This window comes from Choloepus didactylus, chromosome 16 (assembly GCF_015220235.1).
Source record: "Choloepus didactylus isolate mChoDid1 chromosome 16, mChoDid1.pri, whole genome shotgun sequence".
Lineage (NCBI taxonomy): Eukaryota > Metazoa > Chordata > Mammalia > Pilosa > Megalonychidae > Choloepus > Choloepus didactylus.
This window is the reverse complement of record NC_051322.1, coordinates 23,319,146-23,895,861: the sequence shown is the minus strand read 5'-3', so window position 1 is coordinate 23,895,861 and position 576,716 is coordinate 23,319,146. Positions and strand designations below refer to the sequence as shown.

Sequence of the window (576,716 nt, the reverse complement as noted above, 5' to 3'; positions counted from 1 at the left end):
TGTAAGTAGGACTTTTTGAAGAGGTCACTTTAGTTAAGAAGTGGTCCAGGAGACTTCTTGGAAGATGGTGGAATAAATGAGGCAGAATGGGCTTCCCCTCCATGAAAGAAACTAGAGAGGGGCCGGATGACACCCAGGTCTGTGGTTTCAGAGTGTGACCAGCCATAGAGGGTCCCCCACCATATGTGGAGGGGACATAGACAAAAATGTAGAGAGACAGCACCTCGAGGGACAGGTGAGTTTCTTTGGCCGGGTCGGCCCCACAGGGCCGACAGTGGCGAGATGACCTCCAGGCAAGGGAGTAAGCAGCGGCTCTCCATTCCCATGCACCTACCTTGGCAGTTAGCTGGGGAGTGACCCATCACAGCCAGACAGCCGGAAGATCATGTGAGGATCTCTCCCCCCATGGAAGTCCAGGGGGTATACTGGCAAAAAACTGAGATAGGAAAGGGTGCCATACCAGTGCATCAGGAACCCCTCCCACATCCCAGAGACTTGCAGGCATACAGCAGGATGGGAGCTGGACATGTTTGATCTGCAGGGTGCCCTTGAATGGACTCCCTGCTGACCTGCTCAGTGCCCACATCGCAGACTCAGGGAAGGCAATCCCCAGTGCACATGGAGAACTGGTGCACTGATTGATTCCCCATCTGGTTTGGACTCCACCAAGCACATAGGAGAAGTTTGGGGAAGACCAGCTTGAGAGCGCCACCTGCTAGTAGGATAGGGGAACTGTACTCTAGCAAGCTGTAGCTCTCCCAAATTATATGTAAATGCTCAAATAATTCAGCATTTCCCAAAATAACCTCCTCAAGACAAAAAAATGGCCCAAAGCCAACAGAAAATTACAAAACACTTGAAGAATCTGGAAGACATGGACAAGCCAAATGAACAAATTAAAAAGCTGGAAGAGACACAAATTTTGGAGCAATTAAAGAAGTACAAACAAATCTCCAAAACAACTTTAACAAAATGGCTAAAGACATGAAGGAAATCAAGAAGACTCTAGAAGAGCATAAAGAATAATTTGAAACAATAAATTTAAAAATAGCAGATCTTATGGAAATAGACATGGTGGATCAAATTAAAAACATACTAGAGACACACAACAGATGTGAAGAGGCCAAAGGAAAAAAAAAGAACAGGTGAGCTACAAGACAGGGCAATCAAATGCAAATGCACAGAAGAACAAATGGTGAAAAAAATAAAAAAAATTTGAAAGCGATCTCAGAGAAATGATGGACAACATGAAATGAAAAATATGAGAATCATTGGTGTCCCAGAAGAAGAAGAGTACGGTAAAGGGCTAGGAAAAGTGTTTCACGACATAGTCGAGGAAAACTTCTCAACCCTTCTAAATAACATAAATATGTAAATTAAAAATGCCTAATGAACTCCAAATAGAATAAATCCAAATAAACCCACTCCAAGACATATACTGATTAGATTTTCAAATGCTGAAGAGGAAAGAGTTCTAAAAGCAGCAAGAGAGAAGCGATTCACCAGATACAAAGGAAACCACATAAGACTAAGTACTGACTACTCAGTGGGCACCATGGAGGTGATAAAGCAGTGGTTTTAAGATTCTCAAACAGAAAAATTGCCAGCCAAGGATTCTTTATCCAGCAAAGCTCTCATTCAAAATTAAAGGAGAGTTTAAAATTTTTACAAACAAATACTGAGAGAATTCATTAACAAGAGACCTGCCCTTCAAGAAATACTAAAGGGAGCTGTACCAGCTGAGAAAAAAAGAATGGAGAGATAGGACTGGAGAAGGACACAGAACTGAAGAGTATTAGTAAGGGTAACTTAAAGAAAAAAAGAGAGATGGCGGAAACATAGATCTAGGTGGAGAGAGGGATGCACCTATTTACTGTTGATGAGGAGGCAGAATGATGTCACCTTTATGGAGGTCGCTGTGGTAGTTCCACAAGAAGGTAAGTATGTGGGGGCCATAAGGTCCTGCAACCTCATTATGGGGTATGTACTTGGAAGAACTGAGAGCAGAGACATGAATGGACATTTGCACACTGGTGTTTACGGAGGCAGTATTCATGATTTGCAGTGGGTGGAGGTGGCCTAAGGTTACATTGACTGAGGAACAGAATGGTAAACTGTGGTATATGCATGCAATGGAATATTGAGCAACTACGAGAAGGAGTGAAGTTGTGAGACACGCAAGGAGGTGAATGGACCCTGTAGACAGCATTTTGAGTGAAGTATGCCACAAACAAAGGCAAACACTATAATGCCTCACCAATATGGACTAAGTACAATGTGTAATTGAATCTTAGAGCACAGTCTAACAGGGAAATGATTATTGTAACAGTCCCCAGATTGTAAGCTCTTACAGCAGTCAAATCTATTCCTGAATTGTAATGGCTATCTCCAAACTGAGATGTTGATCCCTTGGTGTATAACCTGATTGGTCTCTGGAGCATCAGGTATCTGTGTGACACCTGAAACTCAGAGCTAGAGCTCTGCAAATATGAATGTCAGTATTAATGCATACAGCAACTGTTAAAAAAAAAGGGCTGAAAAAGAGCTGACTTCAATTAGAGATATGAATGAAGCAGATCTGGTTAAGACTAGGGCAAATCGGGCCAAAGGGTAAAGGTTGAAACTGACTGTGTGTTGAAACTTCAACTTCCAGGTGAGACCAAGGGAAGAGATGTTTATTTGGTGTAGGATCTATATTTACTAAACAATACAACTTCTACAGTCAGTTTGTTCAAACACCACAATTACATGGAATTGAATAGGAAGTGAGATATGGTACGTCTGTATAGGTTAGAGTGAAATAGCAACACATCCCAAAGTAATTTGGGCAGAGAATAAAAATATATATTCAGGGCCCTCCTGAGGAGCTGGGGAATGATACGGAGGTGTTGGACTTCCTCACCTGGATTGTTGCTGATGTTCTCACAAACACTGGGGACTGATGGCTTGACATGCTAAGCCCTCTGTCTTGGGGCTTGCCCCTATGAAGCTTGTTACTGCAAAGGAGAGGCCTATAATTGTGCCTAAGAGTCTCCCCCTGAGTACCTCTTTGTTGCTCAGATGTGGCCCTCTCTCTCTAACTAAGCCTCTTTGGTAGGTGATCTCACTGCCCTCCCCCTTACATGGGACCTGACTCCCAAGGGTGAAAATCTCCCTGGCAACACAGGATATGACTCCTAGGGATGAATCTGGACCTGTCATCATGGGATTGAGAACATCTTCTTGACCAAAAGGGGAATGCAAAATGAAATGAAATAAAGCTTCAGTGGCTGAAAAGATTTCAAATGGAGTCAAGAGGTCACAGCATGCTCTTCTACAGATAGAACAACTAGACACAGGAGGACCAATAAGGAAATTGGGAACCTAAATAATATGATAAATGAATTAGACTTAACAGACATATATAGATCTTTACATCCCAAATTACCAGTATATACATTCTTCTCTAGTGCCCATGGAATGTTCTCCAGAATAGATAACATGCTGGGGCACAAAACAAGTCTTAATAAATTTAAAAAGATTGAAATTATTCAAAGCACATTCTCTGACCATAAGGGAATGCAACTAGAAATCCATGACCACCAAAGAACCAGATCTTTCACAAATATATGGAGGTTAAAAAAAACACTCCAAACAGTGGGTCAAAGGAGAAATTGCAAGAGAAATAGGTAAATATCTAGAGATGAACGAAAATGAGAATACAACATGTCAAACCTAATGAGTGCAGCAAAGGGGGTGCTGAGAGGGAATTATAGCTCTAAAGACATATATCAAAAAGCAAGAAAGAGCTAAAACCAAAGACTTAACAACTGAAGAGACTAGAGAATGATCAGCAAACTAACCCTAAAGCAAGTAGACAAAAAGAAATAACAAAGATTAAAGCAGAAGTAAATAAGCTGGAGAACAAAAAATAATAGAGAGAATAAATAAAACCAAAAGTAGGTTCTTTGAGAAGATCAACAGGATTGACAGACCCTTAGCTAGACTGATAAGTAAAAAAGAGAGAAGACCCAAATAGACAGAATCAGCAATGAGAAAGGGAAAATTACTATGGATCCGGAAGAAATAAAAAAATCATAAGAGGATCCTATGAACAACTGTATGCCAACAAGCTAGACAATTTAGAGGAAATGGACAATTTCCTGGGAATACATGAACAACCTAGACTGACCAAGAAGAAATAGAAGACCTCAACAAAACAATCACAAGCAAAGAGATCAATGAGTCATCAAAAATCTACCTACAGATAAAAGCCCAGGGCCAGATGGCTTCACGGGGGAATTTTACCAAGCTTTCCAAAAAGAATTGACACCAATTCTGCTCAAACTCTTTCAAAAAAATGAAGAAAAGGAACACTGTCTAACTCATTTTATAAAGATAATAACACTCTGATACCAAAACCAGATAAGGATACTACAAAAAAGTAAAACTATAAGCCAAACTCCCTAATGAATACAGATGGAAAAATCCTAAACACAACACTTGCAAATAGATTTCGAAGGCACTTTAAATAATCATACAACAGACCAAGTGGGATTCACTCCTGGCATACAAGGGTGGCTCAACATAAGAAAATCAATTAATGGAATACAATACATTAAGAAATCAAAAGGGAAAAACCAAATGATCATCTCAATAGACACTAAAGAAGCATTTGACAAAATTCAACATCCCTTTTTGATAAAAAACACTTCAAAAGGTAGGTTTTGAGGGAAACTTCCTCAATATGATAAAGGGTATATATGAAAAACCCACAGCCAGCATAGTACTCAACAGTGAAAGACTGAAAGCCTTCCCCATAAGATTGGGAATGAGACAAGGATGCCCAGTGTCACCTCTGTTATTCAACATTGAGCTAGAAGTTCTAGCCAGATCAATTCACCAAGACAAAGAAATAAAAGACATCCAAATTGGAAAGGAAGAAGTAAAACTGTCATTATTTGCAGATGATATAATCTTATATTTGGAAAATCCTGAGAATTCGAAGACAAAGCTACTTGAGCTAATAAAAAATTCAGCAGAGTGAAGGCATATAAGATTAATGTACGTAAGTCAGTAATGTTCCTATACACTAGTAATGACCTAACTGAAGAGGCAATTAAAAAAAAAAAAATTTCATTCACAATAGCCAACTAAAACAATCAAGTACTTAGGAATAACTTAACCAAGGACGTAAAAGATCTCTACACAGAAAATTACAAAACTTTACTAAAAGGAATTAAAAAAAGACCTAAACAGGCAGAAAGATATTCCATGCTCATAGACAGGAAGACTAAACATCATTAAGATGTCAATTCTATTGTAAGGCCTATCTCTAAACTTTGAGATGCTGATCCCCTAGCATATACTTGATTGGTCTCTGGAACAATGCATATCTCTGAGACACCTGAAACTCAGAGCTAGAGCTCGGCAGATATGAATGTCAGTATTAGTGCATACAGCCACTGTCAAAAAAAAAAAAAAAAAGCTGAAAAAGAGCCCAGACTTCAATTAGTGATATGAATGAAGCAGGTCTGGTTAAGACCAGGGCAAGCCAGGCCAAAGGATAAAGGTTGAAACTGATTGTGTTTTAAAACTTCAACTTTCATATGAGACCAAGGGAATAGATATCTATTTGGTACAGGATCTAAATTTTCTAAACGGTACAACTCTACAGTCGATTTGTTCAAACACCACAATTGCATGGAACTTTGAATAGGAAGTGAGATACAGTAGGTTAGTATAGGCTGGAGTGAAATAGTGACACATCCTAGAGTAATTTGGGCAGATAATAAAAAATACATTTACAGCCTTCCCCTCCCCAGCCCCGAGGATCTGGGGGAAGGTGCGGATGTGTTGGACATCCTCACCTGGACTAGTGTTGATGTTGTCACAAACATTGGGACTGGCGGTTTGATGTGCTGAGCCCTCAAGCATGGGACTTGCCCTTAAGAAGCTCATTACCACAAAGGAGAGTCTAAAGTTGTATGTAATGGTGCCTAAGGGTCTCTCCCTGAGTACCTCTTTGTTGCTCAGATGTGGCCCTCTCTCTCTCTAACTGAGCCATCTCGACAGGTGAACTCGCTGCCCTTCCCCCTACGTGGGACCCGACTCCCAGGGGTGTAAATCTCCCTGGCAATGCAGAGTATGACTCCCGGGGATGAATGTGGACCCGGCATCGTGGGACTGAGAGTATCTTCTTGACCAAAAGGGGGATGCAAAATGAGACGAAATAGTTTCAGTGGCTCAGAGATTCCAAATGGAGTCGAGAGGTCACTCTGGTGGACATTCTTGTGCACTATATAGATTAACACCTCTTAGGCTTTAATGTATTGGAATAGCTAGAAGTAAATACCTGAAACTACCAAACTCCAACCCAGCAGTCTGGACTCCTGAAGACAATTATATAATAATGTAGATTACAAGGGGTGACAGTGTGATTGTGAAGACCTTGTGGATCACACCCCCTTTATCTAGTGTATGGATGAGTGGAGGAATGGGGATAAAAACTAAAGGACAAATGGGGTGGGATGGGGGGATGATTTGGGTGTTCTTTTTTCACTTTTATTTTTTATTCTTGTTCTGGTTCTTTCTGATATAAGGAAAATGTTCAGAGATAGATTGTGGTGATGAATGCATAACTATGTTATCATACTGCGGACAGTGGATTGTATATCATGGATGATTGTATGGTGTGTGAATGTATTTCGATAAAACTGAATTTAATAAAAAAAAAAAAAAAGATGTCAATTCTACCCAAACTGACCTACAAATGCAATGCAATTCCAATCAAAATTCCAACAACCTACTTTGCAGACCTGGAAAAGCTAGTTATCAAATTTATTTGGAAGGGATAGGAGCCTCAAATTGCCAAAAACATCCTAAAAAAGAAGAATGAAGTGGAAGGACTTACACTTCCAGACTTTGAAGGCTATTATAAAGCCACAGTGGTCAAAACAGCATGTTACTGGCACAAAGATAGACATATTGATCAATGGAATTGAATTGAGAGTCTGGAAATAGACCCCCAGATCTATGGTCAACTGATTTTTTATAAGTTCCCCAAATCCACTTAATTAGGACAGAATAGTCTCTTCAACAAATGGGGCTGGGAGAACTGGATAACCATAACAAAACGAATGAAAGAGGACCCCCTACCTCACACACTACACAGAAATTAACTCAAAGTGTATCAAAGACCTCAATATAAGAGACAGTACCATAAAACTCTTAGAAGATAATATAGGGAAACATCTTCAGGACCTAGAAATAGGAGGTAGCTTCTTAGACCTTACACCCAAAGCACAAGCAACAAAAGAAAAAATGGATAAATGGGAACTCCTCAAAATCAAAAGCTTCTGTGCCTCAAAAAACTTTGTCAAAAAGATGAAGAGGCAGCCAACTCCATGGGAGAAAATATTTGGAAACTATATATCTGATAAGAGACTGATATCCTCCACATATAAAGAAATTCTACAACTCAACAACAATAGTACAAACAGCCCAATTATAAAATGGGCAAAAGATAAGAAAAGGTGTATTTCCAAAGAGGAAATACAAATGGCTAGAAAACACATGAAAAAATATTCATCTTCACCAGCTATTAGGGAAATGCAAACCACAATGAGATACCATCTCACACCAATAAGAATGGCTGCCATTAAACAAACAGGAAACAATAAATGCTGGAGAGGATGTGGAGACACTGGAACTCTTATTCATTGCTGGTGGGAATGTACAATAATACAGCTGCTAGGGAAGACAGTTTGGCAGTTCTTAGAAAACTAGATAGAGAATTACCCCATGATCCAGCAATTCCACTTCTTGCTATATACACAGAAGATTTGAAAGCAGTAAAACAGAGAGACATTTATACACCGATGTTCCCAGCAGCACTGTTCACAATTTCCAAGAGATGGAAACAATCCAAGTGTCCTTTAACAGATGAGTGGATAAACAAAATGTGGTATACATGTATGGTGGAATACTATGCAGCAGTAAGAAGAAACAAGGTCCTGAAACATATAGCAACATGGATGAACCTTGAAAGATATAATGCTGAGTGAAATAAGTCAGACACAAAAGGAGAGATACTGTATGTTACAACTTTCACAAACTCCCTGAACAATGTAAAATCAATGTCTTATAATGTAGAATAATGGGGACCTAGTGACAGACAGAAGTTAGTGGAGGTGGAATGATAATCTAATATATTCAGTTATGTTAATGATGGTGAATTGAAAGGTATGGTAATAGATAGGGATGATGATTGTTTTTTAATGGGATTATAAGTATCAGAGCTGTACTGAAGGCGAATAGGATAGAAAGGAGGTGTTTAAAGGCATGCATACCACAGATCAGCACTACAAATTTAGATTGGTGCTTGCATGGTATACTTCTAAGGTATGACACTAGTACAGAGAGTTGACAACAGAATGGTATATGGGAAAAACCTACCTATTGCATACTAGGGACTATAATTGATAGGAATTCCATACTGGTACCACAAAAATACTAGGGACAAATAATTAAGGGCTGAAAAAAGCTATGAGATGTTTTGGGTCATGACAATTGTTTAAAATGGAGAGTGATGAGGATTGTACAACTAAGTGATGATAATGTGAGATATGGATGGATTATTATGGGCATAACATATGCTATGTTAACTTAGGAACCCACTACTTTATAACTCAAGCCCTCAATCTTGCGGCTTGCTCTTGTGAAACTTCTGGTTGTAAAGGGGAGGCTAAGTCCACCTATAATTATGCCTAGGAGTCACCTCCAGAGAACCTCTTTTGTCGCTCAAACGTGGTTTTTCTGTCTCTAAGAGACACTTTGAAGAATGCACTGCAAATAAATTCATCACCCTCTCCCCAACATGGGACAGCACACCCCCCCCCCCCAGATGAATGAGTCTCTCTGGTGACACAGGATGCAGATTTCAGGAATGAGCCTGATACTGGCGTTGTGGGGTTGAGAATGCCTTTTTGACAAAACAGGGGAAAGAAAGGCAAAAAAATTAGGTTTCAGTGGCTAAGAGAAATCAAATAGAATCAAGAGGCTGTCCTGGAGTTTACTCCTATGCAAGCTTCAGCTACATATGCCAAATGGCCACAGTATGATAAACCCAAATCAACAGTAGTCCCAAAAACCCTAAAGAATACCCAGATCCCTATCTGAGACTCTATAAAAATTTCACTTACTAAGTTTATTTTTAAGAAATTTAAATCCTCCAGAGAACTTCTATGTCAGCTAAGTCCCAAAACCCAGAGGCAATGGCCCCTTCAAGAATAACAACCAGATGTGTCCCCTTTTCCCATAATGTTAACACCCCTTTTCAACATGAACAAGTTAGGGTGGTCACTGCCTAGACATCCCTGGATATGGGGAAAGTGATTAAACTAGAGGAAGGGGTAGCAACAGACAAGATGGAATTTGAGAAAGGTTTATGACTACTGAATCTATATAATTTTCTTTTTCTTAGTTGCCAGGGTACTAGAATAGCTAGAAGGAAAGAAATGAAATGGTGGAACTGTAACCCATAACATCCTTTGAATTTTGTTCTATAGCTACTTGTTAAATTGTAATTTGAAAGTTATCACCTTTTTGTATATATGTTATATTTCACAATAAGGAAATAACTGAAACTATGGTGCTGTAACTCATAATATTTTTGTAAATTTCCTATATAACTACTTGTTAAATCATACTTTGAAAGATATTACCTTTTTGCATATATGTTATATTTCACAATAAGAAAATAACTGAAACTGTGGAACTGTAATCCATAATATTTTTTGAAGTTTGCTGTCTAATTACTTGTTAAATTGTGCGGTGGGTCTTAATCCTCTTGCTGGAGTCCTTTATAAATGAGATGATGAGAGAGAGAGACTGCATGTGCCACAGAAGTAAGAAGCTGAAATCAATGAAACCTGGAAGTGAAGGGAGAGACCAGCAGATGCCGCATGTGGAAAAGGAACCAAGGAACACTAGCAGCCGGTCTCCAGGAAGAAAGCATCACCTTGATGATGCCTTAATTTGGACATATTCGCAGACTCTAACCATAAGCGAATAAATTCCCATTGTTCAAGATGAACTATTTCACGGTATTTTGCTTTCAGCAGCCCAGGAACTAAAACACCAGGCTTCAAGGCCCATTTCAAGGGCCACCTCCTCTGAAAGCTTCCCCTAACCTGAGTAGCCCTCCTCTGAAATTCCACAGTGCTTACCGTATCACATTTGACTGTAAATACACAGGGTCTCTTATTGCAGTTACCTGTCTCTGTAAGTATCTTTTATCCCCCAGTAGCTGAAAGACTTAGAGCATGGATCACTTATCACACTTCTTTATGGCTCCCCACCATACCTAGCACCCACTCGCTAAGAATGGACTGATTCAGTCTCCCACCCTTTCTCAGCATCATTTCCTCAGAACACTAACATAAATTATCATCACTTATTGTGGATTACACACACATACATACACATACACTTCAGCCAATTTGGAAATCAACAGATAAGCCCTTCTTTATTCTCACACTGAGCCAATTTCATTCAAGCAAACTCATTACTTTCCTACACAGATAAAATAAAGCAAAACATTTAATTAATCTTTCCCTGTGGCTCAGTTTGGAACCCTAGGAAAAACTGAGAAGTTGAGATTTTGGAATCTTTCTGCCATCCCTATCATCTTCTTCTTAAAAAGATCCATGGCAATCCAGTTTCGCAGTGGAGCTTATCCTGATCCATCACCAGATAAACAGCTAGAGAGACAACTAAAGAATGGAAACCTTTAAGATCCCTGTGCCAGTTTGAATGTATTATGTCCCCCAAAACGCCATTATCTTTGATGCAATTTTGTGTGGGCAGACATATTAGTGTTGATGAGATTCTGGAGTCCTTTGGGCGTTTCCATGAAGATGTGATTCAATCAACTGTGGACCAGACCTTTCACTGGATAATTTCCATGGAGGTGTTGCCCCACCCATTCAGGGTGGTCTGAATTAAATTACTGGAGCACTACATAAGCTCAGACAAAAGGAGCAAGCTTGCTACAGCCAAGAGGGACACTTTGAAGAATGCACTGGAACTGAGAGAGGAGCTTCAGCTTACAGAGACATTTTGGAGACAGCCTTTGAAAGCAGACCTTTGCTCCAGAGAAGCTAAGAGGGACAAACGCCCCAAGAGCAACTAAGAGTGACATTTTTGAGGAGCTGAAGCCTAGAGAGGAATGTTCTGGGAGAAAGCCATTTTGAAACCAGAACTTGGGCAGACATCAGCCACGGTGCCTCCCCAGCTAACAGAGGTTTTCCGGATGCTAATGGCCATCCTCAGTGAAGGTACCCGATGGTTGATGCGTTACCTTGGACACTTTATGGCCTTAAGATTGTAACTGTGTAACCAAATAAACCCCCTTTTATAAAAGCCAGTCCATTTCTGTGTTTTGCATTCCGGCAGCATTAGCAAACTAGAACAATCCCACAGAACGAATCCCTAAATGGGAGACGTCAGGCAACAGCAAGTTAATTCCTATTCACACATTATATGCAAGAGATGAGGACTAGCTGAGGATCAACTAACTTGTACATCAGAATCTGGCCAAATAACTTCCCAGGTCACTAAATTTGCCATTTGGGAATTGAAATATTAAGTATTATCAAATAAACTTAGGGCATATCTCGGAGTCTGTTTTACGGATTTGCCACATTTAAAAAATCTTTGTATTAGAAACTGTGTAAATCTGCAAAGAATATAGTTGTTGGGATGTAAGGAATAGATGGGAGCAAATGTGGCTGTTTTCCTTGAGCAATCCTGAATTAGCAACATAGCTATTGAAGACGGCATTAGCTAATGCTGCCCTCTGCCAAGAGGGACAACTGTGTCCACAGGAGCTTTTCATGTCCCCCTGGGGACCGCCACCGCTCTGGGCTGGGCTCTAATCGTTCGTCTTGGCCTCGCTCTTTGCTGGTTCTCCCAGTAATTCTCCTAATGATACCTTGTTTAACGGTTCTCCTATCAATACCTTGTGGAATTTGGTCCAGCTTCAGAACAGATGCCCCCCAGCTTGTGAAATCATTCTTTTCTTTAGAGGCTCTGTCGCAGTGGAAGGTTTAATATGATAAGCATTCATAAAGTTCCCTCCCCCACAATTTTGCAGCTTACCCTTGGGCTTTCTTCTGAAAAGAATTCTCCACTTTGCCCACTCCTTCTATTAGTCAGTTGACCCTCAGCAAAATACATTTCACACACTCAAACCTTTGAGGAGTACTGGGCGGCGCTGAGCTGGTGCTTAAGCTCCCTGGTCATTACATAAAGAAGGGATATTTTCTGTGACCACTTGAGAGAAATATTATGTCCTAACTGACACTGGATATGGAATTAACAATACATTATAAAAATTGAAGGGCCTGAAGTTGTCTCTTCCGGTTTGCTAGAGCTGCCATTATGCAAAATACCAGAAATGGATTGTCTTTTATAAGGGGGATTCATTGGGTTACAAATTTACAGTTCTAAGGCCATAAAGGTCAAACTAAGGTAGCCACAAGAGGATACCTTCACTGAAGAATGGCTGATGGCTTCTGGGACACTTCTGGTCAGCAGGAAGCACGTGGCTGGCATCCTGCTAGTCCTTTGCTCCCGGGTTGCATTTCAAAATGGTGTTCTCCAAAATGTCTCTGGGTTTCTCACAGTTTCTCTTTCTCAGCTCCTGTGCATCCTTGCTTCTTTCTCCAAGGACATTTCTCTCTAAGCATCTGGGGGGTCCTCTCTTACTTCTCCGGGGCAAACTCCAGGCTACATCTCTTAGCTTAGCATCTCCAGACATCCTCCTGTCTGTATCTCTAAGCATCTCTAAGAATTTCCAAGCATCAGCAAGCCTCTGTGTCAGCTCTTGAGTTCTCTTAAGTAATCCAGTGAACCAATGAAGACCCACCCTGAGTAGGCAGGGCCAGGAGCATGCCCATGCATCTTCATCAGCCAGATGCCTAAAACTGAAACATGAGACATTTGTTCTGTAGGGCTAGGTTTTGTCACAGCTGAGATCCTTTTGGAGTGGGAGGCAGCCAGAATGAGAAGACTGCTACAGTCAGTTTTTAACAGTCAACTTAAGTACTCCCAGAAACTGGAAATAAGTTAAACTCTATGAGTGAAAATGAGTAAGTGAATTCTATAAGCATGCAAAATGAATCAACATACAGTGGATGGTACTAACAATTTATGAAAACAATTTATCTCAGAGTGAACAGGGTACTAGACAGTTGTCTATAAATGTGTGGTTGAGGAAACATGAGAATGCCTAGTTCTAAATGAGGCAATTGAGGGAGAAGTGGATCATGATTTTACTATGAAAGCTGAAACTCAATCAATGAGTCATATGGTGGTTATTGGCATCCCCAAATTAAATATATCATTTAACAATGATCCCAAAGGTCTATGACCCATATTAACCTGTTATTTTTCCAAGTCTTGAATTTGAATTAAACACACAAAGAGAAGGGTTGGTTGGTCTGACTCTTCCGGCTGGAGGGGAAGCTTGGTCCGTGACCCAGCATCCACCAATCAACAAGGTTCCACTACTCCTCACTCACTGTCACACCCAAAGTAATTCTTACTAAGGGGCTGCAGGGTTGCTTAAATTATTAAGCTATTCTTTACCACTTTTTATGGGGGAAATTACTTATGAAAATGATATGTTCAAATTTGGGGATCCCTGAGACCTTGAGGATATCCCTCTCAAAATTATGCCTACATAGTGTAATTTATCTGAATAATAAATAGATTACAAAAAGAGAGGAAAGCTGCATGAAACAGAAGAAATGGGGGCCCAAAATACCCTGGTTAAGATTTGGGCCATGGTATCAGACAACCTTGATTCTAGCCTAGTTTTGTCACTTACGAAAAGAGAGACACAGTGGATCTGGTCATCACCAAGATCCTGAGTTGTGAGGAAGGCAGAATTTGCCAGGCTTTCAATGGCCTAGAAAAAATATTTCTCAAATCTATCTAACATCCTCTGATCTGTCTCCAGACTCACCAACTTTCAATAACTAATGCTGCTTCCCAAGAATTCTGATGCTTCTAAAAATGAACAGATATCCCAAAATTCTGTGCTTTAAAAAAAGGGCAGCCCTGTCTACTAGATTCTGGTTTTTACATCAATCTCTAGTTTTTTTAGCCACTGTGAGTTCCTGAGAATCTGATCAGCTCAGGTACAATAATGGAATCAAGTGTCTGGATCTTCAAATTGACCAGAACATGGGACTCAGGCATGATGATCATGCTAAGGCACCACACCCTGTGAGGCCACTTTCCTTGCAGGCTGGCTGCCCTCATGCTCAAACATCCGTAGTCCTCTGGAAGATCACCAAACTTCCTAATGCTAGCTATTTTTCAATGATTCTGTTAAAAAGTGCAACTACGGTACAAGATCAATGAAAAAATCAGTGGTACTTCTATACAGTAGTAATGAACAATCTAAAGAGGAAATCTAGAAAAAATTCTATTTATCATAGCAACTAAAAGAATCAAATATCTAGGAATAAATTTAACCAAGGATCTAAAGGACTTATACATGGAATACTACAAAACATTGCCAAAAGAAATTAAAAAAGACCTAAATAAATGGAAGCATGTGTTCATGAACTGGAAGACTAAATATTGTTAAGATGTTAATTCTACCCTAAGTAATTTACAGATGAAATGCAATCCCAATCAAAATTCCAACAGCCTATTTCGCAGAAATAAAAAAGCCAATCTTATAAGGAAGGGTAAGGGGCATTGAATAGCCAAAACCATTTTGAAAAAGAAGAATGAAGGTGAAGGACTCACATTTCCTGATTTTAAAACTTATCATAAAGCTACAGTACTCAAAACAGCATTGTACTGGCACAAAGACAGACATACAGACCAATGGAACTGAATTGAGAGTTCGGAAATAAACCTTCACATGTAGGGCCAATTTATTTTTGACAAGGCTGCCAAGTCTGCTTAATGGAAAAAGAATAGTCTCTTCAACAAATGGTGCTGGGAGAACTGGATATCCATACGCAAAAAAGTGAAGGTGGACCCCTCCCTATCTTATACCATATACAAAAAAATAACTCAAATAGATCAAAGACATAAATATAAAAAACTAAATTGTAAAACTCCTAGAAGAAAACACAGAGACACATTTTCAGGACCTTCTGTTAGGCAATGATTTCTTAGACTTATACCAAAAGCACAAGCAAAAAAAGAAAAAATAAATAAAATGGGACTATACCTAAATTTAAAACTTTTGTACATCAAAGGACTTTACCATGAAAGTAAAAAAACAACCTAAAGAATGGGAGAAAAATACTTGGAAACCACAAATCTGATAAGGGCTTAATATCCAGAATATATTTTAAAATGTCCTACACCTGAACAACAAAAAGACGAATGAGCAAGACTTGAATAGACATTTCTCCAAAGAAGATACACAAATAGCCAATAAGCACATGAAAAGCCGTTCAACATCATTAGCCATTAGGGATATGCAAGGAAAAAACATAATGAAATACTATTTCATACCCAATAGAATGCCTACTATTAAAAAAAAAAACAGAAAATAACAAATATTGGAGAGGAGGTGGAGAAGTAGGAACATTCATTCATTATTAGTGGGAATGTAAAATGGTGCAGCCATAGTAGAAAACAGTTTGGTGGTTCCTCAGAATGTTAAGTTTAGACTTACCATGTGACCCAGTAATCCCACTACTAGGTATATTAACCCAAAGAATTGAAAGCAGGAACTCAAACAGATATTTGTACACTGATGTCCATAGCAGCAATATTCACAACTGCCGAAGATGAGAGCAATCCAAGTGTCCATCCACCAATTAATGGATAAACAAATTGTGTATTTATGTGTGTGTGTGTGTGTGTGTGTATGTATATATATATATATAATTCAGCCATAAAAATGAATGAAAACCTGATACATGCTACAACATGGATGAACCTCAAAGGCATCATGTTAAGTGAAATAAGCCAGACACAAAAGAACAAATATTTTATGATCTCACTGATAGGAAATAATTAGAATAAGAAAATTCATAGAGTCAGAAACTAGAATACAGATTAACAGGGGAGAAGGCAGAGTTAGGGAATGAGGAATTAATGCCAAATTGGTACAGAGTTTCTGTTTGGAGTGATAGAGAAGTTTTGGTAATGGATGCTGATGAGGGTGGCACAACATTGTGAATGTGATTAACACCACTGAATTGTATATCTGAGAGTAGATACACAACTAATTTTAGGTTGTATAAAGTTACCAGAATAAAAATAAAATTAAAAAAAAAGAAACACATAGAACTGTACAACACAAAAAGTGAACCCTAATGTGAACTATGGGCTATAGTTAATAGTATAATTATAATAATACAGTTTCATCAATTATTAACAAAGGTACCACACTAATGAAAAATTTTAATAATAGGGAAATCTGTGTGTGTTAAAGAGGCAGTATACAGGAACTCTGTACGTCCTGCATGATTTTTCTGTAAACCTACAACTGCTCTAATTAAAAAAAAAATGGAAAGTACAAATAAACCATTATCAATCATTAGCTTTGCTTGCATCAATGTGTCTAGCCTTTTCCACTGGGAGAGCTGTTTGTGAACAGGTTTTATCTGGCTGAAGGAAGAAGGAAAATGAACCAGAACAGGGGGTGAGCTGAGGAAACCTGCACCAGGGCAGGTATCGATGGAGAGGGGTAGGCAGAACATCACAGTCAGTGCACTGGGTGCTGGCGCTAGAAAAATTATAATAAGCTAATATTTACTGAGCACTTACCAAATGTCAGGCACAAAGCTAATGCACTATTACTCTTTCACAAGAGGATATTATAGTTAAAAAGGTTATTATAGATAGTCAAATATCCTCATTTGACAGATGGGGAAACTGATGCACAGAGTAGTGTTAGAATCAGAACTTTGGGGTCTAAATCCTTTTTTAAAACAGCTTTATAGGCATATCGTTTACATGCCATAATAGCTACCCATTTTAACTGTTCAGTCCAATGATATTTTAGTAAATTTACAGAGTTATGCAACCATAATCCAATTTAAGAACATCTTTATCACGCCCAAGAAATCCTCCACACAGGCCCAAATCTTAACCACTAAAGCAGACTGCCTCCTACACTATAGCAGGAGACGCCGTACCATGGAGGACGTTGGTGAAAAGCAAGTGGGAGCTCTGTGAACTGCTGGCAGGCGTTTAAATGGATACAGCCACTTTAGAGAGTAATTTGGCCATGTAAAATAAAGTGGAAAATACTCAGATCCAATGACCCAGCAATTCCTCTCCCAGACCTGTGTCCCAGAGACTCTCCCTGTTGGCACAGTGAACCGTGCACAGAAATATTCATGATAATATCCACTGTAAAGTGGAAATTGGAAACAACCCAAATATCTATCAACATGAGTGGTTAAACACGTTGCAGTATATTCATACAACACAATATATTAAACAGCCATTAAAGTAAATAAACTATAAGAATCAAGATGGGTAACCCTCAGAAACATATTGTTGAGTAAAAAAAAGAAGTTGCCAAATAATAAATATAATAAAACTATTTGTATCAAAATTTAAAACCATAAACAGCATAGTTTTTTGTAAATGAGGCCTGTATTTCAGTTTTATTACTTTTTTAAAAATATATGAAGCAAATATGGCCTAATGCTGAGATTTTGATAATACATAAAGTTAATATGTCTATACTTGCCTTTATATTTGAAATATTTCATAATATTTTGAGATACAAGGAAAGTAGTTTTGCAAATTAAAAAAAAAAGCACTAGTCGAATTTCATGAAGTTCATTAGTTTTTAATTGATTCTGTAAATGTTTTTAAGCAGTTATTTGGTACCGGCCAAGTGCACATAGCATGGGACACTTGCACTTGCCTGACCTCATTTCCTACCCAGGTCTGCTTCTCCAGGCTTCTGGGTTTAAGGGCGCAGATTCCCTGAAGGCTGCACACTCACACCTCGACCCAGCGGCCACACTTCAAACTGAGTTATCCTCCTCCCCTATTCAACAGCTGAACTGTCTGCACAAGGCAGATGATGTCTTTGTGTCTGAGCAACAGAAAACTAGGACTGCAGGGCTCATAAAAAGATAATTCTTTAGCCATTACTGAATGTGGCAGGAGGGAAAGCACACAGCATTAACCCAGCCTTCTCAGACCTGGGAGGATGAACCATTCCAGGAAACTTTAGGACAGCCAAGGGTGGATTTAGATATCTTAATCTCTATGGCCTTCTTTCACTCTTGTATGTTCACATCACACCAACTTTCCAAAGGGCAAATGTCCGTAATAGTGCCCGTTTTACATGACTTAGGCAAAAGGTAGGAGCCTCACCTCCTTGTGCTAAAATTCAAGACCAGCATTAGGTAAGCAAACCTTTGCTCCTTTGCTCCATACAACCTGGGCTTGGCCACCCTGAAGCACTTGTTGTACTCCATTAAGTCCCATATTTTCCCTCTCCCTGATCCTTCTCACATCGTTCCCACTGGTTTTAATACCCCTCTTGCACCTCTTCTCCCCGCCTTGCCCACTCCTCAGGATATCCAATGTTTCCCAACAATCAAGACAGTTCAAATGTTCCTTCCTCCGCAAAGCCTTCCCCACTACCCCCAGCCAGATGGTATACTAAACTCCGGTTTCATGTTGCCCATACCTCTATTGTGACTCAAAAGAGGTTTTGTCTTTTATGATTGTTATCCATTTTACATTTTGTCTCTTTCCTATCATACCATAAAGAGTGGGAAACAATGTGTTTTTCATTTTTCAATCATTCATATTGCCTAAAACAGAGCATATAGCAGATGTTTAATAAACATTCACTGAAAGAATAAATACTTCTATCCTGACTCATCTGCATTTGTCTGTTTCATTTTCACTTTAGCAGTTGGCACAGGATGACATGTTTCCAATTAGGCAATCAACTTGAACCTTTTACTTTGACCTGATTATAGAAATCAGGGGATGGTTGACTGGTTAACATATTCTCTTGTCTAGTAGTTCTCAGCCCTGGCACACACTGTAATCACTTGGGGGTGATGGGTATTGAAAAATACCAGTACTTGCACCCTTTCTCCCCAACTCCTCCTCCAGAGGCATCCTGATACAGTGGGTCTGGGATAGGACCTGGGTGTCTGAATGCTCCCCTGGCAATTTCAAAATGCAGGCTGGGCCAAGGACCAGCACCTGAAACTATGCTCTGCATATCATTCAGACACGCTGGGCTGAGGTTTGGCTGCTACAGCTTTGAAAGGAAGTTTGAACAGTGCAAGCAAAGGGAATGTCAACCTATTTGCATCAAAGACCACAAACTGCTTAAGCACCACCTTCCCAGCAGTTTTATTCAAACGATGGATGAGCTCATTCCAAGCACATCTTATCTGTTTGTTAAAGCACTTACAGGATTCTCTTAAATGCATAGGCAACTTCTCCTTTTCCACTTCTCCTTGTCCTGTCAGCAGTTACTGCATGAATTTGAAAGCCATAAAACTACTTTAAAAAAAAGTTTTATAATCTATGTTTCGACTAAAAGAATATAAGTCCTGGACCATGTAGCTCTAAGCAAATATGGATACAAAATCATGTCAATGAAAAGAATAGAATTTAAAATAGTACTAAATGCAGCCATATACAAAGTGATGCAAATATTGGGTCCTTTAATTCAATGGATTTTTTTTTCATCAACGTACAATACAATGAAGATTCCCAGTGATTTTTAAAGGGCTATATAACTCAAATTTTTTCTATAAGTTGCCACCTCACGAGGGCATTTGTCATCAGCATTTTTGCCACATTCTCCAACCAAAAACTGCTTTGTGTTTCTGTCTCAGATGGGTTTCCTTCTCAACTGCTTTATTTTAGTGGTCTCTATTTTGTGGGCTCTTTAGAAGGTTTTAGTTTTCTGATTGTTTTTCACCTTCCCCTTCAAAGCACCCCCTCTCCCATTAGTGACATCACATAATTTGACAACTCTGGAACTATATATATTCTTGCTGATCCTGAGAGTTAATTCCCAGCAAACTGAGTAATTCTGTCAACTCCCTATGATGAGGTGACACTTACTTTGCCTTGAGAATAGGTTCTTTAAGCTTGAAAACAATTGTTGTTTTCCTTTTGTTTGGGAGGGAAATGAAGTAGCAACCCCCTTCATATATTGCGTGTGCATGTTTAGAAAAATAGCCATCAACCTAGATGCCTTTTAATCTAGCTAAAGGCTACTAATCTAGCTAAAGGCTATTTCTTCAGTCAGGGAATAAATCTTTTCTAAATAAAATAATTGCCCTTAATTAACATTTAATAAATGTGAGTTTTATTTTTCTTATTTGAAATGGGGGTATAATTCATTTTTTTTAATTAAATTCAGTTTTATTGAAATACATTCGCATACCATACAATCATCCATGGTATACAATCCACTGTCCACAGTATGATAACATAGTTATGTGTTCATCACCACAATCTATCTCTGAACATTTTCCTTACATCAGAAAGAACCAGAACAAGAATAAAAAATAAAAGTGAAAAAAAAACACCCAAATCATCCCCCCCATCCCACCCCATTTGTCCTTTAGTTTTTATCCCCATTTTTCTACTCATCCATACACTAGATAAAGGGGGTGTGATCCATAAGGTCTTCACAATCACAGTCACCCCTTGTAGTCTACATCATTATATAGTTGTCTTCAGGAGTCCAGACTGCTGGGTTGGAGTTTGGTAGTTTCAGGTATTTACTTCTAGCTATTCCAATACATTAAAACCTAAGAGGTGTTATCTATATAGTACATAAGAATGTCCACCAGAGTGACCTCTCGACTCCATTTGAAATCTCTGAGCCACTGAAACTATTTCGTCTCATTTTGCATCCCCCTTTTGGTCAAGAAGATACTCTCAGTCCCACGATGCCGGGTCCACATTCATCTCCGGGAGTCATATTCTGCATTGCCAGGGAGATTTACAACCCTGGGAGTCAGGTCCCACGTAGGGGGGAGGGCAGCGAGTTCACCTGTCGAGATGGCTCAGTTAGAGAGAGAGAGGGCCACATCTGAGCAACAAAGAGGTACTCAGGGGGAGACTCTTAGGCACCATTACATGCAAGTTTAGACTCTCCTTTGAGGTAACGAGCTTCTTAAGGGCAAGTCCCATGATCGAGGGCTCAGCACATCAAACCGCCAGTCCCAATGTTTGTGACAACATCAACACCAGTCCAGGTGAGGATGTCCACCACATCCACACCTTCCCCCAGATCCATTTTAAGAATAGTTGCTCAAAAGGTAATTGTGGGGAAGAAAGCCACAGGAAGCAAGAAGCTGAAATCAACAAAACTCTCAAAGAGAAGGGAGAGACCAGGAGACACTGCCATGTGCCTTGTCATGTGGCAGAGACAGAATTTGTAGCACCCAGTCTTTGGGAAGAAAGCATTGCCTTGATGATGCCTTGATTTGGACATTTTCCTGGACTCTAACAGTAATAATGAGCTTCAAAAGAACAAGTCCCAAGATAGAGGGCTTGGCACACCAAACCACAAGTCCTCAGTGTTTGTGAGAATATCAGCAACAGTCCAGAGGCTTGTTTTATGTCCCAGCATATGGTCTCTTCTGGAGAAAGACCTGTGATCACTAGAGAAAACATCATTAAAATAAAGGATGCAGAAGACTGCAAGAAGACTCGGGCAAGATGGCAGCATAGAGAGGAGTGGAAGCTAAGTAGTCCCCCTGGAACAACTACAAAAAACCAGAAACAACTAGTAAATAATCCAGAATAACTGCGGGGGGACAAACAAGACCATCTATTCATCATACACCAACCTGAATTGGGAGGAATGGCTGAGAACACAGCATAAAATCTGTAAGTAAAACCTGCAGAACCAGGTCAGGAGACCCCCTCCCCCATAGCCCAAGCTGCAGAGCCATGTGGTGCCAGAGAGAAGCTCTCTCCCAGCAAGCGAATACAGCTCAGCTGAGCTCCAACTGGGGTTTTAAGTAGCAAGTATGAACTGCTCACTACAGGTACGCAGCCCCAAAAAACAGACAGAGGCTTTGGGTGATGACTGACCTGGGAGAGCCGGAGGGTTGCCTTGGACCTGGTCTGAAGGGGACTATCTGTTTCTTTTTTGGCTCAGTGGAGAAAGCCCCAGTCATTTTCAGTTTCCAGGGCTGTGACTCCAGGAAGGGTGGAGACACCACAAGCAGAGAGCGAGACCACTGAAATGCTAACGACCTCCACCTGAGGGGTCTGTCTTCTCTAGGAGGAAAGGGGTGGGGCCCTTTCCATTCAGAACCAGACCCCAGAGCCTGGGGGAACATGGCCATACCTCCTCACACCAGTCAAGAATTATAGGCTAACAGGCGTCACCTGCTGGGCAGAAAAGCACAGTGACCTGAGGCATCAAAGAGTGGAGCAATTTTCTAAGACACACCCACAGGGAAACCAGATACTGAATATTTCTTCCCTCTGGGACCTGAGCCTGTTCTGGTCTGGGAAAACCTGATTTGGATAACCAAGGAAACCATGCCTAGACAACAGAAAATTACAACCTACACTAAGAAAAACAAAGTTATGGCCCAGTCAAAGGAACAAACGTACACTTCAACTGAGATACAGGAATTTAAACAACTAATGCTAAATCAATTCAAAAAGTTTAGAGAAGATATTGCAAAAGAGATAGAGGCTGTAAAGGAAGCACTGGACATGTATAAGGCAGAAATCAAAAGTTCAAAAAACCTACTAGTAGAATCTATGGAAATGAAAGGCACAACACAAGAGATGAAAGACACAATGGAAACATACAACAGCAGATCTCAAGAGGCAGAAGAAAACACTCAGGAACTGGAGAACAAAACACCTGAAAGCCTACACGCAAAGGAGCAGATGGAGAAAAGAATGAAAAAATATGAGCAACGTCTCCGGGAACTCAAGGATGAAACAAAGTACAATAATGTACGTATCATTGGTGTCCCATAAGGAGAAGAGAAGGGAAAGGGGGCAGAAGCAATAATAGAGGAAATAATTAATGAAAATTTCCCATCCCTTATGAACGACATAAAATTACAGATCCAAGAAGCTCAGCGTACACCAAACAGAAGAGATATGAATAGGCCTGCGCCAAGGCACTTAATAATCAGATTATCAAATGTCAAAGACAAAGAGAGAATCCTGAAAGCAGCAAGAGAAAAGCAATCCATTACATACAAACGGAGCTTAATAAGACTATGTGCGGATCTCTCAGCAGAAACTATGGAGGCAAGAAGGAAGTGGTGTGATATATTTAAGATACTGAAAGAGAAAAACCACCAACCAAGAATCCTGTATCCAGCAAAGCTGTCCTTCAAATATGAGGGAGAGCTCAAAATATTTTCTGACAAACAGACAATGAGAGACTTTGTGAACAAGACACCTGCCCTACAGGAAATACTAAAGGGAGCACTACAGGGTGATAGAAGACAGGACTGTGTGGTTTGGAACACAATTTTGGGAGATGGTAGCACAACAATGTAAGTACACTGAACAAAGGTAACTATGAATACGGTTGAGAGAGGAAGATGGGGAGCATGTGAGACACCACAAGAAAGGAGGAAAGATAATGACTGGGACTGTGTAACTTGGTGAAATCTAGAGTATTCAACAATTGTGATAGAATGTACAAATATGTTCTTTTACAAGGGAGAGCAAGCAAATGTCAACCTTGCAAGGTGTTAAAAATGGGGAGGCATTGGGGGAGGGATGCAATCAGCATAAACTAGAGACTGTAACTAATAGAAACATTGTATTATGCTTCCTTTAATGTAACAAAGGTGATATACCAAGGTGAATGCAGATAAGAGGGGGGGATAGGGGAGGCATGTTAGACACTTGACATTGGTGGTATTGTCTGATTCTTTATTCTACTTTGATTTAAGATTATTTTTCCTTTTGCTGCTTCCTAGCTGTCATTTTTTTGTTTCCTCTTTCTTTTGCCTCTCTACCTTCTATGACTCTCCCTCCTGCCTTGTGGAAGAAATGTAGATGCTCTTGCTTAGTATGAGCAGAATGTTCAATTAAGATGAACTTAAATGTTTGGAGATGAACAGGGGTGTTGGTAGCAAGATGTGAGAATAACTAACAGTGCCGAATGGTGTGTGAATGAGGTGGAAAGGGGAAGCTCAGAGTCATATATGTCACCAGAAGGAAAGTTGGAGGTCAAAAGATGGAAATGTATAAAACTGAATCCTATGGTGGGCAATGTCCATGATCAACTGTACAAATACTAGAAATCACTTCATGAACCAGAACAAATGTATGACAATACAATTAGAAGTTAATAATAGAGGGGCATATAGGGAAGAACTATATACCTATTACAAACTATATACTACAGTTAGCAGCATTTCAACATTTTTTCATAAACAGTAACAAACGTACCATATCAATACTAGGAGTCAACAATTGAGGGGGGTTGGTTAGGGATAGGGGAGGTTTAGAGTTTCCTTTTCTTTTTTTCTCTTTTCATCTTTCACTTTATTTCTTGTCTGGAGTAATGAAAAGTTTCTGAAAATTGAACAAAAATTAAGTGTGATGGATGCACAGCTGTATGAGGGTACCCACGGGCAAGTGATTGTACACTTTGGATCTTTGGATAATTGTATGGTATCTGAACAATCTCAATAAAAATGAAAATAAATAAATAAATAAATAAATAAATAAATAAGGTAATTGTGGGAGACCCAGGCCCCCAAGTGTCTTGAAGACTGCACACAGAAGTTTGCTGGACCTAGGACAGTTAAGGTTTGACCTGTTCTCCTTGTAATACCAGGTGCTAAATGTAATCTACACCAGAAACTACCTCCTCCCCCAGACTTCCTGAGATAGTGTTATCTCTGTAATCCTCCCCTCCTCCCTGTTGATTACAATCAGCACCACCCTATGTTGCAGGACCCTGCTCCCTGCCTTATGCTCTCATACCCACTGGAACATCAAGCCCTTATAAGCAGCTTATTCAGCCCCCCAAAGTGCGGACTATTTCAACGTTGTGCTCTGAACACACCGCCATTCAGAGCAGCTCCTGAATCCATTCAAAGAAGCTCCTGATTTCAGGGCAACGTGATTTGACTTCCCCCACCCTGTAAGCAAGCCCTATAATAAAAGCTCATGTCTCAGAACATGTCCAGTGCTTTCCTTAGTCCTTTGGCTACAAAAGCTCTCTTGGGCCGTGACAGTAATATAAGCAGATTCATAAGCCCAGTTCAACTCAAGTGGAACATGTCAGTATTTCCAAGTCGATCTTCTAAACATGAGACCTCTTCAAAGAGGTCGATTGCGATAGGGATGTCGGGCCCACACAGATCTAATGAAAGGATGTCCAGTTGCTCCTGTTTGAGACTTTGAGATTTTCCTTAATTTCCTGAGTTGCCATGAGCTTAGTAAGCTTTGATGAATACAGCATCTACTTCACAAGTCTATGAGCTGGATCAATGGCTACTGGTGCTGTCATTATTGTTCACGGTGTGAATTCATTTATTCAATGAGCATCAAAAGTGCAAGTTCATAAAGATAAATACAAAACGCCTTTACTCTCTTTAAAGAGTGTACAAATCGTTGGAGGGCAAAACGGGAGGAATATTTTTAGGGACTTCCAGAATTTAGTCATTCGCTATATAGCTCTTGATTCAGGCGTCCTACTGATTTCTAAAGATACACAATAAATAACATTGGCATGCTCCCTGCTTTTCTGGATCTTGCAGTCTCTCAAAAGAAACAGATATCAAACCGTTAACTGCATGATTAATGAGGACACTGCGATCAGTAACATGAGGGGATATGCCTAGTAGTCCCAGACTCCAGGGTTTGGAGTGGCTATGCAAGTGGCCCACACATTCTTTCCAAAGCCCTATGAATATTCTTACTTTGATTCCTGCCTTCACTGCAACTTCCAAATCCATACTCCTCCTCACCCCTCTTAAAATTCCAGTCCAAGCCTGCATAACAATGGCCATTCTTTTTCCATCTCAGCTGAGCAGGTTATTTTCAAAAGTTTATTATAAATGAAGGTGGGTGAGAGGAAGGATAATTACCAAAATGCATTCACAAATAGCAGTAAAAAAAGCAAGTTTCCAAGGTACAGGTTTCTGTTCCTAACAATTCCCACATATCAGAAAGAAAGAGAAAAAAATTGGAAGGCTATTGAAACAATGACTGGTAATCTGGAAGAAAATAAAGTTGAATCCTTACCTCATACCTTAGAACAAACAAATTCCATCTATATAAATAATCCAAGCATAAAACTGAAACCTTAAAAATACTTGAAGAAAACATGGGAAAATTTTTTATAATCTTGAAGCAGAAAAGGCCTTTCTAAGTATGAAACACCACAGAAGCCATAAATCACTGACTGATAAATTTAACTACAACAAAATGAAAAATGTCTAGAGAAATAAAATCATCACAATCAAAAATCAAAAGGCAATGACAAACTGGGAAACAATATTTGCATTTCAATTTACAGACAACAGGTTTATTTCTTTAATATAGAAAGAGTTCTTATAAATAAGAAGACTTAACAACCCAATAGAAAAATGCACAAAGGATACTATCACAGTTTTCAGTAAAGGAAATACATGTGGCTTATTAGCATATGAAAAGGCACGCAAATGCACATACAAAAAAAGAAATGCAAAGTGAAATTATAGCCATTTTTGTCTCTCAATTTGGCAAAGATCAACGTGTTGGATCATATACTACGTTGGCAACAGTGTTGGGAGCAGGCACGCTCATTCATAAGAGTCGGAGTGTAAATTGATACATCTTCTGTGGAGAACAATTTAGCCATTATCTATCAAAATGTTAAATTCATTTTCTCCTCCAGAAAAAAAAAAAAAAATGTTAAATTCACATACCCTTTGACTCAGTAACTCCACTCACACATGCAAAATTAGGTACATAAGAGGATTTTCATTGCAACATTGTTTAAATGAGCAAAAAACTAGAAATCACTTAAGAGGCCATCCATGGGGCCTTTAAATAATAAATATAAATAATTTACTTAAATAGCGTGTGTGGTGGTTAAGTTCAGGTGTCAACTTGGCCAGGTGATAGTGCCCAGGTGTCTGGTCAAGCAAGCACTGGCCTAACCATTACTGCAAGTACATTTGTGGCTGGTTAATATACCAGAAGGCTGGTTTATTATTAAATCATCAGTTAATTGACTGCATCTGTGGCTGATTACATCAATGAAGGGTGTGTCTTCCACAATGAGATAATCCAATCAGTTGAAGTTTTTTTTGTTTTTTTTTTTTTAAGGGAGAAGAGAGAGAACTTTCTCTTATTCTTCAGCCAGCCAGTCTCTCCTGGGGAATTCACTGAAGACCTTCATTGGAGTTGCCAGTCTGCTGCCTGCCTTATGGAATTTGGACTTGGGCATCCTCACAACTGCATGAGACAATTTTATAAAATCTCATATTTACAGATATCTCCCATTGGTTCTGTTTCCCTAACAGAACTCTAGAAAACCCTAACTAATACAGCGTATCTGTGAAATCATTCCATAATAATTTATATAAACCATGGTACATCCATAAAACAGTAAAAAAATAAATAAATAAAAGCAGCAGCTCTATATGAAGTTTTATAGAATGATCTCAATTACACTGTTAGGGGAAAAAAGTAAGATACAAGTACGTGTTTATAGACTCCTACAAAATACGTGGAGAAAAACATAATGTTATCTGCATGTATGATCATCTCTATCAAAATACTCAAGAAACTGATAACTGAGTGCCTAGAGTACAAGTGAGAAGCAGATATACTTTTCACTGTGTATTTTTTGGTAACCACTTTAACTTTGTATCACGAATCATGAATTTACATCATAATAAAACATTGGGCCCCAAATTTCCTAAACCTCAGAAAAATTTTGCTGTCTAAAGCAGCTGCCTTTGCCTGCTTTCCCTCCGGCCCAGTTCCCTACCTGCTTTCACCCTCCCAGACACAATCTAGTTTCTACAAATCTCAGCAATTTAGCCATCATTTTGTTCCTCTTCTGAACAAAATGTCCTTTTCAATGCTAATTAACTTAAGCACACAATAGTAACAGGTCGCATTAGGCTAGCCTTTCAGGTTATCAACAGTATGTAATAATATCTGAACTATATACATATAAGGGATATACAAATACACATTAAGTGAAAAGTGTTTCAAATGGAAAAATCAATGTACCTTTTGAAAATATTGCATTTTTCACATTTTCACAAGAGTCTGTAGTAAAGATTCTAATTGCTTTCCAGTCACTTTGGATGCAGGATCAATATTTCTTTGAAAGCAACACAACGCAAGACGGAATCATGAGGGAGCTGGGCTTCGTGTGGGTTATATATGCATAAATACTACATTCTCTGACACATTCATAATATCATGAAAGTGGAATATTAATGGCCAGACAACTGTTACCAGGGTAAAGCGTCATTGCGGTGTTGCTCACAGAAAATTCCACCTAACCTTTCCGTTGAGCTATGCTTACTTTCAAAAACTAAGCGCTGAATGCCGGTAACTGCAACACCAAGGGGAACCAGTTCTGCCCAAGATGGCGACAGGGTGCCGTGCACAAAAAAGAACCGAGTGCAAAAGTGCCGAGTGCAAAGAAAGACCAGCTGCGCATGCCCAAACCATGCTCCCCTCCCCCGACCCCCCATCTTACCCCACTCCTCTATAAAAGAGTCTTGCTCACCACTCTTTCCGAAGAAGGTGCATTTGGGACGTGAATGCACCGTTCTCCATTCTTTGGCTAGAGAATAAGGTTCTGCTTTGCTTCACCTAATCTGATTTGTTCTATTGGTACAAGCAAACTGGACAGGAGACCTAAAAAGGGTCGGTGACACAATTTGTCATCAACTCAAACTCTTAACTATCAAATAATCAGTTAATATACTAATTGTATTTAAAAATTGACAGAGCAGTTATGCATGATTGTTCTTGTCAACCAAGAAATAAACTGAGCTGTAAAGCAACAAAAGCGTTTATTTCGGGTCTTAGAATTGCAATTCAGGGAGCATAGATTCAAGTAGCAACCCAAAATGTGTCCCATCTTGGGGCTTCTAAGTTAGGGTTTTTAAAGAAAAGAAAAAGATTATATCAGTTGTTTATTAAGAATTATGATTGGTGGATATCTGGGGCTTTCCAAATGTCCTTCATGTTAGACAGTTTCCTGATTAATCCTGTAGTTGGTTCATGGCCTCCACATGTCCTCAGAAACATTGTTGCTTTGGGCTTTGGACACATGCCTTGGCAGTTTGTGATATCTGACTGAGATGTGCAAATAAGTAACTTTCAGAATGGCTTCCCGTCTCTGTTTTAAATCTCTTAGCCATAGTAACTCCATTTTCTTTTATCATTTTCTCATTCTGTAAGCTCCCAACTTCTCTAATTAAAAAAAAAAAAAAAATTATGGAACAAGAACTAGAGGAGTAAGTATGATATACAAATTACAGGGATAACAAAAAGAACAAAAATAATAATGTGAATCTCCAACACTAGGAGGAAAGAATTAGTAAAGGTGAGGGAAATTATCACCTTTCACATAGGAGAGTCAATATATATTGTCCAAGAATATAAATCAAGAAATTGCTGTGTAAATGCATTGTGTATACCAGAGTTAAGGAGAGAAACATCTATGGAGGTAAAGGCTGAAACTGCTCATGGGGAGAGGCAAGAGATAGTTGCTTTCTATTATAGATTTTTATTATTTGAAATATCACACGCATATTTTTATGATAATTTTTTAAGCAGTCAACAATTTTTGTTGGCAACAAGTCTATTATAAAGAGTCAAGAGGTCATTCTGGAGGTTATTCTTATGCATTATATAGATATTCCTTTTTAGTTTTTAGTGTATTAGAATAGCTAGAAGGAAATACCTGACTTTGTTGAACTATAATCCAGTAGACTTGATTCTTGATGATCACTGTATAACTATATAGCTTTTATCATGTGACCATATGATTGTGAAAACCTTGTGACTGATACTCCCTTATCCAGTGTATAATAAAATAAAGACAAAAAATATGTATAAATAATGAGGAATAAGGGGTATGGGATGTTTTGAGTGTTCTTTTTTATTTTTATTTTTTTCTTTATTTTGGAGTAATGAAAATGTTCTAAAATTGATTGTGGCAATGAATGCACAACTATATGATGATACTGTGAGCCACTGTATACTTTGGATGGATTATATAGTCGTGTGAATACATCTTAATAAAACTGTATTTTTGAAAAAAGTCTATTATAAGCCTAGGACTAGGACTAGGCCAAGCATTATAAGGATACACAAAAAGAAATAAAATTAATATAAAATTACAAAATTTGAGAGACAGACCCTCAAAGAGATGGATTCTGCCCTCAAAGAGATTGTGTTCTCATAGGGATGACAATATTTGAATATATGTGAATATATATTAATATATACATACATATGTATATATGCAAACATATACATGCATGTATATGTATAAAATATGTATGTTATCAATTATCAAAATATCACCACACAAAAGAACTAAAATGGGATGTTGTTTAGGAGGGTCAGGGACCCAGGGGTGGGAGTGGTCAAGGGGGCTTCACTGAAGAGCTGGGCCCTGAGTCGGAACAAGAGGAGAGCATGGAGGACAGGCGTTGGAGGGATCTGTGGAGCAAAGGTGGGACAGTGTGTGGGACAGTGAGGAGACAAACCCGACTAGAACTGAGAGTGGGAGATGAAACAGTAAGATTGGCCGAGTGGCCCGGGGAGGGCTGAAGGACCAGATTACAGACACCTGTGAAGTCCAGAGTGCGAGGCTGAGGGTTGGTGGAGTGGGTGGGATATGGGGAGTCTTGGAGGCCATTGAGCAAGGGGTGAGGTTGGTCTGACATCGTGAGGAGAAGGCTGGTACTGAGAGAGGAGAGCCCAGGGTGCCAGGGAGAAGTAGGTGCAAGGGGAGTGACCTGATATAAGGGAGGAGGAAGAGAAATGGGGAGACATCCCCCCTTACTCCATGACCCTGGCAGACTGTGCACTCCAGATGGCAACTCAGATGTCCCTACTCTTTACAGAGCTATACTGTGGGGGTTCTGATGCAGCAAAGGGGATGCTCCCCACCCTTCCTATAGACCATTGCCTTGACGTCTTCCTGGTCAGAAGTATAGTTGTACAAAATGGGAAATGGCAAAGAGCTGAGGAGGATTTGTCTAGGTGATTAATTAGTAGGGCTTGTTTTCTGATGTTGTTCAGATGAATAAAGAACACTAGCAGGCTCTGCCACTTACTAGTGGGTATCTTTGGGAATGCTACTTAACCTGAGTCTCAGTTTACTCATCTCTAAAATGGTGGGGATAATGACTTCTTCATAGAGTCGATGGGAGGATCATATGAGAAAAAGTGAACAAAACACCTAGTATGTGATGCTCCGTGTTTTAGTTTGCTAAAGCTGCCAGAATGCAATATACCAGAAATGGACTGGCATTTACAATGGGAATTTATTAGCTCACAAATTTACAGTTTTAAGGCCATGATAATGTCCCAATTAAGGCATCAATAGGACGATACTTTCTCTGAAGAAAGGCTGATGGCATCCTGGGTTCCTCTGTCCCATGGGAAAGCGCATGGCAGTGTCTGCTGATCCTTGTCTCCTGGGTTTCATTGCTTTCAGGTTCTGGCTCTTTCCGTTTCTGTGGGTCTTTTCTTGCTTCTCTGGGGCATTTCTCTCCAAGCTCTCTGGGTGTTTCTCTCTCTGAGCTCAATTTTTTTCTCTTCATAGAGGACTCCAGTAAGAGGCTTAAGACCCATCTTGAATGGGGTGGGTCACTTCTCAATTGAAATAACTTAACCAAAAGGTCCCACCCACAACAGGTCTGCATCCACAAGAATGGATTAAAAGAACATGCCCTTTTCTGGGGTACATAATAGCTTCAAACCAGCACACTCAACAAATCTGAGATTCCCTTCTCTAGTGCATATTGCTGTGTTTTGGCTGCCCAGCATCCACTCTACTCTAAGCCCATGAGCTTCACTGGATCTGCCTCCATCCCCAACACTAGCACAGCCATATGACCCCAACCTGAGCCAATCAGCACATTCCATTCTCCTGCCTACACTGATTAATTCAAGGATGAGCACATGACCAAATTCAGACCAAGGAAAATTAGGCTCAAGATTTTTATTCAAACTATTGGAGGAAAATAAACTATTTTTCCAGCAGACAGGAATCTGGAATGATACTGGTCTGGAGGCACAGGCAGTTACCATGCCAACATGTTGCTCAGTCATGGAAGAGAGCAGAATGGAGAGATGGAGAGGTCCATACTTATCCATGCAGCCCTGGATACAGCCATGCCTGCAGCCAGACTGACTTTGGACTTTTCTATAAGGGAGCCAACAAATTCCTTTTTAAAAGCCGGTTCAGGTTAGGTTTTCCAGCAGCAGCAATTTAATGAGCCTTCCTGGTATGTCTTCTTTCACATTTCTTGCCCATCCACAACTAGAAGTTCCCTAATTTAAGTTCTTCTATGGGGGCAGAAAAGGAGTTGTTATCTTGTCTTCTCTCTCCCCAGCAATAGAGCCACACACAGAAAAAGCTTGCCAGATTGTTCCAACTTCCCGTCCCAAAGGATCGCCTCTAGATCACATTGAAAGCAAGTCCACCTACAGTCAAAAATATCCACCTGCTTTTCTCCCTGTCATCTTGGAGAGGGGAGGCACATTTCTCAGTTCTCTTCTCTTTGCATTTCTTTATTGCAAAGCCCCTCCCTTTCTCAGTCAGTGAAGGTCCCCATATGGACACTAATTCTAACATCATCCTTTCCTTTGCAGTCTTCATACAACAGTCTATGGCCTCCGTTGCTACTGCCATACGTTTCCTCTCCTCTTCCATATTTCAGGGCCGGAAAATGCTTGTCAAACATTTGCTCCCAACACCTACCAGTGGATCTTCTTTTATTAAAGAAGAAGCTCTGTGTGGTGGCGAGATAGTTTCAGTCAACCTTGAATTTATAAATAGCTAACACTCCAATTGGTTGTGAGCCTGGCAGAATGGGTAACATATGCATGCCCCCCATTTGAGTGGGCCCAGCTTATGTTACGTTGAGCAACTTTTTTTCTAGAAAGGAATAAAAATTAAGTTATGACAAAACATCTTAATTCCCTATTATTCATCTCCGATGCTAGCTTTTAATCATGCACTCCGTAAGTTTAATCAAAATTCCCATCATTTGAAGACAAATAGCAACTCTCTTTCCATAGAAGGGAGTTGTAAAATATACACGTGTGCCCTATAATTTGTTACAACATATTAACATTGTAGTTTGGGCTTGTTTTTCCCCTAAAACCCTGAAGTAAAAACAAAATGCCAAAACATAAAATGAAATGTTGCCTAAAGAACTGAGTAGCAATTTTACCAAATTTGTTTTCCCTTTACGTTCCTTAAAAATATCATAAATCCTTTTGAAAGTCCAGCCAACATTGTTGTCATCTCTGGTAATTAGGAACAGAAAGAAGCTGAACAAATAAAATTCACCAATCCATGTCATTTTGTCTGTCAGTTTTAACCTCCTCCTACACAAACCATCATAATAACTCTTAGGGGTAGCCAAATTGACACAGATTGCTTTTTTCCTCTCCTCTCAGCCCCTAATAATCATAAAAAAGAAATGATACCAGAGAAATAAGAAACAGGAAAGAAAGGATAAAGGAGTTGTGGCCACAGGCCTAGGTAATCTGAGAATCCAAACTGGAAAATTGGTTCCCAGACAGATGGCCAAGTTGAACCGAGCAGTTGCTAAACCCAAAGAAGGAAGTGCCTACAGGCCTAGTGAGAAGGCGCTAGCAACCAAAGAAGCTTCTAGGCCACTGGAGGAAAGCTCACCATTGAGGGAAGAAAAGGTTTTTTTTCAATTGTTTTACCTCATGTTCACAGAGCACTTTATACTTGTTGAGGTTGTTTATAACTACCTGAAAGTTAATTACTCTTATCATCATGAAATGCTAAAAGCCTGGCATCACCCAGTTGGTTAGTGACCAACGCCAAGCAAGAATCTGATCTCCTGACTTCTCAAGGAGAGCAGTCTTCATGATCCAGCTGTCCCTGTTTGCAATATTTCCAGAGATGTCATCTTGGATGTGTACTCTGGCCAGTTAAGTATCTCTCTTTCACAGGAGTCCTCAAATTTGATTGGAATGAGAAAAAGAGGGAAAATTGGTCTCTGGAACTAGCATTGGCTCAGGAGTGAGAAAACCCAGTTCAATCATGTTTCCACAAGGCTAGCTGAACATCAACTTCTCTTTGCTCTACTTTGCTCAGCTTTAAAATTAAAAGGATTCTACTTTCTCTTCTGTATCTCATAAGAACAGCCTAAGGCCAAAGGACACAACTTCAGGAAGCATTCCCAAAGCCATTTTTTTACTATTATTACACTTATGGCTTAGTAGCTTGAGCCTCAAACCAAGGAACAGTCTTTATATGTAACAGCATAAAAATAAAATTCAAATACAGGCTCATGTATAACTTCTTTTGAGGATAATGACTGTTGGTCCTTCAACTCTCAAGACAAAGCCATATTTTTGCCTCATATATTTTAATGCTAAAACCAATCAATGTCCAAACAGATGATACATTTTCTAATGATTGTTAACTGGACTTCTGTTTACTTCTGTTCTCATCACTAATCATCTGCTTAATTAAGACTTCCTACCTCAGAGGTTTTAGCACATACGCAAAATTGTGAAATTGAAATATATTCAGGACCTATAATCACTCTCAGTGCCCTGACAGCCAAGTAGTGAAATAGAGCCTAAACAATTAGCCTTAAAAATAGTCAGATGTCCTGGGACGCAATGTGTGACTGTGCCAAGTTGTAAATATTAGTGACATTCTGTGTTTGATCACAAGAAAAGTTTTAAGAAATTAAGGAGTCAAATCTACCTAAAACCCATTTGAGAAATAAGCAGAATATAATTAAATGCATAGAATATACATAATATGTCAAACAATTTCCTTCTGGACTCCCCCATCTACAAGTGTCCTTGACTCTGCACCCTCCTCAGCTCTCCCACTGCACCCCCTGGTTTACATCTTCATCCCTTGTTCTCCTCTGGAGGACTGTGCCGCAGTGGCCAAGGGCGTGGATTTTTGAGTCAAATCTTATGGATTCAAATTCCAGCTCTGCTTCTGTCTTAGTTTTGCTTGGCTGCCATCACAAATACCAGGAATTTGTCAGTTCCTGGTTTCAGAGGCAAGAAGAACTGCTTCCTGCCTGGGATGGAAGCATTCTGCCTGGCTGGCAATCCTCTGATTCCTAGAACATTCCTGTCATGGTGGCAACATCCTCTCCTTTCTCTCCTGGGTTCTCTTGACTCCCACCTTCTAGCTCCTCCCTGTGGCCTTCTCTGCCTGAATTTCCCCTGCTTACAGAGGACTCCAGTAATCTGATTAAGACCCTACCTCATTCAATTGAGCCACTCCTTAACTAACAGTGACATCTTCAAGAGGTCCTGTTTACAATGGTTTTCACAGCACAGGGTGCAGATTAAGAGCATGTATGGGGGGGAGTGTTACATAATTCAACATACCACAGCCTCCTATTGTGCAGCCTTGGTCAATTTTCATGCCCTTTCCAAGTCTTCTTTTCCTTATCTATCGAGTGGAGATAACAATATTATCCTCATAGGATCACTGAAAATAAATGTAAAGTGGACACCACAATACTGGATGCAGAAAAAGGAAGCAATAAATCATTATTGTGGTGGTGGTGGTGGTTGCTCATGCTTGAACTCCTCCCTAAATTTGTCTCTTCATCCCCTTTTCTGATGCAGTCCCTAGGGGGCATTTTTGCCAGACTCTCTCCCTTAGGAAAGGCCTATTTCTTGGCCCATTAACAGGTAGTAGCAGGGACAAGACGGGGCTCACATGGGCTGGTTGTTGGGTCATCTCATCACCCTGGAGACACAGGCAATGGAACACAGGAGACCTCGAGCTGCCCACGAACACTGGGGCAGTAGCCGTCAGGGCAGAGCTGAGCAGCCACAGCCGATGTGGCCACTTCCTTCACTCTCCCCACCCCACAGCCCACCTCTGCCCTTTGCTTCCAGGGCCCTATCTAAGGCCTTGGATCAGGACGGTGCCTGTCATTTGGCTACGCATTCCAGCCCAGCCTGATACACACTATTAGTTTGCCCATAGTAGAGAAGAGCTTATAAACGGTCTTTCTAGAATTGGATTAGAACCTGGGGCCCTCTAATCAGAATTCTAAATCCTAAGTGTATGCTAGCCCCTTCCTGAGTGAGGTTGCTTCTAACCTGCCTTTCTTGTCTTCTAAGATAAGTCATTTCACAGAAAGACAGTGTCATAGACTAAAGGAGCCAAAGCACATGCTAGAGCAGATTTCCTCTGAGTCTCTTCTTTCAGCGATGAGGGGACTTGGGCTCCCAAAAGGTTTTGATTCTTTTAGGGCCATGGCACTTAGGCCCAGGAAAAGTCCATCTTGATTGTCCTACACACACAGGTATCTTACATGTTTGTTAGTGCCCAAGAAGTGAAGGTCTTAGATGAGAATTCTCATTACTTTTATAGAACAATAATTACAGAATAAAGTTCTAATCCTTATCTTTTAATTCCCTCTTTTGTTTTTGTCTATTTCAATAGACTTATAGGGTTTAGCAGACACTCCAGTGTTATACTTCCTGGTCATTCCAGTATTTTTCTATTATTGTTTTTTTTTTTCATTCTTAAAATTTAAATTCATAATTATTTTGCACTGTAAACATTTATCATATATGAAATATTTTACAGAAGTATATATTTTTGACATAGAAAGATACTCATACTATATTGCTGAGTAAAAATAGCATGTATAGTTCAATATTATAGTCATTACATATTGCAGAATCTGAAAGAATAATCTTCAAGATGCCAACACTGGTTATTTCTAGGAGGGTAAGATTATGGGTTTCTTTTTTCCTAATAAATGTATACATTTGATTCAATTGCTTATATAATCGAACACATTTTTATTTTCAATTTTAAATAAACCTGAAAAGAACATTCCTAAAGCATGTTTCATGCCACTTCTCTTTAGTTAATTCCTTTTAAAAGTCAATTTGGAAGTCTGAGTTTTGCCTACGACACAGAAGACCTCTGGAAGCCCAATGAAGTCAAGGGACTCTATAATAAAACCCTGCCACTGAGAACACCACCTTCTTTCCAAGTCACTTAAAATGACACTTGGTAACGTATTTGCTGACTTAATTACTTCGTGCCTTCTGCCTGGAGGCTGCTACTGCAATGCTTTTCTCTTCAGAAGAAAAAAAACATTTCTAACTGTAATTGGCAGCGACTGCTCACTCACCCTGCAAGCCTCAGCCTTCCCTGTGTCTGCGACTGCACCCTGCCCCAGCAGGCTCAGCCGGCCTCCTCCAGCACTGGCTTCAAAACTCTCAGCACAGATGGAGCGCGACTTGCCTGTCTGTGGCCCCCGTGTAAACGTAAGCCTCTAGAGGACAAGGCCTGGGCACTGAGGCTGAGAAACTGCCTCCTCCTACCCAGCACAGTGTGTGACCGTGCAACTGGTGCAGGACCTGTGTGCTCGGTGAAGGAACGGGTTAATGAATCAGTCCCGCAGACCTTTCTCAACTCCCTAAAGCAAGCCTCGTGATAGATGAATGGCATCTTGGGGGTGTAGGTGTATAAAGCTAGAATCACATATAGTTCAAATCACCCTTCAATCCCTGAAATTTCCCATAAAGCTTTCCTAAAATCCCTGAAATTTCCCATATACATGGTTTTGTGGATCAAACCCAACTTGATAATATGAGGGTATAAATTTATAATGTAAATAATATATAGTATATGATAAAACACATGTGAATATATAGTTGTACAGCATATTTCAAAGAGAGAAGATAAACTGTATTAGTGACAGTTTCTTCAGAGAAACAGAACCTACAGGATACGTGTGTACATGTGCACACGCATGTAAATATTCTCTATGTAATATTGAACACAGAGAATATATGTACATATAAAATACGTACATATTGAACATAGAGAATATATGTACATATAAAATAATCAGCATTTATATGTACATATTTTATATAAAATATAATATTTATTTTAAATATAATTTAAGATATAATATACATATGTAAATAATAAAATAATTTCTATTATAGAAATTGGCTCACCTGACTGTGGGGATTTGCAAATCCAAATTCATAGGGCAGGCCACGAGTTGGGAACTTGAGGGTGATGTTGAATTCCCCAGGAGAAGCTGGCTGGCTGAAGAAAGAGATAGAAATTCTTCTTTCCGACTCCTGAAATCATCAGTTCTCCCTTTAAGGCCTTCAACTGATTGGATGAGACTTCACTTATTGCTGAAGGCAGTCTCTTTTGTTTATTGTAGATGTAATCAGCCATAGATGAAAACAACCTACTGATGATTTAAATCCATGAAATATCCTCACAGTACCAATCAGGCCAGTGCTTGCTTGCCCAAAAACCGGATACCACAACCTGATGCATCAATTTAACCATCACATAGACCATGCGCTTGACTTGTAAAAGTTAAATATGATTCTGCTGTACATGTTTTGCACATTTCCACATGTCTGTCACCACCACATGACTTAGGGGAAGGGCAGTGTTTTCCTTTTTGTCCTCAGGTGCTTACCACTTTTTCTGCCATAGCTCAATAAAGATACCTGACGCTTACCAAGCACTTAGTGCATGTCAGACGCTGTGCTCGGTGTTTCTTTGCACATTATGTCATGTTATACTTCAATAACCCTTAGGGGATTATTATCCTAATTTTACCGGGAGATTAAGGAGTCTGTGACAAAGCTAGGATTCAAACCAGTTTTATCTGCCCCCAAATCCCATTCTCATGACCAATGCACTATTCTGCCTCTCCATTATAAAGAACTTAATTTAATGAGCATTTAATGAACATTTACTAATTCACAATTATGTAACAGACTGGAGTGAGGACATGGCTAGGGAAATTAATAATAAAAGTGATGAATTTGACTGGAGTTAAGAAGATATTATTCAAGTCCGATCAGAAATGAGAATAACATCAGAAAACATAACTCAATGAGAAGATAGTCAACTTAAAAAAAACTGATTGCCCATAGTCTTTTGGTAACACATCCACTGCTCGAAGCAGACGCGTTGTAGTATAGCAACAATGGCTACAATATGAAAAAGCACATATTCAAATGGATTTGAGACATGCCAAGGTATCTCGAGACTGGTCGAGTGGTGTAGGTATATTTTGTTTACATCCCACCATGGTAGGAAAATGGTAGGTCACGTCAAATAAGACAGAGAGGAAACATCAAGATGTGTTATTAATTTATTTTATTTTCAAACAGGGAAGGACCCTGCCAGGAACTGGCAATCAGAGGCCTGGGGCCCTTTCTGTCCCTAACAGCACTGACTCTGTGACCTTGGGCACATCCCTGAAGCTCAGGTTACCCACCTGTGAACTTGGGATAAATTAAAAGGGGCAGGTTGTTTGTCGACAGCCATATGCTTCCTTTCTCATGTGCATCTCAAATGGTCCTATCACAGAAACCATGGTGGGGCAGAGCAGAGTGGAAGGCAGCCCACCTCCCACGGCCGCAGCTCACCTGCATGAAATGTATGCAGATGTAATTGAGTTTCCTCGGAATAAGACATGGGCCAGGTGGCTGGCAGGCTTGCTAAGGTGACTCAGATGCAAAGCATGACGCACTGTGTGAGCAAGCAAAAGGGAGGGCCCTCTAAAACAAGTGTTCCTGGACTGTGTATGCATTTTTCCCTATTTATTAAATATAGACAATGTCTATAATATATATATATATCACACCCTCAATGTTCTGGTGTAAGAAAAATTTATAGCTTTTTGTATTTCATACTTTGTGCTTGGGTGAATTGGCTAAATACAGAAAATTTTCAAAAATAGCTTCTGGATCCACTCGAAAGGCTCTAGAGGTTGATACTTGCCCAGAGCAGTGACTAGAATACAAAAATCTGCTTGGGGAGTCAGAGTAGGAAGCTGCTGAGAGAGAAAAGGGACTCCCTGATTCCTGGGTCAGACCGAGGATGAGAATCCGTTCTCTTTGCTTCTCTCCCTGTCTTACCAGCAGCCTCTGCCTTTGACCACTGGACTCCTTTGCATGGCAGGAGGGAGGAAAAGAAAGAACTTTCTTGTTAGCTTCTTGTTAGCAGTTGCAAGAAAACATTTAAGAGAAATAAAAAGCAGTTGAAAGTACTAAATGTATAAGGATTTGGAGATGGTTGGAGAATTTAGTCACCCACGCTGCTTGCTCTTGACTCATCAACCGAGACTCTGGATTGTAAAATGGTAACTGAGCCATCAGGATCAATTCCGGAACCTCATACATCAGTGGAGTTTGCTAGATGTGTGTTGGTTCAACACCATCTCTTTAAGGCAGCCTATAAGTGAGTTCCTAAAACTGACAGGTATTTGAAAACATTGACAGTCAAGGATGTTTGTGACTCAGCAGCTCAGCTGGGTGAACTGATTTAAACTGGTAACCCTGCAGACATGCTCCTGACTGGTACCCAGACTCAACTCAGATGTCTGGAGGCCACTGATCATTCATTCATTTAGCCACATCATCATTTATCACGTAAGCACATGGATCCAAGCATTATGCCACCACCACATGGAGGTTTCTGTACCCATCTACTCAGAGAAATACTTCACCAACTAAAGAAGAGCAGAGGAACATGGAAATGGCAGAGCCTTCCTCGGACACAAAGAGGGGCAGGTAACTCTGTATGCTGAAACTGGAAAATGAGATGATCCAGTCAATGCCAGCAAAGGATGGTCAGGATTGGTGGAATGAACACGAACCTGGGAGTAGTTTCTATTCTACCGACAATTCACTGTAGCTTTGAGTAAGTCAGGTCACTTTTCTGCCTTAGCTTCTTCACCCGTAAACCTAAGGGCTCATTTTACATATTTCATTTTTACTGAATATTTACAGAGAACTTACTAAGAACAGAGTTCTTTGTTAGTGGGTGGCAAAATCAAGAAAATGTATATGAAAGAACTCTGAAAGTATATTACATTATTGCTTTTGTTAAATAATTTGACAGTTAATATTTCCAGAATATTCTACACAATCTGAAGCTATAAAGAATAGACTCTGTGTGGCAGGGAAATGTGCTATCATATTGGAGAATTGGCAAAAAAAACATGAGGAATTTTTACTGAGAATGACCATAAGGAAGACACCAACTAGGTGTCTTAGTTTGGACACACAAATCAGAGGCAGAAAGAACAGGGTAAATTTTAGCAGCTGGGAAAGAAAAGCAAAATAGAAAACTCAATTCTCTTTCAACAGAAAGAGCTTGAGGCAGTTCAGCAATGCCCCACAATTTCACAGGACTTTTTAGAGCTAGAAGGAACTTTAAAATTTAAGATAGTTACTCCCTTGCTTAATAGACAGGGAAACTAAGGACCAGAAAAAGAAGTGGCCAGCTCAGTTGGGTGGCAGCAGAACCAGGCCTAGAATTCAGTCACATTTCTAACTGCCAGGCATCTCCTATCCAAACCTGCAATAAAAGCTTAACGCTTTCAGAGAGATGTTTATCATTTTACTAGACACTGCAGAGCAAGGATTATTGCCCAACCCAAGAAGGCAATTGTTTTGAAATTTAAAAAAAACAGAGAGAACAAATCCTAAAAACGATGAATGCAGCCACACAGAAAGAAGAGTAGATGATGACTAAATAAAAGTTTTAAATCATTGAAGCCTCTAAAAAAATCACTTAGATGAAAAACAGAAGAGTTTATAAGGAGCTTTTTGGCAGTAGGGAAGAAAAACTGGTATTCTTTCTATTATAAATGCCACCACTGCAATTTAAAAACATCAAACAACAAATTTGAATGCTAGAAGGCTAGAATTTTGAGTTTTTAATCTGCCACCAATCATTTATGAGATGCCTTGGGTAAGTAGTGACTGCAATAATAGAACCAGTAAAAAAGAGGGATACTGGTCAATTGCTCAAGAATAAACTGAAGGTAAATCTAGTGCATAATTCTAGCATAAAAGAGGGGAAAGAGAAGAGAGGGTGATGGCATATGGGCCTTAGTAATGACCTTCTGCCTGTCGGCCTGATTAGCAGGAAAAGAGCAGACCCCTTGGTGTCTTCTCCAAGTACTCCGGAGTGACTGTAGGGTCCTGTTAGGGATTGAACCATGTCCTCTGTAAAGACATGTTCAAATCTTAATCTGCGTTCCTATGAGTGTGAACCTATTTGTCAATAGGACCTTTTGAAGATGTTATTAGTGAAGATGTGGCTCAACTGCTCAGGTTGGGTCTTAATCCTTATTACTAGAGGCCTTAACAAGAAAAAGGCACAGGAAGAAGCAACAAGTCAGCAGAACCCAGAAGAACAGACACAAGGAGAGAGGGATCTCCATATGATGGGAGGTACAAGCCAAGGAACCCCAAGTACTGTGGAAAGCCAGCACCAGAACACCACAGACTCCAGGGAGAGAGCATGGCATGTCTGACACCTTAATTTTGGACTTCTAGCCTCTAAAATCGTGAGACAATGAAATTCCTGTTGTTAAGCCAACCAGTGTTTGGTATTTGTCATAGCAGCTCTGGCAAACTAAGACAGGTTCTTAATGCCCCACTGCGAGAGACAGCTCTGGAGCTAGAGCACCCATGTCAATATCCCAGCTCTGCCACTTAAACTGTGTGACTTTATGCAAACTGCCTCTGTTTCCTCAACTCTGCAAGGAAGAGAACAATATTACCCACCTCATGTAGTTGTTTTCAGCTAAGGTATGTAAAGCATTTAGAACAGTGGTGACACAAAGGAAACATTTCATCAATGGTAGCTATGATTAGTAGCTATCACCCAGTTCTGAGCATTCTGCTCCAAACAATAACTAGTTAGACTTCTTAAATTGGGACTTTAATTGATTATGCATTAAGGATACAACCATAGCAAGACTTTTACTTCACTGTAATAGAAAACAAATTACAGGATTGTCAGCATAAAACTATAATTTAGGGTTGAACTGTGAGTCCCCATCCCCCTCCCTCCTCTGCCACTGTTTCTCCCAATGGGTGTGGTTGCATCCCATCTTCCAGTCACTCAGGGGCTGTTGAGGGGGGATATCTTGAACATTGAGACTATGCATTCTGAGAGGAACTTATACAAAATGCCCAATCCCCAACCACCAATTTACCACCCTTCTTGTACATCCTTATAATCGCAGGGCTTCTGCTTTCTATTGTTGTATGCCCTCTCTCATTTAGTCCCTCATGCTACTGCTGCAGCTACTTTAACACCCAGGAAAACTAACTGGTTGCATACATCTCAAGGATAATCCTGGGGGGATGGAGGCGGTTTCATAGTTTCCCCCTAGACTGCATGGTTTTGTGGGATTTCCAAGAGCAGGGATCCGCTCAGCACAACTCCCAGGGCAGAACCCCAGGGAGGAACAGCTTCCTGGAGCACTGGGCTCCTGAGACTCCCACACCCAGGTTCAGGGAAACAGTGAGACCACCTCCCCTAGAGAGACCGGGAGGGCAAAACTGCAAAGGCCATTCCACATGTCCAGCCACCTTGGAGTCCCATATGCCTGGGATCATCCATACATGTTAGGCTGAAGGATCCTGGGGGCAAAGAGACAGGAACAGTTATTGCCTTCTTGGAGTTTGCAGTCTAGTTTGGGGAGTTGATGAGTAAATAAGCAATTGCAGTGAAAAGCCTTACATGCCACTGGGGACTGTGGGAGACTTAGGGACCCAGAGAAGGCTTTCAGAAGGAAAGATTGGGAAAAAATACATAAATGAATGGAAATAGCCACCTCACCAATTTCCATCCACCTCTTACTGGCTTCATGCATCCCCCCACCCCCTTTCATGTTATTTGGGTGGATAAGAACTGGCTGGGGACAGTGCCAAGAAGACACAGTTTCACCCAGGGAGATGGGGGTCAAGGGGTACCCTACCCTGTCCCTTCACTATTCAATCATTCTTCTTTTCTTCTCCTTAAATCAAAGCAGCAGAATCTCACAGACTGAAGGCAGAGCATGACCCCAGTGTTTATTTCTAACCCATGACTGGTCACTACTTGTGGCTTAAAGAGTAACATTAAACTTGACTGTTAGGGATTGAATTGTGTCCCCCAAGAAGATATTTTCAAGTCTTGACCCTCAATCCTGTAAATGTGACTCTATTTGGAAACAGGATCTTTGAAGATGTTATTACATAAGATGAGGCCAAGCTGGATGAGGGTGGGCTCTAATCCCATATGGCTGGTGTCCTCATCAGGAGAAGGAGTTTGGACAAAGAGAGACAGAGGAGAGAACACCATGTGACAGCTGGAGCAGAGAAAGCCGTGGATTGCCAGCAGGCCGCCACCAGAAGCCAGGAGAGGCACGGAACAGAGTCTTTCCCACAGGCTTCAGAGCTAGCGTGACTCTTCCAACACCTTGATTTCAGTTTTCTAGCCTCCAGAATCATACCATGAATTTCTGCTGTTTTAAGCCATTCAGTTTGTGTACCTTGTTATGGTTGCCCTAGGAAGTTAAGACACTGACAAAAAGCACTTTGACTTCATTTGGGACGCAGACTGAAAAGGCTCAGTTCCCCTTCGCGCCACCACGTGGTTAGCCAACCGCCCCCCTTGTGGCCCCTCACCAGGCAGTCCCACATCCCCCTCCTGGGGACGCAGATATCGCTCTTCTATTTTAGACTGTGTCATGAGGAAGTGGAGAGGGGCAAGTGGGCCTCACACCTCATGGGGTAGGACCAGAACCATGGCTGCTTCTACACATCACCTCAGGGTGGGAGTCAGAGTCCTTGGCACACTTTACACCACTTTACAGTTTATAAAGCACAGTTGTTCTTGCTCTCTGACAGATGAGGAAGCTGGGGACTGTGAGACCATGAAGCAAACTGCCAAAGATAACACAGCTCGTAAGAGGCCACCAGGACTTGAACCCAGGTTTCTCTTACTTGCGTCCACCGTACAATGCACAACTGTCAGCAGAACAAGAGGTTCATGCTTTAGTGATGTGTTTTAAAGGAAGAAACTTTAAAAGGTCATGGTTTCTAAAACAGAAGACAGATGCTATGTATACACACATTCAATTATGAGAGCAATTGTATTTTTTCAAATCCTTGGAAGTTTCTATACAAGCTATTTCACCACCCCACCCCCCTCAAAAGAGCAGAGAAAGAAAATTTTAACATTTGGTTGATGCTCAATGAGAACTGAACCCCAACCCACCCATGCTTGGCACATGCTTGACATTCAATAATATTTGTTGAATGAATAAATGCATTAAGCATATGCCACACATAGTAGTAGAACTTGTGTATGGATATTTTGCTGAGGTTTGACTATTAGGCAATGAGGACAAAAGGAAAAATAATCAACAAATTTGCAAAACTTACTCTGGTAACCTCTGGTTTTATACTTCAGTTCCAAAAACTTGGTGTACTTGTATTCTACGCCATACTTTCATCTGATGTATTTCAAATTTGAAAGTACCAGAGGAGCTAGGCTGGCCAGTGGAAATATGTGACCCAAGATATCAAATTTTTCTTCCTTATTCCAAATGTATTTTTATGCATTAACAGTCACTTTTGGTTTGTCTTCAGTGCGGAACTTGTTAGATAACCAAAACGTCATCTCCTTTGCTTGAAGTTTAAATGTAGGCTAGTGAACAAATTTATTGTTTATTCTTCCTTGCTGACAGCACTTGGTCTTTAGCTCTGATCTATATTAAAACCTATTGCATGCTCAGTACATGTGTGGTGAATATATACAGGTCTTATGTTCATTAGAGAGACATGCCAACACGTAGACCATAGTTTTGATTCCCATGATTGGTATAGTACCATATAGCTACTGAGATGAAACTCACATATCCTAAAATGTGTACCGCTTCTCAGTAGGGGAAAGCTCCAGAAGCAGCATGAAAAGTCACACCAGCTGCCGAAGAGGAAGATGCCTGAGCCTTGAAAACACTGCTGCAACTGGTCTCGACATAATGATATTATGATATATCATTATCAAAATATCTATCATCCCCTCCTTAAGCATCCAAATCTTATTTTTTTAATGTGTTCTTTATTTTCCCCCCACACTAATCTGCATCTCCCAGGTCTTATTTAGTTCTGGAGATAAAGGATAGAAGAGATGGGTCACTCCCCACCAGCCCATAGGCCTGAAACACTTAGCCATCTTGTCGGGTGAAGAATGCAGATGTTGGAGCTACCTAAAGAAAAGAGAGTTTGGAGTATTCCAGGTCGTAACAAAGGATAACACTTAATAGGTTTAAAAAAACAACAACACCCAAAACCGAATCATAGCAGGTTTTGATGTGTGCAGTTTACTCTTCTTTTATTGGCAGCTAAAACTCATCTCATATTTAGGGACATTTTGAAATTTGTCCCTGTAATGTTTTCTTCTTGCATCAAGGGGAAAACAACACTTGGAGTTAGAACTAAGGTACTCCCAGCAACAAATATGATTAATGAGATAATCTTACAGATTGCAATAGTTAGAGGCAGCTCCTGCCATCCCCTGCTCTCCAAGGACTGGTACTACTCAAGCCAACACAAACAGCTGCACATTCCTCAGCACCATTATTATCCAACGCAAGGCTGTGTTCAGCATGCTAAAACTCCTTTAATATCTACCTTTGGCAATTTCCTCTTGCACAACTTAACTTTTAGAAGTTAAAACTTCAAGTTCCGTGTGATTACTTGATGGAGTTTATAAACAGAATTGATTTTCTCAAGCACCATTAAAGGTTGCTCCTTGAGAGACCAGACAAAGAGTGGCCCTACAAGCCAAACAGCCTTTATGTGGCACACTGAAAACGTAAAGGGCAGTCCTGTCATCTGCAAGTCAGTCCCCCAGTGTCCCTCTGAGGGGCAGGTGAATGTTTTTATTCCTGGTTTACAAAGAAGACACAGCCACAGCGTAGTTAAGGGTTTCACCCAGGGCTTGGCTGAACTGATAGTGGAGGCAGGATCAAGAAGGCCAGGCCGCCCATTTCTGAGTCCACACTCAGCACATCAGGCAAGCCACCTCCTCCGAAGACAATTGTTCAACTCCACCGTGAGATCCAGTGAGAAAACCGTATATTCCCCTGCATCTCCATAGCAGATACACACGGTAGTGATACTGGTTGAAATTCGATTTTAACCTTTTCTCTTCATTCTGAGGCACAGCCTTTGAAGATTTCTCAGTAAACTTCTGGACAAACAACAGGCCCTGTTACATTTGCCCCACCCTATTTCACGTGTTACGTTCTTTTCCTTGTTGATAACATTTGGGGGATGCCCTGACAAATCTGCACTTCTTAAACTTTAAGCGAAGACTCCTCTCCTTATTCAATATGTTTGATCCTTCAGTATTTTTGCTATTTGTCATGAGTTTTTAGCTCCTTGACATTACTCTGCACAGGGTCTTATAACTCATTATTTGCCTTAGATGAACAAGATATAAAGCCCACCCTGAGCAAAATCATAAACCAAAGGAAGTTTTGACTTGGTGCCCTCCTCACTCCCAGTTTTGCACCATTTTCTGTTCAAAAGCTGGAGAGATCCCTGCCACCATTCCAGTCGGTGTCCTGAGTCAGTTTTTCATGTAAGACCTGAAAAATATTGAATGGTTCCTACTAAGATATAAATAATGGAAGAAAGCTTAAAGTGTTCCTAGGAATTTGCATCTTGCAGATCCAAAACTCTAAACTAGAGAGAAGATGTTACTCTGATAAAACTTGAGATGGCAACAAGTGGAGGGAGATTTTGGTGGTGTGAAAGGAGGGATGGGTATGGGCAGAATTCTCTCAGTCTTTGAAATCATTCTGTAGGCCAGTGGCTCTTAAACTCAAGTGGGCATTTGCATCACCTGGAGGGCTTGCCAAAACACAGATGCTAGCCCTGCCTCCAGAGCTTCCGATTCAGTAGGTCTGTGGTAGGGGGTGCAAGAATTTGCATTGCTAACGAACTCCCAGGTGATGCTGCTGACTGGGAGAACACACTTTGAGTAGCACTGACATCAGCAGGGTACGCTCCCTGACACAGGAAGGCAGGCCCAGCAAGAGCTGTGTGTACCCAGAATCAAACTTTCAAAGAAAGCTTTAGTACCCCAATCTGAGTAGATAAAATGTGCCAAGAGAAGCTGGGTGGGAGGAATCAAGAGTTTAGCTAAATGGACTTCCTTTGCAAATCTTTCTGCCAACTAGGAAAGGAGATCCCTGAGCTGAGGCACTTTATCAAGGACACCTTTTCAGAGTGTTTAGATTTGAGAATTGTTAGCCAGCACTCTAATTGACCTCAGCTGTCACAGTGGTACACAAAGAGATGTAGCCGGGTACCCAGGGACCAACCATTGGGGGTTTATAGATCAATATCCACACCTTGAACTGCACTTGAAAGCAAATTAAAAGCTAGTGCGGACTGCACAGTGTAAAGCCCAAGGTGGAAGCAATGATTCGCAAATATGTCTTAATTAGAGTCAATAGGAAATGTCTCTTGTTCTTTTCTTCCATTCCACCTAGCATGCTAGTGATTTTATGTTTCTTTCAGACATCACAGATGTTGTTTAGGGGCATGGTGCAACAATGACACTCTAAAAGCCTGGAATTTTACAAATTTATACAAATTGGAAATGTCTTACCACATAGGAAATATGTGAGTCAACTTACCCCTACAACCTAAGGAGAGAAAATAGCTACAAAAATCCAACTGGTCTTCAACATGGGTGTTAGGGATTATAAAGGGGTTATAATGAATGAGAGGGAGAGAGAGAGAAAATAAATACAAAGACCACCTCCTTACCTCTTTACCCGTAGAAGAACAAAGAACATGCAGTTTCCATTGTGTACAGTGAAAAAATAAAGATGAAATGTGAGATTAATTTTTCATGTACAGAATGTCCTTTAGTATAAAATACATCTAAATTGTTTTTGTCTCCCATGGAATTGGAGACCACACTACAGGTTTTTCAGATTTAGAAAATTAGCATCTCCTTAGTCCTCTTACTTTAACAGGGAAGTGAAAGTCAGGCTTGATTATAACTTCAATTTTAAATACACATGCAGACTTTTGAAAGAATAAAATTTTAAATACACATGCAGACTTTCGAATGAATATAAATTTTAAATACACATGCAGACTTTTGAATGAATATAAATATCTTCATTACACTTTGTTGTCCTCTTTTATTCTACCAACCTCCACTGTGGTTTCAGGCTTCTCAAGGCCGACTTGTGGGCAATCATTTTCTAAGTCAGTTAAAAGGCCTTTAGCTTAAGCAGTAATTTAGTCTATAACAGGATGTGGTGGTTTCCCAATACAGTTTTGCAGAAGGAAAGAAAACACATCAGTTCTCTGAAAGGTGGCTTCCCTTTTTTTCCAGGGCTCAAGTGCATTTTAGGTACTTTAAGCTGTATGCCTATCCCAGAATTATACAATTGGGTAGAAAATTAGATCAATTCCTTTTTTTATATAGTGTTATATAATGATGACTTCCCTTTTCCAAAATTGAAAATGTGCAGAAATGAATTGACATATTAATGTGTTTTGGGTTTAAATGGTGAAATGTTTCCTGAGTCTGTTTAGATGTACAAAAAAGAGTCAAAACCACCACCATCACTCTTCTTGTAAAAATACTTAAATAGAACTTTCTCTTCTTCCCTGACTTCTCCAATCTAATATTCATTCCTTTCTGGGGGTGGGGGGTGGGGATAGGATGAAGAGAAATTTGGAAGACTTAAAATTAGTCTCCCAGAAATGGTCATGTCGTAGTTCAATTGTGCTCAGGAAACCAAACCCGTTAAACCAAACAATTAATTGAGGAACCTTTGTGTATCCAGCACTATGTTAGGTACTATGGGAAATTCAAAGCCCTTTAGAGAGACAAAAATAACACAAATGCAAAGACTGGAGAATGATGAAAGATGGCATTTGATTATATACCACACTGTGAGATGCCAATTGTAAGGAAGAAAATGAAAGTTTGGTCTTATAAAAATGGGACTTTGTATCTAGAATTTTCTCTCTTACTTGGCTGAGAATGGATGAAGGGCAGTGTTGCATGGTAGAAAGTGGATAGGTTTGACACCCCAGGCACTAGATGTGTGAACTTGGCCAAATTCCTCGATTTTCCTAAGCCTCAGTATTTTCACCTATAAATAGAGATAATAATACCTACTTCCTAGTGTAGTGAGGATTAAATAACCCAGGTACAATCCATAGCACGGTGCTCATAATAGGAAATAAAGTAATTGGTAGCTATTGTCATTATTATAACATGATCCAATCCTTCTTCACTTGGCATACATTGCTTTAGGCAAAGAATATTTTACTTCCCCTGCCTCTGCTGTGGGTATCCAGTGTGAATCAGAAGACACGTACCTGCAATATCTTCTTCTCCTAAAGTATTTCTGTTTGGGGTTTCACATACCCAAGCATTCCATGCTACTATCCCCTCACTCTCTTCTTTACCTCTGCCAAAACTAAGAACCTCTCTTCAGTCTTTCTCTTTTGAAAACAATTTAACCTTTGAATAAAAATAAGCACTTATATTCAAATGGGGTGTCTAACTTTTCAAAGTCCTCTCTTACAAAACCTTGTGAGAGAGTTCAGGCCAATGTTAGGTATCTCGTCTGTAATGTGGGAATAACAAGGCACAGAGAGGTTACACAACTTGCCTAAGTCACGGGGTGAGACATTAGCAGAGCCTGGATGACAACCCAGTTCTCACGCCCAGTTCAGTGTGATTTCCACTGAAATGCTGTGACTACAGCTTTTTGTAGTATTCCATTACTTTACCTGGCAACCCTTAGGATCATAGCCTGATGTTGCATGGAACATACTGAGACAGTGTGCATATATTCATTTGTTCTCACAATAAATAGTGCTATACGCCAAACACTCTTCTTGGCTCTAGACACAGTGGTAGAGACAATAATTTCTATCTTCATGAAGTTTACATTCTACTGGAGGAGACAGACAACAAACAGATCAGTATACTATTTTGATTGTTAGATATTGATAAGGATCAAGAAGAAAAACAAAACAAGGGAGAGGGATGAGAGGTTGGACAATGGTATTGATGAGTTTCGGCTGGAGTGGGGAGGTGTGATTTAGATGAGGTGGCCTGGACAATGGCAATGAGAAGGTAACATTTGAGTAAAGATATTTGAGGGAACTCAGCTTGCAGACATTTGGGAGAGAAGAGTTCTAGCGCGTAGGAGCAGCAAGCTCAAAGACCCAAAGTTGGGGCTGCTCCGGGCAAGATTGGGAAACAGCAGGTCGACCAGTGTGACTCAGCCCCGTGAACTGAGTGCAGTGGAGAAAGGGATAGGAGGCAAGGCCAGAAGAGTGAGGAAGTAGGGGTAAGAGGCAGATTGGGGGGTGGGAGGGTGCTTCTGAGTCATTGCAAGGACTTTGCCTGTTGCTCTGAGCGAAATGCGGCCCCACTTCAGGATTTGAAGCATCGGGAGTGTTGAATAACTTCAACAGCTGTTGCACTGGGCATAGACTCAAGGGGGATGGGAGAGGGTGGAAGCAGGGAGATAGGGAGAAGATGTGACAATCCAGGGGGAAGATGCTGGTGGCTGATCGTATTCCTCAGCTCACACCTATTCCATGATGCACCACGGTCAACTCAGAGGATGGTGCTAATGAAGTCAAGGCCAAGGAATCTCGTGGGTATCCTTTGGGCCAGTGTTTACCAACCTGCGCTTCTAGGCAGTAGGTGATTCGTATATTTCAGAATCCCAAAAGGAAGTCATTTGCAAGGTTGCTATGCTAAAACATTAAGGGGCTGGGTTTGCATCAACTCTAGGCTGAAACCCAGGCTTTCTGGGCCAATCAGAAAGTTGGGTTGATAGTAATAGCTGTCTTTAAGTTTTTTTTAAATGGGGGAATGAATTAATACTTAATAAATGGGGTTTGTTTTGTAGACCTTATCATTCAAAGAATGGTCCCACTGTATGAAGCAGTTAATAAATTGAGCACTTAGTAGTAAAATAGCAGGAACCATTGAGGCTGATGATGGCAATCGATCATATTCCACTTTCCCCAAGCACTTCGAGAGATTTGTTCTTGATTCCTGGGAGGAGCAGATGACGGTGTGTGCGTGAGTCAGCGCGACATGTCCCTGGGTGTCGAGTACATACCCCTGGGAAGGAGACAGTGTGGTGAGAGGTACAGGAGTGGCCAGACGGAGTAAATTACTCTATGCCTCAGTTTCTTCATCTGTAAAAGTAAGGCTAAATGACCCCTACGTTCCCTCCAGCTGCAAGCACCTATGACCCAGTGGATGGTCTTTGTCCACAGGGAATGAAGGAGAAAGGAATCGATTTAAAATCTGGTCAAAAGTCCAGGCAAACAGCCCAGCACTCAAGTCTTTTTTACACACCTAGAAAATATGAGGATGTGCAAATCCTTTTCACTCTTGGCACCAGAAAGAAATTTCTAAACCATCTTACAGGCTAACCGTGTGATATTTTACCAGATGCTAAGCTTATAAAACCTGGCTTTTTATTGAATGACTTTTATCAAGTCATAACCCCTGAAATATTATAGGGTCACACACTCTGGGAGGGCTCAAGTCGTATCTCAGCTTCTAGTACTTTTCTTAAGAGCAAAAAATATGTGGAAATATTTTGGATTTTTTTTTGTTTTTTGTTTTTTTTTAAATCACTCTCCAGAGCTCACATGATGTGCTTCAAGGGCCAGCCATACTCTGGGGCTTATGGATTGGCAGAAAAGGCAAATAAGGGCCCATTTCCTCCCCTGACTGATTCATTCCCAAATGGACTTTTATTCCTTTATTTTAACCTTAGGCTTTGTTCCCTAGTGAAATGCAACACATTAGGAAGGTTGTCATTGAAGTTACTCCCAGATTTACTTTTTAAGGGTTGAGTTGAAATCAGCTTTTGATGGAAGAACAGGCTAAAGGGACTGCAGGGCCCTGGGAGTGACTGAAGTGCCCATGGGAGGGAGAGGATTTGGGCCCCAGAGACTAGAAGCACCAAAGCCAAGTGATCCCTTCTTACCGGTTTTTCTCAGGCCAAGTTCAACAAACCAGTTCAACCATCACAGTTCCCCTGTGTGACTTCTTTTAAAATTCCATTTTCCTTGGTTAAGTAAACACAAATATTTCATTTGTATTTTCCTAAGCACAGATTCTTGACTTTTTTCTGGCTGCCTTCTAGTTGTTGGATGATCGTCATCACTGAGAGTAGAATCGCAGATCTGGGAATCCTAGAGATCACTTAGTCCAACCCCATCCCACCCCCAGAAAGGAATTCTTTCTACGATATCCCTCAGTGAGGGCCATCTTGTTGGAGATTGAACCCCTCCAGTGACAAGGAACACACTGTTTCATGAGGCACTATGTTAAATGGTTGGCTATTTTATTTTTAGGAAGTACCTTACATTGAATCAAATTCTCTCTCTAAACTTCAAACCATCAGTTCTCTTATAATCTAAATTCAAACATTCTCACCTGATCATCAAAGTCCCTTACTGTTCCTTTCACTGGCCTAGTTTCATGAAAACTTGGAGTCTTGGGGACTTCACCTCTGACAAGCCCATGCCTATCTCAAAAGGAGGGGAAGGCTGGGGTGTCCCGAGCAAAGACATCCAGAGCAGACCTTAGTGTAGCTCTGACATCCCACTCAGCATATCACCTTCTCCCTGGAAATAATCCTGCAGCTGAATACGTTGGTTTTCCAGCATCTGACAACTGAACACATTTTCTAATCGTTTCTAATATTTTACTTAAAATTAATCCACAATGAATATTTTGACACAAAACCCCACGCAAGGAAATTGCTTCCTATCCACATTGACTACGAAATCGGGAAAAACTTTGAAAGGTTCTGTCACAGGCTGTATGTACTTAAGAAGGCTGCCTACTATATTTAATCAGGCTCTTCCTGACATCTAGTGGTGACGTCTGGAAGCGTTTACAGTACCCTAAAAGCTACTGAGAAGGTGAACAAAAAAATCTTAATCTTACTTAATGTTTGCTCTTTAAATATTTTATTTTGTGAAACTGTAAATTGAGTTAATTTTTTCAATCCAATATAATTACATACTCATCTTTATTTCAAGCTTCTTTACTGCTTTATGCATTTTATATTTAGGCTTCATGTGAAATCAATCAAATCTACTTTCTCCCAGTTGTCAGAAAGAAATACCACCCCCGTTAGAAAAAAAAAAGGCATTTGGGATAAGCACAAGTAATTATATTTTGATCTGGATGCATACCACAAAAATGTTTTGCATAAATGTTTTAATCTTGAAATGTGGTTTTAAGACTTTAGATTCCTGTGAAATCTGAGTCATTTATAGCTAACCTTGAATGTATTGTTATTCACAATTAGAAGTAGATAAATTTCGCAGGCAGAGAAGCTGACAAGTCTTTAAGTCTTCACACTTAGTTTTGCAGGAAGAGATGAAGTTAATTAGAAGTGACTATACATACATCGCCTGTGTGTGTATTTGTGTTGTTGCACGCAGACCCCACAAAGCCTCGGGAAGGTTGCATTTTTTCATGTTTTAAAAATAAACATAATCTCCTTCCCATGTGTTGCTATAAGCCCAGTAAATCTAGGAAGCTCAGCAGGGCTGAACAAGGTCATTTCTTGTCAGGACTCCAAGGGGGAGCAGGAAGCAACCCAGGGCATCAGATGCTGGCAGTCTAATCCCTGCTCAGCACGGGCTTCTCAGGCACGTGGGACAGGTCGTGCCAGCGCCGACCCTGGCACACTGACTCTTTGATGCCACCACCAGTATCGGGACTGTGGTGCGCTCCCTACAGAGCCCCTTGTAAAATGGAAATAAATCCTCAACCCGGTAGTAAAGGCAAATTCCACCAGAGTTTGCTCACTTCTTGGTTCTGGTAAACAGACAAGTCGTCATGAAAAGATGTATCTATTCACAACCACAAAATCAAAAAGGTTTTGTTGATTTGTTTTGGTTTTTGCCAAATTAATTAGTAAATATTATTAAAATATATACTAGAACCAAGAAGTAAGCAGAACTCCACTGGAATTTTGCCTTTATTACTGTGTTGAGGATACACACACACACACACACACACACACACACACACACACATCTACTGTTTCTGAGAAGAAACAACATATACTACATATACATGTAGTGGAAAATAATAGCAGAAGGATACACAAGAAGAGGGAGTGGTGATTCCCTGTGGGGAAGGAACTGGCATCTGGGGGATGAGAGCAGACATGGAGATGAGGAAACAACTTTTCTCTGTACACTCAGACTGTTTGAAAACCACCTCTATTAGCTGGCCAGAAATGTATTTTAATTTTAAGATACTATACATAATTTTGCCCAAAAGGGGTTGAAAAGTATGAGTATTCATCTGGCAATGAGGTGATTTAAGTTTTTGGATTTTTGATGAAAAATATAGTGTGGCTAGAAAAACACAAACTTCAGATGGGTTTATTAAATTATTGCCTAGTTTGCCTAGAAGGAATGGTGAGTCTGCATAAGGATGTGTGCATGTACGTGTATCGAATGTGTTTGTGTATGTGTGTGTGTGAGTGTGTGTTAGACTAAAGGACTCTCCAGATTTGAACCAAGAAAATCTACCCAAGATAAATTAAAGGAAACTCATGGAAGAATAATTATTTTCACTGCTATAGAACCAGTCTTGAAGAACCAAATAAAAATCCAGTATCTACTGTTTCTCAACTTAGAAGTGAAATTATGTGCTCTAGAAAACTGTATGAGATGATTAAAAAAGTGGCACTTTTGATGAGGAAAACACTGATGTCAATGAAGTATAGATAAGTTTGAATAAAACTGTTTCCTAAAATGTGAGTGAAATAAAACATGCAGTATTTCAAAATCAATAAGTTTTATATAATTTAAAATATGTATATATTTTAAATTAGTAAATTGAATAACATGAATAAAAAGAAGGCGCCCGGGTTGGGCCCACTGCCCCGCCGCCCGCCGCCTGGCAGCTGCCAGGGCCTTTTGCCCGGAGGGCCGATGGCGTTCCCGGGTTGTCCCGTGTGGGGCTCCGCCTCCCACCCCCTAAAGTAGCGGACCCTTGGAACGAGAAGAGAGCCACGTTCAGAGTGCATGACAACATCGGGATCCTGGGAAACTTTGAAAAGCACCCCCAAAGAACTGATCAGAGGTCCCAGATGGCTTCGAGGCTGGCAGGGGAATGAACTGCGGCGTTATATCCGAAAGAAGAAAACGGCTGGGAATAGTATGTTCATTGATGACCTCACAACCTTAACAAATGCATCAGCTATCTCTACAACATTTTAACCGACATGGGAAGTACCGATTGAGGAAGTTAACACATTTGTTATACTGAAAGGGGGAACAGAACTTTTTCTTATGAGGAAAGGACTTTGTATTCTCTCTGTAATAAAATGGGGCTTCTTTGGAATCTGATGTCCACGCCCTTTATTTTCCTTCAGATGTTCCTTCTCATTCACGTAGAAGATGAAATCTGACTTACCTCTCATTTTATAGTCTATAGTTTGGACTTCATCCCTTGCCCTTGGCTGCCTAGCCATTCCTATGGTCTTTAAAAAAGAAATGTTTTTGAGAGTACCTGTGGTTGGCACGTGTTGACATTTGGCCCTTAAGACATTGAAAGTGTTATTTTTAGTTGCCCCATAATTCTGTTAAATTAAGTGTATTTCTAAAGATGCTTCTACATGGGAATGAAATGTGGTAAAAAGTGAAATTATACTTCTGCAGTAGTCTCATCAATAGATATTTATTGGGGACCATTTCTGAGCTGAAAACTGTAAAGAAAATAAAAAAATTTAAGATATCCTCCTCTCCTTCCCCAGTATACTTCTCTAGTTAGGGAATATTAAAGTTATAATCTCACAGTACACTTTAATGAGGAAATAAGTACTATATGAGTGATATTATTAGTGGGTGGTCCCTAAACCAGACTGATCATCAGTTTAACATTTCAAAAGCCTATTCCCAACTCCAAAACATAGTGATCAGTAGGGCTGAGCTGAATCAACGGGTGTCTATGTGTTTTTTTAAATAACTGAAATCATCCATAGTGAATTTAAAATTTACAAAAAATAATCAGGTGAAAAGTTTTCTCACAGCCTGTTTTTATGTTCTTAGAGGCAGCCACTCACTTTTAAATCCTTCCAGATGTACTCTGTGTGTATATGTGTGCATGTTATATTTTTAATGTAGCGTTCTGTACACTGTTCTGTACCTTGCCCTTTCACTTATTATACCTTGGAAATTGTTTCATATCCTCACATTATATACTATGTAATGTTACAATTTAACCAGTTGACCTTTCAAAGTGTAGCTCCTCTAACTTTGGGAATTTTCCAACATTAATCAGCCATGTTTGAAAACCACTGATGTAAACAATAAATAACATAGGTAAGAGGAAAAAAAAAATCTCAAAATCCAACAAGAATCTCGAAGATCAACGTTATCAGTTTAGATTGTCATATCTTCCTATGTCCTTGCTCATTCCATTTGAAAGAAAAGTTAAATTACAACGTACTTTGTCTAGTTTATGGATGGATGAGTAGAAAAATAGGGGAAGGAAACAAACAAACAAACAGACAAAGGTACCCAGTGTTCTTTTTTACTTCAATTGCTTTTTTTCACTTTAATTATTATTCTTGTTATTTTTGTGTGTGTGATAATGAAGGTATCAGGGATTGATTTAGGTGATGAATGTACAACTATGTAATGGTACTGTGAACAATCGAATGTACAATTTGTTTTGTATGACTGCATGGTATGTGAATATATCTCAATAAAATGAAGATTAAAAAAACAAAAAAACAACAGGAGACAGTAAAAAAAAAATTACAATGAAACAAGAAAAAAGACATAGCTCAAGGGAATTGGATTTGATGTGCATAATGTACAAGAGTGAACCGCTGCTCTTCTCCATGGATGGCCTTTCATCTTTTATGCAAGTCTTTTAAGCTGAGTATATGCTCCAATATTTCTGGAGTTGGTCAAAATGACCCTTTCCAAGAAAAAGGAAGAACCTTGCTGTTGTGAGACAACCAGAGTTTTGGCATGGCCTGTACACAAGGAGCTTTAGGGTGAGATCTTTAAAAACACTGAATTTCAGAAAAACTCATGGGTAATCTGATGCATTCATCCAACATGTTAAAAGTCAAGTGTTGGCTTTCATGCTGTTAATCAGATCCTTTAACTAGCACATACAAAAATCAGACTGACAATTTTACTTGACTGATTTTATCTTAAACTATCACAAAAAGTCAGGCAACTTAACAAATTATGGTACTTAACAGTATTATCTATGTTAGAATGCTAGAAACCTGCATACATTTTAGTCCAAACTAGTGACTTAATATGTTGGGAATGGTTTTTGAGATTTTTAGACATCGAGCATCTATGTTCAGGATTATTCCCAAACACAAATTCTATATTGTAATTTCATGTGGCTCAAGAGCTCACCACTGAGACTTTGGTTGTATTAAAACTCTCTTGAGATGTGAACAACTAATTGTACACTTTGAAGGACTGTATGTCATATGAAAAAAAGAAAGAAAAAAAAAAACCTTCACAAAGCAAAAAAAAAAAACAACTCTCTTGAGAGTTCCACTTCTGGTATGACCCGATCCCCAGTGAAACTGGTGAAAATTATTTTTAAAATAATTCCTATTTGGGAATGATGGAAATGTTTTGGTAATGGATGGTGGTGATGGTAGCACAACATTGTAAATGCAACTAAAAGCACTGAAACATATATCTGAACATGATTAAAAGGAGAAATGTTAGATTGTATATATGGTGACAGAATTTAAAAAAAAACAACCCATGGAACTACCCTATACCAACAGCGAACCTTAAGTCAAACCATGGATTTTAATCAATAATACAGGTATAAAAATGGGCTATCATCAATTGTAACAAATGTTCCACACCAATGCAAGGTGTTGGTGGTTGGGTTGTGTATGGGAATCCTGTATTTTATGTATGATTATTCTGTAAACGCACAACTTCTCTAATAAAAAAGAAACACAACCATTTAAAGCCTCTAGAAATGGCCCTGTGGGCATAAAGCAAATGAAAAAAAAAATTAAAGAAAATCTACTAAATCTTAGTAAAAACAGGGAGAGTCCATTGTACTTTGTCCAAATCCCATACTCATTCTGCTCTGCCCAGCTCAGCGAATTGGAAACTCCACTCCAGACTGGTGTGGCCAAGAGCACCCCCAGCTCCTAGTCAGAGGGCTCTCTTCTTGGGAGGGGCAGGATATCAGCTACTGGATGCCAGGGAAGTGTGGCAGAAAGGTGGGGCTCTCCACTCTTCTATCCAGCTCCCACTTGTGAGAATGAGGCTCTAACTTGAGCATGGCACTGCTGAGAATACTGGGTCCCTGATTATCCTTGCCCTGGCCCATGGTGGGGGGTCCACGCTGAGAGTGGCAAGCCAATGAGACCTGGGGCTACTGCCTCCCCATTCACCAAGCACTCAGCTTCTAGGGCAAGGATGTCACTCAGAGAGAGGTGTGCCATTGTCCCTACCTCTAGCACCAAAGATGTGGCTCAGAGAGATTTCCTCAGGGGAGAAGCCAGCCACAGAATAGAGAGCTCCAATTCTTCCTCAAAGGAACTGACTTCATTTGCAACAGGGTATGGAGAAGCTGAATTCACAAACTTTAAAATTGCTACATTTGGACTTCTTTATCCAGCTATGTAGAGTAGTTTGTGGCAAACTGTGATGGTTTGAAGCTGTATGTACCCCCAGAAAAGATCATGTTCTTTTAATCCGTCCCTATTGTAGGTGGGACCTTTTGATTAGGTTGTTTCAATTGAGATGTCACTCACCTCATTCAAGGTGGGTCTTAATCCTCTTACTGGAGTTCTTTAAAAGAGATAAAACAGAAAAAAAGCCCAGTGAAGCTGAGAGAGAAAAGTCAGAAGCTGACAGCAATGAAACCCAGGAGAGAAGGACCAGCAGACGTTGCCATCTGCCTCCCCATGTGACAGAGGAGTCCTAGCTCTCCTGTAGCTGGTCTTCAGAGTCCAGGTATTGTCTATTGATGCCTTGTCTGGAACATTTTCATGGTCTCAGAACTGTAAACTTATAAGCTAATAAATCCCCATTGTTAAAAGCCAATGCATTTCTGATATATTGCATTCCGGCAGCTTTAGCAAACTGAATCACAAACCAATGCTCCCATGTCAACAACTGGAAAACCAGACAAAATATGATTATATTGACATTCACAAGTTCTGAGGCAACCAAGACTTGAGGAACCAAGATCAGAGATGGAGAACTGTTGAAAGGTGAGTCAACATTCTGCAGTCACATTTTCTCTTACTGCCTAAGGCTGTAAGTCGAGGCAAAGACCCTATGCCAGGAGACAGAGAAAAGAGAAAAGCTTTTGGCCATCTCCCAGAACTAGAAAGGGAAAAAATGGAGATTTGAGAATCCAATATCCTGGCAAGAAGAAAGGAGTAGAGAACAAATCTTGACACGTAGCTGATATTTTTCCCTCAAGACATTTACCAAATTCTGAAGCTGTGAGGGGATAGAGCTAAGAAATTAAGAAAATTCTGGAAAGCAGTGTTAATCAGAATTATAGTATTAAGGAAACAATAATTAAAGTTTACACTTGCAGGCAGGAAGATCCCTGGTACATATATTAGGCTGCCTGGACTCAGTTGCTGATTGGATTAAGATAATCTGTCCCACTGTGTTTGCCTAGCTGAGCAAAGTGTAAACCCATTCTGGACATAGATAATATCATCCAGAACCTTTACAACTGTTCAAATACAATGTCTGGCATGCAATAACGTATTATGCCAAGAGAATAGAACCAAATGACCAAAATCAAAGTGAAAAAAAAATAGACAACAAAAATAAACCCACAAGTAATATGGATACTGCAGTTAGTCAACAAGGACTTTAAAAAACTGCAAATGCTATGATGAAGAAAATAATGGAAAAATGGAAAAAATAAATTAAAAGGAGAATAGCACCTGAGAATTTAGATCTATTGAAAAGAGTCAAACAGAAACTCAAGAACTTAAAAATACAAATATTGAAATTAAGTTGATAGATGGTTTAAACAGATTAGAACATCAGCAGAACAGGTACTTGAACTGGAAGACATGTCAATACAAAATATCTAGACTTTGGTACAGAAAGTTGAAAGTACAGAAAATACAGAAGAAATGTCAAAACCCACTGAAAAGGACTGACATGAAATATAATTGTAATCCAACAAGGAAAAGCATTAGAAAATAGAAGAGAAGCAATATTGAAGAGAGATAATAGCAAACAATCTTTCACAACTGTTAAAAGACATTAAGGGAGGCGGGGCAAGATGGAAGACTGGTGAGCTGTATGTTTTAGTTACTCCTCCAGGAAAGTAGGTAGAAAGCCAGGAACCGTGTGGACTGGACACCACAGAGCAATCTGTCTTTGGGCATACTTCATACAACACTCATGAAAATGTCGAACTGCTGAGATCAGCGAAATCTGTAAGTTTTTGCGGCCAGGGGACCCGCGCCCCTCCCTGCCAGGCTCAGTCCCGTGGGAGGAGGGGCTGTCAGCTCCGGGAAGGAGAAGGGAGAACTGCAGTGGCTGCTCTTATCGGAAACTCATTCTACTGATCCAGACTCCAACCATAGATAGACAGAGACCAGACACCAGAGAATCTGAGAGCAGCCAGCCCAGCAGAGAGGAGACAGGCATAGAAAAAAAAAAACAACACGAAAAACTCCAAAATAAAAGCAGAGGATTTATAGAGTTCTGGTGAACACAGAAAGGGGAAGGGCGGAGCTCAGGCCCTAAGGCGCATATGCAAATCCCGAAGAAAAGCTGATCTCTCTGCCCTGTGGACCTTTCCTTAATGGCCCTGGTTGCTTTGTCTCTTAGCATGTCAATAACCCATTAGATCTCTGAGGAGGACCCTTTTTTTTTTTTTTTTTTTTTAATCCTTTTTTCTTTTTCTGAAACAATTACTCTAAGAAGCCCAATACAGAAAGCTTCAAAGACTTTCAATTTGGGCACCTCAAGTCAAGAGCAGAACTAAGAGAGCTCTGAGACAAAAGGCAATAATTCAGTGGCTGAGAAAATTCACTAAACACCACAACTTCCCAAGAAAATGGGGGTGTCCGCTCACAGCCACCATCCTGGTGGACAGGAAACACTCCTGCCCATCGCCAGCCCCATAGCCCAGAGCTGCCCCAAACAACCCAGTGTGACGGAAGGGCTTCAAATAACAGGCACACACCACAAAACTGGGCGTGGACATTAGCCTTCCTTGCAACCTCAGCTGATTGTCCCGGAGTTGGGAAGGTGGAGCAGTGTGAATTAACAAAGCCCCATTCAGCCATCATTTGAGCAGACTGGGAGCCTCCCTACACAGCCCAGCAGCCCAGAACTGCCCTGAGGGGACGGCACTCACCTGTGACATAGCACAGTCATCCCTCAACAGAGGACCCGGGGTGCACAGCCTGGAAGAGGGGCCCACTTGCAACTCTCAGGAGCCATACGCCAATACCAAGGACTTGTGGGTCAGTGGCAGAGACAAACTGTGGCAGGACTGAACTGAAGGATTAGACTATTGCACCAGCTTTAAAACTCTAGGATCACCAGGGAGATTTGATTGTTAGGGCCACCCCCCCTCCCCGACTGCCCAGAAACACGCCCCACATACAGGGCAGGCAACACCAACTACACACGCAAGCTTGGTACACCAATTGGGCCCCACAAGACTCACTCCCCCACTCACCAAAAAGGCACAGCAGGGGAGAACTGGCTTGTGGAGAACAGGTGGCTTGTGGACGCCACCTGCTGGTTAGTTAGAGAAAGTGTACTCCACGAAGCTGTAGATCTGATAAATTAGAGATAAGGACTTCAATAGGTCTACAAACCCTAAAAGAACCCTATCAAGTTCAGCAAATGCCACGAGGCCAAAAACAACAGAAAATTATAAAGCATATGAAAAAACCAGACGATATGGATAACCCAAGCCCAAGCACCCAAATCAAAAGACCAGAAGAGACACAGCACCTAGAGCAGCTACTTAAAGAACTAAAGATGAACAATGAGACCATAGTACGGGATATGAAGGAAATCAAGAAGACTCTAGAAGAGCATAAAGAAGACATTGCAAGACTAAATAAAAAAATGGATGATCTTATGGAAATTAAAGAAACTGTTGACCAAATTAAAAAGATTCTGGACACTCATAGTACAAGACTAGAGGAAGTTGAACAACAAATCAGTGACCTGGAAGATGACAGAATGGAAAATGAAAGCATAAAAGAAAGAATGGGGAAAAAATTTGAAAAAATCGAAATGGACCTCAGGGATATGATAGATAATATGAAACGTCCAAATATAAGACTCATTGGTGTCCCAGAAGGGGAAGAAAAGGGTAAAGGTCTAGGAAGAGTATTCAAAGAAATTGTTGGGGAAAACTTCCCAAATCTTCTAAACAACATAAATACACAAATCATAAATGCTCAGCGAACCCCAAATAGAATAAATCCAAATAAACCCACTCCGAGACATATACTGATCACACTGTCAAACACAGAAGAGAAGGAGCAAGTTCTGAAAGCAGCAAGAGAAAAGCAATTCACCACATACAAAGGAAACAGCATAAGACTAAGTAGTGACTACTCAGCAGCCACCATGGAGGCGAGAAGGCAGTGGCACGATATATTTAAAATTCTGAGTGAGAAAAATTTCCAGCCAAGAATACTTTATCCAGCAAAGCTCTCCTTCAAATTTGAGGGAGAGCTTAAATTTTTCACAGACAAACAAATGCTGAGAGAATTTGCTAACAAGAGACCTGCCCTACTGGAGATACTCAAGGGAGCCCTACAGACAGAGAAACAAAGACAGGACAGAGACACTTGGAGAAAGGTTCAGTACTAAAGAGATTCGGTATGGGTACAATAAAGGATATTAATAGAGAGAGGGGAAAAATATGACAAACATAAACCAAAGGATAAGATGGCTGATTCAAGAAATGCCTTCACGGTTATAACGTTGAATGTAAATGGATTAAACTCCCCAATTAAAAGATATAGATTTGTAGAATGGATCAAAAAAAATGAACCATCAATATGTTGCATACAAGAGACTCATCTTAGACACAGGGACACAAAGAAACTGAAAGTGAAAGGATGGAAAAAAATATTTCATGCAAGCTACAGCCAAAAGAAAGCAGGTGTAGCAATATTAATCTCAGATAAAATAGACTTCAAATGCACGGATGTTTTGAGAGACAAAGAAGGCCACTACATACTAATAAAAGGGGCAATTCAGCAAGAAGAAATAACAATCGTAAATGTCTATGCACCCAATCAAGGTGCCACAAAATACATGAGAGAAACACTGGCAAAACTAAAGGAAGCAATTGATGTTTCCACAATAATTGTGGGAGACTTCAACACATCACTCTCTCCTATAGATAGATCAACCAGACAGAAGACCAATAAGGAAATTGAAAACCTAAACAATCTGATAAATGAATTAGATTTAACAGACATATACAGGACATTACATCCCAAATCACCAGGATACACATACTTTTCTAGTGCTCACGGAACTTTCTCCAGAATAGATCATATGCTGGGACATAAAACAAGCCTCAATAAATTTAAAAAGATTGAAATTATTCAAAGCACATTCTCTGACCACAATGGAATACAATTAGAAGTCAATAACCATCAGAGACTTAGAAAATTCACAAATACCTGGAGGTTAAACAACACACTCCTAAACAATCAGTGGGTTAAAGAAGAAATAGCAAGAGAAATTGCTAAATATATAGAGACGAACGAAAATGAGAACACAACATACCAAAACCTATGGGATGCAGCAAAAGCAGTGCTAAGGGGGAAATTTATAGCACTAAATGCATATATTAAAAAGGAAGAAAGAGCCAAAATCAAAGAACTAATGGATCAACTGAAGAAGCTAGAAAATGAACAGCAAACCAATCCTAAACCAAGTACAAGAAAAGAAATAACAAGGATTAAAGCAGAAATAAATGACATAGAGAACAAAAAAAACAATAGAGAGGATAAATATCACCAAAAGTTGGTTCTTTGAGAAGATCAACAAGATTGACAAGCCCCTAGCTAGACTGACAAAATCAAAAAGAGAGAAGACCCATATAAACAAAATAATGAATGAAAAAGGTGACATAACTGCAGATCCTGAAGAAATTAAAAAAATTATAAGAGGATGTTATGAACAACTGTATGGCAACAAAATGGATAATGTAGAAGAAATGGACAATTTCCTGGAAACATATGAACAACCTAGACTGACCAGAGAAGAAATAGAAGACCTCAACCAACCCATCACAAGCAAAGAGATCCAATCAGTCATCAAAAATCTTCCCACAAATAAATGCCCAGGGCCAGATGGCTTCACAGGGGAATTCTACCAAACTTTCCAGAAAGAACTGACACCAATCTTACTCAAAGATTGGGTCTTTCAAAACATTGAAGAAAATGGAACACTACCTAACTCATTTTATGAAGCTAACATCAATCTAATACCAAAACCAGGCAAAGATGCTACAAAAAAGGAAAACTACCAGCCAATCTCCCTAATGAATATAGATGCAAAAATCCTCAACAAAATACTTGCAATTCGAATCCAAAGACACATTAAAAAAATCATACACCATGACCAAGTGGGGTTCATTCCAGGCATGCAAGGATGGTTCAACATAAGAAAAACAATCAATGTATTACAACACATTAAAAACTCGAAAGGGAAAAATCAATTGATCATCTCAATAGATGCTGAAAAAGCATTTGACAAAATCCAACATCCCTTTTTGATAAAAACACTTCAAAAGGTAGGAATTGAAGGAAACTTCCTCAACATGATAAAGAGCATATATGAAAAACCCACAGCCAGCATAGTACTCAATGGTGAGAGACTGAAAGCCTTCCCTCTAAGATCAGGAACAAGACAAGGATGCCCGCTGTCACCACTGTTATTCAACATTGTGCTGGAAGTGCTAGCCAGGGCAATCCGGCAAGACAAAGAAATAAAAGGCATCCAAATTGGAAAAGAAGAAGTAAAACTGTCATTGTTTGCAGACGATATGATCTTATATCTAGAAAACCCTTAGAAATCGACGATACAGCTACTAGAGCTAATAAACAAATTTAGCAAAGTAGCGGGATACAAGATTAATGCACATAAGTCAGTAATGTTTCTATATGCTAGAAATGAACAAACTGAAGAGACACTCAAGAAAAAGATACCATTTTCAATAGCAACTAAAAAAAATCAAGTACCTAGGAATCAACTTAACCAAAGATGTAAAAGACCTATACAAAGAAAACTACATAACTCTACTAAAAGAAATAGAAGGGGACCTTAAAAGATGGAAAAATATTCCATGTTCATGGATAGGAAGGCTAAATGTCATTAAGATGTCAATTCTACCCAAACTCATCTACAGATTCAATGCAATCCCAATCAAAATTCCAACAACCTACTTTGCAGACTTGGAAAAGCTAGTTATCAAATTTATTTGGAAAGGGAAGATGCCTCGAATTGCTAAAGACACTCTAAAAAAGAAAAACCAAGTGGGAGGACTTACACTCCCTGACTTTGAAGCTTATTATAAAGCCACAGTTGCCAAAACAGCATGGTGCTGCCACAAAGATAGACATATAGATCAATGGAATCGAATTGAGAATTCAGAGATAGACCCTCAGATCTATGGCCGACTCATCTTTGATAAGGCTCCCAAAGTCACTGAACTGAGCCATAATGGTCTTTTCAACAAATGGGGCTGGGAGAGTTGGATATCCATATCCAAAAGAATGAAAGAGGACTCCTACCTCACCCCCTACACAAAAATTAACTCAAAATGGACCAAAGATCTCAATATAAAAGAAAGTACCATAAAACTCCTAGAAGATAATGTAGGAAAACATCTTCAAGACCTTGTATTAGGCGGCCACTTCCTAGACTTTACACCAAAAGCACAAGCAACAAAAGAGAAAATAGATAAATGGGAACTCCTCAAGCTTAGAAGTTTCTGCACCTCAAAGGAATTTCTCAAAAAGGTAAAGAGGCAGCCAACTCAATGGGAAAAAATTTTTGGAAACCATGTATCTGACAAAAGACTGATATCTTGCATATACAAAGAAATCCTACAACTCAATGACAATAGTACAGACAGCCCAATTATAAAATGGGCAAAAGATATGAAAAGACAGTTCTCTGAAGAGGAAATACAAATGGCCAAGAAACACATGAAAAAATGTTCAGCTTCACTAGCTATTAGAAAGATGCAAATTAAAACCACAATGAGATACCATCTAACACCGGTTAGAATGGCTGCCATTAAACAAACAGCAAACTACAAATGCTGGAGGGGATGTGGAGAAATTGGAACTCTTATTCATTGTTGGTGGGACTGTATAATGGTTCAGCCACTCTGGAAGTCAGTCTGGCAGTTCCTTAGAAAACTAGATATAGAGCTACCATTCGATCCGGCGATTGCACTTCTCGGTATATACCCGGAAGATCAGAAAGCAGTGACACGAACAGATATCTGCACGCCAATGTTCATAGCAGCATTATTCACAATTGCCAAGAGATGGAAACAACCCAAATGTCCTTCAACAGATGAGTGGATAAATAAAATGTGGTATATACACACGATGGAATACTACGCGGCAGTAAGAAGGAACGATCTCGTGAAACATATGACAACATGGATGAACCTAGAAGACATAATGCTGAGTGAAATAAGCCAGGCACAAAAAGAGAAATATTATATGCTACCACTAATGTGAACTTTCAAAAACGTAAAACAAATGGTTTATAATGTAGAATGTAGGGGAACTAGCAGTAGAGAGTAATTAAGGAAGGTGGAACAATATTCCAAGAAGAACAGATAAGCTTTTTAACGTTCTGGGGATGCCCAGAAATGACTATGGTCTGTTAATTTCTGATGGATATAGTAGGAACAAGTTCACAGAAAGGTTGCTATATTATGTAACTTTCTTGGGGTAAAGTAGGAACATGTTGGAAGTTAAGCAGTTATCTTAGGTTAGTTGTCTTTTTCTTACTCCCTTGTTATGGTCTCTTTGAAATGTTCTTTTATTGTATGTTTGTTTTCTTTTTAACTTTTTTTTTCATACAGTTGATTTAAAAAAGAAGGGAAAGTTAAAAAAAAAAAAAAAGAAAGAAAGAAAAACAAGAAAAAAAAAATGATGTAGTGCCCCCTTGAGGAGCCTGTGGAGAATGCAGGGGTATTCGCCTACCCCACCTCCATGGTTGCTAACATGACCACAGACATAGGAGAGTGGTGGTTTGATGGGTTGAGCCCTCTACCATAAGTTTTACCCTTGGGAAGACGGTTGCTGCAAAGGAGAGGCTAGACCTCCCTATATTTGTGCCTAAGAGTCTCCTCCTGAATGCCTCTTTGTTGCTCAGATGTGGCCCTCTCTCTCTGGCTAAGCCAACTTGAAAGGTGAAATCACTGCCCTCCCCTCTACGTGGGATCAGACACCCAGGGGAGTGAATCTCCCTGGTAACGTGGAATATGACTCCCGGGGAGGAATGTAGACCTGGCATCATGGGACGGAGAACATCTTCTTGACCAAAAGGGGGATGTGAAAGGAAATGAAATAAGCTTCAGTGGCAGAGAGATTCCAAAACGAGCCGAGAGGTCACTCTGGTGGGCACTCTTACGCACACTTTAGACAACCCTTTTTAGGTTCTAAAGAATTGGGGTAGCTGGTGGTGGATACCTGAAACTATCAAACTACAACCCAGAACCCATGAATCTCGAAGACAGATGTATAAAAATGTAGCTTATGAGGGGTGACAATGGGATTGGGAAAGCCATAAGGACCACACTCCACTTTGTCTAGTTTATGGATGGATGAGTAGAAAAATAGGGGAAGGAAACAAACAGACAAAGGTACCCAGTGTTCTTTTTTACTTCAATTGCTCTTTTTCACTCTAATTATTATTCTTGTTATTTTTGTGTGTGTGCTAATGAAGGTGTCAGGGATTGATTTAGGTGATGAATGTACAACTATGTAATGGTACTGTAAACAATGGAAAGTACGATTTGTTTTGTATGACTGCGTGGTATGTGAATATATCTCAATAAAATGATTAAAAAAAAAAAATAGGTAGATAGGGGTGTAAATCCCCCTGGCAATGTGGAATCTAGACCTGGCATCGTGGGATGGAGAACATCTTCTTGACCAAAAGGGGGACGTGAAATGAAATGAAATAAGCTTCAGTGGCAGAGAGATTCCAAAAGAGCCGAGAGGTCACTCTGGTTGGCACTCTTACACACAATATAAACAACCCTTTTTAGGTTCTAATGAATTGGAATAGCTAGCAGTAAATACCTGGAACTATCAAATTACAACCCAGAACCCTTGAATCTTGAAGATGATTGCATAATAATATAGCTTATTTGGGCGGACAATGTGATTGGGAAAGCCATGTGGATTGCACTCCCCTTTGTCCAGTGTGTGGATGGATGAGTAGAAAAACAGGGGCAAAAAAAAAAAGGCACCCAGTATTCTTTTTTACTTTAATTGTTCTTTTTCACTTTAATTTTTATTCTTATTACTTTGTGTGTGTGGTAATGAAAATGTTCAAAAATTAATTTTAGTGATGGATGCACAACTATATGGTGGTACCATGAACAACTGATTGTACGCTTTGTATGACTGCATGGTATGTGAATATATCTCAATAAAATTGAATTATTTAAAAAAAAAAAAAAAACGCATTTGTGTACCTACCAGACATTTCCACTTGAAATGCCACAAAAAGCATGTTAGATATCTTGCTCAAGGCAACATGACTAAAACTATATTCATCTTCTACTCCAACCCTGCTGTTTCTCCTAGGAACCAATGTTTCTCCACCCAATTGTAAGACTGAGAAACTTGTGAATCATCATGGACTCCTCTCTCTACGATTCCCTCCTCTATAACTAAGGATGAAGTATCATCTCTTTCACATGACAAGAGGCATTTCATGCTATGGTTTCTACTTGCTCTTTTGACTTCATTTCTTCCCTCACCTCCCTAAAGAAATCTCTTATACATCATTTTCAGTCATACTATGAACACATCATGTATTTTTCCTTTATCTCTACTAAATTCTCTTCCTTACTTTGCCCTCCTGGAAATTCCTACTTAATCTTTCAGACTCACCTTAACTATCAGTTTTGCTTGGCCTGAGCCTAGGAAGACAAGCAGGAATTTTTCAGATGGACAGCTAAGTCAGAGGAGGCATGAGATATCAAGGTATATTTTGGTAACAGCACACAGGGAAGATGGGCAGTGGGGATGAGTCACATCACCTTGTATACCAGGTGAAGGTAACTAGCAGCCTCGTGGAGGACACATTAGATCAAGTCCAGGTCAGAGGCAAGGAGACAAGTAGGAAGCTATCAAAGCATGCCAGCAAGAGATGATGGCCTAAACTGTAGTGGCAGTGAGATGGGAGAGCAGGGTACAGAGGACAACTACTTGACCTTGTTTCAGATACAAAGTAGGAAACATTTAATCTTCATAACAAGCCTAAGAGGTAGATGTTCCATTTTTATACAGGAGGAAACTGGGGATGTTACTTGTTCAAGACAATGCAGGTAACAAGTAGAGGGGCAAGGATTCAAATGTCAAAGATCCTACTCTTCTTAAGTAACACAAAGTGCCAATACCTTTGAATCCACATCAAAGAAAAACAAACAAATTATGTTTTCACAACTAATTCTGGCTGTTCAACTTATCAGAATTAATTTCTAAATAAAATAATTTCCTCTTTCTATAGAGAAGCATAGGAAGTGCAGACAAAGGAGAAAAACTCTAGTAATTTTAAGGGGTTAAGCAAAATAAAAAGGCCACCTGCCTTCGGCTTTGCTGGGAGGGGCCTCTTTCCAAGAAAGGATTTTCCAAGAGATGAAAAAATTGGCCTGTAGGGGTTTTCAGAGAGAATGGAACAATGAAACACATCATACAAAATTGCAGATAAGCAACACTGGTGATAAACCAGTTTTGGACCAGTAGAGACAGCTTATCAGAATGGCATACTATCAGTGTGTATCTGTTCCCCACTGTGTAAGACCATCCTATGTACAATGGAAACTTAAGGGCAGCCTTAACACATTAAACAACTTAATGTCAGTTCTTAAAATTAGAACATTTTCTTGCTTGCTTCTGTGTTTGCCCTGTATATGCTTCCCCTTTCCACTCCCTCACAGCAGAGCTCCTTACCATGTTCAGTTTGGAGTTGCCTGATTCACAAATCATTTGTTGCCCAAATAAACTTTTAACATTCTAAAAATGCCTCAATTTATCTTTGACAAACGTTATACACCATAAGATTTTTAATACTGTCCCTGTGTACAATTTCAGTATATATCCAAGTTCTGAAGTTATGTTGTGGGTAAAATATAGTTTTTCATTTTCCAATTAATACTTTTACATTGGCCAAATGGGTAAAGCCTAAATTTCTTTCATCCTTTAAAGCTTAAAAAGGAGAGGGTTTAAAATAATTTACTTAATTCCAATGCTTTATATTTGTAAGTATTAAAGATTTATTTTAGACATTGAGGAACATGGGAAGACATGAACTGTCTGTAGATTAAAAAAAAAAAAAAAAAAAAGCCTTCCCTCATATCAAGTATATTAATGACAGCCATAAATAAAATGCTGAGGCCAAATGAACATTAACAGCATACCTGCAAAACACTGCAAAATATACAGCACATATCCTCAAACATTGAGACAAGGATGGCAGACAGGTTTTTAACTCATGTTACTCCAGATCATTAAACGACAATACAATGTTGGGGGGAGGGTTACAATTTGGAGCTTGGTGGCAAAGAGGGCTACAACAGACTGCAGGGACCTGCCATGGGCAAGAATTTGTGAGCCAGTGTGTGCTATTCTCACCCTCAGTCTTAGGCTTCCGGGATAGGCATTCTGATGTGAAATACAAGCGAAATATTCAAATCAAGGGAAAATATATGGTATTTCATTTTGCTATTTTGAGAAAACAAAAAACCTGTATTCCTAGATTTCTAGAAAGAACTAATGGATGGCTTTGGTTAAAATAACTAGGATCACATTTTTCAAATGTTCTTATTCATCTAGAAAATTCCATGTGTCCTATATAAATATTTTATATACACGTGTGTACACACATATATAATCTTTTATTCTTTTAAGAGAAAATATAAGGATTTCAGCTTGATATTTTAAATGTCAATTATGCATGTTTATTTGTAATATTAAAACTTCCCATAAGTGAAACATGTTACAGTTACCTATAAACATTGATTTTTCACATTTACAATTTGAATAATTATGGAATGCTTGAATATGGCAACTGAGTTATAGAAAGGTCAGCAATATAAATCTGATGGCTAATACTTTACAAATATGAAATTACTCTCACTGGGTTTTCAAACTGTCAAGTATAAATAGGATGAGGTCAGCAATACTTAAGGTGAGGCACTTTAACAATCACCCAAAGAGGTTAAGTGTACAAAAGTGTAAAACAAAACTCTTGATATTAATCTTATCCGTGACTTCATATGTGATTAATCTGAGATGGTATATACACAAGAAGCATTATACACCCTTAATTCTTGCCCTTCTGCCTCTACTTGAACCAAGGAAATAAAACTTGGAAATATATAAGATACAGACATTACTACAGACCAGTTAATGTACTAAAACACATAAAAATGAACTAAAAATTATCTGACACAAGTGTTTCAGAAAGTGATTATATCAACACTGAAGCTTCTGCATAATTTTCTCATAAACATGTAAAAATACATTGGTCTCCCAAAGTCAAACTATATTTCTACTATATGCTTAGACAAAAATGCCCCCAAATGGTATTACACCATTATTAACTGAATCACAATTTATGGTCTTATAAACCCTATTCAAACAATGAATTTTAGAAGTACTCAGTAAAATTAAAAAAATTAAATTTACCAATGCCTTCTAGTGTACAACTTATAAAAAAAGTAATTAGTATCAGTTATTTTGTTTTGCCAGTCTTTTGTGAAAAATCTGGTAGGCATACACATTTGGTCAACTCAATTTCAACTTTAAATTATGTTCCCTACATATAGCTATACTGCATATTTTGGTGGTTAAGATAATAAATACTTGATTAAAGATAATACTTTCTATTATTTCATGAATCCATAGTGCTGTATTTTTTCTAATTGTCTGACTTCAACATAGCTTTATTAGTAAAGAAAATGGCTGACTCAAATTTTTAAAGCTTATCCATAAATAAAAATCTTAGTATGAGAATTTTTAATTCATTAACGGTTTTAGGGACAGTTGTTGAATCTCATTAAACCCGTTTATTTCTGGTAGTAATTTGAATAGTTTTTATACCCCAGATTCCCAAAAATCTTTTAACAAAAATGAGATAGTACTTACTAGAGCATGGTTAGCTGTTCTAAGTCCATTTATGTCAATTAGTTGCATTTCATATGAAGTTTAAATTTAAACTTTTACAATATTACATTTAAAAAAAAAAACTTTTTTTGAGAACTGACAACTCTGTGTATGTATGTGTGCACATGTGCACACATGCCACCATAATTCCCCAAGACAGCTGTGCTCCTCTAAAGAGAGAAAACTGGCTTTCAATCAACATGATACCAAACTCTTTAAGTCTCATGTAGTATCAGAAGCTGGCCAATTTTCAATAAATGAAAAGTGAAAATACTTATTTGAAACGACAAAAAATAAGCTTGGCAAAAGTAGTGACTTTTATTTACAATTGCATGTATCAAGATTACAACAGAAACACTAGTGAAACCATCTGAACGAAAGCAATGATTTATTGGTAATGGCAATAAATGAAACATTGTCAGTCTCTGGCGAGAATCAAGCAATTATCCAGGAGCTGAAGATCTGACTGCAATATGGCCTTCCAGTGTCTTTTGTACCTTAGTGACTTTCTCCTTTTTTGCCAACTACCTAGAAAAACAAAAATAACTTTATATGTACAACTTATTGATTTAGAAATATGGATTAGTTTCAAAAGTAATAATACGGTAATTGTTTTTTAAACCTGGTATTAATTTTCATTCCTCCATCTTTTTTGGCATGCAGTGTATTTTCATTGTGGAAGCAAACTGTGATCCTCCCTCCCTCACTCCCACTCTCAAAAATTAAAAATAAAATGCATGCAGGCTATTTTTGGTTTCCCACACTGTTCTAAGAAAAAGTAATACACTTTTTCAAAACAAGGTTGACAGTTTAGAAAAGTTAATAAAAATGCTGCTATATATGAGTGAAACATATTTGGAAAATTATTTTTAGGCAATTAGAAATCAATCACAAAATCATCTGGAATTAAAGGAGTCTGTTAAATTCATGCCTTCATGTCCAAGATGACAGGTTTCTAGACTATCCCCGCAATATGTAGACATGCAATAAAACAAGATTTAAAATGACTTAAGTTTGCCTGGTTTCTTTAAAATCCTGGGTGCTACAAATGTAGTACTATAACAATGTAAAGAATAAACCTTGTTTCTGTCAATAATTCTAGAAATATTTTCTATCGGTGGGTTCTAAAAAATTTCCTGGTTGCTACAAATGTGGTAGTATAAAACTTCAAAGAATAAGCCTCGTTTCTACCAACAATTCTAGAAAACAGATTTTCTCTGGGAGGGTTCTAAAACTATGTCCTAATCGAATAATTTACTTTAAAATTTATCACATAATATATTCTCACTGCAGAAATGTCTCTAAAAAAATCACTTGCAAGATACCAATGAACATATATTTGTACACAAAAAGATTTCTAGGTGCATTTGTAAATGTAATTTTCAAGTGGCAGTGTATGTACCAAGCAAAATTTATAAAGGTCTTTAAGTACATGTCTGGTCTAAAGTAGAACATAGCTGTGTCAACGCCATACAGTGACAGAAAATTATAAAAACCTTTCCAATGAATTCCCAATCACAAAATGCTAGACATGCCTTTTTCCCCACTTCAAGGAAAACCACTTGTTACTTTAGAACAATTCCTCTTCGGTTCAAAAAACCATGTTAGAAAGTCCAATGAGCCAGAAGAACATTAAAGAGATAGTCTCATAAAAGGGGACTATGGATAAAACTACAAAATTCAGGTTTTAAGAGCCACTAGAAAGAAGAGGAGATAGCACTATTTGTATGAGATGTGTACTTAAGCCAATAAATACTGAAAGCATTATTGATCATTACATTATTTGGGAACACACAAAACATGGAAATATTAGATTAAGCAAAAGAAAACAAAAACAATTAATATTAAAAATTAGAATTTTAGCAGATCTGATACACGGAAGACACAAATCTGCATACTGTTTCACAGGTTGACAACTCTCAACTTGCCAATATGTATTCTCTGTAAAAAAGAAGAAATCAGCATTCCAAAATGGATTTTCTGACCCCAAATGTAAAGCTCTTTGATTCATTAAGTCTTTATATTATACTTCAGACAAACGAAAATCTAGATACATCAAAATTAGATGTCAAAGATATTTATTCAGGAAAGAGTCCATTAATCTTTTATGCCAATATTTTAACTTAGCCTAACATTCAGTCCATAAGTCCTTCAACTGGCCTTGAGTTCACATGTCAGGCAAAAGCAGAAGATATGCCCACAACCAAATCATCAAAAAGACTTTTGGGCTAAACTTCCAATGAGAAAAGAAACCCACACCCCTAAGCTATAGCCTAATCATTGTTCATATTTAATTTCCAAAATGATTTTATAGATCCTGAAAAACAAAATTTAAACTTTAGAACTAATTTTAAATCTGAAAACTATTTACAACAATATGAGTTTTATTGTGACATTACTTCTCAAATGTAGTATAAAATTAAATGACAGTAGCGAATAAAAAATAACAGAAAGCCGGGTGAACAACATGGTATGGTGATGAAATCAAAGCACCTAGTTGCAAGCCCAAAACAAAAACAAAAAAGGCCAATTGAGAAACGACTAGGATGAGATTTGAAGAAAGAAATGGTTGAGGAAATACAGGTAAAAGGAAGGCTGATCCAGATGATAGAAGCTGTAGATACCTTGCAACAACAATGGTGAGAATATGGGAAGGGTGAGAGCAGACAGGTGCTAGATGAGCAGAGAAGCAAGTAGGGGAGTAGAGTGAGATAAGGTCAGTCTTTATATTACTTCATTTAAAAAACTCTTCTGTTTTTAGTTCATTTGAGTTTGATTAAAAAGCTGAAAAATAAACAGAAAAGTTACAAAAATAGCTGATATGGTGAATGGCCAGTTTAGAAAAGTCTATTTTTATTACAGTGATAAAAATGTCTCTGCTTTTTACATGCACTTCATTCCCTAAGAAGCAGAAGACCCCTACATTTTTGCTCATTTTTATAGACTTACATTAATACTTTTGTATCAAAATAAAGGAAACATGAAAATGGCATATTTAGGAAAGAAAATTCACCTCCAATTAAGACGGCAAGCTTCTCATGCTGCAACAGAAAGAATCAACTCACAACAAATAACCTAAGTGTATATATAATCTGTGCGTGGTGTCTATAAGAAGAACCAAAATGAGACAAATAGAAGGATTATTCTAGACTATTGAATCTTAAAAGTACAACCTTATCAAGTTGTAATAGCATGCAAGTTGGTCTAAGATTTCCCACATTCAAGAGTCATCAGCATTACCTTAGCTTCTGTTATCTTAAGTGATACGAGGAGGTCAATGACATTCTAAAAGCTAAAACTATCTAGAAACAACTCACACAACATAAAAATATAAAATGAAAATGCTAAACATTTCATCTATTCTACTTATTTATTAAATCATTTTATAAAGCTCTCTTCGCTGTTATTAAGGGGTATCAAAATTTTACTCCCTGTGATAATAAAACACATGTCAAAGCTGTTGTGAAATTTTAAATTCTAATTAATGCATATAATCCCTTTTAAATTCAGAATGATTGAACAAGTAAATGCAAAGGTGTGCTATATGCACCTTGTCCTTGAATGAGTCCTACACTTTCCCATTTTCATGCCCAACATTCTACTTTTCCTAGATGAGCACCTAGGGTGCTCATCACTATCTTTCTTCTACCTATTTGGACGGAAGGTCTTAAGTCAAGGCCCTCTTCTTCCACAAAGTAATCTTGTAATTTCCCAGCCATTATTGGAAAGAAAAAAATCACTGGGCTGGAAAATTACGAGAATATTTTGTAGATGAAGAGCATCTTGAACTAAGCTTTGCTTGATTCTGATTACCTTTCCAGGTTTGTGCATTATCCTTCAAGAATGTAAGCTGACTCTAGACAGAGATCACAATTAGTAGACCTTGCATGTAGTGTAGTACTACAGGGACTAACAGTACCAGGTATCTGTTAATTCCTTCACTATAAATCAAAATCGTTTCAAGTTTTAATAGGCAGCGTATACTCAAGAACCAAACAGGCCAATCTCAGTTAAACTTAAACTTTCTCATCTTTTTTTTTTTACTACGTTTTTCCAACACTGAAGTTGTTGAGAATATTAAAAAAAAAATGAAATCTCAGCTTACTTTTGAGGAATAACCCTACAAGACAATGAAAGACTACAAGCAGAACAAATCTTATTCAGAAACTAAAAGAAAGTGTAATGTAATACACCTAAGAAAATTAGTCAACCAATTAAAATTTACCAAACAGTAAAAGCAAGGGTATGCCCAGAACACTGAGAAGGAGGTCCATTTACAGTAATAAAATTATTCTTGCAATGGTTCTCAAAGTGTGGTACAGGGAGTCTACAAGGTCAGAATAACTTTCTTAATAATGCTAAATTGTTATTTGCCTTTTGAACTCTCATTCTCTAACAAGTGTACAGGGGAATTTTCCAGAAGCTACTTGAGGTGTGATATAGTAACTGACTGAATGCAGAAGCAGATATGAGGAGAGAATTCTGTTAGACATTAAAGAAATTTGTAATATTGTAAAGCAGTGCCTCTCTTCTTACTAAATTGGTTGTTTTGGAAAATAAGGTTATTTTTAATTAAAAATGTTATATATATGTTAACAAGCCATGATTTTTATAATTTTAAGTAAATATTTAAAGCATTTCTCAGTTTTAATTTCTAATATAATTATTAGATAGATATAGCCCATATAAGCAAAAGCTCTTTGTGATCCTCATCAAAATTTAATAGTGTAAAGTCCTGAGAGCAAAGGAATTTGAGAACTGCTGCTCTAGTAATTTAAGCAATGTAATAAAGTATTAGTTAAATGAACATATTGCTTACTTATAAAATAAACGTAAATACTTTCAAACAAAAAAAACAAAAACAAAAACTAACACCTTTACTATCCTAAAGACAGACCCAAAAAGGTAATTTGGCAGTCAAAAAAGAGAAAGACTAGGCTAGAAAGTGATAGGAGGGGTGTATTAAAAGCAGAGACATAAGATAGATTCTTAGATGGGCAATTATTAATGCAAATTAGAAAAACTACATACAAATGACAGGCTTGTAAGAAAAAGAATGGACAAAAGATAGAATGATGCTTACTTAGAGAAAAAAATGGAAACCAAATTGTCAACAAAAGCTGTGGTGATAAGCGGGAAACTACAGCAAAAAAATAATGTTATGGGAAAATAATAGGACTTCTAGTCATAAATCTGATGAAAGAACTAAGCTAAAACGAACTCTGCAAAGTTAAAGCCAAGTCCAATGGTATTTAATGCAAGCAAGCAAAGTAACAAGGCAGGCAGCCAAAAAGTCATAATACATGTTCAGAAATCTAGATTTGACAGATCTAAGCACATAATTATTCCTGCAGCTCTCAAAAGTTAACTATGCAGTGAGACAAATGACCAGTTATCTATGCTCAAGGTTTTCAAGTATGGTAAAAGTAGCATACAAAGTTATAAGAGCTTCCATTGTTATGCAATTTTATGAGTTTTTCTGTAATTGAATTAAATCAGATCCATAGATAGCATTAACAAAGAACCGAGTTCTCAAGATGTCTACAGCTCCAAACCCCAAGCCTCTAATCAAGTTGGGGGTCCTTTCTCCAAGCCCTGGCAGCCCTAGGGAAATTCTTCCTCTCTTAAAATCACCTCAAGTTCTAGACAGCAGATCCCTGTGCTGCCACATATTTAAACTGTATCCAAGAACTAGTGTTCCATGCTGATAAGCTCTGCTTGGCTCCTTCATGTAATCTGTGGTTGTAGATTTAAGAGTCACCCCAGGGAACCATTATCAATTAGAAGCATTTCCATGAATATAAGAGACTAGCCCTCATTTCTCAAGTCCCCACGTATCTATAAATTCTTTAAAAACCTCAGGATTTTGCCCTTTAAAAAAATAATAACTATTATTATTATTATTTTTTACACACACACATACATCTGAAAACCTGCCTGTTCACTAAAAATTTGCTGAAGTGTGCTCTTTCGGTACACAGAAATGGTGGTTTGGAAAGTTAGCATCTCAGTGTTTTAGTAAAACTGAGTTCATTCTTCTTGATTAACATTATTCAAGTTATTTTAAATATGTTTTTATCAAAAACAAACATAAAATGCTAATATCTGCAGTCCTTAAAATCTCACTACCTTTCAAAAAATTATTTAACTTGCTCATATTTTTCCATTATTCCTCACCATCTTCTATAACCAAACTATTATCTCTTCTTATTTAGATGCCATTCATCAATAGACACTATATCAGTAAGACATCATTTTTACTAAAGACTTCTACTTTTAGTTGGATATCTAAAAATTGTGGCTATTTATGTATTTGAAATTATTCCTTTCAAATTATATTTTTACTTCTCCTAAATATCATTTAAATGAACTTACTCGTTTAAAGTCATTCATATTTGTTGCCTGAACTGGAGTACCAATAAAAGTAAAATATGAAATTCTTGTTGTTTCTTCTTCACCTTGATTGGACTGAACAAATATCTACAAAAAAAAAAAGACTTTGAACATTTACAATTACAATTTTACATTAACATTTACAATTACCTTTTATCATTAAACTTACTTTAAGCTGAATCAATTTCCTTGAATGATTAATAAAAAATACCCTCAGTTCTCTGTAAGGATTAATCCAAATTACATAATAACATTTACACTAGTACTCCTACAGGACTATTACACTGTTTAGCCCTACAATTCTCATCTTCCTCAAATCAGGGCAAGATCTCACATACACGAGTTCATGATAATTCAACGTGATGGCATGGAGGGATCAAAATTGAATTCTTTTAAAGAAAATGTTGAAAGAGTGTAAGAGTCACGGTAACACTGGGACATAATGCTGCTCAAAATTTTATTAAAATTATAGTTGTTCCGCTAAGGAAAAGCTTTGCAGTTAAACTCTTTCTGATATTCATTCAATCTATTTCCTAGAGTATTTAAAGAAAAAAAGAATATTGCAAACAGGCATACAACTATAACTATACTGTGCCCTCCCTATTTTTTTAAGCTTTACTCTTTACTTTCTATTAAATTCCTCTCAGCATGTTAGAAGACAGAAGCTTTACTAACAGATCCTATTTAGTGATTTTTGGGATATGCTCCATTTGTAAAAACACAACAGTCCAGATGCTGTCTACTAAAGAATACTGCCTCCCTTGATTTGGTCAAGATATACTTCTCTTCCATTCTGAGATGGCAAAGGTAGTTTGGGTTGTTTTTTTTAAGCAATCACAAATTCATCTCAAACTGAGCTTACCAATTAAAAATTTCAAATCTATAATAAGTGGACTTTTAAACCAGACCTCCCCTTATTTGCGTATGTATTTGCACTCTGAACCTAAGCACAGAACTTTGTATTTACTGTTTTTAAAATTCTTCTACTCTGATTAGGATCTCTAATCAAAACTGTCATTTTGAATCTTACTCTTCTAATCCTATGACTTCTCATTTTATACCTCCCCCCAAAAGTGACAAGCATGCCTTCCATGTCTTGATTCAAGCCACTGAATAAAAATCTGATTAACATAAGACATGGTATATAAAAACTTTAAGCCTACTAAGAGAGAACTACATTCAGCGATTCTCAATGAGGGAAGAGACTGTATCACAATCTCTGGGTAAAAAGGCCTTTTTCCAATAAACAAATGCCTTTCCCCCCATCACTGAGTAGAACAAAAGATATATTTAAGTGGGGATGTGTTACAAATATGAAATGAATAAAGCCAGAAAAATATCTGATACCCAGGATTCTGGTTTTACATAACTATTTCTTCAATTACATTTAGGTAGTATATTTTAAATACAAAACTCAATCTGATTATAATTCTTCATCTTATTACTAAGTGTATTCTGTGAAACTCCATCGATAGCCTCCCTAAAAATGAACACATACTATAGCAATCTTCCAATTTATGAAAATACAATTATTCCAATAAAACAAAGAAATTACATTCATTTGGCATGATTTGTTCTTAGTGATTCTGTGCTGGTTTCTACTTGATTTTCTAGGTATTCTGATATTCTATTCTAAATCCCCCATCCTCTCCTCTGAAGAATTGGGTGGTGGTGGTGGTGGTGGTGGTGGAAGTTTCAAAATTAAAATTCTCAAAAGCAATTAATAACTGCTAAGAAGCAGCTGACTTTTATGAACTGGCATTTCTATAACAACATTAAAATATATTATATCAAAATCACTTTAGCCCTATTCAATTTATGTATTTGTCATTCCATAAAATGTAAAATTATTTTTTTAAAGTCATTTTTACTGAGCTCATGACTATAACACTCTGAACAACTGTATTCTAGAAAAGTAAATAAAATTTCACAAATGTATCATCACTCATCACCAGATATAAAGGATAAATCACAAATATCTTCAGTTTAAGTGTAAATGCTCTAGAATAAAATTTTAAGTGAGTTTATAAATTTTTAAAAATCAACCTGCCCTTCTTTAGGGAACAAAATTTAATTAGTCCATTACACATATTTACTCATTTAAAAATGAGTAAAGGATCATTTAGAATCACTGAGGATACCAGAGATAGCACTATCACACAAAAACCCATTAAATATATCTGAATGCAATATTAATACTACTTACAGTTACACTGTTAACATTCTGAAACTTAACATAACGAAGTGGGACAATGCCATCTTCTTTAATATCGTCCTCTGTTAGTTCCAGAGCTTGAGTTGGTTCACTTCTTTCTGCCTCTTCAAAATCCATAGATCGGGGCAGGTTGATAAAGATTTTTACATATTTAGGACCCTGACCTAAAAAACGGTAAAATAAAACGAAATGTTAAAATATCACAAACATACAATGTTTTTTTTTCTTTTTCATTATACTCACACTATACACACATGGATGTATATTCCTACATATACACCTTCCTAGACTTTCACATTTAGGACGCTTAAGAAAATTTGAGTGGTTTGATAGATATTCAACTTTTTCAGTAAACATTTACAGATACCTTCTAGGCCTAGCTAGCACCATACTAAACACCAGGAAAACTAGATTAAAACACACACACACACACACACACACACACACACACACACACACCACAGAGTCCATGTCCTCAACTGCCAATGACATCATTTAACAAATATACTACTACTGATACGGAAGTAAAAGGAAGGTGGCGATAGATTCAGCTAGTATAAGGAGGTCAACAATAATTTCATAAGACATATAACATTTGAGCTAGGTTTTGCAGTTGCCGACAATAGCAACATTTTGTTATTTAGGAGGAAAGAATTATCAGTGACAGCATTTAGCCAAAGGGAAATTAATTATACAAATAACTAACTTTCATTTCAGGGTAGGCTCAGTGGTAAAGCCACCTTTATAGAATGTCTTAGCCCCTTTAACTACATAGTAGTTTGCAGCTGATTAAGGAATATTGAGATAATCACTGCTTAAATACTCATTTCTACAGCATTTTCTTTTACAAATACTTGGTCTTTTCAGAGTAAAGGAAAACTTTTCTTAATAAAAAATTATCAGTGCATGAAAATGAGAGGGAAATGCCATTTGACAAATAGGATCCTGGTTATTTCTTCCCAACAATTAAAAAACAAAACAAAAAACCTAGCCACATCCTCCTGGCCCATAAAACACTCTTAACAAAAACAGAAGGAAGGGCGGGGGGTGGGGGGGGGAGAATAAGAATTCTTTAGCTTATAAAAAGAGAAATTCCAAGTCTGTACAATTGTTTACATAATCATAGCATGCACAGATATAAAGAAAGATAAACCATTATTACTAAGTAGGAAGGCTTGTAGCCTCAGTTTTATCCTCTATTACTGGAATGGTTGAAATAAATCTCTCCCAGTTCTGATTTTATAAAGTGGATTCTAGACCTACAGTTTTGGAATAATAATTGGAAGAAAGGGTTCATTAGTTTTCAGATTAAGAGGAAACCTAACCAAATTATAAAGTAAAAAAATTTAGAAATCATATAAGGAAAAAGTTTGTCTGTTTCTTATTTTCACCTCCTAATAATCTCATATTATTTGTCCATTCATTTATATCCTTGTCTTATTCCAAAAACAATTTAAGAAGGCATAATTTCACTTTCTCCATTTAAGAAATACCTACTTCTATTTAACAGTTTTAAATATGTCTTAAATATGTGCTAATTCTTGACCAAAAGGGGGATGTGAAAGGAAATGAAATAAGCTTCAGTGGCAGAGAGAATCCAAAAGGAGCCGAGAGGTCACTCTGGTGGGCACTCTTACGCACACTTTAGACAACCCTTTTTAGGTTCTAAAGAATTGGGGTAGCTGGTGGTGGATACCTGAAACTATCAAACTACAACCCAGAACCCATGAATCTCGAAGACAGTTGTATAAAAATGTAGCTTATGAGGGGTGACAAGGGGATTGGGAAAGCCATAAGGACCACACTCCACTTTGTCTAGTTTATGGATGGATGAGTAGAAAAATAGGGGAAGGAAACAAACAGACAAAGGTACCCAGTGTTCTTTTTTACTTCAATTGCTCTTTTTCACTCTAATTATTATTCTTGTTATTCTTGTGTGTGTGCTAATGAAGGTGTCAGGGATTGATTTGGGTGATGAATGTACAACTATGTAATGGTACTGTGAACAATCGACAGTACGATTTGTTTTGTATGACTGCGTGGTATACGAATATATCTCAATAAAATGAAGATTAAAAAAAAAAAAAAAAAAAAAAAAGACATAATGCTGAGCAAAATAAGCCAGGCACAAAAAGAGAGATATTGTATGTTACCACTAATGTGAATTCTGTGAAAAATGTACAATGTTTTATACTGTAGAATGTAGGGGACCTAGAGATACCAATTAGTGGAGGGGGAATGATAATCTAATAAGAACAGATAAACTATGGAGGGTAATCTCAATGTTATGGGAATGCTCGGGAATGATTATGGTTTGTAAACTTTCTTGGATATAGTAAGATCAAGTTGGAAGCAATAGAGTTATTTTAGGTTTTTTTTTTCTCTTATTCCTTTGTTTTCTTAGGGGTTGTTAATTTTCTTGGGGTATGGAAGGAACATGTTGGAAGCAATGTAGTTATTTTAGATTATTTGTTTTTCTTACTCCTCTGTTTGGACATGGTTTATTAATTTTCTTGGGGTATGGTAGGAACATATTGGAAGCAAAGTAGTTATTTTAGGTTATTTGTTTTCCTTAATCCATTGCTTTGTTTGAAATGTTGTGGGGTTTTTTTGGTTGTTGTTTGCCTGTTTGTTTTTAATTTTTTGATAAACGAAGTTAAAAAATTGAAAAAAAATCAGTAGAAAAATGGGAGTAAAAACTAAATGACAAATAGGGTGGGATGGGGGGATGGTTTGGGTATTCTTTTTTCACTTTTATTTTTTATTCTTATTCTGATTCTTTCTGATGTAAGGAAAATGTTCAGAAATAGATTGTGGTGATGAACGCATAACTATATGATCATACTGTGAACAGTTGATTGTATACCATGGATGACTGTATGGTTTGTGAATATATTTCAATAAAACTGAATTAAAAAAAAAAATAATAAATATGTGCTAATAAGTTTAGTAGGAAGTTAGCTAAAAAAACAAAACAACAAAACTCACCATTATCTGGTCCTTGAAATTTCATGGAATAAAGCTTAACAGGTTGATTGAATGCCACCGTAATAAGGAGCTGTGGAGAAAATAATACTTTCATTTTTTAAAGTGTGCTGGAACACCATGAACATGCACAATGCCTACATAAAATTATAATCAACAGAGGCAGAAAAAATCTAATTCATCTAACAAGACCAATGCAATATGGAAAACCAGTAAGTTGAAAGTAACTTAATTAGATTGATATTTCGGGAAATATAAGGGAATAGCAACAAAAAAGCTTCATGGAGTAAATTAACTAAAATTAAGTAGTAAGAACTTAAGCTCTTGTGATCCATAAACTGGCAAACAATTTGCATTCCAACAAATCTTACCAAAACAACCCAAATTAAAATTTAAATGAAGTATTTTAGCATACAGCTTACCATTTTCTAGCATGGGTTATTTATCAAGTATCTATTCACGTCACTTGACAATTGGAGGCCATGCAAAGGTCATACAGAGAAACTAGCCCTCCAACATTTTTTTGACACACTATTACAGGTCAATTATAAGTACTGGTAGAGCTTCTGGGAAGATGGTGGATTAGAAGAGACAGAGCAAAACTCTCCTCCGGGAAAAATACTAGATAAGGACAGAAAGTGCTCCAGAACAGCAGTTCCACAGTTCCACCGGCTGGGCAGGGATTTCTACACCCATACTGAGTATGTTCTTGGAGAAACCAAGAGACTGTTTAAGACCGATGAGTGCCTGGCCTGGAACGCCACCAGGAGCAGCCTTCCACACCCCAGACACTCTCTTTAGCACTTGGCTCAGGTAATAACTCTTCAGAGACTCATGGTCAAAAGTCCCAGTGCCAAGACCTGGGGGGTTGGAGCAGGCAGACAAGCGCTAAAGGGGGCAGGTTTCTGTGCCCCATGCAGCCAACTTTGCAATTGGTTGGGGAGATAACCCTTCACAACCTTGCGGCTGAGTGCTTCCTTGAGGGAATTCAGGATTTGGCAGGCTTGTAACAGCATCCACTCTTCCTCCAGAAATGCCCACAGTGTGCACAGCCTAGAGGCAAGGGTGCTGCATGGAAGTGCCAGGAGTTCCCTACCCCAACCCCCACAATCCAGGGACTCATGGGTGCATGGCAAGCAGGGATTGTGGGGCATTTGAGCTAGAAGGTGAGAAACACAGCTCTGCAGCCCCAGAGTACTCCATCCGCAGCCTGAGGAACGGCAGGGACCACTGTGTCCTGGGGCGGACTCCCTGCCAAACTGTGGAAAATTGGTGCACTGACTGGACTTCCACATGGTTTGGACCCACTTTCAGTGTATAGACAAAGTTGACGGGAAACTGGCTTGAAGGGAAGATGTGACTCAAGAGCACCATCTGATGGTAGGTCATGGAAAATGCACTCCACCAAGCTGTAGCTCTGCAAAATTATAGATAAATGCTACAATAATCCTGCATATCCTAAAAAACCCTATCAAGATAAGCAAATGCCAAGAGGCCAAAAACAACAGAAAACTATAAAGTATATGAAGAAACCAGAAGATACAGATAATCCAAATGTCCTAATTAAAAAGCCAGAGATTTCAATATATCACTTTATCCTATAGATAGACCAACCAGACAGAGGACAATAAGGAAAATGAGAACATAAACAATGTGATCAATGAATTAGACTTAACAGACATATATACAGCATTACATCTCAAACTACCAGGATATACATTCTTCTCTAGTGCTCACGGAACTGTCTCCAGGATAGATCATAGGCTGGGCTATAAAACAAGCCTCAATAAATTTCAAAAGACTGAAATTGTTCAAAGCACATTCTCTGACCATAATGGAATGCAACTAGAAGTCAATAACCATCAAAGATCTAGAACATTCACAAATATCTGGAGGTTAAACAACACACTCCTGAACAATCAGTGTGTCAAAGAAGAAATTGCAAGTGAAATTTCTAAATATCTAGAGACAAATGAAAACAAGAACACAACGTATCAAAACTTATGGGATGCAGCAAAGCAGAACTGAGGGGGAAATTTATACCTCTAAATGTATACATTAAAAAGGAAGAAAGAGCTAAAATCAAAGAATAATGGAACTGAAGGAGCTAGAAAATGATCAGCAAATTAATCCTAAAGCAAACAGGAAAGAAATAACAAAGACTAAAGCAGAAATAAATGATATGGAGATCAAAAAAACAAGTGATTAAATAAAATCAAAAGTTGGTTCTTCATGACGATCAGAAAGACTGACAAATCGTTAGCTACAATGACAAAGTCAAAAAGAGAGACGATCCAAATACACAAAATAATAAATGAGTAGGGGGACGTCACTACATATCCCAAAGAAGTTAAAAAAATTATAAGAGGATACTATGAACATCTGCACAGCAACAAACCAGACAATTTAGAGGAAGTAGATAATTTCCAAGAAACAAATAAACAACCTAGACTGACAAGAGAAGAAATAGAAGACTTCAACAAATCAATCACAACTAAGGAGATCCAATCAGTCACCAAAAAGCTTCCTACAAATAAAAGCCCAGGGCCAGATGGCTTCGCAGGGGAATTATACCAAACTTTCCAGAAAGAACTGACACCACCCCTACTCAAACTCTTTCAAACACTGAAGAAAATGGAATACTACCCAACTCATTTTATGAAGACAACATCACTCTAATACCAAAGCCAGATAAAGATGCTACAAGAAAGGAAAACTATAGGCCAAACTCCCTACTGAATATATAGGCAAAAATTCTCAAAAAAAATACTTGCAAATTGAACCCAAAGATAAATTTAAAAAATCACACAACATGACCAAGTGGGGTTCATCCCAGGCATGCAAGGGTGGTTCAACATAAGAAAATCAATGTAATACAACACATTTGACAAATCAAAAGGGAAAAATCAAATGATCAACTCAATAGATGCAGAAAAAGCACTCGACAAAATTCAGTATCCTTTTTTGATAAAAACATTTCAAAAGTTAAGAATTGAAGGAAACTTCCTCAATATGATAAAGGGTATATATGAAAAAGCTATAGCCAGCATAGTACTCAATGGTGAGAAACTGAAACCCTTCCCTCTAAGATCAGGAATGGGACAAGGATGCCCACTGTCACCACTATTATTCAACATTGTGCTAGAAGTTCTAGCCAGAGCAACCTGGCAAGACAAAGAAATAAAAGGCATTCAAATTGTAATGGAAGAAGTAAAACTGTCATTATCTGCAGATGATATGATCTTACATTTGGAAAACCCTGAGAAATCGACGACATACCTACTTGAGCTAATAAACAAATTCAACACAGTGGTGGGATACAAGATTAATGCACCTAACTCAACAATGTTCCTATTCACTAGAAATGACCTAACTCAAGGGACACTCAAGAAAAAGATTCCATTCTCAACAGCAACTAAAGCTAGTTATCAAATTTATTTGGAAGGGAAAGGGACCTCGAATTGCTAAAAAACATTCTAAAAAAGAAAAACGAAGTGGGAGGACTTACACTTCCTGACTTTGAAGTCTACTATAAAGCCACAGTAGTCAAAAGAGCATGATATTGGCACAAAGACAGACATATTGATCAGTGGAATCAAATTGAGAATTCGGAAACAGACCCCCAGATCTACGGTCAACTGATTGTTTGATAAGGCCCCCAAATCCACTGAACTGAGACAGAACAGCCTCTTCAACAAATGGGGCTGGGAGGACTGGATATATATATTCAAAATAATGAAAGAGGATCCATACCTCACACCCTATAAAAAAATTAACTCAAAGTAGAGCAAAGTCTCAATGTAAGAAACATCACCAAAAAACTCCTAGAAGATAATGTAGGGAAACATCTTCAAGACCTAGTATTACGAGGTCGCTTCTTAGATCTTACACCCAAAGCACAAGCAATGAAAGAAAAAAAAGAATGAACGGTAACTCCTCAAAATCAAAGGCTTCTGCACCTCAAAGGAATTTGTCAAAAAGGTGAAGAGGCAGCCAATGCAAAGGGAGAAAATATTTGGAATCCATGTATCTGATAAGAGACTAATATCTTGCATACATCAAGAAATCCTACAACTCAACGACAATAGTACAAAGAGCCCAATTATAAAATGGGCAAAAGATATGAAGACATTTCTCCAAAGAGGAAATACAAATGGCTAAAAAACACATGAAAAAATGTTCATTTTCACTAGCTGTAAGGGAGATGCAAATCAAGACCACAATGAGATATCATCTCACACCAATAAAAATAGCTGCCATTAAACAAACAGGAAACTACAAATGCTGGAAAGGATATGGAGAAACTGGAACTCTTAGTCATTGCTGATAGGACTCTACAATGGTATAGCGACGCTGGAAGACAGTTTGGTGGTTCCTCAGGAAACTAGGTGTCAAGTTACACTACAATTGGCAATTTCACTTCTTGGTATATACCCAGAAGATCTGAAAGCAGTGACATGAACAGATATTTACACACCGAAGTTCACAGTAGCACTGTTCACAACTGCCAAGAGACAGAAACAATGCAAGTATCCTTCAACAGATGAGTGGATAAACAAAATGTGACAGATAACACAGGATGGAATACCATGCAGCAGTAAAAAGGAAGGAAGTCCTGAAATGTATGACAACGTGGATGAACCTTGAAGACATAATGCTGAGTGAAGTAAGCCAGACACAAAAGGAGAGATACTGTATGTTACCACCAATGTGAACTCTGTGAACAATGTAAAATAAGTGTCTTATAATGGAGAATATAGGGGACTCAGAGATAGAAGTTAGTGAAGGAGGAATGATAATCTAATATGTACAGATACGATAATGACGGTGAACTTAATGGTACGTGAATGGTCAGGTACGACTATGGTTCGTTAATGGGATTATAAGTATCAGTGACGCATTGATTGTGAACACATTCGTAATTGGTTGTTTAAAGGCATGTAACCCACAGAGCAGCACCACAAACCTAAATAAGTGTTAGCAATAAGATATGACACTGGTGCAGAGGGTTAACAACAGAGTGGTATGTGGAATAACTACCCATTACTTATATTAAAACTATATTTAATAGGAATATCTTACCAATACTACACTAATACTAGGGATAAATAATTAGCTGATTAAGAGCTCTCAGATGTATTGTGTTATGATAATTGTTTAAAGCTGACTGATGATGGTACAACTAAGTGAAGATAATGTAAGAAACTGACCACTTATCTTGGGATAGAATATATATTAAGTGAAATTAGAAACCCTCTACTTAATAAATCAAGCCCGTGACTTGAGGCTTGCTCTTGTGAAACATAGGTTTATAAATGGGAGGCTGAACCCTCCTATAATTATACTTAAGAGACACCTCCAGGGGGCCTTTTTTGTTGCTCAGATGTGGCCTTTCTTTCTCTAAGTCCAACTTTGCAAATAAATTCATTAACCTCTCTCCCAATGAGGGACATAATTCACAGGGCAATGAACCTCCCTGGCCACTGGGACATGACTCTGAGGAATGAACCTGGCCCTGCCAGCGAGGGATTGAAAATGTCTACTTGAATAAAAGGGAGAAAAATGGATCGAATCCTAGAAGAAAATGCAGGAAAGCATCTTCAGGACCTTGTGTTAAGCAATGGCTTCTTACACAAAAAGCATGAGCAACAAAAGAAACCCAAGTTAAATGCTTTGTTTAGGCAAGCTGATAAAAATTTAGGTACAGGTAAGACACCTGTAAAACACACACACAAAAAAACAAAAAAAAACAAAAAAAAACACACCAAAATCCAAAGGATTTGTTTAGTTTTGTTTTGCCCTGAAAAAGACTAAGTTCTCACTCCTCTTTAGAGAAATTGAAACTGATTATTTGAGGATGCACTAGGGGTCTGGTTTACATGACACAGACAATATAAAACACTAATCAGCAAAAAGAATAATGAATAAATGTAGTGCAATTATATAGAAATACACAGGAATCAGGATAATGAACAAACCAAAGAGAAGAAATTTGCTACTCTCTGGTCAAAAGTAACCCCATGATGAACCATATGGAGCTGCCAATATTTGACTGCTATTGACTTATATACAAAAGGCCAATTTGATATGGTCCTGTAAATGACTCTCAGACTTTGAAATCTAATGGAGTTTGCCCTGCGGGTTTCAGGAATTGTTTTTGTCCCTTAAACCCTGTTTTCCTTTTAGTTTCTCCTTATGGCAATGGGAATGTTTATCCTATGACTGTCCCTCCTTTGTATATCGGAAGCAGATAACTTGTTCAAAGTTTCACAGGTACAGAGCCAGAGGGTAATTCTGCTTTTGGACAGACCATGCTTGTAACTGATTTTGATGGGATCCACTTATCTATTGTTATTGAAATGATTTAAGTTTTTGTGATATTGTGATGGGATGAATCTATTTCGTATTTGGAAAGAATGTGTTTTTCTGGCGTCTAGGAGGTGGAATGAGCCAGTTTGTATATTAATGTCCTCCAGAAAAAGCCATATTCTTTAATGCATTCTTGCGGGGGCAGATGTATTAGTGTGGATTGGGTTGGAACCTATTGGTTTGGTGTCTACGGAGATGTGATCCACTCAACTATAGGTGATAACTCTGATTGCATAATTTCCATGGAGGTGTGGCCCCACCTATTCATCGTGGGCCTTCTTTAGTTTACTGGAGCAATATATAAGCTCAGACAGAGGGAGCTCATGGCTAGCTGGAGCTGAGACAGACACTTTGAAGATGGTCATTGGAAGCTGATGCAGACATTTTGGAGAACGCCATTTTGAAACACAACCTGAGAGCAAGCACACACCAGCCACGTGCATTCCCAGCTAACGGAAGTTTTCCGGATGCTAATGGCCTTCCTCCAGTGAAGGTACACTTTGTTGATGGACACTTGATGGCCTTCAGACTGTAACTGTGGAACCAAATAAACCCCCTTTTATAAAAGCCAATCCATTTCTGGTGTTTTGCATTCCGGCAGCATTAGCAAACTAGAACAGATTTGAATATAGAAAGTTCAACAAATCATACAAATTCTATTACCTTAAGCCAGAAGTAGAAACTGAAGACAAAATCCATTCAGTCCACTGACCTGTTAATGTTGTGGCATACACAGTGTATGTATGTGTTTACTGAATTTAACCGCCAATATTTAAAGAAAGGAAAATTTTACATAAAAAATCTTTGATCTCCAACTTCTCTTGTAACTTCTGAAATCCTGGCACTGCGCAGGAGCAATTTCCTACATGGCAATTATTGTCAGGGCTAAGGAGAAGCTGCCTCCTCCATCTGACTGCTTACTAACAGGACCTGCCCAGCTTCAGTTTACGTTTGTGTTTCCATGGACTGTTTGTAAGGAATATTAATAGAGGGCTAAGAATAGGGATGGTGTTAAAAGGACCATTTCTAAGCCTTTGTGGGGAATCTTTTTAAGAAGCAACATTTCTTACCTTTCTCTAGGGATATTCTCTTTTACTCCATGATGTCTGTAGAGCCTACATTATATTTCAGAAAGTACCTAAACAGTACCTCCCAGTATGTGAAGAACAGATTTAGTTTCATAATATGTTCTTTCATTTGACCACATGCCAAAATGTTTACACTGTTCCTTCAATCAGAAGATTTAACTATTTAAAGCAGCACAATCATTCTATAAATGGACTTTATTTGATCTAAAACTCAAGAGAATAAACTCTTGCAGCTCTACAGTAACTTCCAAACCTCTATCCCACTTACATGATTAAATGAATTTGGAAGGCCACATAAGGGAATCGGGATATAAAACAATGCCAGAATGGCTCTCTCAGAAACCCTGGTTCATACACTGAATCATCTATTATGTATGTTCTATGTTCCACGCCTGCATTAGATGCTAGGGATAAGAAAATAAAGTTTCTACCATACATATGTACATTATAAAACAGTGAGAGAAGTAGGAATAGAGCTGTGTAAAAAGCATAATATGTGGCAATAACAAGACAAAATGATATCAATATGCCTTAGCGGAGAGGTCAGGAAAGAGTATAAAGATAATAGTTGACTCCTCAAGAAAGAGTAGGAGACTGTCAAGTGAATACTGGGAAAGATATTCCAGGCAGAAAGAACCAGAAGCATAGAATATGCATGGCAAATTCAGGGAACTAAACCTAGGTGAAGAGTAGGAGATGACATTGGAAAAGTAGAAAAAGACAAAGTCAGCAAGAATCTGACAAGGTCTTCCTAAAGCCAGTGAGAAACTATTTAACACTTTCCAGAAAAAGCAAAACATAAGCACATTTACAGTTTAGAAAAATAGCTTCTGTGACCATGTATAGGAGATGGATTGGAGTGGTGACAAATCAGTGGAATAGAAAATAAATTAAAACCTATAAATACCAAGATGAGAATAAAGACAATTGATCAGGGCAGTAATTTGCTACTTTTTCTGTGACTAGGACAATGCAGGGAAGTATAATATAGGTTTACAGTTGGGAGTGAGAAGTTAGATGTACAAGGACTGCATATCTAATTAAGTCTCTCTTTTTTTGTCAGAAATAAACTCATCTGGGTGGGTAGAAAATATGCAAGGCAGGCCATATGTATGAGCAAAAGGACTGAAAAGTGGCTGAAGGCTCAGCTTAGCACTGGGGCCAATCCAAAAGGTTCTGCAATTTTCCTCTCCCTAGTGCATACTCACATAGAAGAACAGAGAAAGCAGGTAGGTCTGAATGGCCAGGGGACAAGGGGACAAAGAAACTAAAGGTTATAAAAAGGAAAGGAAGATGTGGCCATCCAGGGAGGAGAAACATAAAATCATGAGATGGGAACATGACAGATAAAGAAACAAGAGCAGGCTTAAATACTGATGATCCCTGCAAGTCTTAAATTAAGCATTCAAATACCTGTTCATCACAGTCAGATTCCAAGAAGGTCATGTCTTTTCGTAAACAGTTGTCAAATCCATGTTCATCACTCTCATTAAGACATTCACATCCAGCTTTGTTAATAAAAGGCATTAAATCCATCTGAAAACAATTATATCAAAACTTTAAGCAAAGAATTTTGATTTTGTATAAAAAGCTTAGTAAGAAATTAAAATCTATGATTCTCCCTAAGCAATTTTAAAGTAAATTTCTCTCTTTTAAAATACTTACTAAAACCTTTATAATAATCTTCTTATTGGAATTTCTGACTGAGATCTACCACAAATTATTAAAGCCAAAACTTGGTAAGGACATCAGAAAACACTCCTTTAACACTAAGATTGTAAGATGTCAACTTGTGCTTTTTTAAAAATAGTGCTTTGTATTAGAGAACATGCAAATTAAAAATTCAATATGATTCCAAAAAAGCCTATCCCACCCTTACATTGGCTATGGACTCTTTAAACATATTTCCATGAAAATTTTAGATTGAGTAACAAATAGGAACTTAAAAGGTTTTCACTATGGAAAATTCCAAACATACATAAATAGATTAATATCGTACTGACCCCACAGCTACAGTAATCATTAACTCATGGCCACTCTTATTTATCCTTATCCCCCACTCCCTAGCATCTCTGCCAAATAGTTTGAAGCAAATCTCAGACATCTTTTCCTTTCATTCCTAAGAGACTCCTAACTATACATGGAATGTCCTAAATGCTTTTAAAGACAAAATAATAAATGTATTAAATGTTAAATGTATTAAATGATAAATGTTACCTAGGGTAACACAGATAGCCAATGTATTACCCAGGGAGGAAAAACGAGGTCTATAGAGAAAATTTCTACTATAGTATTATTTCTGAACTTCAAGGGAACACCTGCCTTTGAGAAGGGCAGTTTTGACAAAATATTTTGAATGTTCATGTCTTCTCTTCTGCCTAGACCCAACTTCAACACTATTTCTAGGACTGAGACTCGAGGCATGAAGACAACATTGTGATCCAATATCTTAATAATGAAAATACACTAAATGGATGAGTTATTTTAAAATATCTATTATATTCACTTATTGTGAAGCACTCTAAACAAATACCACATTTAAACAGTTGTATTAAATCATTATAACAAAACATTGTCTGGGACAAACTGAAATTAAATGCTTCTAAAGGTATGCAATGGGAAATAAATATCACTACCTAAGTAATTAACTTGCCATAATGGGGTAACAATCACAAGAAAGCAAATCAGAGAATTTGTGGAACAATCTACAAGACAGATGGTCTAGACCTGCATTGTTCAATATGATCACCACTAGCCATATGTGGCAATTCAAAGTTAATTAAAATTAAAGCTAAAAATTCAGTTCCTCAGTTGCGCTAGCAACATTTTGAATGCTCAGTAGCCAAATATGCCTAGTGACTACCATATTATTAAAATGGTCTGGTCTAGATTTTCAAAAAAGGCAGTCATGAAAAAAAAAAAAAAGGCAGGACAAAGTTTCTAGATTAAAGAAGACTAAAGAGAACTGACCACTTAAAGGCACTTCATGATTCTTCATTTGATCCTAGATGGGGGAGAAACAACTATCAAGAACATTTTGGGAAAAATTTAGGAAACCTGAATGTAAGGTATATATTCGAGATACTGTAATAATTGTATCAGTGTTAAATTTACTCCATAAATTGTATCAATGTTAAATTTCTTAGGTGTGATAATGGTATCATAGTTATATAGGAAAATATTCTAGTTCTTAGGTGCTATATGCTAAAATACTTTGAGATAAAGTATCATGATGCCTATAATTTCCTTTTAAATTATTTTGCAAAAGATAAAAGAAGACAGATAGACAATGGGATAGGGCAAAAACAACAAAATATTACCAACTGAAGACATAGGTAAAAAGTATTCTGGTGTTTGTTTTATTACTCTGTCAACTTTTTAATATATTTCACCTTTTTTTTTTTTTGTAGGGAGAGGGGAAAAAAGTCAACACTAGACACAGGAAAGAGAAAAAAACCTTTTCATGCTTAAAGTTTTTGGTTAAAGGTCTACCCATTTCCTATATAAATTAGAGCCATCTAAAATTCAATTTTATTTTGACAAAGGATGATATGTTTCTAGAGGAGAACTTGTAGTTCAGAAGTCAGAATACCAAAACACACTAACAAGTCTTAAGATTCAGAACACATGCAAATCCAAATTCAATTCAAGAGTGCCTAGCATTCAAAATTCTAGAGGAAGACCTGATTTACAGGGCATGAGGGGGACATGGGAACTCAAAGACTCAATGTTTAAATCTTTTCCAAACTTTAACAAACACTTTTAAAAGCTAAAAGTCATATTACAAAAACACTTTCTTCTGGATAAGAATTTATAATGATTCTCAACCTTTTGAGTATGCCTACATCTTTTCTAATACTCAAACCACCCCCTATAAGAGATACATGCATTTCTTTTTCATTAAAGTGAATTAAAATTATGCAGCCTTAAGAATTTTTAAAAATTCCTTTATACTCCCTTACTCTGACTCCAGTCAAATTAGGAGTTTCAAAACAATAGGACCTGGAGAAACAATGACTATATAGCCTCTAAGTGTTAAAACATCATGACTGAGCCACGAGCTGGGTACTGTTTGCAATCCCTGCGTGAGAGGGTTTCTCCTTGCTATGGACTAACAGTGGACACTCAGAAGGACATGCAACCCCCAAAGCAGCAGCCAATGATCTATATCTGTGAAGAATGTCACACAAAAAATGAAATAAGTTCCAAGGATTCAATCAGATGCAGAGAATGTGTATATCAAATAACATACAAGAAAAGGACTAAAAGATCAATGGTTTCTGACTCTCGATGAAACATGAATTCAGAGTAGTCTTTGCTTGTAGTTGAATTTGCCACCAACATTTCACATTGTTGTATAGCTTTTGATTAGCATATTTATCATTATGAATACAACTACATATACACAATTTCATTTAACTCATTTTCTAAAATCATATTGTATTTAGGTATCTGTTAATACTTCATGTAGATAATTTGTTTTTTTTTCTGGTTCAGTTACATGACTTATAATTTAATTTCATTGTATATTTAATCTGACACATAAGGTTAGAATTGCTTTTCCTAAACCATACTTTTAATCAAAACCTAGAATCACTGGGTCTTTTGTTTAAAATACAGGTTTCTAGGTCACTTTGAGGGTCTGATTAAGTATGTTCCTTTGAAACTACTGTGCTCCATCACTAGTTTACAGTTTGCAAACTCTACAGTGTCATTTGCTACAGGGTTTACCAGTGTGCTTGCTGTCAGTGTGTATGTATCATTTCTTACTTCTATTTTTCATGTATTACTTAATATAGGAATTTCTGTATTTCTACATAATGCTTGATTACTTTTAAGATCTTGGGAGGGAGAAGAGAAATTTTAATGGTTGCTCTCTTTAAGGCAAAATCAACCCCAAGTAAAGCGAATTGAAGCAGACTCTTAAGTCAGGTGCAGTTTCCTGAGTATAATCATTCATTATGGTCAAGAATCCTGCTTTTGGAACATAAAAAGAATGGAGATTGGTGTACACTAAATTACTAGATAAATGTTTAAATCTTTTGCCTAGATCTTAGAAACATGGAATTGATGCTTACACCTGTCATCTATTCTAAGATTTCATCATTAAGGAATGTCATGTTGGCCTCTCTAACATTTATTTTAAAGACCAGATATACTCCAACTTTTTAATAGCCATGTCTGCCTCTTTTTAAAGAGTGCTTCCTTAACCCAGCTTTCCTTTATACATGATTTTTATAATTTTGTGATTTCTGATATGTCCCTTGTTTCCAATACAATGTTACATTTGTTAGTTAAGATATTACAAAATAAATAAGGAAACATAAGTAACTTGTAATCCTACCCACTTCACTCATCCCAAGCGAGCTCTGCATTGAAATTTCCTTCAGTTTTGTGTCTGTTTGAATTCTCCAGCAAACACGTGGCATACACCTCTCTGTAGAGAGTCTCAGAGCCCCCAGGGCTTGGACAACTGAGAGACATGCCTCCTAAGGTCCCACTGAGATAGAAAACAGGGCCACAATAGCTACGCTGCTTACATCGGAGGGAACTCAGAGTGCCACTGTCCTTATTATGCATTGAGTCAAGTCCCCACACAGTCATGTTCTCATCCTACCCTCTGCTACTATGTACGTGATGGTATGTCCCTTTTTGACCTTATCCTTTTCATACAAGGGAATCCTAATATATAGGCTGTCTCCATATGACAACCCCTTAAACAAATAAACCCCAAGTGTAATGTAGTTACACTTTTCTTAACTGTTCTAATTCATCCTACGTCTTTTGTGCACTGTTAGTTAATTTGAATACTGTTATTTGGTTAAATAGGCAGAATGGTTTAATGGAAAAATATTACAACTGGAACTCAAGACATGTTTTCAGTCAGTCATTTAACCTCTTTGTGTCCCCTTGATCTATAAGATGGAAGTAACTTGACCTCTTACCTACTTGGATATTTTCATGAAAAAAATGAGAAAATAGAGGTAAAATTGCTTTAAAAAGATTATTTTGAATAGTACTCTATAAAAATAAAAACCAGTAAATTTGAGATTGAAATTGATACATAACTTGTCCCCTAACTGCTTACCAACAACTTAGGAAAAAAAAAAAATCACGACTGAGACTATTTGTTCCAAGAAATCCAAATTTTATACAAAATTGTCAATACCTGTTTGCAATGCTTGTATGTAAATCTATTTAAGATGAAAGTTTTCCTTCAGTGATTCTTATTTTCATTAAGTTTCTATTTGTGTTATATGAACAATCATGTTCTTGGGAACATATTACCAGTTTTAAGTATTTAATAACCCTGAAGGCCCAAATAGTTCAAAATGTTTAATGTCTTGATTTGACACCTGATGGAAAAAAATGAAAATGTTTTAATAGCTTTTCACATTTTATTCATAACATTTGCATGAAAACTACATTTTTATATCTTTTTCCTGCTTATTTCCTACCTGAGGCCCAAACACTGATATCTCACTTAGCTGATGTGTAAGGAAGTATCCCTGTGGCTAAGCAGCAGGACTGTTGTGCTCATAAGACTTTTCATGCAAACACCCTTAGTAATAAAGGAAAAAAAAAATACAAAGATGTAAACAACAGTTTACAAGTCAATAATTTCCAAAATTTTCCAAAAGGTATCACAACCCTGGCTTATACAACATGTTCATACTTTCTAACTGGATATTAAAATTTCAGAATATTATACTGCAGTTCTATTGAAAATAATACTAACTGTACTTCCCTAACATAAAATAATGACAGTACAACTTGTTAAAGACACTTCCTGATCCCTCCCCCTCAAAAAGATGCTCATATTTGTCTAACTATAGTTTCTCCTTATTTAGCATGAATTTAAAGAACTTAAAGAAAAGGACACGTTGCCCCAGTACATGAACTTACTCTAATACATTTAATATAAGTGCTTTAATATTACTTTTAACTCTCATATTGTTCAAGGCAACACTTATTTTAAAAACCTTCTTTCTTTGATCTGCTAACACAACAATCTTATGACAAGAAAAATTAAGAATACATATTTTTGTATGCAGGATGTACCTATTTGCATAAACCTGAAATGCTACTTCTGAATTTTATTTCCTTCTTGAATAGCTCTCAAATGTAAAAATACTGCACTATAAGCTAACTGCATTATGCAGTTTTCATAAACTATTATCTAAATGTACTCAGAATAATAACTTACTTTTAAAATTTGTAAACATACATCCAATAATAAAGTCACATTTGGTTTTAGAACAAAATCAGTTAACTAGATTTCTTCTTTTTTTTTTAAATAGAGTGCCAGAAAAGGGGGATACATTTAAAAGGACAGAGAAAACCACAGGAAGTAACAGTGAAGAGAGTCTAGTGTATAATGGTCATACATTAAATTTACACACCATTTTATGTAATTGTCAAAAAGCAGAAAATTTTTCCAAGGCACATTTCTTTTGTTTTTGGGGGGAAAAGCGTAAAACAAGTGTTAAAATGGAAATTAAGTATGTAGAAAATCAGATTAAAAAGAAAAAAAAAAAGTGTAGAAAACTAGCAGGGAAATTTAGGATAAATGGCTTACGATGAGATTTAAAGTTATAGCATATGCACACATGTACCATGTACATGCATGCACAAACCCCAATAGTCAGCTAAGGAATTTACTTTAAAAATTCTTATTTGAAAGTATTTGAAACTAATAAAATATAAAATCTGAGAACATAGTCTTGTATTTTAAAGAACATTTTAATCAATTTTATTTTAACCAAATATTGACAATTCCAAGATATTATATAATGATTTCACTTTTAAATCTACATACATAGCCTTTTGGAATATCTGTGTCCTCACTGCTTCCAGAGTCATTTTCTAGGTGCAGTTTAATTTTTTCTTCTAATCCCACAGCATCTGCTCCTTGATATTGATCAATTCTCACTTTGTTTCGAAAAAATAGAAATGTAGGTGTTGCTGATATATTGTTGGTGGCAGCTGTTCCCTGAAATTGGCAAGTTAGATAGTGTAAAGAATTAAAATAAATCATAAAGCACTTTCAATATTTGTTCTACATCTTTTTGGAAGTTAAATGTCGTAAGAATGAATTAAAAACATGTAACATAGCTTACTCCTACTTGATATTTAAGAACCAAGCCCATTCCTAAAAGAGATCCCAATAGGGCAGAGCTATATTACCCTCATACCCACAGTGAAGAAAAACTCTGCATTCTTATCAATTTTACTGGTAAATACTTCATCCAATAGAAAATTGGTTTCCCATACAGAACTTGTGTTTATAATAGCAGACAGCTCTCTCATAAGTACATACTATTTCTCAAAAGGAATAACCAAGAAAGGTATAGATAGATCAACAAAACTGCCCCTTCCAGTAAAAAGTACATTTCTGAAGGATGGAACCCAATCTGTCCATGAGAAACAGGTAACATCCTTCTCTGTATTGCAGCCTTTCATCCAGTTCTGGTCTCCCATTAAACACATTACAACAGCTATCTTAAAATTTTGCCCTAGCACCATAATTCTATAAGGCTAAGGAATGAATGGAACATAGCTAATAACCATTGAGTATTGTGGTTTAAACTTTTCATAACCATTATAAAGGAAATAGTGAAGTATTCACAAATAGTAATAGTAAAGTAAATGTGTTACCTTGTACATTCAAATACTATGAAGAGATAACATGTATTATTTAAAGATAAAGCATAAGTACAATAAAGAGACATCTTCTCTAAGAAACCTCATAAATGGAAAAAAACAAACAAACCCACAATTGACCTTTTACTACAGTGCTGCCCAAAGAAAATAGTAATGTGAGATACAAATGCAAGCCATGCATGTAATTTCAAGTTTTCTAGTAACCATAATAAAGTAAAAATAAATAAGTGAAATCAATTTTAATAGTATTCGTTAACCCACCATATCCAAAATATGATCACAGCAATGCACAATCAATGTAAAAATTAATGATATAATTTTACATTTTTCCTTTCATACTAGATCTTCAAAATCTGATGTGCATTTTACACTTACTACATTTCAATTTGGACTTGTCACATTTTAAGTGCTTAATAACCACTCCAAATCCCCAAACTATTAACTATTAACCCCTAAAACATTCTGAATTTTTTTCCATATTCAGAAATGTAAATAAGACAAAGACTCACTGCCTCCACAATCCCCCAAAAGAAAAAAGAAAAAGAAAAAAAAACAGCTAAAGAACTGTTCCTCAATCAGAACTAAAGATTCTGTTCTTAGTGCTATAAGGAATCTTCCAAAAAAAATTGTTTACTAATGTAGCAATAATGACATTTGTAATAATCATGTTGACATAACATTTTTCTTATCTTCAAAGGAGTAAGTACCACATGCACAGATAAATAATGAAGGATATTAATTATGAATTTCAAACAGATTCATAAATTCAAAGAAAAAAAAAAGGAATCCTCACCTACCTGACACTGATGTACATCCACCTCCAAGAAAACTGCCTGTGGATATTTATTACTCATAGAACTGAATGCTGGAGCAATCCTTAAACATGGTCCACACCTGTGAGAAAGGTAAAAGAGATGCTTGCTAAAGTAACACAAAAAATTGTACTAATTTATATTCTAAAGCACTGGTCAATTAAGACAAAATAAACACTGATAATCCTGGCTTTAGACCCGTTAGTTACCTGATTTATGACAAAGGTGACATAACAGTACAGTGGGGAAAGGACAGTCTTTTCAGTAAATAGAGCTGGATCAACTGGACATCTATACAGAGGAAAAAAAAGAACCTTGACCTGTACCTCACACCATACATAAAAAAACAATTCCATATGGATTGCAAATCTAAATGTGAAAGATAAAACATTAAGGATTTTAGTGAAAAATAGAGAATATTTTCAAAACTCTGGAGTAAGCAAAGATTTCTGAAACAACACAAAAAGCACAAAACAAAACAGAAAGAACTGTTAAATGGGAATATATTTGATAATCTGGAATATATAGAGATTAAGACCTTTTACACATTAAAAGAGAACATTAACAGAGTATCATTAAAAGGCTACCCAAAGAATGGGAAAATATATTTTCAAAACATACCCAAAAAAGGACCTATAGCTCTAACATGTAAGAAATGCCTACATACACCAAAAACATGAGCAACAAAAGAAAAAAAACTGGACTTCATCAAAACTAGTAACTTTTGAGCATCAAAAGACATTATCAAGAAAGTGAAAAGAAAACCGACAGAATGAGAAAAAATATTTGGAAACCATATATCCAATGAGAGTTTAATATCCAGAGTAGATAAAGAACTCCTACAACCCAACAACAAAAAGACAAACAATCCAATGAAAATGGGTAAGGGACTTGAATAGAAATTTCTCCAAAAAAGATAAACAGCCCATATACATATGAAAATATGCTCAATATCATTAGCCATTAGGGAAATGCAAATCAAAATCACAATGAGATACCACCTCAGCCATTAGAATGGGCATTACTTTAAAAAAAAAAAGGAAAGTAAGTGGTGGGGATGCAAAGAAATGGGAACCATATTACAATACTGATGGGAATGTAAAATGGTGCAGCTGCTATGGAAAACAGTTTGGCAGTTACTCAAAAAGTTAAACATATAACAACCATATGACCTGGCAATCCCGCTTTCAAGTATATACCCAAAACAAATGAAAGCAAGGACTTGGACAGCTATCTGTATATCAGTGTTCACAGCATCATTATCCACAAAAGCCAAAAGCTGGAATCAACCCAAATGTCCATCAGCAGATGAATGGATAAACAAAATGTGGTTTACTCATAGAAGGGATATTAGCTGTAAAAAGGAATGAAGCTCTGATAAATGCGACAACATGGATGATCCTTGAAAACATGTTGAGTGAAATAAGTCAGACACGAAGGGACAAATATTGTATGATTCCCCTTATACGAAATAGCTAGAATATGCAAATTCATGAAGAAACAAAGTAGGGTACAGGTTACCAGGGATCAGGGTGGGGGCAGGAACTGGAGGAGTTAATGCATCAGGAGTGTAGGGTGTCTGTTTGGGGTGATGGGAAAGTTTTAGCAAAGGATGTTAGTGAGGGTAGCACAACATTGTGAATGTGATTCATCCCAGTTAATGGTACACTTAAGAGTTGTTGAAATTGGAAAGTTTATAGTGTATATAAACGTTTCCACAATTTTTGTGACTAAAGAGACAATGGCATCAACTCAACAGTAAAAAGACAAATAACCTAATTAAAAAATGAGCAAAAGACTTGAACAGACCTTTCTCCAAATAAGATCTACAAAAGGCCAATCAGCACACGAAAAGATGCTCAATGTCATTAGCTATTAGGGAAATGCAAATCAAAACCACAAGGAGATACCATTTCACACCCATTAGAATGACTACTGCATACCAACGTTCATAGTGGCATTATTCACAATTGCAAAAGATAGAAGTGACCCAACTGTCCATCGACCAATGACTGGATAAACAAAATACTGTGTATACATACAATGGAATATTATTCAGCATTAAAAAGGAATTAAGTTCTGGTTCATATGACATAGATGAACCTTGAAGACGTTATGTTGAGTGAAATTAGCCAAACACAAAAGGACAAATATTGTATGATCTTATTGACATGAAATAATTAGAATAAGCAAACTCATAGAATTAGAATCTAGAATATAGGCTACCATGGCTGGGTTGGGGGTAGGGAATGAGTTAATACTTAATTGGTACAGAATTGGTACAGAATTTCTATTTAGATTGACTGCAAAGTTTTGGAAATGGACAGTGGTGATGGAAGCACAACACTGCAGGTGTAATTAACAGCAATGTATTATATAGGTGAATACGGTTAAAAGGGGAAATTTTATTATATTTTATTATATGTTACTATAATAAAAAAATAAAAGATAAATATAAAGACTGTACAACACAGTGACCCCATTGTAAAGTTGGACTGTAGTTAACAGTACAATTATAAAAATGTTCATTCATGAATTATAACAAATGTAGCAAAGTAATGCAAGGTGTTAATAATAGGGTGGCTATTTGGGGAAAAATACATCTTAATGTTAACAATAGACTATAGTTAATAGCACAATTATAATATTCTTTCATCAACTGTAACAAAGGTACGACATTAATGCAAAGTTTTAATAATGGGGGGTTGGCATATGGGGAATACTGTATTTTTTTTTTACATTTTTCTATTAATCTACAACTTCTCTAATTAAAAAAACCTTTTTAAAGAAAAAAAATCTAATTGTATCTATAGCATCTCCGTCGCTTCCTTGTCTGTCTCAGTAAAAAAAGATGTCTCTCCTAACCAAAGCGAAGCAATTCTTACACCTGTAGCTGGACTCTGCGCTCAGTCACCCCCCTCACTCCTCTCTCTTTCCTCCCTTCTCTTCCTCTTTATCTTCCTCTCTCCTTCTCCCTCTTCCCCTTTCCTCCTTCTTCTCTCTTTTTCTCCCTCACTCTCTCCCTCCTTTTCTTTTCTTACTTTCAGCAAGGAAACGTGCCTAGGTTTGGGTATCTTAAGAAAAAATAGACAATGGCAATTAAATGCAATACGATCCTACACTGAACCTAATAATGGAGGAAAAAAGGCCCAAAAGGACATTGCTGAGACATATGAAAAAATTTTTAAATAAAGCTTACAATCTATATTCCATGTTATATTTCTTGAACACAATAACTGTACTTAAGGTGGCTCCATGTTCTTAGGAGATCTACATGAAATATGTGGAAATGTACAAGGAACGTGAGGCATGCAACCTACTCCCAAATGTTTAGAAGACAGATATAGATAAATAAATAGATAAACAAACATAGATAGATATAGATAGATGGATACATAGGAATGATACAACAAAAATGGTAAAATATTAAAAGTTGGTGGATTTGGTATCTGGGTAGGGGGTATGTTGAACTTCCCTGCATGGGATTTTAATTACTTTTGCATCCATCCTGTAGGTTTGGAATTAAGTCAATATAAAAAGTTACAAAAAAAAAAAAAAAAAAAGTCTACAAATCAGTAAGAACAAGACTGACATCTAAAATGAAAATGGGTAAACTTTTAAAGAGTTGTTTAATAAATTATCTGGACAGCCAATACATATGAAGAGGAATTCTACTTCATTAGCCATCAGGGAAATCAGGGGAAAGCCAATTAAAACCACCCCCACTAAAATAGCTAAAACAGGAACATAACAAGTGTTGGCAAGAATGTGGAGCAAACTGGCATAATTTTGCGGGGGGACAAACCGGCAAAATCTAAAGCTAAACATCTGCCTACACTATATCTATCAAGTCTATTCCTGAGATACATACATATATATATAACAAAAATGTATGCATATGTTTGTCTTAGGACATTTGCAAAAATATTGATAGCAGCAATATTTCCAATAGCCAAAAACAACTACCCACATTCCTATCAACAGTTGAATGGGTAAATGAATTGTGGTTATCCATACAATGTATACAACAATGAGAATGGTTGATGTAAATTCTCATGCAAAAATATGGATGAATCTCACAAATAATACTGAGGAAAAGAAGTCAACTACAACAGAACACTACAGGATTCCATTTATATAAAATTCAAATACAAGAAAAATGAAATCAGTGATACCATAAATCAAGATAATGGTTTCCCTTGTGAGAATGAGTGACAGGAGGGGGCATAAGAAAGACTTCTGGTTGCTAGTAATGTTCTGGTTCTTATCTGGAAGCTGATTACACATGTGTGTTTGGTTTGTGAAAATTCATTAAGCTGTACATCTATAAGTGCACACCATGTATGTTTATCTCAAAAGAATTTCACAAAAATGAGAAAAATCCTGGATTTAGCAGACCAGAACTGACAAGGAGAAGCAAATCTTAAAGCACAAAATGAGAACGTGTTAATCTCAAACAAGTTGTGATTGTCTCTCTATCCTTCACATTTTAATCAGCATCTCATCTGGTAGCATCCTGAAGCCTCACACCAAAAGCTAAGAAAAATAACTATTACATTCTTAAATATTAAACTTGCTTCTGAAAGTAGATTTTCAGATGTAACACTCTTCAAATAAGCTCAAAAACACAATTAAAAAGACATAAGCATTTACAATCAACTAAACCTATAGGTTTAATTTAAAGAAATACTTCTAGCTAGTATATAACATAAGACGAAACAAAGTCACTTCCAAAAGTCTACTCTATTTTAACATTCAATTTCACAGCAATAGGCATAAAGAAGTTCACTGAAACATGTTTGCAATAGCAAAAAATTAGAAACAATCTGAATGGCAATCAACTGAAAAATAGTTTAAAAATATGACACATCTACACCAAGGAACCATTATAGTTTAAAAATATGTGGTTATATGTAATGGTAGAAAGATGTCCACGATATATATTATTGTTTAAAAAAAAAAAAAAAAAAAACTCACCATAATAAAATGTTCTATATGCTCACACCTAAAAACTATATACATGTAAATGCATGTTAAAAGTTTAGGCAGGACACGAATAAGCAAATTACTTATGATCTTTTTTTTGCTGATCAACAGATATTTTTATTTTTAAATATCTAATAAGGTGAAAGTAGAGAATTTAATATTTACTGCACCTACATAGGTGTCACAAATGAAGCACCGGTATTTATACTATACCACAACATACCCATTTCTGAAAGCCGCTTTCTTCAAAAGCATGGACTCAAAATAAGAGGGCTTACGTGAAAAATAAGGTTGAGGTAAACCACTTGAAACCTATGCAACTTTGTCCAGATCACTAAGAAAAACAATTAGTACTCAGGAAATAATCTGGACAATTGGGCAGGTGGCTCAGCCTAAGAGGCTGCCTCAGAGGATACTTCAAATGAACAAAAACAAAAGAGAAGAAATGTAAGCTTATCGGTGCTGCAACAATGCAGATGGATATGAAGCTGTCAGCCACTGGGGCTGACATTAGATTGGGATAGAAGGTAGAGCAACACTGAGAATAAACTCTGGTGAACAAGTGCTGGGTGCAGGGGCCCACGTTAAATTTTATTAATTTTAACTTCTTTAAAATAAATCTAAAAATGTCTCCACCTGTGAGACTGAAGGCTTTTCTACTTCCTGCTGAGGGTTTTATTTCTATTCTTGCTCTTCACTACTTATGAAAAAAAGCAAATTAAACAATACAACTTCCAAATTATACTGACACCATCTCTCCACTGATCTATGAATATGAGCTAAATGGTGTTAAAGAAACTTTCCTTGTAGCTGAACAAACTGTATCAAAATAATGGTTACCTTGCAAATAACTGTTTCCTTTCAAAATTTAACCCTACCTACATCCTCTAATTTTAGATAGCCATCATAGGTTGGAACTTGAGTCAAAAGTCAAAATGAGTCATAGAACACAGAAGAGCTAATATATACAGTAGCATACTTTCACACTACATTCAGCCAAATGAAGTGATGAGTTATTTTAAATATAAGATGTTTGCACTCCTTAACATTATCAGCCTTCAAAAATAAGTTTAAATTTCCATTATTAACTTGGCTCATGAACAAATCAACCGATATGCCTGGGTAAAAAGATAAGGGACTAGATTTTCCAAGAACCTTCACCAGCGCTAAAAAGGAAGTATTACAATATATAGTGATACCTGTAAATAGATTTCACCAAGTTAGAGTACGTGTAAACAACGCCAGGGTATCAAGATGAATCAACTGGAGATCGCTAACTCTCCTAACTAGACTCTGACACAGAGAAAGAGAGATCTTTAAATACACACACTGGCTGAAATCTTCGTTCTAAATATGTAATTCCAACATGTCACTCACATACAGGAACATCACACAAACAATATGGAAGGTCCACCAGTTCTGAAGCCTGTAAATTATTATGAGAATTACCAAAGACAGTTAACATTTTCCAAAATCTCTGTTCTCTCACATCAAGTCAAACACGGAGCCTGATCAAACCCAGACATCTGGCCACTTGTCTACACCAGTAACCTACAGGAAGCCTAAGCTACAAAGTTACTAGCCAAACGAAGAATAAAATCGTTAAGAAAATTAAAGGGATCCTGATCCAACATAACCTTAATTTTAAATGCATTAACTGAGCCTAAGGACTAACCGCTACGCAGATTAGCGGGATGCCACATTGAATCTTCCAAAGGCTTTACAAAAATGCAGGTGGTGAAGAGAATCAAAGTGCTCCGTAAATTAAGCTTTTAAACTTTCTAATATGCAAGTGACAGCTGGCTTCCCAGAAAGAAGGGGACAGCAGCAAGCAGGGGCGACAAAGGAGACTCCCACACACTTGAAGAAACAGAGGCGAGCCAACCCCAAGAGCAGAGCTCTTCTGCGGATTCAAAAAGGGCGGGCAGTGGTCTCCAGGGCTGGGGAAGGCGGCCAGCAAGGCCCCGTGCCCGTCTGGAAACCCTCCGGTGAACAAACGGGGGCTCACACCGAGCAGTGAGGCCTAACCCTGGCAGCAGCCTGGGCTGCGGCCAGCGCCGGACAATCAGGAGCAGGAGAAGGGAGGGGAGCCGCGACTCGGAAAAAGCGAAAGGAAAGCACGGACGGATAAACCCGCAGGGCTCGGGCCCGGCCTCACCCTCTCATGGTGAACTTGACCACGGCGAGTCTAGAGCCCGCGCCGCTCAGCTCCGGCTGGAAATCCGGGTCGCTCCCGACTGGCTTCACTCCCACCATCCTCCGAGAGAAACCGGCAAGGGGCCGCGACACCACCGGCTTCGAAATTAAAGAAGATCCAGGAAGGCTGAGGCCTGGACAGAACAGGAGACGACCGCGACGTCTTCTCCCGGGGCTCTCAGTGCCGAGTCACGCCAGGTACTGGAGCGGCCGAGGGGCGGGGAAGGAGCGGGGAGGGGAGAAGCGAGGGAAAGGAAGGCGTGCAGCTCCCAGCAGCCACCGCGCGGCCGGCGCCGGCGCTTGCGCAGCCTAGCGTCATTTCCGCGCCGCCCGTTTTGGCTCCCCACTGCCGAATCCTAAAACACTAACCGTGGTCCCACTCTAGACTGAAGACTGTTACGCTACCTTTTGCGACGCAAGCGCAGATGTGTACAGGTCGGAAGCGCAGGCGCAGATTGCTCTACCAAAAGTTCTTGTTTTTCCAGGTTGCCCAGAACCGAGGATTTTACCGACGAGGCTTTTATTTTTTTATTTTTTTCGGGAATCATACATGCTGCCTAAGGTCTTAAGCACCCCTAGGAAGTACTTTGTGGATAGTCCTATTCGGGGCAGGTCACCACACATCAGACGAAACAGTTTTAGGAATATTGTATTAATGGAGCTCCTTTCGTAAGGATGCTTTCCATGCAGTCTGTCATTCACAAATACAGTGCACCTGTCTTTAAGTTGTGCACAAAAAGATGAAGACATCATGCCTTCCTGCAGGACAGGAAGCTCATAGTCTAGTTACAGACACAAATAATAGTTTGTATAGGAAACGGTGGAGTCAAATGGAATGGGAGGGTGGGGCAGGGAAACTTGCTGAACATGACTCCAGAACTGAATCTTGAAAGAGAAGCAGGGCTGAGCCAAATGGTGAGAGATGACTGGGGTATCCGAGGCAAGGGGACAACCAGCAAGTGCAAGTATATGGTTTAGCTAATATTTATTTAACACATTATGTGTCAGGCACTTTATAAGCTCTTTTTAAATATTTTATTAATTTATTACACTAAGTATAATATAGCTAGTATATTAAGATTTTATATTAATTATATGCTGTGTGTGTGGTGTGTGTGTGTGTGTGTATATATATATTCTTACTTAATCCTTACAAAAACCCTATGAATTAGGTTCTGTTATTTCATGGATAGAGTAATTTCCCCCAAGTCACACACCTTCTAGGAAGTGAAGCCAGCATTCAAATACACTACAGTGGTCACTCCTAAATACTAGGCCATGCGGCAAATGAAATGGTTTGCTTTTGGATTTAGCTGGGGAGATGAAATTGGAGAGGAAGATAGAGGTCAGATCAGGAATAGTTGAGGAGTTTGGGATTTTATCCTTTAGGCAGTGGAGGAATGGTACTTTTGTGATTCAAATGTCTTTGGAAAAACCCCTGAGATAGTAGAGAGGAGGATGGAAGGCAGCGAGACTAGTTTAGGCAGCTACTTTGGTAATTTAGGAACTAGATTATGAGAGCAGCTGCAGTGAAAATGAAGCGGAAGGATATATTTGAGAAACAATTAGAAGATAAAAACCACCTGGTTTAGAGACCAATTTAACCAATTTAGTGAGATGACAGGGGAAGGAGTCTAGGATAACTCAAATATTTCCATCTTGTGGCTCTTTTTACTGAGTTAAGATGCCTGTAGGACATCCAAGTGAGGTGCACAGTAGACAGTAGGAAGGATGAGCCTGGAGTTAAAGAAAAATGTGTAGACTAAAGTTACAGATTTGGGAAACATCAGTTTGGGTGATGGTTGACTACCAAGAAGTGTGAAAAGAGAAGACAAAGGTGCTGCAGAAACATACTTATGCCTAATTGAACCCACCCAAAGCACAGCTAGAGTAATTACATGCCTTAATCATATGACACCAGCACAGTGTAATGGCTTTGGAGCCAAATAAAAGTTCCAAAGATAAATCTCTGCTACATATTACTTTACGGCCATAAGTGTGTTAGTTAGGGTTCTCTAGGTTAACAGAATCAATGAGAGGTGTCTATGACCATAAAATTTATCAAAGTGACACGCAACTGTGGGTATACATGAGTCCAAATTCTGTAGAGGAGTCAGCAAACTGTCAACTCCAAGGAAGATGTCTGATGAACTCCTCAGGAAACGCTTTGCTGGGCAGCCGAAGAAGAAGTGAAGGTCCTCTGTGTTGCTTATAAATCTTCAACTGATTAATTGGATTAAATGCAGCCAATTGCATTCTCTCATTGTGGAAGACATGCCCTTTGGTGAGTCATCAGTCACAGCTGCAGTCAGATGACTGATGATTTAATAAACCAGCCTGTTGGTTTATTAACCAGCCACAAACGTCCTAGCAGCAATTGTTAGGCCAGTGTTTGCTTGACCAGACAGCTGAGTACTATCATCTGGCCAAGTTGACACATGAACGAAACCATCACAATAAGTAAGCCACTAACCTTTCTGCACCTCAGCTTCCTTTTCTGTGAGAACACATATTTTATAGGATTGTGACAGTTAAAGGTGATAGTGGGTGATGTATCTAAAGAGCTAGACCATAATGTGCTCAATGAAAGATGTTTATAAATGGTGGGTTATAATTATTCCCAGTGATCTTCCCAGTTTTGCAAAGAGGCAAACAGAAAGAGCCTCAAATAAGGCAGCTGCTATCAGAATGAAGTTTGGGGTAGAGGGTTGTGAAAGCTAGACCTTAGAAATCTGTGGGGATATTTAAGACTATTACAACTTTTTGTTTTCTCTGGTGTTTCTAATTGCCTTCTTGTGTTCTTACACTATTTACCTTTATTATGGTATCTGTGCTGGTTTGGATGTTTTATGTCCCCCAAAATGCCATTATCTTTGATGCAGTCTTGTGTGGGTAGGAAACGTATTGGTGTTGATTGAGTTGGAGACTTTTGATTGGATGTCTCCATGGAGATGTGATCACTCATCTGTGGGTGAGATCTTTCACTGGATAATTTCCATGGAAGTGTGGCCCCGCCTATTCATCATGGGCCTTGATTAGTTTACTGGAGCATTATATAAGCTCAGACAAAGGAGAGAGCTTGCTACAGCCAAGAGGGACACTTTGAAGAATGCACAGAAGCTGAGAGAGTAGCTGCAGATGAAAGACAGTTTGAAGATGGCTGTTGAAAGTAGACTCTTGTTCTGGAGAAGCTAAGAGAGGACAAAACACCCCAAGAGCAACTAAGAATGACATTTTTGAGGAACTGCAGCCTAGAGAGGAACATCCTGGGAGAAAGCTCTTTTGAAATCAGAACTTTGGAGCAGATGCAAGCCACATGCCTTCCCAGCTAACAGAGGTTTTCCGGACACCATTGTCCATCGTCCAGTTAAGGTACCTGATTGCTGATGTGTTACCTTGGATACTTTATGGCCTTAAGACTGTAACTGTTAACCAAATAAACCCCCTTTTATAAAAGCTAATCCATCCCTGGTGTTTTGCATTCCAGCAGCATTCGCAAACTAGAACAGTATACTATTTTCAAACTTTCCATTATGTTGATAATTTTATTGTGTCCCTTTTTTTTAATTGTATATCTTTCTTCTGGATCCCTATAGTCTCCAGTTTTAATCTGGATTGATTGCTATATATATGTTACACAGTTGTCATCCTGGGATTTCCCTTCACTGATCCTTTGGATAAGCATTACTATTTCCTGGATCCACCAATGTTTTCCTCATGATTTACCCATGTTGCTGGAGCACAACCTCAAATAACTTCCCAAGAAAAAAGTACATGAGAAGCAAATTTTCTGAATCTCTGCATGTCTATCAAATGACTATTTTTTTCCCCTCACATATGATGGACAATTTGAACAAGCATATACTTTTGTGTTGCTATGCAGAAAGCCATTCCTTTTCAGAACTTTAAAGGCATTGCTTTAGATTTCTCTGGCTTTCCATTTTGCTCCTTAGAAGATTGATGTTAGATTGATACCTCTTACTTTGCAGAAGAGCTGTTTCTCCAATCTCTCTCTCAGCCTCCAGTATCTTTTTATCATTGGTGTTATGAAATCACACAAAGATACGTCAAAGATTTGGGTCTCTTTTGACTCATCGTGTGGGGCATTCAGTGGACTCTTTTTGCCTAGAGGCTTTTGCTTTCAGCTTTGGAACACTTCCTTATCTTGTTTCTATAATAATTTAGTCCCTAATACTTTCTTTGTTCTCTTTTACGAGGAATAGCTACTAGTCAAATATAGAGCTCCTGGGTTGGTTGGTCTTCTATGTCTCATATTTTCACTCATAGTCTCTCCGTTTTTTTTTGTTTGTTTGTTTGTTTTTGTTTTACTTTCTGGCAGATTGTTTCAACTTCGGTAATTTTATTTTTAATTTCCAAGATCTTCCTTTTTCTGTCTATTCTTTTCAAGCATCTTGCTATGGCTTCTCAAATTGCAGATACTAAGAGTTGGTTTCTTTTGTCAATTCTGTTCCCAGAATTATCCCTATTCAAACTAAGGCTTAAGGTCTTTTACACATTGCAGGCTTTCCTAAAATGGAGGTTTTATATCAGTTATCCTTATCATGAGGCAGTGAACCACCTACACTCCTTGAAGTAGATTAGTAGTTCTTTCTTGAAGGGGAATCTGGGCAGTGCATCTTTGTGTCTTTCACAGTCTCCTATTTGCACCTGTGTCAGTTTGAATGTATTATGTCCCCCCCCCAAATGCCATTATCTTTGATGCAATTTTGTGGGGAAGACATATTAGTGTTGATTAGATTGGAATCCTTTGACTGAGTGTTTCTGTGGAGATGTGACTCAATCAACTGTGAGTGAACCACTTTGATTGGATAATTTCCATGGAGGTGTTACCTTGCCCATTCAGGGTGGGTATTAATTGGATCGCTGGAGTTGTATAAAGGAATTAACACAGAGAGGGATCAGAGAGCAACTGAGAGTGACATTTTGAAGAGGAGGTGCAGCTAAGAGAGGACAAAACACCCCAAGAGCAACATTTTGGAGAAAGCCATTTTGAAACCAGAACTCCAGAGCGGATGCCAGCCACATGTCTTCCCAACTAACAGAGGTTTTCTGGACACCAATGGCCATCCTTCAGTGAAGGTACCCGATTGTTGATGCCTTACCTTGGACACTTTATGGCCTTAAGACTATAACTTTGTAGCCAAATAAACCCCATTTATAAAAGCCAATCCATTTCTTGTATTTTGCATAAAGGCAGCATTAGCAAACTGGAACAGCAACTTATGGATCCACTTCTCCACACAGGTTTAAGGAGCAACTCTTCCAGGGCTCTGGTGGTCCCCTCTTTTCTGAAAGGACATTTAGAAGCAGTTGGTTAGTGGGATGAACCACAGTCCCTCTTGCTGAAGGTGGTGTCTGGACTGGGACAGTACTCACCACCGCCTCCTTTACTATCTGTTCTAATTTCTCCTTTCTGATCTTGGGAGCTTGGTAATGGGTCCCCAAACCTTAACTGAAAAGGATCCTGAGTACCCCTAACCTTATTCCCTTCATCTTTTCTTAAAAGGCCTGGATAAGGAGCAAATAGTGATATTCTAGAAAGAGACATCCTGTTACTTGAAAAGAAATGATTTGATTCAGTGGAAGTCATGAGATAGGAAAAAAAGAGTTCTCACCAGTTGACTTTCATATGAAAAAGTGAAAAGGGAAGCACTTAAAAAGAGTTTTAATTATACAAAATCAAGCAAAGATTGCTTATTAAACTACTTTGCTGCAGCATGGTAAAGTGTGAGCACTCTTGGTGCTTACATTGAACCCCAAATTGTGATATGACTTTTAGGGGTAAAATGATAGAAATAATGAGGTCAGTCATTATCAGCATGATAATCTTTTTTTTTTTTAATTGTAAAATGGAGGAATAAATCTCTTTGCTTTTTGGAGAGATAACTTTGAACTCTGAAAGTCCAGGGAGTATTATTGGTTTGTTCTAGGGTAAATGCTACCAAATTCTAAAGTCAGAGTGATACTTAAGTTTTTTTTTTTTTTTGTTAATGCTTATAGCATGATGGGATTTCTGACTCTTATCTTGTGGGTTCCATTCATGATTCTGTTCTGGTAACAACATTAGGCTTTTGATTAAAGCAACAACCACTACCATAAAACAACTTCTCACTTGTCTCCTTGCTTCCCTGTATCTCCTGTGTAATTTACATGATAAATTGCTGGCAGATTAATATTTTAATCTGACACACTTAAGGTGACCCTCCTCTATCATGAGTTACATCCTTGTAAAATTCTTTCTCATTGAATGTAGGTAGAATATGTAACCTGCTTCTAATCAATAGAATATGGCAAAGGTGATGAGATGTCATTCCTGATTAGGTTATGATATATATATATATCTCCATCTTGCTAGCACACACTAGAGAGACTCTCCTTGTTAGCTTTCAGAACTTAGCTGTCATGTTTTGACAGGTCCTTTGGTGAGATCCATGTGGCAAAGAACTGTGAGAATCCTCTAGGACCTGAGGGCCACTTCCAGCTGGCAGCCATTGAGAAGCCCGGCTCTTAGTTATATACAGCCACAAGGAAATGAATGAACCTGAGTGACTCTGGAATCAGATTCTTTCCTAGTCAGGCCTCCAGATGAGAATGCAGCCTGGCTGAACCTTGAATGCAGCCTTGTGAGATCATGAGCAGAGGACCCAGCTAAGCTTTGCCTGAACTCTTCATACAGAAACTGTGAGACAGTAAATGTGTGTTTTTTTAAGCCATTAACCAAGTGGTAATGTTATGCATTGACAAAAATCAAATACAATATTGTTGGGAAAAGCACTGCTCATGTACTGGTCAAACTCTTCAATTGCTCTTCACTGTCTTTGGAATAAAGTTCAGAAAGCTTATATGGGCATTCAAGGCCTCTCACCTGTCCTTTTCCTATTTTTCCCTTGTAATTTCTTATCACTGGGCCCAATCTACTTTTCCAACAGTTTCCCATTATTTCATTTTCATGACCCTGTACTTCCTCCAAATTTAACTTTGTTTATTGTATATAACAATGTTTTACATCTCAATACTAGTAACAAAGCTGTTACCCTTTCCCAATTCTCCCTATTCCAAATCCTACCCATTTTTCTAGCCTTCTATAAAGTCTGTGATTATCCCTCCTCACCCCAACTTAAAGTAATGAATGAATCCCCCCCCATATACCTTGTTTTGTGTACTTTTCAAACTGTACTGTATTATAGCCATATATCTTGGTGGATATTTGTCATTCTTTTTAGCTGCCCAGGCTCCAACACACTTTCCAATGACTATGGAATTTCCCACCTCCTGAATCTTGGTGGGACGCACCCTGCCTTTCTTTATAGAAGCTGAGCATGCCAGATTCTTAGTTTTTCAGCTTTGCTTTCAGCTGAGGCTTAAAAAGTATATGTTGAACTGAATTTTTTGATTTAATCTTTTATGATGCTTGTATAATTCCTCCAGACAAGAGGAATAAATAATGTACTCAAATAAATATACTCAGGATCAGCTTACTGAAAATAAACATCTGAATTTTCAGGAAGGTTATAAGCATGTCATATATATGTGTGCACAAAAATTATTAATTTTTTTGAAATAGCAGCATATTATTAATTAGTATTTGAATGTTTATTTTAGCCTTGTGGTTCAGAAGACTACATAAATAAATACTTTGGCAATAAATTTTGTACACTTGTTAGAGAGGGACCACAGTGCTAACAGTCTGAAAGCTGCTCTTTAATCTTCATATTCCTAGGAAGGTATTTGAAACATAGTAAGCATTCAAATAATATTTGTTGAATAAAAGAGTCAGTTTAGGAAAAACTAATCTACAGATTTCCTTCACAAATCAAACTAGACTTAATCTAGCCTAAGATTATCCTGTGGCAAAATTCTGTGCTTCCTGTATTTCCAAAAATGTTCTTATAAATTGTAAAGGAAACTATCAACTTAAAAGTTTAAATGTATTCATCATAACAAGAGTGAGTATATTGAAGCTAATTAGCTGAGGAATTGGTTCCTTCTACTTAACATCATTTTTCCCCAAACTCATAATACATAATAGCAAAGCAGTTAGTCAAAAATAGTCAAAACAGAACAAAAAGAATTCTAATTTGCAGATAAGACAATTTCAGCATTATTGCTTTTCAACTGTTTTGTTGAACATGATGATTTAAATTTTCTCATCTAAGTTGGCTGTATGTAGGGTTGGTCTCTACAAATAAACAGAAACAGAAGAAACAACACTGAGACTAAAGTACAGTGCAGTAGTTGGATGCTAAATGGCCTGGTGAAGGGAAAGGGGGAGTGTCACCTGGCACAGGGACGGGGTCTGCCATGTGTTGCTGGGGAATAGGGGAGAGATAAGTTTATCATTAGCAGGAACAACAAATTGTTGACAAGAAGCCTTTTGACCAAACCAATACTTAGCATTCTTTTGGCAATTCGCAAGGAAACTATATTGTCTGAGGAGATTATTCTACCTTGTTCTGGTCCCCTAATCCTCTGCTCTAGTCAAGTCTTTGTGTCCAATAGGATCTTGCTATTCAAGATGTGGTCTTAGGGGCAGCAGCAGTGGGCATCACTCAGGAGCTTGTTAGAAATGCAGACTCTCAGACCCTACCCCAGACTTACTAAATCAGAAACTTTATTTTAACAAGTTCCCTAGGTGACCCATATACACAGTAACTTTGGAGGACTGCAATAGAATTCTTAGTTCTCCTGTAAATCCGCTAGTGAATCTATAAAAGAAAAAAAAAAAAAAAGCCTTGGAATGAATATTTTTCTTATCTTTTAACAAAACTGACCACTGGTCACCAGCATGACACTACAGTTTTTCCATTGGCTGCTATTCATTCAACAAATATTTGGTAGGTAGATGGGCAAGCATAATAAATAATTAACATTTACCCAGTTCGTTTAATCTCCTAGACATCCACGAGGCTATTATCCCTATTTTATAAATAGGGAGATTGAAGAGAGAGAGAGAAAAGGGAAGATACCCAAGATGACTTTAGTGCTGTGCAGTGGAGGAATCTGGATCCGAAAGGGCGCCACTCTGAATGCAGAGCCCATGCTCCACTACTTTTTACTGCCGTCCACACGGAGAGTCGCTATTCATTCCCTCCCCTCTACACGAGTGTTACAGAACGCCACGCTTCCTCTAGTCGAGTAGCAGAGTTCTTCCCTCTCTGGCCTCGGGTGTCCTGGGCAACCGCTAAGCTCGAAGTTCAGGGGGCCAATTAACTAACATCCAGAACTAGCTCTCTCCAGGCGCCGGGACGGAGCCTTGGGCGCAGAAGGGTAAATTTGTAATTTGCTGGTCCCAGGGAAGATCCAGACTTGCCATTTCATCCTTTCATTTTGGTCCTCCCTCTTGCCAGTGAATTAGAGGCGAAAAAAGAGCCTAGAAGGCGCTTCCCACAACAAAAATGGCCTCCGTGCACTCCTTGCCCAATATGAAACCCTTCGCCTCCGGTCTCCATAGTAACTCGGCCGGCTCCTTTCGTGCCGGCTTAGACCCAGAGTGTATGCAAATTATGAGCATTTCCCTCCCCCTGTTTTTTTGCGACAGTTGCAGCCAAAGTCACGGCAGCTGAGGTTGGTGTCAGCTGATTTACTGCAGCGGCGTCGGTGGTGGCGGCGGTAGCGGCGGTGGCGGAGGCGGCAGCAACGGTCACGGCACCTTGCATGTGGCTGGGAAGGGATTGCGGTCCCAAAGGTTTTTCCACCCAGATTTTCCCACCCCGCATCCTCCTTACATACGCCCTCTCCTTGTCCTTTTGCTGGAACGCCCACGGGTGGACCGACAGGCGACATCGCGGTCTGAGATGAGGCTGTGACAGGTAAAAAGGGGGTTTTCAAGCTTCTCCAGGGGATACCCTAGCGCGGGATGTGCCTGCACCGCGAGGTCAGGGGTCAGGGCCAAGGGTCACAGCTCCACTTTAGCCAGGGGCGTCTCTAGTTGTCAGTACGCTGCTGCTGCAAGCTGTGTTCCGCGCCTGGCTGTGGGGTTCAGGCCCACAGCTAGGCGCCTGTGCCGGGAGTGTGGGGTCCTAACCGAGATCTTTGGGCTTGGTTGCCAAATGAGTGGCATTTGCTTCTCCTGACAGTGGCTTTAGTCTTGAGGTGGGACTTCCTTGCATTCAGGGGCTGTCTGAACGGGGTTGGGTGGTGCCTTTGGGGAATGCTGTACTTGTTGGGATACGTGTGGTCTCTCCTTGCCTGTTAGTACTATTCTTTAGTTTATCCTTGCTTAAAGGTGGAATTTTACACCCCCTGTCGATACTGAGACCCTGTTTCATCTTTGAGATGCCATCTGCCCATTCTCATCCCTTTGCCCGAGGACTTGGTCTAAGATTGTACTTTCTATTCCCATTCACTTACCAATGGGACTCAGCATTCTAAAGCTATATGTTTGATTCAGACATTGGGTTTTATGTTTTCGACTTACTCCCTAAGGGGGTTTCTTAGGCCCTAGGTGGAATTTGCTGGATCTTAGAGTTGAAACCATGGCAGCTACAGTTGCATGGCAGGCTACGTACATATTGTTGATAGCCCTAATTTCAAGTTTTAGTAACAGCTACAACCTCCTTTCACTATAATATTTGCCATGAGGCAAAAAAGGCAAGCTATAATTCTTTCATACTTTTATTGCTTACAACTTGATAGACAAGATTTCAAGAATCATCTGTTGTAAGAAATAAATTGACTATGTTTTTGCAATTCTTACACAAAAAATCTGGTTTACATTAGTATCTTGCTTTGTAAGCAGACTTGGCAGCTTAAAAGTGAGAATGTGTTGAAAATGCCTTTATTATTAAGAAGATTAAAAATTACTATGATTTCATCCCAAAAAAGAGTTCTTAGTTGTTTCACATTGGGAAAATGGACCAATATAAACAGTAAATGCTTCATTGTTAGCCTCTATTAGAGATTGTGCTAGAGAAATTCATTTGTTTATATGTCTGTCTATTTTTAAAATGTTCCAAAGCTCTAACTAACAGCAAAACTTGGATATACAACTTTATTTTTAGTTATTGCCACCTATGGCTAAAGTGTTTTTTTAATTTTTTTTTTTATCAGAGAAGTTGTGGGTTTACAGAATAATCATGCAGAAAATACAGAGTCACCATATACCCCTTCCCCTCATTATTAACATTTTGCATTAGTGTGGTAACTTTGTTACAACTGATGAAGGAATATTATTATAATTATGCTATTGCCTATAGTTCATAGTTTACATCATGGTTTTTATTCTAGTAACATATATACAACATAAAATTTTCCCTTTTTAACCACATTCAAATACATAATTAAGTAGTGTTAATTTTTGGCTACCCCATCACCACCAGCCATTACCAAAACTTTTCCATCACCCCAAACAGAAACTCTGTACCAATTAAGCATGAACTCCTCATTCCCTACCCCCATCCCTGCCCCTGGTAAACTTGTAGGCTGGTTTCTGATACTATGTATTGACTTAATCTTAATTATTTCATATCAGTGAGATCATTTAGTATTTGTCCTTTTGTCTTTGGCTTATTTCACTCAACATGATGTCTTCAAGGTTGATCCATGTTGTCTCATGTATCAGAACGTCATTCCTTTTTGTGACTGAATAATATTCCACTGTATATATATACCACATTGTGTTTATTCATTCATCTGTTGATGAACACTGGGATTGCTTTCATCTTTTAGCAGTTATAGATCAAGCCACTATGAGCAGTGGTGTGCTAATATCTGTTTGAGTTCCTGCTTTCAGTTCTTTTGGATGCATACCTAGACGTGGGATTGCTAGGTAGTATGGTTATTCTATACTTAACTTTCTGAGGAGCTGCCAAACTGTGTTCCACAGCAGCTGCACTATTTTTCATTCCCACAAACAATGAACTAGTGTTCCTGTTGCTCCACATTTTCTTCAATACTTGTTGTTTTCTGTTTTTCTTTTTTTTTAATATTAGCCATTCTAGTGGGCGTGAAATTGTATATCACTGAGGTTTTGATTTCCGTATCCCTAATGGCTAATGATGTTGCCCATCTTTTCATGTGCTTACTGGCCATTTGTATATCTTCTTTGGAGAAATGTCTATTCAAGTCTTTTGCCCATTTTTAAATTGGGTTGTTTTTGTTGTTGAGTTGTAGGATTTTTATTTCTATATTCTGGATATTAAACCCTGTGCTGGTTTTAAGCTGTATGTACCCCAGAAAAACATGTTCTTAAAGTTAATTCATTCTTGTGGGTGTGAGCCCATTTCAAATAGGACCTTTAGATGAGGCTACATCAGTTAAGGTGTGACCTGTCTCATTCAGGATGGGTCTTAATCCTATTACCGGAGTCTGTATAAGTAAAATGAAATTCAGACAGAGAGAAAGCCACCGAAGCAAGAAGCTGAAATCACCAAAACCTGGAAGAGAAGGGAGAGACCAGTTAGCATTGCCATATACCTTGCCATGTGACAGAGGAGCCAAGGATCACTGGCAGCTGGTCTTCGGGAAGAAAGCATTGCCTTAATGATGCCTTGATTTGGACATCTTCCTGTCCTCAAAACTGTGAGCGAATAAATTCCCATTGTTTAACCTGACCCATTTCATAGTATTTGCTTTGAGGAGCCTAGGAAACTAAAACAAACCCTCATTGGATATATGGTTTCCAAATATTTTCTCCCATTGTGTAGATTGTCTTTTTACTTTCATGATGACATCCTTTGCACAAAGATTTTTAATTTTGATGAGGTCCCATTTATCAATTTTTTTCTTTTGCTTTTGGCATAAAATATTAAGAAACTATTACCTAAACAAGCTCCTGAAGATGCTTCCATATGTTTTCTTCTAGGAGTTTTATAGTTCAGTTCTTATATTTAGGTCTGTGATCCATTTTGAGTTAAGTTTTGTATATGGTGTGAGGTAGGGATTTCACCTTTTCTTTCTTTCTTTTTTTAATGCAGTTTTATTGAAATATATTCATATGCCATACAGTCATCCAATGTGTACAACAGTTGTTTACAGTATCATCATATGGTTGTGCATTCATCACCACAATCAATTTTTGAACATTTTCATTACTCAAAAAAATAAAAATAAGAATAAAAATAAAAGTGAAAAAGAACACCCAAAATATTCCATACCCCTCCTCCCACTTATTATTCATTTACTTTTTGTCCCCATTTTTCTACTCATTTGTTCATATACTGGGTAAATGGAGTGTGGGCCATAAGGTTTTCACAATCATACATTCACACCATATAAGCTATATAGTTATACGATTGTCTTCAAGAATCAAGGATACTGGATTGCAGTTCAACAGCTTCAGATATTTCCTTCTAGCTATTCTAATAAATTAAGAATTAAAAAGGAATATCTATATAATGCATAAGAGTTAGCTCCAGAATGACCTCTTGACTCCACCTGAAATCTCTCAGCCACTGAAACTCTATTTTGCTTCATTTGTCTTCCCCCTTTTGTTCAAGAAGACCCTCTCAATCCCACGATGCCAGGGCCAGGCTCATCCCCAGGAGTCATGTCCCACATCGCCAGGGAGATTTCACATCCCTGGGCGTCATGTCCCGCATCGGTGGGGAGGGCAGCAAGTCCACCTGCCAAGTTGGCATAGAGAGAGAGGCCACACAGGAGCAACAAAAGAGGTTCTCTGGGGGTGACTCTCAGTCACGATTGTAAGTAGGCTTAGCCTCTCCTGTGCAGTAACAAGTTTCAAAAGGGCAAGCCCCAAGATTGAGGGCTTGACCTACCAAATGGGTAGTCCCCAGTGCTTGGGAGAATATCAGGAATTCCCCAGCTGGGGAAGTTTAATATTTCCACATTTTCCCCCAGTCCCTCAAGGTGGCATTGCATATACTTTTAATTCTTTGCCCAAATTACTCTGGGATGTGTTGGGGCTTCACACTAACCCGTACAAACCGACCAATCTCATTCCCTATTCAGGGTTCCATGTAATTATGGTGTTTGAGTAAACTGACCATACAAGTTAAATTATATAGTATGTTACAGAAAATATAGACTTTGCACCAAATAAATATCTCTTCCTTTGGTCTCACACAGAAGCCAAAGTTTTAAAACACAGCACCTTCATTCTTTTACTTGTGGATTTCCAGTGTTCCTAGAACCATTTGTTGAAGAGACTATTCTTTCGTTGAATGGACTTGGCACCCTTGTCAAAAATAAATTGGCCATGAATGTGAAGTTTTTTCCTGAACTTTCAATTCAATTCCACTGGTCTATATGTTTGTCCTGTGGCTAAATTTTAAAAGATCTTGAGATTGGATGAATCACAGGGCCTAGACCATTACCTTGTTTCTTAAGTATCACTATAGGAACTTATATTCATGGGTAGTTGAACCTTGTATCTTCCAACTCCCTTTTATTTTATCTTGGATAAAAGTTTTGACGTTAAAGGAAGTAGAATGGTTTTTCCATGTAACAGGCTTAGCATTGAAAATCTTACAAGTACTAAACTGGTTCTGTGCCTTCCTGAGGGAGATTATTGAGATTAGCTTTAGTGGCATGGTATATTCTAGGTTGAGTCCTTAAGTTTTTTCACAGACCTCCGGTGCAGAAGACTGAATTAATCTTACTCAATTCAGTGGTCGTTATTGGGCTGCTCAAGGTGTCTCATTTTTTTCATTCATCCCCTTTTATTCCAATTCCCACTGTATTCTCTTGCCCATCAACATGCAGACAAACATTCTAACATGGGTGTCTTAGGTTTTCCAGAGCTGTTATGACAAATACCACACACTGGTGGGCTTAACGACAGGAATTTATTGACTTATGGTTTCAGAGGCTGGAAGTCCAAAATCAAGCAACTGGCAAGCCTATGCTTTCTCCCCAAAGTCTGCAGCAGTCTGGTGCTGGATTGCTGCAATCCCTGGGATTCCTTTGCTTGTATCTCTGCCTCGTATCATATGATGATCCCTCTCTTGTGTGTCTGCTCTTTCAGTTTCTGCTGAATCTGGCTCCTCTTGCTCATTGCATCCAAATGTCTTCTGCTTCTAAGGGACATCAGTAATGTGGATTAAGCACACCATAATTCAGTTGAGCCACACCTTAACTAATAATACATTTTCAATAGGTCCTGTTTACAAATGAGTTGATACCCACAAGAAGGTTGACACCCACAAAGGCAATTGTGGACTTAAATAATTCAGTCTCCTCAGTGTGATATGTATCCTGCTGTTTCTGTTGTTATGTGTATGTTGTTTTGGGTGTCCACATTTTTTTATTTATAGAGGGGATATCAGACTATATATCTCTTTTTTTAAAAAAAAGTTCTCTCTCCATTTATGTTGTAAAGATCCGTTTGTGTTGCTATATATTGCTTCTAACTGCTGCACAGTGTTTTAGAGTGTGCATCTACTGCATTTCATCTGTCTAGTTTTCTATTTGTGGAAACTTATATTACCTTTAATTTCTTATCACCTTAGAAAATACTTTGATAAACATTCCTTTGAGACCTCTGTGATAATTTTCTTTGAGAAATAAAGCCAGGATTGTGATTTCTGGATCATAGGGTATCCATATATTTTATTGAATTACTGCCAGATTGCATTCGAGAACAAATTTCAATGGTCTATAATCCTGTGAGAAATTCATGAGGGTTCCTATCTACCAATGTTTGCTGTTATCAGGCACTCTGAGTTTTCAAAATTAATTGATACAAAGTAAAATCTCATTTTAAATTACATTTCACTGATTACTAACGAATTTGAGCATTTCTTTATGTTAATGCTAGCAGTCATAGGCCAGAAATTAGGCAGTGCCTTTAATGCTGGATTTACCTGTTAAATTTCTCTGTAATGTTGTTTTTTATTTGTTGGGACAGGTAAACTTGATGATTAGAGTACAGGATTAATGAGATTAATGAAAATGTTCCCATTGTTGTCAATTTAATTGTTGTATTTCATAGACACTAATCTTAGATCTGAGAGCTTCTTGACAGCTCAGTGAAATTCTGTCATAGCTAAGACTTCATGTTCCTACTTACAGATACTATGAGAGTAATGTTACCTCAGAGTTTGAACGCCATACTATGTAGTTCATTTGTCTTGGTCTATATCTGATACTTAAAGCTATTTTGCTGATTAGAACACAAAAGATTCTATTGGAAGGAGAAATACTGCATCATGACTGCTTTCAGAAGGGCCTTATCCAAGTGAATTTTTATTTCCTTTCTATTAAAGGATATATACATATATATATATATATATATATATATATATATATATATGTATGTATGTATGTATGTATTCTAAACAAAAACAGGAATTGTTTTCCAAAATGTGTTGGTGATGCTTAATGAAAATATAATTTTTATTATTATTGTTGTTTTTTTTTTTTTGGCTAGTGCTTGCTTGGGTTCAAGGGAGCCATAAAATGATGGAACAATAAAATGTTAAGGTGCTGGTCGGTTCAGAGTGGAGAAAATTTATGAAGTGCTGAAGTTAGTCTGTGGGGTCTTTTCAAATAGAAAATTGCAGGAAGTACATGACTGTTTAACCACTGTCTCCACTTAATTTATTTATTTATTTTTTTTTTTATATTCTTTTTTTTTTTTTTAATCATCATTTTATTGAGATATATTCACATACCACGCAGTCATACAAAACAAATTGTACTTTCGATTGTTTACAGTACCATTACATAGTTGTAGATTCATCACCTAAATCAATCCCTGACACCTTCATTAGCACACACACAAAAATAACAAGAATAATAATTAGAGTGAAAAAGAGCAATTGAAGTAAAAAAGAACACTGGGTACCTTTGTCTGTTTGTTTGCTTCCCCTACTTTTCTACACATCCATCCATAAACTAGACAAAGTGGAGTTTGGTCCTTATGGCATTCCCAATCCCACTGTCACCCCTCATAAGCTACATTTTTATACAACTGTCTTCGAGATTCATGGGTTCTGGGTTGTAGTTTAATAGTTTCGGGTATCCACCACCAGCTACCCCAATTCTTTAGAACCTAAAAAAGGTTGTCTAAAGTGTGCGTAAGAGTGCCCACCAGAGTGATCTCTCGGCTCGTTTTGGAATCTCTCTGCCACTGAAGCTTATTTCATTTCCTTTCACATCCCCCTTTTGGTCAAGAAGATGTTCTCCATCCCACGATGCCGGGTCTACATTCCTCCCCGGGAGTCATATTCCACGTTGCCCGGGAGATTCACTTCCCTGGGTGTCTGATCCCACGTAGGGGGGAGGGCAGTGATTTCACCTTTCAAGTTGGCTTAGCCAGAGAGAGAGGGCCACATCTGAGCAACAAAGAGGCATTCAGGAGGAGACTCTTAGGCACAAATACAGGGAGGCCTAGCCTCTCCTTTGCAGCAACCGTCTTCCCAAGGGTAAAACTTATGGTAGAGGGCTCAACCCATCAAACCACCAGTCCCCTATGTCTGTGGTCATGTTAGCAACCATGAAGGTGGGGTAGGCAAATACCCCTGCATTCTCCACAGGCTCCTCAAGGGGGCACTACATCTTTTTTTTTTTTTTTTTTTCCTTGTTTGTCTTTTTTCTTTTTTTCTTTTTTTTTTTTTTAACTTTCCCTTCTTTTTTAAATCAACTGTATGAAAAAAAAAGTTAAAAAGAAAACAAACATACTATAAAAGAACATTTCAAAGAGACCATAACAAGGGAGTAAGAAAAAGACAACTAACCTAAGATAACTGCTTAACTTCCAACATGTTCCTACTTTACCCCAAGAAAGTTACATAATATAGCAACATTTCAGTGAACTTGTTCCTACTACATCCATCAGAAATTAACAGACCATAGTCATTTCTGGGCATCCCCAGAACGTTAAATAGCTTATCTGTTCTTCTTGGATTATTGTTCCCCCTTCCTTAATTGCTCTCTACTGCTAGTTCCCCTACATTCTACATTATAAACCATTTGTTTTACATTTTTCAAAGTTCACATTAGTGGTAGCATATAATATTTCTCTTTTTGTGCCTGGCTTATTTCGCTCAGCATTATGTCTTCAAGGTTCATCCATGTTGTCATATGTTTCACCAGATCGTTCCTTCTTACTGCCGCGTAGTATTCCATCGTGTGTATATACCACATTTTATTTATCCACTCATCTGTTGAAGGACATTTGGGTTGTTTCCATCTCTTGGCAATTGTGAATAATGCTGCTATGAACATTGGCGTGCAGATATCTGTTCGTGTCACTGCTTTCCGATCTTCCGGGTATATACCGAGAAGTGCAATCGCTGGATCGAATGGTAGCTCTATATCTGGTTTTCTAAGGAACTGCCAGACTGACTTCCAGAGTGGCTGAACCATTATACAGTCCCACCAACAATGAATAAGAGTTCCAATTTCTCCACATCCCCTCCAGCATTTGTAGTTTCCTGTTTGTTTAATGGCAGCCATTCTAACCGGTGTTAGATGGTATCTCATTGTGGTCTTAATTTGCATCTCTCTAATAGCTAGTGAAGCTGAACATTTTTTCATGTGTTTCTTGGCCATTTGTATTTCCTCTTCAGAGAACTGTCTTTTCATATCTTTTGCCCATTTTATAATTGGGCTGTCTGTACTATTGTCATTGAGTTGTAGGATTTCTTTGTATATGCAAGATATCAGTCTTTTGTCAGATACATGGTTTCCAAAAATTTTTTCCCATTGAGTTGGCTGCCTCTTTACCTTTTTGAGAAATTCCTTTGAGGTGCAGAAACTTCTAAGCTTGAGGAGTTCCCATTTATCTATTTTCTCTTTTGTTGCTTGTGCTTTGGGTGTAAAGTCTAGGAAGTGGCCGCCTAATACAAGGTCTTGAAGATGTTTTCCTACATTATCTTCTAGGAGTTTTATGGTACCTTCTTTTATATTGAGATCTTTGGTCCATTTTGAGTTAATTTTTGTGTAGGGGGTGAGGTAGGGGTCCTCTTTCATTCTTTTGGATATGGATATCCAACTCTCCCAGCCCCATTTGTTGAAAAGACCATTATGGCTCAGTTCGGTGACTTTGGGGGCCTTATCAAAGATCAGTCGGCCATAGATCTGAGGGTCTATCTCTGAATTCTCAATTCGATTCCATTGATCTATATGTCTATCTTTGTGCCAGTACCATGCTGTTTTGGCAACTGTGGCTTTATAATAAGCTTCAAAATCAGGGAGTGTAAGTCCTCCCACTTCGTTTTTCTTTTTTAGAGTGTCTTTAGCAATTCGAGGCATCTTCCCTTTCCAAATAAATTTGATAACTAGCTTTTCCAAGTCTGCAAAGTAGGTTGTTGGAATTTTGATTGGGATTGCATTGAATCTGTAGATGAGTTTGGGTAGAATTGACATCTTAATGACATTTAGCCTTCCTATCCATGAACATGGAATATTTTTCCATCTTTTAAGGTCCCCTTCTATTTCTTTTAGTAGAGTTATGTAGTTTTCTTTGTATAGGTCTTTTACATCTTTGGTTAAGTTTATTCCTAGGTACTTGATTTTTTTAGTTGCTATTGAAAATGGTATCTTTTTCTTGAGTGTCTCTTCAGTTTGTTCATTTCTAGCATATAGAAACATTACTGACTTATGTGCATTAATCTTGTATCCTGCTACTTTGCTAAATTTGTTTATTAGCTCTAGTAGGTGTATCGTCGATTTCTCAGGGTTTTCTAGATATAAGATCATATCATCTGCAAACAATGACAGTTTTACTTCTTCTTTTCCAATTTGGATGCCTTTTATTTCTTTGTCTTGCCGGATTGCCCTGGCTAGCACTTCCAGCACAATGTTGAATAACAGTGGTGACAGCGGGCATCCTTGTCTTGTTCCTGATCTTAGAGGGAAGGCTTTCAGTCTCTCACCATTGAGTACTATGCTGGCTGTGGGTTTTTCATATATGCTCTTTATCATGTTGAGGAAGTTTCCTTCAATTCCTACCTTTTGAAGTGTTTTTATCAAAAAGGGATGTTGGATTTTGTCAAATGCTTTTTCAGCATCTATTGAGATGATCAATTGATTTTTCCCTTTCGAGTTTTTAATGTGTTGTAATACATTGATTGTTTTTCTTATGTTGAACCATCCTTGCATGCCTGGAATGAACCCCACTTGGTCATGGTGTATGATTTTTTTAATGTGTCTTTGGATTCGATTTGCAAGTATTTTGTTGAGGATTTTTGCATCTATATTCATTAGGGAGATTGGCCGGTAGTTTTCCTTTTTTGTAGCATCTTTGCCTGGTTTTGGTATTAGATTGATGTTAGCTTCATAAAATGAGTTAGGTAGTGTTCCATTTTTTTCAATGTTTTGAAAGAGTTTGAGTAAGATTGGTGTCAGTGTTTTCTGGAAAGTTTGGTAGAATTCCCCTGTGAAGCCATCTGGCCCTGGGCATTTATTTGTGGGAAGATTTTTGATGACTGATTGGATCTCTTTGCTTGTGATGGGTTGGTTGAGGTCTTCTATTTCTTCTCTGGTCAGTCTAGGTTGTTCATATGTTTCCAGGAAATTGTCCATTTCTTCTACATTATCCAGTTTGTTGCCATACAGTTGTTCATAATATCCTCTTATAATTTTTTTAATTTCTTCAGGATCTGCAGTTACGTTACCTTTTTCATTCATTATTTTGTTTATATGGGTCTTCTCTCTTTTTGATTTTGTCAGTCTAGCTAGGGGCTTGTCAATCTTGTTGATCTTCTCAAAGAACCAACTTTTGGTGATATTTATCCTTTCTATTGTTTTTTTGTTCTCTATGTCATTTATTTCTGCTTTAATCCTTGTTATTTCTTTTCTTCTACTTGGTTTAGGATTGGTTTGCTGTTCATTTTCTAGCTTCTTCAGTTGATCCATTAGTTCTTTGATTTTGGCTCTTTCTTCCTTTTTAATATATGCGTTTAGTGCTATAAATTTCCCCCTTAGCACTGCTTTTGCTGCATCCCATAGGTTTTGGTATGTTGTGTTCTCATTTTCATTCGTCTCTATATATTTAGCAATTTCTCTTGCTATTTCTTCTTTAACCCACTGATTGTTTAGGAGTGTGTTGTTTAACCTCCAGGTATTTGTGAATTTTCTAAGTCTCTGATGGTTATTGACTTCTAATTGTATTCCATTGTGGTCAGAGAATGTGCTTTGAATAATTTCAATCTTTTTAAATTTATTGAGGCTTGTTTTATGTCCCAGCATATGATCTATTCTGGGGAAAGTTCCGTGAGCACTAGAAAAGTATGTGTATCCTGGTGATTTGGGATGTAATGTCCTGTAGATGTCTGTTAAATCTAATTCATTTATCATATTGTTTAGGTTTTCAATTTCCTTATTGGTCTTCTGTCTGGTTGATCTATCTATAGGAGAGAGTGATGTGTTGAAGTCTCCCACAATTATTGTGGAAACATCAATTGCTTCCTTTAGTTTTGCCAATGTTTCTCTCATGTATTTTGTGGCACCTTGATTGGGTGCATAGACATTTACGATTGTTATTTCTTCTTGCTGAATTGCCCCTTTTATTAGTATGTAGTGGCCTTCTTTGTCTCTCAAAACATCCCTGCATTTGAAGTCTATTTTATCTGAGATTAATATTGCTACACCTGCTTTCTTTTGGCTGTAGCTTGCATGAAATATTTTTTTCCATCCTTTCACTTTCAGTTTCTTTGTGTCCCTGTGTCTAAGATGAGTCTCTTGTATGCAACATATTGATGGTTCATTTTTTTTGATCCATTCTGCGAATCTATATCTTTTAATTGGGGAGTTTAATCCATTTACATTCAACGTTAAAACCGTGAAGGCATTTCTTGAATCGGCCATCTTATCCTTTGGATTATGTTTGCCATATTTTTCCCTCTCTCTATTAATATCCTTTATTGTACCCATACCGAATCTCTTTAGTACTGAACCTTTCTCCAGGTCTCTCTGTCCTGTCTTTGTTTCTCTGTCTGTAGGGCTCCCTTTAGTATCTCCAGTAGGGCAGGTCTCTTGTTAGCAAATTCTCTCAGCATTTCTTTGTCTGTGAAAAATTTAAGCTCTCCCTCAAATTTGAAGGAGAGCTTTGCTGGATAAAGTATTCTTGGCTGGAAATTCCTCTCACTCAGAATTTTAAATATATCGTGCCACTGCCTTCTTGCCTCCATGGTGGCTGCTGAGTAGTCGCTACTTAGTCTTATGCTGTTTCCTTTGTATGTGGTGAATTGCTTTTCTCTTGCTGCTTTCAGAACTTGCTCCTTCTCTTCTATGTTTGACAGTGTGATCAGTATATGTCTCGGAGTGGGTTTTTTTGGATTTATTCTATTTGGAGTTCGCTGAGCATTTATGATTTGTGTATTTATGTTGTTTAGAAGATTTGGGAAGTTTTCCCCAACAATTTCTTTGAATACTCTTCCTAGACCTTTACCCTTTTCTTCCCCTTCTGGGACACCAATGAGTCTTATATTCGGACGTTTCATATTATCTATCATATCCCTGAGGTCCATTTCGAGTTTTTCAATTTTTTTCCCCATTCTTTCTTTTATGCTTTCATTTTCCATTCTGTCATCTTCCAGGTCACTGATTCGTTGTTCAACTTCCTCTAGTCTTGTACTATGAGTGTCCAGAATCTTTTTAATTTGGTCAACAGTTTCTTTAATTTCCATAAGATCATCCATTTTTTTATTTAGTCTTGCAATGTCTTCTTTATGCTCTTCTAGGGTCTTCTTGATTTCCTTCATATCCCGTACTAGGGTCTCATTGTTCATCTTTAGTTCTTTGAGTAGCTGCTCTAGGTGGTGTGTCTCTTCTGGTCTTTTGATTTGGGTGCTTGGGCTTGGGTTATCCATATCGTCTGGTTTTTTCATATGCTTTATAATTTTCTGTTGTTTTTGGCCTCGTGGCATTTGCTGAACTTGATAGGGTTCTTTTAGGGTTTGTAGACCAGTTGAAGTCCTTATCTCTAATTTATCAGATCTACAGCTTCGTGGAGTACACTTTCTCTAACTAACCAGCAGATGGCGTCCACGAGCCACCTGTTCTCCACAAGCCAGATCTCCCCTGCTTAGCCTTTTTGGTGAGTGGGGGAGTGAGTCTTGTGGGGCCCAATTGGTGTACCAAGCTTGCGTGTGTAGTTGGTGTTGCCTGCCCTGTATGTGGGGCGTGTTTCTGGGCAGTCGGGGAGGGGGGGTGGCCCTAACAATCAAATCTCCCTGATGATCCTAGAGTTTTAAAGCTGCTGCAATAGTCTAATACTTCAGTTCAGTCCTGCCACAGTTTGTCTCTGCCACTGACCCCCAAGTCTTTGGTATTGGCGTATGGCTCCTGAGACTTGCAAGTGGGCCCCTCTTCCAGGCTGTGCACCCCGGGTCCTCTGTTGAGGGATGACTGTGCTATGTCACAGGTGAGTGCCGTCCCCCCAGGGCAGTTCTGGGCTGCTGGGCTGTGTTGGGAGGCTCCCAGTCTGCTCAAATGATGGCTGAATGGGGCTCTGTTAATTCACACTGCTCCCCCTTCCCAGCTCTGGGACATTCAGCTGAGGTTGCAGGGAAGGCTAATGTCCACGCCCAGTTTTGTGGTGTGTGCCTGTTATTTGAAGCACTTCCGTCACACTGGGTTGTCTGGGGCAGCTCTGGGCTATGGGGCTGGCGATGGGCAGGAGTGTTTCCTGTCCACCAGGATGGTGGCTGTGAGCGGACACCCCCCTTTTCTTGGGAAGTTGTGTTGTTTAGTGAATTTTCTCAGCCACTGGAATATTGCCTTTTGTCTCAGAGCTCTCTTAGTTCTGCTCTTGACTTGACGTGCCCAAATTTCAATTCTTTGAAGCTTTCTGTATTGAGCTTCTTAGAGTAATTGTTTTAGAAAAAGCAAAAAGGATTTAAAAAAAAAAAAAAAAAACGGCCCTCCTCAGAGATGTAATGGGTTATTGAAATGCTAATAGACAAAGCAACCAGGGCCATTAAGGAAAGGTGTACAGGGCAGAGAGATCAGCTTTGCTTCGGGATTTGCATATGCGCCTCAAGGCCTGATCTCCGCCCTTCCCCTTTCTGTGTTCACCAGAACTCCAAAAATCCTCTGCTTTTATTTTGGAGTTTTTCGTGTTGTTTTTTTTCTATGTCTGTCTCCTCTCTGCTGGGCTGGCTGCTCTCAGAGTCTCTGGTGTCTGGTCTCAGTCTATCTATGGTTGGAGTTTGAATCAGTAGAATGAGTTTCCGATAAGAGCAGCCACTGCAATTCTCCCTTCTCCTTCCCGGAGCTGACAGCCCCTCCTCCCCCGGGACTGAGCCTGGCAGGGAGGGGCGCGGGTCCCCTGGCCGCAAAAACTTACAGATTTCGCTGATCTCAGCAGTTCCACGTTTTCATGAGTGTTGTATGAAGTATGCCCAAAGACAGATTGCTCTGTGGTGTCCAGTCCACGCAGTTCCTGGCTTTTTACCTACTTTCCTGGAGGAGTAACTAAAACATACAGCTCACCAGTCTGCCATCTTGCCCAGATGTTCTGGATGTATATTCTTAAACTGAAGAATTAAGAGGTCATGGTCCTTGTCACATCCCCATGTAATTTACCCATCAGGCCCTCTAGGCCAAGCAATGTGCTAGTTACGATAGGCGTGCAGGGCAAAGTAGAGTATAAACGGCAAACTGGAAAGTCTTCTTCCAGGGCAGGCGTCCTCGCGCACTACGGGAGCCCGGTAGTCTCCGCGGCCAGAAGAGGGTGGGTCGCACGGGGAGGCTGCGAGGGATTCTGGGGCTTAATTTAGCAATGTAGTTTATGTCCCTCCGAGTTCATGGAAGATATTTTACTGGTGTTTTGCACATATATATTTTTCTCTGAATGTTAATAGTTAATATATGTCAGCAATCAACCAATTGATGGAGTGAATCAGTTAACTTCTGTTCTCTCCTTAAAGTTTTATTTGTTGTCTTCCTTAAGGGCTCTTTTTTTTTTTTCCTAAGCATTTCGAATACAAATGAATAATAAAAACCACCATTATTGGGAGCAAAAAGTTCACACTAATAAAATACATTGCACTAATAAATAATCACTGTACTTAGCAGTTTTATGATTAACAGGGGTTAGTGAGTGTAGTAGCTATTAGCTAAAATAAACCATGTCATCTAATAATGCTTCATATTTCCTAAGATATCTTTTGCTGTGCATGTATCATAGATATAATAAAAAGCCTGGAATATAAGTAAAACTGCAGCTGGAGAAAAAACAGTTAATATGTTTATAGAGCTTTGATTAAGGAGATGTATTATTGACATAATTATAGAGGAATTATTAATGTGAAATCCAAAGCACATAAAATGAAGATGCACTTTGATTTGTTGATGGGTACAATTTTTTTGAAATCAAGGCAAAACATTTTATTAAATAATTTGTTCATTTGTTAATGAGATGTTTGGGTACCTCCTGTGTGGCAGGAATTCCAGGCTCTGGGAATACAGTAGAGAACAAAACATACAAATCTTCACTTTCATCCCTTCAGGTATCTTCCTTTCTAGTGGAAGATGCAGACAATAAATAAGTAAATAAAACATAGGGTACATTAAATGATTGTAATGCTCCGCAGAAATATAATAAAATACTGTTTGGTGGTAGGTGATTGTTGCAATTTATGATGGTCAGGAAAAGCTTCACTTATGAGCTGACATTTTAGCAGAGATCTGCAGGAATGAGGGACTATGCCATGAGAATGTCTAGGGGGACACTGTTCTGAGTTGAGAACTTGCTGATCTTTGAGGAGCATTGCGGGGAACAGAATGGTTGGAAAAGAGTTAGCAAGGTAGAGAATAATAGCCCTGCTCATGTAGTATAGGCATTTGTGTAGAGTTTGGTTTATACTCTGATTGAGATGGGAAACCATGGGAAGATTCTGACTAGATGTGTGACATGGTGTGATCTTTTAAAAATAACATCACTCTGCATGTGGTATCAGGACTGGAAGGGAACAAGGGTGGAAACAAGAATATCAGTTAGGAGGCTATTGTAAGAGATGCTGGTAATTTAGAATAGGGTGGTAGTAGTGAAGGTGTTGAGGAGTCGTTGGATTCGGGATATACTTTGAAAGTATAGCCAGTAGAGTTTGCTGATGGATTGGGATGTGGATTGTGAGTGAGAGAGGAATCAAAGATGATTTTACAAAGATAGAGTTGAGATTAACTGAGTTGGGGAAGACTGGAGGGGCAGATTTGGTAGAGAAGACTGGGGGCTTGTTGTAGGACATGTGAAGTCTGAGAAATTTATTAGATACCCAATGAATTACAGCTGTTGAGTAGGAAGCTGGCTATGTGAGATTGAAATTCAGAAGAGAGCCTCAAGCTCTGATTTGGGAAATTGTCAATGTACACATAGTATTTAAAGCTGTGAGATGTGATGAGATCATTAAAGGAAGGAATGTTGCCAGCGAAGAGAAGTCCAGGGACTAAGCTCTGGGTACTCTATGTTTCAAGGTCAAAAAATGAGGGAAAACCAGCAAAAGAGACTAAGAAGAAGTAGCCAGAGAGGTAGAAGAAAGGCCAGGAGAGTGTGAAGACTTGTAGGCCAAGAAAGAGGAAGTATGAACTACGTCAAATGCTGCTGGTAGGTCATGTAAGATGACTGGGACTTGACACTGGATTTCACAATGGGGAGGCCCTTGGTGACCTTGTCAAGAGTAGTTTTTGTGACAGGGAGAGAGCTAAACACTTTGTATAGTCCATAAGGAGGAGGGTAATGTTATAAATGAGTTGGAGAAGTTAAATATCTTCAAACTTTACAGTTAGTAAATAGGAGGAGTTGGGATTTTTTTTTTTTTTTTTTTTTTTTTTGATGGCAATATGAGGAAAGAAAGTAGGAATGATTGGAGATGCAGTGAGATTGAGATGGATGGGGGAAGAAAATTGAAGTTGGTTCTACCAGTTTCTGTTTTCTCTAAAAAATAGGGGCTTGCTGGGCACGGTTTGCTTTTATCTCAGTCAGGAATTCTTGATTGATGCAGGTTGATGATGGATTGAGTCTAAGTGGAATAGTTCAGACATCCTAATGGTAGTGCAGACATTTAAAAAATGATTCATCGACCTTAAAATCTGTGAATCACTTTTAAAAATGTGATTTATGTTTGACCGGATAACTGCAATTTTTTCAAAACCTGACTCCAGTGTGCTTGGGGCTGTTTTCACAATGAGAAGTGGAGTCTCCTATTGCCATCTGCTCAGCCCACATTTTCTTTTGAAAATGAATACCAGTGCTTCCTTTAATAAAACAGTCCTAAGTGTTCATTGAGAGTATATTTGTTGCCACTCAAATAAGAGAATATAATATTGTGAGTTGCTCAGTGTTCAGAAAGTTATGTCCTTCATATCACTTTAATTCTAGAATGTCCTTTGTTCTGAGGAAGCAGTTCAGTAATTTCTTCAATGTTTTATAACCTAGCTATCTCATTGCCTTATAATAAACAGTCTTCATTTTGTGCTTCAGTTTTTTCCACGTCTTTAGTAAACTGGTAGCAAAGGCACAAACACAAGGAAAACTCCTTGGTGATCCCTTCTTCTTTTATATCATACTTGACTTGGACACACACTTCGGGTAAATGATGCAGAAATGCTCTTTGAGAATTTAAATAAACCTTTAAAAAGGTTTCTTTCTTCTTTCATTGCAGCTTAGGCAAGGGAGTTTGGCTGTTTAGCACTTAGCTCTCCTTCTCTTGTGTTCCTCATTGATAGGTAGGTACCTAAGGCCTGCTCTAGTTCATTGTGCCCATTCTCATGAGAGGGAATTTGAGTTTGTTTTCGCATGCATGTCTCAGGGGACCTGCTCCCCGAGGCACAGGAAGAACACAGACCCAGAGAATATTGACTTTTGTGTAGCTGCCAGATGGAAATACATCTTGATTTTGCTTTAAAAGAGTTAGGAAAGCAATTGGAGGAATTGACATTGATCTGATAATAGAATTTTCACATAGTGTTTCATAGTTTTTAGAAATACTTATATGGGATATAAGAATGGGATATTGCAGGACAGTTTGGTCTTACCAGAGTGTTACTTCAGGGTTCTTGATAGTTCAAAAGGGAAAAACAAATCAGCTACAGTGGAAATATCTGGTAGTCACTACTTTAATTGAAGGGAAAAACAAATACAGTTACAATGGAAATATCTGGTAGTCACTACCTTAATTAAATGGTCAAATGTGGCTTTACTGATAATAGGACACATGACATTATATGCCTGTAGTGATACACTGTCAAGTATTTAGTGTCATGTGTGAATTACTCCTGCAAAAAATGTTTGACTGGAATCTAATGATGCCCTCAGATATAACTTCCAGCTTGTGGATAATCAGGAGATTATCATCACATCACAAAGAAACAATCAGACATTCAAAATGTGGAACATTGCATAAGCAATTGTTCTTTCTGTCATTTGTTTTGTTTTAAAAGTTAACATACAACAAAATGAAGGAGGGTCTGTTCAGGAGCTAAAGAGACTAAAGGGATAGCCAAATGCAGTGCATAAAACTTGAATATTTTATTTCTTAGTTTAAAAAAAAAGTCATGAAAGAATTTTTAGACAATTGAAGGAATTTGAATATGGACTGGATTGTACGTGGTATTAGAGAATTATTAAGGTATTAATAGTGATTGTGATAATGGTATTGTGGTTACAAAGGCCAATGCCCTTATTTTTAAGCTCTGTATTCTTAAAAATACATGATATATGAAGGTTATTTTCAAATAGTTCAGCAAAAAAAAGGTCTGTATGTATATTTATATATGTATGTACACACACATCTACATTGACAAGGAAAATATAACATGATATTATTTGTTGAGTGATCTTTATACTATTCTTTAAACTTTTTGTATATTCAAAATTTTTCACAATAAAAAGTTGGGGGTATCATAAGGGGAAAAGTAAATTTAATTCCAAAGTTTTTTTAAGAGGCACAATCTATTTAAAAAAAAATCTAAACCTAATGAAAAACAGGGGTGAAAGATTCTTTCTTGCCCCTTCAATTTTTTTTTTTTTTTTAGTGCTCTCTAGGCCTTCATGTATCTAGGCAGAAGAATGCTGAGAAAATTGAGGACAATTAGGAGAGCACACTTGTCTGGAAACCAGAGAGTGTTTGAGGACTAGCAGTGGATAAGCAATGTCAAACCAGGAGCTGTAAGCTATACAGGACTGTCAGGCTGTGATTGAAATTCAGTGACTGGATTTAGGAAGGGTAGATATCAACAGTCCAGTAATGTGGGTGCCTCCTGTCATTCCTCACTTCTCCCCTAAGGCATTGCTTCTGTCTGCAGTATTGCAGAGTTCTGTCCTGTGTATCATTTTAGACAGATTGTGGACCTCTTCATGTAGAGGGAGATCTTGAGTGTCCCTAGATGATTTGTGTTTGAAGGTAGAAACAAGCTTCCATAAGGTTTTTTATAGTAAGTAAATGTACTCACTAAGTTGAAGACCACAGGTGTCAAAATGCTGATTGTAACTCAGAACAAGACAGAGAAATTTTTAGATTTACAAGTAGGGGCTAGTAAAATGTGAAGGTGTTTGCCCCCAAAATAAGATGTGAACATGTTTAAAGGACAAAGGCTAATTTAATAAAAAGAATCTGAAATGGCAGACAGTGAGAGGATAATTTAATTAAGGGAGTAAGATCCTTGAAAGAGTCCCGGAGAAGTTAGATTTAGCAAAAAAGAGGAGATATTTCTTCCTCAGAAAGGATTAAATTAGAGTTGCATGTGAAATGCTTTAGCACAGTGCTTGGTACAAAGTGAGCGCTTAATAAATGGTAGTTATTGTTATTCTCTGTTTATTCATTCAATAAATTTATTTTGGCCACAAGTAAAAGTCAGTAGGTATTCTAGGTGCTGGTAGGTCACTTCAAATTCTTGCGGAATGCAGTTTGCTTGGTAATGATTAAATAAAGATGGTGGACTTATACAGATGACCTGGTTTTACCCTGGCGGAAGACAGACTTTAGTGAAAACGATGAATTTGTAAATAAATACCTACAGACAACATGATGAGTGTTATAAATCAGGTATATAGAAGATGTAGTGAAGGCTGACGATAAATTCTTGTTAAACGCATTTTTAAAATTTCATGTTGTGTGCTTATGTATAACTATAAAAAAAAACAAAAGAACCTGGTTAATCAGGGCCATTTTATTTATTCCTTTATTTATTAACTGTATTTTAATGGAAAACACAAAGATGGGGAAAGAACCATGAAACCAAAAGGATTTATCTTGAGAATTACAACTCCCACTCAACCCAGTCTTATACTTCTCTTCTTCCTCTTCAGAGGCAGTCATCATTACTGTTTTATTTTTGTTTTTGGTATCATTCCAAGTGTGTGTATATGTGTCTGTATGTGTATATGTATATACATACATATATATCCCCCTTTCAAAACCTAAATGGGAGTGTACTTTACACACTGCATGGCACCTTTTCTTCCCACTATATATTTTGGAGATTATTTTTCATGTTTCATACTGCTGTTTTCCATTGAAATGTGGTATCATGATTTTTGTTTAATCTCTGATGAGCATTGAAATTCTTTAAAAAAATAGAAATTTTCAAACTTATAAAAATGGAAAGAATACTGTAATGAACATTTTTGTCCTAATGAGAGCTTCAACACTTATTTTCACAGTTTGGGTTCCTTGGGGAGCATACTCTGAGATGGAGATTAGCGTGCAGGAAGTTTATTAGGGAGTGCTCTTGGGATCAACACCCAGGGAAAAGAAGGAAAGGAATGGGGTTTGGCCAGAAGGAAGAGTTGAGCTGTGATGAATTTCAGTTGACCATAGGGGGAGTTTTGAGGATAGAATGACCTTTCAGAGCTCTCCTGAATTGGTTGGTGTGGGGCAGGGGAGATTTGATTGTCAGGCCTTCACATCCTGCATTGATCAGTCATGGCTTGTGGGCTGCCCATTGAAAGGGGTCAAGGCCTTCGGCAAGGTGCTGCCTTCAGCTGAGGCAATCCTTAGTAGAGGTTGACAGCTGCGGGCTGGGAGCATTCTCAGCAGCGGAGGTAGTAAGTCCTTCATTCCTGAAGAAGGATCTGGGTGCATCATATAGCATCCATACTGGTCATCTTGTTTCATCCATATGCCTTCAGTACCTCTTACCTTCTACTCCCCTTCCTCCTCCATGTGCCACTGATCCCAGTTATCACATCCTTTTACCCATGAATACTACAGTTCCACTTATCTTTTTAGTAATATGTTTTAGTAAAATTTTGATTAGCCAGAATGCCTGGACAATGATGTTTTCTGGTAAATGGACATTTGTGGTAGACTCTCAATATAGAATAGTGAAGAGTATTTCATTAGGAATCAGGAGATCTGGATGTGTCTCTAAACTCTGAGATTAATTTATGTGATCTTGAGTAAGTTGTTAGTAGGACCTATATATTCACCAAAATAAAAATCCACAAGATGGTAGGGAGCTATACTTCTCTCCATTTCTAGATTAGGAAATGAGATTACTTTTTATTCAGTTACAAAAGACTTTATTTTTCAGCTGCTTAAATAAGTAGAAAAAGCAAAACAGCAGGAGTTAAACCCATATTTCATAAACTTTGGCATAAAGCTTGGTTTTACAGATAGAGGTAAAAGGTGATTGCATTTTTGCCATTCATGTGGAACACACTATGTTGAGTTCTCTAGTGCCGTTTTATTAAATTTTTTCAGTTATTATAATTTCTTTGAGACTGGATTATACCTCTTCCTCTTTTTCCTCATTTGTGTTCTTACTTTCCTTCCTCCTTTCCCCTTTCTTTGCCTCCCCCATTTTCCCTTATCACTCAGCTTGAAAAGTTGTAGTCATTTACGCCTTGTCTCTCGCCTCACATATTTCATCAAACCTGTGATGTATTGCTCTTCCTCTACAATGCTTCATATTTTTCTTTTTCTTACAAAACCTTCATCATTTTAGCTAAGCTTCTTATCACTGTATGTCCAGACTTACTGCAGTAGTATCATATTTTGTTTTCCTGTCTGCAGTTTTTTTCTCTGTGTAATCCAACCTTCACACTATCTCAAACACTTTTAGCATAATGCTTCTCTGTTTAGATGTTTACCTACTATACCAATATGTCTCTTTACACTCTGGCCTAGCTTAAACCAATGTAAAACCTTGTAGTATCTTCTCCCTTCCCCAAATCTATAGTTAATAAATTCTGGTCCAGTAGAGAATAATTTATCTCAAGTTTTATAATCTAAATTTGTTGATGACTTAACTGGGGATCTGTATTGAAATAATGGTGTCTTTACTTTATGTAGAGAGCTTTTGGTATTCCAAAATGCTGTTTCTTTTATCCTCAATGTACCTTTGTATAAAACTTGTATTAAAATTCATGTTGCATTCTTATCAAATTCAGATACCATGCTAAGCATCATATGGTGGTGTATGCATAAATGTGGTTCCTGTACCTATGGAGCTCAAAGAGTACTAGGGGAGATAGCAATTAAACAAAGAAGCCCAGAAATAAGTCATGGGAGATTATAATAAATCTGGGCACCATCATCTCTCACTTTGAGTACTGCAATAGCCTCAGTGATCTCCAAGCACAGAATTTTATTCCTCTCCAATGTATCGCAGCTAGAGTGATATTTTTGAAAAGCAAATTCAGATTTTAAACACTTCATCTGCTTCCCATTGCTGTCAGGTTAAAGTCCAGTCTCTTTAAGATGGCTTTCTAAGCCCCTTGCAGTCTGGTGCATGTTGTCCTTTTGGTTCCTGTCTCATCATTCTACCTTTGTCCTCTGCATGCCAGCCCTAGTATTTTCACATTCCAGAGAGAACTGAGATCTCTTATTTCTGGGGCTTTGAGCTCTTCCTTGATTAATTCCTCCTCATTCTCACTCATCATCTCTTCTAGAAATCCTTCCTGATCCCTTGAAGTCTAGGATAGGGAATCCGTCTTATGTGTTTCCCTAGGTTTTGGGACTTCTTGTATATCACACACTGATAATTGTTTGTTTGCGTACATGTAAACCCCATGTCTATTTTATTCACTGAATAATACCCTACACCTACCATAGTATAGGCACAAAATGGCAACTTGGCGAATGTACTCTAAAAAATGTATACTAATTGTCATTATGAAGTAAGAATTTAATTTGAAAGCTGTTTTAGTTTTGGAATGGGAAGTTTTGTAATTTTATTTCTAATCAAGTCAAGCACAACTGAATCGTCTTATTTGTGGATAATGAAATTGTGTTTGACAAGAATATACAGTACTTTTATATTGTGCCAGGAAGTCGTTGAAAGCTATTAACCAGCTGAAAAGGCCAACCTTAATAAATTTTAAGTGACAGTGCTGGAAAAAAACCCACAAAAAAACAAAAGCAGTAGATGTGGAAGCAGATGGGAAGAAGCAGAATCTATTGTCTTTTTAAACTGGTATTTACTGAGCGTCTACCACATGGTGGATATTGTACTAGGTGCATGTGCCAGTTTGAAGTTATTATGGACCCCAGAAGAGCTATGATCTTTTAACCTGATCTTATTGGATGGAACCTTTTGATTGAGAGTATCTATGGAGCGGTGCCTCACCCAACGTGGGTGAGACCTTTGATTAAATTATTTCCATTGAGGTGGGGACCCCGCCCAATCAGGGTGGGTCTTGATTAGTTCACAAGAGTACTTCAGAGAGCTCAAGAAGACACAGACACTGATGCTTGGAGACACTTGGAGATGCAGACAGAAGGACATTCGGAGATGCTAAGCTAAGCGATGAAACCCAGAGTTTGCCCCAGAGAAGCTAAGAGAGTAGCCCCCAGATGCTTAGAGAGAAATGCCCTGAGAGAAAGAAGCAAGGACACACAGGAGCTGAGAGAGGAGTGAAAACAGAAGCCCAAAAGGCGTTTTGGAGAAAGCCATTTAGAAACACAACCCGGGAGCGAAGGACCAGCAGATGCCAGCCACGTACCTTACCATCTGATAGAGGTGTTCTGGATGCCATTGGCCTTCCTTCAGTGAAGGTATCTATCCTCGTGTTGATGCCTTAGTTTGGACACTTTTATGGTCTGAGGACTGTAAATTTGTAACTTAATAAATCCCCTTTATAAAAGGCAATCTGTTTCTGGTATTTTGCATTAACTACAGCTTTAGCAAACCGGAACAGTGCGTTACATATATGGTCTCTTTTAATTTTTATGGCAACTTTTTGAGAAGAGGGTATTATTATCCATGTTTTACAGATGGGGGAGCTGAGGCCTAGAGAGGTAACTCTTTCAGTATCACATAGAAGAGCCAGGATTTGAATATAGGTCTTCTGATTGTAGTTCAGTGTTTTTTCAGTTATCTTTGTTGTTGTTTTGACTGAAGCACAGTTTTATTATTTCCATACAGAGCTCAGAAATAGGTGAGATTAACTGAAATAGAGAAACACATGAAATTGATGTAATCAAAAGAGATGACCGAAGTTTTACTAAGATTCATTCTCTTTTCCTATGATTTGACTTTTTGACTTAAAAATTATTCAAGATTAATTTATAAATAACTTTTGATGGGAAAACTAAGCCTCAGAAGTGAGATGATATGATAAAAGACTGCATTATTAGTGGCAAAATGGAAGGAGTTCCTGGTACTCATGATATTTGAATCCAGTGCTTTTTCATTTAAAAAAATGTTATTTAGTAGCTCATCTCTAAATGTGATTTTAAACTAGATTTTTTAAACATTTTTTTAAACAGTTTTTAAACACCATACAATTCATCCAAAGTGTGCAATCAGTGGTATAAAATAGAGTTGTGCATTCATCACCACAATCAATTTGATAACATTCTCATTGCTCCCCCCCCAAAAAAATCCTATACCCCTTATACTCCACTATTGTTGAGAATTAACACTGGTGTAGTACCTTTTTTTACAATTGATGCATAAACCAAATTTTGATGCAAGCATAATTGGAAACTGAATGTTCCTAGGATTTTTCTGTTTTTAGAAGCGTCTAGTCTTAGAACATACCTATCTATTTATAAGATGACTTTCAATTTTGAAAAATAGTATTACCTCTTTAAGTTTTAGTTTCAATATGTGAATTGTGTACAAAATTTTGGAGAGTTAATAAGGTAATTTCCATAGTTTCTATTAAAGTTAGTACCAGATGAGATTTTTCTAGTTATTTGCTCAATCATTTTTGCTTCTGACCTTGTCCATGAAAATATGAACTTTTAAAATCTCAGTGAATACGGTTCTGTGAGTTGTTTCATTTCCATTTAATACAAAGCTTGTTAGGAGCTGATTTGATTTCCTTTATACAGTAACATTGGAAAAATGAGGATAGATTATTAACTGATAAATAACCAGTTGAACTTAGTAGTTGAAAAGCTATATGTCCTGGATTTATATTGCCTCTTTTCCCTCTTGGAAAACTCCCTTATGGTGCCAATTCTGTGTGTCTTGGTTCATCCATTGTTCATTCAGTTTAAAAACTTCAAAGTTAGATTTCTGTGATCTACCTAATTAAATGGTTAGCTGCTGATTTGCCCCTTTTTTTGTTTGTTTGTTTTAATTGGTTATTTGTCATTAGATTTACTTGGTTGGCTAATTCAGTGGTAGTCTTGGCTATTTTTTCTCAGAAGTATTTGATTGTGATATACTATTTGATCATCATAAGTATGTTATCCTTTATTTCATTAGTGTTTCTGATGGCTTTTCAAAAGTTTTACTTTTATTTGTTTTTTAAGGTTTTAGAGAATAGATGTTTTGAGACATTTGCATATTCAATGTACTGAGAGTGTTCTGTTCCCAGTGTATATATTTTTCTTTATTAAGAATTTTCAGACAATTTGCTTATATAATGAACTGAAGATTCCTCATCTTGTTCTTTCTTTCTTTACATTTACCCAAGTTATGTATTCACATGGTGTATAGGGTTAATTATTTATTTAAGAATTTATAACATAAAAAAGCATGAAGAGAGGGAAAATATTTCAAAAGTCCAAAGGTTTGTAGAGTAATGATCAGGGATTATGTGGAGTTTTAGGTAATTCAGTACACATCTATTGGATTGGTTATAGATGATAGTTACCATGGAAGGCAGAGGTTGCCTATCTTAGGTTAAGGTAAATGAATTATTGCCTAAAACAGTCAACGTTTTTGAGTGAATTGCAGTGACTGAATTGTAGAAAGCATCTTATAGACCATGTTTATGTAAAACAAAGATTTCTTCAGTAGATATTCAAGAAATTCCTGTTGCTTAATTATAACACACCGTTACCAGATGTCTAGGTTTCAAGGAATTAATATTCTTTGAAATACGTTTAGCTCAAAACTTGTACTAGAACTAATATATCTTTTCTTTTATTCAGAAATTCAATTTAGGGTCTTATAGTGTCTCAAGTTGTCATGGGTATCAGTCAAATGGAATGTATTTATTGTATATGCTTAAAGGAATTGTTATCTGTTAAGAAAAATTAATGTTATCTAATTAATTAATTATCCAAGATTAATTTATTTCAATAGAGAACATGTTAATATATCCTAGTAAAGTCAGAATACTTGTAGTTTATAACAATTAAATGTGTATTCATACATTATTAGGTATATGTCCAGTTTAGTATATATAGCATTTAATTTTATATACTTCACAATGTTTCTTCCTCCTCCCTGGTTAAGTATGTGTGCCAGTTTGAATGTATTATGTCCCCCAAAACTCCATTATCTTTGATGCAGTCTTGTGTGGGTAGATGTATCAGTGTTGATTAGATTGTAATTCTTTGAGTTTTTCCATGGAGATGTGACCCACCCAACTGTGGGTGATGACTCTAATTGGATAATTTCCATGGAGGTGTGGCCCTGCTCATTCAACATGGGCCTTGCTTAGTTTCCTAGAGCACTATATAAGCTCAGACAGAAGGAGCAAGCTTGCTACAGCCAAGAGGGACACTTTGAAGAGTGCACAGGAGCTGAGAGAGTAGCTGCAGCTGAGAGAGAGTTTGAAGACGGCCGTTGAAAGCAGACCTTTGCTCTGGAGAAGCTAAGAGAGGACAAATGCCCCAAGAGCAACTAAGAGTGACATTTTTGAGGAACTGCCGTCTAGAGAGGAACATCCTGGGAGAAAACCATTTTGAAACCAGAACTTTGGAGCAGATGCCAGCCACGTGCCTTCCCAGCTAACAGAGGTTTTCTGGATGCCACTGGCCATCCTCCGGTGAAGGTACACAGTTGTTGATGACTTACCTTGGACACTTTATGGCCTTAAGACTATAACTTTGTAACCAAATAAACCACCTTTATAAAAGCCAATCTGTTGCTGGTGTTTTGCATTCTGACAGCATTGGCAAACTAGAACAGCATGCTAAAATATTTTGAGAGAGGATAACTGTTTTCTAGCTGAAAAGTGACAGGAAGGATTAAAAACCTTTCAGGAGATAACCAAAAGTTATTTGATATCTATTTGATTTCCTCTTTTGGTTAAGGAATTAATTTTGTCTGGTAGATTGTGTTGTTCAACCATGTCACATGAACTTATACCTGAGAAATAAAGAATGTTTGAAATCCCATTAAAAATCCCAAGACACTACCTTAGCCATATAATATTGGCTTTAGATTGTACTTTTTGCCCCAGTAGTTTTTCATCAAAACTAGAGAAGTGAGTGCTCTCCAACTTAATAAATAGATTCGATGCAGTCCTAAGCATAATCTAGCAGGCTTTTTTTTGCAAAAGTTGACAAGCTGATTCTAAAATTTGTATAGAAATTAAAAAGACCTAGAATATCCAAAGCAATCTTGAAAAAAAGACCTAACTTGGAGGACTACTATACTGGATCCCAAGATTTACTAAAAACTTATAGCAATCAAGACATAGTGGTACTGGCATAAGGGCTGACAAATAAATCATGGGAACAGAACAGAGATTCCTGCATTTTCAACAAATGTGCAAACACAGTCCAATGGGGAGAAGGAAATTCTACAAATGGAACTGGAATAATTGGTTAATCATTTGGAAACATATTGAATCTGATACCCTACAGCACACTATACACAAAAATTAATTTGAGATGGCTTGTATATCTAAAAGGAAAATCTAAAACTATAGAACTTTTAGAAGAAACCATAGGAGAATATCTTTGTGATTTTGAAATAGGCAAAGGTTTCTTAGGACATACAAAGCAATAACGTATAGAAAAAAGTGTCAGTAAGACTTCATCAAAATTTAAAACTTCTGTTAAACAGATGATACTGTGAATAAAAACAGTAGGCAAGCAACAGACTGGTAGAGATATTTAGAAAATGTATCTGACAAAGGACCGGTATCCAAGCTATATGAAGAATTCCTATACTTCAGTAATAAAAAGATAGGCAACCTCATTATAAAATGATCAGAATACCTGACTAGATATATCACAAAAAATATGTGAGTGGCCATGTATATGAATGTGAATTCAATCAACATCATTAGTCATTAGGGAAATATAATTAAAACCATAATGAGATACCACCACACACTCTGCAGAATGCCTAAAATTAAAAAGTATGTCAACACTGAATGTTGATGAGTTTGTAGAGCAAATGGAATGTTTGTGGGAATATAAATGGTACAACCACTTTGGGAAAAGATCTTGTAGTTTCATATAAAACATAACCATACCAACGACATGATCCTGTATATAGAAAATCCTAGGGAATCCACTAAAATATTATTAGAACTAATAAATGAGTTTAGCATGGTTATAGGATGCAAGATCAGTATACAAACTAGTTTCATCTCTATATACTTGCAAAGAACAATCATAAAAGGAAATTAAGAAAATAAATTCCATTTATAATAACATCAAAAAGAATAATATAGTTAAGAATAAATTTGACAAAAGAAGTTCAAAACATACTCTAAAGATTACAAAACGTTGAATGAAGTTGAAGATCTAAATAAATGGAAAAAATCTTCCTAATTTCAAAATTTATTATAAAGCATCAGTAATCTAGACAAAGTTGTATTGGTATAAGAATAAATATATAGATGAATGGAATAGAACTGATAGTCCAGAAATAATATTCATAAACCTTGGCATACACTTACTCTGTGACCCAGCAATCTTCTACGTATTTGCCCAAAAGAAATAAAATCATTTATCTGCAAAGACTTGTATTAATGTTCATAGAAGCTTAAATGTAATAACATTGGAAACCTCCTAGGTGCCCATCAATATAAGAATGGATTAAAGAAAAAGATAGTATGTTTAGAAAATGGAATAATATTTAAAAATTAAAGGGAACAAACTACTGATAGATGCAACAACATGGACCAGTGTCAGAAACCTTATGCTAAATGAAAGAAGCCTTACCCAGAAAAGTGCATACTGAATGATTCTATTAATATGATGTTCTAAAATAGGCAAAACTAATATATTTTAAGAAAAATTAAATATAGTTGTTTCTCTGATGGGGTGGAGTAGGGATTAAGTAAGAATGGGTAAGAGCACTTTCTTGGGTGATGGTAATAATGTATTTCTTAATAGAGTTTTGAATTTGTATTAGGGTTTTCCAGAGAAACATAGCCAACAGATTATATATAGATTAAAGAGATTTATTATAAAGAATTGGCTCATGTGACAATGGGGGCTGGCAATTCCAAATTCTGTATGGCAGTTTGCAAGTTGGAAATGCCAATAAAGGGGATTCTGAAGTCAGTCTAGTTTGTATTCCCCAGGGGAAGCTGGCTGACTGAAGGTGAAACAGAAATTCTTCTTTCTGATTTCTGATGTCTTCAGTTCTGGCATTTAAGGCTTCCAAATGACTGGATGAGGAGACTGCCCACATTGCTGAGGGCAGTCTTCTGTGCTGATTGTAGATGCAATCAGCCATAGATGTAACCAACTGATTACCGATGCGAATCATCTAAGAAATACCCTCACAATAACAGGCCAGTGCTTGCTTGACCAAACAGCTGAACACTGTAACCTAGCAAAGTTGATACATGAAATTAACGATCACAGGATTATACAGGTGTATGCATTTGTCAAAACTCAGCAGATACACACTAAAGATTTATGCTTTTCTTCGTATGTAGATTTTAACTTTAAAAATTCTAAACAAATAATGAACTTTGGCCAACAATATGTATAATGAAGTATTTAAGGCAAAATATACCAAAGTCTGCAATTTGCTTTGAAACACATCAAAAATAAAAAGGAATGATGGATAGAGAGATGGATAAATATGTGGTAGAATGAATTGAATAAAATGTTAATGGTAGAATTTAGGTGGTGGATATGGGGTGTTTATGAACAATTAAGCTTTTCTGTATGTTTGAAAATTTTCATATGAAATTTTGGTAAAAAGGCAAGATTGAAACAAGAAATACCCTATAAAGTAAAAAATTGTGATGTAGAATAACAAAAAGATACAGGTTCAGGTTTTTTGGTATCTTGATTGAATTGGATTTTAAAGCATAGATGACTTAGTCAAGGACCAATAATAATGTCAATAACTGCATACTGCTACCAATATTAAAATAAATGGAAGCTCTGTAATTGAAATTCTAGATTGACAAAGGAGATCCATTAATGTGTGATTAGACTATCCAGTGAGTACTATATATAGTATCTCATTTTAAATTTGCAGAGTGCTTCAACTGCCAAATATTTAATATATGACAACTTTTCAGGATCCAATCTTTCACGTAAAGACATATTACTATTATAGGACAAATATTAACTCCATTTACTCTGTCTTTTTGCACATTGTTTCTACCAGGACCTGGTTGCTTGATTCTGGTCCTGTGGTTACTTGGCATGCAAGTCACGTTTTATTTCTTCTGCACATTTCAATGCTGAAAGGAAATATCACTGTGTTCCTTGGGTTGTAAATTTCTTGAATTCTCTTATAAATTATGCAGGACTAGCTTTTATATATTTGACTTGTATAAAATCTAAACAAACACACATTATACACTGAACCACCCAAACCATCTGCTATAGGTCATACACATCTTTCACACGTTGGCTGACTCATGATGAATCTGTATTACCTTCTGCCAATGTGCAAAGGAGCCTGGCCACAGGGTAATGATTCTATCTGCTTTCCTGTCCTTTTTTCACCTGACCCCAGGCCCTCCTATTTGTAAGAGATGTAAGTTTTTTCCTTGACTGTGATGTCTTGTCATTCTTGTTACCACTTCATTTACTCCAGGACTATTATTCTTATAAACTTTGGGCATAGTGTATTTGAGTGTGCAGTTAGGAATACCGTACATTTATGTGTAGCAAAACTCAGGAGATTATTTTTTTAATATAACAAAAAGTCTGGACTAGAGTTAGAGGAGTTTTTATAAAGACTGTGCTCTCCTATTTTTTAATCTAATGTAGCATCAGCAAGGATGCCTGCTTTCTGGGAAGAGAAGAAAGCTGAGTCAGTGCCTAAATGTTCTGACAGTTTTCTCCGCCTCCAACTTCTGAACATTCTCCAAAGCCCATTTCCCCACAGTCTGCCTCCAGCTCTGATTTAATACCCTCTTATCAAGGAAATTCTACTTTCAGGTGTGATCTGAGGCCCAGGAGCACACATTCATTTCTCTACATGGGTCCTACAAGTAAGACTCTGTTCCTCCACTCTTTGACCAAGATCTGAAACCTTATTCTACTGTTTATTTCGATACCATCTTCCAGTTAGTCATCAAATCCTTTATTTATTTAGAAGTTATGTCTGTTTATTCTGTATTTGGCTGGAACCACCCTAATCCCAGCAGTAAGACATCAGTATCAGCTACACATTGTGATTCCCATTCCAGCTTCATTTCAGGCATTCTTTATGATTTATTGTTTTAAATATTTCACCCAGCAGGCATTAACTATTTGGGTCTTTTGTTAGAATGTATCAGCCAAGACATAGCATTGTGCATAATTTAAGGACTTTTGACAAGATTCCTGGAACTCAGGGTCAAGGCAGGTAGAAGTTAGTTTTTATCAACGAATTTCCTTGGAAATGCACCATTGAATTCTGGTCCCTGCAGCATTGCTCTCTGACCTACAACATAAGGTGGTAACTTCTTACCTCAGTTGGACAGAACTTCTTCTCTTATTGCTCAGATAGGTAGTTAATTAGCTAATTCTCCTAAGAGAGAATTGCTTTTTGAATACTTAATTTTCGGTTATGTACTTTTAAGGGATACATTCCTTATAAAGATCTGTAATTGCCCTTAATGTGTGTTCTTCTCAGATTCTGGTTGACTGTTAGTTCTGACTTTTTGTAAGGGTGTGGGTGTTTTTTTCTCCTCAAATCTTTGTGATTATTTTATCATTTACAGCAAGAAAGTGAGTAAGAGACTGATTTATTTTCTTATGCAATAAGCTAAATTATCATTGCATTATGAACGAGTATTTTCATTTGTTTTAAGGGCTGTGAGATGCATTATTCTTTAAATTGCCTTGAGTACTCTTGTCACTTGAATACCAGAATGTTCTTTCCTGTTGCATCAGAGTGGGTACAATTCTCTGATCTCCCAGTGGCACCACATACTCCATAGTTCCCAGTCTATATCTTTGCACTATCTTTAAGCCAGGCAGTATGCACTGGATAAGACTCCTCAAATATCTGGAGAAATAGTGTTTGATCCAAATTGCACCATATTGTGTTTCATGCTTTGAGTTTGCTTAATTGAGAGGAAATCTTCTTTGGGTGATAAAATTGAAAACTGAATGTTGTCACCAAGGAAAAGTGAACTCCTTCCAAATTCTTTTTTTGAAAAAGTCAGTGTTTCAGGCTCTTTAGCCAGGAATGTGATGTTCTAGATTTATTAAAATCAGTTCAGTGCTTTGTTTCATTTTTTAATATTATCAAATAGGAATATGGAAGTAATTGTTAGTGTCATGGTAGTCTATGAAACCATGAAGTGATACACTTAGGATTTTATTAATAGGAAAAGAACTTTGAATTTTTCTTAAAATATATAATTTTTATGCATTTTTTATGATGAAATTTAACATATACATAACAGTGATAACTTTCAAAGTATGAGTTAACAAGTAGTTGGAGAACAGATTTCAAAGAATGTTATGGGTTACAGTACCACAATTTCAGTTATTTCCAGTATTGTAAAGTATAACATATATACCAAAAGGTGTTAACTTTCAAAGTACAGCTCAATATGCAGTTGTATAGATAATTTCAAAAAATGTTATGGGTTACAATTCCACAGTTTCAGTTCTTTCCTTATTGTGAAATATACGATATATACAGAAAGGTGATAACTTTCTTCTTTTCAAAACACAATTCAACAAATAGCTATAGAGTCAATTTCAAAAAATGTTATAGGATACAGTTCCATCATTTCACTTATTTCCCTCTAGCTATTCTAATACCCTAGCATCTAATATATATATATATAATATATATATTATATATATATGTATATATATAGTTTCAGTGTTCGTAATCCTTTGTTAAATCCTATCTTGTCTGTTGCTACCCCTTCCTCTCGTTTAATCACTTTCTCGATCATCAGGGGTATCTAGGCAGTGACTACCCTAACCTGTTCATATTGAAAGGGGATGTTGACATTATGGGGAAGGGGGCTGCATCTGATTGTTGTTCTTATAGAGGCTCTTCTGGGTTTTAGGACTTGTCTGGCATAGGAACACACTTGTGGACTTAAATTTCTGAGAGAGAAACTTAATTGAGTGAAACTTTTATAGAATCTCAGATAGGCACCCGGGTATTTCGGGACTACTGTTGGTAAGGACATGGCATACTGTGGCCATTTGGGATATCTAGCTGAAGCTTGCCTAAGAGAAACCTCCAGGATAGCCCTTTGACTCTATTTGAGATCTCTTAGCCACTGTAACCTTATTTTGTTAACTTTCTTTTCCCCCTTTTGGTCAAGCAGGCATTTTCAATCCCTCGATGCTAGGGCTAGGCTCATTCCTAGGATTTGTGTCCCATGTCACCAGGGAAATTCATTACCCTGGGAATTATGTCCCACCTGGGCAGGGGGTGGAGTTAATGAATTTATTCGCTGAGTTGGGCTTGCTGAGAGAGAGAAAGGCCACATCTGAGCAACAAAAGAGGTGCTCTGGAGTTGCCTCTTAGGCATAATTATAGGAAGCCTCCCATTTACAGCCCTGAGTTTCACAAGAGCAAACCTCAAGATTAACAGCTTGATTTATTAAATAGGGGGTTCCTAATTTCACATAACATATGTTGTGTCCCAAAATAAACAGTTTCTCACATTATCTTCATGTAGTTTTACAATCGTCACTCTCAATTTTAATCAATTATCATAACATAAAACATCCCAGAGCTCTTATTAGCTGCTTATTTTTCATCCCTAGTATTAATGTAGTGCTGATAAGATGTTCCTATTAAAGATAGTCTATAATATGTAATGGGTAGTTTTTCCATATGCCGCTCTGTTGTTAAGTCTTTGTACCAGTGTCATACCTTATATCATGTTAACACTTATTTTTATTCATAGTGCTACTCTGTGAGTTATATACCTTTAAACAACCATTTTCAAACATGTTCGCCTTCAGTGTGGCACTGATACTTATAATCCCATTAACAAACCATAATCATCCCTGTCCATTCCCATACCATTAAGTTCACCCTCATTATCATATTTGTACATATTAGATTAACATTCCCCCTTCACTAGCTTCTGTCTATCTCTAGGTCCCCTATTTTCTACATTATAAGACACTTATTTTACATTGTTCATGGAGTTCACATTAGTGGTAACATACAGTATCTCTCCTTTTGTGTCTGACTTATTTCATTCAGCATTATGTCTTCAGGGTTGATCCATGTTGTCATATGTTTCAAGACCTCATTCCTTCTTACTGCTGCTTAGGATTCCATTGTATATATGTATACCCCCTTTTGTTCATCCACTCATCTGTTGAAGGACACTTGGATTGTTTCCATCTCTTGGCAGTTGTGAACAGTGCTGCTGTGAACATTGGTGTACAAATGCCTGTTAATGCCACTGCTTTCAGATCTTATGGGCATATATTGAGAAGTGAAATTGCTAGATCATAGGGTAACTTGATATTTAGTTTTCTGAGGAACTGCCATACTGTCTTCCACAGTGGCTATACCATTATACATTCCCACCAGCAGTGAATAAGCGTTCCAATTTCTCCACATCCTCTCCAGTATTTGTAGTTTCCTGTTTGATTAATGGGAGTCATTCTTATTGGTGTGAGATGATATATCACTGTTAAGCCAAGCTTAAGCTGTTTCTGTTTTTTTTTTTCCCCCAGGCACTAGGGTCTGAGTTCTGTGAGGGAGGGCAGCCACTTGAGCTGGTCCCACCCCCACCACTCCCCTTTCTTGGGGAAGATAAACCCTTTAGGGGTTTATCACCTTCACTTGACTTCTTTGTCTCTTTAACTATATTAACTCCACCCTTGCCTGGGTCAGGGCTGACAAGTGTAAAGGCCTGAGGCTTTTTCTCATGAGCTACTTAGAGTGAGAGGGGAAAAAAAAAAAAGAGAGAAAAGAAACAAATCCCCTTTTCAGAGCCAGTCCTCAGTCTCCCAGTTTTGCCTGTTGAATGGAGTTGGTACCCGGTTCTATGTGCCCCTTTTCTTGGGGCACAGCCCTTTTTTAGTATTCTGAGCTCAGCTGACTCCAAAAGCCTCTGTTTTTATTATTTATTATTATTTTTTTTTCCCATCAGCCCTGCCTCCTCTCTGCTTGGAGAGACCTCAGGGTTCCTTTCCTGCTTACTCCAGGTTTATCTGTGCTCACAGCTTGTATTCATTAGTCCAAATTTGTTAATGAAAACTGTGATTGGAGCTTGGTTGAGCTACCTTCCCTTGCTCCCAGCAGAGATCGCTTCTTTTTCCCACAGGGAAGTGTTCCAATTCAGCCTGCCATGCCAGAGGGAGAGGGGTGCCAGCTCTGCAGTTTGAGGAGCTTTACTTACAGTCTGCTGCAATCTCAGCCGTTCCAGACTGGTGTACGACGTGTGTCTGGTCACGGATGGACCCCCCAACAGTTGCCTTCAGATTATTTTCTAGTTATTCCTGGCTATTTACTAGTTTTCTAGGAGATAAACTAAATTCCCCACCTTCTTGTGTCGCCATCTTGCCCTGCCTGCTTTCATTGTGGTTTTGATTTGCATTTCCCTAATGGGTAGTGATGTTGAGCATCTTTTCACATGCTTATTGGCTATTTGTAGATCTTTGCAGAGATGTCTGTTCAAGTCTTTTGCCCATTTTTAAATTGGGTTGTTTGTCTTTTTGTTGTTGAGTTGTAGGATTTGTTTATGTATTCTGGATATTAAATCCTTATTGGATATGGTTTCCAAAGATTTTATCCCATTCTGTAGGTTGTCTTTTTACTTTCATGATAAAGGCATTTGATGCATGAAGGTTTTAATTTTGATAAGGTCCCATTTGTCTATTTTGCCCTTTTGTTGCTTGTACTTTGAGTGTAGTCTAATAAGAAACCATTGCCTAATACAAGGTCCTGAAGATGCTTCACCATGTTTTCTTTTAAGAGTTTTGTAGTTCTGGCTCTTATATATTGGTCTTTGATCCATTTTGAGTTGGTTTTTATATATAGTGTGAGATAGATGTCCACTTTCCGTCTGTTGCATATGGACATCCAGTTTTACCAGCACCATTTGTTGAAGAGTGGATTTTCTTTCTCAATTTAGTGGATTTGGTACCCTTGTCAAAAAGAGTGAGTTCTCCAACTTCGTTCTTTTTCACCATGGCTTTGGCTATTTGGGACCCTTTACCTATCCATATAAATTTGATGATTGGATTTTTCATTTCTGCAAAGAAGGCTGTTGGAATTGTGATTGTGTTCAATCTGTAAGTTGCTTTGAGTGGAATTCACATCTTATGATATTTAGTCTTCCAGTCTGTATTAGCCAGAGTTCTCCAGGGAAACAGAATCGACAGGAGGTATCTGTAAATATTATGAGAACTTTATAAGAATTGTCTCATGTATCTTTGGGTAAGTCCAAATTCTGTAGGGCAAGCCATAAACTGGGAACTTTGGCGAAGGTTTTCAGTGAATTCCGCAGGAGAAACTGACTGGCTGAAGTAGGGATGGAAATTCTCTCTTTTGACTGCTGAAAGCATCAGTTTTCCTTTTAAAGCCTTCAACTGATTGGATGAGACTTCTCTCATTATTGAAGGCACTCTCCTCTGTTGATTGTAGATGTAATCAGCCATAGATGCATTCAACTAACTGATGATTTAAGCCCAGAAAATATCCTCACAGTAACGATCCAGCCAGTGTTTTCTTGACCAATCAACTGGACGTCATAAACTGGACAAGTTGACACAACTTAGCCATCAGAGTTCACCCCTTGTCAACTTGGCACCCATGCACATCACCTTAAACCATACTTAATCTCTAAATAAAGACAGTAACAGTCATATTTTTCACCTAACAATACTCAACTGTCCTGCAGACTACTGGAAATGTACTAACTTCCCTAGAACAGGGTGCAAATCCTTGGGCAATATACACTCCTAAAGTTGAAATCCTATAACTTAAATACTATGATGTGAAATTAATACAGCTTATGTCATATGATAGGGGATAAGATAGTGAACAATACAACGATATCTGCTACACACACACACACACACACACACACATATATGCATGCAAACATAGTCATAACAAAACAAGGAAGAAATACTCATAACCTTTACAGTTCTCATTTCTGTAACTGATCATGTAGTCATAGCTCATATTTATAAATACTGTCTTGCACTACCCATTCCGTATTCCCTTCACCCTCAGCAAGCACCTCAGCTGGCCATGGTTCTTTTCCTGATGGGGTGATCCATACCTTCATTCCTGAAGTTTCTGGGCCATTGGTAGTCCTACCCTGATTGGGTTGTTGCAATTTTCCATTGACTTTAATCACAGGACATGGTAGTACTAAAAGACAACTTAGGGAATCACCTGTATTTCAGGCAAATTCTTCTTTACCTCCATTGTGTATTTGCAGTTCTATTTCCCCTTTTTAGTCAGGATCAATCATCCCAGCCAGTAGAAGCCATTCCCTTCTGTGCCTGTTGATTCAGAGACATGAAGAGCTCAAAGGAGCCAGGTGGAAGTCTTAACCCCCAGTTCAGTGGAATCATTGTTGTGTTTCTTGGTGGAAGCAGCTTGCTTTTGGAATGAAGCCCATAGACCAGCAGAGCTTAAGGTTAAAGGGACAGGAAGCAAAAAATTTTCTAGTGGACCACTAGGGGTAATAGTGAGTGGTGACACATTCATTTTCGACCATTGATTAATGGACCCACGAATCCTGGCTGTGGGAGAAACAACACCTTCAAGAGGACACTGATTTAGAGCAGACACAGTGTCCTGAGAACATTGCCCCAGCCCTGCAAGATATTGCCATCTAGTTTGTGCTGTAATTGAGTCTTCAAAAGGCCATTCCACTGTTCTATCAATCTGGCTGCTTCAGGATGATGGAGAACATGGTAGACCAGTGAATTCCATGAGCATGTACCTGTTACCACACTTCATTTGCTGTGAAGTGAGTTCCTTGATCAGAAGCAATGCTGTGTGGCATACGCTGTTGGTGGATAAGGCATTCTGTAAGTCCACAGATAGTAGTTTTGGCAGAAGCATTGCATACAGGGAAGCATTGAATATCTGGAGTATGTATCTATTCTATTTAGAACAAAACGCTGCCCCTTCCATGATGCAAGTGGTCCTACCAGGTAGCGATTTCCTACCAGGTAGCAGGCTGATCACCTCGGGGAATGATGCCATACTGGGGGCTGAGTGTGGGTCTCTGCTGCTGGCAGATTGGGCACTCAGCAATGGCTGTAACCAGATCAGCCTTGGTGAGTGGAATTCCATGTTGCTGAGCCCATGCAAAACCTTCATCTCTACCACCATGGCCACTTTGTTCATGAGCCCATTGGGCAATGACGGGAGTCATTGGGGAAAGAGAGCTACTGGAATCTACAGAATGGGTCATCTTATTTACTTCATTATTAAAATCTTTCTCTGTTGAAGTCACTCTCTGTGGAGCATTCACATGGAACACAAATATCCTCATGTTTTTGCCCAGTCAGAAAGGTCTGGCTACATACTTCTTTCGCAGTCCTCTTTGTCACCAGTTTTCCAATCATGTTCCTTCCAGTCCCTGATCATCCAGCCAAATTATTGGTGACAGCCTATGAATCAGTATAAAAATGCACCTCTAAGCATTTCTCCTTCCAAGCAAAATGAACAACCAGGTGCACTGCTTGAAGTTCTGCCCACTGGGAGAATTTCCCTTCACCATTATCCTTCAGGGATGTCCCAGCAAAGGGCTGTAGTGCTGCAGCTGTCCACTCTCAGGCCATACCTGTAAATCATCTGTGATGGTTAGGTTCATGTGTCACCTTGGCCAGGTGATGGTGTCCAGGTGTCTGGTCAAGCAAGTACTGGCCTAACCGTTACTACAAGGACTTTTGTGGCTGGTTAATGAACCAGAAGGCTGGTTTATTAAATCATCAGCCAATGGGCTGTAGCTGTGACTGATTACATCAATGAAGGGCATGTCTTCTACAATGAGAGAATTTAGTCAGCTGGATTTAATCCAGTCAGTTGAAGACTTTTAAGCGAGACAGATAGAGGACCTCCTTCGTCTTTGGCTAGCCAGTGAAGCATTTCCTGGGGAGTTCATGGAACACCTTTCAGTGGAGTTGCCAGTTCACTGCCTGAGGAGTTCATGGACCACCTTCAATGGATGGAGTTGCTAGTTTGCTGCCTGAGGAATTCATCAAACACTTTCATTGGAGTTGCCAGTCTGCTGCCTGCTCTATGGAATTTGGACTAATGCATACCCACAGTTGCGTGAGACACTTCTATAAAATCATAGATTCATAGATATCTCTTGTTGATTCTGTTTCCCTAGAGAACCCTAACTAATACAACTTGGTACCGTGAGTGGTTCTTGAGAAATAGAATCTTAAAATGGGCTTTTACAATTGGTTTTCTACTCTGATTCGATTCAAAGGCACTAATGACTCCATTTCCGTTAATCAAGATGGCACTGACAGTCCATGGTGTGAGCTGGCAATGGAGATTCGCAAAATATCACCATTTGATTCTCCTAATCATACTCTTGTATGAAGGAAGGCTCTGGGTGGAGTGTTTTTGACACCTTAACAGAGTTTTACAGAGTTAAGAGGTATGACAATGTTGGCTGGTTGCTCTTAGATACACTGTATAAAGTTATAAGAGAAAGGGATGAGCTGAAGGTTTCAAATTTGAAACTTGAGTGCTGTATGACAGATGTAAAGGTTTCTGTGTATGCCCTGAAAGAAAATCTTATTTCCTCTGGCCACAGGTTTGAGATTTCTGAAAACCAGACCTAGAGTCTCATTGTGTGAGTAGCAGATTTACAACATAAACTAAAATTTCAACCTCTCAGGGTGTCTGCTGTGAAAATAAAGGCATTTATTGGAAAATAATGGGATCCTGAAACTTGGAATGGGGACATATAGATTGATAATAATGGCAGTGAGGACATTGGAACCCTGGATTCTGCTGAGTCTTTGTTAGATATACCTGTAGTGGTCTGTCCTGAGGAAACAGCCCCCACACCTCCAGTCTGCCATGAGGAGACAACTACCCAACCTCCAGCCTGCTTTGAGGAAGCAGCCTCAATCTCCAGTCTGCACTGAGGAGCCTGTCATCCAACCTCTACCTAAAGATTAACCCTTCAGTGCCTGCTGGGATTCCTGTACTGGCTGGGGTGATTGATTCTGACTATCAAGGGGAAATAGCACTGCAACTATATAATAGAGGTAAAGAGAATTTTCCTGGAATACGGGAGATCCCCTAGGGTGTCTCTTAGTACTGCCATGCCCTGTGATTAAAGTCAATGGAAAACTGCAACAGCCCAATCCAGGCAAGACTACCAATGGCCAAGAAACTTCAGGAATGAAGGTTTGGGTCACCTCACCAGCTGAAGTGCTTGCTGAGGGTAAAGGGAACATGGAATAGGTAGTGGAAGAAGGTAATGATAAATAGGAACTATGACCCACCTGACCAGTTACAGAAATGAGGACTATGATGGCATGAATGTTTCCTCCCTGTTTTGTTATGAGATGTTTGTATTTGTCTGTAAAGCAAATATCTTTGTTTTCTTCTCTATCTTATCCCCTTATCATATGACATAAGCTGTATTGTTCATTTTGCAGTATTTAAACAAAATCAATTTTAAGAGAGTTAATGCCACCCAAGGACTTGCACTCTATTCTGGAGAGGTTTAGTGTGTTTCAGGTTATATGCAGGACAGCAGAGTATTGTTAGGTGAAGTACATGTCTGTTATTGTTCTCTACTTAGAGATAAAGTATGGTTTAAGGTGATGTGTGTAACTGCCAGGTTGACATGGGGTGGACTGTGATGGTTAGGTTCATGTGTAAATTTGGCCAGGTGATGGTGTCCAGGTGTCTGGTCAAGCAACCACTGGCCTAACCATTACTGCAAGGACATTTGTGGCTGGTTAATGAAACAGAAGGCTGGTTTATTAAATCATCAGTCAGTTGGCTGCAGCTGTGACTGATTACATCAGTGAAGGGTATGTCTTCTACAATGAAAGAATTCAATCAGCTGGATTTAATCCAATCAGTTGAAGACTTTTAAGTGAGACAGATAGAGTACCTTCTTCGTCTTCTTCAGCTAGCCAGCAAAGCATTTCCTGAGGAGTTTATCAAACACCTTCATTGAAGTTGCCAATTTGCTGCCTGCCCTATGGAATTTGGACTCGTGTATACCCACAGTTGCATGAGACACTTTTATAAAATCTTATATTCATAGGTATCTCTTGTTGATTCTGTTTCCCTGGAGAACCCTAACTAATACAACTTCTGTAACAATTTTCAAAATTTCTCTTCCTCAGTCAACTGATTGTAAAGAACTCCCCAAGAGACCATGGCTGTAGGCCAGAAGAGAGAAGGTAATGCGGTAGGAGTGGGGGCCATGGGTATTTGGGCTATTTCCTCCTGTAACTTACTTGTGCCTTCAGGACCTGCTTGAGCCGTATCTCGTATATACCACTTCTATTTTATGATGGAGTGCTGCTGAGAATGCCTAATTTTATGATTTGGTGGGTCAGAGAACACCCAGTTCATGGTATGTAACTCAGGTCTAATAGTAACTTGGTGGGCCATGGTTAAGTGTTCACTCTCTACTAAGGCCCAGTATTAGGCCAAAAGCCATATGTCAAAAGTAGAGTAGTTATCTTCAGAGGATGACAAGGCTTTGTTCCAAAATCATAAGTGTTTGCATTGTGATTCTCCTATAGGGTCTGTCAAGGGCTCCAGGCAGCATCTCTGTTTGCCACAGACACTCCCGGCACCTTATTATCTGCTGGATAATATGGCCCAAGTGGCAGAGCTCCATACACAGTAGCCTGGTCCTGTTGGATAGCCTCCTTTTTTTCTAATCCCCACTCAAAACTAGCAGCTTTTCAGGTCACTTGGTAAATGGGTCAGTGTAGCACACCCAAATGAGTAATATGTTTTCTGCAGAATCCATATAGGCCCACTAGGCATTGTGCCTCTTTTTTGGTTGTAGGAGGGGCCAGATGCAACGGCTTCTACTTTATCTTAGAAGGGATATCTCGACATGCCTCACACCACTGGACACCTAGAAATTTCACTGAGGTGGAAGGACCCTGTATTGTTGTTGAATTTATCTCTCATCCTCTGACATGTGAATGCCTTACCAGTTAAGTCTAGAGTAGTTGCTACTTCTAGCTCACTAGATCTGATCACCGTGATACCATCTATGTCTGTGTGATGTCTCATGGGAGGGAAAGACGATCAAGTTCCCTGAGGACTATATTACAGCTTAGGGCTGGAGAGTTGATAGAACCCTGGGGAAGGATAGTGAAGATGTATTGATGGCCTTGCCAGCTGAAAACAGACTGTTTCTGGTGGTCTTTACTAACAGCATTTGAGAAAAAACATTTGCCAAATCAATAGCTTCATTCCAGATACCAGGGAATGTGTTGATTTGCTCAAGCAATGATACCACATCTGAAATAGCAACTGCAATTGAAGTCACCACCTGTTTAAGTTTATGATAATCCACTGTCATCCTCCAAGATCCATATGTTTTCTGCATGGGCCAAATAGAGTTGATGTGGTGAGAATCACCACCCCTATATCCTTTAAGTCCTTGATATTTGCACTAATCTCTGCAATCCATCCAGGAATCCAGTATTGCTTTTGATTAACTATTTTGCTAAGTAGGGGCAGTTCTAGTGGCTTCCTCTTGGCCTTTCCACCATATTAGCCCCTTACTCCAAAGGCGGGGAACCAACATGGGGATTCTGCTGGTAGCTGGGAGTGCCTATGCCGATTATACATTCCAGAACTGGGGAAATAATCACAGAATGGGTTCAGGGGCCATCTGGACCCACTGTGAGACAGACCTGAGCTAACACTCCTTTGTTTACCTGACTTCCCTAAGTCCCTACTCTGACTGGTGGACAAACAGTGACATTTGGGTCTCCTGGAATTAATGTCACTTCTGAGCTAGTGTTTGATAATCCCTGAAATGTCTGATCATTTCTTTTTCCCCAATGCACAGTTACCCTGGTAAATGGCCATAGGTTTCTTTGGGGAAGGTTGGGAGGATGATTAGCAGGATAAATTTTCGTCAGTGTTACAGGGTCTTTCCCTAAAGGGACCCAGCCTTCCTTTTATTCAGGGGGCTCTGGGTCTGTAAACTGTCCCTAGTCTGGGAATTGATTAACTGGCCATGACTTTCTGTTTTTGAATTCAAGTTAGACTTTTGTTCACTTGACCTAGAACTCTTCTGCTTATGCAGATGAAGTAAGAATTTAGTAAACTGCCCATCTATTTTACTTCTAGGTATACCTCATATTCTACTAGCCAACACCATAGGTCTCTGAGGGTCAGACTATTTTGATTGCTGCTTTGAGTCTGCTGTCCATTATGGTAGCCATGTGCCCACCTTGTCTTTGGAGACTAAATGCTGCCACTTGGCTTCTGCTAACCTGGAATCAGATCATCCCAATTGTGTTAAAGGATCCAAGTTCAGTGACAGCAGTTGTCATAGTAATATCTGATCTACAGAGAAGAGTGACCACAGAGCTTTTCAGAGATGTGGAATTAGTCTTACAAATTTATTCCTCAGGGTCCTGGTGAAAGGTGTGTCCTCTGGATATCCCTGGGGGAGGGGAGGGTGAGCATGTCCTATAGGATAAATCTATTCTAACATTCCAGTATCTTTAAGACTTTAGATCCCCTCATCTGCATTGTACCAGGGCAGTTCTAGCATTTTGACCTCAGGCGGTATAGGCCACTTTTTCATCCCTGCTTCAGCCAACCACCCAAACAAATACTTAGAGCCCTTTCTAACCCCTCAAGCTACAACATTGAATCCAGAATCTCTGCTTAGCTGGCCCATGTCAATAAATTCAGCTTGTCCAACTTTGTATTTTATTTTCCTTCCACCATTGTCCCACACCCTTACTGTCCATTCCCACACATTTTCCCCTGGTTTCTATCTATATAAATTGGAAGAATCATGCAGTTTTTTTGGAGCATAGCCCACCTCATGGGTCACACTTTGTGCCTCACCTTTTGAGGCCTGTTGGGACTTCAGTCTATTATAGGTAGTAAGAAAAGAGGGATGGTGGGGGTGGCTCAGGATGAGAATTAGAAGTGTCTTACAAGCCAACTACCTCAGTGCATTCTGTTGCAGTTTCATCTGGAAAATCTCTTCAGACAGAGGAGTGAGGGCTGTTTCCTCAGGGGAGGTGATTACAGGTTTATCAGGCACAGCAAGCTTAATCTCTTCAGGTGGAGGTTGGATGGCAAATTCCTCAGGGAGGCAGACTGGAGTTCAGGAGGCTGGTTCCTCAGGGCAGAGCATGACAGATTAATCTGGCAGAGACTCAGCAGAATTTAGGGTTTCAATGTCTCCACCACCATCATTATCAACACATATGCCAATTTTCAGGATGCTGTTCCTTCCCAATCGATGCCTTCACTTTAACAGTGGACACCCTGCAAAGTTGGGAATTTAGTTTATGTTGTAATTTAGCCGTTCGCACAGTGAGACTCTGGGTCTGGTTTTCAGAAATCTCAAGTCTGTGGTCACATGAAATAAGATTTTCTTTCAGGGCACACATAGAAACTTTCAGGTCCTTCATGTGTTGTTAAAGGGGCGAATTTGAAACCTTTTGCATATCCCTTTCTTTTATAACTATATCTAGCATTATTTAGGAACAACAAGCCAACGTTTTTTTTTTAATTGAAATTGTTCACATTCCATACAATTATCCAAAAATCCAAAGTGTACAATCAGTTGCCCGTGGTATCATCATACATCTGTGTATCCATCACCACAAGTAATTTTTTTTGAATTTTTAGAACATTTTCATAACTGCGGAAAAGAAAGAAAGACAAAAAAAAAGGAAACAAATCCTCTCACACCCCTAACCACCCCCTTTCATTATTGACTCATAGTGTTGGTATAGTACATTTGTTACTGTTGATGAAAGAATGTTAAAATACTATACTAACTGTAGTATATAGTTTGCAATAGGTATACTTTTCTCCCTATATGCCCCCCTAATATTAACTTCTAGTTATAGTGTCATACATTTGTTCTAATTCATGAAAGAGATTTCTAATATTTGTTCAGTTAATCATGGACATTACCCACAACAGGATTCACTGTTTTATAAATTCCCATCTTTTAACCTCCAACTTTCCTTCTGGTGAGATACGTGACTCTGAGCTTCCCCTTTCTACCACATTCACACACCATTCAGCACCGTTAATTATTCTCACACTGTGCTGAGGTCACCTCTGTCCATTTTCAAACACTTGAGTTCAACCTATTTGAACATTCTGCTCATAATAAGCAACTGCTCCCCATTCTTTAGCCTCAATTCTATATCCTGGTAACATATTTCATGTCTCAGAGTTTGCATATTATAATTAGTTCATATAAGTGAGACCCTGCAATATTTGTCCTTATGTGTCTGACTTATTTCACTCAACATAGTGTCCTCAAGGTTTCTTCATCAACTCATTTTTTTTAAGATGGTTTTGTTAACATCCCATACATTCCATCTTAAGTAAACAATCGATGTTTCCCTGTATTATCACGTATTTATTTATTCATCACCCTCACCACTATCTACATAAGGACATCTCCATTTCTTCCACAAAGAAGGAGGAAGAATCAAAGAAGGTAGAGAGACAAAAGAAAAAAGAAAGAGTAAAAAAAAAAAGAAAAAAAAAAAGCCAGCAAAAAACACACAAAACATGACAGCTAGGAAGTAACAAAAGGAAAGATAACATTAAACTGAAGTAGAATAAAGACTCAACCAATGTCTTTATTCTACCTTACCAATGTCAAGAGTCCCATACCCCTTCCTTATGTCCCCCTCTTATATGCATTTAGCTTTGGTATATTGCCTTTGTTACATTAAAGGAAGCATAATACCATGTTTCTATTAACCGTAGTCTCTAGTTTGCATTGATTGTGTTTTTCCTCCAATACCACCCTATTTTTAACACTTGCAAGGTTGACATTCGTTTGTTTTTCCTCATGTAAAAACATATTTGTACATTTTATCACAATTGTTGAGCACTCTAAGTTTCACTGAATTACACAGTCCCAGTCTTTAATTTTCCTCTTTCGTTCTGGTGTCCCACATGCTCCTAACCTCCTTCTTTCAACCGTACTCACAGTCATCTATGTTCAGTATGCTTACATTGCTGTGCTACCATCACCCAAGATTGCATTCCAAACCTCTCACTTCTGTCTTTTCCTGTCTGTCTGTAGAGCTCCCTTTAGTATTTCCTGTAGCGCAGGTATCTTGTTCACAAACTCTGTCATTGTCTGTTTGTCAGAGAATATTTTAAACTCGCCCTCATATTTGAAGGACAGTTTTGCTGGATATAGGATTCTTTTTTTTTTTTAATAATTAGATTTTATTGAGATATATTCACGTACCATACAGTCATACAAAGCGTACAATCAGTTGTTCACAGTACCACCATATAGTTGTGCTTCCATCACCACAATTAATTTTTGAACATTTTCATTACCACACACACAAAAGTAATAAGAATAAAAATTAAAGTGAAAAAGAACAATTAAAGTAAAGAAGATCACTGGGTGCTTTTTTTTATTTGCCCCCATTTTTCTACTCATCCATCCATACCCTGGACAAAGGGGGGTGTGAGCAACATGGCTTTCCCAATCACATTGTCACCCCTCATAAGCTACATTTTTATCCAATCATCTTCAAGATTCAAGGGTTCTGGGTTGTAGTTTGATAATTTCAGGTATTTACTGCTGGCTATTCCAATTCATTAGAACCTAAAAAGGATTGTCTATATTGTGCGTAAGAGTGCCCACCAGAGTGATCTCTCCGCTCCTTTTGGAATCTGTCAGCCACTGAAACTTATTTCATTTCACATCCCCCATTTGGTCAAGAAGATGTTCTCCATCCCACGATGCCAGGTCCAGATTCCTCCCTGGGAGTCAGATTCCACATTGCCAGGGGTATTTACACCCCTGGGTATCAGATTCCATGTAGGAGGGAGGGCAGTGATTTCATCTGCCAAAGTTGGCTTAGCTAGAGAGAGAGGGCCACATCTGAGCAACAAAGAGGCATTCAGGAGGAAACACTTAGGCACAATTATAAGCAGGCCTAGCCTCTCCTTTGCAGTAACAGTCTTCCCAAGGGCAAGTCCTATGATGAAGGGCTCAGCCCATCAAACCACCAGTCCCCAATATCTATGATCACATCAGCAGCCATTGAAGTGGGGAAGCCCAACACCCCATGCATTCTCCCCCAGCAATGTTCATATTAGTGGTAGCATATAATATTTCTCTTTTTGTGCCTGGCTTGTTTCACTCAGCATTATGTCTTCAAGATTCATCCAAGTTGTCGTATGTTTCACGACATCGTTCCTTCTTACAGCTGCATAGTATTCCATTGTGTGTATATACCACATTTTATTTATCCACTCATCTGTTGAAGGACATTTGGGTTGTTTCCATCTCTTGGCAATTGTGAATAATGCTGCTGTGAACATTGGCATGCAGATATGCAGATATCTGTTCACATCACTGCTTTCAGATCTTCTGGGTGTACATCAAGAAGTGCAGTTGCTGGATTGAAGGGTAGCTCTGTATCTAGTTTTCTAAGAAACTGCCAGGCTGTCTTCCAGAGTGGCTGAACCATTATACAATCCCACCAACAATGAATAAGAGTTCCAATTTCTCCACATCCTCTCCAGCATTTGTAGTTTCTTGTTTGTTTAATGGCAGCTATTCTAGTTGGTGTGAGATGGTATCTCATGGTCTCAATTTACCTCTCTCTAATACCTAGTGAAGCTGAACATTTTTTTCATGTGTTTTTTGGCCATTTGTATTTCCCTTTCAGAGGACTGTCTCTTCATATATTTTGCCCTTTTTATTATTGGACTGTCTGTACTATTGTCATTGAGTTGTAGGATTTCTTTATATATGCAAGATATCAGTCTTTTGTCAGATACATGGTTTCCAAAAATTTTTTCCCATTGAGTTGGCTGCCTCTTCACCTTTTTGACAAATTCCTTTGAGGTACGGAAACTTCTAAGCTTGAGGCGTTCCCATTTATCTATTTTTTTCCTTTGTTGCTTGTGCTTTGGGTGTAAGGTCTAGGAAGTGACCTCCTAATACAAGGTCTTGAAGATGTCTCCCTACATTATCTTCTAGGAGTTTTATGGTGCTGTCTTTTATATTGAGGTCTTTGATCCACTTTGAGTTAATTTTTGTGTAGGGTGTGAAGTAGGAGTCCTCTTTCATTCTTTTGGATATGGATATCCAACTCTTGCAGCCCCATTTGTTGCAAAGACTATTAGGTCCCAGTTCAGTGGGTTTGGGGGCCTTATCAAAGATCAGTTGGCCATAGATCTGGGGGTCTATCTCCGAATTCTCAATTCAGTTCCATTGATCAATGTATCTATCTTTGTGCCAGTACCATGTTGTTTTGACTACTGTGGCTTTATAATAAGCTTCAAAGTCAGGGAGTGTAAGTCCTCCCATTTCGTTTTTCTTTTTTAGAGTGTTTTTAGCAATTTGAGGCATCTTCCCTTTCCAAATAAATTTGATAACTAGCTTTTCCAAGTCTGCAAAGTAGGTTGTTGGAATTTTGATTGGGATTGCATTGAATCTGTAGATGAGTTTGGGTATGACATTTAGCCTTCCTATCCATGAACATGGAATATTTTTCCATCTTTTAAGGTCCCTTTGCATTTCTTTTAGTACAGTTTTGTACTTTTCTTTGAATAGGCCTTTTACCTCTTTGGTTAAGGTTATTCCTAGGTACTTGATTTTTTTAGTTGCTATTGAAAATGGTATCTTTTTCTTGAGTGTCTCTTCAATTTGTTCATTTCTAGCATATAGAAACATTACTGACTTATGTGCATTAATCTTATATCCTGCTACTTTGCTAAATTTGTTTATTAGCTCCAGTAGCTGTATTGTCGATTTCTCAGGGTTTTCCAAATATAAGATCATATCATCTGCAAATAGTGACACTTTTACTTCTTCCTTTCCAATTTGGATGCCTTTTATTTCTTTGTCTTGCTGGATTGCCCTGGCTAGCAGTTCCAGCACTATGTTGAATAACAGTGGTGACAGTGGGCATCCTTGTCTCGTTCCTGATCTTAGAGGGAAGGCTTTCAGTCTCTCACCATTGAGTACTATGCTGGTTGTGGGTTTTTCATATATGCTCTTTATCATATTGAGGAAGTTTCCTTCAATTCTTACCTTTTGAAGTGTTTTTGTCAAAAAGCAATGTTGGATTTTGTCGAATGCTTTTTCAGCATCTATTGAGATGATCATTTGATTTTTCTCTTTTGATTTGTTAATGTGTTGTATTACAGTGATTGATTTTCTTATGTTGAACCATCCTTGCATGCCTGGAATGAACCCCACTTGGTCATGGTGTATGGTTTTTTTAATGTGTCTTTGGATTCGATTTGCAAGTATTTTATTGAGAATTTTTGCTTCTATATTCATTAGGGAGATTGGCCTATACTTTTCCTTTTTTGTGGCATCTTTGCCTGGTTTTGGTATCAGATTGATGTTAGCTTCATAAAATGAGTTACGTAGTGTTCCATTTTCTTCAATGTTTTGAAAGAGTTTAAGTAAGATTGGTGTCAGTTGTTTTTGGAAAGTTTAGTATAATTCCCCTGTGAAGCCATATGGCCCTGGGCATTTATTTGCGGGAAGCTTTTTGATGAAGGATATGGGATTCTTGGTTGGCAGTTTTTCTCTTTCAGTATCTGAAAAATATCACACTACTTCTTTCTTGCCTCCATGGTTTCTACTGAGAAATCCTCACATAGTCTTATCAAGCTCCCTTTGTATTTGATGGGTCGCTTTTCTCTTGCTGCTTTCAGGATTCTCTCTTTGTCTTTGACATTGGAGAATCTGATTATTAAGTGTCTTGGCGTAGGCCTATCCAGATCTATTATGTTTGGGGTACTCTGCGCTTCTTGGACCTGTAATTTTATCTCTTTCATAAGAGATGGGAAAATTTCGTTGATTATTTCCTCTATTATTGCTTCTGCCCCTTTTCCCTTCTCTTCTCCTTGTGAGACATCCATGACACATACATTCATGCATTTCATGTTATCATTAAGTTCCCTGAAATGTTGCTCATATTTTCCCATTCTTTGCCCTATCTGTTCTTTTGTGTGTAGGATTTGAGGTGTCTTGTTCTCCAGTTCCTGAGTGTTTTCTTCTGCCTCTTGAGATCTGCTGTTGTATGTCTCCATTGTGTCTTTCATCTCTTGTGTTGTGCCTTTCATTTCCATAGATTCTGCCAGTTGTTTTTTTGAACTTTTGATTTCTACCTTATATTCTCCCAGTGTTTTCATTATACACTTCGTCTCTTTCGCCATATCTCTCTAAACTTTTTGAATTTTTTTAGCATTAGTTGTTTCAATTCCTGTGTCTCAGTTGAAGTGTAAGTTTGTTCCTTTGACTGGGCCATAACTTTGTTTTTCTTAGTGTAGGTTGTAGTTTTCTGTTGTCTAGGCATCTGATTTCTTTGGTTACCCCAATCAGGTATTTCCAGACCACAATGGGCTCAGATCTCAGAAGGGGGCAATATTCAGTATCAGGTCTCCTTGAGGGTGTATCTTAGAAGATTGACACACCCTGTGAGGCCTCAATCTGCTGTGCTTTTCCTTACCTGCCCAGTGGGTCGCACCTGTCTGCCTGACATTCCTGAGGGGTGTAAGGAGGTATGGCCCCCTTAGAACTTAGTTTCTGTTTTCCCCCAGGCTCTGGAGTCTGATTCTGAATTGGAGGCCGGTAGTAGGTCTGGGCGCCACCTCCTTCCTCTTATGGAAGATACAGCCCCTAGGGAGTTTTCATTTGCATTTAAATAGGTTCTTTGTCTCTCTGACTCTCCTGTCTTCACCCTTGTCTGGTTCAGAGTGCTGTAAACTGAAAATGGTGTCTTTCTCCACTGAGCCGCCTGGGTTGAGAGAGAGAAAAAGGGACAGAAAGCCCCTCTTCTGGGCCAGTCCACATCTCCCCAGCTTCAACCAGCCAGAGTGTACCTGGTCCTCTGGGCTCCCCCTCCCTTCACAGAGAAGTCCTCCGGCTCTTTAAGGTTAGTCATCACTAAAAGCCTCTGTCTGCTTGTTGGGGATTTGTAGCTTGTTTTGAGCAGTCCATGTTTGTTAATCAGAACCCCAGTTGGAGCTGGACTGAGGTATATTCACTTGTTCAGAGAGTGCTGCTCTTTTACACATTGAGGTTTTGCAGTTTGGACTGCCATGGGGGGAGGGGTTTCTCTCGGCCTGGTTCCGCAGGTTTTACTTACATATTTTATGCTGCAATCTCAGGCATTCCTCCCAATCCAGGTTAGTGTATGATGTGTGGACAGTCACGGTTGTCCCCCTGCAGTTGTTCCAGATTATTTACTAATCGTTCCTGGTTGTTTATTAGTTGTTTCAGGGGGACTAACCAACTTCCACTCCTTTCTATGCCAGCATCTTCTTTCTCCCCCCAATGTCTTTCAACTTCACAAAACTGTTAAGGTGTCAAAAACACTGTCATCCAGAGTCTTGCCTCTTAGAAGCGTCTGAGTAGTCCTATCCAGTATTGATATTTTGTGGATCTCTAGTGCCATGGACTATCAGCACCATATTGATTGTTCTGATTTTAATTTGTCTGCTCTCTTTTTACTTTGTTATTCTAGCTAAATGTTTGTTGATTTTATCTATCTTTTCAAAGAACCAATTTTTAGTTTTGTTGATTCTCTCTCTTGTGTTTTAATTCTCTATTTCATTTCTCTCCACTTGATTCTTTGTTATTTCTTTCCTTCTGCTTGCTTTGGCTTTAGTTTGCTCTTCTTTTCCTAGATTCTTCCGTCGTGAGATTGTATCTCTCAGTTGAGATTTTTCTTCTTTTTTTAATGTAAGGATTTAGAGCTATACATTTCCATTAGCACTGCCTTTGCTGTATCCCATTTGAAATGTATTTTCATTTTCATTTGCCTCAAGATATTTCTTAATTTCCCTTGTGATTTCTTCTTTGACTGGTTGTTCAAGATTACGCTGTTTAATTTCTACACATTTTTAAGTTTTCCATTTCTCCCTCTGTTATTGATTTCTGCCTTCATTCCATTGTGTTTGGAGAAAATGCATTATATGAATTCAGTATCTTTCAATTTCTTGAGACGTGTTTTGTGACATAATATATGCTCTGTTCTGGAGAATGATCCATGTGCACTAGAGAAGAATGTGTATTCTGCTGCTGTTGGTGAGGTGTTCCTTATATGTCTGTTAGGTCTAGGTGCTTTAGAGTATTGTTCAAGTCTTCTATTTCCTTACTGATTTTTTTTTTAAACTTTAGAAATGATTTTTTTTCACATGCAAATAATGAACCAATGCTCTACCCATAAACTCTATTTTCCATAAACAGCAGGAGGTTTTTGTAAAGAAAACAATGCAAAATATTTTAAAAGGCACTGGGATTCCTCTGCTTCTAAATTAGTGCAAAGCTCGGAAAATACAGCTTGTTCCACCAGGAATCTCTAGTTAGTGGAAATTAATAGACTTTAATGCCATTTCAGGAAAAGATTATTGAGTTCTCACCCATAACATCCACAAATGGCTATTGGCACACTTAAACCAGGTCAGAACAGTCCAACATAATTAGACTTTAATCTCTTAAGGGCCAAAATGCTCATCTAAAATTCTAGTCAACTGTAACGGGAATTCCTATAATTAAGATAAAAGTATCATTTGAGGCTGATTTTCATACAGATTGTTAGTTCCTTATTTTATCCCCCCTTGTATAACATTAATAAAGGGAGTATTTTATTGCATAGAAAGTTTTATTTTGTTTATCATTACCCATGAATTTTATCATTACTTATTACATAAATGCTGCCTAGGGCCATTATCCAAATGACATGACCACTTTATGCCCGCAATGCCCTTCTGTACTTACAAACAGAATTTTCACAATTTACATAAGTACAACTTATCAGTGAAGGTTTAAAGCTGAGATACAATCTAATATCTGTTATATCTGATATTTTATAGATAGCAGTATAGGAGAGATGTATTTTTTAATTACCTTTCATTTGAGTGATCTTATGGAAAAAATAAATCAATAGTTTAGAAGTTCCCAGTCTCCAGAAGAGATTTAAAAATGTACATGTAGAAATGGTTACAGACAGCGAGATTTAAAGAAATATCTTCCATGTCTGTATCCTGTTTTAATTGCTGTACTGTTTTTTCTTCTAACAAAATAAAGCAAAGCAATAGAAGAAACAAATATTCTGAAATAACTTCATTCCTTCTAATATACTCCTACCATACCAAAAGAAAATTAATGAACCATAGTCACACCTGAGCATTCCCATATCATTAAGATCAGCCTCAATAGCTGTTTTTCCTTTTCCCAGCTGCTTTCTTTTGCCCGCAAGAGGAGCCTGGAGAAGATGGATGTTTTGCTTGATTTCTTTGACGTTCTGAACTTTCTGTAATTCTTTATTTTTCTTTAACCTGTTCATTGTAAATTTAGCTTGGTGTTTCTGTTTAATTTCTTCAACTCACATCACTACATCAATAGTTTTATTCCAAAGTTCTCACTGGTACTTGGTGGGTTCATTTCTATGTTTTCCACATTCAAATGAATTATCCATTTTAAGCTCTTTACCAGATGCTTTCTGGAATGTTTTAGTCCACCTCACCTTGTGAGAATTATGCTTCTTTTTAAAGCTTTTATGACATTTGAATTTATAGAATCTAAACACTTTGCTATCATTGGAGATGAATGTCATGCTGTGGCCGGGAAAGATTGGCCCAAAACAGAAGTAATACTTCTTGATATGCATATTGAACCCCTGTGCCTACCCACAGCCAAATCTGAGTTTGAGGGGAAGTGATGTAACCCTTATTGATCTTTTGCCTAGATGTTCTATCAATTCTGGAAAGTAGTGTATTCAAATCACCTACTGTTAGTGTAGTACTTTCTATTCTGCCTTCAAATCTTTCAATATTTGCTTCATATATTGTGAGGCTCTGCTGTTAGGTGCATATATATTTATAACTGTTATGTCTTATTGTTGAATTTATCCCTTTATCAGTATATAATGACCTTCTTTGTCCCTTGTAACAATTTTTGACTTATAGTCAATTTATCTGATATTCATACAGCTACCCCAGCTCTCCTTTGGTTACTACTTGCATGTATGTATTTTTTCCATCCTTTCACTTTCAGTCTACTTATGCTTTGAATTTGAGGAGAGTCTCTTATAAACAGCTTATAGTTGAGTTATGCTTTTTTATTCATTCTGCCAATCTCGGCCTTTTGACTGGAGAGTTTAATTCATTTGCATTTAGAGTAACTACTGATAATTCTTCTGCCATCTTGCTATTTGGTGTTTGTAAGTCTTATAACTTTTTGTCCCTCAATTCTTCCATTAATACCTACAATCTTATTTATTTATTTGTTATTTATTTTTAATGCAGTTTTATTGAGATATATTCAGAAACCATCCAAAGTATACAATCACTAGCTCACAGTATCATCACATAGTTGTGCATTTTATTTTTTGTAGTTTACCCTTTTCAGTCACTTCTCATTTCTTTCTGTATAATTTTTTCAGATATTTTCTTTGTGGTTACTATGGTGCTTAAATTTAACATCTTAATTCTATTTCAGTCATGTTGGATTTGATATCAGCTTAACTTCAATAGCGTACACAGGCACTGTTCCTAAATCCCTGCATCCCTCCACCTTTTTGTTATTGCTGTTATACTTTTTATCTTTGTACATTGTATGTCCAAAACCATAAATTTATTTATTTTGTTTTATTTGCATTTGCATTTTAGAAACTATATGAAGGAAAAAGTGGAATCACATACCAAAAAATACAATACAGTAGTATTGGCATTTATAATTACTGATATGGTTATCTTTATTGGAGGTCTTTATTTCTTTATGCATTGATCCATTGACTGGTGTCCTTTCCTTTCATTCTGAAGAACTTCCTTTAGCATTGCTTATAGGGTAGGTCTAGTGTTAACAAACTCCCTCAACTTTTGTGTATTTGGAAATGTTTTAATCTCTCCCTCATTTTTGAAAGACAGTCTCACCAGATATAAAAATTTTGGTTGACAGGGTTTTTTTTTCAGTTTCCCAACACTTTAAATATTTATATTTATCCCACTACCTTCTTTCCTCCTTGCTTTCTGATGAGTAACTGGAACTTAATCTTATTGGGGCGCCCTTGTACATAGCACTTTGTTTTTCTCTTGCAGCTTTCGGAACTGTCATCTTGTCCTTGGCATTTCAAAATTTGAGTATCATGTTTCTAGTCATGGTTGTCATTTCCTCTTTCTTTGTCTTGTAATCTTTTGTTACACTCTATATATTTTAAAGAATTAATATATTAACTTTGGGTTTTAGTCCCTGAGCTATCTGTTCCTTAAGCTTGTGTCCAACTTGTTAAATTACAGAGATTTCTTTGAATGCCAGTAGCTAAGAAAAATAAATAAACCATCTCAAAAAACACCTTTCATAGCCTTTGCAAGTTGGTTCTGCATTGGCTTGTGCTTTCCTTCCTATGTAAGAGGATCAGTCCAAGGTGAAAGTGAAGTATGGGGTCCTCTCTGTCTTTTCTGAGCCTGTGTTTTTCCTGGGTCTTTGCTCACTTGTGGACTTAGGAATTCCTTTCCTTACAGGAATCTGAATATCCCCTCTAGTCCCTATGAATTAGATTTTACTCCCTTACCTGGGCCCTGTATCCTAGATCTTAAAGCCAGGAATCTTTGCCTCAGGCTGCTTAGGCTTAATTGTTTCTTATACCGCTTTAGCTGTGAGGTAACTATTTCTGCCTACAGGGCTAGTCCTGGGAGGGCAAGCCAGAGAGGACTTTTCCTAAATCAGTCTTTCAGGCTGCCCCCTGATAGAATGGCACCGATATGCAGGTACCCCAGTATGAACAGGTAGGGGTTACTCTGCTCCCTCCAGAACAGGGCCAGGTACCCACAATGGAGTGCAGAATGTCTTCACACTGCCCTGGGGTGGGGAGGACCCTGCAAGGATGCCTCAGGCTTTTTCTTTCTTGTTTAAAGCTGCATTTTCTTGATTCAGCACTCCCTCAGTTACTGTAGCCCTTTAGCTGTTTTCCAGAATTTTGAGGAAGATGGATCTGAAAAGTTTTGCTAGTTATTTCAAGATTCTGTAGAGGGATGGTTCCTTGGAACATCTTGCACAGTCGTCTTAGTCAACTGGAAGTCCTCATGTTCTTTTAACTGACCATTTCTTTTGATTGACCATCTGTCAAGTTCATAGGTAATCCCCCTCGTGGCTCATAAGATCTAGCAGTGTCTTCTCTCTGCTCTGGAGTACTCTTTGACTATTTCATCTTTATTTCTCCTTAACGTCTCTGTACTTTTAGCATTTCGGTCTTTATCCACATAGTTTACCACAGTTAAGTCTAGATGTTTCACCAACCAGATTTTGATTTTATGGAGGAACAATTCCTTTTATTTGTGCTCTCCTGGAAGTGGTATACTCTAATAATCACTGGTTAATTGATTATTCATCTCAAATTTAAATGCCTTTATCAAAAACTATATTTTTATTATGGAAGTTTAAAAAGAAATTATTTTTCCCTCAATTAGTAGCCTTTACAACAAGAGACATACATGTCTCTGAGACATAAAAGGTTTGTAGTAAATGTGGTTGAAGGAGTTTCTCATTTAACATACTCTTTGTAATGTTTAGCATACTGTGGAACACTGAATTTTGCTTTGATTCTGATTTTATTGCTGGTCTGGAGACTTAATGAGCATCCCCACTCATCATTGGTAGTATAGCAAAGTGAGCCAGAACCCTAGTTTTGAAGTCAGACTACCTGAATTCTGATTTGGGCTCTATCACTTCTAACATCGTGACTTGGATGCGAGTGACTTAAACTTTCTGTGCCTCAAATTCTTTATCTTTGAAAGAGGGGTGATAATATTACTTCATGATTTGTTGTGAGGGTTATTTGAGTGTGTGTGTATATAAGTACACATACACTTGCACAATATTTAGAACAATTCCTAGCACTTGGAAAGTTCAGTTCTTCATAATTATTGTCTAGTGGTTGTGGTACAGTCTGTGTGCGCTGGACTTTCTGAGAATAGTTTTTATATTTGATCTTTTTTGTAGAGGCAGAGTACTTGGGGTCAGAAGGTAAGGATTTGCATCTGAGTTCTATCACTTACTAGTTCTGTGTCCCCAGGCAGGGGATAGGACTTATGGCTCAGTTTCTACCCTGCCAACCTCATAAGACTGTTTCCAGAGTCAAGTCAAAATAGTGTATATCAAAGTGCTTTATAGCTAAAATACTGAGTAAATATGACGTGCCGAAGTCATTGACTTTTCACTGGTAAATTTCAGGACCCAAATCTGGGATAGTTAAAATAAATTAGAATTTTTTTTAAGAATTATAAGGTTTAAATGAGTAAATTTTACTACCAGGTTATATGCTTATTTTCAAATTACCCAAGTTGACTTCATAATAAAAATATGTAACATGTTTTAAAGGAAATTTTGTAATACCTTACATTATTGTTATAACATTTTCAGGTCTGAAAACACAATGGCAGGAAATAGCCTTGTTCTACCCATCGTTCTTTGGGGTCGCAAAGCACCAACGCATTGCATTTCAACAGTACTTTTAACAGACGATGGGGCCACAATCGTAACAGGATGCCATGATGGACAAATATGTCTCTGGGATCTTTCAGTAGAATTGGAAGTGAGTATTTGAAATGCCTCCTGTTCATTTTAAATATAAGGAATTAATTACTGGAAAGTAACACAGTCCCAGAATAATACTTGGGCTCACAATATTTTCTGTGGAATATGTTTTGAATAAAATTGGTGTTATTCAGATTGATTAGTTACATACCTTATTCATCAGCATTGTCTTCTGCTGGCTTTTGGCTATTTCCAAATACTGTATATACTCCAAGTGACTTAATATTTGTTACATTTAAGATTTTCTGCAAAGAAGGCAGCTGGGATTTTGACAGTGATTGTTTTGAATCTGTAGATCAACTGGGGAGTATTGCCATCCTAACAGTATTAAGTCTTTCAGTCCATGAATGTAAGGTTTCTTTCCATTTATTTTTATGTATTTAATTTCTTTCAACAGTGTTTTATAGTTTTTAGAGTCTGTTTTGCACTTGTTTTGTTAAAATTTATTCTAAGAATTTTATTTTTTGAATCTATTGTAAAGTGGATTGTTTATTTAATTTCATTTTCAGATTGTGCATTTTTAGTACAGAAAGCCAGCTGATTTTTATACATTGATTTTGTATCCTGAAACCTTGCTAAATTTGTTTGTTTGTTCTAATAGTTTTTTTTAGTGGATTTCTTTGGATGGTCTATATACGTCTTCATGTCCTCTCTAATAGAGATAGTTTTACTTTTTTTTCCAATCTGTATTCCTTTTATTTCATGTTCTTCCTAACTGCCCTGACTTGTACCTCCAGTACAATCTTGAATAGAAGTTGTGAGAGCAAATGTCCTCTTTGTTCTTCATCGCAGGGGGAAAACATCCAGTGTTTCTCCATTAAATATCACGTTGACTGAGTTTTTCATAGATATAAATACCCTTCATCAGGTTGAGTAAATTCTCCTCAATTTCTAGTTTGCTGAGTGTTTTTTTGTCATGAAAGTGTGTGAATTTTGTCAAATTTGCTTTCTCCATCTATTGAGATGATCATGTGGTTTTTGTCCTTTTTCCTATTGATTTGTGAGTTGCTGTTTTTTTTGTTTTAATGGAAGGTATTTTAGCATGTTTGTATATTGAAGAGAATGAACCACCCCTCCAAAAAAAAAAAAAATGAGTGAATACTGATAATTTTGTTGTATCACTTTATTTGTACACTTAAAATGTTTTACATGGATATATTGATGCTATTTAAGAGAGAAATGGCAGTTGAAGTCATGTCTGTGGGCTGGAGGGTAGTGGGTCTAGTGCTCATGCTGAGTGGTTGTTCTTTGATAAGAGCAAGAAACATTTATTCACTGTACTAGAGAAACTAGAGTATATTGGTATAGGTAGATTGATTGCTGTCTTGGTGGAAGTGTAGAAATCTTCATGGTGCTTCTACTATTTTTCAGAAAAATAAGCAAGGTCATTGGCTGAAAGTGAGAATAGGGAAGGAGCTGCTGAAGGTTGAAGAGAAAGAGAAGCTATGAAAGGGTACCTGGAGGGTGGGAGAATGAGTAGACTAGAGAAATAGAGTAGGACTGCTGGACAGCACTCAGGACACCCTTGAATTTAGACGTCATTAATCTATTGGGAGGTAGTCAGTGTAGTGGTATATTATTTTTCAGCCACCTTCAGCAGCTTGGGTGTAGGCCTAAGTCAAAAAAAGAGCCAGACTTAACTGGGTTGAGGTTTTGCCTAGCAAGGCTAAGAGAGGGCAAGGGAGGCAAGTGATTTGAGCACTTATGCAAGGGGTAGTAATTGTAGATGATGTGTCAGGAACTCTTAAGTTAGGTGGTAGTCAATATGGCTGGCATCAATATGAGGGGGTGAAGGATAATGCAATAATGGTAAGGCGGTGGTGGATCTGAGGTTTTGGTGAGGGTAAAGAATTGTTGTAGTTGGGAGATGTGGTGGAGTGAGTTAGAAAGATAGGAGGTGGCAGTTGGAGAGTGAGATGCTCAGATGGAGCTGGTAATGGGACTGGAGTACAGTGGGGTGGATGTCAAGATCATTATAGGTAAGGAGATTTGGGAGTAAGAGGTCAGGGTAATGCAAGGGTTACCTATGAGGATATTGAAATCACATAGAATTAATATATGAAAAGTATTGGAGAGTGAGACAGTGAGCCAAGTGCCAAAATCGTCAAGAATAAGAGGGAATGACTTGGATATCTGTACTGGGTATAATAAAGTGGGGTGCTGATGGTGTAAACTACGAAAATGATAAAGGTTTTGCAGGAGGAGGGAGAGCCAAATCTTCTAAAAGAGAGAATGAGGAGCAAAGAAGGCATTTATTCTTCCTCCCTGCATTACAATACATGACATGATGGAGAAAACCCAGCCACCTTTGGTGGGCTTCAGTGGAAACTATCCTCAGGGGATAGCAACCAGGTTTTGATTAAAGAAAGAGGTTGTGAATAATGTTCAGAAATAAAGTTGAGACTAGAGAGGATTTTGGTGATCACTGGTCCTTGAGTTCCAGGGCATACAGAGGAGGAGTTGGAGACGGCTATATAAGATTAGGTCACATTAGGGAAGGTACGCAGCCATATGGGGATTACTATTGACAGTACTCAGAAGAAAGTTAATTAAATCCAAACTCAATAATTTAACAATAATGAACATTTGAATTCTAGGCCTTTGGGGGCACAAAGATAAATACAGCACATTTCTTGTCCTTGGGAAATTCAATCTAATGACCTTGGTAAACTGGAAGAAGGATCTCACGAAACTTGGATGACATGTAAGGACTGGGCATACAGATTGGAAAGTGACTGTAAGTGAGTGTTGTAGAATGTGATGTGCCTTCAGGATTGATAGCAAACCAAATATGAACCAGCAATGTAGTGATGAGAGGAAAAAAAATCACACCACATTTTATTGGAATGAATACAAGTATTAAGACTTGTGAGATCACAGAGATAATTCTTTTACCAAATTTTTTTCATATATTTCAAAAGAATATTATATTTTATATAAGTTCAAATAAGAAGACGGTCAAAGGTGACTTGGTGGATGGGAGTGGCATTGGGGTAGGAAGTAGGAGAGAAATACATCTTTTGTTAGATATCAAGATTGAACTATTTACCCAGAAGAAAAGAAGGCTAAATTAAAGGTGATTTGATTATTGTCTTCAAATATGTGTAGAGTCTTCCTATGTTATACTTTCTAGCAGCTATTTATGCCTTTGGAGGACCACTAAGAATAATTGACACACTCAGAGATGAGGCACATCCTGCTTTCTTTTGAGATCATGGTATCTTTCCTTCCTCTTTTGCTAGGAAAGGATTCAAACTGTAGTAGAACTTTTGGCATTCATATCTTGGTCTCCTGTCACTTTGGAAAAAGGCAGAAGCTTGAACTAAACCCATGGTGGGAATAAGATATTAGAGACAAATTGCAGAAGTATCAGTTTATTGAGTACATAGAGAGGTGGTACTAAAACTAAAGAAAGAGAAAACCTGTTGATGTAGGTATTGTCTCTTAAATGCAATATTTGTTGAGCTTCTACTACCTACGAAATTACATGATATTTATGAGACTGGTTCCTGCCTTCATGAAGCTTCCATTCTAGTAGGAGAACCAACTTACTTGGAGAATACTATAATACAAAACATTTGATAAAAGAAGTAAAATGTTATGGTTAAGAGCTCAGACTTCGGAGGTGCACCAACCCAGGTCTATTAATGGCTTCTCCAGCATTTAGCTGTGTGACTTTGGACAATTTACTTAACTCTTTTGTGTTCCATATGTTTAAAATAGTGTTTGCCACACAAGTCTGTGGCAAGGATTAAATGATGGGTTGTGTATTAGACAGCTATCACAGTACTTGGACATAATAGGGATTTTTTTAATGAATAGTAACTATAGCATTTAAGGTAGTGGGAAGAAAGGAAAAACTAAAGAGGATGAAAAAAAGAAGAATGTTGAATGATGGCTGACTCGAGAACTAGTCAGATTCAGATTGGTCCCAGATTGGAACATGGTATTTTTATGATTTACTTTTTTTTCCCCCCTTTTCATTTCACGGAATGTCTGTAGCCAAACTTATCCCCAGGCCCCAGAACAGGGGACTTGGGGCCCATGAGCTGCAGAGCTTGCTGTGGCAGCCATCTGGGCTAGCCCTGGTTTACGTTTAAAAACTGGTACATCCCATCTTTTTATTCTTCTAGTCATCTTGCCGTGTCAGTGATAACTTGATAATTTTTGCTTTTGTACTGTGTGTTCTTTGAAGATGGATGGCCTTTATGACTTATTAAACAGATTATTTTATGATATTTCTTTGATTTGATAATGTGTAAAATGTTTAATTATTAACTATGGCATAACAAATCTTTATGGAATATGGTAGGATTTAAATAAAAGGTATACATGTAATAATATTCCTTACATTACAATGTTTTTTTTTCTTTTTAAATTTGGTGCTTAGACACACATATTTTTGCATTTCTAGATTAATCCCCGAGCACTGTTGTTTGGTCATACAGCTTCAATCACTTGTTTGTCTAAAGCTTGTGCTTCCAGTGACAAACAGTATATTGTGAGTGCATCTGAGAGTGGGTAAGTGTTTTCTTATTCATTTTTTTTTTTCCTCAGAAGTCTTTATTGTAAACAGTATTAGTATATTAGTAAGTAGGAAGGAGTTTTTTTGTCCCCCCCCCCCTTTTGGAGTATCTTTTGAATAAAAGCTTTTTCTTCTCTAAAGATATTTTAAATTTGGTTTTTAGGATGTGAATATTATCTCTATTAATGGATTTTATAAACTTTTATTGCAATTTATGATTATGTCCTTGCCTTGCTTTTGAGAAACTTAAGAGTACCATAAAAGTTAAAGCATAGTCATTAGTCCCCATGGCATTCTTTTGAGTTGCCAGGGCTTTCAGGTTTTTAAAAAGCCTGAACAATGCTGGGTTAGCATACATTTGGAAAATGATGGCATGCAGAAGTTCATACAGTTTAACTGATATGTATTAATGCTCTAAAATAACTATATGTGTTCCTAAGTCTCAAAATGTAGCTTGATTTTGGAGAGGTCATCAGATAGTAGTTGTATGGCCTGGAGTGTGGGGAATTTTTAAAACATTTTTGGTGCTTAGAGAATTGTATTTTTATACTGTATGTTACTGAAGAGAGGGAACTTGAGGAGAATTATAAAGAATTCCCCCTTTTCCCATCCCCATTCCTCATAGTATTATGAATTTGAAGGGAACCTTGTACTCTTTGGAACAAGAAGAGGGACCATCAAGTTAAAAACATAGTACCTTTTGGTCAATTAAAGTACATTTCACATTACAATGCATAGTCTAAGTAAATCGAATGCCCTGTGAAAATTTTTTTCATACCGTGTGAGATATAGGAAAATGGCATCTCAAAGCAGACCTTACCAATATCAGGTTCATTGCATTTTGCTAACATTGTCTTCTATTAAATAAATCTTAAGTTTCTTTCTTCAAAAGGCAAGGCATATTCATATTTCTGATTTCCAGTGTTATGTACTTAGTTTGAGATATAAGCTCTTTAAAATAGATATATATACACTCAATAAAACTTCTGCAATAAATACTGAATCAAAACTGGAACATTGTATTTAATTTGCAAAAGCTTGGAATTCAGTTGACATTAACTTTTGTTTTTTGCAGTCCTAAATTTTCTAGCTACATATCCTCATGAATTACATGTGAATTAAATACTTTGTTAATGTGTAAAGAAATATTTTATCAAGTTATTTTGATTACATAAATTATATTGTGAAGTTTTTATTATGGAATTAAAGTACCAATACAAAGCTGTTGTACCAGTTGGTATAGGCAAGATTATGCATTGATAACTTCTGGAAAATTTCAGTGGTTTGAATTGAAAGTTTATTTCTTGTTTTTGTCTTCTTGCCCATCATGCATTGCCTTGGGGTATTGCTTTGCTTTATTATTATCCTTACTTTAAGGTTCAGGCTGAGGGAGCAGCTGCTATCTGGAGCAGAGGCAGAGGAGAGAGAGAGTTCTGGAGTATACCCTATCAGTTTTAGCCAAAATTACTCACAAGACTCCACCAGCCAAAAGGGAAGCAGGAAGTGCAAGCCTACCATTGCCCAGAAAAGATGTGGGTCATGGTGGGGGTGGGAAGGGTAGAAGGAGAGTTAGCATGCTGGATGAGAGAATCGGAATTTTTTACCAAGAGCTATAATTACTATACACTCCTTTTTGTGCAGTATGTTAACTTCAATGGAAGATTAATTTCAAACCACTGTGACAACGTTGTATGGTACTTTTATTTTTTTTAAATTTTATTTTGCAATAAATTCAAACTTACAAGAACAGTTGCAAAAACAATACAAACCCCATACACAGAACTCCAGCATACCCCAACCCCCTCCCCCGATACCCCGATCCACCAACTTTAAATCCTGTCACACCACTATTTCTTTCTTTCCCTCCCTCCCTTCTTCCCTCCCTATCTATCATCCACCATCAATAGATGATAGATAGGGATATGATAGATAGACATATGAGAGCAAGCTGCACACATCCTTGAACAAACTATAATTCACATATACATTTCCCATGAACAAGAACATTCTTTTATGCAATCCCATTAAGCGCAGCTAAGAAGTTCAAGAAATTCAACATTGATACAAAGCTTACATTCTATATTTCCTTTTTTTTTTCTTCTTATGTCCCAACTGTGTCCCTTTGAGCCTCCTCTCCTCCATCCTCAGATCCCATCCAGGATCATCCTTGGCATTTAATTGTCAGTATCTATTTAGACTGTCTTTTTTTTTCAATTGTGGGAACATATATACAGCCTAAATCTTCCCTTTCCAACCCCTCCCTAGCATTCCATTAGTGGGATTAATCACATTTAGAATGTTGCAATGGTATCACCTTCCCACCATCCATTACTAGAAATTTCCCTTCACCCCAAACAGAAACCCTACACTCATTTCTTAACTTCCCATTGCCCCTTCCCCCACATCTCGTAACCCATACTCCACTGTTCATGTCTATGGTCAAATCCTCTGATACTTTCTTTGTGCTTGCCGTGGGGCTTAACTTTAACATCTTAAGTCTGTAACAATGTTGTTTTTCTTTGGTACCAACTTAACTTCAATAGGACACATAAACTATGTTCCTATACTCCTCCATTCCCCCACCTTTATGTAGTTCTTGTCAAAAATTACATATTTTACATTGAGTCCAAACCCACTGATTTATCATTTTACAGTTTATGTATTTTAGATCCTGTAGGAAGTAAATAGTGGAGTTACAAATCAAAAATACAGTAGTATTGGTATTTATATTTACCATGTGATCTTTACTGGAAATCGTTCCTTCTTCGTGTAGTTTCAGTCAATTGTTTAGTGTCCCTTCCTTTCAGCCTGCATGATTCCCTTTAGCATTTCTTATAGGACTGATCTACTGGTGATGAAGTCCCTCAGCTGTTGATTATCCAGGAATGTTTTCATTTCCCCCTCATTTTTACCCTCCAGGTGTTTGTGAATTTTCTAAGTCTCTGATGGTTATTGACTTCTATTTGTATTCTGTTGTGGTCAGAGAATGTGCTTTGAATATATTCAATTTTTTTTTTTAATTTATTGAGGCTTGTTTTTATGTCCCAGCATATGGTCTATTCTGGAGAAAGATTCATGATCACTAGAGAAGAATGTGTGTCCTGGTGATTTAGGATGTAATGTTCTATATATGTCTCTTAAATTTTTCTATCTCTCTCTCTCCTTTCTTGTTTCTCTGTTGGTAGGGCTCCCTTTAGTATCTGAAGTAGGGCAGGTCTTTTATTAGCAAAATCTCTCAGCATTTGTTTGTCTGTGCAAAATTTAAGTTCTCCCTCAAATTTGAAGGAGAGTTTTGCTGGATAAAGTATTCTTGGTTGGAAATTTTTCTCTCTCAGAATTTTAAATACGTCATGCCACTGCCTTCTCGCCTCCATGGTGGCTGCTCAGTAGTCACTGCTTAGTCTTTTGTTGTTTCCTTTGTAGTGTGGTGAATTGCTTTTCTCTTGTTGCTTTCAGAATTTTCTCCTTCTCTTCAGTATTTGACAGTCTGATCAGAATATGTCTTGGAGTGGATTTATTTGGATTTATTCTATTTGGAGTTCTCTGGGCATTTATGCCTTGTGTGTTTATTTTGTGTGGAAGGTTTGGGAAGTTTTCCCCAAAATTTCTTTGAATACTCTTTCTAGACCTTTACCCTTCTCTTCCCCTTCTGGAACACCAATGAGTCTTAAATTTGGACATTTTATTTTATCTATCATATCCCTGAGATCCATTTCAATATTTTTTATTTTTTTCCCCATTCTTTCTTTTGTTCTTTCATTTTCCATTCTGTGGTCCTTGAGGACACTAAGTTGTTCAACTTCCTCTAATCTTGTATTATGAGTATCCAGAGTCTTTTTAATTTGGCCAACATTTTATTTTATTTCCATAAGATCATCTATTTTTTTATTTACACTTACAATTTCTTCTTTATGTCCTTTATATCCTGTGCCATGGTCTCGTTGTTTGTCTTTAATTCTTTGATTAATTGTGCCAAGTACTATGTCTCCTCTGATCTTTTGATTTGGGTGTTTGGGTTTGGGTTCTCCATATTGTCTGGTTTTATCATATGCTTTAAAATTTTCTGTTGATTTTGGGCTCTTGGCATTTGCTTTACTTGATAGGGTTCTTTCTGGATATAAAAAATACCAATCTCTAATTTGTCAGATCTACAGCTTGGTGGCGTACTCTTTCTTTAACTAACCAGCAGATGGCATCCGCAAGTCACCTGTTCCCCTCAAGTCACTTCTCCCCAACTTTGTCTTTGTGGTGTGTGGGGATCTGATTCTTGTGGGGTTCAATTGGTGCACTAACTTTGGGTGTGTTGTTGGTGCTGTCTGCCCTGAATGTGGGGCATGTTCTGGGTGGTTAGGGAGGCAGGGCAACTTTAATAATCATACTTCCTAGGTGTTCCCAGAGATTTAAGGCTGTTGCAAGAGTCTAAGCCTTCATTTCAGTCTTGCCAAAGATTGTCTCTGCTGCTGACCCACAAATCCTTGGTATTGGCATAGCGTCCCTGGATTTCTGAGTGGGTCCCCCTTCTCAGCTGTGCTCTTCCAGGACGTCTGCTGAGGAAAGGCTATGTCACGTCACAAGTGCACGCTGGCCCTCCAGGGAAGCCCTGGGCTGCCGGGCCGTGCAGGGACATTCCCAGCATTCTGTAAAGATGGTTGAATGGGGCGTGTTAATTTCCCCCTTTTCGCACAGCTCCGCTTTCCCCGCTCTGGGACAATTAGCTGTGGGTGCACTAAAGGCCACTGTCCACGGCCGATACTGTGGCCTGTGCTCGGTGCTGCGGGAGACACTCCCTGTCACATTGGGACGCTTGGTGCGGCTCTGGACTATGGCTCCGGCCCCGGCAGGAGCGTCCCCAGCCCGCCAGAGAGATGGCTGCAAAGGGGCATGGTTTCTTTCTCCTTTTGGCTCCCCTCTGCCTCCCTGGCCCCGAGACAATCAGCAGCGGGTGTGGGGTGGGCTATCTTCCACTCCAGACACTGAGGCGTTAGCATTGCCCGCTCTTGCCGTGCTTCACTGTGCAGTTCTCACTACCATATCTGTAGCCACTCCTGGTTTTTTTTTTTTAAAAAAGAACTAGTCCGTCTCCAAACACCAACCCATGGTTTCCCCACATCGCAGCACGACTGCCGGACTTTCAGCCGGCTCACTCATTCGTTTCGGAATGCAGACTCCCGGTTTCACCAAATGCATGGTCCCTGTGGATTTAGCAGACCTTGTCTGGCTGGTACATTGCTGGAAATCTGTATGGTACTTTTAAAAGTCAGATTTAAAGTTAGCTATTATTTATTTTGTTTTCCAGAGAGATGTGTCTTTGGGATGTGAATGATGGCAGATGTATTGAGTTTACAAAATTAGCCTGCACACATACTGGCATACAGGTTAGTATCTATTTCTGTAACTGTCCAGATCAGAATGTATTACAATTTGTTACATATACACAATTTAAAAAATGGTATTATAACATTGAGGCTATATTTTTATATGAGAAATGGAAGGAGGGGTAATAGGACAAGAAAACTAGAATTGGAGTAGTGAAAGTGCTCCTCATAATGTGGTACAGTGGGGAAGGTAATAAAGAAAAGGAGACTAATGGGGAAAGATTTACTACTGCTGCTCCTACTGTTTCCAGCTCTCCTGATAACCCACATGAGAGCCCTGTTACTACTTGGGTAACTATTCCAGACCCTAAATAATGGAATTCTTTCTTGATAAAACCTTCATGATTCTTTTGGTGAGTGACACAAACTTACCTGTTTTTTTGGATCATACCTTTTATATTATTTTACAGTTAGTACTTGGACACATTTTTTTTTTTATCTTCATTTTATTGAGATATATTCACATACCACGCAGTCATACAAAACAAATCGTACTTTCGATTGTTCACAGTACCATTACATAGTTGTACATTCATCACTTAAATCAATCCCTGACACCTTCATTAGCACACACACAAAAATAACAAGAATAATAATTAAAGTGAAAAAGAGCAATTGAAGTAAAAAAGAACACTGGGTACCTTTGTCTGTTTGTTTCCTTCCCCTATTTTTCTACTCATCCATCCATAAACTAGACAAAGTGGAGTGTGGTCCTTATGGCTTTCCCAATCCCATTGTCGACCCTCATAAACTGCATTTTTATACAACTGTCTTCGAGATTCATGGGTTCTGGGTTGTAGTTGATAGTTTCAGGTATCCACCACCAGCTACCCCAATTCTTTAGAACCTGAAAAGGGTTGTCTAAAGTGTGCGTAAGAGTGCCCACCAGAGTGACCTCTCGGCTCCTTTTGGAATCTCTCTGCCACTGAAGCTTATTTCATTTCCTTTCACATCCCCCTTTTGGTCAAGAAGCTGTTCTCCGTCCCACGATGCCAGGTCTACATTCCTCCCTGGGAGTCATATTCCACTTTGCCAGGGAGATTCACTCCCCTGGGTGTCTGATCCCACGTATGGGGGAGGGCAGTGATTTCACCTTTCAAGTTGGCTTAGCCAGAGAGAGAGGGCCACATCTGAGCAACAAAGAGGCATTCGGGAGGAGGCTCTTAGGCACAACCATAGGGAGGTCTAGCCTCTCCTTTGCAGCAACCGTCTTCCCAAGGGTAAAACCTATGGTAGAGGGCTCAACCCATCAAACCACCAGTCCCCTATGTCTGTGGTCATGTTAGCAACCATCGAGGTGGGGTAGGCCAATACCCCTGCATTCTCCACAGGCTCCTCAAGGGGGCACTACATCTTTTTTTCCTTGTTTTTCTTTTTTCTTTTTTTTTAACTTTCCCTTCTTTTTTAAATCAACTGTATGAAAAGACAGTTAAAAAGAAAACAAACATACAATAAAAGAACATTTCAAAGAGACCATAACAAGGGAGTAAGAAAAAGACAACTAACCTAAGATAACTGCTTATCTTCCAACATGTTCCTACTTTACCCCAAGAAAGTTACCTAATGCAGCAACATTTCTGTGAACTTGTTCCTACTATATCCATCAGAAATTAACAGACCATAGTCATTCCTGGGCATCCCCAGAACGTTAAATAGCTTATCTGTTCTTCTTGGATTATTGTTCCCCCTTCCTTAATTGCTCTCTATTGCTAGTTCCCCTACATTCTACATTATAAACCATTTGTTTTACATTTTTCAAAGTTCACATTAGTGGTAGCATATAATATTTCTCTTTTGGTGCCTGGCTTGTTTCGCTCAGCATTATGTCTTCAAGGTTCATCCATGTTGTTGGACACATTTTTAAAGGCTTTCCAGCTCTTTGGAAGAAATGATCATTTCATATTCCTGGTTTATGTAGAATATTACACAGGACTTTGTGTTTTCTGAGTTACATTCTTGGTATTATTTCTTACTCTTTCATAATTATCCAAATTTTCTATGCTTCAATATACTTATTATTTGCTGTGTTGACTGGAAAATAAAGAAGTATATACAAAATATGGTTTATGTTCACAATGGGGCAGGAAAGGGAAAAGAAAAAAACTCACATTTATTGAGCAGATACTGAATAGGCATTTCTTGGATGGTATTTCATTTAGTCCTCACCACATACCTACAAATTACTTGGGGGTGTATCATTTTACATAGAAGGAAGCTGAGACCCAGAGTCATTAAGTGACTTGCCCAAGTCTCTCTGTGAGTCATTCTTGGTGCCAGGATCCCATATCAAGTTTATCTGATTCTAGGGACTGATTTCTTTCTGTTACATCATACTGTCTCTCTTAAAACAAACCAAATAATTTGTTGACAAAGAAAACCTGTATTAACACATGAGAAAAGCAAAGAGATGATAAATTTTTTGGTGACACTGGCACTTACTGAAATCACAAGGAGATACCATTTACTATCATGTGGGGGACATCCATTTTTAATGTTTGCAAAATTTGTTTGCCCATGCAGGACACTTTCTTTGCCAATATCAAAGTGTCTTGGCAGCTAAATTAGTGTTCAGAAGGGTGTTTGGAAGTATAACATTAAAGCGAAAGTTGGGAGGCAGCTGAGCAGGTCTAATAAAATCTTTCTGCCCAGAGGATACAGTCTCTCTTTAGGGACTGCAGTGCACATGTCTGTCCTGGCTTGTGATGGATGAACACTGACGAGTTTGCTTCTCTGTATCCATCCTTTCCTCCTTGAGTCATCTTTCCCTTCTACGGGTCAAGGCTGCCTACAGTCACTTTATTATATGTGAGTGCCTGGCAGTACCTGGGACCTCCCTTGTGCATTGTTTGTAGATCAACTTTCTGGGATCTAGAGGTATCCTCTTGTATTTTTTTTAAATTCATATTTATTGAGATATATTCACATACCATGCAGTCATACAAAACAAAGCATACATTCAGTTGTTTACAGTACCATTATATAGTTGTGCATTCATCACCAAAATTAATTTTTGACACTTTCATTACCACACACACAAAATTAATAAGAATAAAAATTAAAGTGAAAAAGAACATGTAAAGTAAAAAAGAACACTGGGTGCCTTTTTTTTTTCCTTCCCCCATTTTTCTACTCATCCATCCATAAACAAGACAGAGGGGAATGTGGTCCATATGGCTTTCTGAATCCCATTGTCACCCCCATAAGCTACACTTTTATACAGTCGTCTTCAAGGTTCATGGATTCTGGGTTGTAGTTTGATAGTTTCAGATATTTACTGCTAGCTATTCCAATTCATTAGAACCTAAAAAGGGTTGTCTGTATTGTGCGTAAGAGTGCCCACCAGAGTGACCTCTTGGCTCCTTTTGGAATCTCTCTGCCACTGAAGCTTATTTCATTTCCTTTCACCTCCCCGTTTTGATCAAGAAGATGTTCTCCATCCCGTGATGCCAGGTCTAGATTCCACCCTGGGACTCATATTCCATATTGCCAGGGAGATTCATTCCCCTGGGTGTCAGATCCCACGTAGCGGGGAGGGCAGTGATTTCACCTGCCAAGTTGGCTTAGCTAGAGAGAAAGGGCCTCATCTGAACAACAAAGAGGTATTTGGGAGGAGGCTCTTAGGCACAATTATAGGGAGGCCTAGCCTCTCCTTTGCATCAACAGTCTTCCCAAGGATAAGTCCTATGGTAGAGGGCTCAGCCCATCAAACCACCAGTCCCCAGTGTCTGTGAGCACATCGGCAACCATTGAGGTGGGGATGCCCAATACCCCTGCATTCTCCACCAGCTCCTCAAGGGGGCTCTGCATATTTTTTTCATTTTTTTTTAATAACTATTTTTTTTAAATCAACTATATAAAAAAAAATTTAAAAGAACATACAATAAAAAAAAACATTTCAAACAAACCATAACAAGGGAGTCCAGCATGTTCCTACTCTACCCCAAGAAAATAACCTAATCTAGCAACATTTCTGTGAACTTGTTCCTATCATACTCATCAGAAATTAACAAACTATAGTCATTCCTGGGCATTCGCAGAATGTTAAATTTACGCATGATAGCTTATCTGTTCCCCTTTCATTAATTGCTGTCTGTCGCTAGTTTCCCTATATTCTACATTATAAACCATTTATTTTAGGAGGGTGTTGTTTAACCTCCAATGTTTGTGAATTTTCTAAGTCTCTGATGGTTATTGACATCTAATTGTATTCCATTGTGGTCAGAGAATGTACTTTGAATAATTTCAATTTTTTTAAATTTATTGAGGCTTATTTTATGTTCCAGCATATGGTCTATTCTGGAGAAAGTTCTGTGATTACTAGAGAAGAATGTGTATCCTGGTGATCTGGGATGTAATGTTCTATATATGTCTGTTAAATCAAATTCATTTATCCGATTGTTTAGGTTTTCAGTTTCCTTATTGGTCTTCTGTCTGGTTGATCTATCTACAGGAGAGAGTGATGTGTTGAAGTCTCCCACAATTATTGTGGAAACATCCATTGCTTCCTTTAGTTTTGCCAGTGTTTGTCTCATGTATTTTGTGGCACCATGATTGTGTGCATAAACATTTGTGATTGTTATTTCTTCTTGTTGAATTGCCCCTTTTATTAGTATGTAGTGGCCTTCTTTGTCTCTCATAACATCCTTGCATTGAAAGTTTATTTTATCTGAGATTAATATTGCTACTCCTGCTTTCTTCTGGCTGGAGCTCGCATGAAATATTTTTTTCATCCTTTCACTTTCAATTTCTTTGTGTCTGTGTCTAAGGTGAGTCTCTTGTATGTAACATATTGATGGTTCATATTTTTTCATCCATTCTGCCAAACTATATCTTTTAATTGGGGAGTTTAATCCATTTACATTCAGTGTTATTACTGTGAAGGCATTTCTTGAATCAGTCATCCTATCCTTTGGTTTATGTTTGTCAGATATATTTTTTCCCTCTCTCTCTTATTGTCCTTTAATGAACCAATATTGAATCTCTTTAGTACTGAACCTTTTTCCGTATGTCTCTCTCCTTTCTTTGTTTCTCTGTCGGTAGGGCTCCCTTTATGATCTGAAGTAGTGTGGGTCTTTTATTAGTAAAATCTCTCAGCATTTGTTTGTCTGTGCAAAATTTAAGCCCTCCCTCAAATTTGAAGGAGAGTTTTGCTGGATAAAGTATTCCTGGTTGGAAATTTTTCTCTCTGAGAATTTTAAATATGTCATGCCACTGCCTTCTCGCCTCCATGGTGGCCGCTGAGTAGTCACTGCTTAGTCTTATGTTGTTTCCTTTGTATGTGGTGAATTGCTTTTCTCTTGCTGCTTTCAGAACTTGCTCCTTCTCCTCAGTATTTGACAGTCTGATCAGAATATGTCTTGGAGTGGGTTTATTTGGATTTATTCTATTTGGAGTTCTCTGCGCATTTTTGCTTTGTGTATTTATATTGTGTATAAGGTTTGGGAAGTTTTCCCCAACAATTTCTTTGAACATTCTTTCTAGACCTTTACCCTTCTCTTCCCCTTCTGGGACACCAATGAGTCTTATATTTGGACGTTTCATTTTACCTATCATATCCCTGAGATCCATTTTAATTTTTTCAATTTTTTCCCCATTCTTTCTTTTATTCTTTCTTTTTCCATTCTATGGCCCTTGAGGTCACTGATTTCTTGTTCAGCTTCCTCTAGTCTTGTACTGTGTGTATTCAGAATCTTTTTAATTTGGTCAACTGTTTCTTTTATTTCCATAAGATTATCTTTTTTTTTTATTTATTCTTGCAATTTCTTCTTTATGCTCTTCTAGGCTCTTCTTCATGTCCTTTATATCCTGTGCCATGCTCTCGTTGTTTGTCTTTAGTTCTTTGATTTATTGCTCCAAGTACTGTGTTTCCTCTCATCTTTTGATTTGGGTGTTTGGGTTTGGGTTATCCATATCGTCTGGTTTTTTCACATGCTTTAAAGTTTTCTGTTGTTTTGGGCTCTTGGCATTTGCTTTTCTTGATAGACTTCTTTTGGGATAGGGTTCTTTTAGTTAGGACTTTAACTAACCACCAGATGACATCTGCGAGTCACCTATTTCCCTCAAGTCAGTTCTCCTCAACTTTGTATTTGTGGTGTGTGGGGGTCTGATTCTTGTGGGGTCCAATTGGTGCACTAAGTTTGCGTGTGCTGTTGGTGGTGTCTGCCGTGAATGTGAGGCCTGTGTCTGAGTGGTTAGGGAGGCAGGACAGCTTTAATAATCAAACCTCCCAGGTGTTCCTGGAGATTTAAGGCTGTTGCAAGAGTCTAAACCTTCATTTCAGTCTCGCCACAGATTGTCTCTGCTGCTGACCCACAAGTCCTTGGTATTGGCGTATGGTCCCTGGGATTTCCGAGTGGTTCCCTCTTCCAAGCCGTGCGCTTCTTGGGCCTCTGCTGAGGGAGGCAGTGCTACATCCAAGTGCATGCCGTCCCTCAAGGGAAGTTGTGGGCCGCCGGGCCATGTAGGTGCGTTCCCAGCCTGATGTAAAGATGGCTGCATGGGACATGTTACTTTCCCCCTTTTAGCACAGCTCCACCTTCCCAGCACTGGGAGAATTAGGTGTGGGTGTGTGAAAGGCTATTGTCTACACCCGATATTGTGGCATGTGCACGTTATGGAAACACTTCCTGTCACACTGGGTTTTTTGGGGCAGCTCTGGGCTGTGGCTGCAGCGCTGGGCAGGAGCAGTCCCAGCCCACCGGGAAGACGGCTGCTAGGGGTGTGGTTATTTTCCCCTTTCGGCTCACCTCTGCCTTCTCGCTCTGAGACAATTAGCAGTGGGTGCCCGAAAGGCTATCTTCCATGCCAGATATTAAGGCGTTCTCACAGCCCGTTCCTGCTGCGCTTCAGTGTGAGGTTCTCGCTGCTGTATCTGCAGCCACTTTTGGGTTTTTTACAAAAGAACTAGTCCGCCTCCAAATACCAGCCCACGGTTTCCCCACACCTCAGCATGACTGCTGGATATTCAGCAGCTTACTCACTCGTTTCAGAATGCAGACTTCCGGTTTCACCAAGTGCACAGTCCCTGTGGATTTGGCAGTCCTTGTCCAGCTGTTGCATCGCTGGAGCTGATGTTCTGGGTCACTTTCTGGCTTTTATCTAGTATTTTTCATGGAGGTGTTTTTTTGCTCCGTCTCTCCTAGCCACCGTCTTCGACAATATGTTTTTTGTTTGTTTGTTTGTTTTTTGAGATAAATTCAAACTTACAGTAATAGTTGCAAAAATAATACAAACCCCATACACAGAGCTCCACCATACCCCAACTCCTCTGCACCGCTACCCTGATCTACCAACTTTAATATTTTGTCACTTTACCATTTCTTTCTTTCCCTCCCTCCCTGTTTATCATCCATCATCTATTACTCTGTTTTCTGAACATATCAGAGCAAGTTGCACACATCATTGAACAAATAATATAATTCACATATACATTTCCTGTGAACAAGAATATTCATTTATGTAATCACATTAAGTGTAGTTAAGAAGTTCAAGAAATTTAACATTGATATAAAGCTTACATTCTGTATTTCATTTTTTTCCTTATGTCCCAACTGTGTCCTTTTGAGCCTTTTCTCCTCTGTTCTTAGATCTCATCCATGATCATCTATGGCATTTAATTGCCATTATCTATTTAGACTGTCTTTTTTTTTAATGTGGAAGCATATATACAGCATAAATCTTCCTATTCCGACCCCTTCAAAGCATTCCATTTAGTGGGATTAATCACATTCACAGTGTTGCAATGCCATCACCTTCCCACCATTCTTCACTAGAAATTTCCCTTCACCCCAAACAGAAACCCTACACTCATTTCTTATTAACTCCGCATTGCCCCTTCCCCAACTTCTCGTAAACCATACTCTACTTTTCTTCTCTATGATCATATTCTCTGGTACTTTCTTCGTGTTTACCATGGGGCTTGAATTTAACATCTTAAGTCTATAACAATCTTGTTTTCTTTGATACCAACTTAACTTCAATAGCACACATAAACTATGTTCCTATACTCCTCCATTCCCCCACCTCTATGTAGTTCTTGTCAAAAATTACCTATTTTACATTGAGTCCAAACCCACTGATTTATCATTACAGTTTATGTATTTTAGATCCTGTAGGAAGTAAATGGTAGAGTTACAAATCAAAAAATACAGTAGTATTGGTATTTACATTTACCTTGTGATCTTTACTGGAAATCTTTATTTCTTCTTGTGGTTTCAGTCAATTGTTTAGTGTCCCTTTCTTTCAGCCTGCATGATTCCCTTTAGCATTTCTTATAGGACTGATCTACTGGTGATGAAGTCCCTCAGCTTTTGATTATCCGGGAATGTTTTCATCTCCCCCTCATTTTTAACCTCCAGGTGTTTGTGAATTTTCTAAGTCTCTGATGGTTATTGACTTCTATTTGTATTCCATTGTGGTCAGAGAATGTGCTTTGAATAATTTCAGTTTTTTAAGTTTTATTGAGGCTTGTTTTATGTCCCGCCTATAGTCTATTCTGGAGTAAGTTCTGTGATCACTAGAGAAAAATGTGTGTCCTGGTGATTTAAGATGTAATGTTCTATATATATCTGTTAAATTTCTCTATATCTCTCCTTTCTTTGTTTCTCTGTTGGTAGGGCTCTCTTTAGTATCTAAAGTAGGGCAGGTCTTTTATTAGCAAAATCTCTCAGCATTTGTTTGTCTGTGCAAAATTTAAGCTGTCCCTCAAATTTGAAGGAGAGTTTTGCTGGATAAAGTATTCCTGGTTGGAAATTTTTCTCTCTCAGAATTTTAAATATGTCATGCCACTGCCTTCTCGCCTCCATGGTGGCCACTGAGTAGTCACTACTTACTCTTATGTTTCCTTTGTATATGGTGAATTGCTTTTCTTTTGCTTCTTTCAGAATTTGCTCCTTCTCTTCAGTTTTTGACAGTTTGATCAGAATATGTCTTGGAGTGGGTTTATTTGGATTCATTCTATTTGGAGTTCGCTGAGCATTTATGCTTCGTGTATTTATATTGTGTGGAAGGTTTGGGAAGTTTTCCCTAACAATTTCTTTGAATACTCTTTCTAGACCTTTACCCTTCTCTTCCCCTTCTGGGACACCAATGAGTCTTAAATTTGGACATTTTATTTTATCTATCATATCCCTGAGATCCATTTCAATATTTTTTATTTTTTTCCCCATTCTTTCTTTTGTTCTTTCATTTTCCATTCTGTGGTTCTCGAGGACATTGAGTTGTTGTTCGGCTTCCTCTAGTCTTGTAGTGTGAGTATCCAGAATCTTTTTAATTTGGTCAACAGTTTCTTTTATTTCCATAAGATCATCTATTTTTTAATTTATTCTTGTAATTTCTTCTTAATGCTCTTCTAGGGTTTTCTTCATGTTCTTCATATCCTGGGCCATGCTCTTCTTCATGTCCTTTATATCCTGTGCCATGGTCTCCTTGTTTGTCTTTAGTTCTTTGATTAATTGCTCCAAGTACTGTGTCTCCTCTGATCTTTTGATTTGGGTGTTTGGATTTGGCTTATCCATATCATCTAGTGTTTTCATATGCTTTAAAATTTTCTGTTGTTTTTGGGCTCTTGGCATTTGCTTTTCTTGATAGTGTTCTTTTAGGATATGTAGTATTATTGAAACCACAATCTCTAATTTGTCAGATGTACAGCTTGGTGGCGTACGCTTTTTCTAACTAACCAGCAGATAGCATCTGTGAGTCACCCATTCCCCTCAAATTGGTTCTCCCCAAATTTGTCTTTGTGGAGTGTGGGGGTCTGGTTCTTGTGGGGTCCAATTGGTGCACCAGGTTTTGGTATGTTGTTAGTGCTGTCTGCCCTGAATATGAGGCGTGTGTCTGAGCGGTTAGGGAGGCAGGACAGCTTTAATAATCAAACCTCCCAGGTGTTCCTGGAGATTTAAGGCTGTTGCAAGAGTCTAAACCTTCATTTCAGTCTCACCACAGATTGTCTCTGCTGCTGACCCACAAGTCCTTGGTATTGGCATATGGTGCCTGGGATTTCCGAGTGGGTCGCTCTTCCCAGCCATGCCCTCCCAGGGCCTCTGCTGAGGTAAGGCAGTGGTACGTCACAAGTGCGTGCTGTCCCTCAAGGGAAGCCCTGGGCCGCTGGGCTGTTCTGGGGGATTCCCAGCCTGCTGTAAACATGGCTGAATGGGGCATTTTAATTTTACCCTTTACACACAGCTCCACCTTCCCAGCTCTGGGACAGTTAGCTGTGGGTGTATGAAGGGCTATTGCCCACACCCGATATTGTGGCATGTGCGCAGTGTTTCGGGAAACACTTCCTGTCATACTGGGTCCCTTGGCACGGCTCTGGGCTGTGGCTCCGGAGCTGGGCAGGAGCTTTCCCAGCCCGCTGGGAAGATGGCTGTAAGGGGCTTGGATTTTTTCCCTTTTGGCTCTCCTCTACCCTCCTCACTCCGGGACAATTAGCAGTGGGTCCACGAAAGGCTATCTTCCACGCCAGATATTGAGGCATTCCTGCCGCCCTTCACTATGAGGTTCTTGCTGCCATATCTGCAGGTGCTTTTGGGTTTTTTTTTAAAAAAAGAACTAGTCCACCTCCAAATGCCAACCCACGGTTTCCCCACACCGCAGCACGGCTGCTGGACATTCAGCTGGCTCACTCACTCGTTTCAGAACACAGACTCCCGGTTTCACCAAGTGCATGGTCCCTGTGGATTTAGCAGATCTTGTCCAGCTGGTGCATTGCTGGAGCTGGTGTTCTGGGTCACTTTCTGGCTTTTATCTAGTATTTTTCACGGAGGTGTTTTTTTGCCCTGTCTCACCTAACCGCCATCTTAGGTTCTTCTCGACAGTATGTTTTTAATTTTGATGTGTCATCTAAGTCTCTTTTAATCTGCTGGTTCTCCCCTCTATCTTCTTCTTTTCCTTTTCATTAATCTTTGAGGAACCTGAGGTATCTGGCCGAGTGATTGCATATTCCTCCCCTTGTATTTTCATATCACCTTTTGGAGTTTTAGTGGCTCTACCTTGAACTTAGTGTGTTCCATGATTACTGTTTATGTATAAGAAGTTGTACTCTTTCTTATGCAGTTTACTCCATAATTGACAAAACATTATATTATTTTGTACAAAATTTTGAGCTCTGAGAATAGGACTCATGGATGTGGGAACATGCTGGAACCGGGGTTTCTTAATGATTTTCCTAGTTGCAGTGTAATTGCAGCTTTGCTTTTTGCGCTTTAATTTCTTACCCTCACAAGATTCATATAGAGCCTAACCCTTGGGAAATAGTAGTCTGGATGGTAGATGTCTTTGCCTTCTGCAAATCCCCTAGGAGAATCAGTCTACCAAGAGCCACTGTGTTTTTGAGGCCAAGGAAAAACAGATCCTTTAATAAGTTGTTGGTCTTATTTTGATAGTTATTTTACCTCTGCTCTTTGGTTGATGGAAACCCATCTTATCCTGTTGAGCAGTTCTTTGCATGAGTAACATGTATATCATGTTGTATTGGTTCTTTCCCTAATTTTCTTTTATACAAATTGTCGGTGTACACTGTAAGAGTGGTTTACATAGTTTTTTCATATCATACTTCAGTCTGAAACAACACAGTTTTATCAGAATTCCCTTCTTTTGATGGTAATATATTTAAACACAATCGTCCTTCACTTCTAAATTTTATTTGATCATAAGGTAATAATTTTAAGTCTTTGCCTACTTGTTCCCATTCATCTAAAATTCTTGTCTTTGTAACCAAAGCAATTCTTATTTTGTGACCCCCAAAAAAGTGTCTCTTTTGCCTAATTTATGAAGCTGCTTTTATTCAGGTGTTTTACTGAGAGCAGTCCTATTTTAGTTGCTAGAGGGGGATGAAAAAAAATTAATCACAAATTCTGTACCTAAATAGTTCAAAAGTGAGGATAAGATGTCAGGAAAGGAATAATTTTTGTGAGCTGTTTTGAAATATTACAGAATTAACTTGAGTATGTGTATACATATATATATAGTTATAATGTGTACCATATACTACATGTCTGAAAATATTACTGAACAAGAGGAGCATCTAGGAAAATATAATAAACTTGATGAATGCATATGAAGCAAGTATCTAATCTAAAAGAGAACATTTACAAATCTTTTTCCTTTTGACATGAATTTAGTTCTACCAGTTCTCTGTTGGAAATCAGCGAGAAGGGAGGCTTTTATGCCATGGACATTACCCTGAAATCCTCGTTGTGGATGCCACCAGCCTTGAGGTGCTATACTCCTTAGTATCAAAGATATCTCCAGACTGGATTAGCTCCATGAGTATTATTCGATCCCACCGAACACAAGGTTAGTGTATCATGTCCATTAGGAACTTCAGCACCATGACTTAGTGTTTAATTTATTGTATAGTGCTGTAATTTATCATAAACTAATATTTTGGGGTATAGTTTTTGATTTAAGAAATAGCTATCCCAGTAATTTGTGGTCTTTCTTCTCTTTCATGACGGCATCTTTGATTGAATTGAATTAAAATGTTAGACTGTCTTCATTTCAGGGGGTAAATCACTAGCTTTTGGCAATCTTAGAGTGTGGGAGTCATATTCTGAGGTGGGGGAAGAATATCTTCAAATCCTACCCCCTTGGAAATATGGTGGGTGCTTAGGAGGGATAGGAAGTGTTTACATTTTTCATACAGAGATAATGAAAAGGGAGGACATGATACAGTTAAATTTAATGAAAGTTCCTGGTAAGTGTCTGGTACATAGTTGATACTCAGTAAATACTAGTATCCTTCTTTCATTTCTATTGAAAATCTTTTTTCAATATAACAAGTGAGTACAAAGGTAAAACTGTTCAGTAAAAGAACAATGATTATTGCTAAATATTGAATGTATATTCTTCCAAGCCTTTTTAAGGAGCATTCTTTGTTTTTCCCCCTAAATGACTTCATCATTTTATATTCTTTAAAGACTGATCTATCACCACCACTACCACCACCACCGCCACCAGAACTTCCATTTATTCAGTGCTTACGTGTCAGGCACCATGCTAAGCATTTACATATGCCATAGATTCTCACCAGGCCTAGTGGGGTCGGTGCCATTGTTATCTGTTGTAAAGATGAGGCTACTAGTATGCGCTGACTGGTAGCAGTTGAACTCTAGAGCTGTTACTTGAACTATTTCCTCCCATCAGTGAACTTCCTTTAGTTTTATGGGAACTTTCCTTTATAACATCTTAGGGTCAGAAATCAGCACATATAGCTTTTTATTCAAGAGTCATTCAACAAATATTTATTGATGCTTACTATCTTCTGGGTACATGGGATTGAACTACTTAAGGGACTCAAATTCTAGTAGGGGAGAATGATAACAGTTTAAGGTGTAAAGTGTGACAATAAGTGCATATACAAGGTAGAGAAATAGTATAGAGAGGATGGAATTAGTGAGGGCAGTGAAGGAGGTTTAAGGGCAGTAGGAAAGTCTGCCCAGATAAGATGAAGTCTGATCTAGAATTTGGAGGATGAGGAGGAGTTTGTCTGGCAGATATGGGGACCAAGTTGTTTCTGGCAGGAGAAATAGTCTGTACAAAGGTGCAAAAGCATTACCAATAGTCTTGGTGTGTGTGGAGAACTATAAATTATCTTTTCCTGGGGAAAGGAAAATGAAGGGAGGTGTGGCATATGAGACTGGCAAAGTTGACAGGAAACAGACCATGAAAGGCCTGATATGCCAGTCAGGGAGCCTGTATTTCACACTGTATATCAGGGGTTGGCAGTTTTTTATTATAAAGGGCCAATAGAAAATATTTTAGGCTTTGCAGGTCATATGGTCAGTCTGTGAAACTACTCAGTTCTGCCCTTGTACTGTAAAAACAGCCATTGACAATAGTACATAAATGAATGAGCCTGACTGTTCTAATAAAACTTTGTTTACAAAAACAATCACTGGGCTAGAGTTGGCTGGTGGGCCGTAGCTTGCTGACCCCTGCTAGTTGGGAGGAAACTAGTTAGGATATTATTTTAATAGCCCTGCCAAGAGATAGTGTAGTCTGAGCTAAGGCAAAGAAAGACTATGGGAATAGAGTGGATGGACTTGTAACATTTCTCTGAGTGTTTTTCAGAGTATTGGTTCTGAGGTTTGTTAAGAGGTATTGGTGAAAAAGGAGAGTTCTGTGTTCAAGTATGTTTGAGAGATGCACATTAAAATTGAGCAGGCTTCTTTAATGTGGTACCTTCCCAGAGACGTTTTTATGCATATTAGAGGATTATTGCTTTATTACTGAGCCTAAGAATGAAAATGAGATTCAATTTAACTTTCCATGTAATAGGGAACTAATTGTTAGCATGCTCGCCTCTAATTTTAGTTGCATTCAATGCTTTTTTTAAAATACTATATTTGTGACCAAGCAGTTGCAGATTTTGAATTTTTATACTCTCTCCATATATGGGATACACATGCACACACTGTATCCCAGAGTAGAATAGAATAAATAGAATGTAATTTTAATAGAAAATTGTGCATGGTCCATGTTAATTCTGAAGGTTATAAGTTCATAATGTTGTAAACATACACAACTTTTAATCTGCATTTACCATATTCTAGTCTGTGGTATTTGGGAATTCTAGATACATTGGTATGTTGGACTTTTATTGTAATTGACAGCACTTGTAAGCTGGGATCACTGGAAATGTGGTAATCATATTCCAGTGCCTTATGTTGCCTAGGAAGCTATGCAATATGCTAAAGTTTTTACTTAAAGATAAACACTTTTTTTTTTATAACAGTAATAACTAACCTTTATTGAAAATTTAGTATGTGCTGAGTGTTACACCTATGGTGTGCCCTAATTTTCATGTCAGTTCATTAAAGTAGGTATCATTTATATTTGCTTATGGAGAAGCTAACTGAATTTGAGATACGTTAGGTAAGTCATCTAATTTGCACTGGCTAATTGATGAAAAAAATGTGATTTTTAGCATATGCCTCCCTCACTCTGGAGCCTGCATTAGAGTCCTTTCTAATGTTCATCCTCTCAAAGTTCATGCATGTTACTGTGCTGCTGTAACTGGTCCCTTCCCTGAAGTTTACGAATTCAGGTTTTATATCGTGTTTTTCATTTTTTCACAATCTGTGGAGGGCGTAGTGTGCAACATGATGTCTGAAGGGTGGGCAGAGTAGGTGGGAAAGGGGGGAAATGAGTGCTTTGAAGAAATAAAGTAACTGTCATCATCCATGAGAAATAATTGAAGGTTGTCAATTTTGGACAATAAAAGTTCTTCTTTAACCTAGTAATCAAGAACATTTTGAAATGATAAAACTTGTTTATCAGAAATAAAACAAATTCAAGTAGCTAGAAACAACTTTTCCTTGAATTCTAAATTTTTGGTGATCTCTGTTTAACCTGTTTCAAAATCTGATTTCTCTTATGTCGTGAAATGCAGAGTTAATGATTTTTCTGCTAATTGGAAAATATACTGTTGTTTCATTTCATTAAGTGAGTTATCTTAATATTTCAAAAGAAAACGTATTGTCTTAAACCTTGGCTTCTTATTCCTTGTCTGCTCAGAGGACACCGTGGTGGCACTCTCAGTGACAGGCATCCTGAAAGTGTGGATTGTTACCTCTGAAACGAGTGGGATGCAGGTGAGGTAAATGAGACTAGAGATGATTTTCTGTTTTTATTTCTCTTTATGTAGTCATAAATTTTAGTAATGATATGCCCCCTCCCTTTTCTTTTTGAGTGGAAGGAAAATGCTATTCACTTTTGATAGTCGTGTCAATACGGTGTAGAAAATACCCTAGTGTGCTGTCTGTGTGAGTGAATTATCTTCTTCACTTTTGAAGGTAAACATCTGCTTTATCAAGGATATGGAGTGGAGAAACATATTGCATGGGATAGGAAGTAGAGAAACATATATGTAGAGGTGGGATTTTCCTCAGTTGCTTCTGTTTAACTTAAAAGTTAAAGGTAGTTTGCCCCAGGGAAAAAAAATAAAATAAGACAAACCGCCACAAAAAAAGCATACAAAGCCACTTTCAGTCCTTTATCTCAGTTCTTTAGACTTGAATTTCTTCTTACTTTTTATCCATGAGAAGGCAAATCAATTTTCTGACAAATTGATGCTAATCTCCTCAATTAGGGAAATTTTAGCCATTGAATATAGATATAACTGAATGAATTGATCATTTTTTTAAAACCTAAAAGCACATATAGCTACAAAAATTAGGATTAACTCAAGCTTTAATCATCTATCATTGCCAGAGAGAGATGCACTCTTACTCTCATCAGTAATCTTAATAGCTTTGTTAGAAAATACTTTTGTGACCTGCTGTTTTTTTTTTAATGCCATTTAAAAAAATTTTTTAATGCATTTTTTATTGTGAACTTTAACATATATGTAAAAGTGATAACTTTCAAAGTACAATTTAACAACTAGTTAGCAAATTTCAAAGAATGTCATGTGTCACAGTGCCACAACTTCAGCTATTTCCATTATTGTAAAATATAACATACATACAGAAAGGTGTTAACTTTCGATGTAAGTTACATAGATAATTTCAAAAATTGTTATGGGTTACAGTTCCACAGTTTCAGGTCTCTCCTTATTATGCAATATAGTGTATATACAGAAAATTGAAGACTTTCAAAGCACAATTCAGCAAGTAGCTATAGAGCAAATTTCAAAGGATGTTATAGCTTAGAGTTCTACTATGTCCTTCTAGCTATTCCACCACCCCGTATCTAAAAATACATATATTTATATAAAGTTTCAGTATTCATAGACCTTTGTTAAATCTTATCTTGTTTGTTGCTACCCCTTCCTCTCACTTAATCTCTTTATCTTCAGGGGTGTCTAGGCAGTGAGCATTCTAACTTGTTCATATTGAAAGGGGGTGTTGACAGCATGGGGAAAGGGGCTGCATCTGATTATTGTACTTAAAGAAGCTGTTGCCTCTGGGTTTTAGGACTTGTCTGGCATAGGAACACTGGTGGATTTATGTTTCTGAGAGATGAAACTTAGTGAGTGAATCATTTATAGAATCTCAGGTAGGGACCTAGGTATTTGGGGACTACTTTTGTTAAGGGCATGGCATACTGTGGCCATTTGGGATGTCTAGCTGGAGCTTGCATAAGAGAGTCCAGGATAATCTCTCGACTTTATTTGGGATCTCTCAGTCACTGTAACTTCAGCTAGTAACCTTTCTTTTTCTCCCTTTTAGTCAAGTAGGCATTTTCAGTCCCTCACTGCCAGGGCCAGGCTCATTCCTGGAAGTCATGTCCCACGTAGCCAGGGAGATTCATTCCCCTGGGAGTCATATCCGTCATCGGGGGGAGGTTAATGAATTTGTTTGCCGAGTTGGGCTTAGAGAGAGAAAGGCCACATCTGAGCAACAAAAGAGGTTCTATGGAGGTGCCTCTTAGGTTAAATGCCGTTTTATTGAGATATATTCACATACCAGATAATCATCCAAAGCGTACAATCAGTGGTTCACAGTGTCATCGTATAATTGTGCATTCATCACCACAATCAACCAGCTATTTTCTAAAGTATGTTTTTGCTGCTTTTTACTACTTTGGTCCCTACACAAGTATCTAAAATAATGAAAATATCAAGCAATAGCACTATTTGGTTTTGTTTTCTTTATCATTTTGTGATAATTTTAATTGACAAACCTTTCCTATTGTTTTACAAATCTTTCTCTTTTCAGGATACTGAGCCAATATTTGAGGAGGAATCCAAACCAATCTATTGTCAGAATTGCCAAAGCATCTCTTTTTGTGCATTCACACAAAGGTCACTTTTAGTTGTGTGCTCCAAATACTGGAGGGTAAGATTACATAAATAAGAAGCTATGTTTTTACACCTCAAGGTGTTGGTTTATCAGGCTTCTAAAGGTAACTTTAAGGAAAAGTTTGGTGCAAGAATATTTTAACCATTTGTAATTCATGTCTGATTTTCATTTCTATTTTTTTAATGTCTTTAAAGTGGTGGGGGAGTTGGGATTCAGCTATGTATTGTCTTTTTTTTTATTTTTGAAATTTTGTTTCATGGAATGATTCGGTTAGTGACTACTATTCTATTGCTGTTAATTTCTATTTTTTTTTTTTTTTTATGTTCTTTTAGTCATTATCTTTTCAGAACAATGTAAGCAGTCATGAGGTTTCTACAGGTTGGACACATCCTTGTAGGATGTTATAATACCCAAATTGTCACTTCTCTTGGCTTCTTGGAGTCAGGAGAATGTCTTCCTCTCACTTCAGAGCTGATCATGGAAGGAATATACTACTTCTTCATTGCCAGGCTTTAATATTTCCACAGTAGAAAAATAGCAGCATGTTTTGTTCACTTGCTCTGTATTTAGCACTTTTCTCAGAGCTTTCCATGTATTATTTCTTTTAATCCTCACAACAGCTCTCTGAGGAGAGGTGTATTAGTTATCTATTTCTGCAAAACAAAGTGACCCAAAACTTAGCAGCTTAAAGCAACAAACTTTTATTATCTCCCAGTATCTGTGGGTCAGGAATCTGGGCTTGGTCTATGGTCTTTCACAAGGCTGCAGTTGTGCTCTTAACTGGGTCTGTGGTCTCACTCAAGGCTCACTTAGCGGAGGATCTGCTTCCAAGCTCACTGACATGGAGGTCAGCAGCCTCAGATCCTGCTGGCTTTTGTCTAGACACACTGGTTTCTTGTCATCGGGCCTCTCCAACAAGGGAGCTGGCTTCCCTCCAAGTGAGTGAGCAAGAGAAGGTGTGCCCAGGACCCACCTACTCTTGGAAATGAGATCTCCTCACCTCTGCCACATTCTGTTCTCTAGAAATAGTTACAAAACCCAGCCCACAGTCAAGAGAGGGGAGTACCCAAGAGTGTGAATTCCAGGAGGCAGGGATCATTGGGGCCATTTTAGAGGCTGCCTAACCACAGTTAAATCATTATTTCTCCCATTTTGCGAATGATACAACCAAGGCATAGAAGGTTTAAGTAACTTGCCTTAACGTTACACAAATGGTAGTGGAGTTGTGGGATTACAATTCAGGTGGTCTGACTACAGCAGCTGCTCTTGTTACTCCTGTTCTACTGCCTCACAGTTTGAACATGGAGTGGACCGGCTTCTTGAACTTAGAGCACAAGGGGATAGATTATACAGTGAAAGGACTGATGAGGGCAGCAGCATCTTAATCTTATCCTAGCTACTGCTTCTATTTTGGAATAAGATTTGAGAGAAAAACCTAGCAGCTGCTCAATTATAGTAGGGTACATGGTATCCTTCCTTTGTCTTAAAATTTAAAAATCATACAAATAATTATACAAAAGAAAAAGAGTGCAAGGGGATACAGTGAAAATGTGTCTCCCATACACATTTTCGCCATTCACTTCCCTGCCCCTTCCCAGTAGTCTCCAGTATCAGTTTCTTGTGTGTCCTATATGAATCTATTTTAAGCATGTGAGAGTAGTCTTTTCTTTATCTCTCTTTTTCTCTTCCCTTCTCCTTTCCTCCCTCCTTCCCTTTCACTCTCTCTCCCTCTCTCTTATAAGCATATAAGGGTGAAAAGGCAACCCACAGAATGAGAGAAGATATTTGCAACATGCATACTGATTAAAGATTCATCCAGTATTTATAAAAAACAAAACAAAACCAAAACAGCTCCTACAAATCAAGAAGGAAAACCAGAATACTAATAGGAAAACAGATGAAAGATATTTTACAAAAGAGGAAAGCCAAATGGCTAATAAATTTATAGAAAGGTGCTCAATTTTATTAATCATCAGGAAAATACATGTTAAAACAATGCTGTGATACTATGACAACCTACCAGAATGCTAAAATGAAAAGGACAGAAACTACCAAAGACTTGGTGAAGATATAGAGCAATCAGGACTTTTGTACTCTGCTGATAGGACTATAACTTGTTATGATGACATTAGAAAACTGTTTGGCAGTCTAAATATGTGTATACCTATGACCCCATGTTTCCACTCCTAGATATATCCAACAGAAATTCTTAAATTTGCTCATCAGAAGAACTAGAATGTTCACTGAAGTGCTATTTATAATAACTCTAAACTATAACTGCCTATCAGTTTTGGTGATGAATGCTGTTCTTCAGCGGTAGAATGGATTATATTATAGAATATCCAGGCAAGGGAGTACTAGGTAACAGTGTTACAATATGAAAGAAAATCACAGATGAAATATTGAGCGAAAGAAGTGTTACACAAGATCGTATACCATGTGATTCCCTTTATAGGAAGTACAAAATCTGGCAGAACTGATCCTAGTGAGTCAGGGTGGTGATTCCTTTGTTATATGGGAAGTAACAGAAAAGGAACAACAGGGTGGGGCTTCCATGGTCCAATAATGTTCTGTTTCTTGACCTGGGTTCTGGTTACGTGGGTGTGGTCACTTGGGAAAAATTCATCAAATGGTTCATTTATATATTCGCTTTTTCTGAATGTATGTTATACTTCAATAAAATGTTAAACACATTTTTCTACACCTATTCTGACCTTGCTTATTTCATCTAATATATTTTTTAAAGATTATTCCTTATTAGTACCTATCTAAATGATAGTCCATTTGAATGTGGATATTTACATATTCCAATTGATGGTCTTTGCCATCAGTTATCTGAGGCAGCAAACCCTAAAGGGTTGAGTTTGTTAAAAGGAACTTGTAACAGGCAGTTTTTTGTTGTTGTTGAAGTGCTACTGTATCTTACTTGAATTAAAATAATGGAATAGATTGTGAATTTATGCTTCACAATCCATTTATGGTGACAAATGCACTGTAAAAATATCCTTTTGTATACTTCTTTGTTTATAAGTATGGTCAAATATATTGGTGGGAAAAGTCCTATAAGTGTAGGAATGGATTGAAGGGAACGTGCATTAAAAATTTTGGTTGTTATAAACAATCATCCCCTCATTTTTCACTCCCATGAAAAATATATGAAGAGTACTTGTTTCCCTGCAATAATGCCTGATAGCATAGCAAACATTTTATTCTTTTACAATTTGCTTGGTGAAATATGGCTCATCATTGTAGCATAAATTTGCATCTCTTATTATGACTATAATTAAATATCTCTTTGTATCTCTGAAGTCATTTGTATTCCCTTTTCTGTGACTTGATAGCTTGTTTGCCAGTTTTCCATTTGGTTGTTAGTCTTTTCTTACTGATAGGTAGGAAGTCTACATATACTGAAGAAGTTAGTCCTTTGTAAATGTATTTTCTCAGTTTGTCATTTCTCTGTTGGCTTTTAAAATATTTATTGTCATAAAGAAGTTTTCAATTTTAATATCATATTATCATCTCTTATTTTATAGATTTTATATTGGTGACATATTTTAAAGGGGCTCACCACAAGCTGAGATTTAAAAAAACTTTCATTTTTTCCCCTAATATTTGTATTGTGTTGCTTTATAGACCTTTGGATCTTTAATCAGGAATTTATTTTGAGTAAATTGTGAGGTATAGATCCAATTTCATTTTTATTCCAGATATATCCCCAGTTCCTGATGCCATTTGTTGAATATTTTATTTTTCTGTTGATGTGCCTTTAAAATATACTCTAATTCTATATTAATGGAATCTGTTTCTGGACTTGTTGATTCGTCTGTTCATGTATTAGCATTGTATTGTTTTAATTTATACAGCTTTTTATTTGCTTTAACAGATAATAGGGCTGGAAGGCTGGTCTCTTAATTATCCTTTTTTTGATTTTTCTTAGCTACTCTTGTAATATTAATGTTAAGTACTGATAAATGTTATAGCATATCGTGGTAAACTCATTTAGGTTTGTTCTACCCTCAGGATTCTGCACAAGCAACTTCATTATTTTTTTCCTTAAAGAAAAGTAAAACAAAAACTCTGTGCTATTGAATTATTCATTCCTCCTGGGAAATTTTCTAGCAATATGGGAAAGAACAATTCTGCTAGGTATTATGAAACCAAGTTTTTAGTCCTGGCTCTACCTACTTACTGGCCACCTGACTTTGAACCAGAGATAGAATCCTTGTTTGTGTCAGTTTCCCATCTGTAAAATGGGATAGCAATACCTTCCTCCCACTGCCTGTAATGATCAGAAGGATCATATGGGAGAATGAATGTAGGCACTTTGTAAACTTTGATGCTCCTTACAAATGTAAGGCCTATAAGTTCAGTAGCCTTTGTTGCTGGTACAATGATAGGGACTTGACTTTTATATGTGATAATTGTTAAATAATAAAACTGAGTTCATTAATCTCATTGATGAAATAAGGTAAAGAAAGTAATTCCTCTATTAATAAGGCGATATTCTGATGTCATAGTTCATTGTTAGAAATTTTGTTACTAGACAGAAATAAAACAGGAGTCATAACCTTGAATTCTAGAGATTGATTCCTTGTTACTTACCGTTCTTGGATGGGTCACTTCCTGCCTGTAGTTGAGTAACTGTGGGTTCCATCCTTGTGTAGGGAGCACTGCTGCTCCACTTCTCAAGTCGGCTGCCTGATACCTGGAGGCTGTACACAGCTGGGGGCCTAGTCATGTCCCTGTTAAAGATGACTCTGCCTCATGGCTCACTGACCAAATGTCTATCTGAGGCAGTGAACTCTAAAGGGCTTGAGTTTGTTAAAATGAACTTCATTCCTAGAGAATTTTTTTTTTTTTAGTTGAAGTGTTGTGTCTTACTTAAATTACAGTAACATGGACTAGATTGTGAATTTCTTATTCGTTGTAGGTATTTGATGCTGGAGACTATTCGCTATTGTGTTCAGGTCCTAGTGAAAATGGGCAGACATGGACTGGAGGTGACTTTGTATCAGCAGATAAAGTAATCATTTGGACTGAAAATGGGCAAAGTTATATTTACAAACTGCCTGCCAGGTATTCAATAAATAATAAGCTTGGGCTTTCTTTGAAAGTAAAAGATTCAGAATTTGGGATGTGACCAGAAAGTATGAAAATATGTATGATAATTTAAATATTTAATTTAGGTAAAACACTTCAGAATAGCATAAGTTAGATTTGTAATTCTGGTTTGATTTCTAATTATAAAAATTAGGTGAATTTTTATTTGAAGTAATTATGAAAATATCTATTATTTAATTTTTACCAATATTAAATTTACTGTAATTAAAAAATGCATTTTTGTCTATTGTCAAAAAAACTTCTCATGAAATGATATGATGAAACAATTAATGTCAGTAGTTTAATTAAATGTTGTCTTTTTCACATTTTCAGTTGCCTTCCAGCTAGTGATTCATTCCGCAGTGATGTGGGGAAAGCAGTTGAATATTTAATTCCTCCTGTACAACATAGCCTCCTGGATCGAACAGATAAAGAGGTAAAATTCTTCAAATATTATTTGTAATGATAGTTAACATTGAGAATTTTTCACAACTATATTTATTGGTGTCTTTTGGTAGCTAAGCATTTGAAAGATTCAGTGCAACTCAGGACACTGTATTAGATGTTGTAAAACATTCTGACATGGTCAGAATGCAGTTTTAAAATTTGTACTTATTACACACGTAATGTGCCTATAATAATAGCACTCACTTTTTTCTAAGAGTACAGTAATCTTATGCTGATTACACATTGGAATTGACTTTTTAGTAAAATTCATATTGATAGACTAAATTTATTTTATCCTATAATGCAGTTATAAACAGTGACAGTTATAATTTTAGAAGAACAAAGATAAAGGGTGTAGTGACGGTTGGTTGCCATTAGTTTGTTACTTTACCTAGGCATTGTAATATCTTCCAAAAATCATAGAGGTTTAAATTGTTAGATATTTCAAATTAAGAATAAAAGAAATCTTTTCCTCTATAAAACAAAAATTCATTATGATTTCTAAAAGCATAATTATGTCCATTTAATAAAGTTGAAATGCAACAGTATTTAGTGCTGGGTTTTCAACTTTTTTTCTTTGAACATTAAGAAGGAATCTTTGGTTTTGGAAGTTAAGTGTAATAATGAAAGAATTCTGGGTTTCTCAACCTGATCATTTTGAGGATTTTGTCCCATCTTCATGTAGAGGGATGGGGAGGGGAAGGGGATTGTTTTTGCCAGGAATATTTTGAATATACAAAATTGATACACCTGTGTATAATTAAGACCCTCTGTAATCTGTTCTTGACTCTCTTTAAATGCCTACTTACTGTCTCCAACCTAGACAGTCACTTCTAGTTTAAAGGATAATGGCTTGTATAACAGACATATTTATCATTTTTCTTTATCAGCTCCTTAATACATGTATTAATTAAGGATGTGATTAATTAATTCATCCTTTTAAGTGTATTTATCAGGTCCTTAATACATTTAAAATAAAATTTATGTATTATAGCGATATGAGATTGCATATGTTGAAATATGGAATTTTGGTTACTGCAGTTGCTGTAGCAGCTTCTTCTTGTTAAGTGTTTTGTTTATTAATTTTTAGTAATTTTCAGACATTAAGTCAAATAATTGGTTATGCATAATTTATATAGTTTTTATAGGCTAATGCTTTTTAGGAAACAACTAGTACCAAATAGAGTAATTAGATTATTTGTTAACTATAATTGTTTGTCAGAAATGACATCTGTTTATAACTGCTGGGTGAAATTCTGTGCTTTAATGTTCAAGTATTTGCAAATTCAGTATTTGCATTATTCAGTATAATAAATGAGGTCTCACTGAAGGCATAAAATCTTAAGCTGAAAAATATTTGGTTTTTAAAATGAAAGTATACACAATTCTTTCATAACTTAAAATGTTATGCTATTAGAAGAAGAACATACTAGTTAAAAAAAATGGAGTCCTCTGGTTGCACAAGTTTAATAATTTAATTTTGCTGTTATTCATAGTGACTAATCACGAATGGGCAACAAAGCTAGGATTAGTGAGTTTTCCCATTTTGAACCTTTTAAGTGGAGATTGTTCTTTTTGTTAGAGTGGTATATCTAGGTATTAATTGCTAATAACAGGTGATTAAATAAATTGCACTGCTGTGGATCATGATCAGTTTTTATAAAGTAGAAACAGCATAAATAATAATTCTAGAGAAAGACCGTAAATGTAGTTTCTGTTTCCTTGAATGTTTGTGGTATACTGGATTTGAACATTAGTTGACATGTACATTAATGCTACAAAGTTACATTAAAATATTATTGAATACTCCTGCTAAACTACTCTTTTTACTCTGGAGTTAGGCAAAGCAATTACAATCTTTATTTGAAAAAATGTTACTAATATGTGAAATATTTTGATTAAAAATAACTAAATATATTTGAACAATTTTTCTTTTTTTTGGCAGTTGCTAATTTGTCCTCCTGTTACTCGGTTCTTCTATGGCTATAGGGAATACGTCCATAAACTATTAATTCAGGGTGATTCTTCTGGACGATTGAATATTTGGTACATATCAGACACACTTGATAAACAAGAAGGTGAGGAAAGTAATAGTAAATCATGTATAGCAATTTCTTAGTTCTTTTAACATCTTAAAAGTTAACTGAATAACAAATTCATGATATGTGTATCACTTTCTTCTTAGGATTATATTTTATGACAGTTATCATCATTTGGTATAACACTGAATCAACCATAAGCACATTTCTTTTAATGTTTAAAAATTTTTTTTAACATGCACCAATGTTTTTCTTTTATACAAAACAAAAACTCTGCAGGGCTGGAAATGACAACTTCTATTAGTTTGCAAGAGGCATTCGATAAACTAAGTCCTTGCCCAGCTGGAATTATAGATCAGCTGAGTGTAATTCCCAATAGTCGTGAACCTCTTAAAGTAACCGCAAGTGTGTACATACCAGCACATGGACGACTTGTTTGTGGCCGTGAAGATGGAAGCATAATTATTGTACCTGCCACCCAGACGGCCATAGTACAGCTGCTGCAAGGGGAACACATGCTCAGAAGAGGTATACTGCAGATCTAAAAAGTTTTAAAGTGTTTTGAGAACTCTATAGCCATGATATTGAAAATGCCCTCCATTCTTTGCTTTTAACAAGTAAAATACATCAGTGTTAGTGGTTAGCATGCTGTAGAGTTGGTAGAGTTTAATGTGCAGATAATGAAATACTGAATGGCTATTACTGGAATAGAGAAGTTCATTATTAAAATATATAATGACTGTAAATAAAGAATATTTGATTTTATCTCTGATATTTGTGAATAGCTCCATTTATTTGTTACCTTTATGGTTTACTAAATAATTATAATACTGATAATCTTCTAGAACAGTGCTTGCCAGTAGAAATGTAATGGGAACCATACATGTAATTTTGGATTTTCTAATAGCCACATTAAAAGGTAAAATGAAACAGGTGAAATTAATTTTAGTAATACATTTTATTTAACCTAATATAGTCAAACTGTTGTCTCTTCAACTTGTAATCAGTATAAAGCTATTTATGAGATAATTTACCTGATTTTTTTGTACTAAGTCTTTAAAATCTCATGTATATTTTACATTGACAGTATATTTCAATGCAGATTAGCCACTTGTCAAGTGCTCAAAAGTCTCATGTGGGTAGCAGCTATTGGATTGAACAGAGCAATTCTAGAAGATAAAATTAGAAGCCTTTTCTATGATAAAATTTATAACTATTCTGACAATTCTTGTTTATTTTTACTTGTAGAAACTGTGAAAGACTTTATTTTTCCCATTTTAAAACCAAAATTTCATTCACAGGTTGGCCACCTCACAGAACACTTCGTGGTCATCGGAACAAGGTTACATGTTTGCTGTATCCTCATCAGGTCTCAGCACGTTATGATCAAAGATACCTGATATCGGGAGGTGTGGATTTTTCTGTCATAATTTGGGACATATTTTCTGGAGAAATGAAACATATCTTCTGTGTGCATGGTGGCGAGATTACTCAACTTCTAGTTCCACCTGAAAACTGTAGTGTAAGTTGATTGTAAAAGCTTACTTCATTATAGTAGAGCCAAGTTATGTTGCAATGAAGCATATAATGCTGAGTAGCTTAAAAATGCCAAAGAGAATTAACAAAGCTCTTTCAATTTTAAGACTAAAATTAACAGTAATATATAATATTTAAGCAATAAAATTGTAGTCATTTATTGTGCACATAAAAATAGAAGATGAAGATTTTTTTCTTTTTATTAGCTCCTAAATAGCATGGCTTGTCCTTGAGACATAGTAGCAGCTTAGAATATGTTTTTTCAATGAAGTTTCTATTTTTTAAACAATACAGATATTCCTGAAAATCCTAAAATCTCATTATTTTCAAGTCTTTCTGAGCAAAGAGACAATGTACATGTACTTTGGTAGAGGAAAGGTATGATTTTCAAAATACTCCTCAGTAGAATCTGTTTAATTAGACAATTACTGTGACATGGGAATCAGTTCATAGTAAGTCATTGATAATGGTTTTGGCACGTTTTGTATCTACTTTGTGGAAGCAGATTGTTTACTTAGGGATGTAAACAATTTTATTTTCATCAAATGAAAAGTAACATTTTTAGAAATAGGAGGGTATTGAACTGATAATTAACGGTCCCATAATTTTTTATGTTTTTTTGTTTGTTAATCATAAACTTGTTTTTGTGATTAGCCACCTTTGTGTACATAAGGACCATCCCCCAACACTCGCACTTGTGCACAAGCACACAAATATACTGTCTTCTTGCACATTCTTATCATAATCCATTCAGTATCACCAGTTCTGGTCTTAATGAAATTGGAAACCGTTTTACTGGTGTACCTAATGGAATGTTCACAAGAGTCATTTCAAAATCCAAGAAATTTTCCTTGACCTTTCTGCTTACTTAATATTTCTTATAATGTATTTTATCAGCGTGTCTTGCCAGTTCTAGATTTCATTTTGATACAATATTGGTGGCATTGTAAGAAGTCCTAGTACCAGGACTGCCAAAATTGCAAAATCAGGTTCTTAATCATTCTTTCTTCTTTTTCACATTCATTTCTTTTTCTTTCTTTACAGTTTAGTTGTTAGTTTCTTATCTGAATCATTGTGAAAAATTGCTATATATTTAAATGACCAATTTTTATGTCATGTTTTTGTGAATAAATATTGTAATTGTACTCATAATTTACAGCACTGTTATAACTCCTTTCCTAAACTTAAATTACAGCAGTGAAATGTGAATTTTCATCTCGAATACCCAGTTGGTAAAATACCTAATATTTTGATGCTGAAATTAATCATTTAGATTATTTTATACCAGTTTAGAACAGCCATTTCTGATTCTCTCACTTTTGTTTTTATAAGAATAAACCACTTTAAAATATTAGAGTAAGATATAGTTTTTTATGACAGCTGTGATTAAAGTGAAAGTTTGTGTAGAATGGTTTACATAAAATCGTGTCTCTGAAGTGCATTAATATATACATTCTTTAGCTTATAGGTTTGTATGTGTTTCCTGACTCCTTTTTAAAAATCTAGTGCTTTTTTTTTTTAAAGGTGCTAAGGCACCTTGTTTTTCTAAATTTATTTTTTATTGTGGTGTATATACATATATACATACCATAGAATTTTCCATTTTACCCATTTTTAAGTGTGCAATTCACTGCTATTAATTATATTCACCGTCATCCATTATTAAAACTTTTTCAGCACCCAAAACAAAAATTCTTTAGCCATTGAGCAATAACTGCCGATTCCCTCCCCTGCCCCTCACCCCAGCCCCTGACAACCTCTATTATGCTTTCTGTTTCTGTGAGTTTTTCTAGGTACCTCAAAGAAGTGGATTCATACAATATTTGTTTTTTGTGTCTGGCTTATTTCACTTAGCATATTGTTTTCAAGGTTCATCCATGTTGTAGCATGTATCAGAACTTCACTCCTTTTTATTGCTGAGTAATATTCCATTGTATACCACATGTTGTTTATCCATTCATCTGTTGATGGGCACTTGAGTTATTTCTTTTTTTTTGGTTTTGTTTTGTTTTGTTTTGTTTTTCATTTAACAAATATTTATTAAATATATATATGTAAAGCATAGCTTTTTTTTAATAGATGATCAAAATTTATTTTTAAAAGATTTTTCAGTTCTTAAATAGTACAAAAATAAACAGACATTTGTTTTAAGACTTAGTTTTTTACTTAATTTAAATACACATTTGTCTGAGGTACTGAAACATTAACTACAGATCCTTGATTCCCAGGTTCAGTCAGTAGATTGATATTAAAAACAAATCAAGGTTTTTTTCAAAAAAACAAAAAACAGTCAAGAGTTTCTTATAGTAGCACTTCTAACACTGACTATTTCTTTTTTATCCTTAAACCTTTTATACATAATATCTTTTTTTATTTTATTTTTTTTATTTAATAAATTTTATTTTGAAATAAATTCAATCTTACAAGAACCGTTGCCGAAACAGTAGAAACTCCATACATGGAACTCCATCATACCCTGACCCCCCTCCCCCGATACCCTGATCCACCACCTTTAACATCCTGTCACACCACCGTTTCTTTCTTTCTTTCCTTCCCTCCCTCCCTCCCTCCCTATCTATCGTCCATCATCTATTGCTCTGTCCTCTGAACATATGAGAGCAAGCTGCACATATCTTTGAACAAACAATATAATTCACATATACCTTTCCCATGGACAAGAACATTCTTTTATGTAATCTCATTAAGCGCAGCTAAGAAGTTCAAGAAATTCAACATTGATATAAAGCGTACCTTCTATATTTCCTTTTTTTTTTTTTTTTTTCATGTGTCCCATCTGTGTCCCTTTGAGCCTCCTCTCCTCCATCCTCAGATCCCATCTAGGATTGTGCCAAGTACTGTGTGTCTTCTGGTCTTTTGATTTGGGTGTTTGGGGTTGGGTTCTCCATATCGTCTGGTTTTAGCAAATGCTTTGAGATTTTCTGTTGTTTTTGGCCTCTTGGCATTTGCTTTACTTGATCTTTAATTTGTCAGAATTGCAGCTTGGTGGTGTACACTTTCTCTAACTAACCAGCGGATGGCGTCTGTGAGTCACCTATTCCCCTCAAGTCAGTTCTCCCCAACTTTGTCTTTGTGGTGTGTGGGGATCTGATTCTTGTGGGGTCCAGTTGGTGCACTTAATTTGGGTGTGTTGTCAGTGCTGTCCGCCCTGAATGAGGGACGTGTGTCTGAGCAGTTAGGGAGGAAGGGCAGCTTTAATAATCAAACCTCCCAGGTGTTCCTGGAGATTTAAGGCTGTTCTCTGCTGCTGACCCAAAAGTCCTTGGTATTGGCGTAGGTTCCCTGGGATTTCCGAGTGGTTCCCCCTTCCCTGCTGTGCTCTTCCAGGACCTCTGCTGAGGGAGGGAGGGCTGTGCCACGTCACAATTGCTCACCGGCCTCCAGGGAAGCCTTGGGATGCTGGGCTTTGCAGGGGCGTTCCCAGCCTGCTTCAAAGATGGTTGAATGGGACGCATTAACTTCCCCCTTTCCGCACAGCTCCAGCTCCTCCCAGCTCTGGGACAGTCCAGCTGTGGGTGTATTAGAGGCCACTGTCCATGGCGGAGATTGTGGTGTGTGCACAGTGCTGCGGGAAAGACTCCCTGTCACACTGGGTTTCTTGGTGCAGCTCTGTGCTGTGGGTTCAGCCCTGGGCAGGAGTGCCCCCGCCCGCCGGGGAGATGGCTGCAAGTCGTGCATTTTTTTTTCCTTTTGGCTCCCCTTTGCTCCCCTGGGCCCGAGAAAATCAGCAGTGGGTGTGAGAAGGGGTATCTTCCACGCCAGACACTGAGGCGTTAGCCCAGCTCCCATCATATCTGCAGCTGCTCCCAGGCTTTTTTTTTTTTTTTTTTAAAGAACTAGTCTGTCTCCAAACGTCAACCCACTGTTTCCCCACACCGCAGCGTGGCCAAGGGACTTTCAGCTGACTTACTCACTCATTTCAGATTGCAGACTCCTGGTTTCACCAAATGTACGGTCCCTGTAGATTTAGCAGACCTTGTCTGGCTGGTGCTACTCTGGAAGTGGTGTTCTGGGTCACTTTCTGGTTTTTATCTAGTATTTTTCATGGAGGTGTTTTTTTGCCCTGTCTCACCTAGCCGCCATCTTAGGTTCTCCCACTTGAGTTATTTCTACCTTTTGGCTATTTTGAATAATGCTGCTATAAGCCTTGGTGCACAAACGTCTGTTTGAGTCCTTCCTTTAGTTATTCTGGGTATATGTATAGGAGTTGAATTACTCGGTCATGTGGTAATTCTATGTTTTACTTTTTGAGGAACTGCCAGACTTTTCCTATGTGGCTGTACCATTTTGCATTCTCATCAGCAATGCATGAGTGTTCCAATTTCTTCACATCCTCATCAAGACTTGTTATTTTTCTTTTTTTTTTTCTTTAAATAATAGCCATCCTATTGGGTGTGAAGTAGTGTCCCATTGTGGTCTTGATTTGTGTTTGATTAATGATTAATGGTGTTGAACATCTTTTCATATACTGTTGCCCATGCGTATATCTTCTTTGGAGAATTGTTAATTTAAATCCTTTACCCACTTTTTAACTGGGTTATTTATCTTCATGAGGTGTAAGAGTTGGTTGTATATTCTAGATGCATGTTCCTTATCAGATGTATGATTTGCAACTATGTTTAGAGATCAAAGGCCCTAACTGATTAATAAAGGCTTCAGAGCTGGTGGCACCGGAAGTCAAAGCCTGACTTCATCACTACTAGGTGGATGACCTTTGGGCAACATTTCTTTCACTCTCTAACTAAGTCTCAGTTTCCTCAGCTGTCAACTCTAGAAGACTGTTGTAAAAATCAAATGAGAAAAATTATTTAATCATTTAGCACAGTGCCTGGCATGGAAGGAATGTGCAATAAAGGTTAGCGCTAATCATTCTGGTGGTGGTGGTTATTAGTCCCCCATGTTCCCTGGAGACCATGACTGAAAGGGAGGGGTTGTTGGTAAGCAGAAGTCCCTAAGGGGCTTGAAGGAATTTTGAGAGGCGTCAATTATTTCATTCCCCTGCCTCTAAGCTCACCTATTCCTGGGGCTCCATCTTGAGTTTCTAAAGCCCTAGGGAGACTTATTTCAGTGTCTTACTTGCCTCATGGTGGAGGCGTTTTATGGTTTAAAAAACCTGTCCTCTACTGCCCATTTCTTCCTATTGTGTCTCATACCAAGAGATTGAAGAGCTCAAACAATACCACTAAACCATTATAGAACACCTACCATGGGCTGGACACTGATGTAGTATGACCAAGAGGCGTGCCCATGTTGTCAAATGGGTATTTAACATAATAAAACGTGTTTGACCAGTTGCATTTAAACATAATTTTTGGTGAGCAAAAAAGCACGTAATAGAGATACATGCAACCAAATAGTGAATGGACTCCCTAATAGGCTAGGGGAGGTCCTACAGGGTGTGCTAGTTGCCTGGGGAACATGAGAAAGATAGATAGAGAAAAGGAAGGCTGGTAGTTGCATGATCTGTAATTTACTTATTATAATCTAGACGGTAGATATAGTAGATATATAATTCTTGTTCTCAATTAACATTCAAAATTACTAATTGAGACGAATATATCTGCTTTTAGCTACGTGATAATTTAACAAGGAAATAAGACTGCCTAGTTAATAACTTGTTCTTAAATTTAACAGGTGGTTTTAGGCATATCAGCAAATATGTTTAGAGATCAAAGGCCCTAACTGATTAATAAAAAGCAAAGAATTTGCTATTTGCTAAATGCTTACAAGTTAGCTTTTGTTTAGAATAGAATTAATCAAATCATATACTGATTCTAATGCTTGAATTGCCCTTCTTAGAAATTGATCCATTGTCATATTCTTTTTAATGGAATATATTTTGATTTTTATTTTAAAGTTATGATCTGGCCATAGGTAAATCAGCTTTGTACTTGAAAAATTATAAATATTTACCAAAAGTAATGATTAAAGACAAATGCTGAAAGGTTTGTTATCTGCTATTTTGATTAGAGTTTTGTTTTTTAACTTAGGTAAGTTCAAAAGGAAATTGAGTTTTGATTATCTGCAATTTGTTGCTTTCATGAAAAGATGTTCTAAAACAGAGAAATGTTAGTTGTGTTAAAAAATTACTTAAACTATGAATCAGAATATACAAGTTCATTATTTCTCATTTTTTATAGTCACTTTTATGTTTCCCCAAACGTAGGTTTTTTAAAAAAAAATACTGAACAAAATAATTCATTATTTGCCTCCTAGCTTAGGTATACCTAAGACAGTGAAGAAAACTTGAAGTCCGATCTGCTGGGTAAAGTATACTCTGCAGCAGGAGATGTGTTCTGGTGTTTTCCTCTGTGCACTTTCACAGCTCTGCGTACATGGCTAAGTAGACAAAGGAGATGTACTTATTTTCCAGGTTCTAGGTGCTTCTTTATCCTTTCTTTCCTCCTTCATTTTTGTGATTTTTTAAGCTTATTTTTACCTAAAATCCTTACTATTGATTAGCATTCTTTTAGTGCCAGACTCGACTTTTAAAATAAACTATTTCTCTAATCTTTTATTATGGGAGTTTTAATTATTTTAAGACATTTGACATATTCATAGATGGTTAATATTACCTAAATATAGTATTATGTTGAGTGCCTAAATTAATTAGATTTTACCTTTATTTTATATTGAAAGTTTTTTGTTTTTAAATTTTTTTTAAGGGATTTAATTTAATATTCTTTCAAAAATAGTAAAAGTCCATTTAGGCAAAGTTCTTTGAAATTGAGTTCTAATTCATTAAATAGATTAATTTAGATTTAACTAACATCTGATACAGGTTACAGGTTATTTTTAAAAAATAAAATGTAGTAAGAAAATAAAAAATTTTCTCGAAGGTACCCTTTGAGATATAAAATATTAAAGTCATTCAGGATTGTCTTGTGCCAAAATACAGAATTTTTTTTTTGCCAGGAAATAGGTTGAAATGTTCTAAGGAATATAAGCTTATATTTTATTTTAGAAGAAGGATAAGGCAAGGATTTAAGTAGGTCTGATACAAGGCAGAAAATAAATGGCAAGGAAGAGGTGCTAACAAAATGCCTTAGAGGGTGAGGGCAGAGGCATACCATAGCTCTCAGAGAGTAGAGGCACTGAAGGAGCTGTGAGGTGTGACTCAGTGTATGTTGATATGCTGGAACTTGTAGTTTTGAGATCTCTAATATTAGGTTGTTTGTCATTTTTATTTTTTCTTAAGATTATACAATGTAGAGGAAAACAAAATCCAACTTGAGGATTTTTTTTTTTCTGGTGGTTTGGTTTCTTGATAAAACAATGTATTGTATATACATATGGAAGAGAAAATTGAAATGAAACATTTGTTTGAAATGAAAATGTTTACTTAAACAGAGTTTGGATTATATAAGTATAAAATAAAGTCTTTTACCATTTTTGTTTGTCATTACAAATTATGTTTATTGTTTTTAAATGAGTGATTTTGACCTTATATCTTGCTTCTCAGATGCGATAGTCCTAATGCAGTTTTAAATTTAAAGTGGGCGTTTTACATTATAATTGTTAGAGTGCCACTTCAAATATTCATATGGAAGACTTTTTTAAAATTTTGATATAACTTCAAACTTACAGGAAAGTTGCAAAAATAATACAAAAACTATACATAGAACTCCAGTAAATCCCTTACCCAGGTACCCAGATTTACCAACTTTTGGCATTTTGCAACATTTATTATATCTGTCTGTCTGTCTGTCTGTTGGTCGGTCTGTCTCTAGCTATACAGTATCTAAGCGTTTGACAGTAGACTGCTTACATCATACTCAAAATTTTAACACTTAACACATCCAGGTACATTTCCTGAGAACCAGGACACTCACTGTGTAACCACTGTAAGTTATAGCTATCAAGTTCAAGATATTTAACGTTGATGTAAAGCATACATCCCATAATCCATTTTTTTTTTTTAGTTGTCCCAATAATGTCCTTTTTTTTTCTGGTTTGGAAGATTTAAAAAAAATATTTTAGTAACATATATACAACCTAAAATTTCTCTGTTTAACTCCATTCAGATACATGATTCAGTGGTGTTAATTACATTCACAAGGTTGTGCTGCTGTCACCACTGTCCATTACCAAAACTTTTCGATCACCCCCAAATAGAAATTCTGTATAATTAAGCTTTAATTCCCCATTCCATACTCCCAGCCCCTGGTAACCTGTGTTCTAGTTTCTGACTTTATGAATTTTCTTATTCTGGTTATTTCATGTCAGTGAGATCATAAAATATTTGTCCTTTTGTGTCTGGTGTATTTCACTTAACATGATGTCTTTAAGGTCATATGGAAAACTTCAAAAATCTTTTTTTAATCAGTCTTGCTAAAATTTTAACGGGCTTTTTAAATTTTCAAGTGCACTTAGAATATCATTTACTGTAGTGTTTAAAAATATTTTATAACTAGGTAATGATGTACATAGTATAACATTCAAAGGGTATTAAAAGTTATTAATGAAAAAGTAACCCACTTGTCCCTCCTATTCTGCAGCTTCCTAGATCCCTTAACCCGGGGTTCATTATTTTTTACATCTTTTCAGAGATTTTCTGTTCTATGGTGTTTTAATATTTCAGAACTATAGCATTTTAGTTTAATTTTGTTATAATAAATAAGAAATTTAAGCAACACAGAGTGGTTAGAGATGAAATGCTTTCCAAATTTGTATAACTTTCAGAGGGAGCCATGGATGGATTACTGAAATCTGAACTCTAGGCTAGGGGTGGCCAAAGGAGTGTGCTGGTTATCTGGGGATTTTAAAGAAGACGGAAGGCAGATATTTTAATGTCTCTGGAGTGGTGCAGCAGATAAGTCCATCCAACTCTGAATCATTAGTATTGTATAGTGAAAGATGAGAAAGATTTGGCACCTTCCCTCTCACCTCCCCACCAGCTTATTTTACCTTCTCTTATTTATCAATCTCCTTTTGCTAAAGCTTGTAGTATTAAGGGGTCTATTCTCAAGACTCAGGAAGAAGCCACACTTTGAAAAAATATCATCAGAAATGTGTTTTAAAAATTTCTCTTATTAGGTGTAGGTAGCAAGATGTAAGAATAACTAACACTGCTGAATGGCATGTGAATGAGGTGGAAACAGGAAGCTCAGAGTCATATATGTCACCAGAAGGAAAGATGGAGGTCAAAAGATGGGAATGTATAAAACTGAATCCTATGGTGGACAATATCCATGATTAACTGTACAAATATTACAAAATTCCTCCATGAACCAGAACAAATGTATGACAATACAACTAGAAGTTAACCATAGAGGGACATATAGGGAAGAAATATATACCTATTGCAAACTATACACTACAGTTTGTAGTATTTCAACATTCTTTCATAAACAGTAACAAATGTACTATACCAACACTATGAGTCAGTAATTGAGGGGGGTTGGTTAGGGATATGGGAGGATTCGAGTTTCCTTTTCTTTTCCTTTTTTTTTTTTTTCTTTTTCCCCATCTTTCACTTTATTTCTGGCCTGGAGTAATGAAAAGTTTCTAAAAATTGAACAAAAATTAAGTGTGGTGATGGATGCACAGCTGTAAGAGGGTACCAGGGGCACTGATTGTACACTTTGGATCTTTGGATAATAGTATGGTATCTGAACAATCCCAATAAAAATAAAAATAAAAAAATTTCTCTTATTAAGCCAAATATATATGATTGACAGGGGTGAAAATTCAGAAAATTAAAAAAAAATCTGAGTAGGTGCATAAAGGATAAGTTCTTTAATATATTAGTTAAATAAATGATTGCTTTAAATTTATTATATCTTACCAAACTTTTATTAGCACATAATCTCCAAGGTGTGCCCCCCCAAAATATCCAGAAGGGGGCAGCATGGGTTTGTAAAAACAGGAATGTCAGGTATCTAACCTTTCTTTCAAAGTATCAGATTCCTAGCTCCTAGAGGCAGAGAGATATGATAATATGAATAAAGTATGTGATTACATGTGCACTAGTGTGCCTAGTGTTCACACCTGGTAAGAGCAATTAACAAAAGTAGGTTTTCTTTTTAATATAATGTACTTTTATTCTGAAAAGTATCTAAAGCTTTTGCCTAAATTAGCTGTTACCTTACATTGTTTAATCTGGATTTTTATTATTGATTTAATTTGTTTGTTACCTTTAAAAAGTAATGTCTATATTTATAGTCTAGTCTCTGAAGCCAAGCAGAGTAAACATTGATAATACAAATTAAGCAAAAGCATGTAGTAGAGCTAACTTTAAAAAAAGAAAAAAAATTATCCTGATGTACATAATATTCTTTAATGTACTTTTTTCCCCTTAACACTTCTCTTAGATTTTGAGACCATTTTCATATGAATTCAGCACCATCTTTTTGAAATTGATGGTAATTTTAAAAATCAAATAATGCATAGTTATGGGACATATAGATTATTTTCTAAGGATCATCTGGTCATCCTTCTGTGTCACCAAGTATACTTCTACAGCATCATTTAATGATATCCTGTGATTTATTTTTATCAGAAATTTTAGAATGTTGCTTTTTTTAAATTATTTTTTTCCTTTTATCAATAGTGGAGTTGAAAATTAGTGTAGCTAAATCTTTTTGCATACCTAGAATGATTTCTTGGGATAAATTCTTAAAGATGGAATTGCTGTATAAAAAGGTGTATTAGGTTTTGAAGACTTTTGAGTTAAAATTGCCAAATTGCCCTTCACAAGAGTAGGAATAAATTTATACAGCCATCACTTTACCACATAATCTATCATCATCTTGTTTATAATCTTTTAAGCCTTGCGAATTTTCTATGTTTGTAAATGGAGTGTATATGTAGAGTATATGTAATGATAGCACTCATTTTGAAAGCACAAATTTATCAATATACCAACATTATATTGGTTATGTATTCTATATAATTTTATGTTTTTCAAAATTTTTACTGCTATCATATTACTATTGAATTCAAGATAAAAAGTAATTTTCTAACAGCACTGGATAAAAGGGTTTTTCTCTCCCCTAATTCCCTAGAAGTTGTAGTCCTAAGCATTGTGTTGTTCCTTCTCACTGTCTGAAAATTGGAGTTTTCACTTATTTGAAAGGCACAAGACTCCCAAACCAGGTAATTTCTTCTGGACATTTGGGATATGATTGTTACCCTTGCTGAACCACTGCCAACATGACCCCAGATGATCAAAGGGGAGATTTGACCCTATTTGTTGCTTTTCTTAGGGCATAAATTATGGTCAAGGTACAGCTTTCTTGCCTAATTATGGACACTGATGGTTAGGTATCTTTGATATAGACTGAAAAAGCAAGCCAGTATCCTTCCTAAACAAAGAGATGCTTTTGGTATATATGTTCTTTTAATTTACTGTTAGGAAGGAAACACATAGGTCCTTTCCATATCTACGGTTAGAACAATAAGGACAGTATCTATTAACTCATTTGTTTCCATAAGAAAAGGAAAAAAAAAGGTATTCTGTGGTGTGTGAATTCATTGTTTATTCTTTGTAGATACTGAAAAGATTAGGATAAATAGACTGAGGACAAGTAGGCTCTTAACCTAATTGAAATATTAAGCTCATATAGCTTTTGTATTGTTGTTTTTGCCTTTTTTTCTGGTTTGGTATTATTTTTTTTTAATAATAGGGTTCACTGTGTTATATTTTCCTATGTTTTTTTAAATTCAATTTTATTGAGATATATTCATATACCATACAGTCATCCACAGTGTACAATCAGTTGTTCACAGTACCATCATATAGTTGTGCATTATCACCAAAATCAATTTTTGAACATTTTCATTACTCCAAAAAAAAATAAGAATAAAAATAAAAGTAAAATAGAACACCCAAAACATCCCATTCCCCCCATTATCATTTAATTTTTGTCCCTATTTTTCTCCTCATCTGTCCATACACTGGATAAAAGGAGTGTTAGCCACAAGGTTTTTACAGTTATACAGTTACACCGTGTGAATTTATTAATCTACAGATATTTCCAGTGTTTATGTAATCCACTTTACTTTTGTTCTCTGAAGCTTTTTTCATATTTTTGAAACTTGTAATGTCTTCTCCCACACCAAAATTTAGTGTAATGATTAAGAACAAACATTGACTACTTTCTTCTCTTTGAAATTTATTTAGGTGTGTGGGATGAGGAAAGGATAAAAATTATCTATCTTTCTCTAAAAAAATTATCTTAATGTTATTTATTAAATAAATCTTTTTTTTTCTTTGATAGGCAGTATCACCTTAATCCTAGATTCTTCATTTTTTTTGATGTTTTAATAAGGAGGCAGTTGAAGAAAGATGGAGTTCTAATTAGCCCACTATTTCTTTTTTGTTATCTTTTGTGTTTAATGAATGAAGGAAATGAAGGAAGGAAGGAAGAAAAACCAGTCCCTGAAAGTCTTATCTGTATATAACATAATCCAACTGGATGGTTTGTCAGTGTTTTGGCTGGACTACATGTTCTTATTTTCTACAATAACTATTAAAGAAACAGCACTCGACCTTCTTTTTAAGAAGGATGAGCTATGGATTTGTCGAAAGTGGTTTTTCCTTGGTTCTAGTTTTGAGAAAGTGTGGAAATGGAATTACCATTCATAGGCTTTTGTTTCCCTTCAGGTGGAATATTTAAAAGTGATAAATGATGCATCTTAACTGCACATTTATGTTCCATAGAAAGAGTTCTGGGAAGTACAAGAAATAATGATTAAGGGAATAGTGGGATTGATTTATGAGAGAAAGAAGCTGGTCATTTATTGCTTCTCTAATGATGGGCATATTTAACAAGGAGAGATACTAGAGTGTGTATTTATTTAGAAAATATTCTGACAAAGAGAAAAATTGTTTGGGGAAAATAAGGGATGGCTCCTGAAATAATACTGAGAAAAAGAGTAATTTAATTTTGCAAACAAATTAGCAAAAGTATAAGTAAAAAAAAGTGTATTCTTTACATTGGGAATTGTTAGAAAGTGGAATCATCTCCCCTGAGAGCTAATAGATGGGATAAACTAGCGGTCTCTAATTTCTGTAATTCATGACAGATGCTTCAGAACAGGTTACATAAGAGGTTTCTGGGAATGGTTTAAAATGAAGTCGTGTAAAACGCGTAAGGTCAGACTGGATGACCTAGGTGGTATATTCTGACTCTATCAGGTTCTGCGATAGCTTGTGGCATTCTGCTGTTCAGCACTAATGTACTGTGAAGATTATTTACTGGCAAATTCAATGAGACTTTATTTGGTTTAAGATCAGAATTCTTTGCTAAATAAGAAGCAGCCTTGGTATATATTTGTTTTGGTCTAATATTTTCCCCATATTCTTGTCCCAGTTTCTTAATTTTTTCATAAAAAAAAATAGAGTTTTTACTTGGTTAAATATTCTGCTGCTTATTACTAGCGTATGCTTTCCAAAAAAAATTTAAACTTTTCATTTTGAAATGCTTTCAAACTTACAGAACAGTTACAAAAATAATACAAACCTGTACAGAGAACTCCAACCTACCCCTATCCCCCCAGATAACCAGATCCATCAATTTTAATATTTTGCCGCATTTGCCATATCAGTCTATCTATCCATCAATCTATCAATCCATCTGTCTATATGTCTATCTATCGGTTCTTTTTCTGAACTCTTGAGTGTAGATTGTATGCTTCATGTTACTTGAACCTTATTATTGCCATGTACATTTCCTAAGAACAAGGATATTCACTTATGAAATCAGCTTAAGTGCAGTTATCAAGTTCAAGAAATTAAACTTTGATATAAAGCTTACAGTTTATATTCCATTTTTTTTCATATGTTCCAATTATGTCCCTTTGAGCCTTCTCCCCTCCCTTGTTAGATTCCATTCAGGATCATATATTGTGTTTAATTGTCGTTGTCTTTTTTGTTGTTTTTTTTAATTTGTGGGAACATACATACTACATAAACTTTCCCATCTTAACCACTGCCAGTCATACCAAACAGTGAGATTCATCACATTCACAATATTGGGGTACCCTTACCACCTTCCATTGCTAAAATGTGAGCCTTTGCTTTTAATTAGTTTTTTATGTCGTTGGTGCATACTGCTTCTTGGGCAGAATTAATACAGTGTTTGGAAAATGAATAATTTTCATCTATGTAATGCTGGCTAAGTTGATAGGTTGCTGGATCCACATGCTATAGTTTCTGTCCCATAGCAATATAATTTTTTAAATGGAATGTTTGTTTTACACTCTTTAAGGCAATTAATAGCAGTGATTACTAAAGTAGATTATGCAAGACAGTTAATTGGGGTATAGGAACAAAACACTAGAACTTTTATTTATGTTTTAAAAAAAAATCTTAAGAAATTGAGCTTTATAAACCTTTAAAAGTTGGAAGGACACTGGTGGCCTCGCCTTGTTTCACACATCAGATGGGCACATATCCACTGTGAGAACAGTTAGGCAAGTGCCACAAGAAGTGTTGCTTCCAGTTAAAAATGCCTTGCATAAGGGATTTGTGTATTATGTTGTATAGTTTTAGATTCACCTAGTCATTACAAAATGGGTGAGAAAGTATTGATTGAAGATATTTCTAACGAAAATTAAGTAGGTCTTCATCAGTCACATCTTGGAGTTCAACAATGTTCATTGGACCAATCTGGCAAGAGGTCAGCCAAAAAAAAATTCAAAATTTTATAAAATATGCATTTACATCTATTATCATTAACAATGAACCTTTCCTAAGGATATACATTGTGCCTAGAGGTATTGGCTAACGCTGACATCAAGTTATTAACATTATCTCGACATTTAGAAAAATTTTTTATATCACCTTTAAATTTGTTTATTTAATCTTCAGTCATCCTTTTAAAATTTATATTTTTGTGTCTGCTTTACCATGTACATGATATATTAGCTCAGAAGTCCATATATATAATTTATAAATATACATATATTGGGAATACATTCCAAAAATTTTTAATGAATTGGTGTGTGATCAAAAAAGTTAGGAAAATCACCCACCATCATGAATGACACGGTAACCATCCGGACCAGGAAATTCATGACCAACCGACTACTTCAGTGGAAACAAATGGTCATTGATATTCTTCACCCTGGAAAGGCAACAGTACCTAAGACAGAAATTTGGGAAAAACTAGCCAAAATGTACAAGACTACACCAGATGTCATCTTTGTATTTGGATTCAGAACCCTTTTTGGTGGTGGCAAGACAACTGGCTTTGGCATGATTTATGACTCCTTGGATTATGCAAAGAAAAATGAACCCAAACACAGACTTGCAAGACATGGTCTGTATGAGAAGAAAAAGACCTCCAGCCCTAGATCCCGCGCTGTTATGGATAGAAAATTCGGTCCTGAGTTTCTTAGCAGCCAAAACATAAAAGGAATCAGCTACAGCAGCTTTCTCCAAAGGGGAAACTAGGTCTCATAAAATTGCCATGGTCAGATAAACTTAGAATGAAGAATATTGTATCCCACTTATAAAGATTACTATGTTTACATTAGCATTTTACAGCCTCTTAGAAGTTCTGGGATTGAAAACAACAACTAACTTCCATGTTTCCCAAGTATATTTGGCCACTCCCCCCCCCCCCCACACACACACACCCTTTTTCACCTGATTCCCTTTTGGGGAATCAGTGAGATATTGTTCTTTAGCTAAAAACAGTCTGTTTGCTTGGGAGAAGCCCAGCAGGTTGAGGCTTGAGAAGTTTCCCCTAGATCCCCAAGGAGTAGTAGTAGAATGTAGCACTGTGGGCATCATCCTCAATGAATAGCCACAGTAGGTACAGTGAGTGTCAGATGGTTGTTTTCATACAGTTTCCCTCTGTGTGAAGGGAAAGCATAATCTAAATAAGTCACTAAAAAGTTAAGTTTTAAATTGCCTATAAATTGCCTTTTAAATTTTCTAGGTAGTGCTTTCAGTTCTTTGTTGCTAGTGATAATCTTTACTCTGTCTTTGTCTGATAATTTATATCCCATCTTGTTCTAAAAAGGAATTGAAGGGCAAAACTGGAGATGAACAGAAAAAACATAGCAGAATGCTTAATTGGCTATTGTGTGGTTAGTTGAAGTGCTGCACCTGTCGGCATTATAGACAGAAGCTGTGAAGGAAACAGGAACGCAGGTCTACAGATAATGTCAATGGCCCTAAGAAATGATTGTGGCAGGGGGACCACGAGGGTATTGTTTTTTAGCAAAGGTGCAGGGAAGAACATGGGTCTAAATGGCAGAGTCACAAACTGAAAGGAGCACTGCAGAAAGCAGATCTAGCAGCAAACAAAGGAAAGTTCATACTGTGGAAAGAGAACACATAGTAACAGATCAATTTTTTTTTTCCAGCTTTGCCTTCTCAGATATAGCAATCATTTCAGTAAGGTTCTCTTCAAATCCAATCTTTAATCTAGGATAAATTTAGTATTTTTTTAAAGTGTTGTCTTGCTTGAACTGGGTGTTTTGTGTATAATTTAGAGGAATGAATTTTTTAATACAATCTAACATTATGATAGGTTTTTGACAGTAGTAAATGTATAATTAATTTTGGTGTAAGTTGTTGAGGACAGAGTCCATTATATTTGGAATTTAATCTAAATATAATCAGGGTTTATTCTTCTTTTCAGGCGAGAGTGCAGCACTGCATCTGCTCTGTAGCCAGTGACCATTCAGTAGGACTTCTAAGTTTGAGGGAGAAAAAATGCATTATGCTGGCATCTCGTCACCTTTTCCCTATTCAAGTAATCAAGTGGAGGCCTTCTGACGACTACCTAGTGGTGGGATGTTCTGATGGCTCTGTGTATGTCTGGCAAATGGATACTGGTAAGAACAAGTGGGAGAGACAGAATAGAAAATCAAATGGGTAGATTTGATTTTCTGAAGATTAAGTCTTTTATATGAGGAAAAAAAAAGTCTTGCAGTGTAAAAAAGATTATTTTATTTCTGATTACTGCTTTTTAAAACATTCTCATCATCAACAGGGAAATACATAGGTGCACTATTATTTGTTGTGCTATGCCAGACATTATAGAGTTTTCACCAATTTCTGAGGTCATATAATTGAAGACAATATACAGATGAGGATAGACATACAAACATGACAGAAACATAAGCAATATATGTATAATTCATGCAGTAAATTATGAGCAAGGTGATGGAACCATTTTTGTCAGATTTAGAAACAGTGGAGAAATATAAAATCCTTTTTTATTTCAACAGCAGAAAAACAATGCTGGGCAGTTAATTGTAGAAGGAGATTGAAATGAAGGTATCAAGTTCTAGAGAGAGCTATTAAAATTTCAAATTTTAGAAAGTTTATGTATCAGGAATAACAGAGCAAGTAATGCTTAAGTTAAAAGCACAGGCAGTGCTATGTAATGTTTGCACACAGAAGCTCATGGTTTTCCCCAGGGAATCTGGAAGTATGTAACTAAATGTTTATTATTTGAAATACATTCTCTTCTACTTTTATTATCTAAAGTAATCATCTATCAGTGATTGAAAACCTTTCTTTAGATTCCTAGTTGTTCTGTATTTCTCCCTTTTTTTCTTCATCTTTTTTCATTTGTTTGTTTTAAATAGTCCTTTTTAAACTGTATACATATTTCTGCCTGTACTGTGGTATAATAGGGAGTTCTCTTAAGACTTTTTTACAACAGATAGCCCAAGTCTTCAGCAATCTTTTATGTGTAGTCCTTATTTTAAACTGCTGGGAGGTAGGCAGGCAGTCTCGACAAGAGGAAGCATTCTTGAAGTGTCTGACTTTTTTGGTTTTGCACTTAACTTTTCTCTCTCATGTCTTACTATGAAAGAAATCCTTACTTTTTGTCTAAAATTTTGAAAGTACAAAAGTTTTAGAAGAGAAAAAAGATTAACCCAAATCCCATTGCCCAGTGGTAAATGTTGCTAACGTTTTGGCATATTTCTTTCTAGTCTTGTTTCTCTGCATGTTTAAAAACATAATTGCTCTCATACTACATATGCAATTTTGTATCTTTCTTTTGTGTTCTCTGATTCTATAAATATTCTGCTGAGCAGCGGTTTTTTGTTTGCTGATTTGGTCCACACCACAAACAGCAACTTGTCCTGGGCCCTGGAGTCAGACTGCTTGGTTTGAATCTAGGATCCACCACGTCCAGCTTTGTGACCTTAGGCAAGTCACTGTCCCTCAGTTTCTTCATTTGTAAAATAAGGATACGGATGGTTCTTATTCCCTAATGTTGCTATAAGAATAGAATGAGATAATATTTACATCGTGTGGTAAACATGACATAAGGGTATATAAATATATGTGTGTGTGTGTACATGTGTCTGTATTTTCTATTATTGTTATTAAAGAAACAAGCTGTTTGACTAGTTACTTTGTTGAACTTGGGAGTATGACCTTACCTACATTTAGAAATTTTTTTTAGGAATTAGTATTAAAGAAAGTAAGTTCTTATAGCAATAATGATATTTGTAAAACACTGTATTTAAGATACGATGAAAGATTAAATTATCAGATGATATATTTTAAATAGAAAAGTATGGTAAGTTTGTCTAGGTCTTGTTGAAATTAAATAAATAAGATAAAGGATGAGAGTATCATTTTCCTGCATTTTTCAGGTACTTAAATCTATGAAAGTCTTTAAATATGAGATCTTACTGAAAGGCAAAGTTACTTGTCCAGTAATTTTCCTAGAAGGAAATAACATATAGCCCCTAACCGTAGTGGTCTGGGAGGATATTAGTCTTAGAATCATTTAGTATAATTAAGCCCAAATTAAATTAAACACAGTATAAAATAATGAAGATTTACAGTTATCTTTTGACCTCCTAGAGAATTTAGGTAAGCAGTCAATTGATGTGATGCTCTTAAATCAAGATAAAAATAGAAAAGCAGAATTTATTTTGGATTTCAACCATAATAGCAGGTATACATTCTTTTTTCTTCCTTGCTGTTCAAGCTCTAGCTAGTGATATAAAGGTCCCTGAGGAGTCAGTAAGGCACATCCTGAAGGTATTGACATTATTTATTTATTAAAATTATTTATTTATTAAATAAATAAAAGATGAAACTAGATAAATCAGATTCAGCCACCATTTGATATATGAAATGTATTTAACTCTGAGGAGATACTTTATCCTTCTTCTTTGTATTTTGGGAATGTATTTTTACAAATGAAGGCATATTACATAAAAACTAGTTACTCATGCATATTGGGCAATTTTGTGTGTTTGCTGTTTCGAATTACACTGATGTTCCTCACCTAAAAAATACTTAGAAAATACCTTTCCCCTACATTTTCATGCAGCATTTTCTTTAACTTTTCTGTTCCTTCAAATGGATAATTTTTATTTTCACTATTTACTTTCTAATGAAATGAGGCTAGAGCAAGTAATATAAAATTTAGAGTGCTAGAAGTCCAGAATCTTTTGTTCTTTTATTGTGACATTTGAATCAAATGCAGTAACAATTTAATAGTGATGTATCTCCCTCCACCCCAGCGTGGAATATAAATTTTTTCCCAAAGAAAGTTAATGTTGATATATTTGTAACTTCCTATCTTTAGACCCCATTCAAATTTCTCTGGTTGTTCCAATAATGGCCTTCATTGCAAAAAGATCCAGACTAGAATCATGCATGACATCTAGTTTTATCTCTTTAGTCTCTTTCAATCTGAGAGAGTTCCTCAGTCCTTCCTTGACTTTTATGACTGATAGTTTTGAAGATTATTGGCCAGTTATTTTTTTTTTTAATCATTTTATTGAGATATATTCACATACCACGCAGTCATACAAAACAAATCGTACTTTCGATTGTTTACAGTACCATTACATAGTTGTACATTCATCACCTAAATCAATCCCTGACACCTTCATTAGCACACACACAAAAATAACAAGAATAATAATTAGAGTGAAAAAGAGCAATTGAAGTAAAAAAGAACACTGGGTACCTTTGTCTGTTTGTTTCCTTCCCCTATTTTTCTACTCATCCATCCATAAACTAGACAAAGTGGAGTGTGGTCCTTATGGCTTTCCCAATCCCATTGTCACCCCTCATAAGCTACATTTTTATACATCTGTCTTCGAGATTCATGGGTTCTGGGTTGTAGTTTGATAGTTTCAGGTATCCACCACCAGCTACCCCAATTCTTTAGAACCTAAAAAGGGTTGTCTAAAGTGTGCGTAAGAGTGCCCACCAGAGTGACCTCTCGGCTCGTTTTGGAATCTCTCTGCCACTGAAGCTTATTTCATTTCCTTTCACATCCCCCTTTTGGTCAAGAAGATGTTCTCCGTCCCACGATGCCGGGTCTACATTCCTCCCCGGGAGTCATATTCCACGTTGCCAGGGAGATTCACTCCCCTGGGTGTCTGATCCCATGTAGGGGGGAGGGCAGTGATTTCACCTTTCAAGTTGGCTTAGCCAGAGAGAGAGGGTATTGGCCAGTTATTTTGTAAAAAGTTTCCCAATTTCAGTTTGTCAGATGTTTTCTCATGGTTAATGTCAGATTATATGTCTTTGGCAAGAATATCACAGAAACTTTTCTCATTGCATCCTGTCAGGTGGCATATGATTTTAATTTTTTAATCACGGGTGATGTTCACTTTGATCACTTAATTAAGGTAGTGTCTTCAGTTTTCTCCACTGTAAAGTTATTATTTTTTCCCTTTGTAATTAATAAGTATTTTGTGAAGTGGTACTTTGAAACCAAGTAAATATCTGTTCTTCATCAAACTTTAATTTTATCATTACAGACTCTTGGATTCCTATTTTATTCACTGGGTTATAGCCATAAACTATTATTAATTTTTGATGTCTCAGATTTGGTGAGTGGGAGCCCCTTTAAGCTGGACGTGGGTTTTCTTTTTTTTTTTTCACAATTCAGTTTTATTGAGATATATTCACATGCCCTACAGTCATCCACAGTATACAATCAGTTGTTCACAGTACCATCAAATAGTTGTAAATTCATCACCAAAATCAATTTTTGGACATTTTTGTTACTCCAAAAAAAAAGTAAGAATAAAAATATAAGTAGAGAAGTACACCCAGAACATTCCAACATCCCGATTCCCCCTATCATTCATTTAATTTTTGTTCCCATTTTTCTACTCATCTGTCCATACACTGGATAGAGGGAGTGTGAGCCACAAGGTTTTCACAACCACACAGTAACACCATGTAAGCTACATCGTTATGCAATCATCTTGAAAAATCAAGGCTACTGGGTCGCATTTCCACAGTGTTCTAGTTTGCTAATGCTGCTGGAATGCAAAACACCAGAAATGGATTGGCTTTTATAAAAGGGGGTTTATTTGGTTACACAGTCACAGTCTTAAGGCCATAATGTCCAAGGTAACACATAAGCAATCGGGTACCTTCACTGGAGGATGGCCAATGGTGTCTGGAAAACCTCTGTTAGCTGGGAAGGCACGTGGCTGGCGTCTGCTCCAAAGTTCTGGTTTCAAAATGGCTTCCTCCCAGGATGTTCCTCTCTAGGCTGCAGTTCCTCAGAAATGTCACTCTTAGTTGCTCTTGGGACATTTGTCCTCTCTCAGCTTCTCCAGAGCAAGAGTCTGCTTTCAATGGCCGTCTTCAAAACTGTCTCTCATTTGCAGCTCCTGTGCTTTCTTCCAAGTGTCCCTCTTGGCTGTAGCTCCTCTTCAAAACATCACTCACAGCTGCACTGAGTTCCCTCTGCCTGTCAGCTCATTTATATTGCTCCACTGATCAAGGCCCACCCTAAATGGGTGGGGCCACACCTCCATGGTAATATCCAATGAGAGTCATCACCCACAGCTGGGTGGGGTGCAGCTCCAAAGAAACACTCCAAGAAATCTAATCAAAACTAGATGCCCACACAAGATTGCATCAAAGATAATGGCATTTGGGGGACACAGTACATTCAAACTGGCACATTCCACCCCCTGGACCCCAAAATGACGTTATCTTTCCATATACAAAATACATTCATCCCACAACAATCTCACAGAAACTTAAACCATTTCAGTAACAATAGTTAAGTACAAAATTCCATCAGAATCAATTATGGGCGTGGTCAGTCCTAAGGCATAATTTTCCTTTAGCTGTGGATCTGTGAACTTAGAACAAGTTATGTGTTTCCAATATACAAAGGAGGGACATTCATAGGATAAATGTTCCCATTGCCATAAGGAAAAACTGAAAAGAAAACAGGGTTCACAGGACCAAAACAGTTCCTAAAACCTGCAGGACAAGCTCTATTAGACTTCAAAGTCTTAGAGTCATTTACAGAATGACATTGCATCCTTGGGGCTTGAGAGAGCAGGAGTCTAACCCTTCCTAAGGGCCTTTGTGGCAGCCCTTTCCTCTCCAAATGCTTAGGTGAGTGCTCCAACATATCCACACATTGGAGAGACCACCTTCTCGGCCCCACCCTCCTCAAACATTGGGGCAGCTCCTGGATTCCCCTCCATCTCTGGGGCACATGCTCAACCCCTTCAGAACAGTGGGGTGGCTGCCAGGCTCTCCCCAATTCCCTGGGAATGTGCTCTACCCTCTGGGGCTTGGGGTGGCAGGACATTTCCTGAGCATCGAGGCGGAAGGCCCACCCTTGACCTCCAGGGCAAACTCACCGTTTCCATGCGTGGCCGCTCCGCTCTCCCAGCCTGAGACCTCTTGACTCCAAACCTCAACCTCCATGGTTCTGTCTTTGAAGAAATTTTTCCTTCAATTTGTTCCTTGTCTGTCTCCTCCAGTCTAGACTGGCAATGGCTCTGTCTATAAAGATCTCGCAAAAATTCTGTTGGCTTCGCATGAAGCACACAAGGGTCAAAGCCATCAGACAATAGGACTTTCCACAAATCCTTTCTGTGTAATTCCATCTGCAATCTTGGCTTGTACTGAAATGGCGGCTGGGTTCCATGTTTGGTAACATCCTCACGTTGGGAGTTCATCCTCATGTGAGGATGAACTCCTCAGGAAACAAGCTGGAGTTTACATATTTGTAAAAAAAATTGTATGACAAAGCTTTATGTAGAAGAAAGTGAAATTCCCTAGTAATTCCACCACCTAAAAATATACTCTATTAAACATTTAGTTTAACAGAGATTTATTTCTATTGAGATTTTTTGTGTATGTGAGTTTAGAATCCCTTCTGCCCCTTTATATAATTGACACTGTTCTGTAACTTGCTTTTTTTCATTTAACAATAAATGAAATGTTGTGGCTTTTATTCCATGTTAATATACATATTCAAGCTTCATTCTGTTTTGTTTGTGTGTTTTTATAACAACTTCTCAGTATCCCTTTTAGTAGATATATCATAATTTATTGAACTTGTCTACTAATGATGAATATTTAGTTTTTCAATTTTTTTCTATTAGAAGTAGGACAAAAATCAATAGCCATAAATCTTTATATATATATATTTATGTGGTATGATTATTTAGCTTAAAACTTAGAATGGGAATTGTTGTGTTAAAGGAAATGCAAGTTTTACATTTAATATAATTTGTTTTTAAAAAGCTACCAATTTTTACTCATACTAAAAGTGTATTACCAGTTTCTTCATACCCTTAAGAGTGCTGAATATTTGTCAGTGTGGTAAGAGATAAATGTTATTTAATTGTTGATTCAATTTGAATTTTTTTTTATTGTTAGTGAGGTGGACATTTTTTTCAAATTATTACCCATTTGTATTTCTTTTCTTAATTGCTCATATCCTTTGAACATTATCTTGTTGATTTATGTATCTTTTTCTCATAGAGTTGTTAAAACTCGGTATTTCAAGGTTCTAAAGTCTTTGTCTCCCTTCAATCAACAAATATCTCTGAGTACCTCCTATGTACCAATCACTTTTAATGTTCCAGGCATACAACAATGAAGAAAACACCTAAAACTCTCTGCCTCTTATGTAGTTTATGTTCTGGGTGGGGAGAGTCAGACCAAAAACAACAGGCAGAACTTTAAATATATAGTATGTTAGCTGGTGATTAGTACTAGGGAAGAAATAAGGCAGAAAAAGAAGATAGGGAGTGGTGTTGGGGGTAGGAAGGGTGTTGCAAGACTTGATTACAACTCATTGAGAACAACTTTAGGGTAAAGACCTCAAAGGAGGTGAGAAAGCCAACTGGCATTATCCAGGAGAAGGACTGTTTCTGGGCAGAGCAAATACTAGGTGCAAAGGCTCTAAACTGGCAGTATGCAATTCATGTTTGAGGTCAGGGAGAAGACCATTGCAGCTGGAGTGGAGTCATCCAAACATAACAGCAAGCCATATCCTGGAGGTCTTTTAAGCCACTGTTGAGAGTTTGGCTTATACTCTGAATGAAATGGAAAACCACTGGAGGGTTTTGAGCAGAGGCAAAACTTAAGCTTTAATTCGATGACCCTGGCTGCTGGCTTGAGAATAGCCAGAAGATGGTTCAGTTATGGAGGCAGGGAGGTTAGCTGGAAGCTCTTGCTTCTAGGCAATAAATAATGGTGGGCTATTAGACCAGAGGGGTAGCAATGGAGATGGTGAGAAGTAGTTGAATTGTGGATGTGTATTGAAAGTAGAGCCAGCAGGATATGCTGATTGTTGGATGAGAAGCAGAAGAAAATGAGAGGAGTCAAGGATGACTCTAAGGTTTTGATCCTGAGTAACTTGAAGGATGGGAGTATATTTTCAGAGATGGAGAAGGTAGTGTGAGTAATAGATTTTGGGAGATCAGTAATTCAATTTTTGATACATTATGTTGAGTTGAATATTAGACATTCAAGTATTGAGGTGTTGATTAGTAAGTTGCTTGTATGAGTCTGGAGTTCAGGAGAGAGATCAAGTTGGTCATATGTATTTGGGAGTTCTTAGCATATAGAAGATATTTAAAGTCATGATGCTGGTTGAGATCACCAAGGGAGTGCCTATAGATAATGGGTGGGGACTCTGAATTTAGATATATCCCTGCAATGTGGAGGAATCAGCAGAGGAGACAAATGGACTTACCAGTGAAAGGAAGAAAATGAAGAGTGTTCTTTCCTGAAAGTGAAGGAAAAAAGGGGGGGGGGGGGCTTCAAGGAATATAGAGGAAAGTCATTAGTGTTAACTACTGTTGATAGTAAATGATAGTAAAATGAGGACTGAGAACTGATTATTGAATTTAGCAACTGGAGAGTAGGGGGTGAATTCTGATTTGAGTTCAAGACAAAATGGGGGGATAAGAATTTAGAGGCAGCTAATTCAGACAACTCTTTAGAGGAAATTTATACCAGCTGGAGAGAGATATTGAGTCAAGGGTTGTTTACTGTGTTTAAAATTTTTTCCTAATGGATGAATGCTAGGGAGACAATCTAGTAGATAAGGAATAACAGATGAAGAGAGGGAGGAGAATTTCTGAAATGATGCACTTGAGAAGGCAAGAGACGGATGTGATTTAGGCTACAAGTGTTTTAGGTAGAGGCTAGATGATTCTTTTATAAAAATAGGGTAATATAAGCAGAGGTGTGGTGGTAGAAGCTTGAGGAACTTCTTTTCTATTTGCTTCTTTCTGAATGAAATAGTAAACAAAATTTTCACCTGGGTGAGTTGAGGAATAGAATGCTGGAGATTGGTTGAGAGAGAAGGTATGGATTAATTAATTAGGAGAATAGGAAAGTGAAAGGTCTGTGGAAATGTGGTTATTACTAAGGGCCCACTTTAAGTGAATGGTCCTGAATTTCAAGTGGATCTGTCAGCATCCTTGTCATTCATGTTCATCTTCATGGGTATAGGCACAGAGAAAGTGGAGGGTTGGACTCAGCTAGGGTTGGGGTTTGCTAGCCTAGTACAAAGAAATGAGATGAGGGCAAGGGTGTGATTGTGAAAATGGACAACGAAATTTCAGTTAAGGAAGGACATGATGAAATGGGTAAGTGAGAGACAGTGAGAAGGTGATAGGGCCAGTGAAGTAAAGGTCTGGTGGGATGGAAGAATTATTGGAATCAGAGTACTAAAGAGGGGGAACTGAAGACTGGGAACTGATATCACAGAGTGGAATGTTTGAAATTGGGATCATGTTGGGATTTCAGTTATTGGTGTTGAGAAGATCCAGGTATGACCATTGGCTGTGATTGGGTGAAGGACAAAATTAATTGGAGTAGAAGAGCTCAGAGAATCAAGAGGTCAAGATATATTGGACGAATCTCAGTGCCAGTGATTTTCAGGCATTTTTGAACTTTCTAAAATCTTTTTTTAATCACATTAAGAGTATACACACATATACAAATACTCTTACACAAACACTCTCCTTTCCATAAGTACAGAAGGTTTCAGGTAACGGTTCCTTCCCTTGTCTTGCTTTTCCTTCCTTTCTCTTCCGTAATTTATTGGTCAAGACTCAATGTATTGATCAGTAAAACACTGATTTATGTTGATACTGAAATCACCAAGAATTATGTCCTGAGTAGTGTTGGAAAGAGGACAGTGAGTCAGGTTTAAAGCCTTTAAGGAATGAAGGACAAACTTGAATGGCGTGTATTTTGATGACATTTAAGTTTCTGGTGTCTCTATGATTATTTTTCAACATTGATCTGCCCTCAATTCTAATGACCCTGGGAGAATGCCCAGTGAAACAAAATAAACTTCATCATCATTTCATTGTCATTATTATAATCTTCAAAAATTATGTCCTCAGAATGAAGCTCCTTTCTTTCCAATGTGGTGCTAGGTACTGAACAAAACAAAGTATACAGAAATGATGTGTGCCATGTAAGAGTGTATACAACTTAGACGTGAAATGCATAGTTGGAGATAAATGAAAAGGACGAACAAAGCAAACAAGTTTTGAAGTTGTTACAAGTTAAGTAGTAGGTTATTTTCACAAATACATGCGTATACATTTGATCATGTGGTAAGAGTCAAGAAATTTGCAGCAGAATGGAGAAGTTACAATTTTTTTTTCTGTTTTGTGGATGTTTCCTAGAGAAAAAGTAGCTTCAGGAGTTATTCAAGTAGAAAAAAGGAGAACACATTTTAGTAAGTTTTTGTTTGTTTGTTTGTTTAAGGTTGGTTTAACAGCTTGGGGTAAGGTGAAGCCATGGAATTTGATGTTTGTAATAGGTTAATGGTATGGGAGTGGTCAAAGAGACCACTTGGGAATAGGAAGATAGTGGAAAAACTTGGGAAAGTTGTTGAAATCTTGACTATGAATTTGACTTTATTAGGAATCTTGCGAGGGGCCTTAAAGGAGAGAACATGATTGAGGTAGTGCTATATGGAAGATTGTTAATGGAAGGAAGTACGAGAAAATGTTTCTGGCAGGCACTCATAAACATATTCTTACATATAAAATTTCTGTGCCATTTCTCTTTTCTTAAAATGCTATTTAAAATTTGATAGTTTTGTATAATACTTGTTAATATATATGTCTTCCAGGTGCATTGGATCGTTGTGTAATGGGGATAACAGCAGTAGAGATACTGAATGCTTGTGATGAAGCAGTTCCTGCTGCAGTTGATTCACTTAGTCATCCAGCAGTCAACCTAAAACAAGCTATGACAAGACGTAGTCTTGCTGCTCTTAAAAATATGGCCCATCATAAGCTACAAACCCTTGCAACTAACCTCTTGGCTTCTGAGGCATCTGACAAAGTAAGTTTTGTACATGGGCTCATGAAGTATTTAGTCCCCAATTAATTTTATTTAAAAACATGGATTTGGCATGTCTTAGAGAGTAATTTCGGGGAGATAACACTGTGGAAAATAATCTTCTGATTTTTATTTAGATTTATCCAAACATATTTTTGGAGTATTTCAAATATTTGGCATTTTGAAAAAGTAAAGTATTCTTACTGTTTAAAATATTTTAAAATGATTCCTACTGAATTGTGAATTCAATTTCTGAAATTAGAGCAAACATTTTATATATGATACATCTATTTAACTTTCTGGCAGTCTTTACAGTCTTTCTGTTGAAAGATTGAGGACTAGTTAATGTGCCTAGGGAAAAGAAAAAAAATAGATACAATTAAGACGTCTATAATTGTGATTTATGCTTAGTTTTAAATTAATTTCTAATTTTAGTAAGGTTACATTATTTGTAAGGATTTAAGAAAATATTTGACAATAAGTATAATGAAGTTGTACATGTGCTGACATTTTTCTGTGAGACCCAAGCTCAATTATACTTCCCTTAAACTGACACTTGTAATCAAGGCATAAATTACTTCTTCAGTTAACAGAAGGTTATCTTACCAAAGGAAGAGCAAAGATAACCCCATTCATTAGTTACTTGTCTTTAGTTTGTAGAAGCTATCCGCTATTTGGTTGTGGTATTTGTGTTCTGCGGTATTTTTAGAATTAATTTTGTCTCTGGTAATGGATAAATGAAACCTTTAGACGATCCCAATATTTCATCCGAGTCAGTACTTATAATTTTTAGTTCCATCTAAGTATTCATTAGAGTTATCATTCCTGTTGCCTATTTTAAAATAATTAGATATGTGAATAAATAGCAAAGGGGTTGAAAGGCTCATTTACAAACTTGAAAATTAGCCCATGGATTAGTGAGTGCTGACATGCTAAATACTGTACATAGTTGCAGTGAGGCATATCCTCCAGTAATTGGCAGCAATATCACCCTTAGAGTATTTTTGTCTTTTCCCAAGATGTAAATGTCTTATTGGCTATGTTACATTGTAAGTTTCATAAATTAAAATTGTGAAATCCTTCATTTCTTTTTTTTTTAAAATGCTTTCATCCCATGCTCTGAAGTTTGAGAAAAAGCCACAGCTTAAAGGCATTTGCCACTTGTTTAATTTCTTTCAGGGGACCACATAGATGTCACTAGAAACTCTGTGCATAGTACATCGTCTGATATTGTATATAATTTTAATTTTGAGCAAATTTATAAAACAGTATTTTCAAGGGCAGGCATATATGTTATGTGATCCCCATATGTTTTTTTCCTTGATGGTATCCACTAGAAGTAAATATTTTAAAAAATAATGATATAACTAGAAAATTAAAGAAAAATAAGTGGTACAGTAACATTCATGAATGTCCTTTGTAAGTGGTCATGGTCCATTATGTGATTTTTACAATCTTGTTTGTCCCTTTTTAATAGCGCATTTTATAGTGCAATTAGTGATAAAAGCACCAGATATCAGAGACACTACATTTATGTATTGTAAAATATATTGCTTGTGAACCTCCTCAGTCTTGTAGCAGTGGTAATTGTTGCCTGGCCTACAAGGGAAACAATTATAGAAGGGAGAAAAAGACTTAGGAAACTGAGGCTGCAGGAGAATAATCACTTTATGAAAAATGTATGTTGGCTGGACCATTAGGGATTTCTCTAACTATTTTCTCTTGTTGAGTTTGATGCTCCTTCTGAGGGGAATATTTAAAGAGCTGTCCTTTGGATGGCTTTCTAACCTCTGGAGAAATAAAATCCACCCAAAGTTTAAAAAAACCACCACCCCCCAAAACATAACTAACAGCCTCTCAGTGGTGCTCTAGGTTATTCGATCTAATTTTTTTACGTGAGTGTCTCAATTGAAAGTAAATTATCTATGGGAATATTCTATAGAAAGTAACTCGCTTTTAACTTGTTAGAATAGTGTTAGTAATCAGGGCTATTTGGAAGTAACAGATATTTTATGTAGCTATTTATGTATTTATGCTGGGTATACAAAGCTTTGCCAACAAGGATGGAGAAGTTACTATCCTTTGATTTGTTTTCACTAAATGATCAAGAGACATTAAATAAAATTATCCTTTTTTATTACTTCATTGAATCTTTACAAGACTGTATTTGAACCCCTGTGTATTTCTCTTAGGACATGTTTCTTAATCTCGCTTGTATTATAATAATTTACATGGTTTTTTAATTCTCCCTACTAAAATCCAGTCTTCTTGAGGGCAGGGATTATGCCTTACTTATCTTTGTGTTTTCCTTATGAGATCTGGTAGTAGTTGTGCAATAAATCATTGTTGAATTGGATGATGTGTAACAGAATGTGCTGTTAGCCTTTGCTTCAGCTTCTTGCCTGTGTCTTCTCCATTCCCTCACAGATGATTGTTTTGAGACCCCCTACTGTCAGTTTTGAGTCTGTCCCTATTCATCAGCCATTAGATATAAGCATTCATTAACAACTTTTGCCTTCTGTTCAGTTTTTCATTTTCCTCTCTGGTTTTGGTGAATGAAGTTGTTCAGTCATAACTGGTAAACTGGTTTTTTTCCTTAGAAAGAATTCTTATATGTATGACCTTTAAAGAATCAATTAAACTTGCTGAACATTCCACCCCAAAACTTTCATGAATAGTTCACTGGCAAATATGAATATGCTGATTGTATATTTATTTTATATTTATAAGTATATATAAATTCAGTTTTTTGTTATTCCAAATGGTAAGTAGGACAAAACTTGCATTTTATACTAACTGTTGTCTGTTTTTTTTAATAAATAAGGAGCCTTAGCTAAGCTGTCCATTTTTAAGAAAACAAGAGTGTCTATGACTATAGGAGAAGAAACATATTTCCGCAAACAAATAAAGGAAACTTTGTCACCTTCCCTCTGAGTCTAGCTCCTACTTGTTAATCCTTGCTCTGCTACTAACTGAATGATCACAAAGAATAGTCTATGATTCTATTGGCAAGTTATATGTTATATAAACTTTTATTTAGTGCTTATGTGACATATGATTCCCTTTAGTGGAGGATAGTAATTAGAAACCAAGATCTGGATGCTGCATGCACTCATTGCTCCTGGGGTGACAGTGCTCCCAGACCCTCTTGGTGGACAGAGCTAGATGATGTACATGCATGTTTATATACATACACACATACACGGACACATACATCTTTGAGTTTCTCTGTCTGCCTAAATTATCATTGGTTAACACCATTACCTCCAATTCTAATTCAACACCATAGTGATTGGTAATTCTCTTCTCCAACTTGAGAACCCTCACTCCCAATACTTTCAGTGTATTCTTATTTGCTCAGTTATCCCTTTATGCAATCAATCACACTCCCACCCCAAAATCTCTTTTTAGGTGTGGCAGCCAAAAGCTTGCCTGCCGCAAAAGGGAAGGAGCTTCAATTCTTTTTGATTTTAAGTATTTTCTTTCTTTTCATCTTCCATTTTTCTTAAAGAATTATTTGGGGTTTATATGGATTTACCTTAATACTTTGTATTTCTCATTTGTGTGTGTGTGAAATATTTCCCTGGATTTTTGAAAATGGTTCATTCATATAACTTTTCTAACTTCACAGAGCTTCCTATTCTGTTGATTCAAGTGGCTTAAAATATAGTGGTTTCCCTAATGAGATTTCCTGGCACTGTTCCTCTCTCTCCTTCCTTTTTATTTTTTCTTCCCCTCCTGTAGTGCCTGTCTGTTTGGATTGCATTCTTAGCAGTTTCTCCTCAGTGAGACCCCTTCCTTGAAGGGTGCCCTGGTGCCTCGTTGTTGAAAGTGCACTCACATTGTCATTGTGGACCCTTGCACTTGCTTGCTGTTGAGGGGTATAAACCCCTCCAGATTTCAGTTGCTGTTTTCAGATTGGCCTCCTGTGTTTTCTGGTGAAGTCTGTTAGCTTTTTGGAGGTTTTCCTGTTTGGAAAACTGTCAGATGCCTCACTCCTTCCCTTTCCTTCTTCCACAGAGATGCCTGATATTAGGCAGATCTTACAGATCTTACAGCCATTGATGTGTTTATAGCCGTTGATGTGTTTTTCCCATCTGCTTGCATTTTAGGATTTGTGGTGTTACTTTGTCACCTAGTTTTGTTGAAAATGTTGTTCATGGGTTTTGGGTTTTACTATCTAGTTGCTCTGTTTCTTTTTATGTGGAAATTTGGAGAGATCCAAAAACTGTGTTGTCATCTCCACCATGATCTTCCCAGAATTCCTTTCAGTCTCTATATTCTTGGTGTTAAGTGTAAAATTCAGTACAATGAATTAGCTAAGGAGAAATTTTATTAAACATTCATTTCTTATCTTAATTATATGTTGTTTAAACTGGATGAAACACATCTGTGACCATATATATACACATATATATATATGTATATACACATATATATATATACACACATATATATATATATATATTTTTTTTTTTTGTTTTTTTTTTTTTCCTTTTCTGGATCAGTGGAAGGTACCGGTGGGGGTCTGATTTTAAAGAACATGCACTTTCTGTTTATGTGAGAAAAGCCCTAACCTACTGGCAGGTGACAGATTGCCCTGAGTCAGTCACTCTGGTTTGGAATTTTTCCCATGTTTTGTCCTACCCCTGCCCATACCCAATAACTCATAAAATAGTGGTTATTGATAGTGAATTTGAACTTTACAGCGAGCAATTAGTGACTTTTTTTTTTTTTTTTGCCACTATTTCTCCCTGCATTGTTTGTCAAGTGGGAGAAACTTTGAATTTAAAACTACTTTAAAAACTTCTAGAATGAGAATTTGATATTTAATGTGGGGCATTCGGTAAAGTGATTCCTTAAGAAATAATAAGTTTTAAAATTTTGGGGGGAAACCATAAAATGTAAAATTAAGAGTTAAAGTAATTGATTGGGCACCAATATATAGATAAGGTAACATGATCAATTTCTGAATACATGTTCTTACATTAATTGCCGTGATCACAAAATCAAGTAAATACAAGTCAGTTCAAGAAAGCTGGACTCCCCCCCCAATTCATCTATCATATTAAATTAATCCCTCATCTGTAAATATAGCTCACATTCCTTTAACATGTTTATGTCCTAATTCTGTTGTTCTTCCTTATTCTCTCATCATATTTGCCTTTCTTGGGACTCTCATGCACTGTAGGAACGTACCCAATATGTAGGTTGTGAGTGCATGTGCTTCTTATCTGCAGATGTGTGTGTATGTGTGTGTGCATCATGTGTGGACATTTCGTAGAGTTTGGGATGAATGCTTTGAAATTTCCAATTTAGAGTTAACTTTCTACCAACCTTTTCTCAGTTTGTGGGAAAGTTTTAGTTTACAAGGAGTACAATATCAATTATTCCATTAAGGATATTGAAACTAAAATTTACTTCATATTTAGAACGTTTTTGGTGATTACAGAGTCTTTGGTTCTCTTCCCTTTGTAAGGATCTTGAATTTGACATGACTGGATTTATTGTGATCATTGCATAACATGATCAAATAATGACACATACAAGGGAATTATCTTTCCTGAAATTTAACAAACCCCATGGCCATAGTGCCTTTTTGGCCCTGTGCTTTGCACATAATAGGTGTTCAATGGATTTTTGAATTGAATTCATAGTTCATAGTAAATACAATTCATCTAATTATTCTGAGCCAAGAAATAGCTGTCTTGTTCTATGATGGCTTTAAAATTCTGAAGATTTGTTTTTCCTTGGAAAAACATTTAACAAAACTCCCAGTACCTGAGAGGAAATTTAGGTTACTGTTCAGTGTATGTGACATAAAACAAAGGAGAAATTTATTTCACTTTCTCACATAATAAATCAAATAGCAGACTGCTGAGAGAATAGGAGCACTAGGTAAATGAAACCTTAAGACCTTCTCAGTGGCCAGACCTTTCCAGCTCTCGTGTATGGTACTTTATATTTAACTCTTATTTGGGCACTTGAAGGTATTGTTAAGAAATTTGGTAGAAGTATAAAGATTTGTGGCTAAATATTAATATTTTAGTACTTTGGGGAAGAAGTAATTTCTTCTCTTCTAACATGCTTGAAAATTTTCCTCTTTATTATACCATATAGAAGATTTTAAAACTTCTTGACTTTTATAGCCTCCATTAGAAAATAATTGAATCAGTTTACTTCAGTAAACATTTATTGACCACTAGGTACTGTGTTAGGCCTGGGAGAGCCAAAATAAATAAGACATGATACCCGCCCCCCCAGGAAATAAAAATTGATAAATACAGTACAGTGCAGTAAGTGGAATGATTGAGAAATGCAGAATGTATTGCAGAAACCTGTCCTAGCCTGAGGTGATCAGGACTGGCTTCTTGGTGGAGGGGCATCCACTCAAACTGGAGATCAGTTGTAGCGTGCATTCGGGGAGAAGGGGATGGCATAAGCAAAGATGGAGTTGGGAGTACCGCGGTCTGTTCGGTATTGCTGGAGCATCAGCTGGGTGACAGGTAGTGGTGGAAAATGAGGCTAGTCCATGTTGTACCATGTGAAGGTGCTTAAACTTTCATCTTTTAGATCAGTGTTTTCAAACTTCAGAAATTAGCATTAAATTTCTTTCCATAAAAGGAATTTTATGTGAAAGCCAGTGTGTAAAACATATGAGGGAATTGAGAGGAGAGTTTAGATTCAAGATTTGTTTTTGAGTTATATTCAGCAGGACCTAGTAATTGATTAGGTATTGGTGGAAGGTTGACTCAAAGGTCTTCTGACTGGGTGATTGAATCACAAGTGTTATATTGAATGTAGGAACAGATTTTGTGGGGGTATGATGATGAGTTGCTTTGTATATGGTATGAGGTTCCTATGGATTATCTATTTTGAGATACTTGTCAGAGATTCAATTTAAGGGTGTGAAACTTGCAGGGGGAGCTTGGTAAAGGATATGCAGATTGAGGAATCTCTAAGGTACAGATGGCCAGGAAGTGGCTGACATCATCCAGAGATAGAAAGTGTGCTGAGATATCTAGGGGATATCAACCGTCAGGGCACATAGAGGAAACCGTTTGGGAAAGGAGTGGTGTGAAAAGTCTGAAGGGAACCGGGAGTATGTGCTGAAAGACAAACAAAATTACGAGTTCCAGGGAGGTAGAGTGATCAGTTGTGTCAAATGCAATAGATGTTGCATATTAGAAGGATTAAAATGTGTTTGCCAATGAGGTTAATTGTATCCTTTTTCAGAACTCTCTCCCCAGGATGTCAGGGCAGGGTAGAAGCTTGATTTTGATAGGTTAAGGAGTGAGTGGGAAGTGTGGAAGTAGAAATAGCAAGTGTGGGATATTTTTTGAAAAGTTTGTATGAGGGGGAAGTAGAAAGAGAATAAGTAGCTAGAGGGGGATGCAATTTTAAAGACAGTTGAGAGTGTTTGGGGACTGAGGCTAAAGAGCCAGTAGAGAGGGGAAGATTCAAGATCTGGATAGGGAAGGGGTAATTGATGAAGCTAGATCCTGCAAGGGATGAGAGAATTGCAGATTTCAAAGGCAGAGGGAAAGCAATTGATTTTGAACTGGAGGAGAAAAATCTTGTTTTCTCAAACTGAAAGAGAAAGAGGAAAGGCTTGTGTCTGGATGTATATGTTTCTGTGGGTAGTGGATGGGAATTGAGAAGAAAACATTCTAAAGCCTTCCAGTTGCTCTAAGAAGTAGGAGGTAAGATTATCTTGTGGGGAGGGCAGGAGCCAGGGAGTGCTTGCATAGGGTACTTGAGAGTGGTAAAGATTTACAAAGGTGACCGAGGGGAATGAGAGAGGGAGCTGTCTAAGTTCAAGGAAAAGGACTAGGGTCTGACAGTCTTTGAGAAAAAATGTGGAATCCAGGGATTGAATTCCTGTATGACAGTGGTCCCCAGACTTTGCTGCACATTGAAATTACCTGGGGATCTTTCAGAAACTCTGGTGCCTGGCTCCTACCGGTGGACATTCTGATGAATTGGTGGTAGTTTTAAAGCTCCCCAGGTGATTCTAATGTGCAGCAAAGTTTGTGAGCCACTGTTCTAAGAGGTTGAAGAGCAGGTGCAGTGGGAGAGCTAGAGCTATAGGAGATTGTGGTCATGGTGGGGATATTAATGTTCATGATTTCTTAGGTGGGGACAGGATCCTGTGTACATGGCTGTGTGAGGGGTTGGCTAAGGTATAGTGGAGGGGAAGTTGACTGGAGTTGAGACAGCCAAAGACTTGTAAGGGTCACAATGGCTTTTACTCTTTAGTGGCACAAAAGACCCCACAGCCCACATTCCCAGTTTTTTCTCCTTTTCAGTGGGTATCAGAATAAAGTGCTGACAGGCAGGCAAATTTGGGAGCAGGGATTGAGTGTAGGACAATGAGTGTACATGTTTTAATCTAGTTTTGGTAAAATAATACTTCACAATGTTTTTGATGTGAATATATAAGCTTTAACAAACAAACTAAATGCTGAAACTAATAGAAATTTATAGTTTTAAAAAGAGTGGTAGCAATTGGAAATTAATATTTAGAATGCACTGCTGTCAGAGCATCCCTTCTGTGGGTTATCCACACTTTCACATGCAGTAGTATCTTTATACCATTACTCTCCCTTTCATGATAGTGTGACATCTAATTAGAATGCTGAAAGCCTCTGGAAAATTATAGTCCTATGCTAATTTAAAATTATAAACAGCAAAATGTGTAAATAGCAAATCTAGCAAATGTAACCATAGTAACTCACTTTGTTACTAAATGACTCTGTGCTTAACATTGTGTTATTTGTGCTTCTACTTTGAATTCTTTTACATATGCAAGGAGGACTTCCTTGCCCACCAAGTGCTGCAGACCCATAGTTGAAAATCACTGACCTACATGGATGGTGAAGTCTCTTAGGAGCAAGGCTATGTGTCAGTGACAATGATTTTGAGGTTTTTAAAATTTTCAAAAGTGAAACTCATAAAATTTATAGGACATGCTACTGCAGGCTCTAAAATTAACCTTGGATGGAAATATATTAGTTATCTCAGGGAGGCAGTTTATTGCCGCGTCCAAGGAGGGGAAGTATAATTGGTGTACGGTGGTTATGGTTGGAATTCTGTACAGTGCCTTCCATAGGCTGAAATAGGCAAAGTGTACCCAAAGATCTTTCCAATAATGTCTCCCCTATATATCTCACTCTTCTTATTTTTGTATAAATCACACTTTTCTTAATTATACCAATACCTAGCAGTGATTAGCCTTGATAAAAGTGATATTTTCTCAGGGGAGTGGATGGGTGGAAAGTAAGAGGTAGAAAAAAGAAAGGGAAAGACAAAAAGAAGAGGCTTCATCAGCAAAAATCAAGATTTTTATTTTTCATTGTGCAGTGTAACTTGTTTCCCCAAGCTCCATTACCTCTTTACCTGTATCGCAGTAAATGTAGTACTTGCTATTTGCTATATCCGGAATGCTTCAGTCCCCTCCCTCCTGTCCCAGCTGACTAACTCCTACTCATCATGAACCTCACTTCTATGACCACTTGACCCTGCAGAGCCTCCCTGAATTTTTCAGGTAATCCTGCCAAATCAGGCAGAGTTAGTTGGAGCTTCCTCTATGATTCACTGATACTTGGTTTGTGTTTCTATCATAGTATTTATTCTATTGTACTAATACATGTAAGCAATTATGTCTGTTTGTTTACATATTTATTTCTCTGTATCAGACTTTCTTGATCTTGGCACTATTGACATTTTGGGCTGGTTAGTTCTTGGTTCTAGTGGGCTGTCTTGCGCATTGTAGGATGTTTAGTAGAGTTCCTGACTTCCACCCACTGGATGCCAGGAGCATCCCCTAGTTGTGACCACAAATGATGTCTCTGACCATTGACAAGTGTCCTTTGTGGCTAGGGAAAAACTGCCCCTGCTGAGAATCACTGCTCTATATCAGACTAAGAGCTTTTCAGAAGACCATGTTGTGTTCCTCCTTGTATTGCCAGTGCCCAGCACAAAATATTCCTTGAATCATTGTGCGTGACTCCATATTTTGAGGGTTAATTAATGTGAGTGGAATCACCCCTTTCCTTAGGAGTAACCCAACTTCTTCATATCTTACCATTGGCTAGCTGTATGACAGGCTTATTCTCTTAGCTTCAGTTTTCTTAGTTTTAAAATGGGGGAAATAATGAAGATTAAATGGGATAATGTGTTTGAAGACATTTATCATAATAGGTACTCAACACACACTAGTTTAATACTTTTGATTCATTGATTCATTTGTTCATTTAGTCAGCACATGTTCAGTTCATACTATGAGCTAGGCCTCAAGCTAGAACCAACTGTAGAGTGCATTAATCACACCCACACCCAGCAGGCCGTGGCATTGAGGAGTTGCCACTCTAATGTGGCAGACAAGTGTACAATTCATTGTGGTGAGCTTTGTAAGGTATGGACAAAGTAGGACAGAGCCTTGAGGGGATGAACTGACTGGAAGACTTGCTGGAGAGGCTTTTCTGAAGAGAGAGAGGGACACTGCATAGAGGCTTGACATCAGGAAGACAAACGGGAAAGAACATCCCGGGCAAAGGCAGCAGTATGTGCATGTGCAGGGATGGGTGGTGAGTGCACAGCAAGAAAAGTGAGAGGGGTGCTGAGTCAGGCAGAAGAGAGTTAAAAATAGAACAGAAACTACTTGAGCATGAATGTTTCTGGAATTTGGTATTGCTCACCACAGTGACTCAGTGTAGTTTGGAGCCGTTTTCTTCTCTCCTTTTCCTTTTGTCATTGTTAGTCTTGCCATCTTTTTTCTTACCAGGTTTCCTTCCCAGAATATCATCCTGTTTTCATTCTTTTCACAAATGTGTTAAGAGCTTTTGGCATACCCAGGAGGTATATGTCAAGTTATAACAGAGGTTCTTTGGATTTTTAGCTTCTTTGCTTTGGTTGGTTTAAACTATTTTCACATGTATCTTTAACATACTCATTTGAGAACAGATGTTCTGAGCTTTATCATCTCTGGTTTACCGGTGAAAAGAATACTGCTCGTGTTGGCTTTTTACCTCATCTCTCTGAGGTAGAGTAGTAGTCTTTTCTTTATTTGGAGGATAGAATTGATGCTGGGAAGTTAATGGAGTCATGTGAAGTCTATGTACTGGAGGAGTGGGGCTGCCCTGGCCTCCGGGTTTCCCGTCTCACCCCTTGGGTAACTTGGTCCTTCAGGAAGTGTTGAAAATCAATCTCTTTTGTGCCACTGTTATGGGAAGTTTTAATATATTGATCTTCTAATCTCTTAATATGTTAATACACTTCAGATATTATTAATATCCAAACATTTTTATCCAGTAAGACATGGCCTGTAGAAATCCCTTAAGATTTTTTAAATGAAAGGCATGATCTAAACATTTATATTTAATACTGATAATTTACTTCTAATGAATAATTTATATTTTATCCATGTCATAGGAAATAAATTATAGGCAGTATTAAACCTTAAAACCCTTCTAAAAGGTTAAATATCTCTTTTTGTTTATGCTTATTAATTAATATACTTGTTAATGAAACATGTGAAAGGAAGTGAAATAACATTAACTCTAATTAGACTACATTGTCTTCCATACCTAATCACAAAATCCATCCTATCAAAAATGAAATATTTAAGATAAGTAGATTGTCTAATTCCAATTAAATGGATTCTGTGAAAAAGAAATCATCTTATTTTAAGTGTTTTCTTAACCATTGGTATTAAGTAACAGCAAGATAACAGCAGAGGGCACCAAATATCCATTTTAGTCTTACACATTTTCTTGATATTTTTAGTTTTTGCACCTCCCGTCCTACTCTCTTCTCTCTCTCTTCCTTCCTACCTCCTTCCCTTCCTTCTTTTTTCTTAGCACTAAAATAGTTGATTTTAAAAACCATCTTCTGGATACTTTTTAATAGATGGAGCATTTTTCTAATTTTAGAATATTTTTAAAGTACATTAAGACATTAACTTATTGTATTTAGTGAACCTTTCACATTTAATAACATTATGCCTCAGAATCTCAGAAATTCTCTTAAAGGCCTTTATTCAATAAAATATCCTACCCCAAATCAAGAGCAAAATGATTGTACTTTTAAATTTATTTTTGCCAAAATATTCTTAATAAGCCAGTTCTTTGTACCATACTTATGAAATTAAAAATTATTTAGAACGTGTTGTAAATATGATGCCTACATAATTATTTTTGTGAAATAGGATATCAAGATTTTCAAATACGTATTTTTTCTTGTATTCTTTTTAAGGATGCAGTATTGATATTCATAGAAACATGTACTTGTTTGTGTATTAGATATAGAACATTTCCTAGCCTTCTTCTTCATATCTCTGGTTTCAAAGCAGATTTAGATTTTTAAAAAAATCATCCACTCTTCTGCTTTACACTTTAGCATCAACATTAGCTGATGTCTGTAATGGGCACTGGTTTAAAGTAACTGTGTTTTAGGTAGAAATCTGAACCATTTGAGATTATAGCTATAGATTAGATTCAGTGATCTTTCAGGAAAAATAAATTATTTTAACAAGTAACTTTAAATATGGTCTTGAAAACCGTGATATGAAAAAGTTGGTTCAGAATTAAGTTTGCCATCAATGAATGGTGAAAGCATAAAATTATTGTCATTGTCCTTGTTTAGAATTTATTTTAGTCAGGTTATATGAAATATACTTAAAATATCATTATTACATTATTTTTAGAGGACAAAGTTACCAGGTATTTCAGCAGACATGACTTAACCTAACATATATTCAAATATATAATCATGATAAATGTTATAATAAGGATACATCAACATTTTTTCTTCTGTGGATTGTTATTGCTTTTTTGGTTGCTGGTAGCTACTGCTGGCAATGTGTATATATATGCATGCATGTGTTGAAAAATACCTATGCTTGGAAAGGTTAATTTCATGATCATAGTGTTGTCATTTTATTTTGGCTCTGTCTTGAGTCACAATTTTACCTCCTACTCTTAAATGTGTTTGCCATAGGTTCACAGTGATGAGCAAGCAATTCAATAATCTTTACCTGTTGTTTCATTTTTGTAATATTTTAAGTGAAGTTTCTTACTTAAATTCTGAAATGACTCGATCTGTATTTTTCCTTATAGGGAAAACATAAAATTATAATAGGCTTAGTACTTCCATTGAAAATGCCAAATGTATCTGTCCTATTAGCCTTTTAAGGTGGCAGTTGTGTATATTGCATTTACCATTGAGTTTCATTAAACAAACTTGAGACCATTTGTATATACTTTTTGATTTAGTTTCTTTATTGCTCCTTTTCAACTATTGTCTTGAGGACAAAGGCTTTATTTTCTTCCAAGATCTTTCACATAATAGTCACTTCACAAATATCTGTTGAATTGAATTTAATCTTCCTGCATGATGTAAAGTTGAGTTTGTGAGCACACATTTCAGATATTCTTAATAAAGTTAGCAGAACAAGCACCCTCATGTTCCTGTTAAAGAATTTCCTGGATTAAATAGACTGCATTTGAAATTGTTAAGGATATAAGATGATTTGAAGAAGTTATTTACTCTAAACATATTTATCTTATGATTAAGCCAGGAGACTCTTGGAATTTGATAGATGTTTTTATTCATTTTCCTATAGCTAATCTTACTGTAACATATAAGAATATCAAGCATGTCAGTGATTAATTCTGACGGCCATCTTCATGCATCTATAATTAATAGTAAAATTTAGAACTTGGTGCTTTAGAAGATATTTGAACATTATTTCTCCATATTTTTAGATAAAATCTTATCTTTGCAGCATTACAGGATATCTATATTCTGTTGTAACGACGATACTTTGTTAGAGATTATAGGTCTTCTTCAGGACTTGGTGATGTCAGGTATTATAATTTATCAGGAGTCAGGAATGAGTTGTTTTTTTCTTTCTTCAGTCTCCCACATTCTCTTTTTACCTGCTTTTGTTGTTTTCTTTCTTCTCTCATCCTCTCTTTTTCTGACTGTAGATGACTGCTATGACACAGTCAGGAGCCCTGAGAGGTTGTGATGAGAGGAGTCACATGTACGATCACATCCAGATAATCGTGGTACCAGACATCAGACAACCTTTCAGTTGCCAACCACCTGGGCTGTCTGCTGGCTGTGTCCCAGAGAGAGAGAAAACATGGGCAGATCTGGGGGTGCTGAGAGGGCCACATATGTAGGTGACCTCAGATGAGAGAGCTAAAAAGTCTGCCTGATCCTCACTCTTGCTGTATTTTATTTTTTATTTTTTCAAGCCATTCTTGTTGCTTCAAGAATTTCTTTACCAAACATTTTTGATTTTATGTCTTTGGTAGTAGTAGTCTCTATCTCTTCTCTTAAAAGAATTTCAGAGATCATTCCTGGAAAGGTAGTATCTACTGAGGCACTGTGGGGGGCCCTTTGTTTTACCTAATGTTGATGATAGCTGTTCCCTCATACCTAGTGTCAGACCTTTCTATCCAATATTGATATAAGATGATATTTTATCTCATGTTCTCACATAACCAACCCTCATGCCTAGCAGAGTGCCTGAGCCACAGCAAAAACAAAGTATGTGGTAGCTAGAATTACCAATAATTTTCATATCAATAATATTCTAGTATATGTAATATATTTATTATAAATATATAATTTTCATGTATCATTTATTCAAATTAGTGTTGGTAGGTGCAAAGCATTAAGCTTAGTACATTCAAAGTTTGAAAAAGTGAATATGAAGCACAGTACTGTGAAAAATAAAAAGGTGCTATTGCCTATTTGTATTCCTTCATCTGGCTGGCTTCTTTTGCCTCCCAATTCATAGTCTTGGCTCTATTCTTGCTTCTTTCTAGCCAACCTCTAGATCATTGGTAAATAAACACTTATAAAATTAAATTTGACCATGTTACGCCCTCATTATAGCCTTTTAGACTATGGTCCTCAATCTTTATTACATACATCGTCTGGGGGCTCTCATTAGACCCATTTTTAGCCTGTTCCCAGGGATTCTGACTCAGGTCTGATATCAGGTCCAGGAACCTGTGTTTTTAACAAGCACCACTGATGATTCAGAGAGAAGCATAGCTTTACAGATTCCTCCGGCCTGCAAGACAAAGTTCAGAAGTCTTAGTGTGACCCTCGGTGATCTCAGCATACCAGCCTTTGCATTCTTTATCCTGGCCACTTGTGGTTTCATCACCACTCATCCCATAATGTTTCTTGCATTTATCCTTTTTCACAGTTTCGCATCTTTCTACCAGGAGTGCTCTTCTATCAGGGTCTTCCTGGTCACCCAAGGTGAGGTTGGTACTTTCTCCTTTGTGCTCTGTATTGTACCTTGCAATCCCCTTTACTTACAGCACCATTCATACGGCATTGAAATAATTTGTTTATGTGTCATTATCGGTTAGTTTTGAGTTCTATCTCTTATTCATCTTTGTATCCTTGGTGCTTTGGACAAATCCATGCCATAATAGATGTTAGGTGAATGTGAAATGAATGAATTAAATACAGGGATGAGATTCAAATATCCTTATTTTATTTTATTTTTTTACTTCATATTTGTGTAGGGCAAATTTATCACATTACTTATGTACCTTAGGTTCTTTATAGTATAGACATCACTCATTCAATCCAGAATTAGAGGTTTGTACAAAGGAAGCAGTTCTCAAGCCTGCCTAGGGAATTCTGGAAATAACTTTTGGAAAAGGAGCCACTTGAGATGCTTCTTGAAGGCTGGGTAGAAGTGTGACTTGAATGGGAATAGTGAGATGGAGGAAGAAGTGGAATTCTGGCATGTGGATATGCAGAGGAACAAATGCCTAAAACTGTGTGGTTCTGGAAAGCACAGGTGGTTAATTTGGTTGGTGAAATATATAGGGTAATGTGGTTAGAGATGAAATTGGATAGGTTGGCAGCAATATATACTGGAGGATTTTTTGTGCTTTGCAAAGAAGTCTGGATTTTATCCTTGGGTTATAATATGCTCTTGAAGCCTCTTAAGCCAGAAAAATATCATCAGATGGAGTGAAAATTTAGACAGAAGTGAGACCAGTTAAGGGGATTCACTGTAATTTTATATGACTGAAGAGTTAATTAGCAATTTAAAAATAATTTACTAAAGATTTTTGTAATGTTCTTGGTTCATTCTGCCAGGTACTCTGATGGGTTTGGAGTTATACAAGATGAGTAAGATGCAGTTGGTCTTCAAGTCTGAAATGGTTCCATAGAGTACAGGAAAATGTAAATACATGGAACAATTAATTACATAAATATGACAAAGACTTGTGAATATGTCATACTTATATAGTAGACGTCAAATGTTATAGGAGCTAGATTTATTGTGGACTAACTTTTCTTGGGAGAACTAGGGTCTTGGGAGAAGAGAAGGGTTGAAGTAAAATAAAAAAGAAGTATTTTAGGTCAAGGCAGTAGCATAAATGAAAGGATTGGTGGTGAGAGACCATGGTTTATGGTGGCTAGAGCTAGAGCATTTGGTAAGTCTGGAAAAGTATTTGGTATCAAACCGTGATAGACTCAAATGTTGTGCTAAAGGAGTCTGCATTTTATCCTAGAACTTTATTTTCTAACTACAAAAATAATATCTATTGACTATGTACAATTTTCGAAATATATAAAACATGAAGAGACATTAAAATTGTCTATAATTCTCACAAAAATGTAATTGCTATTAACATTTTCATTTACTTCTTCCCAGTTTCTCTCCAGGCACATACGTGTACTTAAGATTAAATAAAGGAACTTGGCCATACTCTTTGTGTGTGTGTGTGTGTGTGTGTGTGTGTGTGTGTGTGTAGTTTTAGCTCACTTAAGATCAGAACATGGGCATTTTGCCCATGTTAAATAAGCTGAGAAAGAATGTTTTTAATGGTTGTAGTATTTGTTCTATTATATGGATATGCTTAAATTATTTACCTACTTATTGTTAGATATTTAGGTTATTTTCTATTTAAAATAATGGGTATTATATATGTTCACAATAGATGTTCACTGAACATCTTTGTATGTAAATCCCTTTCTGTATTTCTGATTATTCAGGATAGGAGTCTAGAAATAAATATACTGGGTCAAACAGTGGAAATCTTAAGAGCTCATAAAAGCTGATATGTAAATTCACACCTGCCGTATGTGGGCTTGACTCTCACTATACATTTGGCTAGCGATAAGTAATTTTTAGTGTTTACTGTATGCTCAATTTATAAACCCCAAATGATATCTTTTGGTTATTTGAACTTTGATTTCCTTGACAACTGGTTTGAGCAGTTTCTTTGGTAAAATTATTGACTTGTATTTTTTCCTGTGAATTGTCCTTGACCTTCACAGTTTTTTCCCCCTTTTCTTTGGGCATTGTATTTTGCTTATTGATTTTAAGAAATATTCATATAGATTATAACTCTTCAGTCCTATTTATCGTACTTTTTGTACCTGTTACTTATTTGCTTTTTAAGTTTTTTTTTTAAGTATTGAAGTTTAAATTTATGTCTGCTTAGAAAGTACTTTTTCATCGCAGCATCAGATATTCACCACTATTTTGATTGTTTTAAATAGTTTTATATTTTCTATTTATCTTAGCCCATGGTAATGGAAAATTTGGGGGAGAAGAGTGACATGATTAGATTTGTGCTTCAGAAAGAGGTTGCGTGGCTCTGTGGAGGTCAGATTGGAGCAAGGAGAGACTGTGGTCAGTGAAACTTGCCCAAAGGAACAAAGATAAGGCTGTAGATTTATTAATGATGGTGGGGATTGAAAGGAAGAGGAGTGATCCTGGAGGTTTGCAGGCTGGGAAATGAATAGAGTTTTATAGTATTGGCTTGAAGGGAGGGGATTGGGGGGGGGGGTGGGGGGCTGGTAGTTGAGAATAATGCTAAGCTTTATAGCTTACACTTTATACCAGAGTGATAATCCAAACTGATGATTTAGGAGGTACAACAGGTTTGATGGGATAGTTGACATTAGGACATGCAAAATATGAGGTACAGTGGGACATGAAAATACAAGCAATTGGAAATAGTTGGAACTCCATCAGGAGGCTGGTCTGGCTGATGAAGGAGATTAGGGAGCCCTTTAGGACTAGTGGTAGTTCCAGTGTGGAAGGGAGTGGGTTAGCTGGCTCAGGGGGAGTGAGTTATCAGGGCAGCTGACTGAGACCAGCTGACTGAGACGGGTTGATCAGAATTAGAAGTCTCATCAGCAGAGTGTTCATTAAGAAGCTTGAGAAGTGGCTTTTTATTTAATGTTTTCTCTCCCTCTTTCTTCTCTTTCTCCCCCTTTCTCCCTCCTTCCCTTCCTTCTTTCTCCCTCCCTCCTTTCCTCTCTCCCTGCATCTCTCCCAAGAAAGAAAAAACAAAGAGATTAAGTAAGAAAGGGACTGAAAAGTGTCCATTGGATTAGTCTACTATTTTCAGTAAATTTAGCTAAAAAGGACAGTAGAGAGGGAGGGAAATAGGTAGAAGGGGAGAACACTTTTTATTAGGATCGAAAGTAGACTTGGACATGTTCTCTTTTGGGGGAAAGGGATCTATACACAGGGAGGGATTGAAGGTAAAGCAAAAAAGGAGGGATTTGATGGAGTAGCAATTTAAAAGGAGCAGTAGCTATGATAAACAGATTATTATTTCAGGTTGAATAGTAGTTCATTCTCAGAGGTAGAATTTGCTTATTAAGTTACGGAAAAAATTTTTAAACTGTTTTATGGGTCAAAAGATCCTCTACAAACCTCTTTATTTCCTGTTTTATTTTAAAATTAATTGACAATTTTGTAATTGTTTCAGCAAAGATTTCTAAGTGTAAGCTCATATCTTTTTCATGTTGCTAACTATATAAAGGCAAAGTTAGTATGTTACTTTTAGTGATAGAGATTCCTAAAAGAACAACTTAATAAGCATTTAAATTTCTTTATTTATTGTTCATTAATGAATATATGAAATTAAAAATTTTAATTATAACCATCTTTTAAACATATTTATTGCAGGGGAATTTACCTAAATATTCTCATAACTCCCTGATGGTTCAAGCAATAAAGACAAACCTAACAGACCCGGACATACATGTGCTTTTCTTTGATGTGGAAGCCTTGATTATTCAACTCCTGACTGAAGAAGTCTCTAGGCCGAATACTGCGCTTATTTCCCCAGAGAATTTGCAAAAAGCATCTAGCAGTTCAGACAAAGGGGGCTCTTTTCTAACTGGAAAACGAGCAGCAGTTCTCTTCCAACAAGTGAAAGAAACTATCAAAGAGAACATAAAGGAGCATCTCCTTGATGATGAAGAGGAGGATGAGGAGATAATGAGGCAGAGAAGGGAAGAAAGTGATCCCGAATATCGGGCCAGCAAATCCAAGCCACTGACTCTATTAGAATATAATTTAACTATGGACACTGCAAAATTGTTCATGTCCTGCCTTCATGCCTGGGGTTTGAATGAAGTTCTGGATGAAGTTTGTCTTGATCGCCTTGGAATGCTGAAACCTCATTGCACAGTTTCATTTGGTCTCTTATCGAGAGGAGGTCATATGTCACTGATGCTTCCTGGTTATAATCAGGCTGCTTGTAAACTGTCACATGGGAAAGCAGAAGTAGGAAAGAAGCTGCCAGCTACTGAGGGAGTTGGAAAGGGAACTTACGGCGTGTCCCGAGCTGTCACCACACAGCATCTCCTGTCTATCATATCTTTGGCAAATACCTTAATGAGCATGACCAATGCGACTTTTATTGGTGATCATATGAAAAAGGGCTCTGCCAGGTGTGAATGATAGTTTGATTTTATTCTTGCTTTAAAAAAAAAGCTGTTTTATTTTTGTCACTGTTTATTACCTTTTTTTTGACTCAACACAGTTTAGTATTTTTAATGTCATTTCAGTGTTTCCCCTTTAAATTCGAAAACACAGTTCTCCCACATGAGTGGTTGTAGAAAATTATACAATTTATAAAAACTGGAATGAGGGAGTAGGTCACAGTTCTGTGTTAACAAATGAACTGTGTACTAGCTCTTGAGTACATATAATCCTAGATTTGTGTCTACTTAGTTTCCACTAATATTTGATTCAAAATGTGTATTTAGTTAAAATGCTTGCCCTTGTTGTGACACATATGTAATGAATGATAGGCGTTTAGTGGCTGGCTTCAGAATTTTGTGAGAAGTGTCATCATAATTTTTTTTTTTAAGTTTGGGAGAATACTATTTTAATATTATTACTACTAGTGTTAATAATATTAATGCTACTACTACTGATATTATTATTACTATTTTCTCAAAGTCCTGGAAATAATTTTTTAAGCCCTAATTTTATTATACTCTATTGAGAGTTGACCATATCAAGAATGTTTTTATTAATCTAGCATATACTTAGGAAGCACTACTTTGAGTCAGGATCTGTTCTAAGCACTTTACAAATATTATCTCATTTAATGCTCTTCACCCTATAAGGTAGGTACTTCTGTTACCCTTTTTACAGATGAGAAAACTGAGGCACGGAAAGGTAAAGTAACTTGGCCAAGTCACATAGCTAGTAAGTGGTGGAGCCTTTAGAGTTTGTAGTAGGCCTAACTCCTATTCTTTGCTGCCTGTCCAATAATACCTTATTACCTTTTTCAGATTGTAGGGCTGAATATTTTGGAAATAAATGTATTGATCCGTGAATTCATTTAGACCATTGATATGGGGTGGGCTGAAATCCCAGAGTGAAGGACTCTAATTATGATATTTATCTGTCAATAATGGTACTTTCCACAAATATTTCTTAAGCTAGCATAAAGCATAAATTGTAGATATAAAATTTGTGCTTGGTACTTGCTTATCATTTAATTATTTTACTATATTAAACTTTGAAATGGAAAATGTTAATAGTTACAAAACAAAAATGAATATCTTGTTTTTTGGACCAGTAAAATGAAAATGTTCTTTTTGTATATCTTTTTTCAATTTCTTTGGAACTAAGAAATTTAATGTTTTATATGGCTCTGAAAATATGAAAACCTGAAAAATACATATATGTGCATGCATTTTTTTTTTTCTTCTTTTTTAAGGCCACCTAGACCAAGCACTCCAGAGCTTGCTAAGGCAAGGAGTTCCCCTCCAACTTCCAGTAATATTGTGCAAGGACAGATAAAACAAGGTAAAATTAAATCTCATTAAGTAATTGACATGACATTTCAGCTCAAGAAACTAAGGAGGCATAGCTAATGTATAATCATAACACTTTGTTTGTCTCAGATTGTTAAAAGGGAGAAAACTTGTTATATTCCAGATGTAAATATGGATAATTAAGATGTCAGTTAAAAATAAATCAGATTTATTTAGAAATTGATGAGTGAGCATATTTAACATAATTTTATTGTACTGTCTTTGACCTAATTTTTATACATTAGCGCCCCTTAACTTGACAACACTAGTGACTTAGCTGTTTCTAGAGTTTAAAAGTTGTACTTATTTTTAACTCTATTTAAAAATGTTTATATTTGTAGTTCCGTACTATAATGAATATGCTGCCATTTGCCAGCAGTTTCTATATTAAACTTAAAGTGGAAATCCTTGTTTGCAACTATTCTTTTATCTTTTCTTTCTGTTTAAATCATTATGTACTCCAACTTCTGTGTGTAGCTTTGATTTTCTCATTGGGGTAGAGAAGAGAAGAAAGGTTGAGTTTATCTTCCTATATTAAGGACCTTTTATACTCATTTTAAGACTGACAAATGACTTATCTAAGAGAGAGGGGAGATCGCTTCTGCTTAGAGAACTTTCCTCCAGACCATGAGTTAATGCTGAATGTCACATCTTGTGGTAGAAAGACGAACAGCAAAGGAGATGAAATGATGAAGTTCTGTGTCTAAATAGTGACATTTTAGGGTTTTTTATTTTTATTTTTTTATTTTTAACAAGCCAAAGAGCAAGTTTGTTAAATAATAGTCCCCCCAACTCATGTCTACAATTTCCTCTCCCCTAGGACAAGTGCTTTTATCTCTGTTAGTTGATTATTTCGTACTTTAATATCCTTAATGATATGCTTGATTTTTGGTTTTAGGCACTGTCAGCATCTTACGTGGGAAGACGAGGATATGACTCTCCCACTCTGTACACCACTCTCATCCTTCATTTCCAACCTTACATGATCACACTTCTCATCTCCTTTTCCTCTCATTAAAGTTATGTAATAGTTATACAATAATTTATGTAAAGTTGCATCAGAGGGTTTGGTTAGATAACTTCTTATACGTGTGTGTGTGTGTGTGTGTGTGTGTGTGTGTGTGTAATATAATATACATCCAGAAAAGTGCCCAAAACAAGAAATGTTCAGCTTGGTGATATTTACAAGCTGAATACCCTTGTAACCACCTCCTTTGACAAGAAACAGAACACTGCCCACACTCCAGGAACTGCCTGCATGTTCTCTACCAATTATTATACCTTCCCCTCCCAAGGGTAACTACTATCTTGACTTACAAGGAAATCACTTCTTTGCTTTCCTTTCTAGTTGTACTATCTAAGTTTAAATCCCTAAAAGCCATAGTTTAGTTTTGCCTGTCCTTTGAACTTTATATAAATTGAATCAATCCATACATTATGTATTCTTTTGTGTTCAGCTTTTTTTGTGAGATACATCAATGTTGCTGCATTTGACTATAGTTTGTTCACTTTTATTCCTGGATAGTGTTGCATAAATAGACCACAATTTATTCATCCATTTTGCTGTTGATAGATGTTTGGATTGTTTCCAGTGTTTGGTTCTCATAAATAATTCTGCTATGAACATTGAATCTTGCTGTACTTTACGTGCATTTTTGTTGTGTATATAACTAAAAGTGGAATTTCTGGATATGTTTGTCTTCAGCTTTAGTATACAATATTAAACTGTTTGCCCAAGTGAGTTTATGTAGCAGCATAAACACCAAAATGGCTAAAATGAGAAAGATTGAAAACACTTTCAGCTAGGCTGTATCTTACCAGCTATGTATGAGAGTCTTCATTACTCCATATCCTAGCCAGTACCTTAATATTTTCAGTCTTTTTATCTATTGTTTTTCTGTTTTCTGTGTCACTGATTTGTGTTTGATCATTATTATTTCATTTATTCTGCTTTTAATTTGCTCTTATTTTTTGTTTTTTAGGATGTAAGCTGAGGTTATTAATTTGAGACCTTTCTGCTTTTCTAATATAAACTTTTAGTACTACAAATTTCCCTCTAAGTCCTGCCTTAGTGGCATCTCACAAATTTTTAGATGTTATGCTTTTAACTTCCCTTCTGATTTTTTTCTTTTACCCATGGATAGCTTAGAAGTGAGTTATTTAAGTTTCCAAACTTTTGAAGATTTTTGCAAAGATTATTCTGTTATTGGATTCTAACTTATGGTCAGATAACATACTGTGTATGACTCAAATCCTGAATTTACTGAGACTTGTTTTAAGGCCCAGAAGATGGTCTGTCTTGCTAAATATACCATGCACACTGGAATAGCAGAGTGTTCTTCTCTTGTTGGATAGAGTGTTACATAAATGTCAGTTTGTTAGTTGACAGTGTTATTCAAGTCTGCTATCTATTTGCTGATTTTTCTATCAATTAAGGGTATTGAAATCTGCAGCAATAATTGAATTTGTCTACTCCTCCTTGCATTTCTATCAGTTTTTGCTTCATGTAGTTGCGTAAACCTTTAAAATTATGTCTTCTTGACTATTTGACTTTTTTATCATTATGAAATGACCTTCTTTATTGTGGGTGGCATTCTTTGCTCTACGATTTGCATTGTTCATATTAATATAGCCACTCCGGCCTTTTTGGCTACTGCTTGCATGACATCTTTTTTCCAATCCTTTTATTTTTTACCTCTTCAAGTCTTTCTATTTAAAAGAGTTTCTTGTAGGCAGCCTATAGTTGAGTCTTGCTCTTTTTTTTTTTCAAATTTATCACATCTGACCTGCTTTTCAATTGAGGTGTTGAAACTATTTAGTGTAATCATTGACATGGTTAGGTTTGAGTCTGTCATCTTGCTATTTATTTTTCTCTTTGCTCTGTTTGTCTCTTTTTTTCTTCTTTATGCTACCTTTGGTTTAATAGAGTATGTTTTATCATTCCATTTTATGGCTTGTTCGCTTATTAGCTAATTCTTTATTTTGTTTAAAAATTCATAGTATACATCTTTAAATTATCATACTGTACCTTCAAGTGATATATCACTTAATGTTTGATATAAGAGCCTTATTAGTAGTATACATCTGTTTCTCACATCCTGGCCTTTATGTTGTTGTTGTCATGCATTTCCCTTTTAACATATGTTATAAACCCCACAAATCATTACTATTATTGTGTTTAATAGTCAGTTACATTTTAAAGAGATTTAAATAATAAGAAAAAAATCATACATATTTACCCGTGTAGTTACTAGTTTTGGTGCTCTTCATTCTATTTTGTAGATCCAGATTTCCCTGGTATAATTTTCCTTCTGCCTAAAGGACTTGCTTTAACATTTCTTTCTTATAATGAGGGTCTGCGACTCTTTCAGCTTTTGGATGTCTGAAGACATCTTTATTTGCTTTTGTTTTTGAAAAGTACTTTGACCCAGTATAGAATTCTAGGTTGACCATTTTTATCTTTTATTACTTTAAAGGTGATACTCTATAGTTGTCCCACTTGCATTGTTTCTGATGAGAAATCTGATGTCATCCTTATGAATGTAACATGTCTTAAACTTTTTATACTGGCATTGAATCCGGAGATTGCTTTGGGTGGTATTAACGTCTTAACAATATTAAGTCTTCCATTCTATGAACATGGATGTCTTTCCATTTATTTAGATCTCCTTTAATTTCTTTCAGCGGTGTTTTATAGGACATTGGTATAAAATGTCCTATAAAACATTGGGTTATATTGGTTAAATATATTCCCAGGCATTTTATTCTTTTGCATGCCATTGTAAATGGAATTGTTTTCTTAATTTCCATTTCACATTGTTCATTGCTGGTGTAGAAACACAAGGTTTTTTGCATATTAATCTTGTATCCTACAAGTTTGCTGATATCATTAGTGCTAGTGGTTTTCGTTGTGGATTATTTGGGATTTTCTGCTTATGGAATCATGGTATATGTGAATAGATATAATTTTCCCTCTTCCTTTTCAGTTTAGATGCTTTTTATTTCTTTTTCTTGCCTAATTGCTCTGACTAGAACTTCCAGTACAATGTTGAATAACGGTGGTGAAAGTGGACATCCTTGTCTTGTTCCTGATCTTAGGGGGAAACTTTCAGTCTTTCACCATTGACTATAATGTTAGCCATGGGTTTCTCATAAATGGCCTTTATAATATCATATCGGGGAAGTTTCTTTCTGTTCCTAGTTTGTTGAGTTATTATCACGAAAGAGTATTGGATTTCATCAAATACTTTTTCTCTGTCAATTGAGATGATGTGTTTTTTCCCCCTTCTTTTGTTCTATTACTGTTGATTAATAGTATGATTAATCTATTTTCTTATGTCAAGTCACCCTTGCGTTCCTGGGGTAAAGCCCACTTGTTTGTGGTGTATAATCTTTTCAATACGCTGTTGGATTTGGTTTGCTAGTATTTAGGTTTTAACCTGGAGTCCATATATTAGATCAATAGATGTATCTGAGTACCCCTCAAAATTTTGTGTTCAAAATTATGTGCCTTTTTTTTTTTAATTGACCTATAACTATTTTCATCTTTGGAAGCCCAAAGGACAGGGATATGTTTTTCTGTTTTGTTCACTGATTTATCCCAAGGGCTTGGAACTGTGACTGGTACATAGAAGGAGCTCAGTAAGTATTTGAATGAATTGATACCCACTCCTTACACTCCTAGAGTCAACTTGTTAATTATGCTGATGCCATAAGGGCTGACAAAAGAAATGCCTGCTCTCAAAGGAGATCCAGAGGAGTACAATTTAGGATAAATATTTTAATTAGTTATTTGGTTGCTTTTGCTACTAGACTTATGAGTATTTGATGACTGGAATGGTGCCTAATCTTTTTGTGTTTTTATATACTTAGCCCAATACCTGACACATAATAGACACTTACTAAGTGTTAATTAAATGAAGTAGAAGATTTTTATACCTAATTCAATTTAGTGTTTGTTACAAATTTACTGTAATGAACTCTATCCCTGTAGTTCTTGGTCTTAAGTTGACATTTATTTATTTTGGATGTCACAGAAGTGTGTGTATATCTGTATATGTGTATTTGTGTGTGTGTGTGTGTGTGTGTGTGTGTTTTGCAGTTTTATTGAGATACCCCATAGCCCTTTATTGACATACTCATACCCTTTATCACCCCCATTATTTATTTATTTATTTATTTATTTATTTATTTATTATTTTAATGCAATTTTGTTGAGCTATGTTTACATACCAGATAATCATCCGAAGTGTATAATCAGTGGTTCACGGTATCATCATATAGTTGTGCATTCATCACCACAGTCAATTTTTGAACATTTTCATTATCCCAAGAATAAATAAATAAAAATAAGAATAAAAATAAAAATAAAGAACACCCAAAACTCCCATACCCCTCATATCCCTTATCCCTCCATATTAGTTATTTTATTTTTTTGTCTTTGTTTTTTTACACATCTGTCCATACACTGGACAAAGGGAGTACCAGTCACAAGGTTTTTGCAATTACACAGTCATCCCTTAAGGGCTATATAGTTATACAGTCATCTTCAAGAATCAGGGCTACTGGTTTTCAGTTCAGCAGTTTCAGGTATTTACTTCTAGCTATGCTAATACACTAAAAAATACAAAGGGATATCTGTATAATGCATAAGAATAACCTCCAGAATGACCTCTCAAACTATTTGAAATCTCTCAGTCACTGAAACTCGATTTTGTTTCATTTCTCTTCCCCCTTTTGGTCTAAGAAGGCATTCTCAATCCCACAATGCCAGGGCCAGGTTCATTCCTGGGAGTCATGTCCCACGTTGCCAGGGAGATTTACACCCCTGGGAGTCATGTCCCACGTAGCGGGGAGGGCAGTGAGTTTACCTGCACAGTTGGCTTAAACACAGAGGCCACATCTGAGTAACAAAAGAGGTTCTCTGGGGGTGATGCTTAGGCAAAATTGTAAGTAAGTTTCGTTTTATCTCCTTTGCAGGAATACGTTTCATAAGGGCAAGCCCAAGATCGAGGGCCTCTTAAATTGGTAGTCCCCAATGCTTGTTAAAGTATCAGAAATTCCCCAGGTGGGGAAGTTTAATATTTCCACATTTTCACCCAGTCCCTCAAGGAGGCTGTGCAAATACTTTTTTTATTCTCTGTCCAAATTACTCTGGGATGTATCAGAGATCACTGTATGTGTGTGTTTTAACTCTGTGACTGGAGTTATAGGCCAAGGCAAATTTATCATTACATTTGTACTTTTCCAATTTTGACACAATACAGTGGTGATCTAGAAGTTATAAAGTAGTGTTACTCTATTTTTCAAATGCAATCAGCACTTTTGTAATTTTGCTTTGGCATATGTCTGTCAGAATGTTATCTTGGGCTGTTTAATTCATCCTGCCTTATGGTAGGTCCTTATCTCTTCTGTTGCCTGGAAGCCTTGTACTCTTCTATTGCCCTTAGTTATTTGAGCTTTTCTTTTCCAGGGTTTTAAGGTTATCCTTTTTCCTAAGAATATTTGGCAGTACATTTGTATATTGTTTCTAAATGTGTTGTTTGTTTAGTGATTCCATATCTAAGTGAAAAGATCTAGATTTTTAATGATTCTATCATTAAATAAGGTTTTCATATATTTCGTGTATCAACATCACACTGAATGGTATGAATAAATTTATCTCATGAATAATGGTTTAGTTAGAACATACCGTGCACTTTCGTCTGTGTTTTTCGTTTATTCCCGTAACAACCCACCACAACAATTATGACCATATTACACAAGAACATTGCAATGATCTCTTAGGATAGAGATTTGTTTTTGATATGCAGAGTGTTCATAAATACCAATTAATTAAGTTCCATAAAAACTCCAACTTTGTTATTAGTATATTTGAAATGATTATAGTTACTGATATAATTAATTATGTTTATCATTACTCAATTTCCAAATGCATCTTCTCTTTCATGATCATGTTCTTTATATAGTGTTTATTTTTTCTGTGTAGCTTCTTTTAGTATTTCTACTAACTTGAAGAGTTTCATTAGTTATATTTCAGGAATAAGAACGTCATTGGACTTCTTAATAGTAACCCAGAGCTAGAGGATGGTGGGTAGTTCCTTAAAAGTGCTGAAGGAAAATGACTTTATTTTAGAATTCTTCACACAAACTGACAATCAAATATCAAATAAAAAGGCAAAATAATGTTATTTTCAGGTATGCAAGGTATCAAAAAAATTAATACATCACACCTTTTCTCAGCATCGCAGATGAAAGATGTGTTCCGTCAAAGTAAAGGAGTAAACCAAGGGGGAAAAAAAAGAAAGGCATGGCATCCAGGAAACTGGGAGATTATTTGGGAGATTCAGTGGAAAATTTGCAGGAAGAAGGTGAAGGGCAGTTGCAGGATGTCAGTCAGTGCAGCAGATAGATGCAGAAAGCCAGATGGCTTCAGAAGAAATGGTTCAAGGAAAAATGAAAGTAGGGTGTGGAAAATCATTGAGAGGCTGTTGAAGGGCTAGGAAGAAGAAATAGATACATGGAAAACAAAGCAAATGAATTAACTACAGAAAAAAAAATCAACAAGTTGTCGTAGAAAGGAAACATGATCTCAGAAAGCTACTTAGATGGACCTTGAACAGTATTTGTATAGAGATAATGTAAACACTTAGTGATGATATAACCAAAAATCATGATGTAACTATTTGGGGAAGATAGGGGAAAGGAAAAGGAAATTGACTGGGAGATGTGGTTTGTGAAAGCTAAATCTCCATCTTCCATAATATTGGTAGAGACCAATAGCTAATGTCTACATTTGGTAAATCAAAATAATTGCAATATCAGCATATTATTTGGTAATATGGAAATTAATGTTGGAAGAAATACTAAAAGGGTTGAAAATGAGCTTTTCTATAGTGTTCGACATACTAAACTGTGCAGAGGTGTTATTGGCCTTTATATTGAATGGACTGTTCTCTTAACTGTATTAAAATATTCTGAATTAAAATAAATGCCATCTTTATATATATATAACTAAATAGTTCTATCTCATCAGGCATATTTTGCAGTTTAATCTAAGGGGTTTAATTTCAAAATAGACATAGGACCCCATATGAAGGCATTTTCCTCTCTATCTGGGTCCAGTGGTATACTGCTAAAGGGCAGCATTTTAATGGGGTTCTAAGACACTGCCTTCATGACTACTGCATGCACATGCACACACTCACACACACACATACAAGGCATGGGGCTTCCTGTTTTTAGAGAGGAAAACTTTAAGATCATTAGTCACCAGTATATTTGTTTTCTAGCCTTCTGATCATTAAAATAGATAGGCTTACTGGTATAGTTTTTTTTTTTTTTTTTTTTTTAAATCAACTTCTTCCTGGCACTAGGAAATACTGAAGTTAGAACTTTTCAGAAAATCAAATAAAGGAGAATTAGAATTTTCTTGCCAAGATTGCATTCATATCAAGGTTACTGCGTTAATTGTACCAATTGCTCAAAGCATGAGAAGTAGGATTTATTTTGATTAATCCAGCAGGATGTTTCATTATCTAATTTTGTCCCTCAAAAAGTTAAGCCTTAAAAAAAGAGATGATGAAAGCAAAATTAATGTTTCATACTAATACTTCATGTTGATTTAAAAGATGAATAGAAAGCCCATTACCTAACACTTAAAAGTGTAGACCTAAAGGAAGTTTATGAAAAGGTAAATACTGCTCTAAGATTTCTGTACTAGATGACAGACCCAATTTTGAAAGCCTTTATATTGCATTACGTAGATGGTGGTTGGCTCTACAAAGTATCTTAACTTCTAAGTTTTTGTGTTTTCCCCTCCTCCTCCTCTCCCTTCCTCCACCCCCTCACAGCATCATGGTTACCATATAATACTTAAGATGAAGTGATTCATCACCAAATAATTTTATTTATTTATTTTTTTTCTTGGTTAAGCTTTGGAAAAGACTGACTTCTTTCAGCATTGCATTTGGTTTTCTGTGCTTTTTTGGCTTTGAAAATGTATTGAATAGGCTGTTTGTGTTTATGTACTGAGAGCACTTGCTACCCTGAAAAGTATGTTTATTATATGTTCTTTATTTGTTTTTAACATCACAATGGCAGTAGGGAAAAATGGAGTTTAAAATCACATTTCAAATGAAGATTTCAATTCATTTGTTCAAAGGTAGAAACCATGGATTTTGCATCGAGTATATATATGCGCATGTGTGCATATATGTTGTTGCACAAGTTTATTTTCTTCTGTCTTTTCATGTGGCAATAAGCAGTTGAAGAGGCTCTCAGCTGTAAAATTACTTGCTTAAAGGACTTTCTCAAGTGAAATAATAGAACTTGTGTCTGTTCTATCACTATGTAGAAGCTGTGCTGAGACTATTTTTCCTTACGTTTTCCTATTCCTTAATAAGAGAAGCAAATTGATAGTTGATGTAGCAGCTTTTTTGTTTTAAGAAATAAAATGCTTCATTATATTTTGTGGTATAAATCTTCAATATTCAGTGCCACACATAACTTTTCAGATGTATTATTTGTCATTAAACCTTGAGCATTCATTTTGGAAGTGATTTTTTTCCTCTTTATTTCTGTTGCTGATTTTTCTAAGTGTGGCCAACTGGAAAAGCTCAAGCAGAATTTAAGTTCAGTATTTTCAATGAATTGTGCAAATAGTTCTAGATTCTGAATTTTCAGTTGTGCTGCCCTAAGATTTCTATACTAGATGACAGACCCAATGCTGAAAGCCTTTATGTTACTTTTTGTGAACTTCTTTTAGTTCTACTGTTTACCTCACACGTGCCTGATTGACATTATGATGCATTCGTGTGGAAATTATGAAAAAGTTGTTTTCATGCAGCTGTCCTATAGTTACAAAAGAACTTCACTGCATGAAAAGCAAACATATCGTTCAGCAGACAATGCTTAATCTGTTCAGGAGCCCAAACCTATTGCTGTTAATGACAGAAGAAAGGAGAGGGATTAATTTGAAGATGCTTGTGCATGACATATGGTAATTTCTCCATAGGAAGGAAGTGTCAAATGGTGACCTCTAAATCTTAACATTGACCTCCAGTTGTAGAATGTGTGTGCCATACGGTCCTTTTGCCTTTTCATATGATAATTTTAAGCTGGAGCATTTTTCTGGTAGCATATTTTTTTTTTATTTGGTGCATCTATGCTATAAGAATTATAAAATTCGCAAGTGTTTTTAGAATATATTGCATTTGCATTGTAAAAATAATTTTTAAACTCTTAAGAAGGAAGTTATGTTAGGATTCTCCTAACAAGAGCTAAGTATAGTGTGTGTGTGTGTGTGTGTGTGTGTGTGTGTGTGTGTGTTGCATGTTCTTTACAAGTTGATATATTTTAAGTTGTGTTTTTTATAAAATTAATGTGGAAAATTGACATGATCTTGGTGGATATTTGAGATATTTAAAAATAATTAGCACTTAATGTAAGAAAATAAGTTATTAGGAGAATGTAATTGATGTAATTGACAATATATAGACCAACATAACCTTTTTCATTATGTGATACAGTTTTTAACCTGAATTACGTTCTTGCTAATTCTTAATATGTTTTCCATTGTTTTCATCATATCCTTAGTTATGTTAGTTATTTTGCACTAGATGACACATAATTCAACTATAATATTAAGTAGATTTTACTTTAAGAGAAAATTGAACTATATTGTGATTCCTATTTAATAGAATATATCACTTCTCTGCTATAATCCTAATATCATGCCCTTCTGATTAAAACATTATTTTTCAGTTCTACATTCACTATATTTTGCCAAGTCTGTTTTTCATTTTTCACTAATTCTGAGCTTTTTTTCAGAAACCACTGTACTTCAATTCTCTCCTCTTTATTTCTTCTGTTTTCCTCTGCAAGTTGCTGCACCTGTCGTTTCCTCTCGGTCTGATGCTGATCACTCTGGCTCTGACCCTGCTTCTACTCCTGCTTTACATACCTGTTTCTTAGTAAATGAAGGTATTTCTCTCTCAACTTTCTAACAACTTTCTTTCAATCTGTGCTTTATTCTAATATGACATGTTCTTTTTTATCTATTTTATACATTCATCTGCTTTGTTATGTATGAGATCCTAGAATTCCTTTTTATAACTTTATTTGCTGGTATCAATGAGAAGGGCCAGTTATAAATTGTAATGTTACTTCTGGATGGCATAAACCATGTTTCCTCTAATCTAGAATTCTGTTAAGGAAATATGAACATGTAATCTTTGACATGAAGTAGGTATTACAAGGTGAATGGGTTTTCATGATGAAGATTTTGCCATGTGATCACTGGCATTAGAGCTAATGAATTTATTTTACATGTATCATTACTCTGTGACCAATACACTGCTCTCTTTACACAACCATGTGCCCTGGTTAAAGGGGAATAGGAGAGGTCTCTTAATTTACATTCTTTTTGAAAAGTCTTCAGATTGATGATTGACACCAGTGATTACACAGATAGCAATTCACCTATTTATCCTTCTTAATATTTTTGCTTTGGGCTGAGCAAAAAAATCTATAATTTAAGTTTTTTAAATGTAGTTAGGCTGTCATATTATCCCTGTGGAGATACAGATATGGAAAACAAAAATACTTTTTTGGATCTCTGAAAATGTGTATGGATCTACAAACCACCATTATTCCCCAGGAGCCACCTAGGATTATTTATATTGCTGGAGGCTTAATGGAACTTGTGAGTTCTGAGTTATTTCTATACTTTGTCTTTATTGTGGTTCTCAAGCTTCACCAGTTTGTATAATATATAAAGGAAATTTATCAAATCTCATATATGATCCAGAATGATTCTAACTCTGCACTGAAAAGTAATATTACCAGTCCATTTGAATGGAAGGAATGTACATTGTTTGTAGAGTACAGAGCCTATGTTAAAAGGACCATTCCTTCAGAGAGAAAACACAGGAACTTAAAAATGTAACTTCATTTTTTTTGTTGGTTTTCCCTGTCATAAACCTGAACTGAAAAGTTTGTATATTGAGACCACATTTTAGTAAAATAATAAGGTTCATATTTGTTAAGCTATTGTGAAAGATTGTTATTTGTTAATTCAGAAATAAGTTTTGGATGTCAGACTTTGATGAGAATCATCATCATATTAAAATTTTGCTCATTGATACACTTTATTTTATTATGAGAAATTAAAACATTTTAAGAAATTACTGGGTAATAATTTGGAAATATAAATAATACCCCTAAAAACAAATTGTAATTAAAAATGTGTGTGCGCTTCACCTTAATTAATGTAATTACATATTTATTCTGAGTTGATGAGAATTTCCTCACTGAAAGAATGAGTGTTAGATGGTGGCCCCTCTCTCTCTATCTGTGTCTCTCAGTCTCTCTCCATCTTTCTCTTTTTTGCAATTCCAATGATCAATTTGAGTTGTAGGGTAAGGCTTTTGTTGTTGTTTAGAGGACTGTGGTTTAGATTATTTCTCAACGTTGACTTGCTAAAATTCTGTGATCACATATAATTCATCTTGTATCATGATAGTGGACATTTTTACATCCATTGATTATATGTATTTAAATGTGATCCTCAGGAGGTAATGGTAATTACTGTGGATGATTAGTGGTCTCCTACATAATTTGGGAAGAATGAGGCATTTATTGTGTATATTTCAAACACCTTGAAAATAGGATTGAAATGTTTATTTGAGGATGTCTATATATTAGTACTCTTAAATATTGAAGTGGTATAAAGTGTTTATATTCTTTATATAATCAAGTTCCATATTGTGGATTAGAATTTTGGAAAAAGTAACTTTTATTCCCATAAAATTAATGATGTTCAAGATTTCTGTAAATTTGGATTGTCAAGTTTTTGGTGTTAGTAAGTTACTTATTTCAATTATGCTTCTGATTAAATACCTGGTTCATTTGGTAAGAAAGGGGATCAATAGTACCTTAATTAAAGGCCTTCTAACAGAGAAGGGATGACATGAACTTTTCTTTGGCTATTTGTGTGAATGCCTTAACTGAAAGTGGCTTTCAGTCTATAGCTGTACTGTGTTTATTTTTATGCTTTCTCCTGCTTCATGTATGTTTTATTTTAGAAGGGCTGTCTAGGGATGTGTTTTCCTTGTAGATTTCTGGAATATTTTATGTAGATATTTATTTTTATTTGTTTTAGACTTTGAGAGTTCTTTTAGGTATTAGATACATGATTTGGAGATGAAATACATTTAGTGTAATTCTTCGTGCAAAATATCTAATAACAAATTGAAATCCTTTGTAACAATTTAGTGGGTCTATCTTTTTTTATATACTTAAAGAAAAACCTTTGAATTAGTGAAAGAAAAATATATAAAGTATTTGTAATATATTACATTTTAACAGGATGGAGTCAGTTGGCTGCTATGCACTGTGTTATGCTGCCAGACCTGCTGGGATTAGACAAATTTAGGCCACCACTTCTAGAGATGCTGGCTCGGAGATGGCAAGATCGATGTTTGGAGGTAATGTCAAGGTGATATTCACAGAAAATAAAAATGTTAAAAAAATGTAAAAAGGCATTAGACAGATTGAACAAAAATGTTAATGTTTATCTACTTTGTGTTATCACCTGTTTATTTTGTAAAAAAATTATGGATTAGTGATTTCCATGTTTTTCTCTTTCAATTTGTATATAAACAATAATGTTTCAAATGGTTTTGTTTTTTCTTTAGTCCAGTGGCTATTTGATAAAAAAAAAAAATTTCGTGTACTCTATGGAACTTTCTTAAGTATTTATTTATTTACATATTGTATACATACATGTGTACATACACATGTGCATAATATCTACCTACCTCCAAATCACACAGACAGGTATAATCACATGAATCAAATTCTAAGTGAATATCCATAGTCCAATGGCGGTTATGTATTATAGCAGTAGGAGAAGGTCTTTGGAATTAGAAGATGCGTGGGTTTAAATATCAGTTCTACTAATTATTAACTTTGTGACCCTGGGCAATTTACTTAACTTATTTGAGGCTCATTTATAAAGTGGGGATAATAATATATTCTTCATGGGATTGTATCAGGATCCAATAAGATAATGTAAATAAAACAGTAAGTACGGAGTTGGCACATAGGAGCTCAATAAGTGGTAGCTATTACTTCGTGTTAATGGGCATATGCTGTGTTAGATATTGCTTGGCATGTAATACCACCAGGAACTGGGAAACAGTTTATAGAGATTTTCCTTAATATGGCATTTGACCTACATAGCTGTGGCAGTTTGTTATCATTCAAGATTTTTAATCTGCCAAATATAAGTAACATTTATATTTGACCCTTTCCTGGGCTCTCTTCCCTTAACTCTAAGTGGGATTACAGCATTGCAAAATTTCATGATTTTTGCATTGAATTGTATTTGAATTCACTCCAAAAGCCAATTGTACTTGAAAACAGCTTTCAGGAAGCCTTGTATTCAGATGCTGCTGAGTTGCCTTTTCAGTTGTGAATTGTTAAAAAATTGATTGGTTCATTGCTTTGATAATTGACTAGATGCTTAGAGCTCATGCCTATGGAACTTTTGTCAAAATAAAAAAAAAAACTAAACTAAAACTGCAAAATACAAGTTGTGTGCCACAATGAAAGAAAAATTAAGATTTTTTTTTTAATTACTAGAGAAGTTACAGGTTTACAAAACAATCATGCATTAAATACAGGATTCCCATACCACCCTATTGAGATAATATAGTTTTGAAAAATGGTTTTCCTCTATAGAAATAAAAGTGGTTATGCCATTATATAGGAATATATTAACTTATTTGTTAAAAACAACTTATTTAAGTATGTCTTAGGTATATATAAATCATAATGTGGATTTATACCTACATGTTTGTGTAAACAGTGCCTACTTAATATAATGTAAAAAAATTCACTAGATAAGGGTAAATTTCTTCAGGCTAAAAGAGAAAACAAATTTAATAGCTCCAACAGTGACTTTTAGAAATAATATTTATATGGAAATTTAAATATTGAAAATGCTATATTAAACTGCAAGAATATTTTTAAAGTTTTTGGAAAATGAAGTTTTAAACCCAAAGCTGATTAAATGTTCACATAGTTCTGCCCATTTGTGTTAAAATATTCTTCAGTGAGATCATTAATTAAAATATCCGATGAATATCCAAGCACCCAATTTGTTACAGTTTAACTTAACTCATAATTTAGCTAGGAGTTTTTCTTATTTAAATAAAATGTATTGTTTGTATTTAGTAAGTGTGTTTCATTATGAACTTTTTTGTTTATGATAAACACTCACCTCACCAACTGGTACACTTTCTTTTTTTACATTTGGATCTGTGATCATCTTAGGTAAGAGAAGCTGCACAGGCCCTGCTTCTAGCAGAGCTGAGAAGAATTGAGCAGGCAGGACGGAAGGAGGCCATCGATGCCTGGGCTCCCTATTTACCTCAGTACATGGACCACGTCATATCACGTAAGAGTTCTCATGCTTTCTACAAAGCATTGCATGCATGTATAGAAAAAGTACCAGAAGTCACAAATCAGCATGCTACTCTCTATCCATAAAAGTGAATCATCTAACTTAAAGTAAAAACAAGGAATCCCCAATTTCTGCTTATTCATTTTCTGAATCTTTACAGTTTGAAGTTTGATAAGGAAGCAAAAGTTATCTAAGATCAAAATTTTGCTAACAGACTGGACCCTTGTAAAATTAATCCCCAATCAAGCATCCTACACTTTTTTTTTAAATGCATTTTTTTGTTGTGAACTTTAACATATGTACATAACAGTGATAACTTACAAAGTACTACTTAACAAATAGTTAGCAAATCTCAAAGCATGTCATGGGTCACAGTTCCACAATGTCAGCTATTTCCATTGTAAAATACAGCCTACATACAGAAGGGTGTTAACTTTCGATATACAGCTCAACAACACTTATATAAGTAATTTCAAAAATTGTTATGGGTAACAGTTCTACAGTTTCAGTTCTTTCCTTATTATGCAATATAGGGTATATTCAAAAAAGTGAAGACCCTCAAAGCACAGTTCGAGTAGCTATAGAGCAATCTCAAAGGCATCCTACCCTTTTTAACTCTAGCATCTGTCTCTGCCCATTGCATTGTTATGCTTGTGAGTGCCAGCTTATTAGATGGCTCCTCTGATGATACTCAAGTGCAAATATAAAATAGGTCCCTTACAAGTTGAAGTTGTGAATTATGAATCCTTGAAAAATAGAGATCTGGTAGAGTTAGACCAGTTTATTATTGAAAAATTTAAAAAGTAGGAAGGATTTTGACTAATGGGTTTTTCCAGAAAGAGTATACATTAAATGGATTGGGAAAGACTTTGGGAAAAATTGTTGAAACTTTTGAATATTTTTTGCAAAAATGACATCCTTTGTAATCATGCTAGTAAGTCAAATGTGCATTAAAGAAGGGTTGTACTGTGCTATAATATTTTTTTCTTTTCAAGAAAGGATGTTGTATCCCCAATTCATCATTAGATTCATTCTTTGTTCTTCTAAAAAAAGAGTTCACAATTAAAATCTTAAACTAAATTTTGATTCTAAGATAAAATAAATCAGTTTTTTTTTTTTTTTTTTTTTTTTTTTTTCTAAAGATATATCCTCCATCTTTAAACAATCTGTTTACTGTGAAAATCTGGCCTGGGTTTTAGGTTGATTCATTTTAGATGACCTTTTGCCAATATCAGCTATTCTTATTTATGAGATATTCATCATACATGTTCAGACAGACAGTTCATGATTGTACATGATGGAAATGAAAAACAAAATTAAGAAATGGTTAGGAACCAATTGTTTTAACTTGTCTAACTCTTCCAGATCTTTGTCAATGGTGACTATAGTGATTGTTTAGTAATTAGTTATGTTACCTTGGGCTCTTTGTTTAACTTTTCTTAGCCTCAGATTCCTCACAGATAAAATGAAGATGGTAGTCGTACTTAATAAGGTTATTATGAGTATAGATTGTGATAACCTTTGTTAAGCACATGGAATAGTGCCTAGTCCATAGTAAGCACTATACATTTGTTATAAAATAAATACACTCATAATCTATAAAAATACAAACATTTTGCATATAACCAAAATTTCACACATTATTAACTCCAATTAAAATTATTTAATCTATATTTACTGAATTGAGTGAGTATTGTTTTCATTTGCTTACCAGGACTTTTTCCATTTTGATAAAAGGAAATGAAATTGAAAGACCAAGGGGATCTTTAGAGTCCAAAGGACTCTATGTATTAGGTTTAAAATTCCTGTTTAAATATGTGTAGGTTTTTAAAATAAATATCCAGAAAAAAATGGTTAACAAAAATAAGATATTAATGAGAGAAACTATGCTTTCTTATTTCAACAAATAGTGTGAAACAATACTGTTTGTTCAGTAATGTGTAGTATTAACTTTATAATATTCCTGAAAATGGAATTGAATGGAAGAACCCCCAATTTAAGAACAAACTCTGAGCGTAGTACTGTACTAAATATTTTGAGGGTCAAAAGAGAAATAGAAAATGACATAGAGTTACAAAGCAGTTACACTCGAGTTGGAGAGATGTAACACTGCTAATGAAGTAACTGGAGAAGAAATGTAAGAAATCAGATAATCTAAAAGGTATATCAAGGGTAAGTGATAAAAGATAAGAGTATGATCTCTAGAATTGTTTTAGGATGAAACTAGACACTAGCAAATCACTAAAGATTCTTTTAAAAGGAGAATGCTATTATGGAAATATTGAGAAACATTTTCAAGATCTCTTTATTTAATGGACTAGTATAAAATGGGGGATGGATTAAAGTAGGATAAATAGCTGAGAGGCTGTGATAAATAGGGTTATGCAGCCCAGTCCTATATGTAGCTATGGCAGAATTGAATATAATTTTTAAACCTTGATTATAGATTGCTTATAAAGGACTAAGGAAAACATCAAAGATTAGTACAGTGCTATATCCTTGACAATTTGGGAAGAGAGGTGCCTTAACAATTAGAGTGGATGCCATTTTTTTTTTCCTGGAAAGAAAGGAATGAGTTAGCTCGAAGGTAAAAGCATAATATTGCCACAAATTACTCCCTGAAGCAATGATAAAAATACATATGTTACTAGGCTTGGTGAGAGTATTGAGATGAAAAGTCTGTTAGCAAATCCAGGGAGGATACACTGTTCTGGTTTGCTAAAGCTGCTGGAATGCAATATACCAGAAATGGAATGGCTTTTATAAAGGGGATTTATTAGGTTACAAATTTACGGTTCTAAGGCCATAAAAGGGTCCAAACTAAGGCATCAACAAGCGGATACCTTCACTGAAGAAAGGCCGATGGTGTCCAGAACACCTTTGTCAACTGGGAAGGCACGTGGCTGGCATCTGCTGGTCCTTTGTTCCCGGGTTGCATTGCTTTCTGCTTCTGATTCCAGTGGCTTTCCCTTTAAGCATCTGTGGATTTTCATTTAGCTTCTCCAGGGCAAACTCTGGGCTTCAGCTCCTAGCTTAGCATCTCCAAATGCCTTTCTGTCTGCATCTCCAAGCTTCTGGGACTGTATTGGCTCTAAGCTCTCTCGCTCTGTCTTTCTCCCTAAGCTCTCTTAAGGACTCCAGTAAAGTAATTAAGGTCTGCCTTGAATGGGCAGAGTCACACCTTCATGGAAATAATATAATGAAAAAGTCCCACCCACAGTTGGGTGGGGTCCATCTCCACAACCTAATCAAAAGATCCCATCCACAATAGGTCTGCCCCCACAAGAGTAGATTAAAAGAACATAATCTTTTATGGGGTACATAACTGATTCAAAACAGAGCATACAGTATAAGTAAAATGATAATACCTACCATTAATTGAATATTTTTTCTGTGTCAGGCTTTATGCAAAGTACTTGGTCTATATAATTTCGTTTAAACCATTGCAATAACTGTGTAAAATAGGTTCTCTTATCCCTCTTTATTTTTTTGTAGATGTGTTAACTGAGGCCAAGAGAGATTAAAGAACTTTCTGAAGGTCTCAGTTACTAAGTCGTAGTTAGACACCAAAACTCATTCTCTTAACCACTATTTATTCAATCCTGCTTCCCTTGACTTTCTTGAATCCATTGGGAATGGAGGTGGACATGGAGAAATGTGCAAATATTTGGCTTAACTAATAGTGCTTTCAGATAGGGTCCTTTCCAACCATATTAAATTTAGCAACAGCAACAAAAGGGCAGAAAAATATCTTAGAAAATTACTCTTTGATGGTTCTCATTGTAGTTTAATAAACGCTAACTAGATTGCTCTTAGGTCAAATTTAAACCTTTCTATTTAAGTAATTAAAGTCCATGTATTTTGTTATAGTTTCATGGATTTATAAATTAACTGAGCACACACTGACTCACTTAGAATTTTAATCTTGGCACTTTCTGTTTATAACCAAAAAGAAATAAAGAAAAATGCATTCTGCACATATCTAAAATAGCACACACTAACAACTCCTGATAAAATGTATTAAATCTTTTCTTGAACCTTTATATTGACTGAGTGTAAAATTAATTTTAGTTTGCTTTACTGGGAGCTTTCTATTTTAATAATAGGATGTCAGGTGAAAGGGGTGGGAATTCTGAACATATGAAAGGAAAAGAAAGCATAAAACAAATGAGGATTGACCACATAGGACTGTTGAACAGGTTTGCTGGCCAACGGGATCAAAAGGTTAGGAGCCAGTTGGTGGACAGCCTACACCTGCCATCCACGTGCTTTTAGTGAAATCACCTCTACAATTGTCATTAACGTTTGAGTAGGTGATTATTATAGCAAATTGCAGCATTAAGCATTGTTTTAGAAACTTAAAATCTAATTTCAGAATTCAATCATGAAAGCAGGTAAAATATTAAACAATATATCTGGTAATGAATGCATTACTTATTTTCTTATAATTTAATCATCCTAAACATTTAAAAATATGCAATAATAGCCTAAGCAATATTGGCATCTCCTAACTTAGGACCAAGCTTTGTTCTAAGAGTCCTTTTGTTAGATGTTTGTCTTAAACTCAGAAAATACTCTTACCTGAAGCCATGTTAGACAATCTCATCTTAGAGATCTGAAGTCTAAGGCTTAAAGTGGGCAGTGATTTTCCCTGGGTTCACAGTCAGTAAGTGATTGAACTAGGAGAAGATAGGAATTCATGTTATCTGGCTTCTGGCCTACTGCTTTTCTTTAGATTCTCAAACAAATCTGTAAGACTTTTATTGGATGATATATCTAAACAAAATACCAGAAGATGCCAGTCAATATGAAAAAATCGTGGCCAGTTTTGAATTCCTGGAACACTTCACCTCCCTGCTGCTCATTCCTGCTCACATAATTTGGACTCTCCTGTGTGTTCCCTCTACCACCAGACAGTTGGAGGGGACTGAGGATAGCTTAGCTGGGGTGCATTGAGGGGAAATGATTAAGTAGCATGTGAGCTATATGGATGAGAAAAAAAAAAAGTGGTTGGTGAGTGGGGGTGGGCCACGACAGTGTAGTTGTGAAACCATGCTTCTTTACTTCTGATAACCCATTTGCCAAAGATTGTTGCTTGAAGCGATAACTGGGTTATAATGAAGAACCAAAGTCCATAAGTTACTTTCTCTTCCCCACACCTGCCAAACTAGAGGTTAACTCTTGTTCATTATTGCCCAGATGACATTATTGCTGCTGCCAGGTTCTCTGCCCACTTCTCAGGATTGCTGAGAGGACTAAATGAGAAACTTTTTGTAAAATGTCCAGCACAGTGATTAATATTAGTATATGTTGGCTGGTTGTATCCTTTCCTTTCCTACCCTGGCTTCTGTAGTTTTGTCCTCCTTACTGCTGCTGCCTCAGAATTCACTTTAATTTCTATTGCCTGGGATTCTGACAGTAGACGGGGAGGAAAAGGGAGCAGTCATCTGCCGTAACTGAAAAGCCAGTTCACAGATTTTGGTAAGAACCAAGTCCTGTTGGAGTGATAGGAGAATTTTGCTTCAGGGTATGGAGCTCTGTCCTTGAACCACTAAGCAAACATTATTTTATCCCTTCCAAATGCAGTCAGTATGTAAATTTTTGATGCCCAGTTTCTGATAGAAAATTTGTGGATAAGAGCATTGTGATTCTTATTCTGATGGGTGTAGGACTTGAGTTATAAATAGAGCAAATATTCTTATAATACTGAATTCTATAAATATTGCCAATGTTTTCCAACTCATCATTCTTGAGCATAGTATTTATTATCACTTTTAATGTTCCAAACATTTTTTAAAATTCTGTTGATTATTCTTACTAAAGAGACATTGCTGTATTATTCAATGAAGGTAAAATGTTAGAAATTATCTGAGATTTATTTTAAAGGGAAGATGTTTTGGGGAACCGAATTTTATATATTTCTTATTTGTGACATTCTGCATGTAGTATTTTGATAATTGACTTTTTTAGGAGGTCAGGCACCTGCTAGTTTATGAAATATACCCACACTTGCCCTTCATTCCGGGCAGTGACTGCTGAGAGGTAAATGGTGATGGTTCCTCATCTGCTTTGGCCTGCGTTGCAGAGTGACCTTAAAGGGCATGAGGTCACACGTGTAATTATTTCCTGTACATTGTATTCTGGTTGCTCATAGTGGCTCATCTCCTCCTTTAGTTTCAGAGACATTAAACACGTAAAAGTCACAACCATTATATAAATCAAAACCTCTTCTAAAGAGGGTGCGGTTGTAATTTTATGCAGTTATGGCTAATGTATTAATTTGCAAATTTGTCACCTCAGATATTGATAGAAGGATGTGTAACATCGTGTTTAATACATATTGATGTCATCGGAAACACAATCCTTTGTTCTTATTGAGTCCCTGCCTTTTTAGCTTCCTTTTGTATTAAGGTTACCGGGGTTAGGCTCGTCTTTTTTAACCCCCTTGGAAACAGAATAGGATTTCTTTGTTCAACGAAAGACATTCCTATTAAGTGTTTTGGGTTTGACTTTCAGCAAGACCCACTGTAATACCTATTTTAACCTGGAATTGAAGTCACTTTTCTGATGATTATAAAATAATGGTCATTCTGAGCACAAATGTGGTTGGACCAACAATATGTAAGAAGGTAAGATGGAACTATATATTATAGAGGTAGTGGAAAAGTATATTGTAACTGGTAAAAATACTTTAAATATTAGTGTATTTTTTGGTAGGCAGGTATTTTCAGTGTTTGTTGTTGGGGAGAGGCTGGGAAAGGACAGGGAGAGGTTCTGATAAATATGATTTAAGTTAATTGAGTCCTTCCACCCCAAAGACCTTAAACTACACAGTATTCCTTCCTTTTTTTATAAATGCCTCAGTTATTTGGAATAGCCTGAGACAATCTTGGGAATGACTTTCTGGATAACTGAAGGTTTAAAAATCACTAGGTGCTTGGATTTTTTTTTTTTAATTTTAACCGTTTTTGTTGGAATATTTCAGGAAGGTAATTGTATGTAGCTCTGGCTTTTAAAACCTCTTCTCAGTAATCAGAATTGTTGTTTTGGCTTGTGCTGTGAAATTACAGCCACTTGCTTTATTGAAAAGTGTGGCCCTGCTTATCTGAACATGCAAGTCCCAGATCGATATGCCTCTTGCATTTCATATTCTATATGTAAAATAATTATTCTTCCTTGTCTTCTTATTGTCTCTTCTTATTTTTTATTTCTAATGTTCTTGGAGTGTGGAAGCCAGATAACCAAGCTTATTTGAGAAAAATATAAACAGAGAGTAAATTGACTACAAATGAAGTCTCCCTGATGAAAAAATACCCAGGCTTTAGTGTAAGCACTTTGTGGTGTCCCTGCTGGCTGCTCACATTCTGCTTTCTCGCCTGTCTTTTGTTGTATTTTGGATACATCTTTCTTTGGGGGTCAGAATATTCTAGTTAAGAAGGAAAAACAATTTGGTTACTCTTGAAGAACTGATATTTCTAAAATATTCCTTTTGTAATACCTATTTTGCAAATCAGCCGAAGGATGAGGTTCCTTAGAAATATTTGGAATAGTTGTCTAGTGTTCACAAAGCCATTTGGAAATGCTTGTGCATTGTGAGTAGAAAGGAAAAGTATTAAATTCTGACTGAGTGATATGCACAAAAAGTACTTATATAAATATAAGTACTTATATAAATATGTGCTGTGGGAATTTTTATATTGTGAGGCAGAAAGCGTTTGTCTTGAGACAAATTATGTTATGCAAAGCACACTTTATCGGTATTGTATCTGTTTGCAGGGTTTCATTGTGACCTAAGGGATCTGTTCCTCTTTTTACTTCCAGAGTGTCAGAGCTATTGAGCTTAATTTTAAACACTCTATACTGATCATGTATTTAACAGCATTAAACGGTTGTACTTAACTATATTTGGCCACTAGCCTAACGTAATAACAATGAAATTTCTTCTTAATTGGTCACAAGTATCTAAAAGAATATCCTTTGGTTTCAGCGATTTGAGTGCTTTGAGGTAATAGTTAATATTCTTGTAATTGTCTTCATATCCATTCTACAAATCTTGGCAATTTGAGTAGTAAGGTGACAAATTAAAAAATGAAAGCATCGCTGGATGGGTTGGTTGTTTAGACTTTACTTCTAAGTAAAGTAGAGTAAAAATAAACAGAAAACTCTTATCGATTGATGCCATAAGTTAGCAATGCCACAGGATTGAGCTACGTCCTGCTGTCAGGGAACTCCTCTGTAAAAGAGGCAGTATAAAAATGTAGCTAACAGTCTGGCTTTCCGTTATCAGTAGGAGCTGGGTTACAACTTGCCTCTTGTATAACAGTGAGGAGAGATGAAGGAATTCCATCGTGTGGAGACCCCCTTGCCTGCCTCTTTCCCTCTCATCCCACTTAGGCAAGAGTGGTAATTGTCTGGCTCCTGTTGAAAAGCTTCTGGAGCTGTAAGGATTGAAATAATATCAAACATTTTCTCATGTCCCCTTCTTTGTCTCTTTCACAAGTCTCTCCTTCCCCTTGCCTTTAATGCAGAAATGTGTTCTCTCTCCTAAAAGTTGTAGTTGGTGGCAAGGTCCTGAGAGACATGACTGACTTTATTTGAGGTGTTTGTACATTTGCTATGTGCTTGAAGAAGTTAAAGGTACTTAAGCCTATGAAGATTATTTTATAAAAGAAAAGCTCTTTCAACCTGTGACATTGTTTTTCTTTCCTTTTTTTTTTTTTTAAAGAAAGTGGTGTTCAAATGGAAATGCCTGATATACCTTTAGCTGAGTTTCTAGTGGCCTTTGCTATAATAAATGACCCAATATTAGTTGCTCTGAAGAGTATGATATTGATTTGTGCCATTAGTCTCTTGCTGATTTGCTGAAGAACAAAAATTTATAATGCTGATGCAAATAAAATACTTTACAAAACATTGCACACGAATACGGGAACATGTCTTTGTAATAGAACAAATGTTTAGTAAGCTTTTAAATATAAATTTTCTTTATTCTGATACAGATAATTCTAGTACAGATTTTCAGAGTTCTGTTCAACTCAGTTCTGTTCAACATATTTTTACAGAATAAAAATCTGAGCTGATAATATTCTGACATTTTAGATCTCAGAAGCTGAATATGCACAAATCCAGTTTTTCTTGGGTTGTGAGAAATTTACAATTTTATACCACATTTCTAATTTTATTATTTCTTTATTGCTGATTGGTCATTATATGTATTTACATTGTTTTAATTTTATTTCAAAACCTTGTGATCTGCACGTGACAGAATAAATCATATGGTTTGGGAGAAAACAGTAACTTTAAAATTACTGTAAGAAAATTATGTAAACCTATTTTACCTTAATATTTTGATTGTAATAGTTAATGGTAGACTTTGTTCTAGTGTGGTTTATAATGTCTGAGATTAAATTGATCAAATTATACTAAAATATCTGCTTAATCCATTCTCCCTTCCCATTTTTTAAAAAAATGATGTTTTATATTTATATTGTATTTTATTTTTCCTTAGTAATATTGTCCTAATGATTTATTACTTATATTATCTATTTTTATTACATTAATTCTGATAAAAATATGTATTTTAAATGTGTTTTAATATTTATAAATGGTTTCATCATGCATGACATTTGCAGACTTGGTTAATATTTTAGCACCTCTAGTACACAAACATAAAGAAAAAAATTTATTTTATTGGTTTGAGCACCCGAATTGACCCCAGCAAGATTGAGATTGATCTGTTTCTTTCAGCCTGTTAAATGCCAATCCAGTCATCTGTAACAGTACTTAGTATTTTTATAATTTTTCTATACATATTTTCTGGATTCTATAAAACTTACTATCACTTGAAAAGATTTTCCTTGCTTGATTTAGAGATGAGAACAACGGCAATCACCTATTTTATTGCTTGTTGTTTTGAAAAATTGTTTCCACAGTCATTGTCAGTACTATAATCACAGTTCTTTTTTGTGCTCCTTATGAAAGGACTTTACATTTTACTAGGAAAAGATGATGAGAACTTAGACTAGAGAAGAGCCAGCTTTGGGAAATGGGCATAGAAGAGGAGGGATGGTTCTTAACACATGAATATCCCTGCTGACTTTAAGACATATGATTAAATTACATCCGTCTAATAATTAAACATGATTGAGCTATTTTAAGATAGCGTGAGTGTAGAAATATATACATTAGCTTATTTTTGAGATACCATTATATCTCAGGCATCAGGTGAAGAAGGTTTTTCCTTTACTCTTTCCCAGGGAGTTGGTTAGCATGGCTTACTCATATTTTGTTTTTTGTTTTTTTTTTCCCCCTGAATCAAAAGTTCAGTCTTTAAAACAAATAATAGCAAGGCCAGAGAAACTAAACTGGGAATGAATCTCTGAATTCTGGATGATAGGTCATGCTTTAGGCATTTGTATCTTAAGCTACAGAGTCATGGTGCATTTAATGAAATATTTACTTAGGGTTTAAAGTGACTACATAATCTCAGATGTGACCCACTTTTAAGCTATCATCAGGATTTTGAGAGCATCCCAAGCTTTTCCCAGGTAGAAGTGGATGGGACACTTGGGGCTGGAAGCCTTGTCCATTCTGATTCATCACTGCACTCCTGTGAGGAAGGGAGTCCAGTGTGGTGGTTCTCAAGAGGAGGGGCGGGAGGGGAGAGTTTTGAAAGGTGATTCTCCTAACCCTATTGTGTTCTCAGCCAGGGATTGATCTATATTTATTCATTTCATAATTTCCAAATCAGATGAAAAAACTTAGGGGAAAATTCTATTTTTTCAAAGTACTCTTCTAATGATGTGTAAGTGACTAATTTACTAAATCAGATGATTGGTCAGGAGGTCCAGTGGAAAGAAAGGCGTCAGATGATCTGGCACCTTACCCTGTTTCACCATGAATTGGCTGTACCCCCAGATAGATAAAATAGCATCTGCACTTCCTCATCTGTATCACAAGTTTCTTTTTATGTGAAATGAGGGGAATGAGCAAATTTGTGTTTTTCGAACATTTTAGGTAATAAACTTTTATGTGAAATCTTAGCCAGAGTTCCAATATATAAAACAGATTAAAAACTATCAAATTGTTTTTTTAGAGAGTTTAAATCCTCTTTTTTTTTTTCTTTTTTTTTAAAGTGAAAAATGCTTCATTTCTTGTGTGGTGAAACACTCTGGAGTTCTATCTACCACGTCTGGAAACTACAGAACTGTCTCTTTACTAAACGCCTCCCTGGGCTAACAAATGATATCCTCCCTTCCCCCCCACTCTCATAGACGTATACATATAAACACACACACAGTGATACAGTTAGTAAATAGTCAGTACAAACTTACCCTTCTTTAGGATAATTCCTAATATTTGTTACGCAGGACAGCTTCCTGTTTCTCTACAACTCTTAAGATTCTGTATGGCATCCTGAGAATTAATTCTTACTATTTCTTCAGAAAATCACTGTGTTTTTGTAATAGAGCTTCATAGTAGGTTGCTACACATGCTCATGGCCCTGTGGGGTTCACGGATGATCATGGTGAACAGCGGAAGTATGCTTTCTTGGAGTTTACCATTTAAACACACGAGGAGAGTAACGTGATGGGTTAGATTCTTGTTTTGTTTTGTTGCTTTTGACCAAAACACTTTTAAATGCTTCTTACAGAAGCAAGCTTACCTCTTCCTTTTCTGTTATGTACCACACCATCCTCAGTAGTGATTGGTAGGTAAGAAGGTAGGCAGCTGGGGAGAAAACACATCCAACAGGAATTATTTTAAGGAATTGAATTAACCTTTAATCAGAAAATCTTTTTTTCTTATTCTTCTTGGAGTTACTGCATAGAGATGTTGGGATGGTTTGTTAGATGATTTATTTGAATATTAGGCTTAACTTCATGGACTGGTTTGGATGAAAGATATATGTGCTTTCCTGTTTAATTTTTAAAAACTTTCTATTTTGGAATACTTCAAACATATGTAAAAATAGAGTAATTTAATGTAATGCTAGCTTCAGCAACTCATGATCAATCTTATTTTATCTATACCTGTCTTCCCCAATCCCACCCAATTATTTTGAAGCAATTCTTAGACACAGTATCACCTCAGTGATGAATATTTCAGTTTGTATCTTAAAACATAAAGATGCTTAAAAAAAAAGTCAATACCATTATAATACCTAAAAAATTAAAACTAATTTCTTGATATTATCAAATAAATCAGTCACTTTTTATATTTCCCCAGTTGTCTCATAAGTTCTTTTTTTTTTTTTTCCAAGTCTACGTGTTTGTTTATTCCGTTTAGAATTCAAATGAGTCCTATAATGCAGTTTGTTGATATGCCTTTTAAATTTCTTTCAATCTGTAGGGTCCCTACTTACCTATATACCCAACTTTCTTTATCCCCTGTCTTCTTACCTCCCCCCTTTCCCCTTTACCTTGTAATTTGTTTGTGAAAGAAATTAGGGAATTTGTACTGTGATGATCTTTGCCTTTCTTTTCATTACAATGGCAAATCCTGATATTCAAATTCTAGCATAACCTTCATTTATTAAATTCTCCCTAATCAACTGTTTGATACCCTGAGTTTTCATGAAGGAAGTATTATTATGAATTCATGAATTGAAACATGATTTGATCCATTGTAGATTTTGTTCTTACCATTGTTCAGATTGTCCCATCTTTGGTCAGTGGGAGCCTCTTCAATCAGTTCCCAAATCCTTTTGCTGTGACCCCAGTAGTCTTTGATACCTCACTTGCTGACAAGATATTCTAGGCTTATCTTGTGCATTTCCTGACTCAGATCTGAACCAGCTCATGAAGGAGCCTTGCTTCCTTCTTATGGAAAATGGTGTTTTAAGATCTCAAATTTAGTGCTAGAGGTGCTCTTTGTTATTTGATTGTTCACTATTGCTGGGTCTCTTGGTGAACAGAAGCATACACATTTTCATTGTATCTTAAAATATACATAAGACTTTGAATTTATACTGATATATACCATTATATTTCAGAATTTTTAATTTCAGTAAGGTTATATCTGTACCTACTTTCTCCCACTCTTATAATCCTGGTTCTAAATGACATTTGTGTGATTACTCATTTGCTTTTTCTCAGAATACATACATAACAGTTCAGAATATTAACACTACCATAAACAATATAATTACTAAGGACATTGTGTGAGTGTGTTTTTTGTTTGTTTGTGTGTGTTTGTTGCAGTTCTTTTCCACTAGAGATGGGCATGTTCCACTGTAGATGTACAAGTTAAATTATTGTGCTTAAAAATCCCTTGAGACTAGTTCCTCATACATTTAGGTTCATTTGTTTCATTTTGCTTCATTTTGCTATCAATTTTTACATTTTCTTTAAAATTTGTTTTTATAGTTGTGTAAAATGTTTACATGATTCCAAAGTTAAAAAAAAAAAAGTGTATTCAGAGAAGTTTGGTTTCCATCCTCTCATGTGCTCTATTTCCTTTCTGTCCTAACTGGTAATCATTTCTTTTTGTTTATTCTCCTGTTCCTTTTTGTAACATAAGCAATTATGTGTATTATCCATATACCTCGTTTCCTTAGCTAATTGCACACTATTCACACTTATTTTCACCTCACTTTTTCACTTACCATATCCTAGAGATCATAATCTGGAGACAATTTATATCTGCCCCCCTTTAATAACTGTGTAGTATTCCATTTGGTGGGTGGACTATGTCTTATCCAATAAGTTTCCTATTGATGGACATTTGGGTTGTTCACAGTCTTTGATATTATGGATAGGGCTGCACGTAGCCTTGTGATATGTCTTTTCATTTTTTTTACAATATATCTTGGATTCGTTCCTGGAGATGGGATTGCTGGTTCCAAGGGAAAATGCATAATGTAAATTTGTTAGATATTGCCAAGTTCTTTAGCACAGAGGGGGTTCCATTGTGCATCTTCAACAGTAGTGTGAGAGCCTGTTTTCCTGCGTTTCCAGTAGAGCATATTGCCATGCTTTTGGAATTTTGTCTTGGGTATATAAGAATTGAAATATCAGTTTTGTGTTATTTTGTATTTTGTTTGTTTGTTTGGAGCAAGTTTAACATCTTTTTCAAATGACTAAGCATCTTCTGCATTTCTTTTTTTTTTTTTTAAGTTCAATATTATTGAGATTATTCACATACCATACAATCATCCAAAGTGTACAATCAGTTGCTCGTGGCACCACCACATAGCTGTGCATTCATCACCACAATTAATTTTTTTTCAATTTTTAGAACATTTTCATTACTCCAGAAAAGAAATAAAAATAAAAAAGAAAACTCAAATCCTCCCATACCCCTAACCCCCATCCATTATTGACTCATACTATTGGTATAGTGCATTTGTTACTGTTGATGAAAGAATGTTAAAATACTACTAGCTGTGGTACGTAGTTTGCAGTAGGTATATTTTCCCCTGTATACCCCTCTATTATTAACTTCTAGTTATAGTGTCATTCATTTGTTCTAATTCATGAAAGAGATTTCTAATATTTGTACAGTTAATCATGGACATTGCCCACAACAGGATTCACTGTTTTATACATTCCCATCTTTTAACCTCCAACTTTCCTTCTGGTGACATACGTGACTCTAAGCTTCCCCCTTCCACCACATTCACACACTGTTCAGCACTGTTAGTTATTCTCACAATAACATGCTACCATCACCTCTGTCCATTTCCAAACACCTAAGTTCAACCTAGTTAAACATTTTTCTCATAATAAGCAACCGCTCACCATTCTTTAGCCTCTTTCTATATCCTGGTAACTTATATTTCACGTCTATGAGTTTACATATTATAATTAGTTCATATCAGTGAGACCATACAATATTTGTCCTATTGTGTCTGACTTATTTCACTCAATATAGTGCCCTCAAGGTTTCTTCATCAACCCGTTTTTTTTTTAAGATGGTTTTGTTCACATACCATACATTCCATCCTAAGTAAACAATTGATGGCTCCCTGTATAATCACGTACTTATGCATTCACCACCACCATCAGTGTCTAATATAAGGACATTTCCATTTCTTCCACAAAAAAAGAGGAAGAGTCAAAAAAGGTAGAGAGACAAAAGAACAAGAAAAAGAAAGAAAAAAAAAAAAGAAAAAAAAACAGCTAAAAAGCAACAAAAGAAAAGATAAAGTACAGTAAAAGAGTCAGACAGCATCACCAATGCCAAGAGTCCCATACCCCTCCCAAATGACTAAGCATCTTCTGCATTTCTTTTTAAGTAACAGTTCTTATCTCTGGCTCACCTTTCTGTGACCATTGATATTAGCCATTTATCTCTGATGCAAGGTCCAAGTATTTCCTAGTTTGTCATTTTTTTTTTCTTTTTACTTTACTTAGCATGTTTGCCACTCATAATCCAATTTATCAACTCTTTCTCTTACTGTTTCAGGATTTTGTGTCAAAATTAGAGAAATTTTCCTCACTATAGGAATTCCCCCTTATTTCTTCTATTACTTCTATCATTTCCCTTATTTTACTTTAAATGTCCATTCAATTGAAAATTGGTCCTGCCCAATGATGTGACGAATGGATACTATATATTTTTTCCATATGGCTATTGATTATCCCCAGAGCATTTAATGTACACTGAGTTTCCATGTGCAATTTTGGAGATTTTCTACTTTGTTCCATTGACCTCTAGCTACATCATATGTTAATATTTAGTACCCTCCTCTTCTTCTCACCAAGCCTTTCTTTTTGAATGTTCTGGCTATTCTTACTTGTTTGTTTTTCCAAATGAACTTAGTAGCACCTTCTCTAACTCTAGGAGGGGGAAAAAGGAATTCTTGGGATTCTGTTTAACTTAAGAACTTAGGGAGAACTGACATTTTTCAACAGTGGTTCCTGTCTAAGAATATGGTATGTCTTTATTTTATTGGTCTTCCGCTGCACCTTTTAACTGTTTTTTGTTTGTATATATTAATGCTATTGATATTTTTTGTTACATATATAACCTGATACTATTATAAAATTTTCTTTTTTTGTAAGTTTTTTTCATTGATTCTTTTAGGTTTTTCAGATGTGCATAATCATAACTTTTGAAAATAGAGATGTTTTACTTCTTCCATTTCAATTATCATGCTTCTTACTGCTTTCTTCTGCAAAATTGTATTAGCTAATACCTCCAACACCATATTAAATAGAAACTCTGAATAAAGCATAAAGATTTTATTTTGTGACATTTAACTTCTATTGAGTTTTCTGATTTTGAAGATGAACTTTTTTAGTTTGATATTAAAACTGTGTCATTTGACTAACCCATCAAATATATTTATAATCAGAGTCATGGAGATTAAAGGCTGTGTTATCCATCAATATAACTTATATTGATAGATAATATAATCAGTCACCCATAGTTCTCCCATTTGGTGGAATTTGTAGGATATCTATATGGAGACTATGGCTGGAAGTGGGACTTTTTCCTCAGACTACTCAGGGACTTTACTGTGAAAATATCTTTCTAGTCTGCCTCTGCTTCAACAGTTCTTTATTACTGTACCATTTCACCGAGCCCCATCACTTCCCCATTCAAGTGGTCTCATGACTTCGAATAAATTTATCTAGTTATTTTCCATTAAAAAATGGAGTGTGTTGAGCCTTGGAAGCATAATCTACTGGTTATATGTTTGTTCAAGACTGCACATTTTATACTTATTAAAAAAAGACTCAACAAAGGCTCTGGTGAGGTATGAAGATGTCTACATTGATAACTAAAGTGGAATTTTTCTTGAAATATGTTAATATTTCTAAAATTTAAATTTACTCTAAAAAGCTTAATAGTATTTAACTATTAAAATTATGATTATCTAATTTGTCTTCTGTTATCAAGTTTGCAGAAGCATAACTTTGCGTCAGTAATTATGTTGAACAACACAAAAGGAGAAAAAAGTTGAATACCTACTAAATCCAGGCACTTTGTTGGGTGCTTTTATGTTTTCTTTAATTTTATTCGACTAAAATGTGCTCATGGATGATCCAGAGAGAAAAGCATGGGATGGAAAAAAATTAAAAGGAAAAGTCAAAAATTAAAATCATCTCCAAATTTTCTACCATAGCTTTTTAAACAAAGTGAAAAAAAAAAAAATAAAGAGGAAAGAAATCAAGCTGCAACTGCAGCCCTAAAGACTGAAGAGTATTTCCTCTGCTGGAACCTCAGTGGAATAAGTGGATATAATGGAATCCTATACGGAGAAGAGAAATCACCTTCTAGTAGTTTATTGGCAATAAGGAGAAAATTGGGGGAATCATTCTCCAACTGATTTATTAGTTGCACACAGTTTTTAAAACATAAATGCCATAAAGGAGATATAAATAACATGCCATGGGAAGAGGGGAAGAAGCAATTAATTATAACTGAAGACTAAATTCATTTAAATATCTCAATTTCTAATTCTTTACCAGGGTAGTCATCCTTCTCAGAGTACCATTTCCCTTCATTAGAGTAATAGACTCTCCTCACCCCCAAAGAAACAACCCCATCTATGGATTTATCAGAATGAAATCTTATTAATCTGTCTTAAAATATGCCAGCTAATACTTGAATCAGCATTAAGTCATTTAACCAAATTGTATTGTGCACATACTCGGAGCAGGGCACTGTACTGGGTACTTACTTGCAAAAAAAGAATCCCGTTTAATTTAGTGGTTTCCATCTCCACTTGGATGTATCTAGGCACTTCAGAGCCATCAACTTCACCTCTATTTTTTTATTTTTTCTACAACTTCCCGGTACTGCTGTCACTTTTATTATTTATGTGACCTAGGGAAATATATACTAATTTCAGAAATCTTTTCATGATCTGTTATATGATGATTGATATATTAATTGACCAAAGAAAATATTTCCTTAGTTAAAAGCATTTTTTTTATGGGATGTAATGATTTTACTTATATCTTTTAATAGAATATGTAATCAGAGGAACTAGATAATAATCACTATCTAGAGAAAGACTTTCCATCTATCTTTGGTGGCACAGCAGAGTTCTAGCAATAACAGTGTTTACAGGGTGGGGGCCTGGGGAGTTGGTTTTGATATGATCCCTTTGGATAAAATATATCCCACTTCACCTGACTTGGAGGGGATGGGTTTGAGAAACACTAGACAAGATCATTGGCTCTTAATCGGAAGAGGTGTTGCTTCTCTCCCCTCAGGACATTTGGCAAAGTCTGAGGACGTTTTGGTTGTCGCTGTTGGAGCAGGGTGTGTGTGTGCTGCTGGCGTCTAGTGGGTAGAGGTCAGGGATGCTACTAAACAGGACAGCTCTCCTTCTGCTGCCCCAACAAAGAATTATCTGGCTCTATAGTGAGGATGTTAAGAAACCCTGGGCTAGAGTAATTGAACATGTCTTCTCTCCAGGTATTTCTAAGGGATAGTGTGTATATGTTTATATGATTGGGGATGATAGAGTGGTTAAGTAGATAGTATTTTTGATGTTATTTATATAAAATTAAATTACCCAGTTTATTTCCTCATTTGCATTTAGTGTTTTTGTTACTTTATAAAGCAGAGTTTCCTTAAATGCATTATATAGTGTGTATTAATAGACTTTTGGGTTGTTAATATGAATATATAAAATAGATATCATACATATTATAAAATTCATTTATAGCCACTCTGCATACTTGCATGTAGAATTGTTTCTGGTAAATAATAAAAGTTTAGAAATAACTTTAAGTAAATGTCCTGATCCGTCTATATATCACACTGTTTTCAGTCTTTCCTTCCTCCTTCTTTCCCTCCCTCATTCAGCAGTTATTTCTTAAGTACCAAAAATGGCTGTAGGCACTGGTGAATATAATGATGCACAAAATAGCTATAATCCCTGTCTTCATGGAGCTCACAGTCTATTGAGAAGCCAGGTAATCAAATGAACAATCAAACAATGTAAGGGCTATTATATAGATAGTACAGGGCTATGGAGTGCCCAGAATTGACAAGGGAAATAACATTTAAACAGTTGGAAAATTATCATAGTATTTGGAAGTGCCAAGGGCTTAATGTAAGACAGATGTATTCAGAGTACAGTATTAAAGCTCTTTTTTTGAGGTTGAAGCAGTTTGATTTGTATAAATCCATTTTAATTTTATATAAATTTAGAATTTCTATTTTTTGCAATTTATGTAATAAAAATGGATAGAACAGGATAATATATTATTTAATTATTTAGATCACATTTGCATTTTTTAACAGCAGTTATTTTGCTTCTACTTTTTTAATGATTAGAGCTATGATCTTGGATACTGACTACTGATACTCAATTTTTAAAAATTGTTGGATATTTAAAATATTCCTGGCAATATTTTGGACCTCTGGAGATCCTAGGAGAGCTGAAAACACTGTCTAAGATAGTTACAATGTTGTACCTATGTCATTTCATACAACATTTAATGAAGTGGTAATAATATGTCCAGCACCTTTTAGAACAGTGCTTGGTGCATATTTATATATGGTAATCTCTTTTATTAATTAATTTATATATATTAACCTCTTTTATTAATTTATTTTCATCACCATCATGATCATAAGTGAAGAGCATTTGAAAATAATATGTAAGCCAGCCTGATAACATGTGGACATTCACCTATGTATGCTGAAAGAATTAAACACATGTAAAATGTGCTGTGAAACTCTCCAACTCAAATTAGTGCTCTAGCAGAGTGGTTTTAAAATCAAATATCATGGATTCTTGGGACACTGAGTGGGTCAAAGTCATTCATTTAACTTCTCTAAAGCATACTTCTTTATTGCTGCTATTCCCTATAAGAGTAGTTGATCAACTTTTGTTAATCTTTTTGCGTTTCTTTAATGATAGTTTAGTTACAGTGATTTTGTGCCTCCTTTCCTGGTGCCTCCCCACCTCCATCCATGGCTAGACTAGGGGGCAAAATTGAAGAGTTTTAATCTGGGAGTGGCTGCCTAATTTAAAAGTATATTTTAAGTTTTGTTTTTATTTGTGGATGGAGTTTAAAACATGAAAGTTTGTATTCTCTTGGTACATCTTGGTATATCTCTTCCATCTTTGTGCCTGTTTGGCTCATTTGTCATTATTTTTTAACTTTGTCAATTTTTTTTTATAATTTTTCATTATTTTTATAACTGTTTCCTACTTAATTCTTTAAAAGCTCTGCCAGAGCAGTGATTGGTGTTCTCTTAGTTAATTCAATGTTCCATCCTCCTGTAAATCATAGGTTAGATATGAATAGTCTTTAAAATGAATTGTATGATTTAATCAGTGTAACGTAGCCAGATAATGATGTGCAGGGGATGCATTTCACTCATCATAGTGTATGAATGTAGTTTGATGCCATTTTTCATGTTTCAAGACTGAAGTAAATATATTTCATGTATCTGCTTACCTAATTTTCTCTGAGGTTTCTCATTTTATTTCTTCATATTCAATGTATGAATAAATGTTTACATATTGAAATATAATTTGTGTTTTATTATAATCACGAAGCCACACAGTCTTCATAAATATAAGTGCATGTAGTGATTACTGCACTGAGATCACTTGGGGACCAAGGTCCAGGACCTTATTTTTGTCCCAAAATGAAGCATCACCAAGCACTTAACAATTGTTTAAAAATAATAGGCCTTTTTATAATGCCAGCTCTTTTATCCTGACATCTCAGTAATATGAAAGTTACTGTATCAAGTTAAAAAGGAATTTTCTTAATGGGAAATCTTAAGATTCAGTTATGTTGGTAAAGCACACAGATTTTTCATGAGTATCTGGGTTTTATTTATTTCTTGTTGCAATAAATGTTTTAAAAGATTAGTAAGTGTTTAAAGGCCTGTGGATGTTAACTTAATTTTGATAAAAGTGAATTAATCCCATAGTTGCCCTAGAATATGCAGATTTATGCTAATATACATATTAGTAATAGAAAATATGTATTTGTGAATTTGGCTTCGGTTACCTTCTCCCAGCTGTAGAGAGTATTAATCAGTGAGATCCCTGATCTAAAACACTAAGCAGGTACACAGTAAAAGATGGTTTTCGCCATCACCAGAACAATTTTAATGACTATATTTAGATTGAAACTGTGGCCATTGGAGAATTTTGGAGGGTGTTATTTTTAAAATTCAGTACTATGGCCTCAGCAGTTGTGTTTGAATTCATAGTATTATGAGTTTTTGAGTGGGTACTACCTAGGACTTGTGAGTTGACAAGTGAAACAAACTAAAAGCCTTACTTGGATTTTATTGGAGTAGTTGGAAAATAAGATATTTTTCTAGTGTGGTAGACTTTTTAGATAAGCCATTTAGAATATAGGTATGTTAGTGAGGACAAAAAATTCAATCATATCCAGAGGAAATTTGTTGGAAATTCAGAAAATCAGTGGATAATACAGATGGATACAAGGTATTTATAGCCTTTATTTTAAAAAGTGTTACCTCTAAGCTTCCCAGCCTGATAAGCTTCAAAAACAAAAACTAAAATGTGGTAAATTCTATTAAATTATTATTACCTCACACTTAGAAACATTAATATGATCATGATGATTTTGTTATAAAACTTTGAAGGTTCCCAGAAGTCATAAAACATGATTCTGGCATGCTAACATTGTGCCTGAATTTTCAAAAAATGGAAATAGTGGTGGGGTGCATGGTCAATATACTACAATATGAAGAAGTATATACAAATCTAAAAAGTTGTCTACCCAGTAATTCCACTACTAGGTATTTCTTAAGAGGAAGGAAAACCAACGTCCACACAAAGACTTGTACATAAATGTTTATAGCTGCTTTATTTTTAATAGTCAAAACATTGAAAAACACAAATGTTCAGCATTTGGTTTGATTTAAAAAATGGTGCATTCATTTGATGGTCATAGGGAGCTCTTCTAGGTTGGTTCCAGGGTTATTTTGACAGCTCTTTCTTTTTTTATTTTTAAACATTTCCTTATTTTATGGCAGTAGAAGATTTCCTCTGGCTCTTCTTGTATTTTCTTTACCCCAGTCTTAGAACCATCCATTTCTCCAAGAAGCCCTGTTTTTTTTTTTTTTTTTAGCAGAGGTATTAGAAATTAAGATCTAAGTGCTGGGTGTGCTTGGTGCTAGTGGGGTTTTGCTGCTTGTAGGTCCTCTCAGTGGACAGAATATATGAATGTATCCTAATCCATGTATTCTTCCCTATCTATAATTATTTCTGTCTACCTGTATATATACTAAAATAGACATGAGTTCATATTGATAATCTTTCCATTTTAATCCAACACCAAAAGAGTCATTCTAATCTTCTCCCTTTGCTTATTTGTAACTTTTTTCTCTGTGAGAAACCTGGCTGTCATGATCTACAATAGATTTACTTGTTTTTTCCAATCCTAGTAGACATAAAAGTAATTCAAAATTGCTAACCCATACCCCTGTGGAAGCAAATTTACCAACTAGAGGACAGTATTTGTGCATAGTTCTTTTTGTCTTTTGACCTGTTCTCCGAAGTTACTTAGGTCAACTCCTTTTCTTTTTAACCCTTCAGTGAGGTAAGGTCACACATTTTGTAATATAGATTCATTTGTCACAGTCTGAAGTTCACCCTGTGTTCCTCCGGCATCCAGGTGAATTTATTATTTTTTATTATTTGCATGCAGTAAAGTTCAAGTTTACTCTTTGTGGTCTGTGGGTCTATGGGTTTTGATAAATTAATTGAGTCATGTATCCACCATCACAGTACCATAGAGAACATTTCCAACCCCTTAAAAATTTCTTTTTACAGTCCCTTTGTAGGTAACCTCTGCTTCTGTCGCCACCAATCACTGGCACCCACTGATCTATTTTCTATCCTTCTAATTTTGCCTTTTCCAAAATTTCATATAAATGGAATCATATTGGTCTTCTTTACTGAACAAAAGGCATTTCAGATTCATCCATATAGTTGCATTAATCAATAGTTACTTCTATTTTATAGCTAGATAGTGTTCGATTATGTGGCTTTCCCAAAGTTTGTTTATCCGTTTATCTATCCACCTATTCAAGGATTAACAGGGTTGTTTCCAGGTTTGGTGATTGTGAATAAAGCTGCAATAACTATTCACATAAAGATTTTTGTGTGAGCATAAACTTTCAGTTCACTTGAGCAAATACCTGGGAATGAAATTGCTGGGTCATAAGGTAAGTGTAAGTGTAGCCTTACAAAAAACTACCAAACTGTTTCCCAAAGTAGCTGTACCATTTTGCATTCCTACCAGCAATGAATGCTTTTTCTTGTTGCTAGCATTTGATATTGTTAGATTTTTTAAATTTTAGGCCTCCTAATAAGTGTGTAGTGGTATCTCCTTGTGATTTTAATTTGCATTTGCTTAATGACTAATGTTGAGCATGTTTTCATATGCTTATTTTTCATCCATATATCCTTTTTGGTGAAGTGTCTTTTTAGATCTTTTGCCCAGCTGTTGTTTTGTTTTGTTTTGTTTTGTTTTTTTCTATTGGCTTTCTTGTTTCCTTATTGTTGAGTTTTAAGAGTTCTTTTAATATTCTGGATATAAGTCCTTTAACAAATATATAATTTTGTAATGTTTCTTCCACTCTGTGGTTTGCCTTTTCATTTTCTTAAGAGTGTCTTTTGCAGAGGAAAAATTTTTAATTTTGATAAAGACCAGTTTATCAATTTTTTCTTTCATGGCTCATGCTTTTGGTGTCATATCCCATAACTGACAAGCCCAAGGTCATGCAGATTTTTTCCTATGTTTTCTTCTGTAAGTGTTATAGTTTTACATTTACCTTATGACTTGGTCTTTCCATTAATTTCTGTCTATAAGTAGCATTCTTGCTTGTCTCATCCTTTTTATCATACAGTATGTCTTCCAGGTCATTAACTTACTATCTATACTTAACACATCTTATGAGTTTTGCCCATATTTACACATTTAGTTACTACTTATATTTAACACTTCTATGAGTTTCATCCATCCTTATTGTTTTTTATTGTTATCTATAAAAGAAGAACTTTATATTCTCAAATAGCAAAGTGAAAGCACATCACAATGTTTATCTAAGTTATTACTGTGAGAAATTGTTGGCACAAAAAGCCTCATAGATCTCATTAATATATTGCTGCCAGTTAAATGTGTCTACTAGGATAATATTACAAGAATATTGCTATGTCTTTACTTTTCAATTCTCAGTTGTTCTTTGTGTTTGAAGAGATAAAGAAGTCAAAAGCTTCTCTCTTTGTGTGTGTGTGTGTGTGTGTGTGTGTGTGTACATATTGGAAATAACCTATTTAGCAGAAACAAGTAATTTTAAGATAATTAGTTCTTTGAATTGTGAACATTTCTCTTTTGGTCTTCAAATGGCTCATATATAAACAGGTGTCATAAGTTGTTTGGAAATGTAGCTCTAAAAGAAGGGAAGTGATCCTTACTAAAAGTTAAAAAATAAGATGTAAATAAATGGGTTCACCAAATGGAGAGAAAAAGGTGAATATTGCAGATAGTAAGATACTTTGGTGAAAGAATTAAATAATAAGAATAATCAAATATTAATAATAGAAGCAGTTGTAGTACTATTAATGGTAAAAATGCCATTTATTAAATACTTAGCGTAACCCTGGTAATGTACTAAGTCCCTTATATCATCGTTGCATTTATATGTAGTATGTCACTGTCTTTTATCTTGTATTCATTGGGATGTACACAAGGATACACGAAGGGAAGCCTGACAGGTTTGCAAGAAATTATTACTTTTAACTGGTTGCCTCTACGGGACTGTCTGCCAGTATAGATCAAACTCTCTGTCTTCAGAGTTTTCTTCACACAGCAGCTTCGGCCTCTGCCCAAACTGAAGTCATAAACTACTCTGATGGCCAGAAAGAGATGATAGGGTTATCCTTACTTGGCCCCAGATCTCAGATATTAAAGTTCTTACTGTCATTTCATGGTAGCCAACCCTAGCATCTCGTGGTTTTATCTATCTCCTGTTGACCTATTCTATTCTGCCTACCACACCGGAGCCAGGTATCTGCTTTAGTAGAGGAAAACGTATCACTTTCCTGCTTCAGATTTTCTGTAAGCAGCCTGTTTCTAATTGTCTTTGGAGTTTGAAGTTCTGATCTCAGTGTCTTTTTAGATTCCTTTTTTCCACATCTTTCCACCCTGGTTATTCTCTTGCCACCTAGTTCCATAGATATATCAGAATCTTTCAGAATGGTTTATCTTTCTTCCAGGAGTTTTCTTCACTTTGTGTTACCTCATGGTAAATTCTTACATATCTTTTAAGACCCAACTCAAAAATCTCCTTTCTGTTGAAGTCATCTTTGACATGTGTTCTCATCTTCACCCCATCCCAAATGGACTTAATTGATTTTTCTTCATACATACACTGTATTTTCATTTATGCATTTTTAAATCTATATTTCCTAAATGGCTATATGTTTCTATAGGATAGGGTCCTTGGTTTTTTGTTGTCCTCCCCTTCCTTTTTATCCTCTAGCATAATCATCATTTATAAAAAGTTAAATGAATGAATGAATCCTTGTCCTTCCTCATGGTTCAAAGGACCCTCCACATTTTTGATGTTTTGTCTGAAAACAACCCTTGATTTTCTCCCCTTTTTTAATGTCTTAAAAAAAAATCTGGATTCAGTGGTTTTCAAACAGATTTTTAAAAGCAGCATTTTTTCCTCAAATGAAAACTTCATAAAATGTGTGTTGTGTGCATGTACACACTCACATATAAAATAGAGTTAGAATGAAGTTCTGATTGAGTTGAAGGTGGGGGGCTTGGAGGTCCCCTTCTCTGGCACACCTGTGGAGCTCCTTGGGCTCCAAGTTCGCACAGTTTGAAATCATTACCTATTTGCTGCTTTCGTTCTTGCGCCTCCCCAAGTCACTCGCATTGCTACAGGAGAGATCTTTCTGATTCACAAATTGAGAGTTGTTTCTCAAGCTCAGATTGCTTTAATGACTCTTCATGATTCACCTCATGATGTGAAATGTTTAACATGAGTGTTTAAGATAATGATGCATAACGATGGAACTTGGCGTGGTTATGAGTCTCTGTCATTGCATTCACTTTCCTTTTACTTATATTGGCAGAACCGCCATCTCTCTCTGTCAGGTCTGTCCCATCCTCAGGCCCAGTCCAAATCTTAGATTCCTTAATATAAAGCCACCCTAGGGCTTCATCAGTTTCTCTTTCTTTGATTTCTAAAGCAAACTTTTTATTATTATAAACAATAACAACGTATTTAGTAGAGTATTTTGTGTACTCTGTTGTTACTACTTGATGGGTACCTCTTCCTGGGTAATCTAGCCCAAAATGAAAATCCATGAAGTTTCCAAGGTAGCTTCTTACACAGGTGAACATACTTTGAACAGCTGTGAAGTATGCAATTGTGCTTATAATTTAGATTTGTATAACTGGAGGTTATAATTTTAAGTTTATGCTTCAGTACAGCTATGTGTCAAGAGAGATTTGCCTTTGCCCCCAACATTTTGAAGGTTGAACAGTAAATCTTTGTTTTATTTCTGTCTTCTGAATCTGAAATTGGTGTAGAGTCAGCTCATAGCCTACAAATCAAATGGAAATCTTTGAAAAAGTCTGTGCAATAAATTAAAAGTATGAGATGTGATTCCTACCAAGGATCATTTTCAGGTTCTTTTTGGGAAAAATGAATAGTAAAGCTTTATAATCTCACATTAGTATTCTATAAATATAATCTACTTCTTGACTGAATTTTCTACCCCTTGTATATTTTTTAGTAAATGTATTCCTTTTGTGGATTTCAGAATTGTTTAAAATTACATTTTAGGTGAGAAGCCGTCCTCTAAAAAGAAAAAAAAAAATCAAAATGCTAGTTAGGAAAAAATGTATTTTATTTTTTTTTAAATAGAGATCAAACTCAGATCACCAAATAATTATGAAATTCTTAAAATGTAATGCAGGCTTGAAGGCATTTTGCTTATATTTAATTATATTTTTTTTATTCATCTGATTGTTTGATGGCCTTTAATAAACTAACTTGTCTTTGAAATGATCGGTATTCAGAATAAAGAATAAATACCCTCAGTATTTTTTCTGGGAAGATTTTTCTACTAGACAACACTGTACTGTTACATTTTATATTTTTGATGTTTTTGCAGAAGGAAAAGAGGGTACTGTGTCTTTAATGGAAAGCAAAAGGTTATCTTTCTCTGGCCTTTGTGTGTGTGTGCTGATGTGGATGTGGGCAGCCAGACAGGCAATGTGTGCAGAGAGACGAGGGAACCGGTGGTGGATCGATCGGAGTGGTGTGAAGTGAATTAATGTGAGGCAGGCAGTCTGTCTGTCACAACGATTGGGGGAATGTGGGGCAGTGTTGGTCAGTCACTGCAGAGATCTGCTTCCAATAAATTCAAGCTTTCTGCCTGAAAATTAACTCTAGATACATACTCCTTCCTCAATATTAAATTTTACCTTATTCAAAGGAAATGTTTTTATCAAATTGTTGCCTCTAGTGCACTTTCTTTGGACCAATTGGAAAACTACACTTGAGACAAAACTGATGAAATAAAAATACTTTGCTTTTCTTTAGGTTCAGATCCATTTTTCACCCTCAGTGGAAACCTGCCTCACTATGAGAATCAGAAATATAACTTTTGTTAATATTTGTAAATATGCTGGTATATTTTTATTTCTGAATCCTAAGAATGTTTATCACTTCCATCTAATCTTCAATAAAATTATAAAATTATAGTGAAATGAAATGGTTTTATGTTCCAATAATGGTTAAATTAAATTTGCTGTATTTTAAATATTACTGTTTTAAAATTTAGTGTTTAATCTTTGAGTATTAAGTTACTCACATGACACTGAAGTCTTCTGAATTCACATTATTTATCATTATTAGCCAGTGGGAAAAAATGCTTATAAAAATAATTTATGAGCCTTTGAAAGATACATTTTTAAATTTTACTGGTAGGGAGAGGCAAGTACAGTTTTATTCCATTGATTTGAAAACTGCATTTCCATATATATGTTGTTTAAACTATTTTCTAAAATGATTATTAAAAAGATGGTTTACAAATGGGGAAAAGGGGGGAAGGTTTTATGCACCTAGGTCTCTCACAACGTAGGGTGATCTAAGTATTGAGAAATCTAGATAAAATGAAGATCTCATAATGTCCTTCGTTGTCTTCTATTTGTGCCTTCTGCTTCTAGCCACAACCTTTCCTTCTCCCTATTGCTTTCGTGTCCAAACTTATTCAGATCCATTTTCTGCTCCATTCCATTTCTTCCCACCATTCCCTCCTGATTCACAGTATTGAACCCTGCATACAGGGACCTATTGTCTGACATAATGTTCATTCTAGGTTTAAGGACTCACTGGTTTTTTAAAGGTTGTACATCTTTCCATCAATCTGTTGTATTTTCTCTTTCCTCAAAGCACACTTACTATTATTTCTTGTATATTTAAATAATAAAAAATTGTGTCATGGAATTGAAAGTATCCAGTTCTATTCAAGATGTATTTATTGAACTTTTATGAGATATTCATCACTCTGCCAGATATTATAGGCATACACAGACAGTAAATAAGTCTCCTTAGATTTTATGGTGTAGTTTGACAAGCTCACCTACATCAAATACATATGATAAAAGCAAATTATCACCGTATAGTTACTTGACAACATTTATCATCTTGATTACCAATATGCAAGAAACTGAGGTTTTCGTTTCAGTATTTTCTGAGTGGACTCTTTTTCATATTTCCTAAGAGTATGTCATTTTCTGTGGTAGTGAGGACATGATTTTTATGTTTCAAAAAGTTAAGTTTTTTATACCAGGAAGAAAGTCAGTCTGTTTTTTTCTAGTCTCTGTTTCATTGAAAATAGCATTTTATTCTGACATAATCCTTAATTATTATGATATAGTACCTCCTATTTTTTTTTTTTTTTTTAAGTTGGTTGAGTGGGGCAAGGTGGCAGCATAGGGAGGTTGTGGAATTTACTTAGTCTTCTGGAAGAACTAGCATATAGATGGGAACAACTAGTTAATAATCTGGAACAACTGTTGGGGGACATCTGTGACCGGACAAACACCATACACCAGTCTGGAATGAGTGGAATGGCTGAGATTGCAGCATAAGAACTGTAAGAAAAGCTCCCCAAACTGCAGAGCTGGTGCCCCTTCCCCCACTGGCATGGCAGGCTGAGTTGGAAGACTTCCCTGGGGAAAAAGAAGCAGTTTACTAGGAGGAAGGGAAGGTAGCCCAACAAAGCTCCAGTTGTGGTTTTAATTAATGAATTTGGATACTGAATACAAGCTAAGAACACAGATAAACTTGGGGCAAGCAGGAAAGGAACACTGAGGTCTCTCCCAGCAGAGAGGAGGTGGGGCTGATGGAAAAAAAATACATATATAAATAAAAACAGAGGCTTTGGGAAGTGGCTGAGCTCAGAATACTGGAAAAGGGCTGTCTCCCTAAAAGGGTAAGCAGAACTGGATACCAACTCTGGTTCTTGACTGGTAACTGGGGGGCTGGGAACTAGCTCTAAAAAGGAAACTTCTTCACTTTAATTATTATTATTGTTATTTTTGTGTGTGTGGTAATGAAGGTGTCAGGGATTGATTTTGGTGATGAATGTACAACTATGTAATGGTACTGTGAACAATTGAATGTATGATTTGTTTTGTATGACTGTGTGATATGTGAATATATTTCAATAAAATGAATATTAAAAAAAAAAGGGAACTTCTTTTTTCCTTTTTTATCTCTCATTCTAAGTAGCTTATTAGAGAAAACCTCCTGCATTTTCAATTGTCAGTGCTAATCCAGGCAAGGGTGGAGTTAAAATATTTAGAAAGTCAAAGGAAGGAATCAAGTGTAGGAGATAAATCCCTAAAGGGCTTGTCTTCCCTAAGAAAAGGGGGAGGTGGGACCTGGCTCAAGTGGCTGCCATCCCTCAGAGAACTCAGACCCTAGGCCCTGGGGTGGGGGGTGGAACAAAAACAGCTTAAGCTTGGCTTCTGACACTCTCAGAGCCTGGCAGGGGCAGGGCCTACTGAGAATTAAAGGCAGTGCACCTCTTTGCACTGGTGGGGAGCTGTGGGTTGACAAGTGCCACCTGCTGGGCCACATAGGAAAAGCACAGATTCTAGAGACATCACAGGGAAGTCTGACAATCTTCTGGGTCTCATCCTCTGGGAAACCTGATACTGATTACACCCTTTTCCTGAGACCTGGGGCCATCTAGTCTGGGAAAGTCTGATTGGGGTAATCAAGGAAACCAGATGTCTAGACCACAAAATGTTACAAATAACACCAGAAAAAATGAAGATATGGCCCAGTCAAAGGAACAAACTTACACTTCAAATGAGATACAGGAGTTGAAACAACTAATTAAAGATCTTCAAACAAATATGCTAAATCAATTCAAAAATCAAATCAGTGAGCTGAGGGAAGATATGGCAAAAGAGATGAAGGACATAAAGAAGACATTGGGCGAACATAAGGAAAAACTTGAAAGTTTGAAAAATCAATTGGCAGAATTTATGGGAATGAAAGGCACAATAGAGGAGATGAAAAACACAATGGAAGCATACAACAGCAGATTTGGTGAGGCAGATTAAAGGACTCAGGAACTAGAGAACAAGACATCTGAAATCCTACACAAAGAAAGAACAGATAGGGAAAAGCATGGAAAAATATGAGCAGCATCTCAGGGAATTGAATGACAACAAGAAGTGCATGAATATATGTGTCATGGGTGTCCCAGAAGGAGAAGAGAAGGAAAACTGGTAGAAAGAATAATCGAGGAAATAATCACTGAAAATTTCCCATCTCTTCTGAAAGGCATAAAATTGCAGATCCAAGAAGCACAACATACCCCAAACAGAATAGATCCAAATAGATCTATTCAAGACACATAATAATCAGATTCTCAAATGTTAAAGACAGAGTTCTGAAAGCAACAAGAGAAAAACGATCCATGACTTACAAAGGAAGCTCAATAAGGCTATGTGTGAATTTCTCAGTAGAAACCCTGGAGGCGAGAAGGCAGTGGAATGAAGTATTTAAGATACTGAAAGAGAAAAACTGCCAACCAAGAATTCTATATCCAGCTAAACTGTCCTTCAAAAATGAAGGCGATATAGTAAATAGAGGATTTCTTTAAAATCAAATAATAATAATAATAATAATAATAAAATAAATGAGGGAGAGTTTAAAATATTTTCAGACAGACACTGAGAAAGTTTGTGAACAAGAGACCTGCTCTACGAGAAATGCTGAAGGCAGCACTACAGGCAGATGGGAAAAGATAGGAGAAAGAGGTTTGGAGTAGAGAGTAGAAATGAAGACTGTTAGTAAGAGGAGAGAGAGAGAGAGAGAAAGAGAGAGAGAGAAAGAGAGAGGGAAGGAGAGAGAGAGGGAGGGAGAGAGAATAAGATATGACATATAAAATCCAAAAGACAAAATGGTAGACAGTAGACATTACGTTGAGTGAAATCATCAAGAAACAAAAGGATGGATGCTCTATGGACTCAGTAATATGAACTAACATTGATGAGCAAAATTTGAGAGTTAAGGTTGAGAACATAGGTTGTCAGGAGATAGAAAGAAGTTAGAAAATGAGCATTTGATGTTGAAGGAGTACATAAGGTTCAACAGGATTGATTTTATGGATCCAGAAACGGATAGCATAATCCTGCATTATGGTAGCACAGTATTGCAGGTACTCTGAACAATGATGAGTGTGAGTATGGTTGAAAGTGGAAGGCTAGGGGCATGTATGACACCAGAAGGAGCGATAGAAGATAAAGCTTAGGATTGTATAATTTAGCAAAACCTAGAGTGGTCAATGATGATGATTAAATATGCAAACATAAGAACATTTTTTGTTGTTTTTTAATTTTTTTCCTTTTTATTTTTTTTAAACTAAATTCAGTTTTACTGAGTTATTTTCACAGTCATCCATGGTGTACAGTCAACTGTTAATAGTACCATCATATAAGGGAGTGATATGGGATCCTTGATGGTGGTGGTGTTGTCTGACCTTTTCATTGTATTATACTTTTTTTTTCTTCTATCTTTTATATTTTTATTCTTCATTTTTTTCTCCTTTTCCTCTTTTTTTTGGGGAAGAAATGGAAATGTCCTCATGTAGATTGTGGTGGTTAATGCTTAATTATGTGGTTATACCAGGAATCACTGATTGTTTACTTAGGATGAATTGTATGGTATGTGAATAAAACTGTTTAAAAAACAAACAGAGGGATACAGATGCTGGAGAAAATTTGGAGAGAAGGATGTACCTATTCCCTGTTGGTGGGAAAGTAGAATGGGGCAGCCCATCTGGAGGGAAGTATGGTGATTCCTCAGAAAGTGCTATGGGGTTGCCATATGGTCTTGCAATCCCATTATTGGGTATATACTTGGAAGAACTGAGGGCGGGAACATGAATTGACACTGCACACTGGTATTTATGGTAACAGTATTCACGATTCGCAATGGATGGAGGTGGCCTAAGGGTACGTCGACCGGTAAACAGAATGGTGAACTGTGGTGTATACATGCAATGGAATATTGAGCAGTGGCAAGAAGAAATGAAGTTGTAAGGTATATAACTAGGTGAATGGACTTTGAAGACAGTATGTTGAGTGAAATAAGCCAGAATTGAAAAGACAGACATTACAATGCCTCACTAATATGGACTAAGTATAATGTGCAAACTCCGAGTATTGAATCTGAGAGCATAGGTTATCAGGGGAAGACTTATGGTAAAGGTTCCTAGATTGTGAGCTCTTGCAGCAGTCATACCTGTTTATGAGTTGTAATGGTTATTTCTAAGTTCTGAGATGATGAGCTGTTTGTGTATAACCTGGTCATTCCCTGGAACTTTGGGATCTCTGTGACACTTGAGACTCAGAGCCAGAGTTCGGCAGCTATGAATGTCAGCATTACCCCATACAGCAAATGTTAAAGAAGCTGAAAAAGAGATCAAACTTTACCTAGAGATATGAACGAAATGGACTTGGTTAGGACTAAGGTAAACCAGACTAAAGGGAAAAGGGATGATGTTGACTGTTTTAAAACTTCCATTTCTATGTGAGACCAAAGGTATTGAGGTTTATTTTGTGGAAAATCTATATGTTCTTTAGCACACTATATAATTTAACTTGTATGGTCAGTTTATTCAAACCCCATAATTACATGGAACATTGGACAGGGGGTGAGATCTTGTTGGTTTGTACATGTTAGCATGAAACCCCTATACATCACAGAGTAATTTGGGCAGAGAATAAAAATGTAATTGCAAAGCCCTCTTGGGGACTGGGGGAAAACGGGAAACATTAAACTTCCCCACCTGGGGAATTCCTGATATTCTTGCTAGCATTGGGACTACCATTGTAGTAGTCCAAGTCCTTGATCTTGGGGCTTGCCCTTGTGAATTTTGTTACTACAAAGGAGATGCTAAGCCTACTTACAATTGTGCCTAAGTCACCCCCAGAGAACCTCTTTCATTGCTCAGATGTGGCCTCTCTCTCTAAGCCAACACTGCAGGTAAACTCACCGACTTCCCCCCTATGTGAGAGATGACTCCCAGGGGTGTAAATCTCCCAGGCAAGGGACATGACTCCCAGGGATGAGCCAGGACCTGGCATGGTGGGAATGAGAAAGCCTTCTTCACCAAAAGGGGGAAGAGAAATGAAATAAAATATTTCAGTGGCTGAGAGGTTTCAAATAGAGTCAAGAGGTCATTCTGAAGGTTATTCTTATGCATTATATAGATATTCCTTTTTAGTTATTAGTGTATTAGAATAGCTAGAACGAAATTACTGAAACTATTGAACTGCAATCCAGTATCCTTGATTATTGGAGATGATTATATAAATATATAGCTTATAAAGTTTGAATGTATGATTGTGAAAACATCGTGGCTCACACTCCGTTTATCCAGTGTATGGATAGATGAGTAGAACAAAGGGGGACAAAAAGTAAATGAATAATGGTGGGGTGGGTATGGTATGTTTTGAGTGTTCTTTTGTGCTTTTATTTTTACTTTTATTCTTATTTTATTTCCATTTCTTGGAGTAATGAAAATGTTCAAAAAATTTATTTTGATGATGAATGCCCAATTATATGATGATACTGTGAAAAACTTAGTGTATACTTTGGATGATTGGATAGTATGTGAATATATCAATACAATTGCATAAAAGAAGTTAGGTTGAGTGAGATATAATTTACATATAGTAAAATTCACCCTTTAAAAATAAACCGTTCTCTTGAGTTTTGAACAAATGTGTATAGTTATGTTTCCACAACCACAATGAATATATAGATTATTTTCATCATTCCAAAAAATTTGCTCATGCCTCTGTACTCAGTCTTGTTACCAAACCCCTAGTCCCTGGCAACCACTGAGCTAATTTCTGTCCCTATACTTTTGCCTTTTCCAGAATGTCTACTGTAATCTCTGCTTACTGTTACAAAGTAGTAATATAACATGTATCATTATAATATGTTATTATTCCTTTTTTTTTTTTAGTTTAACTTTTTATTTTGAAATAATTGTGGATTCCCATGCAATTTTAAGAAACAATACAGGGAGATCCCCCATACTCTTTTTACCTGCTTTCCCCCAATGTTAGCAGCTTATAAAATAGTATGTTGTCACAGCCAGGTGCATTGATACAGTCACGATCCAGAATATTTCCATCACTACAAGGATTCTTATGTTGCCCTTATATAGCCGCACCACTTCCTTCCCACCCTCCCCTCCCCTTAACTCCTGGCAAACATGAGCTATACTCTATTCTTTAATTTTGTTATTTCGAGAATCTTATGTAAATGGAATCATACAGCATGTAACCTTTTCAGACTGGCTTTTTTCACTCTGCATAATTTTCTGGAGATTCATCCAGGTTGTTGTGTGCATCAGTAGTTCAATCCTTTGTATTTGCTCAGTAGTATTCCATGGTATGAATGTACCACAGTTTATTTTATCATTCACCTGTCCAAGGACATCTGGGTTTTTAGCTTTTTTGAATACAGGTGCTATAAACATTGTGCATATAGGTTTTTGTGTGAACATAGGCCTTTATTTCTGTAGGATAAATACCCAAGGGTACGATTGCTGGTCTTATGGTTTTTGCATATTTAGCTTTTTAAGAAACTGCCAGATTTTTCCAGAGTGGCTGTACACTGGCAATGCATAACATATCCAGTTTCTCTGCATTTTTTCCAGCATTAGGTGTTGTTTTTATTGTTTTATATTTTATTTAGCCATTCTGATAGGTTTGTAATGATATCTATTTGTGGCTTTAGTTTGCATTTCCCTCATAGCTAATGATGTTGAATATCTTTTCATATGCTTTTTGCCATCTCTGTATCCTTCCCTGTGGAATGTTTCTTCATATCTTTTGCTCATTTTCTAACTGGGCTGTTTGTTTTTTTTTTTTCTTCATTGCATAAGTTGTGTGTTTATAGAACAGTTGTACGTAAAATACAGTATTCCCATACACCACCCTACCACCAGCACCTTGCATTGGTTTGGAGCAATTGATGATAGTACCTTTTTATAATTGTACTATTAATTAAAATCCATTGTTTTACTTACGGTTCACTGTTTGCCTAGTGTAGTTTCATGGATTTTTAAAAGAATTTTTATTCTGTTACCATATACACAATCTAACATTACGCCTTTCAGTAATATTCAGATATATATGTCAGTGCTGTTAATTGCATTCACAGTGTTTTGCTACCATCACTGTTTGGGGTTTTAACTGTTTTGTTTTTTTCCTAACAGTTTTATTGAGATATAATTTATGTACCATTAAATTCACCCATTTAAAATGTTCAATTCAGTGGTTTTAGTATATTCACAGAATTGTGCCTCTATCACTCCAATCAGATTTAGAACATTTTCATCACCCCAAGAAGAAACCTTGTATCTATTAGTGGTCATTTCTCATTTCCCACAGGCTCTCCCTTTCCCCATAGCTGCCCAGCCCTAGGCAACCCAGTCATTTACTTTCTGATTATACATTTGTGTATTCTGACATTTCATATAAATGGCATCATTCAACATCTGGTCTTTGTGACTGGCTTATTTTACTTCACATAATGTTTTTCAAGGTTCACACATATTGTAGCATTTTTCAAGACTTCATTCCCTTGAATTGCTGAATAATGTTCTGTTGTTTGAATATTTCATTTTATTTATCTATTCCTCAGTTGATGGACATTTTGGTTGTTTCTCCTTTTTGGCTTTTATGAATAATACTGCTTTGAACATTCATGTACAATTTTTTATGGACATGTTTTCATTTCCTAGGAGTGGAATTGCTGGATCATATGGTGACTCAATGTTGAACCTTTTGAGGCACTGACACTGTTTACTTTTCAGTTTTGAGAGTTCCTTACATATACCAGGTGTCAGTCCTTCGTCAGATATGTGATTTGTGAATCTTTATTCCTACTCTGTGGCTTATCTTTTCATCCTCTTAATAGGGTCTTTTGCAGAGCAAAAGTTTTTAATTTTGATGAAGTCCTTAACCAATTTTTCCTTTATGGTTTGTGTTTTTGGGTGTCACAGCTAGCTCTAGCTATCAAAGATTTTCTCCTACAGTTTCATTCTAAAAGTTTTATGGTTTTATGTTTTTATTTTAAGTCTCTGATCCATTTTGAGTTAATTTTTGTGTAAGATGTGAAACCTAGGTTAAGGTTTATTTTTTTTTTGGCTATGGATATCCAGTTGTGCCTCCGCCCCATTTTTTGAAAAGATTGTCCTTCTTCCACTGAATTGCGTTTGCAACTCTGTCAAAAATCAGTTGGTCATGTTCACGTGAGCCTATTTCTGGGTTCTCTATTCTGTTCCTTTAATCTACATGTTAGCCTTCCACCAAAACCAGGTAGTCTTAATTACTGTTTCTATATAATAACAATTGAGATGAGGTAGATGCATTCCTCCCACTTTATTCTTCTTTTCAAAATTGTTTTAACTGTTCTACTTTTGTCTTTCCATATAATTTTAGAATAATTTTGTCTGTATCTACAAAACCATTTTGCTGGGATTTTGATAGGAATTGGATTAAGCGTATATCTGAATTGGTAGAGAATTGACATGTTCATTATGTCAAATCTTCTGATTCATATACACCATGTCTCTACATTTATTTAGATTTTCTTTGATTTCTTTCGTCATTTTTTAGTGTTTAGCATATGAGTCCTGTACCTGTCTTTTTAGTGTAATTTACATGTAAGCATTTCACTTTTTGAACCATTGTAAATACTATTTTTAAAATTAGGCATCCACATGTTCATTGCTAGTATATAGAAATATAATTCATTTTTTTAAAATGTTTGCTTGTATTCTACAATTCTATAACCTCACAGAATTTACTAGTTCTAGTAGGGGGTTCTTTTTCTCTCTTTTCTTTTTTTTAACTTCTCTAAGTAAAACAACTCATCTGTCACCATATAGACGGTAGGTGACTTCAAGTCCAAGACTGTGACAACTATACAACTTCTGTGTGTTTGTGTATTGTTGTTGTTGTTGTTGGGGGTGGTTGGTGGGTGGGAGTGTCACCTCCAGATTTCCCTTGTGAATCTATTACCAGATCTTTAAAAATATTTTCCTCACCACTTGTAGGCATGGGTTTCCACATGAATAGAAAATTTTATACTTATTAAAGGACTTCTAGTAGTTATTTTGTAGATTCTTTGGCATTATCTATGTAGACATTGATTTTATATTCAAATAGGGACATTTTAACTAATCCTTTCCAATCTGTGTGCATTTAATTTTGTTTCTTTGCCTTATTGCACTGGTTACAACTATAAGCACTGTGTTCAGTTAGAGTGCTGAGTATGGACATCTTTGCCTCATTCCTGACCTTAGGGAAAAGCATTTGGTCTTGTAACATTAAATATAATGTTAGCTGTAGATTTTTAGTAGATACTCTATGAAATTGAGGAAGCTTCCCTCTATTCTTAGTTCTCTGAGTGTTTTTATCATGAATGGCTATTGAATTTTATTAAATGATTGAATTCTCATGTCATTTTTTTCTTTAGCCTATTAATATTTTGGATTACATTGATTGCCTTTAGAATATTGAACCAGACTTGCATCCTTGGAATGAACTCTGCTTGGTCATGGTGTATAATTCTTCTTATGTATTGCTAAATTTTGTTTGCTTATATTTTGTTAAGGAATTTTTGCTCTGTATTTGTTAGAAATTTTTTTTATTTTTTGGTACTGTCTTTTTTTCTTCCAAGAGATAAAGGATTTTATAACTCTTACTTTGTTTTTGGAAAGCATCAATCAAAGAACCAGTTTTAGCATAGCTATCTTTTTGGAACTTTTTGGTTACCTTGAAATATACGTATTTGCTCCTTAAGCTCTATCTCAAAATCTTGAATGCCCCAGTTGAGCAGTTATCTGGTACAGCAGCAGACCTCCTTGGAGGGCTTGGCAGTATTATTTCTCTTCAATGTTGTTTGATTCCATGATTTTCATAGTTATGCTTGTTTTGTTCTAAATACTTCCAACCTATCCCCAGGAGCTTAGTTCCTGTATGGACTTGGTAGTGAGAGGAAATTGGGGTTTGAAATCAGAGGACCTAGGATTCAGTTGTGGTTCCTGAATTTAGTAGATATGAAATATTGAGCAATTACTTAACCTCTCTGATTAATGAGATGGCTGTAAATGGATTTATAAACTTTGTTACTACGTAAATACCACCCTTATTTTCATTGAATCCTTTGACTTAACAGAAAAGGAAACTACTAATAATGGTTGTTATTACCCATACTTGTTTCTTAATATATTTTCCCTGTTTTCTGATCATTTTCAGAATTATCAAGTTTCAAGGAAAGAATGAGGCTGAGAGATTTCAAATACATGTATTTTAATTTAATAATATGAAATAATGATCTTTGATTTTCTATTTAAATAGCCTCTAGGAATGTGGCATTCACCTCTTATCTCCTCTTTTGTGATTATTTTTTTGCTAGCCATCTTTAAATTAAGTAATTTAATACCATTTTTAAACTAATTCTCTTCCTTTATTTTAAAACTTTATCTTGCAAACAAATAAAAATGCTTCTGTAAAGGGGATAGGTTTGTTATTTTGTCTTCATCAGAGATCATTGATTTAGCATTCATTTTTTTTTAGAGCAATTCTGAACAAATAGTGGTAATAAATAGATGTGTATTCTTTTCCAAGTAGTCACAGCTTGGAACTGCCTACTGGTAGGTATAGTTCTGAGTTATTCATGATGGTTAATGACTAAAATTCTTCTCCTGCTGCCTTTGATAAACCTCAGACAGCAAAGTTGAATTTGACGTAGAAATGTTTAAGTTAATACATCTTGGAAGAAAGGAATTCTTTGAATTACATATAATTTTTGTTTTTGTAATATTAGGATTGATCCTATATAGGTAGTTATTAAAGTACTTATTAAGAAAATTTGATTAGAAAGTTTAACTCCTCAAGTAGCTTCTAATGGTGAGATTTTTATTTACTATTGTTGAGCAATACCTGTTGAAAACCATATGAAAATCATTGATATGACCTACTATCCATTGCCAAATTAAAAATAATGTGGTAGAAGCGAATTGATAAAATATTTTATCAAAGATTGGAAGATAAGTGTGTAAGGAAAAGATGTTTGCATGAACTGTCAAGTTGTCAGATGATTTACAGAATTCAAGTTTTGGCCCCATAATCTAGTCTACCTGTAGGCTTTAATAGAGATTCTTTCAGTGTGATAATTATCTGACTTCGTATCTAATTCCTCATAGAAGAAGAAATTGTTTTCATTTTGGTCAATACATTTCAGGTGTCTTACTTAGATCCAACGCCCGATTACCTCTGTTGTGTAAATCTTTCCTCTCAACCCCCAAAATACAAACAAACTAGTATTAAAGAGAAGTCAGCCTTTAAAATTGGGATTCACTTTCTAGTTTTCTTTTTTCTTTGTTGCACAACTGTGTCTAAATCAGCTGAAGTTACTGTAGCGTAAACATTGAAAGAAATCAAGTGAAAACATAACTGACTTTAGCATCCTTTTTCTGTTTTTTTTCCCAGATCTTGGTTAAAAGTAAATAGTATTCAGCCCTGTAAATTTATATATATAAATTAATAGAGCACACATGCATATTTTCATTAATTTCTGTCTCCTTTAATTTTGGTGAATAAATTGTGTTTTTTAATGTTTTGCATGCAGTAAGTAAATTAGAAAGCTTTAAAGGCTTTAGTCCATCCTTCCTTTAATTTGTTAAAGCTAAACCTTATGATTGCATTTGTTTTAGCTGGAGTCGCAGCAGAAGCCATGCAGACCATCACTACTGCTCCCGAAGCCTCAGGGACAGAAGCTAAAGTCCAGGAGGAAGAGCATGACCTTGTCGATGATGACATCACAACTGGTAAGCAGGAGCGTCTTTAACAGAATGTTTTTGTTGTTTCTAACTTTTTATTTAGAAATACTTTCAAACTTACAGGATGATTGCAAAAATAATACAAACCCCGTATAGAGATCTCCAAAATACCCCTACCTTCCCATCCCCTATCCCCCCAGGTACCCAGATCTACTAATTTTAGCATTTTACCACATTTGCCATATCATTCAGTCTATCCATTCATCTGTCATCTGTCTATCTATCAAACCATTTTCTGAACACTTGAGTGCAGATTATATCATCATGTTTCTTGAACACTTGATTACTGCCATGCTCATTTCCTATGTACGAAGATATTCACTTATGTAACCACCTTAAAGGCAGTTATCTAGTTCAAGAAACTTAACATTGATACAAAGATTACAGTCTATATTCCAGTTCTTTCATACTTACCAGTAATACCCTTTTGAACCTTTTCTCCTCCCTTGTCAGATCCAATGCAGGATCTTGTGTTTCATTTAATTGTCATTATCTCCATGTGCTTTTTCTTTTCTTTCTTCTCTCTTTTTTTTTTTTTGTTCAATGGTGGGAACATATAAACAACATAAACTTTCTCATCTCAACCACTCCCAAGCATACCATTCAATGTGATTAATCACATTCACAATATTGCAGTATCCTCACCATCTTCCATTTAAAAATTTTCTCCTCCCCAAGCAGAAACTTGATACCCATTATATGTTAATTTCCCATTCCCCCTGCACCCTGCCCCTGGCAACCTGTCCTCTAATTTCTACTTCTATGAACTTTGCTGTTCTCCAGTACTTTCTTTGTAGTTACCAAGGAGTTTAAATTTAACATCTTAAATTTATATCAATCTCATTTGCTTTGATATCAACACTTCAGAATAGAATATATAAATTATGTTCCTATACCCCTGTGCATGTAACAATTTACATGTTTATAAATTATTAGTCCCAAATCCCTGGTTTATCATTGCATTCTATGCATTTGCCTTTGAGATCTTGTAGGAAGTAAAAAGCAGAGTATAAACCAAAATACACTAGTACTCATATTTATATTTACCCACGTCTTTACCCTTACTAGAGATCTTTATTTCTTCATACAACCTTGATCTATTGTAAATTGTCCTTTCCTTTTGACCTGAAGAATTCTCTTTAGCACGTTGTTCCAATCCAGATTAGCCCCCAAGACCAAAGAACACGCCTGGCATGGAGTTACCCATGAGTTTAAGTAAGAACTTACAGGAGACAATTCTCCATGGTAGGTCGGGAAAGTGAAATCAGCATTTCCGCACAAAGAGAGCGCAAGGAGGCCAAGGAGTGGACTTATAAAGGTTTATGACAACGGGGTTTCAGCAGGGTCTCATGAGATTTGCTTGCAACAGGATCTCACAAGATTTGTTTACAACAGTGTCTCGCAAGATTTGGTTATTAACTGTGATTAGAGGAGTTAATGTCTTTCCTGGTCATATAGACGGCTGCATACAGCTCATGATAGAGGAGCAGGCAGGGCCCTGGGTCCCCACATACGTCATGTAGGGTGTCTAGTGTTGATGAACTCCCTCAGGTTTTGTTTATCTGGGAATGTCTTAATCTCTCCCTCATTTTATTGCTTTAAATTTTTTTGTGCTTGTATTGTTAGAGAGTTGTAGGTTTACAGAAAAATCAGGCAGAAAATGTAGAGTTTCTATTACACTGCGCACACATAGTTCTCCCTGTTAACTTTGCGATAATATAATAACTTTGTTATAATTGATGGAATAATATTATTTTAATTATACTATTAACTATAATCTCCCTCACTTTTAAAAGACAGTTTTGTTGTATATAGAATTCTTGGTTGGCAATTTTTTGCTTTCAGCACTTTAAATTTGTTGTCCCACTGCCTTCTTGCCTCTGTGGTTTCCGAAGAGAAATCAGCACTTACTCTTATTGAGGCTTCCTTGTATGTGACACATTGCTTCTCACTTACAGCTTCCAGAATTCTCTATCTTTGCTTTTGATAGTTTGATTATAATAGGCTATGGTTTGACTCAGTCTGGGTTTATCCGGTTTGGGGTTTGTTGAACATCTTGGATGTGTATGTTTATATCATTTTGTCATTAAATTTGGGAAGTTTCCAGCCGTCATTTCTTTGAATATTCTCTCTGCCCCTTTCTCTCTTTCTTTTCCTTCTGGAACCCCCATGATATGTTTGCATGATTTATGGTGTCCCACATGTTCCTCAGGCATTATTCACTTTTTTTCATTCTTTCATCTTTCTGCTTCCCAGACTGAATGATTTCAGTTGTATTATCTTCAAGGTCACTGATTATTTCTTCTGCCAGCTTCAAACTGCTATTGAACCCCTCTAGGGAATTTTAAATTTCTGTTACTTAGGTCTTCAGTTCTGTTTGGTTCCATTTCATAATTTTCACCACTCTATTGGTATTCTCTTTGTATTGATCTATCATTTTCCTGATTTCCTATAGTTCTTTGCCCATGTTTTTCTTTAGCTCTTTGAGCATATTTAGGACCATTTTAAAAACTCTTTGTCTGCTATGTCCCTTATCTGGTCCTCCTTGTTGATGGTTTCTAATGCTTTAATCTTCTTTGCCTGGACCATTGCTTCCTGTCTCTTTGTACATTTTGTAATCGTTTGTTGAAACCTATGCATTTTGATATTTTAATGTTATCACTGGAATTTAGACTCTGATGTATCTGCTCTTTAAGCTCATATCCATTTAATGTTAATTGTGGAGCTTTCCTTAAATGCTGGGAGCTAACAAAAAAAAAAAAAAAAGGAAAAAAGGAAACACTTTTCCTCATCTTTGCAGATTTATCAGTGCAAGTCCTCTCTTTCAGGGTTCCTCTATGCAGTGACTTAGAGAATAACTCCAGGCCAGAGTACAGGGGCCTTCCTGATTTTTTATGCTCATGCATGTTGTATTGAGCATATGCATGTAACCCTAGGAAAAACATGCTTCCTAATGTCCCCTGTGTTTTAGGAAGTAGTTTCCTCATGGTCCCTGGCACTGCGCTGTATGCCGTACTGCCAGCCATCCCTTGACCCAGCCATCACAATTTGACTGGTCTCCTGCAGTGTTCTGTGGGAGAGCTCTGTGTACTGCCTTCTACATGCAGGGCAATTTCTGGTATGGCAAGCTCCTCGGGCCACCACCAGACAGACTTGACCATACCTACAAATTCCCAGTATGTGCATGAGCCTACTCCACTCCCTCCAGAACCAGAACCAGGGATCTACACTTGGAATGGACTGGCCCAGCTGAGCCAGTAAGGGGTTAGGGAGGACCAGCCAGGGTATGACAAGATTGAGCTGCTTTTAAGGCTCCTTTTTCTTGATTCTGCATTTGCCCTGTTCCTGTATCCTTTAAATGTTTTCTAGACTTTTGAGGAAAATTTTTCTACCAGTTCTTGCTGGTTGTTCGAAGCTTCTGTGGGAGGACTGAGCCTTGAAGCATCTCACTCTGCCATCTTGGTCAGGGCATCCATCTTGATGGAGCTTTGTTTAATTCCCAATTTACTTGGGAGCAAATATGTTGATGGAGAGGATCAAAATTCTTATTGATTTTTGTTTTTTTTTAGGTTTTTTTTTTTTTTTTTTTTTTTTTTTGGCTTACAACTACAGAAGCTTCTTTTCCTACAGTTCTGGAGGCTACAGGTCAGATTCAAGGTGTCAGCAGGGCCATGGTCCATCTGAAGCCTGGAGGGAAGAATCCTTGAATCCTTCCTTGCTTTTTCTAGCTTCTGAGGCTTAACGGCAATCCTTAGCATTCCTTGGTTTGTAGATGCATCTGCCTCATACTTCACGCAGACTTCTCCCTTGTGTCTGGTTGTGTCTGTCTCCAAATTTCCTCTTATAATGACACCAGTCATGTTGGATAAAGGCTACCCTAATCCAGTTTGGCCTCATGTTTACTATTGACATCTTCAAAGACCTATTTCCAAATAAGGTTACAAATAAGCCCTAAGGGATTAGGACTTGAACCTGTCTTTTTGGAGGACACAATCCAACCCATAACAGAAGGAAAGACAAAAAGGTAAGAATAGAAGCAAAGTACTGTGTAAAAGTGCATGCACCTGGAGCCCTGGGCCCACCTATCTAATGACCGCACCTTTCCATCGCTCGGGCCCTGGCCTGACTGATCATCATTTGTCAGTCTTCCTGGGATTCTCTTTCAGCAGCTCTGAACTTTTTCCCGTGTGACTTCTCTACCAAAGTGAGGGTCTCAAACAAGCAAAGAGAGCTTTGTTGTTGCCTGCTGCCTCCCTCCCGTCTTCCTTTCCTTCTCTCCTTCTCCTCCGTTTATCTTTTCTATTTTTAGTAAAGTTGTAGATTTACAGAAAAATCATGTAGAAAGTAGAGTTGCCATATACCATCCTCCTCACATCACATACACAGGTTTCCCTATTATTAACATGTTACGTTAGTGTGGTATCTTTGTTACAATTCATGAAACAATATTATTGTAATTATACTTTAGTCCATAGTTTACATTATGGTTCACTGTTTATGTTGTATGGTTCTATGGTTTTTCAAAATTGTGATTCTGGTAATATGTGTACAACTTAAATTTTCCCATTTTAATGACTTTCAAATATATAATTCAATGGTGTTCATTACATTCACAATTTTGTGCTACCATCACCGCCATCCATTACTAAAATTTTCCATTATCCCAAATAGAAGCTCTGTACCAATTAAGCATTAAGACCCCATTCCCTTCCCCCACCCAGATTCCCAGTAATCTGTTTTCATAGAGTTTCTAAATATGAATTTTTGCATTCTAATTATTTCACATAAATGAAATCATACAATATCCCTCCTTTTGCTTCTGGCATATTTCACTCAATATGAGGTCTTCATGATTCATCCAATTATAGCATGTATGAGAATTTCATTGCTTTTCATGGAATTGGCTGAATAATATTCCATTGTATGTAAATACCACATTTTGCCTAGCATTGTATTTAGTTTTACGAGATTTTTTTGTGTCCTTTTGGAACTGTTTATTTGTTCTGGGTTTGCTCATTGTCACTCTAACAATGCACCTGCTAGCTATGCACTTGATTTTCTGGAGACCTCTCCATTGTATGTAAATACCACATTTTGCCTAGCATTGTATTTAGTTTTACGAGATTTTTTTGTGTCCTTTTGGAACTGTTTATTTGTTCTGGGTTTGCTCATTGTCACTCTAACAATGCACCTGCTAGCTATGCACTTGATTTTCTGGAGACCTCTTAATTCAAAGGTAAGGATCGTTACTTAAGCCCTTGAAACATGTAGAGGAATATATACTTTATGTTATGAAATGTTTTGCAATTATAGAGCAAACTGAAGAATACTGAAGGTCTAATAGCAATATATGCCATATAAGCTATGTAAGGAATTTTACAGAATCTTACACCTGCACTATAGAAATGAATACTGCCTTCTAAAGTTATTTGCATTGTTTAGATATTGAGCATTTTTATCTGTTTTATCCATCATGTTAATAGACATTAAGTAAATTTTGGAAGACCCATACACTATATATAGTCAGCCTATCTTTTTACTGACTTAAACAGGTTTCGGCTACTGGATCTCCAAATACATTCAGCTGCAATTTCTTTGAATGCATAGAGGATTAAAAATACCTAATATAAATATTTTTATTGGTGTTAAGATTGGTAAACTTTTGTTTTTGGTATGTATGTCAGTCTAGGCTCTGCAGAGAAACAGAACCAACTGAAAATATGTATATATGTATTTATACTTAAAAATTTATTGCAAGGAATTGGCTCACATTATTGTGGGGTCTGGCAAGTCTGAATTCATAGGGAAGTCTGGAGACTAGAAATTCTGGCGAGGATGATGTTGAATTCTTGCATACGAATTCATTAGGCTGGAAACTCAGGAAGAAGTAGAGGGTGCAGTCAGTCTTGAGGCAGAATTCCTTCTTTCTCTAGTACCCGCAGTTCTTGCTAATAAGCCCTCTAGCTGGTTGAATGAGATCCACACTGTGGAGAGTAATCTCCTTTTAAAAGTCAACAGACTGTAGATGCTAGTCCCATCTATGAAATACCTCCATAGTGATAATTAGGAGTCGGTATTTGACCAAACAACTGGACGCCGCAGCCTAGCCAAGTTAACACATGTAATTAACAATCATGGTGTTGATGGTTAAAATCTGACTATATAAATTTATAATTATTATGAAGCAACAGATATTATCTTAATAGTATCAATAATTTAAAAAGAAACATGACCAGAAAATATCAGTATGATTAAAGGGAAGTTTCTTTGTTTTTGTTTTTGGTTTTTTTCTTGTTAAATTTCTGTGTTGTGGGTTCTTTAGGCTCTACATAAGTGTTTTGTGTGCTCTTTTGTATGTTATGTGTTATAATAATTATTTAAAAATTAAAAGTTCTGATTTCCATATGCCAACCCTAATTTATAAGAACTTCATTTAATAAATAAAAAGACTGGTTTGCTAATAAATGTGAAGACATGGTAGTCTCTCTATATAATATGGAACCTGTTGAGAATCATCTACTATTGACTTATGATCTAGTATTGGCATAGTTCAGCTGAGCATCAACAAACAGTGGTTGCCACTTGATGCCTTTAAGTTTTTTCCCCTAGGAAAGAGTTGAGGAACCCAATGATCGCCCTTGAAAATTTAACGATTCTATTAAAAAACCTAATTCCAACTATATAACATTCTGGAAAAGGCAAAACTATAAAGACAGTAAAAAGATCCGTGGTTGCCAGAGGTTCAGAGAGAGGTGGTGGGGAGGGACAAATAGTTGGAGGACAGGGATTTTTAGAAGAGTGAAACTATTTTTTTATGATACTGTAATGGTGGATATATGGCAATGTACATTTATTAAAACCCATAGAACTGAACAACATAGAGAGTGAGCTGTAATGTAAATTTTGGACTATATAGTAAATAATATATCAATATTGATTCATCACTTGTAACAAATGTACCATATTTATGCAGGATGTTGATAATAATAGGTGAGTAGGGGCTGAAATGGGATATGGGAACTCTACTTTCTGCTCATTTTTTTATGTAAGTTTAAAGCTGCTCTAAAAAATAGTCTGTTAATGAAAAAAACAAAACAAAACAAAACAAAAACCTATACACTTGTGCCACTGCTGCAAATAAATATTTGCCTAAGTTGGGAAGTATCTGGTTTGCAGGAAAAGTAAGATGGCAGTGGCTAGTATTTGTTACCTTTTAATTCTTTTTAGTGTGTCAGTTCATTGATGAAAAAAATCATCCAACTTAGAAGCTTCCAACCTTTCTGAAAGTTACTAGCACTTCAAAATTATGGAATTTGTTTCAGTAGCTACTAGGGAAAATCTGTTTCATTTGAAGATTTTTTAAAAACTAGTCTTATTTTATTCAGTTTTCATCGCTTTTCTTATGCTGTTACAGATAAGTTTCATTGTTATGTTTTAATTTCCTGCAATAGTTAAATGTCTTCTAGTCTACAAAAAGTAGTTATTTAATTCATAGGGAAAAAAAAGTTGCCTTTGCAATAATAGAAAGACTCAATAAGCATTCTGGAATAAAAGCTGAATTTTTAGCACTCAATTAAACATTATTAAATCAGTCTGATAATCTAATAAGAACAGACAAGATATTGAGGGTGATCTTAAGGATATGGGAATGCTCAGGTGTGACTATGGTTCATTAGTTTTCTTTTGGTATGGTAGGAGTATATTGGAAGGAATGAAGTTATTTCAGGATATTTGTTTTTCCCATTGCTTTGCTTTGTTTTGTTTGGAAATGTTTTTTTTTTTTTTTTTAATTTGATAAATAAAGTCAAGATTTAAATTTAAAAAAATCAGTCCATTGAAATTTTGAATTATGCTGTACCAAAGTCATGAGATAGTACTGTAGCACATACGTGTTTTTATTTTATTGTTAACAAAATCAAGAAGCTTAACATTGAAAATTTAGTTTGGAAAGTCAGTTAATGCTATATAAATTATTTTAATCTAGAAGAAGTTAGGTTAAACATATGTGGTGAATGGCTTTTATCAGTTGATTTATTCATTTTATACCATGGGTACAGGAGGGAAGGATGTTCAATAGCCAAAGAATATTTAAAACTCCAAACGGCTTCCTTAACGTGTTGTCAAAGCAACTAGCATGCTGCAGTCTGTAGATCGTTCGGGTTACCCTTAGATTGTGGGACTTGATTAAGCTGTGCTATAGATTTTTGTGAAGGTTTAGAAGAAAACTATATTTCTTTTTATTGACTAGAATCCTATATAGATTACATTATGAAAAATTTGCTGGATACATTGAGAGAAACCTGTTTCAAGTACAATAATCTTATTTTGGGGTACCCAGCATTGTAGAGCACAAGCATCACAAAAGGAAAATTTGGCCAGCTTAGCCATTTGCTTTGTAAAAATCCCATTAATTTTTTTCAGTTATTTAAAAGGAATTTCTCTAATAATACTTCTTTATAAAGTAAAAAGAAATAATATTATGACAGAGATATTTGCCTGTATTTTGGGTGAATTGTTATTTGGAAATGTAGTTAAGCTAATGTGCAAAATTGTTTTCATTTAATTTTTATAGTAATCCAGGACTTAATTCTTAAGAACAATTTGGCCAAGATAACAATTAAAGTATGAAGTATAACTGCTGTTTTGGTGCTTTTTTCCAAAGTCAGAATAATCATTTTTGAGATTTTTCTTTTGGTTGAGGGTGAGTGAAATATGAAGGTTGTCTTAAGACTCCTGAATCTGCGCCTGGCCATCTTTGCTATTGTTTGCCTTACAAAGATAAAGAAGCATGGCTAAAGCTGTATAAATGTTGGCCATGATCAATTGGAACTAATTAAATTTATTTGAAATAAACAGTCTTAACTGGAAGAGAACAGCTGGGAAAACTGAGAAGAAAAAATTGAGTCTTGATTGAGACAGTTTAAACCTCTACCTTGTCATTTTAAAAATTTGCTGCAGCTTCTTTCTCTATCTCCCCTTTTAAAGCTAATATCTATTGATCGGCTCGCAAAGTAATGCAGTATGCCGTGGTCAGCACCCACTCACATTTGCTTAGCATTTTCTTAAGGTTCCTCAAATTCTTTTTTTTAATCATGTTTTAAATTATATGTCATAGCCATATTAGCCATTTTGAGGGGTTAATATTATTTTATTTAGAAAAATGTTATGACCTATCCTACATGTTAATTTTTTTGTATATTTTACAATATGCATAGGAAATGTATTTTCTTTTTCAGTGGAAGTGCTTCAAATTTTATAATACTCTGTATATTTAAAATCTGTTTTAACAACAGTAAGGTTTTCTTTAAATTTAAAAGGATGATATTACAGTTGTTTCTAGCTTACTTACAATATAAGAGCCACAAGACTACTACTCTATACGTGTGTTTACCTTTGTATTTATACTTTTATTTTTAATATTACAGTTTCAATGTTTACATGCATATTACATGTAAGCAATATTTGTAGATAGTTCTTTTTTCATTAATATATAAGTAGGTCGTAGTTATCAATGGAGTAAATCTCATTAAAACCTTGACATACATAGAAAAACTTTTAGATAATGAATCATAATCTAATATCTTTTTTTTTTTTAAGGTAGACCTTTTGGGTGACTTAGTTAATTATCCTTTATGTGGTTTTTATTGTGGTAAAGTACAGCATTCTGGGTGAGGATGAAGCTATCCATCCCCCTAAATGTTTAAAACAACCTCTTTCTAATTGTAGGTTAAAAAGAATTTTGGAAGGGTTTCCTTCACAAACCTGCATGTATCCCTTTAAAAAGTATATTGCATTCTTCTGGGGTCATACTGCAGTGTCCTACCTCTTGTTCAATACAGCAGGGACACACACTGACAGTGAGTAAGGGTCAAGAGTTACTGACATTGTCAAAAAGAAACAACCAGATACTAGATCAGCAGCACAGTTGACAGATACAACTACTTAGAACAAAAGCATGATACATGGGTCAGAATGAGTGTGATGATTGTATTTGTTTTACTCCTTGAGGTACTTTTTTGTAAAATTGTAATTACATACATTTAATTATTAATTCAGGGGCAAATATATCTCTTACTATAATGGAATAATAGAAGCTCAGAATAAATGCATTTTGCTGTTGCTGTATACTTAGTGCTAACATAAATTTTGTGTGCACGTTTTCTTTTTCTCTCTCAGCTACACTCTACAGGCATATGTTTTAAATCTAATTCTCTGCAGTTGTGTGTACTTTGTTGATTTAAAGTTTTAAATTTCTGGGAGGACACCTCATTTTATAGTAAATTAATGTATAGTTTTCTATAAATGTGTCTGTTTTTTCTTGGATTGTAGAATCCAAGTTTTGTTGTAGCGGGAACCTTAGAGACTATCTATACTCTCTCGTTTTACAATCAAATATGTGAATATTGTTCTTTCTTAGACAACTTGTATAGTTGATACCCACAGTCACAAAACATATTATTTGATCTCTCAGGTGGAGGAATCTATGAAGCATAATTTAACATGAAAAGATCTAACAATGGTTAAATGTAGTACGGTATGTATTATTAACAGTATGTAGTAATCCTTTTAAGAATCATTCATTCATTCAATAAACACTTATTGAGCACTTTTGTTTCAGAACTGTTTTAAGCATTTAGAGAAAGATACTTCTCCTCAAAGAGCTAACATTCTAGTGGGAGAGACAGACTATAACAATAAAGTTAAAAAAGAAAAAAAAACAGAGAATAATACGGGAAATTGAAAATAATAGCAATTGAGAGCTTATTATGTACCAAGTACTTTGAACTTCAGTCTTAACAAAATTTCTTTTAAATGGATACTAGTATTTTTCTAGGTATAAAGATGGAGAAACAAGCCTGTAGAGGTAATTTTTATAGGGTCACAGACTTAACAAGGCCTGGCTGACTTTTATGCACCACCCTGCACTGCCTCATGTTCCCCAACTCATTGAACTTTGGAAGATTTAAATTTTCTTTTGTAATGTGAGATAATGTCACAGTCCACCTTTGTTGCTTGTAAGATCAGGCAATTACTTTGGCTGACTACTTTTTCTTATTATTTAAAATGCAAAGTTATTTAAATTTAGATCAAGACACTGTCTCCTTTGAAAAAAATCACCACACACATGTTCTGTAATTTTTTTAGCCATTTAGTACTACTGCAATATAAGACAATAAGACAATATTGCAGTACTACTGCAATATATTTTTTTTCATTACTAAACAGTTATTGCACACTGTCTAGCTTTTTGAAGTCATCAGTGTAAAACTGACACCTTATATCTATTTGTACACGAAAGTCAACTTATCTAGTATATTAAGATAGAGCTAAAGACTTCTAATTTGAAACTAAATATTGATTTGTGCGTTTTACTACTTACTTACTGAGAACACTATTCATAAGATGTTTATACATTGTGATTGAAACATAGGGCATTCACAAATAAGCTCTAAAGAACAAAATCTGTATTTTGCATGTATTCAGAAATCAAATGCTTTCTTAGCAGTCAGAGGCTGTGTGATTAGCAATCTGGAATAAGAGTTCTACCCACACCCTTTCCCTTTCTTGTTTTTTCACTTATGATTAACAGTCCTATGGTTAACCTACCACTTACATGTGGTAACTTATCAAATCTGTATCTCCAACCTAGGCTTCGCTTCTGAGTATCAGATTCTGCCTGAAGGTCCCATAGATACCTGAATACCAAGTCCAAAATGGTCTCCTATTTCTTTCTAAAACTCATCTTCTTTTATATTTATAGCTCTGAGGCATCCTAATGGTACCATTAACCGCTCAGTATACCCAAATTAGAAACCATGGAATAATCCCAGCTTTCCCACTTTGCAGCAGTTTCCACATTTCCACAGTTGGTTCAAATTCTTGTAAAATGTACCTCTTAAATATCTCCTGATAATTTTCCTCTTCTCTATTTCCACAGATACTATCCAGGTCCAGACTTTTAGTTCCTCTTCATTGGGTTATTACTATATTCTCCTGCAACCACCTCCTTATCTCCATTCTTTTACCCTCCTCCAGTTCATGTCTTCCATTACCCTGAGACTTTTAGAAGCCAGTTTATCCCCTTGCTTCCTTTAATTGTAGCACAAAATCCAAACACCTTAGTGAGATATTGAGGGCTTTCAAGGACTGACCTGTGTTTCTAGCTTTATCACCTGGTGCAGCAGCATTGAACTTTGTTTCTCCAGAGTACTCTTCTATTTCATAGCGCATACTTTGCATGTGCCCCTCCATATGGCTGGTATGCTCTCAACTTTCTCACGTATGTGGTGAAATTGTGAGGGTTCCCTTCAAACCCAGCTTCACTGTCACCATCTTCAAGAAATCCTTCTGGATCCCCCTTGTCTCTCAACTCTCCCAGTTCATTGCTGTACTGTTGAGCTCTGTAATATTGTTGCTTGCCCTCTGTGTATTTACCTCTTTGTATTTCTAGCACTAGAATAGTAAGCTGATGCGAAGTTTCCTCTCAATAAATGTTTATAGAATGAATGACTGAATTAATGATTCTATAAAATTGCCCTTATTTCAAATAGCTCTTCTTATATACTATATCTCCTTTAAAAAAAAAAAAAAGCCCTTTCTTCTTAGTGGCTATCTAATGTCTCAAAAAGTATTTGTAATGGCTTAGTTAGGGAATATAGACTTATTTCATAGTAAACTGTCTCTTGATATTGAAAAACTGAGATGTGGAACAAATCCAAGAGCATAATTAGCTCTACTGAATTAAGTCACTTGATTCTCATTGAAAAGTTTGCCTTTTTCTGTTGGAAAACGAATGTCTTTAAAATTAGGAAAAAGTATATGATACTCAGGCTCTATATGAGAAAAGATATGAAAAATACCTGGAACAAATGTGTTTTGTAACTTAAATCTTAATGAGAAGGTGGAAGGTGGGGTGTGCTACTGTGGGATGCATAAGGAGAAAAATTGCCTTTGTGGAGCTCTCAACATGTCCCCTTTCCATGGCCTACATTAACCCTTGCATGTTTGGTAGACAGTGGAGATGTTCTTATGTGTGATGGTCCTGGTTTCTTGGAACTCTACCGATTGTTATTTGACAACTCTTTCTTTACTCTATGTGTTTCTTTCCTCTGTGTGTTTCTCTTCCATTGCCCTGTTGGTTGTGCTCTTCATTTCTGGGCTTGGCTTTACCAATGAAAGCCAAAGCCTCTGTTGGTTTTTCCTAGGACTGGAAATAGCAATGTAGTCATGTCCCTGAGACCCCTCTGGGGCTTGGTGGCCCACTGCAGGAGAAGCAGGTTGGCTCGAATGGGGAGGAGGGAGGTGGAGGAGTGAGGAGGTGCTCCCAGGAAAAAGGGAAATGCAGAGTTTTTCCAGGAGGCCGAACATTAATCACGCACCACTAAAGAATGAGAGTGTGGATTCATGTTACATGCTAGTGTATGCAGTGTTTTTGTGGCATTCCTGTAGGTGGATCCAATCAATTATTTAGCACTAAGAAAACTTGCTTTTTATTTTTCATTGAAAATTGTTAAATTACATACCCAAATTTAAGGCAGTCAAGCTTGTGTTTACAAACTTGGTCTGGGCGACTTCTTTAAGAAAAAGTTCACATGACGGAGGCAAAAGCAAGGACAAAAAAGATGGCTAATAAATACCATTTGAATGTTCAGGTCCTCCTCTAAATTTTTTTCAGATTTTTATAAGTGGAAAGTGTACCTCATATCGATATATTTTAACCAAGAAAGTTTTTGTGTATTTAATTGAATTAAATGTTATAAAGTATCAGATGCTCAACATAAATTACTTGTATCAGTTGTTGCATTAGCACTAAATCTTTCATAATGGAATTTTCCAGTAATAGCACTTTTATTTTTTTAATGTATTCATAGGCTATTTGTATATGGTACTTCTGCGAGGGGCTTGTCAAATAAATAGTAGTTTACATCCCCCTGTCAAACTCATGTGAAAGAACACAGTTAAAAATCAGGGACTTAAAATAACAACAACTCACTAGCATTTATTGAGTGCTTAATATGTATTAAGCCATTCTCTAGGCTCTTTTTTAATGCAATTTTATTAAGAGGTACTCACACACCATACAGTCTATCCAAAGTGTACAATCAGGGCTCACAGTTTCATCACATAGTTGTGTATTCATCACCACAATCAATTTTAGAACATTTTCATTAATCAAAAAAAAATTTTTTTAAAAAAGAAACCCCAAAACGTCCCATACCCCTGATCTCTCCCCTATTATTGACTCCTAGCATGGGTATGGTTCATTTGTTACTGTTGATAATAAAATATTAAGATATTACTGTTAACTCTAGTCCATAGTTTGCAGTACATGTATTCCATCCCCCACCTCCCATATACCACTCTATTATTATCTCTTTCTAACAGTGTCATACATTTGATTTTTTTCATGGAAGAACTTTTATTTTTATATTTTGGACAGTTAATCACAGTCATTGTCTACCATGAGATTCATTGGGTTATACAGTCCCATGTTTTCCCCTCTAGCTTTCCTTCTAGTGACATACATGACTCGAAGCTTTCCCCTTTCAGCCACATTCCCCACAATTCAGCACTGTTAATTACACTAACAATAATGTGCTACTGTCACCTCCACCCATTTCCAAACGTATAAGTTCAACCTAGTTAAAAATTCTGAACGTATTAAGCAACTGCTCCCCATTCTCTAGCCTCATTCTATCTTCTGGTAACCTATATTCTAAATTTTATGTCTGTGAGTTTACATATTAGAATTAGTTCATATTTGTGAGATCATACAATAGTTGTCCTTTTGTGTCTGATTTACTTTACTCAACATAATGTTCTCATTGTTCATCCATGTTATTGCATGTTTCAGGACTTCATTCCTTTGCGGGACACTGTTATCGAGTTCCGACTTGGCGGGCCTGGGCCAGGGGAACTGATCAGCCCCTAGGAAAGGTAGTGGGGCACGGGTGGTAGCGCCCTCCACGGCCCCCCGGGCCTGAGAAAGTGGAGCCGAATGCAGGCCCCATTTCCTCACCCCAAAGTACAACCGTTGGGGAGGGCTTGCCAGAGAAACCACCCACCCCCCCCCACCCTCCCCCCCCCCGTGCCTTACCCGCACCCTCCACCCTCTTCGTTACCGGAGCAACTCCCGCCCCTTTTCAAACAACCTCCGCGCCCTCTCAGAACCAATCCAAGCCTTCAACCCCTACAGCTACCCCGCCCTCTAAACCGCCCGATATAAGCTTGTACTCTCCCCTAATAAAGCTCTCTTGGCTTCCTCACCCTAAAAGAAACGTGTCCCGCCTGTTTCTTCTCGTCGCCCTCCACACCTTGCACGCCACCGCCGGGGACCGGGCCCAGTCCCCCGCCTCGCCCTCGCCTCCGGGAAAGAGCCCCCGCCGCCGGTATCCTCCGAGCAATCCCGAGAGCATAGGATTTAGCAACCGGCCGCTACCCCCCCCCAGAAGAGTCAACAACGACCGCATTCCTTCTTACTGCCAAAAAATATTCCATTATAGTTGTATATCATATTTTGTTTATCCATTCATCGGTTAATGGACACTTGGGTTGTTTCTGTAGCTTTCTGAGGAACTGCCAAACCGTTTTCCACAGCGGCTGTACCATTTCATATTCCCACCAGGAGTGAATAAGTGTCCAGTCCCTCCACATCCTCTCCAACAGTTTCCTGTTTGTTTAATAATGACTGTTCTAGTAGGTATAAAATGATATCTCATTGTGGTTTTGATTTGCATTTCCCTAATAGCTAGTGAAGATGACTATCTTTTCTGTGCTTTTTTGGCTGTCTTTCCTCTTTGGAAAAATGTCTGTTCATGTCTTTTGCCCATTTTTTAATTTGGTTGTTTGTCTTTTTATTGTTGAGTTGTAGGATTTCTTTTTATATTCTGGATATCAAACAGTTATCAGATATGTGGTGTCCAAATATTTTCTCCCATTGAGTCCACTGCCTTTTCACCTTTTTGACAAAGACGTGACTCTTTCTAATCTTTGCAGAAATTCATTGTGAAAACTCCTTATTTTAACTCCAGTTTTACAAGAGAGGAAAATGAAGCACAGAATGGTTAACTCATTTCTCACTGAAAGCCCACAAATAAGAAATGGCAGAGAGAGTATTTGAATCCAGGCAGTATGCCGCTAGGTTCATGTTCTATTACTTTTAAATAATTTGTTCAAGTCCGGGGCATATAAAAAATATTACCTCATAAGAGAAAGAGGAAATAAGTGTATTCATTATGGCATATCCTCTCTCTTTGTGTAATATAGAAACATCTATTTTAATTTTTAGCGTAGTTTATTTTTTACATAGTATAGGGAATTATTTGAAATATAAAGAAAAGACTCGCTGTTTTCTTAAAAGATAAATGTAAATATAGGTATTTAGAATATGAGGAAAATAAAATCACACCCATAAATGCACCAACATATATACACAGTATTAGCTCACAAAGATTTAAGGTGGGATTTTTAGATTTACTGTTATGTATTCCTTTTGATAAATTTAGACTAAACAGAGAAAACAGAAATACTTAGATAACAACATATGAGCAGTGCTGGGAAAAAAGCCTTCCATGTGAGCAAATAACCTTCAGGATGAACTTAAAGTTTGGCTTTTTGTGAGTTGTGTAATAATACCTCACAGATAAGAATGAAGTGCATTAGATTGTGGCACACTATTATATATCTGTATATTACATGAATTGCCCTTATAATTGATATCAAACCCATATGACCAAAAGTTATAATTCACAAAAGTAATGACAACAACTTCTCATAATTCACAGCCTTTATGTCCTACCTGTGAATGATTACTTTTACTGTGCAAACCATGTTAAAGGGGAATAACAGGTTTTAAAACTGATGTGGGGGTTTTGAAGAGTTCTTCCTAATACTTTACAGTCACTTTTAAAACACAAATAGATAATAAAGTTGAGTAGCATCCTTGATTTTCCCCATGATTTTTTGGATTAATATTAATTGTCTGCAAAAAAGGCTTTTACTCTTCATTTTAATTTATAATCATAAATCAAAGTTAGCATTTAATATTAGAGGTGAAGATACGGACTTGAATGTATTTTCTTCTCATGTGATGTACTAGATAAAGGACCCCTCCTTCTTCATAAGTAGAATTAAGATCAAGTAAGAATAATTGATACATTTTTTTTTTAATAATTGTACAATCTAAATAAAGACAGGTGGATTAAATGAGGTAAACCTAATTTGAAAGGATTCAGGGGAATTGCACTAGCTACTTTCTCTTTGCTTTTCCATTTTGAATATTTATTTTTCAATGTGGTTAGCACCACTTCAAAGAAATGTAAGGAGTATTCCATTTAATTCAACAGAAAACATTAATAAGCACCTTGTATTTTTCTATAAGCACATTCCATGGAGGATTTAATAAAGCAAGCCTCAGGTTGAAAAGCCAGTGGTCTAATTTTAGATACAGGCTGTATATTCACACACTTGCACAGCAGACATACACATGCACATGATATACTTTAGAGATAGAGAATTTAGAGCAGTGGGGATTAGTTAAGGGCAGGAATTATATAAGAGGCAAGCCTGCATTTGTGGTGGGGGTAGAGAGACATTGGAAGGCTTTTGAGCTAAAGCTTTTAGTTTATTGACATAGAACCAGAGAATCTGGGCAGGGGGTGAGAAGGAGAATGGCCCCACTGGAGCTGACATACTGGCAGTATCACCCAGAAACCAGGGTCTGTACTGTCTGGTCAGGCATGTTAGTTTGAAAAGTAGCTGGTTTTACATCCTTTACTATATATTTAAGCAGTGTTTATTATTAAACAGTCATAGAGGAGACTTTAATGTTGATGGAAGGTAATGGCTATATCCCCTTTCCATGGTTTTTTTTTTTTTTTTTTTTTCCTTCATTCTCCGCAGCTATTACTGAGCACCTACAAGGTATTGAGCACTGATGGGGTACTTAGTCTAGAGTAGAGTTCATGCTCTAAAGAGTAAGACTGACACCTGGTTCTATTTGATGTTTGTTGGGAAATTTTTACCTGAAAAACTGTTATTCTTGGAGGTTTAGTGAACTCATGTTACTGTGACATAAAATCTATATTTCATATGTATGTCTGAGTGAATCTATAGATTTCATAAAAATGGAAAAACAAAATGAAACATTCAAATCAGTTGGGTGGAAAGCTGGTCTGCATTGGTTAATATGTAATTAGAGTATTTAAAAGTAAATACACAGGCTCTAGCATCTTACTGTTTGCCTCGAAATCTCAGCTTCCCTACTTATTTGCTGTATGGTCTTGAGTGAGTTACTTGATCATGCCAAGCCTCAATTTTCCTATCTGAAAATGAGGGTAAGATTATTATGAGGACCAAATGAGATGATGCATGTAAACTTCTTAGGAGAGGCACTGGCACATAGTAGGTGCTCAGTAAGTGTCATGTGCCTCTCTTTTCCTTGTTCCACCCCATTACTACCACCATCTTTAAGTAAATTGCTTTAATAAATAGAATGAATGGTTTGTAAGTAACTCATAAATCATTTATAAATCATTTCTTCTTGAGCACCTGATGGTGTTGATTCTAGGTAGTTTGACTATCTTCCCAGGTATTGTTTGTATTATAATTCTGCTAGACAAATTATTGCTTCATTGATAGAGAAATAAACTGCATCCAAACTTCCGTCCAAATATTTGGAAATTTCTAAAAACCAGAGCATGAAATATTGGTGGATTATTATATTAAACACTTTTATATTGGCTCTTTTCATCACATTTATTGTCTGAGTTGGGTCCAACCTAGAAGAGTGAATCATTTGATGAAATAGAAGTAATAAAAGCCTTAAAAGAAAATGACATCTATTTTATACTTATAGTACCTAAGGAAGAGTTCATTTGCACATTCAGATACTTAGGCTCAGCCAGAGGTGATTAGTGAGGAGTGAGAGAGAATGTTACAGAAACACTTTCTGAGGAGCCTGATAAGGCCATTTAGTTGAGAGTCATTGCTAGACTTAAGAAAGCATATTAAAAATACCATAGACAAGATGGATTTGGTCCATGGAGACAGTCACTTTAAAAGGCAATAAAACTTTAAAGGATAATAGAAAATTGTCACCATACAATAATTAATAATATTGCCTAGAAGGATAAAAGGGGAAACATTTAAAGCAGCAGTTGTACTTGGCAAAGGATGCTTTCTTATTAGCTCAATTTCTGAAAGAGTGTGTTCAAAAGTAGAACAAGAGACCATATAAAGGTGGTATGGATAATGTCCCCAAGTCCAAGACAGGATGAGCTGGAGACAAGCAGAAGTGTGTTTCTTCTCTCCCTCCTTGCTATCCTTTCTTCTAGCTATGTTCCAAAAAAGAGGAAGACCAAAGAAGAGACAGATCCACTATCAGTGTGCGATAGTATAAGATGGAAAGTGAGGGACAGACATTTAAAAAGCTTAGCTGATGTAAGTAGAAGAGTGAAGGGAATCTAGATATTTTAAGTTAGTTTTCCCTAAGATCTAATGAGCTGCATCTATGGCAATGAAAACTTGCTGCAGTGATAACAGAATTACTCTTGGTTAATTTGGGGGAAAAAAAAAACCACGGAGAATGAAAATAAAACCCTGCGGGTGGACAAAAGTGTTCATTTTTAAAAATGGGGAAGGTTGGTTGGTGTAATGTGCAGATAAACCAGAGTTCTGCCTTGCATTATTAAATATGCTCTGGGAGCACTTTAAAGAAAAAGTGAGAATCCACATAGGCTCCCTGAGCTCTACCAGACACTTGAATTTTATCATGATGTCTCACTTGAGTTGATTTTGTTACCATCCATTACCTAAAATAATCTTGATATTTTGGTGTAAGATACATACGATTCATCATAAAATGACATTTGTGCCCTTCCGTGTTCTCATTGCATACAATACACAGTGGAATGGATCATTCTTCTGTTCATGGAAAGCTATTCCTCATGGTAAATTTGGGATTCGTAAGAATTTGGTGCAAAGTTACTTGTTACTATCATTACTTGCGAAAGCATCATTGCTAATGCCTTACCCTTTATTCTGTTATGGTGAATTGAACCAAGACTTCTGAAAAATAGGAAAAGGCCTATAAAGAAAATCACAGTGATAATCCCAGGATTTGGCAATAGTAGTAATCGTTATTTCAGTGCTACTTCCAAGTAATCTCTGAATACCGCACCATGCGCCTTCCTTACTTGTGATATTAGAAGGCTTTCTGGCTCTCCCGTATGTAGTCAGGTGAAGTTTTTGCATGTTCCAGTAAACTAATAGTCCTTCAGAGGACCTGGCTTGATATCACAGCACACTTCTTAGTGTCAAATGTGCAGAAAGTGGTATTCACTCTGTGCAGCTGTGTGGCCCTGCTGACAGATGTCTGCCCCAGTTCTTGACCAGGGTGATTGTCAAGCGAGTGAGCAGAAACAAATAAGCATCTGCCTATGGGTGCCTGAAAGTTATGTGTATCTCAAAAAGAAAAAACATTAAAAATTTCTTTCTGACTTCACATGCTATGATTTTCAATGCAAATATTTATTGTTGGAGTAATTATAAGAATTTATAAGAATGAATAAATGCTTTATTTAAAACTTAGGTCTTATATTACTATGTTTTTAAAGTTACCATAGTAAAACAGGTAGGCATAAGATTATTCATGGACTACATTATTTTCAAATACCACTTTGAAATAGTTTGTGATAAAAATAACAATCCTGTCCCATCTGGTATTAATCTTTTGATCTATCTTTGTTTTTATATATTTGCAGTTGATTGTATATGATTTATTTAGGAAGTAAAGGACCTTACGTATTTATTAATACACAATTTACTTTTCTGAGAATAATGTTCTTTAAATTTGATATGCTTTCTTTAAAGCTTTCTGATTTTAATTTTAAATGAAAAGAAAATGTGAAGACTTATTAAAAGCTTTTTGTGGGCATATAAAAAGTAATCATTTAGCCTACTTACGTTATCAAGCGGCCAAAGCCAAACTTAACAGATTTTTCCTTGTTTTCTTCCAAGTGGAGTTGATTCTTTTTGAAGTAAAAGCAACAGGTGCAGTGACACAGTATTTTCCTCTCATCTCTGGCCAGGACTTACCTAAATTTTGATGAAGAGTGAAAATATACAACAGATGAAACCATCTGCTACTCCCAGCCAACTAGCCCCTGACCCACTGTTGGGGACAAAGAGGGTGCCCCACAAGTCAGCCCCCGGACAGGGCTCCTGCTGGGCCTCATTTCAGAGGTTTAGGGCAATCCTGTCAGCACATACTTTGGGATGTGATTCCCTCACCAGCCAGTCATACAGAGATCAAAGAATCTTTAATTTGCGTTTAATTACTTCTTGAAAAAATGTCCACCATATCCAGCAATAGCTATTGTATAAAAAACAAATGTGTTAAGTACATACTTTTTTGAAATCTGAAACAGACTTAATCTCTGCAGATGCTAAATATGAAAATATACATTATTTTTTACTTCTCTCTCCTCTGTAAAATTATAAATAAAAAAGAAAATTTATGTTGTATATATGTAATCACAACAAAAATAAAAAAGAGAAGATAAAGTGAACTGAAAGGATTATTTTATTTCAGATGATTGATGTTTTCCAATAATTTTCATTTCTTTGAAATAAACCTTTCAAATAAAACTTCTAAGAAGATGGTTTAGCCCATTCATCAATGAGGATTTTTATATCAACTCATAACTTCATGTTAAAAGAATTTGATATTATTTTCAGTGATAGTGTTTTATTGTAATTTTAATAGGAGTATAATTTTTTACTTTAGTGAATTTTTACATCTTAACCAAAAAAATCACTGTCTGTACTCAGCGCTGACTGCTCAGTGCTGTTGACTGATAAACATCTGTCACCCAACAAACTTGCATAAACAGTTTGTCCTTTGTCAGGTTTATGGGTTGACATCTGTTTGAATGACAGATGTCAAAGCAGTTAAGATGCAATTTAATTTGGGAGTGTTAATGTAAAAGAGGCTCACATTTTAATCATTTGCATTTGAAAAACAAATGCAGCTATTGCCATTAATATAATTAGCCCCTTCCTTGACAAAGAAGGATGAACACACATAACTAGTAACTATTTGGGTCAAGCTTTTTATGGGTATGACCTGTAAAGTAATCTCAAAATTAATCATTGTGAGCACTTTGTAAGCCATTGTGACCAGTCAGAAAAGAAGTCTATTGATTAGCAATGGCTGACATTTTCAAAATGGCCGTGTAGAAAAATGTTATTGGATTTATTAATGTTTCTCATCAGCTGTAATCACCAACAAATTTAAGTAAAAATGTCACAAGCTGAGTCTGTTTAGGAATTTACTATTGTAAAATTTTACACAAGTTTTATAAATGCCAATTTTTATTAGTTTATTAAAAATGCCACTTTATCAAATCATTTCTGGTGGATTTAAGAAAAGAAAATAAATTTAAAGTGGAGAATTAAGTTTATGTTTTTGATTTATTTGTTCTTATTGAGGTAAAATTCACCTACTAGAAAATTAAATATTTTAAAGTGAACAATTTGAAATCTTTTTAAGAATAGAGAGAGACATTAAGAGGTGATGTACTTTTGTTCAATGACGATATGGCTATATGTCAACATAAAATGAAGAAAACTACTGTGTTTCTCTTTGTGATTTATCACCTAGCAAAGTGGCCCACACTTGCTCAACAATTGTTTATTTCATGATTTAACATTCATCTAGTACAAAGGTCCTAAACTTGGGACTTCATGATGTTCCTGAAACTCTAAAATAAGATGCAAAATTTCAGAAGTCTGTGTGATTCTGTGGAGAGAGGGTCCATAACTACAATTCTCACAAAAAAGTCTTTCTTCAACAACTTTCAGAATCACAAATATGGTCTCTCAGTACAGCTTTGAAGTTTAACGTACCTTAAAGTACGTAGGTGCTTTCCTCTTCTCCTTGCCCTCTGTTAGTATATATATAACTTAATTTGGAAAATGCTTTTAAAATATGATTTCCTTCTTTTTTTGTGGGGGGTGGGGGGTGGGAATTTGAGCAAGTTGACTTACTTTGCTAGACAATGATGTTGAAGGAGCTTAGACCAGGTAGTTTCTGATAATGCCAGTCATCTTCATAGGGGAAGCGTTTTTTGTAAGGCCGCATTGTCATGTCTTGACATGACTTCCCAGTGTGCAGACGTTGATTGGGTTTTGTTGAAGGGTTCCAGTATGGAGGAGGGCCCTAACCAAAGAAATGATTTTTAGTTAGTCTCTGCTTTTATCACAATTATTAGTCTGAAATCCTGCCATGTAACAGTATCAAAAAAACCTGTTCATTCCTGAACAGGGCAGAAAAGGGATTTTTGTCCTCTTTCTGATATTTTGAGTTGCTGAAAAAAAAATGGGTTCTGTCTGGCTACATTATGGTGTAACACGGGTAATATGTACCTTAGGACTTTACTTGTGTGGACAAAACAGCACCATTTTTAACCTCTTAAAATTATAAGCAGGCTGTTCCTTTTTAGATCTAGGGAAAGCAAACAAAACTCTTTACCTACATTTAAACTAAATACAACTTATCACTTTTAAAGATGTAAATATAATTTGATTTTGCCAATAAATTTTTCAGATGTGTTAACTCTAAATATAGAGAACTGTCTACTAATTTGATGAGATGATAAAATAATAATTGTTAACGTTTATTAAGTCTCTAGTTTTATACTTATATGCTTTATGTTATCTTTTTTAATCCTAACAAATTAATTATTATATAAATGTCCCTATTTTAGAGATGAGGAAACTGAAACTCAATGAGGTCGTGTTATTGAAGTTCACTCAGTTTGTATGCAAAAAAGCTAGAATTCAAACCTGGTTTGGTAACACCAGAGCTTGTGTTCTTTTCGTTATGTCACACTTCCTAATAAATGTAAAATACCTAGTATAGTGCCTGAAATGTGTAGTTATTAAAAAAGATGGGGAAACTGATAGAGGTTCTCATACAAAGGTGCAGTCATGTGCATGTAAGTAACTTGTGGAATGGCATAGGGATACTTTTAGGCTCTTTAGAGTCAGTTGAGCCTTCAGGTGGCAAGAGAGGGGTTACTCACAGTCCGTCAGTTCATTGATTAATATGTCCTGAAAGGGAGCATTATTTCTAAACATTACTATCTGTTTTAGTGACCATCTTAAAAATTTGCTACATTTTAGTATTCACACAAATATCATGAGGTTATCATTAGTCTTAATAATGCAAGAATGATCTTTAAATTTTTATGCCATTCCAGTGGCACCTATATAAAGGCTGGACCTAGTGTCAGGTACATTAAATGTGTTATATATGGTGTGTGTGTGTGTTTATGTGTGTATACATATATATGGACTCAAATATTTAGATTGCTGAATGTCTGTGGATATTTACAATCATTTAATGTAAAAATGAATACACATTTTGCTGATAAACCTAGGGCTCCAACTAAGTAAATACTTTAGCATGGTTTTTAATTAAAAAAAAAAAATTTCTTAAGTTTGTAATTATATGGAGATTTTACCTGATTGCAGTTTCTAACATTAAGTTAACATGGTCACACAATTTGTTTGCCCTACATAGATATGCAAATAGATTTAAATCCATGGAATTATTGGTAAATATAAACATTAATTATTGGTTTATGGGGAAATGAAGGGGTTGGGAAAAATATGAAACTTCCCTAGAAGGTTTTTTCTTTTGTAAATATGAACAGTTTAAAACATTTTTTAAATTATACAACTAACATGAACTATCTTGCAGAAATTTTAGAAAACAGAAAAGGAAGAGAAATATAGAATAGCATATGTATCAAATATATCAACACAATAACTGTTAATAAATTGATGAATTTCTTCCACTTTTTTCCTGTGTATTTTTGAAGTTATTATAGGTAATATACAATTATGCGCCCTAATATTTTATTCCTCCACTTAGTCTTATAACCTAAACATCATTCTTAACCTTTATTTTAATGATTTAATAGGTTCCATCCAGTACAAATATTTTGCCTGTTCATTTTCCTGTTTTCTTTCAGGATGCTTTCCCTACCTAACACACACAAACAAACACAAACAAAAACACACATCATCAATCCATTAAATTAAAGTCCCCCTTGTATTTTATTTTACTAATTTTCCATATATTTTATTTAATTAATTAAATATAATGGTTAAATCACACATGAAACAACCACCCAAACCAAGAACTAGAATATTGCCAATTACACATCTACATACGTGTTCTTCCTCTATTCCATCCTTTTGCCTGTTTCTAGAGGGAACTGCTCTTTTGAATTTTGTGACTGTTGTTTCCTTGTACCTGAAATTCAGTCATTTTTTTCTGATTATTAATAGTAAATAGGAAAAATTGTAATTTATTTATCCATTTTCTGCCAATGGATGTTTGCATTTTTAGAGTTGTTTTGTTTTTGTTTTGTTTTTGCTATTGTAAACAGGGCTGTTGTGAACATTCTCTCCCACGTCTTCTGTACATTTACATACAGTTTTCTCTTGAGCATATGTCTAGTTCTGGAATTGCTGTGTCTTAGGAGATGCAAATGATCAATCTATAAAATAGAAACAAACCCTTATCCAAGGTACATGAGAGATTTTATTGATCTATGTCCTTTCCAGTATTTGGTGTTTAAAATTTTGCCAGTTGAAAGTGTAGAAAATGGTATCTTGTTTGCTCTTGGTTTGCATTTTCCTGAGTGTGTGTGTGTTTCTTCTTCTGTGAACTGCCTCTTCATGTCTTTTGCCCATTTTTCATTATATTTCTTGGCTTTTTCTAATTGCAGAAGTTCTCTGTATGTTCAGGATACTAATATTTTGCCAATTATGTGTGGCAAATATCTTCTCTCAGTTTGTACCTTAGAGTTTCATTTTTAAGGTGCTCTTGATGAATAGAAGTTCTTAATTTTCATGTAGTCATAGTTACCAATCCTTCATCTTCCTTAATCTCTCCTTAAAAATTAGTCTTTTTAAGATCTAGTTTAAGAGATCCTTTCCTATATCATTATCTATATTTTCTTCAAAAAGTTTTGATGTTTTGCTATTGGTACATGGATTCCTTATCTATTGTTGGTTTTTGTATGTTATAAAGTGGATCTTCATTTTCATTCATGAAAGTTACGTTTTTTTCATTATTTATATATATATATATATCTGAGCTCTTTTTTGGCTCCCTATTTAATTCTATGTGTAAATTTATCTATCCCTGCACCTATACCATGCTGTTTTAATTACTGTAGCTTTATAATTAGACTTTATGTCCAGTAGGGCATGTCTTTCCTCTTTTCTTTCTTCTTCAGAAGTGTCTTGGCTATTCTTGGTCCTTTGTTCTTCCATAATACGTTTTACAGCCACGTTAATTATTCATCACAGTCTGTTGTGGAAAACCACCAGCTTTCCCCTTTGTACACCTGCCTCTGTAAAACTCTTGACTTTGAGAGCAGAGCAGAATGTTTGCTCTTTGCAAGTAAATGTATCCCAAAGAGAAGGAAAGTGGCTGAACTACTGACAAATTCCTCATCCTAGACTTATCAATCAGAAAAGTCACTTTAGTACCCCTGGGAGAGATGGGGTGAGGGGTGGGGCAGGAAGCGGGGGGAGCTTAGGGATGAACCCTTCAAGGAAACTAGAGGAGTGGCAAGTAAGACCACCCTGACCAAGTTTCTGAGTTTCTAAGGTTGACTCTGTGGAACAATCTGTGTGTTCTGACAGGCTGCCTTCTCATGGCAGATGAGCTTTTATGTGTAGTTGTTCAGCCGAAGAAATCAACTTCCATTGTTTCAAAGATCTTATAATATCTAAAATTTTTTTTGATTTAAACAAGAATGATCCACATTTTACTTTTAAATAAAAGATGTATTATTATATGGTATATTTTTATGCTATTATCCTGGAATTACTAAGTCTATTTATTCTGTATTCATAACTTATACAACAAAATATTGAATAACCTCCTAAGCTTCCTAAAATTTCTTGAAAACAAATAGACAATACTATGAAGTGAGTGTTTAATGCCATTTTACTTTTCTCCCTTCTCCCTCCCTTGGTAAATTTTTGAGTAATAAAGATCATTTGCTGAGACTACAGCTATTCTAAAATTTTTTCTTCTGTCTAATCTGTACCCCCATGTAATTATTTTTATAACCTAGAAGGAGAAAGTTACGTAATATGAGGGTGAGATCTGCTTTTTGCACACACTCAGACACATACACATACATATATATATGTGTTGGTATATACACACTTAGGCACTCATGTATTCATATATGCATACAAATACATACATATGCAGGTGTGTATGTACATGTGTGTGTCTACATGTGTGTGTGTTTTGGAGGGGGTGCCCTGCAATGGGCAAGGAGTAAAAGACATTTGAAGTGGCCAATTACTATACAGCCTGATTAATGCCACAGTAAGGCCCTGCGCTGAGCAGTGTGGGAGCCTAGGGGAGAGACCCACTGGCTCGTGACATTTCGGGTGGACTTGAAAGGCTGCGCAGTTTTGTCAGATGAAGAAAGTAGGAAAGGGGAGCTTCTGCTACATTCTCCATAAAGCTTTTTCTCTCTCCTAATGTTTAGTACATAATAAAGGTTTTCCCGGAGTTCTCACTCAGCCCTCTCTCTCTATTCTTTTCCTTGGGAAGCTCAGCATTACTTATCACCTAGACATGAATGATTGTCCAGCTTTCTTTCTCCAGACCACATCTTTCTGCTGAGCTCCAGGCTCGTATTTTCACTTTCTTGCTAAGCTTCTCCATCTGATTATCCTTAGGGTAGTTCAAACTCAGTTATGTTTAAACTGAACTTATTTTTATTAATGGCACCCTTCACCCAGTCATGAAAGCTTAAAATCTTATTTGACTCTTTACCGCCTTCTTGTACCTCTTTGCTCTTGTAAACACAGAGGCTTACACAAAGTTTTTCTTGCTGTATAATATCTCTTCTGTTTTCATAGCCTCTACCCTACAGTGTGACTTTTAGTAGCTATTGTCTCATATCTAAAAAACTGTTAAATTCACAGTTGCCAGGTTGTGCTTCCTAGTAATCGCCATGAGATTTGAAATATTTTGCTGGCTTTTCGTTGCTTTGAGATTATGATTCAGTCTCTTTATCCTAGTTTTCAAGGCCCTAAATTCTAAAACTACTTCACCATTCTAGCCTTAGCATCCACTTCTTGCTTTCAGGATCTCTCTTGGGTCAAAGTTAACTGGTTCCTGCTTCCCATGTGTGACTGGGGCTGTTCTGCTTTTGTACTTTATTCATTAATTCCACAAATCTTTATTAAGCATCAACCTGCCAGGCACTGTTCCAGGCACTTGAGCTACATCCATGAACAAAATGACAGGAATCTCAGTCAGTACTCTCAGGCAGCTTACGTTCTAGCAGTGGGCGGGCATTGTGGGGGGCAGTAAACATAATAAATTAATATATTTTATGGTATGTTAGAAGGCGGTACATGCCATGGGAAATAGAGCAGAGTAAATGAGGGTTGAGGGCGGGGTGGGGGTAGTGGGTTGGTGGTCAGGTTAGGCCTCTACTTCTGCTTTAGTTTCTTACCCTTAGATGCACACCCATTTCTTCTTGTTCAAAACCCCAGTGGACTCCAGGACCAACCTTGAATGGCACCTCCTCTATGAGGCCCTCCCTTTCCCCAGCTGAGGCCAACTTCCTCTGAGCACCCACAACTTTCTTCTTCTTGTCCTTGCTTAATGACAAGAATTGAGTTCTCCTTGGGCTTCAGTTATTTATGTTTGCTTTCCTATTAGGCTCTGAGGTCTTTGAGGAAAAGGTTAATAATATTTGATTTTTGTTTCTTTCTTTCTTTAAGATAAGTAAAAAGCATTGCCTTTGAATGAGTCTGTCTGGGTTCACACCCTGGCTCCATCACTTAGTAGCTATGAGACTTGGGCAAATTATGCAACCACTGTGCCTCACCTTCCTTATCTCTGATCACTCTATCTAAAGTTGATTGTTTTCTACCTTATTTCCTGTCTCAATCTCTTATGTTTTCTGAGTACTCTCACATTTGTAATTTTTTTTATTTGTCTCTGTGTTTGCCTTCCTTTCCTGGATGTAAACTGCAGCAAGGAAGAGTCCAAGTCTGTCTCATACCCTGTAAAGTCTCCCCTCCTAGTACAAATGAGGTGTTTAGATGAGTAATGTGAAAGAGTCTGGAACACTTTGTGTCTTATAGAAATATGTAAAATACACAAACCTAGTAGGAGACCTGCAATGAGCATTTGTGACCTTCGAACACAGAGATCTTTTGTTAATGCTTCATAATGATGATGATGATGTTCCTCCTTCACATGGTTTCCACTTTGTTTTATCCTGGGAAGTCTGTCCTCTTATGCTTTTTCAACTTCCCTCCTGTATTTCTCTGAGAAGTCAGTAATAAATATAATGTCATTATATTTATGGTTTTAAGACCTTCGATTTTTGTGAGGAATATAAGTTGTTTTGTGAATATAAATACTACAAAAGTATTTCATAATGATGGTTAGGAGAAGAGAAAAGGAGAAAGGATTCCCACATGCCTTCACTGAATTTCAGCTCCTGGATGGGTGGTGGTTCCTGGAACAGTGGTCAGTACCGAGCCACAAGCCCGTCTCGTGCTTACAGAGTCATGGGCCCAAGCGTCCAGGAAGAGACTCTTCCTGAGGAAACACACAGATTAACCAGTAGTCTATCAAAATTTTAGTTTCATTAGTAATACTCAGCATTTATTTAGCACTTTGAATAAAATACTTTATATCCATTAATCTCTATGTGAGTTGCCTGTGTAAATCAACCATCAATGCGTGATTCAGTATATATACTAGTGAAAGAATAACATGTAAAAATGTAAGAGAACCATAGCTCATTCCACTCAGAATAAAATAGTTCAGTTTTACCCTCCCTAAATTTGATCTACGTTTACATCTGTTTACAAAATCTGAGCATTTCCCCCACCTCGACCTAATGCTTCAGTGCTCTCTTCTAATAAAAAAATCAATATACGCATCTAGCACTCATGAGTAACCCTATAATAATAAACTATGGTACATGCAATTGAAAAAAATAATTTGAGGAGAAAACTGATTAGGATTGTGGCCAACTACAGTCTTTTTAAAAATAGATATGATGCAGATAGAAATATAATCCTTTAAATTTGATTGTCATGTTTTGAAATCATTACTCTTAAAGAAACTATTGAAATTATATATTTGATGTTCTTCCCCTTCCCACAATTCAAGAATACTAAAATAAGATGTGTTACAATCTCTGATTTAATTCAATTTATAATTCTTTAATTGATGGAAATTTTTGAAAGTGAACATTTAAAAAGGAGTATATCATTCTAAATCACCAATTTTGCATTAAATAATACATGAAAATATTTTCTGGTAAAAGGTCTATCTTTTAAAAAAAGATGTATCTTTATTTCATAGAAATTGAATTCCTCTATTCAATTCCATGTTGACTACTTTGTTTTGCTAATTTTCTATTTCACAGTTTTTTCATTAAAAATAAAATGTTTTAAATATGAATTCTTTATGCCTCTGCAAATACAGCGTCAGTTTCTTATGCAAAACAGTGAAAGTACAATTCATATTATTCACTCCTTTGCTAATCTTTGATGGTTGCACTTTGATAAATAAATAGATCATCTAAGATTCAATAGGCCAATTGCAGCATATAATAGCTATTCAGAGGCAATTAAACTGCCCTTTTTCATGCTGGCATGTGAGCCGCCCTTTCACAACCTTCAGCTTGATTCGTGGTGATTCAAAATTAACTTAAAAGTCTTGTTTGCTGACAGCTTAAAGCTTAATTGACTGAAAGCCAAATAGAGTGTGTTCTGTATTCAGTACTAAGGCTATTGATAAAGCCGTGTGTAAATTGCACACGGTGAAAGACAGGGATTGGGCCTCCTGTTCCTGTATTAGTCCGCAACTTAGCATTGCTGCACAGTCAGAATTGCTTTGTCAAGTCTTTTATCACCCCAGGTTCACTCTCTGGAGTTCCTCCAACAGCAGAGCAGTCGAGTATTGAGCTTCCACAATGCGGTGGGGCCTGCTAGAATTCTGTTACTTATTTGTGGTTTCATTTTTTTCTTGAATATAGTATTGGCCTTTCATTTTTGAACAGGACTGTTGTAGCATATTTCAAGAACCTGCTGATTTTCTGTATCTGTCACTCTAGGAGTAAGCATGGGTTTTAGGTTTAGGGGTTTTGAAAAATATTGTAAGGAAACAAGGGTAATATTGATTTGTCTCTCTTATGAAAATTAAATCTAGCCATTTTGGACATTTAATTAGGATAAGGAATGCATGCTTAATAGCCTGTAGCCTAATGTAATCCTTGCTAAAAGCTAACAATTAGACTGTCTGACTCTTTCAGTACTTTTACACAAAAATATTTAAGTGATCATTGTATCATGTAGATACGTGCATTTCTTTTTTTTTCAATTGATTTTTGAGGACTGAATGAGTTGGATTATTAATATATGTAAGTATGTTCTATAAAATTTTAAATTTCGGATTTCCCAAGTAAGCCTAGTAGGTCCAGTTGTATAGAAAGTAAGAAAATTTGAATATAAATACTCATTACAAAGAGAAAAATTCAGAAACAAAACTGAAACAATTTTCAGAAGCACTTTACTGTTGTCAGCTATTATGTTTCTATATCTTTGAACTCTGTATGCTTTATTATTTTATGTGAGAAGTTTTTATCTGATTGATTTAAATACTTAAAAATGTAAATGTATCAGATAATGCATTGCAAAGATATTTAGTAAGTAATGTTTATGTTGTAATTTTGGCTTTTTTGGATTAAATCTATGTGCAGTTTCTTAAATGTGTTCATCAGGAACTCCATTCTCTTTGTTATTTCTAGTATTAATTTTATACAGTCAGCCCTTAAATTCAGCGTAGCTCGTTCACTATGTTCTTTGAAAAATTTTCTTACTTCCTAGTGTTTTTTATAGTGAATAAATATGTGAAATGTGATAAAGCTTAACTTGCCTATTGAATGTCCATAGGTTTTAGTGTAGTCTTTTTAGTTTTAGGACATGTGAATGAAAAATATAAAGTAAAATCCAGGTTTGATAACAGTGAAATAATGATAAATATTAATGAAAATGCATTTTGTTTTCATTTTTCTTTATTTCAGATTATATGTAATGTTAGTGAAAATATTTTCTGCTTCTTAAACATTTGCAAGCAAAAATGTAATTTTATTTTAGTATTTTTCCTTTTATTTTAGCATATAAAAAGAATTTCATATTGCTCTATTGCTTATTAATATTCTGATAAGCCATGGCTATCTAATTTTACCTGCCTTCCAACTGATTTCTAGTAAAAACCTAGTCTATTCATAAAGAATCAGGATAAGTTGCAACTCAGTTTCAAAATGACTATAATTTAAAATAGTGTGTTACTCCTTTATACTTTTCAATAAAATAGTAATCATGCTTCAAAATGTAAAATCCAGACACATACCAGTTTTATTGAAGTTTTACCTATATCCAGTGAGATTTGAGAATCAAAGATGAATTGCTTTTATTGATCATGTTTTTGTATTAACAGTTAATCTAAAATATCTTTAAAGGCATGCATTATTTGAAAACAACATTTTGTTTCTTTTTTGCAACATTATTGTTTATATATACAAAACAATGGTATTGTTAGGGCAAAAAAAATTCCATGTCTTATTTTTACTTTTAAGAGGATAAATTTAATTGTGGGGATAATCAATTCTGTTTTTAATTAATTAAAAAATTATAATGATAAAGAAGCAAAACTTATTACTTAAAATTTAGGAAAGATTCTATAAATAATTTTATATTGATTCCACAGTCAATAAAAGGCTAGCAGTAGGAGACTCTTGGTACAGTTTTTGAAAGGGATGTGAGCACTTTGTCAGACTACTGTTTTGTAGGTTGAAAAATGAGAATTTACCTGAAGTTCTGAAAAAGTTTACCTCTACGGGGGCCCGGCCAGAATCAGGTTCAGTGGAGCTAATTTTGTAAATTATACATTGAAAAAAAATTCTTACATCTTCTTGCAAATTATTATACTTGCAAAAGTTATTTATTTATTGTGAAACTATGTTTTCAAAACTTTTGAGATTTAAAGCTCTTTTAGGAAAGAATGACTAATTTATATTCACAATACTTATGCTAATTTGTATATTCCCCTTTTCTCTTATCCACATATTATGCTTTTATATAAATAGATGAGTTTTAGTTTTACTATTTTTCTTGCGCTTTTCCAATGAAGTATCTCCTTTTCTTAATGACTAGGCTGTTATTTTGCTTTAAGTTAACTAGTTGGTCAAGTCAATGTAACTATTAATTGTACCTTAATGAGTAAAAATTGTGCATCCATTTTATATTTTATAGTATATTTTAAAATTTCTAAAAATCTTGATACTACATTTAAGGGAAAATTTGACCATTAAAAATTATCTGTGATGAGTTTTGATTTTATATTACTTTTTTAAATTTCTGAACCTTAAAATATTTTGCAAATTGATATATAATATTGTGATGTTACATTTACCAAACTATCCAAGGAACGTTTTGCTTCACATCTGAGCAACTGAAAGGTTATGTTGTGGTACTGATGGAAAAATGAAAGAGCCATAGATCAAATAGACTGATAATTAGAACACTAGAAAGTTTCTGAATATTGCAGTTTACATTTATGCTAGGTATATTTGGAATTTTGAAGTACCTAATAGTGAAAAGAACATTTTTATTTTGTATTTAGTTACCTAAATACTCCTGGGTATCAGATGCCATCTAGTTAAACAAAATGTTCAGGTAATATCATGACTCTCATTTAAGCTGAAATCTCTATTAAATAAATTAAAAGTGTTAAGTTGTAAAAGGGTTGATGAGATCATAAGTAGCTAGCCATATATTTTTATTTGAGCTTTTAAAAATGAAGAAGAGATTAATGTCTTTCAGAAATGATCATTAATGTCATTGAGGATTAGTGTAATAGCTCACGGTAATTAACTTTTTCTAACTGCAGAGTAAATTCCCTTGACCATCAAATTCATGCATATGCTCCAAATATATTACTAAATAAAGATCATTTTCATATTGTTTATTTAATATTTCAGGTAACGGGGAAAAAAAGACTAATATACCTTAATTTTCTCTCCCTGTTTCATGATATCTAAAATAATACAGGGTCCGTTATTGTAGATATTCAGTAGTTGAGATGATCATATATTGAAGTTGAGATATGAATAGCATTGATAAAGGAAAGATTATTTCAAAATCCATTCCGGATCAAAGCAAAGATTACCTCAATGAAATATCTATCCTGATGAACTTAGTTTTATTTGACTGGTATGTGATGTTGAGTAATATATGATGCTGAATGGTGGAAAAGATAACAGATTTTTGTTTGTTTGTTTCTGACTCCTTAATTTCTCAGCCATCCTAGGTGTTCTGTCAAAATGCAGTCTGAAAGACTAGAATGAAAGATAAAATAGATTTTATTTGGATGGGTCACATGTGCTGTGTTATCCAAAGGAGGCTGATGATTATGTTGATGCCCTTTTTACTACTCATTTGTATACTTATCATTCTAATCAAATGATAAATATACATGCATTACTACTTTGGGGTATTTTTTGATAAAATGATGCATGATTGAGTGGAGTGGTTGAAACATCCCTACGTACTAATGAGTACTTACTTGGTAGTCTATACTAATGCTTTCGCAGATGCTGAACAAGTTTAGATGTTAAGCTTTTTAGGAAGAGTGAATGATGGCTAATGATTATTTAATGACAGATCTCTGGACTGAAAGGCATTTAGCACTCAAAGTATATTGCAAAGCCTATTTCTCAAAGCTTCAGACAGGTTTATTTGGTCTCACCTTGAATAGAACAGTGCTGTATTGATTTCATTGGTGTGGGTTTAAACACACTATCAGCTTAGAATAGCACTAGTGTGTGGTAGAAAATGATTGTCTTAACCCTTATGGTGACTCTTAGCTATTCTCTGATATTGTGATGTAAACTTTTGAAATGATCTTGAATTTATTTGCAATGTTGGGAGTTCATTGTGTGAGTTCAGAAAACATCTGTGAATGGTGGACATTAACTTACAGGGAGGCTTAGGTAGGGGTAACTAAGACTTTTTTATATTTTGAATTAGTGTTTTTCTTCTTATATTGAATTTAAAGAAAATTTTCTTCTGTGGAAACAGTTGATGTTTCTGTGGATGACGTGCTGATTTTATCACCCAGTTGAATAATGTTTTATTTATTTGGTCTCTGAATGGTAATAATGTTTGTGCTCAGTGTTTTGTATTGTTTTTGGTATGTTTGATTATTCCATATAAATCCAATTTAATGTACTTACAGTAAAATATGCAATATACACTTAATAGAATATCTCCCCCAAATTTTTTACATTTTTTTATTAACACCCCGGTAGAAAATAAATGTAACATCATTAGATATTATAGATCAAACTTATTTTAAGACATTTTTTCTAACTATAAATCTTGTTCGCTCGTTGTTATTTTAAGGAACATTTTAAATTAGGCAGATTTGAAGATGCTTAAACAGAGATTAATCTTTGAGCACGTGTCAAATATTAACTAGTCTGTGCAACAAACACTGACTTACTAGGCCAGTGAAGATTCTGGAGATCGATCTGGAAAGAGGTTCTCACGAGTGCCCACTCTCTTTGTGTTCTTCACCTTGTCACTTGACCACTTAACCTGCTTAACTGTCCTTATCTATAAAATATGGGTATTGTTTTGTTAGAAGCATTTTATGACCCCCCTTTCCTCTAAAATTATAGAAAAACAGTTATCTTATCTTGGTCCTGGGAGATGTTTTATGCTTTCTACCTCTGATTTGTTTTCTTTTCCTTTTAAACTCTTAATGATATTTCTGTGTTTGTAAACAAACTTGAAAAGTGATTAGGCATATAATTACATCATTATAACAAATACTGCATTAGTAGATATGTGAAGCACCAAGGTGTGTTAGGTAAGTAGGTAAGTTGTATGAACCTAATATTTATTAAATTATTAAAAAATGAATTTTAGGTTGTCTGTTGTTGCTTTTGGGTTTTATTTAAAATAGGCAATCTTTTACCTTTAACATATTTGGAGGCTTTTCTTCCCCATAAGTAAAAACTGTTAGTTATTATTGCAGTATTTTTTAGCAATCCAAAACATTAAAGTATTCAAGAAATTATTCTAATTGTTTTTTTTTGTTGTTGTTGTTAATACTAAAAACAAGTTTACATTTGAGAGAAATGTTATGCATATGTTAACTTCTTCCTTGTATTGCTTTTGTCTGTCTCTATTGAACCCTTATGGGACAGTTTATGATCCTGACATGGTGGTCTTATGGCAGTGGTGATGGTAGGAGTTCTTTGTAAATTTTATCTTCTCTCGATTTTATGTTCCTCTTTTTGTCCTGCCCTAAAGTCTCAGAGCAGTTAAGCCCAATAAGGGCACCTGTGGTTACTGGGCACTAGTACACATATGTGTCATCTAGATTTTTATGTATGGAAGAATCTATGTGTCCTAATAAGAGATAAATTAAGGTAAGAGAAGATTGTAGCTGTATCTCTTCACGTTTCCTAAGTAACCTGGTGATTTGAGCTAGTTAGCTATGGCAGAATGTTGAGGAAATGATTATGTGTTATCATGTAACAGAAGCAGACTTTTTTAAAACCAGTCTTTTAAAATAGCATGACATCTTATAGACTTAAGTATTTGACTACATACATATATAGGTTAAAACATTAATTTTCTCTAAGTATTCATTTAAGGAATGGTAGCTTTCCCAAATCCATAGTGGTAACGGATCAATGAGTTAGATATCCAATATCACTGCACATATGTGCTAAGTAAGCCTTTTTTGGTTAGGCTTTGGAGAGACTGTACCAAAATTCAAGGCCCAAAGGCTGTTTCAGTCTGATATGCGCAAAGTAGACAACACAAATCCAAGTTCTAAATGGAGTAAATGAATTAATGGGAAGTCTTATAAAATAGTTATATGAAAGTTAATATTAGTAGCTATCTAATAGCAATTCAGGCTTTCTATTTCTTCAAGCTCCTAAAGCTTTTTAGAATTCTCTTTGAAAAAATAGAGCTAGTGACCTAAAATCAGTATTTTTTAACCTCACGCTCCCAAGAATATGTCTATTCCCACGTACAATGGAAGAATCCTGATACATAAAGAATCTTTAAACTTGACCAAGCATGACGATTCATTAAATTAGTTGCAGAAGATATTTGATCAGGAGTTGAAATCATAAGGAAAAATATAGAGTCACATAATTCTAAGAAAAATATCTTGGAAACAGTAGATAGAATAAAACTTTATAATATGTCACTTACATATATGCATATTCCTTTGGGCCATATTTGGATGGCTTTTTCTATAGGTTCATAATAATAATGAATATATATTTAACAGTTTAGGTCTGTGGTTTATTTTGTCAAAGACCTTTAAACTTTAAGTATCCATTCATAGTTACTTTTCCTTTTTCTTTTTCAAAGCTTTGCTTTCTTGATCATCTATTAATGTAATTAGTATATTAAAGGTCAAAGTTATCTTTGAACTTCTTATTTCTCCTTTAAATTTCTTTACATGGACTATTTAGTTCTTAGGAATTGTACAATATGTAAACCATCTCAAGTTTTAATACATTCACACGATGCTCAGTAAAAAAGGTAAAATCTCATTTATCTGCTATTTGTGGACTGGGTAATTAAAGTCTTTACTATGTAACTTTGCTTTGGGCTAACCACCAGAACTTTTTCCAGATCTGCTGTTACTACAAAGGTTTAATTCCCAAGATATTATGTTGCCCCTGACTGTGTGCCATTATTTCTACTTAGCCCCTTCTCTTGCAATGAAGAATGCGGAAGAGGGGAAAGATCATGTGAAACAAGGTGATCATTTTTCAAATTAAGAGATAGCATTATGAAGTAATCTGCTGAGAATAATAAAAGCTGGAAATCCCTTAGTTCTAATTTACACCAAACAAACTTCGATAAAAAAGTAACTTTAATCATGTCATCAGTTTCATTATTGTGACCAACTGGATAATAATTCAGAAAAATGAATACTACAAATATTTCTATGAACGAACAGATATTAACTCTTCAAAGGTAGAACACGGCAGTTATACCTTTTGATCTGGCCTCATATCACTTTGTTGATAGAGTTAATTACCTGGGTGAATATATTTTTAAGTGAATCCGATAAATGATTTGTCAGTTTATGATAAAAAATGACCTCAGGTATAACGATGTATTTCTCACTATACTGTGTGCACAGATATAAAATCTTCATAGAATGTATTCTAATGGTCCACCAAATGTTAAGTCTTATGTGTTTTATTTGGTCTTTGAAACAAACACACCATGTCTAGTCCAGGGTTTTTACAGGTAAATCTCATCACAGGAGCTGTCTTTTCCTCAACGTTATTGTAAACTATATGAGAAAAAATTATCTATGAGAATGATTTGCAATGTTTTCAGGGTTACATACTTTTACAAGCCACTAGCCAATGTGTTTCTGAAATATTTCTTTCCACAGGAAAAAATAATAATGATCTTGTTAATGTTACCATTTGTACAGTTTTAAGAACTTGATATATATCACAAATTTACCTTTAAAAGCTAAACTGAACCAAGAATTACATATGTTTGGAGATAGTTATTACCTAAAAGATTTCTGATTACATAGATGTCTTAAATATTGGGGATTTTAAAAATTTTAAAAATTTCCTCCCAAATTGAGAATGGTTCCACTAAAAGTGACGTAAAAAAAAAATTCAACATTTTGATATTCAAGAAGAGAATAAAAGGAAAAATAAGATAATACAGAGCATGGATAAATGAATGTATAACAGAGCCTGTATGAAGAATAAGAAATTATTCCATGAATTACTTGAAAAACATGCCAGTTGCTCTCAAAGTTTAAGGTTTCTAATTATCCAAAGAGTTTACACCCCCCCAGTGTGGTGATAATACTAAATTTTCTTTCACAAAAGAAAATCATTCGGGGAGTTTTCATGTGTTTTGCTTTTTTCTGATTTAGTGTGATTTGATATATTTTGTCAAACGCACACACACATAACTCACACATATGCAAGAGGCATTATTTCAAAATGGCTTTAGCGGCAGCAGGAAGAAACAGCGTGCATTTGCAGAACCTATTGTGTTCCAGCAGGGGGCTATCGTGCATACATACAAATTAATACCATATTTGTTTACTTTAGTTTTCAAATGGGGAGAAAATAGTGCGACAGCAAAAGCCTCATGGACTTGGGGAACATATTCCATATGCTTCGTCAGTAGGTGTGAGGAAATACTGGCAGGTGTGTCACAAAGCAATGAAAATATGTCTTTCATGGACTAGGGGAGATTCCTCTGCTGCTAACAGAGTGTATACTTTGGTGTCTTTCTGATAATGAGAATATTTGAAAATAAACGTTGAAGTGCCCTGTGGTTGTCATTTCTAATCAGCTCATCTATCCCTAGGAGATAGAGAGAGAGGAACATGTAGAAAACTTGCATAATTTATTTATTGCAGGTGCACAGCTAGAAATTTACATGTTAACATATAATCATCTGCAATTTAAATTTTCTTTCATAGCACTGAAATTTATTTGCCATGTTGTAAAACTTGCAGAATTTGCAGTGCTCTCTGTTATTCCAACAAATAAAGTAATTTATAACATTCATATGAATATTTGGAAAATTTGATAAACCCTATTCATTTGGTTTAGGAAAGCACTTAATTATATACATTGATATATGGCATAGGCTCTCCACATGAGGTGTCTCACTATCAGGAAAACAAGAGTCCTTGAGTCCTTTTTCACCTGGTCTGTCACCAATCTATCCCTTTTTGTGTCCCCATTTAGCGACTCATCTTGGAAGTGTTTGACTAAGAATTGAAGTACATTGGATAGTTGTGATTTAATTAGTAGAATAGCATTTTAAGCTCCTCTAAAACCAAATGGTCTTTTAAAACGAATTCATATGAAAACATCTTTGCTTATTTTTAAGATTTCCCCCCTCATTGTTAACAAGCTAATTGGAAGACTATTAGTACATATCTAGCAAAATCTGACATTTTTATGGCATTTACTCTGTCATCCTTAAGCAACCCTAAGAATAGCAGGTACTCTGGAAGATGTTTGGGCCAATCAAATATGTGGAAACAATTTATTTACACTGTGAAAACACCACTGAGAGCCAACATTTTTCTCAATGTGCCTCTAAAATTGGAGCAACACATTACACATTTTAGGTATAATGTTATGGTATCCTCACTAAGAATGTTATATATTTGTGTGTATAATTATACACACTTGCACTTATGTAGATACAAAGTTAACATATTTGATTAGGACCTATAATGATCATTTAAAAGGCATATCTTAAAAATAAATTGTTAATATTCCTTCAGGTAACTGGGTACATCAATTTAGACAGCAGTCAGTCAGGAGGAAGTTTGTTATTTTGATTCAAGTACATTTAAAAAATAATGTGAACTCTGCTTGCTTTTGAAGTTCTAGCTATTTTCAGATACTTCTGTGTAGGTTCTGTAATGTATTAGAGTATATATGTGATTGGACAAACTTCTGTCATCTATTATTTGTAAACTCATATTTAATTCATGTATGCTTGCTTATATATGTAATTAATAGTATCTGCTAATAATGCCTCCTCACATTTGAAATACCCTCTGGGCTGACAGAAGAAAAAGAGATAAAAATGAAAATTAGAAGAACATTTTCCTGGTCTGAAAATAGAAATCTTTTTTTACTTTTATTAACTAGCATTTGCCGAACTGGAACGAAATGTATGCTAAGACTATTCTGGCTGTGTACAGACATTGTAAACAAAAAATCATGTCTGAAATAATTCTAGAAGTTCTGTTGGTCTCAAGATTGCCAGTATTGACAAAGTTTCACTTTGCTAAGTTTCATCTTGTTCTTTAATTAATAGCAAAAACACTTTATTACAAACAAAATGGGATTGTACAGAACCTTAATAGATTCTATTTCCTAGATGAATTTGAATTATTTCAAATAGTCTACATGCTGCTGTTTAGTTTTCTGCTTGAGTTCTTGCAGCTTATTCTTTTTTTGGTCATTCGTATAAAATCTTACAAAGTCATGATTATTTATTTATGTATAAAATATATGCCTTATTAAGTAAAAATTATACTTTTTTGCTTTGGGTGGGCAGTGCATATTAAAAGCAACTCAATTCTGTACATTTAATTCTAAAACATTTCCATTTATCATGATCAAATAGACATTTCAGAATTTACAAAGTGATACATATTGAAATTTTTATCAAACTCAGAAAATATTCATATTATTGTGAAGTCACTTGGCTGCTATCATGTGCCAGAAATTTCTGGTATAGAATTGGTAGGTTAAAACCAATTTGAACCTAATGTGCTTTTTTGTTTGGGGTTTTTTTTTCGGGTGGGGCGTGATATGTTTTAAATATAGTTATAATCTTGGCATGAATTGTGACTGAATTAAACCACATACTATTTCATTAATTTTTACTAGATTCTTAAAAGTGATAACATATATAAGGCAACCATAAAAAGCATTCTGATAGACTCAATCCTAAACAAAGAGTCAGAGTTTAGAAAACAGATTTTCCAGGTTAAACTGCACAATTCTTAAAGTATATTCTTATGGTTTTAAATTGGTAGTATCTACTTCTCTAAGCTTTAATACCTCATACAATAACAGAGCACCACCAATATGTGGCTGATAGCAGGTATAAAGATCTGGTGGTAATCTTTCTCTCATAAAATTGCCTTTAGCCTTAATTCAAATCCATTGATTCCTTTTCAAGTTAAAACTAAAGAACTTAATATGTCTTTTAATCCTTTTATTGTAAGGTAGGATAAAATTAATTTTCCCTAGAACTGCACAAAGCCAATTAACATGATCTTTAGAGTTATGTAGTAAAGTACTGCAAACTGTTAAATTTATCTCGACCTTTTGGTTGCACTCTCTGACTGCTTTTTAAATGAAGTAATCAATATCTCACAGCCCTTTAAATAGCTTAAATTTCTCAAATATTTTACCTGTGTTCTAGCTAAGCAGTAAGTAAAGTATTTATGCCTGTTAGTGTAAATCTAGAGTCAATTATGCTAAATCTGAAGACAATTATGTACTTTTGAGGGACACTGTGTGAATTAAATGGTTGTTTTAATAAAATCAAAGGCTAACGTTTTGTTAAAAGTAACCCAATAATGAGGAAACATATTTTCACCCAGAACATGTGTTCTGTTTACAATTTAAAATGTAGAGCATTTATGTCCTTTACCATTGCATGTAGCTTCTGTTTTCCACACAGGGCTAGTTGAAGGTATTAGTTTTCTTACTGTGATAGGGTGATCAACTGTCCTGTCAAGAAAATGGATCTCCATGTCACCCTTTAGCATGATTAAATGGAGGCATGTCTCTGTGAAAAAATACCAAATTTTCATAAGACAAATGAAACTGCAGGAAAGGTCTAGATTTTCAGAATTATTTCATTTTTAATATTTCAAAACCTCCCGTTTGGCTGTCAGTTATTTGTAGGAAAACATTGTGGCTAATTGCATATTCTGTTATTCAAGAGAAAATACAAATAATTTAAAGATTCTGCTTAATTTGAAAAATTAAATGATCAGAAATTGCCGTGTTATTAGAATAGAGAAAGGATGGCATCTGTACTTTACACAATCACTAATCAGTCAATGTCTCTTTTAAGGGATCATTTTCTTTCTCTTACTTCTTTCCTTGTTAACAAAGAGCTATCTTATTTTCAGATCTGGGTACAGATAAAAGTTCCCTACACAGAATTACAGTATCAGTTGAGGTAATAGCCAGTTGGACCGTGTTCTTATGAGCCTATGCAGATGCCAGACTTTAAACTACATCAAATGATGTACTTGACAGTTAATTAAGATTTCATATTTTGGCCACTTAGCCAAGGGCACCTGTTATGATTCTTTCTATTAGCTTAGGGATAAAATTTACAAATGGCTGTTTTAAGAATACATTATTAAACCTTCCTAAAGTCTTCATTTCTTCCCAAGTGGGAGTTTAGATAGGATTGAGGTAATTAAACAAAAGCAACATAGGAAAGGTTGGGGACTAGGGGTAGAGGCGGAGCTCAGCAAATGCCCCTGCTGTTTCATTTCCTACTGGAAACTGCCCATGTGTGCTTCTGCGCCCCTCCCCCTTCTAGCAGTGGCCGTTGCTGAGGCCGAGCGGCTGGGGTCACTGCCTTGCCTATTGATCAGTATCCCTGCAGTCCCTTGCTCCAGCAGCTGCTTCATTGGCTTCTTTCAGGGCCTGCTTCAGTACATTAGAATAGAAATCCATAACCAGAGCTGTGCTCATCCAAGCAGGGGAAGAAACTAAATTAAATGGTATAAAACAATCTTGGATCAGAGTTTGTGCCAATTCATCTTGATCTAAGGTGTCACACCGGGCTCTCTGTCTGAGCACCTGGGCTAGAGGCAGCCATAGTGAAAATAGATGGAGCTGCGATTATTCATTTGTCAGCTAAGGAGCAAGGCAGCGGTTAGCAATTCCCTTCTGCGGAGGTCAGCTGACAGAACAATCAGTGCAACTGCAGAATAGAGGTTTCCTTTGAACTATTGTTATGGAGCATGCTCTTGCTGAGGCGAGGAGGCGGGGAGCTGGGTTTGCTTCCTGTTTCAAGACTGCTGGGTAAAGAGTAAAATACACACTATGTGAATCTAGATGCAATTACGTAGCATTCTTATTCCTTGTGTCTGTTCTTGTTCATAAAGTTGGCTTTAAACACATGTACTGAGAAATAGATTATCAAACTGTTAAATACCTCTTTGTCTAGAATTAGGGTCCATTTTCATCCCTCTAAACATAGAGGCAGTGGTTATTGATTTTTTTATTATTATGGTTTAGCTTTCAGTCGTCCCCCTCCCCCGTTTAGTTGCCGTAACCATCACAGATCAGTCATACTTTGAATCAGTAAGACCATGTACATGCTAATACTTTTTACCAACATTTCCTTTTTGTCTTTAAAATACTAGAAAAATTCTGTGAAGAGAGAGAAATACGTACTATGGTATTAGAAGATACTTCTTAATATTAATTGAATATTTTTAAGCATTTTAATCTGAGGTTTTTATAAAAATATAATTCACAAAATATGACTTATCATGACCTTGGATGTTACAAAGTAATTTTATAACATTGGAGGAGCATCTTTACAAAGCAGCTTGCATGTAATTTGAAATTGTACAAAATAAAACATTTTTTAAATGGGTATTAACTAAAATTCTACATGAAATAATTAGAATTTTTTAAAGATCAATTGATTGCCTTTGTACTCATATCAGATTTTGTCTTTTTATTCACTGTTTTTAAAGTGACAAATTTTTAAAGTGACAAATTTCCAGAACTTCCCTTTTTATTAAACCCGTAAAGTATGACCTGTAGAACGTGAGAAAATATAGCAACAACACATCTTTTTTGTATTCACAATTGCACCAAAGTTTTCTTGGAATCTGTAAACAGTAACTATCCTATGTCTTTATTTTCTAGCTAACAGTTCCCCCTCTTTTTTTCTTAAGTACTTAAATACCACTTTCTCCCTCAATTATTCCTTTCCAACTCTTGAATTCTTTGTGCTGTCACACTATTTCCATTTCTTAGGCTCAGCTAAGTCTTCTTGCCTAGGTCCAACTTTCAGCACAACAAAATAATGAAATTTAAAATGTATACTGAAAACATTTCCCAGGCTTTTTAAAATCTTTTCAGAGTTTGGAAAGGCCATATCATCTTCTCTTGCCAGGATTTTTGTTTTGTTTTTGCTCTTGTTGATTAGGGTTTTTAAAAGAATTCAGGGCATGATATCTCAAACCTTTCTGCAGTGTTTCCATCAAGTACCCAGATCTCAACATACATATTGAAGCTATTCACTTCTCTGTTTTGCCTGTTTAAATCCCAAAACCAAATGACCTTATATTCTCTCTCTTTGATTTCTACAGTATCCTCCTAAGTGATCACCCCACTTCCCCCACCTTCTGCGTCCAGTATTCTTCACTCTATGCCAAGAGTGGTTTTCTAAAATCCTTAATCTAATTAGGTCACTCTGTGGCTTGAAACTTCCCATCAGTATTTTTCCTTTGTTCTTGGGATAAAAATTAAAATGTGAAGATGAACTGTAGAGCCATGTATGATCTGGCCCTTGTCTGCCTCTCCTGTCCCATTTTCCAACGTTGTCCTTTTGGATCATAAACTTCTAGCCAAATTACCTATCCTTGAAATAGAAATCAGCAAGTTCCTTTATGCTTCATTCTCTCAGTCAGGAAAGTTCTCATTGATTCCGTAACCTATTTGTTTCTAATTCCTGTCTAGTACTCTTTAAGTTCAATGAGGGCAGGGACTTTGCTTTTCTCATCCCTATTAATTCATGTTTAGCATAATGCCAGACATATGCTAGATCTTCAATACTTATATGTCGAATCACTAAGTGATTGACAGAATAAAGGAATTGCTCCCACCACTGATATTTACTATTTTCCACCTGATTGTTGCACATGTCTTCTTCTGGTTCTCCTTGACACCAATTATGCATCACCTTACAATGTACTTTGTATACTGCCATTATCATGATCTTTCTAATAACGAATGCATCTGATGCCACTGCCTTAAGCAGAATCGTTCAATGACTTCCCATTAACCAAGGTTAAAATCAAAAGTCTTCATCATGCCATACAAGGCCTCTCTTGGTTTGATACCTCTTTAGCCTCTCCTCGCATAATGCCTGTCTACTCTCCAGTAATATAGAATGACAAAGCCCCAAAACAAAGAAACAGAATAAAACAAAATAACGGAAAGTATTCAGAGGGCTCTGCTGCTAATTTCTCAGTTCTCATACTAAGCTCTGAGGGCTCTTAGTCTTATTGATCTAATTAATGACTGGAGCAAAAAACTGAAAGAGGCTAGAAAAGCCAGATGGATTAATATTGGAAAGAGTAGAAAGCTGACCTCCAATCAAGATGGCTCCAGAAGTTTACTTTTCTGTGCCAAATACATAGCCATGATGGAGAAAATATACAAATAGAAAATCAAAAATGTATAAACTAGGCTCAAGAAAGAGATATCTCTGTGAACCAGTAATGGAATAGAAATGCAGTAATCTGGGCTGACACCACAAGCGGCTTTCTGGAAGCAAGTCTTTGGCTCCTATGAGCTAAAGAGAACTTAAAATACACCATAAATCAAGCTTAAAGCCAAGAGCTGGGCTATGTCATCCTCAGTTCTTGAAAAGACATTGAAATTGTCTGAGTATATTGCTACCCAGAATGAAATTGAGGTTTTGTTTTTAAGGGAGAAGAGGAAAATAGATATTAAGTATGTAACTGTCAGTGTTAACCATGATAGGAAATAATGAAAATAAGCTAAGAACCTAAAAATAAAACAGAACAGAGGAGTGGGCCAGGGAGGGGACAGAGAGAAAACCTAAAGGAAGTAGGAGAAATAATAAAAACAAGAGCAGAAATTAATGAAAAAGAAAAGAAATGTCAATAAAGTACAGACTTTTTAAAAAATAATGAAATATGTATTTCTGACAAACCGATTAATAAAGACATGAAAAGCAATATAAAGGATGCACAACTACACACTATTTAAAAGAATCTATAGCAACTGATCAATTGAAATTTTTTATCCATAAAGAATACTATAACTTTATACCAATACATTTGAAAACTTACATGAAATAGATCATCTTTTTAGAACTGTAAGTGACCAGTGTCTCAAGAAGAAATAGAAAGCTAGACTAAATAACTACTGAAGAAAATGAATTCATAATAATAAATATTCGTTCCTCCGGTCTCACTCCCACCACCACTCCAGGCTCCACTGAGACGTGGGCCCTATGAAGAATCCTATATGCTTTGTTTTATCAACCTGTTTTCAAAGAATAGAGAGGGGGAAAGAAAAAGGAAAAGTTACTTAACCCATTTTTTTTGAGGCTAGTATAGTGTTGATACTAAGACCCAATGAGTATAGTATATGAAAAGAAAATCATAGACTAATCTCACTTGTGGCCATAGATGTAAAAAACCCTATTAGCAATTTAGTTCAGAATCTGTCTGCCTGCCTGTCTACCTGCCCCCACCCCCACCCCCAGCCATCCACTCATCCATCCATCCAGAGTTTACCCCAGTAGTACAAGCATTGTTCAAGGTCAGAAAATGTATTAATATAATATTTCAGGTAAAACTGATATGATGATATCAATAGATAGATAAAAACATTTGATATGGTCAGGAATATGGTGACCTCTAAGATAGGAGGGGAGGGGGAGTGAGGTCAAGACATAGTCCACAGTGGGCTTCCATTCTGGTTCATTACTTTTTAGAAAATCTGAAACGTGAGAAAAAACATTTAAGGTTTTATATAGTTGGTTAATTGTATACATATATGTCATGATATTTTTATATTCTCTATATGTAATTTTATGTATGCTTATAACATTGCATAATAAATGTCAAAAAGGAAAAGGGTAGACTACTTCTAGAAAGGAGTACAACTAGAAAGGGGGTAGGATAGAGCAAAGGACCATGTCTCAGGAAAGTTTTGGGAGAGTGATTGGGGTGTAGTTACCTTAGTGAGAGAAATGTTAGAAAACGAAATTTAAGGAAGCAGTGTTGTGTTAGGAATGATTTCCTCATTGCCCCTTTTCTATTATGATACTTTTGCAAAGATTTAACATTGTTTTTCGTTAGTTTTTGGATATCAGGTTGGTGTTTCTTCTGAACATGAAACTATACTGAGCTTTGCCCAGGTTATAAGTACTTCCTCAAATGTCTGGTTGGTTTTCTGCATTCTGGTCCCTCTAGACAAAATACTCATCCATCTCCTCCTTATTGCCTGCCCCACCCTCCACCCTCTTATTTCCCAGCAAACTCCTACTTATCCTTTGAGTCTTAAACTCAGCATTTCCTTCTTTGTGAACAGGAAACTTTTTTCAAACACTTGTGAACTTCTTGAGAACCCAGACTATTTATTTTCCTGTAGCCCAAATACATGCTCAACAAGAATTTGTTAAATTAATGGTCAAATTAATGAATGAGTGAGCAATCTTTTTTGAACAGCTTTATTGAGATATGATTTATATATTATAAAATTCACCCTTTAAAATGTATAATTCAATGTTTCTTAGTATATGAGAATTATTCAAGTATCACCATAATCTAATTTTAAAACATTTTTATCAATGTATGGTCTTTTGTGACTGGTCATTCCTTTAGCATAATGTTTTTCAAGATTCATCCATGTTGTAGCATATATCAAATCTTTATTCCTTTTTATTGCTGAATAATACTCCATTGTATAGATACACCATATTTTTGTTTATCCACTCATCAGTTGTTTCCACTTTTTGGCTACGATAAATAATGCAGCTATGGTATCTGCGTACAAGTCTCTGTGTGAACGTTTGTTTTCATTTCTGTTAGGTGGATACCTAGGAATGGAATTGTTGGGTCGTAAGGTAACTCTACTACCAAGCAATTTTCCAAAATGTCTGTACCTTTTTACACTCCCACCAGCAATGTGTGAGGGTTCCAGATTCTCCTTACCCTTAACAACAGCCATTCTCGTGGAAGTGTAATGATGAGCATCTTTTCATGTGCTTAGTGTCCAGTCATATGTCTTATGTGGGGGAAATGTCTATTCAAATAATTTACTAAGTTTTTAAATTAAGTTGTCTTTTTATTGAGTTGTAAGAGTTCTTTTTGTATTCTGGATACAGTCCTTTATTATATTATGATTTGACAATACTTTCTCTCAGTCTGTGGGTTCTTTTTGCTTTCTTGTGTCCATTGAAGCACAAACATTTTTAATACTGATGAAGTCCAGTTTATAATTTTTTTAATTGCTTGTGCTTTTGGTATGGTATCTAAGAAATCATTGCCTAAAGCAACGTCATGACTTACAACTATGTTTCTTCTAAGGATTCTATACTTTCAGCTCTTTTATTTAGGATTGTGACCCATTTTGAGTTAATTTTGTGTATTTTAGAGGTAGAAGTCCAAATTCATTCTTTTGCATGTGGAAAACCAATTGTCAAACCAGCACCATTTTTTAAAAAAGACTATTCTTTTCTGAATGACCAATTTTAATTTTTTTTTAAATCTTATCTTTTTTTTTTTTTTTTTGGTATTGGTATTCTTTTAATTTTTATTGTTACGTTTTGGCTTTCAGGTTGCCTGGCAAGTGTCCCACAAATGAAAAAAATTTCCACATCTTATGAGGAAAGACGGAAGCAAGCTACCGCTATTGTTTTACTGGGAGTGATAGGAGCTGAATTTGGTGCTGAAATTGAACCTCCTAAACTGTTGACCAGACCTCGAAGCTCTAGTCAGATTCCTGAAGGATTTGGTTTGACTAGTGGTGGATCCAACTACTCACTGGCCAGACATACTTGTAAGTTTTTAAATTTCTAATGCTGATCTATTGCTTCTCAATACGTATTGTTTGTCAACAAAATCTTAGAGAATTGAACATGTCCTGAGTTTTAGCTCATCTAGAATGTATAAATGAAGTTAGAAAGCAGTTCAGTATGTTGGACACCATATCCTTTAGTTATGGTTACCCAGACTGCTTTTTTAAAAATTAAAACGTGGTCTTTTAAATGCTTTTCTTAAAATAACAAATTTTGGAGCATTGTGTTTTCACATTTTTGATCAAGGTGCTAGTAAAAAATGATGAAATCTTAGCTTCAAGTTAAAACTTCTAACTTCTAAAATAATTTCTAAGAAACTATGAATCTTTTCCTGAATGTGGTTTGAAAAGTGAGGAGTGTGTGTGTATATATATATAATTTTGATTTTTATAAATATGTATATTATAGTTAATATATATACTTTTAAAAAGAATGAGTGATGAAGTCACTGTTTAAAATGTGGTCAATAGAGTATTTACCATAACTATTTGGTATTCATCATCATCCATTTAAATAAAGAACACGAACAAACGTTCTTTAAAAGTTCGAAATTTTCTCTCCTGTAGGAGAGAAAATTTCTTACCTCACAGTTTTAGGGAAGGAGGTCATTTACAAATTTAGCACCCAGAAATCAATTCCTTTAAACTACCTGTGTCTTAAAAATGTCTGTGCTTTTAAAACTATTCCTTGAAAAGTCTTAATGTGCTCACATTTGAAGGGGGTAACTGTTTTGAAGACCTCCAATTTAGTCCAATGAATTGTGCCTAATTTTTCAACAGTGTTCTTTTGTATTTTATACTTAACTACAAGGAAAGTGAACACATAAGCTATTTCCTTTGGAATTTTCACACAGGTCAGTATAAGTATCTGGGTATAAATGTAGGGGCTTCATAAATATTAAAAAATTGCTGATTCATCCATCCATGCCGTTGGCTGGTTGCTAGGCAGATTAGTTTAACATTGTACTAGTTGTCTAGACTAATATTGTTATCATTAGTTTTCATACCACAATTTATCTTTATATAGCATTCGTGAACTTGCTTCTGAATGTTTTTAATGCAATTTGACTGAGATATGTTCACATACCTTACAGTCCATCATAAGTATACAATCAGTGGCTCACAATATCATCACATAGTTGTGTATTCATCATGAAATGATCAATTTTAGAACATTTTCATTGCTCCAGAAAAAGAAATAAAAATAATAAGGTCCCTTGTTGGTAGATTTGCCTACCACAGTGGTTTTCAAGACCTTTCTTATTTGAATTGGAAGGTCTTGATTAAGTTTGTATTTATCAGCTAAATCTGTCTAAATATGCCTATGCCTTACTTGGACTCATGTAGATCAGTCATGCATAGTAATAACCTGTTCTAATGTTAATATGCGGGAAGCTGCTATATGTACTGCCATGTTGTTTGCTTATGTGGCATTTAGAATGCATCACTCTCATTAGATATTTAATCTTTATGGCATCCTATTGCATAAGATCTGTATTATCCTCATTTTGAGATAAGGTCATTAAGATACAATATTTGATGGACTTTAATTGCTAATTTAAGTAGAGGTGTAGATAATAAGTTCTAACCTTCCTTATAGGGTCATTCTGTGAAAACACAGAATGTAGTCAAATCTCAATTATCAACACTAATGAGAGGGAAAAGTGACACTGATGCCTAAATCAAAGCCATATTCAATTTTTTAATACCTTTTTATATTTATATTGGAATAGAGATGAATCTTTTGTAGGAGTTTACATAAAATATTGAAATCACATATTGAAGACAAAACGGGAGGACGCTAGAGATTGAGATTCCCAGACTAGGCCACTCTTTTACCTTGTATGCTTGGATAAGCGAAGTCTCTCTCAGTTGCAATTTTTCCTCTTGCATAAAGTAAAAGGTGGAAACTATTGTCTTTAAAGCCTTTTCTAGAGCCAGTTAGTCTCTACATCTGAAGTAAATTAGACAGCTTCCCTGGGAATTCACCTTCATCACCTTAGGATAGATGCTCTTGTATCATACCAACTCAACTTCAATAGAGATCCTTCTTCATTTTCTTATCCACAAATATGGCATTATTAGAGTATTTTAGAGCATTATTTAGAATAGTACTGTATAGGCCATTTAACTAAGTCTTTCATTTGATCTCTTCCTCTCATTTTATAATTGTGGAGTTATGCTAGCACATTGGGGGCAAATCCCACGTTGATCTCTCATTAGCTTTCTTTTTTTTTTAATTCAGTTTTATTGAGATATATTCACATACCATACAGTCATCCATGGTGTACAATCAGCTGTTCACAGTACCATACTATAGTTGTGCATTCATTACCCCAATCTACTTTTGAACATTTTCCTTACACCAGAAAGACTCAGAATAAGAATAAAAAATAAAAGTAAAAAAGGAACACTGAAATCATCCCCCCCCCATCCCACCCAATTTTTCATTTGGTTTTTGTCCCCATTTTTCCACTCATCCATCCATATACTAGATAAAGGGAATGCGATGCACAAGGTTTTCGCAATCACACTGTCACCCCTTGTAATCTACATTATTATACAATCGTCTTCAAGAGTCAAGGCTACTGGGTTGGAGTTTGGTAGTTTCAGGTATTTACTTCTAGCTATTCCAATACATTAAAACCTAAAAAGTGTTACCTATATAATGCATAAAAATGTCCACCAGCGTGACCTCTCGACTCCATTTGAAATCTCTCAGCCACTGAAGCATTATTTCATTTTATTTCTCATCCCCCTTTTGGTCAAGAAGATGTTCTTAATCCCACGATGCTGGGTCCAGATTCATCCCTGGGAGTCATATCCTGCGTTGCTAGGGAGATTTACACCCCTGGGACTCAGGTTCTATGTAGGGGGGAGGACAGTAAGATCACCTGCTAAGTTGGCTTACCTAGAGAGAGAGGGCCACATCTGAACAACAAAGAGGCACTCAGGGGGAGCTTCTTAGGCACAATTATAAGCAAGTAACATAAATCATTTCCTTAGACTGTAGACTCTGAGACTGACTTGTATGAAGGAATGAATATTCTTGGATCCCTTTAGGAGCATGAAGGAAGTGGATTTAGACAGAGGCAGAAGTTGAATTGTGTTTCAGTTGCATAGAAAGCCTCAGCCTGTCTTTGGGAGACTCTGGAGCTGGGTTGGCCCTTCAGAGTTGGGGCCCCAACTGGGGCTAGGGGCTTGGCCTTTATATCCCCATGTCAGTCAGTCATCTTGTGGGGGCTGTTTCTGGGAAAGGGGTGAGGTAGCTCTCCTCATCCTAGGACAAATCCCACAGGGAGCTCACAGCCATTTACCCTTCCAAGACTTGTGGGAGTGAGTACTTCAGAATTGCAGAGGAGGATATGATCGGCCACCCGGACTTCCATTACAGCATTAGACTAACTTATATATGTCCCTCTTCCTCCTCTCATAACAGAAATCAGGAAGGAACTACCATTTACTTAACACCCATTTTATTCCAACTCAATACATGTCTCTTGTTGCAGATGTAATTATCTCTTATGCAGATAATTTTATCTAGCACCTAATACATTACAGAGCACATTAATAATAACTAATTATTGAGCATTTACTCTGTGCCAGGTATTCTGTTATATACCGTATGTTTATTATCTCACTATTCTTCCAATCCTGTCAAATAAGTACTAATACTGTTCTCATTTACTAGATGCAGAAACTGTAGCGTTGCCCAATACTACCAAACACACTAGAGATTTGTGAAATCAGATTGAACTCTCATTATGTAGACAATAAATTGAGTTCATAAATTAAATGTTTGAGATCATACTGCTAAAAAGTGCTATGTCTGGAGTCAAACACCTGTTTTCCAACTCCAACCCAGTATACTTGTCAGCATTTCATTCAGCTTTCTTGTAGTATAAACAGATTCAGAAGTGGTGCTGTTAAGAAAGAGGGAGACAAGTCAGCATGGATCAGGTCACCTGTAAATAGGAATATCTATTGAATCATTCATTTGGAAATGTGCTGGGGCTGTAGAGATACAAACATGAACAAAATCCACATCTCTGTACTTCCAGACTGGCATTCCTCTACAGCGCAAAATTTTTAGATTTTAGAAAATGAATTTTCTCTACAGTGTATCTCTAGAAGTATCATAATACTAGGGTTCTTAAGCTGATCAAGTTTCATGGTCTCACTGACATTACATGGGAAATGATGTGCATTGATGTTTTTGTTCTGGAAAAGGATCCACAGCTTTTATCAAATTCTCAAAAGAAAGTCGTTAAAATAAAAATGGACAAGAACCATGGCAAGAGTTTGTTGGAATAAATTGCTTATCAGTTGTTACGATTTTTAAAAACAGTATAGAGTTGTGTCTTTCGTATTTAGTTCAAACGTAATAACACAAATGGAAGCCTCAATTAGATACTATGTAAGGAATATTTTAGTTCTATAAGCCTGTGTTTAGAGTTTTATATTGTTCTGGTGCTGTTTGATTTTATTTTGTTACAGCCTACTTTTGGAAAATGATTCCCAAATACTTTTGTGTGCTTTCTAAACATGCATATTTTATTTACTGAATATGTTAATATTAGTTGAGGTTGATTTTATTATTTATTCTTATTTGATTTTATTTTCTAAATTTTGAAGTAAGAAAGTTAAGCTAAATCTCAAATGTTTTATCAGGAAAATTAGGACAAAGTCACTGAATTGCAATTAATAAAAAAACCAGAGGTAGTTGCAAGTTACGAAAAAAATTAGGGACAAAGATGAGAAAGTATAGGTGCCATTTGCAAGGATAAGCAATGATGAAAAATGGATGTTTTCACTATTCACACAGTCATCAGATTGTATTGCTCAGCTTCTGCTGTGGCCATAGAGATTGCATTTCTGTTTGCTTTCCCTCATGTTTCTGCCCTGTCCTGGCATTCTGAGTAATCCTACCTTCCCAGCTGGATTCTTACTCTGCTGTTCACCTGGTTAGTTCCTCTTCTCAGAGCACTAACTCAGCATTCCATGTTGTTTACCACCACCTCTCATTTGTAATTTTGCATTTGAAAATCTTCCTGGTCCTTTATGCCACTTGACTTTTGTTGCCATTACAGCTAATGTTTGTGGAACAGTGATTCTACATTCTGGCTGCACATTAAGATTTTTTTTTTTTTAATCTTCATTTTATTGAGATATATTCACATACCACGCAGTCATACAAAACAAATCGTACTTTCGATTGTTTACAGTACCATTACATAGTGGTACATTCATCACCCAAATCAATCCCTGACACCTTCATTAGCACACACACAAAAATAACAAGAATAATAATTAGAGTGAAAAAGAGCAATTGAAGTAAAAAAGAACACTGGGTGCCTTTGTCTGTTTGTTTCCTTCCCCTATTTTTCTACTCATCCATCCATAAACTAGACAAAGTGGAGTGTGGTCCTTATGGCTTTCCCAGTCCCATTGTCACCCCTCATAAGCTACATTTTTATACAACTGTCTTCGAGATTCATGGGTTCTGGGTTGTAGTCTGATAGTTTCAGGTATCCACCACCAGCTACCCCAATTCTTTAGAACCTAAAAAGGGTTGTCTAAAGTGTGCATACGAGTGCCCACCAGAGTGACCTCTCGGCTCCTTTTGGAATATCTCTGCCACTGAAGCTTATTTCATTTCCTTTCACATCCCCCTTTTGGTCAAGAAGATGTTCTCCGTCCCACGATGCCAGGTCTACATTCCTCCCCGGGAGTCATATTCCACGTTGCCAGGGAGATTCACTCCCCTGGGTGTCTGATCCCACGTAGGGGGGAGGGCAGTGATTTCACCTTTCAAGTTGGCTTAGCCAGAGAGAGAGGGCCACATCTGAGCAACAAAGAGGCATTCGGGAGGAGGCTCTTAGGCACAACCATAGGGAGGCCTAGCCTCTCCTTTGCAGCAACCGTCTTCCCAAGGGTAAAACCTGTGGTAGAGGGCTCAACCCATCAAACCACCAGTCCCCTATGTCTGTGGTCATGCACATTAAGATTTTGTGTTTTAAAAATACAGGTGTCTGGGCCTTACCTTGGATGTCCTATTCAGAAAATCAGGGGTGGGGTTCAAGCATTTGTGTTATTTTTCACATGTAATTTTAATGTTTTTCCAGGGTAGAGAAACCCTGTAGAATAGGGACTCCTGTGTGGTTATTAAACTCTGTATGGTTAGCTCTGGTCATTAAACTAACTTAATGCACAAATTGTAAATTTTCTTTACATTTTCAAATGGAAGAGGTAATGGAAACTGATCAGAGTGAATCAATGACATTTGTACTACTCTCAGAGCTAATTCTTTAGATTGTTCACCCTTTTCATTGAAATGTGATTATTCTGGTACCAGATTGTGTGAGTTTGAATCAGATCACCACTTAGTTGCTGTGTGGCCTTAAGCACTTTGTGCCTCAGTTTCCTTAACTAAAAAATGGAAATAATAATAGTACCTACCTCATAGAGTTGCTGTGTGAATTAAGTGAATTAATGTAAGTGTAGCACTTAGAAAAAATCCTGACATATAGATACTTTATAAATGTGAGCTATTATTGTAGATGTTACTAGAAATGTTTAGGAGGATAAGGAGAGGAAATACCTCTTTTTAAAGCATCTGCTCTGTAGTAGGACATTTATATGTATTTAAAAAATCTACTTATTTTATTCTTCCCAAGAACTATAACAGGTAGGTATTACTATGAACATTTTGTAGATGAGTGAACTGATACTCATAAAAATTAACTTCCTTAAGTTTATCTGAATACATCTGAGTCTAGATGTATATTTTCCTAAGCTTTCATTGTTCTCTTTCTCTTCTGTTACTTATGCTGATTCCCACTGTTTGTTGTAAAGCACACTAGTTCCCAGAGGGTTTATGTTAAAATACACATTTTTGGCCACATTATTATACTTATCTTAAATAAAACGCTAAGTATTTTTGTAATTATTTATTTGTAATCGGATAAAAATCTATGTATTTATTACCTTGTTTCTTATCTTAACCATGTCAACATACCTTAAGCTTGGATCAGATGGAAATTTTTACTACTCATTTTGTTTTTACTTGTAAAAAATTTATGTTATGTAAAGCTTTTTCATTTTTTACTGAGATCTGACACTTGCATTATAGACCGTGACTGTCTTGATGATGTAATCCATCCTTGCTCTCCAAAAATTAATTTGCAATCATTTTTCTGCCCTTGCTCCTATGGGTACCCAATACCAGCTCACCATGCAACAGCTATTTTTACATCTAACTCATTCTCCATACATGTTGAGCTTCATAGACTTGTATTATGTTAAATATAGTTGTACTGTAGACCACAAGTTGGCAAACGGTAGCCCATAGACCAAAAGTGACCTGTCTGTTTTTGTAAATAAAGCTTTATTGGCACATAGCCACACCCATTGTTTAAATATCGTCTGTGGCTGTTTCACTCTATAATGGCAGAGTTGAGTAGATGTTACAGAGACTGTATGACCTGCAAAGCCAAAAATATTTACTAGCTGGGTATTTACAGAAAAGTTTGCCAACCCTGCTGTAGGTAATTTGATTATTTTGTTAGTGGTCCTTTCTTGCCATGTAATGTAAACGGTCTTTGAGGTGACTGATAAAACTGCTTTAGTGTCTATATTAAATGTAATACCTGCAACAATTTGAGACCAATATTCTTGTAGGAATTTAAATAGCACCAAGACTTTATAACTGTTGTTTTTTTTGTTTGTTTGTATTTTTGTTTTTTGGTCTAGAATTTATAACCACGTTGGTATAGGCTTTTTGCCAACCATGCAAAGTATATATTGTTTAACTTGATTCAGTTTTCAGTTTCCTTGATTCCTTGTCACTGTGCTGCCTGAATAGTAGATTCAGTTGCAGTTTTTAACATTATATTGCCAGTGATAAACACCTCCCCCCCCCCTTTTATTTCCTGCATGGGGCATTCCTGTTCCTGATTTTTATTTAACCTTAGTCTGAAGTTGTCTGACAGGTCTGCAGAATGGTTCCTGCTCCTTTGCATGTCTTAACATATGTGTGCTCTAGGATCTCTGTAATTAACCTATTTAATTTTCTGTAAACTCAAACAATTTTATATGAGGAAGGAACGATGGAAAACATCTAGTCTATCCCCTTCAGTAGCTGTAGAACTTTTGATGGCTCTCTAAGAAGCCTTTCAATAAAAAGTGAACAGAGACATTTTGTGAACTTGTTTTTACATTCTTGCCATGTCCTGAGAAAACACAATTTCCAAGACTTTATTGAATGACAGAGTCCAAGTCTATGTTATTTCTTTACACTTTGACTTGCATGGTCATCCATTAAGTGCTGGTGAACTTCTTGGTACTACCCAATTCAACTGGTAGTTGCCAAAGCCTGAGTTCATCAGAGGATCCAAATGCTTGTATGAAATCAGCAGATTCAGAGCTCTTTCCTTCTAGCTTTGGTTTTCAGATTATGTTCTGCAGAGCCCTACAGCTCCATGGAGATAGCTCTGTTACTGCTTGAGCCCTTAACACTATTTTAAGCACAGAAGCACTGATTTTTGTGTGTTTTAGAAATTGGAGTTTAGTATCACATTGTATCTGTAAAAAAGAAACTGCCGTAAAAGGGGGGATACTCTTAATGAAAACTAGAAATTATACATCTTTTAAAATGCAACAATAATCAGAATTCTTGACCTTCCCACCCAAACTGCTCTCCTAGTGACCTTCCCCATCTCAGTTGGTGATCATCCTTTCCAGGCATCTCAGAGTCATCCCTAATTTCTCTCTCTTTCATGTGCCACATCTAATCCATCAGGAAATACTATTGGCTCTACCTTTAAAATATATCCAGAATTCAACTACTTCTCATCACCTCTGTCTTATCACCCTGGTTGGCTACCTTCATGTCTCACGTGGGTTATGGGTGAGAAACCAATCTGCTTCTACCCTTGGCCCCTTGTAGTGTATTTTCAACATAATAAGCGTGGTAGTGATTCTTTTAAAACCTAAGTCAGACCATGTCACTTCTTGGCTCAAAAATCTGCATGAGTCCAAAAGCCAAACTCTTTACAATGGCCTGAAAAACACTACATGAATTAACTTGTCTTCTACTTTCCGTCTTGCTTGCTCCACTGACCTTCTTGCTGTTTCTCAATCACACCAGGTGCTCCTGCTCGGACACACTTCCCCCAGGTTTCTGCTTGGCTAACTCCTCACTTCTTTCAAGCCTTTACATCAAGTTTACTTTCTCAATGAGATGTGTCCACCCCACCCTATTTAATGCTGTGGACTCCTCCCAACCCTCCTCTTCACAGCCAATCCCCTGTATCTTAGTCGATGTCTTCTTTTTTCCAGATTACTTATTGCCTTCCAAAATTCTGCATAATTTACTTATGTATAATGTTAAGCTCTACCAAGTTAGAAATCTTTGCCTACTTTGTTGACTGATGTTTCCCAAGTACAAAGAACCCTGTCTGGCATGTACAGTGTGCACAGTATAAATTTGTTCAGTGAAGTGGTTATACACAAAGTTGCCTTTGTGGAGTTTTTCATTTTAACTGTACCATTTTCTTTTGCTGTATAACTGTTGAGATGACTTTACCAAGCTTTTTGAATGTATATTATCTAATACAGAAAGTATCTGTGTGGTCAAAGAAAACTATATGACTTTCAGCAGAAGTAAAAAAAAAAAAATGACATTTTAAATATTCAGAATCTTGTGGATATGGGCTCTTAGTAACAATGAAGAGAAAAACTTCATTAACATGATAAAGAATATTAAGGTGAAACTAAAAGCTACATAATCTTTAATTGTGCCACATTAGATACCTTCTAACCAGGAACATGGCAAGAATGCCTTGCTAGCACTGCTATTTTTTAGCATGAAAGTTTTAGCCAATGCAGTCAAACTACAAACAAGCATTATAAATACTAGACAGTTTATGATTATGTATTTGTAAACTCTAGGCTATCCAGATGGCTAATCAGCAAGAAAAATACTCAGAAATCAGTAGCTTTTCTATATACTAGTAAACAAAAAGAAAATGAAGAAAATCATCATTTTGAAAAACCCTACAACCTAATAAAATTTATTCCTTAAAAAAAAAACAGGAAGAAGTAGACAGACAACTCAGTTTTAAAAAAAAATTTGCAAAAGCTTTGGGCAGGCATTTCACCACAGGAGGAATGCAGTTGCCCAAAAATGCTTAACCTACCTTATAATCAAAGAAATTCAAAATAACAAAGGTACAGTTTTCAACAATTCAATTAAAAAAATTAAAGGCTTATGCCATCCTGGTTGTGAGAAGTATGAGAAAATGAACATTCTTACATATTGTTGAAGAAAGCATAAATAGGTACAGCCTTTTCAGAGGATAATATGGCAGTCTGAAATTTAAAATATGCCTACCCTTTCATGTAGCAATATTGCTTCTTGGGATTTTCTCTTCTTTTGGAGAAATTTTTGAGCATTTATAGGCATTTGTAATAGCTAAAGTTCTTACATTTTGATCATCAGTAGAGAAATGTTTATATGACTTGTGATACAGTCATACCGTGAAACAGTATGTACCAGTTAAAAAGAATTAGGTAGATCTATTGATATAGAAAGAATTCTAATACATATTAAGAAAAATAATGTAATTTGATATTGGCCATTTATAAAAATCATCGTTTAATACAACATCAAAAATACTATCCATTTTTGAAAATTTCATTTGTGCATATAAATGGGAGGTTACATAGCAAGGTGTTAACAATAGTTACCTCTGGGAAGAGCTTCAGGAATTAGGGGGTAGGAAAAATTTACTAGATACACTGTGTATTGTTTATAATAAATTTTTTATGTTAATGGCTATTCGTGTAATCAAATAAATTAAAATAAATAGATGCGTTACTTTAAAAAATCAAAAAGTAAAAAAAGAACCCAATTATTATAGCAACCAAATAAGGTCATATAGCTAAGAGTAAACTTAAGAAATATGGAAGAAGTTACAAAATCTTATGGAGGGAAATACAGTAATATTTGAGTAAATGAAAAGGCACGCAGTCATTGTATATTTCATATGGTAAATATCTCCATTCCCAAATAATGTATAAATCTTACACAAGCACAATCAAAATCTCAATAGAATTCTTTTAATAATTAGATAAAATTATTCTAAAGTTAGCATACCAGAGATAAATAGAATATATGATTTATTTTCTTTTATTCAGTAAGCACTTATATGGTGCTAACAATATTCCAGCTACTGTTATAGGCACTTTACAGATATTAACTCATTTGATGCTCATTATAACACTTTGAGGTAGGTAGGTGTAGGTAAAACCGACTTATACGATACTTTAAAAACATAAAATATTTAGGCATAAATCTAACAAAAATATGCAACATTTTTATGGAAAAAGTTATACACTCTTATTGGAAGAGATTTTAAAAGACCTAATTAAATAGGGAAATATATGATTTTTTGGAGAGGCGTACTCAATGGCATAAGAACGTCCATTTTTGTAAATTTTTTAATAGATTCAATATAATTCTAAGCAGAATACCAATAGGATTTTTGTTGTTGTTGTTTCTTTTGCTGTTGAACTTGACAAACTGATTCTAAAATTTATATGAGAGCTCAATGGGTTAAGAAAAGCTCTGACACTCCTAAAGAAGATGAACAAGGTGGGGAGTTTATCTTACCTTATATTAGTACAGTATTATCTTGGTTCAGGGGAGACCAAAAGATCTTTAGAACCAAATAGACAGCACAGAAATGGTTCTGCACATACATAGGAATTTGATTCTATGTAGACCTAGCATTGTAGGTCAGTGAAAATAAAGGATAGAATTTTAATAAATGGTATGGGTATCATTGGCTGTCCATTAGGAAATATAATGAAATTAGATTCCCAATGTCCATCATAGTCAAAATCAATTCCATGTGGATTTAAAAACCTAAATGTGAAAGGTAAAAACCATAATACCTTTAAAAGCTGATATAGGAAAATATCTTTATTTTAAGGATTCCTTAAACAAGAGACAGAAAGCCCAACCAAACAGTAAAGAAAATGCTAATAAATTGAATTACATTAAAATTGCAAAGTTCTGTTAATCAAAATATACATTAAAGGAAATAAAAATTAAAGCCACCAAAACAGGAATAGATATTTGTAACACAGGTGACTGGTGAGGAATTGTGAAAGCAGATTTATACAAAGAACTTAATAATCAATAAGAAAAAGACAATTGGGTAAAGGTGAAAAAGCCACTTCCCAGAAAAGAAACAGAATGACCAATAAACCTATGAAATGGTGCTCAGCCTTATTATCAAGGAAATGCCAATTAAAAGCACAACATACTAACATTTCTCACCTACCAGGCTGACAAAAGCTTAACGTCTGAAAACATCAAATTCTGGTGAAGATTTGGAGCAATGAATTCCACTTATTGTAGCACTGTAAATTGGTTTAATCACTTTGGAAAACAATTCAGTACTGTCTTGTGAGTCCATTCTTTTCTATTGCTAGAGAAATCTTTGCCCATGGGACCCAGCAGACATGTACAAGGATGTTCTTAACAGTTTGAAAAAGCAAAAATTGGAAAGAGCACAAGTGTACATTAGTCATTGAATAAAAATAATGCAAAGCAAAAAAAAAAAATTAAATGAAAAAAGAATAAAACATTTTTTATTAAGTCCAAAAGCATGTAAATTTAAATCATTTATTATAAGAGAGACAAACATGTCATAAGAAAATAAAATCAAGGGAATGATAACCACATAATTCAGAACAGTGATTCCTCTAAAAGGTGCTAAAAAAGTGGGGGGTATTACAAAAGAACTGCCAAAAGGGCTTCTTAAGTGTTTGTAATATTCACTTTCTTCAATAGGGCTGAGGGCACACAGGTATTTGTATTGTAATTCTATATAGTTGTTCTAGTTTGCTAATGCTGCAGAATGCAAAACACCAGCGATGGATTGGCTTTTATAAAAAGGAGATTTATTTGGCTACACAGTTACAGTCTTAAGGCCATAAAGTATCCAAGGTAAGTCATCAGTAATCGGGTACCTTCACTGGAGGATGGCCACTGGCGTCCGGAAAACCTCTGTTAACTGGGAAGGCACGTGGCTGGCGTCTGCTCCAAAGTTCTGGTTTCAAAATGGCTTTCTCCCAGGACTTTTCAGCTTCTCTCCAGAATGTCACTCTCAGTTGCTCTTGGGGCATTTGTCCTCTCTTAGCTTCTCCAGAGCAAAAGTCTGTTTTCAAAGGCCGTCTCCAAAACTGTAAGCTGAAGCTCCTCTCTCAGTTCCAGTGCATTCTTCAAAGGGTCCCTCTTGGTTGTAGCTCCTCTTCAAACATCACTCACAGCTGCACTGAGTTCCTTCTCTTTGAGTCAGCTCATTTATATGGCTCCACTGATCAAGGCCCACCCTGAATGGGTGGGGCCATGCCTCCATGGGAATATCTCATCAGAGTCATCACCCACAGCTGGGTGGGGCACATTCCAAGCAAATCTAATCGGCACCAAAACGTCTGCCCCACAAGACTACATCAAAGATAATGGCGTTTGGGGGACACAATACATTCAAACTGGCACAATAGTACATACATTTACATTGTTTTGTATCTATTAAAAATTTAATTAAAAATTTTAAGCCTAGAGTATGTACTCAGTAAATAGTAGATATTAATGTAAAAAATGGGGAAGAATAAATGTGTCTTCTTTTTCTTGTCAGCTTTATTGAGTTTTGACAGTTACATTCACCTGCAAAACCACTACCATAATCAAGAGAGAGAACATTTCCATTATCTCCAAACAGGTCCCTCTGTAGTCTATCCCTTCCTCTGCCTGCTAGCCATAGGCAACCACTAACATCCCTTTTGTGACTATAGATTAGTGCCTTTTATACATATGGAATCAGTCAGTATGTTCTCTTGTATTTGACTTCTTTACTTAGCAGAATGATCTTGAGATTCGTCTGTGTTGTTGAATGTTTCAATAGTTTGTCCTATTTTATTGCTGTTAATAGTATTCTACAGCTGTAACACATTTTATATACATTCAGATGTGAATGAATCTCGGGGTTTCCATTTTTTGGTAACTGCAAATAAAGCTGGCTATGAACATTTGTACAAGTCTTTATATGGACGTATGTTTTTGAGTAAATATCTAGGAGTAGTATGCCTGGATTACATGGAAAGTCTACATTTAACTTTCTAAGAAACTGCCTAACAGTTTTTCTAAATGGTTGTACCATTAACATTCCCATTAGCTGCGTATGAGAGTCCCAGTTGCTCCACATTCACGCCAACATGTGGTATTTGTCAGTCTTTAATACTTAACATTTCTGTGGCTATATGTTGGTATCTTGTTGTGCTTTTAATTTGCATTTCCTTAATGACTTATGATGTTCAGCATATTTCATGTGCTTATTGGTCATTCTGTATCTTCTTTGGTGATGTGTCTATTCAAATCTTTTACCCATTTTTATGTTTGGGGTTTTTTTTCCTCCTTATAATTGATTTGTAAAGGTTTCTTTTATATTATGGACAAAAGCCTTTGTCATATATATGTGTTATGAATATTTTCTCCCATTCTGTAGATTGCCTATTGGTTATCTTAACAGTGTCTTTCAAAGAAAAAGGAATAGCTAATTTCTTTCTTTTATGGTTCATGCTTTTGGTGTCCTATCTGAGGGATCTTCGCCTACCCCAAAGTCTGAAAGATTTTTTTCCCTATGTTTTCTTCTGAGAGTTTTAGCTTTTACTTTTAGGTATATACCCTAATTTGCATTAATTTTTGAATATGATGTTAGGTAAGGTTTAATTATTTTTTTCCATGCAGAATCCCAGTTGTCCCAGTTGTTGAAAACACTTTCCTTTCTTCAAATCAGTTGATCCAAATTTAATTGGGGAGAATTGACATACTTTGATTGGGAGAGAATTGATATCTTAACAATATTAGGCTTTCCAGTGTGTGAAAGTGGTATATTCTCTACTTAACTTAGATCTTTAATTTCTCTCAGCAATATTCTTGCGGTCAAGGTCTCACAGTGACCTTTTGGAGTTACAGAAGAAGAGGAGACAGAGAATTGGTTAGAAAAATTATTTGACAAAAAAATGGCTGACACTTTCCCAAATTTGATGAAAGACATAAATTTACAGATTTGAGAAGGTCAGCAAACCCCAAACAGGTCAAACTTAAACAAACTAGCAGAACATGCCTGGGAACATCACAATGACTGTCTAGTTTGTTTCTAGTTTTTACTCTTGCAGACACTAGAGTATTACAGTGGCCACCTCTGTGTGTGCTTGTTTTTATTTATGAATATTTTGTTGAGTGATTTCCTAGAAGTAAATTCCTTGGTCAAAGTCTATTCCTATTTTAAATTTGGATAAATATACCAGATTATTCTCCACACTGGTTTTATTAGTCTCCTCTACTATCTACTTTTCTATATCTTTTTAATATGGAGGATATTAATAATCTTTTTGTTGTCTGCCAATGCAATTGATGAAAAAGATACTCTGTTATTTTTAATTTGCATTTTAGCTTTTTAAATTGATCTTCTTGTTACATTTTTACCATTTCTTTTTTAGTTCTTCCATGAGTTGCCTGTTTTATGTTTGCTGTCCATTTTTGTATTAGGTTTTTTACTTTTGTACTATTTGTACATTTTTATTAGAAAGATATATATAGAAAATATTCTTTCAGCTCGTTGTTTCCTTTTTTTACCTTTTTTTGGTTCTTGGTAGTAGAAACATTTATAATTTTTATGTAGCCGGATCTTCAGTTTTTACCTTTGTGTTACTGAACTGAAGAAAATGAGGGACATAAAAATGTATAACTTTCTTCCAATTTTGTAGTAAATAGTATGTATCCAAGGTTCTGAAATAATTCTCACCAAGGTAATAAAAAGTTTCTTTAGTAATAAGGAAAGGGGAAAGGGAAAGGCTAGAACCTTGAGGTATCAGTATGAAAGCATGTTTTTTAAAATTTATATGCAGATAAATACTGAAATAAATGTAGATATATGTGTATGTGTGAGTGTGCATACTATATTTCCTAGTCATGTCCACTGAAAGAGCCTACGAGCAATGAAGCATTCCTAGAGCTCAGATCTTGGTTTCTAAATACCATTCTCTAATAAAAGGAACTAGGGCTCCTTGGAGAAGCGGTTGATTGAAAAGAATATGAGCCTGGAACAGATGAGGGTATGTCGAAAGGACATGGGTCACCCTGAAGGTACACCCAATAGCCAAAACTGGAACAGTGTGAACAACAAAATAAATGAACTATTTTATGGAGTCATAATTCACAGAATAAAATAAAAACCCATGGGTCCATACTAATGTCATTCAATAAGCAAATGAGGGAGAAAGGACAGCTATTACTGTGGAATTCTTCCTACTGAGGAGCTCCAGTTAGAAAATATAGAAGGAACAATGGAAGTACAAAATCTCCATTAGATAAAAACCACAGTAATAATGGTTGCAAGCAAGATCCACTAATGGATGATAAAATCCACTGCAAAGTTACCTTAACCAAGTGATCAAGGTTAACATCACCAGTGGTAAGGCATACCCACATCATCTCCCCCTGGAGTAATGACACAGCCTCACTTCTGTAGTAGTCTAGCTAGAAGTGCATAACTTTAATCTAATCATGAGAAAACAGCACACGGACCCCAATTGAGAGGCATTCTACAAAATGACTAGTATTTATCGAAAGTGTCAGTCATGAAAGACACTGTAAGAATGGGGAACTGTCACAGAGTAGAGGAAACTAAGGAATCTATAAACAACTAAATATAATGTGAGATGCTGGAGTGGATACTGGAATAGAAAAAGGACACTAGGAGAAAACTTGGTGAAATTCAAACAAGTTTTGTAGTTTAGTTAGTAGTAGTCTACCAATACTAATTTCTTAGTTTTGATAACCATACAATGGTTTTGTAATTTGTTAACATTAAGGAAGTTGTTTAAAGTATATATGTGGACTCTCCTATTTATACAACTTTTCTGTAAGCCTAAAATTATTTCAAAATGAAGTTTTAAAAAGTGGTTCTTCCTAGCTGATACAATAAAGAAAGATTTTTATTTTATAGTAGTATAACTAATGTTATATATAAAAGTTTAGCCAAGGATGTTCAGAATTGGAAATGGTCATTTTATTTTTCTATGGCTTCCTTTCCCAATATTCCTCCCTCCCCAGTTTCCAAGTATGTTAAACAACACATGGATAGAAAATTTGGTGCAATTTTATTTATGGATTTAGAACTATAAGTATAATGAAAACCTTGGTATATGTCATTGCATTAATAATAGATTGTGAATAGGAAGGAGATTTTTCAACATTCAACTTTATTCCATGTCTGTTAAACTATGATACTCCTTACCTATAATTCAGTTTTTAAATAGTTTTCCAGCTGTGTTAGATGAAAAAAAAGATGTGAAAGAACATTTTAGAGTAAATGTTTCCCTGCTCTGAATTTTGTTTATCATTAGTCATAGGAAAATAAAATCCTTCATGCTGTCTTCAGTGAAGTTTTAAAAATCCTTATATTAGAGATACAATTATGTATTTCTGAAATACAGAATATTTTCAAATACAGGCTGAAACTTCTGAAATTTTAAAGCTCCTTTTTACACTTCCAGGTTGTTTTTAATTCTCCAGGTACCCACTGCAATTAATTGTTGCATTCCATGAACCTACACTAGAGAAAGCCACCCTATGAAATTAGGTCCCAATACAACATGCTTCTCATTAAATAACTTTAGTTTTGCATTTTACTGTTAGATTCCTTCTGTTTCTTCTTTCTGAGAAGTACCCTTACCATAGCTGTATACATTTCTAGACAATAAAGTCATGTAGCTACTAAAAAGGATGGATTTAAAACAGAGAGAAAATAGGCCAGTTCTCAAAAAAATGTAATACTGCCCATATTTGGTAAACAGAACTAACCCCATTTTGCATTTATGGATAAATAAATGATGGTTCGTAGCCCTGGCCCCGCAATTTGCATTTCAATTGCCTAGTAATGTCCCATCACTTTGCTACTACTTCACAGGGATGTTGGTGATAAGGAATAATTAATGATTTGTTAACAAGATCAGAGCTTTGATTATAATATACAATAGAAGTACAAATTCTATATTTAACTTTTATTTGCCTTTTAATTGCTATGGATTTCTGTGTCTGCTACTAGCTACTTTATCAGACTGAAGAAATGGTTCTTATAATCTCTTATCCTTAGTCCCAGTGGACATTAAAATGTATTTTCTCCAAAATAGAAAAGGCAATCCGGTTCTATTATATGTTGTAAAATGTTGCAGTGCCATCCATTTTAGCTGTGGTTGTCAGTTCACTGGGACAGCATTCTGGGAGTTAAGAAAGAATAAAAATGGCAAACAGAGGATTTACTTGTGTTTTTGTATTGAATGGTTTAAAGGGAGGATACTATTGGCAGGTGGCGAATTCTTAAGATTTAAACATTAGAAAAGGATTTCAGGCAACAAGAAGTTAATGTATTAAACCAAAGCTCATTTAAAATTCTACTTTGTCTGGCTGACTGTCACATTACAGAACAGTCTGCTCAGAATGTCTCCAGTGTCAGTTCTGTGGCCCCACATAGCTTCATATGGCAATTGGCTTGAGTGGTTTCTGGGAAGAGAACAGTTCTGGGCAGTAGCACAAGTCCTAAAATATTGTTGTGACCACTCCTATAAAGTATAGCAATATTATATAGTTACATGCAGTATGTCATTCAAGCCATTTCCATTGCCCAGAAATCATATGGTCAATCTATAGGTTGTCAGTCAAGGTAGTTTTGGTAACTACAAAGTATTGTTTGCTTTTGACAACATTTATATATAATTATATAAAGTGCTTATTCAAAGGATATAGTGTTTTTTAAATGCTAAATAAAGATTGAAAAGCTTTTCATATTCTAGTTCTTCCCTTAAATCATGTTTATGTTGTCACTCACGTGCCCATGGATGGATGTCCCGTGGGATTATACTCTTTAAATGCCTGAGTTGCAGTGTAGTGATCATAAGGACTATGAAGTGTCAAGTACTGTGAAAGAAGGGGAGCACACTCCGTCCTCAGTGTTCATGCAAAAGAAAGTTTTATTCTACTCATTTCTACAGGTCTTTATAGCATACAAGGTAGTTTCCTACGTGACTGTTTTCAGGTATCTCAGGGAGGGTACATTTTTTCTAAAGCCATGAGATGTATTTACATATCTTTAGTCTTAAGGGACAGTTTCTTTGGGGGCTAGATGGGAAACAGTGAGGGCGGAAGACAGGAGCACAGAAGGAGCCCAGCGGGAGCTCAGAGACTATTCCCTCATCTAAACTGCACTACGTTTTCAGACATGCAAAGCTTTTGGCCTTTTCCTAGCCCAGTGTCCACCTTCAGACATCTGGAGCTTTGGAAAGGCCCTGCTCTATAGTTTGTTAAGCCAGGGGGCCTTCCGTGTCTCCACAAAGTACTAGATTTTACCATATGGAAATTGCCAGTTTTGTTGATCAACCTAGTAGTAATGTATCAACTGTGCTAGAATTTAGAAGAGGGCCAAATCTTTAAAGCAGGTGATATGAGCCAGAACCCAAATTTGCAACAACCAGATCAGGGACAGAGAGAAATGACTGTTACAGAAAGTAGAAGCTAATGAGTGATGTATGACTCAGTCCTTTGCTGCAGCAGCCTAAGTGACACTCATCACTGTATTGACAGAAAATATTTGGTCAGCAGATTTTTCATTCTCTGAACGTGTGTTTTCTGTCTGGGATTATATAAATATTTGCAGATAAATTATTTCAAATTTGCTTATGCAGTTGCTTTCCTGACATACCACACAGCAGATTTTTCTTCCCAAACTCTTTGCTGCCTTTCTGAATTTTATAATATTTTACAATATCAAGGTGCTTGCCCCTTAGGGATTGTGCTGGTGTGAATCTCTTATGTACCCCATAAAAGACTATGTTCTTTTTATCCACTCTTGTGGGGGTAGGCCTATTGTGGGTGGGATCTTTTGATTAGGTTGTTCCATGGAGATGTGACCCACCCAGTTGTGGTGGTACCTTTTGATTAGATTATTTCCATGGAGATATGACTCCACCCATTCAAGGTGGGTCTTAATTTATTTACTGGCATCCTCTATGAGAGGATAAAAGGCAGAAACATTTTGAAGAGAGCTAAGAGATGCTTAGAAAGAAAATGCCCAGAGACCATGGAGACAGCCATCAAAACAAGAACCAGGAGAGAAGCTAAGAGGTGAAATCCGGAGTTTGTGCTGGAGAAGCTAAGAGAGACCCCCAGACACTTGGAGAGAAACACCGTGGGAGAAACAAGCAAGGAGACACAGGAGGTAAGCTAAGACCGAAGCCCGGTCTTTCACATCTTTGTTTTCATCTAATACAGCTGGAAAACTATTTAAAAACTGAATTATAGGTAAGGAGTATCATAGTGTAACAGACATGGAATAAAGTTGAATGTTGAAAAATCTCCTTCCTATTCACAATCTACTATTAATGCAATGACATATACCAAGATTTTCGTTATACTTATAGTTCTAAATCCATAAATAAAATAAGACATGTTGGAGAAAGCCACAGAAACCAGAAGCTAACCTCAGGAGAGGCCCAGCAGACTATGGCCAGGTACTTTTCCATGTGACAGAGGAACCCCCAATGCCATCGGCCTTTATTCACTGAAGGTATCATCTTGTTGATGTCTTAGTTTGGACACTTTTATGATCTTAGAACTGTAAATTTGCAATCTAATAAATCCCCTTTATAAAAGCCAATCCATTTTTGGTATTTTGCATTTTGGCAGCTTTAGCAAACTAGAACAGGGACAGCAGGTAGCTCCCAAAACCATCTCCCTGACAGTAAAAACACGTTTTTGTCTATTAACCAGAAATGGAGTTATTTGAAAAAATTTTTTATCATAACCTATTCTTATCTTTTACATGAATCTTTGTTGTTCATACAGTAGTTCACAAAAGTTTAAATTACCATGTGCCATCCAGAGAATTCCTCATTACTGATTCATAATAACTTCATTTGAAGTGCTTTCATAACTTTACATTTAAAGTGCACTTAATGTAATATTTATAAAGTTAATGGGTTGATAATTCTGTAGAACTCTTTTATCTTGAATATGAAAATGCTCAGACCAATTTTTAATCCAGTGTATTTTTCAAAAACCTCAGCTCTCAATATAGCTATTAATCAGAAGCGTTTTGTACTTATTCACTTCCAAACTTGTTAACATTAGCCTATAATCAGAAGCATTTTGTACTTACTCACTTCCAAACTTGTTAATAGTAGCCTAACTTTTTTGGCAATTTGTTCTTTTGTAGCCTTTTGTTTCCAGGATCCTCAAATGATTTTACATGGAACATGTTCACGTTCTTACAATGCATGCCCATGTGGAAAGTAGAGATTGGCAACTACCATTTCCGCTTTCCGGTTGTGAAAGCAGATAAGTGATGTGGCTCATTATTGACAAAAAGAAATAATCCAGTATTCTGAATCTTTTGTTTTAAATTATGATTAAGTGATTGATTGTGTGTATGTTTGTGTTTGAATGCGTTTTCTTACTGAGGAAACTTCACTTTGAGTTATTCTTTCCTTTAGCTTCTTTCGTCAAAATGCAAGAATCTTTCATCTTCAAGTGAACTATGTAACATTTTAAATGTTAAAGGTGTTTTATGGAACATTGAGAAGATTGGAAGGGATGAAGCAGGTTGAAGCAAATATTTTGAATATAAAAAATTGACATGAAACAATTTACAAATGTAATAGAGTATGTAGATGGTCGCATAGGTATTGAAAAATATGTGCTGTTTAGAGAGTATGTGGAAGGCACAACTTTGAAGAAAAAAACTGCTTGCTAAAATTAAACCTAAAATCTGAGGAATATTTTATCCAAAAAAATTAGGAACTTCTACATTATATTAGTTGCCTATTTGATTATAGAAAATTTATAGAAGATATCATTAAGGAATCCTATTTAGTTTCCAACTAATTTTATTCAAAAGAATTTAGAGATATAAATGTCAGTGCTCTAAAAACTTAAATTCAAGACATATAATCTGTATTATGTTTACTGGTAATAACTCTTTGAAATTTTATTTACATTTATCAAAATCTTTCTACCTTTTACCTATGTTTTGCTAAATAATTATATTGAAAGACACTCCTGAAAATTAAACTGTCAAGATAAAATCTTTACTGCTGTAATATAAAATTTAGTGACTCACAAACATGCTGTTCTAGTTTGCTAATGCTGCTGGAATGCAAAACACCAGAAATAGACTGGCTTTTATAAAAGGGGTTTATTTGGTTTCACAGGTACAGTTTAAGGCCATGAAGTGTCCAAGGTAACACATCAGTAATCGGATACCTTCACTGGAGGATGGCCAATGGTGTCCGGAAAACCTCTGTTAGCTGGGAAGGCACGTGGCTGGCATCTGGTTTCAAAATGGCTTTCTCCCAGGACGTTCCTCTCTTGGCTGCAGTTCCTCCAAAATGTCTCCTTAGTTGCTCTTGGGGTGTTTTTCCTCTCACAGCTTCTCTACAGCAAAAGTCTGCTTTCAACGGCTGTCTTCAAACTTTCTCTCATCTGTGGCTCCTGTGCTTTCTTCAAAGTGCCACTCTTGTCTGTAGCTCCTCTTCAAAACATCACTCACAGCTGCACTGAGTTCCCTCTGCCTGTCAGCTCATTTATATGGCTCCACTAATCAAAGCCCACCCTAAATGGGTGGGGCCACGCCTCCATGGAAATATCCAATCAGAGTCATCACCCACAGCTGGGTGGGGCGCATCTCCAAGGAAACACTCAAGGAAATCTAATCAAAACTGATAACGTCTGCCCACACGTGATTACATCAAAGATAATGGCGTTTTGGGGACACAATACATTCAAACTGGCACACATGCCCCAAAATTTGGAATTTAAAAGTGTAAGGCTTAATATTTGTATAGCATATTGTGCGCTAAATATGCATATCATGAAGGCGATACAAAATGATAGACACTGGGGATCATTGGTGGAACAAGTCCATGACACTTGTTCATGGACTTTGCCCTTTTTAACAAAAACCTACATATTAATTAAACATTTGCCTGTTCATTTGTTGTGTTTTTGTTTGTTTCTTTGTTTGTTTGTTTTGAGGATGTATTATGTTTCAGTCACTGTTCTGAGCCCTGAAAAATAATACCGAAGAGGACAGAGAAAATTCCCATCCTTAAGGAACTTACATTTTAATAGAAGAGATAGTCAATACATAAAGCATTTTCAGAAGTAGAGAAAGTCTGGGTGGGAAGAAGCTGGGTTGGAACAGATTTAAGCATTTGAGGAAAGCAAAGATATCCTAAGGCTTGAAGTGATTCAGAGGGAAAAGTGTGAGATGATTTGTTTAAAAAGTCAAGTAGTGGCAGATTATGCAGAGCCCTGAAGGTCACAAGTGGACTTTGGATCTTATTTGAGTGCAGTAGGGTTCATGGCACCGCCACTTGTACTAAACTCATTGTAAGTTGTAATTCTAAAACAATTCTGATTTGGGGTAATCAAGATTTAATGTAAATCAAAGTGTTCAAAATGGGCATTATCTTTGTCTCCAGGTTGTTTCATGGTTGTCCCAAAGCTGAATTTCACAGAGGTTGTCTTAACAGGAAAAGTGTTACATTGATTTATGTATTTATGGAAATAACATTGTATGTTACGTAGGCTCTAAGCATTATACAAAAAAATAAAATATGTAGTCTTTACTAGCTGAATGAGATAACTTACAAAATTTAAATGAGGAATTTTTGAGGAGTAAAGTTTAGTTGCACCATATCGAACTAGTTATGTTCAGTTTTATCCACTCTTTCAGGAGGATATTACCTGGATATAAAGTAGTCAAAGGACAATGTAACAAAGAATGCTTATTGGAACTGAAACATCTATCGTGAAACTGCCTGTCATAGAAACTAAAGTTATAAGGTCATCATAATTTGAATATTTGAAATAGTATTCATTGAAAGAGAGAATAAACTGTTTTATGTTGCTGCTATTGGCACAATTAGGATTAACTGTTCCCCTAGTATATTATAAGATTTCAGTAAATATTAATAAATTTAATGTATTAGTGGATTTAAGTTAATAGGGGAAGTTCTGGGGGAACAAGTTCTAGGTTAATGCAAGGCAGATTTTTCTAACAATTAAAAAAGGTCTAGTTGCCACAATAAAAATTGAATTAAAAAAAGCTTTTAGAGGATTTCTGGGGAGTGACAATGACAGTTGAGTCCCTTTTAATCTTTTCACATTCCCCATAAACACATACCCAGGAATAAGATAGAAAACCCAAAATTCTTTGGGGAACATCTCCAAAAAATTAGGTGACAAAATATCTCCATAAACTCCAAAATACACAGAGGAGAAACTAATGGGAGTAAAATCCAGATTGAGGAGGGCAGGGACAGCATGGTCTGGGAAGGAGAAGGGCTTGATTAAAATTGAGAGGGAAAACTATACATTTTTGTTGTTATTGCTTTGTGAAAACAAAAAAGGAAGCACTTGAGGTCCCTGAGGCTAGAAAAGTTACCTTGGCCCATCCCTCCTTCCTAAAAATATGGATAAATTCATTCAGTATAAAAATGAGCAAGAGAAAAGGATTTCAATTAAATCCCACACCTACCCCAAAAAAGGAGATATTAAAAGCAAAGGACTTGAATAATATCCCTGTGGATAGCATGAAAGTATGCCAGAAAGACTGACTGTAACACTGGTGAAAAACATAACCTAATATTTCAAAATTGGCCTAAAGAAATTGAAATGATAGAAACATGGGGAAAAAAGAAAATTTTAGAAATGAAGTGATTAAAGAAAAGGAAGATTTCAAAATATAGGTGACAGAACTCAAGAAATAATTAGGTATAAGAAAAATGTTTTCAGAAATGAGGTTTGACCCAGAAGGAACACAAACCAAATACTCACAATAGATAATATATTGAGGACAAAATGAAAGGTAAAATGGGAAAATATTAAATAAATGAAGAAAGATAAAAAGGATTTGGAAGAAAATGTTAGATTTAGAAAATAGGCAAAGAAAATCTAATATATGTTTTTAATCATATTTTTTTGTAGTATGTAACATGTATACACAGAAGTTATAACTTTCCAAGTGCAATTTAACAAGCAGTTAGCACATTTCAAAGAACATTATAGGTTACAGTTCCACAGTTTCAGTTATTTCCTTATTATAAAATATAACATATTTACTAAAAGTATATTTCAAAGTATGATTTAAGAAGTAGATATATAGCAAATTTTCAAAGTTGTTATGAGTTATAGTACCATCGTTTCAGTTATTTTCTTATTGTAAAATATAACATATATACAAAAAGGTATAGCTTTCAAATTACAATTTAACAAGTAGCTATAGAATAAATTTCAAAGAATGCTATGTGCTACAGTTCCACGATTTCACTTCTTTCCTGCTAGCTATCTAATACCTCAGCAACTAAGAAAAAGAAAATTATATAAAGATTCAGTATTCATAATCCTTTGTTAAATTCCATCTTGTCTGTTGCTACCCCTTCCTCTAGTTTAATCACTTTCCCAATCTTCAGGGATGTCTAGGCAGTGACCACCCTAACCTGTTCATGTTGAAAATGGGTGCAACTTTTTGAGCAAAGGGGACACAATTTATTTGATGTTCTTGAAGAGGCTATTGCCTCTGGGTTTGGGGACTTAGCTGCCATAGGAGCACTCTGAAGGATTTGAGTTTCTGAAGAATAAACTTAGTGAGTGAAACTTTTATAGAGTCTCAGAAAGGGATCGGGGTATTCTTTAAGGTTTTCAGGACTACTGTTGACTTGGGCTTATCATATTGTGGTCATTTGGCATATCTAAGTGAAGGAATAACCTCCAGGACAGCCTCTTGACTCTATTTGAATTCTCTTAGCCACTGAAACCTTATTTTGTTGCCTTTTTTTTTCCCCCTTTTGGTCAAAAAGGCATTCTCAACCCCTTGATGCCAGGGTCAGGCTCATTTCTGGAATCCATGTCCCACTTCTCCAGGAAGGCTTATTCATCTTGGGGATCCTGTCCCACATCGGGGGGATGGTGATGAATTTATTTGCAGAATTAGGCTTAAAACAAGAAACTCCACATTTGAGCAACAGAAGAGGTTCTCTAGAAATGACTCCTAGGTTTAATTATAGATGGGCTTAGACTCCCCTTTATAACCATAAGGTTCACCTGAGCAAGCCTCAATATCAAGGGTTTGACTTATAAAGTAGGGTGTTCCTCAGTTCATATAGCATATGTTATTTCCATGATAATCCATCCATATCTCACATGATCATCACTTAGTTGTACAGTCCTCATCACTCTCCATTTTAAACAATTCTCATGACCCAAAACATCTTGTAGCTCTTGTCAGCCCTTAATTATTTGTCCCTAGTATTTTTGTGGTACTAGTATGGTATTCCTATTAATTATACTCCCTAGTATGCAATATTTAGATTTTTCCCATATACCCTTCTGTTGTCAACTCTCTGTGCTAGTGTCATACCTTAGAAGTATATCATGCAAGCACCTATCTATATATGTGGTGCTGATCTGTGGGAAACATGCCTTTAAACAACCCCTTTCAATCCTATATGTGTTCAATACAGTTCTGATACTTATCATCCCATTAACAAACAGTCGTCACCCCATCCATTACCATAACTTTGAATTCACCATCATTAACAAAACTGAACATATTAGATTATCATTCCCCCTCACTAGCTACTGTCTGTCACTAGGTCCCCAATATTCTATAAGATAATGATTTTACAATGTTCAGAGAGTTCACAGAAGTGGAAACATACAGTATCTCTTGTGTCTGAATTATTTCACTCAGAATTATATTGTAAAGGTTCATCCATGTTGCCATATGTTTCAGAACCTTGTTGCTTCTTACTTCTGCATAGTATTCCATTGTATGTATATACCACATTTTGTTTATCCACTTGTCTGTTGAAGAACACCTGGATTGTTTCCATCTCTTGGCAATTGTGAATAATGTTGCTATGAGCATCAGAGTAGGTTTATTTGGATTTGTTTATTTGGGGTTTGTTCGACATCTTTGATTTGCATATTTATGTCGTTTAGAAGGGTTGGGAAGTTTTCCTCAACTATGTCTTGAAGCACTTTTCCTAGCCCTTTACCCTTCTCTTCTTCTCCTGGGACACCAGTGATTCTTTTATTTGTTCGCTTCATGTTGTCCATCATTTGAGCTCCATTACAAATTTTTTTTTATTTATTTTTCCATTTGTTCTTTTGCATGATCGCATTCAATTACTCTGTCTTCAAGTTCACGTATCCTTTCTTCTGCCTCTTCAAATCTGCTATTGTGTGTCTCTAGTATATTTTCTTTTAATTCAATTTTATTGGCATTGTTCACATAACATAGAGTCATCCAAAGTGTACAATCAGTTGTTCATGGTACCATTATATAGTTGCGCATTCATCACCACAATTAATTTTTTTTTCAATTTTTATAACATTTTCATTACTCCAGAAAAGATATAAAAATAAGAAGCAAAACTTAAAACATCCCATACCCCTAGCCACCCCCCACCATTATTGACTCATTGTATTGGTATAGTGCATTCGTTACTGTTGATGAAAGAATGTTAAAATACTACTAACGGTAGTACATTGTTTGCAATAGGTGTATTTTAACCATATTTTAACCTCCAATTTTCCTTCTGGTGACATACATGAGTCTAAGCTTCCCCTTTCCACCACATTCACACACCATTCAGCACTGTTAGTTATTCTCACAATAACGTGCTACTGTCACATCTATCCATTTCCAAACACTTAAGTTAAACCTAGTTAAACATTCTGCTCATAATAAGCAACTGCTCACCGTTCTTTAGCTTCATTCTATATCCTGGTAACTTATATTTCATGTCTATGAGATTACATATTATAATGAGTTCATATCAGTGAGACCATATATTATTTGCCCTCTCTGTCAGACTTATTTCACTCAATATAATGCCCTAGAGGTTTTTTCATCAACTCTTTTTTTTAAAGACAGTTTTTTTCAACACCATACATTCCGTCCTAAATAAACAATTGATAGTTCCCTGCATAAACACGTATTTATGCATTCACCACCATCACCACTATCTATATAAGGACATTTCCATTTTTTCCACAAAGAAAGAGTCAAAGAAAGTGGAAAGACAAAGAACAAGAAAAAGAAAGAAAAAAAAAAGATGACAGCTAAAAAGCAGCAAAAGGAAAGATAGAATTAAAATAAAGTTTCATAAAAGAATCAGACATCACCAAATGCCGAGAGTCCCACACCCGTCCCTTATTTCTCCCTCTTACAGGCATCCAGCTTTGGTACATTGCCTCTGCCACATCAAAGGAAGCATAATACAGTGTTTCTGCCAACTATAGTCTCTAGTTTGCTTTGATTGTATTTTATCCCCAATACCACTACATTTTTCACACCTTGCAAGATTGACATTCATTTGTTCTCCTTCATATAAAAACATTTGTACATTTTATCACAATTGTTGAGCACTCTAGGTTTCATTAAGTTATACAGTCCCAGTCTTTATTTTCCCTCTCTCCTTCTGGTATCCCACATGTCCCTAACCTTCCTCTTTCAGCCTTACTCACAGTCATCTTTGTTCAGTGTATTTACATTGTTGTGCTACCATCACCCAAAATTGTGCTCCAAACCTCTCACTCCTGTCTTTTTCTATCTGTCTGTAGTACTTCCTTTAGTATTTCCTGTAGCACAGGTATCTTGTTCACAATCTCTCTCATTGGCTGTTTGTCAGAGAATATTTTAAAATTTCCCTCATATTTGAAGGACAGTTTTGCTGAGTATAGTATTCTTGGTTGGTGGTTTTTCTTTTTCAGTATCTTAAATATATCACCCCACTTCCTTCTTGCCTCCTTGATTTCTGCAGAGAAATCCTCACATAATCTTATCAAGCTTCCTTTGTATGTGATGGATCGCTTTTATCTTGCTGCTTTCAGGATTCTCTCTGTCTTTGACATTGATAATGTGATTATTAAGTGTCTTGGCATAGGTCTGTTCAGATCTATTCTGTTTGGGGTATGCTGCACTTCTTGGGTCTGTAATTTTATATCTTTCATAAGAGATGGGAGATTTTCATTGATTATTTCCTCTGTTATTGCTTCTGCCCATTTTCCCTTCTCTTCTCCTTCTGGGACACCCATGTCTTGTACGTTCATGCGATTCATGTTGTCATTCAATTCCCTGAGACATTGCTCATATTTTTCCATTCTTTTCCCTATCTGTTCTTTTGTGTGTACTGTTTCAGGTGTCTTGTTCTCCAGTTCCTGAGTGTTTTCTTCTGTCTCTTGAGATCTGCTGTTGTTTGTCTCCATTATGTCTTTCATCTCTTGTGTTGTGTCTTTCATTTCCTTAGATTCTGCCAGTTGTTTTTTCAAAACTTTTGATTTCTACCTTATGTTCACCCAGTGTTTTCTTTATAGCCTTCATTTCTTTTTTCCATATCTTCTCTAAACTTGTTGACTTTGTTTATGAATTGATTTATCATATTTCTTTGAAAATCTTTAATAGATTGTTTCATTAAATTGAAACAGTATCTCAACTGTATCTCAGTTGAGGTGTAAGTTTGTTCCTTTGACTGGGCCGTATCTTCATTTTTCCTAGTATGATTTGTAGTTTCCTGTTGTGTAGGCATCTGGTTTCCTTGATTACCCCAATCAGATTTTCCCATACCAGAATGGGCTGAGGTCTCAGAAGGGGCCTATATTCAGTATCGGGTTTCTCTGCGGGTGTGTCTTGGAAGATTGACAATCTGTCCTATGAGGCCTCTGTCTGCTGTGCTTTTCCTAACCTGCTCAACAGGTGGCACCTGTCAGCCTGTCGCTCCCCACTGGTGTAAAGAGGTGTGGCCCCTTTAATTCTCAGCTTAAGTTGTTTCTATTTTGACTTTTTCCCCCCAGGCTCTGGGGTCTGAGTTCTGAAGTCAGGGTATGCCCTAGAGCTGGGCCCCACCTCCTTCCTCTTAGGGAAGATCCATCCCCTAGGGAGTTATCTTCTGCACTTGAATTACTCCTTTGTCTCTTTGATTGTGTATACTCCACCCTTATTTGGGTCAGAGTGTTGCGAACTGAAAATGGCTGGGGCTTTCTCCACTGAGTCACTGAGATTGAGAGAGAGAAAAAGGGAAAGAATGCCCCTTTTCAGAGCCAGTCCAAGGTCCCTCAGTTTTGTCCATTGGCCAGAGATAGCGCCTGATCTTCTGGGCTCCCTTTCCTAGGACACAATTTTTGGCTCTCTAAGGTCAGCTGTCTCTAAAAGTCTCTGTATTTATTTTAATAAAATTTTTTTTCCGTCAGCCCCACCTCCTCTCCGCTGGGAGCTACCTTAGGGTACTTTGCTGCTTGTTAGGGATTTGTCTTTGTTTGTAATTTGTATTCAGCAGTCCACATTTGTTAATTAAAACCCCAGTTGGAGCTAGGCTGAGGTATATTCACTTGCTCTGGGAATGCTGCTTTCTCCCACAGCAAGGTCTTTCAGCTCAGCCTGCCATGGGGATAGGGGGCTCCTGACGTAGTTCCACAATTTTTACTTACAGCTTTTATGCTGCTGTCTCAGCCATTCCACCCATTCCAGGTTGGTGTACAATGTGTGGACAGTCACGGTTGTCCCCCAGCAGTGTTCCAGATTATTTACTAGTTGTTCCCAGTTGTTTATTAGTTGCTCCAGGGGACTAACTAAATTCCACACCTCTCTATGCTGCCATTTTGCCTCCTCCTAGTATATTTTTAATTTGATCCACAGTGTCTTTTATTTCCATAAGGTCTGCTATTTTTTTTTTTTATTTACTCTTTCAAATTCTTCTTTATGCTCTTGTAGAGTCTTCTTGATTTCCTTTATGTCTTTACCCATCTCATTCATGTTCTCAGTGTGCACTGGGGAATGCCTGTCCTGGGACTGTAATACGGGCCCTGAGCAGGCAGGCAGGGCGTCTGATCAAGGGTACCCTGCAGATGGAACATTGGCCCTGCCTGCCCGCTGCCTGCCCACTGTGTGCCCATGAGTCTCTGCAGTATGATAGGGGCTCATGAGCACTGGTATGGCACCTCTCCCTTCACCGCTTCTCACCATTATACCCCCCACACACAGACTTCCATGGCAGGGGGGGAACAGACATTGCTGCTGTGTTCCCTCATGGGAGCTCCCCACTGTCTGACTGTGGGGGATCACTCCCCAGCAAACTGTCAAGGTAGGTGCATGGGAGTGGAGAACCGCTGCTCACTCCCTTGCCCAATGGCAGTTTTGTTGCTGCTTGCCGCAAGGGTCCAATGGGAACACACTCACCGCGTCTCTCCAGTCACTGTCTCTCCTCCATTTTTGTCTGAGTCCCTTCCACGTATTGTGGGCAACCCTCTGTGGCTGTTCACACCCCTAAACCTCAGTCCCTGGTGTCCTCCTGCCCCTTTCTAGTTACTTTCACAGAGGAGAAACCCATTCCACATTCCCTACTCCACCATCTTTCCAGAAGTCTCAATGTATGTTTAAAAAAAGTCCATGAAGAAAAAAACCAAAGCAATAGAACAGAACAAATTCCAAAAATCAGAGCTCAAGGAAACTTTCCTGAAATTAAAGAAAGTACAAATGACTTGACATAAACATGGGAAAATTGAGCCAGAACACCCAATCCCAAGAAACAGTCTGGTAAAACTACTTAAAAGAAAACGAAAAACAAATCTTTAGGTATCCAGGTATAAAGACTAAATTACTTACAATGGAAAGAAAATCAGATTATAATCACAGTTTTTGACATAAATCCTTTATTCCAGAAGATAATCAAAGAATGATTTTATACCCAAGCCCCAACTGATTTTCTGGTATAAAGGTTGCAGTCAACTGTTGTAAACATGTAAGAACCCAGGTGACATCATTCCCATGTACCTATCCTGATGAACCTCCTAGGGAATAGACTGCAGTTAACCAAAATGACTAAAGAGACATCAATGTTAATGACTGGTAATGCATAGTAAGTATTTGTTCAAGTGCACAAACATAAATATGTATTTCTATCAGGAGTATAGTGTAGTATGTAAAGGTTATATACTCAAACATTGTCAATACAATAAAACATTTTTTATGACAAGAGAATGGTTAGAGCATATGAAAATTAGAATAAGCTTGCTGATGACCTCAGGGGTATTAACAGATCAGATGTATGTCTATGGAGGGGAAGGAGAAGAAGAGGTTACAAGCATATTCCAGTATTGCTCGGAGTAAAGAACCAATGTATAGTAGCTTTAAGAAAGATGTTACAAAAGGCATTTGTGTTAAGGTAATCATTAGAAAAACAAACAAACAAACAAAAAGCACTTTGTTAAACAGCATTAGATATACCAAGAGGGAGTGAGAGTGCGTAAATAAAATAGGCTTTATTGTAAAAGACTATTTATGTAATATTACATGAAAATAAAACTGAGGACAAATACATTGATCGTAACAATTAATATAAATGAGCTAGAGTAAAAATATAATTAATCAGAGTAACTAACACAGTCATGCCCACCAATATCCTGTATAAAAGACACTTACCTAACGCAGAGTATTCAGAAAGGTTACAACATTGGGGCAGGGGGCAAAATATAGCAGGCAAATGAAAAAAAAAAAAGGAAAAGGAAAAAACAAAACTAAAACACCAAGTGTACTTGCTCTCTTGATATAGCATGTTGGAAATCAGATGAATAGGTAGATATACTAATGGAAGAGAATAAAAAATCAAGAAATAGCTCCAATTGCATACAGAGATTTAGTATAATGACAAAAACAGTATATCAAATCAGTGAGGAAAAGATGGACTTTTTAATCATTGGTGTTGGGATAACTAAATAGCCATCTGGATCCATTTCTCACAGTGTATATCAGTAAATTCCAACTTATAAGAAATCTAAATGGACAAAAAGAGGAAATAGTAAAAATGCTAAAAGGAAACTGATCTAGTATGGAAAAGTCTCTTGGAACAATGACTCAGAATCCAGAAGCAATTTTTATTTTCATATATTCATATTATATATATCACCATAAAGCAGGTAAAAAAAACAATGAAAATAATTACCACAGTGGATTAAAACTCATTAAATTTGTTTTGATCCAAGAATACAAAATGGTACTAGGGGCAAGAAAAATGACACAAACCTCAATGTCACTTTGACACGTTAGGGAATTAACTTGTTTTGAAAACTGGTAAATAAAGGAAATAAGTATTTATCCTGCCTTTTTTTATACAGATGTACCTCTGCATAATCAAATGGTTGGTAAGAGGAAATTCTTCTCTATAGCTCTATTCTAGTCAGAAATTGAAGAAAGGATGTAAAATCTTAATGTTTTACGACCCTAATGAATTAATGGTTCTAGGCAATGGTTCCTAATATTACCAAAAGAGAGAGAGGCAGACGTTGTATATTTCTTGATGGAAGTATACATATCTAAGAAATAGTCTTGTGAAAAATTTTAAACTGGAATCTGTTAAACTAATTTATGGGAAATATAGTGGCCAAAAGAACACTTTAAATTTCATCATAGAGGTATAATCAGCAAAATCCAGATTGTAGGAAAAGTCCATGGGACAAAATACCTGATTTCTTCCAGAAACTAAAGGAAAAGGAAAAAGAGATGGAAAAGCAGCCTGTGTATTGAGAGATTTGGGAGACATATGTAGATTGTGATTAGAAGAGACAAGTGTAAATAAGTGAAGGAAAGAAAGGAAAAGAAAGGGAGGGAGGGAAACAGGATATAGAGGAAAAGGGAAAGTAAGAGAGGGGAGCATAAAGAAAATCAGTGAAACCTGAATGCTGCCTTGCTAATTGATGATATAAAGAAATTATTAGTAATTTTGTTTAGGTATGATAATAGTATTATGATTATGTTTGTTTGTTTGAAGTCCTGTTTAGTTTCCTGGCAGCTAAAACAAATACAATGCAATGGGTTGGCTTAAATAATTGGAATTTATTAGCTCACAGTTTTGAGACTAAGAGAAGTCCAAAATCGAGGTGCCATCAAGATGATGCTTTTTCCCAGGAGGCTGTGGTGTTCTGGGGCTAGCTGCTGTCGATCTTTGGTCCTAGGCTTTTCTGTCACATGTGATTGCACGTGGTGACCTCTCCTGGCTTCTCAGTTCCATTGACTTCCAGCTTCTGGGTACTCCCTCCAGCTTCCCTCTGTGGCCTTCCAAATAAGGTCTTTATTAGTAGGATTTAGAACCATCCTGATTCAGCTAGGCCACACTGAAGTAATCTCATCAAAAGGTCTATTTAGGATGGGTTCACACCCACAGGAATGGATTAAGATTAAGAACATATTTTTCTGTGGTGTATAACTCCAAGCCCCTATAAGTCCCAATTTTTAGACATAAATACCCAAATATTTATAGATGGAACTTACTCCAAAGTAATTCAAGGTTCTAGGGGCAGTGGGTGAGAGTATAGATGAAATGAGGTTGCTCATGGTTTAAAAATTGTTGAAGGTGGTTGATGGTTATGATGGGTTTATTATTCTATACTCTTCTTTCTACTTTTGCATATGTTTGAAATTTTATAGTTAAAAAAGTGTGTAAAAGTGGAACCTACTGTCCTACAGAAGAATGAATTCCATGCCACTGGACTCGGTGTTCTGAATCAATAGTCTGCAGCGCAGCCAAGAATTTGTGTTTTGAGCAAGCGCATCAGGTGTTTCTAAAATCAACCAGGATTAAAAACCTCTTGGCCAGATCATTTCTAAATTCCCTTCTCATCTGAGCTTTCTAAATCTGTGTTTGTTTGAATAGTCTGAACAAGATATGCTACAGAAATTTGAGGACAAAATAGTCGGAGTAACCATAAAGCCTTGGTAATAAGCAAAGTGAAACTTGAGACCTTGAAAGATAGTTCAAATTTGAAAGATAGAGTGTGTCTCAAGTCCATTCATTCACTCAGCATATCTTTCTTTAGTGTTTCCTCAGTGTTAAACAGTGTACTAAGCACTGGTATATGGTTGTGAACCAAATATTAAAAATCCCTGTCTTTAAGGGATTTGCAGTTTAGTAGAGGGGGAAAGGTGTTAAGCAAGAAAACAAAGTCTAAGTACTATAAAGAAAATAAAGCCAAGTAACAGGTTAAAGAATGGTAGGAAGCACAGAACTACTAGATAAGGGTAACACTAGAAACCTATATTTTTCAAAAGCACCCCAGAATAGTTTACATATTAAACATGAGGACATTAAGGCTAGCTAGAGTAGAGGACCTCTAAAGGGAAGAAGTAGAAAATTTTAAAAGATTGGTTGGTCCCAGCTTATGGCAAATTTGCTAGGGTTCTAAATTTGTATTTCCTTGGTCCTAGGTAGTGAGAATTTACTAAAATTTGAATAAGGGAGTAATATGAAAAAAGCAGTTTTTGAGGAAGAATAATGTGCCAGTGATGTACTGAATGTGTTTGAAAAGAGAACCTAGAGCCAGAGATGTGAATTCATAGGCCAGTGTAATGTTCTAGATTTATAACTGACATTATATTGTTCTTTACAGTTATAGAGCCTCTTTCAGTACATACCCACTCTACCACAGGTAGAACAGGTACAGAATTAAATCATATGAATGTGAAAGACATCAGAAAGAGCCAAAAGGATTTGATGGCTACTGGATATGGGTGAGAAAAAAATAAGAACCTAAACATGACTGTCTGTGACCAGGTGTGCCGGTTTGAGTGTATTGTGTTCCCCAAATGCCATTATCTTTGTGGTCTTGGGTGGGGCAGAAATTTTGGTGCTGGTTAGATTTGCTTGGAATGTGCTCCACCCAGCTCTGGGTGATAATTTTGATGAGATGTTCCCATGGAGGCGTGGCCCCGCCCATTCAGGGTGGACCTTCATCAGTGGAGCTATATAAATGAGCTGATTCAAAGAAAGTGAATTGAGTGCAGCTGTGAGTGGTGTTTTGAGGAGGAGCAAGCTTGCTGGAGAGGAACGTCCTGGGAGAAAGCCATTTTGAGGCCGGAGCTTTGGAGCAGATGCCAGCTGCCTTCCTAGCTAGCAGAGGTTTTCCAGATGCCATTGGCCATCCTCTGGTGAAGGTACCCGATTGTTGAGGTGTTACCTTGGACGTTTTGTGGCTTTAAGACTATAACTGTGTAGCAAAATAAACCCCTGTTTTATAAAAGCCTATCCATTTCTGGTGTTTTGCATTCTGCAGCATTAGCAAAGTAGAACACCAGGTGTAACAAATATTGAGAAGTCAGGGGAAACAACAGAGGAGAGATCTTAAGAAAGTGGAGAATGCACTAACCCAGGCCTCTTATTTGGAGGATGAGGAAACCAGACCCAGAGAAGTTTATTCATATTTGCCTAAGGTCAAATGTTAATGCTCGTGACCTTTTGATTCTCCATCTTTCCACTCTCCCACATTCCTCACTTTGGTTTTAGACTTGTTTTAGTTTTGACTGCTGCTGTGGCAAATTACCACAGACCTCATGACTTAAACATTACATATTTATTATCTTACAGTTCTGGAAGTCAGAGGTACAACATGGGTCTCACTGGGCTAAAATCAAGGTGTTGGCAGGGCTGTATTCTTTTCTGGAGGCTCTGGGGCAGAATCCTTTCCCCTGCCTTTTCTACCTTCTAGAAGCCACCCTCATTCCTTGGCTCATGCCCCCCTTTTCCTCCATGTTCGAAGTCAGCAACCGTGCATTTCTCTGACCATTTTTCCATAGCCACGTGTCCTTCCAATTTTAAGGATACTTGTGATTATATTGGGCCCACTGGGATAATCCAAGATAATTTCTTTAGTTTAAGGTCAGCTGATTATGAACCTTAATTCCACTGGCAACCTTAAACCATTTGCCGTGTAACCTAACATAGTCACAGGTTTTAGGAATTATTCTACCCGTCACAGACCTATTGAATCAACTTTAAACAGTCCAGAAGATATGTGGAAATGTGGGACCTGTAAAACATCCAATTATATGACAAGAATTTCCTTATAATTTAAATGTAAATTCAAGGAATTATTACAAAATTCTAAAATTTTAGTTATGAGAAGGCATTGAATATTTTAGTTATAGGTGATTCCGCATACCATGTCTCCCTAACCTCTTACTGTTAAATAAAATCTCACTTGCTTTTTGTATCCAAATTTTTAAATTAGAGGTCTCTATTACATTGAATTTTGAGAAACTAGCCCTCTTCAAAGTACTCCCCAACATTTGTGGAAGTCCTTGAAGGAGAGCCTTTCACGTGTTCCTGGAAGCCATCATGATCTGCTGCTCCCCAGCTCCCATTTGTCCATGCCAGGGGCCCTCAAAGCCACTTGCTGAAGCCACATGCAACATTTATTAAGCAATTGCCCTGTGTCTGCATTCACTCAGTGCTATATGTGCATATCATCTCATTTAATTCCCACTACAAATCTATGAGGTAGGGACTATTTTCTCCATTCTACAGATAAGGAAGTGGCAGCTCAGAGAGTTCTGTAAATTGCATAATAGAGTTGTCTTACTCCAGAGTGTCTGCCCTCACCGAATGCACTGTGTCATTCTCAGTGCAAGGGAACTAATTTGTTACTGTGGTCCTTGGACCAACTTCAGTATTAGAACCATCCAGATAAAAGGGTGTTAAATCAGACTCAGAGGGTGCTCTTTGAGGAGACAGGCTCTTCAGAGAACTAGAACATAAAGCTAGTGACAAAGAAAATATTCAGGTCTTACCTGTGTCTTCACTTTGCCCTCACAAGATGAGGTCTTTACTCGAGTTGATTCAAGAACCAGGAGCTCCCAATATACCAAATGTACATAAATATTTCTTTAACAGAAATGTTAGATTGCTAGTTTAAGTTTTCCACGGTGACTTTTTAAGTCCCAAGTATAAAAGAGTATGAGGTAGGAAGACTAGTATTTCTCAGGACTGGTGGAGCTCAGCATGCTGAATGGCCAGCAGTTCTGTATCCTGCGAGTGCTTTTTGAGTCATGTTCTTAGAGGCTGCACTAGTGCTAAAAGCACACGGTCACCAGGTAGTTGCCAGGGCACAGTGCATCGAAGCTGAAGTACTTTCATATAATTTTCCTGGTGTGATTTGTGTTGCTAAATTTGTTTTTGAATCATGAGTATTGTATCGTGATATAGTTCCTGTTAACAAAAATAAATCAGTAGCTCATAGTGGTTCATTGAAGAGTAAAAATTAGTGATAAAAACAGTGTTATAAATGTGAAAAGTGAACAAGACTCCTGTGTATGTGTGTATTTAATGAGGAGTGTGCGGGGGGTAGGTATTTGTGTGTATGAATGTGTGTGGTAAATCTCTGGGTACTGGGTTAAGTAAAACTTCAGATTTGATGATTTTGTGGAAACAACTGGAAAAAAAAGTGTGAATAAGACACATGATGTATATCTGAGATCTGGATTTTATTTGTCTGGCAGGCCATTGTCCCTAATCCCCTATTGTGTTGTCTGTCTTGAAATTTTGTCAAATTTGGCATAAAGCTATTATATTGTTTGGCTTAAAAATTAAGATTTTATCTAAAACAGATCCAAAATAATGCCTTCCATAATACCTGGATGAATTTTGTTTTTAAAGTTGAAGAAATCAAACTATACGATATTTTTCAGAGTTTTACACATTATAGCCAAAAATAGGTGCAAGTCCCACTATTGCCAAGAAACTTATAATGGCATATATTATTTTTTTAAAGAAAGCCTACAAGCTATTGGCAGAATTCCTTCATCAAATGATCATTGCACAAAGTCAGTGTTATAAAATTTGAAAGCACAATTATTGGTTTGTGCATATTAGATTAGATATTTGGCTTGCACTTATCTGCCCGGGATCTGTAGGTATCTTAAACATAAATCTTAACATTTTCTCAATGACTCAGGGTCGTAATTTTGAACCTCATTTATTATGGTGTCTGTGTTATCATAGAAGGAGCACTGGTTTTGGGGACAGGAGATTTGGCTTCTGGACCCGCCCATGCCACTTGCTCTTTAATTTAGAGTATTCTGTATAACCTCTTTGAGCCTGTTTTCTGATCAGCTTAATGAGGAGTGTGGACCATTCAAGCTCTTGACTTTTATAAAAATATGATGCATGGAAAGTTTTTGCTCTATGGCTTTTGCTGTAGATGGAGGTGGTGTGGTATATGGGACTAAATGTTTTCTTCAGTAGCCATGAAATTTGCTTGTCAGTGGTGGGAATATTTTCTCTTTTTCCTGCCTCTGTAATATAGTTCTGTATACAAGCATTTAAGCTAGTATAGTTAGATTCTCTCCATAAATTGAAACAAGTCTGATCTTAAGCTCATTTACTGTCTTAGAATAGAATTGATCTTGCTTTCACATTTGATTCACCCTCTACAGATTTTGAGAGGAAGAAAAGTAGCATTGCTAGCTCAGTTTGACTAGTCCAGAGTTAGCAGGGAGAAGGATAGAAAAACAGTTGTTATAATATCTGTGTTCAAATACATGTAAATCATTCAAATAAACAATTTAGGTCAACCTTAAAGTACACTGCCCATTAACTTTTTACCTGTCATACATGTTAAAATGATCTAGTACTCTCTTGATTGTCACAAACTCAATTTACAGTTTCTTGGATTATCAGGAGAAAACAGTGATGTGTTTCATTTGTAATATTAAACATAAAATCCCTTTGCAGGTATCATCTTAACTGTGGGATATTACATAGCCTGTTAATTTTAAGTAAATATTGTACACAATGTAATGGACACAATAGAGAACTTCAAGTCAGATGACCCTTGTTCTGGCATCACTAACAGTATGATCTAGAATAAGTTATTTAAGATTTCTGAGAAGCAATTTTCCTCATCTTCAAAATGGAACCCAATATCATATTCCTCAGAGGGATTTTTTCAAGATTAGGTGAAATATTGCATGGAAAGCACCCAGCACAGGACCTACCACCCACTGGCATTCAGTATAGACTATTTCCCTTCTTCTCCCTTCCCTTCCATTCATTTTACTTTTTTTCCTTACCGTTTACCAAAATGCTTTATATCTTATTTTGAAAGGACTGTAGCCCAAGTAGTTTTCCTTGCTTTCTGCATTTAAGAAGACATTTTTCAGGTCTTAGTATAACATACAAATAAATGTATCTGTGTATGAAGGACATAGTTAAGGAATGATTTCTGTGTAATTATATGCAGAGAGATGGAGGGAGAGGAGTGTGGTATGTCAAGAGCCTGCCCTGTGTTAGGCATGGTTCATGCTTTCTCATTTAATACTCCCCTTAACTCAAGAGAAAGACCTTATCCCCATCTTATTTTATCTCATTAGATGTGGAAACTAATACCCAGGTTAAGTTCCCCAAGATCAAACTGTTATCAAATTGTAGGCTTGGGATTAGCATCCAATTCTGACTCCATAGCTCTCTACTACTGTCCCTGGATTTGCAGTCACTGGAGAGAGAAGGGTAGCTTTTGCCTCCTTACTAGAAGGGGGAAGGAGGAAAGTGTGGAGTGGGGGAACCCATTGGAATCACCTGGAGGGCATTTTCAAATTCTACTCTTGACCTTATGCTTTCCCCAAATTTTGATATCCCCATCCTGCCATATTAAGGCACAGTTAGGGTAATATGTCAGATTCTTCAAGTTTGTTAGGATAGAAAAGAAGAATGAGCACCATTGTTGTATGATACACTGCCAAGACATGACATTATCATATAAGTAATTATATAAAATTAAATCCAAACATGGATGCAAAGTCTTAAAAATATTTTGACACTGTAATTTAATTTTTATTGTTCCTAGATATTTTTGAATTTGGGCATTTCTATTTCTTCTGTATGTAATTTAAGAAGTAAATAATGTATGTTTTTTTTTTTTTAGGTTGCACTTAGCTATCAATGACTAGAATAATAGGAAATATATTTCTTATTTTGGTTTATAGCATTACTTGTTTCAACTTTTATTGAAATTAAAGACTTTTATAGTGCTTTTTAATCTAAATTTTATTATATAAAAGAGTTAACTAGTGAAAATCAAGATCTATACAACAGTTTTGCAGGTTTATAAGAATTTCATAATGTTTAGTAAAAAGGAGCCATAGTTGAGGAAAAATTAAAAGAAAACCGTACACAAGCCAATAAAGTATGAAGAGGCAGCTAATTGCTTCCTGTTCCTTTCAAAATTACCCAGCCTGAAAAAAGATAGCACATATTGATTTCCTGTGTAGTAAATGTCCCATTGTCTCTCTTCCTCTGTCACCCAGAGAAACACACACTCACACCCACTATGCACGCACACACGGCAGTAGTGGCAAGGAACTGCATATCTAACCTCTTCTGTGATCAAACTTATGTAATAACAAAATTCAAGTGGAATCGTTTTCTTCCTTTTCATTTTCTTCCTTTGGCATAAAATTATGGAAACATACCAAAAGAATGGCAGTGTAGTGTGATCTTGAATGTATATGTTTGTTTGTTTTTAAGCTCAAAGGAAAGACAAGTTCCCAAATGAAAAAGTATTTTCTGATAATATAGTATCAATCTATTTATATGTATGTAGACGTGATATTAGATAGAATATCAAAATTTAGCTTGTCTCTGATGATTTTTTTTTTTTTTTTTGGAAATTAATGTGAAGGCATACAAATTCAAACTGTACTCTGCTTACTTCTTGAAGGACCCACCAATCTAGAGAATGGGAGCTTTATTCATGTAATATGTTGTTTTCACTGTTGTGTAGATTCTGTCCTGCTATTCGGGGTTTTTTCTATGAGCATCTGATTTATTTTTTTCTCCACGTAGACTTTGAAATTCTAGCTTAGATTGTCCTAAAGCCAGATTAGGAATATTAGTGGAAGGATCCAAAAAAAAAAAATCTCATGAAGCAAGCCGCTCTGGTAGGTAATCTGTAATAATTCATGTAAATTTATAGGTTTCAGAAGTGTTAACAGCATGTGTACATTTCTTTCTTGTCTTGAATGTAAATTATCACCTGTGATTTTGAATTATCTGTGTTTCCTGGTTGCTTCTATAGCTCAAACAGTCAGGAGTCTATCATTTTATAGTACCTCTTGCTTTACCTTGGAAGAATCTGAGTATCTTTATTTGCAGATGAGAGAATATTTTGTGATTGGAATGACTCCGTGCATCCTTTTTTTAACATGTATAGATCCCCAAGTATTTCTTTGGAAATATGTTTGCCCTTTCTCTAGTTTAGCATTAACATCTATTCTCAAGAGAGCTCTGTTTCAGATTTCCACAGAGATTTGTTGACGGTTCTCTTGTAAACACACCAGCACCCTTTCATTGCAGAATTCTGATTATAGACTTGGCTGCTCTAGCAAGGCTGCTATTTACTGGCGAGTTCCCATTAACTTAGCCTCCACTCCTGGGTTAGATAATGGACTCAAAGGTTAAGAGTAGAGGATCCTCAGCAGCTCCAATCAGCAGGGCTTTTCCAGGGCTAATTACCTCTTTACTGCACTGACTCTAATGTGACATGTTTATTGCCTTAACTAACAACTCATTAGCTTAGTTGATGTTTTTGTCAATATTAATTCGTTCATTTAAGCCAAGTCAAAGCTTAAACAAAGATGTCCAGTCTGAGAAACAGGCAGCCGAGTGACTTTTGTTTGCTCATCTTTTTTTTTTTCCTTACTCAACTTTAGTAAAATAAATGTGTAGGAAGGAAATACTTAGAGTACATGTATTGACAGTGTTGATATTTGTCCACTTACCAGCACATGAAACAATTCTGAATTTGTTTGAACAATGTTTTCATTGCTCGGTATCTTCAAAGGTTACCCTTGTCTCTTTATCACAGCATACTTAATATTTGGTATCAACTAAGGGCATACAATTTATAGTCTTTGACTAAATATCTGTAAAGGGTTAACATTCAGCAGTTTCTTGTTCCAGTTGAACACTTTACTGTGGTTATTAAAAAATAGATCAAATGGTTTTTTATATGATTTTAATATCCATTGGACTACTGTAAAATTACTATGAGATTTATCTTGTAATGATGGCTAACTTAATTAAACTATGTGAATTATGTAAAAGAGGCAATTATGAAGTTATAATGAAATATTTTACTTCTGTTCAGGTTTTTGCCATACCTTAGTTAAGGTTAATGGTATTTCCTGAAGAATGCCATTGCTTTAGTTTCATATACTTTTTTTTTAAATGCAATTTTATTGAGATATATTCACACACCATATAATCTATCCAAAGTATACATCAGTGGCTCACAGTATCATCATAAAATTGTGCATTCGTCACCACAGTCAATTTTAGAACATTTCATTACTCCAAAATAAAGAAAAAAAAATAAAAATAAAAGGAAAAAGAACACCCAAAACATCCCATACTTCTATCCCCCCTACTATTTATATAGATTTTTTTTTTTATTTTATTATTCATCTGCTCATATGCTGGGTAAAGGGAGTGTCAGGCACAAGGTTTTCACAGTCACACAATCAAAGCTATATAGTTAGCACAATTATCATCAAGAATCAAGTCTACTGGATTACAGTTCAACAGATTAAGGTATTTCCTTCTAGCTATTCTAATATACTAGAAGCTAAAAAGGAATATCTATATAAAGCATAAGAATAACCTCCAGAATGACCTCTCGACTCTATTTGAAATCTCTTAGCCACTGAAACTTTATTTTGTTTCATATCTCTTCCCCCTTTTGGTCAAGAAGGCATTCTCAAACTCACGATGCCAGGGCCAGATTCATCCCTGGGAATCATGTCTCAGGTTGCCAGGGAGACTTAAACCCCTGGTAGTCATGTCCCACGTAGTGGAGTAGGGTAGTGAGTTTATTTGCAGAGTAGGCTGAGAGAAAAAGGCAACATCTGAACAACAAAAGAGGTGACTCTTAGGCATAATTATAAGTAGGCTTAGCTTCTTCTTTGCAGGAATAAGTTTCAGAAGGGCAAGCCCCAAGATTGAGGACTTGGCTTATTAAATTGGGAATCCCTAATGCTTGCAAGAATATCAAGAATTCCCCAGGTGAGGAAGTTTAATATTTCCACCTTTTCCTCAGTCCCTCAAGGGGACTTTGCAAATACTTTTTTATTTTCTGTTCAAAATACTCTGTAGAATGGTGCAACCGCTCTGGAATGCAGTTTAGCAGTTCCTCAGGAAGCCAAGTATAGAATTGCCATGTGATCCACCAATCCCTTTACCAGGCATATATTGGGAGGAACTGAAGGCTAGGACACAAATAGACATTTGTAAATGGATGTTTATAGCAGCATTATTCATGATTGCCAAGAGATGGAAACAGCCCAAATGTCGATCAACAGAAGAGTGGATAAACAAACTATGATATATACATGTAATGCAATATTACACAACTGTAAGACAATAAAGTCATGACGCATGCAACAACATGGATGAATCTTGAGGACATTATGTTGAGTGAAATTACCCAGAAACAAAAGTACAAATACTGTAAGGTCTCACTAGTATAAACTAACTATAATGAGAAAACTCTGAGAGTCCAAGATGAGAACACAGAACATCAGGGGTAGAAAGAAGGTAGAGATTGGGCATGTGATACTGAAGGAGTACAGGATGTTCAACAGGATTGATTGTAATGATCCAGAAACGGACAGCACAATACTATGTTATATGGTTTCATATAATTTTTAAAATAATAATTAAATTCTAAAAAGCCTTAGAGTAGTACAGGTAGATACAATAACTGAGCATGATCTTTCCTTTGAGTAGTAAGTTGATTACTTTGAAGAAGTACATCAGCATCTTCAGAACCCTGGAATGCGTTTGGCGAGTCCCCCTCTCACAGAATATTTGATGGAGTACAGGTGATCAGAAAGGGTTAAGATGCAATCTGTGAATATCAGACCAGCATGAGGCTGCAAGAGGTTCACCCCGGGAAAGGCCAGCCTCTGCTTTGAAAGCCAGAGACTCACTCGGATTTGTTCGTTCCTAGAGACAGTCAGGGCCAGAGAAGGCTGATAGAAACTACATATAGGAATTGGAATGCCAGGTTATTAATTGGTAGTAAGAAATATTCATAGAAACCAGAACTTATCTTTTTTTAATCCACTCATTATCCACCTATAGAAGGTTACCAATTTATTATGAATAATTATAAGAAATCACTATCACATGAAGTGGGAATACTTAAATCTGTGAAATTATATAAATCATATATGAAATACTCTGACTATATATACCATACCTGCTTTCTCAGCTACCCTTTACTGAATCTGCTTCATTTAGGCTTTTCTCCCTATCACGCTGCTGAAACCTTTTCAGTGAGGTTACCAGTGACTTATACATTACCAAACCCAGTAAGCAGTTCTCAGCCTTCATCCCAGTCTCTTGGGAGCATGTGATAGTTCCAGCCATGTTGAAACTTGGAACTCTTTCTTCATTTGAATTTTGTAACATTGTCATCTTCTGTTTTTCTCCCACTTTGTTGGCCACTTATGCTCATTCTTGATATTCCTATTCCTTCCAACCTATAAAATTTCTTTTGTTCCTAGACTGAATCTGTGGGTATCACATCTAGATCCATGGCTTAAATGCCATTTACATATGGATGATTTCCTAATTTTTAATTCTAGCCCTGGCTCTCCACCGATCTCCAGGCTCATTTATGCAGTGTGTTATCTGACATCTAAGGGTCAACCTCCTTCTCTCCTGTTGTTATTCATTTGAGTAAATGTCACAGCTGTTCATCCAGTTGCTCATGCCACCATTCTTGGAATCATTTTTACTTCCTCTCTTTCTGTCACATACCACATCCAAACCTTAAACAAATCATGTGTGCTCTATCTTTAAAAAAAAACAATTCCAGAACCCAGATACTTCTCACTACTCCATCATTACATTTTAGCCCAAGCCATCATTATCTACTGCCTAGCCATTTTGATAGCCACCCAGTTGGCCTCCTCTTTTCACTCTTGCCCCTCTCCAGTGTGCTATGTACACAGCACCCAGAGTGGCTCTTGGGAAGTTGAAAGCAGATCATGTCCCTCTTCTCCATGTAACCTTCCAATAATTTCTTATAATGACACATTAAAATCCAAAGTTTAAACAGCCCTGAGTGATTAACCCCTTGTCTATCTTTCTGACTCCATGTCCTACCGCTTTCACCATTGTTCCCTTCCATCCAGCCACACTGGACTAGCAGACGCTTCCTGAGGTGTCCCAGCTGTGCTGCCTCAGGGCCTTGAGTACAGTTCTGTCATTCTGGAATGCTTCTCCCTCTGGTTCCCTCAGGACTCATTTCACTGAGGCCTTTGTTCGGATGTCACCTCCCCTGCAGTCCTTCCTTCTCTATCACTTTCTAGCTTCCTACTCTGCTCTATTTTTCTTCATAGCACTTAGTACTGTCTGACATATCTATTCACTCAGTACACCCAAATAGAGTTTAAGCTTAATGAGAGCTCAGACTTTGTTGACCTGGTGCATAGCAGTCTCTCAATAAATACGGAATGAAGAAAAGAACCACTCAGCAGTTAGTTGGCAGAGCCAGAACTAAAATCCTGGTGCTCCTTCATTTTTCTCTCTCTCTTTCACCCATGCCATTCAAAAGTCCTACACCTTTTGTGGGGAGGACATAGAAGTATTTGGACAATTTAGTTAAAGTTTTGGTAGATGGATGGATTTTTGACCTCATAAGCATCTGCTTCTGTTATTTTACTTTATTCCTGGCCCCCAGACAAATAATCAGCACTTTTTCCCTTCCCTAGTTAGAAAAAGGCTATATGCAGCAAGTAATATCCTATTTTTATTTATAGGAAAGTAGGACTTTCTCCTATCAAAAATACCAAAACAAATTGGGGTTAATTTTCAGTGTATGATCACCCGCTCATCTACAGCACAGCCCCCAGCTCCCGGACCGCTTCCTGGCGGTTTTCCGGGGTGAACTCACCCGCTGGTCTGCAACTCAGCTCCCTGCTCCCTGCTCCCCAGCAGGGATTAACCAGATCTTAGTTAATTTGAAACTCAGTAGAACAGAAAAAAAATATTTTTCGAATTAAGGAGAATTTTCATTTTATAGTCTTCTGGTTATAAGACAGGGAACAACTACTTACTTTGAATTAGGCCTGTTTTGATTAAATTGATATTAGATTAATAAGTTTTAAAATGTCTGTTAAATTAATTTCCTAATTTAACAAGGTTATTTTATGCTTTTTATTAAAAGAGATGGCTTATTTTTCATGTGGTACAGGATATAAAATTTTAAAAGCAGTTTTTGATAATTGCGTAGAGTATCCAGTTATAGAAATGTTTGTTAATCTTTCTATATCCATGTATAATGCACAGTACATTAGAATTATTTTTAATCAAATCAAATATGTGACTAAAGCAAAAGAATTCTAGATGACACTCTGCCATCCTTGTTCTTTAATGGATATTATTAAGTAGGAAAAGGCTTTGTTCATTTGGTTACACTTAAATAAGTGGCCAATCATTATTAATTCATTTTGCACTCATTGTAATGGCATAAATCATCATAAATTCTTTTGGTTTAAAGTGCATATAATATGTTCTCCCACAGGAATTTCCTTGTAATTGAGCTATTAATTAATGTACTTTTTTAATATGATCTTTTTTCCCTTCTCTACTATTCAGAGCCAAGGATGATTACTGGGCATTTCTTCATTCATTACTTTCTTTCAGGTATGAGGAACGACTTTACCTCAGCTACACCTATTGACAGGTGCTATGTACTCTCATTCCACACTTCTCTCCTTCAGCCGCTTCAGTTATCAGTGCCTGTTTCTTCTTCTCTCTGGGTGGACTGGTTGCTGGAAGGCTGCTGATGGTCAGAGCTGGCTCTAGAAACTGCCTGTGGGAGAACTGCAGGATTCCTATGAGGTCTTCGTAGAAAGCTGGAAACAAGTGTCATTGATTTTGCAATTTTTTAAGTTTTCCTTTCTTATTTAGTGCCATTTCTGCACAAGTGGACACTGGGTAAAAAATACCACATGATTCTTTTCATGTCTTAATAGGGTCTGTGGTTGTATGAAAATAAAGGTTTGAGGCAATTCAGATGTTTTGTTAGCATATATAACTGGCAGTTAACCTTGTGTGTGTCTGTGTGTGTTTTAAGTAGAGTAATCCAGAAGTCTCTTGTTTCAGGTGCAGTAGAGAGCGCAAGGTGCTACTGTCAGGGACAGTCCCTATCCGTGCATTAGAAACACAGCAGGGGTAAAAAGTGAAATTGTAATACAGAATAGTTATTATCAAATGAATGATGTGGAATATGATATCTGATATTTGTATAAATATAAAACTCTAGTTCTTTGTAGTTTATAAAGCATTTTCATTTCAAAGCATTCAGTAAATATAAGGAACATTAATAAATTTAGTCTGCTCTTTGTGATAAGGATAAATAAATATTCCAGAAAACAAATTCATTTTACCTAACTAGATAAAGACATTAAAGCACGTGTGTATGTGCATGCATGTATGTATTATGGCTTGTATGTTTTTAAAGGGCTAGCCATCATAACCAGCCATATACTTCAAAAACTTTAAAATTTTTCATTTTTCGTTGGTCAGTTCATGATTAGCCATAATATAATACTGTCAGCTTCTTAACCACAGCTTACATAGGCTTTATTTTGCTCTCTTTCTCTCAATCCTTTTTTCGTGTTTAGTATTTTGCTGTTACAGCAAAGTGTGGATATTTTCTTACAGCCTTGCTCTTTTGTAGCACTTTAAAAAAAAACAGATTAAAGTTGGAACACAGCTGTTTGTTTTCCAATGTTCTGAGCCTATAAGTGGGCTTTCTGCATTTCAGTAGTTCGTTTGTACATTTCTAGAGCATGTAGGGGTGGGTGGCTGCTATACTCTGTATTCTCACTGTGAAGCTGGCACCATGTCAGTATTACCCAGCTATCTTCTAGGGAAGAAAGACCTGTAAGATTGACTTGTAAATGCTGAATTCCACACTGTAACAAGTCCAGCCAGGAGCCTGGTGGTATTCTCAGGTAAGAGCCTGTGATTAGTAACAGGGCTTACTAGATGTAACACCTATATAGTGGAAGAATGTACCCTTCTAGTTCCTAAATACAGTGAATGTATTACAAATGGCAGTAGTTTCCAAACTTTTGGATGTCATGGGCCAGTAAAATTTGCAAAAATAATATTTTATGGGATTTAACATGGCATTATAAGTTTTTTGTTTTGCTGAGTACAAACCTAAAAAATGTTATGCTCTTCATCATTTCATAAAGGAAATTTTATTCACCAAAAAAGTAGTAAGAACATAACTTCAGAATAAGCAATTCTTTAAATTGAATAAATTTAGCTTTATGAAAAAAACTTATTACAATGTTCATGTTTTTCCCATTTTACCATAGAGCCATGGAAACTTTGCCGTGGGCTAGCACAGGTCTGTAGCAGGCTCTTGAAATTTCTGATTTATGCATAATTTTGTTGACTGTGCTGGACACATAGCTATATACCAGGTAAAGTAATTTTTAGTGTTTGCCAAAGCAATACTTACACATTAAGTACTTACTATATATTAAGTACTATGCTAAGCCTTATGCCAAATAAAGAAGTATTTTTTTTTTAAATTTCATAAAATCTGGGGAATTTACCAATTTGCAGCTGTGAAAAGGTAACAAAAAATTAATAAACAAATAAACAAATAAAAGGAATTAGCTTGACACTAGAAGAAATACCAAAAGATGGCATATCGTGGTTTGTTCAATTAAATGCATAGACAGTAATTGGTTTATTTAAAAGAGGAATGTCATTCTAAAGTAAGCGGGGTAAGGATGTGACAGAAATTGCTAGCTATCTACCCAATGTCAGTTTTGTTAGAAATGGCAAAGTGTCCGCTAAAAACTGCATTTCCCCCTCTTCCTTGAAACTGTATATGATTTATTTGGCCAGTGAGATGTAATCAGATTTTAAAAGGTGGCTTACTTAACTGGTACATGCCCTTTTGCCCTTCATTCTTCCCCCTTTTCTTGCCTGGAAGATGGAAGCAGTGCTGGATATGGAATTAGCCATTTTGTAACAATGGTACAACCAAGAAAACAAGAACCAGGACAATTACATGGTCTTTGGTATGGCTGTCTTTAGCTGATTACCAGTGGCAGCAGCTTCTCCTTATGTGAAAGAGATAAAATATTCAATTTATTTAATCCTCTGTTTGGGATAGACACCATTAACTGCAGCAGAAATTATTCCCTAATTCAGAAAGAGGGAGTCATTGACTTGAGACAGATCATAAAGGATGTAGTTTGGAATGAATAGTTGGGAAGAGGATCATGAATAATACATGAAAGTTGGAAGGGTGCAAGTTGTATTCAGAGATATGTGCTAGTGGTGAAAGAGGCAGAGGGGCTGAACTTTTTACCCAGGCCTGCAGCTAATCACTTACCATCCATGGTTCTTGGTTCTTGGTTAACTCATCTAAAACATAGGCATAGACCAGATTTTTCTGAAGTCCTTTCCAAATCAAAAATTCCACGATTCAAGTTAATCCCATTTGGCTGAGAATGAGTAGATCAGAATTAAAAAGGCACTGGGTCTTGCCCCCTTTCTAATCACAAGACAGCAAAACATCAATCTTTCTAAAATGAAAATCTGATCATACTACTCCTTTGTTTAAAACCCTTCAAGGGTTCCCCATTGTCGCCAGGATGAACAAATAGCTTAGCATCGCGTATTAGGCCCATTAGGGTCTGGCGCTAATAACCTCTCCAGCTTGTGTCTCACTGTCATACTTCATCTACCCTGCTCACTTCTCCCTCTTCCCCTTGCCTCTCCCAAAGAGACACACACACACACCCCACATGTCTAGCCATATTGAACTACTTGTAACATGATCTTGTCATGTTCTCTCTCATTTCCTGATTTTTGCACATACTGTTCCCTCTACCTCAATTATTTTCTTTCCGTTTTCTTCCCTTCTGATTGGCTAACTCCTTCCTGTTCTTTAGATTTTGGCAGAGAGGTCACGTTCCCCTGCAAGCCTTCTCTTTCCCTCTAAGTGGAGTCAATCTCAGTACCCTATGCTTATAACTCTATTATAGCACTATTCATAATATACTCAACTTTCCTGTTTGCTCATCTATTTCCTGAGCTGGAATGATTTTTTTTTTTTTTTTGAGGAAAGGGGTTTTGTCTTATTCCCTTTTGAGCACCTAGTATAGTATAGTATAGTTCCTGGCCAGTAGATCTACTCAATAAATAGTTATTACATGAATCTTTGGATTGATAGGTTGGGATGAAATTGTAAGTCTTGAATGAAGATCAGACACTTGTTTGAACATTTTAATACTGTTCCTGGAGGCCTTTGGCAAACGGATCAAGTCATGCTCGTGGATGATAGCATCATTCTCCACCTTTCTCACTCCATGAGGTACAATGGAACAGTGATGCATTTATATAAAAGAAATAAATATGTTTTTTTTGTATAAAATTAGATTCCATCAGATACATATTAAAATATGCAGCCTTTGGTGGATATTAAAGGTTTAAGAAAATTGTGGGAGATAAATCTAAAATTCATAAAATTCTGTCATGAGACTTTTTCTATAAATGGGGAAAGTATTGTCATTATCTTAATTTTGGCTTTTGCATCACCTTGGTTCATCTTGCAGAACACTATGTTATGTGGAACCATAAGTTAGAAAAACCCTAAACAAGAGAATACAATATGAGTTGGAAAAAGAATACATATATCTCTTTTTATTTTCATATAACCATTTTTTTAAAGGTTGGTTCCTGAATATCAGCAGAAAGAATATATGAGTAAGAGGTCTGAAGCCTTAGACATCCTAGATTAGCCCTTCAGAAAATCAGTGCCATTGTTGCTGGTAGCAAAAAGTCAGTAATCTGCAAGGCTAGAAATCAAAAGGTTTAACTTGAAAATCCTCATGAACCTCTTTTATTTACATGTTATGATTGGAAAAGTTGTCAGAGACAGATGTGGTATTTTGACATTTGTATGTCTGTGTTTTTCCAAAATAGCTCATTGAAATAAAAATCATACTCTTACTAGTAGATTTCAAATTGGTGTGTAAAATACATCATTCTTTCTCTTGTCCTCTTGGTGCCCCACACAACGTGTAAAAATTGCCCTGCCAGAACTGACTATAGGGATCGTTGCTTTGTGTTACCCAGAGACACCTAAAGAAGGAGAGACACTGCAGGAGAATTTTACTTATGAGGTCATTGAGTAAAATAGAAAGTGATTTAAGGGACCGGAGGGAGTGCTAGAGGGTACCTGCATTTTCTGCCGAGCTGTACATCCTCAGTGGGAGGCACAGACCACGTTGGTGGGCCGCCGCAGGGCCAAGGGTCTTTAGGCAACCCTTACTGATTTCTCTTTCTGTCATTTCATTGGAAGGCAAATGGTCAAATTCCCTGTGCTGTCTTTCCTACTTTGCCAGAAAAATGATGGAAAATATCAAGAAGTCTGCCACTCGTTTATTTTTGCTCTCAGGAAAAAAACTGTCAAAATGGTGAGGAAGCTGCCTCTAGAGTTCACACCACAGAGGCCGTTAGAAACCAGCAAGGTCCCTGGTATTGCCAGAAAGCTCCTACCTGTAATGAGTACAGAAGTGGTAGAGTGCAGTTAAGGAAAATGATGATTGAAATGCTATAAAACATTGTACTTAGGAAACTTAACTTCCCCTTTGCAATATTACTTACCCAGGAGACACCTCCAGGGAGCCCTATTGCTTAGATTAAAAGCCATTGCTGCTGGGTTTTCAGAATGTCTGCAGAAACAGCAGTAGGAGTTTCTCTGCAGCTCTTACAACTTCCTGGAAATAAAGGATAAACAGGAAAGTGGTAGATTTTTTGACATTTTGAAATATCATTCTGACAAACTGGGGCAGTGAACTGCATTAGAAGTACAGATTCAGTAAAGGCAGATTCATTTTTTATACCATGTAAATAGTTTTATTTCGTGTTATCTGTACTGCTTCATAGGAAAACAGAAAGTTGGAGTAGATTCTAGTGTAGCTGTCAAACTGGTCCTTTATGAATTACAAAATGCAATGGATTTATGCTATATATCACATGCTACCCAAACCCAGTGGTAGGTTGAGGTCTGTCTAAAAAGGAATAAAGACATTCCCCTGGGCTCAGGAAGACGGGCTTTGCTATTTTCCATTTTAGGTGCATAATGTGTGCACAGCACCATGCTTGGTGGCGATGGGAAGATGCAAAGTTGTGTGAAATGCAGTCCCAACCTTTAAGAGCTGACAAACTTGCTGAGGAAAAGGGGAATACACAGAAATGCTTACACTTAAAAGACATTATGCGGTGAGGGACATAAAGACCTAAAATAAAGACGAATCTCCTTAACACAGCTACTGTGAGTCCCCCCATCTCTCCAGCCTCGTCTCTGGCCATGTCCCCCAGCACTCCACCTTAATCTCTGTTCCTCAAACTTCTCTGATTCCATGATCTCTTCATACTTTCCCAAATGCCATTCCCTTTCCCTGAAATAGTATCTGCCCTCTTTCTTTAAATGACTCCCTCTCAGCCTCCAGGTCTTAGCTTGAATCTCGTGCCCTCTGGAGAGTGGAGCTCTTCTCTCCCTCACTCCCCTGGACTCAGTTAAGTCCTTACTTTCCCTGTCACAACATCTCTTACTCCATGGGAATTGCATCTGTCTTAGAGGAACTTGTTCAATTATCTGTTTCTTTTTTTGGTTGTCCACTCTATGAAGGAAGGAATTACATCTGTCTTCAGCATACTTTGCATATGGTTTTGAGTTCTGTTCTTTTTACTTAATTATGCCATACATTTCATTTTATTCAATAACCGTGTTTTTAAGACTGCATAATGTTCAGTCTTATGATTGTACCATATTTACTTAACTATTCACCAATTGTTGGACATTTGGGTTTTAATATTTTGCTATTTTGCTATACGTCTTTGCACACATATTTGTCTCAAGTTCCTACCACCTCCTTGGGATAGTTTTCTAGATATAAGATTGCGGAATCAATATATATATAAAAGTTTTAAAGAATTTTTGTATATCCTGTCAAATTGGTTTTCAAGAAGATTGTTCCTGCTGTTTACCTTTTAATTTTGTTTAAAATGTGCTTGTTTTAATCCTATGTTCCCTTAATGAAACTTTTTTGCAAGTAATTTATATACTAGGTAAAAATTTGAAATAGTGCAAAACCATGTACAGCAAAAAAGTAATTACTCAAATAGTGGAATATTATCAGCAGTAAAAAGGAACAATACTTACAGCAACATGGATGAATCTTAAAGACAACATGTTGAGTGAAACAAGGGGACGAATATTGTATGATCTCACTGATATGAAATAATTAGAATAAGCAAACTCATGGAGTCAACATCTAGAATATACGTTACCCAGGGGACTGGGACAGGGTGGGGGAGTTCAGTCTTAAAATACACAGAATTTCTTTTTGGGATGACGGAAAAGTTTTGGTAATGGGTGGTTGTAATGGTAGCACAACATTGTAAATGTAATTAACAGCACAGAATTATCTGTTTGAATGTGATTGAAAGGAGAAATTTTAGGCTGTATATTTGTTACTTAGCTACACAGTGAACCCTAAGTTAAACCTGGACTATAGTTAATAGTATAGTTATTAAAATGTGCTTTCATCAATTGTAACAAATGAACCACATCAATGCAAGGTGTTCATAGTAGGATGGTATGTAGAAATTCTGTATTTTATGCGTGGTTTTTCTGTAAACCCACAACTTCTCTACTAAAAAAAAAAAAAGTAGGGCAATTGTTTTTAAGAAAGCCATTACTGCCTAGAAATATATTTAAGTAAATTCTAAAATGTTCTGATTATAATGCTGATAGACTTTACAAAGCTAATATTATTATTATTTTTTTTTTTTTTTTTTTTTTTTTTACAGACCATAGTCATTCCTGGGCATCCCCAGAACGTTAAATAGCTTATCTGTTCTTCTTGGATTATTGTTCCCCCTTCCTTAATTGCTCTCTATTGCTAGTTCCCCTACATTCTACATTATAAACCATTTGTTTTACATTTCTCAAAGTTCACATTAGTGGTAGCATATAATATTTCTCTTTTTGTGCCTGGCTTATTTCGCTCAGCATTATGTCTTCAAGGTTCATCCATGTTGTCATATGTTTCACGAGATCGTTCCTTCTTACTGCCGCGTAGTATTCCATCGTGTGTATATACCACATTTTATTTATCCACTCATCTGTTGAAGGACATTTGGGTTGTTTCCATCTCTTGGCAATTGTGAATAATGCTGCTATGAACATTGGCGTGCAGATATCTGTTCGTGTCACTGCTTTCCGATCTTCCGGGTATATACCGAGAAGTGCAATCGCTGGATCGAATGGTAACTTTATTTCTAGTTTTCTAAGGAACTGCCAGACTGACTTCCAGAGTGGCTGAACCATTATACAGTCCCACCAACAATGAATAAGAGTTCCAATTTCTCCACATCCCTTCCAGCATTTGTAGTTTCCTGTTTGTTTAATGGCAGCCATTCTAATCGGTGTGAGATGGTATCTCATTGTGGTCTTAATTTGCATCTCTCTAATAGCTAGTGAAGCTGAACATTTTTTCATGTGTTTCTTGGCCATTTGTATTTCCTCTTCAGAGAACTGTCTTTTCATATCTTTTGCCCATTTTATAATTGGGCCGACTGTACTATTGTCATTGAGTTGTAGGATTTCTTTATATATGCAAGATACCAGTCTTTTGTCAGATACATGGTTTCCAAAAATTTTTTCCCATTGAGTTGGCTGCCTCTTTACCTTTTTGAGAAATTCCTTTGAGGTGCAGAAACTTCTAAGCTTGAGGAGTTCCCATTTATCTATTTTCTCTTTTGTTGCTTGTGCTTTGGGTGTAAAGTCTAGGAAGTGGCCGCCTAATACAAGGTCTTGAAGATGTTTTCCTACATTATCTTCTAGGAGTTTTATGGTACTTTCTTTTATATTGAGATCTTTGGTCCATTTTGAGTTAATTTTTGTGTAGGGGGTGAGGCAGGGGTCCTCTTTCATTCTTTTGGATATGGATATCCAACTCTCCCAGCCCCATTTGTTGAAAAGACCATTATGACTCAGTTCAGTGACTTTGGGGGCCTTATCAAAGATCAGTTGGCCATAGATCTGAGGGTCTATCTCTGAATTCTCAATTCGATTCCATTGATCTATATGTCTATCTTTGTGCCAGTACCATGCTGTTTTGGCTACTGTGGCTTTATAATAAGCTTCAAAGTCAGGGAGTGTAAGTCCTCCCACTTCGTTTTTCTTTTTTAGAGTGTCTTTAGCAATTCGAGGCATCTTCCCTTTCCAAATAAATTTGATAACTAGCTTTTCCAAGTCTGCAAAGTAGGTTGTTGGAATTTTGATTGGGATTGCATTGAATCTGTAGATGAGTTTGGGTAGAATTGACATCTTAATGACATTTAGTCTTCCTATCCATGAACATGGAATATTTTTCCATCTTTTAAGGTCCCCTTCTATTTCTTTTAGTAGAGTTATGTAGTTTTCTTTGTATAGGTCTTTTACATCTTTGGTTAAGTTTATTCCTAGGTACTTGATTTTTTTAGTTGCTATTGAAAATGGTATCTTTTTCTTGAGTGTCTCTTCAGTTTGTTCATTTCTAGCATATAGAAACATTACTGACTTATGTGCATTAATCTTGTATCCCGCTACTTTGCTAAATTTGTTTATTAGCTCTAGTAGCTGTATCGTCGATTTCTCAGGGTTTTCTAGATATAAGATCATATCATCTGCAAACAATGACAGTTTTACTTCTTCTTTTCCAATTTGGATGCCTTTTATTTCTTTGTCTTGCCGGATTGCCCTGGCTGGCACTTCCAGCACAATGTTGAATAACAGTGGTGACAGCGGGCATCCTTGTCTTGTTCCTGATCTTAGAGGGAAGGCTTTCAGTCTCTCACCATTGAGTACTATGCTGGCTGTGGGTTTTTCATATATGCTCTTTATCATGTTGAGGAAGTTTCCTTCAATTCCTACCTTTTGAAGTGTTTTTATCAAAAATGGATGTTGGATTTTGTCAAATGCTTTTTCAGCATCTATTGAGATGATCAATTGATTTTTCCCTTTTGACTTGTTAATGTGTTGTAACACATTGATTGATTTTCTTATGTTGAACCATCCTTGCATGCCTGGAATGAACCCCACTTGGTCATGGTGAATGATTTTTTTAATGTGTCTTTGGATTCGATTTGCAAGTATTTTGTTGAGGATTTTTGCATCTATATTCATTAGGGAGATTGGCCGGTAGTTTTCCTTTTTTGTAGCATCTTTGCCTGGTTTCGGTATTAGATTGATGTTGGCTTCATAAAATGAGTTAGGTAGTGTTCCATTTTCTTCAATGTTTTGAAAGAGTTTGAGTAAAATTGGTGTCAGTTCTTTCTGGAAAGTTTGGTAGAATTCCCCCGTGAAGCCATCTGGCCCTGGGCATTTATTTGTGGGAAGCTTTTTGATGACTGATTGGATCTCTTTGCTTGTGATGGGTTGATTGAGGTCTTCTATTTCTTCTCTGGTCAGTCTAGGTTGTTCATATGTTTCCAGGAAATTATCCATTTCCTCTACATTATCCAGTTTGTTGCCATACAGTTGTTCATAGTATCCTCTTATAATTTTTTTAATTTCTTCAGGATCTGCAGTTATGTCACCTTTTTCATTCATTATTTTGTTTATATGGGTCTTCTCTCTTTTTGATTTTGTCAGTCTAGCTAGGGGCTTGTCAATCTTGTTGATCTTCTCAAAGAACTAACTTTGGTGATATTTATCCTCTCTATTGTTTTTTTGTTCTCTATGTCATTTATTTCTGCTTTAATCCTTGTTATTTCTTTTCTTATACTTGGTTTAGGATTGGTTTGCTGTTCATTTTCTAGCTTCTTCAGTTGATCCATTAGTTCTTTGATTTTGGCTCTTTCTTCCATTTTAATATATGCGTTTAGTGCTATAAATTTCCCCCTTAGCACTGCTTTTGCTGCATCCCATAGGTTTTGGTATGTTGTGTTCTCATTTTCATTCATCTCTATATATTTAGCAATTTCTCTTGCTATTTCTTCATTAACCCACTGATTGTTTAGGAGTGTGTTGTTTAACCTCCAGGTATTTGTGAATTTTCTAAGTCTCTGATGGTTATTGACTTCTAATTGTATTCCATTGTGGTCAGAGAATGTGCTTTGAATAATTTCAATCTTTTTAAATTTATTGAGGCTTGTTTTATGTCCCAGCATATGATCTATTCTGGAGAAAGTTCCGGGAGCACTAGACAAGTATGTGTATCCTGGTGATTTGGGATGTAATGTTCTATATATGCTGTTAAATCTAATTCATTTATCAGATTGTTTAGGTTTTCAATTTCCTTATTGGTCTTCTGTCTGGTTGATCTATCTATAGGAGAGAGTGATGTGTTGAGTCTCCCACAATTATTATGGAAACATCCATTGCTTCCTTTAGTTTTGCCAATGTTTCTCTCATGTATTTTATGGCACCTTGATTGGGTACATAAACATTTATGATTGTTATTTCTTCTTGTTGAATTGCCCCTTTTATTAGTATGGAGTGGCCTTCTTTGTCTCTCAAAACATCCCTGCATTTGAAGTCTATTTTATCTGAGATTAATATTGCTACACCTGCTTTCTTTTGGCTGTAGCTTGCATGAAATATTTTTTTCCATCCTTTCACTTTCAGTTTCTTTGTGTCCCTGTGTCTAAGATGAGTCTCTTGTATGCAACATATTGATGGTTCATTTTTTTTGATCCATTCTGCGAATCTATATCTTTTAATTGGGGAGTTTAATCCATTTACATTCAACGTTATAACCATGAAGGCATTTCTTGAATCAGCCATCTTGTCCTTTGGTTTATGTTTGTCATATTTTTCCCCTCTCTCTATTAATATCCTTTATTGTACCCATACCGAATCTCTTTAGTACTGAACCTTTCTCCAAGTCTCTCTGTCTTTTCTTTGTTTCTCTGTCTGTAGGGTTCCCTTTAGTATCTCCAGTAGGGCAGGTCTCTTGTTAGCAAATTCTCTCAGCATTTGTTTGTCTGTGAAAAATTTAAGCTCTCCCTCAAATGTGAAGGAGAGCTTTGCTGGATAAAGTATTCTTGGCTGGAAATTTTTCTCACTCAGAATTTTAAATATATTGTGCCACTGCCTTCTTGCCTCCATGGTGGCTGCTGAGTAGTCACTACTTAGTCTTATGCTGTTTCCTTTGCATGTGGTGAATTGCTTTTCTCTTGCTGCTTTCAGAACTTGCTCCTTCTCTTCTGTGTTTGACAGTGTGATCAGAATATGTCTCGGAGTGGGTTTATTTGGATTTATTCTGTTTGGAGTTCGCTGAGCATTTACGATTTGTGTATTTATGTTGTTTAGAAGATTTGGGAAGTTTTCCCCAACAATTTCTTTGAATACTCTTCCTAGACCTTTACCCTTTTCTTCCCCTTCTGGAACACCAATGAGTCTTATATTCGGACGTTTCATATTATCTATCATATCCCTGAGGTCCATTTCGATTTTTTCAATTTTTTTCCCCATTCTTTCTTTTATGCTTTCATTTTCCATTCTGTCATCTTCCAGGTCACTGATTCGTTGTTCAACTTCCTCTAGTCTTGTACTATGAGTGTCCAGAATCTTTTTTAATTTGGTCAACAGTTTCTTTAATTTCCATAAGATCATCCATTTTTTTATTTAGTCTTGCAATGTCTTCTTTATGCTCTTCTAGGGTCTTCTTGATCTCCTTTGTATCCCGTACTATGGTCTCATTGTTCATCTTTAGTTCTTTGAGTAGCTGCTCTAGGTGCTGTGTCTCTTCTGGTCTTTTGATTTGGGTGCTTGGGCTTGGGTTATCCATATCGTCTGGTTTTTTCATATGCTTTATAATTTTCTGTTGTTTTTGGCCTCTTGGCATTTGCTGAACTTGATAGGGTTCTTTTAGGATTTGTAGACCAATTGCAGTCCTTATCTCTAATTTATCAGATCTACAGCTTCGTGGAGTACACTTTCTCTAACTAACCAGCAGGTGGCGTCCACGAGCCACCTGTTCTCCACAAGCCAGTTCTCCCCTGCTTACCCTTTTTGATGAGTGGGGGAGTGAGTCTTGTGGGGTCCAATTGGTGTACCAAGCTTGCGTGTGTAGTTGGTGTTGCCTGCCCTGTATATGGGGCGTGTTTCTGGGCAGTCAGGGAGTGGGGGTGGCTCTAACAATCAAATCTCCCTGGTGATCCTAAAGTTTTAAAGCTGCTGCAATAATCTAATCCTTCAGTTCAGTCCTGCCAGTTTGTCTCTGCCACTGACCCACAAGTCCTTGGTATTGGTGTATGGCTCCTGAGACTTGCAAGTGGGCCCCTCTTCCAGGCTGTGCACCCCGGGTCCTCTGTTGAGGGATGACTGTGCTATGTCACAGGTGAGTGCCGTCCCCCCAGGGTGGTTCTGGGCTGCTGGGCTGTGTAGGGAGGCTCCCAGTCTGCTGAAATGATGGAGATTTCGCTGATCTCAGCAGTTCGACGTTTTCATGAGTGTTGTATGAAGTATGCCCAAAGTCAGATTGCTCTGTGGTGTCCAGTCCACGCAGTTCCTGGCTTTCTACCTACTTTCCTGGAGGAGTAACTAAAACATAAAGCTCACCAGTCCGCCATCTTGCCCCGCCTCTGGCCTTCCATATTAATTTTAGAATCAGTTTGTTGATATCTCGTTCACAGCGCTGCTTCCCGGGGATGACTGTCAGAAAGGTGCCCAGGGTCAGGGGTTGGCAACTGGGCTTGCCCGCCCCTAGGATCTCACCTGGGGGGGCTTCGCTGTGGCCCAGCTGCAGTCCACAGCCCCGGCGCCTTCCGATTCAAAGCTAATATTATTAACGTATTCATAACCATGGTTGCAGTGGGTTATTATTCACTGTGTATTCTTTTTATTGGAAAAGATTTTAGTTATTACCAGCATTTGAAACAGTATTTTATTTCTAATTCCATTTTGCTTGCTTTTTTGTAAATCAAATTTTGTGTGTTTTTGGTCATCTATTTTTAAATCATCATCCCTGTTACCAAAGACAGTTAGCATTGATTAACAGAAAAGACACTAAAATGAAACCAATTTTCTTAAAGCTTCACTTAGTTCTTTCAAAATTTAGTGCAGAATATAAAGTGATGGGATTGTAGCTTGAAGGATTTTGTATAATTGAGATTTGTGGAGATGCAACTGACACTTTTTTTTTCACACTCTGAATTTGCTAATTGGATGAGATAACAGAGGTGGAAAGGATAATTACTGACCATTTCCAAACCTTGTCTCTCTTTTTATTAAATCATAAAACTCACTTTTAGGTAATGTTTCTCAGTATTGGTGTTAATGGTATTGATGAGATTATTTTTAATCAAACTGCTGCATCCATACCATAAATTGTTTATCTTATAAAGATAGAAAATATTTTAACTGCAAAATATGGTAATCTTTTTTTTTTTAAAATAGCACTCTTTGGGTTTTCTATTTTATTATATGCTGTGCCTGAATTATATAAAAGTAACTTGTAAAATTACATGTAAAAAAGTTGCTTGTAAAAATAACAAATACATCCTTTTTTAATGAAATACCACTTATAGTATATCTTACTTTTTTCCCAACCATACACATAAATAAGGTCAAGATTCTTGTTTTACTTTTCAGTACAGTGATTTTCCCTAATATTGCTGCCCTCTAAATTATCTCCACATTATATACATCTGAAAACTTAGTTACTGTAGACATTCTTTACTGTAAATTTGTGAACATATTCAGAACTTTGGGTATTGATTTTAATCAGGTGGGTGAACCTGACTTAATTATAAGATTGAAATTTAACTAAACAGTACATCCTATCTGGAAATAGAAACTTTACTTTCAAGGAATTCAGATCTTCTCTTTTTTGAGTGACCTTCAGGCTTTCAGTTAAATGTCAGTATGTATAGCCCAGAAATTTGAATGTGATATCCCTGAACAGTTTATGGTTTCCTGAATATAGAACATGGTTGCAGTTACTGACCTATCTGTGTGTGTTTTCCAGTAAACAGATATAATAAGGAAAAGCAAGAAATTTGAAGACCACAGCATAGAAAACAAGCTTTGCTCTTTTCCCGTTGAGATGATATATTTTCTTTCTCTCTCCCTCCCTCTCCCCACATATATACACACACTCTTGCATGTGGGCACTTAAATTGGTTTAAATCTTGTATCTTTTTCCGGAAACCAAATTAACACATTATGACTGGGAAAATAAACATTTAACAATCTTTATATGCTCTAGTGATAAGTTGGTTTAATATCAAAATACCTCCTTGAAGTATTTAATTTTTAAGGTACTTTTTAGACAACAAATGTTGTCTAAATTGTGAGGAAGTATCTTCTGTCCCTGTTGTATCCTTTTGTCCTCTCCTTCCCATCCTCTTCTGTGGGGTTATGATGGACTAGTTTTCTAACTCTAACTCCAGAAATAGAACAGATTCTTTTCCCTTTAAATGAGTCAGTCTTTAGACAGAGACACAGACTCACAGGGTATGTGTAAAGCACAAGAGAGCTTTAACGCAACCTCCCATCTTCCTAAGGTCCAAAAGGAAAGAAACAGGAGGGTCTTTAGCCAAAAAGGAAGTTTCTCATCACTTCAGGCTGAGGTCAGTACACACTGATGGCAACCAAGGATGGGTGGAATCCGGGGATTCTCAACAAAGCTGACTGACTTTTTCCGTTCGTCAGGGGAGAGTTGAGGCATCTTCCACTGGGTTGCAACAGACATGGATTGGGTGCATGCCCTGCTACCTCAGGGAAGCAAGGCAGCTTCAGCACTCCCAGAGTGGTCAGACTTTCTGGGACCTGGGCTCCTCAACCAAAAATACTCCACAGTCATTTAAAGATAGATAGCCAACAGCCAATCACACACTTACATTCAGTTGGGTTACTAATCACTAAATTTAAGCTGTATGAACTGTTTAGATGCAAAAGAAAGGTTAAGAATTACTATATTACGTTATTTGAAGCCATCTCCACTTTGCAGATCATTGAGAGAAACAATTTGTGGAAGTTTAGGATCACTGACATGTTTTGAAATTCTACATACTTATTATTTAATTAAAATACTTTAGAATATGGCATAAAATACTGTAGCCTAACTTTTCTCTTTAAGGAATGTACCCAAATAAATTGCAAACTGGATGTCTTTTATAAAGTTTTCTTGTGCAAAACCTTTTTCAGGTAAAAAAAAAAAAAAAGCCAAAGTGGCTTATATTTTAAAAATATGTTTGAAACAATATGAAAGTAAAATTATTTTATTGCTATACGTTTTATTTTGTAATTTTAGGCAAGGCATTGACATTTCTTCTGCTACAGCCACCGAGTCCCAAACTTCCTCCACACAGCACTATCCGCAGAACAGCTATTGATCTGATTGGGCGAGGTTTCACAGTTTGGGAGCCTTACATGGATGTGTCTGCTGTTCTGATGGGGCTTCTCGAACTTTGTGCTGATGCTGAGAAACAGCTTGCCAAGTAGGTGCTCAGTTCCAGTTAATTTAATTTGTCGTTGGGTTTAGTTTTTGTTTTGTTTTGTTTTCAGGGGTGGGGGGTATTGATTACCCTTTACAAAGTGTGTGTATTTAGTAGATAAAAAATAGACAGAAATCTCAGTATGTGAAATTTTGGATATGGACAATGAAAAGACAGCATTTTTATGCATTTTTAAACACAATGGGGATTTAACCTTGAGCCAATGAATGATCTGTGATATAGTTTTAAACCGTGTTTAGTGTATGTTAAGATATTATTAGCTAATAATAGTAGAAGTAGATTGTTTATAAAAGAAATTGTTTATAAAGAAATATATATATATATATATATATTTGATGCCTGCTTAATAATACTTTGCTAGTAGAGTACCTGGCCAAATAGTTTGGGAAACCACTCCTTCACACTCCTGTTTTTTTTTTTAAAAATCAATTCTGTTGAAGTTTCATTTGCAAACAATAAAATGCACCCATTTAAAGCGTGCAGTTTGATGAATTTTAACAAATGTATCAACTTGTGTAACAACCACCACGATCAAGATACAGAGCATTTCCGTTACCTTTGCAAACGATAAAATGCACCCATTTAAAGTGTGCAGTTTGATGAATTTTAACAAATGTATAAATTTGCGTAACAACCACCATAATCAAGATATAGAACATTTCCGTTACCCTGTGCCCCATCACTGGCCACAGGCAACCACTGTTCTGTATTCCTTTTTTTCTTCTTTTTTTAAATCAAGATATAATTCACATACCCTTTTAAAGTAAAATAAATTCAGTAGTTTTTAGTATATTCACAAAGCATGTTGTAATCTTTGTGCTGACTACTCTGTGCTTAGCAAGTGGAGACCAGATAGGCAACTGAAGGCTATAATGGAAAGCTATGGCTTTGTCTACAGATAACCAACCCACAGACCCAAGACTGATTGGTAGGAGGAGGGTATGCATTTCAGCTGCCCTCCCCAATCACCTCCAATCAGACTGCCGTATAAATCTCTGTCTTCCTAGCTGTGTGCCCTTATGCTGTTCAGCAGATACTTCACCTCCCTGCCTCAGCTCCATCAACAAGTTGGGTGTAATCAAAACACCTGTATTGTAAGGTTGATGTTAAATGTGTATATATTTGCAAAGTGCCTAGAAAAATTTTAGCACATATTAAGAGGTTAATGGATATCACCTATATGGTGGGAGTGCAGGTGGTGATGCCATTATCAGTGTCATAGTGTACAACAGATCAAGAACTGCCCAATTCTACAATGAACAGTTGTCAATGCCAGAATTATTTCTGGATATAGGAGGCCTGAAACTTCCCAAATGAATTTATGAATTGAGAGGGAAGACAAGCTCATAGGTTTGTGCCAAGAGTAAAAGGCAGCTGGCCTTTGTGCAAGGCCCCAGAACATATTCTCACCCCTTTGCCCTCCCCTGTGCTGCAGCTGCCACACACACCCTGTTACCACAGCTCTCCTGATTTATCTTGAGAGGACTTTCACATTTTTTGATTGTCCAAAATGGTGCTTTGACCTAATTTTATTGTCTATTTTCAAATCTAAACGCAATCTCATAAGTATGCACTCTATTTGGTTTCCTGGGAGAGAAGTGATGGGTTTATATTTTGTTTTATTTTGTTTTTAAATAAGTTTACATGAAGCTTATATTATTGGCAAACATAAAGATGCGTTTATGTTTTATCTACATGCAGTATGTCCACAGTTGAAAATACTCTAGTTTTTCGGTAAGTAATTTAAATCTCACCATTGCATCCTTTTGTGTCATGAAGATTAGTATGACTGTCTACGCAGTTCTGAATAAATGAATGTATCAGCATGTAGCCTTGAGGAGTCCAATGTAATTTTCATCATGATAAATTGCATAATAAGCAAGAAAATGTTTGCTTATTAATCTGTAACAAGATTTAGATTGAAAATGGCCTGTTACATCCAGGCTGCAGAGGACTGAGGTGGGGAGAAATAGAGCAGTGATGTGTGCCGGGGGTTAAGTGTGCATCTCACCCTCCTGGTGCCCTGCTGAGCTGCCCCTTTTTGAGCCTGATTTACTGTGTACACAATCACGGTGCTCAACCGCTTCGCTTCTGTCTGTGATGTTACGCTTGCTTTATGAAGAACCTTTTATGTTAGCCTTGTGCTTTTTAAAATTTCAGTTCACCTTGATTGAAAAGGAAAAAACATAGGTAGTGTTTTTGAATTGATGGTGGGTGCGGTGCGGAGGGAGCGCCGGGGCGACCCGTTGAGGCCTCCTGCCTGGTTTCGGAGAGCACAGGTCATGGCCAAGTCTTTTCTTCCTTCCATGCATAGACCTCCCCTGTCAGAGATGACTCCTTAAAAGTCTCCTGCAAAACTGTGTGTGCCTCAAGATTAATAGGGTATTTTTCCAGAATTAATTACATCTTGATTTTAGAAATATGACTTGCAGTTATACATGTTTGAAATCAAAATATCACCAGTTGTTTTCTAATGTTTTCAAATATTTTGCCGAATTTTAAACTATGTTTGTTAATTAGGCAAGCATTTACCAAGTAACTAATAAATGTGAAAAGGGTGAAGTTAAGTGTTGCACGGTGCTACAAAATTGAATCAAACGCAGCTCCTGCCTCCAAGGCATTTGCAGTCTTACAGGAAAGATCAGATCTACCCAGAGATAAGCATGACACAAAGTGAGGAGGAGAGGGGAAGATCAGAGCATGGTGAGATCCGTTGTAGCTGGAGACTCAGAAAGTAGACAAGGAAGAGTTTCATCTGAATCTTTCGTTTGAATGATTATGAGGAGAGGAGGGGAAGGACCCTAGCAAAAGAACGGAGGTAGAGAACACAAGGCATGCCCAGGCGGTGTTAAGAGTACCTTAACACAAATGGTGAGTGAAAGTCAATGTTGCTTTTAACTAATTCTATTCATTAATTCCTTGCAGCACTTAAACTATAGGATGCCCCCAACTAAAGCAGTAACATAACTTCCTTCCCACTTAGCTATGGGGAATGGAATTAGGGTCAAGGCGAGAATTGGTTTTGGCTTTTATTTTATAAAAAGATTGTTACAGTGGGATTTTTCTTTACTTTTAACACCTACCACAAACGTAGCAATAGGTAGGAATGTAGTGGTATGGATGCAGTCCTCTTATTGAATGCCTGCTACCTATGAGTTTTGGTGCTATGCACATCACAGTTGTTCTCATCTAATCATAGAGAAGCTCAAGGAATAGGTATTATTATCCCCATTTTGCAGATAAGATAAATGAATCTGAGAGAAGTGACGACATTTGTCCACAGTAATGCTGTAGTCAGAGAAAACTGCAGGATTCAAACCCAAGTCATGACTCCAAAAGCCATGCTGCTCCTAATACTGTGCTCTCTTGCATTTGGAATCATATGCCTACAGAATTTAAAACCAGTGGAGTACTAAATTTAAAATAACGTATTACAAGGGCATAAACCTGGTCAGCCTTTCAGAATTTACAGTATAGTCTCAGAATTTTTAAATATATTTAATGAATCATTTTCACCAGGGATTTTGCGCCTTCTAGAAAGTAGAAGCTTTATTTAACTATCAGTAAGCTGCTTAAGCACTTGGACCATGTATTATCTGTTCATCCTTATTTATTCATAACACTTCCCAAATGATTTGCCTGCAATAGATGTTTGATGAATAGTCATGGAATTTTAGAGATGAACTTCTCCTTCAACAGCATCTGATCCAATACCTTCAATACCTATTAAATAAAATAAGGTCTAGAGACATTAAACAACTTCTCCAAAGCCACACTTTAACTATAAAAGCCAAGACTATCTCTCAGGTTTCCTGACTTCCAGTTTGCTCCTCCCATACCATATAGTTATGTCACTCTATATGATAACAAGGGATCCACAGGTAGACTCTTATGGAAGGATATTTTTAAATGAATGATTCTGGCTGCTTGTTCATGATGGATGCTTTAATACAAAAATGAGACTCTAGTTCATTAAAATCATAAATTGACCCATCCCCAGCTAGATGAGAGAAAAATAGAAACGTAATATTATCTTTTCTATAAATCCACAATTTTATTAGGTCAGCATTCTGATACTATAAGAGAAACAGTAGAAATTTATTTTTTTTCAAAGGAAAGAAGTCTTCGTGTTTTTGGAAGGCTAGATTTACATCTACCTTTGGTCTGATTTTGATTCAGTTTACCTGGTTTATGTTGCAGGGCCTTTGCTCTGAAAGAGAACAGCAGAGCAGTGCTGGTGACACTTTCCCCACCTCCTGCCTTAGGTGAGGGGCATTAGTGAATTAGAAAAACTTTTGTTTTTCTGGGATATTCACAGTTTACCAAACATTAAGAGAAAAATATACAGTCACCGGAGACCTAGGCCAGGTCTGATAATGTACACCTAAGCACCGTCCATTAGAAAGATTCTTCTTGAACTCTGTACAGAGTTAGAGAAAAGGATTTGAATTTTCAACTCAAATCCCAAGTTTTTTTGTTTTAATCTGGGGAGTGAGAGTAGTGAAAGGAATGCATCATACAAACACTAAGATACTTTAAGATTATATATTTGAATTTTTTTCCCGTTGATATGAAATTTATTTTTAACAGATAATTTATGATCCAAGGAAGCCAGATAACTAAATAATATTGGCATAGTTTTTATTCACTATAATGTCTACAGCATAAAGGAAAAAGTTCTAAAAGATATGTGCCGAGATGAGGAACTGCCTCCTCTGAGTTTATCAAGTTAAGATCCAACATGACAGAGAAGAATTGAAGATTCCTTATTAAAGACAATTGTTAACATGCCTGTTTCACCTGGGAGGGGTAAAATAGAATTCCCAGAGGTTAGGTAAATTATCTATGCATATTCAAATCCTTTTTGTCATCTTTGTTTTTTGATGGGGAGTGTTTTCAGTGACCTGTTATTGTTGACCAAGGGCTCTTCAATGGAAGTTTATGTGTTTTTTTCCCCTGAATATTCTTTACAGCATTCCTTAACTTGACAGATGGTGAAGCCTGACAATTTTAGATGGTGTCATTTAACCAAAGTGTTCTTACATGCAACTTTTGAAATACTTTTACTTCAGTGGAGTAAGGGATTAATGAGCAGTCATGTTAAGAGTGAGCTCCGCTTGAGTGGACTATTTTTCTATTCATGGTTTTTATTTATAATATCTGTCAACTCTGGTATTTCATATTGGATATGTATACTGAAACGCTGAGTAAAAGAGAGAGTTTGTCGTGTCCTATTTTTTTAAAATAAAGACTGAAATCAAAGAGCCATCATATACACTTATATAATAAATGGTCTGCATAATAGCTAGATGAGCAGGATGAAAAGAGAGAATCATCAGAATCAAATAAAAAGAGTGAGTCCCGTGTTTACATACAGGTTCCCGTATAAGGCAGATACCACTTTAATTTCAAACCTCTGATAAGAGAATCCTTCTTCATTCAGTTAGAATTCCACATTAAAATATTTTACACACACAATGCACTCTTGACTTTAAAGATAAGTACATGCAGAATTAGACTGCGTCTGTTGGGACTGTCAGATCAATTACTTTGACTTCATTGCTTGGTCAATTTGGTCAAATAACTGGCTAAGTGATTTTTTTTTCCTGCTGCATTTGTTAGGTAACTTCATTTAGTGCATAACTATTGAGCTACCACTGTGTCCAAGGGCTGTCCTAGGCACTGTAGAAGGATACGCAGGAGGAAAAGACATAGTCCCTCTCTGCACAAGTTGTACAATACAGATCATAAAGCCTGCTGGACTGTGTCTCAGTGCTAAGGGCCCAGAGTAAACAGGTCTGTTGTTTGTATTCTGTTTCAGTTAAGAGGACAACTGGATGCTATAGTAATCATAGACTGCCATATGGAGAAGAAAAGAAATGAACAGCAGAGAGGGAGGAAAGTGTACTAATGGGAAAAGGGGTGGAAGAGAAGCATTGGGAAAATTCTGGAATAAAAAAGTGGGAACAGAATTTTAGGGACCAGCTTTGCAATTAGCCTAGCCTCAAGAGCATTGTTGTTGAAAGACTGAGTTACGAATTAGTGAAACTGGATTATGGAGAACCCAGAATCTTAAGCCAAGTTTAAGATTTTTCTTACAAGTAGTAGGGAGCCCCTGGAGGTTTTTAAGCAGGATAACCATGGAATAAAGTTAGTGCTTTGTTAAAGTTACTCTGGTGGTGTTGCATTGAGTAGACCAGAGGGGAGAAACAAGGTTTTTCTTCCTCCTCGCTGTCGTGGCAGGCCCTTTCAAGGGGGCCACACTCACATCTCTCCCACTCCTTGCACTGTGGATGTTCTAACACTGCAGACCCCTGACCTCAGAGCAGTAGATCTGTCCACTCTGCATCCTGCCCACGAACTGCCAGGCACTGATGGAGGGCATCACTCAGATGCACACATCGATGCCCCTACAGACTGTTGGTTTTTCCAGCTTCCCCTGAACTTCTTGGGCGATACTTGCACGTCTTTGATTAGCTTCTTTTCCCATTATCTTATGGCTTCTCTTTCAGACCCCTGCCACACAGCACCCAACTTTACCACTTTTCTTGCTATAACAAGTTTACTGATTCTCCCTAATTCACAAGATCATTTGCTGAGGTGGAGGAACAGCGCTTTGTGGCTAGGCCTTTGCCTTGAGGCCAGTGGCTTGCTGTTAACTCATGTCATTTTCCTTTCACTTTGTCTGTTAGAGGGAAGCATCTTTGGTCAGAAGCAGCAAATTGCACGCATAAAATAGGACAGGTGTAAGCACACTCAGTATAGGTCAGGCACAAGCGTAGGTGTATTTGCACATGTTATCTCCTTTAATCTATTGATTAATCCTGTGAGGTTGGTATTTTATCATTTCCATTTTACAGGAATGTGCCTCCTCAGCCTTGGGTGGCCATGGAACCCAGCATTAGTGTTGGGGAGAGTATCTCCTCTCCCTGTGGCGTAAGCCGTGACAGTGCCAGCACACTCAAATTCCTATTCATTCATTCTCTCCGCCCCCCACCCCCACCCCACCAGCACCTACTCCCACCCCGTCTCTCCCTCTCCACTTCCCACTGGAAGTTTCTCCTCCATACAAAGAACAGTGAAGGGATGGAACAGTGACTTAGAGGTGGGTATACAAAATAGTTCAGCAAGTTTGCTAGGATCCTGATTATGTGAGTAGAACTCTGGTTTCCAACTGCAGGTGTTCCAGCAGCACACGGCTGGGGGTGGACGGACCTCTCTCGACTCCAGGAGGGTGCTTTAGCTCTTTTCCTGTAACCAGGGCACATCCACAGTAAGAGTAGACAGCCACCTAGAACCATGAAGTATAGCAGAGGTAATACCTTCTGTGTATTATACTTCTTTTCATATATCTTAGTTCTTCTGGCACTACATCACTAGCATGTATAGTTATGTTTCAAATCTAGCCCTCAGGTCTGCTCTACTAGCTTGGTCAGCAGTGTATTGCCTCTCTGATACCTATAAAGTTGGTCATCTGTACCCATGTGTAAGACTTCTTACTTAGCTGAATTTCTTCCTTTTGAAGACTTTTTGGATCCCAGCTCTATTACCTAATGTGGTTGTCCTGCCTCAGAACTTTATATCCACATCAGTTGATACCTGTGCTGCTCTTCATTCATAGTGATATTGACTAAAACAGAGCGGAAGCCCAAGTATTGCAACATATCACTAGAAACCTCTTTCCGGGATGCAATCTAGCCATGCATCAATATCCTGTGAGTTCAGTCATGTTACCGATTCATTAATCCAATTAACCACAGTATCATCAAGCCCCTTCCCCTTTTATTTTCTCCAAAGGTTGACTATCTTGAAAGACATTAATTGCATTACTACCTTGGTTCATCACTTAACTTCTCTGGACCTGATTTCTTATTTGTAAGATGCCGATATCACCTTCCTCAAATGGATGTCCTGGAGCAGAAACAAGAGGACAAAAAATACCACAGGAAAGCCTGACCTGAAACCTAGACCAGTTCTCTTTCCCCTATATTGTACCTTCCAAAGATGGGATAAGCTGTCCCAGTAGGTAGTCATTCTTTTTTTTCCCCTGGATAACTGCTTGGCCGGGATGTTGCCTGGGGAATTAGAGAATTTTAAGATCTTTTCCAACTCCAACGTTCTGTGATTTTATTGATCCTCTGAAAATTGATTTGTTTCTTCAGAATTATTCAATTAACATACCATTCTTATTTGTTTTAGCCAGTCTTTGGGTATTATCAATCTCTTCATCCACATTGATGAAAGAAAGGAAGCATCACTTGTGTCTAAAAAGTTCAATTAGCTTTTGAATTTTAAAAAATGTGACTTAAAATATGGACATATAACCTAAACTTTACAGTGATTAGTAAGTAATTCAGCCCCAGCACTACTCATAGTAAGCATTTCTCTTGCTGAACTCTCAATAGTAAAGTTTAATCAGAAAAGAAGCTGCTTAACTGACCCATCCTGCTTCCCTGCTGAACCTCTTTCAACAGTTACTGGGAAGCAATAGCTTCATTGTCTTGGGGGTGACACTCCTACCAATGCTTTTCTTCCATTTATTGTTAATGTTTGTCTGTTCTCTCAGATTGCATCTTTCTTTTTAGTGGTAAACATCAGAGGGAGACTCTCCATACTCCTGAGTTCCTGCTTTATATCTCCCCTCAGCTTGGAGAAAAGAAAAGTCAAATAAGTCAAAGATTTAATCGGCAATAACAGAAAGAAATGATAAGCAGAATTTTCTGTAATTAATAGTTACCTTTTTAAACAATGACAAAATGCCTATGTAATGCGTCTTTATTTTCAACTAAAAATTAAAATAATGATTCTTAGATCAAATATAGAGATACTGGTAAGAATTTTTGAGATCTTTAATAAACATAATCCAGTTTACACATGAAGCACATAGATTTATTTAATTGGAGCAGGATCTTAAGGTAATGTCATATGCATATTTAAATATTAAAATTATTTAATTAGGAGGAGAAACTATAATCCGTAACAAAATACTCTTTATGCACAATTTATATATGGATCACATGCCACATTTTAATTCAAAGCCTTAGTACTTTTCACAGTGGTCTGTATATAATATAAAGGAAGATTAGAATCAGGAAAAAATATACCATTTTGGTGTATTAAGAGTGGGAAAGGTTATATCAGGACCCTTGTATTCTTACACTTTGGAAAAATCTGTTTCACCATGTACATAATCTTATTATATGTAACCTGGATGATGCTATGACATATGATTTTGTAAAGAAAGCATGGATGTGTTAATATAATTTTTGCATCAGTACTAATTAACTGTTGTCAGGACATGGTAATTAGTCAGTTGGTTCTAAAAGTACCGAGTGTGGAGTAAACTAGCATTACTGAGGATAGTTCAAACTGAAAATAATGTATAAACTTAAAAATAATTTTGTCAGTCTCAGTTCTTTTGACACTTTTATGGATGGGGATGAATTTTGCTTCCTTTCAGACATAGACCTTAAATACAGACTTTTAAATATGGTCTTACAAGCATATTATTACCTTTAAATTTTTTTTAGGGAAGAATTAGATACCCAGCATGATATTCATTCTTGCCTTATTCTTAGCTTTGTGATACATATTCAGTGCTTGTTCTTGATAATTTGTTAACAAGGACTTTTTAACACTTTGGACAGATGCTCATACTGTTTTCAATCTTCACGGTTAATTATTCGATTTTATATTTGATGCCTGAACACCCTGACTCCTAATCACTGCTCATTGTTGCAAGTCCATTATATTCTAACTGTTTGAGTGCTCCTGTTGACCTTGAACTGACATTATAAACTGTGTCTAATCTTTTCAGTCTATATTTCTAATGCTTCTTTCCTCTTTTCCTGTTTTCGGATCCCTGTTTAGCATCACAATGGGGCTGCCCCTAAGCCCTGCCGCTGACTCCGCCCGCTCAGCAAGGCATGCCCTCTCCCTCATTGCCACTGCCAGACCGCCCGCCTTCATCACTACCATCGCGAAAGAGGTGAGCAGAGCTTCTCACTGTACTCCATCGTCTCATTTAGAGGAATCATTTGATGTTGTGAGCTAAAGGTTCATAGCCACAAGTAATCCTTCCAGTTTGTTCTAGAACAGTGCAAATTATAATTTAATGAAAATGAATTCATATGTACCTGTGTACACAGCAGTGTGTTACTCATTGCACTTTTATGTTCGTCTGTTCTCAAAGTTAATTCACCTACTTGTAAATAGTCAATAATAATTTTTTTATCTGAAATATAGCAGGCTTATACAAATTAAAATATATTACAAGAGTTATTATCTATCTGTAATCAAAACTAAGCTTCTTATTTACCATTGGCTCTCCAACTGTAAACAAAACTGGTAGTCATAAACTTGCTAATTGTTTTTCCTATTACATGTCACAGATAAAGACTTGAATGCCAATTGATTCCCACTTTCTTAGTGTTGTAACTAATTGCCCACATCTAACTGAAAAACTAGTAAACAACAATGAACCAATTATAGGAGCTTTCCATTAAAAAGCTATGAAGATCTTGGTAGGTGAAGAAAAAGGAAAGGTTAGTAACCCTCCCCGCACCTCACCCCCACATTATTTTAAAGGTTCGTTCCCTCTCAGCATAAATAATGTGCAGTCTCAGTGTCCATAGGGTATGGGTTCTGTCTGAGTTGTTTTTCCTGTAGCTATGATGAATTTTTAAAATACTAAATAAATACTCTCTGAGTTTACCCTGCTAACCTGAAACCAATTGGGCCTGCATCTGCCCCAGACCCATTCTTAATAAGCACGCTGTAAATATTTGTGATGTGAAGATAGATAGAAGGGAGGAAGGAAGGCCCTAAGAGCAGTTTATATAGGTTTTATGTGAGACAGTAGGACTTTAAATTATATTTAAAATAAATTTGTAGAAGTAAGGGTGTGTGTTTTTCTAATAGGGCATGGTGTTATAGCGAGGTTCCTCTGTCTTTAAAAATATACATGTGGGTGTATATATATCTATGTTTATATATTTTGGTGTACACTATATATTTATATATGTAGTGTGTATGAGTATGAATATATATATATAAACAGTTTCATTAGTCATAAAAATTTTTTACCAGTTTAGTCCATCAGGAATATGCACAGAGGTAATATTGAATATACTGGATAAGTCTTATATCAGTCTGACCACATACACAGATCCTATAAATGCTAAACATCAACCTGCCTCTTTAAAGGGTTTAAGCAAGTGTTTATATTATTTGTGTTTTTTTAATTTAATTTGAACCATTTACATTTGAGTATTTTTAAATGAAGTGTTAGAATGGCCATGCTTTGAGTTTATTCTACTCCAGTGTTTGGTTAGGGAGGTAATTAAAAAATACTTCAAGGTAATAGTCCACATCTGTTATGGTTTTAAAACAAGTTTTCTACTTCACTTTTTAAACTTAGAATATTAGGGTAAAATACTAAATAAAGTATTTCGCACCGTTATCACTGCCCCGTATCCCATCCCCATACTTACCCCACTGCCCCCTTCCTGTGTGGCTTTTCAAGGGCTTCCCCAGGGTCCGTTACTGCTCTTTCTCCTGTGAACTGTAAAGCTTACAATTTTAATGGAAAAAAATCACACAGAATTTAGATTATTTGCAATGCTTGTTATTTTTGGAGGCATGTTAATCTAGATTTCCCAACTTGATTATAAAGCACTTAGAATGGTGCCTGAGACATAGTAAATGCTGTGTGTCATATATTTTTATTACCTAAAAGAAAGGTTTCTATCATATGCTTCCTAAGTGTCCACTAAATGCCTTCCACCTCAGTGCCAAATACACCAAATTCACAAATCTTCAGCCTGTCTCTTTTTTAAAATGTCATGGTGATACTGTATTAAAGTCTCATACAGTGCCTAGGAACTTGGAGAATTTTATTAGACAGTACTTATTTTTTATGCATTTTTTATTGTGAACTTTAAAATATATACATAACAATGATAACTTTCAAAGTACAATTTAACAAGTAGTTAGCAAATTTCAAAAAATGTTATGGGTTATAGTTCCACAATTTCCATTATTTCCATTATTATAAAATATGTAATGTATATATAGAAAGGTATAAACTTTCAAAGTACATCTCAACAAGCAGTTATATAGGTAATTTCAAAAAATGTTATGGATTACAGTTCCAGTTTCCATTCTTTCCTTATTGTGAAATATAGGGTATCTACAGAAAGGTGAAAACTTTGAAAAAACAGTTCAATGAATGGCCATAGAGCCAATTTCAAAGAATGTTTAGGTTATAGTTCCACCATTTCAGTTATTTCCTTCTAGCTATTCTAATACCCTATTATCTAAAAATATATATATAAATATATTTATATAAAGTTTCAGTATTCGTAATCCTTTATTAAATCCTATCCTGTCTGTTGCTACTCCTTCCTCTAGTTTCATCACTTTCTCGATCTTTCAGGGGTGTCTAGGCAGTGACCCCTCTAACTTGTTCATATTGAAAACAGGTATTAGACAATACTTGAGTTTTTACTATACCGAATATGTTTCTTTTTGCAATTAAAAGTATTCCCTGACCCACCCTAAGAGGTTTGTTTTTGTCTATTCTTTTTTTCCCTATTGTATTAATAAGTGAAAAATAAACAAAACAAGATGCTAGAAATATAAAACTTTCTAAATTCCAACCATATCTACAGCATGGAAATGTTTTTATAGGTTCATAGACACACTGCCCTTGCAGCAAATACCCAGTCACAGCAGAACATGCACACGACAGCACTTGCACGAGCTAAAGGAGAAATTCTGAGAGTCATAGAAATTCTTATTGAAAAGATGCCCACAGATGTTGTGGATCTTCTTGTGGAGGTAAGAATATCTTCTTTAGAACACTGTATCAATCAAGCTAAAATAAATTTTTCAGCACAGTCATATAAATCAGCATCTATATTTTCAGCATCTCTTAAAGAGCGTGTGTAAGTGCGTGTGTGAGAAAGAGAGAGACAGAGAACTAAAATGAATTAACTTTTTTACCATTTCTGGAGGCTTATTTAAATTTCCTCAGAAATAAAAATGAATGCTGTCCATTCACCATTCATATGTAATTGGTCTGTATTAGAGGAATCTTAAAGTTTGTTTTCACTGATGTCTGTAATTATAAGTAGAACAAAATGTATAGCATGCTTACATATAAGATCCCTCTACATAAATATTAACTGCCTTTAAAGTAAACAATTCTGGTCTCTGTTTTACTGCATTGTCTTCTAAACTTTTTTTACAGAGAAGAGAAAGGATAGCCTGTAGTATATACATGTTTAAAATTGCTTTTGTTCTCCTTTAAAGTAAACATTAAAAATGATCTAGAATTGTCATGGGTGAATGATACCTTAATTATTTAAATTTTGAAAAATTAACTATTTGAAATTAATTTTAAATTTGTGTCTTTTTCCATAAAAGGTTATGGACATCATTATGTACTGCCTTGAAGGATCCTTAGTTAAAAAGAAAGGTCTTCAAGAATGTTTCCCAGCCATCTGCAGGTAAAGAAGCCTTCAATAGCATGCAAAATTAATAATTTTCAGTAGTGAGTAATTCTTTTTTTTAATTTTCAGTGTCGTTAGTTAGTAGTCTTCTCTTAATTAGATACGTAATTGTTAATTAATTAATATTTTCTTACTTTCTACAGGAATTAAGGCAGCTTATAATAATAATAAAAAAAAACAAATATAGTAGAACCTATTTGAAATTGGATAATGAAGACATTTTACTCCTAACTTTAGAAAATGCATGAGGCAATACATTAAATATGTATACATTCTTATATTCATTACTCAAATGTAAATCATGACAAAAAGTAGACTTAGGAAGCTTCTGACTTAGGGGAAAACATGTACTTTTCAGCCAATAGAAATCTTTATGCCACATTTTTACTGACAAATTTTATTTTGAATGTAAAGATCAGTATAAGAATTTTATGTTTTTATAGTATATAATTGTTATAAAATGAAGATGTTTTAAAGTAACATTATTTTTCTTTTAAAGTAATTTTAAGATTGGTTCTCAAAATGTTTTTAGCTTCAGAGCACATTTTGTTAGAAAATTTTTTACATTCATGTATTCAGTAGAAATAGCCCTTAAACCTATCAAAGGGTATTGTTTTGGAGAAAACAAAACAACCATTATTTGTAGTTGCATAACATTTTTCTTTTTAAGACAAGTTCAAATATATCCTTATCTGCATGTCATCTTATTTTGCCCATTTCTGTGTACATTGTAGTTTAAAGCTTTATTTTACACTGAGTTTTCCCGAGAACAGTGACCTTACATCATTCTTCTTTCTATCTTCTCTATTTCTTGATAATTCGGCAAGTGTTTACTGAATTGATACTACCCTGTGGACCTTCCCGTATGTTCTTCCATATTCACAATAGACCCTTTTCCTAGTCCGTTCATTTTGCTGTTTCTGACTTGGGCCACCCAGAATTTAAAAAACAACTGCATCTAAGAAAAAGAAAATGCTGTAGGCTGCATGTGTCTAGAGCCATATTTTCTTTTGATGTAGATTTAGAATACGGTAATTTTTTAAATTGTATCACATTAGTTCTGATTTATGTTCTTTTTGTTAGAAATTGTATGTAGTAAATCTTTTGTGCATTTAAGACTTGTAGCTGTTATCTTACCAGTCGGTTCTTTCAAAGGAAATGTCTGAATGAAAATGCACATTTGTCTGTAACTTAATGGAGGTGATGAAGAAGCAGTTTTTTAGGGTTTATTTTACTGAATGGCAGCAAAGTGTTGCTTATAGCACCAACCACGGCTGTGTAAATAAGCCCCTTTAAGTTCTTGTCAGTTGCTCAATGCTTATTGGACCTTAGCTGGAAAGCTGTCCACTCCTTAAGCAGCATCCGCAGTTTCTTAAGTCACCTCAGTTGGTGGCACATCCATTTTTGTTTGCATTGTTTCATCACTGCAGAGTTAGGATTCTGCTTGATTGCTAAGGAGACATGTATCTAAACTCAATGTCCAGTGCAGAAAAAGAGTCTTTTTTGGCAGAAGACAGTAACATTTTCAATTAATTTAATATTTATTGAACACCTACTGTGTATAAAGTGCTAGCTAGACCCTGAGGATACAATGATGGGTAAGTTGATATCCTCAAGAAGCACAGGGTCTAATAGGGGAGGTTATCATACAGACAGCAGTTACAGGGTTCTGTGTTTTGTGCTAGGCTAGAATTACATGCCAAGGACAGAAGTGGGCAATAAATGGAGTATTTAGCCCTGGATATGGAAGTCTGAGAAAGTTTCACAAAGGAGGAAGCAGACTAATAATTATATCTGTGAAAAATGCTTTAATAAAACTGGCTAGCAAATGGAGGGAAGGATTTGGCCTCCCCAGGGAGTTGGGGAGATCTGAGAAAGCTTCCAAAAAGCGTTGATTGGTTTGGCTTTACAAAATAAATGCACGTGTGCCATCTTGAATTGCAGACGGAACCAGACCACAAATGTTTTGAGGCACAAAAAGATACTGTGAGTGTGGAAAATGCTGCCTATAGTGTGGCTAGAATGTAGGAGGAGGATAGAAGTCTGGAAGAGTGCCAGAGTGCAGGACCTTGCATTCCACAGAGTTTGGCCATTATTCTGTAGGCAATGGGGACCCAACAAAGTTTAAGCAAAATGTGGCGATTCTTTTGCCAGAACACAGTTGATAAGACATAATCTTATGAAACATCATATTCATAACAAGCATTCATTAATGGCTCCTATTAAATTATGTAAGTTATGTTAGGGCTATGAAGACATAAGCCACACAGGCCCATCTAATTGAGAGTTAGACAATAAACATAGAAAGATGATTAACAATATAAAATTGTAGCTTACACTAAGTGTTATTTGGAACAGATTATAAATTATGGAGGACTTCAAAGAGCTCTAAGATTGGAAGAATCCTTCAAAGTTATACAGGTTAATGCAAGTATACCTATTAGCAAATTTTTTTACTAGGTTAATAAGTGAGCAACAAAGATAATCTATCAACAGAAGTTAAAATTATTTTATTGAATATCTGCCATGTCCATGCAATTGTACTGTGCCTTAGAAAACTTGTAAATGCCTTTCACTAAATATGAAACTGTGGTCAAAGTCGATGACATGAATATCAGTGGTCTAGTCAAGTCATATTTGTTTTAAAAGTCTTTATATAATACAGCTTTGATTCTTTTTTTTTTTTTTTTCTTTTTCCTTTCCTTTCCTTTCCCGTCTTAAAAAGATGCTATGGGTTTTAGCTTAGGCTAATCTCCATAATATTGCTATATACCTCCATAATAGTGCTATATACCAATATTCAGTTGCTATGGTTGATACATCAAAAGTTGTTGACGTCTCATCTAGTGTTCTTTCTAACTGAGATGATATTTGTGAAAGCATCCAGAAAACTGGTTGTGACTTAGGTGTTTAAAGAATATTAGTTTCCTTAAGAATGTGAAAACTCAAAGTGTATGTAAGAAATTAATTAATGAATATTTTAAAATGTTTTTATGTATAAAAAGTACAAGTGACATTATCATTTTCATATCTGTACAATAATCAGTATACTTTCAAAACTATTAAGTAATTTTTAGTCAACATTATAAAGGTGACCTTCACATCTAAATTTGTGTTAAGTCAATTAAGAACTAGCACGATATCCTGTAGTCCATAGAACATTTAAGAATAGAGAGTATTCTGACTTGGAATATACATAAAACTAACAATTTTCTTTTGAGTCCCAAGAAGGAATTGCAGCATGGGATGCTAAATCATCCTGAGTTTGCTTGTCTGTTTGGTTTGGTTTTTTAATCTTGTTGACCAATGGATTTGTGATTCGGATACACATTTATGTTTTCAGTTTTAAGTTCAGGATTTAAAAATTTTAATGTAATAATTCTGCTAAGATTTTCTTTATTTTTATTAATTAGCAGTTATTTCTCAAATTGCATATCAAAATAAAATTTCCATTTGATTGTTATTAAAGTCTTTGGTTTATTAACGATTATATAATAATCTGTAATGACTTACTGTATAAATTGAGTGTTGAATTCGTCCCTCCAAATTAAGTTGTTCACTGAATTTCTTTGCTCTCTTACATCTTTCTTCAAAATTTTTTAGCTTCAAATTGTAAATTCATTGAAAGAAAGGACTGTTAGAAAAAGTTGGATTCTTCTTAATTTGTTCATATAATAGCTTTTATACCCCTTGTTAAAACTTCTTCTAATACCTTATGCTCAGAAATAGAAATATGCCAGTAAAATTTTAGACATTATTTTTGTGTCACTGACCAAACCTCGCTTTCCAATATTAAAACATGAGGCTGTAACAATGCATAATTAATAAAATAAAAACAATCTTTTTCACTTATATAGTACTTTGCAAAGTACTAAGTGCTTTAAAACACATTAATTCTCACACAAATTTCTTAAGAAAGTCATTATATAAAATTTTAAACATTTTTGAAAATTAGGTTGTGGTATTTATTAAAGTAACTAATAAAGTTGTAGCTTCAAGATAAAACCCAAAACTTCTTATTCCAAAAGCACAGTCCCATTGCTTTTTCTGTTCAGTTTTAACCTGTGTTTATTTATCTGTCCATTTATTTAGTTATGTGTGTATGCAATACCAACTGTCCTTGTTCCATAAAAGATTTTTAGCAGCTTTGGAAGTTAATATAAGGTGTGATAATGGTGAGGGAATTAAGGCAAAACAGTTCTTTGAGGCCATGTTCTGTTATGTAAAACCTTCGGTCTTTAAGTGCTTATTTGTTTATATGTTAAAGAAACTCAGAATTTCTAGGGGAATAGCTGAGATGTTCCTTCAGCCCGTGCTTTCCAGTGATGCACCATTAGCTTTTTTTTAATGCAATTTTTGTGAGATATATTCACATACCATAAAATCATCCAAAGTGTACAATCAGTTGTTCACAGTATCATCATATAGTGGTGCATTCATCAATCACCACAGTCAATTTTTTTAACATTTTCATTACTCCAAGAAATAAAAAGAAATAGTAAAAAAGAACACCCAAAACGTCTCATACTCCCCTCCCACACTCCCCCATTATTCATTTACTTTTTGTCCCCCTTTTTTCTACACATCTGTACATACACCGGATAAAGGGATTGTGGGCCACAAGGTTTCACAATCACACAGTCATCCCATATAATCTATATAGTTATATGATTGTCTTCAGGAACCAAGGATACTGGATTGTAGTTCAACAGTTTCAGGTATTTCCTTCTAGCTATTCTAATACATTATACACTAAAAAGGGATATCTATATAATGCATAAGAATAACCTCTAGAATGACCTCTTAATTCCATTTGAAATCTCTCAGGCACTGAAACTTTGTTTCATTTCTCTCCCCTTTTTTGGTAAAGAAGGCTTCTCAATCCCATGATACCAGGTCCACACTCATCCCCAGGAGTCATGTCCCAGGTTGCCAGGGAGATTTACACCCCTGGGAGTCATGTCCCATGTAGGGGGGAGGGCAGTGAGTTTACCTGCAGAGTTGGCTTAGAGAGAGAGAGAGGCCACATCTGAGCAACAAAGAAGGCTCTCTGGGGGTGACTCTTAGGCACAGTTATAAGTAGGCTTGGCCTCTCTTTGCAGTAACAAGCATCATAAGGCCAAGCCCCAAGATTGATGGATTGGCGTACTAAAATGGTAGTACCTGATGCTTGAGAGACTATCAGGAATTCCTCAGGTGGGGGAGTTTAATATTTCCAATTTCTCTCTCAGTCCCTCAAGGGAGCTTTGCAAACATTTTTTATTCTCTGCCCCAATTACTCTGGGATGTATTGGGGTTTCATACTGACAAGTACAAACCAACCAGATCTCGCTCCCTATTCAAGGTTCCATGTAATTACTGTATTTGAGTAAACTGACCATACAAGTTAAATTATATAGCATGCTACAGAAAATATAGATTTTCCACTAAATAAACATCTCTTCCTTTGGTCTCACACAGAAGTCAAAGTTTTAAAACTCAGTCAATATCATCCTTTTCCCTTTAGTCTGGTTTACCTTAGTCCTAACCAAGTCCATTTTGTTCATATCTCTAATTGAAGTCTGCTTTCTTTTTCAGTGTCTTTTAACATTTGCTGTATGGGGTTATGTTGATGTTCATAGCTGCCAGACTCTGGCTCTGAGTCTCAGCTGTCACACAGATACTCGAAGTTCTAGGGACTGACCAGGTTATACACAAACAGCTCATCATCTCAGAATTCAGAAATAACTGTTACAAGTCATAAATAGATGTGACTGTAAGAGCTCACAATCTAGGAACCTTTACCATAAGCCTTCCCCTGATAACCTATGCTCTCAGATTCAGTTCTCAGAGTTTGCACATTATAGTTAGTTCATATTAGTGAGGCATTATAATATTTGTCTTTTCGATTCTGGCTTATTTCACTCAACATACTGTCCTCAAGGTCCATTCAACTAGTTGCATACCTCACAACTTCATTTCTTCTTGCCACCACTCAATATTCCATTGTATGTATACACCACAGTTCACCATTCTGTTTATCGGTCGATGAACCCTTAGGTCACCTGCATCCATTGTGAATCATGAATATTGCCACCATAAACACCAGTGTGCAATGGCCATTCATGTCCCTGCTCTCAGTTCTTTCACGTTTATACCCAATAACGGGGTTGCAGAACATATGGCAACCCCACAGTTAGCCTACTGTGGAGCCACCATACTGCCCTCCAGCTGGGCTGCACCATTCTACTTCCCTACAACAGTCAATAGGTACGTCCCTCTCTGTATGTTTTCTCCAGCACTTGTATCCCTCTGTTTATTTTTTAAATAGTTTTATTTACACAGCATGCTATCCATTCTTAGTAAACAATCAATGATTCCTACTGTGATCACGTAATTATGCATTCACCACCAGAATTTATATGAGGACGTTTCCGCTTCTTCCACAAAGAAAGAGGAAAAGGAGAAAAAAAATGAAGAATAAAAATATAAAAGATAGAAGAAAAATAAAAATAAAGTTCAATCCAATGAAAAGGTCAGACAATACTAGCACCACCAAGAATCCCATATCACTCCCTTATAACCCCCTCTTATATACATTTAGCTTTGGTATATTGCCTTTGTTACAATTAATGGAAGCATTTTACAGTGTTACCATTGTCTATAGACTTTAGTTTACATTGATTGTATTTTTTCCTTTATGCCATCCAATTTTCAATGCCTTGCAATGTTGACATTCATTTGTTCTCCCTCTTTTAAAAACATTCTTATGTTTGTATATTAAATCACCATCATTGAACTGTAAGTTATACAATTCCAGTCTTTATCTTCTGTCTTTCCTTCTGGTGTCATACATGCCCCTAGCCTTCCACTTTCAACCATACTCACACTCATCTTTGTTCTGAGTACTTACAATATTGTGCTACATCGTACAGTATTATGCTATACATTTCTGGATCTATGTAATCAATCCTGTTGAAACTTATGTATTCTTCAGCAATAAATGCCCATTTTCTAATTTCTGTCTCCTGACAACCTCTATTCTCAAATTTCATTCATCAATGTTCGTTCATATCAGTGAGTCCATAGAGTATCCATCCTACTGTTTCTGTCTAATTTCACTCAATGTAATGTCTACTGTCTATCATTTTGTCTTTTGGATTTTGTATGTCATGTCTTATTTTTATCCCTGCCCTCCACTCTCTTTACACTTCCTGATAGTCTTCATTTCTATGCTCTTCTCCAAACCTCTCTCTCCTGTCTTTTCCTATCTGCCTGTAGTGCTCCCTTTAGTATTTCTTGTAGAGCAGATCTCTTGTTCACAAACTCTTGCAGTGTCTGTTTGTCTGAAAATATTTTAAACTCTCCCTCATTTTTGAAGGACAGTTTGCTAAATATAGAATTCTTGTTTCTCAGTTTTTCTCTTTTAGTACCTTAAATGTATCATGTCACTGCCTTCTTGTATCCCTCTGTTTATTTTTTAAATAGTTTTATTTACACAGCACACTATCCATTCTTTCTACTGAGAAATCTGCACATAGTCTTATCAAATTTCCTTTGTATGTGATGGATCGCTTTACTCTTGCTGCTTTCCAAATTCTCTCTTTGTCTTTGATGTTTGATAATATGATTAGTGTCTTGAAGTAGGTCTATTCAGATCTATTCTGTTTGGGTTATGCTGCACCTCTTGGATCTGCAATTGTATGTCTTTCAGAAGAGATGGGAAATTTTCAGTTATTGTTTCTTCCATTATTCTTTCTGCCCCCTTTCCTTTCCTTTCTCCTTCTGGGACACCCATGACATGTATATTCATGTGCTTCATGTTGTCATTCAGTTCCCTGAGAGCCTGCTCGTATTTTTCCATTCTTTTCCCTATCTGTATTTTTTTATAGGATTTCAGATCTTCTATCCTGTAGTTCCTGAATCCTTTCTTCTCTCTCTTCACATCTACTGTTGCATGTCTCCATTGTGTTTTTCATATCTTCTGTTGTGTCTTTCATTCCCTTAAGTTCTGCCAATTGGTTTTTCCAACTTTCAAGTTCTTCCTTATATTCGCCCAGTGTCTTCTGTATGTCCTTCATCTCTTTTTCCATATCCTCCATCAACTCATTGATTTGATTTTTGAATTGATTTAGCATATGTGTTTGAAGATCTTTTATTAGTTGTTTCAACTCCTAAATCTCATTTGAATTGTAAGTTTGTTCCTTTGACTGGGCCATATCTTCATTTTTTCTAGTGTGTTTCATAACTTTTTTGTTGTTGAGACATCTGGTTTCCTTGACTACCCCAATCAGATTTTTACAGATCAGATGGGCCCAGATCTCAGGAGGAGACTCTGTTCAGTATCAGGTTTCCCTGGGGATGAGACCCAGAAGATTGTCAGACTTTCCTGTGAGGCCTCTAAATGTTATGCTTTCCCTATCCTGTCCAGCAGGTGGTGCTTGTCAGTTTGCATCACCCCACCAGTGTAAAGAGGTTGGTGCCTTTAATTCTCAGTGGACCCTGTCCCTGCCTGGGGCTGAGAGTGTCAGAAGCCAAGCGTAAGCTGTTTTTGTTTTCTTTTTTCTCCAGTCCCTGGGTTCTGAGTTCTCTGAGGGAGGGCAGCCACTAGAAGTGGTCCCCATCTTCCCCTTTTCTTAAGGAAGATAAGCACTTTAGCGGTTTAGCTCCTAAATTTGACTTCTTCCTTTACTCTCTGTCTTAACTCCACCCTTGCCTGGGTCAGCACTGACAATTGAAAATGCCTGAGGCTTTCTCTAATGAGCTACTTAGAATGAGAGAAAAGGAAAAAGGAAGAAACCCCCATTTTAGAGTTAGTCCCCAGCCTCCTAAGAGGGTCAAGAACCAGAGTTGGTACCCAGTTCTATATGCCCATTTTCTTGGGACGCAGCCCTTTTCCAGTAATCTGAGCTCCGCCAGTTCCAAAAGCCTTTGTTTTTATTTGTATATGTATTGTTTTCCCATCAGCCCCACCTTCTCTCTGCCAAGCTCCTTTCCTGCTTGTTCTGGGTTTATCTGTGCTCGTAGCTTGTATTCAGTAGTCCAAATTTGTTTGTTAAAATCATAATTGGAGCTTTGTTGAGCTATCTTGCCTTCCTCCTACTAGACTGCTTCTCTTTCCCCACAAGGAAGTCTTCGATTCAGCCTGCTTTGCCAATGGGGGAGGGGCGCCAGCTCCACAGCTTGGGGAGCATTCCAGTTTGGTAATGCTACCTTTATGAAAAATATGAGAAATGAATTGTCTTTTCTATAGGGAATTTATTAATTTACAAGTTTACAGTTCTAAGTGCCAAGACTAAGACATCAAGAAGATAATACCTTCACTAAAGAATGGCTGATGACATCCAAAACCTTCTGTCAGCTGGGAAGGCACGTGGTGGTGTCTGCTGTTCCTTTGCTCCCAGGTTGCATTTCAAAATGGCGTTCTCCAAAATGTCTCTGTACCTCTGTTAGCTTCTCTGTGCCTCTGTTAACTTCTCCGGAGCAAATTCTCAGTTTCATCTCTTAGCTTAGCACCTCCAAACATCCTTCTGTCTGCATCTCCAACCGTCTCTAAGTGTTAGCAAGCATCTGGGCCTTGGCTTAGCATATCCTGGGGCGTTTTTTTTTCTCTCTGCTCTCTGTGTGAATTCCCTTTAAGGGACCTCCGTAAACTAATCAAGACCTACCCTGAATGGGTGGGGTCAAGTCTCCATGGAAACATTCAATCAAGAGGTCACAGTGTAATCAGAAAGATTAATAAATATGCTCCCACAAGACTGCATTAAAGAATATGGCTTTTGGGGGGACATAATGTATCCTAATTGGAACAGGGAGCATTACTTACAGTTCTTCTGCTGCGATCTCAGGCATTCCACCCATTGCAGACTGGTGTACGGTGTTTGTCTGGTCACAGATGTCCCCCAACACTTGTTCCAGAGTATTTACTAGTTGTTCCTGGCTATATGCTAGTTGTTGCAGAGGACTAACTAAATTCCACACCTCCCTATGCCACCATCTTGCCCCCTTTCCCTCACCATTAGCTTTTAAAGACTTGCTCTTAGATAGCACCATAGACTGCCCACTGAAACTGTACCTCAACTAATCAGCTTTTATCTGAAACTCAGCTGAGAAAAACAGAATACTTAGAAGCTGATTTGAAAAACATGAGATCCATTTATTCCTCTAAATATTCTATTTTCCATGCCTAGATTAAGGTAAACCACCAGAGAGCTGCATGCTTGGACCACATTGTCTGGGCTCCTCCAGTGTTGCCTTCTCCAAGTTCCCCTGCAGAAGTATGCCTGCAGCTTGCATTAGGGAACCCTCCAAGAGATGGCCATAAGGAAACTGCCAGTACATTTATTGCAGGGATCATGCTGATGTCATTCAGTATATTGTTTAGTGTCCCCTGTATGAGGACTCTATCAGGACATTTCTTTTAGCTCTAGATGACAGGCTTTTCTATTTGTTTTACCCTAAGAAACTCATATGCATTTTCTCTTTCATATAACTGGTGTTAATTTTTAAAATTAGCTTTGTCCATTAGGCGGCTCCATGCCAAATTTCTTGACTAACTTATAAATTATGCCTTACCTCTCCTGTACTCCTTACCTCATCAACGCACCCCCAGTCTTGTCTTCCTTTTCTATCGTTCTTCTATATTATATGCTATAAGCTTCCCTAAACCCCTATGTGGGATATGTGTATGTGTTTGTGCTCGTATACATGTGTACATATATGTGTACTTATACACATGTACACATACATGCACATACATAAGATGACTTCTACTTAATTTTACAAGTCATGGAAGCAAAAATCATCATTGTGGGCACAATATCAACTATAATTACTTTCTGAAAAATAAAAAAAGGTTTCTTTGTATTAAGTGAAATAAACTAGATCTTACTGGAATAGTTTATGTATCTGCAGATGTTTTCCTTAATATATTTAGTAAAAGATCTAAAAATCACATAACTGCTGTATAAACTTTATAGTCATAGATTTAAATATTTCCTAATAATTTCCATTTTAGTCCAGGGGTATTATTAGTAATATAGTGGCATCCATTAATAATACCAGAAAAATTCCTAGATGCAATGCCCCTGAGAGAATATAGCACACACATCCTTTGAAGTAGTTATACAAAATAGTTTTTTCATCACTGTAACAAATAATTCTATATAATATAGGAATTAAACTGCATTCTTTTCAGCACACAGACATATTATCAATAAGATTATTTCACCAATGAATTAATTTTATGTTTATGAATAAGGAGAGTAAGAGGTTTAATAAGAATCCCTGCAGATTCTCTCCCATCTCGTTGCACTTTGCTTTGCTTTCGTCAGTATCCTGGGTGATCTTCAAAAAGGCATCGTCCAACAGATAATTGTTAGAGGAGAGGTTCAGAGCTTCTGAGTAATATACATTTAATTGCCTGGACTATAAATAATACAACATCCTCAGTTAAAAAATATCCTAGACACTAAGCAAGTAGAACTAACTGCTTTCAAGACTTGTAAAAATAACCATCACGAAGTTTCCTTAGAATTCATTGTTAAAATTTAGTTCCAGTTACCATGTTACTTAACTTGAATATCCTTCTGTATTCCCTCAACACATCAGACTAATTAACACTAAGCATGCCATACTTGACTGAATTTGGTTATTTATTCCTCTTTTGTTCACTGTATCAGCTCTGACTTATTTTGTACTACTGTATTTCATACAGTAGCATAAAGTATTAAGGTCTTGGTGCACTGATGTTACTCAACTGAGAGAAAAGTGCTATAGAATACACATATGTGGGATATACATGTCCCAACATGAATACTTTAAGGGTTTGTTATTCATTTTGCCAAAGTATTCTTTACTAATGCTGGGAAAGGGAAACTTAAGCTATTTTATAATAAGCTGCTGCCTATCAAAGCTCAGAAATGAAGTACCTCTTAATTCTAATTTTTAGATTTAAGGTTTTTTTCTTATGTTCTGAGTAATGGTAGTAGCATAATGCACAACAAAGGATTAGGAATTTTTTAATGAAATTGGAAGTTGGAAATATGACTTCATTTGTAGCTTCATAAAGTTTCAGTATTTTTTTCATAGCAAAAGCTAGATATGCCTCTAAATGTGATTTTTGGCTGCTTAAAACTCCTCAATTACACACATTATAAGTAGCTTGAGGAAGGGGCTTTTGCGCCCGTTTCTTTTACAGTGCCCCATGCAAGCAGCTGGAAGAAGGCTCCCTCTGGCCAAAGGCTGAGGGCCCCAGAGGTGCGAGATGGGCCCTTACATGAACTTTTATTCTTTTAGGTTGAAGCAGTTTATTTGGCATATCCCTAAGAGTGATTTAATTTTTATGCCTTATAAAGACTTGTCAAATAAATAAATTCACTGAGTCAAAAGAAATCCTTTGTTGGACTCTGTCCCAATTTTTAGTTTAAAAAATATGAACCCTCATTGTGGGCACTCAATAACTGTGTTTGAGTAATGACACCAGGTCTGCCGTTTCATGTGTTTAGTCCTTAATTCCCTCATAATAAATGGCACCAGTTATTTCACTTCAGCGGTGACCTTGCTGCATTATTTTTAGAGGATTACAAGTTGTAGAACCTTTAAAATCTGAAAAGGACCTTATGTTGCCATCTACCTTCTCCAACCTTTGTTTCGCAGCCGGGCTTTGTTTTCTGCTGACGAGCCGACCGAAGGGAAGCCCAGCTTTGCTGACCAGACCTGACCCCTGCTCTGTGTTCCGCAGGCGCGGGTGTGCACCCACTGCTCGGGCGTGTACACCTCAGGAAATGCAGCGCTGTGCCGTGGGCCTCAGAGGGTGAGGCAGCTTTTGTGTTCCAGGCCTGGGCATCCTCCTCTCTGCACGCCTGATTGACCCCGTCCTTTCTTACCTTCTCTTGGCTCTTCCCCCTAGAGAGAGGAACCCTTCTCTCACTTGCATCCCCAACTTCTTCTCCGAGGCATCTCTCCTCAGCACAATAGCATGCTCCAGTATCTCTCCCTGAAAACCCCTTCTTTCCCCTGCAGCTCCTCAGTCCCCCATGCGGTCCCTCATCTGCCCTCTCCAGGGAAAGGTGCCTGCGCGGTCCATTTCCTCGTTCCTCACCTCTCTTCACCTCTCTTGCCCTTCTTGGTCTGCTGCAGTCTGTATTTTGCCTCTACTACTTTGCTTCTCTCTCTCTCTGAATAATTTTTTGATTGCCAAGTGTTCTTTGGTCTTTAATGTAGTCATTCTCAAACATATTTATCTCAGGACCCCTTAAGAATTGAAGATCTGAGAAAGTTTTTGTTTGTGTGAGTTCTATCTAAGTTTTAAAAATTAACACTGAGAAAATTTTTTTAAATATTTATCAATTCATTTAAAATAATAATAACCCCATTTCATGTTATATGAAACTTTTATGAAAAATCAAAAGCAAACAAGAAAACAAAAATTAGTAAGAAAAGTAGCATTGTTTCATATTTTTGCAGATTATTTTAATGTATAGCTTAAAGACAGGTGGATTTTCATATCTGTGAAACTTAATCTGTTGCATTATGTTGTTTTAGTTGAAGTATATAATGAAAATCTGGCCTTACATAGTATCTTAATTTCCTAGTTGCTAAACCAAATACCTTGTATTGGCTTAGCTTGTCAACAGAAATTTATTGGCTCGTAGTTTTGGAGGTTGGAAGGCTTGCTCCCTCCCAAGGTCAGTATCTTCTGGCTGGCCTGCAGTCTTTGGGGCTCCTTGGCTTTTCTGTCAATGGCAATGCACATGGCGGCATCTTCTCCTTTCTCTTCCAGGCTCCGTTGGCTTCCAGCTTCTGGCTGCTTTCTGTGTCCAGTTTTCTTTGTTTATAAGGATTTCAGCTATATTGGATTAAAGCCCATCCTCATTCAATTTGGGAACACCTTAACAAATATCATCTTCAGAGGTCCTACTTACAAATGGGTTCACACCCACAGGACCAAGAATTGGGATCAAAACATGCCTTTGTAGGGTACGTGATTCAATCCCCAATGCATAGACATGTAGTTGGAAAAGGGAGGAATGTTTTAATAGCCTTTTCAGATACTTTTGCATCTTCTTTTGGATACTTCCCAAAACTCAACATGTAATCATTAATCAAAGCTTAGTTTCAATGTGGCATCTGCAATATTATTAACTTTTCATGCTGTTATATTAAATAGATTGGTGTATCCTGCATTTTAAATGAGTCTTTTCACCCATGCATGATTTTGTAAGAGTGTGTATTGGTCTTTGGAAAATATTAGTTCACGGAGCTATATAGATCCTCCACATATTATCACATTGCACTCCACAATATTAAAAAAAAGTCATGTTTACTCATATCACTGCCGATCTCATCAGAAAAGTCAGTGAATATTGAGAATCTAGATGCAGCTTTCCAAAACTCTAATTTTTCTTGAAACCTTGAATTTTGTCATTGGCAATAAACTCTGTTGGTTGTTTTCCTGGCAGTAACAGGGTAACTTTGTTCATTTTCAAGAAAATGTCTGCCAGATACCCAAGTCCAAACAATCAGAATTCGTCAGTTATACTTTCAAGTAAAAATGGCATTCCATGAAAACATTGGCTAGTTCATCTTGCAGCTCAATCCTACAAGTGCTTTTCCCAGAGACGTTCATTGTACTTCGGTATACAGTTCAAGTACCTTATGTGTGCTTCCCATTTTGTCACATAGAGTATTAAAAATTTAACAGAATTAATAACTTTTACTGCTTTATCAAGGGCATTCTTAATTAATTTCCACAGATTTGTTGTTTGCTTGTTTTGGGTTTGTTTAATGTGTGTTTTTGTTTTTTTTTTTGTTTATTTTTACTGCCAGTACCTAGCAGCAAAGAATATAATGATCCCGAGTGCATCTTGATGGTCTTGATTCAGGCTAAGGTGCCAGCAGTTTTACCCATCATTGCTTCTGCACTGGCAGTGCAAAGTCAATGCAATGAAAAGATCAAATAAAATCTCAGTTTTTAAAATGAAAATAGCTGTGATCCTACAGACCTCCTGATAGAAGTATGAGGCCCCCAAGAAGTCTGCAGACCACATTTTGAAAACCACTGGTTTAATGGAACCCTTTGTTGCACTGAAACATTAAACTCATTTCTTCTTTCTTAAAACTCTTCTACTTTCTGCATCTCCCTATGCCACCCCACCCCATATCCAAAAGTAATAACCCTTCCTAGGATCCAGCACCTGGGTAGGAGGTAGAATAGATTTCAGGAAGACCTAGGATCGATCAGGTTTTCTGAGGCTCAATACAAATCCTGAAGTTTATGCTACTTACTTTAAAGAATACTTCACTTTTCTAAGGCTTCCTGGCTCTCCTCAAATTATCAACCTTTTTGGTCTTAGGACTTCTTTGCATTCTTAAAATTATCAGGCGCTCCAGAGAGCTTTTGTTTACTTGGTTGTTATTACTCTCAATATTTGCCATATTTGAAATGGAAACTGAGAAATTTTTAAATATTTATTTTATTTAAAATAACATGAACACATTACAAGTTAACATAATATTTTTATGAAAAAAATATATTTTAGAAAACAAAACAAGAATGGCATTTTAAAAATATTTTTGCTACGCTTTTAAATGTCTGCCCTAATAGAAGTCAGCTGGATTCTCACTTCTGTTTCTGCTTATAATATCTCATGTCATGTAAAATGTTGAAAACTCTACTGTACACTCAAGAAAGAATGAGAATGAAAAGGCACATAGCATCTTAGTGTTAACATGAGAGCCAGTTTGACCTTGGACCATTGCTGGGGGATTGCCTGCAGCACCAGAATGAATTCTAGATTGGAGGGCACACCTGGATGTTAGTTTTGCCTCTGCTCCAAAGTTTTGCCTTTGGAGCAAAACTGGGTGTTAGTTTTGCCTTTGCTCTCTAGGCTTTAGTTTTCTCCTCTGTGAAATGAGGGACTTCTAGTGCCTAAGAATCTGTGGTCAACTTCAACTTCTAAAACCTTAGAATTGTATGAATAGGAACCCTACTATTTTCATACCGAGCAATCAGTATATTATAACCAATTATTCTATCTTGTAATAAATTCTGAACATTATGTTAAAATGTATGTTTCCTAATAGAACTGTGTGTATATAAGACCACTGCAGCTTCTTTAATGCTTTCCTAGAAATTTACTATCAAATTGAATCCTATGCAAGATTATTTAATGAACAGAGGACTAAATTAATATGGAAAGTAAATAAAATGATTTAAGAAAAACAAAGAGTTTCTATTTTGCTTAATACTATTTTTGTCCCTGATAAAGTTTATGGAGGAAAAAAAGTTTGGGTGAACACCAAAGGCATAATTTTAACATGGTATTATTCTTTGCACTTTTAAAAGTGTTACCTACTCATTATACTAACAAAAAGTCAAGAAATCAATATGAACTTCAGTGATATTTAATACTGATCCTTGTTTGATTTTTGTTTTTGATGCAGTATATCATTCTCCATCTCTAAATGATGAGAAATTTTAATTAGGTGCTCATTCCAATATGTGAACAAACACCAATTATTTTAAATGCAACACTAGATGGTGTTTTTTTTTTTGGAATTTGAAAATTAATATGGAAAGAGGATAGTCTAATTGAAAGGTTTTGTTTTTTGTTTTCCATTTTTTTTAATTTTATTTTGAAATAAATTCAGAGTTACAGGAACAGTTGCAAAAACAACACCAACCCCATACACAGCATACCCTGACCCCCCCATACCCCGATCCACCAACTTTAACATGCTGTCACACCGCCATTTCTTTCTTTCCCTCCCTCCCTATCTGTCATTCGTCATCTATTGCTCTGTCTTCTGAACATCTGAGAGCAAGCTGCATACATCTTTGAACAAACACTATAATTCACATATATAATTCCCATGAACATGAACATTCTTTTGTGCAATCCCATTAAGCGCAGCTAAGAAGTTCAAGAAATTCAACATTGATACAAAGCTTACATTCTCTATTTCCTTTTTTTTTTTTTTTCTTGTGTCCCAACTGTGTCCCTTTGAGCCTCCTGTCCTCCATCCTCAGATCCCATCCAGGATCATCCTTGGCATTCAATTGTCACCTATTTAGAGTGTCTTTTTTTTTTTTCTTTAATTGTGGAAACATATATTCAGCCTAAATCTTCCCATTCTACCCCCTCCCTAGCCTTTCATTAGTGGGATTAATCACATTTAGAATGTTGTAATGCTATCTCTTTCCCACCATCCATTACTAGAAATTTCCCTTCACCTCAAACAGCAACCCTACACTCAATTCTTAACTCCCCATTGCCCCTTCCCCCACTTCTCGTAACCCATACTCTACTTTTCATCTCTATGGTTATATTCTCTGATAATTTCTTTGTGTTTACTGTGGAGCTTAAATTTAACCTCTTAAATCCATAACAATCTTGGTTTTCTTTGATCCCAACTTAACTTCAATAGAACACATAAACTATGTTCTTATACTCCTCAATTCCCCCTCCTTTATATAGTTCTTGTCAAAAATTACATATTTTACATTGAGTCCAAAACCACTGATTTGTCATTAGAGTTTATGTATTTTATATCCTGTAGGAAGTAAATAGTGGAGTTACAAATCAAAAATTATTGACTTCTATTTGTATTCCATTGTGGTCAGAGAATGTGCTTTGAATATATTCAATTTTTTTTTTTTTAATTTATTGAGACTTGTTTTATGTCCCAGTATATGATCTATTCTGGAGAAAGATCCGTGATCACTAGAGAAAAATGTGTGTCCTTGTGATTTGGGATGTAAGGTTTTATATAGTCTGTTAAAATTCTCTATATCTCTCTCTCCTTTCTTTGTTTCTCTGTCAGTAGGGCTCCCTTTAGTATCTGAAGTAGGGCAGGTCTTTTATTGTTAAAATCTCTCAGCATTTGTTTGTCTGTGAAAAATTTAAGCTCTCCCTCAAATTTGAAGCAGAGTTTTGCTGGATAAAGTACTCTTGGTTGGAAATTTTTCTCTCTCAGAGTTTTAAATATGTCATGCTACTGCCTTCTCGCCTCCATGGTGGCCACTGAGTAGTCACTACTTAGTCTTATGTTGTTTCCTTTGTATGTGGTGAATTGCTTTTCTCTTTCTGCTTTCAGAACTTGCTCCTTCTCTTCAGTATTTGAGAGTCTGATCAGAATATGTCTTGGAGTGGGTTTATTTGGATTTATTCTATTTGGAGTTTGCTGGACATTTATGCTTTGTGTATTTATATTGTGTATAAGGTTTGGGAAGTTTTCCCCAACAATTTCTTTGAATACTCTTTCTAGACCTTTACCCTTCTCTTCCCCTTCTGGGACACGAATGAGTCTTAAATTTGGATGTTTTATTTTATCTATCATATCCCTGAGATCCTTTTCGATTTTTTCAATTTTTTTCTCCATTCTTTCTTTTGTTCTTTCATTTTCTGTTCTGTGGTCCTCTAGGACACTAAGTCATTGTTCAGCTTCCTCTAATCTTGTATTATGAGTATCCAGAGTCTTTTTAATTTGGCCAACAGTTTCTTTTATTTCCATAAGATCTTCTTTTTTTTATTTAGTCTTGAAATTTCTTCTTTATGCTCTTCTAGGGTCTTCTTCATGTCCTTTATATCCTGTGCCATGCTCTCATTTGACTGTAGTTTTTTGATTAATTACGCCAAGTACTGTGTCTCTTCTGATCATTTGATTTAGGTGTTTGGGATTGAGTTCTCCATATCATCTGGTTTTATCATATGCTTTAAGATTTTCTGTTGTTTTTGGCCTCTTGGCATTTGCTTTGCTTGATAGAGTTCTTTCTAGTTATAAAAAATACCAGTCTAATTGTTCAGATCTACAACGTGGTGGTGTTCACTTTCTCTAACTAACCAGCAGATGACATCTGCGAGTCCCCTATTCCCTCAAGTCAGTTCTCCTCAACTTTGTCTTTGTGGTGTGTAGGGAAATGATTCCTGTGGGGTTCAATTGGTGGGCTCAGTTTGGGTGTGTTGGTGCTGTCCGCCCTGAATGTGGGGCATGTGTCTGGGTGGTTAGGGAGGCAGGGCAGCTTTAATAGTCAAACCTCCCAGGTGTTCCCAGGGATTCAAGGCTGTTGCAAGAATCTAAGCCTTCATTTCAGTCTTGCCACAGATTTTCTCTACCACTGACCCACAAGTCCCCAGCATTGACATAGGGTCCCTGGGATTTCCAAGTGGGCCCCCCTTCTCAGCTGTGATCTTCCAGGACCTCTGCTGAGGGAAGGCTGTGCTACGTCACAAGTGTGCGCCGTCCCTCAAGGGAAGCCCTGGGCTGCCAGGCCATGCAGTAGCGCTCCCAGCTTGATGCAAAAATGGCTGAATGGGGCATCTCAACCCGCCCCCCTTTTCACACAGCTCCGCCTTCCCAGAACAACTAGCTGTGGGTGCACCCAAGGCCACGGTCCACGGCTGATATTGTGGCGTGTGCACGGTGTTGTGGGATACACTCCCCATCAGACTGGGTTTCCTGGCACGGCTCTGGGCAGTGGGTCTGGCCCCGGGCAGGAGTGTCGCCAGCACGCTGGGGAGCCGGCTGCAAGCAGCGTGGTTTCTTTCTCTTTTTGGCTCTCCCCTCTGCCCCCCTGGCCCTGAGGCAATCAGCAACAGGCTGTCCTCCACTCCAGACACCGAGAGGTTGGCACAGCCCGCTCCTGCCGTGCTTCATTGCGCTGTTCTCACCGTCGTAACTGCAGCTGCTCCTGCATTTTTTTGTTTTGTTTTGTTTTTTGTTTTTGTTTTTGTTTTTGTTTTTTTTTTAAAGAACTAGTCCGTCTCTAAACACCAACCCCCGGTTTCCCCACACTGCAGCACGGCCGCAGGACTTTCAGCCAGCTTACTCACTCGTTTCAGAATGCGGACTCCTGGTTTCACCAAGTGCACGGTCCCTGTGGTTTTAGCAGATCTTGTCCAGCTGGTGCATCACTGGAACTGGTGTTCTGGGTCACTTTCTGGTTTTTATCTAGTATTTTTCACGGAGGTGTTTTTTTGCTCTGTCTCACCTAGCTGCCATCTTAGGTTCTCCTAGTTGAAAGGTTTTTGACACACAAATGGACAATCCTGATGCCCTAATTCCAAAGTTAGAAATAGGAATCAAAAAATGGATTTTGAGTGATTTAACAAGGTAAAATAATTGTAAAGTAATTGTGTGAGTTTTCTTTATTAAAATATCCTAGAAATATTTTAGAATTCGTTCACTTATTCAGCAGACTTTTAGTGTGTGTCTGCTCTGTGCACTGGGCCATGCTAGGCTCATTGGCCTGTGCAGCTGTAGCTGCTCATTCAGGCACAGTCCCTGCCCTCAAGGGCCTTCAAGTTGGCTTGGCAGAGGCAGAGGTACATCAGTGAACTGTCCCAAATGCCATGATCAAAGGGTGTCAGGAACCCAAAAAAGAGTCACAGATGCTGTGTTGGGAGGGACCCAAAGGAGGGAGTTAACAATTGTGCACAGGGGACAAGGAGAATTGCTTTTGCTGAGTTTTAAAAGATGAGTAGATGTTTATTAGGTAGAAAAATCCATCCAACTCCAAAATCTTTGCTATTTCCATAAGCAAAATAGTCTCTTGTTGAATGATTTGTAAAAATTTTAGTATATTTTCTTCTATATTGCTTATTTTCTGCCAAGAATATTCTGAAGAAATCCTCAAGCAATCTATACATAGAACTGAGCAGTATAATGGTTAACTACTGGGCCTTTTCAGTAGAGGTTAGAAAGGCATTAGTAAGTGGCAAGGAGGGAACTAGCTTTAAAAGAGTCGGGATATAAATTTCTCTAATTTACTATAAATGAATCACCTGAGATTTGAAGTATTTTACTTCATTTTGCTGGATTTAACTGTTTGTCCTTCAATTGTCCTTTGTTAGTGGCATCTTTAAAATAACTTGTATAATTTTATATAAAAAATGTAAATTATTGCTTATTAAGAGCTGTTTCCATTAAAATATATTAGAACTCTGGTATAACATGCAGCCATTAAAAAGATTAGGATTGACCCATTTTTACTGGTATGGAAAGATATTAGTGGTACAATTAAAAGAGAAACTAGCAAAGTTGCCAAAGAGTATATAAAATAAAATCATTTTTTGAAAATGAAAACTGTATGTGAGGATCTTTATTCATGCATATACATATATACGTATGAAGAGAAAAAAACCTGCAAGAACACACCCCATGCTGTTCCTAATGGTTAACTGGGGTGGGAAGTAGGAAGTAGAGTGGTGGTACAGGGTAACTCATTCCTTAACTATACATTTTTCTATATGGTCTGTGTTATTTTTTACGAGTGTGTTCTTTAAAATTGGATATATATTGGAATAATTCAAATCAAAGAAAATATAAGTAATCACTGGGAAAACATTACAGCTATAAAAGATGGGATGCAAAAAATTCATGGTAAGTAAGTATTTAAACTTCTGAACTGAATGGAAAAAATAAAATAATTTAGACAGAAGAGTTGAGTCTTTGTTTTCAGAGATTTTCTTAAACTGTGTTATTATGTAGACAGACTGATTGATTCTGCTTTTCAAGTAAAAAGCTGAATCAGCTCTCTTCATCCTAAATGGGCACTTAAAATCTAGTAAAGAAATGAACAGTCTACTTTAGAACAGTGCATGATCTCATTTTTTAAAAATCTCCAAACCTGTGGTTTGTTCTTATCCAGTATTCTGATAACACTAATGGAATTTAAAACAACTTCTGTCCTAACTTCCAGTAAAAGTCCCAAATTAGTTACCATTTTACATTATACTTTTGATAAAAAATATTTATAGATGTTACTCATATACTCACATGACTAGAAATCCCTCTAAAACCTTTTCCCTACTCCTAAAATCTCCTCAAGAGATGGCTCTCTTTCAATATTAAAGTTCTACCTATTAAAAAAAAAAAATTCTACAGCTTCTAGCAGTATTCCATTTCATTATATAATAGGAAAAATGTCTTACTTTTGAGACCATTTGAAATGATATAGAGAAATTTCCAGCCAAAATCCATATTATTTGTATTAGCAAACTTACTATTAGTAAATACAATTTACCTGAAATTAAAATAATTTGCCTTTGTACCAGGCCATAGTTGCAAATCACAAGTATTTACAAAATATGAAATTTATTATATTTTGGTTTTTCATTTTTCTTATTTATTAGCAATTGTTAGCACTCATTTGCCTAAGGAAAATAGCAAATTAACATTTTTTTTTTCCTATAGTATATATTCAGAGATGTAAATGATGATGACAATGATGCTAGCTACTAAGGTCTGTGTGTGCTTACCATAGTAAGTGCTTACTACATGCCAGGCACTGTTCTAGGTACTTCACATGAACTCATGCAGTCCTCCTCTCAACAATCATATGATAGGTTCCCATTCTACAGGTGAGGAAACTGAGGCACAGGCAAGTTAAGTAACTTGTCTAAAGTCACACAGTAAGTGGCAGACCCAGGCAATTAAGAGACCCATTTTTCAACAATCATGCAACACACCTTAGACATGTATGATATTTTTCTAGTGGAAATTCTCCCCAGAAAGCCCAGAAAGTGTTTTCAATTCTCTTTTTAACACCTGAGCGACAGTGTGCCTATAGATATAGCAATTTTTTTTCAGAAGGAAAATAATTCACCTATTAAATACTTAGCAGTGTTTGTCGGGAAATATTTACTGATATTTCAATAATAATGTGCAGGGTGCTAAATGGCAAGTTGGACTCTCAAAGAGGATTCCCCAGTGTCTATCAACATCCCAGAATGAGGGATCTTTCCATTTTATCTTTTGAACTGGTGCCCTCCACTGAAATGAAAAACTTCTAGAAAATATTTCCATACGCTCTACTGCTGACCCCCTACCCCCCAAACTAACAGCATAGCTCCCCCTGAGCTGATGGCTTCACCAAAGCCACTTTTACGTCTATAAATCTTCAGACATTTTAGCAGCATGGAGACCTGGAGTTTGGGGGAAGGGGATAATTTTCGCATGTTCTGTAAAGTGGACACGTACTCTGAGAACCTACTCCTTAATCTTCTAGTCCCGGACCCCTCACATGGGTGGCCCTTAGACAAGCTCCCTAGGATCTTATACTGCACAGGGAGAGGTGTGGGGTGGTTGACTGTCACTGGCACCTTCCTGGGGTCAGAACAGCCTGTATAGTATATTGCTCCACTGCAGAAGACCTGCTGTTCTTCCCAGCAGATTTTTTCCATGCGTTTTTGGGAACACGTGATGGATATTGAGCATAGCCCTCTCCCTCCCCATCTAGTATGCATGAATGACTAGGCAAGGAATGCACTGTGTGATTAAGTTTTAAATAATTTTTATTTATATTGATAATGAATCCTGCATCCTAGAGAGTGCAACCAAATGAATTGATCTAAAAAGTCATTTCATGCAAATTAAAATTAAAATGTGGTCTTTTTCACCCTATTGGAAAAAAAATAGGATGTTTGATAATAACCAGTGGGGCACTCTTTTAGTTTTAGTGGGAATTGAATTTGGCATTGCTTATCGAAATTAAAAATGTGTATAGGCTTTGATCCAGAGTTTTGCTTTGAGGAATCTATCCTACAAAGATACATAGTTTTCAAGGATCCAAGTACAGTGTAATCTCATTGTCCATCAGAAAGGGAATGGTTAAATAGTGGAACATAAATACATGGAAGGACAATGCAGGCGTGAAAAGAATGATATAGAATCCATATGCACCTTCCTGAGTAGATATGCCGTCATGTATTGAAGGAAAAAAATAAGTTGCAGAATAATATCTGTCATATGATACCAATTTTGTGTTAAAAATTAGAAAAAGCTCTTGGAAGGTCCACCAAATTAACAAGTTACCCTTGGTGGGGGAGGAGAAGTATGAAAGGGAAGACTGTTTACTGTATATGTGATGGTGGCTGTTGAGTTTTTCACAAGTGCATATTGCCTTAATACTTTGTAAAGAAAGAGTCAGAAGTTTTTGAAACATTTTTTAAACAATATTTAAAGTTTCTAAAAGCTGTTCTATAAGAGTTATTCATAATACCTTAGTTACTTATGAAAGTGCATATACAAGTACTTAGTACAGTGTCTGATGCATAGTTAATATTCAGCAAATGTTAGCTACAATTAGTAATAATTGTAGTTAGTAAATTGTATTTTATTTTGAAGAATTAAAAAAAACAGCTGGAAACCACCTTAAGTCTGGTTTTAAAAAGATGATTATATTCACACATTCTATTCTATACATCCTTGGATTTAAGGTGGTTTCCTGTTAAGCTGCAGTTAATTTTGGATTAATTGAAGATTGATTCTTGTTATATTTTAATGCACAAGGATTTGATATACTGTGGTAACTTAATATCTTGAGATCATTGCACATTACCACCTTCAGAGTTAAGAAAGTGATTGTATAGGTTCCTGGCTTTTGCCCTAATCAAATTCTGCTGAGCATTGCATGTTTCCTTTTCCTGTCTTTTCCAAATTAACTTTTAAATTTCACACAAATTTTCTCATATTTGAGGGTCATTTTTCATGAAGATTTAAAAAAAAAAAGGTTCCTTAATTCAAGGGAGATATTAGTAGAGGGTACCAAAGTTATTTCAAGACTCGGGTGCTGGGTGGTCACCTGGGCACATTCCCGATCAAAGCGAATTGCTCCCGGACCGTGCACCAGAGTGAACTCAAGTCACATTTGTTTTTCAAGTCATAAACCACTCCATTATAGAATATTCAGGGTGATTCCTGAATAGTTGAAATCACAAATACAACTTTGGAGAAATGGATCGTATCACCCACCCTCTGCCAATAACCTGTTCTAGAATTTAATAACCATTGATACATGATTATTTATTTTAATTATATTTTATGTGATAATACCATGTTCATTGAAATTTGTATGTGAAAATGTAAATATTTTGCAAATTCTTATAATCATCTTCATTCACAGGACATTTATACCAAAAAATATTGTTTGTTGTATATATCATTACTTGGACTATTTATATTTGACTTCTTGAATTTTGGTCCAGGTAATCTTTTCTATTTCCTTAAATATGATTAAATACTTTCCATTATGCAACTGTTAGTCTTATATTAATACATCAAGGCTCCAGGGGTCTTTATAGATAATTTCTTGTAAATCTGCAGTTGTTTGTCTCAATTGAAAATACATTTTTAGAAGGGTCTTAGGGCAGCTATCTGGTTTCTTCATTTCCAGCTAACTTTTTGGCAGTTTTTGTTTTCTCTGTTGATCATGTCAATTATTGTTTTAGACACTATAAAATATTCATTGGTCTTAAGAATTCCATGTTCATTGTGCTTTATACACTAGTCACTGAAAGATGTATTCTGAGCTACTTATTGCATTGGACTTCTTCTTGTTGCCTCCTGCTTGCTTGGGCCATACTTAAACATCCATAGGTTCAACAAATGCTTTGTTATAGGCACTGAGAATGCATTGATGAGTAAAACGAAATCCCTGGTGGAGGAAAGCAAACAATAAACAAAAAATTATTGTTTAATATCTCAAAGTGATAAGTACAATAAAGAAAAACAAAATAGGATAATGGGCTAAAGAGTGACATGGGAGGGCCTGCTGTGTTAAATAGGTGGTCCAGAAGGCCACCTGAATCAAGGTAATGTTGGAACAGAAACCTAAATGAAATGAGGCATGAACCATGTCTCCATGTCAGGCAGGTGCGTTTTTCAGGCAGAGGGAGCAGCAGGTGTAAACATGGAAATGCTCTTGGCATATTCAAGAAAGTGTAAGAACATCAACATGACTAGAGCAGAGTGAGCCAAGGTGAGAGAGATAGGAGATCTGAGGGATGCCAGGGCCAGATCACTGAGATCCTTAAAGGATGGCTGTGAGCAGAAGAGACGGGTGATCTGACTTAAGTCTGGAAAGGCTCACTTTGGCTGCATGTGGGCAATAATGAATGCATGGAGATTAGTGACTTTCAAACTTCTTGGATCACTGACTACCCCAGCCCCAGCGAGAAATACATTTACATCATGACCCAATTCAACTTTGTTCTTCTTTCACTTACATGAGTGGTAATGTTCTCTCTGACTTACCATAGCTTCCTTGCGATCCCCCTAACAGAGTATAACCTTTGTTCTAACTTGAATGTAACAATTCTTGCAAGATTATTGCCCGAGAAATGCTGCCCAGGTGACATGTGATTAATGCAGTGAGCTGGAGACATATACCATTTCCAGAGGTTTGACGTACATGATCCCTTACTCTGAGACTTTCCTGTGGGATCAGGTCGAGACTAGAATAGCATTAAAAACTGTAGTAGACTTTCCTCTTGAATCCACTGATACTTTGGGTAGTGGGAGCAAGTAATGTGTTTCTCCTTAGTCTTGACACCCTCCAGATAGACAATTGGTACTAAGAGAAGGGTGGGCTAAGGCTGTGGTTGTCTCTGAGCATTGGCCAGGGGAGCTCATGGCAGAGACGCTCAATGCAGCCAGACCCCATGGTAGACACATGTGAGGTGACAGAATGTGCACCACAAATTTCTTCCCTGTTAAGAGCTCCACTGTTAAAGGAATATAAAATTTAACAAGAGAGCCAAAGATAAAAGCATGCCACAAGACATTTGCTGTCCAGAATTTTGTAGGATGTTGTCTGGATGTATTAGTCCAGTAGTAAATTGCAAAGAATAAAAAATGTAGACATGTAATATATAGTCCTTTCAGGCTGACTAAAGATTTGATACCAAGAATAGATTTGATCTTTTTTTCTCTCATATATAATGGTGCTTGTAAATGATACAGAAGGTTGATGTGGATATCCAGAGCACAAAAAGTGGGCAATATAAAAAAACTTTTGGATTCTAGTTTAAGTTTACTTTTCTCAGCATGAAGGTATTTTTCCAATGTTTTGTTTTGAAGAGGGTTTTTTGGAGGTAATTATATTCATGTTTTGCCGAAAGATCTTGGTGCTATAGCTGTTACATCAATGTAAAGTTTAATAATATGTAAAAATGCCCCTGGAAATTTTATTTTCCTGTGGTCATTAACCATCTCCCCAGAACAAATATTTGTTAAAACATTTTTTAGGTATTATATTCCTTGTTATTGTAATAGGATATAAATTATGTGTGTATGTGTGGTATAGATATAGACATAGATATAGACCACAGTAATTACTGAATAACAAAATATTAAATATTTTTAAACTCTTCTAAATCACGTTTATTTTCAAGTATAGGAACACGGGATTTAGAATGCTGGTTTCACCTTCCCTTCTTAGGTAGAGTAATATGATGTTTTGGACCAAAAAAGTTTTGAGAAACTATTTACTAACGGGGAAAGCGTCATATATTTCAGGAGTCCATTGTACCCTTCCTTCCCTCAATTAATATACAAAGAGGAGAACCCCATGCCTGAGCACAGCAAAACCTAGCAGGACATTCCAAAATGGCATCTTCCACATGATGGGAAATGAAGCATTGATCTTTCACTAAAGGGCAGGCAGTTGGTGATTGGATGAGGCTTAAGGATAGAACAAAAGTATTTTTTGTTGGCATTACTTGGTAATAAGTAAAAAGCAAAGAGATTAAAAACTTAATGTCTTCTGTTGCCAAAATGGCTTTGTCAGAATGTCCCTGGTTTCAGAATGCCTACATTGAAACATCTTGTCTCTCTCAACCCCTTTTACCAGAATTTTGGAAAGCAGTCCGATGCCCTAGTAATTTTGTACTCTATCTCTAGAAAGCATTAGAGAAATGATATTTCTTTTCTGTCATCTGCTTTATACACTACCCCCCCCCATCTCCCTTTTTCAAAAACAGTAACGGACAACTTAGGTTGGTAAAATGGGACCATGGGGGAAAAGGCAAGGAATGTATGGTAGTATAGATGCAAAATCCTCATAAATATTTAGGGTAGGCCACTGTTTGTCCAGACAGTTCACACTAAGTGATAGGACTAGTTGATGGAAAGTTATATTTGAAACTCTTTGAAATATAAAATATACTTTATTTGTACTTGTAATGATTACTGTTCTACCTTCCTAGACCTTAGCCAGATGTATCAGTGGAACAAAATTAAAAGTCCAGAAATAGACCCACACATCTATGGCCAGTTGATTTTTGATAAGGGTGCTAAATTCTCGGGAAAAGAATAGTCTCTTCAACAAATCATGTTGGGAAATACTGGATATTCACGTGGCAAAAGAATGAAGTTAGAAAATACTACCTCACACCTTATACAGCATCAACTCAAAATAGATCAAAGACCTAAATATAAGAGCTAAAACTATAAAACTCTTGGAAGGTAGCATAGGAACAAATCTTCATGACCTGAGATTGAGAAATGGATTTTTAGATATGATACCAAAAACAGAAGCACCAAAATAATTAGTAGATAAATTTGATTTAATCAAAATTAAAAACTTGTGTTTCATTGAAGGACATTATCAAGAGAGTGAAAAAACAACCTAAAAAATGGGAGAAAATAGTTGCAAACCTTGTATTGGATAAGAGCTTACTATCCAGTATATACAGAGAACTTTTACAGTGCAACAACAAAAAGACAACCCAATTAAAAGATGGGCAAAGGCCTTGAATAGACATTTCTTCAAAGAAGATATATATATGGCCAATAAACACATGAAAAGATGCTCAACATCATTAACCATTAAGGAAATGTAAATTAAAACACAAGATACCACTTTATACCCACAAGAATAGCTATTATTTAAAAAATAGTAATAATAAAACAGAAAATAACAAGTTTGGGAGAGGATGCCAAGAAATTGGAATTCTAGTGCATTGTTGGTGGGAATGTAAAACTGGCACAGCCACTGTGGAAAGCAATATGGGAGTTCCTCAAAAAGTTAAATATAGAATTACTGTTTGCAACCCTATTTTCCCTGTCTTTGGGTACATACCTAGAAGTGGGATTGCCTGGTGAAACAGTGATTCTATATTTAACTTTTTTTTTTTAGGTATGTACCCAAAGACAGTGAAAACAGAGTTGCAAACAGATACTTGTACAAAGTTTATAGCAGAATTATTCACAACAGCCAAAAGCTGGAAACACCCTAATTGTTCATCGACAAATGAATGGCTAAATACAATGTAGTACATACACAAATGGAATATTATTCAGCCATAAAGAAAAATGAAGTTATGTGACATGCTGCAACATGGAAGAACCTTGAAAACATTATGTTCAGTGAAATAAGCAAGACACGTAAGAACAAAACTTGTGTGATATCACTCATAAGAGATGGCTAGAAATAGCAAATTCACAGAGATAGAAAACAGGTTAGAGGTTTCCCAGGGGGCGGAGAGGAGTGTTTTTAAAAATAAAAATGAAGTCATATTCTTAATTCAGTCATGAAAACTAATTTAGGAAAAAGGAAAAAAATAAAGAATAAATCAACCTCTTATAACCTTCAAAACATATCCTTAAATCTTGTCTTTATGTGATACAAAATATGTACCAAATATGCTTATTCATACTGCATATAGTCATGGCTATCATTTAGATAAACTGGTAAATGTGGAAAATCTAGTAAATTTGCAGGGTAACTTTTTTTTCTGGTGGATAGCTTTCTAATTTCATTCTAAATACTGATATAAGCAAAAGCATAAAATTTATGTAACCTTTTTATGATTGTTCTGCTAGGAAGTATATTTCACTCTTAATGCTATAATAAACCGTGGAAAGATAATTAGATTGAATGTGTAAACCTTTTCATCTTTTCCATTTCTGTTCAAATGGAAATATTTGCATGATAGCTGTAGCAAAACTGGATTTTCATATTTAATCTTTTGGTAATTGGTCCTTATTACTTGTTCCAAAAATTCAAGAATATCTGCAAATTTGTTTGAAGTTGTTTTCACTTGAAAATAATTATCAACAGACCTAAGTGGTATTCTACGTCATTTTTCTTTCATTTGATTCTAGGAATTACTATAATGAAACAGTTTTTTAAAAATCTTAGTATATGTATTATGAACTTAGTTATTAAAAAATATATCAGAGCTGGCTTTAATCCTTGAAATGTGTTGCTGTCCACTTCCATGTGCATATCATCACACCTGTTTTTTTGTTTTGTTTTGTTTTGTTTTGTTTTTGTTGTTAAAATGTTCAAATCAGATTCTACATGGTCAGCTATTATGAACGGAATCACAGAATAGCAGTTGGAGCTCGCCATGGTTCAGTAGCCCTGTACGACATCCGGACTGGAAAATGTCAGGTAAATAAATCATTGTGACTTCCTCTCCATAAAATGTGGAAGTTATTGAAAGGAGAGAGAGACTAGCACTTCACCAGTTGACATGCTGAGCTGCTGGAACATTATGGATAATGCTAAAGGGATCAATAGTTTAATGAAGGACTCAAAGAATATAGAGCCCTACTGTCTTTATTCACTGGGACTGAAGGGCTGCCACAGATGGGTTAATAACGGAGCCCAGAGTAAGGTGGGGCTGCTGGCTAACTACGTTGCAATAAATCTTATCTTTTATTCTAAACAAAGTTTTCTGATTTTCTTATTTTTGTCATGTGTTTTCTGAAAAAAGTTTAATGATGCATTATGATATAATGACTGAACAGAACTGAATTATCTGACTACTAATTATAAAATGAGATATATATCAATCATAAGACAGTAGTCAGAATTCATAAAAAGAAGAATCTTTACAATAGCACTTTGGAAGGAAATTGATTCTTTATTTGAAATAATAATATATTGATTTTATGATACTTTATTGCTTATAAAAAAATCTTATATAATCTCATTTGATTCTCAGAATATACCAGTGGGTAGACAGGGCAAGTCTTATCCCCATTTTAAATATAATGGAATTGAAGCTCAGAGACTTTAAATCTCTTTATCCCCAAGTCACTCTGCTGGTGAATGGCAAAACCAGTGCTAGGCTCCACTGGGATCATGGCAGATGTATAATGTTCACTGATAAATATTTCTAAGTCATGACATGTTATGTTTCATTGTAGCATTTGTTAATGCTGATACATTCAACTATATTATTGTGTTAAGAATTTCCAGAAGGAATATGAAACAATTAATATGGATTTGGCTAAAATTTTAAATGGTCTTAAATTTGATTAACTATTAATTAATTCTCCTAAGCTTCCATGAAATTGTTCTAAGAGGTGAACACAGGTATTGGGGATAAATGGTTCAGACGTCAGATGAGTTTAGGGGCTTCTGTTTGACTGTTGAACACTTTTCTTTATTGTAGGCCTTCTCAGTCTCTAATGTGTGAAGGTAATTGGGCATTTCCTGGGAGAGCATAGAAACCATTTGCTATATTTATTTAACTATTGAATTTTGTTTGTGTGGGTGATTTTTTTTTTTTTTAAGAAATCAACTCCTTGCTGGTAACTATATTCCTTTACCCTGAGCCCTCAGTTAGAGCAATGAAATCTTCTCTAAAATTTAAGTTATGTGTTTATAATATTCTTTTGTAAGAGAGATTCTTTAGATAGCATTTTCAGAATCTCTTTTGTTACCATTTTTTTAAATTGGAGTATATTACTACTAGCAATCATGGGAGAAATAAACCATAAATATCTACTTGGTAAAAAAAAAAAAAAAACCTAGAGCAAATTTCTTTAAGAAAAAGGTGAGGAAATCATCGAGAGGACTGTGTTATCAGACAAGACACAGTTGGCACCTGCAGAGAGAAAAGTGAGGCGCTTCTAAGCACAGTGAGGTTGCTCAAAGATGAGTGAGAGAAGAGGACATCAATTAAGAATTAATAAGAAAGTACAAAAATGTACAGAAGTATGCATTTATTTACATTTTTCTCCCTAAATGGCCTCAGTGAAGCATCTTGGTAACATAAGAAACATTCATATTTTGAATAGCTTTTTCTTTTCAATTAATTATTAATAAAAGACATTCTTAACATGAACTTGTAATGACGTTATATTCCATTTTATTTTGTATACATTGTTTGGTCCATTTAGACATTTTAATGTCCCTATACTTTTTTCCTAGTGTAGCTTCTTGAATTTGATACTACAAAATCATTAGTGTTATATGGTTGAATAACTATTCCCTTCTAGTTCTATATGAAAGTGAACTTCAGAACATGAAAACAAAGCTAAATCTCTAAAATTAATCTTGAACTACTGTTGCCAGTTGCCAGTTATATCCAGTGACAATGAACCCTTAAGGTATTCTCTTAATTCTTTCATAGTATTAATGTAGTATTATTTGAAATCAGTGATTTAACTAAAAAAGAATACACACATATTGTTAGCATGTTTAGAAATGAAGTTTTAGAGGGTGAATTAAAGGACATTCTTGAGCCAGGGATACAGTAAAGCATTTCTTGAAGAATCTGTTGGAATCAATTAAGAGACAGTTTTCCTCATAAGGGCAAAGATGCAGAGCACTTTTGGAATTGGTTTCTATCTTTTTTTTTTTAATCAATTTTCAACTTGTATTCTCAACTGACAGCATATTTGTCAGTTTTTGGCCCATCTGTTTGCATATACCTAAAATCTTATTAATTTTCCACCACTAGATTTTTTTCCAAGAACTTTATGACTGTGTAATTTCCCACATCTGTTTCTTCGTCATCCTTTTTTAATACGTAAAAGATTAGGCCAGTAATCCAGTCATTATTAGCGTTGTTGTTGTTTTCCAGTTCCTCGTTTGTTAGATGGTATAATTTTCTTTGTAGTTTCTCTTGCTTTCAACAGAAATGTTTGAAAATGATCTCATTTTCTCTCTGTCCCTTCATTACTATCTCTATTGAAATTCAAAAGTCTAGTTTTTTTATAAACAACATTTATGTAAGTCATGTGCCTTTTTGTGCTTTTATATCAAAGGGAAATTATAGTTAGAATCTTAAGGTTTGCTGTTACCTGATTTCTAATATGTCTGGAGTTGAGCTAAAATTTTTTCATTCTGCTTCATCTCTGGATCTGACAGGCTGTGGCCAATGCCAATTCAATTTCTTTCTTTCTTTCTTTCTTTCTTTCTTTCTTTCTTTCTTTTTGTCAACATGAAACTTCCTGTAACAATTTTTTTCTGACAAAAACATTCTGGTTCCATTGGCAATAATGATATACTGATACTTGGTCAGTCAAAATCGAGTCATTTCTGTAATTTTCCATTTCCCCTATGAGCAGTCTAGATAGAATGCTGGAATGTTGGGCGTTTACATGAAAAAAAGGGAAAAGGAAGATACATAGTGGCTCAAGACAGAAGAAGTCAACATGACTTTTTCTCTAGCATTCTGTTTTTTTCCAAAATGAAATATATTGATTGCTTCTTTAGAATATAAATGTAATTTATGATCATTGAAAAGTAACCTCAAGTAATAACAAAATATTTTAAATGGAAAGTTGAGATCCACTATATCCTGTCCCTTAAGAGTTAAATGTTTAATTCTTTGTTGTAAGTACTCTGAGACTTGCCTCTGTGATATACAAATATTCTTCTCCCCAATAGTATAATACTTTTCTACAACCTGTTTTTACTTTTACTTAGCAGTGTATCATGGACAGCTCTCCTGTGGGTCCATGTACCTCATTGAACAATAGCAACTATTCATCAGGTGCCTACTATTAGCTGCACACTGTTCTCAGTGTGGGATTACAGCTATAAGTAAAACAAACTCAGATCCTGCTTGCATGGAGCTTATATTCTAATGAGAGGGGACAGAAAATAACCAAACAAGAAAATAGCAGGTAATAATAGGGTACTACAGTGGGGTGACTTGGGTGCTCAGGGGTGACCACTTTGCAGTGGTAACCATTTAATCTGAGACTGTGAGACCATCTAGAAGAAGAGCATCATAATGAGAAGGAGCAGTGAGGACAGAGTCTAGGGTGGGAACAGTTCAGAGTTCAGGGAATAGAGAGAAGGAAGTGCAGTTGGGATTTTGTGAGCAAAAGAAGATGATATGAGGTGCAGTTGTCTGGGAAGACAGGGATCAGATCATGAAGACTGTGTTGGAATCTCAGATTTTATCCTAGTCTGATGAGAAGCTGTTAGAGAATTCTAAGAAGGAGAATGGCTTTTCTGTTTTTTGTTTGTTTTTTTGTTTGTTTGTTTGTTTTGTTTTTGGAACATTATTGTTCTTTATTTCACAAAATTGGAGTCATGCTATTCATAGTACTCTGCAGCTTTTTTTAAACCTTAATAGTATATTGTAAATCTGTTTCCAGGTCAAAAAAACATTGACCTTATATATTCTTTATAAAATATAAAATAATTTATTCAACTATTTTTCTACTTATGAAGCACTCAGATTAAGTCCATCACTGTGTTCCTACAAACAGGGCTGTAGTAAACATACTTGAATACATACATTGCTTTATGTACTGGTGCCTTTCTCTCTGTAGGAGGATGGCTTTGATCCTTTTTCATTTTAAAAGATCACTGGCTACTGAGCTCCTTGGACTATGGTCATGACAGTAAAGATGGAGAAAAGTGTACACAATATGTTTTGGAAGTAGAGCCAGCAACCTTGCTGATCATTCAGATGTAGAGGGGGATAGGGAGGGGATACAGGTGAGTCAGAAGCAGTGGTGAGAGACAGAAGAATTCAAGGTTTGGGACATGAGCAACCAAATGGATTATGGTGGCACTAATGACTTGGGGAAAAACAGGTTGGGTGTGGGGTAAAGGTCAAGACTTAGATTTTGGGCATATTAAATTAGGAAAGCTATTTTAATTTATTTGACTACATAATATTTCAATATATAGATATACGATAATTCATTAACTAATTCTCTTATTGATAAACATTTAAGCACCCCATACTCCCAGCTTTGTTATAACAAAGCTTCTTGAATATTCTTGTTTCTATAACTTTTCATGCTTATCTAATTTTTTTAAAGAGTAAATTCCTGAATGTAGAAGTGCTAGGTCAAAATATTTGTACATTTGATTGTCAGAATGCTCTGAAACTATTATTTCCCCCCAAACTGTCCATGATATTCTTGTGAAAAATCACAATGACTTTACAGCAGTTATTCTCATAAAAAATGATACTGCATGGTTGGCCTATTTTTGCCTCCTGTATTTGTCATCTTAGATGAGAGACTGTTCATTCATGTATTCATGATTTATTGTTCATTATATTTATTTAAAATGTATGGCTCTCTTCTGCATCAGATACCATATTATATGCAAGAAATCCAAAAATAATTATGTGGTAATGAATGCACAACTATATGATGATAATGTGAACAACTGATTGTACACTTTGGATGATTGCATGGTATGTGACTATATCTCAAGAAAATTGCAAGGAAAAAAATAATTATGAACAGTTCCTACCCTCAAGGAACTCATAGACTGGTCTGAAAGATAGACACAAACCCATAATTGAAATACTGAGAGAGTGGAAGAATCTGCAAGTACTTGAAGATGATTGAAGGAAGGGTGTGAAATAAGAAACATGAAACCTGAGGCTATGAAAGTAGCCAAGGACCAGATGAAGAAAGGAGTTCTGACTTGATGACAAAGGAAACACCCAGGGCACTATTTTTGTTAGATTAGGCTGGGAGCAGAAAGAATAGATGGGAGTTGCTGGGTTGGAGTCAGGGAAACTAGCAAAAAGGTTGGGGCTGTGAGGACATGAAACAATCTTTAGCAGTGGAACTAGTGAGGCAGGCAGATTGGAGAGATATTTAGTGGGCAGAATTAAAAGGACTTGGACCCTGAAAATGAGGACTTCTAACTTTAAAAGTTTCTAGCAAAGTTACTTTCTGAACTTCAGCTTATCTTTTGAATGATTATTTAGACAAATTTGCCACTATTTGAATAAACTCTACAAATTGACTTGTTAAAAAAAAGAAAAAAATCCTCTCCAAAACCTGAGAAATTAAGTTTTTCATACATTAAGATAAATTATGCTAAAATAGAAAATATTGCCATGCGGTCGGGGTTACTGCTTCTAGGGGGAGTGGCGGCCGGTAGCCGAGCCCTCAGCTCTCGGGGCTGCTTAAAGGTTACCGGCGGCGGGGGCTCTTTCCCGGAGGCGAGGGCGAGGCGGAGGACGTTGGCCAGAGTCCTCGGCGAGAGGCGTGCAAGGAGGGCGGCGATAAGGACAAAAACACTCTTCATCCAGTAGGGGTATGCGCCAAAGAGATTTATTCAGGGGTGATTACAGGTTATATAGGCTGGTAAGAGGGGCAGGGCTGGAAAGGAGGTGAAGTAGCCTAAAATGGCAATAATGAAGGGAGAGGGGCTAGGATTGGTTCTGAGAGGACGCAGGAGCCGTTGCAGCGGGCGGGGGGTTGTTCTGGCCACGGTGCATGCGCACTGGCAGTGGCAGAAGTGGCCTTGGCACAAGGGAGTATGTGGGTAAGATAAGGAAGTGGGGAAAGGGCAGTTGGGAGAAAGGCGGTTTCCTCCGGCAAGCCTCCCCTGCCAGTGGCATTTTGGGTGAGGAAAAGGGAGCTGCCTTGACCTCGCTCCTCAGGCTCGGGGGGGCTGCAGAGGGCACTCACGCCCGTACCTACTACCCTCCCCAGGGGGTGATCAGGTCCCCTGGCCCAGGCCTGGCAAGCCGAGGTACAAGCTCAGACACCCGCAATTCCCCTTTCTTTTCTAATTAGAGGAAGAGGCTTTACCGGAGAGGTCCGCTAAGGGTGAGGGAAGGGGGAGGTAAGGGAAGGGAAAAAGGGATTGACGGTGGTTTAGCGAGGCTGGAGCTCAGTGTTGGTGTGGTGCCGGGGCGCTTGACAATGGCTTCGCTGCAGCGGGCTGGGCGAAGGTGAGGGGTTTAAAGTTCAGGGGTTTAAAGTTCAGGGGTTCAGAGAAGCTGGAACTCGAGGCGAGAGCGATGTTCAGGTGATTGAGAAGGGCCTCGCGGTCGGCGGGTCGACCGGTGGCGTTGAGGTCGCGGAGGGTTGGCTGTCATCTTGGAGTGGGGGGGCGTCAGAGGTGGCGAGTCGCTGATACTGGATTTGCATGAACGAGGAAAAAATGGCATCTGTTTGTTTTCTTACAAGCTGGACAATTTTGCGTATGATGCAGGGTCCTAAGATGAGAGCTAGAATAATTATTAATAGGGGGCCAAGAAAAGGAAGGATGTATGGGAGGATGGGAGTGAAAAAACTGGACCAATAATTGGTGGCTTCACGATCTCTTTTACGCTTTTCCAGTCCCTCTCGGACCCTTTTCAGGCTGTCCTCGACGAGACCTGTGGAATTGGCATAAACACAGCACTCTTCTCCTAGGGCGGCGCAGAGGCCTCCTTCTTTGAGGAGGAGAAGGTCAAGACCTCGGCGGTTTTGGAGCACGACCTCAGAGAGGGAATTGACAGAATTTTTTAGATGGTAAATAGCGTTTTGTAAGTGACGAATGTCCTCGTCAACAGCCGCCCTGAGGTGAGTTAGGGCGGAGCCTTGACTGGCTAGTGCAGCGATTCCGGTGCCAGCGCCGGCAAGACCTAGGAGGGAGGCAATTGTAAGGACGGTGATGGGCTCTCGCTTTTGCAGAAGGGCAGGAGCTGCAGTTCTTTCCAGACGGAGGAAGAAGTCTTCTTCGCTGTGATATAAGACCCTAGGGATAAGGACAATTAGGAGGCAAGTTTCTTTATATTCACTGATGATATTCGTGCTGAGACAGGGGGTAAGTCCTGTAGAGGAGCAGAGCCATTGGGAGGAGTTATGAGGAATGAGAAATTTTGCCGAGCTACTGGGAGATGAGTAACTGGCACAGGCAGTGAGGTCGGGAGAGTTACTGGAGTGAGGGCGGACGCTCTTTCCCGTATAGGAGACTGAATGAAAGGTCAGGGGGACGGCAGAGGTATTCCAACTGCATTCCGAGGGGCTGTCTTCTGTGCTTTCTGAAAAGGAGAGGTTGGAGGCAACGGGCTCGTACAGTGAGGAAGAGGTGGAGAGGCAGAGCCAGCAGGAGGAGGTAAAATTGGGTTTGGAGGAGTTTACTGAGGTGAAGGCGGCTTGGATGAGGCTGAGGAGGGGAGAGGAATAACGAGAAGGGGGCAGAAAAGGTTGGGGTGGTGGGGTTGGCGATGCGCTGTTTGTAGCTGAGGTGCGGTTTCCGGATGCGCTGCTTGTACTTGAGGTGCGGCTGGAAGGCTTTTGAGCGCAGGTTTCTTCGACTCTGGAGACAAAGGTGGCGAAAGGCTTACTCGGCTCCTGGAAGAGCTTGGTGAATTTATTAGGCCAACAGGCAGAGCAATTGGCAAACGCTCGTAAGGCGATGCCTCTGAGGATAGTCCAGAAGGTAGCAGGGGTATTAATATAAGCAGACGCATTTAGAAATGCTCCAGTGCCCAAATAGGCTTCAGGGGGATGATAGACTCTAAGGGCTGCGTCTTGCTCACTTTGCTTAGCTGCTTCTGCCTGGAAGTGAGCACGCCAGTCAACAAACTGACCGGGGTTAAAAATTGAACGGGCAAGCGAGGCCCAGTCTTGGGGGATGCAATAGTTCATGGCGAGATCCTGTAGTATTTGGGAAGCATATGGGCTACCTAACCCGTCCTCCTTGACGGCCTTGCGAAGCTGCTTGATAGTATCTAAGTCAATGGGATACCAGTCATGCGGCCTCTGTGGGGTGGGGGCAAGGTTAAGAGGAAAACAGCGAAAAGCACGAGAGAAAGGAGGACACGCTTGCAGAGGACTTGGCGCGGGAGTGGGGGTAGGGGGAGCGTTGCCCCAAGGGTTGCCTTGAGGTGTAGAAGGCAGCCAGGGGTTGTTAGTCGGCAGGGTGGGAGGAGCGGCGGCAGCTGCCGGTAGCGGCTCCGAGGGGGAGCTCGCCGGAGGGAGAGGCGGGAGTGGGAGGCCCCAAGCGTTGCAAGATGGCGGTGCGGTAGGCGTGGCTAAGACACAAGATGGTGGATCAGCCCCGCCCTGTGAAAGGGTGGGGTTCAAGGCATAAGATGGTGGACTAGCTCCGCCCTGTGAAAGGGCGGGGTAAAGCGTATGCGGTTTCCGGTCCAGCTTAGGGCTGATGTCATCGCCGGAGCATTTCCTCCCCTCGATGGAAGAAGAAGGAGGAAGTTCGCCATCTTGGCGTGGCGCAGTGTTATTTTGCTTTTTGGGAGTCACCTCGAGCGCGTTGTTAATCTGCTCGACTAAGGACTCCGTGTCCGAGTCATGATTTGAATTAGTATCGCTATCTGAGTTTGTTGGCTGGGTTGATAGGGCCTCTTTGGATTTAACGGGGCCTCTATCAGGGGGGAGGGAGCCTTGAAGGCAGGAGCGGATGGTTATCAAGGTGGGGAGCAAGCCGGGAGGGAAGCGCTTGCTCTCATGTTCCATGGCATTAGTGACTCGATCAATAAGGCGATCATAAGTAACAGGGTCCCAAAGATGGCAAGTGGTGAGCCATGGGTTAAAGGGCAGCAGGAGATCCCAGTATATCTGCAGCTGCCGGACAGACACTTTACAGCGATGCGTGTCTAGGAGACCAGCCAGAGCACGAACTTGAGGTGCCTGACATGTAGATATACGATTACCCATAGCTGAGGGGAGAGGAGGGGGAGTTGCTCCCGAGCCGGGCCGGCCGGCTGGCGGGGAGGAGGAGGAGGAGTTGTTTACCGAGCAGAGAGAATGAGATAAACTGTGGCTGCAAGGCCGAAGGAGACGGCGAGAGCAGAAAGCAGTGCCCTTTGGCAACGAGAGCAGTCAGGGGGGGCAGTTGCAAAGAGGCACACGGCACCAAATGAGGAAATAAAGATACAAAGAACTGCAGCAAAGTAATGGAGGGGAAGAGGGAGAGTGTTAGGAGGAACGGGGGTCATAGAAGTGCGCATACAAGAGGACGAAGAGAGCGTGGGGGAAGGGAGGAGTTCCTACTGGATGAAGAGAGCGTGGGGGAAGGGAGGAGCGGCTTCGGAGCAAAGAACCTCACACGGCTCCGGAAGCGGCGAGGGAGAGGCGGCCCTTTACCTTGCAGGCGAGGAAATGGGAAGCTGGAGAGGCGTCCGGGCGAGCGGGTGACCTGCCAAACTGTCGTGTGGAGACGTTCCTCACACGGGGCACCAGTTGCGGTCGGGGTTACTGCTTCTAGGGGGAGTGGCGGCCGGTAGCCGAGCCCTCAGCTCTCGGGGCTGCTTAAAGGTTACCGGCGGCGGGGGCTCTTTCCCGGAGGCGAGGGCGAGGCGGAGGACGTTGGCCAGAGTCCTCGGCGAGAGGCGTGCAAGGAGGGCGGCGATAAGGACAAAAACACTCTTCATCCAGTAGGGGTATGCGCCAAAGAGATTTATTCAGGGGTGATTACAGGTTATATAGGCTGGTAAGAGGGGCAGGGCTGGAAAGGAGGTGAAGTAGCCTAAAATGGCAATAATGAAGGGAGAGGGGCTAGGATTGGTTCTGAGAGGACGCAGGAGCCGTTGCAGCGGGCGGGGGGTTGTTCTGGCCACGGTGCATGCGCACTGGCGGTGGCAGAAGTGGCCTTGGCACAAGGGAGTATGTGGGTAAGATAAGGAAGTGGGGAAAGGGCAGTTGGGAGAAAGGCGGTTTCCTCCGGCAAGCCTCCCCTGCCAGTGGCATTTTGGGTGAGGAAAAGGGAGCTGCCTTGACCTCGCTCCTCAGGCTCGGGGGGGCTGCAGAGGGCACTCACGCCCGTACCTACTACCCTCCCCAGGGGGTGATCAGGTCCCCTGGCCCAGGCCTGGCAAGCCGAGGTACAAGCTCAGACACCCGCATGCTAAAATAGAAAATATTGCCATTTCAAAAATTTAACAGGGAAGCTACAATTCCTAACAGGCATGAGTGCAGGAGGGAGGAGGGTTTCAGGTTGTGCACAGGGCCTCTACCGCGGGGCAGTTGGCCTCTCTCCCCTGTCAGAGAGCTAAGCAGAGAGAAGAAAACCTGGGATCCTGAAGACCTAAGGGGTGAGTGAGTTTATTTGATTGGTTCATTGATTTGAGTGGTTTGGGTGTATGTATTTGTATATACATAATAATTTTTGTAAATAGGTTTTGTATATAGGCACATTTATATATATAGTAATTTTTGTATATAGGTTTTGCATATAGGCCGTATCTGTTGTAAACAAACATGTAAGTATTTCCAAAAAAAAGCGTTTGTTTGTTTGTTTTTTAATCTCTAGGTCATTTTGAGGCCTTTAAGATTGTTATTCCATTTCTCAGAATTGTATAGGGGGTAGGAATTGAATGTACCTCTGGTATGGTTTTCCATCTTTTTGTTTTTACCATTTTTGTTTTTATAGACTTGTGATATTTCAAGTTTCTAATTCATTTTAGAATCTTAACATTTTATTTGCAGATCTAAGTGAATAGTTTGAGAGAAAATATATAAAGAAAATTTTGCCGATTGCTGTTTTATACAACACAAACTTATTTTACCATTGTTTCATGCCTTGTCAAAAAAATTGGCAATTTTCTAAGCTATTTTGCTTTTCTGAATTTTATATTTTCAGCTCAGAATGCTAACTGCACATTTTTTTTATCATTTCTACATTATTTAACATTTATGAAGCCTTTTTACTGCCTCTTTTTGTAAAGAAAAAAAAAAAAAAAACTTCCGTATACACCAAAGAATAGCTAAGGTTTTCTTTGGTTTTCCTGAAAAGAGAATTAAGACCTGAAATGATATTTTGACTTTGTAATCTGAAATAAAGCAGAGAGAAATGTTGTCTGGACCCTTTCTTATTAATTTAGTCCTCTAAAGGCATACAGCAATAATTGAGGTGAAAGGTAGAGTAGTGCCAATTATGACAAGTTGTATGAAGTAAAAGGCAATCCACTATTGGATGTGGAATATTGTTCTCATTGGTAAAGAAGGCAGCAGACATTGAAAGTTGCAAAAACAGTGGAAATACTAATTTTTGCAGGAGTTTAATCTTCTCTGTTAGTTTCCAGACAGAATAATTTACCAATAAAACTAGCAGAGCTTGTACAGTTATCAGAGGTAATTCTGTAGACCCTCTCTCAATATTTTAGCCTGGTTATAATCATAATAAAATGAACTTCAGGGATGGGCTTAAAAGGGAATAGCCACATTATAGTCAAAGGAGATTATGCAGGAGGGGCTGTTCTGAATGAGGTCTGGTTGGGATTTATGGTCTTATGGTAAGTAAGGATATGAATCTATTTTTTTTAGGAGCTCACAGAGCTATCTCATTCTCCCCACACACTTGGTTACAGTAAATTGGGGCAATTAAATGGGGCAGGGTTTATGATTCAATTTGCCATTCTCTAGGAGCTGCTATGTAAACCTGTGTATAGGTCAACCTAAATATTTTTTAGTCAAAAAAAGAAAATCCTGATTTTGACATACACCCACTTAGATTGACCTTCTTCCTGAAAATTCTTTCAGGACATAGTGAATACTCCAATCTTAATACCATCTGCTTTCATTCATCCTTTCCAGACAGCTGGGGTAGGAAAGGTCTGGCTATAATAAGACACCCAGAATTTACAGGCATCACAACCAGATATCACAAACCAACACATATGGCATACTTACTATAATTAGATGTAATAGTAATATTGGAACTTCACATTTATGTTGGACTTTATAGTTTTATTCTTATCACAGCCTTCTGAAATATTATCATTATGCCCACTTTACAAATAAAATGGAATTTGTTCAGGATCACACAGATATTAGATGTTACATGTGATACTTGAACCCAAGTCGTCTCATTCTAAGCATGGCGCTCTTACCACCGTACTATCTACTGTGTTAAAAAATATGCCCAATATTCACCACTTACCTCTGAATATCAAAAACTACAGAAATGTTTTCCCTGATACATAAAATGGTTCACATTACATCAATTTTCAATTTAGTATTATACTGGGAATGGCACAACTCTCACATGGAAAAAAAAACCAGTTATATCAATAGATAAAGATGCCACTTATCTTTGAATTAAGTACTAAATCAGTAACCTGGATTTTATAAGATAGTTACATTATGTCAGCAAAGTATTAAAGACATAATTGAATGCTGACGTTTTCTGTTAACTAAATAATATTTTTTTGGAGAAAAAAGGAGACTAGGCAAGATACAATGTTTTCAGAATGGAATTTAAAGCATTTTTATGAAAGTAAATCAGTATAATTTTCTATAATACATTTATTCCTAGCAAGCACTCGATAGTCACTACATAGTAAAAGAAAGCTAATATTCAAGATTAAACAAAAATGTCAGTAAACATACTTCTGTTAATAGATATTTGGAAAACCATGTGTTCTCTCTAAAAATAATAAAGCGTTTACTTCAAGTTAAGGGGAGCAATGGACCTTAGAGATCTTGTGGACAGTAAGATTGATGTTTCTTTAAGGCAGGGTTTTGAAGCTTCAGGCACAGTTTTCACTGAGCAGAAGTCTATAACACTTAAACATCAAGGGCACTTATCTGGTGATTGCAAAAATTGCAGTGAGACTTGACTACGGTACTTAGTAAGACAGTGACATTTTAGGTATTTTCTTCATGCTCTTTTCAGCAGCTGGTTTTATGGCAGGTGCTTCCTATGACTTTCTGGAACAACAACCAGAAATATGGCGTCAGAGGTGCTAATAGGATGAATGGTTAGAGAAGACAATGGCTTCCTGATACAGAATTGAAGAATTACCTAACAAGCTTCCCATTTTAAGAGTGAAATGCTATTAAGAGAAGTACCTCTAGGAAGAGAAACAGATATCTGGAACAGTATTTGAAATTAGACTATCATTTATTCTGAAAGTTTAAAATTTTTTTAAGAATACTTTTAACTGACTGTGTAGAGAGCATTTTTCTGATAGTGTTTATTTACCCCCCAGACATTGAGTATTTCTTGCATCTGTATTCTGCTTTGAATGGCAGTATTCAAGATTTTTGTACCAAGGAGGAAAATTAAATCCTAGTAATGTCTTTAATTGGAAATACATAAGGCAGAGAGTTCTACTCCTTACAAATCCAGCAGTTATTACAAGCATTTCAACGTCTTTGCAGAAGCATGAGGTAGACTAAAATTCATTTTTATTCTCAAAATTCACATTTCACCTATATTCTTCAATGCCATTCATTCTCCCTCATAACCATTCTCTTTTCTCCTCAATACATAAAAATGCAAGTATAAAGTTTATATATATATATATATATATATAGAAAGAGAGAGAGAAAACCACCTATATGTAGTCCACAAAGTTAGAAAATATTAGATAGGAGAGTCACAGTCTGTTGACTTCATCGTGGATCTGCTTTGTATGCATTATATCCACTCTCAATGTAAGTATTTAGAACAAGGCCTGGCATGTAATAGATATTCAATAGTAGACATGTATAATGAGGACATGAGTCTCTAGTTCACGGTAGGTTCTAAATAGATATTGATGGTGATTTAAAAGAGCTTGCTGTCAAGGGTTGATAACTCCTATCTCAAATAGAGCCCCTTATGGAGCTCACATCTAGTGAGGTACATTCCAGGAACTGCAAGGTTTTGGGTATGCCAGGAGCAGAGTTTGCCAAGGAATGTGGAAGTGGGGCAGAGGATAGGAATTTCACCTAACAGGAGGGGGAAGATCATGGTAAGCCTTCCCGGGATAGATTGTCTCATAGTCTGGGGTCAGCAGTGACAAGCTCAAATGCCTACAGAGACCAAGCAGTCACATAAGTTAATAAAACATGATAGACCCCCTTGGTTTATCTTTCACTTTTCTACTTTTGATAGCACCATCCAAGAAATTTTTTTTTTTTCTTTATAACTCTGCTATCTGTGAAACAGTAGTGTAACCCTTTAATTAAATACCTACTGGTATTCCACTTTAGTAACACTGATAGACTTGGGGTAGGCTTGGGAGGGTGGGGACATGATCTACGTAAAGGTATCAGGCACTTCTCAGATCTTATCAGTTAGTGCCATGTGGAATTGTTGCCTGATCACCTATTTCAAGTTAAGCTAAAAATCTGGATTTTAATTTAAAAATTTCTCACTTTTTAAATGTTAGTGACTGATTTTAAAATATTTTTAGAGTGTATAAATTGAACTATGCTGAATAGTGAATTTACCCAGAGAAACCATTAAGGAGTCTTAAGGGGGCGGGTGTGCAAAATGATCAAATATTCAGTTTTGGAAGGTCACTGTCAGTATAGTACACAATGTAGGGCATGAATTGAAGAAGGTTTTAGGTTTGAGGCATGGATACCAACTGGTAAGCTTTAGTAACAGTCCAGGCAACAGTTAATCAGGGCTTTGTTGACATCAGTGATGGGGTGGGGGTGACAGTGTAGAAAAGGAGTAAAAATCATGACATACAGCAAGTAGATAGCAGATTATCATCAGTCTTAGAATACAGTGTTTTATGTGTATACACTAAATAAGAGTATAAATTGATACTGTAATGAAGAGTAAAAGCTGTACTCCTTGGGTTTATAGGTATTTTCTGAGAACAATGAAAAAAAAAAAGGATGGGCAATAAACTGTTAGGGAACACAGACATATTAAAGGAAAGAATTAGTTTAGGCATAGGGAAGAATTTTAAAAATAAAGGAATTGTGGAATATTTGGAAAGATTTAATAGTTCAAATATTTCATCTGCAAAGTTGTAGAAACCACAAAAGAGGCTTTAAATTAAATAATTTATCTCACATTTGAAAAGTAAAATTCCAGGGCTAGCTGGTAAAGGGAGCAGTTCAATCAGGGGCTCCAGTCTTGCCATCTCTCTGCTCTGCTGTGTTCAGCATGTTGGTCTGTCCTCTCAGGCCGCATCGCCTCATGGGTGCAAGATGGCTGCCACAGATCCAGGAACACATGCAGAGGCAGAAAGGGGACGTTTTAAAAGCAAGTATACCCTCAGAGAAGTTCTGTTCTTATGTCTTATTGACCAGAATTGCATCACATATCCTTTTTAAACCTGTCTCTGGCAAAGAGAATGGAATTATCACAGTTGACTAATTTTCACCTCTTGAGACAGCACAAAGGGCTATCACCTTCCCTGAGCACACCGGGTTTTCCCAGGAAAGTCAGCCGACATTTGCCTCCCTAAGGGAATTTGGTAACATCTCCCCTGGGGTGTTGTATGATAAACAGGTCAATAGGATTGATGTCAGGGGCTTTGGAATAGATTTGGGTTTGGGTACCTCCCTTTCCACTTAACAATCTTTGAGACCTTGAACAAGTTCCTAGCCCTCTGTAAATCAGTTTTCTTACCTGTAAAATGGGGATAATTTTAGGTCCTCTTAATCTAATAAGTGAGCTGATATATGTAAGATATTTAGTTTTGTGACTATTTTAAGTGCTCAATAAATGGTAGTAGTGGGGTTATAAGTCATCTTTAAAAGACAGTCCAGTTTTAAGTTCTGAGTTTGAAAGAGAACTTTTGAATTGGTCTAAGAACAAAACTCTTACCAATAGGAAACATTTTAAAAATACGTAGACTATTGTAAAGTTATTTTAATAGTATCAGCCTTCCCCTTTATTCATACAGAAGTAGTGTTCTCATGTCTCATGGGGTAGAAGGGTACTGGACAACCCTCGGGGAACTGGCTGTGATCCCATCCCTTTCCCTGCTGGAGGCCCGGGCCTATCACTTCTCGCTGAAAAGAGAGAGAAGAGAGTGTGCCTGGCCTCGGTTACCTTAGGCATCCTTCCCAGCTCCAGTCGTCTGTGCTCCTGCTGCAGAGTCAGCTGTCACGCAGCTACATTTGAATACTTTCTGTAATTTGCATTCATTCCTTTGAATGTTTAAACAGTTCCTCTGCTCCATAACCTAGAATATTCATTAATGTAGAGAAAGGTATTGAAAAACATAGATTACTTTCAAAATAAAGACAGGAGCAAGAAAACATCTATTAAACTACTATAATAATCAACACACCAAATTAAATGCTTCTTTTTCATATATACTGAGAGTGATTGTTTGTAGTAGTAAGAAATCCAGCTCCTGTAAGCCTCAAATTTCTCTGGGGGAACTTCACTGGTCCCAGCGTATGGCATTGTGATGACGTTGCTGTAATTTATGTAAATGCATTGTCAGAGATGAATTAAAACTCATAGTTATAAATCTAGAAGGACACAGCTCCAACTCACACAGATTTATTACTTTCAGACATATATATCAAGCCTCTGGAATTCCTACCTCTACTATAGACAGAGGTTAAAGAAGAAGGTAACAGCTTACATGCCATTACACATAGATAGTAGTTTGTCATGCCTTGGTAGTGCTGGGAATACCAGATATAAGCACATGGGCAGTATTTCACCGAACACGTTTCTACTCACCAAATTGCGGCAAGAATGCTAAAATCAAAGAAAGCACTGAACAAAGAATCAGAAGACTTAGTCTTAGACACATTTACTAACTTTGTTACTTCTTGGACCCTAAGTTTACTAACTATAACAGTTTTTTCAAAAACTATTAATACCAAGCCCAATACATGACATGGTTTTTGTGAGCTAGCCATTCATTCATTCATTCAACAAATGTTTGCGGGGTTCCTACTATATAACAGAGGCAAATTTATTTTAATATTAGACTGAAAGAAATAATTGAGTCCAACAAGTATATTTTTGCAAAAGAGGGAACTGAGGCTCAGAAAAGTAAGGTACCTTACAGAAGCACATGAAAGATCTTTTGAAAATGGCAAAGCCCAAATAAGAGAAAATAATCATTAATTGTAAGACAAAGCCATTTTATTGTCTCCTTTATATGTGTTCAGTGTTTTTAGTTCTGCATACATGTTTGTATCTGTCTAGAAGAACCTTTTATATAAATTCACTGGGCATTGTCATTTAGTTTTGTTCTTTCCAAACCTGGTAACCTGTCGAATCACATGAGAAATTTCAAAATAGATTCCCCACAATTAGACCTTCTTAATCAGAATCTCCAAGGAAGAGACCCAGGTAGCTACATTTTTATAGAGTGCCCCTAGGTAACTGTAAAGCAGGCTGGAATAGAGAAGCTCTCAGCTTACTGAATAAAATAACAGACTAAGTGAGGAACAAATAATGGGTGTCTTATTATTATTAATATTTAAGTCCCCCAGGGTCTGTAAAATCAAATAGTTTAAAAATAAGGAAAACAACTTGCATTCAGTCTAGAATCATATAGAGACTGAAATGGAATCTACAGATGAAGTGAAATTTCTTTTTTGTTGTTTCTGGTATTAATATCGAAAAGGCAATGTAGCAACATTGACAAAGGTTTTGGGGGGGGGGGCAAGGCAAGTTGCCCATCATAATCTCCTCCAACCTAATGCAGCTGTTATATGTTTACACGTTACTTCATTCACAGGTATAAGCATTTATATATACTTGCAACCATTTGTTTACATACCTCTGTATTTGCTTTGAAATTTTACATAAAATCATAAAATTTTAGTTAATGAGGTTTTGGTTACTCCTGTCTATCCAGAAATTTCTCTGGCTGCCATGAGTTCATTTGGGCCTGAATCCCTAGATTTTCTTATTTCATTCAAGAATTTTCACATTACATTATGCCAAGCCACCTAGCCAGAGCTTTAAGCCGCTGCTATTGAGTACCCGTAGCCTCCCTTTCTCTCCACAATCCCCTTTTTGATGCCTTTTCAGTTCTTTAAATTACAGCAGAAGGGAGCCTCTATCAGATAAAATCACTAACAGAAAATGTGCTTACAGAAGTCACCAATATCTTGTTAACCCCTTGTAGCTTTGTCTCTAATTGAGAGTTTTTCTCCAGCTACTCAGATACAACACAGAATTCAAGATTTCTCTAGCTCTGAGTATTTCTCACTATTTTGTAGGATCTTTTCTATTGCTGCAGCATCCATTCAAATAATTTATTAATATAACAAATATTAAGTATTTATTGTGTACTAGCTGCTATGCTAAATGCTACACACTGTTAAAATAATATATTTCTAGTTAATAATTATGAGGAAATGAATTTGCTTCCTCAACAGACATAATACTTATAGCTGCCTTGAGTTTCTGAGTTGTAAAACTCCCAGAATATGAACCACTTCCATATTTGGGGAAAACACTATGTACTTAGTCTGTTAATATATCCTCAATGACATGCTAAAAAATTATGCACCAGGGTTTTACCATAGGGCAACAAGAGACATTTCCCTGACCCACACACAGCCAGGCCCTTGTTTCTGCAGAGGCACCAAGACGTTCTAAGGTCTCCTCTACCCAGGAGGGTGATTACAGATCTCCAAAGCAAACACGGGGATTCAGATTAGACTCCACCAGAGAGCTCTTTTCTAGTGTAAGTCATGATGAGACATGGAGTAGGTTCGATTTCATTCCCAGGTACTTCCATTTCAGAGAAGTAGACTGTTGGAGATTTTTTAACTGCTCTTTCCCTCAGTCATGTTTTTAGCAGACTTGCATAGACCACTCTTCCAATAAGTTTTGCTAGAAAAGAGAGAGAGAGGTAACTAGAAGGGAATGTGGCATCAAGAGACTTTAGTTCTTTAAGAGATAATATGTTTTTTTGTGTTACAGATTATCTGACCACAGAAGGAGAGCACCTGACTCACAGTTTACCAAAGCAAAACTCTCAGCTTTAGGAAAGGGTTTACAACAGATGCAAATGACGTTTTGGATTTGCCATGAAAAAAAAATAGTGTTCTATATTGTCTATATTCTGATACATGTTAGCAGTTTTGTTCTGAACCATTTTAATACCACTTTAATATCAATCCAAAGAATCCAAGTGGCCTTAAGGTCTATGCTAATGAGATGAAGAGATAATGAAGCAGCCATTGAGACAGACCTTTGAAATTACAGATTAAGACAAACAGCAATACCCTAAATTTGTGTCAAAAGCCCTTAACTGACTTTTTAATAAGGGTCATTTGTCCGCGGTTTTCAAAGACATGTATTACTTTAAAATTTGGTGGGTGCCAAAAGCACTAAGCTTCTGAATATTCTCAAAAGAAATTACTCAATAGTATTGATTTTATAGGATTAAAGGACATGTCTTTTTTTGTCAAGGATGGGGCATTTTTAACTTCTTGGCAAAGGCATTCTTTTCACATTAGCAAGCACGCGGTGTTGATGAGCAGTTTTTAGAAGCATTCTCTTAATTTTCTCTGGGTGAGAGAGATGTCGGTTGTTTGCATTTCTGAATTTCCACCAAGAAAATGCAAGTGGGCTCATGGGCACAAGCTGCTTTCATATGGTTTAGGCACCTCACTGAAGGAAGGACTTCATTCTGATTTTTCTCCTTTTCCATAAAGCAAATGGAGAGCTGTTTACCACAGGCTTTGTCTGGCTTTAGCACTGATTTTAAATCACCTGGATTGATCATGTAGTTATGGGACTTTTAAAAATCCCACCAAACACCAAAGCCTGTAAACATAATTAGAATTGAGGGAATTTTAATCTGCTAGCATTATGTCCATAGGAGTACGTTCTAAATTACCCTTTACTTCTGTTCATATTAGGTGGGATAAAAGCACCATCCTAAAGTATACTGTCTAGGGTTTTGTAGCTGCTCTTTAAGCATGTAGACACTTTCCTGGTTTTCAGAATGAGGGGGCATCTAAAATCTATGTCCGTCTTTGAGTGACTGCCTGGACAGTTTCTTCAGCCAATAAGAGAAAAATACGAGCTGTCATGTCACAGGCTCCTCAGTTACAGGACAACAGCAGGTCTTAGGCAAGCTGATCTCAACCAGATTTGACAAAGAAGTGGAGGGTCTAAAATTAAACAGGTCAGCACAAATTCTCTAATGATAGGTAGATATGAAGGGACAACAAGGGATCCCACAGGGAAACTGCTTTTTAATGACTGCTGATATTGTTGCTTTTCATTTCAGACTTCCCATCATCAGTGGCATGAAATTCCAAACCACCTTATTTGATAACAAAGCAATTCCTATTTTTCATTAATTACTTTTAAATTACCTCCATAAGATTAGTCTCTTAATGAAGTTAAAATAAAGCTTAAAACTACTTTAAGAAGCTGACATTCCTGTTTTAAAGGCAGTTAGTTTTCTTAGGCTTGCTATAGTACATCAATTGTGTTGTCATGGTGACTGGATAATGTAACTTTACAAAAATGGAAACCTGTAAACCTCCTTTTAACTCTGTTGCACCAACCTACTAGTCATAAATGTAGACTGCAGAGTGGGCAGTTTATACTCAGTTTCTCTGCTAGCTAGAAGTCTAAGTTTACTTTCTAGAAATCAGTGTGATTCCAATAATTAAACATATGCACACACAATAAACTCCGTCTGTCTCTAAAGCTACTTCTGAAGCATAGTAACTTCCACAAAGCATTCGTTGTTTTTGAATTCATATTCTTTGTGTTTGAAAAGCATGTGTCCCCATAATAATTATAATTTTGGAGCATTCTTTTGGTAACACCTTACTAAAGGGTATATAGTATCATTTTCATACCTATAAATGTCAGTAAATAAAAGAAGAAAGAAACAAGATAGTCATCACTAAGCTGAACAAATAAAACACATTCTTTTAAAGTGAAATTAAAATCCTACGAGGAATAAGTGCTTTCTTTGTTCCTTAAATTCTTTCACTTGCCATTTTACATTTTACACAAATGTAGTTTTTTCTTTTTTGTATTCTGTTTATATTGTAACTATAGGGACATATTACAGTTTTTCCTGTAACATTCTTTTGGAGGTACGTTCACAGTATTTATAGCATGAGTTAGGGCATATTTTAATGCTCGAAGATGTTATTTTCTGCTTGAAAATAAAAGAAATTTTATTTGTTAAAATAAGAAATAAACCTTAAAATGTTTTCCATTATTCTTGTTTTCTTCCAGCACATTTTCTTCATGTTTCAAGAAAGATGGCTTTACATAGTAACTTAGAAATAACATCTAATGATTAGCAGAATGATGGATGTGATGAATCACCTTTTTCTTGAGAAATAATAAATCAACATATTCCTACCCGTAAATTTTTACTGGAAAATGTGAAATATTAGCATCATATATTTAACGAAGTGTCAGATACAAATACTGCTGGCAAAATGTTGCCCTCAGAACCAGTAGAATACATTAAAATGTTATGTGCCTTTTTGGGAAACAATTAAAGTAATTCACATATAATATACAACTCCCTAAATTCAGTGTGATTTTATTTCGCATTTCCTGTTTTAATGAGAAGTATGGACACGGTCTGCTTGAGCTTTATCAATATTAGACCCTAAAGTTAAGGAAGTAAAACATCCCCAAATGAATTTTTTAACCACAAAAATTTTGGTTAATCTTTATTTTTAAGAATATAAACCTAAATATTTTGTAAGATAATATTTACCCTTTTTATGTTTAAGTAATTCTGTCCTGGTTCATATTTATGAAGGATTTTTTTTCCTTACTCTGGTTTCATTTTTAGGCAGACTTTATACTGACCTCTGTTTGGATTTTTTGAAAGCCTGTTTGAAGGATTCATTTGTGATTATGTTAAAAGGATGGTTGGTTGTTAGTTGCATAGCAAGTTTGCTTTATTTTCATGGCGGGGGTGGGGAGGGTGTTTTTCCTAGGGTATCCATAGTGTATTGTGGGAAGTGGAGCAGGCCAGTGTCCTTCCCCTGGCTGTATTGATTTGCCCTTCAGCTGTATGCAGTGCAGAGAGAACCTCGGGCCTTGTTGTTGATTATCTTCACAGTGTCTCTGGGAGCATTATTGACCCATTGCCGCTGACTGCCTGTGGCTCTTGATTTTTCACACCGTCTCCATGACACTCATAATAAAACATACTATCTTATTGCTACTCAGCTCTGGGAGCCAACTGATTCAGCCTTAGAACATCACGATGTTTCTGGAGAACATTTATTGTATGTGGGGTAAAAGTGTTGTAGCAATTTTAGGATTCTGTCTTGTATAGTTTTAATGGCTACTTCTATAGCACGAGTCTGCCTTGACAATTACATTTTTATCATTTTCAAAAGCCAGTGCTAATTTTCATAATAATATTCCTATTAGGAAAAAAAGCCAGTGCTAGCTTTGCCTAATCATGACCATGAATTTTGCATTGTTATTATTAAATTAATTTTAAAACATTGGGCTAATGAAAAGAGTAGTCTGCATTAGCATCAGGCTTGACATGTTGTGATAACATTCATTTTCCAAACTAAATCTTTAAACATGTCACGAAGATTAGGGTATGATTTATTACTACAGTGAGTAAAAGTTTTTGAAATTTCTGATCATATTTTGATTAACATGTTTCTAATTTGCAATTGTCAAAATGTCCTCCATAATACATTTTAACTTCTGATAGTGTTTCATGTTACGAGAAACTGCAGAAAACCTTTCTTCTTAGTTACCTTGAAAGATTTTTTTTTCTATTTAAGTTGCAATTAGTGGAAAATGGGTTTGTTTGAATATTTGTCTTTTAGTTTTATATTGAAGGCTTCATACATTTTATCAATACTGGGTTATTTTAATTTTTATTATTTCCCATACATTTCCAGACCCACAAATTGCATTATTAATTCCTGTGTACCATAAATGCAGGTTGGTAGTGTAGTGTTTCAAGAGGAGCTCAGAGATCCTCAGAAAACAGCCTTTGATTCTATTGGAACAGACAGAATAAAATGTACATGCTTCTTAAAGGTACTTTAAATATTTCAGCCCACTGTACTACTGTTACCGTAGAAAGGATAATGTTGCTCAAAAAAGCAATTACTCTATTCTTACCTGAAGTATCTGGACTTTTTATAGAACAGACAGGGTCAAAGCAAGAGTTGCAGGTTAGTTGAATATTGTTGATTACTTTTTATTGAATTTTTTTAAACTTACAATATTTTCATTAATCTGAGCACAATGTTAATTTGTTTTTACTAAAACATTTCATTTACTGTGTTTTCATTAGTCAGAACAAACAAAATTTCTCTCATAAGCCCTTTGTCAATAAATTCAGACTTTGGGAATTACAATAAAGCTAATTTCTGTTTAGTAGGTATTCAAATTCTTGACTTTCCTGACCTAGTGTCTGTCGCAAAGATGTCTGCTGTAACTCCAATAATATGTTCAAATGATGGTAGCTCACCACTTCAAAATGTTTAAAGTCTAACAGTTTATATCAGTGAGCTTTACCATTTAAAACAAAAAGACAGGGAAAAAAAGATCTTTATTTTAAACTGCCGTATATCAGTCTGCCAACATTTTTTACCAACACTGAAATCTCTGTTCCTTTGCGTTTGTTTGCAGATTTTATTTTTTGTCATTTCTTGTTTTATCAAATTTGGGTAGGTAGATTTTATGTTTGAGGAATACATCATTTGCTAGATGTACACTTTTTTATATCAAAGTGTCATGAAATAGGTATTTTTAAATTGAAGCTTTTAGCAAGTATTGCTTCTGGGGGTAGAGGGGTGATACGAAGCCTACCTAAGCCTTAGCAAACTGCCTCTATATGGTAGATCTACACAAGCCAAAATCCTCAGGCAACAATGTTGCCTCTAATTTAAGTATGGTTGTTTCTCAGCAAATTTGATTTCATTGGTGTAAGTAGAACCTGACGAGAGAAAAATCAGAGGAAAGGCATTCCGCTTTTCATCCTTCCAAATTAACATTGTCCCTTTAAATTAAAAAAATTAATCTCCTCACATCATTCCAGATGCTACACCCCATGAAGTTTTAGGACATAAGTGATGAGAATAGAAGCAATAAAACCTGTCTCGAACTCTCAAGCTGAGGCCTTTTGCAAATCCGGGTACTCAGGCTTAGGGTAACAGTTCAATAATCTTGGAGAAAAATAGCAGGATACATTTTACCCATTGTTATGCAAAAACTGTTCTTTCAGGGTTGACCTTTACTTATATGGATTTAACACCCACAGTAGGTGAGGTTTTGAATTCTCTACATCTGAGTAGAGTATCACATTTACAATAAACATGTTCAGAATTGTTTTCAGCTCTCCCACCTGATGGTTTTTGATAGCATGAGGTTTGTATTTCACATAAGCCTGAGTATTTCAGTGTCTTTGGACATTCAGAACCACTTTAAAGTGTACTTAAAGACTTCGTCTACCCAAGTCATGGTTATCAGGTATTGCAAAGGTTAAGCCTTATCATCTGCAAAAAAAAAAAAAAAAAAGGTTGAGGTTTCATCAAAAACTTCCATCCTCACAACCTTTCGACCACAATTTGATGATTATTATTGATTATTTCACAGCCTTTCACTCATGCTCTGCCACTGCGGCCAGCCCTGATATACAGGTAGGGCTGCAGTCCAGCTAAAATAAGACTCCATCTTGATAATGGACTGAGATGAGATCCTGTTATTTGATAAAGATAATTGATGTTTCACAGTGAATTGGAAAGCAGCTCCAAGTGCAAGGTATCTGAAGCTATATTCTGTCCACAAATATGGCAGTTGATAAAAATAGAACAAAAGAACTGAAGTTAAATATTCCGACATTGCTTTTTAAAAGAACATTCAGTTCTGAGATATTTTTTCCTCCATTTTTAATGGTTTTAAGGTCTAATTTAAAAAATAAGAAGAAAAATATCCCATTATTTGTCATTTTTGGTTTCAGGTTAGTTTGTTAAAATCTTACATGGCATGGGTGTTATTGATCAGCTCCCTTGCAGACTTAATACCCAAATCCTATGTTTGGATTCTGATGAATTGCTGTAATGCATAAACTGAGTATCTTAGGTCATAGTTAAATTTCATATTATCATTAATTTCATGAACATTTTACATACTGTGTATGAAAACACAATTTAAATTATTGATCATAAACATCATGTATCCTGGCAAATGCAATTCAAATAATCTCTGAGTGTAGATTGGGTTTCTCTTCATTTATTATTAACAAATTTCTCTGAAAATAACATGTAACTCCCTGAATGCGTTTGTTCACCATGTTTCCTTCAGTCCGCAGGTTTAAGTTGATTAAGGTATCATTCATCTTAGGTACTGCTCATCCGATTTCTTTTAGTCTTATCACCTTTGTAACCCCTAATTAAGCAATAAGGCTTGTCAGGGAGTATGGTTATCATGAGATAATGACACCCCAAGTGTGTTGTGAGGCACAAGGTTCAGCTGAGTGCTCTGAAACCTCTAGGGGTGTGATTATCTTATGATAAACATGCCACGTTGCGGCTCATTGATGTCATTGTTGTATGCTCACTCCACTGGAGTGGAGGGGAAATTGATATTTCCTTGCCCACCTTCTCACCCATCCAAATAGTGAATTTTATGTAATTATTGGTTCAGTTCTCAGATTTATAAACCAAAGTTTGAACCCATAGGCTTTTATTTTATTGTTTAAATATAAGTTGAATATGCAAGTATATCTTTTAAAAAATTAAATTTACCTTTTTTATAGGTAAAGTTTCCCCAGAAAAAAGGCCTCATGGAAGGCAGATATGTTTTTTATTGTCATAATTTTGCAGCAGTTAGTAGAACTCCACTCAAAGTAATTGCTAAGATTAGGTATTCTTTTAAATTCAGAGAAAGCAAGCATGTACTTCCATGCAAATATTATTAAAGAGTTGGAAGTTCTATAGGAAATATTTATGGCGTTTTTCTTTTGGGAGATCCCATTTAACTTATCACTTGCAACTATCACATTGAAAAATAGACCAATTGGTGAGGGGAAATATCTAATTTTTTGGTTCATATCATTTGTGAAATGAAAATATTTAGGGAAGAATAATTTTAATTATCTTAAATTGGCTCTAATTTGGTAATTTAAAAGGAAAACTTGAGTTATGACAATAATTTGGGCCTAACCATTAAAGAAAAAAAGAGTATAAATTATATACTTTTCAGGAAATAGTGACAATACCCTGGCAGACTTTTGAGTGTTTTGGCATTAATTCAAGCGTTGGCTTCTAAAGTAATGTCATTCAGTGGAACTTTCTGTGATGATAAAAATGTTCTGTATCTGTGCTGTCCAGTATGGTTGACACTAGCCATATATGGCTCATGAGAGTAGGGAACTGAATTTTTTATTTTATTTCATTTTAATTAATTTTACTGTAATTAGCTATGTGTGGCTATTGGTTCACATATTGGGTAACACAGTCCTACAGAGAAAAAGAAAATCCTTGAAAGTTAATCTTTTTTGAACTCTTCTTGCAAAATTACTAAGAAATGAATGACTTTGTAGCTTAAAAGAATTTTTTCTAAGTAATTTCTCCATTTTATGGTCTTTTTTTGATATTCAAATAACTGAAAAATCTGTTCCTTTTATAAATATTTTAAATTCTCATTAATAGAACTTCTAATATTTTATTTCTAATTCATATTCAGTTTTTCAGATGTTTCTGTTAAGTAGTTAGGTATTTGATGCATATTGAAACTATTAATCTTGTTATGAGATTAAAGTAATGACTTTCCTGGCAAAGTGAAATTTTTTTTTTTTTTAGGAAGAATGTCTATCAACCTAAAACACTGGGATTTTTCGTGTCTATCTATCAATCAAATACCTTATAATCCTTGACCATCTCAATTTTGTCTCGTAGAAAGAAAATGTTTTTTTCCCTTAATAAAATTTATAGTAATCAAGCTTGCCTTTATTCCTGTAGGTTCAGTTCCCTACTTTGAAAACGTCTGAAATGTTATTGAAACCTTAAATGCTCTGTTTGTACTTCAACCTTCATAACTTTCATGACTTAGTTTCAATATTCTTTTTGTTTTATTTTATTTTGCTTTTGTTTTTGCTTTTGCTTCTTTCTTCACCCATTCTTTTATGTTGTCCCCATAAGAGCATACTGTCTGATGCTTGCCATGGATTCTGTTTCCTTAAGGAGATAAATCATTTGCATTACCCGTTGAGAACCCAAGCTCTCTACCTTTGAGAGTCACAATCCTTGACTCCAGGAAGTTCATTCTTAAAACACCTTTTGAATTTTAAGTTAAAACATTTACCAAAGCTCAGTCCTTATGTAAGCATCCTTTAAATGAGCAAACAGGAAAATGTAAAATTACTGTCTGTCTTTAAGTGGAAAGTAAGTATTTCTTAAGCCATAGGCTGAAGAATTACTGTTTGTTTTATTATTATTTCATATTCTTTTTTTTTTAAATAAGATTAGACCATCCCTGGTAGAAAACTGTAAACCATCTTGCCAATACATGAAAGCATGGAATTTGGAATTAAAGCCATGAAACGAAAGGGAGACATGAACATGAAGACACAGGAACTCCTGTTTATTGCATTAACTGCATTTCCACTGAAGGCAAGTAAAGCTGCCTTTGAAACGATGTTCTAACAGGTCCTTCAGTGAGCGGCAGTAGAAGCTGCTGCCATTGTAGTCTAGCAGGAAAGGAAACTTTCCTCCTTTTGCACACGGCAGTCAGAGAATCTTGGAAATCCTTTTGTTTTTCTAGATCTTTGGTGAGAACCACCACCCTCCCAACACCTTTACATTTCATTTTAAACAAGTTTTTTCTTTCCTTGTTAGCAATAAAAGGAGATTATTTTTAAAGCAAATATCCTACAACTGAAATCTGATGATTTCTAAGGTTTTCTTCAGAACAGTATGGGAGGGGGAGAAGAAGTTGAGTCTGGATGAAACAAAATTATACCAGGAGCTGATGATTGTTATAGCTGGGGAAAGTATAGTGAAGATTCGTTATACTGTGCTGTCTACTTTTGTGCATTTTGAAATTTTCCATGATAAGTTTTAAAATGAAAACATTGTATAAATACTGGGTTAATGTAAATAGTAATAACAATAATTCTTGTGAGGTAAATTTTATGTCTTAGTTAGTCCACTTAAACTCCTGTGTTGCTCCAGTCTTGTGTCTTTACCAGGCCCCTCTGTAGTGCTCAGGCTGCAATGAGTGACTCTTTTTTTTTTTTTAGTCACTTTCATGGCAGCTTTTCTCTCACCCCAGGACCTTTGGACTTGCTATTCCCTCATTCAGGCTCTCTCTTCTTCCCATGCCACATATCCCATCTCACTCTTTCTCTAAAATTTAACTACTTATTCTCACTTATTCCTAAACCCAACAGTCACTTACTACCTCACTGGTTTACCAAATTGTATTGTTGGCTGCTAGACTGATTCCCTCATTCAGTTTAGTACCCCTCCAGAGGGCTGGTTGTTAACCTTTGCTCTCATGAGTTTAAAATCAGGACACGTGCCTTTTTCAGCATGTATACAACATAAGTTATCACCACCTCTCACTCGCAATCCCAGGTTTCCTTCTTTTTATAATAGTATGGGGGAAAATCTGTCAAGTGAGATTTGAGTTAATCTTGAAGGACGTGGAGACCATGGTAAACTGAAGAGTGCCTGCCCCACTGAAAAAAAAGAAATTCTAAAAATTTTACGTATCATGTGGACGAAACAAAACAAGTTTTGTGGCCCACATAGGATGGGAAAGGAAAAATCTTTGTCAAATTCTCAGTATCTTATACCTTTGTTTAAATGTGACTTATCGGCAAAGCCCCAGATATTATGTAAAATGTGAATACCACACCACTTTAAAATGTTGATCCCAGCAATTTCTAAGTGGAACAAAATATTAATGGAGAGAGAGGATCTGCATCATTCAGTTCAATTTCTCATTATGAGTTCCTGTCTAATCTAATAAAATGTTCAGACTATCCATGCCTTTCAAATATATTATTTTGTGTTATGAATATATTTTGCCTGATTTTTAATATTCTCCATTTTTGCTTCTAATTTATGCTATTAATCCATTAAAATTGAAGACATGCAGCTTGCTCAGTGTAAGGTAACGTCAAGCCCATTCTTTTTAATTTTATCAAACACTCATAATGAAAAAGGATAATTCAGCTAATCAAATTACAACTTCCTTTTCCCTTACCTATCTTGATTAAGGCAGCTAGTCTTCTGTCATCAGTCCTTCATCCTAAGAATCCATTCCAGGCTTGGCATGTGTCTGTAGCAAAATGCTTCAGTGTGAATGCTATGGGGCTGGAAGGATGAGGTACCCAGCCTCCTTTGTGAAACTAGCCACAGTACACAGCAATTCAGCACTTTGGAATTAAAGTCTTTCTATGGAAAGAAACTATAGAGTATCTTAATAAAGATGAAGTCTTCTAGGTAGAATGTTTCTTAACATACTAAGGAATCGCAAAGAGAAAAAACCAATATTAAGCCAAATATGGATTGCATGGGGCCTTTACACATAGAGATTATTCCCCAAAGGAATATTATGCTGATTTTTAAATTAAGCTTGAATTTTGTCTAAAAATAGAAAATAATACATTTCTAATAATATTGAGTATACTAGTAGTTAACACTGAGAAGGTCTTAGGTCTTAATTAGAATTACAAATTAAAAGTTTAAGGGTAGGGCCATATGGAACATCTGATGGTAATGGAGGACTATTCCAAGCAGTAAGTGGTAGTTATTTTGAAAAGCATTGTAAAAGAATGCAAACATAGTCAAATGGAGTCAAATAAAGGCATGGAGGACCAGACTTTTCCTTGCTATATTCTCTTCCCCAGTCCTGCCCTGTGACTTCTTAATCTCAGTCCAACCAAGCCCCAAATACTGCACTGAACTGGAAGTTCAGGGATAGGATGGTCAAGAGAAACTGTGGCTTCCATTTGTGTAAGTTTTTCATTTAGAAACATGTCTCAACTCCAGATTGATGTTTAGCCTTCCTTTGGGGCTTGAACGAAGGAAGCGATTAAACCATGAACTGGTGCTATGATCCCTGTGATCCACTCGTTCTTCATGTTACTCCAGCTTCATGCGGACTCACTGCTGAAATGGCAGAATGTTTCCTTCAAGTATATACCTCCCATATGCTAATCTCTATTGTAGTAATGTTGCTGGTAGTTGATTACATATTGTATCTATTTGTAAATATGTGACAAGTATACTGAATGAAACAGAGTAATTTGGGAGGCAGGGGAGGGGAGATACATAGTAGACTAATAGATTTGACTTCCTAAGAGAGAAAATAAAAAAGCCTCTTGAGTTATTTTGGAAATATACCAATCATTTTTACATGCATATATAAAATAAAATATTTTATAGATATATAAAAATATGTTTAAAAAATTAGATCTCATTAGACTGTGGTGATGAAAGCATAACTATGTTATCATACTGTGGACAATGGATTGTATATCATGGATGATTGTATGGTGTGTGAATGTATTTCAATAAAACTGAATTTAATAAAAAAAAATTAGATCTCATAGCAAGAATGTGGGATTCAGAAAAGTAAACAATTTTTCCTTAGTTTCTTCCTAATACTTATCAAAAAACAATTTGGCATATGGAAGCCAAGCTTGACATAATAATCAATTTAATATTTTTTCTTTTTTTTTTCTTTTGGAATGATGCCATTTGCTATAATGAGACGAGGCTGCCTGGAAAAATCATAAACTTGCTGACCACTGTCTGAAGCCACATCATCTAGTACTGTTGTTTTAAATTTTTATTATCGTAAAAAGTGTGACGTCATGTCTAGGGTAAAAGCTCTTAAAAAATTGAATTTGTATCAAAGAAATGCAGAAACATATCTACTTTACCTCTGTCTCCCTGAATAGGCCTTTTCAGCTTTTAACTCTCTAAATGCTTCGTTTTAAGTGTGTTAGCGAAGCACTTTTGTTCAGGCTGTCAAAGGAGCTACTGTCTTGGGAAGATGGAGGGGTGTGGGGGTTGTGTGTTTTCCTGTTCACCCTAATTTATGGGAAACCCTTTCACAGGAATGGTATTTTCCTGTAAAGTGATCAGTCATCTCCTAGGATCATCTTCAGATTACTGGATTCATGTTTGGCAGGGATCAGGCAGATAAATTGTTGTCAGTCAATTGTGTGGCACTTGCTTTGGGAAACAGATTGTTCCTTGCTAGTGTTACTTATTTTATATTTTTGTTGATTAAAATGGAACAGTTATTACTGCTGATCCATTAACTATTTAAAAGGGCATTTTCACTGCACTCTGCATGTGTCATATGCTCTGTTGAAGTAAGTGGAAATCCTTGGAAACTCATGAATTTTGCTATATTTATAGCATTCCTGAGTTCTTTCTTTTAAACTATTCTGTTAATTTTCGACCCTTAAATGTGATTTCTCATCTTCATAAGAATAGTAATGTGTTCAGTTATGTCCTGGGAATTTCCCTTTTTTGCATTTTTATTCCTAAAGTTTCTCCTGAACAATTTGATCTTAAATTCTCATGGCATTGGTTTGGTGTGTTGAAATTCGCAAGAGCATTGTTTAATAGGCCCCATGGTTTTACAATAAGGAGTAGCAAGGTTTCAGCATCTATGTTGGTAGGCTATCCATCCATGAGCCATGCCCCATAGTGAGTATGATTAAAAAAAAAAAAATCCACTTGCGAGCTGCTTTAGCACACAGTAAATCTTTCAAATCCTGTAAGAGCATAGCCTCCATTTTAACATCTGGAAAGTCCTCAGCTTTAGGATCGTAAGAGGGGTTTTTACCTAACTGACCACTTGCTAGACAGAGTATCTTACCTTCTGTTTTAGCAATTTAAATTCTAATACTTTGAGAACTTAATTTATCTGAGAAATACACCAATACTTCCTGAAATATTTGAATGAATTAATAAATTACTAGTTACCTCCTAGAAACTTAACACTGAACTGTAATGTGATTGTCAGGGGAATGAAATACGACATAAGGGAAAGAATTTGGTTTTTTGTTTTTGTGGGGTTTTTTTTAATGATTGAGTAGAATACACTGCACTTTGTTGTATCCACTAGATGGGGAAGTAAAAAGCAAGGGCAAATTGGAGGAGATGCCAAAGCAGGATTTCAAGGCGATTATTATTTTCTTGGATTTTTTTTTTTTTTTAATAAGGGAATGAAATCTGTGCACAAATGTTAAATGAGCCTCCTTGGGTCCTGTTAGCATAGAGGGCACTTAATGAATTTCATCTTGCCTCATATATATAGATTGCCATTTGATTTGTTTGAGCACATTGTTTTCTGGGCCTAAAAGCAGTGTTTTTACCTAGTTGTTCCTTTCTACTACACTATAAGCAACTTGCACGTAGCAAATACCTATTTACTGCTGTATCCCTAGCTGTATCTCTCAGGCCACGTTAGATGGTTTAGCTGTTCATCAAATCATTGTTGAGGTGAAATAATTTAAGCTAGAATGTGAGAGACAAAAGCAACTTCTTTTTTTGAAATCCAGTGTTCTGTATTTTCCAGAGCCTGACATAAAGCTAAGGATTGATACTAAATTCTGAAAGCAATGATTGGTGTGCCTGGTATCTGCCTATAGTTATGAGACAAATGAAGACAGGAAGACCTTGAGGAAGCTGGTTTTGGTAAAAAAAAAAAATCCTGCCAGTTTCCTCAGAAACACACATTTTATTGGAATTTAGAGAATGGGTTTCTCCTCAAAATGGTTGTTCCCTGACAAAAACAAGTATAAAGGTATAAAGTTTTCTATTTCTTTGAAGCATGGTTTGTAAATGATTACAGAATATATAGCATGTATTTCTTTGGGAAACAAGAAATCTGCCTGATAGATAGGACTGAATCCTATTGGAACAAAATCAGACATCAAGAAAGGTGTGCCTAAGAAGTATATTCCAAACATAACTCATTCTGTGTGTCTACAACAAACACCACAGGGATTATTTGAAATCACAGCTTTCTTCTAAGTCATGTCCGTAATTATCTCTTTCTGAACCATGCCTAGTTCTTCCTGAACTCAAAGATTTGTTTTTCTTTCGTCCCATCCCACCTCCCAGTAATTCTCTCCCACACTCCTAAAATGTAATCTTTTATACCAGAATGTGTTACGAAATTCGTTGACTTAAGAGATCAGGAACTTCTAAAACTCATTTGGGTGCTCCCAATTTCTGGCATTCCCCCATTCCCTCTTCTTGTCTTATCCCTGGGTCCAGTCGCGTCATCAGCCCCTCAGTTTAGTAACATACACACCTCTGTGGGTTCCTTTCCCAGAGCATAAACACGGAGAGCATATGTCCAATATGCCATACCTAGAGAGACGCGGATCCACAGGGCAGGCACTGAGAATTAATGCACATTTGGTAGCTGGGCCACTTGCTGCTTTTGAAACTTCATGATTTCAAATAAAAAAATAAGACCAATCACTTGAGAGGACTACTAGAAAGGATTGGCATATCAGCATGTCCCACTTTGTAAAGTGAGTCAAGAAGTATTTAATAAGAAGCTGACTGTGATCCCTTCCCCCTCATTCATTCATTCATGTATTGCATGTTTGGGGGATTACAAATCTATCCAGAGTCTGTTTCCGCTCTTAAGGAGCTGAGCATCAGCTCTCTGCTTGAGGGCTGGCCAGTACTCTTTGTTTCTTTGTTTGTTTGTAGGTTTATCTAAATAAAAGGAATTTCCATATATACATATCATCTTTGGTGCATATTAATGGAAAAATAATGATATCTCTTAGATTCTGAGGCTTGATGTAAAGTTAATCATCCAAAAGTGTGTTTTCTTTACAATATCCGACTTATTTCTTCTTTTAACCTACAGTGGTTATGTAAGCATTTAAACTTATTCCAATAATTATACGTTTTTTAAAACCTTTTCTGATATTTCATTTGAAAGGTAGAAAAGAGCATTTGATGTTCTATAAAAATTGTTTGCAAATGGCCTAAAAAGAAAAAGAAACTTCTTTCCAATATTTAATTCAGAAAGAATCATGTCTTAACCAAAAAGAGTGTCATGTGAGTACAATATTAATGAAAGTTATAGAATTTAAATCTTGAGTGTTTTACAGGAAATTGTAGTTTGCTAAATCTTGAGTGTTTTATAGGAAATTGTAGTTTGCATGAGATCTTTTAAAAAAAAATCAGATTTAAAACAAACGTAGATAAACAATGAATTGTTCAGAGAAAAGGAAGCAATTACTTTTCAGAAACAACATATATCCTTCTCCATAGTCTCTGGCAGAATGTTTTCAAGTATGATTTGATCAATAACCTCACAGTAGTGGCAGATACAGAAAAGGATAAATGTTTATCACACTTGTAAACATCTGCAGCAAAGCTGAAGGGTTTGCTGAAAACACAACATCCATTCTTGAATTTCCCCATGGGTCAGATGGGGGTGAGGTATTAATGATTGAAATTGGAAGTTAAACTAACAATGTGTTTTTATTACAAATATCTGTGAGTTGTTTCCTAGCAAAAGTGAAATAAGGGGTTGTGCTGAATTGTCCAAAGGCAGTTTCATTTCCATGTGGAAAAATAATACAGACCTTGGCGGTCAAAGGGAGCCTAGGGAAAAGTTGCTGATTTAGACCTTCTTGAAAACAAACAAAACTAAGATTTTAAAGATCATCTGAGTCCTTGTAAAAATTATTTCTTGCTTAATTCATTTTGAGATTTTTTTTTGGCACCTGGACTGATGTCTAGGTGCCAACTTTTTCAGAAGAAAGTTGAATGAATTACTAAGATTGTAAACAGGTGAGCAAATAGCTACTGAGGAAAAAAAAGATGTGAAATCTTGAGAAAGTTGGAGAAGATACTCTCCTTTCCTCATTTTCAGTTAAATTTTTTCTTTTATTCAGTCATGTGTTTCCTGATAATCTTTACAAGAAGCATGAAGAGCAGGGACAAAGTCACTCTTACTGTGTCGCTTTCTTTACATTCTGTGGAAAACAAAGGAGTCAGGACAATCCAGGTGTATATTCGGATGTCTTGAATTTTCTGAAAACTGGGCAGGGAAGTACAGAGGTCACAGGGCATTTCCTGAAAGAACAGTTTGATATCAAAAAAGCCCAGTGTGTGAATAGTGAAGACTTATGTATCCTGGGGGCTTAGTGTGTCCTCCCCACGTGGCCCTCTGAGAGATTGGGTTTAAACAGCGGGTCTCTGGGGAGCCCTGCTTGTTCCCATGGCTCTTGCGCTGAGCATTGTGAAGGCAAAGGTCAAGAGCTGCCGTTTCTCCACACACATATTTGACACAGCAATTGTAGGCAAACCGAGGGGTTTTTGTGGGTTCTAAATTATTTAATAAAATCCAGTCAGAGTAGAATCTCTTAACACATAGCAGTGGAGGCGTACTTTATGTGGGACAAAATGTTCCAGTAATTTTAGTACAGGGAAAGAGTTGAACTCTATCAGCAGACTTGAAATCAGTGTCCTTAATGACTTTAAAATAAGCATTTAGCTTCCACAGTTCTTTTCTAAGCTGTTTGCATTGTAATACTTCTCCCATGGAATTCTGTTAAGGAATGATGAGTTGAGGCTGGGGTTCCCTTTCAATGAATTAGTTATCAAATGATACAATAACTGTAAAAACCTTTGTAAACTGCTATTATACAAAAAGAAGTCAGTAAAAAAAGTTACAAAACTGTGCACATAGTTTCTTTCTTACCCAAGGAATACTATTTCTTATGTATTCAATTTGAATGGTTATTTACACAAAAGAAATAATTGAGTGTATTCTACTTATAAAATGAGAAAATACCTTTTTAAAATGCAGAAATATTGAAGATTTGAGAAATTGCAGGCCTTATTCTTCCTTACTCCAAGTTCTTGCTAGTGGTACATTACAGCACTCGCACATAAGGAAAATAAGCTTTTGCCAACAATTTGCCAACCTATTAGCAATAAGGATGATTTGTCATATAGAAGGTATACTAATTTATTGCGTGATTTCAGTTTCTGGGGGTAGCCTCTGTATGAAGAATTCAGAGTTATCAGAATATTTATAGAATCTTATGTTAGGAAATACAGTTTGAAAAAGTTTACAGAGAATGTCAGTGAAATAAAAGCCTGACAATACAATCGTTTAGTTTGATGTGAGACTTTGTGCACCTAATAACATAGCTCTAAGTCTGTCCATATTCTGCAACATCCATCTGGCTTATTGATACTGTGTATATTAGGAGAAACCCAATGATGAATTCATAGTTGGGAGAATGTTTCTGAATATAGAAATATAGAAAAGTTGAATTCATTGGCTAGGTTGAGATAATAGAGATAAATAATTTAGGAATTAGTAGAAATGAATGTTAGGAAATAACATGTATGGAACAGTGATAATAGATTATATATTAAATCTCAGTTAGGCATAAAGAGTAATCCACAGAACTCTTTTAAACCACTTATTCTGAGGTGACTGAAATAATGGAAAAGAAAAAAAAATTTCTTCCCAACCTTTCTTCCTGGAATCAGCCCCTGTTTTAGTCTGAGACGTCTAAGTACCTCAAAGATATCCAGAAAAGAAACAAACAAAACAACAACAAACAAAAAAAAAAAAAAAAAAAAAACGGGTTCAGAAAAAGAAAAGGTGTTCAGAAAAATGTAGGCCAGGAAAAACAAAAGCAAAACCCTTAACAATGAAAAGTTTTCTCTTTGTGTTGACATCCAAGAAGAGATAGGGATACATTTTGGTAGAGAAAACAATCAAGGAAAAATAACCAGTACTGATGGGGAGAATTTAATGCTCTTGCACTGTCATCTGATACAATAAATTCAACAGTACCGGAGGGACAGAAGGAAAGATGGCAAGGAAAATAGAAAGCTGCCGATAACTACCTGGCTAGGGTGGAAATAGGTCTGCTAGAAACCCTTCCAAGAGTCCGAACCACTCCACAGCCTTGCCAAGACCAGGCGCTGAGCAGAAGGGATCTGCCCTGGGGCCCCGTGGCAGGTCCCTGTACTCAGGTCCTGGAGGAGTGCCGCAGCCGGCTGGCAGACCACCTCTCCCAGTTCCTGGGAAGAGGCTTCCCATGAAGAATTGGGAGTATCAAAATATTTCTAGAGTCGTATATTAGGAGACACGGCATGGAACCATTTAGGGAGAATGTCAGTGAACCAAAATCCTGAAAGTATAATCCTTTAGCTTATGAAGTCATTTAAAGAGATTTATTAGTATTTATATTTAATTAACCAGAATTACATTTATATTTTAAAAAGCCCTAGCATACCCAGAACTTGTTCAGCGACCAAGGAGGGGGAGAAGGCTTAATGAGTAGTACTCTAGCTGTTTCTCATATCTGATTTCACTGTTCTTATAGTATTTAATTTCCTGTTTTTCTTAATAAAGAAGGTGTGGATTAAAGATGAAACAAAAACATTGATTTTTTTTCTTTCATTGTTGAGTATTATTTTTTGTGTTCTTGTGCCCTTTTGTTGGATCCGTTTTTTTTAATTATATGCACCATATTCTGTAGACAGATTTATGTTTTCTAATGAGCCATAATTGTTTTGGTTTTTAGTGGTTTTGTAATCTTCCTTTTGGGAAGAAGATCAGACTGTTGAAAATTAGTGAGGTGAAACAGCAGCGACAACTGTATCACTCTTGACTGGCCACTCACGGGGATATCGTTAAAAGGAAAGCCTTTTAGCACTACACAGGATACACATACATGTGAAGTGTGTGTTTACTATTTCCTTACAGCTTTATTCTGGAAAATGTTCTAAAGTTTTCTTCCTGTAAAAGCTGGATTGTCAGTTCCAGCACTGTGCTGTTTATTAAATATAGACCTGGTGTAAATCTTTGATGTAGAAGTTGATATTTGCAGATTCTGAAATTTTTAAAAATATGTTTTATATCCTTTACCTTTTTTAATTGAGTATAAATATTAGTGGACAATAAGAGAGGTAAATTTAAGCTCAGGGCTTAACAACCAAGAAGTTAAGAATAGTTTGGACAAGCAATCCTGAATCAATAGCCAATGTTATAAATTAAGCAAAAATGTATAGCTTATATTAAAAAGAAGAAATGTCGCTTGTGGCATACACAAATCTCTCAGAGAGTGATGAGCAAGAATTCAGGAGAACATTTCCAGCTGATTTACAGGAAGGGTCTCCTTACTGAGAAATGGTAGTTGTGGTTAAGGTCCCCTAAGGGAAATCATAGACGCACTCTCCACCGAGACCTGATGAGAAAGTAGAAAGCGAATTCAGGGGAACAGCCTTAGCCTCATGCTCTAAGTAATTAGCCTTCACACGTCCATTCCTTCCAGGCAGTGGCAACAAAAGCATCAGTTATTGCACAACTCTCTCTTTCCCAAGATATCTTTTTTCTTACCTACATACTTTTAATGGCTTTAAAGAGGTGTAATTTATATATAATAAATGCACCTATTGTAAGTGCACAATTTGATGAGTGTTTCCTGTCATTATAGTTTTGCCTCATTTAGAATTTCACCTAAATGGAATCATACAGTATTAGTTTTTTTGTGTCTGGCTTATTTCACTTAGCGTCATGTTTATGTTCATCCATCTAGCTTATGTTTTCATTTCATTTCCGTACTCACAATCAATATGAAACTTCTGGATACAGAATCACAAATATGAACTCTAACTAGAAACCTGAGCCTAAATAAACTGAAACAGAAATTGTTTAGCCGCATCAAATAAAGAAAAACCAAAAAGAAAACAATGATTGGGACAGTCATTATTTTGAGAGTTTATTTCTGTGCCTTATTATTGTACATTGAAGTTTTTATTCCCTGTGTCTTTCACCTCCTAAGGTTCTTTCTAGTATCTGTTTATTTTTTTAAATTTAAAAGGAAAAATACTTTTGTTTTCAGTATTTTGTGATAATTTCATATCTCTCCTAATAATGCCTCATGTCCTGAGGTGTCTAGAACCAGGAAGAGAAATCCCTGGGCCTGAAAACCCTTATATAGAAAATAAATTAAACACGATTGAAACTGTGAATCTGTACTGTAACTTCATGTGAAATTGTACTGTAACTTTCTTTATAGATATGAGCATGTCTCTAGTACAAGTAAATTATCTAAGTGAATGTACTGTTTTTTTACATCCTAGAAAAACATAATCTGCACATTGTAACTGATTATCATAAAAATGTAGGACAGGTGTTAGTTATTCCCATAGTCAGACTTTAACTGGGTAGTTTTTCTGTTAAAATATTTAAGAATGTTTACTACAGTGTGTTTCTAAATTGAGTGTTTATCTGCATTTTACACCTCAAATTATTGAATTAAATAATTCAATAATGGATTGAATTGGATATAAGAAATTATTTTATAAGCAAGAAGTATTCTATGTTTCTGAGACATCTCTTACCACAAATGAAATAGATGAAGAAAGTGAGATAACTCATTGGCTGTCATGTTTAGTGATGTAATATTTAGAATATATGATAGTGCCTTTGACAAACACATGTAAAATGTCCTTAACACTTGAGTGGCTGCAGCTGTCATCTCATTTTTTCTGGATTAAGTTTGGTCAAGAAAGAAGCTGCCTCATTTTCTAGTTGTCATTTGCCCAGGAAGTAAAAGCAAATTGTAATGAGAGAATCACAGCAGGAGAAGCTCCTAACAAATGAGAGGCATATATTGACTGGCAGCCAGCATGCCATTTCAGTGATAAATGTATTTTTATACACTGCTGTTCAGGGTCATTCGCTGTTGTCATTGTGCATGCAGCCATCAAAAGTCATGCAGCTCACATTCTGAGCAATTATTATAATAACTGGTGCAAAGATGCCTTACTAAAAAACTCAGTCATTACTTTTATACAGCATTTAGGCAAATTAAACATCTTTATGTTCTTACTGTAGTTTTATCTTGTGGTTGCTGAGAAAGTGACCAGAAATCAAAGAAAATATAACGTGAGGAGCCACTGGCATTTGTGAGATGTATTTGCGTCGATTTATTTTAGTCTTCATAGATGCCAACTTGAATGTGGGCAGACCTCAGTAATTAGCCGTTCTGTGGTTTGTGGTTCTTTAAGTGTTTTAAATTTGTAAAGAACTTTTGTAATCGAAGAATTCCAAAACAAAATTATTTTCCTTTTATGACTTCTAGCACATGTTTGAAACAAATTTTATATTAAAAATCCTGAAAGGAAACATTTAGCTTTTGGATCTGCCTAAATCTGAAGGAATTTTTTTGGTAACCTTTTAGACATATGTTAGTTATACTTTAATAAGTACTCTGTAGTTATTCAGAGAATAATCGCTTTATTCATCATCTTTAATTTAAAACCAAACCATACTTACCCAAATGTAAAATAACTCAAACTGTATTATTATTCGGTTTTTTATCTACATAAATAGCAAAATGGCTAGGTATGACTCTAATATTAAATAACTGTATTTTAAAAGTTAAATTATATGGGAAATATGATGATTTAGGTCATCTGATAACTTTTTTTAATATTAAATTTTTAATAGACTTTTTTTTAATATTATCATTGTTGGGTTTACAAGTCCTCCCACAACATGTGTTCACAGGTAGTATATATTCCCTGAAGACTGCAAGGCCCTTCATGATCTGTCAGCCTAATTCTCTACCCACCCTCTTCCCTCTTTGCTTCATCCCTTGCACTGTAAATCCTAACCATTCTGAAGGTCTTTTAGTTTTTTTCCAACAAGCTGTACTCTCTCTTCGCTATAGGCCTTTAGCTGTATTACACCCTTAGCATAGAACACTCTTTCAGTCTTGCTACCCCACTTTACTCCAACACACACACACACACACACACACACATAGTAACTCATTCCCAGAAAATCTCTGTGGTTTCTTGACTGGCCTATACAGTAATTTCATTCCTACCTGAATGAGTGTCACCCTAATTTTAGCTTCTAATTTTGGGTGAAACCAATGTCTAGAGGTTCAAAACAGGTAATCTCATACTATTCTCTGGCATCCCACACAAACTCCTGCCGTCCTAGTAACAAACCTAGATGCCCCCGTATAGCTAGAGGCGTTAGAAGTTATAAATTTCTGTTGACCTCAGTAGATAATTAGGTTCCTAGCGTCATCTTGGACCTTGAAATGCTTTTTCTTACAGAAACCGTTATAAATAGTGCTTAGTAGACCAAACTGGTACCATAAATTTTTAAACATTAGGAATCACATAGGCTTTTGGAAACTGGCCTAGAAATCTGACTACTATTTGTGGCATTTTTTCTATGGGTAAATATAAGTTCCAAACATCTGAATTCCAAACAAACTTCAGGACTTCTTAATTGATGGCTGCCTATAAGGAAACACTGCAATGTCTGCATGTAAAAATGTCACTAACATCTGATGATTAAAATATATATATAGAAGATGGCGGCATAGAGAGGAGTGGAAGCTAAGTAGTCCCCCTGGAACAACTACAAAAAAAACAGAAACAACTAGTAAATAATCCAGAATAACTGCGGGGGGACAAACGAGACCATCCACTCATCATATACCAACCTGAATTGGAAGGAATGCCTGAGAACACAGCATAAAATCTGTAAGTAAAACCTGCGGATCCAAGTCGTGAGACCCCCTCCCCCGTAGCCCGAGCTGCAAAGCCTCGTGGTGCCAGAGAGAAGCTTTCTCCCAGCAAGCGAATATAGCTCAGCTGAGCTCCAACTGGGGTTTTAAGTAGCGAGTGTGAACTGCTCACTACAGGTACGCATCCCCAAAAGCAGACAGAGGCTTTGGGTGATGACTGAACTTGGAGAGCCGGAGGGTCGCCTTGGACTGGGTCTGAAGGGGACTATCTGTTTCTTTTTCGGCTCAGTGGAGAAAGCCCCAGTCATATTCAGTTTCCAGGGCTGTGACTTAGGGACCAGTGGAGACAGCACAAGCAGAGAGTGAGACCATTGAAATGCTAATGACCTCCACCTGGGGGGTCTGTCTTCTCTGGGAGAAAAGGGGTGGGGCCCTTTCCATTCAGAACCAGACCCCAGAGCCTGGGGGAACATGGCCATACCTCCTCACAACAGTCAAGAATTATAGGCTAACAGGCATCACTTGCTGGGCAGAAAAGCACAGTGACCTGAGGCATCAAAGGGTGGAGCAATTTTCTAAGACACACGCGCAGGGAAACCAGATACTGAATATTTCTTCCCTCTGGGACCTGAGCCTGTTCTGTTCTGGGAAAACCTGATTTGGATAACCAAGGAAACCATGCCTAGACAACAGAAAATTACAACCTACACTAAGAAAAACAAAGTTATGGCCCAGTCAAAGGAACAAACGTACACTTCAACTGAGATACAGGAATTTAAACTAATGCTAAATCAATTCAAAAAGTTTAGAGAAGATATTGCAAAAGAGATAGAGGCTGTAAAGGAAACACTGGGCATATATACGGCAGAAATCAAAACTTCAAAAAAACAACTAGTAGAATCTATGGAAATGAAAGGCACAACACAAGAGATGAAAGACACAATGGAAACATACAACAGCAGATCTCAAGAGGCAGAAGAAAACACTCAGGAACTGGAGAACAAAACACCTGAAAGCCTACACGCAAAGGAGCAGATGGAGAAAAGAATGAAAAAATATGAGCAACGTCTCCGGGAACTCAAGGATGAAACAAAGTACAATAATGTACGTATCATTGGGGTCCCAGAAGGAGAAGAGAAGGGAAAGGGGGCAGGAGCAATAATAGAGGAAATAATTCATGAAAATTTCCCATCTCTTACGAAAGACATAAAATTACAGATCCAAGAAGCGCAGCATACTCCAAACAGAAGAGATCTGAATAGGCCTACGCCAAGACACTTAATAATCAGATTATCAAATGTCAAAGACAAAGAGAGAATCCTGAAAGCAGCAAGAGAAAAGCGATCCATTACATACAAAGGAAGCTTAATAAGACTATGTGCGGATCTCTCAGCAGAAACCATGGAGGCAAGAAGGAAGTGGTGTGATATATTTAAGATACTGAAAGAGAAAAGCTGCCAACCAAGAGTCCTGTATCCAGCAAAGCTGTCCTTCAAATATGAGGGAGAGCTCAAAATATTTTCTGACAAACAGACAATGAGAGACTTTGTGAACAAGACACCTGCCCTACAGGAAATACTAAAGGGAGCACTACAGGGTGATAGAAGACAGGAGTGTGTGGTTTGGAACACAATTTGGGGAGATGGTAGCACAACAATGTAAGTACACTGAACAAAGATAACTATGAATATGGATGAGAGAGGAAGGTGAGCATGTGAGACACCACAAGAAAGGAGGAAAGATAAAGACTGGGTCTGTGTAACTTGGTGAAATCTAGAGTATTCAACAATTGTAATAAAATGTACAAATATGTTCTTTTACGTGGGAGAACAAGCAAATGTCAACCTTGCAAGGTGTTAAAAATGGGGAGGCATTGGGGGAGGGATGCAATCAGCATAAACTAGAGACTGTAACTAATAGAATCATTGTATTATGCTTCCTTTAATGTAACAGAGGTGATATACCAAGGTAAATGCAGATAAGAGAGGGGGATAGGGAAGGCATGTTAGACACTTGACATTGGTGGTATTGTCTGATTCTTTATTCTACTTCGATTTAAGGTTATTTTTCCTTTTGCTGCTTCCTAGCTGTCATTTTTTTTTCCTCTTTCTTTTGCCTCTCTACCTTCTTTGATTCTCCCTCCTGCCTTGTGGAAGAAATGTAGATGCCCTTATATAGATAGTGGTGAAGGTGGTGAACACATAAATGTATGACCATGCAGAGAACCATCGATTATTTACTTGGGATGGAATGTATGGTGAGTGAACAAAACCATATTAAAAAAAAAAAAAATGGGTTGATGACAAAACCTCGAGGGCAATATACTGAGTGAAATAAGCCAGACACATAAGGACAATTATGGCAGGGTCTCACTGATAGGAATTAATTATAATATGTAAACTCATAGACATGAAATATAAGGTACCAAGATATAGGACGAGGCTTAAGAATGGGGAGCGGTTGCTTAGTATGAGCAGAATGTTCAACTAGGATGAACTTTAAATGTTTGGAAATGAACAGGGGTGTTGGTAGCAAGATGTGAGAATAACTAACAGTGCTGAATGGTGTGTGAATGAGGTGGAAAGGGGAAGCTCAGAGTCATATATGTCACCAGAAGGAAAGTTGGAGGTCGAAAGATGGGAATGTATAAAACTGAATCCTATGGTGGGCAATATCCATGATCAACTGTACAAATACTAGAAATCGCTTCCATGAACCAGAACAAATGTATGACAATACAATTAGAAGTTAATAATAGAGGGGCATATAGGGAAGAACTATATACCTATTACAAACTATATACTACAGTTAGTAGTATTTCAACATTTTTTCATAAACAGTAACAAATGTACTATACCAATACTATGAGTCAACAATTGAGGGGGGTTGGTTAGGGATAGGGGAGGATTCGAGTTTCCTTTTCTTTTTTTCTTTTTTCATCTTCCACTTTATTTCTTGTCTGGAGTAATGAAAAGTTTCTAAAAATTGAACAAAAATTAAGTGTAACGGATGCACAGCTGTATGAGGGTACCCAGGGGCAAGTGATTGTACACTTTGGGTCTTTGGATAATTGTATGGTATCTGAACAATCTCAATAAAAAAGAAAAAAAAAAAAAGAAAAAAAATATATATATAACCAGATTGCATATGGAATAGCATGGGGTGACAGAGTCTGTTGTGAATATTCAGAAGTGGAAATAGAAGAAGTTTTTATATTTAATGCAAAATTATCAAGATTTAGCAGAGATGTTCTTATAATTCACATATCAATCTTTTTAAAATTTGCATGCAGCATTTGCCTTTCAGTGAGCCAGTTATGACATCAGGCTCTGACTTCTTCATATCTAAAAAAGGAAATATAAACCAGAATTCTCATTGAATTCCAAATGCTCCAAAGTTGAGATCCAGAAACAGTATTTTCTGTTCTGTGTTTACTCATGTTCAAAGCCTAAGTATAAAGGTTTGTGTTTTTAGTTTTCTGGCTGCTAAATCAAATTCCATGCAATGGGTTGGCTTAAACAGTAGGAATTTATTGGCTCACAGTTTTGAGGCTAGGAGAAGTCCAAAATGAAGGCATCATCAAGGCTATGCTTTCTCCCAGAAGACTGTGGTATTCTGTGGCTAGCTGCCGGTGATCCTTGGTCCTTGGCTTTTCTGTCACGTGGCAGTGCACATGGTGGCATCTTCTGGCTTCTCCCTTTGCTTCCAGATTCCACTAATATTCAGCTTCTGGATGCTTCCTCTGGTGCGTGCTCTCTCTCTCTCTCTCTCTCTCTCCCTCTCTCTCTCTGGGCTTCCCTATAAGGCCTTAAGAAATAGTGTTGAGACCCATCCTGATTCAGTTGGGCCACATCATAACTGAAGTGACCTCATCAAAAGATCCTGTTTACAAGGGTTCACACCCACAGGAATGGATTAATTTTAAGAACATGTTTTTCTGGGGTACATGGCTCCAAACCACTGTAGTTTGCAATGATTTTAAAGACTACTGTTAATTACTTGTTGATTTGCTTTGTAGCAATCAAAAAGTAAAAATCCGTAAGTGCTAATATTTTTATAGTGCCACAGCAGGCATCTTAATGTACAGTGTTGCATCTAAATATTAATCCCAGTTGAATGTTAAGTGAAAACATTTACCATAAAATTGTTATCATAATGATGCAAAAAATATGCATCAGCAACTGTAGTATTTCTTTCAAAAGAACTCTCCTCTTTAAAAGGGTACTTACCTTTTTATTGTTTTACAAAAATGGTTAGTGAGCCTACAACATTTCCAAGCTGAAAAAGCAACTAAGTATGTGTAAAATCTAAACTAAAAATCACATTTCTGTTATAAATCAATTTGCTAATGCAAATTTCATTTGTCTATAATCTACTGAACCTTCAGAAATGTATCAAAACTGCCTTCTTCATACACTTACTTCTAAAAGGAAAATAATATATATTAAATGGAAATCCTTTGGTTGAGTGTTACATGTTTACCTCAAAAGTGAATAAAATTAATATGCATCTAAAAGAAGTATGCATTTAATAGCATCTATAGTAAAACATATAATGCTAGTTTAAGAGACTGGCATCTGTGGGTTATATAAATTATAACAATTATGAGCAGATTACTAATAAAGTATGTTCTGAGTTATAAATAAACAAAAAGCATGAATGGATTCATGTTTGCTTGGGAAGAACATAAATTAAAACATCAAAGCAATTTGTTTCCCTTAAGGATTATAGTTATTTGGATAGCTTATCAGTGGGAGAGAGTACAACAAGTGGGCTAGTATTATTGATTTTCACCTTGTGTTACCAAAATATTTTTCATTGACAAATATTAATTGCTTACTAAGTGCTAAAGAGTTTGATGGTCCATGTATTGAATTTTCTAATGAATTGGCCTTTTAGTATTGCTTATCATTAGGCAATATGGTTCCATTAAAGGTACAAAAGTTTAAGCCAGAAAGGAAATGAAATAAGCTTCAGTGGCAGAGAGATTCCAAAAGGAGCCGAGAGATCACTCTGGTGGTGATCTCTTACTTAAAAAGGTACGTAAAAGTGTACCTTTTACGCACACTTTAGACAACCCTTTTTAGGTTCTAAAGAATTGGGGTAGCTGATGGTGGATACCTGAAACTATCAAACTACAATCCACAACCCATGAATCTCGAAGACAGTTGTATAATAATGTAGCTTATGAGGGGTGACAATGGGAATGGGAAAGCCATAAGGACCACAATCCACTTTGTCTAGTTTATGGATGGATGAGTAGAAAAATAGGGGAAGGAAACAAACAGACAAAGGTACCCAGTGTTCTTTTTTACTTCAATTGCTCTTTTTCACTCTAATTATTATTCTTGTTATTTTTGTGTGTGTGCTAATGAAGGTGTCAGGGATTGATTTAGGTGATGAATGTACAACTATGTAATGGTACTGTGAACAATCGAAAGTACGATTTGTTTTGTATGACTGCGTGGTATGTGAATATATCTCAATAAAATGAAGATTAAAAAAAAAAAAAAAGTTTAAGCCAGAATATTTCCCACTTTAAGAACACTAAATAGATATTCCTTGTAGAGTTTCATCTCCATGATAGGATATTTATTTCACTTTCCTTTGCATTCAGGTGAACTCTCTTTAACCAAACTATCCAGAATGTTGGCTTAAATATGCATTTCATGGCTATAATTAGTAGTAAAGAAACCAGTATATCTTGCACTGATTCTGGTTTATGAATCCAGTGAATCCTTGAGATTTGTATAAGAATGAAATTGGTGATCTTGATCATTAATATGGGTTTTTTGGAATCATTAATTTGGCTAATTTGAAAAAGGAACTGGATAACAAAGTGAGTAATCTGATATATACACACACATGCACACACATTTATACAAGTTCCATTTTAACTCCTTTTTGTTGTCTTTCCTAACTTTTAATGGTGTATCTTTTTTCCTTTTATAATTTACACTGGGAGAAGTCTTAAGTGTATTAGATAGTGGCCTTTATAAAATATCATAATTGTGGATAACTTATAAAATTTAAGCAAAGTTAAAATGAGTTTTGACAGTTGACTAATATTGGTAGTTTTGAATCATAAATTTAATTCTAATTAAATATATGTTTTTGGTCCTAGAAATTTGACTTTTTTATAGTTTATTTCCTGATCTCTGAGTCACATAATTCATCTTTATAAAGGATTATTATTTAAAAGTTAAAATATTATCAAACTTCAAAGCAATTTGTTAGGTGTTAACTACAGTAATTCATCACAAAATTCTCTACCTAAAATGTGGCACATACATTCAGAGCAACTTTTAAATCTTTCATTTAAAAATAGAAGCTGTTAGTTAAAAGCTAAGATTTCAAATATCTAGTTTATGAAATAAGCCCAGCTCTTTCTCTTCTGTCCAACCCTTAAGCTATTGGTGTCCCCTGTCGTTTCATCCTCCTCCTTTTGGTCTTTTCACTCGATCTGCTCTTCCTGGGTTATCTCAACCACTCACATTCAATCATTTAATAAATATTCTTGGAGAGGCTGCTGTGTTCCAGGAACAGTGGGCATGCATGAGCCAAACCTTCAGCTATGTGGTAATAATTCTCAAATCTCTCTCTCTTCCCACGAACCTTTCCCTGCAACTTCATCTTTCTGACTACCTGCTGGACTCTCCCACCTTTATATCTTCATGTCCCAAACTAAGCTTATCATTTCCATCATCACTTCCTTCCTCTCCTCCCCCAAAGAACGCATTCCGTCTCTGAAGCCTCCCCTGTCCAGGTGACGGCACCCCCGCTTCCCGCCTTTGCCCTCTCCTCCCTGCGCAGTCCTCCCTAAACTCCTCCTTCATCTCCTGCATTTGCCTCCCAGCAAGTCCTTGTTTATTTCTGGTTTCTCTCTCTTCACCTTCCAATCAACCTTCCATACCACTACCAGAATTTTCTTAAAACTGATCTGATCTGACCATTTTCCTAACTAAAAACTTTAAAAACTCACCATTGACTGTGAACCAAGTCCAGTTTCTTAGCATGACAAAAAGGCCCTTTCATAAAGACCTGGCCATAGCGACCTTTTAATTCCCCTCCACCATCTCCCTGTTCCCCCTGGCATCTCCGTTGGCAGAGTGGCGGGAATGCTTGCTGCTTCCCTGGAATGTCTCACACCTTTCTTCTGCACAGCTTTGTGCAGACTCATCTGTCTGCTTAGTATGGCCTTTTGCTTCTTTTCCTTTTGGCCAACTTCTCTTCATCCTTTAAGGCTTCTCTTAATTTTCTAGGGTTACCACAACCTGGGTGGCTTAAAACAACAGAAATTCACATTCTCTCACAGTTCTGGAGGTTAGAAGTCCAAGGGCAAGGTATCGGTAGGGCCACTCTACCTCTGGAGGCTCTACCGGAGAATCCTTCCCTTCTCCTCCTTCCCTGTGGCTCCTGGCAATCCATGATGTTCCTTGGCTTAGACCTGTATCACTCCCGTCTCTGCCTCCATCTTCACATGGCCTTCTCCCCTCAGAGTGTGGTTCCATATGTCTTCTCTTCTTATAAGGATACCAGTCATTTGATTTAGGACCCACCTTAATCCAGTATGACCTCATTTTAACTAATTACATCTACAACGACTCTGTTTCCAAATAAGGTCATATTCTGAGATTCCAGCTGGGTGTGAATTTTGAGACACTATTCAACCCTTTCCAAAGCTCACCTGAAATACTACCTTCTCTCTGTATCTTATTCTGACATCTTCTACACCTGAACAGAAATTATTGCTTATTCATCTGTGTTCCCATGGCACTTTAGATACATCTTCTATTATGCCACTTATTACACTATTTAATAATTGCTTACTATCAACCTGTCTTTCTCATCTTTGTATTCTGATATCTAGCACAGAGCCTGGACCAAAATAAACTCTCAATAAATGTTTTTGAAGTATGTTTGTCCTAAAAATAGTTAACTATATGAGGCAGGCAAGGCAGATATTATCCTTATTTTACAAATAAACAAACTACAACTTAAAAGGTTTTGGTGTCTTGCCCATTTATGAAACCAACAAGGATAAATTTTAGTCTACCAGGTGAACATGGGAAGGTCTAAGAATAACCCAAATACTGACAAATAGTGCCAGAGTTATTTTATTGAAGATTTTGTCAGTAATTGTTCTGGAATATTTGCAAATGTAATTGCTATATGAAAAATCTACATGGATTTTTATAAATATACATTATTGTATTATTTATCTATATTACTATTCTAATATAAAGAAAAATTTTGTATGTTAAATCAAAGTTAAGAGGGTAATATTATATGTTTATAACTAAAGGAATGGACCTTGTACTATAGAGCAACTATTTCATGTTTCATGTACACACATGAAGTGTCAAATTTATAAACTTATATTGTGTATTAGTGGATGTATTCTATTTTTTTACAAAATAAACATTAACCGAAAGGTATGGTGACAGATTGGTTAGACTGTGTCTGAGAATATGCAAAGAAAAGATGCATCAATTATATATACTTTAGTTGAATATTTTGTTTAGTTCCTTCATCCTAAACATATTTGGTTTAATAAAGTAGGAGAGGTGGGATTTTTGTGTTTGGCCTTTCTTGATTATCTGATTATCATGTCAAAGGGCTTTGACATGAAAAGGTGGCAATTATAGAAAATTTATTCTTTTCAATTGAGAAAGTTATTCATATTCATAGAATAGAGAAAAACTCCTGAAAGCAGTACATATCCTTTACAGAAGTTGCTGTTATGATGACTACAAAATGTGAAGGTTAGAAAACAACTATCGACTTAAATGTTTATTCTCTATTTGTTCATTCATAGACCTTTTTAATATGAATTTTGATCATTTATAATTGATATTATTGAAAATAGCCTCAGAGTCTTGAAGTCTGAAATTATTAGGAATGTCTCAGTAACAACAGTGAAATGGTCTTTCGCCTTTGTGTTGATTCTTAACTATTCCCAGGTAAGGGTGTGTGGATGTGTGTGTGTGTGTGTGTGCACATGTGCAAGTTGGTGTGTAACCTCCCACAGATAAAATTTCAAAACCTATTGCTTGTGTCATAGGATTATCATATATAGATATTAAAAAGCTCCTTTAATTTGTCAGTGCCAGTTAGTTTAGCCTCAAATGCCTTGAAAGTAACTTTCAGTAACTGAAAATGGACAATAAATAGTGCAGCTATATTTAAGGAATAAAGAGAGTCTGTTTACTTGAAGCATTATATCTTATAATAAAACTTAAGATAGCTCAGTTTATTATATTTATCTTTAAATATATTTTTCATTAAGATGTTAAAATGATACCAAATTCTACTTGTTTCCTCCCTTAAATGTATATCTTTTCAATTCATTGAATAGTTCCAATATCCCTTGGATTGGAAAATGCCATAATGGGGTGGTTTTATAACATAGAGTTGGCATACTGTGAATAAAAAGCTTCACCTCAGCCCTACATCAAGAAAAGAAATTATGAACAATCCATTTCCAACCCTCAAATCTTTGTTCAAAATTACAGTGTAATTGCCAAAGGGCAGCATCTAGGCTATAGGAGATGGTACAGCCAGTAAGAAAAGCTTGGGCTCTCTTTGATCTAGAGTGCTTGAGGATTACATTTACCTTGTGCTTACATTTGGATGATACTTTCAGTTTCTGTATTGTGTCCCAAGAGAAAAAGAAGCAGTCCCCTAATTTTATACATTATCTATTCCTTAAAATGTGTGAGAAAATTGTATGTGCAGAGGTCAGGCAGTAAACTCACATGTTTTGTACTTCCTGAGAGCTAAAAACAGCAAGAAGTGCTTAGTTATGGCTTCTGTAGGTAGGTATTGCCTCTTTGAGGCTAATGGGAGGGTGAACACTTAAATACAGCCAGGACCAGCAAGGGACGCCACTGATTAGAGAGAGGGGCTGCTGACTCCTCTGGCCTGAGATGCCAACGCATCCATTTTCTCCCTTAATAGCTAGTGAAGAAGATCTGGGCTGCTTCTGATCTTTAAACCTCTGTGTTAAGAGTTTTAACTCCCTGGAGCTTGGTCAAGGAAAAGAGTTTTTCTTTACCTCCCACTGCTGCAGCAGGTCAGGGGACCCTGACTCTGCCCACATGTGTGGCACTGATGGCACGAGTGAGCTTCCTGGGGACACTGGGCTTCCTCTGTGTCAAGCAGTGTCGACTGTTATTTCACTCATCCTCATGGGACAGAAGGTGGCAGAGTGCCGTTGGGCCAGGACAGCACAAGGATATAAAGGGAGATTGGACCAATCTAGGGACCTGTTCCTGGACCTTCCTGTTTATGGAAACTACCTCCAAGCTACCTGGAGTTGGGAGTCTAGGAGTTCCATGAGGCCCATTGGTATAAGTAATGTTTGCAGGGCAAGGTCAACATGTCGATCGCCTGACTAGGAATAGAGGATAGACACTTTCTCCAGGCAAGGCCCAGCTCTACCACAAGCTCTTGCTTTCAAGCAGCCCTGCTACAGCTGTCTGGGCAGAGGCTGTGCCCAATCCCCGGTAGCACCAGACATAGCTCAAAATCTTCATTGTTTGGCATGGGAAAGTCATCTAGGACTGTGTTGGTGTGTGATGTACATGAGTGCCAGTTGTATGAAAGTCGAGCCTATGGAAATTGAAGCCTGGCAGTTTATAGTATACTGGCACCCAGTGTTCTGGGAGGTAATGTAGCATAATAGTTGTGCACACGGACTCTGGAGCCAGAGTGCATGAATTCTCAAGTTTCTACACCTCCCTACCCCTCAGCTCCTCATCTGTAAAATGGGGGATAATATAGTGTTCTTATCTCATAGAGTTTTTGTAAGATAAAGGATTAGTGTTTGTGAAACTGTTTAGAACAGTCCCTGGCACATAATATGTGCCACAGAAGTTTAGCTTCTTGTTATGCTTTTTTTTTTTTTTTTTTTGGATTACTTAGAAGGCCTGGTACAGCGAGGCACATATATATGCCCTTCAATGTATGCTTTTAAAATTTACTTGAAGCGTGACAAAACCTGTTTTGCAGTTGACCTTTGCTAAGTCTACTTGTTTTGTCATAAATTAAAGTATGAAGTTATATGTTGCATGTTTATGACCACAGTTGTGGGACGGAAACCATGCTCTTCAAGAATCCAGGTGACATGATATAAATGTGGAGAATTGGTAAATTGGAGAAATAGAAGGGTATAGAATAGGAATAATGAGAAATAACCAAATGGAAGTGCATTTTCAACTGAAAATAAATACCTAGAATGCAAAGTTAGTATGAATGTCTTTTGGAAAGTGATGTAGAAGAGGATATAGAACAGGGTTCAATGATCTGTGTTTGTCAGAGGGTGCCCCCCGAGGCACTTCAACTCACCCAAGACGTTATCCATTGGGCTCAGGTGTCCCTATTCCAGTCTCAAACCCTTCCTCTCTGAGAGATAACTGGGAGTAGTTTGATTGTCAACCCAGTACCATCTGCCTGCCAACTTTACCAGATTTTCCTTTTTAAGGTATTATAGTAATTTATCATCAACCAGATTGCTGTTTTCTCATAAACAAGAATGGGGTGGCCTGCAGATGTTGTATTATGAGAAACTATAAATATGGTGTTCATTTTTCCTATTCCAGTACTCAGCCCCATTTGAAATTCCACGTTTTGAGACATGGTTGAAGAAGGTGACCTTTAAGATACCATCCAACTGAGATGGCATGATTGGGAAGCTTGGAGAGAGTTTAAGGGAAAGTCAAAGAAATTATTAAAGGGTTGAAAATAAGACCTGAAAGGAAATTAAAAAATAAATAAATAAATAAGGAGCAAGTTGCTAATAACAGTCCTCAAGTCTGTAAAAGGTTATCATGTTAAGATTGGTGATCAGCTGTTCTCCAGCTCTAATGAGGATAGAAAAAGAAGAAACAGGCTTAAACTGCAGCATTTTGGATTTAGATTTGATATAAGGAAAAATTTCCTGACAGCACACATGGTTAAACACTGAAAAGGGTCCTCAGGGGGGGACCCTTTTGGAATCTTCTCTAGAGATATTTGAAAACGGAATAGATTTTCATCTGTCTGACCTGCTTTAAGACAGCCTTGTCCACATACTCAAAAGAATGGATACCTTTCAATGTTCTTTGCAACATTGTATGGCCTTGAGAGGCTGTGCACAGAAAAGGCTTGAGAAGGCTTAATTCATAGTGATAATTAAATTTTACTTGGGTCTGCCAATTGGCCATGATGAGATTATCTTTTTTTTAAAAATGGCATTATCTGCCTAAATTATTTGTTGAACCTATAATTTGTTTCCTTGAGCAGATGGTAATTAGATATCTACTATTTATTATTATTAATAGATCATAGATACTGTATCTATTATTAGATAATTAAATACCTAATAAAATTTTCACAAATTGGTTGTTTTGGCAAAGAGTAAGGAAGAACGTTTTCTTTGAAAATAATTAATTCTTAACTATCCAACTCTTTTGAAATGACTTTTGTTTTTGTTTTTGTTTTTGTTTTGATCTTTTCCTTGTTTAACAAACAAAGCTGTCAGAGCGACGTCTTTGTCTTCTCTCTGCCTTGAGCAGTTACCTCCCTGCCAGTCAGCCATGAAATCAGTGGCCTTCTGTACAGGGATGTCAGAAAGGCATGCAAATGAGACCCTAGGCCCCCCTCGTTATCTGCTGTTTCCTGACTTCTGCTGAGATGCATAAGATAGCAAATGCCTAGTTAGTGCTTCTGGTGCAGAGGTAAGCTCGCTCCAAACCTCTGTTGATGTTGTTATCATTAAGTGGACCAACACTAGGAAAATGTAGGTATGTTTGGTCTTTGATGTGACCTCTCCTCTCCTTTTCAAGGCTCATCCTCACTTCCTAGGCACTTACTTCCCTGAAGATCTGGCCCATCTCCAACCTGTGTCCCGCCTCCATACCCAGACGGACACTCACGCAGGCTTGTCCTCTCCAGGGGCATCTGCCATGCTTGTACCTCGTGGAGATGTACTTATCCCATTTGCTCTCAGCCAAAGCAGGTTCTAGGGAAAAGGCCTCAGCTGAAGGAGTAATTGAGTTTTAGAAATTACTGCGGGCAGCCATTTGGGGACATATTCAGTTCAGCAGACCTTTCCAGCACCCCTCAAATTGCAGCTGCCTGTCTTAATCCACAGCCAGCCATGTTGCTCCCCAAGAAGGCCTGTGGCTGAGTAGCCTTCTTAACTCTCAACCCCTAACCAAGTACCTTGGGGCTGTCAATGTTCTTTTATTTTTTCCGTTTATTTTAATAAATGTACAGAATGTATAAGGCAAGCACTTTATAAAACTTTTCCTTGTCATGATATTTATGGTAGCAAAATTGTACCTACTTTTGGAAATTTTTTTCTTCATAATTTATGTTAAAAATAGGAAAATGTTTTGTATGGTTGGTTTTTTTTCTCCTTTGAAACGGCGAAGCATGCAAATAAATATAAAATGTTCTCTTTAATCTGATTCAACCTCTAAAGTGGGTGTAATAGAGTCCTACTTTTTGGTTTCAATTCTCAAACTTGTTAGGAAGAGACAGGCCAGGTGAAGAGCAGTTTTAAAGAGAGTATTCTAGACGTCACAGGCTTCTGTTGACACTGACCAAATCGTTTTAGAAACCCATGTCTCTGTTTCCTTCTCCGAATAGCAGGGTGAATTATGTTTCTTTGCAGAGCACATCGAAAGTGCCTGTTAAAACGGCTGGGTAAGTAAGTATTGCTCATTATTAACCCTGCCTCTCAGTTCCTTTTCTTTCGAAAGGAAAGAGGACTGTGTAACAATGCAGCACTCTCCTGCTCAGGATAATTGCTTGGTTTCTTTTATTGTCCATAGCACTTCCTGAATTAGAGTAATTCCTTTATATTCCATTTCTTTCTTTTCAAGACAGCAATTTCTTTGACTAAAAATATATAACAAGACATGATACTGATTTATATATATATATAAAAAAACAACCAAGCTTCCTTTTATTTTGAAACCTGTTGTTTTGGAAAATATTCTTTACAGTCTAGCATTTAAGATCCAAACCATTGGGTCTGCCCCATCACAAAGCACTTACGAGTTCGCTGTGGCCCCCACACAGCTGCTTCCCTAGTGCCAGAACAGGGGTTAAAGTCACTTCAGGTGGTGCCTGCACAGATCACAGAAGTTCAGAGAGCTGAACAAAAGACAATGGCAACATTTCCATTACACTGAGGGCTGAAGCAGCTCTCAGACTGAGATTGTAATGAACTCACCAGATGTACCAAACAGTTTAAAATAGCCAGTGTCCCCAACCACCATGAGTGGTACTTGCTTTCTCAGAAGACAGCAGGTCTGTCTGTCAGCTGCAGGCAGTGCTCCGTGGGCTTTCTCTCCCTCGCTTTAAAAGACAGCCCAGTGGGGTACCCAGCAGTGCCGTCTGTGTGCTCTGTGTGTGTGCGCGTGAAGGAGTGTGGCATGTTCTGATCCAGACGTTCTAACACAGTTAAACTCAGTATACTACAGGACTCCAACATCAACAAAACTGAAAATAGAACAGTGATTAGTGAAATCAGGATGAAGTATTTGTTACCAGACACACAGAATGAGCATAAATTTAGTTCTGAGGTTTCCTGGCAGCAAAGCAAACGTGTTAGATTATGTAATTACTGTTACATGATAAAAGAAAGCAAAAAAAAAATTTTTTTTTTGGAAAGAGACACATTTTCCTGGCTGAAAATTCCAAGAAGCATTCAGAGGATCTTCTATTACAGACACTAGATAACATTTTGAGCAGTGTCTTCAACTGACATAGAAGTATTCTTCAAGGGGATGTTTCAAATACCAGCCTTCCATAAAAGATGAAGGAATGATATGAAATATTAATTTAGTGAAGACTTTCTGAAGTTGCAAATATGGTCCCAGTGTGTCTGGTTTTCTGCCTTTGTGACAGTTTCACTTAGCGAGCCTCACAGAGAGATACTTTAACATGACCATTAGTTGTTGCATCCTTTGGATGTGCTACTTTACAGCCAGTTCATTGTTGCATTCTCACTTGTCTAACCCCCATTCTGGTTGCTGATTAAAGAGGAATAATAATCCGGAGGAGGCAGACTTAGCATTCTCTTTTGAAATTAGGGGCCCAAACTCCAGAAGGAGGATTAATCTACTTCCATACAGAGTTGGGCTTTGAGGAGTTTGCAGGAGAAGCTGATTTTCCTTAGAGGAGCCTGTAGTCCGTTCACACTTCCAGATGGATACTGGGATCCCAGTGCACAGAAGAAATCATTTTGAATCAAATATTTCTAATGGAAGGGTTGCATTAAATGCACTGGGAAATGAATAAGCCTGGGGTTAGGTTCACAGGCCCTGCTTGGTGTCAGCTCTGGGCTGGTGAGATGGAGAGCAAATGCCCAGGCTGCAGTGACTGCCTCCTGCCAGCCGTGGCTGATGCTGCCATGTGCAAACAAAGGCCCAATATTGCCCAAACTTCCAGTTTTTCAGGAGAGGCTAGAAATCTTCATTTTACATGAGATCTTATTAGAAATATAGGCTCTAAGTTTTTAAAAAATATATATTTTTGCAAGCCAATTCAAGCATTTCTATGATCTGGTTTCAGCCTAAGGGCCTTCAGCTTGCAACCTCTGTTTTAAGGCAAGGCCTTACTAAACCCCTGCCTTAATCATAAAATAGCCTCAGATTGGTCAAATAGAAATTCAAGATTTTTAGCAGAACTGAATCTTGATTTTAAATATAAAAAATTAAAAATGCTTCCCCAATGAGCTCATTAAAAACCTAGTAAGTGGGAATGGCCAATTTTTCCCATTTTAATTGGTTAGGGTTTTTATTTTTTGCCTGCCTACAGTAATTTTCATTCAAATGTTAAACTGGTTTCTGACAATAATTATTCAGCAGGTTCACCCTGTTGCTTAATTTAGCACATTTTGTGGACTAGCACCACAACTGTTTAATAAAACCTGTGTCTCTAGGCAACCTAGTGTGCTAGCTGACACTGCTTCTGGGATATATGGTTAGGGCATCTCTTTTTCTTGGTTATTCATTAAATACTGTACTCAAATATTGAGTGTTGTGATGGTTTACATTTGTCTGGTCATCTCTAAATAAGGAAAAGTAGCAATTATTAATAGCATGTATTGAATTATCATGTACCCTGCACTGTGCAGAGTGCTATATATGTATTATCTCATGTAATCGTCACAAAGCCCTGTGAGGTGGGTATCATCATCACCATCATCATCATCACCATAATCCCTACTTTAGAGATGCAGATTCTCTTAGGTTAAGTAACACAGAGGTGAATGAACTTGTCTGAGGCCACACACCAGGATTCAAACCTGGGCAGTCTCACTCAAAGCAGCGCCGTCTTCCTGCTCACGGCTTAGTGCTTTACTACCAGGGTGACATTTTTTCTTTGGATTTTGAAACACCGCTTTATATTGGATCCTATAGTTCCTCGAAAGACCTAGTGACAGGAAAAACCAGAATTAAAGAACCCTGAGGAATGTGCGTGTATCTCCATCCTTTCTGCCTCCCACCTCCCCCTCATTGTAGTCACTCGGATGTGACTTATGAAAGAAGTCTTCCCGAAATGGACAGTGTGTACGAGCTGATTCACAGGATGAACCTGATGCTCCCACGGAGATTCCCGACTCTCAATTCCTCATCTGAAGTTGCAGATGAAAACAAACCTTCCTGGTATTGTCTTAGTTTAAGGGAACATAGTTTCCCATTCCTTCTAGACAAAAGGAGGAGACCAACCTACAACTTGTCAGCCAGACTGAGTATTGGTTAATGTAGTACACGTGTGGCCTTTGATAGCTGAGGGTATAGAGAGGGATACAATATTACGCTCATTTGCTTAGTATCCTAATGTTTTCCATAATTATTAATATCATTAGGCTTGAGAATAAATTTTTATTAGTAAAGACTTTTTATCAAAGACCTATTCTAAAATGGAACTTCTTTTTTGTTATTCATGGTTAAATCAATGATAGCTATTTGGCAGACAAAATTATCCGTTAATTTGTTTGCTTAATTTTTTTTCTGTAAACTTGTTTTCAATACTGTTTGATTCATATGTGTGACCAAACCTCCAACACGTGTGCATGTATGTTTACTAATTGCAGCTGTATGCATTTAAACTCAATGTTATTAGTGGGAAATGAAGCATAAAATATGAAAAATATGTAATTATTAAGGAGTTGAGACTACAGTTTTCCAGATCAGGGATATTATGATACAGCTCTGATTGTTTTTCATTTCAGATGAACAAGGTTTCTGGATGGATTTGGTGATCAGTTTCTTAGTTCTACTTAATTGTAAAATTCTTCCCTCCAATGCACATCATGAATTAACACATTAGTTTGCCATTAGTATATGATTTTTCTGTGGGCTCACGCTGTCCTCCCATAGTTGCCTCAGAATGAGTTTGCAACCCTTGTGTATATCAGTGAGAGAACTTTGGTTGCTTTAATTATTTTTCTATCCTGATTTTATAAACAGAGAGCAAAACAGTATCTAATATCCAGGACAACTCAATCCGCATTGAGTGCATTTGCATGTGTAGTGTAGTTGGGTCTCTAATGGCTCCGTGGAATACATTCCATTAATGACTTCTCAATTTCATTTTAGACAATCCATGGGCACAAGGGACCAATCACTGCAGTGGCCTTTGCTCCTGATGGACGGTATCTTGCCACCTATTCAAACACCGACAGCCACATTTCTTTCTGGCAGGTAAGCACAGATGCTACAGATCAAGAAGTATCATGAATGATGTGCTTTTGGTAGGAAAGTCTTCCTGTGGAGCTTTCTAGCCCGTCTCCCTTCCTGCCTCAAACAAATAACAAGTATTCATTGCTTGCTGATTATGCGTCAGGCTCTAGCATGAGAATACAATTAGCAATCTGGATCGAGGGGGCTGTCTCACAGAACTTCCAGTCTGAAGGAGACCCAGCTAACGCAGCAAGCAATTATAATACAGAGGGGAACCTTAGACTAAGTGGCCTGGGAAAGCTTCATGGAGAAAGCAACATCTAAACTGAGACATGAGTGATGCTAAGGAAGGGCCAGGTGTTACAGATACAGAAGAGTGAGCATTCAAGAAGGAGCAGCAGATGCAGTGATTCCGGGGGTGGCAAGGGCACGATGTGCTGGAGGGCCTAGTCCGAAAAGGATTGGGCAGCACGGAGCACTGCTCAGTCTCTTCATTTACACAAGGCCTTCAAGTCGGGTCTGTGGGCCTTCACCTCTAGCACTTCATAGGGCATAGGGAAAGTAATGCAACCTCATGTTAAATTCATGTCCCATTATATCATCTCAATTTTGTTTACATTGTGAATTTCCCACAAAATGCTCTTTATTTCCAAATATTCAAAACATTTTCAAACATCTGAACATCTTTGGCTGGCAAGTCATGGCAATGCCAATGTTTATTTAGATAAAAATGAATATTAATTTTGAGCAACTAATTTTTATCATCAGTAATAAATCCCCATCCCATCTTCTTTTTGATTGCTTTAATCTTTTAGTCTTGATAATTACAAAAATGTCAACAATATCAGTGCCCCAAAAAAAGTTAATTTAAGATTTTGGTTTTGTGTTCACTCTCCTTGGTTGCCAATGTGTTCTATGAGGTTCAGTTTATTGCTTTGAAAGCTAAAAAAAAAAAAAAAAAAAAAAAAAAGTTTAAACAAGGCTTCAGCACAATTTGATGGGTTTTGAAAAATCAATGGCTAGTAAAATGTAAAACGGATACAATAAATTTGCTTAATTAACAACATGCTATTAAACCATGACAACTTCTAAATCTGTCACATGCTTTTTCTACTGTTCATCTAATTTAGTTTTCCAGTTTATTTTTTCATTATCCTTTCTTCCAGAATCTATCTCCAGCGTCTTCATTAACTTATATTAAACTCTCTTCCACAGAAACCTCACCCAGTCTTCATTTTTCCCATTGGGTAACCATAGGACTCTTATTTTATATTCCTGAAATCCCACAATGAGTCCATTAGTTGCCCATTAACTGGACTCTGGCACCACGTGTTTCTTTAAAGAGTTTACTTCTGTTTAAACTGTTTAAAGGGCTTACCTACACTTTTTTCTACTTAAGCCTCTATGGTCTCTATTGTACCAACTTGTACTTTTCCTTATTTCCTGTTCTCTTGACATTTCTGAGGAGTATTTATGTAAAGCCCCATTCATTGAACATGTATTCAGTATTTAAGTGCTAGACACTGGTCCACCTTAACAGACATGGAGCTCAACAAGTCATGAATTCCCTGCTTTCAAGAAGCTTCTGTTCTATCCAGGTTTTGTTTTCCTTTGGAATAATAACAGCCAAAAAACCTCTGTTTTGTTATACTTGTCCAACTTTTTTTCACTAAGAAAAAATAATTCTTTATATTAAAAATACCTCAGAAATTAGCCATATTTAAAACTTTTTTCCTGCATTTTCTAAATGATGAATCTTTTTCCTCTTGTCTAGATCTTTAAGGTTCTATTTGGATATGTTCCTCTCTTCCTTGAGTACTTTTCTGTCTTTAGCAAAGTTCCTGCCCAGCTCAGTGATAGAATTATGGTTAGCATCTTTTCTTACATTAGAAATCAAGATCGTTCATTAGATAATACCTCTTTGAGATACCTCTTTTTCGTCTTCCTGCCCCGCCTCTGCAGTCACCTGCTGTCGTCTCTGGGCTTTGCCAAGTACGTTTAAAGTGGCTGCCTGGTGATGTCCGCTTGTGTCTTCAAGGAACAAAGCACCAAAGCAGTTCAGGCAACACCCAGGTCTTTCTCATCTCTAAAACCAGTGTCAGAATTTTAAATTCAGCCCATTTATGCATGCTCAAAAATTATACACAGCTTGGTCTCGAAATTTAAGTGGAAGATACAGAAACAGATCATTTCAGCCTTATCAAGAAAATACAATAAAACTCCTGCCAGAAGTGTAGTGGTCTTTTATTTGAATTAAAGACGGTCCCAAAAGCAGTGTTGGGTCTACCACTGCTCTCTCCAAATGGGCTTTGCTGGTTTATTTAAATAGATGTTGCTTAGTTCTAATGATGTATGATAATACTTTATTTTATTCCAGTAAGTGTACTGTAATATATTTTGAAAACTTAATGAAGTCTTATTAATTCAGAACCTTACTAAAGCTATCAGCTATTAAAAATCTTTGCTGAGAAATGTGTGTTAATGAGAAATATTGTTGGATAATTACTCAAGTGAGACTTAATAAAAGGTTTGTGTGCAACATCACTTACATTAGGAAGAGCATTAAAACATTTCCTGTTATTTGATGAATTATATCTGTATGTGTTTCTGTGTGTTCGGAAAGAAATCATCACAGAACTGCTTTTGTGAACCAAAGTTGCATTTTAGTGTATATGCTCAGCCCCTGAATGAGGTAGTTTGGCAATTGTTCAAGCCCTTTGATTCTGCAGCATCATATTTCCTAAATTTGGATATTTTGCTTTCGTGTATCCATTAGTGTTTGAGCAAGGGAAGTTTGGTAATGTAATACATCCATAATTCACTCACCAAATTTTACCATCACCCTCCAACAAATAAATATCCTGTTTCAGAAATGCAAATAACAAGTTAGGTATCAGTTTCATTTATTTCATCAAATAATAGAATACTATTCAGCTATTTTTAAATGATGATATAAATCTATAGCCATTAAATGAAAAAATTCCCCTCAACATTTTCTTGAGTAAAGATTGAGAAACTGCCTTTTAATATGAGCATCTTTATATAAAATTCCTTATATCTGCATCTCCTTATGTTTATATAATGTGGAGATCTGGAAGGATGTTAGTCTCTGTGAGAAGTGGGATCGCAGGGGATTTTTCATTTGTTTTTAATACCTCTCTTTAGTATTTGAATTTTCTACAATGAGTATTTATTATCTTTGCAATCAGGAGAAAACATGGTTACCAAATATTATAATTCTGGGTAGTTTTCATTCATTCAAGACTCAAGTTGCCCTCACTTCAGCATAGTTTATAGTTAGTCACTGTGTCAAATATACATTGATATTGAATGGGACAACGCGGTTGTTTTGGCAAAGGCTCTTTGGCTGAGTTAATTGGAAAAATTAACACCCTATTTCTGATTCATCCCTAATTTGATGAGGTCACAGGGGAAGAGTGGTCCAAGGAGCAACAAATTCAGGTTAGACTGGGATCTTCATTGTTCCCACCATATGCACCTGTAATAGTGATGTACCTCGTAGAATCTCACATAGCCTCTTCTGAGACAGAAAGGTAGTTGGACCCTACCAAAGGCATGTCTCACAACAGGGATAGCCCAGGTGGTGAGGGGAACCCAGACACAATAATGGGCTTTTTTATTTTTTTAACCTTTCCATATGTAGTGTTCCCATAAGATATTCTCTCCCCGTCCCTTGTTAGCCCTTAGCCACATTTCTTGTACATGGCTAAATCTGAAGGAAAGAATTAAAAATAGGGAAGTGTCTGGGCATATTGGATGCCCCTAGCATTTCGAGCCACTAGAAGAAATCAAGCTTCATACATTTTTTTCATAGGAAATCCATAAAGAATGAAAAATACTTTGTAGTTATTTATCAACTGAGAAATTAGATTTTTTTTTTTTTAAATCACAGTATGCTTGTTGATGCCAGTTAATTTTAACCAGCAATTTTCTGGATTGTTTGGATCTGTTCTGTAAGAGGACCAAATTATTATGTACCATTACTTCTTGTAGCAGTGAGAACTATCAAATCAAACCCACCATCATTATTTATATTTAAACTATTTGGGAACCTCCAGAAAGCAAAAAGACATTGATTTTTATATTTCATGGAGTTTTTGGAAAAAGGAAGGAAGCAAGCAAGGAAAGAGGCTTTTGAAAGGATGACAGTAAGGTGCTGCCTGGTTTTAAATGTTGACTGAATTTTAACGGAAAGAGTTAACTATATCCATACATTTGGTTTTAAAATGTGACCTCGTACACTAGCGACTTTTTTTTCACCTCTGTGTTGTGTTTGGCACTATTATTAATGCAGGAAAATCAGTAACATTAGTCATCTTAAAAGGGTTATTACTCAAGATGATTTAAATTGTGAAAATGTCAGTGGAGCCTGCATGTACCCTGCTAAAGATGCTGTGATTTACGCCCCCTGACACCATCCTGCTGCCGAGAAGGGCCAGGAAAAGCAACGGCTTATATTTTGTACTGATCCAAATGCAGCACATGATATCAGCAATAACCCATCTTAAATGTCCAAGGATTTGCCAGGGTTTCATGTGTCAACCATTTGTGTACATTGGATCATAATCTGTATGCTTCATACAAATCCCTAGAATCTTGTGCATTTAGATGGAGGTTTGACTGGAGAGAGGAATTGGAAATGACAATTAATGCAATGAGAAAAATATTATTTCCAAGACTCCTTTCCTGAATTTCAGTATGCTTTCCATGTAATTTGTAATAGTGCAAATGCTGTATATTGAAAACATTTTAAGTAATATTTTGAACCTACAGGATTCTTTAGACTCAGTTGCTCAGATAACAGTTCACTTTTGTTTAGTCCTTTGAGGAGAATGGTTAGTTCTTCATCATTCATAATTTTGGGGTCATTTTCCATTTATATGGATGGATCAAGGAACGTAAGATGAATTTTAAATCCAAAAAAGCTGTCAAAAGGCAGAAATCACCAGCTGATAAACATCCACTGCCACTGAAGGGTTAGTTCACTCTCTTCAGTGCCGCCAGACAGTGCGCCTGATACAGAACTGAGATGCAGGTGACTTGCTTCCCTTCCACTAAACAAGCCTTTCCCAGGGACTGGAGTCTTTTAAAACCAGGTGAGGAGCACAGGGGTTGATGGACAGGGTATGTTTTGCTCTCTGATCCAATGATCCAGTAACGTATCATTCTATTTACTACTTAACTTTGCTTCATTTTCTTGAACGAATTCTTAAGTCCCTAAACTTGTCATCATGGACTCCTCCTACAGGGAACGCAGTTAGAGCTGTTAAAGAACAAAAAGGTCTGCATTTTTTAGTCCCCACTATTTCTAAATATTGCTTAATTGAGCCATTGTATTAACATCTATAATTTAGCTCCCTTCTTAAAGATGGATGGACTGCTGTCAAGTTCAACCCACAAAGTAAAATTTCTCTGGATTTTGGCATTTACTGTAACAGGAGCATAATCATTTCAGATACACTGTTAGGAACCCATTAGAGGTTAGGAATAAACTGTGCATGTGCGCGTGCGTGCGTGTGTGTGGTGTGTCTCCCTTGACCCGGTCCCTGTGGGTGAAGGGGAAACGGCTCTCTAAACGCGGCCCGCTGCTCTTCCCTCTGCCTGCAGATGAACACCTCACTCTTGGGAAGCATCGGCATGCTGAATTCCGCCCCTCAGCTGCGCTGCATTAAAACCTACCAGGTGCCCCCGGTGCAGCCCGCCTCCCCCGGCTCCCACAACGCCCTCAGGCTGGCCCGGCTCATCTGGACTTCCAACCGCAACGTCATCCTGATGGCCCACGACGGGAAGGAGCACCGCTTCATGGTGTAACGCCAGCGGCTGCGGCTGTGACTGCCTTTTAGTTGTTTAAATTCTCTAAGCTGATATCCCTCTGCCCTGACTCACACCGGACCACTCCGCAGTGCCTGCCCACACCAGTGTCGTCCCGGGGCTCGGCCGGGCCGCCCCCTCCCGCCTGCTCCCCGGGGCAGGCGCCTGCTCGCGCCCCGATGGCATCCGCGGCATGCACCCCCCGCTCCGCAGACCGCGGCCATTCTCGCCCTCGGCGGCTCTTCCCTGCCCGGCGGGGAGGGGCGAGGCGGCGGCTCCCGGCCCCACTTGTTGCTTGGTGCAGCCGCGGCCCCAAAATCAATCAACACTGTGATTGCGCTCCCAGGCCAGGTCAGCATTTTCAGGGATACAGACCCCACCGCTGAAGTGCTGCTTGAATCTGGGCGTTGTGACATTGGGGTTTCGAGGTAATGTGGCAGTCCTAATTATTGAAATCATTTTCCTTTGGGTTTCCAAAAACATACCGTTTACCAAAAAGATTCTGTGTTTACATGTTTTTTCTTCCAGCAATTGGTAGAAAATTACTCAATCCAGTTTCCGAAGGTTTAGCCACTACCTTCTTTATTAATGCCTGATTTGAGATTAATAAGAAAGTATTCAAAGAAAGATATTTTCTTGTAGAGAATACAGTTTCCCAATCACCTACCCTTCTAAAGTGGTCATATCCTGCTTGACTGATAGTGTATTTAGTAGTTTAAAATAAAAATCATCACAACTTATGATCTAGAGAACATAATTATCCAATCAGTATAACTAATCTCTTAAAGGGGCTTTTATGATCAAGAACCACGTTTGGAAGCATAGCATAGACCTGAAAAGAACACTCTAGTGTCTATTGCTGCTGATCTTCTTGTGGAAGAAAGAGCTTACTCTCAACCTCCAGAAACTACAAATCTGCAATTCCCATATGTGTGACATATGTTGGTTATCATGTAATAATTACTATTCAGCCTTCCAACTACTACCGATCCATTAAAAGAAAACTCAGAAGCCATTTCTTTTAAACACGTATCCAAGAAAATTAGTAAATATGGCACAAGCATTCAAAAAATATATATAAAATATAAGGGTGCTCGATCAATTTATTTGAGCAGATGTTGCAATGAAGGTCTTCATCATGCTTCAAAGTAAGCTTTAACTTGGTCACTTTTTTCTCCTTGTGTCAAATGATGCTGGTTCTTGCTCATAGTTATGGGGGAAAACACACAATATTTTGTGTGAATTGTTCCTGACAGACCTCAATCTGTATATAGCTGGGGGATTTTGTTGTTTGGTTGTTGCTGACTGGTTGGTTAATTGGGCAAAATGCTTTATTAAATTTGAAAATAGAAAAATGGTTTAGTAAATTCAGAGAAAATATGCAAAGTTTGCAAAGGAACCAAAATGATAATGGAGCATTTAATTTAAAAAGCATAGAATGTCAGATTATATATTATATACAAAAAAGTAGGATCACAGTCCAGGAACAAAATATCTGTTTTATTGAAGCAGAATTTTAAAGAACATATTAAGAAATTAAGACCATTAGAACGTATCTTTCATATTGATGTGAAGTGTGTTCTTTCCATTGGTGGCAAATCCGTACTATTCCTTGGTTTTAGACTGTGGGTGTTCTTTCAAAAGTGAATTTATGCCACATGCATGTACATTGTATTTATAAAGATTATATATGTAGTTTCCAAGGGAAAAGCAAAGAACTCCACAGTGTAAACTTGGTTTGGCGAACATGCTGTCATGTTGGGTATGGATAGACAAACGTGAGGTAGACCAGAAGGTGTACTTCATTTCTCCAGTGGGTTCCCTGAGTCTTCTCTATAACCCAGCACGTGTTTACTTTATGAAGTAAGTGGGAATTAATTTATTCTAGACTACAAAGCTATTGTGGAATGATGAGGTAGAAGTGTACCTTATAGACTTTTTTTTAAAGAAAACATCCAATGCATCAGGAAAAACGAGAGGGACAGGGAGGCAGGCCACCACAAATGGACATACAGCACACCCCGTGGAGATTTAGAACAAAACTGTGAGGGCCAGAGGAGCAGAATACTCAGACAGTGGATGTGGGCCAGCCTTTCACACATTCTGTCTGCCAAGCAGTCAAGGTTATTGGCCAGTAGAACATTATGGTGGTAAAACTCTCTGGGGAGATGACAGTTGATAATTAGATGGCCCACTCTCACTGCTGAACTAATATTTGCATTCTTGTTAACATACATCTCTCCTTGGCTGTTTTGATAACCACGGTCCCAAACTTATCACAGCTTAGATTTCTCAGCACTGAGGTAAACTTTGTATCGTCATCCCAGTGTATGCTTTTAGTGTTTTATTGATTTTGTTGGCACTGTTTTTGGACTCGTCCTTGTAAATGTAGAGACATATGTGGCTTCATTGGTAATTTACAAGCAAAAGATGACATGACAAGACACCTGTATGAAAACATAATGATTGAAGTCACTGTGTACAGCGAGTGAATTAAAATGTCTGCCTCTCAAGGCATTTCTTGATGATTCCACTTAATAGGTTCTATATGTATTAAATGTTCCTATGTACATATGTATGTTAAATAAAACGGAATTGTACTGAAGATTGTTTTTCTCCTATTACTTTTTCTGTTGTTCATTCTTACTAAACGTTCTCAGTTGAAATCCATATGCGCCACCCCACCCCCTTCCTTTGGTACCAAATTAAAACTTTCTATTTCTGTCTAATTATTCATTTCCTTAGAGAGCCAGCTTCAAGAAAGGCAAATCCGTTCACAAAGGACAGTGGAGAAGGAAGTCCCTCCTGCGTCACGGAAGCCTGAGAGAACCAGGTAGACTCTCCTACCAGGAGCTCAGCAGCACCCTCTGTAGTCTGGGCAAGGGCATTGCACCTATGTTGCTCCTAAGTAGACTGTTAATTGTACCAAATTATATCCAGTCAGATTTCATGACATGGGCCGACTGCCCCACGGGAACTGGGCTGAGATCATTAAATTCATTTCATTTCTTACTCAGTTTGGAGTTGAATTTGGATCCCTGAAGTAAAGGGTGTAATTGGTTTTCAAAAAAGCAAGATTAACAAAATAGGTCATCATTGTTCACAAAGGGTTATGTGTACATAGATAAATGTACCTCTTTTAATTTTCAGATGAGAAGATAGAACAGTTTTAATTGAGTCAAATGTTACATAATTGCCTAATTTTCTATAAGAATGAGATAAACATAAAAAGAGTTGGCTGTAGCATCTTTGGCCCTATTGATATGTCCAGAGTGTCCTTCCCCAGAATTGTTTTAACATCTGGTGATGACTTAAATGTATCCTTATAGGGGAAATAGGGGCAGTAGCAGTTCTATATGATTGGTGATCACATAAACTGATCAAATGTGGAAAGGGCATGACATTAATAGGAAGGTAAAGCCAAGCAGTGCTGGGTGAACTTTCACCTTTCACCCCCTCGGCTGACTGACAGAGCTGAGTGTTGAAGAAAATCAATACTTTGGAGCCAGGAGGGAAATATTTCCAACCTCTAACTAGAGAATGTATTTTGACAAGGCCAAGATAATCCAAGCTGCACAGGAGAAAGAGAAAAGAAGACTCATTTTTAAAGCTTGACACTTCAAGGTGTTTTTGTACAATGGTTTAGAGATCGTCAATACATACAAATACCAAAGGTCAAAAGAAAAGCCAGAAGAATTTCAGAAATTAAATGTTCAGTTCTTTTTACTGTTTACAAACTGAAAAAGACGACAGAAAGGTTTGTGCTGGTAATTGTCGTTTAAACAAACTAAGCTCACAATGGTGTTTTTTGAAGTCATCATCCTTCTTTAATCAAAGCTTAAATTTTGTAGAGGCATCGCTATGCACATCGAATGCCTACAGAGCTGTGCACACACCCTATTTCTGTAAATTTTGAGGGGGCATGGATTGTAGTTTGAGTGGTTACAATGTTTTGTGCTAACATCTCAGAATTTTGTTTTGAAATTCGTATTTTTCCCATCATGATGGCCTTGTGAATCTTAGACCCTCTTTCATATATACTTCAATCATTTGCATGATAAAAGAGTTTGTGTGCCTTAGAAACTCGAATTGTTTCTAGCTTCCCAAGTCCCTTTAAGCAAATTACTTCTAAAGATATTCTAATTAGTGCCCTTCAAAGAGAGAGGCTTATGCATCTCTAGCAGGGTGAGCGCTTCTCACCTTCATACCAGCAAGATTAGAGCCATTCATTCTGTGGACAGATACTTCCATCAAATGGGTATAGATTCTTTTCTTCCGTACAGATGGAAAAAAAACGAAGTGGAACCATGCCCAAACCTCCCAGCTGCAGCTCAGGACAAAGGAATCCTGACAGCTCTAAAGTATCTAACGTAACCCTGTGTTTGCTTCCTCCTGGAGATCATCAGGCCTGCTGTAAAAGTATAAAAGTTATCTGAGTATTAAAATGACAATGCAAATATAGCTGCGATTTAAAGAAACTCTTCCTCATTAAAAATTCTACTCTATGCTGAGGAGATACAGCTGGCAGGAGACTTTTAGTTTTATTTTGTTTCAAAAGTGGAGCACAGCCAGGGAGACACCTCAGAGGAAGGCCAGGAATTTAGCACATGCCTGGGATGTAGTAGATATCAAGTAAATAGTTCTTGAATTTGTTTGTAAAATGCTTGGCAGAATCGCCCCTAGTAAGCACGCAGTAAACATGAGCTGATGTTTTCAGTGGATCTGTGGAAGTCCTTATTTGTATGGATAGACAAGATTGTAAAGAATTTGAAAAACGTTGGTGTTCTGTATTGTGTTTTTGCTTCTCCCGGTGGAGAGTCCTCTGGGGTTCTACCTGCATTCACCAAACTCTTTGCCATGTTGCTGTTTGTTCCTGTTTTACTTCTCATCAAAATTTGTGGATGCTGAAGAAATGCCCAAATAGATGCCAATGGATGGGACTGGTTGAGTCCTCAAAAAGGAAAGCAGATTGCCACGTTAAATTTAGGACTCATGTTAGCGTCAGGGATGACTTTGAGTTACTTACGTGATTATCTTCCAAACACGTCTGTCAAGATTGAACAAGACTCTGGACAGAGTATTATAGAGCAGGTTTCATGAAATCACCAAAGCCGTGCAAGAGAGACCGTGTGGAGGCTCTGTTGCCAGTATCCCCTTGTTTTGGCAGGTGTCAAGATGATTTGCTCCTTCAGTTTAGGCAAATGTGAAATGGTTTGTTCAACACAGCCCACCCAGTGGAATTTTAAATTTTAGTGAAAATATATGGTTGATTTAAAGATACCATGATGAAATGTTATTTTTATCCAATTAACAAGCATGTGTTGAATATTAGTATATGTCAGGTATATGTTCTGAGTTCTGTTTTCCTGCTGCTGATGAGCACACAATCCAGCAAAGAATCATAACACTATGGAATAAATGTGAAAAGCAGGTATGGGTAAAAAGCAGTGAGAACACAGGAAGTGATTAACTCAGGTGGGGTAGTGTCAAGTTAGGCTGCACAGGTAGGAACGTATGGACTGGGCCTTGAAACACAAATAGTTAATTAGGAGGGGATGTTATAAGATAGGGATTTATGGAAGTCCACATTTTTGTATGATCTACTTTACACCTACAACTTGAGGGGCACTGGTAGACGTTACAGGCGATTGGACAATCCAAAAGGCTCTTCGCTTGCAGCTCTTATTGCAACTACAGAAAACAAGGACACGCGAGCTCTGTAACGCAAAAACCCTAAAAAAAGATTTCTCCAGGCCTTTACCAGTTTTCCAAATTTCATTTTCTTAAAAAAAAATCCTTTTGCTTTAAAAATAAGTTGTGCATCCTCCTTATCCTGTGCCCTAGTGTATAAGTAGCAAGGTATGTGGAGGCCTGCCACACATGCTGCCCACCTCCCTCCCTCACTCCCACCCTAATATTGAAGCACTTACTCCTCCCGCAGCTGGGAGTGTTGGCGACTAGCGGCTCCCTGCTGAGGCCTCCTCTGGAAATTGCTTCACAGCTAAAGACAGGCATCTCACGCTCCCTTTCCAGGAACAACCACATCCAGCAGTGGGTCAGAGAGGAGGTATAAATTAAGCCCAGCCCCTAGCTCCATTTCAAAACAACTTTTGAAGGGTCAGCACAGTTCCAGAGCTCCCCATAGGATTGGCTGAGGCCTTCATTGCAACTGCATGGCAGTCAGCTTCTCCCTCTGCCCAATTTTGCTTCCTTCACTCCCCTATAGGTATTGATCCTAAGACCACACTCCGTAAACTTCCAACATGCAGCTCTCTATCCCAGTCTGCTTCCCAGGAAACCCAACAGTTGGGACCTGGAGTGGTCCAAGAAAGCAAATTCTAAAATAGGATTTGGGATTTGGGTCACCCACTGGCCTGCTGGCCATAAAGTGGGTGCCCAGGCAGAAGCTGTGCAATTGTTGAAATTCTCATCACTGATGAATTGGGGTGGCATACTGATGGAAGGGATGTACTAGAGGGTACAGCATATCAAGCATTTGAGAAGTAAGGGAAATAGAAATTCGAAGGGCAGTGGAATTGGGTGGCTGCTGCTGGGTGCTCTGGAAAAAGACAATGAAAAGCTGAGGGTCATTAATCACCAAGTAAAGGCAAAATGTGAAAGCCAGAGATACTCCTTGGTAGCATCTAAAGAGAGCACAACTGCAGCTGAAAAGCCAAGGACCAGACCCATGGTCTATAAATGAGACACTTCTCCAAAGGATCTAGAATGCTTGGCCTCCAAAAGGCAGCTACAGCCAGGCCTGAACCCTGCTTGGAAAGGGCTCAGACTATCTGGGGTGCTGCATGATCAATCTTGAAACTCTCGTTTCCTGTGAACTCAGGGCCTGCATAAATTGCCCATTCCTCCCTGTTAAAGCTAGGTCTCCCCAGTTTGCTTGAGAAGTATGCAGAGGCCTCTCCCTTGCAAGATAGCACGTGCCACCCGCCTCCTCTCCCAGCTGTCAGACCAGTTAACTGGGGATAAGTCACAGTATAGCCTGGCTGCTATGAGGAAAAGAACCCATCCCAGAGGAGATGCAGGCCCTAGCCCACAAGTGCCTGCCGGAAATGGAAGAATGATGGGAATGGATTCAGAGAATGGTGGACCAAGGAATGACAGAATATAAAGCTAGACAAGGGAGAGTTCATTGATACGGGGTTTAACACCCTGGCAAGGACCTTGGGAGAAGATGCTGCCCTGCTGCTAACAAGCTGCTAAGCTTGAAGAAGACGGTGGTTCACACCAAGCCAAGGAGGAATGCCAGAACCGCCACGGCAGATGGTGGAAGAAAGAACAAGAAAGCTCCAAGCAGTGGGACTGTGGAAGTAGATGTGCAATATAAGGCCTGAAAACCTCCAGATGGGGAACTTTTTGTTTACTGGAGCATCACTGAATGCCAGGGCTGAGGGGAGAAGATGCCATTACAGAACTAGGCTCCTGATAACAAAGGGATCCAGAAACCACAGAGACCACTGGGTTAAATTATAATGAACAAGGTTCGGTGGTAGCCAGAGGGGACTGACTTGCAGAGGTGTCTGGAGATGATTAATTGGAAGGCAGCCAACATGGTATTGTCAGAAATCCAAGGCTAGATAATGGGAGGCTGAAGGCAACCACCCCAATAAGAAGTCCCTTGCCTGGCTTGTGGACCTGAAAGGCACGTCTACCAGGAGCTCAGGCCCCAGGATGGGGGTCTGGGTCAGCCCACCAGTAAACCACCATGATAAGCAGAGGCTCCTGCCAAGGGGAAGGGAATCTAGAATGGATAGTGGAGGAGGGGAGTGAAGTGCATCAGGGGTGACCTCGAGACCACCTGCCCTGCAGAGGTTGCAGGGTTTGTTCCACTCATGTTTCTCTTCTAAGTTTGCCCTAGAATCCCAGAAGAGCTGACCCCAGAATTGATTCAAAGCAAGTAGATCTGAGCAGGGTAAGGAGTGAACTGAAATGGACTCTATGGTGTGCACTTAATTCCCCCTAGGTTGTGGCAGCTGACAGCTCTCCGCAGAGTCCTTCTCCAGGAATGGCCTGGGACTGACAAGAGCCATTTTCTACAAGGCCATGCTCTTCTTCCCAAAGGCAGCGGCACCCAATGACCATTCATGAGGGTACAAAGATTCACCCCTCCTTGCCTCAATTTGAGACATCTCCAAAGGCCACCCAAGCTTCACACCACCCAGGGAGTTTGGCTGAGACTTCTGTTGTGACTGCATCATTGCAGCCCAATATCTCCCTCTGCCCATTCATTCTTGCTTTCTTCACGCAGGGGTCGATCCTGGGAGCAATAAATCTCCTGCACACGGATCTCCTTCTCAGAGGCTCCTTCCCAGGAAATGAATTCTGTAACTGCCTGTCTTCAAATCTGGCTCTGCCACTCGGGAGCTCAATAAATCTCTTTGGGCCCCAGTCTCCTCATCTGCACAATGGGAATAATTACTAATCATATTTACCTCATGGTCCTGTTATAAGAATTAAAAGGGAAAAGAGTTAATATATGTAGTGCACTTAGAACAGTGTCTGGCACATAGTAAATAATACATGCTAACTATACTAAATATTATCATCATCTCAAGGTATGATTATAAGATTTCTTCTGGGCTTCCACTTCATTACTTGCTTTCATGTTACAGGAAAACATGCTCTCCCATTAATTCATTTTGTGTGTTTTATTCCTTTCTTCAACCCAGATCAATGCACTCACTTCTAAAAATCAAGGAGAAAAGCTGATATTTCTGAGTACTTGCATTGTGCCAGACACAGTGCTGGGTGAATTCGTTATTCTGCTTAATCCTTACTCCTCAAAGCCATGAACTCGTATCTCCCCTTCAAAGATGAAAAAATTGCAGTCACATAAGATAAACGACCAAGAACATGCAGCAAATAAAGGGTCAATCCAGAATGTGGATCCTGGACTCTCTGTTGCCACCACACGGGTCTTTTCTGTTCTTTCAGGGTCCCTCACCCGGCAGGAGAAGTGGTGTGGACCGCTGTCAGGAGGCTGCCTGGCCGTCCTCTTCTAGAAGCAGAGGGAAACGTGGTAGAGCAGGAAAGGGTTTGGGTCCATGTAAGCCATTTCCCCCCTTTGGCTTTATGGCCATTTGACCAAATTTTAAAAGAACTGAAATTATGTTGATTCTTAGTTGTGAATAGTATGACTATTTTACCATGAAACAGTGTGAGCTTTAAAATGTGCTATATTGCAAGGGAGTGATTTTATGACAGCTCAGGAATCGGTTTTTTACTCTTATGAAATGGATATCTTGGGAAAAAGGGAATTTGACTTGCAGAAATCAGCCTTCATTTTCGTTGACTCCTCGGTAGCATTTGTCGCTGCTGACCAGTCCTCCTTGAACTTCCCTTCTTGCTTTCATGGGAGCCATATTTCTGTGACCTCCCCTTCTGGTTGCTTCTGCTGGTTCCTCCACCTCCTCAGGATACTCTCCTCCAGAGAGGCATTGCTTCAAAAGTTGAGTATCACTGGCATATAAAAAACACACTCCAGAAACTTTAAAAGATTTTAAAACTGGAATCAGAAACCATATTTTTAGGGCTCACCACCCGGGTGACGTGAACTCCACTCTAGACAGAAGTGTACAAAACTCAACTGCTCCACTCGGCCAGCATTCAACACAGACGTCGTCATATCTGTGCTGCGCTCTCTCATCACATACTGCGTTTACGTGGCCTTAGTTCTGCTATCCCTAATGAGCTCATTCCAGGAAATAATGGAAGATGTCAGAACTTTCTAGAGCAAACCAGAAGACAGCACCATACTCACATCCCTTAGCCTCAGTTTTGGCACTGGAACACATGCAGGCCCTGGTCCCATGACAAACAAATCGTAGGTCTCTTTCCTAGCAAGACAAGGGACCCTTTGGAGGTTCCAGCTGTGCACTGCCTCTTCTGCTGCAATGCCATCCGCTCCTGGATTGTCCGTTTCTTCCCCGCTCCCCCACACCTAGCTTTCTGCCTGTTGTTTCCAAACCATGTAGAGGACGGAGTGCAGCTTCCAGAAAGCATTAGTTGTGATAAATTGCAATTCATACCCAGTTTGGTTCTGAATTTCTTAACAGCTGGAGTAGAGAGGGATTAGAAAGTCCTAATTAACTGATTCAAGAAGGACCCTACGGGGCATAAGGAAAGACTAACTTCCTGCTCCTACATTTGGAGGAGGATGTACTGCTTGGAACCTTAAATAAAAGAATTTGAAAAGAGAAATAACTTTTACTGAGCCCATGAGGCACTTGATATACATGATTTCATTTAAACCGCTCAAAAATTCTGTGTTAGATTTTACAGCCCCCATTCTGTAGGTGAGAAATCTGATACGCTGAGAGGTTGAGTAACTGGCCTAAGGTCACACAGCTAGTCAAGTAGTGGAGCTAGGATTCAAAGGTGTTCTACATTCAAAGGTCTCCATTGATGGACAACATCTTCAAGGCCAGATCATAGTAGCTGAAGAGACATGATTTTTCTCATATCTAACTCAATAAAAAATGGAGGTCATCAAAATTCAATCTTTATGTATTTATGCCACACTTATTGAGTGCCTATTATTTTCCAGGCATTTCTAGAAAGGGCTAAATTAATACAGCCCAGGCACTCACAACGTGTATGCATCTCAGTAGCATAATGTTAATGTGGTGAGTTTTGTGAAGCTCATTATACATGTTGCTTACACTCACACTCACGGTCACAAACACACACACACATGCACCCCTCCCTTCTGGTGTCTGTGCATCGTGCAGTTCTCAGTGATCATGGCAGCTGGTTACCCCCTCGGGACCCTCAGGCCCAGGTGTGGGGCGGCCCCACTGGGCAGGTCAGTGCCCCCGCTGCTCCTTAAGCCTCAGGCTGTGCTTTCCTGGATTGCAGCCTCCCGAGCCCCACTGATCCCTGACATCACTTCCTTTCCTCTTCCAGCCCTTCTCTGCAGGGCCTCCATCCCAGGATATGAGAGCAGAGCCTGAAGGATGCAATGGGAGCCCAGAGGAGGAGGAAAGGAGGAAGGAAGCAAGTGTTTGCCCCTGGAAATGCCTCCTCTGACTGCAGAGTGATGAGGCTGGCAGGCAATTGTGACAAACACTGATTTGAACATATACATTCTAGTACATTCGACTGAAAATTCAGTTCATTCATTTGGTAAATATTTATTGAACATCTACCTTGTGTCTACCAGGTGTTGGGATCACAGTGCTGCATGAGGCCGCCGTGCCACCTGTCCTCACAGGGCTGACGCTCCAGAGGGGTGTGATGGGGGTGGGATGGGGGTGGAGGACAGGGCCCAGCACAAATTGTAATATGAGCTCTAAAGTAAAGAGAGGGCCAAGAGCCTACTCACCCTGGGAGGTGGGGTGGCAAATTCCAGGGGAGGTCTCAAAGAAAAGGAGCTAGACATCTGAAGAGCCACTGGGGTAGGGAAGACCCTTTAGACAAGGAAGTGGGGTCCGTGAGCTTCCTGAGACAGAAAGGGGCAGCTGCAGGTGGAGAGCAAGGTATACTGTAATGTGAGCTGGGAGTCCAGATGGTCTAGAACCACAAGGGCAAAGGTCAAGGACATTCTAAGGGCTCTCAGAAGCCATTCAAATGTTGTAAACTGGGGGGTGGGGGATATGATTTAGCTAGAAAACTCTCAGCTGCTATGTGGGGAAGGGATTGGGGTCTTGGGGAGGAGTGGCAAGAATGCAAACAGGATATATTGATCATCTATTGCCATATACCAATATTCCCCAAACCTGGTGGCTACAGCGGCACACATGTATTATCTCCCAGCTTCTGTGGGCCTGGAGTCCTGGCAGGGCTAAGTGGGGTGCCTGTGCCTCAAGGCCACCCACAGAGCTGCCCTCAGGTGGCTGCTGGCCAGGGCTGTGGTCTCATCTGAGGCTTGTCGGGGAAAGAATTCGCTTCCAGGCTCACCTAATTGCTGGCAGAATGCAGTTCCCTATGGTTGTGAGATTGAGCGCCTCGTTTTCTTGAGGGCTGATACTAGAGGCCTTTGAGCACCTCAATGTGTATGTCATGTTTCAATCCTTGGCAAGAGATGATCTTTCTCACGGGAGACAGTGTGGTGACGAGAGGCCCTTGTGTGGACAAACACCCAGCCCTTACGGACACCAATAGAGGAGGGGAAAGAGCCAGGAGAAGCAGATAGAGCATTCAGCCAAGCAGGAGGAAAAGCAGGACTGAGGGACTGTCTGAGTTTGCCAGGGCTGCTGTCACAAAGTGCCACAGACCAGCCGGCTTCAACAGCAGGGAGTCCTCATCTCACATTCCTGGAGGCTGGGAGTCTGAAATCAGGGAGCCAGCAGGGCCGTGCTTCCTCGTAAGGGCGGACTGTGTCCCCTGCTTCTCCCTGGCTTCTGATGGGTGACTGTTCTTTGTCTTGTGGCAGCACCACTCAGTTTCTGTCTCCATCGCATGGTGCTCGCTCGCTCACTTTCTCGTGCTCTCTCGTGCTCTCTCCCTCTCTTACCAACTGTGTCCAAATTTCATTTGCTTCTCAGGTCACCAGCCATACTGGATTAGGACCCACTCTAATCCAGTTTGACCTCATCTTAACTACTGTCCTCAAAAATCCTATTTCCAAATGGGGTCCCACTCGCAGACTCGGGATAGGACTTGAACATTTCTTTTTGGGGGACCCCATTCGATCCATAACGGGAGTCAGTTTACAGGCTTGCTTCCTACTCTTCTAAAGTCAAACTTGTGACCAATTAGATTTTTATCGTAGGTTTTAGAATCAAAGACAGCGCCAAGTGCCTTTGAGTTTGGCCTCCATTCAAGCCAACACTGTAGTTTTTAACATGATGAAGCAGCAAGAACTGAGTTAAAAGGGAAGGAACAAGAGTTTAGGAAAATAGAAGTCGACTGGCATTTTTAAGACAGGTATGCCTACTGCAACTCCAGGACACAGGGTAAAGGCATTCATTCCAGTGGTGACTGTCATTAAATTGAACTTTGGTTATTGGTCTCTAGTGTATTTAGGGAAAATTGCAAATAGAAAAAAGAGGGATAAAACCTGAATTAATTTTTCAAAAAGATTATGTAATCCTCAGTATTCCCCGAATTTTCCTCATTAAAGATATTTATCAAAATAATCCTTTAAATCAATAAGCCTGCTCAGAATCAGAGGATTCCTTCAGCTTCTGCTTTAATGAGATAAAATAAGGCAAGAATTACGAAAAAGCAGGTAAAAGACTGTAGCATTTTCTACTCAACTATGAGTTCTTTGAGGCATACACACAATGCGTTTTTCATCTTGGCACCTTCTGCAACGACTAGGCCAGAGCCTTACCCCAAATGCATGCTCTGGAGCCAGGTGTATGGGCATCTACCTCGCTGTGTGATCTTGGGCAAGTTCCTCCGTCTCTTTGTGACTTGGTTTCCTCATCTGTAAAGTCAAGATGACAACAGCAACCAATTCAGGGCCGTTGTGAGGATCGAATGAGGTGATATGGGTGAAGTGCTTAGAAGAGTGCCTGGCAAATAATCAGCACTAAACAAGTGTCAGCTACTATGAAATGTTAACCATTTTTCTTCAACTTAATGCAACAAAAATTTGGTTAGAGAGGTTAAGCTTTTATAACAAATAGACTCTCTAATTAAGTGGCTTAAAAAAAAATAGAGTACTTCCCCCTTACTAGGAGTTCTGGCAGGTGTCCCTGGTCAGAGACCGTGTTCTCCCGTCTGGTGGCTCCATCACCTCCCGGACCTCCTCATCATCTGCATCATCAGATTCTGGCCAGAGAAGGAAGGGAGCATGGAGAAGGTGGGTTGCTCTCTGAAAAGCCCTGGCATCTGTGCAGCATAGTTCTGCTCGCACACTGTCGGCTAGATCTCAGTCAACATGTCCCTACTAACTGCAAGGGAGACGAGATGGACTCTTTGGAAACACTAGGTCCCCATGAACATCTAACATAATATTGATATTTTGCCAAGGGATGAGATGTCAAGACAAGTAAGATATCGTCTACAAGAACTATTATTTTCTGTAAGAAGCTCTGTAAGGCAAGAATGGTTACAGGAAGACCTGGTGGGAGTTGGCTGCAAGTCTAATCAAGAGAGTCTGAGAACCAGAACAATGGTAGGTGGACTTCAAGAGGGAGAGTCAAGGGACGTTGTAGGGACAGGAGCTAGGAGGCTTAATGAGCTTAAATGTAGGGAACGAGGGGACAGCCTGGGATTCCCCAGTGGGAGAAAGAGGGAGCCAACAGCCTCTGCCAGCCCAGACAGTTCGCACTTCTGGAAAATACCAACACTGTGCACACTGCCAAGCCTTCACCCCCACTGTTCTCTTGGCCTGTGGGTCCTTCCACAGTGAATTCCAACAACATAATCCCAGAGGATAGGACTATATGGGGAAATCACATTCACTTTACATCACATGGACTTGCAGCATCTTTTTCAGGGATATAACCCCGGCAGTGAGAATCATCTGTGGGGACTGTATTCACATTATCCTCCGAACATGGCCATTACACTTCCCAAGCCACTGGGCCACTTTGAAGTGGTAGGCGGGATCACTTCAAATTTATTGATTAAAAACGTGGCCAAAGAAGAGAAAGCTACAGTTTTACATTGGATCTGTTTCGTGGAGACAAAGGCTTAGTTTCATTGCTGGCTCAGAAATGCACTGATAAAAATGCTCATTGTGTTTCACTTCCCAGGGCTGACATTTCTTCCTTTAGGTGCCCCAACAGCATAACCTATAGTATTTGATAACAGTTACCAGCAAAGGGGGTGCTGGGTATAAATGTGTAGACTCTACATTCTTCATGCTGAAAATCTGCTTACAATGATTTTCTCCGTTACTCTAGATTTAGCGGACATAAAATGAACACAAGCCAAGTAGTCACTCATGGGTTGTGAGCAGACCGGTGACGTGAGCACTGTCTAAAGACATCTGTCCCAACCCGGAAACTTCCCCCAGTGAGCCCCCGGGAGTTTGTTAAAATTACATTTCTTGGGACCCATCTCATACCTCTGAACCAGAAGCTCTGGAGCTGGGACCTGGAAGCTGCATGTTAATAAGCTCCTGAAGTGACCTGGGTGGGCACCTGGGGGCATCAGGCTTGGGGGTGCCCTGTGGGTGCTGTCTGCCGGGCAGGCCTTCCACTCGCTGGGGTCAGGGCAAGTGGTCCCACCCGGCTCCACGGCTCGCCCATCCGTTTCCCTCACGCACACGCCCTTTCTGTCCCAAGCCTTGGAGGTCTCCTCTGAGTCGCGCCCCCTGGCAGCAGCTTTCCCACATGGCAACTCATTCATAGCACCAGGTTGCAGCAAGCTGAATCGTCCCGTTTTCTAGTGGGGCTGGCAAGCCTAAAATTCGTAGGACAGGATATTTAGGGAAGAGTTGATGTTGCAGTCTTGAATCCGAAATCTTTTGAAGAGGCCGCAGGCTGGAAACTCAGTGTTGTTGTGGTAGTCTTGAGGCAGAATTTCTTATTCTCTAGGAAACCTCAGCTTTTGCTCTTAAGGCCTTCAACTGATTGGGTGAAGCCTACCCACGTTATTGAGGGTGATCTCCTTTACTTAAAGTCAACTAATAGATGCCAATCACTTCTACAGAATACTTTCACAGCAACATCTACACTAATGTTGATCAAACAACCATAACCCAGCCAAATTGACACATAAAATTAATCACCACAGCCTGGCACACAGTAGGCTGTCAAACAACAGTGGTTAGACGTCCACACACTCATCTATCACCGTCAGCAGCTAGGGCCTTTAAGAGAAGGCCTTTGAGAGTTGGCAGGATGATTCGGTTTTATTTGTTACTCTGTAATAATTTTTGTGTTTGGAAATTCGTTAAGAATTCATTCTGATGAATCCCAAATGCCTGCACCATGAAAACCAATTAGCATGAATAATGTAAAAGAAGGAGATCAATAAATAGACTTTTTTTATTGTATGGTTTCATTTATATGAAATCTTTATCATGTTGAGAACCCTACCCAGGGAACTCTGCTCCTCAGTTTTCTCGTCTCTAAGATGTAGTAGACCAGCTGATCTCTAGGGTCACATTTAGTTCTATGTTTTTGCTTTGTTTTGGTTTGTTTGTTTTTTATTAGAGAAGTTGTGGGTTTACAAAAAAATCATGCATAAAACATAGGGTTCCCATATATCACCCTATTATTAATACCTTGTATTATTGTGGAACATTTGTTACAATTGATGAAAGCCCATTTTTTATAATTGTGCTATTAACTATAGTCCATGAGTTACCTTAGGGATCACTGTGTTGTGCAGTTCCATGGATTTTTTTTCTTTTTTTAATTTTTGTTCTAGTAAACTGAAGACAGCCTATCATTTCCCCTTTTAGCCACATTCAAATATATGTCAGTACTGTTATATTCACTATATTGTGCTACCCTCACCACCATCCATTACCAAAACTTTTCCATTGTCCAAAATAGAAACTCTGAACATTTCAAGCTTTAACTCCCTATTCTCTACCCCCACCCCAACTCCTGGCAACCTTTATTCTAGATTCCGACACTATAAGTTTGCTTATTCTAATTATTTCAAATCTGTGAGATGATACAGTATTTGTCCTTTTGTGTCTGGCTTATTTCACTGAACATGATGTCTTCAAGATTCATCCATTCATTCTTTCCTAGGGTTGAATAATATTGCATCGTGTGTATATGCCACATTTTGTTTATCCATTTAACAGTTGATGGACACTTGGTTTGCTTCCATCTTTTTGAAATCGTGAATAATGGCTTTGAACAATGTTGTGCAAATATCTGTTCAAGTCCCCGCTTTCAATTCTTTTGGGTATATACCTAGAAGTGGGATTGCCAGGTCATTATAATTCTATACTTAACTATTTAAGGAACTGTCAAACTGCCTTCCCCAGCGGCTGCACCATTTTACATTCCCACCAGCAATGAATGAGTGTTCCTGTTTCTCCATATCCTCTCATGCAAATGTTTTGATTTGCATTTCCCTGATTGGCTAAAGATGTTGAGCATCTCTTCCTGCGCTTTTTGGCCATTTGTATGTATTCTTTGGGGAAATGTCTATTCAAGTCTTTTGCCCAGTTTTTAATTGGGTTGTTTGTCTTTTGTTGACTTGAAGGATTTCTTTATATATTCTGGATATTAAACACTTATCAGATATGTGGTTTCCAAATATTTTCTCCTACTGTATAGGTTGTCATTTTACTTTCATGATAAAGTCCTTTGACACCCCAAAGTTTTAATTTTCATGAGGGCCCATTTATCTATTTTTCTTTCGTTGCTGGTGCTTTGGGTGTAGTATCTAAGAAACCATTGCCTAACTAACACAAGGTCTTGAAGAATCGTCCTAAATTTTCTTCTAGGAGTTTGATAGTTCTATCCCTTTATTGAGATTCTCACATTTTTCATTCATTGTCTCCCTGAAATCCTTTAGTTCTTTGTGTATTCCTTCATCTTGAGCACATTGAAGATCACTTTTTAGAGTCTTTGTCCAGTATGTCCACAGTCTGGTCTTCTTCCTTGATGTTTTCTGGATTTTCATTCTTTTCTTTGGATGGGTCATCATTCTCTGTTTCTTTGCTTGTCTTGTAATGTTTTGTAGCACACTGTACATGTTAATATTTTAAAATGTTAACTCTGGGGTTTATTCCCTGAGATGTCTGTTTCTTGGGTTTCTAACCCACTGGAGACATGACAGAGATTTTCTTGAGTGTCAGGAGCCAACAAAACAAGCAAACCTGAGCAACAAACACCTCTCACCATCTTTGCAAATGGGCTTTGCCTTGGCTGCTGCTCTCCCTTGGAGCTCAGCCCTCCTATCCGGCAGGTCCACCCTGTCTTTTCTGGGCTGTGTCTCGTCCAGGGCTTGTGCTTGCTAGTGGCCTACGGGTTCCCCTGTGTACAGGAGTTTGAATACCCCTCCACTTCCCAGGAAACAGATATTTTCCTTCTCCTGGACTTGCACTGCAAGACTGAAATTGGGTAAGCCTTTGCCCCAGGCTATCCGCCTCAGTGGTTTCTTATGCAGCTTTCATTGCCTCAAGCTGCTTTTGCCTGGAGGGCAAATTCAGGGAGGGGAGGCCTGCCAGAGAGGCATTTCCCAAGTCAGCCTTTCCTAGCCGGAACAAGGCCCAGGGACACAGAGGGAGCACCAGCCAGCTCCAGACTGCCCTGGAGAGGAGATGAGGGAGCAACCAGGAAGGACATCAGGAGCTTCTTCCACAGCTCTCCAGAGCTGCGCTTTCTTAACTCAGGCCCTGCCCAGCCATACTCACAACCTTGAACTGTCCTCCGCGGCTCTGAGAAAGCTCACCATCTCCTCCACTGCCTTTGTCTGGGGTGGGCTGGGCCAATGGCCATTCTCAGAGCCAGGCCCCCAGTGACCCAAAACAGCTAATCAAAAGCAGCGATCAGCGATCAAACTGTAACCCCTCCCGCCCGGCCAGGTCCCCTGCCCTGGAACTTGGGGAAATAGATTTTTCTGTCCTTCTCTGGCACCAGCAGGCTACAGCAGGGGCCTGGACCTCACCGCAGCCTGCAGTGACAGTGGGGGATGGGTGCCAGTAACCACCACGCAGAGGGAGCAATTTACTGTGATTTACCAGCCTCTTCCTCCCAATCCTCCCTGGATGCTATACAGTGTTCTCCCGGACTCCGGAGTTTTGAGAAAGTTAATTCAGACAGTTCCTGCTTGTTTAATGGTTGTTATAGTGGAAGGACTGATTCCTGGAGCTTCCTACTAACCATTTTCCCACATGATTAGATTCGTTTTTATACTGTAATAATTTATTCGCTTCCTGGCTTTTGGGAAATACTGCATCTTTGGGTGACACGTAGACCATTAAATAGCTGAACTGCGATGATTTGTGAAAGATTGATTTCTAGTACACAGATCCCACTCACGAGTGTGCGACACCAACAACCAAGCAGCAATGATGGAAGGAAGGGAGCAGCCCTTTTGGGGAGACAATGCAACTGGACAAAGTGTTCATCAGGCATTTCCCATCCTTGTAAGCTTCCTGAAAGCAACTCAGCAGATGGTAAAAATTAACAAGATCGGTGAGCCAACGACTGGGGAGAAGTCTGGCATTCATCAGGACAGCCAGCGGGGAGAGGGGAGAACTATGTGAAGATGAGCTGGCGAGGCAGGAAGGGGCAGCACTGCCGTGCTGCAGGGGTCTTCCCCGAGCAGGAAGGTGCAGGAAAGAATCCCGGGGGAGGAGAGAGCTGCTCATGCTAGACAGAGGAAGGAGGGGAGGACCAAAGGAAATGAGGAGATCTTTAGCCATCAAGGGGAAAGAGGAGAAAACAGTGAAGGTCCCTCATCCCTCACTGGTAGAACAGAGGGTCAGCTACAGTCATTCTAGAATTCTCCTTCTCATCATTGCAAATGAAAAGCATTGACCCCTTATTTCTTTTACGTAATTACATAAGAAACTGGCGCAGTCACTCAGAGCTGAAGGAATGAGCTCTGCTTCATGCGAAGGGATCGGGTTGATCTTTTTTATCCCCCTTGGGATGTGAGAGGAGGCAGCCAGCAGTGGTTAAAGAAATGTATGAATTCTGTCTGCCTGTGAGGATGGGGTACTGGGGCAGAGCTCAGAGGATGGACAGACAGTGCCCAGGGCCCGTGGTGCCCAGAGGTCACCTGCCAGGCTGCTGGGCAGGCGGGGCCCGTCGAGCCAGCAGCACAGCCAAAAACAGCCCAGTTTGGCAGCGGCTACAGATGGCCAGCAGCGCCCACCCCACCCCCAGCCCAGGGCTGGGATCCGGCCACAGATTACATTTTAAGGTGATAGTCATCTTTGACCTTTGGGACCTCTGGGGCCACTGGTCATCCATCTTAGAGCTGCTGACCAGCAACCTCTGGGCTATTTTTATGGCCAGCAAACATAGCCCATTGATTGAATTGATTGAAATCAACATCTAGTTTGCGGGCAGCAGACAGTGGCCTCCCAGCCCAGAATGTGCAGCTTCGTTTCTTTATTGTGTTGTGCTCGAGCCTTCCTCTTCTCCACCCACCCCAGCACTGAAGGCAGTAAACAGGGCATACACAGAGATGCACACATCCTAAACACACATGGAACCACAGACACAGACACACACACCTATTCACTACCACAAACACACGCACACAGCCACAGACACAGATACACATCCTGAACACACACAGAACCACAGACACAGACACACACACCTATTCACTACCACAAACACACGCACACAGCCACAGACACAGATACACATCCTGAACACACACAGAACCACAGACACAGACACACACACATATTCACTACCACAAACACACGCACACAGCCACAGACACAGATACACATCCTGAACACACACAGAACCACAGACACAGACATCCATACCTATTCACTACCACAAACACACATGTACACAACCACAGACACAGATACACACATGAACACACACAGACACACATAACCACAGACTCTACACAACCACAAACATGTGCAACCCATGCACACCCAACCATAAACAGACACATACACACATAACAACAAACACAAATACATGCACACCAAACATAGACATCATAATCTTTTCCAGGAAATTTCCTGGCATGGTGCTCATTTTCCTGGCAGAATTCCCCAAGGAAATTCAGTTGAGAAAAGCAGAGGTGAGTTCAATTCAAGGGGAAGACACGCACACACACACACACAAATCTATACAAATACATAATCAGGAGGTTGAAATATAAAAACAAACACATAAACAAAGAAAGACATACCTGGTGACTTTGCAGTGTGTCAACCTGGCGAAGCTGAACGACAGTTCCAATGATGCCCTTGTGTGTTTAGTGTGAGATTGTGTGAGCTGGGTCAGGCGTCAGGGAAGCAGAAGCCATGGGTATTCTGGAAGGTCAGTGTAGGGAGGCCCCGTGTCACAGCTCTGAGGGCTCCCCTGGCTGGTGGGTGCCCCGGCCCCCTGCCCCTCTGACCCCCGCAGCCTCTTCCTTCAGCCATTCCAAATCCTGGGCCGGGCACGAGTGCGGGAGCATAAGGGCACCCGCTTCTCCCTCAGGCTGCCCCAGCCGGCAGCGGGGTTGGAGGCCTGCAGACGGGAGAGGCAGCGCAGGTTCCGGCTTGTTCCTTGTGGGCTCCGGCTGTCCCCGCTCTCCCCCACGTCACATTGTCTTTCATTCCCGACCGCTGGTCCCAGGGTCCTGGGGCAGTACCACCACCAAAGACACAGCCAGCCAAGACCCGTCGGCTCCCACGGTGGTGTAAGGTCAAATCCGACAATGGGTTCTTCACCATTCTTAGTGTCCTGCTGCTTTGACAGAATCCTAATCAAACAGCACAGACAAAGGGAGAAATTTTAGATACACAGTTAGGAGGCCTTTGTCTTGGAGAGACATGACTGTCAGCCTGTCATTTTACGTTCAGACACGTTGGCTGTGCTGGTCCCACTGCCAGGCTGCTGTGTGCGAACCCCAGCCCTCCACTCATCCCGCCTGCCCACAAGACCGTTTTCCTGTCCCCTCCCTCTCCCGAGCACATGAGTGATTCGGTTCTAGAATGTTCCTGCTTCTGCGGCTTTGGGATGGCTCTGTCTGAGGAGCAGATCAGTGAGTCCCGGGAGTGGTGACGCTTCTGACTCAGAGCCCACTTGGGGTGGGGCGGGTGAGTACAGGAAGGGGCCCAAGTGGGGTGAGGAGGGGGAGCCCCAAGCCTTGGGGAAGAAGCCAGGAAAGGCTGCAGGTTCTGTAAAGCTTCTGCAGCTCTGCCTTTCCCTCCTCCCGTCCCCTTGACACCCAGGAGTGTGTGGGGAGGGGAGTGGGCTACTGTCCAGATCTGTGTTCACACTGTCCCAACTGCACTGCTCAAAAACACGCCCCGGGGGTCCCGGGAGCTGGGCCCTTCACAGCCACAGTGGTGCTCAATGAAAGTCTGGACAGGAAAGCCCACAAAGATGCCACCATGAGGAAGGGACTTTTCTGAGGTGGAGGAGAAGGCCTGCACCAGGAGGGGCCCTGTGGCCAGCAGCAAGCAGAGGGCCTGGGGGGTCTGCAGGGGTGGGGTGGGGGTGGCTTCTTTAAGCTGCACCACACACCCAGCCCAGCGAAAGCCACCTCCTTATTCCATGCATATCCTGTTTTGCTAACTGTGAGATTCTGGGTTCAGGAGCAAAACCACTGACACCCGTGGACAGCCAGCCTCTGATTCAAATCCCAGCTCCACCCGATTCTAGTTATCATGACCTTGGACATTAAATTTCCTTTCTGTAAAATGAAGACTAGAAGATTGAACTCCCATGGTGGTTGTAAGTAATGCCCAAGCTGATGAGCTGAATGTCTGGCCCTCACTGTCCCTTGTCCCCCTCCTCTACCGCAGTCTCATCCTCGGCACTCCTGCCGCTTTGGACCAGAGAACTCTTGGTCGTGGGGACCGTCCTGTACTCTGTAGGACGTTTTGCAGCATCCCTGGTCTCTGCCCGCCAGACGCCAGCAGCTTCCTCTCCCCCAGCCATGACGATGAAAAATGTCTCCAGATGTTGCCCAATGTCCTGGGGCTGGGGAGTGGGGTGGGGTGGGGGGATTGTCCCATCACTCAAGCACTCTGCAGAGGCGAGGCCCAGCCAGTCTCCTGGGGACGGACCGGGGGGCAGGCGCTGCCTTCCATGGTCTGTTCTCCCCTGACTGAGCAGCGAGAGCTGGGGCAATGGGACCAGCCCTTTGGCTTCTCCAGGCCTGTTCTGCCTGTAGAATGGAGATAATAATCGGCCGGCCAGGTGGCTCTTAGAATCACAGGTGATCATTGTATGAAAGTGTTTGCAGCCCAAGCACTATTTGAAGTAAGGCCTTGCTGTCCTCCCCACTGCTCTGGAGTGGCGGCTCCCTGAGGACAGGGGTTTGGTGTGGCCTATTCGCTGTCCAGAAAACGGGGCTGGGAGCACGGAGGCCTCAGGAAGTGGGTGCTGACCAGGGAGAGCATGCCTGATGGGTCTCCAGGCCTGGGTGCCAGGCCCAGCATTTTCTTCAGCTCTGCCAGTCCTGACATTGACCCCTCTGTGACCCTTGACCCCACAGCAAAGCTGTTCCCAGGAGGTTGTGCTCAAACTGGAGTAAGCATGAACCATGGAGGCTTATCCAAAACCCAGCTTTCCGGTGCCCCTGGAGCACTTGATTCGGGGTCTGGGAGGTCCAGGAATCTGCATTTCACCCATCCCGGAACCGTGGCCTCTCTGGTCCTAAAGCAGAGGTCCTGGGCCACTGGGTGATTAGAGCAGCTGGCAGCTTTCCAGGCCCTGCCCTGGCTGGGGGGCTGCAGGATAATGCCCCTGCTGTCCTCCCCTGAGGTGGGGGGGCATCTGAAATTGCCCCGCAGGGGGTGCCCCACAGGTATATGCAGCTCTCCCCACAGGCTGGGACCCGCCCTCCCCAGGGCCAATGGGCACCCGTGGCACCAGGGTTGTGTTCTGATTCACTTTACCTGTTGTCTTGGTTTTGAGAGAGCACAGCAGAAGTGGACACCAGGTGCCAGTGCAATGTTTGGGGATGTGGACTGTTTTTGGAGGCCCCAAAGAGAGGGTCCTGAGACTGAGGCCCCCTTGTCATGTCATCAACATCTTTGCAAAGCAGGCTTTCCTGGGGCAGAGAATTGAACATAGTAGTTTTTAAGCAAGGGATTGTTCTGGAAACTCATAAGCAATATCTACACTTCCCCCAAAGTCTGAGTTGTACTTGCAGCTTTAAGCCTGCTGAGAAGCCCTCTCTGGCAGATCCTAAAGGGCTCCCGAGGCTCAGCAGGGCTCTGAAGCCTCTCTGGGGACTTTCTGGTTCTGTTCCTCAGACAAGAACCCCAAAGCGCTGAGAAAACACAGGGCTGACAACCTCCAATGTGTTGGTTTGCTATCAAGAACCCCACTAATATTTTTGCTATTCAAAAGCCCGAATCAGGTTTCTTAATATCTTCTTTTGCAACTTTAGCCCCAAGACCCTTTGAAAAGTTTGTGCCCCAACAGCAGCCAGGAGCACCCCCTTCCCCCTCCCCGACAGAGGCTCCACAGCTGCTCTCTGGGCCCATGGGAGACGAGTGAACCGGTGGGAGACTTTTTGTGGGATTAGGGCTGGTTGCAGCCTGGGAAGCCACCCCCAGGCCCAAGGCTTAAGCCTCCCCAGCGGGCACTGGCTGGCAGAGGTGGGTGCATCCTCGGGCCACCCTTTTCTCGGGTCTCAGATCCGTTATTTTCCTGGCCCATCACCGTCACTAACAGGGACTACCTTTTCTTCGTGAAACTGGGCAGTTTATAGAAGCAATTGTCTTTTTTTCCTAACTTTCTATGTTGTCATTTTCTTTATTCATAAACAACATTTCTATGCATTCCCGAAGCCTTACGAAACACTGTGTAGGAAAAGGGTTCCGGGCTGGGCTGGGTGATGGTCGCCCAGACCCCCCTCTTCTGTGAGTCTCTCCCAAGCGACTCCTTCTGTCCCTCCTTGTCCACTGCCCAGGACACTCCCATCTGGCCCTGCAACAGCCTGCTCACCCTCTCTTCGATGTCAAACAAACCTCCATTCTTGAAGCCAAGGAGACTTCAGGGATTCACTCCCACTGAGCTTGCTGCCCAGCCCAAGCCCCCCGTCTTGTTTACACAAGGTACAGTGACCCCAGACCCTCTGACCGGCCTCTGTGTCTCATTTAGGGGTGATGTATATACCCCGATAATAGAACCTATGCTGTTAACCCAATGTCTAATTCCACTGGTCAAGATCTTGGTTCCTGATTTTGTCTCCCAAAGAACGTCATCAAGTCTCTTACGCTCATCCAAGTATTTGATAGAATGCGGAGTCCTGTGGTGCACCTCCACAACGTCCCTCCAATTTGCGTGAAGTTGCAGGAATTTTTCCTCAGCCTTGAGGTCTGATCTCTCTAGCTACTCGCCTAGTGCCCCTTTATTTTGCTCACCCCCTGCCCTCCTGCCTCCATCCTTTCGCAAGGACGATCAGGCGAGACCTCATCCAATGCTGTGCTCCGACCAGGCGCGCTCTGCCACCCACATCCCCCTCTGCCCTTCCTCGAGAAAACCCGTCCCAGAAAGGCACGAGGCTGCAGCCGACTGCCAGGACTCCTCCTCTGGGAAGCTCCGCCTCCGCTGTGTAAATTCTGGAATCCATCTCTTTCTGAAATGGCGATGGTACTTGCCATCTGCAGTCTGCCAGCAGGGTTTGGGTTCTCGGGATGCCCAGGCACCCTGTCAAGAGTTCAGGGTCACATTTGAAGGTTCCCTTATTAGCCTAGGATGGAAGACTCTAACTTGCTCAGCGTGGCTTGGGGTTCTCACACCATCTCAGGCTTTCTCCCCTCTTTATGTGTTTGGCTTGCCCTTGTTAGTGGGGATTCTGCCTGCAGAGAAGACATGGAACAGATGAAGAATTTGACTCCCTCTATGTCCCTAACCATGAGGCAAGAGCAGGATTCAAGTCTGGGAACCTCTGCCTGGTGGGCTCCAAGACCCTGAGAAAGTTACATCTTTTAAGCCTCAGTTGACTTTATTTATAAAATGGGCATAATAATCATCCTACCTTGTAGATGAATGTGAGACTCAAGTGACACTTAGTAGACCATCGTGAATCCATGGTAGCTACTGACAATAAGCATTCTTCCTCCTAACATTAATGAAAGAGACTTTTGTTGTCTTGCATGTTTTTCTTTACTTTTGAAGACTGTTCTTTGGGGCTTTTTCCTTTCCACCACACATGTTCCAAGCCTGTTCATGCCTTCCCTGTTAATCCATCTTCGCACATGCTCTCCAGATCTGAGCTCCTTAGAGAGCCATCTGAGCAGCTGGACTTTTCCAGATGCTTCCTCCTTGCTTTTTCATGGAGAGTATTTGTGAGTAAAGTCAGAGTGGTATCCTTAAAAATCTTCCAACTCTCTCCTGCCCAGATCTCCTGCCATAGCTAGAAGCCAGTGTTTCTTCTGGCTTTGTAAAAAGAATTCTGTCTTCTGGAAGCTAAATGCACACTTCCAACCCTGCCCAAACTTTCCAGTTATTGCAAAATTTGAAATGAAAAGATTCTTGCTCCTAAGGTCAATGTCACGTTGACTCTGATGGTCCTTTCCTCCTTGTTGGGCACAGCTGGGTCTAGAGACGGGAAGAGGTCAGGAGTTGGTGCCAGGAAGGTCAACTCAAGCCAGATGGCAAGGATCTTGCCAGGCAAGGAAGGGCAACTAGAAGTTCAAAGTAGAGGGGTGAAATGTTTGGAGCTGAGCCCTGACAGCTAGTCAGAGGTGGTTGGTGAAGGGGGCAGGGAGAGAAGGACAGCGCTAGGATCTGGTGGTGCCATTCCTGAGGTTTGGGAGAACTGAGATGTCATTCATAGAAATGTTTTCTGTTATGTTGAGTTGGAGGTGATGGGTAGAGTGTGCAGGTGGAGAGGCCAGTGGATAACATGGAACTGAAATGTATTTTTGCAATTTTTTATTGAAATAAAATTCACGTAACAAAAAATTCATTTGAAAGTGTTCAGTTCATTGGTTGTTAGTATATTCAAAATGTATGCCACATGCAGGACATGACTCCTGGGGATGAGCCTGGACCCGGCATCACAGGACTGAGAAAGTCTTCTGTACCAAAAGGGGGAAGAGAAATGAAACAAAGTAAAGTTTCAGCAGCTGAGAGATTTCAAATGGAGTTGAGAGGTCACTCTGGAGGGTATTCTTATGTGCTATATAGGTATCTCTTTGTAGTTTTCAGTGTATTGGAATAGCTAGAAGGAAATACCTGAAACTGTCAAACTGCAACCCAGTAAGTAGCCTTGATTCTTGGACGATTGTATAACTATGTAGCTTACATGGTGCCACTGTGTGATTGTGAAAACCTTGTGGCTCACACTCCCTTTACCCAGTGTATGGACAGATGAGTGGAAAAATGGGGACAAAAATTAATTGAAAAATAGGGTGGGATGGGGAGGGGATGGGATGTTTTGGGTGTTCTTTTTTAACTTTTATTTATTTTTTATTTATTTTATTTTTTTGAGTAATGTTCAAAAATTGATTGTTGTGATGAAGCACAACTATATGATGGTTCTATGAACAATTGATTGTACACTGTGTATGACTGTATGGTATGTGAATATATCTCAATAAAACTGAATTTAAAAAAAAATATGCCACCCTCTCCACTATCTACTTCCAGAAAATTTTCATCATCCCAAAAAGAAATCCCATACCTGCTAGCAGTCATTCCCACTTCCCCTGTCCCAGCCCCTGGCAACCACTCACCTACTTTCTGTCCCTGTGGATTTATCTGCTCTAGACTCTTCATCTACATGGAATCATGCAATATGTGACCTTTTGCATCTGCCTTCTTTCACTCAGCAAATGTCTTCAAGGTTCATCCAGGTTGTATCATGTATCAGAACTTCATTCCTTTTATGGCTGAATGAAATTCCATTGTATGTCTATACCACATTTTTTATCCATTCATCAGATGATGGACACTTGGGTGCTTTCCACATTTGGGCTGTTTTGAATAATGCTGCTACGAACATTTCATGTGCAGTTTTTTGGACATATGTTTTCAATTCTCTTTGGTATATACCTAGGTGTGGAATCCTGGGCCATATGGCAACTCCATGTTTAACTTTTTGAGGAACTGCTGGTCTCTTTTCCACAGCAGCTGCAATGTGCAAGGGTTCCAATTTCTCCACAGCCTCGCCAACATTTATTTTCCGTTCTTTTTTTTTTGAAGTATAGCCATCCTAGGGGGTGTGACGTGGCATCTCATTGTGCTTCAATTTGCATTTCCCTCATGACTAATGATACTGAGATAGCGAGAGGGCACTCACCTATTACTTCTAGGGGACTAGGCATAAGGCTGAGCCCACAAGCTCAGAGATGCAAGTGGCAGGACTTTATTTTTTTGTAACACTGTCAACTTCTATTTTGAAGATCCATTCTGCCCGAGTGGTGTGAAAGGGGCCTGAAATGACAGTGCCTTAAACTAGATAAAGGTCTATCGCTTCCTCACACAGAAGTCCAGAGGTACGTGGTCCCTGCTCGTGGAGTTCTGCGCCACAGGCTGCCGGGAGCCCGGCTCCCTCTCTCTCACCACCTTCTCCTGGGACGTTCCCCTCCTCTGCAGCATCCATGAGGTTCTCCCTACACCCCACGCCAAGCAGCAGGATCGAGAATGCAGGAAGGAGGAAGCTCGCCCCTTCCCTCTAGGGGCACAGCTGGGAAGCTGTACCCCCACTTTCCCATTGACGGATACATAGTCAAAATGCCACGAAGCCACCCTTTCTGCAAAACAAACTGGAAGATGCGTCCTTATTATGGGTGGGCAGATGCTCAGCTAAAGACTTGTAGTTCAGTTGCTATGGGAAGAGGAGACTGGATATTGAAGGGTGAATAGCAGTCAGTCTTGGTCACAGTAGGTTACATCAAAACAGTTCCCATCACAAAAGTGTCTGAAACCCCTGCTGGGAGGTCACATGGAGGGAAGCCCTGCAGGGAATCTGCAGAAGTGTTTTTGGTCTAAAGGAGGAGGAACAGGAGGCAACATCCGTCTTTGAGCCACCTCCCGTCAGCACGCTGGACCCCGTCCCTGCTCCTCCCATGAGGTTTCCAGCAGCTGCTCCCCTCCCTTCTCACCACTCCTCACCCCAGGACGCTGTAACCCCGTTGCTCAGGGACTGCTCTCTGGAAGGCCACCCACACACAGCAGCCGCCCGACCTCCCGCCCCGGCCTTCCGATCCCACCCAGCCCCGGCCTCCTGCCTCTCCCCTGTCCTTTTCGGCCTCGCCTGGGCCCTGCTGGCCATGCGCTTCCCCTGCCTGTCTCGGCACAGGCCTTCGGAGCCCTCGCAGGCCACAGCAGGACTGCAGCTCACACGCGGAGAGTCCGCCAGGCGCCGAGCCCTGTCTCCAGTCCTCCGGCCGCGCCCTGCGGAGGGTCCCAGGGGCCACCCGTTCCCGTGAGGACTGGGAAGCGCAGAGGCACCGAGGGGCTCGCCTGAGGTCCCACAGCCTGCAGGACGGAGCCGGGCTGCGGCCCCACGGCCGTCTCTCTCCTCCACCGCGCTGCCGGCTCTTCTCTGCTTACCGCCCTCCCTGGCTCTGATTCAGACCCTCTTCCTGTCCAGGTGATTTAAGTGCAACTTCAGATGTGTTTCCTGCTACTCCCGGGAGGGGAGAAGAGGTGACGGAGAACAGAGGAGAACCTACTCATGAAATCCTTACCTTCTCCAGGGATAGCCCAACATTTCCAGAATTTTCCTCATCTAGGGGATCCCAAAGTGTGCTCCCTGAGAGGCGCTGGGGCATCAGCTGGCACGGACGGAGGTAGTGACACCCCCGTGGGAGGAGAGTGCGGCTTCGGAGCCAGAGCGACCAGGAGGAGCCTGCTCCGTCCCTCCCTTCCCAGGGCTTCAGGCACCTTAGTCGGCGTCTCAATCTGCTCACTTATGAATTAGAGTAATTATCCACCTGGCAGGACATTATGGAGATGAAATGAAACAACACCCACAAAGGGCCGAGCTCACCTAGTTCAGACGCTTAATAAATGCCGATGTTTGTGTCATTGCAGCCGGGACATTATATGGCCGGCCACTAGGAATCCATATCACCAGCTGTAACGGAATGATTCCGACCTCCCCATTTCCCAAGGGAACAAAAGGACCCTTCCCCTCCTCCAATCCTAGAAAAGCAGGAGGGCAGTGGCCTGGCTCACCAGCCTCCACCCTCTGGTGAGGATTTCCAGCTCTGGCTGCAGGATTTGGGCTTAAACTCCTGCCTTATCTGACAATGGGCCCTGGGATCCCCAGGAGGCGTTACCTGGATGGACAGAGATGGAGCAAGATTCACGGGCAGCTGCCAGGCCTGGGAGAGCCAGCCATATAGAGTTACCAGGGGTGGGACAAAGCAAGCAGGGCAAGGTCAGGGAGCCTCGGTGACTGTGACGGGCCGACACTGCACTTTTACAGGTGGGCTGGCATGCAAAGTTGGACAGAATCCGTCAGGGCAGCCACCAGGCCCTCTGGTGTGAATCTCAGGTGGAGTGAAATCTAATGCAGGTGGGGTGTCCACTCCCTCCCCGCTGGTCTGGGATGGGACTGGTGCTTGTCAGTGTGAGGGAGGGGGGTTGAATTTAGGTCCTAACAACAGAGATGGCTCCTTAGTGGAAGCCCAGAAGAATTAAAGCAGATGACATCTCCGGGGCAGAGCTGCGAAAGGACTCCGGGGATCAGCTCATTGCAACCTCTTTGTTTTACGGAGGAGAAATCCAAGGCCTATGTTGACCAGTGTCTTGTCCAACATGTCACAGCTGCTGAGTGGCCTCAGGCCACTCTGGGGCTCTTTCTTTCCCACCAGGGGTTCTCAGCTCTACCAATCCCAACATCCCTTTTGCATGACAAATTTTTTGTAATGACCACTTTACTATCTTGACACAAGTTTGTAGATAATATAACCTGCATGTATATGTAATGAAAAATCAATATAATGTCCTACATGTAATATGGGGGAGGCATAAAAAGGAAGTCATTTACAATGAAATATTTCCTAAGTAAATACATAGGCACAACCACGCTCAAAGGCCGTCACCAGTCACAAATGCAGATGGCTAGAGAGATGTTGTATTGGTGATGGCATCAGTCAGATTCCCCAGGGAAACAGAAGAAAATAAACAATGTGTTTATTTTAAGGAAGTGGCTCAGGTGTCTGTGGAGGCTGGCAGGCCTGAAACCTGTAGGTGAGGCCGACAGCTGGAAATTCCCGTGAGAGCTGATGCTGCCGTCACGAGTCTAAAATCCACAGGGGAGGCCGGCCAGCTGGAGAGTCGCAGGCAACTGCTGGGTGCCAGCTTGCACCCCTGGAAGTCTGGCCACCGCGGGGGTATCCAGAGATTCGGGTTGTCGGCCCCAGGGGTGACAGTGTTGCCTGGCAGGGGGTAAGGTGGAGCGAGGGCTGTGGGGCGGGGAGGCAGGTGCACCAAGAACATCTGAGGGGTCCTGGGAGACTCATGTATGTCACAACCTTGAAACAACCTTTAGTTTTTATATAAAAAAGGAGTTATGTTTTAAAAAGTTTCGTGGAAACTTTCACAGCCACAGAGAGCACAGGATGAGTTTTTACAAGGGACTGTCCCTTTGATTATAGGAAAACGACAACTGGAGTCTGCAGGCACCAGGCATCCTTCTGGGGCCTTTGTATAGACCAAGTCACCAAGTGCTGACAACAGGAAGCAGGTACTATTATTATCCCCATTTTATAGAGGAGGAAACCGAGGCCAGAGAAGTAGCTCAGCCAGTTAGGGGTGGAGCTGGGATTTGGCCCAACAGTCTGGATCTGGAGGCAAAACTCAATTCTGGCAGCCCCAGGCCTCATCCACCAGATGCCAGCAGTGTCCTCCCACCAACCATTGTGACATCAAAACACTCCCATTAGTGGCATGCTCTCCCAGAACTCCTGCACTGGGACACACAGCCTCCAGGGTCCCAGCCTGCTCAGGTCACCATGCTAAGTTCAAGGTTTACCAACCCTGGGCAGGAAAAGGGCTGGGGTGGGGATGGTGTGTAGGGTGGGAGGGGCCCTGGGGTAAAGGAACGGGTGAGGGAAAGAAGAATTGGAATATCCTCAGGAAACCCATTTTCTTGTATTTCAAGACAGCAAGACAGGCTGGGACCCTTGGGTAAAAATTTTCAGGATTCTAGTGTGGCACCAGGAAAAGAAAAAGGGGGTGGGGGTGGAGCAAACCAAAGCAGCCTTCTCTTTCTGTCATCTTAAACTCAGCTTTAGTCCTTGCAGCGAAAGCCAGCTGGGTGTCAGCAGGCCCAGGGAGCCCGTCGGTGGGCCAGTTGGTCCCCATCTGAATCCCGAACTCCGAAGGCAGCTTTGAAACTCACACGCTGCCAGACAACCGTCTGGTGATCGCGGCTATGCAGAGCCCGGGGGGTGGGTTTCTTCCCACAGAGTCCCTGACATGCATCTGCAAAGGGAAATCTGGCTCCCTGACGCCTGGAGTTTGGTCCCAGATCTGCCAAGCCACTAGGAACAGAGGTGGGCTGTGGGGAGCCCAGGCCCACAGGGGCAGGGGTGTGGAGGGAAGGCAGGCAAACGAGCTCTGGAATCCAAAAGCTTCATTCTGGGGCCAACGCTGCCTTCAGTTTTCTTGACCAGCCAAGATGACAGCTGAGACTGAAGCTCTCACTCCTGTGATAAATAAAGCAACAATAATGATAAGGGCTAACCCTTAACCTGGCACCTCCCAGGCCCTAGGTACTTTTTAATCCCTTGATGGATATTAACCCTTGCAACCACCATGAGGTGTGTCCTTTATCACCTACTCCCATTTCACAGATAAGAAAACTGAGGCACGGTGCATTCAAGTGATCTGCCACCCAGCCGGTGGCTGCTGGGTCTGTGTTCCTAACCATCGGGTGGTGCTGCCCCTGGGCTCCCTGCAGCCCCTAGCAATGGTGGCCTCAAGGGCTCCGCTCCTGCCTGCCTGCTCCCCTCCCCAACCTGTTCCTATGCAGAACAGGGGTATCAAATCAGGCAGCCGTTGTCAAGGATCAGCATCACAGCCCTCTTTGGGTTGCACCTCCTGCCTGGGGATGTGGCCTGCGAGCCGTTTCTGCTACTCCTGAGCCCGGGGCAGTCGACGCTGGGGCATCTGGGCAGATACCTTCCCGCTGAAGCCAGGTGGGTCTCAGGACTCCCAAGGGGCTTCAGAGGATGAGAGCTGCGTCCTGGTTCCCTTGTCAGCACGTCGTTTCCCAGGCTGACTTTCACTTCCTTCCCTGGACACCTTGGCTCTCCCCAGCCCCTGAGCTGACACCTGGGATCCTTCGCCCCCTAACTGGCGAGGCCCTGGCACCTGGCTCTGGGCTCACACAGAGCTCTGGAGCTTGTGCTCCTGGCCCTGGGATAACAGACCTCCCGGCCAGTCTCAGTGTCCAGGACACTGGACATACAAGGTCAGAAACGAGACGGTTGATGGTGTGTAGCTTAAAAGAGGATTGGACCCACCATGCAAATTAGCAGCTATTTTATTTCATGGGTAACTCATGATGGCATTTATCCTCTAGGACATAAGAGGTGGGAAAACAACAACAACAACAAACAAACCCAGAAAGAAAAAGGAAACAACACACCAAACTACGGTGGAGTTCTATTTGGAAACGGACATGTCCCTACTTTATTTGCACTTGAAAGTCTGGAGTCAAAGCAAGACCAGGCTCCGCGGTGGGTCCTGGACCTCCCTCCCTTGCTCCCGGGGGTCCCGGAGGTCCCGGCGCGCGGCCCCCTCCCAGAACGGGCTCGGGGCCAGGCGGGGCGCGCGTCGGCACAGCCGCGGAGCAGCCTCGCCCACTCCCAGCGCTCTGGGCGCAGCTGCCCGGGAGCCGCGGAGCCACCGCGGGGCCTTTGTCACGTCACCTAATGCGCATTCTCCGGTGGGCACAGCAGGCGACCCCGCTAAAAGGGCCTCTGCCAGAGCAGGGATTAGGGCCGGGCCCGCGGCGGCAGATGGTAGCGCTTAGAGCCAACACCGCGCGCGCGGATGCTTTGAACATCTTGAAAAGCTTTCTTTAGAAGTTAAACTTGGCTGGGGGGTGACAATATGGTTTGGCCTATGGCTTTGAAAAAGGCCTCAGGGCGGGAGGGGAGGGAGCTGCTCCCCGTGTCCCCCTCCCGCTTTGGCTCTTGCCCACGGAGCCCGGCTCGTCATGGGTCCTCCGTCCGCAGCGGCTCCCAGATCTCGGCTCCATTGTTTGCAAGTCGCGCTTGCACGGTCGCCTGCGCTGCCAGAAACCGCCCCGGCTGTCCCGCCCCGGCTGTCCCGCTGAGGGCACATTCGGACGCCCCTGGGCAGGGAGAAGGGCCCCCACCCTCGGCGTATCCAGCGTGGCGGGGGCAGGGCGCTCCGCGAACCTGGGCGCGCGTCCAGGCAGGTGTTTGGGTCCCAAACATTTTGGCACCAGCCAGCACCAATTTACAGCTTCTCGGATCCTGGAGCTCATGGTTAATTGCGCTCACTAATACCTTCCAAATCCCCATTCTGGACTGGTCCTAGTTAACGAATCCGTTGAGGGACAAAGGGTTTGAGCGTCTCTGTGCTGAGAGAACGCCCCCCCCCCCAATATTTTCCTTGATTTGATCACCCCAAACTCTGTCAGGAAAGACCCAACCTTCTCCCCAAGAGAGTCACCCAGGAGCATCTTCTGGGGGTTCAGAGGCCTTTAAAAGGGCAGAAAAGAAAGGAGAGGGCAGGCTCCCGGGCGGGCTGGCCTCTGCATCACTCAGTGGCTCCAGCAGCCAGGAGCAGGCTCCATTGGCCATTCATGAGATGTCAGGTGGTCTACAGATGGGAACACGGCATTATTGATTTTTACTAGCCTGCTAAAATTGAAAGAAAAAAAAAAATCCCTCCTTAAAAGCTCTGGGTTAAGCTTTGTTTCCTAGATGATGATTCCATGGTTCGGGGCTTGTCAAAGGCAAATTTAAAATATCAGGGCTGTTGGAGATATAATACGATGAAATCTTCTTGCAGCCATTGACTTCAGAGAGGAGGAGATCTCCAGGCTCGGAGGCCCCGGGGAAAGGGGGAGAGAGGCTGAAAGAGGGAGGGAGAGGGAGAGAAGAAGACCAAAGAGCAGAACCAGCAGCACCCCCCTCCACGCTGCCTCTTGGTAAGATGTGATGTGGATATAAAGAAATGAATTGAACCTGGTACAAACTGACAACCGTCCCCCAGTGAAACGACGGCGGGGGCTATAATCAGGGAGAGGTCAGTGCAGTGGGCCCCCTAAGTGCACTGACTCTGAAAATGGGCCAAGTTTGAGGATGGCCGGATGTGCTCCCTGGGGAGGCTTCTAGAGGATGCCAGATCTCCCCACCACCATTACTTATTTAGATGTTTCTTTTGCTGTTTTTCATTTTTCTGGGAGTTCTCATCTGCCCAACAATTGGGGGCTCTCCCCTCCCTGGCCCACTCACCTGCACAGCCAGCGTTCCCAAATCAGGGTGGTTCTGGGAGCCACCTGGCTGCTAATGAGTTCTGGTTGGGTCATTTTTCTCCAGATATTTGTACCCAAGCAAAGCCTCTCTAGGGAAATTCCCTGCCAAGTCCACCAAAAGACATGGGCTCATGGGGTTGTCTCCTTGGCTCAGGTGTGTATATATATGTGTGTACGTGTGTACGTGTACATGTGTGTGCGTGTGCCACGGTCCCATGGAGGTGGGAATGTTATCTAGCTTGTGACTTCCAAATTGCACAGTGGCACTGCAGCATTGTAGAAAATGTATTGCTTGATTTATTGACCTTTTGAAATTAAAAGAGCATGGAGCTGGGAGCCGGGAGGCCTGGAATCTGACCAATGGTTGGATCAATCAGCAGATACCTATTGAGTACTGGAAAGCACTGTGCTGGGCACTGGGAGGAGAAAGGGGAGGGGGCGTCAAAGAGGCAAACAATATCCTCCCTGCCCCAGCGTTACGGAAATATGTGGTCTTCTTACTGTGGATCCTGAAATCACAGAATGTCAGGGCTGGACAAGGCCCTGGGGAGCCCCTCAACCAACCTCCTATCTTACAGATGAGGAAACTGAGGCTCAGGGAGTTGAACCGACTCACACCAGGTGCCGCTAGCATTTCCTGAATTCCAGTCCATGATTGTTGACCAGCTAGATGGATTTGGCTCCCCTAAAAGAGAATATGGTCTCTATTCTCCCTGACCCAGCAGAAAGTAAACCTAGCCAGCTTCTGGATTTCTCTTCTGTCTGATGGGCTGGGTGATCAAGCACAAGTGCTGGGAAGCTCAGCAAAAATGGCCTTGGAAAGCTCTTTCATTCCAAAGCAGGGAGATGGAAGAGGCTTGGATGAGTCCTACATTATTACTATGATTCCAACAATTAGCTTTTGTCCAGCAATAACTTGAGTCCAGGGGCTTTGCGAAGGGCTCTATATTCATCATCTATTTTAATTCTCTGAAAAGCATCATGTAGTGCTCCTACCATCCACAGTTTACTCATGAGAACCCCAATGCACAGAGAAGTGTCGTGACTTGCCCAAGGCCACGCAGAGTGAGGGCTGCC

The 576,716-nt window shown here is 37.4% G+C and overlaps 3 protein-coding genes, 1 long non-coding RNA gene, 1 other non-coding gene and 1 pseudogene across 8 annotated transcripts; 2 read left to right on the top strand and 4 right to left on the bottom strand.

The window, feature by feature from the left end:
• Window positions 1-73,837: 73,837 nt before the first annotated feature.
• On the bottom strand, window positions 73,838-109,495 carry TXNL1 (thioredoxin like 1). Its single transcript, XM_037806029.1, has 8 exons — window positions 109,209-109,495; window positions 102,050-102,146; window positions 100,408-100,581; window positions 94,002-94,124; window positions 85,135-85,204; window positions 82,138-82,310; window positions 79,914-80,018; window positions 73,838-74,066 (listed from the first exon to the last, which is right to left on the bottom strand). The coding sequence occupies exons 1-8, from the start codon at window positions 109,304-109,306 to the stop codon at window positions 74,037-74,039; spliced, it is 870 nt and encodes a 289-aa protein (XP_037661957.1). The 5' UTR covers window positions 109,307-109,495; the 3' UTR covers window positions 73,838-74,036.
• Window positions 96,634-96,882, top strand: LOC119511841 (DNA-directed RNA polymerases I, II, and III subunit RPABC4-like). Its single transcript, XM_037806358.1, has one exon. The coding sequence runs from the start codon at window positions 96,634-96,636 to the stop codon at window positions 96,880-96,882; it is 249 nt and encodes an 82-aa protein (XP_037662286.1).
• A 4,930-nt stretch (window positions 109,496-114,425) lies between the features above and the next one.
• LOC119511903 lies at window positions 114,426-118,638 on the bottom strand. The gene is made up of 2 exons (XR_005212253.1): window positions 118,142-118,638; window positions 114,426-114,555 (listed from the first exon to the last, which is right to left on the bottom strand). It is a non-coding gene; the product is annotated as an uncharacterized LOC119511903 (long non-coding RNA).
• Window positions 118,639-118,886: 248 nt separating this feature from the next.
• On the top strand, window positions 118,887-549,620 carry WDR7 (WD repeat domain 7). Of its 4 annotated transcripts, none has more exons than XM_037806351.1 (29): window positions 118,887-119,076; window positions 177,222-177,393; window positions 181,810-181,916; window positions 187,217-187,295; window positions 199,418-199,592; window positions 202,815-202,891; window positions 204,959-205,078; window positions 209,973-210,118; window positions 210,476-210,578; window positions 212,535-212,667; window positions 212,908-213,156; window positions 213,930-214,150; window positions 230,781-230,976; window positions 241,512-241,726; window positions 260,703-261,472; window positions 262,756-262,844; window positions 273,737-273,835; window positions 276,221-276,339; window positions 278,192-278,315; window positions 318,583-318,696; window positions 368,001-368,222; window positions 431,555-431,741; window positions 441,630-441,747; window positions 444,450-444,599; window positions 445,188-445,270; window positions 475,334-475,433; window positions 534,768-534,872; window positions 543,429-543,516; window positions 548,947-549,620. In XM_037806351.1, exons 2-29 carry the CDS (start codon window positions 177,235-177,237, stop codon window positions 549,015-549,017), a joined length of 4,419 nt encoding a protein of 1,472 aa, XP_037662279.1. In that variant the 5' UTR covers window positions 118,887-119,076; window positions 177,222-177,234; the 3' UTR covers window positions 549,018-549,620. The 4 variants fall into 4 exon arrangements, with proteins under 4 accessions (XP_037662279.1, XP_037662281.1, XP_037662278.1 ...); XM_037806353.1 differs by lacking the exon at window positions 548,947-549,620 and adding an exon at window positions 548,662-548,874; XM_037806350.1 differs by lacking the exons at window positions 543,429-543,516; window positions 548,947-549,620 and adding an exon at window positions 540,480-543,288.
• LOC119511249 lies at window positions 172,751-173,472 on the bottom strand (annotated as a pseudogene).
• Window positions 181,386-181,506, bottom strand: LOC119511949. The gene has a single exon (XR_005212290.1). It is a non-coding gene; the product is annotated as a small nucleolar RNA SNORA5 (small nucleolar RNA).
• Window positions 549,621-576,716: the final 27,096 nt, after the last annotated feature.

Bases quoted from the DNA above. Each gene is read 5' to 3' on its own strand.
- LOC119511841 (XM_037806358.1), top strand. From the start codon at position 96,634: ATGACTGAGCCACGAGCTGGGTACTGTTTGCAATCCCTGCGTGAGAGG.
- TXNL1 (XM_037806029.1), bottom strand. From the start codon at position 109,306: ATGGTGGGAGTGAAGCCAGTCGGGAGCGACCCGGATTTCCAGCCGGAG. The intron at 100,582-102,049 runs GTAGGTGAGGAT...TGCCAATTTCAG, and splicing joins TGGATGTACATCAGTGTCAG to GGAACAGCTGCCACCAACAA. The intron at 82,311-85,134 runs GTGAGTTTTGTT...ACCGTTTTTTAG, and splicing joins ATTTCAAGGACCAGATAATG to GTCAGGGTCCTAAATATGTA.
- WDR7 (XM_037806350.1), top strand. From the start codon at position 177,235: ATGGCAGGAAATAGCCTTGTTCTACCCATCGTTCTTTGGGGTCGCAAA. The intron at 210,579-212,534 runs GTAAAATTCTTC...TTTTTTTGGCAG, and splicing joins TGGATCGAACAGATAAAGAG to TTGCTAATTTGTCCTCCTGT. The intron at 475,434-534,767 runs GTAAATAAATCA...ATTTCATTTTAG, and splicing joins TCCGGACTGGAAAATGTCAG to ACAATCCATGGGCACAAGGG.